Source organism: Balaenoptera borealis (genome assembly GCF_965194805.1).
Source record: "Balaenoptera borealis genome assembly, chromosome: 5".
Classification (NCBI taxonomy): Eukaryota; Metazoa; Chordata; class Mammalia; order Artiodactyla; family Balaenopteridae; genus Balaenoptera; species Balaenoptera borealis.
In genome coordinates this window covers 24,955,228-25,531,943 of record NC_138862.1, presented here as the reverse complement: position 1 = coordinate 25,531,943, position 576,716 = coordinate 24,955,228, and the positions used below count along the sequence as shown (strand labels likewise).

General features: G+C 34.4%; 2 long non-coding RNA genes across 2 annotated transcripts; one reads left to right on the top strand and one right to left on the bottom strand.

Moving 5' to 3' along the window:
* The first annotated feature begins 200,672 nt into the window (after window positions 1-200,672).
* Window positions 200,673-540,157, top strand: LOC309628728. The gene is made up of 2 exons (XR_014244675.1): window positions 200,673-215,814; window positions 539,936-540,157. It is a non-coding gene; the product is annotated as an uncharacterized lncRNA (long non-coding RNA).
* A 7,199-nt stretch (window positions 540,158-547,356) lies between these two features.
* LOC309628729 lies at window positions 547,357-575,590 on the bottom strand. Its single transcript, XR_014244676.1, has 2 exons — window positions 548,820-575,590; window positions 547,357-548,510 (listed from the first exon to the last, which is right to left on the bottom strand). It is a non-coding gene; the product is annotated as an uncharacterized lncRNA (long non-coding RNA).
* Between the last annotated feature and the right edge of the window lie 1,126 nt (window positions 575,591-576,716).

The following is a 576,716-nucleotide window of genomic DNA, read 5'->3' as shown; positions in this document are numbered from 1 at the left end:
AGTATTTTGTGCAAATAAAATTAAATAGAACAAAGAAGTTATAGTCTGAAATGATGCACCATTTAAATAGTATACTTGGATAGGTACTGAAGTTTTTCTTCCATGAATAGTTAACTACAATTTTTTCAGAGCTGCTGGAACTAGAAAGTTAAGCTCTCCTTCTCCAGCTAGCTAAGAATAACTCATATTGCTAGTATTTTTTATCATTTAATTTATTTAGCAATATTTGTCCAAATGTATGAAACTTTGATGTTGCTGCCATTTAATGCATGAAATGTTATTGCTACTGGCTCAAATCACTCATTATACAAAAAGTTTCAGACAAAAATAAAAACTAAGTTATTCTTAATAAATTAGATAATTTTAAGATTTGCATTTAAAAATAAATTTAAATGAAAAATATTGTCTAGAATTTTAAAAGATTAGTCATCAGTAAAATCAGTTTTCCCAGGGAAAGATAAGATAATTTATAAATGCATACTTGATCCAATGTACATGGATAAAGTTTGAAGGCATTCTGAGAGAAAAAGTAATAAAAGAGTGAAAGAAGATAAATTCAAGATAATTATACTTGACCAATGGTAACAAAAGTAAAATTATAGATTATTTAATATATTGAGTAATTACTAAAATCATAGGATCTCGTTTCCTTTTCTTATAATAGATGAAGTTTCCTTCCTCCTACCAAGCACCATCTCATCCATTTATTCCCTGGATCCCAATCCCTCCATCTTTCTACAAAAATTGTATAATTTTCCTCTTTTTATTATGTCTTCAACCTCACTCTCTCACCTATTTTTTTCCCATAATGATTTCAACAGTGTTTAGTGTTTCTCACCTAAAAAAAGTAAAGCATCAATAACAATTCCCCTCACCCAATCATTCTCTTCCTCGTATTACTACAGCTCTCTCTTATATACAGGCAGACTTTCCTAAATGTGAATATCAGGATTAAAAATTCAAATGATACAGACAGGTAATGTATTAAGTCAACTGTAATGGTCTCAAAATAACTGTTTTAGTCGTACATTTTATGTACAGATTATTTTTGAATATTAATCACATATCAATATTCTTCACTCACCTTTCTCAAAATATATGGGCATTTTGGTATATCTTTACTGTCTCATTTTCTGTTACAGGCAGAGGATAAAGCAATATTTTACTTCTTAATTCTCCAATTAGAAAACAATACCAAAGACATAATGAGAAATAGTAACTAACATCCAACTCAGTGTCAAGAAGATAAGAAAGAATAGTGAGAACGGAGGCAAATTCTAGAGCACTGTGATTCAAAAATCACATCTATGGACTTTGCTCACATAAACACAGTTTACCAATGAGAAATTCAGTGAATGCGTTGTCCCCTTTTAATTTACTATACACACTGGAACTAGAGTGGTTCTGTTAAAAGCAGTAATTTGTTCATGTGGATTCACTGTTTAACATAATTGAATGTTTTCCCTTTGCCCTTAATGAAAATGCTAAACACTAAATGCCATTTCCTGATTGATTTTTTATCTTTCTTAAGACTCAGTTTGTGCTTCTTCTTCCCTTGTCATTTAAGATCCATCCAATGCTGGGCCTCTTTTATTTCCTCAAGTGGATTTTTCTATCTCCTTCCTCAGTTACTTTACTTTGCCATTTTTTGTTCTTCCAGTGTTCTTCCCACTTTTTCTGGTTAACACCTGCTAATTGTTTTTCTAGTAACCTTTTTCTCCCTCCCATCTCATTTTCAAGACTAGTTAAAGTACATTCCAGTAGCAACTGTACTTCTTGATAACACTTGATTCATTTATTCAACATCTATTTTCCCTATTAGACTGTAATCTCCATGAGAGCAGGCATTGTGCTTATTTTATCTTTAGCATCTTACAGGGTCTCTCACAATGAGTGTTATGTTTTTATTTGTAAAATGAATGAATAAATGCCTCCAAATTGGAATAGAGATGAAGTTACTCTTGTATTTTTTTTAATTTTATTTATTTTTATTTTATTTTTTAAAATTAATTAAATAATTTATTTATTTTTGGCTGTGTTAGGTCCTCACCGCTATGCACAGGCTCTCTCTAGTTGCAGCAAGCAGGGGCTATTCTTTGTTGCAGTGCAAGGGCTTCTCACTGCAGGGGTTTCTCTTGTTATGGAGCACAGGCTCTAGGTGCACGGGCTTCAGTAGCTGTGCACACAGGCTCAGTAGTTGTGGCGCATGGGCTTAGCTGCTCTGTGGCATGTGGGATCTTCCCAGACCAGGGCTTGAACCCGTGTCCCTTGCATTGGCAGGCAGATTCTTAACCACTGCATCACCAGGGAAGTCCACTCTTGTGTTTTTTATTCTCTTTTACATTCTTCTTTCTTGTGTTTTAAGTCCATATAATAAAAAATTACTGATTACACATTTATAACTATGTACATGACTCTAAGCTAGTTAATGCATTAAATATCCAACTGAACAAATCCTTGTTCACAAAATATATAAATTTATCTTTTGTTAGGTTTATTTATGTATGTTATATATGCATAGCTTCTTTTTTTTAACATCTTTTTTGGAGTATAATTGCTTTACAATGGTGTGTTAGTTTCTGCTTTATAACAAAGTGAATCAGCTATACATATACATATACATATATCTCCATATCTCCTTCCTCTTGCATCTCCTTCCCACCCTCCCTATCCCACCTCTCTAGGTGGTCACAAAGCACCGAGTGATCTCCCTGTGCTATGCGGCTGCTTCCCACTAGCTATCTATTTTACATTTGGTAGTGTATATAAGTCCATGCCACTCTTTCACTTCGTCTCAGCTTTTTAAACGACCCTGAAACAATTTTATTTAAGTATATGTATCTTCATTTTTACTCTAACTGGCACACTTATTTCATAAAGTTTGTCAAAAGTAAATTATATCCACCACAGAGACATATATACACATACAGATAAAGAGAGCGAGAGGGAAGGAGAGAGTTTGTGTGTGTGTGTGTGTGCGTGTGTGTTTAAGGAAATAGATGTAATATGATGTAATTTTCAGAAAGGCTGAATTCTAGCATTGTCTCCAGGTAAACATCATTGGTAATTCACTCAACTTTGCTGCCATTTGATTTCGATTCCTCTAAAACGGAATAGTTACAGGATAAGTCTAACATAGTTCTAACGAACTGATGAAATAATGTTTGTGAAATTCTTTGTAAATTTTAAAATGTTATTCAAATTATTTTTTCAGTGAAACTTGCAAAATTTTTTCACATCTTTATCTTATAGTAAATTGAGATGTGGCTTTTAAAAAGAAGAAAGAAAAAATACATATCATTTGCTGTACTTAATAAAATGAGTATAGTATTCTTATCATGGAGTGAGACGTATTTGGTTTTGAGTATTTTCTTTTCTTTTTGTATCTTCAGACTTTTGTCTCAACTCACTAAGCCCTTACACAATCTCATATATTCCTCCTTTAGACCAAGCATCTAACTGCCATTTTTATTCTCTGCTTTATAATAGCTGTCATTGAATAATGGAAGAATCAATCAAAATTTTTTTCCTTCCTGTCCTTGCTGCAACAGAACTTTATTATTTTTACTCCAGTGACACTGAGAAGCTTGAATAAATATTGACAAAACATCAGGTCTTTTTGAAAAACCTTACTATGATAGCACTCAAAGCTTAACCATTTCACATCTTTTATATCCACGGAAATTCAAATTTTATTTTCCTCACAAACACATACATCTTTATCCCTTGGAAAATCATTGGGTTGCATTGGAAATGCATTCACCATAATTGACTTCCAAGGCACAGAACTAGGATTCATCTCCATATCAGAATAGAATCAATCCCTAAACAAAATGAACTTTATAATCAGGTTTGGAAGATTAATGTTTCTTTAGAAGTGGAAGCAGATCTTGGGAGCAATCTGATTTTATTCCTACTATTGATAGAAAAGTTGAGTTTCTAGCTGAACCAGTAGACAAACTTACTTGTAGATAAATGAATACTTTAACCCTGGAAATAATTCACACTTAAACCTTGCTCATCATGGATACTGATTACTAGAAAACTCTCCAAACCACATGCATACCAAAATCTCTTCCTGTTGAAATACTTCTAATATTATTCTTGATGCTTTAATTTTTAAGTGGTGGGATAGATAACAGCCTTTATTTTTTTTTGCATAGCTCACAGTATATCATACAGTCTCATGCTTAATCTTCTAATAATTTTTTTCCAGATCTGTCATCTAATCCCTGAACTTACCTTTTTTTTTTTTTTTTTGGTTTGTTTCTGTGGCCCTCATTTGTTCTTTATCCCTGAGAAAATTTATCTGAATCTTGAGCTTTGCCATTAAGCAGTGCTTCTCAGACAAGATATATAATTCAACAGTTGATCTCATTCTTAGTTATTAAAACATGATGAAAATTGATTGAGAAAAAATTTGTAATACAGTGAAATAGAAAAACAGACTATGGCCATATAAAAATATTTGTTTTAAAAAATCCATTTACATGATTTTCATTTGGTCCTCAAAGCAACATCAACTTGTGCTCAATACACAACTTGTGAGGTTGGTATCTTCCTCTTTTTGCAATTTTGGATATTAAGTCAAATTTATTTATTCAGTCTTGTGTAAAGAGTTGATAGATGTGTAACTATAACTCAGATCTCCCAACCATTGTTCCAGATTTCTTTATATTGAAGCATACTGCCTATTCTTCTTTAAATACAAACATGTATGCTCTCATCCTTTTTTTCTTGAGTGCTGACATTCTGTGCCAGTAAATTTTTCTAAACCTCTTTACTTTTTTCTTTGAAATCAATGGCTTTAATATTGGAGGCAGCAGGCTTACATGTAAGAAAGAGTTAGCATTTTGAAAATTCAAATAGTATTTGGTGATTTCCAAAACTTTAAATATTTAAGTTGATGCCATTACCATCAGAATCAAAAACAATTTTTTTAAAAGATTCTAGTAAACAATTATAGAGCATTTTTCTATGTCTTTTAAATATGCAGAAGTATACAGATATTGGAATTGTGTTCTCAGTAAAATCAATTTCAATGATTTTTGAGTTCAAGGTTAAATTGTTACTTGATTTCATGTATAACTCATGATGGTAGCCTGATCAATCATATAGACAACTTGAAAAATTAGTAATAGCTGTTCATAAAGGAAAAATAGGTGTATACATATATACATATATGTGTGTATGCATGCATTTCCTATCTATGCCATTCTATCCATTTATCATATTATTTATATAAATGTATATATGCATGTTTGTACAGGTACAAATATATAGAGGTATGTGAATGTTATTGGTATACCTACTTATATATATAGAAGTAAATTGTACATCCTTCCCTCAAATTGAATTCATTGTAATATGTTTGCATTTATTATTTTATTTATTTATTATTATTAATAGTTTAAATTTTCTTTTTAAATAACTGCACACTGAAAGCAAACACAAATTTGATTTTCTCACATGGCATTGGTAAACCCAGAAATTTTAGTTTATTTTGGTCTAAGTATGGAGTATGTATGCAGGAGGAAGTTTGTGCAAATAAAATAGAAGTGAATTTACATTTCTTGCTCCAAAAGAAAGAATCAAGCGTGACACAAAATACTAAATTTGTGTAACCTCCATGATCCATCAAGCAGAATTGAACTTTCCAAAGGAGACAAATATAGATTGATGTTTTAGAAATTACTACAGGGCGTAAACCATGCTTTCAGTGTACAACAAGCCTGACCTATTAGCAGAAAATGTCCATGAAAATTGGCGTTTTTAAAAAAATTTACATCGCTTCATCACTACTATGCATCTTGTTGCAGACAGAGTTGATGATTTGAAATCATGACTGATTTACGAGCACTGTAGAAATGAGGCAGAAAGTTGCCAGGGGGTCCATTTAGGACAACCAATAATTACACTGAGAATTAAGTTGTATGAAATTGGAAAAGTGTGAAAGAGTCCATGGCATCAGTAATTACACTGAAAATGAAATTAATTACTTAAAAAATTTGCTTTAATATAAAATTCCTCTACTGGATATTGTGTTTTTTCATAGTCATTTTCAGATCTAGCTAATATTATTGTAGAGACATCTGTTTTAAAGTGAGGTAAGAAAAAAAAAAACTTAACTGAACTTTCTTCAGACTGTGAGTATGAAGAGACTAAAAGTCAGATGGGAAGTGATTTCTTGTTAATGTCAATACAGTACCATATAATACAATTTCCATCACTTATCCATCTTTCTGTATAATAATTGGACAGATGAGAGTTGGCAATTTCATTCATTTTATCATGCTATAGTGGCTTAAAAAGTTTTTGCTGAGTAAGTTATTTTGTTTCATTGGTTGAACACAGACACGTAAACAAAAATATAAACACATTTAAGTGATTCAATTAATTCTATAATCTGGATAGCTTTATCAGTAAACTATTTAAAACTTACTCTCTGTAGCAACTATAGAACTAAATAATTTATTCATTAGAGAGATCATTTATTATAGAGTGTGTAAGGATATTGAAATTGGCTTTTAAATCTTACTACATACCATTCAAATCATAATATTTTATTTGTTTATTATAATTCTGAGGAAATACATTTTAAGTATAATTTTAAAAAAATATGAATTTTATATTTTATAATTTAAGTGCATTAATAATTTAAAATATATTTAAAAGTTTGATTATATACTCTTTCCACTTCAAATACTTTTCCAGCCATATCTAAGTTTTTCACCTAATGTCTTCCAAAACATTTATTTAGTGATGGAAATTTAAGATATTTTGAATCACACTCAAATTGTTCTACTTTTTTTTTTTTTAATTTATTTTTGGCTGCGTTGGGTCTTCATTGCTGCGCGTGGGTTTTCTCTAGTTGCTGAGAGAGGGGACTACTCTTCGTTGCGGTACGTGGGTTTCTCCTTGCGGTGGCTTCTCTTTGTTGTGGAGCACGGGCTTTAGGCTCGCGGGCTTCAGTAGTTGTGGCACACAGGCTCAGTAGTTGTGGCGCATGGGCTTAGTTGCCCCATGGCATGTGGGATCTTCCCGGCCCAGGGCTTGAACCTGTGTCTCCTGCATTGGCAGGCCGATTCTTAACCACTGTGCCACCAGGGAAGTCCAAATTGTTCTACTTTTGACCAGTGGATTAATCTTTCTAAAGTAATGCTTTCAAAATGCCATTTCCAATTTCAGTAATCTTCAATGACTCTTTGCTTCCTATAAGATAAAGTCCGAAGTAAAATTACCTTAAAACAGATTTAACTTTGTGGGTATGCTTTGAACATTTATACCCTGAATTTTTTAAGATAGAAAAGAATAAACTGGAAGGCATTAATAAATTATTTTACCAGTATATTGGAAAGTCCAATATTAAGGAAGTATGAGCAGAGACACCATAAAAAGGAAATAAGTGGCCATCTATTCCAAAGTATGGGTATAAGAACAGTACGCTTTGATATCTTTGGAGATGTATTTCCATATCAGTAAATTTGCAGATCCAAATTATTAAATAAATGGCATGCATCCCTTCAAGAGCAAGATGAAAACTGCCAACAATAAAAGAGTCATCGTAACTTTAGTCTTGAAAATGATTTTAGTTTTCAAACCATAGTGAGACACTATTCAGGAGATAGGTATTTCCCAGAAAGAAAAGAGTGATCCAAGTTCATGAAGTGACTTTTTCTTATCAGAAACATAGTTTGAAAAACTTTACACAGGAAAAGAAGAATCAGGGTGCCATATAGAAAGAATTTCATCTGGACAAAGAGGCAATGGTAAAACGTACGCATTGCTGTACAGTACACAGAGGAAAAAGGAAGAGAGAATGATAAAACATTTGCTCAAAGAGGTCAGAGTCCATATTCTATTTCTGTTTTCTCCTCCTCCTCCTCCTTCTTCTTTCTTCTCCTTCTTCTTCTTCTTCATTGCAGTGTGAAAAAACTAACCAGATATATTTTAAGGAAGCCAAGGACATCAGAGTTAATAGTTAGATTTCCTGAGAATAGTCTGGAGGTATGTAACCTTCTTAATGAAGCTCACATCCTCATACTCATCTTGGGACAATTACCTGGTATGTAGTAATAGAGAAATATTGCCCAAGGAAGGCATCTAGTTGAATGAGTCTGTGGATGAACTCATGGCTCCTGAGAGACTGTGAGTGATGTGCAGGTGACTCAGAAGTTCATGCATGCTTAAGTTTGGAGCATGGTCATATATGAGCTGGGAGGGTCCACGGACAACAAATTTAAAGGCAACAAATAGAGTCCATAATATGTGTGATCAGATTCAAATAGATTTCCAGCATTATGACTGAAGGGCTGAGACAGGCCCAGCTCATAGGTTCCAGTTCAGTGAACAAATTAGACAAACCATGAGCCAATAGTAGCTCTGTGGCTTCTTTACCCTACTGCCCTTAGGCCCCCAAATATATCGATATAAAATCTTGGAGGTAATTAGGAGGTCAAAGGGGGAAGGATGATATGAAACTGGGAACAATAATTCAAAAGAGACCATTTACATGGAAGAAACTGAAATGTAGTTAACTGGAAAGTTCAGTTCTCCTCTTTACCCTAAGAGAATAGTCATCCAAGAGAAAAACTATGTATGTTTCAGGAAATGTATTAAATTTTCTTTGCCCAATTAAGTTGTGTTAGTTTCCAAATGCTGAGGTAAATAATTACCACAAACTTAGTGACTTAACACAACACAAATTTGTACTTAATAGTTATGTATGTCAGAGGTTTCTCTGGGCTGAAATCAAGGTGATAGCAGGGATTCATTCCTTCTGGAGTTCTAGGGAACAATCTGTTTCCTTACCTTTTCCAACTTCTGAGTCTGCCTGCATTCTTTTGCTCATGACCCCTTCCCCTGTCTTCAAAGCCATGCGTGTGGTATCTCAAATTTCTTTTTCTCTTACTCTGATACTCCTGCATCCTTCTTGTAAAGATTCTTCTGACTACATTGACCCCAATGTGATAATACAGAATAATCTTCCCATCTCAAGGTCATTAATTTAATCAGCTCTGCAAAATCCTCTTTGTCACATAAATTAGCATTTTGACAGGTTTTGGGGATTAGGATGTGGACATCTTTGAGGAGCATTATTCTACCTAATCCACACATGATATATAGATAAAAAGAAAAATCAAATATTCATTCTAGACAACAGAGGATAATTATTCCAGTAGAAAGAAAACATTGAGCTGTGTTGGAGAAACTTAAGGAATGAACATATCACACATGTATGGGGTTAGAGAATTTTTAGTTTATTCATTTCAAGACCACTTAAAAAATGTCAACTTGTTAAGTTCTCTACTTAAGTACATGATTGTGACTATTTGGAGTTTTTGTTCATGACCCCAAAACATAAATTTAGGACTCATCTTACTTTTTGATATGTGTCTCAGATAAATGGTAAGGAGATCTTGGTCAGAGACAATTAATTTTCTCTTAACAGCCATACTTCTCATCTTCATTAGTGGCAAAACTAATTAGATTTTGATTCAGTAACATTTCCAATTTGTATAAAGCTTACATTTTCCACCTTCGATTTTAGGTAAGTATGGCCATATTATTAAGTTTGGAATGCAATAGATGTAAAGTAGTCCATAGAATGTTTTTGGAGTACTTTGTCAAAAAAAAAAAAAAAGGAATGCACCTCCTCCTTGTAATTGCTAGAATTGTGCACTATGATGGCAGGATTTCAGAGGTACCATCTTAGAGCTCAAGGCATTATCTAAGAATGTAAAGCAATGAAACACAAGATCCTGAGCTAGTTTACCTTCAAAATGTCTACCTCTGTATTACCATGTTATAAGAAAGAAGCCAATTTTTATCCTTTCAAAAACTGTTAGTTTGAATATATCTGGTGTATTCGATTGAACCTAAGTCTAAATGATACAGCCCTCATTACAAATCAAACATCCAATGCCAATCAGTGAAAAACTTAGTCTACCAAAGTAATGTTTCTGCATCAGATGAACAGTCAAACTTGAAGACTCTACTTCATGGGTGATTGCTAAGATTATGGAGAAGTAGGTACAGTTGAGAGGACAAAGTTGAAGTAATGGATTTCTTCATGTAATAAGATAATATTCTGATAAATGAGTTTGTGTTGCAAGAGCTGTATATTTTTCTCACACTCTTAAAGACTGTTAGCTAGTCTATTAGAACTATAATCTTAATATTATTGTTTTTCTTTTCTCATTTTACATACCTAATTTATTGGAATTTTTCCCATGTCCTTGAATAGAATGGAGCAAGAGAAGAGACTTTGAGTGCCAGCAAATAGAGAATAAAGAATTAGGTATCGGAAATAGAAGACAAGAATAGCAACAATGATGAGTAAGTTCTTTGTTCAATGAAGCCTGAACCCAGCTTCCATATGTGTCCAACACAGAATAAAAGACCTCAAAAGAATGAGAGTATGGTACACCTAATCCACTGGAGGATCCTAGCCTTATCAGAGATGTCCACCTTCCAATTCAGTATGCAAGTAGTAGAACCACTGTAGTCGAAGGAGTTCTGTGGTCTAGGATGAAGGGATATCTCATTGTTAACTGAAGCTCTCCAATGAATGATAAGAGTAGAGCTCAGTTGTCCATACCCTTGAATGCATAGATTAATATGCATTTTTATTTTGATAGTAGCAGTCTATATGTATATTTCTACTGTGATGGTCTGAAGTTTAAATTTTTTGGCCCCTTAAAATTAAAGAAGGAAATTAAATATCCTACTTGAGTTCTGAGTGTTATAATTTTTATCATCTACTCAGGCATAGTAACAGGAAATTTATTACAAGAATTACTCAGGCTATTCATATGTGAGGCTTACATTACCCATTCACAATTTTCTCCTTATATAATCTATAGGACTTTCTACTAGATCAATCTCATTATGATCCTCAACGTGTAATGGCTTTGCTCAGGCACCATTGCTCATGCAGTTAATCTTCCAGAATGCCCTTCTCATCCTTCTTCATATTATCTAAATTAAGTCCACAAATGAAGGAGTTTGGCAAATATTTTTTGAATAATTTTGATCGATAGTATTCTAAAGTCTCTGGGATTATACTAAAATACTTTGCAGAGTGTATTGAGAAGCTTTTCATTTTTATCCCCCTCCCCACCAACACACAGTGCTCTAAAGTCTGAATAAAAGGAGAAATATCTAAAATTCCATTGCATTTTTTAAGTGGACGACCATGATATGATCTCCTAGCCACACTGCAAATTACCAGATTTCACTCCAGAAATATTACTTATTCACATACCCATAAGTAGTGACTGAGCCCAACCCAATAGATAGATAGATAGATATGCATATTTTTAAATTTACATTTGGCAACTTGATAGGCAAATCTACCTATATTTAGATCTTGTATAAGTTTGTGTTTATTTTTATATATCTCACTACTTTGCATGTTTATTTTAAATGAAAACTCCCTGTACAATTCATTTTAATTTATCAAATCTACTTATTTTTCTTTCAGGGGCATTTCATCATAGTGACAAAATTCTTTCTTACTGTATTGGCTTCATCTGCTCAGGCTACCATAGCAATAAACTATAGACTGGTGGCTTAACAGAAGCTTATTTTCTCACAGTTCTAGTGGCTGAGCGTCTGAGAACAGGATACCAACATGGTCACCTTCTCCTGAGAGCTCTCTTCCCAGCTTGCATATAGTCACCTTCTGGCTATGTACACACATGGTGGAGAGAGAGTGAGCTCTCTATTGTCTATTATTATTAGGGCACTAATCCTACCATGGGTCTCCACCCTTGTGACCTCTTCTAAACCTAATTATATCCCAAAGGCACCACCTCCAAATTCCATCACACTGGGTGTTAGGGCTTCAACATATGAATTTTGGGGGAAACAGTTCAGATCCTAGCACCTATGTTGATATAATCAATATAATACATTTACCTCTATTTAATTTTTTAAAAATTTTTATATGTTATTCTTCTAAAATATTTTTGGTACAAATGGAGGGTTACTTTTTTCCAATAAGACATATGAAAAAATTCATTTCTGAACAAGTCCCATAATATCTATCACAAGTTTCTACTGCACTTTCAAAATGCTTCCAATTTTATAAGAAATAGTAAGTACTTTGGGACAAAATAAAGGGTAAATTTTCAGTTGGCAAATTCATAGAGGAGGTTTTTGTGTCCTCCAAATTTTTACTGAAGTCATATTTACTCCTTAATTCTATTTTTTCAGTACATGTATCATCCAATCCTGAAAAGTGCATTTTCTCAAAAACTGCAATTCCAATCCCTACATTCTCACTTCAGTGCCCATCTAACTTGTAGGTGTTATTCTCAAACCTATCAGGCTGGGTCAGGGTGACTCTTCTACTTTACCACTAAATTCCCATAGTCTATCAGTTCTGCTAAAAGTGTACTGTCAGTTGAGGTCTAGACAGAAGCAAAGTACGATTTCAACCAGAAGTACATGTGAGTACAAAGACCTGGGTAATCTCACAAAATGTGGTCTGAATAAATTTCCAACTCCATATTGCCCCATCCCAGCCTTCAAAAAGGAAGCAGTACTCAGATGAACTATCTATGTGCCCTTCTGCTTCCCTTCCTTTTGATATTTCTTTTCAATTTTTTTCTTAACTACAAGTACATCTGTGCCTACAAATCCCCATTTCTACCTCTGTCCCAAGATGCTCTGATTAATTTGATTTGCATAGTAAACTGTAACAACTGGTGTGTGTATGTATGTGTGTGTGTGTGTGTTCAGTACCAAGTACTTATTGTCAAAATTACTCTTAGTGAACAGAGTAGTAAATCCATGAATACTAATAAAAACTTTTTGTTTATATTTTATTATCTTTTGTCTATCTAGATATGCTATTATAGCTCATTGTCTTCCATTCCCAATTCATCATTAAAAATAATTGATCATGCTTTTGTATAATGCCAAGTTAAAAAAGAAAAATAAAAAATTATACAAACAAAAAAAATTGAGATTTCAATGTATTTTTTACTTCCTCTGGACATATCAAACCACAGACGTTATTCCCCAAGCATTCTGAGTACTTAAATTCTCCAAATAAATTTGAGAACTTGTCAAATTTTCCCCACCAGAAGTCCGTGATTTCAGTATAATGTACCATATAACATAACCTTGTCAACAATAATTGTTAGAATATTAAGAATTCTCACTGAGAAATGCTATTCCCACAATGAAAATTTTTATCCTTTTTTTCCATGCAACTAATAAAGATAACTTGTTATCTTGACTCACATGTACTTTATTTTCTCTTGGACGTATTTGTATTTTAACATTTCCATAATACAGTATTAAATGAAACATTCATTATAATATTTAGTTTTCTAATCTTGTTTTCATTTTCCTTAATTTTTTGTCAAAAATAACATTCCCATATAATTGTATCTATATTTATATAAAATCTTATTTCATTTTTAAATTTTTTGTTTACAGATTTTGAAATCTAAAAGATATATTTTGTCTTTTTTTTCAGTTGAAATGACTTCATTTTAACATTTGTTTCCATGAATTTTTCTAATAACAATAGTTGTAAGAACTAAAATATGTAATCCATTCATTTATTTTTAATATTTGATTCAATTTGATTTAGGTTTATTTGTTATAAAATACAAAGAGTAACATTTCCTTTATAAATAAAAACTGAAGTTGAGATTTGGACCTTTATTAGGAAGATTAAAATGCTGATATTTACAATTTTAATGCTTTTCTCTTCCTTTTTTATCTTTGTTGCTTTGTGTTTTTCCACTTTTTCTATTGTTTCTTGTTTGTTTTGTAGTTAAATTACAGAATTTTGCTTCTTTAATTATTTTGGAAGCAATATGTCCTGTTTTTTATAGAGTAAATATGATTAGCGACATTTAAGTCTTTAAGCAATATAATTTTAATTGTTAAAATGCTGAATAAATTATGCATTTTGGGTTTCCATATTTACTTTAAATAGTTTAACATGTATATATATATATATATGCCAACTCTTTTGAAGTGTTCAAACTGTTGGTAACTTTCAATAAAATTACAGTGTCTCATCACGATTAAATTTTTTACACTATAAATTTTTTTCCCTACATCTGGCTCTTAACGTTGCTGAGTGTATTAGTGAATATAGACCAATTTTCATTATTTTGGGCCTAAACGTTTTACTTAATGTTTGGATAAGTCAAGAAAATTTTGATAATTCAATCTCTTTTAAACTGTGTAAAAAGACAAGAATATTTTTACATGTATTTTTCCAGATAATAATATTTACTTCCTAATAAAATTCTTACCTATATGCCATATACTATGCTAAATGATGTATAATTAGTGACTTACCTAATTCTCCCCCCAAACTCTATGAGGATACATTTGTTATCATCATTTTTTTTTTCCTTTTACATTAATATTTATTCTGGGAGAGTTAGAATTCTTAAGCAATACACTGTCTTTTCCCAACACTTAATTTGGGGAAAATTCACAAGGTATTAGCCCAGATGTGTATCATCAGAGACCCACAGGCTAACCAAATTGACCAGGCAGTTTTTCTTTTCCCACACGCTGCAGTCTCTGAAGTGTATGGCCACAGGAAGGATTAATCGAAAACTGGCAAGGGCCTTCCTCCAAGGCTGCACACTCAGCTTCCAGAAGCCCATCAGCCAAGCCCAGGGCGGTTCTTCGTGACCTGCTGTGGAAAGCGGGAGAGAAAGCAAGCACCGTGGTTTCTCCTTTACATGGTAGAGTCGTTGAAGCCCTGAAACCACAGTGGCAAAGCCAGAAAAACTGGGCGAGGGTTTCTCTACTTCAAACTGCGGTGGGTGTTTCACTGATTGTCAACAGAGCTTCAGAAGCTGGAAAGAAAATCTAAACAATTCCTTTACCCTCTGCTGTGGCTATTATCTTGAAGATCCAAAGAGCTGCTCCTAAAATGGCCTTTCCTGGCCTTGGAAAATCCAGCAATGCTTCAGAGATAGAGGATATTGTTCTTCTACTCTATTAAGAAAAACAAACATTCTTTTCCATTTAGAAGTAGTAAGATTTTAATCTTTCCACCCAAGATTTCCCCTCAAACCTGTTAACTAGCTGCCTACTCCATCTAGCTAATGCTCACTCCATTCTTCTGGATGCTCAGACCAGAATTCTTGGGTTCTTTTTTTCACGTATCACAGAATAACAAACCTCCCCAAACCTTAGCAGCTTTGACAACAACCGTTTTATTTGCTCACAGCTCTGTCAGTGAGACTTGGCTTCTCTGAGTGGTTTTCCTGCCGCTCTCACTGGTAGTCACTGGTGTGCTGAACTTAGCTGGAGGGCGAGCTGGGGGCTGGGCCGACTGAGCTTCCTTCCTCCGTGTCGGCTCAGGGCCTCTCCTTCTGCACGAGGCCTCTCAACACGTTCCTTCCCAGACACGGTGCATCCAGGTTCCCAGACACACAAAAGCAGAAGCTGCCATGACCTTTTAAGGTTTAGGTCCAGAGCTGGCCCAGCATCACTTCTGCCACATTTACTGCTTAAGTCAAGACCCCTGGCTCGGCCCAGATTCAAGAGGAAAGGACTGCATAAGGGCATGAATTCAGAAGCAAGGCTGGTGGAGGGCCACTCACCCCATACCCTGGAGTCTACTTTCTCTCCTATTTTACAACTAATCCGTCAACAAATGCTATTGGCCCTCCTTTAGAGTGTATCTGGAAACCGAGCACTTCTCACCAGAAGTGAACTGCAACCGTCCAGATCGTCTCGTACCTGAGTCATAGCAACAGGGGCTTCACTGGTCTCCCTGTGTCTGCACTTGCCCCCGAGTCCTTGTCTGCCTGACAGCCAGAAGGAGTGCGATCATGGTGCTCTTCTGCTCAAAACCTTCCGGTACTTCTTGTCCCAAAGTCCTTATAAGACCCGGGGCTCTGCTCCCCGTCATTCTCTGGCCCGCTGTCTGCGCTTGCTCACTCTGCCCCATCCTGGCCTCCTTACTGTTCTTCCAGCAGCTCAGACCTCCCCCTATCTCAGAACCACTGCACCTGCTTTTACCTCTCCTTGGAAAGCACTTTCCACATGGGTCCACATGGCTCGCTTCTTCCTCATCTCCTTCAACTCTTTGCTCATATGTTACCTTCTCAATGCACGCTCCTCACCACACTCCCCCCCAGCACGCTGTATCCCCCTTTTGCATTATTTATCTTCTTCTGTCACTTATCACTTTCCTTTTTTTTTTTTTTTTTTGCAAGTGAGGTCAACTTTATTATTGTGCTCCTGAGCTGGGATGATTCTTTCTCTTTTGGACAAAAGTTTGCTTTTATTTTATTTTATTTTTTTTAAATTTAATTTAATTTCTTTTTTATACAGCAGGTTCTGATTAGTTATCCATTTTATACATATTAGTGTATACATGTCAATCCCAGTTTCCCAATTCATCCCACCATCACCACCACCCCCCCCCCGCCACTTTCCCCCCTTGGGGTCCATAAGTTTGTTCTCTACATCTGTGTCTCAATTTCTGCCCTGCAAACTGGTTTCTCTATACCATTTTTCTAGGTTCCACATATATGCTTTAATATACGATATTTGTTTTTCTCTTTCTGACTTACTTCATTCTGTATGACAGTGTCTACATTCATCCATATCTCTACAAATGACCCAATTTCATCACTTTTTATGGCTGAGTAATATTCTATGTATATATGTACCACACCTTCTTTATCCATTCGCCTGTCGATGGGCATTTAGGTTGCCTCCATGACCTGGCTATTGTAAATAGCTGCAATGAACATTGGGGTGCATGTGTCTTTTTGAATTTGGGTTTTCTCTGGATATATGTCCAGTAGTGAGATTGCTGGGTCATATGGTAATTCTATTTTTAGTTTTTTAAGGAACCTCCATACTGTTCTCCATAGTGGCTGTATCAATTTACATTCCCACCAACAGAGCAAGAGGGTTCCATTTTCTCCACACCCTCTCCAGCATTTTTTGTTTGTAGATTTTCTGATGATACCCATTCTAACTGGTGTGAGGTGATACCTCATTGTAGTTTTGACTTACATTTTTCTAATAATTAGTGATGTTGAGCAGCTACTCATGTGCTTCTTGGCCATCTGTATGTCTTCTTTGGAGAAATGTCTATTTAGGCCTTCTGCCCATTTTTGGATGGGGTTGTTTGTTTTTTTTTTAATATTGAGCTGTATGAGCTGATTATATATTGCGTGGATTAATCTTTTGTCCATTGATTCGTTTGCAAATATTTTCTCCCATTCTGAGGGTTGTCTTTTTGTCTTGTTTGTAGTTTCCTTGGCTTTGCAAAAGTTTAAGTTTCATTAGGTCCCATTTGTTTATTTTTGTTTTTATTTCCTTTACTCTAGGAGGTGGTTCAAAAAAGATATTGCTGTGATTTATGTCAAAGAGTGTTCTTCCTATGTTTTCCTCTAAGAGTTTTATAGTGTCCGGCCTTACATTTAGGTCTCTAATCCATTTTGACTTTATTTTTGTGTATGGTGTTAGGGAGTGTTCTAATTTCATTCTTTTACATGTAGCTGTCCAGTTTTCCCAGCACCACTTATTGAAGAGACTGTTTTTTCTCCATTGTATATCCTTGCCTCCTTTGTCATAGATTAGTTTACCATAGGTGCATGGGTTTACCTCTGGGCTTTCTATCTTGTTCCATTGATCTATGTTTCTGTTTTTGTGCCAGTACCATCTTGTCTTGATTACTGTAGCTTTGTAGTATAGTCTGAAGTCAGGGAGTCTGATTCCTCCACCTCCGTTTTTTTCCCTCAAGACTGTTTGGCTATTCGGGGTCTTTTGTGTCTCCATACAAATTTTAACATTTTTTGTTCTAATTCTGTAGAAAATGTCATTGGTAATTTGATAGGTGTTGCGTTGAATCTGTAGATTGCTTTGGGTGGTATAGTCATTTTCACAATGTTGATTCTTCCAATCCAAGAACATGGTATATCTCTCCATCTGTTTATGTCATCTATAATTTCTTTCATCAGTGTCTTATAGTTTTCTGCATACAGGTCTTTTGTCTCCTTAGGTAGGTTTATTCTTAGATATTTTATTCTTTTTGTTGCAATGGTAAATGGGAGTGTTTTCTTAATTTCACTCTCAGATTTTTCATCATTAGTGTATAGGAATGCAAGAGATTTCTGTGCATTAATTTTGTATCCTGCAACTTTACCAAATTCATTGATCAGTTCTAGTAGTTTTCTGGTGGCATCTTTAGGATTCTCTATGTATAGTATCATGTGATCTGCAAACAGTGACAGCTTTACTTCTTCTTTTCCAATTTGTATTCCTTTTATTTCTTTTTCTTCTCTGATTGCCATGGCTAGGACTTCAAAAACTATGTTGAATAATAGTGGTGAGAGTGGATATCCTTCTCTTGTTCCTGATCTTAGAGGAAATGCTTTCAGTTTTTCACCATTGAGAATAATGTTTGCTGTGGGTTTGTCATATATGGCCATTATTATGTTGAGGTAGTTTCCCTCTATGCCCACTTTCTGGAGAGTTTTTATCATACATCAGTGTTGAATTTTGTCAAAAGCTTTCTCTGCATCTATTGAGATGATCATATGGTTTTTCTTCTTCAATTTGTTAATATGGTGTATCACATTCATTGATTTGAGTATATTGAAGAATCCTTGCATCCCTGGGATAAATCCCACTTGATCATGGTGTATGATCCTTTTAATGTGTTGTTGGATTCTGTTTGCTAGTATTTTGTTGAGGATTTTTGCATCTATATTCATCAGTGATATTGGTCTGTAATTTTCTTTTTTTGTAGTATCTTTGTCTGGTTTTTGGTATCAGGGTGATGGTGGCCTCATAGAAGGAGTTTGAGAGTGTTCTTTTCTCTGCAATTTTTTGGAAGAGTTTGAGAAGGATGGGTGTTAGCTCTTCTCTAAATGTTTGATAGAATTCACCTGTGAAGCCATCTGGTCCTGGACTTTTGTTTGTCAGAAGATTTTTAATCACAGTTCAATTTCATTATTTGTGATTGGTCTGTTCATATTTTCTATTTCTTCCTGCTTCAGTCTCGGAAGGTTGTGCATTTCTAAGAATTTGTCCATTTCTTCCAAGTTGTCCATTTTATTGGTGTAGAGTTGCTTGTAGTAATCTCTTAGGATGCTTTGTATTTCTGCAGTGTCTGTTGTAACTTCTCCTTTTTTAATTTCTAATTTTATTGATTTGAGTCCTCTCCCTCTTTTTCTTGATGAGTCTGGCTAATGGTTTATCAATTTTGTTTATATTCTCAAAGAACCAGCTTTTAGTTCTATTGATATTTGCTATTGTTTTCTTTGTTTCTATTTCATTTATTTCTGCTCTGATCTTTATGATTTCTTTCCTTCTGCTAACTTTGGGTTTTGTTTGTTCTTCTTTCTCTAGTTCCTTTAGGTGTAAGGTTAGATTGTTTATTTGAGATTTATCTTATTTTTTGAGATAGGCTTGTATTGTTATAAACTTCCCTCTTAGAACTGCTTTTACTGTATCCCATAGGTTTTGGATCGTTGTGTTTTCATTGTCATTTGTCGCTAGGTAGTTTTTGATTTCCTCTTTGATTTCTTCAGTGATCTCTTGGTTATTTAGTAACGTATTGTTTAGCCTCCACGTGTTTGTGTTTTTTACGTTTTTTTCCCTGTAATTGATATCTAATTTCATAGCATTGTGGTCAGAAAAGGATGCTTGATATGATTTCAATTTTCTTAAATATACTGAGTCTTGATTTGTGGCCCAAGATGTGATCTATCCTGTAGAATGTTCCATGAGCACTTGAGAAGGAAGTGTATTTTCTTGTTTTGGGATAGAATGTCCTATAAATATCAGTGAAGTCCATCTTGTTTAATGTATCATTTAAAGCTTGTGTCTCCTTATTTGTTTTCATTTTGGATAGTCTGTCCATTGGTGAAAGTGGCATGTTAAAAGTCCCCTACTATGATTTTGTTACTGTCAATTTCCCCTTTTATGGCTGTTAGCATTTGCCTTATGTACTGAGGTGCTCCTATGTTGGGTGCATAAATATTTACAATTGTTATATCTTCTTCTTGGATTGATCACTTCATCATTATGTAGTGTCCTTCTTTGTCTCTTGTAATAATCTTTATTTTAAAGTCTATTTTGTCTGATATGAGAATTGCTGCTCCAGTTTTCTTTTGATTTCCATTTGCATGGAATATCTTTTTCCATCCCATCACTTTCAGTCTGTATGTGTCCCTAGGTCTGAAGTGGGTCTCTTGTAGACAGCATATATTTGGGTCTTGGTTTTCTATCCATTCAGCAAGCCTGTGTCTTTTGGTTGGAGCGTTTAATCCATTCACATTTAAGGTAATTACCAATATGTATGTTCCTATTACCATTTTCCTAATTGTTTTCAGTTTGTTTTTGTAGGTCCTTTTCTTCTCTTGTGTTGTCCACTTAAAGAAGTTCCTTTAGCATTTGTTGTAGAGCTGGTTTGGTGGTGCTGAATTCTCTTAGCTTTCGCTTGTCTGTAAAGCTTTTGTTTTCTCTATCAAATCTGAATGAGATCCTTGCTAGGTAGAGTAAACTTGGTGGTAGGTTCTTCCCTTCCATCACTTTAAATATGTCATGCCACTCCCTTCTGGCTTGTAGAATTTCTGCTGAGAAATCAGCTGTTAACTTTTTATGTTATTTGTCATTTTTCCCTTGCTGCTTTCAATAATATTTCTTTGTCTTTAATTTTTGCCAATTTGATTACTATGTGTCTTGGCATGTTTCTCCTTGGTTTTATCCTGTATGGGACTCTCTGTGCTTCCTGGACTTGGGTGGCTATTTCCTTTCCCACGTTCAGGTAGTTTTCAACTATAATCTCTTCAAATATTTTCTTGCATCCTTTCTCTCTCTCTTCTCCTTATGGGACCCCTATAATGCAAATGTTGTTGCACTTAATGTTGTCCCAGAGGTCTCTTAGGCTGTCTTCATTTCTTTTCATTCTTTTTTCTTTATTCTGTTCCGCAGCAGTGAATTCCACCATTCTGTCATCCAAGTCACTTACCCGTTCTTCTGCCTCAGTTATTCTGCTATTGATTCCTTCTAGTGTATTTTTCATTTCACTTATTGTCTTGTTCTTCTCTGTTTGTTTGTTCTTTAATTCTTCTATATCGTTGTTAAACATTTCTTGCATCTTCTCGATCTTTGATTCCATTCTTTTTCCGAGGTCCTGGATCATCTTCACTGTCATTATTCTGAATTCTTTTTCTGGAAGGTCACCTATCTCCACTTCATTTAGTTGTTTTTCTGGGATTTTATCTTGTTCCTTCATCTGGTATATAGCCCCCTGCCTTTTCATCTTGTCTATCTTTCTGTGAATGTGGTTTATGTTCCACAGGCTGCCAGATTGTAATTCTTCTTTCTTCTGCTGTCTGCCCTCTGTTGGATGAAGCTGTCTAAGAGTGTCGTGCAAGGTTCCTGATGGGAGGGACTGGTGGTGGGTGGAGCTGGCTGTTGCTCTGGTGGGCAGAGCTCAGTAAAACTTTAATCTGCTTGTCTCTGTTGTCATCATTTTACAGATGACTGAAATGAAGCTTGTAGTGACTAAGATTTGCACACGGTTGCAATTTTAGAAATTGACAGATCTGTAGTTCATTCCTGGCATTTTTATCCCAAAGCCCATCTAAGCCAACATACTGATGTTTCTTCCACCATGGAAAAATTCTTTCTGTTATTTATATTATTCCTTATCTTCTTTTAAATAATACCTATTTTTTTGTTTACTGGTTCTATCATCAATGATGATTTCCCTATCATCATTTTCATAATTTTCTCTTGTTTTTGTTTATGAGAAGCAAAATTTAACTAGGGAACAAGTAGCATTCATCTCCTAAGTTCTAGAGAATAATGGTTTAAACACTTACTCTTTATTCTTTGGAAGGAAATCCAAAGCTATGCCAATGTTAATTTGTATTTGAAGGAGCACTTATTTCTTCTAGTTACCTCTGATCTTGATTTCCTGTTTGCATGGAATTATTTTATTTACTTTGTATTTTCCAAAGTTTCCATTATCTTCACTCTAATTCATCCCAGACATGGACAATTCCCAGATGCCTCCACCCCCAAGATACATTTTTGAGCATTGAGAGCTCTGGAGAAATTACAGTTTATTTTCCTTTTTTTCTCCTGCAGTTAAGCTATGTTTTATGAGGCAAATTTTGTATAACATTTTATTTCAATTCAAACCCCTATGCCTTAAGAAAAATCGATGTTTCTTTGAATTTTTAGCAATGTGTTTCTCAGTCTTATTTTTGGTTGTTTATTAGTTTTGTACCTTGAGTTTTCATTTACTTCTGTATTTTCTTTTCTTTTTTTTTTTTAACATCTTTATTGGAGTATAATTGTTTTACAATGGTGTGTTAGTTTCTGCTTTATAACAAAGTGAATCAGTTATACATATACATATGTTCCCATATCTCTTCCCTCTTGCATCTCTCTCCCTCCCACCCTCCCTATCCCACCCCTCTAGGTGGTCACAAAGCACCGAGCTGATCTCCCTGTGCTATGCGGTTGCTTCCCACTAGCTATCTATTTTACGTTTGGTAGTGTATATATGTCCATGCCACTCTCACTTTGTCACAGCTTACCCTTCCCCCTCCCCATATCTTCAAGTCCATTCTCTAGTAGGTCTGTGTCTTTATTCCCATCTTGCCACTAGGTTCTTCATGACTTTTTTTCCCCCTTCGATTCCATATATATGTGTTAGCATACTGTATTTGTTTTTCTCTTTCTGACTTACTTCACTCTGTATGACAGACTGTGACTCCATCCACCTCACTACAAATAACTCAATTTCGTTTCTTTTTATAGCTGAGTAATATTCCATTGTATATATGTGCCACATCTTCTTTATCCATTCATCCGATGATGGACACTTAGGTTGCTTCCATGTCCTGGCTATTGTAAAAAGAGCTGCAATGAACATTTTGGTACATGACTCTTTTTGAATTATGGTTTTCTCAGGATATATGCCCAGTAGTGGGATTGCTGGGTCATATGGTAGTTCAATTTTTTAGTTTTTTAAGGAACCTCCATACTCTTCTCCATAGTGGCTGTATCAATTTACATTCCCACCAACAGTGCAAGAGGGTTCCCTTTTCTCCACACCCTCTCCAACATTTATTGTTTCTAGATTTTTTGATGATGGCCATTCTGACCAGTGTGAGATGATATCTCATTGTAGTTTTGATTTGCATTTCTCTAATGATTAATGATGTTGAGCATTCTTTCATGTGTTTGTTGGCAATCTGTATATCTTCTTTGGAGAAATGTCTATTTAGGTCTTCTGCCCATTTTTGGATTGGGTTGTTTGGTTTTTACTTCTGTATTTTCATAAATAGTTTAGTAGGGGTTAAGAAACTAACTTGAGAGCTGCTGCTTTGAGTACATTTTAATTTGGCAATTATCCTGATGGAAGAAAATAATTTAATTTACCAAAACAGAAAAACAAAACACTTTATTTCTTTCTTAAAATATTTAGAGCAGCATTCACTTCCTTCATAAAATGATTAATAATCATAACTGCTGTAGCTTTTTTTTGGTAACAGCTTTATTAGGATATAATTCATATACCATGAACTCACCCATTTATTTAAAATGTACAATTTCATGTTTTGTAGTATTTTCACAGCTTTGTGTAATCATCACCCTAATCTAATTTTAGAATATTTTCATACCTTTAAAAGAAATCTGTCATCCATTACCAATAATCTAATTTCTTTTTCTATAAATTTACCTATTTGGTAATTTCATATTAATAGAAGCATACCACATGTCATCTTTTCTGAATGGCTTCTCTCACTTAGCATTGTGTTTTCAAGGTTTATCCAAATTGTAATACCTACTTCATTCCTTTTTTGTTTTTGAATAATATTCCATTAATGGATATCCACATTTAATTGCCCACTGATCAGTCAATTGGAATTTGGTGGTTCTACTTTCAAGCTATTAAGAATAATGTTGTTATAAACATTCATGTACAGGTGTTTGTGTCATCATAGGATTTTGTTTCTCTTGGATATGTACCTAGAAAAAAGGTGAACTTTCTTCCAGAGTGGCTGCACACTTTTACATTCCCACTAGCAATGTATGAGAGCTCCAATTTCTCCACATCCTCCACCACACTTGTCATTCTCTGTCGTTTTTATTACAGCATGAAGTAGTATCTCATTGCGATTTTGATTTGCCTCTCTTTAATGACTAATGATGTTTTGAACCTTTATGTGTGCTTATTGGCCATTTTTATATCTTCTTTGGAATAATGTCTAATGAAATCATGAGTCCATTTTCAACTGAGTTATTTCTCTTTGTATTATTGAGTTATAAAAAGTGTTTATATATTTTGAATACAAATCCCTTACCAGATATATGATTTCCAAATATCCCCCCCTCCCCCATTCTAGGGACTGTCTTTTCACTTCCTTCATGGCTTTGTTTGTAGCACAAAAGTTTTAAGTTCTGATGTAGTTCTATTTCTTTGTCATCTGTGGTTTTTGGTGTTGTATCTAAGGAACTATTCCTATGTTTCCCCTAAGAGTTTCATCATTTTACTTCTTACATTTAGGACTATGATAAATTTTGCATTAATATTTCCTTGTTTTTATCTTTAGCTTGGCTAGCCAGGGTTCATCCTTTGTCAGTCACTATCGGCACTTATTATTTGAAGGTTGCACTTGAGAAAGGGGGCGACTCCTTAGTTAGATTTGAACGTTTTATTTTTGGAATATTCATGTGGCTTGGAGGCTGCTATCATTGTTTAGGGAGGTGATATTTTTCACCTTGTTCATCCTTGCTCCTGGGAGGGTGCATGCAGCCTGGGGCAAGCACACCTTTCCAGGCTGTCACGCTTGTGGATGGCTTTCCTTTTTAAGCTCTTGGAGTCATCTCTGGCTCTGAGAAGCTTATTGTTCAGTCAGTGTTTTGTCAGAAGTCTTTTTTAAGCCCCTTAAGCCAATGAGTCATGTGCCCTGTGTTGATGGGTCAATGTGCAGCCTGAGGAACACTCTAACTTCTGCCACATGTTCCCACTCTGATCACCCCTGAGTATGTGTATAGACGTCCTAGTCCCCAGGGTTGGCTACAATCCCAGGACAGCTCCTCTTAGGTTATGTTTCTTTCTTTCTTTTTTTTAAAGCTTTCTCTATTAAACTTCTGGCTACTCAGCTGTTTTGCTCCTATCACTGAACTACCAGCTTCCTCTAAATTGCTTTCCACCAAGATCTCCAGTAGTTTTGATGGTGATCTTAGTTATGAAGTTCACCACTCTTCCAAATGAAGTCAGTTCTCTCAAGCAGATCTGAGGAACTTGGTGTCCTTAAGTCCAGGCTCTCCTTCTGGTCAGAACTGCCACTGCACTGGAGCTGGAGGTGGACACCAACATTTCCCAAGTGAGACTGCCGTTCTATTAGAAGGCAGTCTTTGGGGGGGGGGGTAGGTGGCAGCCCCTGGTCTTCTTGGTTTGCCCCTCCTGATATGGAATATGTATCCTTTGAATAAGATAGTGTTTGGTGACCAGGGCCCCTGTTTTCTCTGCCTGCTGCACCTGGGATAGAGCTTCATATCTAAGGAGTAGGGGCTGGGTGGGGAAAGGGATGACAGGTCCTTTCTACCACAACTGCCTGGAATACAGTTTCTGAAACATGAGCTTGAGGGGATGAAAAAAGTAGCCCCCCACCTTTTGCCTAGGGTGGAGTCCTAGGGTAGAGCTCCCAAAACACAAAGTAATGCAGGGGGTCATGATTCAAATGTCACAGACTGGCTACTATTCTTACTGAGACTAGTAGATTTTCTTAATTGAATGATTCTCCATTTGCTATATGACTTTGACAATTTCCAGAGACTTTAAATGATTTTTTTTATAATTAGCTATTTTGCTGGGGAAAGCATTCATTATGCCCCTTAGTCCCCCATACTGGAAGTCATTTTTAGACACCGATAAATAAGCCTGAAAATACGAATGAAATTATATATCTTAATATTAAAGGATCTTGTATTTTCTTATATTCATGGATATTAGGTTGTTTCCATGTCCTGGCTATTGTAAATAGTACTGCAATGAACACTGGGGTGCATGTGTCTTTTTGAATTATGGTTTTCACCAGGTATATTCCCAGGAGTGGGATTGCTGGGTCATTTGGTAGCTCTATTTTTAGATTCTTTCTAAGGAACCTCCATACTGTTCTCCTTAGTGGCTGTATCAATTTTCATTCCCACCAACAGAGTAGGAGGATTCCCTTTTCTCCACACCCTCTCCAGCATTTATTGTTTGTAGATTTCTTTTGATGATGACCATATTGACCGGTATGAGGTGATACCTCATTTTAGTTTTGATTTGCTGTTCTCTAAAAATTAGTGATGTTGAGCATCTTTTCATGTGTTTGTTGGTCATCTATATGTCTTCTTTGGAGAAATGTCTATTTAGGTCTTCTGCCCATTTTTTGACTTGGACGTGGAAGCAACCTAAATGTCCATCAACAGAGGAATGGATAAAGAAGATGTGGTACATATATACAATGAAATATTATTCAGCCATAAAAGGAATGAAATTTTGCCATTTGCAGAGATGTGGATGGACCTAGAGACTGTCATACAGGTGAAGTAAGTCAGAAAGAGAACAAAAAATAATAGTATAATATCACTTATATGTGGAATCTAGAAAAATGGTACAGATGAACTTCCTTGCAAAGCAGAAATAGAGACACAGACGTAGAGAACAAACTTATGGATACCAAGGGGGAAAGGGGAGGATGGGATGAATTGGGAGATTGGGATTGACGTATATACACCACTATGTATAAAATAGATAACTAATGAGAACCTACTGTATAGCACAGGGAACTCTACTCAATGCTCTGTGATGACCTAAATGGGAAGGAAATCTAAAAAAGAGGAGATATATGTATATGTATAACTGATTCACTTTGTGGTACAGCAGAAACTAATGCAACATTCTGAAGCCACTATACTCCAACAAAAATTAATAAAAAAATAAAGTTCTGTTCTACATTAGTTTATAATTAAATGTTAAGTTGTTCATTTACATAGCTTAGTTTTACTCACTAATGCACTTAGTTAGTGGTAATTACCTAGGACTCCAGAAACAAATTTATGTGTGTATGAAGGGTGATAATTTGATCCCAAGACAAGAAATTGCTTTATAATTGATAGATTGCCAATATGAATTTAAATGGAATGCTACATAGTTAATTTTATTGACAATAGACCTTACTTAGCTGTACTATGATCATAGCAATATTCAGTAAGGCAAAATCATCTGTTACCATAGCTATCTATTTGAACACACTATCTTTTATAGAATAGCTGTTTCTTAAATTTTTATGCATTTCTTATGCTTAGATGAGTTTATCTGATAAACATCACTTTTATTTATATGAGCTTTGCTAATGGTAAAGTAGCCTAGGCAAAACGAAACAAAGCAAAACAAAACAATACCCTTCAAACTGTACTATCATATTCCTCTTTTTTGTATATGATATTTCTAAACCTAAGAAATTTAATTTTGTTTCAAAATTTTTAGAGAATGGACTCCAATCTTTCTCTAAATAAAATCATCCTCTGAGGAGGTCAGGTGAGATAAATGTATGTGAGATGAATATAGGCAAGCCTAGAGAGAGATATAAAGAACAAGAGTTTTAGAAAATGTTGAGAACACATTTCCTAGATTTTTATTAGGAGCTTTTATCTCTCATCTTCTTATCAGAATCATAGATACTTATGAGTTTGTATCACATGAAATTTTGCAGATATAGACATAGAGATAAATATGTACACATGTATATACATATATGTACATATAAACTACACACTGGAAGGGTTTCTCTAAGTAATGTAAACTGATGCATAATTAACGTTTAACTTTATTGGAAATCATTGAGTCACACTTATTTTTCATATTTTACATGCATCTTTCATCCATTTCACTCAGAAAATAGACTGTTGCAAGAGCAAATCAAAGCTAGGTTTGGAAATTCAGATCAAGGGAGCATAAATTTGTTAATTATATATTACTCCTGGGGTATATATAGCTTGTATGAAAGTTCTTGTGAGAACCCACTACAAGGTATCATCCTAGTAGCTTTCAGTGTTTTGTGTGTGTGTGTGCATCTAAATCTGTATCTGCAAAATTTGCCTGTATATGCTCTAGGATTGGCTTCAGCTTGTACAAAATGCCTTGTGAGGATCCATGATAATGTATTATACTGGTAGTTTGAATGCGATTCACCATGAACAATTATACATCTTCAGGCTTTCTGACATTTACTATACATTTGCTAAATATCATTTTCCAAATTTAATGGCTCCTAACAACAGCCATTAGTTCAGCTCACGATTCTGCGGACTGGCGATTTGGGTTGGGCTTAATTAAGTCATTCTTTTGGCACCTGTGCCTGTGGTAAGCTGTCGGATTGTTGGTTGAAGCCATTGGTTTATGAAAGCCTTGGCTGGGAGTTCTGTTGACTGGGACCCCTCTCCATGTAATTGTTTATTGCCCACCAGGCTAGTCTGCATTTATTCACCTGACTACAGGGTTACAGGTGCATTAAGAGAACAAGACCTAAGCTGCAAGGACTTCTCAAGTCTCTGCTTGTGCTACATTTGCTACTTTTCCATTGTTAATGGTAAATCACATGGCTACGGTGAAAGTCAGTGGCAAATAAACGTCATCTCTTGAAAGCAGAAGCTGAAAATAATCGTGTAGGGGAGATGAGAAGGAAGGGAGATGCTGTGGCCATGTTTGCAATCTGCCATCTTCCTTACTTGATTATGTTTCAATTGAATAATATAGCACTGGAATTCTTAGCTGGTTGTTCAAAATAACAAGAACCACATCCTAATTTTGTTGTTCCAAGTGGTATTTTAAAAGTAAATCCATCTTTGTAAAGGTTAGTTTTTACATATAGCCCTGGTTGCTGTTTTCTCCATTCTTCTGAAATTAACACCTTGAAAATTGATGAATTGAACCTCAAAATAGTACAAACTGCACTTTGGATAAGTTCTTTGGTTATTCCTATTCCTTTAAATCTCTTTCTGTTGAGTAACATTGCTTTTTTTTTCCCTTTGTGATTGATAGAATTTAACTCAAATAGAAATACAATTAAATTAGGGTATATTATAAGTTAATACCCTATTGATAGTCTATAGAATATTTCACAAGTTAACTTTCTGTTTCAGATGTTTCAATTCATAGACTACTTGTATTAAAACAACCAAATAGATATATAGATAGATATAAATATGTGTTTATGTGTGTGTATATATATGTGTGTGTGTGTTTTATATATGTATATATAAATATATACAATATAAGTAAGATATATATGTATAATATGCATTTATAATATATACATATATACATACATATTTATAGGACAAAGTTGAATATGAATTTTTGAAAATTATCTTAAATGTAATCATAAAAGTTTAAGGTGATTCCCCCCAAAAAAGTGATAGTGTAGAAGTGCTGTTCTTCCAAACATATAACATCATTCACTGGCTTTTATTTTTTTCAGATGAGAAAATGTCTAGATATCTTTACATTTTTTTTGACACAGCTTTCATAGAACGAGGAAAATATGTGAGTTAAGTCATCTAAAATGTTTATGGTTACTAATGGCAGTATTTTTTTGCCTTTATTGAATCTCAGCTCTCAAAATATAAGATTTACTAATTGTTAATTCCTTAAGTCAGAGAATTGGGGAAATGTGCCACATTTAGTTGTGAGTTATGTAGCAAATAATTTGCACTGGCATTTGTGATATCCAGTAAGTATATATATATATATATGTATACATATATATCTATATACACATATATACATATATATATATATATATATATATACTTAGACCAAAGTCAATATTAGCCCAATAATAATATCACTTTAACTTACTTGTTGGCAATGCTTTTTGGAATAGACTAGAACAAGGCAGCACCTGATCACAGGGAAACCCATGGGAGGGCTGCATATGAGATGGTCACTCATTCTGTCTTTTAAGATTATGAGAAAATCAGAATAGAGAAAAACTTTTTTGATCTCTATGTTATGTGAACTTAAGTCTTAGGGAAACATAGCATTAAGTCATGTATCATGATGCTATTCATAATGAAAAACGACACAGCAGCTGAGTTTGTCAACAAATTTCTTCCCATATACTCTCCATAGACATTTGATACCTGGATTTGTTGTTGCAAGGAGCAGGTGTCTAGAATTATAGCGTTATCTGAAGCAACAACGGAAGGTTAAGGAGAGAGCACTCGGTTATATTTTAAAAAGAAATCTTATAAGCAGCCAACAGATGATGCTTGCAATTCCTTCTGCTCTTCCAATTTCCACTATGATTGGAGTAGATTAGTTGTGGTCAAGACAGGCCATCAAGCACTGGTGCCATCAAAGGCCAACAGGAGATCTTTTAAAAAGTCTCACCCGTGATAGAGGCTTTCCTCTAGAAATGTGTCCACAGATTCTTATCCCCAGTGCTTCCAGGCTTCCATTGTTTTACTCCTATAAGGGCTATGAAGAAGAAGAATATAAATAGTAAAATTTGCTGTGGACTTTCTATTTACCTACACATCTATGCATTCTAAATCCCTACTCCTTATTTAAGATCAATATTCCTGTTTTCAAAATATATATTAGGAAAAGTTATAATACATGCTTTCAAAACATAATGTATTTAATATCTACCTCTTTTTCAAAATAAAATTTCAACTCAATTTCTCATACACAACAATTTCAATCAGAATTATATAGTTTATATTTTTGTTGTTGAGGGATTTTCTTCTTTCTTTTTCCTCTTCTTTTTTTAAATCAATGAATACAACCACCCTTCTATTTTAATTTCTAACATACATAAAATAAATCCCCCCAAAATATATTTTATAACTAAGATTTATGTCTGCATAAAATGTGATAAAATAAATGTTAGACTGTATTCCTAAATGATTAGATATTTGGGAACAAACTCTTCACTAATAAAGAGATTATAAGGGATAGTATGAATGGTGGGTAAGAACACTTTTTCAGGAGATAGACTGAATAGGTTTAATTTCTGGTTTTGAAACATTAATTTATAAATGTCAATCTGTTCTTCAGTTCTTTAGATGCAAAATGAATAAAAATGAACAAATAAGACCTTTTTGAGAATTAAATGAGTTAATAAGTGAAAAGAATTTATGACAGCATCTTGGTCCATGGTAACTATTCAATAAAATTGAGTATATGTGTGTGTGTGTGTGTACGTGTGCATGTGTGTATGTATATGCACGCATGAGTTTGATGACATACTATAAACTTTTAATTGAGCCAGAAAATTTGATAATGTGAAATATCAATAATACATTTTATATTAATATACACTATAGAAAATCTGTATATATTTCTCATATAAAGAATCCTTTTAAAGCTTCATATATGTTTATGTAAATCCAACATTTTGGCCTCAAACTGCTTCAATACATATTTTCCATTATTATATTCTAACTGAAAAATCTACTAAATCTCAATCAGTTCTTGCTCTCAATAAGTTGTGGGAAACACACTCAGAATTATGATATAAAAGTTATATTATTTCAGAAAAACAGAAACAGTTCTAGTTATTTAAAAGAGAATGAATTTTTTACTTACACATATGACCAACAAAAGGGCTGTCAAAGTGGTGGTAAAAGAGGCCTTTACCAGCTTTCAGAAAACCTGGAAGGAAACTGCTGTGATGACCCCTGATGACCAGCTGCCTGTAGACAGAGTAGACCATTCTCAGGACAACAGACAGATGCCCCTGGCAAACACCCATGACTCTGTGATGGTGCTGGCGCCTGCTCAAAGCTTAAGCTCATCAGCTTCACCCTATAGCTAATTAGCTTCAGAACAAGTGTCTCTAAATTTTCATCATTATATTAAGGAACTTGGACAAGATTTGCTCTAAATACCTGCCCTATAGCTCTAAGAATCTATGACTGCAAAATTTCAAAACTTATTGCCATGACAGATCCACATTTACAGAAAAAGAGTGAGTCACAAAATGCCTCAGTGTGCCTTTATACTGTAGTGTCATTTTTCAGAAATCTTCTCTTTAAACTCAAGAGAGAAGCCACTGTTTTCCCCTAACACCTGTCAGCACCTGCACCTAGCTCACTGATGTAACTGTGTTTGTATTCTGACACCTGATAGCAGCTCACATTTAGTCAGACATGTCACAGTTGGAAGCCCAAAATAAAAAGGAAACGTGACTTCCCAGGCCTCACCATGCCAAAGAGCCATAAATAATTGCAATCAAGAGAGATCTTTACAACTATCAAAAAAAAAAAAAATTCAAGTTTTACTACTTCATTTGGATTTTTTGTGATTTTTTTACTGAATTTAAGGTCACTAGTCAACAAAATTGTTTTATAATTATAGCAGTGATAAATATATAAGATTATTTGCTCAAATACAGAAAAGACTGATAGAGTTTTGAAGTATTTTACTGAAAAAGCTACACTAAACTGAAAACACTTGGTTTAGCTACTTCTGAGGTAAGACCAGACAGCAAATGAAATGGAGGCTATAAAATGCTTAAGAAGCCGAGTAATTCACAAGTGATTAATGATAATGGTGATATAGATAAGACCTTTGGTGATAAATACACAACTGGGTTTAGAAAATACAACAAAGAGTAATTAGATTAAACTGAGTTATAAACAATGTGTATATAAAAAAGATACCAAAATTAACAGATTTTAATATTATGCTTGTATTGCTGAAAGCACAAATTGTTGCATAAATGGAGGAACTGGTATGATTTAAGTACTCTTGAAGCAGAAAACTCATTTAGTTATTTTATGAGATAAAGATACTCATTGTAAATCATTCCTACATTTGTATGAGGGCAAAATAAATTGCCTTGATAAAATCAAACTGATTTAAAGTACACTTCTTTAATGGCACTGGATGAATTTAGAGTGCCCTATATCTTGGATCAAGGCTAAACCAAATTTCTTTCTCACAGGGAAACATACACACACACAAACACACACACCCCACACACACCCATGCACATACATATACTCACAAAATTTCAATGTGAGCTCAAAATATCTGTAGGTTCTTTGCAAAAAAGACTTTATAGATGGTAATATTTATAATCTATTAGATAAAATAGGTTTTGTGTTATAATAAGAAAGACAAATATAATTTTATAAAATATTTACTTGTTATGAAACAATTCAAGGGCATGATTTTTAAACCACCCCAACCTAAACATGATGAGTCCTCCTTAAAGACAAATTTGCACCCCAGTTCCATAAAGATATTTTTTTACTTTAGCAGTTCTAATTTGACTCCGATTTTTCATTTCACATTATAACAAAATTTCTTACAACAGCAATTGAAAATAATAGGTCTGTTAAAACTTTTATAAAGATCTAAAAGAAGTCCAAATTTTATACACATATTTTGATAAAGATTAAAATATTAAACATTGTGTTTTATAATTTAAAAAACTTTGTAGTTTCTAAAGTGGGTACCATTTCTTTTTCGAACTCAATACTTCTGTAAGATATACTGAGCAGTAATTATTATAGTGAGGAAATAAAGTTCAGAAAAGTAACTAATTTACCAAAAGCCACAGAGCTAGCAAATGGCATAACCAACAAACAAATCTTGTTCTGAAAACTCTAGTCTAGAACAAGTAGTCTTTCTCCTGTTTCAGTATCCTTAAAGAATTCAAATTAAAATAAGATAAAATAGACTAAATAAATATTCTGTATATATAAAAGAAGGATAAGGGATATTTTATTTTTAACAAAGCACAATTTTTCTATTAAACAAATACTTCAAAGAATACGTACCATCCCAAGAGTTGACGTTATTTCATGTTACTATAACATGCATTTTTTCTAGTCATTCTTCTGGAGTTCTACTTCTTAGCTTAAGGGTAGGGCTTTGAATTGATGGTCAAAAATTTGGATAATTTTATTTGTACACTGTTTAATTAATGTAAATAGCATATTTCTCAGGATTCAAACGAGTAGATTTCTCTGTAATTTCAGTTAATCTGAGGGCCTGTTTGCCCTCTTATTCCTTCCTTGCCCTTCCTCTTCGCTTGTCTGTGTCTTGGGAGCCTGAATTTCAGAGAATTCAGAATCTGTAATCTAGATGTTTTCTAAAATACCACTGGATGTTAAATATCTGTGAAACTATAACTCATTGGAGAAAACTATATTTCCCCAGAGCCTTTCTCAGGAAGTGTGAAATGCATAGATGGAAGAAATAATTTTATGAGCTCTTGGATTGGAGATGGAAAGTGAGATCTTAAGCAATATAATCAAGTAGCAATAGATGTTCATTAACCTATATTAATAGAAAGGAAAGTACTGTTAACTTCAGATCTTTTTTGGGGTAGATAATCTCAAACTCAGCACTGACTAGCTCTTGCTAATTGTGAAAGCTAAATGATACTAGCAGTGATCTTTCTTTTCCTGTCTTCCTTCTATACAGCCTTCATCCTATTTTTTAAATAAATAATGAGGAAATATTGAATGAACATTAATTTTCAGGGGCATCAAATTATTAGACAGCAAAAAAAGACCCACAGATGTTAGTGTGCCCTTGTAGTTATTATATTAAGTTCTTTAAATCACATTTTTACATAACATTCATAAAAGCTTAGGAATTCAGTGTTAATATGCCAATTTTGCATAGGGACATATGTAAGCTTTAAAAATGATCAAGAAATATTTTCACGACCACTAAGTTTAGATATGCAAGAGAAACCAAAGTTTGTCTCATTCTTATATTTTATGCTTTGCTGATTACATATTCAACACTTATTGGCTAAGTGCAACACCTAGGTACAATATAATATTGCTAATCTCTTTACAAGTCTGATTTTTAACGTAGATTTGTTATTTCTGGGTTTGGTCATGATTCCTCCTTTACTATTCCTCTGCCTTTTCCCTTTGGAACAATTTCATATAATAATCAGATACCTTTCATTATCAATGCAATAAGGTACATTTTGCTTTAAAGATCAATAGAAAAATATGTTGATACTTGATAATATAATAGATCTTTATTCTATTTTTTTAGTAATTGGAGATGGATAAGAAAATTGCTTAGGACTACCACGTCATAAGATTATATGTACACTGAGATAACTCAGGTAAGCGCTGGACATCACCTTTTTAAAAAATCACTAAAAAGTTTGTAAACTTAATAGAATCACTAACATTTTTCAAATAAAAAAATTAACTGGTGATTTATACCAAGTACTCAAGTTTCTCCTTTGAAGGAAATTATCTGTTTACAGAGCCACTTCTAATTGAAGGGACCACTCCGGGTTATAAGCCAGATGCAGTAAAGAAATAAATGTCCCCTTGGTGGAATGGAGAAGTTATTGCATTTCTTCATTACAAGACATGAGTAACCAAGGCATAGGCAGTAAGAGAATGAAATTGATTATGGACCAGTTTCCCCATGTGAAATTAGGGATTCGATAACTGTGTGCTTTTTTTGCCACTATTATTAAAACCACTCTTATATTATCACTTATGTTTCAGACTTAAGGTTTTGGTTATTTTGTTTGTTTTTGTTGTTGTTTTCTCCTTTCAACATGTAGGCCTTTCTAGATACATCTGTAGAAAGAATTCTACTACCTTGAAACTAAATTGTTATCACCCTAAGATTTAGACATTAGTGGAAAAATAGTGATGTGGAGACTTTTGTATAAATAGAGTAGTCTTCAGGGAATTTTTGGAAAAATGTAGAGTTAGTCAAGTTTGTCTTGATTGGATAAAATCCTTGACTTTCAGAAGTCGTGTCAGTGAATTTGTTTTTTTATTGGGGTATAGTTGACTTATAATGTTGTGTTAGTTTCAGGAATACAGAAAAGAGAATCAGTCATACAAATACATATATCCACTCTATTTTTAGATTCCTTTCCCATATAGGTCATTACAGAGTATTGAGTAGAGTTCCCTGTGCTATACAGTAGGTCCTTATCCATGCACCTATGGTCAACTAATCTATGACAAAAGAGGTAGGTATATATTGTACAATGGAGAAAAGACAGCCTCTTCAATAAGTGGTACTGGAAAAACTGGGCAGCTACATGTAGAAGAATGAAATTAAAACACTCGCTAACAGCATACGCAAAAAATAAACTCAAAATGGATTAAATACCTAAATGTAAGGCCAAATGCTATAAAACTCTTAAAGGAAAGCATCAGCAGAACACTCACTGACATAAATTGCAGCCAGATCTTTTTCAATCCACCTCTGAGAGTAATGAAAATGAAAACAAAACTAAATAAATGGGACCTAAGTGTCAGTGGATTTTGCCTGATAAATCTTTTACTAAGGAGTGAATACTTTGAGCAAAACTGATTTAAGACATTACCAGGGTTAGGCAGTACCATAGGGAATAGATGGGGGCTTTGTGTCACACAATGTGGAGGAAAGCGGAAAATTTTCCTTTATGTCAGTAGAAGCACTAGACACTAGCTTATAGATGTATTACAGTGGGGTCATTTAGTCATTTATTGCTGCCCCATTGCTACCATGTGAATATGGCGAACAATAGTGGGGGATGGAGGCTAAGGCTGCAACAAGGAAGAGGAAAATGGGAAACAAAGGAAGCAGGAATAGGAGGATTCTAGAGATACTCAGATGTTTATAAAAAATCATGAAAATAATTAACACTACCCCCAACCAAGCTTTCCAAAAATAGCTTTAAGAAGTCCAGCACAATCTTTGCTTATATGGTTGTACACTTCTTTCAGGTTAATATCATGTTAAAGCTCTTGTATAATTTAAAACTCTCCTCATTATTAATATTTATATACTTTTAAAATTTTGGAAATGATTTTGAGCAGCATAGTGATTAAGATCGGAAATATTCTTTTAAATAATTTGAAAATTATAACAGTATTTTTGCATATTTCCAAAGATAGTACAAATTAATAAAACATATATCAAACTTGACCTTAAATTGTTGTCAGACACAGCATAAGATTATAAGATTGATAACTAATCTTGTTAAGCCAATTAAATTTGTTATATATAGCATATAAGATGTACTAAAAAGTTTAGTGATGCAATGGAAAATCCTTAAGTGCAGAGCAAATCATGTTCTTTGGAGGAAAAAGAAAACAGTTTTTTGAATTTAAGATGTCAACAATTATTTAGTGTATATTGGTTACCATTAATAATATTACAATAGCATACAAAATATATGTTTATCTACTTCTGTGTTTAACACAAAGATTGTGTGAAAATCTTGACTAAAACAATGTAATTAATCATCACTGTAGGTATGAAAGCAATAAAAATAAATATTATGGAATAAATGTATGATAATTCATGAATTATTTAAATGTACAGTTTTTATTCACCCAAGTCTAACTGTGCCATTTTTCCAACAGCATTTGCTCACTTCACATCTGTGTCACATTTTGGTAATTCTGGCAATATTTCAAACTTTTTCATTACTGTTAAATTTGTTACAGTAATCTGTGATAAGTGATCTTTGATGTTACTATTGTAATTGTTTTGAGGCACCATGAACCATGCCCATATAAGAGGGCAAACTTAATAAATGTTGCATGTGTTCTGATTGCTCCACAGACTGGCCTTTCTTCTGTCTCTTTCGCTCTCCTTGGGTCTCCCTATTTCCTGAGACACAGTAATATTGAAATTAGGCCAATTAATGACCCTACAATGGCCTCTAATTGTTCAAGTGAAAGGAAAAGTCACACGTTTCTCACATTAAATCAAAAGATAGAAATGATTAAGCTTAGTGAGGAAGGCATGTTGAAAGTCTAGATATGTCAAAAGCTAGGCCCCATGTGTCAAACAGTTAACCAAGTTGTGAATGCAAAGGAAAAGTTCTTGAAGGAAATTGAAAGTACTACTCCAGCCAACACTCTAATGGTAAGAAAGAGAAACAGCCTTATTGCCCTTATGGAGAAAGTTTTAGTGGTCTGGATAGAAGATCAAACCAGCCAAACATTCCCTTAAACCAAAGTCTTATCCAGAGCAAGGTCCTAACTGTCTCTAATTCTATGAAGGCTGAGAGAGGTGAGGAAGCTACAGAAGAAAATTTGAAGCTAGCTGAGGTTGGTTCGTGAGATTTAAGGAAATAAATTGTCTCTATAATATGAAAGTACAAGGTGAAGAAGCAAGTGCTGATGTGGAAGCTGCAGCAAGTTATCCAGAAAGTCTAGCTCAGATAATTAGTGAAGGTGGCTACACTGAACAATAGATTTTCAATGAAGACAAACAGCCTTATATTGAAAGAAGATGTTACCTTGAACTTTCAGAGCTAAAGAGGTAAAGTCAATGTCTGGCTTCATAGCTTCAAGGTATAGTTTGCCTCTCTTGCTAGGGGCTAATACAGCTGGTGACTTTAAGTTGAAGCCAATGCTCATTTACCATTCTGGAAATCCTAGGGCCCTTAAGAATTGTGCTAAATCTACTCTACCTGTGCTCCATAAATGGAACAACCAGGCCTGGATGACAGCACATCTGTTTACGTCGTGGTTTACTGAATATTTTAAGCCCACTGTTGAGACCCACTGCTCAGATAAAGAGTCCTTTCAAAATATTACTGCTCATTGACAATGCACCTGGTCACCCAAGAGCTCTGATGGAGATGTACACCAAGGTTAATGTTGTTTTCAAGCCTGCTAACACAACATCCATTCTGCAGCCCATAGATCAATGAGTAATTTCGACTTTCAAATCTTATTATTCAAAACGTACACTTTGTAAAACTGTAGTTGCTGTAGATAGTGATTCCTCTGATGGATCTGGGCAAAATCAATGGAAAACCTTCTGGTAAGGAGTCACTATTCTAGATGCCATTAAAAACATTTCTGATTCATGGGAAGAGGTCAAAGTATCAACATTAATAAGAGTTTGGAAGAAGTTGGTCCAACCCTTATGGATGACTTTGAAGGATTCAAGACCTCAGTGAGGAAGTAACTGCAGATGTGGTAGAAATAGCAAGAGAAGTAGAATTAGAAGTGGAGTATGAAGATGTGACTGAATTGCTGCAATCTCATGATAAAACTTTAACAGATGTGGAGTTGCATCTTACGGATGAGCAAAGAAATTGGTTTCATAAGATGGAAGCTAGTTCCGGTGATGATTCTATGAAGATTGTTGAAATGAGAGCAATGAATTTAGAATATTACATAAACTTAGTTGATAAAGCAGCAGCAGGGTTTGAGAGGATTGACTCCAATTTTGAAAGAAGTTCTACAGTAGGCACAAGACTATCAAACAGCATTGCATGCTATGGAGAAATTGTTCATGAAAGGAAGAGTCAATTGATGGGGCAAACTTCATTATTGTCTTGTTTTAAGAAATCGCCACAGCCACCCCAGTCTTCAGCAACTACCACCCTGATCAGTCAGCAGCCCTCAACACAGAGGCAAGATCCTCCACCAGCAAAAAGATTATGACTCACTGAAGGCTCAGATGACGGTTAGCATTTTTTAGCAATAAAGTATTTTTTAATTAAGGTATGTACATTATTTTATTAGACTTAATTGTATTATACACTTAATAGACTGGAGTTTAGTGTAAACATAACTTTTATATGCACTGGGAGACCAAAATATCAGTGCAACACACCTTATTGTGATTTTCTCTTTATTGTGGTGGTCTGGAATCGAACGCGCAATATCTGCAAGGTATGCCTGTATTAGCCTCAGTAGTAGTGCACAGATTAGTACCTAGAAATCACCAATCAGTTCTACCATAGGCCATGTTGTAGAAAACTATCAAAAACTCAACTAAACACTATTTCTGAGTCAGTATTCATGTTAATATCCTTCTCTAAAAACCTTTATAATGATTTATTCCAAGTTTGACACATTTTTAGGAAAGGTAAATGCATAATTATATTTCTTTCTCAAAGTCAGCTTTTATATGGATATCATATAACATGATAAACTATATGCTATTAATCTTAAACTATCTATAGTTGTAGTGAAATCTTTTAATTGCCTCTAAAATGATGAGTAATCAGGCAAAAAAAGAAAGAAAAACTTTAATTTTTCCAACAAAAAGACAGTTTCCCTAATGGAAACCATTTTAATGTCATGAGGCAAACATTATATGTTTAAATCAGTTTTTAAGTGATATAACGAGCCCAAATGATAACTTTCTCAGCCATATTCTTCATTGTCTAGTTTACACTGACTCCTGCTTCTTGTCTATAGAGGCCCGTCCCTCTGGAACATGGTGATTTTTATTAAGGCAAACATGCTCCTGGGGCCGTCTGACATTTATTTATGTATGTCAGTGGTTCCAGGAGTTAAAGGGTAGTAATGGATTGAGGTTTAATATACAGAACAGTCAGTAAAAATAAAGCAAAGCAAAATTGCATAAGACAGACATTTTAGGGAATGCATTGATAGCTTACATGGTTTTGCCCCCTCTAGAAATATAATCTTAATTATCAGAATTAGATGAAGTTTACTCCATCCAAACATCTATCTATCCATGATCTATCATCTATCATTTATCTATCTATCCTCTATCATTATCTAACATCTAATGATAATTTTCAAAATTATCTTACAATATTTATCTAATGATAATTTTCCAAACTTTTGCCAGGTGACTTGTCAACATTGAGTACAATTTAGTTTTCTCATTGTCATTTTTCTCTCACTGCTCTTCTGAGTGTCTCTATTTAGGGGTGTTTGTGGGAGAGTGGAGGTAGGAGTGCTATATTGGCTCATGGAGAAGTCAGCTTTTTTATATCTTGTATTTGCCTCCTCTAATCTTTCTCAAATTAATTTTTCATAGTGAATTATGATATCTAGGTTTCTACAGAAACTTCCTCCTTCTAATTGCTTAGAAAATGTTCGTTTGCTTTGGTTAACTTTGGTATGTTTCGTTTTTTTCTTTAACCTGAATTTCCTTTGTTATACACTTAAGGATCAGTGTTATGGCTGACCCAACACAGCCAAAAATAAATAAATAAATTAAAAAGAATTATTTTAAAAAAAAAGTAAAATCCATTTGGCACCTTCTAAAGTAGAGCTAAAAAATTTATCATACAAACAGATATTTTTTTTAAATTTACTTATCTATTTATTTATTTTTGGCTGTGTTGGGTCTTCGTTTCTGTGCGAGGGCTTTCTCTAGTTGTGGCAAGCGGGGGCCACTCTTCATCGCGGTGCGCGGGCCTCTCACTATCGTGGCCTCTCTTGTTGCGGAGCACAGGCTCCAGACGCACAGTAGTTGTGGCTCACGGGCCTAGTTGCTCCGCGGCATGTGGGATCTTCCCAGACTAAGGCCTGAACCTGTGTCCCCTGCATTAGCAGGCAGATTCTCAACCACTGCGCCACCAGGGAAGCACCCAAAAAGATTTTTTAAACAATAATTCATTGAGCTTGATTTGGTGGTGAAATGAGTCAATTCTCCTAGGGCCAGAGATTCTGAGATTGTGCCATTACATTAACAGGCAACTAAAAATGTGTTGTAGAGCTTCAAGAAATATAGTCTTATCATATCTTTTCTCATTTTTCTCCCTCATTTAGGTGAGTAGGAATGTATTTTAATTATCCTTTCCGAACCCTAGGAACACCATACAAGATTCACAGCAGTCTCCTGGGTTCCTTCTGCACCATTAGGAAAGTTGAGATGAAGCTTCAGAAGTATGAGTGAAATCATTCCTAGTTATAAGAAAGTTACCCATAAGAGTTCCCTTTGTGGTGTGAAAGGCTTATGTTACCTGTGGTTTTAATTAGGTGAAAATATGGCCAGATTAAGGAGAGAATGCTGAAGATCAGTTATACCAAAATAGAACTATTAATTTTCCTTAAGAGTCACATAAGAAATTGATTATCCTATAGGCAGCTTTTTTTTTTTTTAACATCTTATTGGAGTATAATTGCTTTACACTGTTGTGTTAGTTGCTGATGTATAAAAAAGTGAATCAGCTTTACGTATACATATATCCCCATATCCCCTCCCTCTTGAGTCTCCCTCCCACCCTACCTAACCCACCCCTCTAGGTGGTCACAAAGCACCAAGCTGAGCTCCCTATGCCATGTTTGTATTAAACAAACTAACAATAATTTCAATCCAAATGAACACTTGAATACCCTGAAAAAGATGGTCAGACCTTGCCTTATGGTTTCAAGGTAATAAATCAAAGGTGTTATCGCTAATTCAAAGATGTTACTAAGGGTCCAAACTTTTATTGCACTCTTTTTGGATCCTGCCTTCAGAATATGTTCATAAGTTTTACAAAAAATACCTTATTAATCATTATGATTTTCACCCTGATTTTCAGCATTTTTCAACAAGAAATGAGATTCTGTACCATGATTCTCAACATTAATTCCACAGCTGATCATTAATGAATTTAAACTATTTCCAAGAGTCAAACTCTTTTTTTTTTTTTTTCGGTGTTTTCTAATTTATTTTTATTTTTATTTTTTTATACAGCAGGTTCTTATTAGTCATCAATTTTATACACATCAGTGTATACATGTCAACCCCAACCGCCCAATTCATCACACCACCACCCCCACCCACCTGCGGCTTTTCCTCCTTGGTGTCCATACGTTCGTTCTCTACATCTGTGTCTCAACTTCTGCCCTGCAAACTGGTTCATCTGTACCATTTTTCTAGGTTCCACATATATGCGTTAATATACAATATTTGTTTTTCTCTTTCTGACTTACTTCACTCTGTATGACAGTCTCTAGATCCATCCACATCTCAACAAATGACCCAATTTCATTCCTTTTTATGGCTGAGTAATATTCCATTGTATATATGTACCACATCTTCTTTATCCATTCGTCTGTCAATGGGCATTTAGGTTGTTTCCATGACCTGGCTATCATAAATACTGCTGCAATGAATATTGGGTGTATGTGTCTTTTTGAATTGTGGTTTTCTCTGGGTATATGCCCAGTAGTGGGATTGCTGGGTCATATGGTAATTCTATTTTTAGTTTTTTAAGGAACATCCATACTGTTCTATATAGTGGCTGTATCAATTTACATTCCCACCAACAGCGCAAGAGGGTTCCCTTTTCTCCATACCCTCTCCAGCATTTGTTGTTTGTAGATTTTCTGATGATGCCCATTCTAACTGGTGTGAGGTGATACCTCATTGTAGTTTTGATTTGCATTTCTCTAATAATTAGTGACGTAGAGCAGCTTTTCATGTGCTTCTTGGACATCTGTATGTCTTCTTTGGAGAAATGTCTATTTAGGTCTTCTGCCTATTTTTGGATTGGGTTGTTTGTTTTTTTTAATATTGAGCTGCATGAGCTGTTTATATATTTTGGAGATTAATCCTCTGTCCATTGATTCATTTGCAAATATTTTCTCCCATTCTGAGGGTTTTCTTTTTGTCTTGTTTATGGTTTCCTTTGCTGTGCAAAAGCTTTGAAGTTTCATTAGGTCCCATTTGTTTATTTTTATTTTTATTTACATTACTCCAGGAGGTGGTTCAAAAAAGATATTGCTGTAATTTATGTCAAAGAGTGTGCTTCCTATGTTTTCCTCTAAGAGTTTTATAGTGTCCAGTCTTATATTTAGGTCTCTAATCCATTTTGACTTTATTTTTGTGTATGGTGCTAGGGAGTGTTCTAATTTCATTCTTTTACATGTAGCTGTCCAGTTTTCCCAGCACCACTTATTGAAGAGACTATTTTTTCTCCATTGTATATCCTTGCCTCCTTTGTCATAGATTAGTTGACCATAGGTGCATGGGTTTACCTCTGGGCTTTCTATCTTGTTCCATTGATCTATGTTTCTGTTTTTGTGCTAGTACCATCTTGTCTTCATTACTGTAGCTTTGTAGTAAAGTCTGAAGTCAGGGAGTCTGATTCCTCCAACTCCATTTTTTTCCCTCGAGACTGCTTTGGCTATTCAGGGTCTTTTGTGTCTCCATACAAATTTTAAGATTTTTTTGTTCTAGTTCTGTAAAAAATGCCATTGGTAATTTGATAGGGATTGCATTGAATCTGTAGATTGCTTTGGGTAGTAGAGTCATTTTCACAATATTGATTCTTCCAATCCAAGAACATGGTATATCTCTCCATCTGTTGGTATATTCTTTCATCAGTGTTTTACAGTTTTCTGCATACAGGACTTTTGTCTCCCTAGGTAGGTTTATTCCTAGGTATTTTATTCTTTTTGTTGCAATGGTAAATGGGAGTGTTTCCTTAATTTCTCTTTCAGATTTTTCATCATTAGTGTATAGGAATGCAAGAGATTTCTGTGCATTAATTTTGTATCCTGCAACTCTACCAAATTCATTGATTAGCTCTAGTAGTTTTCTGGTGGCATCTTTAGGATTCTCTATGTATAATATCATGTCATCTGCAAACACTGACAGTTTTACTTCTTTTCCAATTTGTATTCCTTTTATTTATTTTTCTTCTCTGATTACCATGGCTAGGACTTGCAAAACTATGTTGAATAATAGCAGTGAGAGTGGACATCCTTGTCTTGTTCCTGATCTTAGAGGAAATGCTTTCAGTTTTTCACCATTGAGAATGACGTTTGCTGTGGGTTTGTCATATATGGTCTTTATTATGTTGACGTAGGTTTCCTCTCTGCCCACTTTCTGGAGGATTTTTATCATAAATGGGTGAAGAACTTTGTCAAAAGCTTTTTCTGCATCTATTGAGATGATCATATGGTTTTTCTTTTTCAATTTGTTAATATGGTGTATCACATTGATTGATTTGCATATATTGAGGAATCCTTGAATCACTGGGATAAATCCCACTTGATCATGGTGTATGATCGCTTTAATGTGTTGTTGGATTCTGTTTGCTAGTATTTAGTTGAGGATTTTTGCATCTATATTCATCAGTGATATTGGTCTGTAATTTTCTTTTTTTGTAGTATCTTTGTCTGGTTTTGGTATCAGGGTGATGGTGGCCTCATAGAAGGAGTTTGGTAGTGTTCCTCCCTCTGCAATTTTTTGGAAGAGTTTGAAAAGGATGGGTGTTAGCTTTTTTCTAAATGTTTGATAGAATTCAAGTGTGAAGCCATCTAGTCCTGGACTCTTTTTTTGTTGGAAGATATTTAATCCCAGTTTCAATTTCATTACTTGTGACTGGTCTGTTCATATTTTCTATTTCTTCCTGGTTCAGTCTTGGAAGGTTATACTTTTCTAAGAATTTGTCCATTTCTTCCAAGTTGTTCATTTTATTGGCATAGAGTTGCTTAGAGTAGTCTGTTAGGATGCTTTGTACTTCTGCAGTGTCTGTTGTAACTTCTCCTTTTTCATTTCTAATTTTACTGATTTGAGTCTTCTCCATCTTTTTCTTGATGAGTCTGGCTAATGGTTTATCAATTTTGTTTATCTTCTCCAAGAACCAGCTTTTAGTTTTATTGATTTTTGCTATTGTTTTCTTTGTTTCTATTTCATTTATTTCTGCTCTGATTTTATGATTTCTTTCCTTCTGCTAACTTTGGGTTTTGTTTGTTCTTCTTTCTCTAGTTCCTTTAGGTGTAAGGTTAGATTATTTATTGAGATTTTTCTTGTTTCTTGAGGTAGGCTTGTAAAGTTATAAACTTCCCTCTTAGAACTGCTTTTGCTGCATCCCATAGGATTTGGATTGTCGTGTTTTCATTGTTATTTGTCCCTAGGAATTTTTTGATTTCCTCTTTGATTCCTTCAGTGATCTCTTGGTTATTTAGTAACGTAGCATTTAGCTTCCATGTGCTTGTGTCTTTAACGTTTTTTCCTCTGTAATTCATTTCTAATCTCATAGTGTTGTGGTCAGAAAAGGTGCTTGATATGATTTCAATTTTCTTAAATTTATTGAGGCTTGATTTGTGACCCAAGATGTGATCTATCCTGGAGAATGTTCCGTGCGCACTTGAGAAGAAAGTGTAATCTGCTGTTTTTGGATGGAATGTCCTATAAATATCAATTAAATCTCTCTGGTCTATTGTGTCATTTAAAGCTTTGTTTCCTTTTTTATCTTCATTTTGTATGATCTGTCCATTGGTGTAAGTGAGGTGTTAAAGTCCCCCACTCTTACTCTGTTACTGTCGATTTCCTCTTTTATAGCTGTTAGCAGTTGCATTATGTATTGAGATGCTCCTATGTTGGGTGCATATATATTTATAATTGTTATATCTTCTTCTTGGATTGATTCCTTGATCATTATGTAGTGTCCTTCCTTGTTTGTTGTAACATTCTTTATTTTAAAGTCTATTTTATCTTATATGAGTATTGCTACTCCAGCTACTTTTGATTTCCATTTGCATGGAATATCTTTTTCCATCCCCTCACTTTCAGTCTGTATGTGTCCCTAGGTCTGAAGTGGGTCTCTTGTAGACAGCATATATTTGGGTCTTGGTTTTGTATCCATTCAGCAAGCCTGTGTCTTTTGGTTGGAGCGTTTAATCCATTCACGTTTAAGGTAATTATCGATATGTATGTTCCTATGACCATTTTCTTAATTGTTTTGTGTTTGTTTTTGTAGGTCCTTTTCTTCTCTTGTGTTTCCCACTTAGAGAAGTTCCTTTAGCATTTGTTGTAGAGCTGGTTTGGTGGTGCTGAATTCTCTTAGCTTTTGCTTGTCTGTAAAGTTTTTGATTTCTCCATCAAATCTAAATGAGATCCTTGCTGGGTAGAGTAATCTTGCTTGTACCTTCTTCTCTTTCACCATTTTAAGTATATCATGCCACTCCCTTCTGGCTTGTAGAGTTTCTGCTGAGAAATCAGCTGTTAACCTTATGGGAGTTCCGTTGAATGTTATTTGTCATTTTTCCCTTGCTGCTTTCAATAATTTTTCTTTGTCGTTAATTTTTGCCAATTTGATTACTATGTGTCTCGGTGTGTTTCTCCTTGGGTTTATCCTGTATGGGACTTACTGTGCTTCCTGGACTTGGGTGGCTATTTCCTTTCCCATGTCAGGGAAATTTTCGACTATAATCTCTTCAAATATTTTCTCTCTTTCTTTCTCTCTCTCTTCTCCTTCTGGGACCTCTATAATGCAAATGTTGTTGCACTTAATGTTGTCCCAGAGGTCTCTTAGGCTGTCTTCATTTCTTCTCATTCTTTTTCTTTATTCTGTTCTGCAGCAGTGAATTCCACCATTCTGTCTTCCAGGTCACTTATCCATTCTTCTGCCTCAGTTATTCTGCTATTGATTCCTTCTTGTGTAGTTTTCATCTCAGTTACTGTATTGTTCATCTCTGTTTGTTTGTTCTTTAATTCTTCTAGGTCTTTTTTAAACATTTCTTGCACCTTCTCGATCTTTGCGTCCATTGTTTTTCCGTGGTCCTGGATCATCTTCACTATCATTATTTTGAATTCTTTTCCTGGATGTTTGCCTATCTCCACTTCACGTAGTTGTTTTTCTGGGGCTTTATCTTGTTCCTTCATCTGTTACATAGCCCTCTGCCTTTTCATCTTGTCTATCTTTCTGTGGATATGGTTTTTGTTCCACAAGCTGCAGGATTGTAGTTCTTCTTGTTTCTGCTGTCTGCCCTCTGGTGGATGAGGGTATCTTGAGTCAAACTCTTTTATTAAAGAAAAAGACATACAACCATTAATACATAAATTAAATAATTTATTTAGTATTTAAAGAAAATATGAAATGGCAGGGGTAGAGGAAATTTTATTGAGTTCCTGTTATGTGCCACAAATATAGAGAATCTTATGCATTTTTAAATGTATAAAAGACCTAAATGTAAGACTGGATATGATGAATTCCTAGAGGAAAAAAGGCAGAACCCTCATTGACATAAGTCACAGCAATATTTTTTGGATCCATCTCCTAATGTAAAGCAAATAAAAACAAAAGTAAACAAATGAGACCTAATTAAATTTAAAAGCTTTTGCACAGCAAAGTAAACCATTGACAAAATGAAAAGACAACCTATTGAATAGGAGAAAATGTTTGCAAATGATATGACTGATAAGAGATTAATATCCAACTAAAACTCAACATCAAAAAAAACAAACAATGCAATTTTTAAATGGGCAGAAGAACTGAGTAGACATTTTTCCCAATGCAGATGGCCAAGAGGCACATGAAAAGATGCTCAACATCACTAATCATTAGGTAAATGCAAATCAAAACCACAATAAAATACCACCTCACTCTTGCTGTCATCAAAAAGAACACAAATAACAAATGTTGATGAAGATATGGAGAAAAAGGACCCCTTGTACACTGTTGGTGGGAGTGTAAATTGGTCCAGCCACTGTGGAAAACAGTAGGGAGGTTTCGCCAAAAACTAAAAATAGAACTACCATATGAACCAGCAATTCCACTCCTGCATGTATATCTGGAAAAAAAAAAAAAAAAAAAACACTAATTTGAAAAGATACATGCACCTCAATGTTCATAGCAGCATCATTTATAATTGCCAAGAAATGAAAGCAATCTAAATGTCCATCAACAGATGAATGGATAAAGAAGATGTGATATATGAGAGATATACACACACACACACACACACACATACACAATGGAATACTAGTCAGCCATTAAAAAGAATGAAATTGTGCCATTTTCACTCAAATGGATGGGTTTGGAGGGCATTGTGTTAGGTGAAATAAGTCAGACATATAATGTCAAATATTGTATGATATCACTTAGATGTGGAATCTAAAAAATACAACAGACTAATGAATATAACAAAAAAGAAGCAGACTCACAGATATAGAGAACAAACTAGTGGTTACCAGTGGGGAAAGGGAAGAGGGGAAGGTCAATGTAGGGGTAGGGGAGTAAGAGGTACAAACTATTAGGTGTAAAATAAGGTACAAGAATACATTGTACAAAATGGGGAATATAGCCAATATTTTATAATAACTATAAATGGAGTATGTACTTTAAAAATTGTGAATCACTATTGTACACCTTTAACTTATATAATATTGTACAGCAACTATACTTCAATAAAAAAAATTGTATCACTACCTGAAAGAGAGGCAATATCGCCCTCACTTTTGGAAGTTCAGAGAAACTAAGTAATTTATCTAAGTTCAAAGTCACAAAGAAAGAAAAAAGAGTGGATAAATTTTAGTTAGCAGCTCAGGAATACACAAATCCCAATTTATTTTATACATTTAACACCATAACACATTAAACACAGTTTTGAAAACTTTGAAATAATCTTACTTATAAACTTTGAGGAAAAAATATAAGTTACTAAAAAATAGAACCCAATGGTCTTTCAAATGACTAATACACAAATACCAGTAACATTTATCTCAATTGCTCAAGTATAGTCCAAAAACATAAAATATTTTAGTATAATTGATAACATCATCAGATTATAGGAAGAAAATTTTATGATGTTGACAAAAGAGAGTGAAGTCACTTTATACAATACAGCAGTCATTCCTAGTAAACACACTAAATAAAATAGAAATAAATTAAATCTACCTAGTAAATGTACTAAATAAAATAGAAATAAATTAAATCTACTTAAATATAATAAACAATTTTCTACAATCTGCAATTAATATTATCTTAAATTGCAAATATGTTTAAGGAGCAAGAACTAAATGGCCAGTGTTAAGATTATTATACAATATTCACATGAGTTTCTAATAAGTAGAACAACAACAAAAAATGGACATAATTAGCATAGACCACGTTTTATTTGTAAAGGTACAATTGTATATTTAGAAAAATCTAAGATATAAAATTACAGAGATAAGATAAAATAATAAAAACCAGTATAAAGTGGCTGATTTATAACTATTGTAAAGTGCAAAGTTCTATAGCTGTGTTCTAATTTAACAACAGCAACATTAAAAAGTGGTAAAAAAAAAATAAACCCTTGACAATAGAAAGGAAAAATCTGCAATCTGTACAAATAAATTTAATTTTTAAAATCACATATTTTTATGAACAGAATCGTACGATCTTATTGATAGAAATAATAACTGAACAAATAGAAATGAATAAGGTTGACTTTAATCTTACTTGAAAAAGCAAATACTGGGCTATTTTCTTTGAATTTTTACATCTCTGTCCATGAGTGAGATTGGCCTGTAGTTTTCTAAAGTATCCTGTAATTTCCTTTACTATCTTGAATCAGTTTAGGTTACATTTTTGTAAGAATTAATCAATATCACCTAACTTTTTACTGTCATATACTTGAGCATAATACTTTATTTACTTTATAAACTCTGCTTTCCTGTAATCATGTTTCTATTTTTGTTCCTAGTATTATTGCTGACTCTTTTCTTTTACAGGTCTCTGTGTTTTTGTTTTGTTTTGTTTTGTGGAGAGAGAGTGGTAGAAAACCCATATTTGATTGGTTTCCTGTTTTAAATGTCCATTTTGCATTTCAATTATTTCTGCTCTTAGCTATATTAGTTGATTCCTTCTGTTTTCCTTCTGCATATTTTGGTGTTCTAATATTAAGTTATAGGTTTAGTTTATTAATATTAGACTAATATTAGACTTTACTTCATTTCAACTTAAATATTTGTGAAAAACACCTCACAAATTTTTTATGTAGCAGTATGTATATTTATATTTAGCAACTAACACCTACCCAGAAACATATTGGTAGTTAAACGGATATCTGTGAATTTATGAAGAGACCTGGATTTGTAATAAAAATGGATTCAATTGTAATAATTTTGTAAGTTTGATAGGGGAAATTGAAGGAATACCATTTATGAATAAGGTAATATAAGCATGGATTCCACTGCATTATACTGAAACTGTTGACATTAAATCACTATATAAAAGCTAATGCTGATTGACAGTTATATAGAAAAAAAAGTTTTAATTATTTTGCTATACAACCAAACATCCAGATGAATATCCCGAAAGAACTCAAAATAAGCATTTTCAGTTGTCAAAAAGTAATCAAAACATATTCAAATAAATTAATTCTTTAGTTTCAGAATGGAAATTAACACAAAAACGACCTTGTAGATGAGATAAAATCAGTTTTTCTGACAACATATCCCAGCACATATTCAATGTGTTACTTACCAGCTCAGGCTAAAAATATCAGTTGTTAATGAGAATGAATCCAAAACATGTCTATCAAATAGGAAGTTTCACATCAGGATTGGATCTTCAAGCATTTGTTCCCTTAAGTAGCAAGATGCAGTAACTCGTAATTCAGATCTGAGTCCCTTATTAAATAACTGTAACTCAAACACTTTGTCATTCCACAATCCCTTATTTTTCAATATTAATTTTTTTTAGGAAACAGTAAGTTTTGCTGGATGCATTGTTTATATTTTAGAAATATCTATTTTAAAAAAATTATGCATAAAATCTAGCAAATTTTTAACTCAATTTTTTCTGACATTTATCCTCTTTTACTACCACTGCTCAGGCGAAATAATTTAATTTGTGCAACAGGGCATTTTGAAACATTTGACCTTCATGTACACCTTTGTTGACAGTATTCTAATTAATATCAGGAAACATATTTCAAAGTTTAAAGACATCTACATGGTGTTTACCTGATGCTTAGTTTGATGTACAAAATAAATGTTCCTTAGACTATTATAAAAGGGGGTAGGGCAGATTATGGGGAGTTGTTCAGAGGCAGCGACTCTATGACAGGCACTATGGAAAAAATTGAGGTGAATAAATAAATTTCAAAATTGTCAACTCAAAGAGATGTCATGGCATTATTTATTTTATTGATGATGCATTTTAATGGACAAAAATAGCTATGTGCATTGGTTATCTATTGCTGTGTAAGAAATTGCCACACACTAGCAGTTTATAAGAATATATATTTATTATCTCACAGTTTCTGTGTGAAAGGAGTCCAGCATGGTTTATCTGAGTATTCTCCTTCAGGATCTCCAAAAGGCTGCAAGCAAGGTGCCAGTTGTGCCTTTTGTCTTACCTCAGATCTCTAATGGGGAAGGATCCACTTCCAAGCTGATCTGGTTGTTGGAATAACGTGGTTCTTTGTTCGTTGTTGGACTGAGGACCTCTGCTTTTGTTGGTTGTTGGCTGGAGGCTGCCCTCAGTTCCTTGACACATGGGCTTATTTATATGGCAACTCACAATGAAGCAGTGTGTTTCATCAAAGACAACGAGGGAGAGAGACCACAGTGAGTCTGCGGGTAAGACAGAAGTCAAAATCCTGTGTAATCCAATCATGGAAGTGATGCTCCATAACTTTTGCTGAAGTAAGTCTCAAGCCTCATGAACATTCAAGGGAAGAGGGTTACACAAGAGTGTGACTACCTGAAGGTAGAGATCGCTGGGGGTCATTTGAAAGCCTGTTTATTTCATCCTAAAACTAGCTAAAAACAGAAACTGATATAAGTCAATTAGATGTTGTGATACACACAGTTGTTATAATGCCAGAAGAAGCAGTTTCCAAATTAAACTTTCCAAATTCCCCAAACAAAGAAACAAAAAAATTTATCCAGGCTACCATGTGATCTCCTGCACCTGCCAGGACCAGGAAGCTGAGCACCCAGAAAGCTGCAGCCACAATGGTGGGTTCCCACATCCTTGTTAGGATCCACATCAGCAAAATAGATGACTGCACCGTAGCACTCAACATCTTTGAAGATAAGATCTGGTCAATGTGACCTCCATTAAAGCTCCACACCTACAGACACAAATGTCGCCAGCACCATTAATTCCAGCAGAAAAGCAAATGAAACACAGCTTTTATCATCTGATGTTCAGTTTCACTTTTCAAATCTCAGGCATAAATACGAGCTTGGCACAAGTTATGTTACAGGCAGCAAAGTTTTGAGAGACTCTGGAAAATATTATATTTAACCTTCTAAATAAATTTACATTAAAACATACTTACAGGAGTTTTGGAGAGACTTGGGTAACAAAATCTTCTTCATTGCTGTAGTCCTCACAACGACTGGCAACTCAGAGCCCCCAACATATGATCCCTTTCTAGTTAAACTTCCAACTTGTAATAAAATACTAGCTGTAGTCTCCCTTCTAAGATAATGTAACTATACTTCCTACAATAAATGTAACTATACTTCCTTTAATAAAGGAGTACTTATCGCCTTCCTTAAATAGAAGAATGATTAGCCATTGAAACCATTTTGAATGATGTTTGTTTCCCCTCTCTCTTAGTCTAAACAAGTATCCTGAAACTAAAGAATGGAATATTAAGTCATATGTTATACTATCAAAATGCTTCATATAAAATTTCAGAGGAAAATTATTATTATATATATTTTATGGCTAGCTAGCTAGCTAGATAACACTAGATGTAATGAAAAGAGTGTGGGTAAATTCTATCTATAGCAATTTGTTAGCTCTCATTTATTCAGCTTGTCATGAAACCAAATATATTTGCTGTTTGTAAATTTTTATTGTTCATTTCATGTTTCTTCCCTGCCCTCTGCCAACCTCTTAGCTTCTCAGTATCATTTTACTGATAGTAAAACCCAAAATATATTTGAAAGATTAGAACATTTTCAGATCCTGCTTGCGTGAGATTCATGCAATATTCTATTACATTTTTCCCTGATTGTGCTGGTATTATGAAACTCTTCAGAAAATTTCTTGGGTTTCAGAGATATGTTTCCATGCCAAGATTGTGTGATATCAATCCTATATTCCACTGACAATCAAAGGGTCCTACAAACATGTCTCCATCAGTAAATTTCCTTTGCCATGACCCAGGGATTGCTACGTGTTTTCCAAAACTATTGACTATAGGCACAATCATAACAGCTGAGCAATAAACCATGCTTGGTGTCAAAATTCTCACGACCCATGAAGTTAGGAACTGATATTGGATCCCTGCCATAGTGTCACAGGTAAACCAACCCCCAGAAAGAAGCAGCAGAAACCAAATCATAGACTCCACCTAAGCTAGTTTAATTCTGCTTTACAAATGCCACACATGGGTGCTTACTTGATGCAATTTTAAAGACACCAAGTAGTAAAGGAGACTGGAAATGTAATCCTTAGCTTTTCATCCACTAAGCATGGAGTAGACACACTACAGAGGTTTGGCATCAAGGTGAGTAAATCATGAGGGTCAAGAGAAGGAACAGTCTTATTTTGTGAGTGAACAGAGAAAAACAAGATGCCCAAGGAATTCAAATGATGGAATTCTAAGTAAAAAGATGGAAAATGTAATGCACCAGAGACTGTTAACTTTTTCCCAGTATCCATTGACCCTTCTTCATCTTATTACTTTATTATTAAACTGTGAATTTTAGATGGCTCCTTGGCCACCTTGGTAGACACTACATTTTCCAGCCTCCCTTTAAGGAAAATGTGGCTATAGGACTACATTTTGTTCAATGGTGGAGAAATAGAACTTTACTGAAAGGTGGTTTTTGCCCTCCATTCTCTTCATCTTCCCATAGGCTGGAGCATGAACATACGGATGGTGATCCGGTTTTGGCAATCTGGATAAAGACAACATTTAGGAAATGGTGGGACGATAAAGAAGACGAAATGTAGGTCTATGGACCACCTAATGGAGCAAAGCAATCTGTTCATCATAGAACTTTCTTGACTGCCTCTGGACTTACATGAGGGAGAGGAATAAAAAGCCACTCTTTCTTTTCTTTTTTCTTTTTTTTTTTTTTGATTTCTATATTACAGAAACTTAGCCTCTATCTTAAATAAAGCAAGAGGTATCATGTAAATCAATTGGGAGAAGAAAGTTTCCAGAAGGTAAGGTAATTTACAGTGTCACATTCTACAAAATGTCTATTAAGATAATGATGATAATATATCTGCTAAATTTGGTAATCAGCAAGTAATAACTGATAATGTTATAAAATAAAGTTGGACATGAATGTTGTGGGAAAAATTTAGATGTGTAACAGATTAGAGTGAATCAGGAGTGTGAATTCCATATTCTTCAGGTTACCACTCTCCTTTAGCAGGTCATTTCCAAAGATAAAAAAAAACTGGATTGTGACAAATATGTTTTTTTAATAGCCCAAATAGATTTTAGTTTTAATTTTGTTGTCTGTTATAGCAACATATTTGCTATGCATACACCACCTGTCCTTTTGGTGTATACATAGTTTCTTTTTGAAAATATGGGAATAAGAGGGTATCTGAGCTTTCACCATTTTGACTTAATCCATTCAAGCAAATCATCATATTCTCATAAACACTAGATTTAGATTCCAGTAGTTGCAAATTTTTACCCTAACTTTGTCTGTGCCACCATGAGGCTTTGGCAAAGATACTTCTGTTTCTTCATGTATGAAGTGCCAATAGCAATAGTGAAATCATACCACTGTGAGTATTAAATTAAATAATTATATACATATCAATTAGGACTCTCTCCATATATAAATATATTATATATTTTATATATATTAGCAAGGTACTTGGTCTTTAATAAGCTCTTAAATTGTCGCAATTATAATTATGATGTTAGTTATAACCTTCATAATCATCTTAATAATTAATGATGTAAATGCCTAAAATTGTTCAAAGTTAGAATCTAGATGAGACCGCAAATACATTACTAGGCTTCTCTTTACTGAATATTCCACTATTTGTACAATAATAGATACTAAAAAACAGTCAATACTGTACTTTGAGTTCTCCCATTGTTATTTAAACTTAGATAACTTCATACAAGAAAGATACAAAATATTCATGATATAATTTTGTCTAAATCTATTTCTTATGTTTTGTTTATTATTAGTACAGTATAGTTCTAAGAACTATTCAACTGCACCAGTGTGAATTTACAGTTTTAAAATTAAAGCTATGCTTCTAGACTCATAGAATTCTAAAGGGTTCCCAGATCATTGCATATAGATGAATTGTGAAGGTCTTTTTCTCAGGTAGAGGGCCCTGATTTTATTTGTCGTGTTTGTTTATTGCAGTTACCATTTATTAACTGACATTTGGCAGTTCTAAGCACTGTCTATGTATTATTTTATTTCATTTTCTTGATAACCCTATAAAAATACACATTTATTTAGATTATAAAGCTTATAATATTACCAGTGATTCTAGAATTTTAGTTGGAACTTTGAGCTTGTACTCTTTTCTGTTATGTTTTATTGTCTCCCTGCATAAAGTGTCTTGATTAAATGTGGAAATGAAAAAGCCATATATTTTAGAACTATTTACACTAATCTCATGACTCCCAACAGTGAGCAGAATGATGAAAGAATAGAAAATTCAACTCTCATCACTTCTTTTACAGAGACTTGTCAAGTGTTGTACTTATTTAAACCCCTGTGATTGAACATTACTATTAGTAACTTAATCATTTTCTTCCTTCTCCCCAAAATTAATCTTCCATATAATAACCCTTGCCTGATTAATTTCTATTCCCAAAATAAAATGGCATCGGTGTGTTCTTGTCAACAAAACAGTTAAGAGTGGGTTATAGAACTAAGTGATATCAAAATAGAGCTAAAGATAATTTATTGAAATGCAAACATATTTTTTTTTTACTTCCAGTAATATTTTTACCTTCCCACTCTCATTCCCCAACCCCTCCTGCAGAAACTTCTAACTGTTTCTTTGGTAGAAGAAATATAAACATTTGAATCTATATGTTTATATAGTATAAAATTTGTACAGTGAAAATTAGGTATATGGGTATGTTTGGTTATATGTATTTTATTAAACATAATATTACAATTTTTGCAAAAAACTCTCAAACTGGTTAGAGTTTGAAAGATATGGGATAAAGTAATGAAAATATTATTGAAATAAATTAAAACAAATAACATCCATAGAAAAAATATGTGTATGGGGGCCCATTTCAGATTACACCCTGGAACTCCTGAGGTTGTGAATCCACAGAGCTGTGTCATAAAACTATTTCTCATTTGATTCTTAATATTCCTTTCTTTTTTACAAGATTAATGCATTTTAAAATGATGAATTTGCAAGTTGAATGGTAAAGAAGGTGAAGACACAAGATGGTCCCTGAATCACTACTTGGAGGAGACTTGCCTATCAATCAGGATCATCCATATCAAGTTCTATGTCTAAATCAGCCCATAACTGCTGAGATTCTGGGGTCTGTCTCATATGGCAGCTAGTGTATTTTCAACCTTAACTACGTTAAAAATAGGTTCTTTGCACCTAAATGAGAAGAAAATAAGGATCTTATTCAACTAGTGATTGAATGCAAACTGATATTAGATACTAAACAGATGGAGACCCATGTTATGTAGCAGCAACAAGTCTCATGCCTACCGAGGCTGTGGCTCAGGGCAAGTGGATACAAGGAATTGACACGTGTGTTGGCATTTATTTGTTGCAATGGGGAAGATATTACAAGAAAAAGATCTCCAGGATATAACTGACTAGTTTGAGAAGGGAAGAAAGAGGAATAGAGAATTCAGAAATTAACAATCAGTATAAGTAGAAAGAGTCAACTATTTCCAGACCTCAAACCTTTTTCAGGAAAAAAAAAGTCTCAAAATTTTTCAGGAAAAATATGTCAGACATGCTGTAAATGTAAAATTTAGAAGATATCCTTCCCACCTGATCCTATAGTTTCAGATGACTACAAGCAATCCTCTCTTATGGTAATAGAGAAGAATGTGCAGACAAGGGATAACAATTTATTTTGTGTGGGAAGATTTCCATTTTTATCAATATCAAAATGAAGATTCACTCATATTTTATTATTTCTGAATCAGAACACATTTAATAATTGCTAAGAGCCATATGGCAATGGTGATAAGGCTATCGATGTCTGTACATGCATATACAAATATGGACAATGGCTTCAGGAGACACTATTTGAGTACTCAAGATACACCTTGTCACCAACACTTCTGTTGGCACAGAGTCCAATATTGTATGAGAAAACAGAGAGATGGAAAACTGTGAGACGGAATTCAGAAGTCACACTCTAAAACTGAGTGAGTTGCAGTCATATCTTATCCAATTTATTCATGTTGTATATGTTCCTTTTTATTATGCACAAGAACACTATATCATAAAAATTTATATCTAAATAAGTCAAATGTAGCTTTTTCAAGAAATATAAAATTTTATAAAAATATAAAATTGTAAGTGATAAGATAGCATTAAGTCAGGCATTTTCCCCCTGAGTGATATGTAAAATAATAGTGTCTTTAAACAGATGGCATTTTAGATTTTAAAAAATGCAGTAAATATTTAAAAAACTTTAGGTACATATATTGGCACATGGCATGGAATAGAAGAAAATAGATCAGAGCCATGCTAAATTTATAGGGAATAATATTCCCTAGATAATTAACCCTAGATAAACAATTAACCATAGATAATGAATATTATACTCTTTAAGGCTAAAAACATCTCTTGTTCTTTCCAAATTTGCCAAGCATAAAACAGCATGAGAGAGGTACATTAGCCTGAAAGATGTAAATGTGAAATTACTGGCGAAAAAAGGAACTGTACTGGGGTATGTGCTGGGGACCCCCTGAGAACAAGGGACAAGGGATTATTTTCCAGAGAGCACTAATAGGGTTAATCACAGGACTTTCCCCATTTGCAGGACTGAGAAATCTTTCCATGTTGGCTTGCCAGGATTTCACAACTTCTGCAAATCAGCGATTACTATAGGGCTCTCTCTCTTCCTTCTCTTGAAGTAGTTATGTTGTCCTTGAATTAACCTTGTATATTTGTTGAGAGAAGAGAAAACTTGATTTCTGACTTCATAGTACAATAATCCATGGGCATCAAGTCAATGTAGAGGACTGTGCAACACCTAGGATGATGGACTTCCAGTTTGATAGGGTTTGAAGTTATCTGTGAAAGATGTTGAATTGCTCTATATATGAGAAGAAGGTTGACATGGATAATTGGTAAAGTGGGAGATGGGGCAGAAATTTCTCTGTGTTTAGGAAATATCTTCTTGGGCACACTCTGCCTTTCACTCCTTTGAAGTTGGTTGTGGCCACGTGGCTGAGTTTTCAATAGTAGGATATGTTCAGCTGGGTGTGTGCCAACTCCAGGCCTAGATCATTAAAAGGGCCATGAATCATCCCTCACCTTCTTTCCCCTTCTATATGATTAATACAGAAAAACATGGCAACTTTGGAAGCTATCTATAAAAACTGGTAAAATAATAAGACCGTTGGAGCCTAGTTCCTTAAATCATAGCTTCAAAGAAAGTTACACGTCAATCAGAGACACTCATTTTATACAAATGAGAAATGAATTGTAATACGTGAAGCCAGTAAGATTTGAGGTTTATCTCTTACAGCAATATTTTGCCTAAACTAATAAAAATCTTCATTATAATACCTCAGAATATCTTTATCTTTGAAGTAGAGACAATATTCCTGATGGTCAATAACCTTTAGTCTGTGATCAGACAACAAACAATCAAATTTTAAAGTGTACAAATAAGTTCAACAGACACTTCATTAAAAAAGACATGTGGATGGCAAATAAACATGAAAGGATACTCAATATTACCAACCATTAGGAAATTCAAATTAAAACTTCTATTCACACCACTATATACCTGTTAGAATGACTAAAATAAAAAACATTGATACCATCAAATGCTGGTGAGGATGTGGAGAAATTGGATGTTTTCTACATTGTTGGTCAAAATGTAGAATGTTACAACCATTCGGAAAATAAATCTCACACATTCTTAAAATATTAAACATATACTTACCCAGAAATCACAGTCCTGAACATTAATCCTAGAGACATGAAAACATAGGCGCACACAAAAACTTGTACACAAATGCTCACAACAGCTTTATTTGTAATAACTCAAACTGGAAAGAACCCAAATATTCTTCAATAGGTTAATTAAACATTCTGTGGTACATCTATACAACTGAATACTACCCATCAGTAAAAAGGAGCAAACCCTAATACACACGACTTAGATAGATCTCAAGGGCATTATGCTGAGAGAAAAAAATAAACTACCATAATTACGTACTGTATCATTGCATTTGTATTCTCAACATTCTCAAAATGAAAAAATTATAGAGATAGAGATCAGATCAGCAGTGCCAGAGTTTAGGAGATAGGACAGTGTAGCTAGAATAGAATAGCATTAAGAAACTCTGTTGTGCTGAAGGAATAATTCTGTGTCTTCAATATGGTAGTGATTATAAAATTTATACATGTGATTAAAAGTCATAAAAGTATACATAAATATAAACCATGAAACACACAAAAATAACTGCATGCAAAACCTGGTGAAATTTGACTAAGTCCTATAGTTTAGTAAATTTTACTATGCCCATTAAAATTTCCTGGTTTCCATAATGTACTATAGTTTTGTAACATATCACCATTGGAAGAATCCAGGTGATGGATAGGATCCTTCCACAGAGAAGAACAGAGCTCTTGGTTCTGTTTTTGCAACTTACTGTGTATCTTTAATTAGTTCAAAATCCAAGTTAAAATTAGATCAGCCTATTTTTGTTACAAGATTTCTTGATTATTATGGCCTATATTCTTTTGCTTAAATTTTGAGGTTCTTAACCCCACTTCCTTTAAAATCAACTTGACATTGTTCTGTCCTTTGTATTTGATGTCCTGAATTAATTTGTCTCACTATCACCTATTTTAATTTTTTACTTTTCGGGGTTGTTTTTCTTAATGGTTTTGTTCTAAAGTAGTAGATTTGTTTTATCATTTATCCATTTTCTCTCCCTATGCTTACCTACCTTTACCATTCTATTGTGTTGTTGCATTCACTCACACTTTGGCACCCAGGAAGAGAGCTAACTTATTTGCACTTAACCCTCATGTCAGGTTGTGATATTGCAGCATGGTCAGTGTGCTTTCTTCATGACATTTTCTGCTTCTCTTCCACCAAAGTAGGTATTTAAGATATAAAGTCATGATCTTGGACGGTGATGAGAGAAATCTATGGCTTCCTATGGGAAAAGGATGCAATCCCAAATCCAATTTCAATGAAATGCACCTGGACTGATGCCCTAACAAACTCAGCGTATTTCTAGACCCCAATATTCTATAGGAGTCCCACTCTTGATATTCTATGCCTGTTTCCGGAGTCATAGCAGGCTCATGGCTTCAGTTTCTTACTGCTGTGATTATATTCCGTTTCATGGCCCAAGAGATCTTTATCTTGTTCCTAAGGACAACTATGATTTTTTTATAGTTATCTTTCAGAGAGAAGAGATACTTAAAATGCGAATTTACATTACCGTCTTGACTGGAGTGGGCTTTGTTTTTTCTGACTGTATGCTTGAAGAATCCTTTCTGTATCTTTGAAATTCTACATATTAAACAGTCAGTAATGATCCGTCTCAGCCTTGCTGTTTCATTTTTCATGGGATGTGGTTCGTTTTCATTTTGCAGATTTGCTTCTTCTTTCATTTCAGGGAAATGGTCTGTGCTGCCTCTTTGAATAGCTTTCTATTCCATTTGTTATATTCTGTACTTGACAAACACTGGTAATCTTATGTTTGTCTGTGTTTCCAATTCTATAATAATAATCTCTGTAATTGTTTATTTCTTAATTGCTTCATTGCTTCAATGTCTTTTTTTTTTTTCTGTATTCACTGATGATCTCAAATCATTTCTCTATTTTAACAATGCAATTTTAATTGAATGTAAACCCTGAATCCCAGGTGTGAAAACACCATTTTTTTCTTTTTTCATGCAAGATTGGTTTGGGCTCTTCTTGGTGACTTAGGAATGGAAGATACATCCTTCTTGTATAATACTACCTTATCTGCATATGGCCTCTATCAATGGAATCATCACTGCATGGGTATCCACATCACTTTCACTCGCAATATATTGGCAAGAACTATCACATGGCTTCCACCCAACTTCAAGGGTGGTTGGGAAATGAAAGGGAAGAATGAAGAATAATTGGGGAGCATGTCACGCATTTGAAACAAAGAAAACTAAGATAGTCTAAAACACTTCTGTTTTTGATGAAAGTAAGTGTTATCTCAAAGATGTATGATATGCTAACTAAAAGGAACTCCCACTAGCTAAGGTTAAGGCATTAAAATAAGTTAGGTTTTTAATGAGTCAATTATAAACAACTGAATCTGTTAGAAGAGCAAAGAGCCCATTATGAGAATAAAAATGGAAAGGTAATAAAATATGTTAAAAACTTATTATGCATGAGTGAATATCTACTATCTATAAAAATGCTGTATCTTTATAAAAATTATTAATGGGATACCAACCTTGGAGTTTTTAAAATAACTATTGGAAAAAAAATGTTTTATGAAAATAGGGAGAGAGCATGATTAACATAAAGTTCATCTATTTAAGAATAAACAATGTAGAGTGCTACTGATCATAAGAGGATGTAAGGTGAAAAATACAAAGGTGGTTTTCTTTTTATTGGTAAATAAAAACATTTAGGAAACTTTATGTGAAAGTCAGGAAAGTCTCCACTAGTATTGACAAAAAGGGTGACTAATTAATTTGGAGGAGGGAAATGTAACTAGTTTAGTTATGTTTTAAATTTCTTGCATCTATAAAAGTAATAGAAGATGAGCAAATTTAAAAAAATGTATTTAGGAAAAGCAGTCCGTGTAACAAGGAAGAGACTGCACAGGGTTGAGTATAATGGTTAGTTGAATAAAAAAATTCTTATATGTCTACAATGCTAACAGTTTAGAATATATAGATAACACATATATTACTCTGATTTCAAAATGAAGTGAGACCACTACACACTTATTAAAATGGCCAAAATACAGAACACTGACAGCACCAAATGCTGGTGAGGATGTAGAGCAACAAGAACTCTCATTCATTTCTGATGGGGATGCAAAATGGTACAGCCACTTTGGAAGACAGTTGGCAGTTATCATACTCTTACCATAAGTTTTAGCAGTCATGATCCTTCGTACTCATCCAAAGGAACTGAAAACTTATGTCCACACAGAAACCTGCACACAGATGTTTTTAACAGTTTTATTCATAATCGCCAAAACTTGGAAGCAGCAAAGATGTCCTTCAGTAGAAGAATGGATAAACTGTGGCACATCTAGACAATGAATTATTATTCAACACTAAAGAAATGAGCTGTCAAGCCGTGAAAAGAGATGGAGAAGTCTTAAATGCATATTACTAAGTGAAAGAAGCCAATCTGAAAATGCTATATACTATATGATACCAACTATATGTCATTCTGGAAAAGGCAAATCTATGGAGACAGTGAAAAGATCAGTGATTGTCAGGGGTGGGAGGGGAGTGGGATGGGAGTAAGAGATAAATAGGCAGAACACAGAGGATTTTTTAGAGCAGTACAACTACTCTGTGTGACACTATAATGGTGGATACATATTATAAATTTGTTAAAATTCATAGAACGTGCAACACCAAGCGTAAAACTTAATGTAAACTAGGTACTTTGGAAGATAATGATGTGTCAATGTAGGTTCACCAATTGTAATAAATGTACCACTCTGGGGGGGATGCTGATAATGGAATAGGTAATGCATATGTGTGGGTAGTGGGTACATGGAAAATCTTTGGATCTTCCATTCAATTTTGCTGTGAACCTAATTAAAATTGCTGTAAAAAAAAATCTATTGAAAGAAAGAGAGAGGGAGAGAGAAAAGGAGAGAGGGAGGGAGAAAAGAAGGAAGGAAGGAGGGAAGAGAGGGAGGAAGAGAGGGAAAGAAATACCATGTGACACAGTAGTTGAGATCATGTGAATCGTGTCACATGGTCAACAGTCAACCACGATATGTGTTTCCTGGGAGCTGATATGGAAATCTTAGAAAACACAGTCATTTGGACTTGAACTTCACAGCATTTCTCTGATACTGATCTTTTGGCTCCAAGCTATTCTTCCTCTTGCTGCATCCACATTCACCACATCAGTTTGCATACAGATTGACTTTCTATATTCACTTTTTACTTTGTCTAGGTTCCAGCTCTGTGAACCTCAGTGAATCTTATTATATCTCACTGGCTTTTTTTTCTTCAGCTATTGACTAAAAAAAAAACTGTTCTTCATAAGACTTGTGTCTGTCCATTCTCTCTCAGCTATTACTACTTTGTGTCTCAGTCTCTTCTTTGGCCTACCTACAGCTGGAATTGACACTGTAGAGAATGGGAAAAATTAAAATAAAAAATTGTCCCCTCCCATATCACTACAAATGGAAAATATGTCTTGGACACATTTTAATTAAAAATTAAGTGTATTTAAAGTTAATTATTTTAATACAAATTAATGAAAAGTATTAAAATTAAATTAAGTTTTAAATATTAACTTATATTTATTAATTTTAGTTAAATACATGATATTTTTGTAAATATACCCATCTGGGACTAAAATCCATGATCCTAACCATTTTGCTATACCTTCTTTCTAAATAAACATATATATGTTACACTTCATACATGCTATATCCATTATACTATGTATTCATTGTGACCAAATATGATAGAAAAATGGTTAGGCTAACACCAAAACTAAAACTAATTATTCTGAAGTGCATTGATAAAAAATATAGTAACAGGAAGAAAAACGAGAAGAACATGCTGATTAAATTCTTCCTGAAATTCTGTCTTTATTTCTAGCCCTCACATATTGATAAGGAATGTGTTAAAAGTTGAGTAACCAGGATTGAGAAGATTTGCTTGTACTTACTGTTTCTCTGACTGGAATATTTTACTCACAGCTAACCCCATGCTTGGCTTTCTCTCACCTTTCATTTTTCATTTTAGATATTCTCTCCTGATGTAAAGCACTTCCTGATCTGAAGTGGCTCTCCGCCTGTGCTGGCCCATTAGTCTCTATTACAGAATCCTGGTTACATGCTTCAAAGAACTTATGGACATTTTCAGTCACAGTATTTTTTTGTTTCCTTATTCGTTATGTAGCACGATCAGAGTAAAGCATATTCATTAGGAGAGGAGCCATGTCTGTCTGGTTTACATTTGTGACCCCAGAACAGAGCGTAAGGAATAGAACATGATAAGGTAATATTAAGTTTTTGAATAAAGGCATGGGAGAATGATATATTAGAAACCATGAAGTTAAGAGAAAGTTTGGAGTAAATAGGAGACAGCTAAGGGAAATAAAGTATTTTTCCTTTTTTCTTTTTTTATTGATAAGGATAATAATTGGAACAATATGCACAAAAGGGATACAATGTATTTTAAATAATAATATACTAATCAATAATCATATTGTTTTCCAAATCAATTATATTAAATTAATTGTGACCAATAGTTAACAGTACAAGAGGGAAATTTGGTCTTTATTAAACAATGATTTTGTACTGAAATTCAACTTCACATCTGTAAAATGGTAATAACACCACTCATATCTCCCAAGTTTGCGGGTGCTGTAGGGACAGCTTTTTTGAAATGCATTATTAATATGCCAATATTACTATCACAACATTATTAGGTTTTAAATCATAAAAAAGTGTTTACACAAAAGCTACACAATCAATTAGTGGGATAATAAGGGAGATTAGAGAACTGGCCTAGATCTTTATTCAGTTCTGATATTTACAGCTTTAGAAATTCTTTAATTTAGGCACAAGTTATAGACTAATATGCTATGTCTCTAAGTAGATAGAAGAAATTCTGTCTGGTAATACAAGATAATTAAAAATGACTAGTTCATGCCATTGCATCAGGAGTGCATTACTTATCCCAAATTCAGGATGCCTTGGTAGCAGTTCACTTTCAATCTAGCTTTGTTCCACGAAGGAAGAAAGAAACATATCCATGCCTCTAACACAGGAAATAACTTCTGCCAGGCCTGAGCTAAAGAAATTTCCTCTCTAATACTTAATCTACTATATTTTGAATCTCCCTATGTGCTTCTTCTGGGAATAATACCTCTAATTAGTATATTTTCCTAAACAAATATAAGGAAAAGCACAGTTCTTACTTTCCAAAATATCTGTAGAGAAACATACATAGATAAAAATGTCGTTCTGCATTTCTTACTTCAAAGTTAAGGAATAACACTGTATTAAGTTCTAATAATTTAAAAAATGCCCACTGGATATATTCGCTAGCAACTTTTCATGAAAATAACTCTTGAACATAACTTATTTTTATACCAAGAAATTTTATCCATTGTTATTTTTCTTCTAACTTAACATTCGCCTGTGCATCATTTCTTCTTCCCAGGACTATTCATATTTTGGGGTGACAAAAATTATTTCTTTAGAATGCAAATACAAAAACTTAAGTGTGGATAACATTTTTACATATAAACTAGAACATAGTAGTTATGTATGTGGGTGTACTAATAGGTACGATAAAGGCACGTGTAGTACAACATCTTTGCCTGTGTATTATCAGACTGCTCAATAAACACCAAGTACCTAGAAAAGAATACATGTTTGAATTAAAGTTTTCAGTGAAACATTTTGTTAAGAATTGAAATGGATTTTAAACCTATTAAAGAAGCTAAATACAAGCTAAGTATCATTAAAAGCCCTTTTGCAATTTCCTGCTAGTTTACATATTTAAAAAAAATTGAGTTCCGTATTTTTAGCAGATCACATTTTTGTATAATACAAGAAATCTAAGCTAATTGAATATATAATATACATATACACATATACACACATATACATCTCTGTGTTTGTGTAACAGTGTAATGAATCAAATGAATAAAGAGTATGGTATGCTCCTGGCTAATAAATATATTTATGCTGTGCCTTAAAAAGAGGGTTTTAGCATAAATTCTTGCCCTTTGAACATCTCATAACAAACATAAACCATAAATAAGCAGAAATTAGTAATATGTGAAAAATGCAGCTTTTGCCCAAAGATCTCATACTCTGAGAAATTTTACGTTTGCAGCTTACTTTTTTCCTCACCTTTCCTGCACAGCTGAAGACTAAGCTCCAGAATCATTCTAAAAGCTTGTTTCATGTTATTTATTTAATCACTACTCTGGAGAATTCAACTTTGGACAGTAAAATTTTCACTTGTAATGTTATTTATTGAATGTTAAATGTTCCAGGAATTATTGCAAAGGCAAACTGATTTTCCTACAAAACTACTCCTCAAGCAATCTTAACCTTTCAAAATTAAGTCCCTGTTATAACATATATATATATTTTTTACTTTAAAAATTTTTTTTAACTCTCACAAAGGATTTGCTGTAAGAACATATATATTTTTAACTAAGTAATATTTCATCGTTCCACTATTAATTGTAGCTGATTTTTCTTCCACCAGTTCCTTTAAAAGAGAGCCCAGGGTTTCAAAACAGTTTCTTAAACAATTTTTTTTTAATAGTGACACTAACCATGTCCAATAACTTTTAGTTGACAACTAAAATCTTGATGTCATAACTGCTTCGACTTCCATGACTTATAAGTCTTCAAGAACCTCATTTAATTTATAGAAGATACTTCAACTTCCATTAAATTTTCCTTTTAATGATCTTGAGTCCTACCTCTTTTGTAAAAGCATCAAATTTTCTAAATAAAACTAAACATAAAATTCTGAGGGGACCATTATTTCATCAGTTACAGGAAGAGAATTCTTTTTTTTCTATGATTAAATGCACTGCATTTTGGAGCAATGATTCATTTGCTATTTGGGGTTCTTTGGCCAGAATGTTAATGTCTAGAATAGTTTTAGTCATCATAAAGTCTTGAGTTTTTATTTATGTTTAAAACAGATAAAGTAAGAAAGTATAGACCTTTAAAAACTTAACTATCATGGACGATTCCTAATTCTTTCTTTTCTCCTATTCCCCCCCACCCCCTCCCCTTATCAACTAGTTTTCACATCAAGCTCCATAAGCCAGAATGCCACTGCTGGATTTACTCGAAAGCAAATATTTGATTATGTGCCAAGTAGAGGATCCTAGATAAATTAAAACTTAAAACTTTTACATTTGGTGATATATTCTACAGGAGACTAATATTCATAAAAGAATTCTCATGGGAAAATGCATTTCTTACACTAAAAATTTCTTTCATTCAAAGTTAGTTCCTTAAGATCAAACATGTTTGTCAAAATAATGAGTTTATTTTACACCTGTCCATTTTAGTAAGTTAGGAACTAGGTAACAGTCAGCAAATAGGTATTTTATTTGTCTACTGCATGTGTGTTGGAAAAAGGTTTTTAGGTTGTTTCCTTCTGTTTACTTACTTGATCTCTGAATATGACAATCAGATTTTATTGAATTCCTCAATAGAAAGCATTATGACTAAGACTGGAATAAATTAAATGACAATTTAAAAATATCTGTTCTCAGAGAACTGATATTTCTATAGAAAAAAAGATATCATTTTAGTTATGTTTTTAAAATGAAATTTAAAGGGCAAATGCCCAGCTGTGAGTTCCCATGGTCTAATTTACTCTGCTCTGAGTTTTCCAAAACACATATTTTCTAAAATACTATGAAATTTGTTTGTGTATAAGGGCTCTACTTATTGTGTTAACCTCCCTGGAATATAAGTTTCATAAAAAGAATTTTTAAAATTAATAAATACATGAATGAATGAACGAGTTGTTTTTTGCACTGTCCCTGGATTGCTTTGCAGTGTCAAATACTATGGTTTCTTTTACAATTTCACTTCATTTTATATGAGTAAGTCAAAATAACCTTGTAGTATGTGAACTTTTTCATGGAAATTTAGAGTGAACATAAATATTCTAAATTAAATTTGAGAAAAGATTTATAATGAAGGAAATGTATTGGAATGTATCTGGTCAAAAGTTGAAAAGTTATGATAGAATATTTATTAAAGAATAAAAAGATATTAAGTAATTTGATTATAAATTAAAATAAAGGGACTAACTTCATCTTTTAAGAATTTTTAGAATCAATTTTTACAAGGTCATAATAATTCTAAATAATATTATTTATATGAACATTCAATGTACATTGAGGGCCTACTCTGAACTCATCCTTTTACATACAATAATTTTCCAAATTTGGTTTAGTGACATTTTAGCCACTGACTAAACATGAAATATATACCAAGTTTTTACATATTTGTTTACATGAAAGCTAAATTTCATAGTTTTGAAATATTATAGAAGGCAACATCTCTGCCAGGTGGGTTTCTATAATATCTAATTAAACTCCTACCCCAACACTTACAAGGTCATACATATGTTTGTCCCCACTTTATTCTGTTTCTTACTATGACCGGGTCAAAAAGGAAATCAAATCTAAAATTCAAAGCCTCTCATGGTATCAGGTATTCTGCTCTACTCTCCTCCCAGCTAAATCTCACTAACACGGTGTGTGTGTGTGTGTGTGTGTGTGTGTGTGTGTGTGTGTGTGTGTGTGTGTGATAGTAGAGCTAAAAGAGAGATTATCTAATCAAATTTCCCCTCATTTTATGTTCTAGGAAAACAATATTTAAATAGTTAAGTGAATTACTGAGACTGGAGCTAATCAGTTAAAAAATCAACATCAGAAACCATATTTGCTGACTCACACCTCAGTGGTCCTTCTTCATTATAAAATCTTAGATTATAAAGTTACTCATAAATTTTTCAAAAAATGAAGTTCTATGTTGCTATATGCATTCAGTTTAAACTGCAATTTATTTCTTTCTCTACCCAAAGTAATTTTATGTGTTTCATTATCAGAATCTCTTATGATATTTGAAATTTATTGTGAACTTAATAAAACCTAGCAAATAGTATTGAACATTCAGAAGACTGGTTTCCCCACAAACTTATGGTTGAATGAATGCTTCTAATACTACATTAGTCAATAAAATTATTTATAGATTAAAAACCTCACTCCCTAATGAAAATATGTGAAACAGCCACATATATCTTAAAGAATATTGCATTGAATTTCTCAAATGATAAATGATTTTGTCATGTAATGCCTTTTTTTTTTTAACATCTTTATTGGAGTATAACTGCTTTACAATGGTGTGTTAGTTTCTGCTTTATAACAAAGTGAATCAGTTATACATATACATATGTTCCCATATCTCTTCCCTCTTGAATCTCCCTCCCTCCCACCCTCCCTATCCCACCCCTCTAGGTGGTCACAAAGCACTGAGCTGACCTCCCTGTGCTATGCGGCTGCTTCCCACTAGCTATCTATTTTACGTTTGGTAGTGTATATATGTCCATGCCACTCTCTCACTTTGTCCCAGCTTACCCTTCCCCCTCTCCATATACTCAAGTCCATTCTCTACTAGGTCTGCATCTTTATTCCCGTCTTGCCCCTAGGTTCTTCATGACCTTTTTTTTTCTTAGATTCCGTATATATGTGTTAGCATACGGTATTTGTTTTCCTCTTTCTGACTTACTTCACTCTGCATGACAGACTCTAGATCCATCCACCTCACTACAAATAACTCAATTTCATTTCTTTTTATGGCTGAGTAATATTCCATTGTATATATGTTCCACATCTTCTTTATCCATTCATCTGTTGATGGACACTTAGGTTGCTTCAATGTCCTGCCTATTGTACATAGAGCTGCAATGAACATTTTGGTACTTGACTCTTTTTGAATTATGGTTTTCTCAGGGTATATGCCCAGTAGTGGGATTGCTGGGTTGTATGGTAGTTCTATTTTTAGTTTCTAAGGAACCTCCATGCTGTTCTTCAGAGTGGCTGTATCAATTTACATTCCCACCAGCAGTGCAAGAGGGTTCCCTTTTCTCCACACCCTCTCCAGCATTTATTGTTTCTAGATTTTTTGATGATGGCCGTTCTGACCGATGTGAGATGATATCTCATTATAGTTTTGATTTACATTTCTCTAATGATTAATGACGTTGAACATTCTTTCATGTGTGTGTTGGTAATCTATATATCTTCTTTGGAGAAATGTCTATTTAGGTCTTCTGCCCATTTTTGCATTGGGTTGTTTGCTTTTTTGATATTGAGCTGCATGAGCTGCTTGTAAATATTGGAGATTAATCCTTTGTCAGTTGCTTCATTTGCAAATATTTTCTCCCATTCTGAGGGTTGTCTTTTGGTCTTGTTTATGGTTTCCTTTGCTGTGCAAAAGCTTTTAAGTTTCATTAGGTCCCATTTGTTTATTTGTGTTTTTATTTCCATTTCTCTAGGATCTGGGTCAAAAAGGATCTTGCTGTGATTTATGTCATAGAGTGTTCTGCCTATGTTTTCCTCTAAGAGTTTGATAGTGTCTGGCCTTACATTTAGGTCTTTAATCCATTTTGAGTTTATTTTTGTGTATGGTGTTAGGGAGTGTTCTAATTTCATACTTTTACATGTACCTGTCCAGTTTTCCCAGTACCACTTATTGAAGAGGCTGTCTTTTCTCCACTGTATATGCTTGCCTCCTTTATCAAAGATAAGGTGACCATATGTGTGTGGGTTTATCTCTGGGCTTTCTATCCTCTTCCATTGATCTATGTTTCTGTTTTTTCAGGAACTCAATGAACATTATTTCTCTGCAGGGTGTGAAACCCATTCCAGTCTTCCAAATACTGGGTTGCCTGATGCCTAGACCAATGTCCTGAGGACATATCTGTTGAAAAGAGGTTATAAAGAAGAAGGACAAATCTTTTTCATAATGTGTTTAAAGTTACTGAAAGAATCCTAGTTACACTGGTGCACAGGCAAATGGAAATTTGAGGAACTGGAATATTTTAAGACACTGACTTCTTGCTCAGTTCTTTGTTCTTTTCCTGTAATTGACCATGCTTAAGGGGACAGTCTGCTGACAAATGGTTTTATTCTATATTATCTGTGCTTGGTTCACTGGTTGCTATATTAAGACTGAGGTCAGGGGTTTATTTAAACAATCAGCTGGAATCTAATGCTAGGTGATCATTTGTAGATATTATACATTGCAGGAAGCATTTTCACTCGAGTATCTTCTTAGTTCCCTTTTCCATACTGCTGTAGTTTTCCTATCATGTAGTTGTGGGATGAGAATAAATTTTATTTGTTTTGTGTTCCTCATATTTTTGTTTATTACCACATTCATAAGTTTTAAGCCACATATATTTTCACATATTCCCATGTTTGAAAATGGGTTGGGTCCTATAATCAAAAGCATTGATTGAATTGATTTTAATAGCAAGTGTTATTTTTTCTTTCTTGATGATCACAAAACAATTCGGCATTTTGCAATTGATAGCTCCTTAGACCTAAAGAAGTATGATAGTTTGTATGAGGCAGCCTTTGCCAGTCTTATTGACATCTGATTTTTACAAAGTCCTCCCAAATTTTGTGATTCGCTCAATTCTAACACTTAGCTCCTGTGGTGTTGTGTGTGTGTGTGCGCGCGTTTGTGTATATATATTTTTTTACACACGTTAATGGACATTTGGAGATAGAAATCTTGGGTAGCTTAATTGTTCTTCCAACTTTATCCACTTAGTATAAAATAATCTTTAGTTTGTGTCCCTTCCCGTTTAATAGCCCATCTTGGAAAAAACACCAGAATCTCCTACTGAGCTTCCCTACCTGAGAGGAGCCAGAGAAAGAGCTTAAGTAGTTGGAATAGAGACATGTTAAAATGCTATTCTAACACTTCTTCACACCTCAAATTATTTCTCACGCTCCAAAAGTAAATTTGTTGTTCTAAACTTTTAAAGATTGTCTAAGTGTTGGCACACATGATATAAAACTATTGATATAAATGAAGATGTTTTGTCAAAATTTCACTTTCCCTTTGGAAATCTTCCTAGAACATAGCAATTAAATAATAACAAATTCTAACAAAAATGTTATTATTGATGTGTAAATAAAACAAACATTTAAAAAAATACAAAGCTATAGGAACCAAAAGAATTACTTCTAAAATCCAAAGGAAGAAGATTCCAGAATCTTTTCAATAAAGACCTGCTTTCAGGGTATTTATAATATGCATGTTTACACATGTGTGGTTGAGGAATTTGTTGTTGTTATCATTGATTAACTCCATAACACTTGATTTTCTTTGATTGTGTATAAACTGTTAATATTAAAAATAAAAATAAACTAAATTTAAATTCAGTTATAAAATGGCTAACCTAAAAGTACATTTTTGTACTGCTGTATTTGATCTGAAGGTAAACTAATTAAGTATAGAAGGAGAGTGAATAGAAGGAAAGATGGAAACAATCTTACTATTTCCTAAATATGAAATTTTGGAGCTTAGTAGATATATTGAGTACAGTTATGAGAAAATTATAAAGACTGGGGAGACAGAAATAATGGATGAAATAAATTATTCTTTCAAATTTATGAACTGAAGCATTAATGCTTCTTATTATTTACTGAAAATTAAAAATAAATATGAATGTTGTTGTTTTGTACAAAATGTTATCTCCAAGTTGACATCCTATAGTTTATGTATGAATAGATAAACAAAAATATATCTATATAATTTTAAGTAAAATGGCATTAATTTATACCATCAATGACTAACTATGGCCTTGGAAGATGATATATTATCTAAATCCTTACCAGTGGTAACTAATGTAAAATCTAGGAAAAGATATATACATCAATATATGTAAAATATATTTGAATTTATTATATATATGAATGTATATATATATGTATACATTAACAACTTTTTTAAGATGTAATTGCCATACCAGATAATTCACCCATTTAAAGTATGCAATTCAGTTGTTTTTATATATTCACAGTGTTGTGTAACCATCACCAGAATCAATTTTAGGACATTTTCATCACCGTCAAAGAAACCCTTTAGCAGTCACCTCCCCAACCTGCTGCCAACCCTAGACAATCACAAACTTGTTTTCTGTGTCTAAATTTTTAATTAGGATATATTTTAAGGTTTTTCCCCTCCATGTGAATATTATCTCCAAAGGGAAAAATGGTTTTAACAGAATTGGAATGATTTAAATTATATCTGTGAAATAGCCTAGCCATGAAGGGGGACATAAGGAAAGCCCTGCATACAGGCAATTAGCATCTCAATATGTTGTCCATTATATTCATATATACACCATTCAGAAACCTAAATAAAGGAGAAAATTGCTTTCTGTAAATTGGACACCATAAGCACACACAGAGCGTGTAATTAATACGAAGATGGAAGGATGTATTCATTAGGCATTTTGGTACTATAATAAAAAGGGTTATTCTTGCTCATAGACATATTAATGGAAAAGTAAGTTTGATGTAACTTTTTGTTCAGGAAAGAAATACTAGCATTTACAATGATTGAAAACATACAGTTTTGAAGTTATTACATTTTTAAAAATATATAACAACTGAATTTTAAATGATTACTTTATCGAATTATTGCCAAACAGGGCAATACAATAATAATATAGTCTTTTTCATGGATGTAAGTCATTCCCCTTCATAAATGTTTATGTTTCACTCCTAAAGGTTATTTTGAGGTCATGTTACCTTAGCATAGATACTTGTCCTCATCTAGCTTCTAAGCTCAATGGGTGTCAATATATTTGCTCTGCTAAGAAGATAGAAAAAACACATCTCACTATGTTCACATATCTGTGAATGGTCATAATATGAATTCCTCTCCCAGTCATCCAGACTAGAACCTAGAATTGTTTGTGGCAGATATTACTACTCTTTACCTCTTCTTGGCAAACAAAAGATATACTTCTGCTCATATTTCTTGTTCAAAGTAAATTACCTGGCCAGACCTCACTTTAAAGCAAGTGCTGTTTGTCATTGCCAGACAATGTCTTAAATAGAGTCAGTGTTTGATTTTCTGTGTTCCCTATTTTTGGCTCATTGCATTTCCATAAAATATTAGAAGAAATATATCACTCTTCCACGTCACCACCCCCTGCCAAATACACTGGAGTTTGATTGACATTGCATTGAATCAAAAGACTTATTTGAGCAGCAATGACAATTGTACAAAGTTTAGACTTTCAATCAGGTACATGGCATATTCTGCCATTTCTCTAGGTATTTTACAATGATTCATACATTTCTGTGTAGAGGTCTTATACATCTTTTAGTTGATTTATTTCTAAGTATTTATTTCTGTCATTATTGAACAGTCATCTTTAAAAATAGCATTTTCTAAATATCCGTTGCTAATATATAGAAATAAAATTGATTTTTTATTGATTGAAGTTGTGTTGAACAATCTTGCTAAATTCACTTATTAATTCAAACAGTATGACTGCACATTATAGATTTGCTTTACATATAATCATATAATCATTAGATCTTCAAATACTCCTCTTTAATCTTTTTACCTAATTTTTTTCTCAATTTATCTTGCCCTGAAAAGAATGGGAAATGGTATTTCTCCTATGAATTAGGACTCCAGCTTAAACAAGAGATGGCACAAGCAATGAGAAGAGATTTGATCTGCAACTTACAGTTCTGCTAAGCTCAGGGCAGCTGGATGATACTGGGGAAGTCATTTTAGCTTTATACTTACTTTCTTCATCCATAAAATAATTTTAGATAAAGAGATTTCTCAATTATGACATTCTACACTTTTGACCTATGACTTGTCAAAAGATTTTAAATTTTACTTCTATAAAATATCTTAATGTCTTAATAGTAAAATAAAGTCTAACTTCGAAAGAGCTGTATTTCCTGAAGTCATTAAGATAAAAAAAAAAAAAACTAAAAAGAACATGTTAGCTTACATTCTCCTGAAAGATTGTTTTTTCAGGATTGTCAAACCTATCCACATAGGTCATGCAAAATATTTTCATATTGAAAATATTTCAATGGATAATATTTTTTTCCTATTCTTGGTAACATTAATCTCTCATGAGCAAACTTTACACACACACACGCACAAATATATATATATATATATATATATATATATATATTTTTTTTTTTTTTTTTTTAAGTTCTGAATCCATGGAGACAGGCTTTAGAGTCAAGTACTGTTTCTTTAAAATATTGAAGCCTAAATGGACAGCACTTACTGAAAATAAGACTGATATCACCACCCCATTCCACACACCATATGTCACTGAATAGCCTCCACTCTCTGCCAAACTGTAATTCAAATCAGTGACCTAGAAATAAAAGACTACATATCCCATTACCAATCAATCCCCTGAGCCAGTCGGTCTCTACTCAGTAATATTTTAATAAATCATTTTCATTTATATTGATGAACAGTTAATGCAAATTGTAAGTAAAAGGACAGTTGACTTTTATTAGCAAAGACATGGGTATATAATATGCGACACCAAAAGTGCCATGCTCTATGCCCAGTATGATACAATATAACTCATTCACCAGAGGAAAAGATGAAATACTAGTAATTTTACAGAATTTCATGAATTCATATTTTTACATCACATTTAATTTTTTTTATGGTTTCTAAACTATTGGCTAGGTCAGATAAAATTTATAGAATTGGGGTTCCATTCTATGTAATTTTTAAAAATTTATCTTAATTAATAAGAGGTAGTTCTAATGATGGAGAGAATTTAACAATTCCTAGTCACTCTTTTAAAAGGCAGCAGATTCAACCTTGTTTGGTTTAAGTTCACATCTCTAATTGTGAATCTATACACATGGGATGATTCTATCTGCCCTTGTTCTTTACTGCTTTTCTTATGCTGTTGGTATCATTCATATTATTGTGACACCAATTAACAACCAATATTTTAGAGTTTTTGAGGTTCTAAATTGCTATCATTAATTATCTCTTTAAGTTTCCTCCATACCCTGTAACTCATATACACAGTGATGAAATCATTCACTGTACACCATTTTAGTTACTTTAGACATTGTAAAAAGTGCTGGGAGTATGAAAATAAAGACAAAAAAGCCCAGTGCCTAATGAGTAAGTTAGCAAGGGTTATTTCTTTTTTAAAGTATTATTATTATTCTCAGTTCCTTAATTCTATCAAGACTCAAAAACTAATCCTCTTTAAATGTGGAGAAAATAAAATACAAATTTCAGAAATCTGTTCTACTTGAGTCACACTCTGATGATTGAAGGGAGGCAAAACACTAGAGTAAGATTTCTCAAAATGGGTCCCCTGTAATTTAGAGTTTGGTACAATATTAATACGGGTTTTAATCAAAATATTTCCTTGATGAGAAAAGTTTTATAATGTTCCATACTATACTTATAAACTTATCAACTTATAAAAGTTTCACAGTAAGCATTAAACTTCTCAGAAAAACTGCAACAAATAATTTGACTTCATTATTTCTAAATTTTCTCAAATGCAAAATCATATTTTTATGGAAAACTGACAGTAACAAACCGTGGGTACAGTTCTTCTATAGAATAATAGGAGCATTGAGCTAGACATAATGGAAATGGTTTCTGGAACTTTTCTGATCATTGACTTTTAGAGAGATCATTTTATCTACCTCAATGTCTATATTAAAAATAAAATACTAATGTCCACACAAGCTATATTATCCTATGGCACTTGTTGAAATGTGACTTATCAGGTAACAGCCGGACTTATGAATTAAAAATTTGCATGTTAACAAGTGTCCCGAGTGATTTGTAAACATATTAAACTTTGAAGCACTAAGGTAGATTGGTAGTTCTCAAAGTATGGTCCCTAGACTAGTAACACCAATATTACCTGGAAACTTGTTAGAAATGCAAATTTTTAGGCCCTTGCCCAGACCTACAGAGTCCAAAACTGTAGAGGCTGAACCTAGTGACCTGTGCTTTAAGAAGCCTTTCTAGAAAATTCTGATGCAAGCTAAAGTTTGAGTATTACTGCTCAATAATTGGTCTATGTCAAGTCATCTGGAGGTTCTTTTTTTAAAAATATTATTATCTAGGTCTTGTGCTCAAACCAAGTAAATAAGAATGTGAATAAGAGGATGAAAAAGGTGTTGGGCATAAGTACGCTTCATAACCTTCCAAAGTGATAGTCATTTGCTGCCAATATTGAGAATCACTGATTTACACAATAACTCCATCTGTGCTGTGAAGGTGGAAATATCTCATAAAACTAAAGACTCATCTAAGGATGAGAGCAGTGAGGTCACAACAGACACATCTAACGTGTTAGCAGAGTAACTCGCAATGTCCCCAATAAAGAAATGGAATTAGCTGTACTCTTTTGCCATAGCAAAACAGTCTCTTGGAATTAAGTCCCACTGGTGTATTGGAAGGGCTGGGAGGGGGAACCCTCACACCAATAGGCTCAGAGCACCTTTTAAACAAGCAGCCCTTTCTTCTCAACACACCCCCACCACTCCCTCTGCTATTCTCAAGCCTCACAGCTAGCACTGGTGTACTTCTACCATTACAAAACCTAAATATCAAAAGCTGTTTCTTAAGTTATTTAAAACTCATACTTTTTATGGTCTCCTCTGTCTCAAGTTCTTTGTGAAAATACAGGTGATATTGCTCTGTGTATTATACAAACTCAAGACTATTTTAGTTTCAAAAAGGAAAAGCATACATAAAATGGGAGGAAATATCCTCATAAAACTTTCTTGAAAATAGGAAAATTACCAGTTTTGTTTGTGTGGAGGCACAGCTAATGCTGAATTTATATGGTGTGGCAACATACAAATCTTAGAAATATCTTTGAGAAACTTTGTTTTCCATTACTGATTTATGGCCATCAAGATACCGTGCATCTGACTGCCCCATCTCCTTTCAGATAGGCCTCACCGTGCTGGTCCCTCTCTTCTCTTTTCCCTCTTTATCTTCTCTTTACCCTGACTGTCTCAAGATATCTAACTTTGCATGTTTGTGTTGAGCATACAACACCTCTTCCTGAAAGTTAGAAACCAAACCCACCAAGGTGATCAGAAGATGAAAGTGACTTCACTCTAGCATAAGCTACACTGCTTAGAAAGTCACTGTATTTATATAAGGTGACCAGATGTACAGATTTGTATGAGACAGTTCCAGTATACACTTGTGCAGCCATTCTTCCCAGACGGATGTTTTCTGTTTCTTTTAAAAAATTCTAACAAATTATCATTAATGATGTATTAAAACATGCAAGTTTTGCTTTACTGGGACTTTACTTAGAACTTCTAGGTTCTGCCTTGTTATCACCTAGTCATATGTAAGGCACATGTGTGGTGAATGGACTTCTCAATTTACCTCTCAGCTAAATCTCAATGACAATCACTCCTTTGACAACTCTTTCAATACACTAAGTAATTGCGCCTCCTTTTCAAGGATAGCATTCAGGTGCCTACTGATAAAAAGAACTGCACTCAGAATGTAACTGTCAAGGGACTTACAACTACTTACTGTTTTCAGCGATGGCAAGTAAAAATATTCAGTGATGCTGCCTCTGCCAGCCACTTGATGTACGAGCCGTGGTATCACAGCCCATGCTGTGACTAGCAGACAACCATCAGGCCACCAGTTTGGGGGTCAGTGGAAAAGTGGAAATTATAGATGGCGTATATTAGAAGAACATATCTAGAGGACAGAGACTGAGTAGATCTGCGGTAGAGTGTGAGAGCTGTCTGAATGCACTTGCTACAGTAGAGTTGTCATTGCTTGGTATAAATCTGTATTTGATGTATTTCACTCTTCAGTAGCAGTTTTTTATGTTAATACTGTCTCTTGATTTTCAGCACATAAGATCAACATATAGACAAAATACAGGAGAAAATTTCAATTACAGAAATGAAAGTAAACATTTTCAAGTTTGAGATTTTCAAATGCACATTGTCAAGTGAAAGTACTCTAGACAGAAGCTGGTTGCTTCCAGTTTTGTGGCAGTTATGAATAAAGCTGTGATGAATATTTCTGTGCAGACTTGTGTGTGTGTGGATATCAGCATTTAAATCTGTTGGGCAAATACTTAAGAGCATAATTGCTGGATAGTATGGTAAGACTATATTTAGCTTTGTTAACAAACTGCCAAATTGCCTTCTAAAGTGTACCATTGTCTCAAAAGATTCTTACTATATTATAAACATATGAAATAATCTCATCAAAGAGCATGAGGGAAAAGGTACTGGCTTAGGCAACTTTGAAAATGAGTGAAGTCTGTAAAACTAAAGGCAAAGGGAACTGCATATAAGCCCTGAACTCAATAGGTAATCTTTTCCACAGGGGTACAGGTTAACAATTATGAAAGCATATCCTTGTTAACTCAATGTATTCAAGAAAAAAATGAATTTGGGTTTGGTATGGTTGCACATAATTCATTGTTGCATCCAAAAAAGCTGTGATATTCTATCCATTGAAATAGAGACCATGGTTGACACGTTTAAAAGATTATGTGTATGTGCGTGTGTATGTTTCCTTTTTGTGTATAAACATGAGAAATTACCTTTCTTATAATTATGCTGATAGTAAATATTAAAAAAAAACTCTTATTATGGCACTCCTGATTGGGATGACAAATAATAAGATAACTCATTTAAAATAGCAGAATGTTGTTACAAATGTTGGTTTTACTATGTTTTATTTTTGTGTTCCTTTTTTAATTATTGATTGCCAGGCTCAGAGCTTGTTTGTATTCAACTCTTTCTCCCTGTGGGTTAAAATCCAAATATGTAAACATGTCAGACTTTAACCTAAACTGTACTAGTGATTTGTCTGGTCATAACTCCTTCCATTTCAACTAAAATAACAGCTGTCTATAAAATTGATCTTTGACTGACTGATGATGCCACTCCCTTAAATTTTTCTTAAGGCTTCCATCAACACCTTCATACTCAACACAATCCTCACGTCATATCTCTCTCACAGAAACTACAACCCAATTAGAGGAATAGTTTACTCAAGAAGATTAAACATCACATAGACATGGTAAGATGAATAAAGATTAAGAAAGAGCATGTGGTAACACAATGATGCACGAATAGCATGTGGTCAGTAAATGCTCATAGGGTGAATGAAGGGCTGAATTGGAAGCACTAAACGGAAATTGAGGAAGTATTAGCCTAAATAATAGGGATGCCAGTGTGGTTCAAGACATATAATAGCATTCAACAGCAAATGTGTTCCATGAAGACACATTTTGATTTTGATCTACATAAAATCACTCTGCAGCACTATATATGACATTTTTAAATAATATTTATTATCTTTTATTTTGATTATTTACTGGCTTTACTTTCTTGTCACTTTTCTGGTTAACAGAAGCATAAAATATAGCATTTCTACTGATCGTTGGAGGTTCACTTCTTTTTTACACTGCATTATTAACCAGGCTCTTAAGGTACACTATGAAAATACTCATATTTCAAGTATTCCTAATGGAGTTATCATAAGTAGAGTAGTTTCCCTCTTGAGGATTATAACACTATTTGATTGAATTAAATGGATCAAATTAAAGCAAATGGTGGTAGAACTCCCAGAGTAATGTATATTCCAGTTATAGAAACTGCTATCAGAGTGCAATAATGCTTGCACACTACATTTGAAATATTTTCAGATCGCAGTTTGTAATAGAGCATTCAGTTCTGCCAAATAAAATAAATACTGACAATTTGAGAAGTTTTAGCTAACTTAAAATGTATTTCCTTAAGGCTAAACAAATTAATTTATAATTATTTACTTCCCTGAGTTATGATTATATTATATAGATGAACACTTAAATGCACAGATGCATTTAAAAGTTGAGAAAAGTTTCAAAATGTTGAAGATGATGTGTTTTCTTCAATTTCAAACATACTGTGAAGGTACATCTCTGCTTGAGAGCTAAGAAATAATTAAATGTGATGGGAGGGAATATGTAGATCTTGCTGTATAATGTATCAAGTGATGATAAAATAATTGATAGGTTTCAAAAATACTAAACATGTCAAGACTTTGAAGCTCTTCTTTTAATCTCTCCCCAAGTTTTAGAAATCTAAACTCGTGTAGATGTTGTTATCCTGCTTAATATTTATTTTCATTTTTACTTTGAATAGACTTGAATATTTAAGAAAACTCACATGACCTATACAGCTGTGAAGTAACTCTTTTTTCTATAATAGATGTCTAAATAAGCTGCAGTATTAAATTGTCCATAAGTGTCAACCATTTATATTATACTGGACCTCTTTGTTATATAGTCTTACACTTGTATTGTAAAGAGTATTGAGTATATAAATTATAAGCAGCATACGTATAATTTCTAATATTCTCATGAATTGTGGGAAAATTGTACTAGACCTCAGATACAAAGACTGGGTTTCTTTTTTGTTTTTTTTTTTTAAGATTAGCTTCAACCACTAACTGACTGTATGGTTTAGAAAAAGTCATTAAATTTTCCATCCCCAACTGTCTTCATATATTGAATGATGGGGAAAGAGCAGGGAGGATGCATGGGAAAACTGCCAAAAGTGAGGACCGTGACCACCAGGCATCCTAGAAAATGCCAGGGAGAAATATAAATAACTATTAGACTAAATATCTACATTTTGACATAGTAATATAATGAATAGCTATATTGATGGAGCTGTAGTTGTAAAGTTTTTAGATTATTTATAAAACATTTACATTTATTTTCTACTGTTCTCATGTCTGTGATATAACCAAAGTAGAAATATTCTCTTCATTTTATAAAGGAGACCAGATGTCAGTTTAGGAGAAGTAACTTTATGTTAAGGACCAAGCTAGAGATGGGAAACAAGATTCCACAGCACAGAAGTTGCTTGCACTACTCTTTCTCATCATCTGATTAATTCACTGTAATTAAGGATCTGACTGGTGTATCCATAAAAGCAGAGGGCATTTGTACTCTGTTTGCATGACCAAAGTACTTAACCCTGCCTATTATGCAGGTCCCAGGTGAGTCTTTTTAGACCCTGAGGTGACAAATGTGTAAGGTACCCTATCTACAGCAGATGTAAGAAAAGGCTTCTGGGGTAGCCAGTACCTGTCACTTCAGCACCTTCTAAATTGGAGCAATGTTTGAAGTGATGGACCACGTGTTAGGCCAGGTAGAAAAGAAATTGATATCAAGAAGTAGTAAATAGCTCCAAAGTTAAGGGAGAAATAGAAGGCTTGGAAATCCCAATGAGATTATAAAGCAGCTATAGTGAAAAGAACAGAAAGAGAAAACTAGAATGATACGCGATTCCTGGCGAATAATGGGATATTGATCTTTAAGGTTTAGAAATGGTCACTCTGTGACTCGGGGCACATCCATTCTACAGAGCATAGCAATCATTCTGCCCCATGCTATGAGAAAAATTACAGTTGGTGCTTTCCTTTTTCTTTGTGGGGGGAGGGTTTGATTGTGTGTGGGGGTGTGTGTACATGTGTGTGTGTCTTCATTGCACTTGGTGCATTTTATGTTTGTAAAAGCTATGCGAAGGCAGTATTTATGTGGAATTCGGAGATTAGGTTGGTAAGAAACTGAAATTGCTAATTTGCAACACCATCCAGTACCCAGTTAGTCGGTTAAGATGGAAATCCCACCTCCATTTAATCTAGTGCCAAGTTTTCTGGGTTCTAACCTCTGAACATTTTTCAAAACTATTCACTTCACTTCTCTCCATTCCTGAGCAAACCACCATAATTTCTCACTTAGACAAGTCCCTTTCACTGGTTTATTTGTTTTTTGTGTTTTTTTTAACATCTTTAATGGAGTATTATACGTATACATATACCCCATATCCCCTCCCTCTTGCGTCTCCCTCCCACCCTCCATATCCCACCCCTCTAGGTGGTCACAAAGCAACGAGCTGATTTCCCTTTGCTATGTGGCTGCTTCCCACTAGCTATCTATTTTACATTTGGTTGTGTATATATGTCCATGCCACTCTCTCATTTCGTCCCAGCTTACTCTTCCCCCTCCCCATATCCTCGAGTCCATACTCTAGTAGGTCTGCAACTTTATTCCCGTCCTGCCCCTAGGTTCTTCATAACCTTTTTTTTTTTTTTTTTTTAGATTCCATATTATGTGTTACCATACGGTATTTATTTTTCTCTTTCTGACTTACTTCCCTCTGTATGACAGACTCTAGGTCCATCCATCTCACTAGAAGTAACTCAATTTCGCTTCTTTTCATGGCTGAGTAATATTCCATTGTATATATGTGCCACATCTTCTTTATCCATTCATCTGTCTATGGACTAAGGTTGCTTCCATGTCCTGGCTACTGTAAATAGAGCTGCAATGAACATTGTGGTGCATGACTCTTTTTTTTTTTTTTTGAATTGTATTTTATTTATGTTTTATACAGCAGGTTCTTATCAATTATCTATTTTATACATATTACTGTGTATATGTCAATCCCAATCTCCCAGTTCATCACACCACACCACCACCCACCCACCCTCCACTTTCCCACCTTGGTGTCCATATTTGTTCTCTACATCTGTATCTCTAATTCTGCCCTGCAAAACGGTTCACCTGTGCCATTTTTCTAGGTTCCATATATATGCATTAATGTATGATATTTGTTTTTCTCTTTCTGACTTACTTCACTCTGTATGACAGTCTCTAGGTCTATCCACGTCTCTACAAATGACCAAATTTCGTTCCTTTTTATGGCTGAGTAATGTTCCATTGTATATATGTACCAAATCTTCTTTATCCATTTGTCTGTGGATGGGCATTTAGGTTGCTTCCATGACCTGGCAATTGTAAATAGTGTTGCAATGAACATTGGGGTATATGTGACCTTTTGAATTATGGTTTTCTCTGGGTATATGCCCAGTAGTGGGATTGCTGGGTCATATGGTAATTCTATTTTTAGTTTTTTAAGGAACCTCCATACTGTTCTCCATAGTGGCTGTATCAATTTACATTCCCACCAACAGTGCAAGAGGGTTCCCTTTTCTCCACACCCTCTCCAGCATTTGTTGTTTGTAGATTTTCTGATGATGCCCACTCTAACTGGTATGAGGTGATACCTCATTGTAGTTCTGATTTACATTTCTCTAATAATCAGTGATGTTGAGCAGCTTCTCATGTGCTTCTTGGCCATCTGTATGTCTTCTTTGGAGAAATGTCTATTTAGGTCTTCTGCCCAATTTTTGACTGGATTGTTTGTGTTTTTAATATTGAGATGCATGAGCTGTTTATATGTTTTGGAGATTAATCCTTTGTCCATTGATTTGTTTGCAAATATTTTCTCCCATTCTGAAGGCTGTCTTTTCTTCTTGTTTGTAGTTCCTTTGTTTTGCAAAAGCTTTTAAGATTCATTAGGTCCCATTTGTTTATTTTTGTTTTATTTCCATTACTCTAGGAGGTGGATCAAAAAAGATCTTGCTGTGATTTATGTCAAAGAATCTTCTTCCTATGTTTTCCTCTAAGAGTTTTATAGTCTCCGGTCTTACATTTAGGTCTCTAATCCATTTTGAGTTCATTTTTGTGTATGGTGTTAAGGAGTGTTCTAATTTCATTCTTTTACATGTAGCTGTCCAGTTTTCCCAGCACCACTTATTGATGAGACTGTTTTTGCTCCGTTGTATATCCTTGCCTCCTTTGTCATAGATTAGTTGACCATAGGTACGTGGGTTTATCTCTGGGCTTTCTATCCTGTTCCATTAACTATATTTCTGCTTTTGTGCAAGTACCATATTGGCTTGATTACTGTAGCTTTGTATTATAGTCTGAAGTCAGGGAGTCTGATTCCTCCAGCTCCGTTTTTTCTCTCAAGACTGCTTTGGCTATTTGGGGTCTTTTGTGTCTCAATACAAATTTTAAGATTTTTGTTATAGTTCTGTAAAAAATGCCACTGGTAATTTGATAGGGATTGCATTGAATCTGTAGATTGCTTTGGGTAGTATAGTCATTTTCACAATGTTGATTCTTCCAATCCAAGAACATGGTATATCTCTCCATCTGTTTGTATCAACTTTAATTTCTTTGATCAGTGTCTTATAGTTTTCTGCATACAGGTCTTTTGTCTCCCTAGGTAGGTTTATTCCTACGTATTTTATTCTTTCTGTTGCAGTGGTAAATGGGAGTGTTTCCTTAATTTCTCTTCCAGAATTTTCATCATTACTGTATAGGTATGCAAGAGATTTCTGTGAATTAATTTTGTATCCTGCAACTTTACAAAATTCATTGATTAGCTCCAGTAGTGTTCTGGTGGCATCTTTAGGATTCTCTATGTATAATATCATGTCATCTGCAAACAGTGACAGTTTTACTTCTTCTTTTCCAATTTGGATTCCTTTTATTTCTTCTTCTTCTCTGATTGCCATTGCTAAGACTTCCAAAACTATGTTGAATAACAGTGGCAAGAGTGGACATCCTTGTCTTCTTCCTGATCTTAGAGGAAATGCTTTCAGTTTTTCACCATTGAGAATGATTTTTGCTGTGCGTTTGTCATATATGGCCTTTATTATGTTGAGGTAGGTTCCCTCTATGCCTACTTTCTGGAGAGTTTTTATCATAAATGGGTGTTGAATTTTGTCAAACGCTTTTTCAGCATCTATTGAAAAGATCATATGGTTTTTATTCTTCAATTTGTTAATATAGTGTATCACATTGATTGATTTGCATATATTGAAGAATCCTTGCATCCCTGGTATAAATCTCACTTGATCATGGTGTATGATCTTTTTAGTGTGTTGCTGGATTGTGTTTGCTAGTATTTTGTTGAGTATTTTTGCCTCTATATTCATCAGTGATATTGGTCTGTGATTTTGTTTTTTTGTAGTACCTTTTTCTGGTTTTGGTATCAGGGTGATGGTGACCTCATAGAATGAGTTTGGGAGTGTTCCTTCCTCTGTAGTTTTTTGGAAGAGTTTGAGAAGGATGTGTGTTAGGTCTTCTCTAAATGTTTGATAGATTTCACCTGTGAAGCCATCTGATCCTGGACTTTTGTTTGTTGGAAGATTTTTAATCACAGTTTCACTTCCATTACTTGTGATTGATCTTTTCATATTTTCTATTTCTTCCTGGTTCAGTCTTGGAAGGTTATACCTTTCTAAGAATTTGCCCATTTCTTCCTGGTTGTACATTTTATTGACAATGAGTTTCTTGTAGTAGTCTCTTAGGATGATTTGTATTTCTGTGGTGTCTGTTGTAACTTCTTTTTCATTTCTAATTTTATTGATTTGAGTCCTCTCCCTCTTTTTCTTGATGAGGCTGGCTAAAGGTTTATCAGTTTTGTTTATCTTCTCAGAGAACTAGCTTTTAGTTTTATTGATCTTTGCTATTGTTTTCTTTGTTTCTATTTCATTCATTTCTGCTCTGATCTTTATGATTTCTTTCCTTCTACTAACTTTGATTTTTGTTTGTTCTTCTTTCTCTAGTTCCTTTAGGTGTAAGGTTAGATTGTTTATTTGAGATTTTTCTTGTTTCTTGAGGTAGGGTTTTATTGCTCTAAACTTCCCTCTTAGAACTGCTTTTGCTGCATCCCATAGGTTTTGGATCATAGTGTTTTCATTGTAATTTGTCTCTAGGTATTTTTTGATTTCCTCTTTGATTTCCTCAGTGATCTCTTGGTTATTTAGTAACATACTGTTTATCCTCCATTTGTTTGTGTTTTCTACAGTTTTTTTCCCGGTAATTGATTTCTAATCTCATAGTGTTGTGGTCAGAAAAGATGCTTGATATGATTTCAGCTTTCTTAATTTTACCGAGGCTTGATGTGTTACCCAAGATGTGATCTATGCTGGAGAATGTTCTATTCACGTTTGAGAAGAAAGTGTAATCTGCTGTTTTTGGATGGAATGTCCTATAAATATCAGTTAAATCTCTCTGGTCTATTGTGTCATTTAAAGCTTGTGTTTCCTTATTAATTTTCTATTTGGATGATCTGTCCATTGGTGTAAGTGAAGTGTTAAATCCTCCAGTATTATTGTGTTACTGTCAATTTCCTCTTTTATAGCTATTTGCAGTTGCCTTATGTATTGATGTTCTCCTATATTGGGTGCATATATATTTAGAATTGTTATATCTTCTTCTTGGATTGATCCCTTGATCATTATGTAGTGTCCTCCTTGTCTCTTATAACAGTCTTTATTTTAAAGTCTATTTTATCTGATATAAGTCTTGTTACTCCAACTTTCTTTTGATTTCCATTTGCATGGAATATCTTTTTCCATCACCTCACTTTCAGTCTGCATGTGTCTCTAGGTCTGAAGTGGGTCTCTTGTTGACAGCGTATATATGGGTCCTGTTTTTGTATCCATTCAGGGAGCCTGTGTCTTTTGGTTGGAACATCTAATCCATTCATGTTTAAGGTAATTATCAATGTGCATGTTCCTATTACCATTTTCTTAATTGTTATGGGTTTGTTTTGTAGGTCCTTTTCTTCTCTTGTGTTTCCCACTTAGAGAAGTTCCTTTAGCATTTGTTGTAGAGCTGGTTTGGTGGTGCTGAATTCTCTTAGCTTTTGCTTGTCTGTAAAGCTTTTATATCTCTGTCAAATCTGAATGAGATCCTTTCTGGGTAGAGTAATCTTTGTTGTAGGTTCTTCCTTTTCATCACTTTAAATATGTCATTCCATTCCCTTCTGGCTTGTAGAGTTTCTGCTGAAAAATCAGCTGTTAACCTCATGGTAGTTCCCTTGTATGCTATTTGTTGTTTTTCCCTTGCTTCTTTCAATAATTTTTCTTTGTCTTTAATTTTTGTCAGTTTGATTACTATGTGTCTCAGCGTGTTTTTCCTTGCGTTTATCCTGCCTGGGACTCTCAGCGCTTCCAGGACTTGGGTGAGTATTTCTTTTCCCATTTTAGGGAAGCTTTCGACTATAATCCTCCTCTGGGACCCCTATAATATGAATGTTGTTACATTTAATGTTGTCCCAGAGGTCTCTTAGGCTGTCTTCATTTCTTCTCATTCTTTTTTCTTTATTCTGTTCCATGGCAGTGAATTCCACCATTCTGTCTTCCAGGTCACTAATTCGTTCTTCTGCCTCAGTTATTCTTTCTAGTGTATTTTTCATTTCAGTTATTGTATTGTTCATCTCTGTTTGTTTGTTCTTTAATTCTTCTAGGTGTTTTTTTCTTTAATTCTCTAGGCCTTTGTTAAACATTTCTTGCATCTTCTCGGTCTTTGCCTCTGTTCTTTTTCCAAGATCTTGGATCATCTTCACTATCATTATTCTGAATTCCTTTTCTGGAAGGTTGCTTATCTCCACTTCATTTAGTTGTTTTTCTGGGGTTTTATCTTGTTCCTTCATCTGGTACATAGCCCTCTGCCTTTTCATCTTGTGTATCTTTCTGTGAATGTGGTTTTTGTTCCACAGGCTCCAGGATTGTAGTTCTTCTTGCTTTTGCTGTCTGCCCTCTGGTGGGTGAGGCTACCTAAGAGGCTTGTGCCTACACGATTCTTTTTGAATTATGTTTTTCTCATGGTATATGTCCAGTAGTGGGATTGCTGGGTCATATGGTATTTCTATTTTTAGTTTTTTAAGCAGCCTCCATATTGTTCTCCAGAGTAGCTGTGTCAATTTACATTCCCACCAACAGTGCAAGAGGGTTCCCATTTACTTATTCCAAATGCAGTGAGTGAGTCAAAAAAAATGAGAGAACAAATTTGACATAACACCTCATTGTTTTAAAACCTTTCTTATTTACTGTAAGCACACACTCATCCTCAGGGATTTTCAAGGCTGTCTGTACCCAGCTTGTTTCATCATCTTATTCTCAACTATGTTCCTTCTCACCTTCTCTACTGGACTGTAAATCTAATTTCTTAAATATACCATACTCTCACTTACCTCCTGACTTTTTCACATGTTGTTTCCTGTGTATGAATTTTGCTTTATGATATGCTTTCTGTCAACCTTACAATATCTAATCATCTTCATAGAAATCTTCCCTGGATGCTGGACTAACTTGGTTTAACCAGTATAGTTTCCCACAGGATACTGTATATTCCTTTTAGAACCCCTATCGGGCTATTTGGTGATGAAGTACTCTTTAATATCAGATTTCTTCCTGAAGTACTCTAATCTTTGTGAGGGTTGTACATAGACTGTGCTTGAACAGTAATAATAAATTTTAATTGGAGATATTTCAGAGAGTGTGTTGATGAGATCATCCATATGGATATTAGAGTAAATCAGAAATGCAATTGCAAGACTGTAAGTCATAATAATAATATCATAATGATAGTAATGTGTCAATTAATCATCATAGCAATACTGTGAAATATATGCAATAAATATCTATACACTACAGATAACGTAACTGAAGGAAAAATAATTTCAGTAACTTGCTTATTATTACATAACTAGCCTTTAGCAGAACTGGAGGTTAAAATTAAGGCAGTTTGTGATATATACTATACTGTTTGTAAATGTCCTTGAATGCTGAGAATAAAAAAAATAAATGTAGGTAGTTTCTAGAAAGAGTGGTAGATGCTGGAATATTCAGATAGTGTGAAACCCTAAAGAGAAGAAGATTTGTACTTGGACGGAAAATCAAAGAAACAGTCACTGTAAGAGAAGAGAAGCTACATAGAAAAGCCTCAGAGAATAAGCATGTTTAATTAAAGGAAGGATAAGAAGGCAATATTGTCAAAAGTGTTAAGAGTTTAAAAGAAAATCTTCCAGATTGTGTTAAAGATGCATTTGTTCTACAATCCAAGCAGGTTAAAAACAAAACAAAAGGGCTTCCCTGGTGGCACAGTGGTTGAGAGTCTGCCTGCCAATGCAGGGGACACGGGTTCGAGCCCTGGTCTGGGAAGATCCCACATGCCGCGGAGCAACTAAGCCCATGAACCACAATTACTGAGCCTGTGCATCTGGAGCCTGTGCTCCACAACAAGAGAGGCCACAATAGTGAGAGTCCCGCGCACCGCGATGAAGAGTGGCCCCCACTTGCCACAACTAGAGAAAGCCCTCGCACAGAAACGAAGACCCAACACAGCCAAAAATAAATAAATAAATAAAAATTTTAAATATGTAACATTTTAAACAAAACAAAACAAAACAAAACAAAAACTGTGGAATGCCAAGTCAGGGGTCAGTATGCAAGACAGCTAGTGAGCCACTGAAAGAATACATCATAAGAGAAGAATAGGTCAGGAAAAACAAATTCATCAAGCGAGAATATCTCAATATCAAAGTGATGGTTTCATTTAAATACTTTTGGTACTGTTTAAAACAAGTATTGTTATTCATCAGGCAAATTCCAATAGACAAATTATTGAAAACTCAACTCCTATATACACTTACTTGTGGTTCCTTAGTATTCTTACACAGAGTCTGCTTCTAGTTAAGTTACCTCATGGATATATCTGCAATTTTCTTGTGCTATAATCATAGTGAAATGGAGCAGGACCCTATGGTCCTTGCCCCCTATGTCCTCAGCCTGCCTTTGTCTGTGGAAAAACTTTAGCCAAAGAATAAGCTTAATCAGAGAAGTGAGAAAATGCAGAAACAAAGGAAAACATTTCAACAAGACTAAATAAAAAGATTAGTCATTACGGAGAGTCAAGGACATTAAGTTCCTCTTTAAGGGCTATAGATAATATTCTGAGCCATATCCTTTGAGCTGTCTTATAGATGCTAAAAGCCCAACCAGATGGAAGAAGTTAACTACATGATGACCAGGCTGTAGCCATGACACAAGCTGCCACAATTCCAAGAGCTGGCCTCAAAGAAATGGAAGCAAACCAACCCTGAAACTGAAGATTAACTGTACTAAAACAATCAAGATGATGCTGATCAGACCACTGCATGACCAATTTCAAGATGACTGTAAGAGCTGACTGTGCTGTTTCTACATGTATCCCCCTCCCTCCACCTATACACCCCTGAAACTCCCCTTTAAAAGATTTTGCCCACTGATTGTCAGTGAGGGGGAGTCAGCCTTTGGATGGGAGTCCGCCCTCCCCTTCCCCACCCCCAGGTTGCCAGCCTCAAAAATAAAGCAAACTTTCCTTTATCAACCTTGCCTCTTTATTGGCTTTAAAGTGGCAAACAGCTGGACCCCCACTTTCGGTAACAATAACACATGTTTTGTTTTTTCATCATAGCTTTATAATATATTTGAGACATGGTATGCTTAATCTCTTCTCTGCCTGCATATTATGTTTTCATAAATGTTCTTATTTTTGTGTTTTAAATATTTTAGAAGGGTTTTGAATGATTTTTTTACATTACAATAAAACTTGTATTAAATTATTGTTAATTATACGAAAGCTAAATGTACTTACCTATAGGTAAATGTGTCATCTTGGGAAAGTCCTCATAACATCACGTGTTTTTCACATTCCAAATCGTAATATGTTTCTTCATTTACTCATTTTCTTTTATATTACTATGCAACCATTTTCCTTATTATGGCCATGGGTTTGGTCATTTTTAATTAAAGGGAATAAAAGTTAATAAAATAAAAGAAATAAAACAATTGAAGCAATTTATAAATTTGTTTTCATGAAATATGTATATATACATTTATCTTGGTTAGTGAAGAGATATAGTGAATATTGTTTACATACATTTCTGTACTGCCATTCTACAAAATGCATTAATTCTAGTAAGTACCAATTTTCTCATTAGGAAACATGTATATGAACAAAACTATAATTGTTTCTTTTTCAGTTTAATACATTATTTTAAAATTATTTAAGTATAATGCTGATAGAATTAATCTTTGATTTAATTATGATTTTCATTGGCATGTTTTGTGTTAAAGAAAAATATTGAAAGGAAATGTTTTTTATTTCTTTAGAATAGATATTTGGTCTCTTGATTAAATAATATATCTAATATATGCCTTTTGTCATCTATTGAAGTAATTGTGTGTGTATAAATTTTTTTCTTATGTAATGAGGTAAAATATATTAATAGATTTGATATCTTTTGCATCATCTTGATGAATTATTCTTTTAATGTACAGCTTTTTTCAAATACATTATTATATTTTTATGTTTAAACAATAAACTCTTGTTCTTTTTGTTTTCTTTGTCAACTTGTCATATCAGAATGTCATGGATATTTTCCCCTAAACTTTTGAAACAACTGAAATATAAAATTTTCTGGGCTCAAGGAAACTAATACTTACTAATAATTTACTGTATGTAAGAACAATAGGTCTTTTAACATATTTATTTCATTTGCGGCCACCTTTTATACAAGAAGAAACTGAGCTTAAGAGAGTCTGCATAATCCCCACAGGATTCATACACTAGTAAACCACAGGGCTCAGATTTAGGCTAGTGTTTATGCGTCTTCATGAGCAATGTTCTTTAAATCATAGCATGTTCTTTCCAAACCCAAAGTATTTTTTAAAAAAGAGAAAAAAATAAATAGAATCGCCTTCTCAACACAGAAGTCCTAAGGGGAAACAAAGTCCAGGTCTTATAAAAATTCCTTCTTTACTTCCAAAGTTCTTGTGATGAATATAATTTCACACTCAGTAACAAAACATGCAATCATTTGTCTTCTCTTCTAGGTTTTGCTATATTTCTGTGCTCATTTTTTTTCTTTTTGGATGTTTTAAGATGGTTAAATAAAAGAGAAAGTTATCCAAAATGTCTTGAAGGACAATATAATTAATGACATCTTTAATGAGTTAAGTTTTTAGAGCTGTGCATTCCAGCGACACCCTATTGAAACACCCAATTAAAAGATAATTAAGATAAATCATGGTGAGAAAGGAGATAACCTCACAGCTCCAAGTACAGACCATCGTGCTTCATGTAAAACTTTCAAGGTGACACTTCCAGCATCTCCAGAATAAAGGGAATTAAGTGCAAAGATGAGAATCATTTTAATATTAACACATTTATTTTAAAATGTAAAATTTTAAAATTGGTGCGATGAGAAATGTATTTTATAAAATTATTTGTTAATAACATTTTCTCAAAATAAAGTAGAAGATATCTGTCAGTTGTTTTCACTGCCATTTTAAAATATTCATAGTTTATTCATTCATTCATTATTACACTCAGTTATTCCTTCATAGAATATTGATTGGTTGTCAACTGTGAATCATGGCAGGATCAAGGTTTCTGTTGATGATATAGATTTGGATTTGGTTCTGAAAATTTTTAAAAATATGTATTAAATTTTTCTCACATTTTCAAAACTTCAGTAATAAGTGTTTACTGCAGAAACAAATTACCTAAATATAACTGCCTTGACAGACATAAATTATTTGGAATAGTGTTAGATATGACTTTAAAAAGCCTTAATTGCCTGAACTTCTAAATAAAACTCCAACATGTATCTCACTTGCTGAAATTATTACAAGAATATTTCTAAATCACTGAAAACACAAGAACATTTCTAAATCACTGAAAACAAGGAAATACAGTTATCTTCAGGTGGCAGGTGTTATTAGTACCTACAAATTTAAGATATATCTTATACTTGTTTATAAATAAATTATCAGGCAAATCAAGGGAAAAAGCGTACACATGAGTTTATCTACATGTGCATAAGCATATATGTGTATTTATATGGATGTATGTGTGAATAAGTTTGTTTATGTGAGTGTTTGTATTCAATATATAATAATGGAACCAAATTTAATTCTGAGATTCAAATTCTGACTCTTCCGTTTACTATCTTTGTGATTTTTTACACAAGTTGCTTTCACTCTTTGGCCTCATTTCTCTTATATTAAAATACAAAAAAAATACTGATTCCTACTTGGAAGGGTTATTTTAAGGATTAAATGAATAAATATATGACAATAATTAAGAAAATGTCTAGTTTACAATGAGCACTTAATAAATATTGGCTATTATATCTTGTGTATTTCACTATGGTTGGACACACAATCTTGCCCAAGGGTGGCAGGGAAATGGAGAAGGAATATTTCCTTTAGATCTGAAATTCTAAAGCCTTTATTTAAGATATTGAGAGAAAAATATGCCCAGACACCATGAGATGTTCTGCCTTAAATTATTGAGTAAAACTCTCATGTCCTAAATAGCATCTGTGTCTCAAGTTGATCATAATCAAAAGTTAAAAAATTGAGGATGTGACTGTGTATTACAAAACAGATCATATAAACAATTACTGATTCTATATATGTAATATTATAAATACAAATTATTGGTAACTTGAATGTCAGTGGCATTTGTATTTTTTAAACGCATAAGCTCTCAAAATCTCCCAGAGACCTCTGCACATAGAAAAGGGGCATAGTGAACCATCTCAGCACCGGACTTGCAAAAAATGATTGGGGTCCATGGATATCAGAGTAAGTAATGCATTGGTCCTGATGGTTTACTTTTTATAAATAAAAGATAGAAAATCAAACAGGGATGGCATTAGTGGGCTGATTTCCCCACTTGTATTCCATGTCAGGTGGATCTGTGGGACTCTATCTAGGTTGCTACTTGGGTGATTCAACATTAAGTCAACTTTGTTTTCAGTATGAACTTTTGCCAAATCCTTGAAAGCATATTTCCGTCTTCTCTTTTTCTCCAAAACATGATCCACTTCTTCATAACCCACCTATAATCCTCATCTTTCAAATAATGGACCTTCTCTTGCTTTCCATAAGGGCAAGCAATCATTGAGTTCAATCAGCTCATGATCAGGAACTAATGATCTTATTAAACACATGTCCTGCCTGTTTGAGTTTTCAGAATAAGTTTTGCTACTACTTGTTTCTCCCCCTCACTTTTTGTGCTCTTTTCTATTGGTTGAGAAATCTTTTCTTGTTACTGAACTTTTAAAATCACCTGTAGGTTGTTATAATCCTCAATCAACCAATTCTTCAATGAAATTCTACAGGCAGAAACTTCTCTTTGTCTTTTATTAACTATACTCACCTTCTTCAATTGTTATAGAATTTTTAGTTAGGCATACAGCATACATAATAAATATTATTTTCCCAACCTTCCTTGCATCCAGGAATAACCATATAACTATTCTCCAGCTGACGATATGTAAATGGTCTTCTGGTCATCGGGCAGCAAGATGAGATACACTCTTCCCACTCCTTTTCATATCCTCCTCTTCTTGCTTACAGAAGGACAGGTATGAGAGCTATCAACAAGGATGCTGAGGTTGAGAGTCACATAGTAATTAAATGTGTGACGTGTTTACTAGATGAAATGGGAAAAAAAAATAGCAAAGTTATTTTGCCTCTTCTAGGAGCTCATTGATCTTAGTCAAATAAGTTTTTTGAACCAAGAAGAGAAGAACAAATATCAGCTTTATAGCACGTCCTCCGTTTGTTATCTCTGCTAAAATGCTTTTTCTTTTCCAGATATTTTCATAGCTAGATCCTTTACCTATTTTAAATTTTAATCCAAAACTGTTTTCTCTAGTATTCCTGATTCCCTTAATTTGCCCTATTCCCTCTGTCTCATTGTACTTATTATTCTCTAACATATTATATAATGTATTAATGTATCATGGTTAGTCTACCTACTCCACTAAGATGTGAGTTCCAAGAGGTGAGAGATCTTTATTTCTTTTGTCACTGATGTGTTCCACATCTCTAACACAGGGTATGAGACATATACTTCAATTGATATTTCCGAAGGAAAGAAGGAAAACTGGTCAATGCAGATAAAGAAAACTGCAGGTAAAGACTATGAGTTGGAAATATTCCGCAAGGATATATATTTTAAATTGCAGAATAGCTGCAACTTGGAGTAAAATGAAAAGGTATCAAGACTTGAAGCTTGAGGTATTGGGAAAGATCAAGTAATGCAGAAACTTGTAGATCTTCTCAAGACCTGGGACTTTTAAATATCATTAGAAGCCCATGGAACAAAGATAAAGTTTGGAATATTAGCAAGAGAGTAACTGAAATGATAAGCCATGAGATTACTTCATAAGGAGGGAACAAAGACAAAGGATACATACCCTTTGTTCATCTATCTACCTTATCTATCTATATGGAAAGTAAAATTCAATTAAACAATGAAATCTTTGACCTTAGAAAGTTAAACGATTGGTGTCAAGGATATAAATGTATAAATAGGGCAGAAGTAGAGGTTATTATCAGAGAATGAAATGTCTGAACAAATGACTTCAGTAACCGATAATTTCAGGTGACGATAATATCCAGGATTTGGCTCTGTAATGGTAATGTGGCTGAAGTGGAGCTGAAGAATCAGAATGAGGAAAATACCAATGGAATGAGAAAGTCAAGCAAGTAGGAGATGACTGTGTATGCTGAATAAACACTTTTGAAAAGGAATAGCTGACACAAAAAATAAAGACCCATTAGATTAAATAAATAGAAAAAGGGGAACCTTATGCAAAAAGTCTTTGAAACTAATATGGAAGACAGTACACAAAAGAGGCTTGAAAAGAGTAGCTTTGAAAGGAAAACTGAAAATATAATGAAAGCTTGATAAGAATTTCACTTTCTAAAGGAAATTACAGATCACGGAGGTCTATGAAACCAGACATCAACAAGCTATTAGAACAATATAGTGAGATTCAAGGAGAACTTGTGAATCTTGCAGAAACACATTTAGGAAAAAATATCATTCAGACAAGAACAAGTAGAATTATCAAGAGAGGAAAGTAGTCAGTGTCAAGCAGAAGATAAATAATTTTTATAAAAGCATCATGACATAGTCATCATTTCCACTTAGAGGAAGATACCAAGGTCCCAACAGGAAAGGCAACATACCCTGGATTGAACAGCAAATAGTCACAGAGCCCTACTTCCCACTGAAGCATCCTTCTCAGACTAAGTATCCTTCTTCAAACCTACTTAAGTGGCCATAAGCTTTAGTGTTAAAGAACACGTCTTGATGTTCAGACTCCAGCCTTCATCAGCAACTTTCTCTGGGGATTATAGTGAGAATGCAATGATTTAAACTCCATAAAGCTATTAAACAGAGCTTCACCTAGCACTCAGTGATAAATTATAGCTGACACTATAATAATCATTGCCATTATTTTTACTGCTCTTATTCATGAGTTTTGGTACAAATTATTTCACTGTTTTGAAATCCAGTTTCATCATCAATAAAATGAGAAAATAATGAGGGAATAAGGCTCACCTCAAAAAATCATAATAAAGATTAGATTGATAATGGATGGAAAAGTTCTGAAAAAGCACTTGACTTGGGCTGTTACAACTGTTCAGTAAAATGTTTTGAATCTCATGCAGCTGAACGTATGCTCCAGAAGAGCATTTCTGGATCCTTCATCAGCATAGTTTACACCTTTCCATTATCATTGTAAAATACATTTACAACACTTTAATACAGTCTTTTAGATGCTGCCTGGCATTGCCATGACTTGCACTGATCTTAACTGTATCTATTTCCTAGTACAGTTTTCATTCCACATTTAGCAGCTACATTGCATTGCAGCTTCATACTGAATCAGAGCTCAATTAAAACTACCAAGTCCTTTTTTATTTCCTCATGGACTTCTCAAATCTCTACTCTACCTGTTGCTTGCTTAGACAATTACACAGAAAATCTTACAGAAGCATGTACAGTAACAGACTAGACAAACTACTTTTACCACTGAAAGTTAATTGATGTTATGTGAGGTCTGTACTTGTGTTTGACCACAGTTAACACCTAGTTACGATGCAGACTATGCTCATTTTTGACCATTCTTATCCTCACCGATCATTATTAATAACTCCATCAACAAAGCCTAATTCATCTCTCACTATTATGTGTTAAGGTAACGTGGCTACCATCTGATCTTTTCTTATGGAGACAACTTACAAGTGGAAGTAACATCTTATACTAAATTGTGTACTTGAAGATAACTTAAAAGAAATGAACATCTAAAAGCAACTCATGAATGGAAAGAAAGTATTTTTCTTAAAATGGCTCAAAATGAACTTTTAGGTTATGATTACCTTAATTCTTAATATTATTATAAAATGGAACTACGTATTATGGAAACATTATGATTAGTGCTATACTTAGACCTCTGGGTTTTAATGTGATATTAGGATAATAAAAGTACCTCCCACTTAGTGTTCTTGTCATGAATAAATGATTCAAGACAAAGTGTTTATAATAGTGCTTAGTAAGCACTAAATGAATGTTGGTTATCATTACTATAATATGTATAATTATTAATTAATATTATACATTTAACATGCTTTGTATGGCTTTCAAATATTTATTTATATTATTTTCTTCTTACTATCCCTGCAGCTTAATATTGAAGAAGTTTCAGTAAAATTTTCACTAGTAATTTTTAAAAAATAAGCTCTTTTGAATACTCTGTAAAGTTACTGAAACTAGCATTGCATACTTCAAGGGATATTTGTAATTTCTAGGTCAGAGAGAAATTAAGGGAGGGCTTAGTGTCCACAGTTATTCTTATATAACCTCCCCATCTTCTCAATAACTTTGATCAGTCATGCATCAATTTGTCTTTGAAGGAAGAGGAAAGGGTTCTGCATTTTATAAGGAGAACATATCAAAACTTATATTTAATTTACAAAGTGAAGCTTTAAATATTTTAAAATGGAACCAGGATGTACTCTGATTGAAAAAGCATCTTCCAACATTTCACTTTCTGCAAATGCACATTCATTGAGGTGATGCATGGCCTGCTTAAAATGAAAACTAATTTGGATTTCAATTGGAGAAAATATATGCTAACTCCACTAAAATTATCAATTATATGTACTCTAGTCCTCTTCTCTCACTCTTTTATACATTATCAAATACATGAAATTTTCTGAGCAGAGCTTAGCATTGCCTATATGAAAAGCTTCTATCAACTATGAAAACATGGTGGTTGTGGTGTGGGATTGGCCTCCATAGTCTTCCTGACCATGCTACTAGAGTTTACACTGGACAGGTGATAAGTGAATTTAGACCTCAGTCATTTAGTGAGAAATTTTTAAATCTGCCTTGTTGTTTCCAGCTTTTCAATCCTTTTCTCACATCTAAAGTGACAGGAATAGGAGGAATATTTTCCCCATTGAATAGACATTGCTGTCTCCAGTATAGGATCAATAAATATGATTAGAAGAAAATATACTTGAACAGCATATATCAATGTACTTGAATTTGTAGTCATGCTAATTGTCTTGTTTCTTTAGTGACAATCTTGGAGGTCTTTCCTTTCCTTCCCTTCCCTTTTCCTTCCTTCCTTCCTTCTTTCCTTCCTCTTCCCTTCCTTCCTTCCTTCCTCTTCCTTTCCTTCCTTCCTTACTACCTTCTTTCCTTCTTTCTTTCCTTTCTCTTTCTTTCTTCTTTCTTTCTTTCTTTCTTTTCCTTTCATTATTTTGAAATAAAGGGGCCTATTGTCTTTTTCTTACTAGTGCTTTAGTGTTGTTAGAAATTTGCAAGGAAAATAAGTGTAATTCTACAGTCTCTAGAATGTATATGAGAAGTAATATTTATATGGCCAACTTTTGGGACCTATTTACTCACAGTTACTCTAACACAACAGACTCATGGAATTATGCTAAAACCCAGAAGTTGAAGCACATATTATACATGGGAAGTGTAAAGGATGCTGTTGGTATTCTGCCCTACTCTCCATCTCCCAGGAGCTATGAGAGTTGGATGAGACCAACTCACAACTTCTCCCTTCTCAGGAGAATAACCCTTGGCCAAATGAGACATGTTTGCCCAGGAAACTACTGCCCACCCCACCCTTATCCCAACCTTCCTGTAGACCTGGTTTGCATGAAGATACAGAAGACTGGCCCCTTATCCTAGGTGGTACTATCTCTAAGGTGCTATTGGCTCCTGGGACTACATTGTTGCTTTGCGCTCTTTCCTTATCCAAACCTGGTGTCCCTCTCAGCCTTTCTGCTGAGAGCACTCCATCAGTAAGGCGCTTGAACAAAAATCCTTGTCTCAGGTTCTGCTTTAGTAAATCCAATCTGAGTCAGCAAGGGTGAACACTTTTACTCCATTATGATCACTGCAATATATCCAGCTCAGGGTCAACATCACTGTGCTCCTTTTCACATCTTATTTTTTATTTACAAAAGCCCAATCACATATCCACATTGAATGCTTTAAAATCACCTAATATTCCAAAAAGATCACTTTTAAACTTCTTTACTTACACAGTCTGCTTTCTTCATCTCTGGCCACCACTCTTACAGTATAAAACAGATAGTACATCATGAAATATTACATAAAATTAACATTTGAAACATGACTATAAGTAGAAAGAAAAATTTTCTAAAAGTATGGGATTTGTTTCTTAATGATAGAAAAGGGAGACTAAAATAATCTGGAAAATAGAGCTCTATCCTGGTAGATACTCATCCATCATGAAAGCAGTAGGTTTACAACAAACTCTTCACTAGTGACATTTCCCCTCTCCAAGATTCACTCTGGAACTCTGAATCCTGAAATTAAACTTGCTTACAGGGAATTCACTATTGCCATGATTTCCAGAATGGGCCTGGAATAGATTTGAATCAGCGCTGATAGAGAGATAAAGAACCTTAAGCATGAAGAAGAAACCGAGTAGTGTCAGTTTGACTTTATGTTTCTGCAGTAACATATGGGTCATGGATGGCATATTTTACAAATCCAGGAAGTATCATTTAGAAAGAATGCAACATGAAGCTTAGTGGAACTTTTATAGATATATAATGATCCTAGAGAGAGTTTTTCAGATCCTTGGAGTTTTCAAGAAAAGGAGACCAAGAGGTTTTGGCCCCATCTCTTGTGTACTGTAACTGAAAGAATTTATGCAGTTCTAATAAACAGATCATTTTTTACATTTGAAAGAGCACAGGATAAAAAAATATATATTTGGACTGAATCTTAGCCCACATTTTAAAGATCTTAGGCAGGTCATTTTTTATTTCTGATTCTTAATTTTTCATTACAAAATAAAGGACTTATAAACATTCAGGTAGAACACATGCATTTATCTTCAATTCATTCTCAATTTCCACTAAAACATCACTAAAAAATTAACCCCACCACATCTTCCAACAAAGATAAGATTCCACAATGACAAAGAGAGTAGGAAAAGAGATAACATTCTGTAAGAAATGTCAGTAAAACTTGGTAAGTGGAACACGGATAAACAAGCAACAAATAAGCAGCCTTAAGGAAGCTGGAAATTAAATTTGAGTAATAATGATGTTGAAGAATTCAAAAAGAAAGCAAGTTGGGGAAGATCAGGAAATGAGGACATTAGGTATCCTGTTGTTTACAAAAACAGTTAAATCTCCTGGTTTCTTTCTCAAGTTTGAGAATTTCCCATCTTAAGCCTATAGGATTGAAACTAACATTTTCTAGCCTCGAAGTCGAAAAGTATCTCTGGGGGCAGAGAATAGGTACCACAACTAAAACCTAAGAGAGTACATAATAGTAAATGTAATAAATGTTAAGACCCTATAATCTCTTACAAATTTTATAGAATGCCTGTAGACCATATTTCTAACCCTTGCCCAGAAGACTGAATGCTTCCAGTGTGTGAAATTGACCAATGGAAGAGAAAAGACATAGAGACACTGACATTTCCTCCCTATCCCATTTACTGCATTGGGACCACTGGGTTCTTACCTGATCCACTTAAAGTGGAGCTCAGCAGTAGATAAGCCTAAGATATGAACACAAAGTTTTCAATCAGATTTTTATTTCTTTACGGTTAAAAACATCTGAAAATATTGATATCATCAAATAGAGAAGAATCACTGAATCTATGAAAAGAGAGAGACTGTATCCTTGAAAGAGAACAGTGGACCAAAAATAAAGGCTATTTGATGAGGGGAGGGGTCATGGGAAAATTATTTGGGGAAAGAAAGTGCTGGCAATGTAATATTCAAGAGAATTTTTTGAAGAAATACAGAAGAGGATATCTACAGGAAACTATTCTTAGAAGTAGAAATTCTTACAAAAGATAAAAAGTAAGGGAAATACCTATATTATCTATCTTGGAATTTCAACATCCAAATAATAGGGGTTAAAATAAAAATGAAAGAGATGACTTAAAGGGAAGAAACATATTAAAGAATTAATACTAGGAAATTCCTTATAGCCAAGGGACATGAATATCCTCCAAAGTGAGGTACTGAGCTGCAGAAAAGAATGACATGGAATTAGGAAAGAAAAGGGTGAAATGGATGGAAATTCCCAGGAATTATATTAGGAAATACCCAGGATGACCATCTGCAGCTAATTTAGAGGACAACCAGCCCAGATGGAAGCAGGATGACAAAGGACTTCAGGAAATTTGTTTCCAAACAGAAATGCAAATGAAGCTGATAGAATCACTGATGTGTTTGCCTTTTTCCTAGCAGAAAATGATGATGAATAAATTATGAAGAATGAATGAAATTAAGCATTAAGTACATAAAACAGACAACTATTAATTCCAGGGAAAACAAAGTAATTATGACAGCAAATGTAGTCATACTACAGTACATAGTTCAGCTATATTTACTTTGTTTATAACAATATAATCACAATATTGACTTAACAAATCAACCAAAAAATTATACTCAATGATAACATGAAAAGTGTTATATCTTACAGTGTGTAGGATAGGAGAGGGAGATGAGGGTATACTGTAAGAGAACAGAATGGTCTTCTTCCAGTGAGATAAGTTAATACAAAATGTCTAAAACTGAAAATTAAGATATATGTATGTTACTTAGAAATGTGTAGATAAATCCCAGAAGAAAGACTTAAAATCTTGATAGTCATTTTCTCTTAGGAGTAGAATTGGAAGAGAAAATTTGGTCCAGGGGCTGGAGATGTCATTCCAACTTAATTGGGCAACTTTAATTTTTAATGATGTGCAGATATTTCTTTGATAAATATGATAAATAAAATATGATATTAAATATTAATGACCCTGACAATCTAAAAACTTACTTTTCAAACATCACCTTATACCATAATGAAGACCCATGATAAGTCTAGTGATCTCTGCCTAGATCTTTGCCACTTGTCACGAGCAGCCCTAAATTGCATTCTCACTTAGCCTTAGAAAGGAGCAGTTTACCTGCATTTGTACATGTGCAATCCAATGAAATTCAAATTTCTTGTCTTATTACCAAGGGTATGAGTTTAAATGCAGGAATTTTAAATCTAGAACCGCAGATCTGGACAGGAGTGTTTTGAGAAAATAAGCAGAATAGAAGCATATCAACCTCCAAGAAAACTGCGTAAAAAGGATGGAGAAAGTTCTCAAGTGTCAGTGACTAGAAAATGTACATGGGGACAAATATTTTCTAAAAAAGTCTTTCTTCTGGGAAAATGATATTTCTAAAGCAGATCTAAGCAGAGACCAAATTTTCCTATAGATAGATTACCTTAGAAGTAGACTAGATAAAAGATAAAATTGAGTCAGACGAGTGTGCTGAAAAATAGGTGAATATTGCAATAACCTAGGAGAGAAAAAATGAATTTTCAATCTCTGACATCTGTAGTAGGAATGGAGAAAGAAAGAATGGATTTGAGTAAGGTATAACTTACTCATGGATCACATGCAAGGAGTGAGATAGAGTAAGATTTTGAATGACTCTTAAGTTTTCAAATTGTGTGATTAGTCTTGTCACTAAGATAAAGAACAGGAACACCCTTGATTCTCTTTTGTACACTACACAGCTGTTTGTATTAATTCTCTGACTTCAATGACATTTGAAATGAGTTTTAGATTCTGCCCAACCAGAACTGGCATTCAGACTGAAAGTAGAAACCAACCAGAGTTTATCTCTTGGGAGTAGGATTATGCACAGTGTTGGTAAGATGAGAAAGCATTTTTAAAAATCATATCAGTCTCCCTCACATGAGAGTGTTCATATGAAAAATTTAATATAGAATACATAGAAAGGACAAAAGGGCAATTTTTAAAATTTTATTCCACTGTTAATGCATTTAACATTATTGTAGTCCAAATACATATGTATTTGTAGGCAGTAAATAATGAGTACATTAACTAGAAGAATATTTATGCCTGGAAATTACTTTCAACATGTCCAGTTGACTATGATGGCTATATAAAAATTGTAGCCATTTTTTTGCCATATAGCAATTTTTGTAGCACACACTTTAAGATAAGCTTGAAGATAGGTGACCATGTCAGGAAGAATATTAAATGAGATAAAGTGAATTTGCTATTTTCTGTGCAGTAAGATGTGCTGAACCTGGAGAGAAATATTTATGGAGGAAAAAAGAAAAACCTCTCAAGTTTGTTGATAAAAGTTGTAGTTTCCAAAAGCTTGCACCATTGACCTTCCACATTTCAAAGATTAAACACTAAATGTTTCTTAATGTATGAAAACTTTAACTGATATATATTATTTTACATTAATATCTATGCAAAAGCACAGTATAGGTTATCTTATGTGTAGTGAGGTCTCCTCTATGTTTTCAGGTAACAGTGCCTTAATAGCACAGAGTTTTTGTTTTTTATTATATTGATGTTCAGAAATCTTGAAATTACTGAAATGTCATTTAATTCTTTGTAAAAGTGCATATTTCCAGAAATGCATCTTGTCACATATACTATAAATGTACATGTGCAAGTCCACACATAGACACACACTGATTAGATACAATAAACGGAAACTACTTTCTTGGAGGCAAGGATTTTCGTGTCATCTCTTTTCCACAACAGCTGTTTCAGAGCAAATTCTGGGTTAACTGACAACCCAGCATTCTTATTTTTCATACAACTGACTAACAATGGGGTTTCAAGTTTATTGAATGTGTAACTGTTAGTAATTGAGAGACTCCTGGGATAAAGACCATATAGCTTAGTGCAAAAGGAAAACACTGTAGATTGGTTTAGAAGTTTAAAAAAAAATTAAGATAAATTCCTTTGCACTGAAAGAAAAAAAATCAGTTACTTCAATGTCTAATCATGAGGAAAAGATATTGCTAGTTTCCATAGCAACCAAGTTCTGAGTATACTTCATTCACTTATTTTCCGCCAGAATCTGCCTCATTATGGTGAAAAGAAATTCAGTGTCACATCAATGAAAACTCTAATATTTATAGATCCAAATATATTTTTCTGTCTAGGGTGACTAAGTAAATATGCTGAAATCTAGCATAGGCTTGAACAAGAAAACTTAATTTAAATGTGAGAAGAACTGAAGTTTCTCTTGAATTTTACTTATGTATGCAGCATCCATTATTTGAGCACAGAGAGAGATGTTTTTTTCATCTACTTTGACAGGCTCAGCTCTTTGGAGAGTTTATTTTATCTCCTCTAGTCAGAAGTTGAATTCAGTGGCACTTCTGGCACAAACTTAAAAGTCAAAATACAAAAGAACTAGCACATTTATTCTTGTCTGGCAAAGATAAGATTTATTCTGTGTGACATAAAAAAACCTGACAAACTACTTGATGTTGAACTTTCAAAATACTTTCATAGTATATTTTCTCGTGGGAAAAATATGTTAACATAATCGACTCTCAGTTGTGTTTCCTGTGATTACTTATAAAAATATAAATTTCTGTTACAGCTATTTTACATAATTTCACAACACTGTTGTTGTGGTTGATAGATCGGTGGTTGGTCACAAATTACGAAGAAATTATTTTATTTTAGAAGTACAATTTTAACCTCTCTAACTTTGTCATGTACTAAGTGATACAGTTCAAGTGTGTGATTTTGACACACTTATTTTGGTCTGTATCACACTTGTGATAATATCACATATTTTGCATTCATTCTGTTTCACTGATATATTTCCATAGGACCCTCTGCATTTTTCTGCATAACCACTTTAACACTTTTTTTCTTGTATGCATTGATCTAATATCTGTAATCTTTAGAAAACTCTAGGTTCCATGCAAGGAACACACCTCTTCACCTCTTTGGTTTTATGCTACCCAACACAGGGTCTGGCACACGGGAGGGCCCCATAAATATTTGATGAATGATAAAATGAATAATGAGCCAACAAAAATTTTACTTTTTCTGTTACTTGTTCATTTTAACCAGGTTCCAATGATTATATTGATATTATCACCTTTTTATTCGGGCTGTATAAGCATTGCAGCTTGTATAAAGGCATCAGGAAATGGGTATACCTAGCTAAAAGATATTATCCATCAAGTCCATGGCTTGTTATTGTTTATAGAGATAACCCAATACAGAACATACAACAGAGCATGCTGATTGGAAGAAAAAAACTTACACTTATCCTGAAATTGGTGACATTTTCAGGAAAGGAAAAATAGAAGAAACAAAAGGAAGTGAGAAATAGAGGTCAAAAGTATCCAGTATGTTTTCTTCCCATTTCCTTCCATGAAGGCTAGGGATTTTAAACAGATTTAATAGTAAACTTGGGAGTCAGGCAGTTAGGTAAACAGACATTATAGATGTAGAGTTCACATAGTGTGTAAGGCTTTTTTCATCATTATAAACTTCCAACTAGGGGCTTCCCTGCTGGCGCAGTGGTTAAGAATCCGCCTGCTAATGCAGGGGACACGGGTTCGAGCCCTGGTCTGGGAAGATCCCACATGCCGCGGAGCAACTAGGCCCGTGAGCCACAACTACTGAGCCTGCGCGTCTGGAGCCTATGCTCCACAACAAGAGAGGCCGCGACAGTGAGAGGCCCTCGCACCGCGATGAAGAGTGGCCCCCGCTCGCCACAGCTAGAGAAAGCCCTCGCGCAGAAACGAAGGCCCAACACGGCCAAAAATTAATTAATTAATTAATTAATTTAAAAAAAAAGCAAAACTACCAACTATGTGACTTATTTTTCTAATTACTCTGTTTATAGCAGTAAACAAACAAATTCTCCATTCTCAAGATTATATCCTAGTAAAATTACAGAAAATACATTTTAAAAATAGATAAAGAAAAAAACAGCATCTTGAGACTAATAGAGAGTAACTGGGATAGGAGATCATTTTATAAGGGGTTATCGAAAAGCATTATTGATAAAATGTCATTTGAGCAAAGAATTCAAAAAGCCAAGAATTGATTCAGGCTGATATCTAAGGATAGAATTCCGGACAGAGGGAATAACAAATAAAATTTTGTGAGGTGAAAGTACGCTTAGCACATTCAAGAAATAGTGACAGAGCCCAAGAGCCCGTGAGAGCAAAGGGGAGAATACTAGGATATAAGATCACAGACTTAACAGGGAATCCAATTGCCCAAGACCTTGTAAGCCATGGCGGGAAATTCAGGTTTTATACTGAGTGAGATGGAAGTTGTTAACTGGTCTTGAACATATGAGTGATGTGTTCTGACTGAAAATTAAATAGGATCTTTCTACCTGCTTTCTGGAGATTAGGCTTTATGAGGGCAAAGGGGGAAGACGGAAGACCATCCAGGTGGCTATTGCAATAATCCAGTTGAGAGACTGTTGTATTTGAGCTAGGGTAGTAATGATGGAGATGGTGGAAATGAGTCAAACTCTAGACATATTTTAAAAACAGAACAGAGAATAGTTGCTGATAGATTGCATGTGAGCTGTGGGAGAAAAAGCAAAATAATGAGTCATGGTTCTGGGTCAGAAAAATTGGAAGATGAAGTTTCCATTAACTGAGAAGGAAAAAGGAACAAATGTAAGGACAGTGGTATAGATCACGACTGTACTTGTTTTTATCCCGGAGTTTGAGATGTTTATTTTATATCCAAGTAGAAATGTCACATAAGCATTTTGCTATGTTTTGTCAGATTGTGAGAGGAACAGGAGAGACGAAGGGTAGAAGTCAGAAATTGAGTTGGTTTGGGGTATTGGAGCCTGGATATCAGGAAGTTTTATACATACGTATAGATATCTTCAGCTTTTAATTGTAATTTTTAAACATATGGGACTATGTGTTTGCTCAAAGTGAGGGAATGTTGATAAAGAAAAAATCAAAGCCACAGTGGCAAATGTAAAAGGTAGCCACGATGGTGACACATTGCTTCAAGCAGCACGAGTTGCTGAAGGGCAGCCGCAGAATGGGAATGTGCGGTCATGCAATGTTTATCCATATGCATCGGCGGATTCACACATCTGCTATCTTTTTTTTTTTATGTTAACGATTCATACATCCAACGTACATTCAGGTTATAAGTGTCTGCTAGTTACTAACCACTCTGGACACAGAAGATTCAAAAAGACAATATTTGGATTCTTACAAAGCTTATAAGACATAACTTCTTACGGAGATTACAAGAAAATCATCATCATAGATTGTTGCAAACATTATGATAGAGAAAATGAGGAAAGTAGGAAAGTACCCATGGTATTCATATAATTCATCTAGGGAAAAAATTCCCTAAAACAGGTAGCCTCTAAATTAAAACTGGTCACCTGATTGTAATACAATTTTTAAAAATTCTATATTCCTTTTTCCCACTCCTTTTAAGCTTCTCAAATGTTTGAAAATGTAACAAATCCTATTCTCCAAGTTAAGACCTTAAGGAAATTGCAAATGCATCTTTATTAATTTTTTCACTTGCAAACAGCTGCAACTTGTTCAGTGAGCACTTTCTTGTGGAAAATGAAGCTTAAAACAAAAGCCACATAGGATGTGCTATGGGAAAACATTTCCAAAGAAAAATCAGTTATCGTTTGTTGGCATAAAAGTGATTGAATGTTACTTTCATAGATTCTCTGATAACATTGATCCATATGTTATAAATTGGAGAAAATAAGTACTTGTATTGGAATTGAGTCGGATTTCATAAATTGCAACTCTTTGATGATATGACCTAATTCAAATATAAAACCCTGGGTAGCTAGAGAAGCAATGTGGATTTTGCTAAAACTGGACAAAGAAAGTTTGTAGTTACCTTCTTTGGTAAGAGCTCAGAATATCAATGTATTATTCTTTGTCCATAAGATATAATAATGTACTTCAAAATGATTAAAATGAAAATACAGTCAACCTTCTCTGATTAAAATCAGTAAACTTAATCTTATTTTAATGTCTTCTTTTTACTAATTTTGATTATTTTATGAAAGATAACACCTGTCTTCAAAAAGTGGTATATGTTCATTCTTGGAGATATGATTTAAGTCACCTTCGGCTGAATAAGCTATGCTCTTTGAAGGAGGAAACTATATGAAAGTCTCAATAGTATGAAATATTGTTACTGAATTTTTCAGTAATTGTAGTAAATACACAATATATATAAAATAAGCAATGCACACACCTACTGAAAGATTTTTAAAACCTGTAATGTCATGTTCAGTTTCCACAAATAATAGTATGGTATGTTAAAAAGACATCTTTCATGTTATATTGAACAAGCCTCTCCACTTAATATAAAGAAATCTGTTTGCAATTACCAGTTCATAATTTTTTTCACTTTGTGTAAGTCTTCAAAAAGATTATTTCCCTCACTTACTAAAATGCATCTTTATTTCATTTCCCCTAACTAATCTCTCTGCTTAAATATAATCTCTCTGATTGATTCTTCCCACTTCAGGTTATTTCAATCTTTGTCTTTTTTCTTCTTGCTTTCTAATTTCCTGTGGTATATATGTCCAAATGACCCCATTTAAAATGGTAGCAAATGTGTAAGACAAATCCACTGTAAACATTTTGTCATGTCAAATAACAAGTTTTTGTTACAGCAAGTCCAGAGGCACTTTTTTTATTCCTTGAAGAAACATTTTCTAAATCATCTTATGGAAGTCTAATTTTATGTACAATAATACGTACCCATTTTATACTTCAGTTAGCTGAGATAAATGTGCATACTGACGTAACCAAAAATTTCAATATGTCCAAGAACTTTTATCAGTAGTGCATCTGTTAAAATGATCTTACATCTGGTTTACTTTTATCTGTTCATAAAATGAATCAAAAATTGGATTGAACTGTAAATGTTAAATCAATCTTGCATTCCTGGGATAAACTCCACGTTGTTTTAACGGTTACTCTTTTTAAAAGGTTGGACTTGAATGGCCAATGTTTTTTAAGTATTTCACGTAAGTGTACATGAGCTTTGATTCTCAGGGTTATAGAGAAAAGACATACACAGCACCCTTTGGCACAAATCCTGATAAAAAGAGGTCCCAAACACTTTGCACTCATCCCTCTTAAATGGACAGACAACACCATCAACCTACTGGAAAACTCTAAGAGGAATCATTATAGACTTTAGATTTGAGTGCCAAGGCTTTTTAACATGCCAAGGAGTTCATTCTAACCCAACCTAAGTCTGAGTTCCTAAACTCCAAAAAAGTAGCAATTACCATGGATGAGGTCCCTAATAAGGATGATACTGATTTGGGACTACAGAGAAAAAACACATAACTATGAGTAGAGTGAAGAAAAGAACCTGCCTCCCCAAAGTTTATCCAGTAATAGCCAAAAACAAAAAAAAAAAAAAAAAACTTGATTCAGGGGAGAAAAGACACAATGGAAATCCAACATTTACTAAAAATACACAATAGAACAATAAAAAGAGTGGCAATTGACTTTTGTGCCTCTACAATGTAGATTACCTAAATTAAGTCTAACAGATGCCAAAATGCACCAATAAGCAAAGCTTTGAGGCCTTAATCAATACTGGGGCTCAAATTATGACATCCAACTTTCAACAAGAACATAGGTATGGTGTTACTTTGATGACATATTTTTCCAAGAACATTCATTTGACACGCTCATTTAGGAGATACAAATACCAAGGATTTCACAAAGAAGAGATAGACCATTGTCCTACTATTAAGAAACAAGGCCTTAATCAATACTGAGGCTGAAATTATCACACCCAAGAAGTACTCACATTCTCTCTTGGTGTATATGTGGTGCTCGACATCTAAATCAATTTTGGCTGGAAGCAATTGGTTCTGTCTCTGTGGTGCAACCACAAAACACATTGTGAAGTGTCTGGATTGTTTTATTATTTGAAAGATCATCGGACTTTCTCCTTGTGGACAATGAAGTTATTTGCTTGCCAGTTGACCTCTTCAGAGCTCATACTTTGTTTATACTTTGTTTACGGTGGTCTCAAGTAGAGAGCACCTACTTGAGACTTTCGAAATATCATTTTGAGACAAACTGCAGTGCATGGAATACTCTGTTTCATGCTTTGTTTATGGTGGTCTCAAGTAGACTTTACTCCGAAAATATTTTTGCATTACTACCAAGGTATCTCTACTGGATCCCGCGGATAATCAGTGAGGATGGAGATGAAACATTGTCATTCTCTCTGGGACATCTGGAGATTGTTGATCTTAGAATTCCTCTGTCATTTTTGCTTGCCCTTGTGGAGCTTCACCATACACACAAAACTTAACGTTCAACAAAGACATGAGGTGACCTATATGCAGGTATCTGAAGCTCATTTTCTGTATAACTCCTTTCTAGTTCCTCTCCTCGACATTCAAACACTTAAGCTTTCTTGAATCTCCATCATTTCAACCAAAGAGACTGCTAGGCTTTGCTTGGGGTCATTGTTCATTGCTTGAGATCCAAAATGTGTCAACAGGCAGACATCCAAAGAGTTTGTACAGCCTCTAACTCATTTTTCTTCTGTTGGGGATCAAAGATCTTTATTACCTGTTATCCAATGTCTGAAAACTATTGTTTAATATATTCTGTTCTGGTGCTTTGGTTTGCTTTTTGCTTTTCAGTAGACTGAGTTTAAGTCCAGGCCCTGTTATTCTATTGTGGTGAAAAGCAGAAATTTACCATTTATTTTTAATTTTTCCCAGAGTACTTCCTGCAGTGTCCTTCACACTGAGTTACTAACTGAAGATAGATCAAGTTCTTCAGAGAAGATTGACCAAATATCAAGTGGACAAGTATTTTCTGAACAGAACTTGGGAAAGGTCTAAGTAGGATTAGCAGCCTTCAAATAGGAATTAAAAATAGTTTTTATTCAGTATAAACAATGTTTATAAGCCTAATATTCAATCAGCAAATATTGATTATATGTTTTGTTCCAGAAATACTATAACTAGAGAGGATTGGCAAATTATTACTAAAAAACCTTCTGATTTAATGAAAAAATTTGCATATATATAAAATATATATTTTCATACATATGTAAAATTGAGATCTATACATACATATGAATAGACATAGCTACACTGATAGATTTTGTTTTGTATATCACAAAAATTTTTCAATATTATAAAAGATTTAGCTACTATTTTTTTTTTAACATCTTTATTGGAGTATAATTGCTTTACAATGGTGTGTTAGTTTCTGCTGTATAACAAAGTGAATCAGTTATACATATACTTAGCTACTGTTTTGAAGCTAAATTTGCCTTGTATTTAGAAGAACTAAGAAAAGAATAGAAAAATGTTGGCGGGGGCATGGAAAGGAATTACAGGTAGAAAAAGAAATGTTACCAGATCCTGGCCTCAAAAGTTCTTTCTTCCACCTCAGTAGATGCAATCTGAGTAGGAAACAGTCTTCATTTCCCAGTTATTTTCACCACCTCGTGTTGGTATAGATTATTTAACAATACGTTGTGTGTATGCTGAGCATGGCTTATAAACCTGTATGCTGGAATCACATTTGTGAAGAGCATTCCATGCACTGCAGTTTGTCTCAAAATGATATTTCAAAAGTCCATTATACGCATTGAAAAATAAACTCTTATACTTACTGGGAAAGTGTGCAAATATTTTATGACATCATTAAAACTCACTATTATTCTTTTTTTTTAATTTTTAAAAGCTGTACTTTTTTTTTAAATTAATTAATTAATTAATTAATTTATGGCTGTGTTGGGTCTTTGTTTCTGTGCGAGGGCTTTCTCTAGTTGTGGCAAGTGGGGGCCACTCTTCATCGCGGTGCGCGGGCCTCTCATTATCGCGGCCTCTCTCATTGCGGAGCACAGGCTCCAGACGCGCAGGCTCAGTAATTGTGGCTCACGGGCCCAGTTGCTCCGCAGCTCGTGGGATCCTCCCAGACCAGGGCCCGAACCCGTGCCCCCCGCATTGGCAGGCAGACTCTCAACCACTGTGCCACCAGGGAAGCCCCTATAATTCTTTTTTAAGAGTAAAATGTTATATATATTATAGTATTTATAGTTTGTTATTATAAATAATTATGGTAGTCTATACAAAGAAAAATTCATATCGAAAATTTATAAATATTATCTTTAAAATTTATACCTTTTTTTAAAACATTGAGATAATGTAAAATATTAAAGGCATTCATTCATTTTACCTTTATTTATTGAATGTTTACAAGTCTACAGACTTCTCTGTGCTAGGACACAAATATGAAGATGAGAATGGTCCTGTGGTCAGTGAACACAGTTTGAACTGGCAGAGACATATAAAATATTATGAAAAAATTAAATGAAGAGAATCAGGATACAGTACAGATGCAGGGCAAATAAATATACCTGCAGTTGGTAGACTAGGTGACAACAACTGAGTATAAATAGGCACATAAGAATTTTTCAGGGAGAGATGGGAGAAAGATGGATAAAAGGAAATGTAGTCCATAGGAAACCCTCCATGGAAAGAATAGTGTATCTAGGGGTTATAAAAATTGTTTTTTTTTTATGGTTGGAACAAAGAGAGAGTTTATAACATAGTACTAGATGAGAAGGCAGGAAAAGGCCACATCTTAAAGAGCCTTGCTAATTCCCCAAAAGTAGAAAAGGTGCTCAAAGTTTTCTGGTGCTCAAAAAACATGGCCAAGACCTTTCTAATAAGGTCTTCAAATTCTAACCAAATACTTCAGTGGGGTGACAATGATACATTTTAACTCCTGGAGAACGTTGATCACTAAATGTGTTTTAAAAATATTTTTACTAGCTTCAGCGTGAAGGATGAATCCAAGATGAAGAGGGTTGAGGAAATGGGAACTGATAGCCCAAGACGGAGACATCCATTAGAAGGCTGATTTAGTAATCCCAACAAGAATTCATATGGTCCTAACTAAAGAATGGCATTGGGAAGAGAAGGGTGATAGGATTTTTCAGGATATATGAAAAGTAGAATGCACAACAGGGTTGCTAAAATAAAATAAATAGGCATTAGGAAAGAAAGCAGGAATGATGAAAGCCATGTGATTTGGTATGTTATCAAATCAACTACCAAATTTCAAAGTTGTGCCTAATGTCAGGTCCCATTTGAATGTATCCTTTTCCAGAACCATTTTTCTTGTTTCTTCATCTAACTAAATACTATTCATGATGCAACTCTCGGTTCAATATTATATCTAATTTGAAGCTTTTCTTGAACACAATAGCCTATATTAGATGTCCATATATGTGTTTCTCTGTTACCTTTCTCTGGGCATTTATCATAGTAATTATAATTCCTTGACAATTCTTTCTCTTTCTCACTAGAATATATATTCCATAAGTGATAGATCTTTTTCTATACCATTTTAACTAGATTCCCTAATTGCTAACATAGCAATTTAAGCATTAGAGCTGTGATAAATATTTGTAAAGGAAATAACTAAAAAAAAAAAAAAATGAAATAAACAAGAAAAAAATACACATTGTAAATGTGTGAATATTATGAATTATGCTTTTTAAATTTAAGAGGCAAAATCTACATTTTCTATGACTTAACTCTCAAGAATAAATTCCTACAATACTTATTTCCAGGGCAATCCTAAAAGGACACTTTGGAGTGCTATGTCCATGATATATGTGATTTCTTTAATCATGTCTCCCCTGTGAGTTATATTACTCGCTCTATAGAGTGTGTGGGCAGCCATTTTGCTTCTCAGAGCAGTGCAAGTATTAGTTTTGATATGTGGCTTCGTCCTTAGCTACCTTTAAGATCATTTTTCTTCATATATGCAGCTATAACCTTTGAGAATTTCTAGTGTTTCTAATCTAACATTTCCTGAATTAGAGAGCTGAGAGCAGAATGAAAAGTATTCAAGGAGAAAGATGCTTACCATAATATGATTCCTAGCTCAAAAATTCATTCATCCATACCTTTAAAAAGACCCAAGACAACCGACCTTCTGGTCGGGGGAGCAAGTCACATATTACAGAGAAGGACGATCAGAGCCTATAAATAATTTCCTGTAGTTTATCATTTCTTTTTAAAGAAATAATAGCTTTAAAGCGTAGTAACTGTGGACCCAAAGGAAACATTTTTTGGATCGTTTTACTATAAGTTTTTAAAAGGCCCAGAGAGTAATGGATAGTAGATAGCCTTCCCCTGCGCCCTCCCTCCCACATTCACTGAATTGATAGTTAAGCAAACCTAGACTAGTCCTTTCTGTAGCAAATAATTAGAAACCTGAGGCGCTTTCATTGGCACAATTGCTAAGATGTGGTGGCTTTCTTTCTCTGTAGTTTTAACACCACAAAAGAAATTTACATCTTAATCAATTTTAACTATACTGATAAGACAAAATAAGCAAATTTGCAGAACTGTAAATTTAGGGGTAGAATAAGATATCCAGATATTTAGGTATTTAGAAGCATCTGGATTTAAAACAAACAAAAGACATTATGCACAGATTTTTCATGGAAATACATAGAATTTTCATTTGAAAGACATGGTTCTAATATTAATTTTATTCCTACCTGGCTGTGAATCTTGGAAATAAAATCAGTCTCTGAACATCACATTTTGCCAGGTATAATGAGGGAAGTTTATTAGATGACCCCGAGTCTGTTTACTCTGTCAAGACCTTCATTACAAGAAACATGACCTGATCTAATAGAACAGAAAAATAAACCTATTGAAGAATATTATACAGCATGACTTGTTTTCATGAAGACATGAAAATCAGGCCTAAAACCTGCCCAGTCAGGAATAATACTCCATCACAACCATGAAGACATCTTTGCTGCAGCTACTGAAAGCGTCAAATGGCACCACTTCTGCCTCTGCCACTGCTGCCCGAAAGAGGGATGTCTCTGACCCCACCCTTGCCATAAGGATCTCTACTCTTATTTCTGGCCTAAAATCACACCTACCGACCTGATAAGAGGAGTCAGGTCATACGTCTATCATCTCCTTACAAGGGAAGGCTAGAAAGTCATTTTTGGCCTCTGCTTGGAAAGGCATGGACTCGGGTGGTTCATTCTGCAAATGTAGAAAGAGGGCTTGAAAGTTTTTGGTGGTTACAAAACACAAAGTTAAGCTTTAACTGTATACCTTCAGTCCTAAAATGATGGGTATCTATAGGAAAAAAATCATTCAAACGTGATTGATTCAATTTTGTGCTTTGCATAGAGCTGTTTTGACATCATGAAAATGCAGATTTGATCAACCACACCTGCACCAATAAATGGGTATTGAGAGTCCTTTTTATACAAGGCCCTTGGTTAGGAATTGGAGGCACAAAGTGGGTCTCATGCTCCTTGATCAATACACTTTGCTAGCGCAAGTACTGACAGCATCAACACATTCAACTGAATAGAAAAACTATATGCCAAAAAGGTGTTTTCCATAATTTGAGTAATAGAATAATGCAGCTGTTATCTACTGAATTATAAAATATAGAAAATTAATTATCTTTAAGGCTGGAGTCAAAGCTTTCAGTAAACATCTAGAACCCCAGAGCTGCATAAAGGATCAAAAGGTAAAATTTCTCTTCAGATTTTGACAAAGTGTGTCTAATTTGTTTTTATTTTTATGTACTTTTGTATTTGTTAGGCAATGTATAAATATTTTGATGTTTTATTGATGACACTTCCTCATATTAGTACAGTAAGTAACTATAATTATGAAATTATTTTGAAAGTCTAGTTGGGAAAATTAGAATTTCTTTTCCTTGCTGTGGAGCAATATTGGCAATCATTCAAAAATTATAAATTGAATTTTAATCAGGATTTCCTTTATATATCACCTAGATTTTTGCCAGAGTTGTGTGTTACACAATTGGTTATCAGTTTCAGCCCTTGATGGTGACCAGCTGTTCTTATGTTCTTGTATATCCTGAAGAGCTGAGCTGAGCGTGGAACTTCTTTGAAGCAAACATGACTCTCAAGCTAGGACCAGCTGGCAGGTGTATGCATTTATTTTCCTTCTCTCTACATCATACCACTCTTATGCCTCTTCCTTTATTAATTTGCAGAAATATTCCTAGCACAAAAATAAACTCTTAATGCTGACATGACTGAAAACACATTAAAAAAAAAAAAACAGCATACATTTATTATCTTAAAATTTCCATCGTCAGATGTCTGTGATGGATGTTATGGGGTTAAAATCAAGGTGTTAGGAGAACTGTGTTTCTTTTGGAGGCTTTAAGGGAGAATCTGTTCCTTGCCTTTGAAAACACATTTTTTAATATTATCACTTAAATTAATATTACAGATTGGATGAATCAGTTTGCAAATTAATTTTTTAATTATTCATATATTGATATTGCAAATAAATGAAGAAATAATTATATTAGTGGTCACATTAATGATGTGTCTTCAATAATTACTCCTCATTTTAACAGCTACATTGAATTCAATTGTCATTAAAGATGGGGCTAGGGGTCCAGTTCTGGCAGTCCCACCAAGATCTTAAGAATGATGGAGAGGCACTTAAATATTTGACCCAAACAACAAAATGGCAAAACCCAGACACACACACACACACACACACACACAATGGATAATATCCATTATCTAACATCTTTAGGCATCCTTTATTTAGCTATTGACTTCTCTATTTCTTCATACTAATCAGTGAGAAATCTTCTGTTTGATTCTTTTGAGGACATGAGAGAAATTGTCTCTCTTACAATGTAATAAATTTTGAAGACATAGGAACCCCAAGAAAAGGTGCAGAAAGAGACAGGCTTACAAAGGAGTTGAAAGCAGGTAGAATCCCTGGGTCTACACAGGAGATGGTATAAAGAGGAAGAATACTATAAAACGTGTATCCAGGACAAAGGAATCAAACCAAATAACAGCCAACACACCGTGTTAGTCCTGTAAGAGAATTTACTTCATTTGTGAAAATGTTTCCAAATGTATAAACTTATTATTGTGATAAAAACTATTCACAAACTACCTGTATACACCACATACACTCAAACATACGTACTACTATTTCCTGCCAGGAGATTGATTAGAAAAAAAAAACTTTTATTGTCTATTTTATTCCTACTGTTATTTTAATTTTACATGAACCAAACCTACTGAATAATTTGTTTTCTAATGATTTATGTAACGAATGAAAGGGAGAGGAGATTAAAACCTGATGATATATACGTAGAACACATTTCTGTAATCACAGAAGAAAATCAAATAAAAATTTATTTATGTTAATGAACTAAATAATTAAAATGACTTAAAATATGAATTACTGAATATTTTGGTGGAAATATCACCATCTTCTTTCAAATCCCTAGTATATTCCAGTATATAATGTAAAGATTTGTAATCCTTCACTTAGAATTACAAGGTAAAATGCACTATGTTCCCTTAAAGAAGGAAAATTTCCAATAATGAGTTAATTCTAAACAAAATCAGATATGTTAAAAAGATTCTTGTAATTGAAATTATGAGCTCTTAAAAAAAGCTTAATATTTTAAAAGATTCCTTAAATAGGGTTATTATGCCTATGCAAATGAAGACAAGAATTATTTGTACTGAATTTTATCATTAAAATATATTTATACTTATAGGATTTTAAATTATCAGAAAATCTACTAGGAATATTTTTAAATTACATTATTTCCCTTTGACAGTAGGACAAATCTTTTATATTATGGGTCATTTAAATTGCCTACTGTGATTAAATAATGTGGGATTGTTACCATGTTATTCACAATCTCCACTTTTCTTCTGTGACTTCTTCTTCCTCCATTTCACACTATCCTCCTTCGTTTAATTTTTCAAATTAAAAAGGTATCAATGTGTTATCTGTTCTAGTCATACTTTCCCCATTCCTTCCTTTGAACCTAAATTCAGGCTTCCTCTGTTGGAGTTAGGAATAGATAAATTTTTGTGCGTGTTCTACACTGTTAGGGTTTTCTGACAATATTTTGTGGAAACATGAGACCTTGGTCTAAAAGAAAACATTATCAGTTAATTTCCTACTATATTTATAGTGACAGAATGTCAGAGAAGTTTAATTCCAAAAGTATGTGTTTCCATATCAAGGGGAAATGAGGCTTAGTACCTTGGACAAAAAACTGGTTGATGACACTGGGTTTATCTGTCCCTTGGGGAAATCTGTTTATATACCAAAGAGTTGGAGCAGTGACTCAATCTCTCACTTATTTTAAAATTTTAAAGAACCAGTCTTCTCTTTTGTTCTAGTTTATCATCTACATACCTGTTATTCTATTTTTCTCACTTCTTTACCAAAGGCTTATGGTTACATTTTAATTATTCTTTTCACAATTCAGTGGATGTGACCTATAAGTCATAAGTAATAATTACAATGTACACTTGCTTCTTTCTACACATTATTTTGTCCCTTCTCCTTGTCAATGTTGGGCAGTTATTAGTCTAAATATAATTTTTAATTCTTATAATATTTTCATAAATTTTCTTCTCTAATATTGATCATTTATTATATTATCCATATTTGAGTAAGCAATGAAATAATATTTATTTTGCTTCTAGTGACCATACTTTGACTGAAAAATATAGTCCTCAGATATTGCTACCAATGCTTTATATACATACACATATACACACATACACACACACAGGTTAAGCATGGAAGATATGTGATTTTGGAATCATTACAAAGAAGTGGGTGTATGGAGGTTTTAAAATATTTAAAATACATCATTACATCGTTTCAACTGCAGAAGGAAAGAAATGAGAAAATTCAATGAGAACTATTTCTACTTTCTATGCAACTTTTCTAGATTTGTTACTTTTGTTATTATTATAAAGACACAATGTAAAAAAAATTCTCTTAACACATTTTAAACATAAAGTTGCAAAATATCCTCATAGGTAAGTTTTATCTGCCGTATTTTCTAATAACTTAATCTGAAAAAGCTTGTTCTAAGATCAGATTAATTTCTGTGTACATGTACTAAAGGTAAGCATAGCTTACTTATTTTTTCTATGCATCAATGGTAAATAGTAAATAAAATATATGGTGTAATATATTTTTTATCTTATTATTTTAACTATGATTTCTCTAGATGGAGAAATATTCTATTGTTAATATTTGTGGTTGAGAATAGTATCCCATAAATGTCACAGATCATGACAATTTTGTTTTTCAAAATTTTATAAAAGGATAATATGGTAAATCAACCATATATTAAAGTTATTTTTTTTTTAATAAATATAAAGGGTGGCCCTAGGAAAAGAAGTATCATGGAGAAGAATGATATAGCAGAACAAGTGTATACATTTTAAGAAGTATATACTTTGGGATTCGATGAAAAGTAGATCAATTATTAATAATAGAAAAATGGATAAACATTAAAATTATCAAAAACTAATAAATTATTTTTCAAAAAATAATTTAACTCCTGTTTTCTGTGAAGACATTGACTTCATTCATGGAATTCACAGATGATTGGTGGACATACCCACAAATAAAATTTGATCCAAATTATGATAATATTTATGAAGGTAATATGCAGAAGGCTTTCAAAATATATAGAAGGAGCATATACCATCCATGAAGGGGTGTTTAAAGAAGGACTTCCTAGGCCATTGAGAAGCAGAATAGCACAGTGATTAACACATAGACACTGGAACCAGAAGATAATTTTTGAATTCCATTTCTACCATTTTGAGACCGGGGGTTAGGGGGGGATTATTAAATCTCTCTATGCCTCAGTTTCTACTTCTGAAAATAGAGATAATAGTACTTAGCTATGAGGATTAAATGGTAGATTATTAATAAAGCATTTAGAAATATACCTGATTCATAGCAAATATCATATAAGTTTTGATAAATTAAAGGTGATAATTGAAGTGGAAGTTTTCTTAGAGAAATAGGATTTCTGGGGCAAAATGGGAAAGAGGATTCGTGACACAGAGTGAGTCAGGAAAGAGTACAGTGACTTAGATTAAATGCAATACCTCCATTGAAGTTGTAGTTCAGACAGCAAGGATGAAAGCAACAATGTAAACAAAAATAAACACTTAAGATCTATTTGTATATGGAAGGAGAAGGAGTCCAAAAGAACATGAGAAATGAGCAAGAACCAGGATCATATATGACCATGTCATAGTTATTTATCCTTTTCTTAAACACAATAGCAAACCATTTAAGTATTATAGGCATAGGCATAATCTGGTTTTATTTTTAAATAAAATGTTTTCTGCTATGTGATTGCTGTATAACTTCTAATTATTAATTAAGGAAACAGTAGTAAAAATACAGATTTAGGCTAGTGGTAGACAAGCTTCATAAGACAACCCTCTAGGAAAATTCCCAGGAGAAACAGAATACAAAAACAATATACTCCCAGTGACTGACAATTCATTTGCAAACCCTATCTCCAAAACACAAAATTTCAGATTGCTCTGTGCACAGGTGTAGGTGTTCCTTGTATTCACTCACAGATGTTTTAGATCTTTATAATTTCTCAGTGATCAAAACAGTTCCAGTACAAAACAGAAGCATGGTAGTATCAGTAGTTGGCTTTGAGGTAGCTCTGAACAATTACTCTTCATGGAATAAACTAAAGCATCTTGTCTCAAAGCTATCTGGTTGTGAATTGTGTATATGAGTGACAAAGATGTGGGATGCTAAATGTGATAAAAAAAAGAAAAGAACAAATAGAAATAAAAATAGTTAACTGTTCTTATTTATTTGACTGTAAGGTATCTCTCATTGTTTCTGTTTATTCTGGGGGAAAAGTGGAGGGAATTATCACTCTTTTAAATTTCTTTTTAAACAAATTGTATTATTTACTACTTTCAAGTATGGCTGCATTGTATCTAACAATGTTATAAATATTTTTGCTCATGATTAATATTAGAAAGGTGAACAGTATCCAAATCATTGCCTTATTTTTACTTGAACATGTCATTATAACAAATGCAATAAAAACTAAATAGCATAACGCTCTGGTTTTTATCTTTTTACTACTACTACGAAAGGCATATGTTCCCATCCATTTAAGAAATAATAGTACTAAAAGGCTTATATTTCATTTCTTGGAAATAACATTAAATCTATGTACTAAAGTGCCTTTTAAAAGGTCTTTTTATTATAAATTAAATGATTTTTAATACATGTTATTTTTAAGATATGGAAGATGTGGAAAGATAAATAGCAGTTAATTATACTTATATAATATATCCATTTTTATGATGTTTTATACTGTATTATTTCTGAGCTGGATTTGCTGAACAACCAACCATCCAAATTTAGTGGCTTAAAAAACCAATCATTTTATTTAGCTTATGATTCTGTGGGTTGCCTGGGCTGGTCTGGGTCATGTCTTACTGGCTTCTTTCATGTGCCTGTGATTAGCTGGCAGGTTGGCTGGTGGATGCATGATGTGAATAACTGTCCTCACATGTCAAATAGTTTGTAGGCAGTTTGGTCTAAGGATTTTAGCTGGGCTGGCTCATTTTGGAACTATGTGGTCCCTTATCATACAGTAGGGTAGCCTTGGTTTTTTTCACATCACAGTCTAAGTGTTGCAAAGAGCAGCGAGTGAGGGTAGACGCCAATGTGCAAGTTCTTTTCAACTCTCTGCTTGCATGACATGTGCATGCCTCATTGCCCAAAACAAGTCATGTGACCACGCATCAGAGCATTGTGGTTGGGGACCATATCTGACAGTATAGATATAAGGAGGGGGATTACTGCATTCACTTCTGTAAACAATATCCTCTGTGGTTATTTACCTCTGCTCTAAAATGAACTACATAGGAAAGTAGAAAATATCTGCATGTATATGCCTGAGTCTTATCCATACCTTTAAGATCAGAAACGATGATATAAATGAGGTGGGGTGAAGAAAGCCACTTCATGAGTTTTATAGTTATTTTCTAAAATCTCCTTTGTTATAGGAGCTATCAAATAGGCTAAGACAGCCTATAGATACTTCTGGCCAGATCACCATAATCATTAACATTGTCATTATTGGTACATTTCTCTGATATGAAATCAACAGAGATACCTCACTTGATATTATAAGGTTAATCAGCAAAAATGATATGACATATCTCTACCAGGATAATATTAAAATTGTCAAAATAAGCATAATGAAAGCCTGAAAAAGGAGTCTCATTTTCAGCTTTAACCTCAGACAGTGTCTTTTCTAGGGACAGGCTACCAAACATTACTACCACAAGCAAAACTCAGAGATGTAGAGAGTTTTTTGTTAGAAAAGATGCAGTATCATCTAACCATTTGTCTTAATCAGCTCCGATTTAGACCTGTCATTGATAATAAGGGCTCAGTTAAAGATTTAGATATGAAGAAATATATGACCCATTCTCCAATTAACTTGGTAGTCAGCCACTACTACAAATAGGCAGTTATCAGAATTTGGGGAATATAAAATTTGGGAAAATAGAATGCCTATCCTAATCTACCAGTCCATCATTCTAAGCCACACTAAATTCTTTTTATTTGGAATAACTGCCCAGCTAAAGGAGATTTCATAATTAAATTTAACAGCTTATACATCCCAGTTTTATTCTATCTCAACACAAAGTGATTTGCTCCTATCATATATTTTCCTGTAGTATCACTCTCTTGCTGATTTGTTAGCCTTCACACTTGAATCCAACTTCCTACCCCTCCACTCTTTCCCTAAACTAGAAAAATCGTCAATGGGCTCAGGTCTATCTCACAAAATTTCTTCTCCTTTCTTCATTGAAATCTTATCATAATCTACTAATATAATTTTCCCCGTTGCCTTTTTACTGAAACTGCTTTTTATTTCATATCCTATGAAGATCAAGAATGGAAGGCATTTCAACTTCTATGTTTTAAAATGTCCCCATTCCTCCCATAATTTTAAGAAAAAAACTATATCCTTCAAGATTCATGAATCCAGCTACATCTCAATTTGCCCTCACTTCACTTTATTCTTTATCTACCTGCTCACTAAACCCTCTCAATAAATGATTATTTTGTCTCCTAACTTACAGTGTCTAATACTACTCATACCATAGCACCCTTGTAAGTAAATTCAACATCCAATATAATCACTCTCTCAATGAATATTGAATATCCCTCGCTGACCTGTTCTACTTCAGAAATCAACCATTTCAACTTCTGATATTTCCTCCAAAGCCTGCCTCCTTCACAATTTCTACTTCTCAATAAATAAAAAAAGGGTTTTCCAACTACCAGTCTAGAAACTTTGAAATCATCTTAGACTCTGCTATTTTTTTTTTAAACATCTTTATTGAAGTATAATTGCCTTACAATGGTGTGTTAGCTTCTGCTTTATAACAAAGTGAATCAGTTATACATATACAATATGTTCCCATTTCTCTTCCCTCTTGCATCTCCCTCCCTCCCACCCTCCCCATCCCACCCCTCTAGGTGGTCACAAAGCACCGAGCTGATATCCCTGTGCTATGCGGCTGCTTCCCACTAGCTATCTATTTTACATTTGGTAGTGGATATATGTCCATGACACTCTCTTACCCTGTCACATCTCACCCCACCCCCTCCCCATATCCTCAAGTCCATTCTCTAGTAGGTCTGTGTCTTTATTCCCGTCTTGCCACTAGGTTCTTCATGGCCTTTTTTTTTTTTTCCTTAGATTCCGTATATATGTGTTAGCATACTGTATTTGTTTTTCTCTTTCTGACTTACTTCACTCTGTATGACAGAATCTAACTCCATCCACCTCATTACAAATACCTCCATTTCATTTCTTTTTATGACTGAGTAATATTCCATTGTATATATGTGCCACATCTTCTTTATCCATTCATCTGTCGATGGACATTTAGGTTGCTTCCATGTCCTGGCTATTGTAAATAGAGCTGCAATGAACATTTTGGTACATGACTCTTTTTGACCTATGGTTTTCTCAGGGTATATGCCCAGTAGTGGGATTGCTGGGTCGTATGGTAGTTCTATTTTTAGTTTTTTAAGGAACCTCCATACTGTTCTCCATAGTGGCTGTATCAATTTACATTCCCACCAACAGTGCAAGAGTGTTCCCTTTCCTCCACACCCTCTCCAGCATTTATTGTTTCTAGATTTTTTGATGATGGCCATTCTGACCGGTGTGAGATGATATCTCTTTGTAGTTTTGATTTGCATTTCTCTAATGATTAATGATGTTGAGCATTCTTTCATGTGTCTGTAGGCCATCTGTATATCTTCTTTGGAGAAATGTCTATTTAGGTCTTCTGCCCATTTTTGGATTGGGTTGTTCGTTTCTTTGTTATTGAGCTACATGAGATGCTTGTAAATCTTGGAGATTAATCCTTTGTCAGTTGCTTCATTTGCAAATATTTTCTCCCATTCTGAGGGTTGTCTTTTGGTCTTGTTTATGGTTTCCTTTGCTGTGCAAAAGCTTTTAAGTTTCATTAGGTCCCATTTGTTTATTTGTGTTCTTATTTCCATTTCTCTGGGCGCTGGGTCAAAAAGAATCTTGCTGTGATGTATGTCATAGAGTGTTCTGCCTATGTTTTCCTCTAAGAGTTTGATAGTGTCTGCCCTTACACTTAGGTCTTTAATCCATTTTGAGTTTATTTTTGTGCATGGTGTCAGGGAGTGTTCTAATTTCATACTTTTACATGTACCTGTCCAATTTTCCCAGCACCACTTATTGAAGAGGCTGTCTTTTCTCCACTGTATATGCTTGCCTCCTTTATCAAAGATAAGGTGACCATATGTGTGTGGGTTTATCTCTGGGCTTTCTATCCTGTTCCATTGATCTATATTTCTGTTTTTGTGCCAGTACCAAACTGTCTTGATTACTGAAGCTTTGTAATATAGTCTGAAGTCAGGGAGCCTGATTCCCCCAGCTCCATTTTTCGTTCTCAAGATTGCTTTGGCTATTCGGGGTCTTTTGTGTTTCCATACAAATTGTGAAATTTTTTGTTCTAGTTCTGTGAAAAATGCCAGTGGTAGTTTGATAGGGATTGCATTGAATCTGTAGATTGCTTTGGGTAGTAGAGTCATTTTCACAATGTTGATTCTTCCAATCCAAGCACATGGTATATCTCTCCATCTATTTGTATCATCTTTAATTTCTTTCATCAGTGTCTTATAATTTTCTGCATACAGGTCTTTTGTCTCCTTAGGTAGGTTTATTCCTAGATATTTTACTCTTTTTGTTGCAATGGTAAATGAAAGTGTTTCCTTAATTTCACTTTCAGATTTTTCATCATTAGTGTATAGGAATGCAAGAGCTTTCTGTGCATTAATTTTGTATCCTGCTACTTTACCAAACTCATTGATTAGCTCTAGTAGTTTTCTGGTAGCATCTTTAGGATTCTCTATGTATAGTATCATGTCATCTGCAAATAGTGACAGCTTTACTTCTTCTTTTCCGATTTGGATTCCTTTTATTTCTTTGTCTTCTCTGATTGCTGTGGCTAACACTTCCAAAACTATGTTGAATAATCGTGGTGAGAGTGGGCAACCTTGTCTTGTTCCTGATCTTAGTGGAAATGGTTTCGATTTTTCACCATTGAGGACAATGTTGGCTGTGGGTTTGTCATATATGGCCTTTATTATGTTGAGGAAAGTTCCCTCTATGCCTACTTTCTGCAGGGCTTTTATCATAAATGGGTGTTGAATTTTGTCGAAAGCTTTCTCTGCATCTATTGAGATGATCATATGGTTTTTCTCCTTCAATTTGTTAATATGGTGTATCACATTGATTGATTTGCGTATATTGAAGAATCCTTGCATTCCTGGGATAAACCCCACTTGATCATGGTGTATGATCCTTTTAATGTGCTGTTGGATTCTGTTTGCGAGTATTTTGTTGAGGATTTTTGCATCTATGTTCATCAGTGATATTGGCCTGTAGTTTTCTTTCTTTGTGACATCTTTGTCTGGTTTTGGTATCAGGGTGATGGTGGCCTCGTAGAATGAGTTTGGGAGTGTTCCTCCCTCTGCAATATTTTGGAAGAGTTTGAGAAGGATAGGTGTTAGCTCGTCTCTAAATGTTTGATAGAATTCACCTGTGAAGCCATCTGGTCCTGGGCTTTTGTTTGTTGGAAGGTTTTTAATCACAGTTTCAATTTCAGTGCTTGTGATTGGTCTGTTCATATTTTCTATTTCTTCCTGGTTCAGTCTCGGCAGTTTGTGCATTTCTAAGAATCTGTCCATTTCTTCCAGGTTGTCCATTTTATTGGCATAGAGTTGCTTGTAGTAATCTCTCATGATCTTTTGTATTTCTGCAGTGTCAGTGGTTACTTCTCCTTTTTCATTTCTAATTCTATTGATTTGAGTCTTCTCCCTTTTTCTCTTGATGAGTCTGGCTAATGGTTTATCAATTTTGTTTATCTTCTCAAAGAACCAGCTTTTAGTTTCATTGATTTTTGCTATTGTTTCCTTCATTTCTTTTTCATTTATTTCTGACCTGATCTTTATAATTTCTTTCCTTCTGCTGGCTTTGGGGTTTTTTTGTTCTTCTTTCTCTAATTGCTTTAGGTGCAAGGTTAGGTTGTTTATTCGAGATGTTTTCTGTTTCTTGAGGTAGGCTTGTATTGCTATAAACTTCCCTCTTAGCACTGCTTTTGCTGCGTCCCATAGGTTTTGGGTCGTCGTATCTCCATTGTCATTTGTTTCTAGGTATTTTTTGATTTCCCCTTTGATTTCTTCAGTGATCACTTCGTTATTGAGTAGTGTATTGTGTAGCCTCCATGTGTTTGTATTTTTTACAGATCTTTTCCTGTAATTGATATCTAGTCTCATAGCGTTGTGGTCAGAAAAGATACTTGATACTATTTCAATTTTCTTAAATTTACCAAGGCTTGATTTGTGACCCAAGATATGATCTATCCTGGAGAATGTTCCATGAGCACTTGAGAAAAATGTGTATTCTGTTGTTTTTGGGTGGAATGTCCTATAAATATCAATTAAGTCCATCTTGTTTAATGTATCATTTAAAGCTTGTGTTTCCTTATTTATTTTCATTTTGGATGATCTGTCCATTGGTGAAAGTGGGGTGTTAAAGTCCCCTACTATGATTGTGTTGCTGTCGATTTCCCCTTTTATGGCTGTTAGTATTTGCCTTATGTATTGAGGTGCTCCTATGTTGGGTGCATAAATATTTACAATTGTTATACCTTCCTCTTGGATCGATCCCTTGATCATTATATAGTGTCCTTCTTTGTCTCTTGTAATAGTCTTTATTTTAAAGTCTATTTTGTCTGATATGAGAATTGCTACTCCAGCTTTCTTCTGATTTCCATTTGCATAGAATATCTTTTCCCATCCCCTCACTTTCAGTCTGTATGTGTCCCTAGGTCTGAAGTGGGTCTCTTGTAGACAGCATATATATGGGTCTTGTTTTTGTATCCATTCAGCCAGCCTGTGTCTTTTGGTGGGAGCATTTAATCCATTTACATTCAAGGTAATTATCGATATGTATGTTCCTATTCCCATTTTCTTAAATGTTTTGGGTTTGTTATTGTAGGTGTTTTCCTTCTCTTGTGTTTCTTGCCTAGAGAAGTTCCTTTAGCATTTGTTGTAAAGCTGATTTGGTGGTGCTGAACTCTCTCAGCTTTTGCTTGTCTGTAAAGGTTTTAATTTCTCCATCACATCTGAATGAGATCCTTGCTGGGTAGAGTAATCTTGGTTGTAGGTTTTTCTCCTTCATCACTTTAAGTATATCCTGCCACTCCCTTCTGGCTTGCAGAGTTTCTGCTGAAAGATCAGATGTTAACCTTATGGGGATTCCCTTGTGTGTTATTTGTTGTTTTTCCCTTGCTGCCTTTAATATGTTTTCCTTATATTTAATTTTTGACAGTTTGATTAATATGTGTCTTGGCGTGTTTCTCCTTGGGTTTATCCTGTATGGGACTCTCTGTGCTTCCAGGACTTGATTAACTATTTCCTTTCCCATATTAGGGAAGTTTTCAACTATAATCTCTTCAAATATTTTCTCAGTCCCTTTCTTTTTCTCTTCTTCTTCTGGGACCCCTATAATTCGAATGTTGGTGCGTTTAATGTTGTCCCAGAGGTCTCTGAGACTGTCCTCAGTTCTTTTCATTCTTTTTTCTTTATCCTGCTCTGCAGTAGTTATTTCCACCATTTTATCTTCCAGCTCACTTATCCTTTCTTCTGCCTCAGTTATTCTGCTATTGATCCCATCTAGAGTATTTTTAATTTCATTTATTGTGTTTTTCATCATTGCTTGGTTCCTCTTTAGTTCTTCTACGTCCTTGTTAAATGTTTCTTGCATTTTGTCTATTCTATTTCCAAGATTTTGGATCATCCTTACTATCATTATTCTGAATTCTTTTTCAGGTAGACTACCTATTTCCTCTTCATTTGTTAAGTCTAGTGTGTTTTGACCCTGCTCCTTCATCTGCTGTGTGTTTTTCTGTTGTCTCATTTTGCTTATCTTACTGTGTTTGGGGTCTCCTTATCACAGGTTGCAGGTTCGTAGTTCCCGTTGTTTTTGGTATCTGTCCCCAGTGGGTAAGGTTGGTTCAGTGGGTTGTGTAGGCTTCCTGGTGGAGGGAACTAGTGCCTGAGCTCTGGTGGATGAGGCTGGATCTTGTCTTTCTGGTGGGCACGTCCACGTCTGGTGGTGTATTTTGGGGTGTCTGTGGCCTTATTATGATTTTAGGCAGCCTCTCTGCTAATGGATGGGGCTGTGTTCCTGTCTTGCTAGTTGTTTGGCATAGGGTGTTCAGCACTGTAGCTTGCTGGTCATTGAGTGATGCTGGGTCTTGATGTTGAGATGGAGATCTCTGAGAGATTTTTGCCGTTTGGTATTACGTGGAGCTGGGAGGTCTCTTGTGGACCAGTGTCCTGAAGTTGGCTCTCCCACCTCCGAGGTACGGCCCTGATTCCTGGCTGAAGCACCAAGAGCCTTTCGTCCACACGGCTCAGAGTAAAAGGGAGAAAAAATAGAAAGAAAGAAAGAAAGAAAGAAAGAGGCTATAATATAGTGAAGTAAAATAAAGCTATTATAAAGCAAAGCTATACAGACAAAATCTCCCCCAGAAGCATATACATATACACTCACAAAAAAAAAGGAAAAGGGGAAAAATTAATATATCCTGCTCCCAAAGTCCACCTCCTGAATTTGGGATGATTCGTTGTCTATTCAGGTATTCAACAGATGCAGGCACATCAAGTTGTTTGTGGAGCTTTAATCCGCTGCTTCTGAGGCTGTTGGGAGAGATTTCCCCTCCTCGTCTCTGTTCGCACAGCTCCTGGGGATCAGCTTTGGATTTGGACCCGCCTCTGCGTGTAGGTCGCCTGAGGGCGTCTGTTCCCCGCCCAGACAGGACGGGGTTAAAGGAGCAGCTGCTTCGGGGGCTCTGGCTTACCCAGGCCGCGGGGAGGGAGGGGTACAGAGGAGGCGGGGCGAGCCTGCGGCGTCAGAGGCCGGCGTGACGTTGCACCAGCCTGAGGTGCGCCGTGAGTTCTCCCGGGGAAGTTGTCCCTGGATCACGGGACGCTGGCAGTGGCGGGCTGCACAGGCTCCCGGGAGGGGCGGTGTGGAGAGTGACCTGTGCTCACACACAGGCTTTTTGGAGGCGGCAGCAGCAGCCCCAGCGTCTCATGCCCGTCTCTGGGGTCCGCGCTGATCTCCGTGGCTCGCGCCAGTCTCTGGAGTTCGTTTAGGCGGCGCTCTGAATCCCCTCTCCTTGCGTGCCGCGAAACAAAGAGGCAAGAAAAAGTCTCTTGCCTCTTCGGCAGCTGCAGACTTTTTCCGGGTCTCCCTCCCAGCCAGCTGTGGTGCGCTAACCCCTTCAGGTGTGTTCACGCCGCCAGCCCCAGTCCTCTCCCTGCGATCTGACCGAAGCCCGAGCCTCCGCTCCCAGCCCCGCCCGCCCCGGCGGGGGAGCAGACAAGCCTCTCGGGCTGGTGAGCGCTGCTCGGCACTGAGCCTCTGTGCGGGAATCTCTCCGTTTTTCCCTCTGCGCCCCTGTTGCTGTGGGATCCGCGCTGTTAGCCGCGGCTCGCGCCCGTCTCTGAAGTTCGTTTAGGCGGCGCTCTGAATCCCCTCTCCTCGCGCACCAGGAAACAGGGAAGAAAAAGTCTCTTGCCTCTTCGGCAGCTGCAGACTTTTTCCCGGACTCCCTCCCGGCTAGCTGTGGCGCACTAACCCCTTCAGGCTGTGTTCATGCCGCCAACACCAGTCCTCTCCCTGCGACCGAAGCCCGAGCCTCAGCTCCCAGCCCCGCCCGCCCCGGCGGCTGAGCAGACAAGCCTCTGGGGCTGGTGAGTGCTGGTCAGCGCCGAGCCTCCGTGCGGGAAGTGCGGGAATCTCTCCGCTTTGCCCTCCACACCTCTGTGGCTGCGCTCTCCTCCGTGGCTCCGAAGCTTCCCCCTTCTGCCACCCGCAGTCTCTGCCCGCGAAGGGGCTCCTAGTGCGTGGAAATCTTTCCTCCTTCACAGCTCCCTCCCACTGGTGCAGGTGCCGTCCCTATTCTTTTGTCTCTGTTATTTCTTTTTTCTTTTGCCCTACCCAAGTACGGGGGAAGTTTCTTGCCTTTTGGGAGGTCTGACGTTTTCTGCCAGCGTTCAGTGGGTGTTCTATAGGAGCAGTTCCACGTGTAGATGTATTTCTAATGTATCTGTGGGAAGGAAGGTGATCTCCGCGTCTTACTCTTCCGCCATCTTCTCTCCTCCCCCCTCTGCTGCTATTTTGACACTGTTTATGCACTTCATCAACAAATCCTCCTGGCTCTACCTTCAACATATATCTATAATATAATCAGTACTCATCCCTTCTCCTGCCAGTTGAAATCACCTTAATCTCACTCTTGAATTATTGCATTAGTGTTCTTACTGGTCTTTTTATGCTATAGTTTATTCTCCAAAGTTGTATCAGAGTAATTCTTTTATAATAAATGTCATATTATGTCATTTCTCTGGTCAAGACCTAGCAAGAACTTCCCATTTATTAAAAGGAAAATCCATATTATTTACAAAAATCTATAAAATTTTGTATAATTTACATAATCACACACATACTTCATACTCTGACCTCAAGGCTCTCATGGACAGTGTATAAATTATATACTATACAACATAAGAGATGCCAGACACAATCTTCTTAACCATTCATGGCAATTTTGTATCCTCTCATATTTTCCCCTTCAAAGTCAAGCCATGCATGACCCTTGACTTTTCTCAAAAGTATCTGAACTTCTTCCTCAGGTGTTTTACATTTTGTTCCCTCTACTTGGAATGCTCTTTCCCAAGACAATTACATGGCTTTCCTCTTTGCTTCCTTCATGCTTCTACCTAAATGCTACCTTATAGCAGAGATTTTTTCCTGACCCCTCAAAATAAAATGACAACACTCACCTCTTCACTCTATCCCCTGACTCAGTCCTAGAACTTTTTACCGTCAGATCAATTCATTTGATGTTATTTCATTCTGTATTTTATCTCTGGGTATCTAATCTCTTAAGGCTCTGTTTCCAAATTTCCAGTCCAGTTGGCTTCATCTGGGTTTGTTCCATGAGAAGAACCAATGGGGTTTTGGAAGCTAGAAGGAAGAGAGAAGCTACGGTATTTTTTCTCTCTCCCATCATTGGGGCTTCCTCTGTCAGACACTTCCTCTTCTATGTGGCTATTAGCTAAACCCAACCATGGATTCAGCTTTCACTGGATATGAAGCATATATAAAGACTCCAACAATAACTTTGAATCTGCAAATTTTACCTTACATGGCAAAAGAGACTCTGCAGATATGATCAAGGTAAAGATCTTGAGTGGTAGAGAGCTTGACAGAATTACATCCTAAAATTATGTAGAAAGCAGAAATTGTAAATAATGAATTTGTATATTTAGTTGATATTTCCAAGCAAAGTATTGAAAGTATGGCTTAATTCTTTTTGCTGCTTACAGAAAAATGTGAGAGGAAAGAGATAAATTGAAGGAAGAACTGGTAAACAAAAATAAACTAGGATTTAATGATTTGATAAAGTGTAATCCTATCCAAATTTTAAAAGAAGCTAAAACTAGGAGATCCACTATGAGAAAAGCATACTCCAAACAGATCCAAAGATGTGGCCTAACCTTTGGCTAAACCTTTCACAAGGATTAAAAGATTAGAAGAGTCATTCACACAGAGGTCTTTTTGAAGATATTAAGCATGTGATTCATGGATCACCTCGACCATCTCAGAAGAAACCAGGAATAGAGATGGGATTATTCAGGAAATATCTGGGCAGACGCTCCTGTCTAATGGAGTGAATTTCCATGACATATACAGGAGAGCGATACGTTGTTTGAGAATGTTATATAGGCAGAAATGTTCAAGTTTGTACTAAAAGTTATAAGAAAAGGACAAAATTAAGGAAAGGTATCAGACTTTCAAAATTCTACGGGCCAGAAACAGACTATAAAACTCAGCTGCAACAGACATATTCACTCTTTAAGAAAGTGAAGGGATGACTGAAGAGCAGAGCCTCAGGTCCAAAAGGTAGAGACTTGGACCCAGTGACTGGAGCTATGGACCTAGAGTATGGAATCAAGATCCACAGAGGATTATTCTCAGACCTTGAAACCAAATGGAGTCTGTTCAATTGGATTTCAAAATTGTTTGGGACTGGTGACTTTTTCTTCCTTTAATTTTCTCTCTTTTAGAATGCAAATGTCAATAACTATTATGTTATGTCTGTGCCATCATTATACTTTGGGAACAGAGTATTTGTTTTCTAGTTTCACAGGTCCACAGCTGGAGAGAAATTTTGCTCTAGGATGGATCATACACAAAATTTCTCCCATCTCTTATTTAGAAGATTTTAGATGACTTTTGAACTCATAATATTTAAATGAGATTTTGGATTGAATGATGCTGTAGTGAGTTGATATGTTTGGGGAGTTGAGATGCTGTGAATGTTTTTTGCATGTGGGATGGATGTTAGTCTTTGGGAGCCAAAGGGAAGACTGTGGTAGGAAGAAAATGGCCACCCAAAAATCTTCCTTAATTCCTGGAATCTGTGAATGTTAGCTAAATGGTGGGGGAAAAGACTTTTCACGTGTAATTAAGTAAATAATCTTTAGAAAAGGAGATTTTCCCGGGGTATTTTTGTGGACCATAAATGTAATCACAAGTGTTCTTATAAAAGGAAATTAGACGGGGGTTTTATTAAAGAAGAAAAAGACAATATGGTAAGTAAAGCAAGATGATATCTGAGGCTTTAAAGATGAAGAAAGGGGTTGCCAGCCATAAAATACAAGGAATGCAGCATCAGAGGCTAGAAAAGACAAGGAAATAAATTTTGCCCTAGGCCTCTGGAGAGAGTGTAGCACTGCCATAACCTTGATTTAGGCCTAATAAAACCGATTTCAGACTTCTTGCTCCAAAACTGTAAAAAGAATAAATTTACATTATTTTAAACCACTAAATTTGTTAATAATTTGTTACATCCAAATTAGGAAACTAATACGTTGAGTAAACTTACTCTTTGTGCTGTGATAATTCTACTTGCTGTTTTTGTCCTTACAACTTTATAGCTACAAAAACTTGATTGCCTCACTGACTACTATTTGGGTTCTCATTCCTTTCACTACTCATGTTACAAATTTCCTTCATTAAATTCCTTATTTTTTTTTTAATGATCTGATTTTTTCTTCTAGTTTAGATCTTGATTAATATATGCTTCCTATATTTTATTCATTTTCTATGGTACTTATTATCTGATGAGTTACAGGATTGATTGACTTATTATATTAAAGTGACTTAGTATGATCTTTGGAATTAAAGTAAGTCAAAGACTCCAAAGTAGTCAAATCATTTGAGGTCACCAATACCAGTCCAGTATTAGATGTAAGTAGAAAGGGAACAAATTGTCTTAGAGCATGGTAGAAAAATAAGGTCCAATACGATAGTGGAGAAAAAGAAAGTGCCTAACCAAAGCCACTGTTCCCCTCTCAAAGAACTCCCCTAACCCTCCGGGGAAATAAATGAATGGACCCCTTGGTAATGGGGATAGGAACCAGGATAGAAACAATATCATTAGACAATAAGTAGGTTTCATTTAAGGCTATTAGGTGGAGTTCTCTGAAACATTTTTGAGTGTTGGAGGTTCTGGCTTACAAAGAAAGAGAGCTTAGCAAGCACTGTGGAAAGTATAGGCAAGGAGGAAAAGAATGGGAAGATGTGTTTTGAAGAAAAAGTTTGAGAATGATGGAATACACCTATTAAAAAAAAACTATATATATATATATATATATATATATATATATATATATATATATATATATATATATATATAAGTTTAGAAGTTAATACCTAATAAGTATTTTATGCCAGGCTATATTATGAGTGTTTCATGTATATTATCTGAATCAATTATTTCAGTATTATGCCCTCAGATGTAAATATTATTATTCTTATAATATAGTATGGAAATTGAGTTAAGGGAGTGAGTTAACTTACTCAAAAGGCAAAGTATTGTAAGTGGCGTGAACTTATCAGTGGAAGCAGACATTTTATGTTTTCTTTTTCCTTAGAGACCACCTAGACAGCTGCTATGATGTATTGCCCCCTCACTTAACACAAGAGATTTTTTCTATATCTGTAACAAGTGTTAACAGCATCTTAAGGACATGAGAAAGGATTTAATAAATACTTATTCTTTATGAATGTTTTAGTTCCTCTGATGAGGAGACCACACAAATACATGGAAGTTATTAACAGCAAAATATTGATATAAGCATTATAATACCATCAGAGCCACTCACAAGGAACAAAAATAATAGACTGGTATTTATCCAGAGGTCTAGTGATTGTTTATGTTTATGTTTATAATACTATTGTAATGGCCCTGTCCAGTTTTGCTGCTAGAAACTCTCCCTGCACACCCCATATCTTTTATTTGCCAAGCAGTGAGAAGTTCACGTAATGCATGGAGGCACCTGGCCTACAAAACGATTATCATTTACTTCCTGACTGACAAATACAGGTACAGTAATTAGAAAAGTAACAAGGTCAAAAGAAATTCCACTTACTATGTGCTCATTTGCACTTTGTAAAATGAATCAAACAATATATCCTTTGGAATGCATCCATAAACTCAGTCACAGTAAACTGTTTATTTTTGTGAGTTATATCTACCAATGAACATGTATTAAATAAAATAATGAGCTTCCTTAAATCTGTGAAATGAGAGGCTATAGTTAGAGAATAACTCCCTATTACCAAATGTTTTCCTAGTCGACTAACTCAATTATAACCTAAAACTTCCATAATTTTAGATAGATCCAGAAAACATTATTCTATTTTACCCATAGAGCATGTATAGAGAATAGTTAGAATATGTATATAGAGTATGTATTATAAAACTGATCATCTGTCTTTCAACATTTGTCACGGAACTTAAGCCTATCATGAATCTATTTTGTAGCCAGAATAATTGAAATACCTTATGGCTAGCTAGAATCCTAAAACAAAGGAAAGGTTATTTTAGAAAAACAAAAACTGGAACCATTAACAATATAAAAGTTAAATACAACATGCACTTTATAAAATTCTTAGACTTAGTTTAACTTTTAAATAAATTAATTTAAATATATATATACAAAGTTGTAGTTTAGGTTATTAAAAAATTTGGTATTATAAACAACTTTAATTGTAAACATAATAGTGAAGAAATATATCCTGTGTAGTAAGCTTTAATTTTATAACATGTTTACTTGCCTCAATATAATTGGCATGTGAAAATGCATTTTTCTCAAAAACTTATTTGAACATGGAACAGTTTCACAATAAAATTTTAATCTGTATGTTAAAAAACAACAAAAGTTTTAAATTGTGTGGAATGGCTTATTTTATGTGTCAACCTAGCTAGACTATAATACTCAGTTACTGGCTTAGGTATTGATGTGAAGATATTTTGAAGATGTGGTGTGAGATAACAGAAAATATATATTCGTCTCTGTCCCCTGGGGAGGGGATCTACAATTTTGGGGAGGGAACAGAGGGAAGACTGTATTGGGTTAAATACTGCCTCTACATATTTAATAGAGTCTCCCAAAATTCATGTCCCAGAACCTCAGAATGTGATCTTTTTTTGGAAACTGTGTCTTTGCTGTTGTAATCATTTAAGATGTGGTCATATTGGATTAGCGTAGGCTCTAAATCCAATTGACTGGTGACATTATGGGAGGGAGGGAACTTTGGAAACACAGAGACATACAAGGAAAAAGGCCATATGAAGATGAAGGCAGTGACTGGAGTGATCTACAAGCCATGGAATGCCAAGGATTGCCAGAAACTACCAGGAGCTAGAAGAGAGGCATGGAACAGATTTTACCTCTGAACCTCCAGAAGAAACAATCACTAAAGAAACGTTGATTTCAGATTTCTGGCTTCCTGAATCGTAAAAGAGTATGTTTCTGTTGTTTTAAGAAACTTAGTTTGTGGTGTTTTCCTATAATGGCACTGGGAAACTAAAAGCTCTTGTAATAAAATTTAGTTTAATTTGAGGCCAAGATCAAAAAATTTATTATTTGATACTTTCTCAGGTAAAAGAAAGTAAGAATAAATTTCTTATACTTGCAAAGTCATGTACTTTAGGAAGAATAGAATGCATGAAAAACAGAAATTAATATTCTTAGTATTTGCAGATTCAGTGAAGAAATATAATATTTTAAATAACAAAATAGTGGTAAATGACTGTCAATGTATTGCATTTTGATGAAAGATCTGTTTACTTTGAATGGAAATAATTTAAAATGATGTCTTTAAATATTATTTTCTTCTAAACTGCTTTATACATATAATCAATCTTTTAATATGTGTTTCTTTTACTGAATCTATAAAATCTAAATTATTTGTATAAATAAAGCTTTGAGCTTAGCAATTTGCTACAGGCACAGGTGTCAAATGGGATACTTTTCAAATGAATGATCATGAAGAATTTTAGCTGTATTTTTTAAAAAGCATAAATTGAATTTGGCAATAACCTAATCATTAATTACAGCAGCTATTATACAAGTAATAGAAATAATTACTGATATCAGAATGTAATACCTTCAACAGGACAAAAGGTCCCATTAATATTTGGGAAACTAAAGAGGCACTGAGGCTGTATTTTCTATTAAAATGAATGAAATACTGAAAATATGATTCATAATATTATGCATTTGTCTCTGGGTAAGAAAAAGGGACACATTTCATTATAAAACTTTCTTTTTATCTTTTCAAATTACCCAGCTACATTAAGAAAACACATTTTCCCACTTTTAATTAAAGTTATACATGATCAACTTTAACTATTAAACACAAATAAACCTTTATAACTTGTATGTTATTTAGTGCATCTACAAATATCCAAAGTCTTTAAAATATTTTCTTGCTGATAACTGACTGTTAAAATAAATTAGAACAACATATAAGGCAGTCTATACTAATTTTTCCTAAATATTGATGTAAGTACTGAATTCAACTTGCCATAATTTCACCCAAAGTAATAATTTAATAGTTTAATCTTTGTTGCATTTATTTCTAAATAGAAAGGTCTTATTTTGACTTTAAACATTAATTTTATGTTGTAGAGGGGGTTGCAGAATTTACTGTGATATTCACTGTTAAAAAATACTAATTAACCACTTACTGTATACTAAGCAGTCTGTTACATTCAGATAAACTAATACAAATCCTCCCTCAAGAGCTGTTATAAAAGATAAGTCACATGTATGATACATTATAAATAAATAAAATAAATAAAACTATGGCAGAATGTATTGGAAGCTGAGAAGAGTTACAACATAGCAGGTGATTTAGAAATGTTTATATAAGAGGAGACACTTAAATTAAAATATTTGAGATCAAAAGCATGGAGCTCAAGTGGTGACTACTGCCATAATCTAAACAAGAGATGATGATGGCTTGGACCAGAGAAGGTGATGAAAACTCCTTTGACTCTGAGGGTTGAACTAACAGTAAACAGTGATGAAACACATGGAGTTGAGTGAAAGAGAATCAAGGATGACCTTTTGTTTTGTTTTGTTTTGTTTTTTCTTTAAAATATATTGTCGTTAACTGAAATTGGGAAGGATTTGGGTAGGATGTGTTTAGAGAGAATTAGGACTTTCTTTTGTACATATTAAGCTTAAAATATTTATTAGTTATCTAAGCTGAGACAGACAGTGGGCAGTAGATTTATGAGTTAGAATCCCAGGGAGATTAAATTTGGGAGTCATTAGCCTTTAAATAGTATTTGATGCCTTGGGACTGATGAGATCACAAGAGAGTGAGTCTAGATCAGGACTCTTAATCTTGGCAATATTGATGTGGCAGGCTGGATAATTCTTTGCTTTGGAAGTCTGTCCTGTGCATTGTGGGATGTTTAGCAGCATCCCTGGCCTCTACCTACAATATTCCAGTAGTAACCCCTTGTTGTGGCAACCTAAAATATCATTAGATGTTGCCAAATATCCCATGAGAGAAAAATGTTCTCCAATTGAGAATCACTGTTCTAGGTAGAAGAAAGAAAGCTCCAGGATCCTCCAATTTCTTTGTTTGTTTTTGTTTTTCATTTGTTGATTTAGGATCCACCAGCCAGAAACCTCTTAATGGACAAGTTTTCATTAAACTAATTCTTTGATTATTTGTCCTACCATTTGCTAATCCCCTTAGTTATCTTTTCATAGATACACATTTCTTCCTTTTCTTTTCTCTACAGGATATCATTGAAAATCATTGTCAAGTGCTTTGATAAAATCTGTTTTAGCTCAGTAACTCTGTCAGTGAAAGAAACAAGGTTAATCTGACATGACATGCCCGTGGTGAACCAGTTCTATTTCTTTGTGATCATTTCCTCCTGTCAGTATTTCTAAACAGCCTTGTAAATATTCATTCTCCAATCTTGCTCAGGTATAACATCAAGTCAACCTATTTTCAGAATCTCCTGTCTCTGAGTTTGTAAAAATTCTTCCACTTTCTACCACTTCTTACAACAGAAGTATTTTTAGGAGTTAAGAAGAAGAAGTGGACAAACCAGCAAAGTATCTGTATCTGCAGAGAGGCCAGAGATGGAAAAGAAATAAGCAAGAACGGTACTCTGAAAGTCAAGTAAAGAATATGCCACAAGAAGAAACGAGAAATAAACTGTGTCAAAAGCTGTGGTTTGGTTAAGCAATAGCTGAGATAAGATTTGTCTATTGTTTTAAGAACATCAAGATGACTAGAAATTTCATCAAGAGCACTTTTGGTGGAATAGTGTGGGAATATGGATATTTACATTATGCCAAATTACACCCACAGATTAAATGAAGATAATAGAATCAAAAGTTCAAATTGTAGTGGAGAGATCAGACTCTTACCACTTAAACCCATCAGTTAATCTTAGCATCACTCAAAGTGGAGCAAGCAGCTAGCATGTTCTCATGATTTGATGTCATGTATATAGTATTATGTGATAGTCTAGCTATAAAGTTGAACCTACATTTCTTCAAGGCTCTACATGTAACTTACAGTTTATAGATATAATGGAGTCAAAGGAATAAGTTAAATGTCAGCATAACAAAACAATTAGAAAAATTTAGACAATGGGACATTCTACAGGGCATTTGACATCAGCAATAATTCTATGACACAGGTATAAAGGGCTGAGGGATATATAAGAATAAAATACGTTTAAGAGACATAAAAATGCAATTTGTAGACCTTATTGGATCCCAACTTTTTAATAAACTAAGTGTAAAAAAAAATGACATAGAAAGATTTGAGTATAGAGTTAATATTGGATGACATAAAGAGTTAATAATGCTATTTTTGTTGTTAGGCCTGACAATAGACTGTGACTGTGTTACAGAATGTGCAGTATTTAGGGTGTGTAATAAAGAGGCTGCCTCCATTTTTGGATGTTTGACTGCTGACATCTTCTAAACTTCACTGCTCCCTCTTCCCTCTGCCTCACTTCTGGGCAAGCTGAGAAGAAAGTCTGAATGCTCCCTTTTTGGTTCTGGTGGGGGATTCAAAGCATGCAAGCCCTTGAACACCTGTAGGAACCCTCACCCGAGCTCCATCCCCCAATCACAAGAAAAATCCCAAGCTAGGCTCTTTTCCTTTCTCTCTTAAGCCATTTTTCAGACTAGCTTGAAAATTGTGCATTCTCCCCCAAATGCTATTATATGATTAATAAACTCTTTCACACACATCTGCTGTGTATCTTGATATCTTTGATCAAGAAATCAGTCTTGACATCTGAAACAATTTTGTGTGTGGAGGTCCATCCTTCTTCTCAGAGTATCCAAAGCAGGCTGTAATGCCATAATGTATAAAATTTATTGTAATATACTTTGAAAGAAAAAAGAAAGGAAGGAAGGCGGGAGAAAAGGAAGAAGAAGGCAGGAAAATGGAAAGGGATTGACAAAGTTTAAGCATTACAACGTGTTGCTAATGTGATCCAATTTTATGATTTAAGTAATAGCAGAGTGATGGTGAAGAGCGTATCATCAACTGCTCTTCCCCTGTTTCTTGACAGACTTCACTGCTAGGGCATTATCTACATTTTCTTTGGGGGCTAGTATCAGTCCTTACTACATCCACTGAGCATGTCCAAGCATATACTCCCCTGTCCTTGTTACTTTGTGTGTTGAAGTTAAAACACATTATTCATGTAAGCAGACCTGTAAATTAATTGCAATGGGTCTAGTAAAAAGATCTTTGCTCATCCACATATTAATTCATTTATTTAAGAAAAATTTAAATAGTACCCACTATTTGGATATCATTTAAAATTTTAAAGCTACAAAATTAGATAAAACACATTTTTTTTCTTCAAGGAACTCACAGTTGAGAGGCAAAATAGTTTAATAGATGGATAATTATGAAGAAACAAAGAAATAGACATGTCATATACATAAGGTTTTGTGGGAAAATTGAATATTTGTAACTAATTTAGCCTAGAGGGGTTAAGTCGATCTTGACCTTGCATTGAAAGGAAGTTGTCCAGTTGGAGGGAGAATAGCCAGTCCAAGGTAAAGGGTTACTATGATTAGTGGTGAGTAAAACTGTAAGAAGATGAAAGTCAGAAAATATGTACAGAATGATGAGGAATGGACTGAAACTTGAGGGACACCAGCAATTAGGAGATGGGAAGAGGAATAATATAGTCTCCCAGGAGGTCAAAAGAGAGTGTCAGAGAATTTAAATGTGGAACGTGTGGGCTCAGGTGAAGAAAGAAAGAAGAGCATTTCAAGTGATGCTCTCTCATTCTTCATGTCACAGATTAAATGCAAATTTCTCCAGGTGTCCTTACTGACTCCCATAGTAAACTATGTCCTTTCCTAATACTATATTTAACAATTATCACAATTACAGTTTTTCTGTAATAACCTGTAAAGTGTAACAAAAACTGAGGCTTACAGGCAGATTACTTTTCGCTAAGATATTGTCTTTAAATAAATTTGTTTAACTAAAGAAAAAGGATGAAAGGAATAGTTTCAAGTGCGTAAAAAGGTCTAGGATAATGAGTTGAAAATGCAGCCTAGATTTATAGTGAGTGAACATTGGTGCCTTTAACAACATTGTTAGTAAAGTGATGGAGGGTTTGGAGCATCCAAGGAAAGTGCAGAATTGAGATAAAGAAATGTAAACATAGATTGTAAAAAGCTGGATGAGAATAATAAAAGAACAGTATTGAGAGGACTTTGGGGGTAAAGGTAAAATTTAATTTTTGTTTTGTTTTGTTTTTTGCTTTCTTCTTAAGGATAGAAACTTGAACATACTTTAATACAGAGTAAGGTCAAACGGGTGTATTGAAGATATAAATTAGCTTTAGACATGAAGTAAATTTTATCTTCTAAGGCTAAGGGACAGGAAATACGTATTTAAGTGGAACTGAATTTTTTTTGTGGTGATAGATCTCACCTAGGGCTTCATTTTCTCTAGGTATGAGGTCAGGTAATGATCAAAGTATTGAAGAGAATGGTAAATGATTGGAAGATAGTCTTGATGGGAATCAGGGGTTGATATATTTAAAAGATAAATCAAAAGAAATCTTGGTGGTCCTAAGATTCTGACTATAGTTTAAGTCCACATATTTTATTTTTCCACAAGTCTGCGTAACTGTATACTTTCCTCCAACAGTGCTTAACCTCCAGGGTTGGTATCAAAGAAAAATGCATTGTAGCATTGATTCAGAGAAGCTTAGATTAACCTGATATTTTGTGGAAGGGATAAAAGATTGAAGGTGTTATGATGTTAATGAGTAAGTGAAATATGAGTGAAATCATGAAAAAACTAGAAGGATGGCAATGTATGGGATACAAGAGTTTAAATTTTCTAAATTTAAGCTCTTCCAGATGCAAGGTATGACGGGCATTGCAATTCAAGTAGTCTATGATTTTGAGAATGGTTTTGTGATAGACCTGTCAAAATGGGATGTTAAACTGTCCTTAAATTATCACAGGCATTTGGAGTAATGACAGAAAGTGTTTCTGATTCCTATCTGAAAGATGTCGTGGAATGAAGGGTACAACCTGGATTAAAGAAGGCAAAGGGTCTCACAGCCAGATTGCCTGAAACTCACAAGAGCATGCACATATAACAGAGATTCAGAAAAAGAAATGTGATGGGAGTAATTCCAAAGTGGAGGGCCACAGGAGAATGTGTTCTCAGGGGAGAACCAAATTTTAGTCAAAACAGGCAGGTGGCAAAGCTTTGTGGAAAAAGTAGAGAGTGATTGGGAATTTTTATTTACAATGGCACAAAGGTTCCAAGAAGCAGAGGAGAAAGGGCTGGAGGGAAATTTATATTGAGAGCCTCCAAGGGATGGAAGATTCAATGTTGTAAAGAGATGAGAAAATAAGAGAACATAAAAATTAGTTGAGAATGGGAGGAATGACTCCTCAAGACTAAAACAATGTCTTAGTCTCATGAAAGAAACTTGGTAAAGGAGTAGACAAACCACTTTTCTGTATAAGGAATATTTCAAGGTATTCAGAAGAGGAGAGAGAATGCTGCTTTGAGTGACTGATCTTGTTAAAACTTGAGAGAAGAGGAGGAACTTTGTCTTAGGATGGGAGTTTGGGACCTATTTTGATTAAGAGCTATACCCTAAGAATGCTGCTTATCTGAGAAAATGAATATCACCTAACATGAGCCATAAATAAGCAAATAAAGACTAAGTCAATACAAAACCTAAGTTGTGAAAGGTGATATTGTTTTTAAATAATAAACTTCAATATTAATATATAAATGCAATTTCTATCACTTTTAATGTATAATTTTTCTGGTGTGTATTAGTCAGTGTTCTCCAGAGAAACAGAACAAATGGGATGTGCCTATATATATATATAGAAAGAGATTTAATTTAAGGAATTGCTCATAAAATCATGGAGGCTGGCAAGTTCAAAATCTGCAGGTTGGGCCAGCAGGCTGGAGACTAGGGAGGAACAGAAGCTAAAGTTCAAGTCCAAAGGCCTTCTGCTGCAGAACTGACTGCTCAGGGGAGGTCAGTCTTTTGTTCTATTCAGGTCTTCAACTATTTGGGTGAGAAGCACCCATATGATGGAGGGCAATTTGCTTTACTCAAAGTTCAACAATTTATATGTTAATCGCATCCCAAAACACTCTCACAGAAACATCCAGAATAATGTTTGACTGCATATATGGGCACCATGGCTCAGCCAAGTTGACATATAAAATTAGCCATCACACAGTGGAATTAGTCTACAATCATTGACCATCCCTGAATTTTATAGTTTCTGTATAAATCAGAAAAAAAATCCGTTTTTAAACATTATTGTATAGCGCTATATACTTACCAACTATTATGACATAGGTAATTCCAATTTATCCTTAAAATTACCCTCTGAAGATAAAGAGGACTAAAAATGTACAGGGCCCATTAAAGAACAGGTAGTAGAAATATTGCCTTGTAAGATTTAGAGGTAATGAGACCCATATGGTTTAAAAAGATATGCAAGATTAAACAGCCTGTAAATTAGCAGAACCAGCCTGGAAAGTCAGCCTTCTGACTATGAGTCTAAGACTTACCATATCACCACAACTGTGCCGTAGAGAGAAATGCATCTAGAGTTGGATCAATTTCAAAAGAGTCAGAACATTGAGTCCCTTTAAATTTAGGCAAAGCCTCATTCTTCATTAGAGAGCCAGCATGAGGTAGGGAACTGATTAACTTATAGCTACTTTAAAGGTACCCACAGGTATTCATGTCAGCAATGTATTATTTACCAGCCACTAATCTAGAGGTGATCTTAATATGGAAATCCTTAATTTGAAAATAAGGATGATTTCATACTACATTCCAAAGCACATAATTGTCTTTAAATTGCCCTTTCCTCAGAAGGTTTGATCTCTGAAGCCTGAAATGAAACTTTATAACATTTTCAATTAAATCCAAGCCTTCATGGTTTGGTTGAAACTAAGGAAATGATTTGTGAAACTCTTTTTAAACTCTCTCTGAAATAAGCTTCAAGCTAGTAAAGTTCTAATTCTTAATATTTTGACCAGTTATACAAGAGAAGTCCCTTAATACTGAACTTCAGCCATAATATTCAAGCTATGAAAAAAAGAATAAAATATTTTTTGAATTAATCACTAAGGTTGTGTTTTGATATCCAAAATTTTTTAAAAAGTAAATGTCCTAATGGTTGCATACATTGTTTAGGAGGTGGAGGCAGTGAAAACAAACAAATAAAATTTTGTAGCCTTTTGACATCTAAGATTGTACGTACTGCACTTCTGATACACACTGTGGATTGTTAGTATTCTTCCAAATTGTCCTAAGCATTTATTATATTCCTATTTTAAATATACCTCACACAGCTTTATCACATTTTCAGTTTATTCTTTTATTAACCTCAAAGGGGATGTGAAGCTTATGTTTTATACAATTTTTAAAAGTTTCTTTCCATTTACAGTTATTGCAAATATTGGCTATATTCTCCATGTTGTAAATACATCCTTGAGCCTATCTTACACCCAATAGTTTGTGCCTCCCACTCTTCCACCCCTGCATTCCCCCTCCCCACCTTTCCACTGGTAACCACTAGTTTGTTCTCTATATTTGTGAGTCTGCTTCTTTTTTTGTTATATTCACTAGTTTGCTGTATCTTTTAGATTCCACATATAAGTGATCTCATAGAGTATTTGTCTTTCTCTGTCTGACTTATTTCACCTAACATAATGCCCTCCAAGTCCATTCATGTTGGCAAAGTTTCTTTCCTTTTTATGACTGAGTAGTATTCCATTGTATGTATATGCCACGTCTTCTTTATCCATTCATCTGTTGATGAACACTTAGGTTGCTTCCATATCTTGGCAATTGTAGATAAGCTGCTATGAACATTGGGATGCATGTGTCTTTTTGAATTTCAGTTACTCTTAAACAAGTAGTAACATAGTTTCTTTCTTTTTCTTTCGGGATGAAGTGCAATCATGGGATAATTTTTCAAGATTTTTTTTTTTTAATAAATTTATTTATTTATTTTTGGCTGTGTTGGGTCTTCGTTTCTGTGTGAGGGCTTTCTCCAGTTGCAGCGAGGGGTGGCTACTCTTCATCGTGGTGCGTGGGCCTCTCACTGTCGTGGCCTCTCCCGTTGCGGAGCACAGGCTCCAGACGCACAGGCTCAGTAGTTGTGGCTCACGGGCTTAGTTGCTCCGCGGCATGTGGGATCTTCCCAGACCAGGGCTCAAACCCGTGCCCCCTGCATTGGCAGGCAGATTCTTAACCACTGCGCCACCAGGAAAGCCCTTCAAGATTTTTAAAATGTGAAAATATCATATAATCATATAAATAACTTCTGTCATCTTTCCTGTTGTAACAGGAAACTGGACACTAATGCTGATCATGAGATCCCGCATTATGTTGCCACCAGTCTGTATGCTACAACATATGTTCCCCCTTTAATTTATCTTTTCTTTGACCTTTTATACAATTTATTAGCAATCCTACCATCCCATTTTCATAAGACTTTTATAAAATTCCAGAATACTACTGAAAAATGACATACTATTAAAGATCTTTATATATATATATATATATATATATATATATATATATATATATATATAGCTTTGTATTTAAGCACAAAATGGCCATCCATTTCATTTTGTGCTTAACTATAAAGATAGATAAATAAAGATATATACAGATATACAGATATATATCCCTAGTATATTGACTTCTTTATCCCAGAGCTGAGGACATTCAATCAATCATGGAAATTACAGTTGGAATGCTCTTAAATAGGTACAACATTGTGAAGTAAATGTAACAGGTATCTATCAAAATAGAATGCAAAGAAAGGTTATTTCACCACCATACCTGGACATCTTGCTAGGATTTGCATGTGGCCTTCCTAGTCAAGTGTTGGATTTTTATAGGCTCTCTTGAAGCCTGAATATAAAAATATCATAAACCCAACAAATTCATGTTGCCATGAAGTCTAAAATGATCTATCCTCAAACAATTCCATAAAACCAAAAGTGAAGTGGTAACAATTTAAGTAAAGATGAAATATGAGCTATATAATTCTTTTGCTGTAAGGAGGAAAATAGCACACAAAAATTCATGTTAAATAGAAAGAGTTCATAATTTGTATGTAAACTGAAATAGCTGTATTAACATTAAATATGAATTTCCAGATTCATTTTGTTATATAAACTGGGGTGTTATATATTATGAGTAGTTGCCATGTTGACATATTTCATTCTTCTATAATTCTAGAATTTATTATGTTTATCTCCAATAGAAATTTCATAAAGATTAGATTTAAGCTTTTGGAAATAAATAAATAAATAAATGTGATTACACAGGTTCTAAGCCCAGTGGCCATTTGCCTATTTGAAAATAAAAGTCTTTATGATTATTTATCATCATTAAAAAGAATAGCTGTGTAAGGGAAGTGTCAATGTATTCTAAAGTAACTAACACCACTAGAATTTTCTGTTAAATGGTTCTTTCTGACACCTCTCCTCCCTAGACTTCATATCATATTTGTTTATATTTTGGCTATCCTCACCATGTGTCAGTTTGTACTGAGCTAGCAGAATTCACCTCAGAAAGTCAAACCTGAATGTTATTGTTCTATTTAAGTTATCAAAGAGATGTGACCTTGTACTTCATCCTACTCACTTATACAAATAATGGATGTATGCTGTTTCTAAATAAGGTCTTTAATATTCAAATATTTCCAGTGATTGGAATAAATCACCCATTTTGTATCTTAATCTAGTACCAAATGCGTGGCCATCCATTTTGTGCTTAAATATAAACCTTCTAGAACACCAATAATTTAACATGTTAGTTAAATATTCTGGTCATGTTAGTATTGACTTAAGAAAAGTTTCTATGCCATATTTTTGCATATTCTATATGTTATGACTTTGAATTGGTGAGTTTTTTTTTAGTACTCTGAGATTAGCTCAAAGTGAAAAAAAAAAAAAAGGTAACATTCAAAGTTGTGGTAACTCTAGAATATTTTCAAATTGAGAAAATGTAGCAGTGTAAACCTCCAAACTTTAACATTTATATCGGCTCATATAATTAACGCTATGTATAAATTAGCATACATATGAACATCTTCTTTATGTATAATTTGTGATCTTTCCAAAAATAACCGAGACAACTCACCACAAGTCACACATACACTGATGCAGCACTGTTAAGAATCAAGAAGGACATTAGAATTTATTTCTCAATAGAAGAGTTAACTGTAAGAGGAATAAGAAATGAAAATAGCACTTAAAATTGAGCACGTATACTACCCTTAAGCATTGTAACAAATCAGGAAAGACAAAAAAGAAAAAGACAAGAAAAGGATAAATTTGGAAGACAGTTAGAAAGGAGAGAATGAAGATGTAAGAACAGAAGGGAAAAATTACAATGGATTTCACTGTACTTGTTTTCAGTTTAAAAATTCATAAAAGCTCAGAGAGGAAATTCTTTGGCAATAGAATTTTAGAAGTCATTGAACTCTGCATTTTAATATTTATCCTGTTTGCTTTCTTTCATCCTATTCTTATATGTATTCATTTTAAAAATTTTTGTCCTCTTCTTATATTATCTTATATTCCCTGCAGGGTTTTTGTTTTTATTTATAATTAAACTATTGTCCCAGTTCAATTATAAGTAGCTTCCCCAATATCCCTGAAAATAGTGAAAGCACAACAAATTATACGGTCACCCTAACCAAAAAGGGGACTGAATAGACATGCACCGTGCCTCCAATATGTTTCTTTAAGAAATATATAAATATTCCTTAAGTGGCGACTGTGAAAAAGCAGTACTATAAAAAAAAAAAAAAGAAGGAGCAAAAGGAAAGGTCATCATGTTAAACATTTTGAAGCTAAACTTTCAAAGTGTGTTGGTTTATCTCTCTCCTCATGTAGATCTTCCTCATCTCTTATCTGAATTAATGGAATCTCTTTCACACCAGCTCCAATTTATCTACCATATCCAATAATACACATAAGATGGTGTCAATTCTCTTTAAAAAGGAAAAAGAGAGAGAGGGAAAATATTGAAACAACTATTTAAATTGATATCTAACATCCAAATTCTAAAGCTTGAAAGAGAAAATCATTCACAAATTGTCTCATCCATCTCACACTACCATACCCTCTCTACCCCAGCCACCTTGTACTATTCTTGGTTCTCTGAACATGTCATACAATATGTCAACTCTATGCTTTTGGACAGATGGATACCACAGACTGGAGTGTCCTTATCCCATGTTACTCTCCCTGCTATACAAATGCCCCAACTTCTTTATCTACTTGGTATTGTATGTTTTCATTTTCAAGGACCATCTTAAATGTGACCCCCCTAACTACAAATGTATCTTCAATCTTGCCAAGCAACCTGCACAACTTATTATGAGTTGTATTGGAAGCAGCCCATATCTTCCCTGGAGTCGGGGGATAGGGAAGTGAGAGGGGGCAGGATCTGAAATCCTGTTTATTGTACTCGAAAGACCCTGAATGGATACAGGGTATTGAAGTAAGGATCTTAGCATTTTGTGATATTTTGAGGGAAGTTAGTTGATCACAGAAAAATCATTTTAAAGTATAAAAAGAAGAAAACACAATGGAATTAATCATTATACCACTTGTACATTAACTTTCAAAGAAGCATTCATCAATTGTGATTCATTCCAAAATGGAAAATTGCTTAGATTAATAAATATATTAATAGAATATATGTAATTAACAAGTAAACAAAAGGGATATAATTTTAAAATATTTGATCATCATAAATAAAACTATGAATAAAACAAAATTTTTAAAAGGTAATATCAGTATAAGTTTTTAGTGCTGTTTTTCTTAAGAGAACAGTAGTAAATATAAGGTATAAGTTAAATATGGTCACATTACAGAAATTTAAGTATATTTAAGAAGGAAAACAGAAAGTTAAAGACACTCTGCAGGCATAAAATAAAATTGCAAATTTCACCTGTATTAATCAAGATAGCACTGGTAGACTGAGATAAAATTTTAGTGTCTCCCAAAAATGAATTTATTTCCTATTCATAAAAGTCCAAATTAGCTCATCTTGACTTGAGAACCACTCTCCCACAAGTGGTGGTTTAAAAATCCAAACTCTTTTCATCTTGTAGCTCCACCATCCTCAATGCAGTGCTTCCAAGGAAAAAGAACATGGGAAAATAATGTGTGTGACTTTTTTCCATGGGTCATGTCTAGAAGTAGCATATATCAGACAGGTGCATCTTCCCTTGACTTGGTCATGTGGCCAATCCAACTGTAGGAGAATCTGGGAAATATAGCCTGTGATGTCAGAAGACATAAAATTTTGTTGAAGAAGAACTAGTTCATCTCTGCCACACTATAAAATTTGATATGTAATAAAATTAAAATTGTAATTTCAAAAGCAAAAGAATTTGAAAATCAAAAGCATTATTTACATGTCTTTAAACAAATAAATGCATCTGTAGGAAGTCCTATAGATTTGAAATTCAAAACAAAGATTGTATGCTGCCAAAATTTAAATCATCTCCTTTATTTTTCACATTAACTCAGTGATATGGGCTGGGCTTTAGATTGCCAGTAAAGAAAGGATAACTCTTCTACAGAAAGAAAACCATGTTGTTTCAACAACTACAGCAGCCATGTGTGATCAAAGTGATAGTCTAGTTGACAGGGTGGCATCACAGAAAGTATGATTTCGGGTTATGGAGTAGTGGATTTTGTGATGTGCTGGACAAACATATATCTTTTCAAGACTAAAGGATTTATTTCTCTAGTTGCTGGCATATATCTGGCTGATAAGCATTAGCTGGCAGTCTTTTTGGAAATTTCCTTGGCCATAGAGAGCTACCTTGGCAATGACCAAGCCCTTTAACCAAGGGAAGCCTGCATTCAAAGATTGTTTGATGTAGTGGTATAAAGTTTTATCTTCCTTGCCTCATCTTGGAACAACTCTGAAGGGCCATTCCAGATTGGCATTTTCTGAGGTTGCATCACATCCCAAGTTATACTTTGGCCTAATACTACTTCTTTTTTAACCCATAAGGAAGCATTCTCTGAGAAACTTCTTTTTTTAAAAATCCATTTAAAATATAGAACTCATTGATTTTTAGTATATTTACAGAATTGTGCAACCATTACCACAGGCAATTTTAGAACATTTTCATCACTCAGAAAAGAATTTCTGTATCCAATTGTAGTCATTCAACATTTTCCCCCAGTGCCCTCAGTCCTTGGCAAACACTAATACATTTTCTGTCTTTATAGCTTTGCTTATTCTTGAAATTTCATATAAATGGAAATATACAATATTTGGGTTTTTAATGATTGTCTTCTTTCAGCATAACGTTTCAAGGTTCTTCTATGCTGCACCATGTATCAGTACGTCATTCATTTTTATTGCTGAAGAATATTCCACTGTATGGATATACTTCATTTTATTCATTCATTCATCTGATAAACTGATAAACTTCTTATATCCTAATTTCTTTGCTAATTAATATCCATCTCAGAGCCTCCTTCCAATGAGACCCAATTAGCAAAAAACAGATAGACTCAAGTTCAAATTCTTGTCTATTTTGTAGCTGAATTACCCTAGATATGTTATTTAGCTTCCCTGAGCCTCAGGTTTGTCATGAATAAAACTGAAATAATTATGGTTTTAGCACAAGATTGTTTAATGAGATAACATTATGCAACAGTTAGCTAACAAGCTTTTGTACTAGATTTGTATTATTATCATCTAACTGAAGTTTTTTAATTAAGAAAGGAACAGGAAAAAAACCTTGAATATTAAAAAATAATAAAAATTTGATGGGTTAACAGTAATAGCATATATAGTAAATTTAGGTAAAAAAACACTGTAATTTTTATGAATTTCACAATTTTGTTTGGTTCCTTTAAAGTAACAAATCAATCTGTCAAATTCCTTGCAAAGCTCTTTGGATTTCTTTAGCAATTCTTTGTTTTCAACTTTGTTTCTATGGTGACAAGTGCCAATTTAATTTTTCAGTCAGAGAACAATGCTATATTGTTTTTCAATCACAAAATGAGTCATTTTAAAAATAGCTATTTACAAGGAATAATTGAAGCAATAAATTCTAAACTCTAATATGTCAACACCAAACTTACTAGACAGTTTCTAAAGGTTTTGAAATACAACTGAAACATGAAATTATATTGATTTCAAAGCCTATCTAAATCAAATGATTACACATTTAGAAACTTAATATTTTGTCTTTTGTAAGAAAAGTACATTTTCTAAACATTACTACTTTACCTAATTTTCCTTAAGCTACAAATAAGGAAGTGTTTAATTAAATTTAATTAAAATTAGTGATACTAAGTAATAAACAGAAAAAACAATTAATAAAAACTAGAAATAAAATGAATCCTATTAAGTGTAATTGCTAAAGTAAATTCAAAAATTGAAAACAATGATAAAGATCATTAAAATTTTTAATTACTTCATGTCACATTATAAGTACAATTGCTAATATTTCAAATAAAGATGTCATGCTATTGTATTAAATTAATAATATCAACATTATGGCTATATATGAATAAACAAAACAGAAAGAATCTTTAATTTAGCCAAAGTTTTTCACTAAAATGATTGGTTCTAGTAAAAGAAATAGATTTGATAGATATTTAAAAGTATAATTAAAGTATGAATTGCTAACAAGTAAAATACCTAGTAGAAGAGTGAAAGGAATATAGAATAGTGATAGGAATAGCTAAATAATAATGTCAATAGTAATTAGGAATCATTAATTGAAAAGTCTAGTCATGAAATGTAACTTCATTTAAAAGTTGTGTTTTAAATGTTGTTAATTACTAATCAAGTTTTGTTATTTGTTTTGTTAGTATAAAATATACTTATAACACGTGCATATATACCTTTTAACCAAAACAATTGAATAATAAAATTCTCTAGACAGGGAGGGGATGAGGACAGAAATCTCAGTAATGTTGACCTAGGGGAAAAGAAACTGCAGTACAATAATGTGAGCTTTTATACACTGTTTTAAAAAGAGTAAAAGAATCTAAATGTGAAAAATGATGTTGGCTGAGAATTAAAAATAAGAAGAAAATGAGTTAAGCACTTACTAAGTGTCAAATACTACTTTTAGACAATTTATTCTTTTCTCATTTAATACAAACAGCCATCAATGATAATCAGAAAAGGCATTATTTCCATTCAAGACATGATAAAATTGAAGTTGAATGAAATAACTCAGTGTTACCAGATTGACATTTCTAGAATTGGGATTCAATAGGTTTGATTAATTCAACAGTCCATGCTTTCTCTATTTGGCAAATATTTTTCCATATTACTTCTTTCAACCTTTTTACAAAGATAATAAGTTATTTTCAAACGCTAGCTACAGCTAATGGAATATACTAATTGTAAGGGGAAGTGGTGGAATAGTACAGTACAGTATATTATTGTTCTACTACCTGGGGCAAAACAGGAGCCACATATAAGGTAACTATATTAATATTATTGTTCTCTCCTGACTTTGAACATGAGCTGGAGTTGCACTTTAAATAACTCATAACAGAAGAGGTCCCAGGACATTGTGCTTTGATTATAGGTAGCTAAATTATGCTGTCACACGGTTGATGAGGAACTAAAGCCTTCTGTTCCTTCAGCACAGCATCAGGGTGAGATAGATTTGCTAGCTGATTGGCATTTCCTCCTTTTCTGAGTTCTCAAGATACTCAGACCTTAAATATCTAAACTTCCCTTGCTTTACCTTTTCCTACAGCCATCTGTTTATATGACATCTTTCAAACTGGCATTAAAACTCTTTGAAAATAAGTAGGAATTGAGGTTTTTGTTTTTTTGTACCTCTCACAAAATCTAGCATTGTTTTGAACAAATCAGGGAACTTAAACAATGTTGATAGCTAAACTAACTGAAATTACATGTATTTTTTTTTTTTTTTGCTTTTAATCACCAGTACTCAAAACAATATACAACACCATTTTGTGCAGATGATACATTAGAAAATAACAATGCATTCTAATGCAAGGCCTGTTATTCAAGGCTTTGTTGATACAATCTTGATGACGCTAATAAAAATGTTGCATTTTTATGACAACAGCTTCTCAGTTTAGGAAAAACAGCTCTTTGTCATTTAGCTTATTAAATTTAATTTGAGCTGCTTTCCACATGAGCTCATAACCAGTATCAGTTTTTAACATTTAAGGTACACAACAGAAGAATCAATAAAAATAAAACTAAAAACTTTTATTCAAAATATTTTGATTTCATTGGAAAATATTTGATTTTTTAAAAATTATTTTCTTAATATTTTCTAATGCATTTATTACCTTTAGATATATGGAATGGAATAAATAAGACTCATAAATTTTAATTTCTTGTTCAAATTTTACCTAAAATTTCAAATAATGGTAACTCATTTCTTTCCTGCCTTCATATGATTTAAATTTAAATAAAAGAAATCTAAAACACACTGGTTTTTAAAATTAAAGTGTTTTAGTTCAATTTCTTCCATTCAATGACAATGCATTCTTAGTTAAATTTTTGTTTGTTTGTTTCATTCATCAATTTAACACAGTTCATACAGATTGTTTATGAGTCAAAAAGTATAATGAAGGTGCAAAGTTTATATATCAAGTATTTGATTATTGATATACGATTTGATTATAATGACAGGAAACTAAGCAGACTTTTAGTCTTTGTAATTTTAAGTTGTATATAATATCAATATTGTACAAAGAGTGCTTATATTTCTAAGTTTGTTTCAGTTTTGGGCTATTTGAAAGATCAAGGATTTGATTTAGAAAAAAATAGATGAACACTATTTATGTTTAGTTTAAGGCTGTCATCTTATTTATTTATTCTAACTGCTTTGCAAACAAACAGATATTGGTCACTCACCTCTTCATAGGAACATGTTTTACTTAACTACAGTGATCTGACAGTTGGAAGCAAATAGTACCCTTTGAAATTTTGACATTTTATAATAGAGTTTGAGATTTATGGGCAATTTTGCATTCAATTTTCTCTTAGTGTTGAAAATATTGTCCCTGAGTAATTGTATAATAAGGAAAAAGTGGATTATTCACTCTGTGAAATTAAATCATCAGTGAATATGTATACTTGTGCATTATATTCTATCAACAAGTTTGGAAAGATATAAACAATGCAAAACAGTGAGTACCTAGTTCTATCCTTGAGAACAAAAGATATTCATCTCTCTAAACAACAAATGAAGTAAATAAAAGAATAATTGATTAAACAGAGACTGAGAATTGTTTAGAAAGTTGGTCCTGTAGAGTACCACTAGGAAGAACTAAATGAGAGGGACAAGCTCTCTCCTCCCAATGTGTTTACAATTCAAAAGTCAAGATCGCAAAATTCAATGCATGGTTATTTTTTATTTGACCATGACTTGGGTATTTTAAAATTTCCACTTACTTATGAGATAATTTCAATATGAAAAATTATTTTCAAGACATTGGCTTCAGCTCAATATAGTTCATTCTTACTGACATAAGTGAAGGAGTGTGGAAGACACACTACCAACTTAAAGATTAGCGTCTGAAGAGAATTAGATATTTTACTTCAAAAGATATCTAGCCTTTAGTCAATAGAGTTCTGAAAAGGAGATCATAGAGATAACTCTTTAGAAAACCCATTTTAGAGCTCAGAAGGGAAAAAAAAAAAAGTTTAGTTTCTATAGTTTCTATAGGATTCAAAAACATCTTATGTTCAATACCAAACTCAGGTAGATAAGACAGTCTCTGAACCAATATCTCACAATGGTTATTATCTACATCCTGTAGAACTTCCAGGATGGCCCAGAAAGAACATCCAAAAATCCACTCCTCCATAGAAGCGATGAGAACAATGGTAAAACTTTTAAAATTTGTCCTTTTCAGAGCACTTGAAATAAATCAAAACCATTCATGTTTATTCAAGAAAAATTTCTAAATCTCTGTAAGAGCAGTGATTTGTGTGGCATTTTAACTCACTCTATTCAAATCTTATTCTCCTCAACTCTTTTGTAGCCATGAGTATGGAGCTCAACAAAAAGTCCAGTTCCCAGAGAACTGTCACTATTTGACCTGTCTGGCAGCTCCCCGAAAAGCTCCATTCGCAGGGCTTGTCTTTATTTGACCTATGTTTAAGTTTGCTCAGAATAAACAGCCTTTCCCTTGGGGCACTTGTCAAATGAAAAAAATATATATATATGAGACAATTGTTTAACATCATAGCTGCCTGCGGCAGTGATACCAATCAGAGCTATTAAAAATCTGGACAATAAACTTAGAGGAACATCAGAGTAATGAGATGAAAATGAGGGGCTTACAAATAAGGATACATTCTTGGTGATCTAGAAAGACATATGCATGTACAATGCTTTGGGAATGCCCAGAAAAGTTCAAATAAACCCCTAATTTATTGCCTCTGGCCAATATTAAAGCTCCAAACAAGCAGAAAGGTGAGTCTAAGTCAGGGCTGTGAACTTCCAGCATGACTCAGCTAAATACAGAGCTCCTCAGTAAAGTGTAAGGGACCTATTGATTCAGAGCTTTTAAAGAAATCTTTGGCTAAGCTAAGAAAATAGAGGCTTCTATGGCTGCACATGACAAAGAACACTGAATTTACAGAATTTTCCAGGGAAGTCACTAAATACAAAAACAGCAGCAAAACAAAAACAACAAACAGTAGAAACAAACACTGACTTGGGGTGGAGAGGAGGACTGATTTTAGTACAGGAGTTGCCACATTATATTATTTAAAATGTCTAGTTTTCAAGAAAGCATTATGACACCAAAGAAACAGGATATTATTGTCTTTCAATACAAAACAAACAAACAAATAGAAGTCAAAAAAAAAGTCCCCAAAGAAGCCCAGACATTGAACTTAATAGATATCAACTTTAAAAAAGCTATTATAAATATGTTCAAAAACTAAAGGATATCCTGTCAAAAGTATAAAAGTATAAAAGAGATGTTTCACCAAAAACAAAATATCAATAAAAAGAAAATAATTTTTTTCACAAAAGAGCTAGAACCAAATAAAAATTCTGGAGTTGAAAAAGTACAACGAATGAAATTTTTTTAAAAATCAAAAAAGATTCTTAACAGCAGATTTTAGCTGGCAGGAAAAGAAGAGGAAATTTGAATATAGGTCAACTGAGATTATACAATCTGAGGAACAGAAAGAAAAAAGAATAAAGAAAACTAAAAAGAGCCTCAGAGACTTGTGAAACAACGTTAAACATAGCAGCATATGTATAAGACTCTCAAGAGGAGAGAGAAGGGTGCAGAAAGAATATTTGAAGAAATAATAGAAAAAAGCATTCCGAATTGGAAAAACAAAGTTTGACAAACTGAAAGTAGGATAAACTCAAGGAGATCCACAATATACATGCATCATGGTCAAACTATCAAAAGTCAAGATAGAGAATTTTCCTTTGAATTTTATTTTATTTATTTTTTTATACAGCACATTCTTATTAGTTATCTATTTTATACATATTAGTGTATATGGGTCAATCCCAATTTCCCAATTCATCCCACCACCACCACCCTGCCCCTGCTTTCCCCCCTTTCCCCACGTGTGTTCTCTACATCTGTGTCTCTATTTCTGCCCTGCAAACCAGTTCATCTGTACTATTTTTCTAGATTCCACATATATGCATTAATATACGATATTTGTTTTTCTTTTTCTAACTTACTTAACTCTGTATGACAGTCTCTAAGTCCATCCACATCTCTACAAATGACCCAATTTCGCTCCTTTTTATGGCTGAATAATATTCCATTGCATATATATACCACATATTCTTTGTCCATTCTTCTGTCAATGGGCATTTAGGTTGCTTCCATGACCTGGCTATTGTAAAGAGTGTTGCAATGAACAATGGGTTGCATGTGTCTTTTTGAATTTTGGTTTTCTCAGGGTATATGCCCAGTAGTGGGATTGCTGGGTCATATGGTAATTCTATTTTTAATATTTTAAGGAACCTCCATACTGTTCTCCATAGTGGCTGTATCAATTTACATTCCCACCAATAGTGCAAGAGGGTTTCCTTTTCTCCACACCCTCTCGAGCATTTGTTGTTTGTAGGTTTTCTGATGATGCCCATTCTAACTCGTGTGAGGTGATACCTCATTATAGTTTTGATTTGCACTTCTCTAATAATTAACGATGTTGAGCAGCTTTTCATGTGCCTCTTGGCTATCCGTATGTCTTCTTTGGAGAAATGTCTATTTAGGTCTTCTGCCCATTCTTTGATTGGGTTGTTTGTTTTTCTAATACTGATCTGCATGAGCAGTTTATATATTTTGGAGATTAATCCTTTGTCCATTGATTCATTTGCAAATATTTTCTCCCATTCTGAGGGTTGTCTTTTCATCTTGTTTACACTTTCCTTTGTTGTGCAAAAGCTTTGAAGTTTCATTAGGTCCCATTTGTTTATTTTTGTTTTTATTTCCATTACTTTAGGAGGTGGATCAAAAAAGATCTTGCTGTGATTTATGTCAAAGAGTGTTTTTCCTATGTTTTCCTCTAAGAGTTTTATAGTGTCTGGTCTTACATTTAGGTCTCGAATCCATTTTGAGTTTATTTTTGTGTATGGTGTTAGGGAGTGTTCTAATTTCATTCTTTTACATGTAGCTGTCCAGTTTTCCCAGCACCACTTGTTGAAGAGACTGTCTTTTCTCCATTGTATATCCTTGCCTCCTTTGTCATAGATTAGTTGATCATAGGTGCATGGGTTTATCTCTGGGCTTTCTATCTTGTTCCATTGATCTATATTTCTGTTTCTGTGCCAGTACCATATTGTCTTGATTACTGTAGCTTTGTAGTAAAGTCTGAAGTCAGGGAGTCTGATTCTTCCAGCTCCATTTTCTTCCCTCAACCTTTGTCTGCTCAAGGGTCTTTTGTGTCTCCATACAAACTTTAAGATTTTTTGTTCTAGTTCTGTAAAAAATGCCATTGATAATTTGACCGGGATTGCATTGAATCTGTAGATTGCTTTGGGTAGTATAGTCATTTTCACAATATTGATTCCTCCAATCCAAGAACATGGTGCATCTCTCCATCGGTTTGTGTCATCTTTGATTTCTGTCATCAGTGTCTTATAGTTTTCTGAGTACAAGTCTTTTACCTCCTAAGGTAGGTTTATTCCTAGGTATTTTATTCTTTTTGTTGCAATGGTGAATGGGATTATTTCCTTAATTTCTCTTTCTGATCTTTCATTGTTATTGTATAGGAAGGCAAGAGATTTCTGTGCATTAATTTTGTACTACAACTTTACCAAATTCATTGATTAACTATAGTATTTTTCTGGTGGCATCTTTAGGATTTTCTATGTAGAGTATCATGTCATCTGCAAACCATGACAGTTTTACTTCTTCTTTTCCAATTTTTATTCCTTTTATTTCTTTTTCTTCTTTGATTGCCGTGGCTAGGACTTCCAAAACTATGTTGAATAATTGTGGTGAGAGTGGACATCCTTGTCTTGTTCCTGATCTCAGAGGAAATGCTTTCAATTTTTCACCATTGAGAATGATGTTTGTTGTAGGTTTGTCGTATATGGCCTTTGTTATGTTGACGTAGGTTTCCTCTCTGCCCCCTTTCTGGGGAGTTTTTATCATAAATAGGTGTTGAATTTTGTCAAAAATTTTTTCTGCATCTATTGAGACGATCATATGGTTTTTATTCTTCAATTTGTTAATATGGTGTATCACATTGATTGATTTGTGTATCTTGAAGAATCCTTGCATCCCTGGGATAAATCCCACTTGATTATGGTATATGATCCTTTTAATGTGTTGTTGGATTCTGTTTGCTAGTATTTTGTTGAGGATTTTTGCATCTATATTTATCAGTGATATTGGTCTGTCAAAAAAAAAATCTTCTTTTTTGTAGTATCTTTGTCTGGTTTTGGTATTAGGGTCATGGTGTCTGGTTTTGGTATCTAGCAAACTTGTAGAATGAGTTTGGGAGTGTTCCTTCTTCTACAATATTTTGGAAGAATTTGAGAAAGATGGGCATTAGCTCTTCTCTAAATGTTTGATAGAATTCACCTGTGAAGCCATCTGATCCTGGACTTTTGTTTGTTGGAAGATTTTTAATCACAGTTTCAATTTCGTTACTTGTGACTGGTCTGTTCATAAATTCTATTGATTCCTGATTCAGTCTTGGAAAGTTATACCTTTCTAAGAATTTATCCATTTCTTCTAGGTTATCCATTTTATTGTCATAGAGTTGCTTATAGTAGTCTCTTATGATGCTTTGTATTTCTGCAGTGTCCATTGTAACTTCTCCTTTTTCATTTCTAATTTTATTGATTTTAGTCCTCTCCCTCTTTTTCTTGATGAGGCTGGCTAAAGGTTTATCAGTTTTGTTTATCTTCCCAAAGAACCAAATTTTAGTTTTATTGATCTTTGCTATTGTTTTCTTTGTTTCTATTTCATTTATTTCTGCTCTGATCTTTATGATTTCTTTCCTTCTACTAACTTTGTGTTTTGTTTATTCTTCTTTCTCTAGTTCCTTTAGGTGTAAGTTTAGATTGTTTATTTGAGATTTTTCTTGTTTCTTGAGGTAGGCTTGCATTGCTATAAACTTCCCTCTTAGAACTGCTTTTACTGCATCCCATAGGTTTTGGATTGTTGCGTTTTCATTGTCTTTTGTCTCTAGGTATTTTATATTTCCTCTTTGATTTGTCAGTGATCTCTTGGTTATTCAGTAACGTCTTGTTTAGCCTCCATGTGTTTCTTCCTTTTATGGTTTTTCCCTGTAATTGATTTCTAATCTCATAGCGTTGTGGTCAGAAGAGTTGCTTGATATGATTTCAATCTTCTTACATTTACTGAGGCTTGATTTGTAACCCAAGAAGTGATCTATCCTGGAGACTGTTCCATGTGCACATGAGAAGAAACTATAATCTGCTGTTTTCAGATGGAATATCCAATAAATATCAATTAAATCTATCTGGTCTATTGTGTCATTTAAAGCTTCTGTTTCCTTATTCGCTTTCTGTCTGGATGATCTTTCCATTGGTGTAAGTGAGGTGTTAAAGTCCCCCACTATTTTTGTGTTACTGTTGATTTCCTCTTTTATAGTTGTTAGCATTTGCCTTATGTATTGTGGTGCTCCTATGTTGGATGCATATACATTTATAATTATTATATGATCTTCTTGGATTGATCCCTTGATCAATACATAGTATCCTTCCTTGTCTCTTGTAACATCCTTTATTTTAAAGTATACTTTATCTGATATGAGTATTGTTTCTCCAGCTTTCCTTTGAGTCCCATTTGTATGGAATATTTTTTCCATACCCTCACTTTCAGTCTGTATCTGTCCCTAGGCCAGAAGTGGGTCTCTTGTAGACAGTATATATATGGGTCTTGTTTTTGTATCCCCTCAGCGAGCCTGTGTCTCTTGGTTGGAGCATTTAATCCATTCACATTTAAGGTAATATCGATATATATGTTCCTATTGCCATATTATTAATAATTTTGGGTTTGTTTTTGTAGGTCCTTTTCTTCTCTTGTGTCTCCCACTCAGAGAAATTCCTTTAGCATTTGTTGTAGAGCTGGTTTGGTGGTGCTGAATTCTCTTAGCTTTTGCTTGCCTGTAAAGCTTTTGATTTCTCTGTTAAATCTGAATGAGATCCTTGTTGGGTGTAGTAATCTTGGTGGTAGGATCTTCCCTTTCACCATTTTAAATATATCGTGCCACTCCCTTCTGGCTTGTAGAGTTTCTGCTGAGAAATCAGCTGTTAACCTTATGTGAGTTCCCTTGTATGTTATTTGTTGTTTTTCCCTTGTTGCTTTTAATAATTTTTCTTTGTCTTTAAATTTTGTCAGTTTGATTACTATGTATCTCAGCATGTTTCTCTTTGGGTTTATCCTGCCTGGAACTCTCTGCACTTCCCGACTTGGGTGACTATTTCCTTTCCCATGTTAGAGAAATTTTCGACTATAATCTCTTCAAATATTTTCTCAGGTCCTTTCTCTCTGTCTTCTCTTTCTAGGACCCCTATAATGCAAATGTTGTTGCGTTTAATGTTGTCCCAGAGGTCTCTTAGGCTGTCTTCATTTCTTTTCATTCTTTTTTCTGTATTCTGTTCCACAGTAGTGAATTCCACCATTCTGTCTTCCAGGTCACTTATCCGTTCTTCTGCCTCAGTTATTGTGCTATTGACTCCTTCTAGTGTATTTTCATTTCAGTTATTGTATTTTTCATCTCTGTTTTTTCTTTACTTCTTCTAGATCTTTGTTAAACATTTCTTGCATCTTCTCCATCTTTGCCTCCATTCTTTTTCCGAGGTCCTGGATCATCTTCACTCTCATTACTCTGAATTCTTTTTCTGAAAGGTTGCCTATCTCCATTTCATTTAGTTGTTTTTCTGGGGTTTTGTCTTGTTCCTTCATCTGGTACCTTGTCTTCTGCCTTTTCATTTTGTCTATCTTTCTCTGAATGTGGTTTTCATTCCATAAGCTTCAGGATTGTAGTTCTTCTTGCTTCTGCTGTCTGCCCTCTGGTGGATGAGGCTATCTAAGAGGCTTGTGCAAGCTCCCTGATGGGAGGGACTGGTGGTGGGTAGAGCTGCCTGTCTCTCTGGTAGGCATAGCTCAGTAAAACTTTAATCTGCTTGTCTGCTGATGGATGGGGCTGATTTCCCACCCTGTTGGTTGTTTGGCCTGAGGCAACACAGCACTGGAGTCTTCAGGCTCTTTGGTGGGGCTAATGGCGGACTCTGGGAGGGCTTATGCCAAGGAGTACTTCCCAGAGCTTCTGCTGCCAGTGTCCTGTCCCCGTGGTGAGACACAGCCACCCCCAGCCTCTGCAGGAGACCCACCAACACTAGCAGGTAGGTCTGGTTCAGTCTTCTATGGGGTCACTGCTCCTTCCCCTGGGTCCCGATGCACACACTACTTTGTGTATGCCCTCTAAGAGTGGAGTCTCTGTTTCCCCCAGTCCTGTTGAAGTCCTGCAATCAAATCCCACTAGCCTTCAAAGTCTGATTCTCTGGGAATTCCTCCCCCCATTGCCAGATCCCTATATTTGGAAGCCTGACGTGGGGCTCAGAACCTTCACTCCAGTGGGTGGACTTCTATGGTATAAGTGTTCTCCAGTTTGTGAGTCACCCACCCAGCAGTTATGGGATTTGATTTTATTGTGATTGCACCCCTCCTACCATCTCATTGCAGCTTCTCCTTTGTCTTTGGGTGTGGGGTATCTTTTTTGGTGAGTCCCAGTGTCTTCCTGTCGATGATTGCTCAGCAGTTAGTTGTGACTCCAGTGCTTTCGCAAGAGGGAGTGAGTGCACGTCCTTCTACTCTGCCATCTTTAACCAATCTCAAGATAGAGAATTTTTAAAACAACAAAAAATAAGTGATTCATTGCATTTAAGGTATCCCTAAGAAGATTAACAACTGACTTCTAAAAAAAAACCTACGGAGACAAGAAGTCAGTGGAATGACATATTCAAAGTCCTGTAAGGAAAAGAATGTCAACCAAGATTTCTATGTCCAGCAAAACAATCCTTTAAAAATGAAAAGGAAATGAAGATATCTGCAGACAATAAGAAAGATAAATAGAAGACTTGTGTAACAAGAAATACTGAAGGGAATCATTTTGGCTAAAAAGAAATGATACTATACAGTAACACAATTACACACACACACACACACAAGATCATAGGTAAAGGAAATTACCTACATAAATATAAAATACAATATATATGTATTTTTTACACCTTTCTTCCCTTACCTAATTGAAAAACAACTGCATAAAGCAATAATTATAGAACTGTGTTGATGGGCTTATAATATATAAAGATGTAATTTTGATGATTTTGATAGAACAAAATAAAGAGGAATAAAATACAATTGGAGCAAACTTTTTGTATAATGTTGAAATCAATTTGGTATTAATCCAAACCAGATTGTTTAAATTAAGATGTTAATTGTAATCTTTAGGGAAATTACCAAATATGATTTTAAAATAATATAGTAAAAAAAGAAAATTAAAATGGTATGCTAGAAAATATTTATTTAACCCAACAAGAAGACATGAATGCAAGAAAATGGAACAAAAAGGACATGACATTCAGATAACAAATTCCAAAATGGCAGACACAGATACTATCTTTTCAGTAATTACATTAATGTAAATGGATTTAACACTCTAAACAAAAGGTGGACATTGAAGTAATGGATTTTTTAAAATGTCCAACTATGACTTCTTACAGGAGACACATTTAGGATTAAAGGCACAGATAGGTTCAAAATACAGTAGCCCAAAGAAAGCTGGCGTACTAATGTCAGACAAAACAGACTTCAGGACAAACACTATTACTAGAGACAAAAAAAGGATATTTTAATAAAAGGATCAATCTGTCAGATATACGTAACAATTATAAATATATATGCACATTACAATAGAGTGCCAAAAATACATGGAGCAAAAACTAAGTTGAAGGGAGAAAGTGACAACTCAAAAACAATAGTTGAAAATTTTAATTTTCAGTTTGAATAATTAATTTTTTAAAAATTAGGCTGCAGACCAACAAGGAAATAAAAGACTTGAAATGTACTGAACCAACTTGACCTAACAGGCACATAGAGAACACCTCACCCAAAAAGAGCAGAATGAATATTCTTGTCATGTACTATGGAACGTTCTCTATGATAGACCATGTTCTAGGTTATGAAACAAGTATGAATCAACTTAAAAGGGTTAAAATTATACAAAATACATTTTCAGACAACAGTGGAATTAAATTAGAAATCAGTGACAGAGGAAATGTAAGACTCCTAAATGTATGGATATTAAATTACACATTTCTAAATAACTAATGCATCAAAGAAGAGATTACAAGGCACTTTAGAAGATACTTTGAGGTAAATGGAAAAAATAGCAAAATTTAAGAAAATTTATAGATATAAATGCCTATATTAAAAAAGAAAATAAATGAAATAAATAATCTAAACTTCTACTATAAAAATACCTAGAAAAAAGGAGAACAAACTGAACCAAAATCAAACAGAAGGGAGGAAATATTAGTTATTAAAGTGGAAATAAAGTTGAGTATAGTGAAACAACAGAGAAAATTAACAAAACTGGAAGTTGTTTCTTTCAAAGGAAACAACCTGATAAACCTTTAACTAGCCAGAGAAAAACAAGAGAGGGAAGATTCATATTACTAAAAATCAGAAATGAAAGAGAAAACATCATTATCTATCTTTCTGAAGGAAAAATAACTATAATGGGAGACTGTGAACAAATATATGTGACATTAAGTAATCTACATAAAATTGACAAATTCCTAGAAAGACATAAACTACCAAGACTGGCTTAAAAAGAAATAGGAAATCTGAATAGACCTATAACAAACAGAGAGATTGAATCAGTAATTTAAAAACTTTCTACACACACAAAAAAGTCCCAGTGTTAGATGTTTTCACTACTTAATTCTATAAAAGATATAAATAAAAATAAATATCAATGTTTCACAAAACTTTCCAAAAAAATGAGTAGGGAACACTTCCCAACTCACTGTATAATGCCACTGTTACCCTGATACCAAAACCAAAGAAATCACATGAAGAGAGAATTACAGAAAATACCCCTTATGAATTTCAGTGCAAATATCCTTGATAAAATACTAACAAGATTAAACTGGCAGCATATAAAGAGTATTATACACCTTGACCAAGTGGAATTTATCTCAGGAATGCAAGATGAGTTTAACATCTGAAAATCAGTCAATGTGATACACCACAGATGGAATCAATGACAAAGAAACACGTGATGATCTCAATAGATGCACAAAAAAATATTTGAGAAAATCCAACACCCTTTTGTCATAAAAACACTCAGCGAAATAGAAATAGAATGGAATCCCTTAAACCTAATGAGGATATCTATGAAAAATTCACAGCTAATAACATTCTTAATGGTGAAAGACTGAAGGCTTTTCCCCTAAGATGTGGAACAATACACATATATCTGCTCTAACCACTTCTACTCAACATTGTCCTAGAAACACTATCTTATCCTTATCTTAGATGAGAAAAAGAAATAAAAAGCATCCAAAGTAGAAAAGAAGTAAAGCTATCTTTATTTGCAGATGACATGATCTTGTACATACAAAATTGAAAGGAATCCACTAAATGTACTAGAATGACTAACAAAGTATTTTAGCAAAGTTTCAGGATAAAAGATCCATATACAAAAATCAATTGCATTTTTGTAAACAAATAATAAAAATTACAAATAAAACTAAAAAATATTCTATTTTCAATAGCATCAAAAATAATAAAATATTTAGAAATAAATTTATCAAAGAACTGCAGGATTGTACATTGAAAATTTTATAACGTTGAAGGAACTTACAGAAGATGTAAATAAAAGGAGAACAATCCTATATTAATGATTTGGAAGACTTTCTATTGTTAGATGGCAAAACTACTTAATTTGATCTACAGATTCAAGAGATTTTTGTCAAAATCCTTGCTGTCTTTAGGCAGAAACTGAAAAGCTGAGTCTAAATTTCATATGGAAATGAAAAGAGACCCCGAAAAGACAAAATAGTCTTGAGAAAGAACAAAGTGGGAGGGCACATACTTCTCTATTATAAATATTACAATAAAACCACACTAATCAAGACACTGTCAAATTTACATAATCATAGAAATACACGTAAAGCTCAATGGAACGTAGTTTAGAATCTAGAAATAAACCCCTACACTATGGACAATTGATTTTGACAAGAGAACAAAGACAATACAATGGGTTAATTATAGTTGTTTTTTTTTTTTTTTTTCATCTTGCTGCTTAGACATCTTGATATCCATATTCAGAACAATGGGCTCTTATGTCACACAACAGAGAAAAAATAATTTGAAATGGAAATAAACTTAAGTATAATATCAAAATTAAAAATAACTTAGAAATAAGCACAGGAGTCAATTTCATGGCACTTACAACTCAACAATAAAGAGAAAAATAACCCATTTAAAAATCTGTTATTTTCTTTCAATACTTAGCATATCAATTAAACGTCTTCAAAACTAATAGTGGTTTCCCTGGAGCTTACAATATACATTTTTAACTCACCTAAGTCCATCTTGAAATAACACTATAGTGCTTCACATGTTGTGTAAGTAGCTTATAATAATAAAGTATACCAAATTTTTCCTTGCTGTCCCCTGTGTTATTGTTGTAATTATTTCACCTATCCATATGTTGTAATAATCAAACATATCATTACTTTTAGTATATTAAACATACAGTTATCTTTTAATCAATTAAGAATTAGAAAAATTTTTAAACTATAGTTTACATTTATTTATTCCTTCCCCAGTTCCCTTTGTTTGTTTACATAGATCCAATTTTCTGACTACACAATTTTTCTTCCATTTGAAAAACTTATTTTAACATTTCTTGCAGGGTAGATCTGCTCCCTAGAGAATTCCCTTGGTTTTTGTTTGTGACAGTCTTTTTTTCTCCTTCACTTTTGAAGGATTATTGTATTTGATATAGAATTTTAGTTTCCATTCCACTCCCTTATTGACTACATGGTTTCTGTTAAGAACTTTATTCTAATTCTTATCCTTGTTACCTTATTGGTAAGACTTTCCCCATCTGGCTTTTCTCAAGATTTTTTCTGTCTTTCATTTACTGCAATTTAAATATGATACACCTAGATATAAATTTACTGGTATTTATCCTGATTGGTGTTCTCTGAGCTTCCTAGATCTGTGGTTTGGTGTCTGTCATTAATTTTGGAAAATTCTTGGCCATTATAAATTTCAAATACTTCTACTTCATTTTTTCTCCTTCTGGTTTTCCAAATATGCACATGTTATACCTTTTAGAAATCCCCAACAGTTCTTGGATGTTCCATTCTGATATTTTCACTTCTTTTTTTTTCTCTTTTCATTTCAGTATGGGAAGTTTCTATTGAGCTATCTTCAGGCTCACTGATTCTTTCCTTGACCATGTCCCATCTAATGATAAAACAATCAAAGGCATTCTTTATTTCTGCTAGTTTATTTTTATTTTTACCATGTTTTTTATTGTTATTTAGAGTTTTCCTCTCTCTGCTTGCATTACTAATCTGTTCTTGCATGTTGTCTACTTTGTCATAGAGCCCTTCATTTATTAATTATAATTATTTTAAATTCCCTGCCCGATAATTTCAAAGTGTGTGTCATATCTGTTTTGGTTTTGCAGCTTGTTTTTTCTTTTCAGGCTGGTTTTTCTTCTTGCCTTTAGTATGTCTAATAATATTTTGTTGAAAGCTGGACACGATGTATTGGGTAACAGGATATATTGGGTAACAGGATATATTGGGTAACAGGATATATTGGGTAACAGGAACTGAGGTAAGGAGGCCTTAATGTGTAGTTTTATGTTAGTTTGGCTAGGAGCTGGGATATCTTTAATGTAGTTATAGGTGTCATAGATTTCAACTTCCTCTGGTGACCTTATTTTCATTTCCCCTGTTAATTTGAGGCTTCCCTAAGAACTTCTCTCAGAGGTAGTGTCTTGCAGCTATTTCAACTGTAATCCACTGGATCCCTGTTCATATGGGGATAAGTTGTAGGGCAGAGGAAGCATTCTATAATATTATGATTTCATCTCATTCTTTTAATGGGCCTATTTCCCTGTGTTGTGACTTTCACAAGTGTTTCTTACCTTTTCTTCTCCCCTTAGATGAGACAGGAAATCTAGGGGGCCCTAGAAGTGGGTATAGGCTCTGGTTAAGTGTTTTCCCTGTAGAGTAGGACTTTGTTATGGAGAAGTCACTGGATGTATTTCAGAACTATTTCTCTTCCCCTCCCCATGATAAAGTCCTAGATCTTTCTCAGAGCTTTACTGTGGGTGCCTAGAGAGAAAGTGCATAAAATATGCCCTCTTCCCAAGACTGCAGCCCCCAATTGTTTGTAATTCTCAAACTAGTCCACACCCAGCTTCCAGCAATTTGTTAACATTAACATGTAAGTGTTTCCATCAGTTTTTGGCTCCAGTGAGTTCTCCTGATAAGCATATATTAGCACTAACTCTCTGTATGTGCTTGTCTCTCCAGATTTCAAGGTAGCAGTTTGTCTTACAACATCAGTTCTCTGACGGTTCCAAGAAACATCATTGACTTTTAATTTGTACAACCATTTCTTATTATCATGAGGGGAGTGATGACTTCTAAACACTTTAGATATTGGAGCTGAAATTGGAAATCCATTAATATCAATTGATAAAGTGTTAACTTTACTCTTTAAATTTGCTTGTGCCTCTGTGCACTTAATTTTTTGTCTCTTTGTAACTTTACCCTTTGTGTTATTAACTTTTTGGTTATTTGGTAAAAGTTCTTGTAATTGAATTCCTGTATATATCTACCTGTTGACATTTGAAACATACTTCCATTAAATTCTCATGCTACTCCTCTCCCTCTTGACAAGTGAGAACCTGCTCAACTTACATGTGTTAGGAGACTTCTACTTCCATATCCAACCATCTACATTTCTGCTGCTCTCATTCATTGCACAGGTGCCCTTCTGCTATTTTCTTAACACTACATTTATCAGCCCCAGTTAGTAGTGCTTAATAGGGTCTCAGCTCATGCCATGGTGCCTGGCATATAGTAATATGGTTAATGTTCAACAGTAATAAATTTTTTTAAAAAGTCCACCAGTAGCTATTCACCAAATTTTATTAAAATAACATAACTTTGTTAAAATAGGAGTATTTTTCAAAAATTTTTGAAAATCCAGAGGATGTAGAAAAGTATATTTTTTTACTTTATATGTGCCTTTAAAAGTCTATTCGTTTTCTGATGCCAAAATGTTGTGTTCACATTGTGACTCTGAACCATAAAACTGAATAAAGTACAAAAACATCTTACTCAATTCTCTCTATTTTTAATTCACTCATTTTAGAGGTAGAAAAGTGAGACCCAAAGAGGTAGAATAAACAGCACGGATCATGCAATCTATCAACTTACAGATCACTGCTCTTTCATTATATCACCCTGCCTTCTGACACCTCTGAATAATTTGCTAGTTGTAGACAGATAAATGGAGACTATGGATTGCTACAATTTTCAGTCAAGGCAGACTAAACCAATAATGTTACCAACAATATCCCCCACAGACATATTTATTACAACTATTCCCTGCTTTGTTCTGCATCATCAGGTCCATCTGGCAGTAAAGGATTGACCAGGTGTTCTGGGGAAAAGTTGGCACACAAATGCCTTGAATATTGTGATACTAGCAGGAGGGAGAGATAAAGAAAATGAAAAGAAATTAAATTATTCTTGTTATATATGAGCTTACAAGACATTTTTACATGGTAACAATTTTGGAACATCTTTTGCTTTATTTGTAAATGGATTTTGGCTTGGTTTTAAAAATTAGAATGAAGTATAAATATTCAAGAGAAATATAGTGTCATACCCATTAGTGTAGTGAATAAATAAAAGTATAAGTAAGCATCTTTGAAAACCTGTAGTAAAATGACAAAAGAAAATAATGTATGGCATACCTCATCAAACTATTTATTATTCTAAAGAAAAAAAACAAAACCTCTCTCTTGATTAGTCTTGATTAGTTGTTCCCTAACTCAAGTTTTTCAATCAGATGGTCAGCACATGGTTTACAAATGGCCTTTGCCTTGCTAAATTGAATTTTGTGGCTTAAATTAATTAATCTTTTCCCTAAAGTGAACAATGCCCTGTGTATTTTAGCTTAGCAAAGACAATGAAGGTATTAAGAAAGCAAATCTCACTCTAATATGCAGAACTCTGATTGAATAACAAGTGTAACGCATGTCCACTGAGGCTTCAAACCTTCCCTAAGAAACTTTCCCCAGGCAAAGAGATGTTTGTGTGGTGCATTGACACATGTTCATGAGAAACCTCCAGTGCTGGTACCAGCACTATGCAACACCCTTGACGTTCATTATGTCAGGATTAATACCATGGCAAAGAGCTTTTATCAATCTTGAATGTGCATATCCTATATTATAAAATATACAACCATACAACATTTCTATAGCCTTTTAACTCAGGAAAAAATAATTAATTTTCTATGATTTGGTTAATTTTTTAACATGTTATGTTTAACTTTTCTACTATAACCTTTTATATTTTGTTTAACTTATTTCACTTTAAGGCATTATTTAGTGATTTTTAGAAACAGAAAAACTGATACAAAATCAAAATTATTAATTCCACTATTTAGAAATAACATTTAAATGTATAGCTCTTTTTAATCTGTTTCTTGCTGTTTTTTTTTTATTATTGTTACTGCTATTTTATGTGATACATTGGCATATTTTGTCACACACTTTTTTTCATAATTATGGCTAGCCGTCATAAAATAACACAGACTGTGTGGCTTAAACAACAGAAATGTATTTACTCACAGTTCTGGAGGGTAGAAGTCCAAGATCAAGGTGTTGGTGGTATTGGTTTCTCCTATAAAAAATTAATAAACAGAAACCTTAATTAAATAGAATCAGGAGACTGGAAAGGAGAGCTCTCATTCCCTGTGATGATAGTAGAGCCCAACAGGAAGTAGAAAGACTCCTCTTCTTTCCTGACAAGAACTCAGTAAGTGAAAAGAGATGGATTCTGTCTACTATAGCCCTCCCAGCTTCTTTTTCCCCTCTATAAAACTGTTTACCTTCCCTTGATATGTAAGGGACTTGCACATGACTTGCCCGTGTTGCAGACCCTGAATTGCAAATCTCTACTGATCCTGAATAAACCCACCTTTGCTGAAGAAATATCTGGCAGTCTATTTATTTCAGCTCAACATTTTGGTGACCAGTACAGGGGCCAGAGAAGACTCCCTAATGTTACAGGGCTGGTGAACCAAACAGGTGTGGTACCTGAAATTAAGCCCATTGTCAATCACTGCTTTCTTGCCAACCCTGGGGTTTGAACATGTATCTTTCTTCTGGATTCAAGTTCATTCCTTCTTTGCATTTGAAACTCTCCAGGTTTTATTTTGGATTTATTTTAAGATTTTGTCTTTCCGGTTAAGGCCTTGTTCTGTATACAAGTACTCCTTTGGAACTTTGGTTTGATTTTGAGTCAGACTGCTTCACCTAAAGCTGGCTGAAAATGCCTTTAGACTTCAGTTCATTCCTCTGGAAGGGGCTATTCCCTGGAAACTGTGCGAAAAAGTTTTGACCTGGCTCTCCTGGGAGCAAGTTGTTTCCTTAGAATTGACTGGTATTCAGGCTTGCAAGATGTTGAATTGAGCCATTTGTGCAGTAAGCCTTTTGAGCTGTTTGAAAATTGTTCTTTACTCTAGAGAAAAACCTATGAAAATGGGATCTCAGTTGTCTAAGTATTTTGAGGAACCCACCCTACAGGGACTCCTAGATGATTTTATGCTCAAAAGCCACATTCGTTCCTCTTGTGCACTTGTAAAACTAAAGAGACTGACCTGACTAAAGGCAATTCAGAATGGCAATGGCCTCAATGGCCATTATCAAGAACTTTTGAAATCCCAAACTTAATTTCCTTAAAACAGAATTGGACTATAATAGCTCAAAGTGAAATTCTTCTTTCAGTTGGTGTTTTGAGACTTCTCATCATTATCAGGAGCCTAAAATTGCCTCTCCACTAAATCAAATTTCAAGATTAATTGAGACACACGAATGTTTAAGAAAGAAAAAATGGATCTCGAAGCCTCAGTCTTTTCTTCTTTGATTTCTTTGCCTTAGACTCCACCTCTAGTGCCATCTTCCTCCTTCCCTCTGTGCTGCCTTTGCCTCCTCTATGCCCTCAATTCTCTGTAATGATTATCTCCCTAAAATTCCATTTTCCCCCAAATTCTCTCCACTGCCTTCTCCTCTGAACTTGTCAGAACCTGTCCCTTTAAAATAAAGCCTTCTGAGGATCCAAAGGCTAAACTTCTTATACTTCACTATAAGCCATAGTCAGATTTTCCCAAAGTAACCAAAGTTCCTCACAGATTTGTTGAGGAATTTAATATAGTCATTCAAACTTATCAGCCTGGTTTCTCTGACCTATATCTAGTTCACTTGCTTGGCCATGAAGCCAGGCCCAGAACTGGCTGAAAATCTCTAATTGTGAAAATCTTGAATGGTCTCTAGAACTTACAACCAGAAGACCAGCTAACTTATTATATGATCTGGATTAGGCAATCACTAGGCAACCCCAACCAGCAATTCCTAGGGCTTTTCCAAAGTCTGTTGATTGGAACAAAACTCAGACTTGCACACAGAAATCTGATGAACCTGTTCATGGTCACTATAATCAACTTTAGATTACTTTTAAAGAAAATTCTGGTCTTCCTTCAGATGTTGATTCTACCTGCATAGCTTTTAACTCTATGTTTATTAATGGGCTATACTGGGACTTTTTCCTCCTAGTAAAAAATAACAATAATATTTTTTTTAAAACAGAATGGAATGGAAACTATGATCACTCTTGATTTAGTTAATCTGGCAAACCAGCTCTTTTACACTTTACATGGGTCACATTAAAGGAAGACTGCCAAAATTCTTCATCTTCAAATCCAAAAAATGAAGGCTCCTAACGAAAACCAAAACCCATCCAGCTTCTGTTATTATTGCAAAGATCCAGGACATTGGAAAGGAGGTAGTTACTCTCTTAAGGTGCTTAAAGTAAGCACTTTAAACATCTTCAGCTCTATATGCAGCCTTTTGAACATCTCATTTCTCAGACAAGGCTCTGAGGAAATACAGGGGCTATTCCCAATCCTCCCTCTTAATCGGCTTGAAGGAACATATCTCCAGGTTGGGGTTGAATCTCTTCCAGTCCTATTTGACACTGGAGAGAGCCACACTCTCAGTGTTCAATCCCACTACTATAAAACACCCCCTGCCTCAGAATACTTAAACAGTTCAAATAGTGGGGATCTCTAATAAACCTCAAGAGGTTCCTTTCTCTGAACCTATTCCCATTTGTTTAGACTCTGAGAGGTATACACCCTTGCCACCTTAGTTCCTCCTCCCTTATCCATTTATTAGGCTGAGATTTCTTACAGAAGTACCATGCTGAAATTTCTTTCTTCCAAAAATGAGAAATAATTCTAGAAATTGACAATAGTTATCAAAGTAACCCACCAGGTGAATTAAATGACCCTTTGACATCTTATATTTGTTCTGACTCTGACAGTACTAGAGCTAAGTCTGGAAACACCAATCATTTGTCCCTATTAAATCAGCTACCACCTTTCTTACGGGCAAAATCTCCAACCGATGTTAGCAAAATTCACAGAGCACCTCCCATCAAATAGACCTCTTAAAACCTCTTCCAATAATTAATCAATGCCCTATAAGTAAAGAAGTCCTTCAAGTCATAAAGCCCATAATAGAAGGTTACAAGGCTCAAAGCCTCATTGTCCCTTGTACTAGCAGCCCCTTTAACACTCCCATTTTATCGGTAAGAAAATTTAAGGGCTGAAAGTGGAGGTTTGTTCAGGACCTCTGAGCAGTAAACTACATTGTTATCTCTTGACACTCGGTCGTTCATAACCCTTGTATGTCACTAACATCCATTCCTACCAGAAGTGAATTCTTTACTGTAATTGATTCATGCAGTGCATTCTTTAGTATTCCAGGTGATGAAGCTAACTAATATCTTTTTCCCTTCACTTGGGAAGAAGAACAGTTCACCTGAACAGTAATGCCTCAGGGTTTTACTGACAGTCCTTCTTAATTCTTGCAAATCCTGAAGGCTGATCTGGATGATATAATATTCTCTATGGTAAAGTTCTGCTTTGTTGCAACATGTGGATGGTTTGCTTCTTTGGTCCCCTTCTCAAGCCTCCACACAGGAAGAGAACATCCACTTGCTAAAGCTTTTGGCCTAAAGGAACATAAGGTTGCCAAAGAAAAACTGTAGTTTTCCCAAGCCTGGGTCTGGGTCTTAGGGCATCTGGTATCAGAACAAGCACTGCACCTATATCCAGATAGACTTCATGGTGTCCTGAGTTTCTCAGAACCAAAACTAAGTACAAATTCTGAGGCTATTTTGGGCTAGTTGGTTACTGCTGAAGTTGGATTCTGAATTTCTCTCTTAATGTCAAACCTCTATGTTCTATTCAACAATTAAAAACCCAAACCCAATTTTATGGGAAGAACCAAATTACAGTCTTCAAGGCCTAAAAAGAAGAAGCTTCTGAACCCATCTGCCCTTGGGCATTCCAATTAACAGATTCTCCTTTTCGTTTCTGTATTTGAAAAGGAAGGAAATGTCCTTGCGATATTCACCCAATCACACAAGGGCCACCATACCCATAGGGTATTATAGCCAGCAACAGGACCCTGTGTCTTGCGGCTACCCCTCTTGCCTTAAGGCCACCACAGCTGCTACCATTTTGGTTAAAGCCACCAAGAAAATCACTGTGGAATTCCCTTTAACCATTTTTGTACCTCATGCAGTAGAAGCTCTCCCGAATTTGCATCACACTCAACATTTCTGTCAGCTGCCTCACCTATAAAGTACTTCTTTAAATGCTCCCCACATAACTTTTTTACATTCCCTCACAGTTGCTTAGCCCTGACAGACCACCGCCTGACTCCTTGTGATGATCTACAGGAAACTCCTTTGAGTAATGCTTACTTTTTCTCATGGTTCACTGGCGGTTCCTATTTAAAAGATGACAATGGCAAATATTGTGCTGGGTATGTTATCACAGCTCCTTTTGATGTTGTTGAGTCAGCATCTTTACCTATGGCTACTTTGGCTGAACAAGCTGAATCCCATGCTCTTATATGTGTTTGTACTTGAGCCAAGGACAAAACTGCCAATATTAATACTGATAGTAGATACGCTTTCAGAGTAGATCAGGATTTTGGAACGTTGGGGAAGCAACACGGCTTCCTTATTTCCAGTGAAAGTAATATTAAAAGTAGCCCCTGGGGCTTCCCTGGTGGTGCAGTGGTTGAGAATCTGCCTGCTAATGCAGGGGACACGGGTTCGAGCCCTGGTCTGGGAAGATCCCACATGCCGCAGAGCAACTGGGCCCGTGAGCCACAACTACTGAGCCTGTGCTCTGGAGCCCGTGAGCCACAACTACTGAGCCCGTGTGTGCCACGACTACTGAAGCCCGCGCACCTAGAGCCTGTGTTCCGCAACAAGAGAAGACACTGCAATGAAAAGCCCGCGCGTGCACCACGGTGAAGAGTGGCCCCCCACTTGCCGTGACTAGAGAGGGCCCGTGCACAGCGGCGGAAGCCCAAAGCAGCCAAAATTAAAATAAATTAAATAAATAATTTTTTTAAAAAAACCTTTGTAAAAAAAAAAAAAAATCTGTGGCATTCTAAACTTGACTCTCTAGAAGCTAGGGGAAATCACCTCACTGATATTTCTGCAAGGAAGGCTGCCGTTAAAGGGACCAGCAGCAGCCAAACCTCTGTCATGGTCCAAAGGGATATTTCCCAAAATGATAATTTAGGAAAATGGTTAGAAAAGCCCATCAACTGCCCTCAGAAAATGAAAAAAAAAAAAAACCCATGATTTGAAATTCAGCAATTGTTGGTTTGATAAAAAGAGAAAGCTCTGGTTTGGACCAAATGACAACCCTGCCCCACTAGAGACTAAAATTGCCACTCCTCACCACTGTACATGAACAGTGACACATTTAAACTGTTTTGAGTGACATTTTTTCTTCTAATTATAAAATGAATACATGACTATTGAATAGAAAGAGAGAAAGATGAGAATGAAAACATGAAAAAAATATAAAAACCCTACTACTCAACAAATGGAATTATATATCATATGCTGTTTTTTTTTTTTCTATTGGTAGTTTTACTCCTCTTTTTTTAAAAAATAATTGTGAATAAAAATAGGTTTCAAAAAAAATTACTATACCCGATGTGCCCATATAAAGCAAAAGAAATAAAAAATTACCTAAATGCTTGAAGCCCCTTCTGTTCCCCTCTGGAATCACTTTTATTCTTTCTCTCACATATTTAAACACTAGACAGAATTTGGTATTCACTGTTTGCATATGTTTCTTTCACTTTTACTACATAGTATTATGTGATTATGCTGTAAGTATTCCTCTATAATTTGTTTTTTATGCTTAACATTATTTTTGAGATTAATCTAATTTGCTATGTGTCAGTTTTGGTCACTCATTTCTACTGTTGTATCACATTCTATTGGGTGAACATGTTACAATTTTTCCATGTTAATATTAATTTTTAATCTTTTTTATTTAAAATTGATTTTAAAAAATCTCATTAAAGATTCTTTAGAAATACCAGAGTAGTGATTGTTTAACATTTAATAATTTGGATATACCATACTATGCCTAACAATTCTTTGTTAGATATTCAGGGTAGAGTGCTCTCTTCCGTTCTCAGAATTTACAATATTGCTCAGTATATAATAGGTGCTAAGTAAAGACAATTTTTAATGTAATGACTTTCTAGTTGTTCGTTGTTATAATTAATAGTTCAAATAGAATTATACAAGAATTTTCTCCTGACTACCTGATAATATTATATGTTATATTCCAGGGAAGATTTTTGTAGAAAAAAAAAAAAAGAAGGAATTATACAATTAGGACATTTTCTTTGCTATTCTTACACTTCAGAGGTTGGATTTGAAGTTTAGATGCAGACCTGCTACAACCCAAAACTTTGGAAAGGAGAAGTTAGCAGCTGACTACTGGGTAACCATGTCCTTCTGGCAGATGAGTGATAAGCAAGCCTTAGTTCAAAGGTGTTGCCCTCCTATTCTGGAAAAATGGCAGGAGATAGAATTTCAGGTTGAAAAAGTTGGAAGCGTTTGCTACTTTTCCAATGTGTTCAGTAATTTATATTGTATCAGGGGAAAACAAGTGCCAAAATATGTTGGCTTTCTAAAAATAAACTGAATAATGTTGGAAATCTAATTTATAAAAACACATTTCCCCCCTGTGGGACTTAATAAAGCACTTTTATTTTTCTCTTAAGGTTTGGGGATGGGTTGTTGTAAATAAATAATTTTATTTGTCCTGAATTGATTCTTATATAGAAAATAATGTCACTTCTAAAAGAAAGGTAAATCCATTATTGTTTAGCTGAGCTCAACATCTTAGGAGAAGCAAGATTTACAGAAAAAGTACAAGCAAGGATTACCAATGTAAATTTGCCTGGAGCAAACTGTATCTCCCCTTCCACACCATTTTATTTCCAACAAAAAGTGATAGGTGGCTAGGTGTAGCAGCTATTCAGTGGGTAAAAGAACCCTAAGGAACATCATTGTTGCTATTGTCTATTGTCAGTGTTCTGTTAACCATTTTGACTTACTGTCATTCCAGCACTTATTACATTCTGTCTTAGGACACTGTGACCTCATTGGAGTTCTTCGCCACTTTTTCATATGTTAACAATGATAAGCTGGACATCTTCTGGATTTGATCACCACAATTCCATCTTCGGCAGATGGACCTTAAAGTGGACCCCAGTGATTTCCACCTTCTGGCATGCACAATCCTGTATAATCTTCTCTCCTGGAATGTGACTTGCTTCTAGAAAATAGGCTATGGCAAATGCGAAGGGATTTTGCAGATGTAATTAAGGTCTCAAGTAAGTTGATTTTGAATTAATCAAAAGGGAGAGTATTCTAGGTGGGCCTGATTTAATGAGGTGAAAGGCTTTAAAAGAGAGACTTGGTTGTCTCTGAGGTGGGAGTCTCTCTGTTGCTTGTTCCGAAGAAGTAAGCTTCGACATTGTGAGAGGGCATATGGAGAAGGCTATGTGGAAGAGATATCAGGGTGACCTCTCTGAGCTGAGCACAGCCCCTGGCCAACAGCCAACAAGAAAATGAGGACCTTAGTGCCAGCCACAAATATGAGTTCTTCCCGCAAGTGAGGGACCCTGCAAATTGATTCTTCTCCATTGTAGCTTCTGATGAGATCACAGACTCAGTCAACATATGGATTTCAACCTGGTGAGACCTAGCTAGGCTGTGCCACAACGTCTACCTTACAGAAACTGTGAGAAAATAAATGTGTGCTATCTTAAGCTGCTAAATTTGTGGTAATTTGCTATGCAGCACAGAAAATTAATACATTATCATTCCTTTTTCTGCAATATTTTTCTCCCTTAGTCAGTTTCACATTTTGAATCAATATTTTGTGAGCTCTTATTTTGTACCAGGTCCTATTAAGAACTCATCTCACAATCATGTTAAGTCAGCAAATAACAGAGCCCAGATGGAAGTTCAGACCTTTTCATTCCTGGCCCAGGGATCATTGCTCTACAATAAGGAACTATGGGTACACTAATTAAAAAGTCAATTGTGTGATTGACAATAATATTTACATTACAGCGGGTTAGAACTATCATCCATTTGTATGTGTCCATTTATGTGTCAAATTTGAAGCTGTGCTGATTCTTATGGAGTGCTAACCTAGGAATAGTAGATTAAGTAAATAATCCTTTTCATTAATGTTCATCAATGTTTATAGAATACATACGTTCAATTTTTGATTTGTTCGAAGTTCGAAAAAGAAGTGAGAATCATATGGCAAAAATACCTTCTTAAGTAAAAAGTCCCTTGATTCCCAGCTACAAAAATACTAATGTCAATTAGTTCTGGTTCATAACACTTCTGGATATCATCATTTAAACTTCCCTATAAATTTTCTATTTTATTTTTGTGGGTATGTGAGATTTGATTAGTTCAAGTTTTGACAGAAGCTTAGATAAGTTGACTTTTCAGTCAAAATTATTTGAACACTTACAGCCAGAAAATAATTTGGACTATGTTAATGGAGCTGTAATAAAATTAATTAAAAATTTTATGGACAATAAAAGCATATATGAAAAGTTAAAACTAGGTTTTGTTTTAATATAATAGCTTCTTTAGAAATGTATAATGTAATAAAATACTGTAAAATGAATGATTTATATTCATTTTTCTATCTGATAGGATCTAATGATTATGTGGTATTGAATTTAAAAAGTACGTTATAGATTTCTTTTAATTTCATTGAGAACTACATTTTAAACTGCAATAAACTAAAGGTCAGATTCAGAGAATAATTACCTCTTACTAGTGGTAACAGCAAAATAGTAATCAGAATTTACTACAGTTTTAAAAAGCTTTTACTAATATCAACAATGGCACTGGAGAAACAGTGATACCAATCAAATTATTTATTTTCACCACTTTTGATGCTTTGAAATAAATGAATTATTCCAGAAGTGAAAGTATATGCTTATTTGGCAGAAGACAGTAAAATCTGTTTCATTAATTAATAAATTGGCACACATGCTCCATTATTAGTGATACTGAAAGCTGAAATATTTTGTTTATCAATGGATAAATTTCTTATAATGACTTACTTCTGCAAAGCAAAGTACATGTCTTACATCCCAATTTCACCACAATGCATATTGTACTGTAAGTTAATATCAGTGCTGCTATTGATTCAATCACTTGTGATTGACTCAGTCATAAGTTCAGAGTCAACTGGGAAAATAATGATATTATGATCAGGATGCTGAGGTTGTCCTAACAGAATGAGGGCAAGCAAAAGTTAAAGTCAAGCTGTCAATCACTAAATTTCTTTAGAATGTCTTGATGCTCTATGAAGTTTTAAAATAGAGTGAACTTGGTTGCAACAGCTTTTGCTTCTCTGACGCATATAATTTTTGATCATTACCATTTTCTATTTGATGCTTTCAGTATAAAAAGTGCATATACTTTTGGTATAAAATACCATTAATTTTAAACCTTGAAAAATTATTTTAAGATAAGGAGATAAAAATTTGGTGAAATTCTACCACTAATAACATTGGGCAAAACAAGTGAGTTTATACAACAAAGATAATTAGTCTATGTAATAGACAATTTTTGTTTTTTCAGTTAATTGCTATTTTTGCCCCATATTATAAGCTTCTTGAGATCAGAAGCATATTTATTCCTCTTTGTTTCTTCAGCAAGGAAGATAATATATGACTTAAATATTTGGATTAGAATTGAATCAGGTTCTAAATCAAATTTCTGAAATGAGCCATGTTTCCATTAGGACTATGAAGTAAACAAATCTGTGTAATCTTTGCGAGATTAAAAATAACAGGTCTTATGTTGGGGGCTTAGATCATTTGCTTTGTAGAACTTAACTACTCTTTATGCTCATGGCCTCTAGCTATTTGGAGGAAGGATATTTATAAAAATGTAGAAAGTCCTTTAAGGTACATGATAATCTACATTAATTCTAAAGACTCATTTTTATGATCTTAAAAATTTCCAGCTCCTAAGCAGATCATTAACTGTTGCATATTTCCCCAGTCAATGAGATGTGTGCTGCCACCTCAGTAGTAGCACATTCCCTAGGATCCAGTTGTCAAGGGCCAATGGAAATAACAGAGGAATCTGAATGCCAGGGCTAGCAAGGACAGAATCAGCTGATTTGGTCTGTTAGATTCATATTCATCAGGTCTTCAACTAACTTCCAATGTGATGGGCAAAACAATGATTGATGCCAGTCTTCACCATTTCCAAAATCACATGACAAAAACCTTACCTATCCTACAAGTGTTTTATGAAAAATAAAATGAGACATAGGTCATGGTATTACAAGGAGTTTAAACTGTAGCAATATGTAATTTATTAATATTGTATTATCATTATAATGACTAGCAATGAAGGTATCACACATATGAGCAATTAAGAATCAATTTTAAGGCTAACAATTGAGTGATCATAGTGTTAGCCTGAATCGGTTAGGAACTCCATTTAAAAACATATTTGCAGATTTTACATATTTTACTTAACCTTAAAAGTCATGGTTAGAGAGAATTCCCCAAAATTATAAAAGAAAATTATCTGAAGTCATTATGGTGTTCTCTAATATTTGCTGCAAAAAAATACTAGTGGTGGCCTTGAATGCTCAGTTTTGTTATTCTTGCCTGGACTTGCAAGGATATATTTAGTAATATATGTAGAATGTTTGATTGTGTTTTGCACACACAGGCATTGATTCTTTGGAACTCAAAGGCAGGTATGTAAAAAATAAATGTTTGCTTCTTAATATTGGGGTTAGTGATTACAATGTCTTATTGCTATAGGATTTCACTTCATTGGCTATTAATGGATTGTGAAGTATAGAGATTAAGTTGTCATTGTGAATTCAGTATACGTCAGGATAACTGTTATACAATGAAGCCTTACTTTTAAAATAATTCAGAAGATGAATCTTTTGTGACAAACATTTATAGCAATATATTTAGTGTTACCATTGTTTGAAAGAAAGGGGTGGTGAGGGTTGGAACCCTTGTAGAGAGAGGCAGTCCTCTGTGGATCCTGAGCGTCCCAGCATGTCCTCCCAGAGTGTGTGATTTTGCCTTCCCCTAATAGTATTTTCAGAAGTATTTTTTTTTTTTTTTAAATGGTAACAGTTTCACTGGGAAGCAATTGTCCATGGGCCTCTTGTGTTGCTGAATGTCTTATAAGTAAAGGCACAACTGCTTTTGTTCTGAACTATCTTTCAAGGATGTCTGAACAGCAAACAGCCTTGGATAACAGAGATAGCATGTCCCCCAGCAGCTCCCCCCCACATCAAAGCAGAAGCAGGTTTGTTTAGAGCCTTGAGGAATAAAGTACCTCTCTGTGGAACAAGGGACAGGCATGCCTACTGATTTGTATTTTAAAATGTGGGTTCTGTGTAATATAACCCACTGTGTAGGCAGGTGTCACTTCTCTTAACATCAGCTCTTGGAAATTAAGGCTTGAGAAATCAAGCCAAATGCTGATGTTCTGGCTATTTTAATTGCCATGAACAATAAACTATTCTCTGTTTCTGACCTGAAGTTTTAGGTCTCCTGCAACTATCTCTGAAACTCTACCATGTTCACTTTCAGTTTGCAAGTACAGTAAAATCTCAGGCCCTTCAGAGTTCTTAATAGTTATATCAGAAGCATCAGCCATTGAGAAGAACATATATGGGACGTTTTCACAAGTGATATTACCAGTCATATGGATGGAAGAGATTATAAAGAGGAATAAAAAGTATAAGATAAGCTGATCTAGAAGTTTGAAATGTAAATCATAAACATACTTCCATCTTTTCTCAAATGCTGGAAGGGATTACTATGCATGATACATAAGTCAAGATTCTTGAAAGATTTCTTCCAGTTGCATTTGTCCTTTTTGCTGTCACCATGTCACCATTCTGCTCTTTCTTTCCCCGTCAGGACTTAAGGACACTGGTGCAGTTGAACTGACTTGAAGAGTGTGTGTGTGTGTCTGTGTGTGTGTGTGTGTGTGTGTGTGTGTGTGTGTGTGTGTGTGTCCTGGCATGAGAGCAAATCTATCTCTTCATACAATTTTTTAACACTTCTTATTACATGTACAAATCTTTAAAAAATCTTTGATCTCTTTATACTGCTCTGTTAAGCCTTGGGGTTTATTGTATATGTTTAAGAACTTTTTGGGAATTGGACTAAGTAGAATGGACTACAGAGCTCCCACCCAAACTTCAACAGGGTAGCCTTGAATTGCTTTACATACTATATTCTGAAAAGCACAAGGAAGAGTTCTTCAGATAAAAAAAATAGCAAATTTCTACCATAATGATTCAAAAACTCATTTTTTGAGTAAAACCAACATGTTTATGAGGCTTTACCTACTATTAGTCTGTTGACATTGATGACCATATATATTATTTTTTCTGAAATTTGAAAACTATCCATGTACAGTTTTCTCTAAATTTGAAAATTATCGATGTACAGTTTTCATCAGGCAGATACAGGATTATTTCTTTTTAGAAGACTGTAATCCTAAATTATCTCAGACCTCTTTAGAGGTATCTAAATTGTTGGAGGGAAGAAACAATATTTCAGTATGTTAATTCTACACTTTAAAATATTAGTATTCTAGATCTAACAGTAAAATGTCATTGAATGAAGAACATTTTGGCAGAGAAACAATTCTTAAAAAATATCAATTCCATTGAGATTAATCTATGAGCAGAAGATAAATAAAATGCATGAGTGTCTCACCCACACTAATAAGTTTGATCTGTTTCTGAGAACTTATCGGCATTTCCTTAGTCTTGTCAAAGGCAGGCCTAATTAGAACCCAGTAATGTATGATTTGTAATGTTCACACCACTGCTTTGACTATCTTACAGTTACCTGTATTCCAACTTCATTAAAAATATATTCCTCTGTAAATGGATTAATTGCTCCAACCAAAAGACATAGACTGGCTGAATGGATACAAAAACAAGACCTGTATATATGCTGTCTACAAGAGACCCACTTCAGACCTAGGGACACATACAGAATGAAAGTGAGGGGATGGAAAAAGATATTCCATGCAAATGGAAATCAAAAGAAAGCTGCCATAGCAATTCTCATATCAGACAAAATAGACTTTAAAACAAAGACTATGACAAGAGACAAAGAAGGACACAACATAATGATCAAGGGATCAATCCAAGAAGAAGATAAAACAATTGTAAATATTTATGCACCCAACATAGGAGCACCTCAATACATAAGGTAAATACTAACAGCCATAAAAGGGGAAAACAACAGTAACACAATCATAGTAGGGGATTTTAACACCACTTTCACCAATGGACAGATCATACAAAATGAAAATAAATAAGGAAACACAAGCTTTAAATGATACATTAAACAAGACGGACTTAATTGATATTTATAGGACATTCCACCCAAAAACAACAGAATACATATTCTTCTCAAGTGCTCATGGAACATTCTCCAGGATAAATCATATCTTGGGGCACGAATCAATCCTTGATAAATTTAAGAAAATTGAAGTCGTATCAAGTATCTTTTCCAACCACAACGCTATGAGACTAGATATCAGTTACAGGAAAAAATCCATAAGAAATACAAACACATAGAGGCTAAACAACACACTACTTAATAACCAAGAGATCACTGAAGAAATCAAAGAGGAAATCAAAGAACACCTAGAAATAAATGACAATGAAAACACAATGACCCAAAACCTATGGGATGCAGCAAAAGCAGTTCTAAGAGGGAAGTTCATAGCTATACAAGTCTACCTTAAGAAACAAGAAACATCTCAAATAAACAACCTAACCTTACACCTAAAGCAATTAGAGAAAGAAGAACCAAAAAACCCCAAAGTTAGCAGAAAGAAAGAAATCATAAAGATCAGATCAGAAAGAAATGAAGGAAACGACAGCAAAGATCAATAAAACTAAAAGCTGGTTCTTTGAGAAGATAAACAAAATTGATAAACCATTAGCCAGACTTATCAAGAAAAAAAAGGAGAAGACTCAAATCAATAGAATTAGAAATGTAAAAGGAGAAGTAACAACTGACACTGCAGAAATACAAAGGATCATGAGAGATTACTACAAGCAACTTCATGCCAATAAAATGGACAACCTGGAAGAAATGGGCACATTCTTAGAATTGCACAACCTTCTGAGACTGAACCAAGAAGAAATAGAAAATATGAACCGACCAATCACAAGCATTGAAATTGAAACTGTGATTAAAAGTCTTCCAACAAACAAAAGCCCAGGACCAGATGGCTTCACAGGCAAAATCTATCAAACAGTTAGAGAAGAGGTAACACCTATCCTTCTCTAACTCTTCCAAAATATAGCAGAGGGAGGAACACTCCCAAACTCATTCTACAAGGCCACCATCACTCTGATACCAAAACCAGACAAAGATGTCACAAAGAAAGAAAACTACAGGCCAATATCACTGATGAACATAGATGCAAAAATCCTCAACAAAATACTAGCAAGCAGCACATTAAAAGGAACATACACTATGATCAAGTGGCGTTTACCCCAGGAATGCAAGGATTCTTCAATATATGCAAATCAATCAACGTGATACACCATATTAACAAATTGAAGGAGAAAAACCATATGATCATCTCAATAGATGCAGAGAAAGCTTTTGACAAAATTCAACACCGATTTATCATAAAAACCCTCCAGAAAGTAAGGATAGAGGGAACTTTCCTCAACATAATAAAGGCCATATAGGACAAACCCACAGCCAACATTGTCCTCAATGGTGAAAAACTGAAACCATTTCCACTAAGATCAGGAACAAGACCAGGTTGCCAACTCTCACCACTATTAATCAACATAGTTTTGGAAGTTTTAGGCACAGCAATCAGAGAAGAAAAAGAAATAAAAGGAATCCAAATCGGAAAAGAAGAAGTAAAGCTGTCACTGTTTGCAGATAACATGATACTATACATAGAGAATCCTAAAGATGCTACCAGAAAACTACTAGAGCTAATCAATGAGTTTGGTAAAGTAGCAGGATACAAAATTAATGCACAGAAAGCTCTTGCATTCCTATACACTAATGATGAAAAATCTGAAAGTGAAATTAAGGAAACACCTTCATTTACCATTGCAACAAAAAGAGTAAAATATCTAGGAATAAACCTACCTAAGGAGACAAAAGACCTGTATGCAGAAAATTATAAGACACTGATGAAATAAATTAAAGATGATACAAATAGATGGAGAGATATACCATGTGCTTGGATTGGAAGAATCAACATTGTGAAAATGACTCTACTACCTCAAGCAATCTACAGATTCAAGGCAATCCCCATCAAACTACCAATGGCATTTTTCACAGAATTAGAACAAAAAATTTAACAATTTGTATGGAAACACAAAAGACCCCGAATAGCCAAAACAATCTTGAGAAAGAAAAATGGAGCTGGAGGAATCAGGCTCCCTGATTTCAGACTCTACTACAAAGCTATAGTAATCAAGACAGTATGGTACTGGCACAAAAACAGAAATAGAGATCAATGGAACAGGATAGAAAGCCCAGAGATAAACCCACGCACATATGGTCACCTTAGCTTTGATAAAGGATGCAAGAATATACAGTGGAGAAAAGACAGCCTCTTCAATAAGTGGTGCTGGGAAAACTGGACAGCTACATGTAAAAGAATGAAATTAGAACACTCCATAACACCATACACAAAAATAAACTCAAAATGGATTAAAGACCTAAATGTAAGGCCAGACACCATCAAACTCTTAGAGGAAAACATAGGCAGAACACTCTATGACATAAATCACAGCAAGATCCTTTTTGACCCGCCTCCTAGAGAAATGGAAATAAAAACAAAAATAAACAAATGGGACCTAATGAAACTTAAAAGCTTTGCACAGCAAAGGAAACCATAAACAAGACCAGAAGACAACCCTCAGAATGAGAGAAAATATTTGCAAATGAAGCAACTGACAAAGGATTAATCTCCAAAACATACAAGCAACTCATGCAGCTCAATATCAAAAAGACAAACAACCCAATCCAAAAATGGGCAGAAGACCTGAATAGACATTTCTCCAAAGAAGATATACAGATTGCCAACAAACACATGAAAGATTGCTCAACATCATTAATCATTAGAGAAATGCAAATCAAAACTACAATGAGATATCATCTCACACCGCTCAGAATGGCCATCATCAAAAAATCTAGAAACAATAAATGCTGGAGAGGGTGTGGAGAAAAGGGAACCCTCTTGCACTGCTGGTGGGAATGTAAATTGATACAGCCACTATGGAGAACAGTATGGAGGTTCCTTAAAAAACTACAAATAGAACTACCATACAACCCAGCAATCCCACTACTGAACATATACCCCGAGAAAATCATAATTCAAAAAGAGTCATGTACCACAATGTTCATTGCAGCTCTATTTACAATAGCCAGGACATGGAAGCAACCTAAGTGTCCATCAACAGATGAATGGTTAAAGAAGATTTGGCACGTACATACAATGGAATATTACTCAGTTATAAAAAGGAATGAAACTGAGTTATTTGTAGTGAGGTAGATGGACCTAGAGACTCATACAGAGTGAAGTAAGTCAGAAAGAGAAAAACAAATACCGTATGCTAACACATATATATGGAATCTAAAAAAAAAAAGAGAGAAAATGGTCCGAAGAACCTAGGTGCAAGACGGGAATAAAGATGCAGACCTACTAGAGAATGGACTTGAGGATACAGGGAGGGGGAAGGGTAAGCTGGGACAAAGTGAGAGAGTGGCATGGACATATATACACTACCAAACGTAAAATAGATAGCTAGTGGGAAGCAGCCGCATAGCACAGAGAGATCAGCTCGGTGCTTTGTGACCACCTAGAGGGGTGGGATAGGGAGGGTGGGAGGGAGGGAGATGCAAGAGGGAAGAGGTATGTATATGTATAACTGATTCACATATGTATATGTATAACTGATTCACTTTGTTATAACGCAGAAACTGACATACCATTTTAAAGCAATTATACTCTAATAAAGATGCTTTAAAAAATACATTTCTCTCATATTTTGTAATTTTTTTTACTAATTTTTCCTAAGAATGTAAAAATCCTATACCAACATTAACTTCTAAAGCTTTATATTATATTAGGTTTATAATTCTCACTTTGGAATGTTTAGCAGCTGTTTCTTTTGCCATCATAATTACTCAACTCTGATTTTCACCTGCATGCCAAAAATAGAGGATTACTGTGAGATCTTAACTGTAAATGAAAGAAGAGTTTGGTTCTCATTAGTCACTAGAACCATGGATCTTACTATATATTAATCATTTTTTTCAGTCATAAAATTCTTTTAAAGTTTAGTGAATTCAAAATAATATTCAAAACTTTGGCAAAGCATGAAATTTGTCCTAAACCATTAAGAATTTCTACTTCAACAATTATAAACAAAAATATATTTAAATAGAAACAAAAACACACTAAAAAGATGTAATGGTCAAAAGTTCAGCATGTCAAACACTGTTCATATGATAAACTGACAGATGAAATCACAGTTATAGGCATCTGATAGCCACTAATAACCACCTAACATCCACAAGAAGTTTCTCAGATATTTTTAAAAGGGCATTCCATTTAAGACTAAATATACTTTAAAATATTCATTGTAAACTTTTAACCATTGGATCTTTCTCAAACACCTTGGATACTTCTGTTGTTCTTAGAAACAATCTTTCTTCTTTTTAAAAATATGATGGGCTTCCCTGGTGGCACAGTGGTTAAGAATCCACCTGCCAGTGCAGGGGACACGGGTTCGAGCCCTGGTCCGGGAAGATCCCACATGTCGTGGAGCAACTATAAGCTGTGCACCACAACTACTGAGCCTGTGCTCTAGAGCCCACGAGCCACAACTATGGAAGCCCACCCCCCACAACTGCTGAAGCCCGCACGCCTAGAGCCCGTGCTCTGCAACAAGAGAAGCCACTGCAATGAGAAGGCCGTGTACCACAATGAAGAGTAGCCCCACTCACCACAACTAGAGAAAGCCCGCACGCAGCAACAAAGACCCAACACAGCCAAAAATAATAAATAAATTAAATAAATAAATTTATTAAAAAATTATGAAAACTTATACTGATTTGCCTCAATCTATCCAATTAATTAAAGATAGAGCCAAGAATAGAATCCAAAACTTTTACATTTATTCCAATATTTGGTGTACTTTTCCAGCTATAATAGTCATTGTAGCATGACAAGTTATTGTCATCCAATCAGCAAAATAACTAAGTCCTCAGGGGCCATCTCAATCTGTATCAATATTAATCCTGCTGCTTCTAAGAATGGGGTTATATGGCAAAACCAATGAACTTTGTGATAGTAAGCAAGTTTTCTTGTTTCATTGGTTGAAAAATGATTTCTTTGTTCAGGAACTGTGTTGTATGAATATCACAATGTTAAATAAAGTATTTAATAAGTCAATAAGGGTGATGCTGAAAGAATTTGGGGCAGGCAAAAACATCTATACCCTGAATCACCATTTTAATGAATTATTTATTGTCCCTACCCTTCTCCCCTATGTGATGGAAGGAAGAGATTAAATATAATTCAACTACCATCAGGAATCAGGGTGGTCCTCTTGGGAAATGACATCCTATTAGGAATTTAGCATTAGTCTTTGCAGCTGGAGATTAGTTACTCAGCTACTCAGGCCCTATTTAAGGGAAGTCCTTAGTGACTTCATGCATAACATTCATCCTTTCTGAATTTTCATGGAAAATTATCTTCCACCATTGACACGTACCTCTTACAAATAGTTTTAAAGGTTATTTGCTATGTCTTGACCACCATGATCTAATTTCCATGATATCAGTCTGGTAATATAGTATTATGTTCAAAGGGATGGTAAAACAATCAAGTTTCCTGTGTACTACGCTATGACATAGGACAGAGCTGACATATTCCTGAGGTAATACTGTGAAGATGTGCTGTCCTCAGTGCCTTATGAAAGCAAACTCTCTGATGATCCTTCCTAATTAAAACATAGATGCAAGCATTTACCATATTAATAGCTTTTTACCGCCTACTGACCTTCGTGGTATTTGTTACAGTATGCAGATCGCATCTGAAACGACAGTTGCAATGGAGGCAATTTCTAATTGTTTCCAATAATTCCCTTTCTTTCTCCAGCACTGATATTTCTTCACAGCCAAAGTAGCATTTTCAATGGAGATAAGTTAGAACTCACTATTCTTACATCTTTCAAGTCTTTGATGTTGGCATCATTCTTTGAGATTGCATCATGGATAACGTTCTTTTTTTTTTTCTTTTTGGATATAATGGGATCAGAGACCTCCACTTTTCCTTTGTACCATAACAGCCTTTACTCCATGGGCCAGAAAACCAATGTAGGAATTCTGTCAGCTATGGAGATATGTTAAGTATATACCTGGATTTTGGGAAGATAACTACAGGATGTTTTTGCAAATTTACCAAGCCCACTAAAAGATGGATTCAGGCCAACATATAATTTCTCAACTGACCTCCATAAGCCCCCATTCTGAGTAAAAGTGTGCAGTGGCCTTTTGGATGATCAAAACTTCATGTCAGTCCACAGCTGTGCACTGAGTAACACTTAAAAGGTCTCAATACTTCTCTTTGTCCAAAGCAAGTTACCCTGAAAATGTTCACAGGACCCCAGGGGAAAACCAGGAAGATTATCTCCATTACATATGTGCATTTTTGTTACAAGGATACACCTTTAAGGAAACCCAGTTTCTCCTTTACTCCAGGATCTCTAGAGTCTACCTATCGGTTCTAATCTGGGAATTAGGTAAGAAGCCCTTGATTCTCTAACTTGGTGCCTCACCTCAAGTGTCTTCATTCCACTTAGATTTGTTTGTATTTCTTGCTTTTTCTACTATACTTATTTTAAAAATTACTAGATTTCCTTTTGTGTCAGTCAGGGTTCAATCAGAGGAGCTGAACCAGTGAGATAGTTATTATAGAAAATGACTTATGGAAGTAAGGGGGTTGACTAAATAGTCTTTGCAAGGATGTTGTTTTTTTTTTTTTTTTAATAAACTTATTTGTTATTTATTTATTTTTGGCTGCATTGGCTCTTTGTTGCTGTGCGCAGGCTTTTCTCTAGTTGCCGCGAGCGGGGGCAACTCTTCATTGCGGTGCATGGGCTTCTCATTGCGGTGGCTTCTCTTGTCGCGGAGCACGGGCTCTAGAGCACAGGCTTCAGTAGTTGTGGCACACGGGCTCTAGAGCGCAGGCTCAGTAGATGTGGCGCACGGGCTTAGTTGCTCCGTGGCATGTGGGATCTTCGCGGACGAGGGCTCGAACCCGTGTCCCCTGCATTGGCAGGCGGATTCTTAACCACTGAGCCACCAGGGAAGCCCCGCAAGGATGTTTTTGTTTCTAATGCTGGAGACTGAAGTCCACAGGCAGGAAGAGAAGATAATAGAAATCTGGAACCACAGGAGGACAGACTGAAAATCATACTGTTTCTTGTTACCTCTGACCTCAGTGATGAAGGCATCCTACAGAAACCAGAGCCCTTTGTTATGGAGTTGAACGTATGTACACTACCCTTAGCCCAGGAGCCAGAGAAAATGAAGGAAGACCAGGGAGAAGGGAAAGCAACTGAAGAGCCCCTCTTGGGAGCATGATTAGTTAGGGTGAGTAAATAACCTATGAAGAATTCTCTACAGATAGCTTCTCTCTCTAAGTACTGTCATTTCTTCCTGCATTATGTTCCAGTTAAGTTCCAATATCTCAACTTTATTTAACATAAGCCAATATTGAGTCCAGATTTCAGTTATCTACCAAGTAATTAGAGATATCTATCACTGCTCAAGCTGCAATCCATATTAATTGTTTGACTCCATATAATGTTATGATTTTTCCTCCCTAACGTAACACATGTATAATATTTTCATACATGAATTACATGAAGTCCCAGGTTTTGGCTGATATAAATAGTAGAATAAAAACCGAATGATTTGCCAGATTTTTGTCCATTTCCTCTCAAGTCATAATTCATCTTAATTCTTCTGAGGGTATGGCTCAGGATGATCTGAGAGATGGTACTTGTGGATCTTAAAAACAATCAGCATCCCCTTGAAATGCATCTGCTTCAAATGAGGTTATTAAAGAGTCTTAAAGCAAAGGAATGCTAACAATCTCCATTAGAGCAAGAGATTTTTTTCTTTTTAAAAGCAAAGTTAAAGAGGATTGGAGGTGGTGGTGTAAGTAATCATAATCTATCAGAATCCCTACAAATTCCATCATTCCAATTTTTTCTAATCATCATTCTCACTTTCACTTAAGAGCTCCAGAGAGGTTCTGAATTTCATTTGCATTGTAATCTTTTACTTGAAAAGTCAAAAATTTGTGTTTTTTTCTTTATATCTCCATGGCTATAGGAGATTAAAAACTCCTTTTGGGTCAGTTTTAGAAGCTCATAGAATCATTCATCTTCTTTATGTAAAAATATCTCTTCTTGTCTTTCCTCTGCCATGCATGACTTTGTTCTCTCATGCTCTTTTTTCTACATCAATTTTTAAAACAATTTTTATGGATTTCAAGGTGGGATATGTATTTAATTCATTAATGAAGGAAATATGAAAGAAAAGTTATCAGGTGATAATAGAAAATACAACAAGGTGGGGATGGGGATGTCATATTTTAATATTTTCTCACGTATGTTCAATAATTCATGTACTATTTAAGTGTACTGATTGTCAATATTGTTGGCATAATTGTAATTCTAAGATGGCCCTAAAGATTTTCACATTGGTGTAAATGTCTTGTGTAATTTCCTCATATTGAGTGTGTTCAGAACCTGTGAATATGATGGATTATCACTCTCATGATTATGTTATGTTAGATGACAAAGGAGATTTTACAGATGTAAATAGAGTTAAGGTTACTAATCAGCTGACCTTGAGTGAATCAAAAGGAAATTATGTGGATGGGCCTGTCTCTATGAGCTCTTTAAATCACAGTGAGAGGAAATAAGTTTCAAAGCCTTAAAGGAACAACCACCATATTATGATGAACACAGGAAACCACAGGCTGCCTCTCAATGCTGAGAATGGGCTCTGACTAACAGCCAGTAAGAAAGTTGGAACCTCAGTCCTAGAATCCAAAGAAACTAAGCTCTAATTACAACTTGAATGAGCTGGGAAGGGGAACTTATGCTTCAGATGATATAGCAGCCCCAGCCAACATGAGCAAAGAAGTCGGCTAGATAGTGCCAGGCTCCTGACCAATCGAAACTGGGAGATAATATATTTGTGTTGTTTTAAGCCACTTAGTTTGTGATATTTGGCACAGAGCAATTAAAAAAAAAAAGAATGCAACTAGTTAAGATATAAATCATGATACTAGGCAAAGAAAATGATTCTCAAATACTGCTCATGAACATATTTAATGGAATTATTGCTTTAGGTCATTCTACAATCGACTGATTCTAGTATTACAAGATTTTAGAAGATGCACACTGGTCAACATCTTTTAAACGATATTATTTAAAACATATGGCAGAGCCACTAACACCAGGGCAGATATTACTTAGCATACTGAGTAACTTTGTTACTAAAAGACTTTAGACAAAGTTAAAATACACAAAAAATTAAAAGACATGACAAAGATCTCAATTATCAATTTGTTGATGGATAAATCCCTTTTTCCCAGTTTTCCTCTAAATATTCTCTGATGTAAACGTCTATACTGCTGTCTTTTTTCTTATTGCCCTACCTCCAAAATTTACACTGTAACCTCTGAAAACATAATTTCATTATTAACAAACCACCCAATATCTCATTTAACACAGAAGGCTGTCACTCTCATGATTTGTTATTTTACCTTAACTAAACCCTGGTTCTTTCCTTAATTCCTTCCTCTTTATCCCTCCTAAATTTCTGTCTAGGATATTGAGGGTTACCTCTTCCTGTTTAAAGCTTTCTCGTTGTGTGACCATAGCCCATCCTAAATCCTTCTCCCTGTGTGCCCTTTATTGCAATATCTCTTGACGTTTGTAGAAAATAGCTTCACTGATCATTCCTTTTCTTTTGTGTTCATTCCTATTTTAACTGGCTCCCTTCCCTCAGCATGAACATTCCTGAAGTCTCTCTCTTTGATTCACCCCTGCCAAATTGGACCCTGTCTTGACTCTACAGTTCTCTGGATATACTCTCCAGTTTCTCTCCTCTCTCCCAAAGTTCATATAGTAGCAAGGGACACATATTATGTCCACCATATCACATCCATTAAACTCCTAGATGCACTGAAGTTTGACTTATCTCACTAGGTCACCAAAAATGTCCTGCTAAGATCATGATGCATTTCCTAATGAATACTAACAGCTCTTTTCATGGGCTAAGATTAGCTTTAGTATTAAAAATTCTGTTGAAACAACAACATTCATTCAGCTATGAAGAATAGACAATAACCCAGGCTTTTTGAGGCTTCATCTCAACAAATGCTTCTGTGACAAGCATACCAAAGTCGGAGGGCACGGGGAGTTGGGCAATTACTGGCTTTCTCTTGGAAGTAATATGTCTCTTTTATTCACATTTCACTGATCAAATGAGTCTGTTGACCATGCCTAACTCATAGGGAATGAGGAGTACAATCCTCCCATGTGCCCAAGGGAAGAGAGAACTGGATATTAGTAAACAGTACTGATGTCTTCAAGTGCCAATGTTATTAGATATCTCTTTATCTTTAAAAAAAACTAATTTTTCCTGATAATCACTTTCTTTGTCCACACTTTAAGCTTGCTTACCACCGTTATTCCTAGTTCAGATTAATACCACTTCACTTGGCATGATTTTCCTGAGAAATTCTCTCCATTCTCATGCCTTCCTCCAACACCTGTGAGCTGATGACTCAAAATCTTATTTCCATCCCAGCTACCTCCTTACAGCCTTACATGTGCTTGTCCACCTGTCAACTGGGAATCTTTACTTTCATACTCAATTTAACTAGAACATAAAATCAAGTTATCTGTCTAAAACTTAAATTGGCCTTATTCTTATTCAAATGACATAATTACAACATTACTATCTCTGTCTTAAGCCAATGCAGTAACTTCCAAAATCTCTGTTGTTTCCAGTCTTATCCCCCTTGGATCCATTTACATTACAGCCAAGAGTGATCCGTCAAAAAGAAAAAAAAAATCTGACCATGTTGCTGTCATAAAAAAACTTCTGTAAATATTTCCTAGCTTCCCATTATGTATAGGTTAATTCTTAAACTTCCTAACAAACTATTTCATAACCCGGCACTTACTGCTCCATTCAAACTCTTTCTTTTTTAATCCCAGTTTCACACTTTTTAACTAACTGCACAAAATTGCTTGTATTGCTTTGCCTATACTATGCTGTTTGTTGCCACAGTCATTCACTTTTGTGTCATTTTCTTTCTGAAATGTCCTTGAGCTTTCCCTATTTAACTTCTCTTCATCCTTTAAAAATCAGATTAGGTACGACTTCTCTCACCAACGCATCCTCCAGGTCCTCTCTTCTCATGACAGTCTATGAATTTCTCTGATACTGAGCCATAAGAGTTCTGAGAAATAAGAGTTTATTGGTGTAACAGAACTTCTTCAGGAAAGAGACTTTGCTTTATTCATCTTTGATTCTAAACTGCTTCTCACCATTCCTGTTAATGATATAAAGATAGCGAATACTTAATGACTGAATGAATTCAGAGTGAACAGAGATTCTTTTTCCAAATAGTGTTAAATTACCTGTGGAACAATGTTATCGATAATCTTTATGATCTTGATCTTTTAAAAATCTTCAAAAATCCATTTTATCAAGTTTTATCGAGTTCATGATAGAGAACCAATGAACATCTGGAAATCCCAATCTAGGTAGGAGATTTGATAGACCCAGCAGTATATTCTGGTACCAATTTGGTCCAAATAATACACTTCTCCTTTCTCATTAAAAGGCACAAAATTTATCTTGTCACCTTACCTCAAACCAGAATCTTGAGTTTTAGCTCAGGTGGCTCTTGCTTTCTTGTCCTCTATACTCAATCAATGGCCATGGCTTTTGTTATATCTCTTAAAGGATTAAAAATTCTTTACATTTTCTCTATCAATATAGTCAATTTCTATATTCATTTCATCATACCGTATATCACCTGGATTTATTCAAAATCTGTCAAAATATTATCCCTGTTTTCCAGTTTGCCCACTCAAATTCATCATCCACATTTTTCCTCTTCTTATCTCTCCAAATGAAGATCTGATGCTGTATGACTTACTCTTTAAAGTGCTTGGTGTCCAGAGATCTGTAGAACCCAGGTGGGAGAGTATTCCAAGTGAAGGTTGAAAGTTGAATTTTCCTCTAGGATGTGGCCCGGAAATCCCTGGCCTCAGCGAGCCCAGATTGCAAACAACAAGTGAGCTGATTCTTCACTACTGGGAAGGTTGGAAGTAGACAAATACCAAAGAGCAGAAAGGACTCTTCCATTTATCTCAGGAGAGTGGTGACAGTCTGCCCTTAATCCACAGCTCCCCAGACAAGGAGTCCCATTTGCCTCAGAAACCCTGAGAATTCTGTTCATGGGAGACATTCAAACATTCAATCTAAGTTTCAATTTACTGGCAGAGTAAAATTGCAGCTTACTTGATAGACCTCAGGAACCACAGAGAGAAACATAAGATGGAAAGTTTGAAACACATGGCAAGAGAGAAAGACCTGCTGGAGGAGACAGATGGACACCTGATTTGTTTTAAGCACTTAGGAAGACACACTCAGAAAATGGATTAAATGAGAAGAAATTGAGACTGAAATTAGTGACTTAACAAGTTCAGGAAAATTAGCAAGAAAAGAATAGGAGTTTCAAAGGGAGGAAAATGGACAGATGGAGGATCAGGAATAACAGAACACTTGATTGAAGGCAATTCTCTGAGTTGAATGAAGCATGTGTCTTCATATTGAGAGAGGTCATTGACTTCCAGGCTGTACTGATGAGAAAGAACACCTATCTTGATAAAACACATCATCTCTAACAATAGAGAAATAATTTTATAATTCTCCATATGTAAAGATAAGCTACAAGCAGAGGAAAATAAATCTGACTGACATCTTTGTATTCCCCGCAGCTAAATGCAGAGTACCACTTACGAACTACTGAAAGAAAAGGATTTCAGCCCAGGAATTCCAAATTTACTAAGGATGTCATTTGCATCTCAGATGCACAAAGATGTTTGAAGAGATGCCAGAATTCAAAAGTGTATTCCTCAACTATCATGCCTAAGAAAAATGTTTGGAAATAAAAATTTTTTTAAAAACTACCACCAAACCAGACATTAACCAAAACAAGACCTCAAAATATAGCAATGAAGAGAAGATGGAATAGTAGATTAACAGTGCTTATGAACATTAGTATAAATAAACTTGATATTTATACAACTTACACATGTGTGTCTGTGTAAATAAGTATACATAATATATAATGTATATTATTGATATATATTATTTCTATATTTATATTTATTTTGTTTTATATACATTTATGTGTAATATATAATATTATATAATTATATACAAATTTATTTATTTATTTATAGAATAACTCAAAATGGATGAATGTATACTTTCTGGTATTGCTTGAAAGCAGCATAAGACTCACAGAAAGATAGTTCTAGTAAGAACTATACTATCTTAGTCAAAATCCAAGATAGGCATGAAGCATCAGAAAAAGGAAGTTCAAGTTGTTCCATAGGTCTCATTGTGTGAAAGGGGAAATGGGGAGACTTTTAAAGTATTCTCAATATAGTTTTCTATACAGAAATGTAGTAAGAGAGAATTAAAGAGCATGAGGCAGTATAAACAGTGCCTTTCAGTGAGAGAAGCAATTGTTAACTTGTAATAAAAGTAAAATCATCTGATAAAGAGAGAGGAATGGTAAATTTCAATTCATGGGAAAGAAATGCAGTAAAAAAATCCAAATTAACAGTGGTTGAAAATAGGAACTGATAAAGTCAGCACAGATAAAGGAATCTCTGATATAAAATAAGCAATAAACTTGAAGAAAAACAAGTATATGAATACTTAAATTAAAAATGAAAGAACTGAATTAATTGATAAACTTTACTTATGATTTCAACATCTTAATAAAAAATACATTTCAGATAAAATAAAAACAATTCAACTTTAAAGCAGGTAGGACATAAAAATTCAAGTAAGGTATCTCAGGTGTTGAGTGAAAAGAAGCAGATACATGCTATAAAATATGTGAACCTAGAAGAATCAGATGACCAAACAATTGAGAGTTATGGGATTGTGATGACTTATTTTAATAAATTATAACAACACAGCAATAATGTAACCCAACTTTAGAATTATAAAATCAGAGACCACTACATCTATATGGCAGTGGAGTGTGGAAATATTGATCTTAATAGTTGGCTTAAAAAGAAACAAAAATCCAGCATCACAGGAATACTAGAGAAACTGAAAAAATATGTTGGGACCCTTCACATAATTTATCAACATGGCATTTTTCACAGCGACCTGAAACCTGTTAACTTTCTGATGGAATGCTAAAGCTAATTGATTTTTTGGGTTGCAAACTTTATATAACCATCCAGGCACAACATGCATTGATTAATATTGTAAGGTTGGTACAGTTAATTATAGATTACCAGAAATAATCGAAAATATATTTTCCTCAAGAGAAAACAGAAATCAAAATCAAAGTTAAGCCTTCAAAGTGATGTTTGATCTTTAGGATCCATTCTCTATTAATGACTTATGGGAAAATGCCATTTCAGCATGTAAATATATTTCTAATCCATGTGCAGATTTCTAAACAATTTTAGATTGTTTAGATTTAGATTTTAGATTTAGATTTCCAAGCTATTTATCTTAACCATAAAATTAAATTTCCTGAAATGTTAGATAAATTTCTTTTAGATATGAGGAAGCGTGGCTTAATAAGGGGCTCTAAACAGGAGTATATCCATTTCTGAGCTTCTGGTGCTGTATATGATCAATTTCAAATTCACCAAAGTACTGAGATGGATAAGAGAACCATCAAAGAAATAAAACATATCCTGAACCAACTTGTTGGTCCAAATTCTCCTAAATCCATTTTGAAAGTTGTTAGAACTTTATGTTAGTAGAGTAGTGTTGAAAGTAATGATTCATCTTCATCATCTAAGCCTTTTGGAAAAAAATGTGTAGAAATGGCTTGCAGCTACTCATAACCTGTCAAATAACACCTATAAAAATATTGGACTGTTGTACTCTTTATTGTCTTCAGAAGTCGACTCTTGAAGATGACTTTGCTCTGAAATTTTATGTTTCAATGGATAATCCCCCAAAGAAAACTCTAAAAATAGCAACCACTGATGGTACCATATGCAATAAATTCTAGAATTGTTTTTCACTGTCGTGTAGTTTACTATGAGTCTAATGTACCTGATGTGTTTTCACATTAGAATAAATGTTGGAAAATTGAAACATTGGGAAAATCATGTAAAAAGTTTTGTAGAATAAAATGAAACTAAAATTTCAAAGAATAAAAGGAGAGAGAGAGAGAAATGAAAGAAAGGAAAAAAGGAAGGAATTGATCCATCAGAAGACAAAGACTGTCATACTGGATTAAGAACTAACACCCAGATATGTTATATTCAGAAACAAAGATTCTCAAAATGAAGTGATTTTTTTTAAAAAAAAGTTGAAGATGTAGGAATCAGCAAAGAAAGAAGCACAGTCAAAACAAGACATGTGGAGAAGAAATACTAAGAGAAAGTAACATTAAAGATTATAAATCAATAAAAAGGATGGAGACATCCATCGTGTATTAATAAAATACAGCAGGGACATGGATTTTGCAGCCATAAATCTATTTGTATGAACCACAATAGCATCTAAATGCAATGAAAACGACTAGTAAAATTAGAGGAAGTGTTCAAAAGAACTTTTTAATCCTAAGATCTTATTAAAAACTAATGACAAATATTTATTAAGTAATGCAATCAATAAACTTAATTTAAAAGTACCATAAAGAGCCATAAGTCTTTCCAATTACAAGGATGTATATACTTTCTTATGTCCAAATAACATTTACACTTTTTAACTATCATTCTTCCATTCAAAGCAGCATTTCTAAAACAGATTTTTAAGATGTTCACAAGATACTTTGTATTCAGAAACAAAAGTGTTCTATGACTAAGAACATAGTTTCAAGAAAGTTTGTACATATTTTATATCCCCTCTTTGAAATGACATACATGTGCATATATATATATATGTATACATTACATGATTTGAAATATTTTATTAAATTTTTGTCTATATGAAAGTATGTTCTTTCCTCTTCTCCTCTTATCATGATGGTGAAGGCATCTAGTTTCTTATCTCAGGCTAGTCTCTCTCCTTATGTCCACCCTTTTTCTCAGAATCTTCAAATTCTTCTATCATCTGGCTATTACTCACCAGCCTAAAGATCAAAAAGCTAATAAGTTAAGTGAGTGTGGATCAATGGAAATACGTCATCCAGTCCAGAAAACCAATTATAGTTCAGCAGTGTGAAATTTTTATACCATAGAGGTGGTGTATAATAGATTTAAGGATATTTTTAAGAAAATAGATCATTGCAAGCAAATGATGCATTCAACATCATTTTCAACATTCTCCATTTTCCCTTCATATTAATTTTAAGAGTTTGCAAAAATGTTGAAAAATAATTCTTATTTAATACTAAATTGTATTTTTTCTTGACTATTTTTATTCTTGCTCTATAACAGTTGTGGTCCTGACAGGTGTATGGGGAAGGTGATAGGTACTGTTAAAGATCCAGTGAATTTATGCCAAATTTTGTTTTGCTTAATAATGCTGTTGAAAGATAGTCCAAAGAACAGGTGTAGAAAATATGTCACAAAAGAATGAGAGTTAGATTCTAAAAATAAAGGCAAAAAAGATTGATAGAGCATATAAATAAGAAAAATTCTCTTTATTTTCAACCTACTACAGTCTCTAGTAAAACAATACATAATGTAATATCCATAATATAATAAACATAATGTAATATAAAGTGCTCAATATTTGCCAACTAAAGTACCAAGAGATTTATATACATTACCTCCTTTAAGCCTCTCAATATCACTTTGAGGTTGTAACTATTATTATCACCACTCACTCTTTAATAACTATTAATGGCCTCTCTCCACAGCTGAAATATTAGATTACAATATAAAAACAATAGCAAATATACAATTTTTAAACCTGGAAATAAATTCTGTCCATTATTTTGAATTAAATCCTAAGGCACTGAGACATTATACACTTTTTTTTTTTTTTATCGTCCTCTGAATCACTGTTTTCTCTCTGGATTCAATAAACGTAAAGACTTTAATGGTGTGATTTCTTTGAATAATTAAAGAGGAGTTGGCCCACGCTCTGACAGAGTGCTGTACCCTCTGAAAGCAGCATTTCATTCTGTCCCTTCTTTACTTGTCATGAGGTCAAAGGCTTGCTCTTTAGTGCACTAAGTGCAGTCAAATGGCCTTACAAGTAAACATTCTTTACAAGCGAAACCTCCAGGTAGACCATAACTTTTCTAACTTGTTGAATTCACCTGACAGGACAAGAAATACTGCTCCAGAGAGCTGTAGCCAGCGGCACTTAACATTCACAACCAGACTTGCACTTTGCTTTCCAGAAGCAATCATATTCCCTCAGTCAGGTCCCTCCTCTTTCTGGAGTCTCTTTTGTTCTGAGCTGTAAGAATACAGTAAAATGGATATTTTATAAACAGGCACATACAATGATAAGAAATACATTACTAGTGACATGAGAAGTACTGCATAAGAAATAATAGAACAAAAATGATACATTAGCTGATCTTAAAGACAATATAAGCTTACATAAAAGAAACTAAAAACAGTGAGACTGAGTTTTCCTTTACACCAGTGTTTTAAATTTTAAAAAGCATGAAATCATCTTTTTAATTTTATAATAAATTTCATTTTAATGAAAAGTATTCATTTTAATTATCAAATTTTAATCGTTTAAAATTATGTTTAATTTGGACAGTCACTCTTCTTTTAAGTTTTATTCTATTTAATTATAATTTTCAGAATTTAAGAACATGAACCTTATATAAATATAGAATAAATACATGTCAAAGATTTTATTTAGCTCATTGGCTAACTAATGAGGGACCAGTCACATGGAAAGGCTGATTCCAACAAGATCTGACGAATAAGTGTTTGCATAGTCTATAAGGAAAGGCATTTAAGTAGAATATTAGAATAAGATCACTTGGTTACCTATAATACCAGTTTATATCCTAAAAGATGGTGATATCTTTTCTACTAAACAGATATCTACAAGTAAGCATGTAACTTTCTGGTGTCTAAGCACTAACCAATTAGCATATAAAGTCAAAACAAAGATCCATTCTCTAGAAAATCAAATAATCCTTGGGTAGACCTGTTAATACTGCAATATGACACTGAAAGGATATACAGATATGCTTTCGTCTTATTTTCTAGGTTTAGAGCATGTTTTCTCTTAAAGGTCCTTCTATTGGCGGGAGATCATCTGAATACCACTCAGAAATTCTAGTGTGCCTAAATGATGGAATTTGTCAAGACATTTGAAGATGGTTTATAAAGGGAAAGATAATTACACAATAAAGGCCAGTAAGTTAGTATGCCTAGCAAGATATTTTAAAAGGTTGTAGGTTGCATCTGCAAATTATTTTGAAATTTCTAAAACACTAAGAGTTTTATATACTTCAGGTGATATAATTCAAATCTCAAAGAAAAAAAAAAACCTTCAAGTAAGTATAAGAATATCTTGTATAAATTTTGAATATGTCAATATAGTGGAAAAAGGGAAAAATACTTTGTGAATTAGATCTGATTAGCCAAGTTAGTGAATTATGAAATACGTAAGAACTCATGATTTAAATTTCATGTATTAAACTTGAACAATATGGTAACCAATACAATGTATTCTAAAGAGATGAAAAGTTTTTCATACATTATATATCTCTGATAATTCTGTCTTTATGCTTTTATAACAAATTACTTTTCCTTATGATATGTATTTTACATTTATAAAATTTCATTAAAATATATACAGGCAATAAAATCATGGTAATTGGTTTTATTCTGTACTTCTGGAAATTAATATTCTAATTAATCTAATAATATAATACGCAAATTATGATGGCAATGACTTTGTAATAAAGCTACCATGCTTATTTACATAGCAGACTTTGTAATGATGCTACCATGCTTATTTACATATGCTTATTTACATAGCAGAAAGGTACTTTCTAAGTTTAAAATAGTATGTAAGCACACTTTATTATTCATTTATTAAAACCCTTTACCCACATGAAAATAGTTTTTGATAACATATGTTTTCCAGTTTTATTTTTAAACATTATCATAAGCCATGTTTACTTTCAGAATATTATTTTCTTTTGAAAATCTGCCTGTAGTACCTTTATTTAAATGTGTGTATTCATCTAACATTTGATCATTCTAGAACAAACAAAATAGAAAATAAGATTGAAAAACTTTACATTAATGAATGAGGTGATTGTATATAATTTATTTTTTATTATTTAACTTAAAAAAAATTCTTGCTTTCCTACATTTTCAAATAGAGAACAAAAGAACAAGTAATTGACTTAAAACATTTCACACGAGGGAAGTCTTGGAGTGAACCCCGATTTTGTTTTCCTCAAACTGCTTTAGAAGGATTGAACAAATGCCACATTTAAGTCAACATACACTGAACTGTACTTTCTTCTTTTTTTGCTGTTTTTAGGAATCAGTCTCTTGAGTTAACTGAAATTGCTAGAATACAGCTTAATAAACATTACTAACAATTTGTGTAATTGGGCAAAACTCATTTCAGTTTAGAAAAGCAAATCAATACCGTTTTGACTTTTATTAAATTACTGTTACTTAAGAGGTCAAAATTTTTGGAGTATGTACCTACTTGCTAGAGAGAAATCTATCTTTTCTTCCCAGTGCTATCCTTGATTTCTTTAAACATAGGGGAGATTATTAAATATTTTGCAGTTAGTTGTTTACTTTTTAAAATAAGAATTACTTGTTAAAATAAATTGCATGTTAAGAGTTATTATCTTGAGCTACTTTCTCAGTCATAATAGCTACATCAATAAAATAATAATCATAATAATACCAGCAACAAGAGTACATATTCTCTGCCAGAAATTAAGCTAGATGTGTTGTATAGATTATTCTTTGCCTTAAAATAATCTCTTAAAAGAGGTATCAGTATCCATATTTTCAGAAAAAAGAATGAAACATTATAGCGGTTAAATTATGTACTAAAGTACTCAGTTGGTAAATGGTTCATCCCAAGAGAAAACCTAACTTTGTCTAACTATAAAACCTATTGTCTTTTACTTAATCATAAATACAAATTAAAATAAACAGTTTGTACTCACAATGAAAATTATGTTCTGTTGCAACAGTCTATTCTATGTCTGGGTACTCTGACATCTTAGATGGCCAATTCATTCTTCTGTAAGTGATATTTATATTTGTAGTAAAGGTGAACTGAATCTCTTGCATTTGCTAGAGGTAGGAACATTCAAAAGTATTGCTTAATCAAAGTTTATATCACACTCTGGGATACTTTTCTTTTGCATACTATTTAACTCAATAACAAGAAGCATAAGAAGTTGGGATTTTTCGCAGAGTCATCACTGTTTCAGTCACTTACATGAGTTTTGAGTGATCTTTTATTTTTTTCTTTCTAAAAGTAACCCCAGAAGAAAAGTTTTCCTATTTAGGATGAAAATCTATAGAAACAATAAAAACTAACTTGATTGTCTTATTTAGCATCTGGTCTTCCCACATTCTATCTCAGAAACACAAAATAAGAGAGTATGATCCTTCCCTTTACTCAGAACATAACCAAAGAACATAAATCAAAAAGTGTTTTCAATAAACTACTATGCAGGGGAAAGGAAGAATTTCCACATTAAAAAGAAGGTGCATATATGCATGAATGGGCTTGTACTGTTTACACATTTCTAATATTAACAACTTCTACTAATAAGCTAAGGGGTGAGCTGCTCCAAATATAAGGAAATTAGCTGAAGGCTCCTAGTGAAAATGTGGCTGACTTAGCATTTTGGATCATGATTTACACTGGAGATGTAAGGTGACCTGCAGTATATATTTCATGCTCTAATTACTCCTGCCTCTGACTTGTCAGCTAAGATGATTGTTGAACTTAAAAAGGCCTGCTTCAAAATATGCCTATAATGGAGACTGGACTGATGGGAATGAGATTTGTGATATAACTTTGAAAAGTATGACAGTAAAATGAATGTGACGTCTTTCTACAAAAAGAGAAGTAAAGTAGATGTGAATTCAAAAGAAATGCAGAAGAAAAATACGCAAGGGAAAATTGACTGAAATTTAAATCTACAGTGCCTAATAGAATGATTGGTACATATGGGACTTTAATGAATGTTTGAGTAATAAACAAATAAATTCAACATAATAATTAGTAGGACTGATCTATTCTCTGAGGGAAAGTTACCCAATGTAGTGAGAAGGATAAGCGTGCAAACAAACAATGACCTAGCTCCAGGCTTCTTCTCTGAGAAAATTCCCTTTCCACCTGTCACTCTTTCAATCCTTCTGAAGACATTCTTGACAAAAAAGGTACAGTATAAGCTGAGTGAAGATATAAAAGTTTCAAACACCAAAGCCCTTTTACTTTATGGTCAGATATAAAGGATAGGCTGGCTTGTAAACTTGCTTTCTCCAACTGAGTGGGTCAGAGGTGATGGTGAGTCAGTTCAAAAACATCAAGGGGACTTTTGCACTTTTGATTTCTCTTGCCCCTTGGTGATCTACTGAAAACGTGTCTAGGTTAGCCTACTGAAGAGATGTGGGAGATCACATGGGAGAGAGCTGAGCCGTCTGGGAGCAGCTGATAGCCAGCCAAACTCAAAGATGTGAAAAAGCCCAGCCACAATCAGCAGAGCCACCTTCCAAGCCCACAGGTATTTACGGAATCAGCCAGGACCCAAAGAACCATCCAACTGACCTATAAACTTGTGAACAATAAAAATAGTACTGTTTCTCTTATTTGGGGTTTCCAAGAAGCAAAGCCTGAGACATGGATTTTGAATCAAATGATTATTAGGGAAATGCTATTAGGAAAAAGGAAGTAGAGGATGCAGGCTAGTACAAGGGAATTAAGGTAAGTAGGGATATCTCGGATCCAAAAGAGAAGACTAAAACACATATTTGTGCATTGAGGAAAGGCAGGTCATTTCCCACCCCAGTGTAAGTCAGTCATTGGCAGAGGCCTTTCTTCCAAGGGAGATAGGACTGGGGTAGAGGAGTGAAGAGTAGACTCCAGTGCTAGAAGGCTCTCATTTGGCTGAGGGATGTTCACCTTAAAGGGGGCAACTATGAGTTATCAGCCAAAACTCACAAACGCTGGGGCTTGAGCACACCTGCCATGGAACAGAATTGTGTTGGGGCACCAGCAGTACCTGCTACATTATTTTTAGGAATTAAGATAAGCAGGGATAGCTAATACAATAACCATAATGTTTTAATCATGTTCTAGGCACTGCTAAAGCTAATATTTATATTTTTAACTATTTCATGCTCAGTCAATACTAAGAGTAAGGAGCATAGATTGTTTTTACTATAAATAACAGGAAACTAAGAGAAATTTGTTTTTATTTTTTGCAGAGGGATCATATAATCAAATTATTTTCTGGAAGGAAAATTTTAGTGATATTTGATAGATAAACTGTAATGGGAAGATTCATGTCATAGAAAGACCATGAGGAGGATATAGTGATATTCTGATTAGAGACACAGAGACCCTGAACTAATCTGCATTAAGTAGATTGCTGAGAAAAAAAAAAAATCAAGACATAGTATCTTAGTTTGCTGGAGCTGCTTAACAAAATACCATAGACTAGGTGGCTAAATAATAGACATTTGGGAAACTGGCAAGTACAATATCAAGGTGCTGGCAGATTAGATTCCTGGTGGAGAACTGTCTTCCTGGGTCGTTGCCTTCTGGTTTTGTCCTCACTTGTCAGAGAGAACAATCTCTTCTCTTTCTCTTTCTCTTCCTATAAAGCCACTAATCCCATCATTAGGGTCCCTTCCGCGTGACCTCATCTAACCTTAATTGCCTCCAAAGGCCTCATCTCCAATATAGTCATTTTAGGGGTTTGGGTTTCAACATAAGCCTTCTGGGGCAGATACCATTCCGTTCAAAGTAACCACTTTGATATGGAAGATTAGGAAGACAAATTTATTGAAAAGAAATCAGAGCCTATCATTTTTAAATTCTTCCTAGATAGCAATATAGTAATGAATAGAAGGACTACAGAAGAAAAAGTTGATTTGAAGGAGAAGATTATAAAGGCATATTTGGAATTTCTGGATTTGAGAGTTTTACAATACCCAGGTAGGAATATATTACAGGCATTTGAAACAAGGTTGTAAAGTTTAGATGAGATTATGGAGTTAGAGATTTAGAAATAATTAACTTATTATATTTTTTTAAATGAATCTTTTAATTTAGGATGTTCATTTTGAAAAGTTGGATACCAGGAAGAAAGTTCTAGAAATTTTTGAAACGTTATGCTCATGCAGCAAAGAAAAAAATAACACTTTTTATTATGAAAAATCTTTATATGTGCCAAATTCTATTTAAATATTTCAAGTAATGATCTTTTAATCCTCACAAAACATGTTAGGCAAGGTCTAATATTTTTACTTTACCTATAAAAAAAAAAAGAAAAAAAAGATTGGAGGGGTTATTTGTCCAAGTTCACAGAGTTATGTGTTGAATGAGCTGAGATTTGAACACAAGCCATCTGGCCCCAAAGCCTGTGTTATTAATGTTGAAAAAATCATAAACATATTTTCTATGTTGACAGATGTCCATCTAAAATATTATTATTCTATCTGTCCACTCTATAATTATATGCTTGTATGATAGTTTATTGAATCACTCTATTATTCTTTTACTTTAAGTTTTTCACATTTTTAGAACATATCGTAAACAAGGTTTGGTTAGCATCTTGCTGGTCACTCTTTGATAAACATCTTTTTTTAATTTTCTCACTTATCTATTTCCTTAAAATATATGCCAGAGGATAGAATTGCGGATGCATAGTCTTTCAAACTTTTAAAAAGCCTTTCCTACGTAATGTTGTTATGCCACAGAAAGATTGTACGAATTTTCCAGTTCTTTGCACGCAATCACTGATTTCATGAAAGCAATCTCATTAAGATAATGGTGCAGAACTCAGATTAAACATGTTTAGGTGTAAGTGGCAGTTTGAGTCAAAATGGTGAGGCTGGCTTCCTATATTAAAGATGTTTGGTGATAAGAATAATGATAGCAAATATTACTATATTGTCAAGCATGATTCAAAGTGCTCTTGTATTGTTTTTTCATTTAAGCTACAAACCCTATAAAGCAGATATTATTATTCTCACCATTTTACAAATGAGATTACTGACAAACAGAGAAGATCACATAACCAGAAAATGTTGGAGTTAGGGTTTAAACCCAGGAATTCTTTTCTACAGGGATAATATGTTTAATCTCTTTCATTAACTGTACTGGGAGAGAAAGATGATAGGGAAAAGTTCAGAAAGTTGTCTGTGGGCTCTCAAATATTCAAGAAAATATATTGGCTGAGATGAGAAGGAAAAAGAGCAATACATAGACAACAAAAGAAAACGGTTGGAGATGGTCCCTAAATACACAAAGAACTAGCAGATTAAAACGATAGTGAGAAAGCTTCAGAGAAAATAGAGGAAAACATATCTGAGTAGGATAATTTATATATCCTACTTATGAATTTATATAAATGAGTGAATTTATTTATATAAATCATATAAATTCATAAGTTAAGGGATTTATATAAATTCATATAAAGAGAGAGTAAGGAATTTATATAAATTCATAAATAAATACCATCAATGGTATTTCAACTTGTTTCAACCTGGCAAATAGGCAATTGAGTGTTTTCTTTGTAAACTAAGTTTGCAATAAATCGTTGATTAACCAGGTTGCTTTCACCTTCAGTATTGGCCAGGATCACTAAGATAGTTGAACTAGAGCAAAATTAATGAAATATGCACTATTTAAGCCGTGCATTAGGTAGATATTAATTATTAAGGCATTAATTTATGAGCTTAAATTAAATAGCTCCACAGACAGCATACAACCTCTGTAAGTACTCATACATTTAACCTTACAACTAATACAATAAATCAGAAATTATCAAGTTAAAGAGTTTTATTTCTCTCAGAGTAAATGGATTACCAAGAATTGCATGAGGATTGCTTTTCTAATTATCAAAAGAGAGTAAGACTCACTGGTTAATATATGTGAAAGTGTATATTTAATATTATAAACTAAAATATAAAGGTCTAATCCTCTGCTATAAATTCATTTCTAGATACAGGCTGTTCCATTTCAAACTGTCTTCCTCATTTCAAACTTTTTTCATTATAACACTTAGAATTTGAAAGTTTAGGAAGGAATTAAAACAAATTTCAATAAATAAACAAAAATATGATTATTGTGCTCTTTTTCATTTTATTTAACTAATGAATTTGTTCATTTCTACCTTATATAACTAGTATTTTTTTTTTAATTTTTTTGTTATAATCCACAGAGAGCAACATTTGTCTTTGATTTCTAAAACTTATATTAAGTCTGGATGTAAGTTTTCATGCTTGCTATAAACATGGCTTAACCTGTATGCATTAACTGTATAATAGTAAAGGGTGTTAAAAGGCGAGTTTATTTGTGGGCCATTTTGTCTATCTCTTCAATTACAATTATTCCTGAGTGTGGCTTTTCATGTAACAATTTATTCAAGAGAATTTGAATTGCCTTAATTGTGCCATGTGTAGTTACAAGGTTTTTGTTTTTATTAAAGTTATCTCCTAAAAGAATAATGGTATGATACTGTAAGCTATAAAACATAATGTGGTGTGGGTGTATAATGATTTTTAAGCAGGAGTTTTGACTGTGGAAGTTATTTGTTCTAGCCAAGAAATGTTCAGGTTCTGTATTTTAGTTGAGAGTATTACCTATAGGAGCTCAAAAAAAATAAAACCAAACAAACAAAAAATATGCCACAACCATAAAGGAGGCAATCATTTTCTACTTGAGCTAAGATACCAGGGAACTTCTTGACATGAAAGAATAATTTCTAAAGAAGCCTCCAGTTATTGAGAGACAGACAGGAATAGTGCTTTATTGACTTTGGTCTATTTAAATCGATCCCTGCATTTATCTTAAGTAAAATGAAAGGAAAATCTTCATTTGAAAGTAATGACAGATCTTAAAAAAATTAAAGCTCCAAATTGATATACTACTTCATTGATTGCCAACCTCGATGAAAAACTCCCTTTTGTTTAAGCTAATATTACAGATCTATATCACCTTCCAGTTTTAATTTTCTTCACTTCTATTTTTCAGGTCAATTTCTCATATTAGCAAGAATTTTAGAACCAGGTCTAATATCAGCTTGTCCATCCTAGCACCGGCTATAAGCCTGAGAGATTCCCATGTTTATTGTGTCTTCGGTGTCTCACAATACTTCAAATATTTTATTTAATATATATTTATTGAGTGTCTAGTTTTACTCTGTTGCTATGTAAAACATAAAAGGGATAGAGTTGAATCAAATAGAACTTTGGGCCTCTTTATTAGGAAAGTAGGCAAAGAAAGGAATGAAACAAAGTGCTGTATCTCATAAAGCAGACACATGGACCAACTAGAGGACAAAAAGGAGAGAGTGGTTACATCTGTAAGTCCTCTTGGAGAAGGCCTATAAACAAGAGAGGTTAGACCAATTACCTTTAATATGATTATTGATATGGTTAATTTTAAATTGATCACCTTGATATTTGTCTTCTATTTGTCCCAACTGTTGTTTGTTCCCTTTCTCCTTTTTCTGCCTCCTTCTGAATTCATTGAATATTTTATATGATTTCATTTTATGTCTTCTGTTGGCTTTTTAACTATAACACTTTTTAAGTTGATAGTTGCTTCAGTGTTTATGGTGAACATCTTTAATCTATCACCTTCTACTTTTAAGTGATAGACTGTGTCATTTATAACATAAAAACCATACAAGAGTATACATCAATTTCTCCCTTCCTAGCACTGATGCTATTGCTGTTTTACATTTTTTTCTTTCTATTTTGTAAAACTCACAATTCGTTTTTGTTATTTTTGCTTTAAATTGGCAATTGTCTTTCAGAGAGATTCAATAATGAAAAATGCTGTTTTGTATTTGCCCATACTTTGGTTTGCAGTGCTCTTTATTCTTTTGCCTAGTTCCAGATTTCAAACTGGAATAATTTTCTTTCTGCCTTTAACATTTCTTCATGGATTTGGGACATAAATTCATTCTTTTATTTTATGTTTAAAAATGACATTATTTTTGCTTTCAATATTGAAAATATTTTCACTGGGTATGCCATTCAGAGGTGACTGTTCTTTTTCCTAAGTACTTATAAGATATCGCCAAACTATTTTCCAGTCTGTATGCTGCCAGAGAGTAACCTGCTATTACTCTGATATCTATTCCTCATAAGTGATGTGTCTTTTTTCTCAGTTTTAAGTTTCTCTATTTATATGGTTCTTAGCAACTTGTTTATAATGTAACTTGGTGGAGTTTATCTCATGTTTCTTGAGCTTGAGGTCCATTGAACTTTTGATATATGTGAGTTTATAATTTTCATAGAATTTAGAAATTTGGCCATTATTTATTGAGGGTTATTTTTGTTGATGTTGTTCCCTCCTCTTCTATCTTTCAAGGACTCCAATTATTTGTGGATTAGACCACTTGAAGTTGCCCCCCCCCCCCAGTTCACCATTGCTGTGTTCATTTTCTTTTTGATAATTTCTATTAATATTTATTTCTTCAAGTTCTTTCATCTTTCATTATGCAGTGTCTATTCTGCTGTTAATCTCATCTAGTCTAATTTTTTCATCTCAGACCTTAGAATTCTCATCTCTAGAACTCTAATTTGAAACTTTTTTATCTCTCCCATAGTCTACTTAATATGTACAATCTTTTGTCTTCTTCAATATATAGTATACAATTATAATAACTCATAAGATTCTTATCTATATTTTTAACATCAGTAACATTTTTTTAGTTTGCTTCAATTGACAGGTTTTCTCCTCAGTGTGGATCATAAATATTTCCTTCCTCTTGCACACCTGGGAATTTTTGATTGAATGCCAGCTACTGATTTTTATTTTGTTAAGTGACGGATATTTTTATTCTGAAAAGTATTCTTGAGCTATATTCTGGGTGAAGTTAAGTTTCCTGGGGGCATTCTGATCCTTTTGAGGATAGATAGCTAGATTCTGAGCACTCTTCCTAATGCCCCATGAATTATGGGATTTTTCTATTCTGTGTGAGTTCTTGGCACTGTTATAATTCTTTCAGGTGGTTCTTTCTCTGGTCCTGGGTAATTTCCTCCATTGCATTCATTAGTCATCACTCATCTGAAAACCTGTGGGGGACCCTCTGTTGATCCCTAGAGCTGTCCCTTGATTTAGCTATCTCCTCTCCAGTATTCTGCACTGTAAATCCTAGCCTGCTTATTCTTTCCATCATCCCAGCTCTGGTTCCTAAATACAGGGAGACTGCCAGACTCCACAAGGATTACCTTTCTTGGTACTGTGGCCTAGAAACTCTCTCCAGACATGAAGTTAGGCTAATTACAAGACTCACCTCATTTGTTTCTTTTCTCTTAAGGATCATTAAGCTTTACTGCCTGATGTCCAATGTCTTGAAAACCATTATATTTTATATTTTGTCTGCTTTTTATTTGCTTTAACTGGAAAAATAAATCCAATTCCTATTATTCCATCTTGGCCTGAAAAGTAAGTGCAGCCTTTATTTTTGAATATTCCTTTTATAGATGCATGCTATACAGACATTAGTCAATTCAATGATTTTTTAATTTCCAGAAAACAAATTACTATAGTGTGCTTTAGAAGCTAAAATACATAGTTTGAATTATGTTTTGAAACAAAGCACTTTTGTTTTAAAATTTTGAGTTCTTTATTAAGTGACTCAGGTTTTAATGAAGCTGAAATAAAAACTAATATTTCTAATATGATTATTACCTTTCTGTGTGCTACAACCAATAATTCCTGCTGGGTGATAGGACTCTGGGCTTCCTATGAAATGATTCTAGCTTAAAATTCTAGATTGCTACATATTAACCCCCAGCTCATGCAATCTCATTGTTTCTTGTTCCTAGGAAGCACATAACTGAGTGACAGTATTCAGGAAACCTCCCTTATCCCAGAGAATGGTTGAGAAGTTGGATCTTAGGCCTGTTAAAATAATTGCTACTTTCAGAAGATGTCAGCGGCAGCTTTCCATCTCTATAAGGACTCAGTAAACCCAGGTGATAGCTCCTCCAAATGGAAATATATTATGATATCTCTTGCTTTGTGCAGCCATATCTGTGCAGATAAGTTTCTGTATTTTTTCTATGAAAAAGTAATATATTTTAAATATGTCCATTTGTACTTTCTGTACAATACCATCTTTTAATGACACCTACACTTTTCATAATTAATAATATCCCTGATATAAAATCTGTAGAGAAATTAAGATATCACTTCTTTAGTACTAATAGTTTAAACGTAAAAGTTAAAAGAAACAGTCTTCTTCCAGTATTGGCCTAAAATTGTGAAAGGGATAATTTCATACAGAAGAAATCTACAAAAGTGCTTGAAAAAAATCAAGTAATCTACATGCATCAAATCTGGAGGAATTTGAGATATAGTGCAAATAAGGCTCAATGGAAGAAAAGCGATAAGGGGGGAACCCACAATTTCCTTTACTTTAAGTAGAGCCGACGCTGGCAGAAATATAGCAGTACCCACTATTTTGATGAGCTACAACCTGCAAATGAGGTTACATTTTAGAACAGGAAATAAAGTTCATTGCTTAATGACTTCCATCAATGCTGAGGAAGAAAATACAGAAGCATCTATGACAAGAAATCTAATGATAATATTAAGAATAACTAACACTTATATGGACTAACCATATTCCAGGAACTTTTCAAATTTTGTAATGCATATAATCCCATTTGACCCTCAAATAACCCTATGAAATAGGTATTATTGTTATTATTAGGAATCAGACTCAATCAATGGTTTGACTACAGTGGATCTTATCAGAAAATGGGCCCTTTTTCTTCATGGGAATCTACATGAATGACTCAGATAGTTCAGCCAGCAACTGTAATCTGTTTCCACAGCTGATGACCCCAAAGAGGGGTGACTTTTAATCTAGTAGTTTTCCACGTGATGGACCAAACATCTAGGTCATAAGCAAAAGAACAACAGTCAGAGTTCTTACTTCTAAACAGAAAGACCTTGTCTGGTGTTAGTTCTTTAGAGCTGGGAATTAGGCTAAACAGCTGCAGCATCCCAGCAGACATTTGGTTTCTTTTTTTTAATAAAATTATTTATTTTGTTTATTTATTTTTGGCTCTGTTGGGTCTTCGTTGCTGTGTGTGGGCTTTCTCTAGTTGAGGCGAGTGGGGGTTACTCTTCACTACAGTGTACGGGCTTCTCATTGTGGTGGCTTCTCTTGCTGTGGAGCACGGGCTCTAGGTGAGTGGTCTTCAGTAGTTGCAGCACACGGGCTCAGTAGTTGTGGCTCTTGGGCTCTAGGGCGCAGGCTCAGTAGTTGTGGCACATGGGCTTAGTTGCTCCACAGCATGTGGGATCATCCAGGACCAGGGATCAATCCCATGTCCCCTGCATTGGCAGGCAGATTCTCAACCACTGCACCACGAGGGAAGCCCAATCTGGTTTCTTTTTAGCTGAACCATCAGTGAACCAGACCTAGGCACCTAGGGGAACCTCTATGAACTAAACACCCTGGTGACAGTAGCTTTGCTTCAAGAGGTGGAGTGGGACAGAAAGTCTCCGTACAACCAAGCTATAGCTGCTAGTTTTTCATGTAAAGCCAAGATGCAACTGGGGCCAGTAGCTGTGTTTTTTAATATACCACTTCCATTTTGGGACCCTTCATACTGTGATAATCACTGGGTCCCAGTAGACCCACCACAAAATGTAGATATCAGACCAAAGAGTCATATGGCCTCTATGGGTCAAGCATTTACTTTCAACAAGAGCCCAGTAGCAGGCTAATAGCTACTTCTCCAAAGAGGTGTACTTGGAAGCTGTATCAGGGAGACTTTAAGTTCAAAACTCCAAGGAGCACCTCTGGGTAGAAGCTATCTCCCTTTTCCAGAGGTTCCAAACAACAAAATCATCAGTCACAGAGACTTTTCTGTCTTTTTTCCCAAAATGGCCAACAAGGGGCTAGGGCTTCTTTTTGGTGGCAGGGGTCTGAAGAGGCAGCATTTTTTCCTTGACTGCCAGATGGATAATCATGAATCTCCCCACATAGTCCCAAAACACTTTTGGTACTTATCAAAGGAATAGGTTTTATCAGCTACCCTGCTGACAGAGATATGATAACAGGACAATTGAGACTCCTGTTTTTGACCTACCATACACAGACATCATCTGTATAAGGAAAGCATTGGACATAAGATGACAAAGGATCTCATGCTAAATCATGACCCACCCACTGGTGGTAAATGCTATGGAAGTTTGTCTCCCTAGTCTCTCTCTACTTACAGCTCTTCCTTGATCATGCTGATTGTCTGGCACTTGTGGGATGGCGAAGTTGAAGTAACCCATCAATTCCTACCATACATGCAGGTGTAGAAGCAACAAAAACAGTGCAATTAATTAGCCTAAAGGGCCCCACATACAAGGTCATGTTAGTTTTCTTTTCCCACAGTGAACCTTGCTGAATCCCAACAGTTGAATCCCGAAGTCTCCTCCTCACACAAGTCTGGGTAGGATGGAGATTTGGGCACCTGCATCTAACAGAGCCAAAAAGTTTGTGTCCCTCCTTCCCCCCAAACTATTTTCCCAAATTATATCCACAGAAGACTCAGCCTCTTTTCTCAAAGCAGCTGAGAGGGGGCAAGAAGAGAGAAAACAGCTTTCTACCAGTAAGTCACAGTTACTTTCCATGTCAAACAGACCGATGACTCAATCAAATTTCCACTGTTTTCAGTTTACTCAAAGCCCTGTGTACCAGCTTTGGGACTCCTTGACTCATCCACTTCCTGCCTAGAGGAGTAAACAACAAGAAAAGACTCATTTGTGTAGCTTGTTTCAAGCTTACTTCCCACTCTTCATCAATTAAAAGTTGAGGGATTGCCCTTAACTGCACCCCACCACTTCTTGCCTACAACTTGAGAACATTTGCTACTAGTCCTGGAAAGTATTCTCATGTCCCTTAACCTGGCCACATAGGATCTTTTTACTTTCTTCTTTTAGAGAGCCATGTCTCTGTTGGTATCCTATCCTCCAATTGTCTCCAAAATTGTCACAAAATGTCTAAGACTTTGCCCTATTTACAAGCTAATGTTAGGCTATCACAATTATATATAGATATTGGCAGAAGACATGAGTCTCCTGTGTCAGTATCAGCTTCAGATTTGCTTTGGTTCCCCTTGTTTCACAAATCCCAAGAAAAAGGTACAGAGGTAAGCACAGGTAGATGCTGCACTCAGTGGGCTGGTGTCATAGCTGAGAAACCCCAAGCTTAGAAAACCCCCAATTTTATAAAGGGGCCTACAAGCAAACCTACCTAACCTGTGGCCCAGAGAGTTACATTGTCCTTATTATCTTAAGAAATAATTCTGCCCTCTGGCCCTCTGTCTTACAAGGGTTTTGCATTACAAACAAGGCTTTATCTTCCAAGGGTTTTGCTATTAAAAAATACCCTTGAAAAGATTGTCTTGAACAAAAATTGTCATAGATGTACAGAAACACCATGGAGAATTGCCTCCCAAAGCAATATTTTCCATCTTCCTTTTCCAATAAGTGCCTCCAGGAAAGGGAAGGCAAAAGGGAAGAGACTTCTGGGCAATATTATAGGGACTCCCTTCCCCACCTCAAATGGAGAAGCCATATTTTTGTATGTACTGGAACTTTAAGAGACAAATATCAGTCTGTACAAAATATTTTTATAGTAAAAATAACACTATAAAATTATTGGTTTTAGAATAAAAGGAAATGATTTTTTGTAAACCCATAGAATGTCATCTTTGCAAAGACTAATTGTATGCATTTGTTTATACTTTAGATATTTGTGTTCCCTAGAGTTCCAGTGTAGCTTGAGTCTTACTGTGTACTGACAAAATAATGAAAGAGAAATTAAAGACACTGGAGGATTTACTGAATATCTGATTATGATAAATTGTAGGTACATTTTAATAAAGATATTAAAACATCAGTGTGAAAGTAAAATACAGATATCTGATTATTTCATGAACATCACAATATTATGGGTGGGAATAAAAGAGAGAGAAAAGATTTAACATGAAAAAAGAAAAAAAATCCACTATTTATGACATCTGTAAGTCTCTAGAAGTTGGGGGGAGTAGCAGAGATAAGGAATCTTGTTAGGGTTTATATGGGGAATATATCTTTTAAACTATGCATGCATTCTCACTCATTGCATGTAATGAGTAATGTTAATTATGAAAATTATACTAAGGATGTGAAGAGTATGCAGCCAGACTGGGGAAAAAAGAAAAGAAAAGAAAAGAAAAGAGAAAGTAATATTGAAGAATCACTGACTGGCATCTGGCATTGAAGAATAAAATACAACATTTAAAATGTGTATTGGCTTCTCTTCACTGTGAAAACTGGATTCAGTGGTGCCATTGCTGTCAGGGCTGAGAAGGACTCAAGCACCGAGGAAAACTACTGCCTTTGGTTTCCAAGATGTAAGCAACAAATGTCTTTTAACTTTTGGCAACTCCAGTGCTTGCTTTATTGTAAAATCTCAAAGGCTGATAAAATAGGAAACAGAAGTATACTTTGACTTTGTAGTTGACAAACCTATGAATGGGAAAATATGTTTGCACTCTGCCTAAGACTGCTTGGTATTCTTCATGGCAAAGGCAATCCCTTCCCCCATTAATCCCAAGCATCAGGCATTACCATCAGCAAATTTTACCTCAGTGCCACAAATAGGTACTAAAATGAAGAATTTATCATCTCTTTTTCCTTTCTCCGCTAAATAATTATCCTGACTTTGACACTCTCCTTTTTTCTTATATCTTAATATAATAAGAAAGATGGAAGGACCAGAAAGAGAAATTCAAATAATGTTTCTTTCCCTGGAGTGGGGTCTTGGGGAGTGGAGATTTGTATGACTATGGGTATTACTCATTATCTCTAAATATAAATGTTAATCCTTGCATCTGATCTTTCTAAAACTCTATAAAGCATTCCTAACACTATTTAATTTTAATAAGATGTTTACTCAAAGATGATTCACCTAATTCCAAATGTGACAAAATAAACCTGAAATGCCTGGAAAAATCAAATACAGTCATCTCTCCAGTTGCTCCAAGAAAGTAATCGCAATAACTGCTATAAAGAACAAAATAGTCAGTCAGTAAATAGTCAGTTAATATATACGTATTTAGAGTTTATTTTGTGATAGACTGTAATATGTGTTTGCAATATACCAATGAGCAAAGACAAAGTTCTGCCTTAAGGAGTCAATATTCTGATAAGTTAAGATAACATATGATGGGGGGGTGGAGTCAAGATGGTGGTGTGGGAAGACGTGGAGTTTGCATCTCCCCACAACTAGGGCACCTGCCAGACACTGGTGGGGGACCTTGACGCCCAAGGGGACGGGAGGAAGCCCCAAGCAAACTGGTAGGATGTGGGGGGACTGAGGGGGGAGAAGAAGTGGAGGCCAGACAGGACCAGTGTCCCTGAGGGATAGCTGAGAGGGAGGAGGGGTTCCCATGCCTGGAGGGACACTCAGAGGCTTGGATCAGGGGAAGCATGCCCAGCATATCCCCTATCCAATCAGCTGGGGAAGTCTGCCTGGCTCTTGGACCAGGTCCTACACCCTTAGAGGCCCAGAGGAGGGTGTTTGCCATCCCCACTCAGGCCTGGGAAGCTTGCTGGGCTCCCAGGTGGGGTCCCCCACCCCCTGAAACCAGAGGCAGGAGGCACGCCTGGGCCCCTTCTATTCAGTTGAGCCTAAGCCCCACCTCCCCACACCCCTAGGGTGTTTTCAAGCCCTGTGGGTCCTAAGCATAGGCTCTGCCCACCACCCGAACCCTGCCCCTGCTTAGGCCCCGCCCTCCACAGCCAAGGTCTTTTCCACCTTTTTTTTTTTTTTTTTTTTTTTTACTATTGTGCTTCTGTTTTACTTTCCGGTTGTTGTTTCATCTATATTTTTATTTTTATATTCTTTCTAACATATCTGTTAGTTTCCTAGTCTAATTTTTTTTTTTTTTTACTTTGTTATTTTTCTCTTTTTATTTTTTGCCATGCTGTGCAGCTTGCGGGATCTTGGTTCATGAGCTGGGGGTCAGGCTGAAGCTCCTGTGGTGGGAGCTCCGAGTCTGAACCACTGGGCTAACAGAGAAACTCCGACGCCAGGGAATATTCATCAGAGTGAGGTCTCCCAGAGGTCCTCATCTTGGCACCAAGACCCAACTCTACCCACAGCCTACTAACTCCAGTGTTGGAAGTCTCAGGCCAAACAACTAGTAAGACAGGAACACAATCCCACTCATTTAAAAAAAAAAACGAGAGGGCAAAAAAATAAGTCACAGGTGAAGGAGCAAGGTAAAATCCTACAGGACCAAATAAATGAAGAGGAAATAGGCAATCTACCTGAAAAAGAATTTAGAATAATGATAGTAAAGATGATCCAGGATCTCGGATATAGAATGGAGACACAGATTGAGAAAATACAAGATATGTTTAACAAAGATCTAGAACAACTAAAGAACAAACAAACAGAGATGCACAAGACAATAACTTAAATGAAAAACACTAGAAGGAATCAATAACTGAATAATGGAGGCAGAAGAATGAATAAGTGAGCTGGAAGACAAAATGGTGGAAATAACTACTGAGGAGCAGATAAAGAAAAAAGAATGAAAAGAATTGAAGGCAATCTCAGAGACCTCTGGGACAACACTAAATGCACCAACATTCAAATTATAGGGATCCCAGAAGGAGAAGAGAGAGAGACAGGACCCGAGAAAATATTTGAAAAGATTATAGTGGAAATCTTCCCTAACATGGAAAAGGAAATAGTCACACAAATCCAGGAAGCACAGAGAGTCCCTTACAGGATAAAACCTAGGAAAAACACACCAAGACACATATTAGTCAAACTAACAAAAATTAAATTCAAAGAAAAAATACTAAAAGCAGCAAGGGAAAAACAAAAAAATAATATACAAAGGAAACCCCATAAGGTTATCAGCTGATTTTTCAGCAGAGACTCTGCAAGCCAGAAGGGAGTGGCAGGATATACTTAAAGTAATGACAGAGGAAAACCTACAATCAAGATTACTCTACCCAGCAAGGATCTCATTCAGATTCCACGGAGAAATCAAAAGCTTTTCAGACAAGCAAAAGCTAAGAGAATTCAGCACCACCAAACCGGCTTTACAAGAAAAGCTAAAGAAACTTCTCTAGGTGGGAAACACAAGAGAAGAAAAAGAGTCACAAAAACAAACCCAAAACAATTAAGAAAGCAATAATTGGAACATACAAATCGATAATAACCTTGTAAATGTAAATAGATTAAATGCTCCAACCCAAAGACACAGACTGGCTGAATGCTTACAAAATCAAGACCCATATATAAACTGTCTACAAGATACCATTTCAGACCTAGGGACACATACAGACTGAAAGTGAAGGGATGAAAAAATATACTCCATACAAATGGAAATCAAAAGAAAGCTGGAGTAGCAATACTTGTATCAGATAAAATGGACTTTAAAATAAAGACTATTTCAAGAGATAAGGAAGGACACTACATAATGATCAAGTGATCAATCCAAGAAGAAGATATAACAGTTATAAGTGTTTATGCACCCAACATAGGAGCACCTCAATACATAAGGCAAATGCTAACAGCCATAAAAGGGGAAATCAACAGTAACACAATAATAGTAGGGGACTTTAACACCCGACTTACACCAATGGACAGATCATCCAAACAGGAAATAAGAAAACACAAGCTTTAAATGACACAATAGACCAGACAGATTTAATTGATATTTATAGAACATTCCACCCAAAAGTGGCAGAATACACTTTCTTCTCAAATGCACATAGAATATTCTCCAGGATAGATCACATCTTGGGTCACAAATCAAACCTCAGAAAATTTAAGGAAATTGAAATTGTATCAAGCATCTTTTCTGACCACAATGCTATGAGATTGGAAATCAATTATAGGAAAAAAAACTGTAAAAAAAAAAAAAAATACATGGAGGCTAAACAGTGTGCTACTAAATAACCAAGAGATCACTGAAGAAATCAATGAAGAAATAAAAAAATACATAGAAACAAATGACAATGAAAACACGATGACCCAAAACCTATGGGATGCAGCGAACACAGTTCTAAGATGGAAGTTTATAGCAATTCAATCTCACCTCAAGAAACAAGAAAAATCTCAAATAAACAATCTAACCCTACACCTAAAGTGATGAGAGAAAGAAGAACAAGAAAAACCCAAAGTCAGTAGAAGGAAAGAAATCATAAAGATCAGAGCAGAAATAAATGAAATAGAAATGAAGAAATCAATAGCAAAGATCAATAAAACTAAAAGCTGGCTCTTTGAGAAGATAAACATAATTGATAAACCTTTAGCCAGACTCATCAAGAAAAAAAGGGAGAGGATGCAAATCAATAAAATTAGAAATGAAAAAGGAGAAATCACAACTGACACTGCAGAAATACAAAGGATTAAAAGAGACTACTACAAACAACTATATGTCGATAAAATGGACAACTGTGAAGAAATGGACAAATTCTTGGAAAGGTACAATTTTCCAAGACTGAACCAGGAAGAATTAGAAAATATAAACAGACCTGTCACAAGCAATGATGTTGAAACTGTAATTTAAAATATTCCAACAGAAATTGAGCTATTTGTAGTGAGGTGGATAGACCTAGAGACTGTCATACAGAGTGAAATAAGTCAGAAAGAGAAAAACAAATACCGTATGCTAACACATATATATGGAATCTAAAAAAAAAAAAAAAATCGTTCTGAAGAACCTAGGGGAAGGACAGGTATAAAGATGCAGACGTAGAGAATGGACTTGAGGACATGGTGAGGGGGAAGGGTAAACTGGGACAAAGTGAGAGAGTGGCATGGACATATATACCCTACCAAATGTAAAATAGATAGCTAGTAGGAAGCAGCCACATAGCACAGGGAGGTCAGCTCTGTGCTTTGTGACCACCTAGAGGGGTGGGATAGGGAGGGTGGGAGGGAGACACAAGGGGAGGAGATATGGGGATATATGTATATGTATAGCATATTCACTTTGTTATAAAGCAGAAACTAACACACCATTGTAAAGTGATTATACTTCAATAAAGATGTTAAAAAATATATATATATATATTCCAACAAACAAAAGATCAGGACCAGATGGCTTCACAGGCGAATTCTATCAAACATTTACAGAAGAGCAAACACTGATCCTTCTCAAACTCTTCCAAAAAACTGCAGAGGGAAGAACACTCCCAAATTCATTATATGAAGCCACCATCACCCTTATACCAAAACCAGAAAAAGATATCACAAAAAAAGAAAATTATAGACCAGTATCACTGATGGATATAGATGCAAAAATCCTGAAAAAAATACTAGCAGACAGAATCGAACAACATATTGAAAGATTCATAGACCATGATCAAGTGGAATTTATCCCAGGGATGCAAAGATTCTTCAGTATATGCAAATCAATCAATGTGATACACCATATTAACAAATTAAGGAATAAAACCATATGAACATCTCAATAGAGGCAGAAATGCTTTTGACAAAATTCAATACCCATTTATGATAAAAACTCTCCAGAAAATAGACATAGAGGGAACCTACTTCAACATAATAAAGGCCATATATGACAAACTCACAACAAACATCATACTCAATGGTGAAAAACTGAAAGCATTTCCACTAAGATCAGGAACAAGACAAGAATGTCCACTCTCACCACTCTAATTCAACATAGTTTTGGAAGTCCTAGCCACCACAATCAGAAAAGAAAAAGAAATAAAAAGAATCCAAATTAGAAAAGAAGAAGTAAAATTATCACTGTTTGTAGATGACATGATACTATACATAGAAAATCCTAAAGATGTCACCAGAGAACTACTAGAACTAATTAATGAATTTGGTAAGGTTACAGGATACAATATTAACGCACAGAAATCTCTTGCATTCCTATAGAGTAACAATGAGAAATCAGAAAGAGAAATTAAGGAAACAATCTGATTTACCATTGCAAAAAAAGAATAAAATACCTAGGAATAAACCTACATAAGGAAGCAAAAGACTTGTACTCAGAAAACTATAAAACAGTGATGAAAGAAATCAAAGATGACATAAATAGATAGAGAAATATACCATGTTCTTGGATTGGAAGAATCAATGTTGGGGAAATGACTATACTACCAAAACAATCTACAGATTCAATGCAATCCCTATCAAATTACCAATGGCATTCTTCACAGAATTAGAACAAAAAATTTTATAATTCGTATGGAAACACAAAAGACCCCAAATAACCAAATCAATCTTGAGAAAGAAAAATGTAGCTGGAGGAATCAGGCTCCCTGACTTCAAACTTTACTACAAAGCCACAGTAATCAAGAGTGTACAGTACTGGCACAAAAATATAGATCTATATAGAAATATCGATCAGTGGTACAGGATAGAAAGTCCAGAGATAAACCCACGGACATGTGGTCACCTTATCTTTGATAAAGGAGGCAAGAACATACAATGGAGAAAAGACAGTAAGTCTTTTTTATTGACAGTAGTCAATAAGTGGTGCTGGGAAAACTGCACAGCTACATGTAAAAGAATGAAATTAGAACACTCCCTAACACCATACACAAAAATAAACTCCAAATGGATTAAAGACCTAAATGTAAGACCAGACATTGTAAAACTCTTAGGGGAAACACTCTTTGACATAAACCACAGCAATATTTTTTTTGACCCACCTCCTAGAGTAATGAAAATAAAAACAAAAATAAGCATATGAGACCTAATTAAACTTAAAAGCTTTTGCACAGCAAAGGAAACTATAAACAAGATGAAAGGACAACTGTCAGAATGGGAGAAAATATTTGCAAATGAAACAACAGACAAAGGATTAATCTCCAAAATATACAAACAGCTCATGGAGCTCAATATCAAAAAAAAAAAAAAAATCCAATTAAAAAATGAGCAGAAGACCTAAATAGACATTTCACCAAAGAAGAATACAGATGGCAAAGAGGCACATGAAAAGGTGCTCAACATCACTAATTATTAGAGAAATACAAATCAAAAGTACAATGAGGTATCACCTCACACCACTCAGAATGGCCATTATCAAAAAATGTAGAAACAATAAATGCTGGAAAGGGTGTGGTGAAAAGGGAACCCTCCTGCTCTGCTGGTGGGAATGTAAATTGATACAACCACTATGGAGAACAGTATGGAGGTTCCTTAAAAAACTAAAAATGGAACTACCATATGACCCAGCAATCCCACTACTGGGCATATACCCTGAGAAAACCATAATTCAAAAAGAGACATGTACCACAATGTTCACTACAGAACTATTTACAATAGCCAGGACATGGAAGTAACCTAAATGTCCATCGACAGATGAATGGATAAAGAAGATGTGGCACATATATATAATGGAATATTACCCATAAAAAGAAACAAAACTGAGTTATTTGTAGTGAGGTGGAGGGACATAGAGACTGTCATACAGAGTGAAGTAAGTCAGAAAGAGAGTAACAAATACTGTATGCCAACTCATATATATGGAATCTAAAAGAAAAATAAAATAAGATACCGATGAACCTAGTGGCAGGGCTGGGATAAAGACATAGACATAGAGAATGGACTTGAGGTCACTGGTGGGGAGGGGGAAGCTCAGCAAAGTAAGAGTAGCATCGACATATGTACACTACCAATGTAAAATAGACAGCTAGTGGGAAACAGGGGCATAACACAGGGAGATGAGCTTGGTGCTTTGCGATAACCTAGAGGGGTGGGATAGTGAGGGTGGGAGGGAGGTGCAAGGGGGAGGGGATATGGGGATATATGTATGCATATGGCTGATTCACTTTGTTGTACAGCAGAAACTAACACAGCATTGTGAAGCAATTATACTCCAATAAAGATGTAAAAAAAAAAATTACATATGGTAATATGTGGTACATAATCTGTATTAAACACATGCTTTATAATTTTCCTGATATGTGGCAAAGAATAAAACTTTTGTAATTAAATATTACATTGAAAAAGTAAAGCAAAAAAGTCTTACTTATTATTTCACATAATCTTCATTTTTAATCATTTAAATAAATTTTAGGACAAATTGATTTATCTATATTTTAAGAAAAATTGGAGGTTTAGAAATAGAAATTACATGTTTGGCAGTATTATACATTACAGAATTCATTTCAATTAATGGTAGCATGAAATCAAGGTGTAAAGAAACAACAAACCCCACAGTAGCAATTATTCCTCACATTAATGGAAACACAAATGTGAAGTAACATAATTGGAACTCTCAACTGTGACTCACTCTTTCTTTAAACATCTTTATTGAGATATAATTCATGTATCATAAAGTTCACTCATTTATAGTGTACAATTCAGTGATTATTTGTCTATTCACCGAGTTGTACAACTAGCACTACAATCTAACTTTAGAACATTTTTGTCATTCTGAAAAGAAACACATACTCATTAGCAGTCAATCCTTATCCCCTCCATTTTCATTCTCCTACTATGTAGGCAGTCACTAATTTACTTTCTGTCTCAGTGGACTTGCCTATTTTGGACATTTCATATGAAAGGAGTCATGCAATATGTTGTGTTTTGTGACTGTTTTCTTTCACTTCTAAGTTATTCTTAAGACATTCAGGAAGTTCTAAAGTAACTAAAAGTGATGTCAACTATATAAAATATATAAATATATATTTATATGTAAATATATAAATATTCAAATTCATTCTGTAGATTAAGAATACAGATGTGAGATCACGTCTTTTGGGGTGAAATTCAGAAATTATATGTCTATAGACACAAGGAATGAGCTTTGTATAACATTCCAAAAACAATGCCAGGATGAATCTCAAGAATACCCTGGTTGCTGCAATCCATATGCATGTAACCAAAATTCCTGTGTAAGTAAAGTTGCTTGAAGGCCCTCAATTCTCTTTTACTATAGCTTCCATTCTTGACTTCACTCTTTCCAAAAGGCACAGATGAGCTCAGCATCCAGAACAGTGGAGGAAACAAAATATGAATGAAGTACAAATATTTTAATTTACTTAAACTTCTTATATTATTACTTAATTCCTCTTTACCATGAAACTCCAAAGAAAACTCAGTTGAGGTAGCATACCCGGTTAACTAATTTAATTTTTAAGTTATATATTGTGCATAGGCTTAAGCTTTCCAATTATATATATAATTAATATTTTTTTAAGGATGAATTGGTGAAGATGGAAGAGACACAGACTATTTATTCAACACATTATTATTGTTTACTATGTGCCAAGTTTTTGTACACATAGAGGTTGTGTTGGCGGACAAACTAAAAGTATTATCCTCTTAGAAATTTTCTAATCAAGAAAAATATAAAATTGAGCAAGGGTTAGAGATAGTTTGAGGTAATTATCCTAATAGGGTTAGAAAAGAGTATCATATGAGTAGACAAATTAGTAGGAGTGCTGAAAAGTTCCCAAAATACGTGTAGAGAGCTGTGTATTGTGAAGGAGTTTAACCTTTAGGAAAATTTTCTGGAAATAGATTTTTTTTCTTATCTGGGAGATGGTGACAATGACAGAGCATTTCTTAACTTTCTACTGCCTAGAGAGTGCTTCTGATATGTAAGTAAATTGTTATATAAAAGCTGTAAATTATCTCATTTCATTTGATAGCCACCATCATTGACTTTTAGAAGTATTTGTTAATAAGCAAAGGACATTTTGAATTAAACATGGGAGTTTGAACAAATTTGGGTTTTTTTTCCATTTTCACTTAAAAAATAAATTTAAAACATTAAAAAGTGATATAAAAGGACAAAGGAATGGGAGAGATGATAACAGAATTACACTGTCCATTTAGATCACAGAAAGAGGTCAGTTGGGGACTAAAGACTTATTTCTGAAAGAAAGAATCCTAGACGCTGTGAAATTGGAAACAATAGGCCCGTGCAGGGCAGAGGTTAGACACTAGTCTTATGAATGAAAGTCTGTACTTTGAATGGGAAAACACATTCTATCCCATTTAGGATCCCAAGAGCTGGGATTCAGGTTTATAAACCCAAAGGAAGAGTTTGGAAATAATTGACCCAAGAGAAAAGATCTATAGATACAGGCATCTGAGACTTGATTACCTACCTAATCACCACAGAGTGAAAATCACAAGTATTAAATCAGGCTTTGTATTTCCAATCAGTTTTTAGTAACTTGTTCCTAAACATAAGCAGAGAACTAAGAATTATCATGCATTTCAGGAAAACCTCTATCATAAAAAGTCATAGTTAAAACAAATAAAATGGGGAAAAAAAACTCAAAAGGAAGAGAAAATGGTGCCAACGGAAGTCTCAAAAAAAATAAAAGCACTCATATATTAAAATAGAAAATACATTATATTATTGAAATAAATGAAGACTATAAATAAAAAATATTCTTCAGAAATTAAAGAGCACTAGGAAAATTTTTTAAAACAATAGCTTTTTTTTAATGATTAAAAAGCTTTGGAGATTTAAGCCTACCCCCTTGGAGTTCTGAACCAATTGAAAAAATTGATAGAAAAGAGTAGCACAGATAAGAAAGAAAATTATTACTTTTATTACTAATAATGCTGATATTGAAGAATGTGACATTGGTGGGCAAGTCAAATTTGTTAAGCCAAACACCAGACTGAGACAGAATTACTCATCTCACCACTGGTAGCACTGGAAAAGTGAGGCTTCACTGTTGGAGGAGGGCTGAGCATTAGCTAAAAACATTTGTGGTATGAAGGAACAAAAAGTAGGAAATCTATCCTCCCTTAGGGAAACTCACTGACAAGATGAAGAGGGGAAAGGGACTGGTGAGCCAGGTCCCATTTATCCTTCCAAATCAGATTAAATGACCCTTGCTGTCTGGGACAAAAGGATGAAGTAAGGCACAAAGAAATGGAGTAAGATGCTAGTGGTCATCTCTATATGGAAGCAAATCGCTAACCAATTAATTACGAATCCACCTGGGATCACAGGTAGACTGTATATTTTTTGGAAGCAGATGGCTCTGACATTCAACAGAGTGGTGCATCCATTGCATTAATGGCAAGCCAAAAGTTTACACCATGTTCTATGTTCCACTCAAATTATGTCCAGACACACTGATCAAGATGTCAACTGAGAAGCGGTGCAAAAAGATCAAATGACATCATAAAGACATTTCAATAATAAACTGCTATCAACATAGAGATGGCACAGATTTTAATAGAAACGTCCTCTCATTATAAAATTTTATGGAAACATTAAGGCCAGAGATTAAACTCTTTGGCAAGTTACTGTCCAAAGTTATTTTTAAAAACCCTAAGGTAGAGGGACCTTCGAGATGGTGGAGGAATAAGACGTGGAGATCACCTTCCTCTCCACAGATACATCAGAAATACATCTACATGTGGAATAACTCCTACAGAACACCTACTGAAGGCTGGCAGAAGACCTCAGACTTCCCAAAAAGCAAGAAACTCCCCACGTACCTGGGTAGGGCAAAAGAAAAAAGAAAAAACAGAGACAAAAGAATAGGGATAGGACCTGCATCTCTGGGAGGGAGCTGTGAAGGAGGAAAAGTTTCCACACACTAGGAAACCTCTCCACTGGCAGAGATGGGGGTGGGTAAGGGGGGAGATTTGGAGCCACAGAGGAGAGTGCAGCAACAGGTGTGCAGAGGGCAAAGCGGAGAGATCCCACACAGAGGATCAGTGCCGACCAGCACTCACCAGCCCGAGATGCTTGTCTGCTCACCCACCAGGGTGGGTGGGGGCTGGGAGCTGAGGCTCAGGATTCGGAGGTCAGACCCCAGGGAGAAGACTGGGGTTGGCTGCATGAACACAGCCTGAAGGGGGCTAGTGTGCCACAGCTAGCTGGGAGGGAGTCTGGGAAAAAGCCTGGAACTGCCTAAGAGACCATTGTTTTGGGGGGTGCAAGGAAAGGGGATTCAGAGCACTGCCCAAACGAGCTCAAGAGATGGTCGTGAGGCACTGCTATCAGCACGGACACCAGAGATGGGCATGAAACGCTATGGCTGCTGCTGCAGCCACCAAGAAGCCTGTGTGTAAGCACAGGTCACTATGCACACCTCCCCTCCCAGGAGCCTGTACAGCCACTGCCAGTGTCCCGTGATCCGGGGACAACTTCCTCCGGAGAACACACGGTGTGCCTCAGGCTGGTGCAACATCATGCCAGCCTCTGCCACCACAGGCTTGTGCCGTATTCCATACCCCTCCCTCCCCCCGGCCTAAGTGAGCCAGAGCCCCCTAATAAGCTGCTATTTTAACCCCGTCCTGTCTTGGCAAAGAACAGATGCCCTCAGGCAACCTACACGCAGAGGCGGGGCCAAATCCAAAGCTGAACTCCAAGAGCTGTGCGAACAAAGAAGAGAAAGGGAAATCTCTCCCAGCAGCCTCAGGAGCAGTGGATTAAATCTCCACAGACACCCCAAAGCACACCACTGGACACGTTCCTGCCAACCAGAAAGACAAGATCCAGCCTCATCCACCAGAACACAGGCACAAGTCACCTCCACCAGGAAGCCTACACAACCCACTGATCCAAACTTACCCACTGGGAGCAGACACCAAAAAACAACGGGAACTACAAACCTGCACCTGCGAAAAGGAGATCCCAAACACAGTTAGTTAAGAAAAATGAGAAGACAGAGAAACACACAGCAGATGAAGGAGCAAGGTAAAAACCCCCCAGACCAAACAAATGAAGATGAAATAGGCAGTCCTTTTGAAAAAGAATTCAGAGTAATGATAATAAAGATGATCCAAAATCTTGGACATAGAAAGGAAAAAATACAAGAAACGTTGAACGAGGACCTAGAAGGACTAAAGAGCAAACAAACAATGATGAACAACACAATAAATTAAATGAAAAATTCTCTAGAAGGAATCAATAGCAGAATAACCAAGGCAGAAGATCGGATAAGTGACCTGGAAGATAAAATAGTGGAAATAACTACCACAGAGCAGAATAAAGAAAAAAGGAATGAAAAGAATTGAGGACAGTCTCAGAAACATCTTGGACAACATTAAATGCAACAACATTCGAATTATAGGGATCCCAGAAGAAGAAGAGAAAAAAAAAGGGACTGAGAAAATACTTGAAGAGACTATACTTCAAAACTTCCCTAATATGGGAAAGGATATAGTCAACCAAGTCCAGGAAGCAGTCCCATACAGGATAAATCCAAGGAGAAACACACCAAGACACATTTTAATCAAACTATCAAAAATTAAATACAAAGAAAAAAAATTAAAAGCAGCAAGGGAAAAGAAACAAATAATATACAAGAGAATCCCCATAAGGTTAACAGCTGATCTTTCAGCAGAAACTCTACAAGCCAGAAGGGAGTGGCAGGACATATTTAAAGTAATGAAAGGGAAAAACCTACAATCAAGATTACTCTACCCAGCAAGAATCTCATTTAGATCCGACAGAGAAATTAAAATTTTTACAGACAAGCAAAAGCTAAGAGAACTCAGCACTGCCAAACCAGATTTACAACAAATGCTAAAGGAACTTCACTAGGCAGGAAACACAAGAGAAGGAAAAGACCTACAATAACAAACCCAAAACAATTAAGAAAATGGTAATAGGAACACACATATCAGTAACTACGTTAAATGTAAGTTGATTAAATGCTCCAAGCAAAAGACATAGATTGGCTGAGTGGATACAAAAACAAGACACATATATATGCTGTCTACAAGACACCCACTTCAGACCTAGGAACACATACAGACTGAAAGTGAGTGGATGGTAAAAGATATTCCATGCAAATGGAAATCAAAAGAAAGCTGCCATAGCAATTCTCATATCAGACAAAATAGACTTTAAAATAAAGACTATTACAAGAGACAAAGAAGGACACTAAATAATGATCAAGAGATCAATCCAGGAAGAAAAAATAACAATTGTAAATATTTATGCACCCAACATAGGAGCACCTCAATCCTTAAGGCAAATGCTAACAGCCATAAAAGGGGAAATTGACAGTAACACAATCATAGCAGGGAACTTTAACACCCCACTTTCACCAATGGACAGATCATCCAAAATGAAAATAAATATGAAACACAAGCTTTAAATGATACATTAAACAAGATGGACTTAATTGATATTTATAGGACATTCCATCCAAAAACAACATAATACACATTCTTCTCAAGTGCTCATGGAACATTCTCCAGGATAGATCATATCTTGGTCACAAATCAAGCCTTGGTAAATACAAGAATATTGAAATCATATCAAGTATCTTTACCGACTACAATGCTATGAGACTACATATCAATTACAGGAAAATATCTGTAAAAATACAAATAAATGGAGTCTAAACAATACACTACTAAATAACCAAGAGATCACTGAAGAAATCAAAGAGGAAATCAAAAAGTACCTAGAAACAATTGACAACTAAAACACGATGACCCAAAACCTATGGGATGCAGCAAAAGCCATTCTAACAGGGAAGTTTATAGCAATACAATCCTACCTCAAGAAACAAGAAACATCTCAAATAAACAACTTAACCTTACACCTAAAGCAATTAGAGAAAGAAGAACAAAAAAACCCCAAAGTTAGCAGAAGAAAAGAAATCATAAAGATCAGTTCAGAAATAAATGAAAAAGAGATGAAGGAAATGATAGCAAAGATCAATAAAATTAAAAGCTGGTTCTTTGGGAAGATAAACAAAATTGATAAGCCATTAGTGGGACTCATCAAGAAAAAAATGGAGAAGACTCAAATCAATAGAATTAGAAATTAGAAAGGAGAAGTAACAACTGAAACTGCAGAAAAACAAAGGATGATGAGCGATAACTACAAGAAACTCTATGCGAATAAAATGGACAACCTGGAAGAAATGGACAAATTCTTAGAAAAGCACAACACTCTGAGAGTGAAGCAGGAAGAAATAGGAAATATAAACAGACCAATCACAAGCACTGAAATTGAAACTGTGATTTAAAACCTTCCAACAAACAAAAGTCTAGAACCAGATGGCTTCACAGGCAAATTCTATCAAACATTTAGAGAAGAGCTAACACCTATCCTTTTCAAACTCTTCCAAAATATAGCAGAGGGAGGAACACCTCCAAACTCATTCTATGATGCCACCAACACCCTGATACCAAAACCAGACAGAGATGTCACAAAGAAAGAAAACTACAGGTCAATATCACTGATAAACATAGATGCAAAAATCCTCAACAAATACTAGCAAACAGAATCCAACAGCACATTAAAGGAATCATACACCATGATCAAGTGGGGTTTATCCCAGGAATGCAAGGATTCTTCAACATATGCAAATCAATCAATGTGATACACCATATTAACAAATTGAAGGATAAAAACCATATGATCATCTCAATAGATTCAGAAAAAGATTTTGACAAAGTTCAACACCCAGTTTGATTAAAAAACGTCCAGAAAGTAGGCATAGAGCAAACTTACCTCAATATAATAAAGGCCATATTTCACAAACCCACAGCCAGCATCAATCACAATAGGGAAAAACTGAAACCATTTCCATTAAGATTAGGAACAAGACAAGATTGCCCACTCTCACCACTATTATTCAACATAATTTTGGAAGTTTTAGCCACAACAATCAGAGAAGAAAAAGAAATAAAAGGAATCCAAATTGGAAAAGAAGAAGTAAAACTGTCACCGTTTGTAGATGACATGATACTATACATAGAGAATACTAAAGATGCTACCAGAAAACTACTAGAGCTAATCAATGAATTTAGTAAAGTAGCAGGATACAAAATGAATGCACAGAAAGCTCTTGCATTCCTATGCACTAATGATGAAAAATATGAAAGAGAACTTAAGGAAACACTCCCATTTACCTCTGCAACAAAAAGAATAAAATACCTAGGAATAAACCTATCTACGGAGACAAAAGACCTGTATGCAGAAAACTATATGACCCTGAGGAAAGAAATTAAAGATGATTCAAACAAGTGGAGAGATATACCATGTTCTTGGATTGGAAGAATCAACATTGTGAAAATGACTCTACTATCCAAAGCAATCTACACATTCAATGCAATCCCTATCAAACTACCAATGGCATTGTTCATAGAACTAGAACAAAAAATTTCACAATTTGTATGGAAACACAAAAGACCCCGAATAGCCAAAGCAATCTTGAGAAAGAAAAACGGAGCTGGAGGAATCAGACACCCTGACTTCAGACTATACTACAAAGCTACAGTAATCAAGACAGTATGGTACTTGCACAAAAGCAGAAATATAGATCAATGGAACAGGATAGAAAGCCCACAGATAAACCCACGCACATATGGTCACCTTATCTTTGATAAAGGAGGCAAAAATATACAATGGAGAAAAGACAGCCTCTTCAGTAAGTGGTGCTGGGAAAACTGGACAGCTACATGAAAAACAATGAAATTAGAACACTCCCTAACACCATACACAAAAATAAACTCAAAATGGATTATAGACCTAAATGTAAGGCCAGACACCATCAAACTCTTAGAGGAAAACATAGACAGAACACTCTATGACATAAATCACAGCAAGATCCTTTTTGACCCACCTCCTAGAGAAATGGAAATAAAAACAAAAATAAACAAATGGGACCTAATGAAACTTAAAAGCTTTTTGCACAGCAAAGGAAACCATAAACAAGACCAAAAGACAACCCTCAGAATGAGAGAAAATATATGCAAATGAAGCAACTGACAAAGGATTAATCTCCAAAACATACAAGCAACTCATGCAGCTCAATATCAAAAAGACAAACAACCCAATCCAAAAATGGGCAGAAGACCTAAGCAGACATTTCTCCAAAGAAGATATACAGATTGCCACCAAACACATGAAAGGATGCTCAACATCATTAATCATTAGAGAAATGCAAATCAAAACTACAATGAGGTATCACCTCAAACCAGTCAGGATGGCCATCATCACAAAAACTAGATACAATAAATGCTGGAGAGGGTGTGGAGAAAAGCGAACCCTCTTGCACTGTTGGTGGGAATGTAAATTGATACAGCCACTATGGAGAACAGTATGGAGGTTCCTTAATACCATAGGACCCAGCAATCCCACTACTGGGCATATACTCTGAGAAAACCATAATTCAAAAAGTGTCATGTACCACAATGTTCATTGCAGCACTATTTACAATAGCCAGGATTGAAGCAACCTAAGTGTCCATCGACAGATGAATGGATAAAGAAGATGTGGCACATATATACGATGGAATATTACTCAGCCATAAAAAGAAATGAAATTGAGATATTTGTAGTGAAGTGGATGGACCTAGAATCTGTCATACAGAGTAAAGTAAGTCAGAAAGAGAAAAACAAATACTGTATGCTAACACATATATATGGAATCTAAAAACAAAACAAAACAAAAAGAAATGGTTCTGAAGAACCTAGGTAAAGACAGGAATAAAGACACAGATATAGAGAATGGCCTTGAGGACACAGGGAGGGGGAAGGGTAAGCTGGGACGAAGTGAGAGAGTGGCATGGACATGTATACACTACCAAATGTAAAATAGATAGCTAGTGGGAAGCAGCGGCATGGCACAGGGAGATCAGCTCGGTGCTTTGTGTCCACCTAGAGGTGTGGGATAGGGAGGGTGGGAGGGAGACGCAAGAGGGAGGAGAAATGGGATTATATGTATATGTATAGCTGATTTACTTTGTTATACAGCAGAAACTAACACACCACTGTAAAGCAATTATACTCAAATAAAGATGTTAAAAATAAAAGATAAATAAAAACCCTAAGGTACCAAAGATCAAAATCTAATTCCTCCCCTAATTATTTAAAAGAGTAATAAAATTAAAAGCCCCCATTTATCCCTCCTGTGTTCAGTCTCAGCTGCAGTGTGATTGATGGGCACTGGTTCCTTGGACAGCTGTGTGTCTTCCGTAAGTTTAGGAGTGGTTCTCTTAAGTCCTCAGGATTTAAATTATCTCAAGTTCACATTTTTTAGAATATAAATGGTAAATCAGAAGAAAAAGGTATCAAAGCATTAGCTATATACATACCAAATTTAGAAAACAAGACAGTATCTAGGCTTTAAAGCAGTTATTTCTGCCCACTGCATAAAAAAAAAAAACAAAAAAACCAAAGAAACCTGTTCCCGAAAGTCAGTACAGTTGGCCGTTGAACAACTTAGGGGTTAAGGTCCCTGAACCTCCCTACAGTCAAAAATTCACCCTCTATATCCACGGTTCCATATCTTCAAATTCAACCAACCACAGTTCTGTCATACTGCAGTAATTACTATTCAAAAACATCCCTATAAATGGACCTGCTCAGTTCCAACCCGTGTTGTTCAAAGGCCATTTGCACTTCCTGTTGTGAAAGACCAAAGCAGAGACTTGATTTTATCTAAGCAAAGGCAGTTGATGAAGACATTACTGGTGTTTAGCTTGCCATGAAGGCAGTCTATGCCGGATGACCAGAGTCCTCTTAACTGAAAGTGAATTTCCCATCAAGAAGTCAAATTTTTCACTATTACTGGTGGGGCTGAGAGCAAGTGGCATATCTTTTCATACAGTTTTTTTTCTCTCAAAGTGGCATTTGCAACTTTTCTGCCTCTCTAAAATTTCAAATTTTGTAGGATAGGCAGCTCCAATAAGAGGTCTTTTGCAGGAGATTTTGTTTTCCTTACACCATGCTCAGAATCTCTTCATTTCTTTTTCTCTTTGAGCCCATATTTATAGCCACCTCATTACTGTATTGGCGGTGGACACTGTCTGCTAATGGAGCTTCTTTTATCTGTTTTGACCTAGAGCTTTCAGCTCTGGGACGCAGGGGCTGCTTTTTGTTATAGAGTTGATTGCATCTGTAAAAACTTCTGAGGAAAGGTTTCTCTCTTTCCCCAACGTTTGTTACAGCAGCAGAATTAGCTGTAGAAATTTCTTGGCCTGAAGCTGCCACTGATGATTTAAAATCTAACAACCTAAGGTGAACCAATCACTTTGCTGTGTGCTCCTCAAGATTGCATCTTTATTCAGCTTCTGGATAAAATAAATATTCGGAGTAAAATATCCGCTGCCTCTTTTTGCCAGTACTGGAGTGTTCCTCTAATAGTTTATTTTCCTCTTTCAGGAAAGAGGAAAGATCATCTAAGTTTATATCATGTTAACATATTTCATCATTTGGTCAATTTTCTCTAATGATTAAATTTTCAAGCACAATTATTTAAATTCTGAAAAGTTGCTATTAAATCTGAATTCCTTATGTTCCTTGTGTTTCTACTTCTGTAGTCTCATTATGATTTTTTTCTAACACTTTTCTATGCGGCTCTTAGGGGCTAACATAGAATTTACTGCTCAGACAAATCCCGTCCAGCACTGCCTTCCTGAGTTGGATAATTCAATCCAAGAGATACTCCAATCAATATTCAATAAAGGATTGCAGTTGCCATATTCTTTATGATCACCCCTCTCCCTTAACACGCCTCCTAGTTGCCTGAGACTCAAAATTCCATGGCTTAGATATGCTAAGAAATTCTCAAGCTTAGATTCTAAGTTCCCAAAATTTCCTAAGCATATACCCTCAAAGTAGTGACTTTTCTTGTGTGTACCCTTCCCCAAGAAATGCATCACTTTTGAACTTGCCATTGACTAAATATTTTCCAATTCTTGAACATGTAGATGAATTAAAGTTTCCCAATAATTTATTCTTTGAAGTAGGAAAATCAACCTGAGATGTAGCCTGATTTAGTTGAACATAATAAAAACTTTTAGTTCTTTATAGGATACTTATGTGATAAATTAAGATAGGGACATCAAAAGTAAAGGAAATGAGAAACAAAGCAATTGTTAATTTTATGAATTCTAGATTTGTTCAAGAAAGTAAATATAGTGGTATTTTTCTTTGTACAAAACACATACAAAAAACACAGTTATTCAAAATTATTACCTATGGAAATTTAGTTTCAGGGTTTTTTTTCTCTATTTCAGGCATTCTTATGCTTGATAAAACATAATCATTTCCGAGATCTATCTTGTCTCTAAAATCTTAAATTCAAGTGTGACACTTCTAATCCATGTCTCTTCCATGGTTTTTCACTCCATTATTCTCAACTAATTAGTCCTCTCATATCTTTTTATTTTTCAGTCTCTTCATACTTGGCCTATGATGCATAATATCAGCCACTTTTTAAAAATCCATTTTTGGACAACAACCTTGATCTATTGACCTTCTCCTACACTATCTTAAAAGAACTCCAACCACAAAGAATTTTAACTGCACAGTGTTTCTACTCCTAACCTAGGCTCTTGGACACTACTGGAAAACAAAACAAAACAAAACATAACCTAGCAAAATCATACAACTGCGCAGAAATGTGTCAACAAAAATCCATGTTCTATCACCATGTATGTCAAAGTTACCCAGTATTCCTGTGAATTCCCAGTAACTTCCTTGTCCACTTCCTATTATAACTATTTCAATCTTTTAATATTCTGTCAACCATCTGCTTCCAACACTATCAAGAACAAAGGAACTCAACCTTTCACCACATTTCTCTCCATCTACAGGTTCTCTCCATTGATTTCCAGACCTAGCCCCTCATGTATTGTCTCAGGGAAAGACATAGCCATTCTTTCCTTCATCTGTCTATTGTCAAACTTGCCATCTCACCTCCTTGTTTCCTACAAGGTCTCCCTTCCTTTCTGTGACAGAAAAGAAACTGTGTCTGAGTCTCTCAGAGACTGACTCCTTTATTTGTAATTTGGACAAGAAAGATTTCGATTTCTCCCTTTCCACTGGATCATTCTTGTAAGACCGCAAACCTGATGTAATAGTTCCCATCTTAAAACAACACTCCCTCTCTAGCCCTCATTTCCCGTGATTTTTTTTTCTTCTCCATTTCTCTGTCCCATTGCATTGCCCATTTCTATGCTACCTGTTATAGAAACACCATAAAATAGTCATTTATAATCCTTGCCTCTTCTTCCCCACCTCCTCCTCTTTGAACTCATTCCAATCTATTCGTACAACCAGGGCTAGCTACATGATTTGTAGGTCCCAGGGCAAAATGAAAGTGCAGGGTCTGTTCAATAAAATAATCCATTAAAGCTACTAAAATACTAAGCTTCTCCTTAAAAAATATGGTATTATTTATAAAACATAATAGAGGTAATAGTGATACATGAGTAACAACATAAACTAACTGAAAAATAATAATTTTAGTTTAATTTTATATGAGAAATAATAACATTTTTAATGTGATACTGTGATTGATCATAAGATTTTTCTGGCTCACTGTTCTGCAAATTCATTTATCAGATCAACATTTATACATTCAGCAATTTTATTTTCAACTGATATAATTCAAAGTGACAGCAGTTGTTCTTGGCAAATAGAGGATTGCAAACAATATTTGCTAATTTTTTATTTTGAGAAGGATTTTCCTGCTGATACAACTGTTACTAGAGCTGTTAGGAGTATTTTATACATGGTGACAGCATTCAAATAAATTCTGATAATTTATTTTGAAATATAAATTTCAGTACATAGAAAGCTGATGGTTCTGGTGGAACAATTTTCTAAAAGAATTCACTCATCATACATACCAGTTTCATGTCAGTCTGAATTTAATTTTTGATGTAAATTTATCCAATGGCATTTTAATGTTTCCTCTGACATTCCCTGTAGCCTGTGGAGGTTGTATAAGAAACCGAAAGTGACTTCTTGCCTTGAGTAAAATTCAAAATGCCGGTTAACATATCTTATAACTGTATCTTCAATCATACAGAAAACAATTTTAAGACTCCTTCTTCTTTAGTTATTTGTTCATCTAAAGCATCTTATGAAAATAGTGTTATTTTGTATTTAACTTGATGATCTTTAAACTTAGTTTCTATCTCTAAACCTGTAGACATTGGCTTTGCAATGTTGCAATGGTTTTCAAAAGCAGAGTTTCTAAATTTGTTGAAGAAATCTAATAAATACTTGATATGATTTGGGGCATTGTCCTATGAATGTTTTTATTTTGTAAGAATTTACTGACAATTTTTACTGTTTAAGTATGGCCATCTCTGTTTTTGCACTGAGGCTGGGGTTAATATTTGCGTGGACACTTCAAGAATGAATTCAGGGGACAGAAGGTCTCAGCACTACCCACTTGCAGAGTCTCTCCATTCTCCAGCAGCCGCTGCAGCCAATCTGGGCCCCAGTGTAGTCCCAGAAGCCATAGCGCTCTGGGTGCCTCAGGCTGCCTGGGGGCACGAGCTTGCACACCAGGCCTCTAGGTCAATTGCTCTGTTCTCCTGTAGCCTGCTGGTCTTCCTGCCGCAGCCACTCCCACTACATCTCAGCTGCTCACACACATGCTCCATTTTGCCATTGTACTTTGTGTTAGACTCAATTCTGTTGCCTCAAAATTCATATGTTGAAATCCTAATCCCCCAGTACTTCAGATGTGACTGTATTTGGACATAGAGCCTTTAAAGTGGTAATTAAGGTAAAATGAGGGCCTATGGGTGGGCCCTAATCCAGTCTGACTGGAGTCCTCATAAGAAAAGGAAACTTGGACACACAAGGAGACACCAGAGGCCTGCACACAGAGAGGAAACACCATGTGAGGACACAGCAAGGAGGAGGCCATCTGCAAATCAAGGAGAGAGGTTTCAGGAGAAACGAAACCTGCTGACACCTTGATCTTGAATTCCCAGCCTCCAGAACTGTGAGAAAACAAACTTCTGTTGTTTAAGCCCCCAGTCTGTGGTATTTTGCTATGTGGTATTTGTTTGCCCTAGAAAATGAATATACATTATTTGTAAAACACATGTTCAAAGATAAAATTATTAAGAATTTTAAGACATTGAAAAAATAACAATACACCCAGTGAGCATTAAACCACACTGTCTGTGAATTTGCACAGGTTGCAAACTGTAAGGGGGGCCTGACTCTCTACCAAGGCTATTCTTGGAAACTGGCAATATAATTTCAAGGCCCCAGTCGCAATGGACATTTTTATCCTTCATTTAAACAGTGTTCTGAGGGTAGATTCTTTGGCTCTGTTATCTAATTTTACATCTTTCTGCAAGTTCTAAACCAGTCCTGTTGCTTCCATTACCACTTAAGGGCTAATTAGACTAAAGTTAGCTCTTTATATCCCTCTGCATCTTGCCTCTACATAGAAAAATACCTAACTTTTATTAACTACATCTTACACAAACAGATTTCGCTCCTTTCTTCCTCCCTCCCTCTCTCGCTTTCTCTCTTGCTTTCCTTCTTTCTTTCTCCCTTCCTTCCTTCCTTTCTTTCTTTCTTTCTTTCTTTCTTTCACCCTCCCAAATGAGATGGAGCAAAATTCTCTGCCTCCTATGGGACAGATTTTCCTCTCTTTGGAGACTGCTTTCTTGATTCCCATCAGCATTCTTTTGTCCTGGCTAAATAAACCCAAATGAGAGGATGAAAATAGTATTTGGGAAAGATCTAAATGACAGTGGTGAGAAGCATGGATTTGGGGCAGGTAAGACTAGAGGTGGGGGACAAGTGAGAAATGGCTTCTAGAGTAATCCAGGCTTAAAGAGACAGGCTAAAACAAGGCTGTGAACATGTAAAAGTCTTAAATCCAACCCCTTACCATTTCCACTTCTACTACTCACTGCTTCTCATCTTTTCACGTCTCAGTTACTGTAAACACATAACCACTTGTTCTCTTCAGTTATGAAAACATTCCTAGATTTGTATTAATACAAATACAAATTGTGTTTGTCTTACAAATAAAGGCAAATGCAGATCAGATCCAAACAAGGCAAGGTTTCAGCAAGCGTACAAGCTGTGCTGTGACGGAGTGTTGCTGAGCTGCCCAGCCCATCCTTAGCCTCATCTCTCCATGGCTCAACCTCACTGCGTGCTCTGTGATGCCCTTGCGCATCTCTAACTCTGCAGAAGCTGCTTCTTCCCTCAGTAAGCCCCGTGCCTTCCACATCTCTCCGTGTCTAGATAGCTTATACATCACCTTCAAAACAAACTTTCTTAATTCTGCTCCCTCCCAAGTCTGAGTTAGTGTCTGTGCTTTATTATCTACAACATTTAAAGAGCATCAGAATGTTAGCGGGAATCTTCTTTTTTCTTGAATAGTTTAATTGTCTCTGACACCTTTAGGGAAAGGGCTTTTTGTTTGTTTGCTTTTTGACTTTAGAAATAGCATATCCAAATGATGAAGTCATCAGCTTTGGAAACAGGATTCAAATCCTGGGTTCAAATCCTAACTCTCACACTTCATACTTGTGTACTGACACTGCACAAGTCATTTTAATGTCTCTGTACCTTGGTTTCCTCATATGTAGAGATACATGCTTCATAGGGTTATTGTACTTTGTGCCTACAAAGAACTTTATATATAAAGTATCTTGAACAATCTAAGGACCCAATAAATGATACCTTTATTTATATATATTTATCTCCAGTGCATACCATAGTACATATATTGCACAGAAGGAGCTAGATACTCTGTAAACTCTTGTTGATTAAACAAACATGAGAAAACACTTAAAGAAAATGACTTGTTTATTTATCTTATCATTCCCTTTAGGTGTAACAACATAAAATGGCTTTTTGGCACAGATAGACTGCTGGCAAAATACTAAATAGTTAAACAGATATAACAGAAATGTAACAGAGCAATTAGGATTATTCATTTGGCTCTGGGCAGTAGAACCCAAAATGTGGAGATATTGGTGCTCAATGACAGGCAAATATCATTAACAAGCAAAAGAAAGTGTCTATCCCCTGGGGAGGTGTCTGTGGAACAAGACATTTTGTAGTGAATCCTTGATTACCATATTTTTTTCCTCTCTCCTAGACCTATTGTCTTGTCATATCTTTGCAAAATGGTAAGTCTCAAGTAACCTCAAACAGCTTTGAGTTTTTAAAAGTCATGTCATAAAAATTACACTCAAATTTAATTTTTATTATGTAAAAAAATATGGTTTGCCACCTATAGCATCAGTGTATGCTTATTATAATTATACTAGTGTCAAATAAGAGGGTTGATATCAGCAACTTATAATCATAATAATACAAAAAAAGAAAAAATTGACTCCAAATATAGTGTTGTAAAAGTTTGGCTAATAAAAGATGATTTATAGTCCTCAGATAGGACAGCTTATACCTACCCGAGCGGTTCTCAAACCAGTTCAAGTAAACAAAACTCAGCTTGTTTCCACGGTAATGGAACACTTTTCCAATTATTGACCAGAAGTGTACACTGCTTATTGACTCCTGGCTTGGAACTGACACATCACCAATCCCATCAAATTCTATTTGTTGTAGTAAGTGACAAAGCCAGTGAAGATTTAAGAGGCAAGAAAAAATTCCACCTTTTAATAGGAGTTCCTTCATAGTCATATTTCAAAAGTCATCTGTACAAAGAATGGTGAAAAATTGGGGATATTTTGCATTCAGTCTACCTTATCAGGCAATATTAGCCTAGAATGTAACAATGGAAGACTCAACTTGCATATTCATGTACCTCTGGGGAGTTGGATCAGACAAGTCAAATGCCTCATGATGTTTCAGTTCAGCATTTGGACACATTGGACATTTTCTGTATCTCCATATTTAATAAGTACTCACATGATGTCTACATTCTTTAAGTTAAAAGAAAGTGTTTTGGACGGAAAAATTACAATTTCAAAGTTAATTTAAATATACATGTTAATAGTCCTCAAAAAGCAGTAAGAAATATGCCCATAAAAGTTAAACGTTTTTAACATATGCATTTATATCTTTCTTAGTGCGATTGCCTTTACAGATCTTCCTTGACTTATGATGGGGTTACAACTCGGTAAACCAATCTTAAGTTGAAAATATAGAAGTTGAAAATGTATTTAATACACTTAACCTACCAAACATCCTAGCTTAGCCTAGTGTACTTTAAACCTGCTCAGAAGATTTACATTAGCCTATAGCTGGGCAAAATTACCTAACACAAAACCTATTTTATAAAAAGTATTGAATATTACATGTAATTTATTGACTACTGTACTGGTAGTAAAAAAACAGAACAGTTGTATAGGTAGAGAATGGTCGTAAGTGTATTATTGGTTGTTTATCCTGGCAAACATATGGCTGACTGGGTACCAGCTACCATTGTCCTGCATCAGGAGAGAGTATCATATAGCATATTGCTAGCTTGGGAAAAAAATCAAAATTCAAAATTTGAAGTATGGTTTCTGCTGAATTGGTATTGCTTTCACACCATTGAAAAGTCAAAAAATAGTAAGTCAGGCACTTCCCTGGTGGCACAATGGTTAAGAATCCACCTGCCAATGTAGGGGACACAGGTTCGAGCCCTGGTCCGGGAAGATCCCACATGCTGTGGAGCAACTAAGCCTGTGCGCCACAACTACTGAGCCTGCGCTCTAGAACCCATGAGCCACAACTACTAAAGCCCAAGCACCTAGAGCCCATGCTCCGCAACAAGAGAAGCCACTGCAATGAGAAGCCAGCTCACCACAACGAAGAGTAGCCCCTGCTCGCTGCAACTAGAGAAAGCCTGCACACAGCAATGAAAACTCAAAGCACCCAAAAATAAATAAACTAATTAATTAATTTTAAAAAATAGTAAGTCAAACTATTGTAAGTCAGGAACCACAGTTCTTTGCTATCAGGCTATTAATTTTTTCTACATACCTGCTTTTCAAGATGAAATTAAGTGTTCTTATGTACATTAAAAAGTTATTCTTTAACTTTCACTTGATTGAGTCATTAAGTATTAGAAATTTGTTTAAGAATCATGATTTATTTTTTCAGAATCAGTCAACAGGTAGTAATTCCACATTGTACATGACATTTCTTGTACCCTTACCATATAAACATTTTTGTTTAACCTTCACTTAAGTGCATACAAATTTTAATCTATTTAAATTTCAGGACTTTATGTCATGGCCTTAATATCTCCTTAAAATAGCATTCCTTATAAACAGTAAGCAGAACTTCTAGACAAGCAACTGTACAGACTCTACAGTAACATATTTGGAAATACACATTATTAAGAAAAGACTGTACTGTATAGTCCTGTTTGGAGTTCATCATCTTCGAAACTTTTCCTTTAATCATTAAATCTATATATATAGTTTCATATGGTCCGATTTATTGATGAATAAGTGAAATACGTGAAGAAATTCACTAAGTCTTTTCCTCTACTCAGTTGGTGAGACAGGACTGTATTTGTGCTATTAACTGAGAAGTTATATCTGTTTTCCATTGGGAAGAGTGCTGGCAAACTCATCCCAGCTAAATCACTCTTGTGTGAAAAAGGCAGACACAGAAAGAAAACTAAAAATAGGATAAAGAAAAAAAAAAAAAAAAAACACCCTGAATTCAATAGCACTGCAATAGAAGCCTCTTCTTACATTACCTGTGCATCTTCCAATTTGACAATGGTCCAATAAGCGTATCAGAACACTTTGCCCATTTCTAGCACTGGACCTTCACTCTCAAGGGCATAGACCCCAGAATTCACACACTCTGCATACTCCTGCTGTATGTTGCCAAATTCAGGGGTCCTTTGGGGCTGTGTAGAAAGAATATTCAAAATGGGATGCCTTTAAGTGAGGATGTGTCATTAATATGTTCTAAAAACTGCACTATATTTTCTGTATTTTCTGTTAAAATACAGAAATACTGTATTTTCTCTTAAAATCTTGAGCAATTGAAATCAGAAACATGTTTTAACAATTTCCCGATCCCAATATACATATCCCATGACTCACAAAGTAGGTTTTCAGTAAACATTTGCTAAATGAAGAAATATACATGTGAGAAACTATCCCCCATAAATTGAAATGAGTGTGCTATTCTATGTGAAAATTTGTTCACCTTATTGAAAAATGCAGGTAAAGAAAAATATTAAATAAAGTAGCATTGAACTCTAAGAATTTTCCCCTACCCATTTGCTCCCCAGGTAGAAATCATCATTCTCTTCTTTATAAAGAGCTCTTGATATTGGTTTATAGCATCTTGCTAGTAATAATTTACTGCACTTATGTGTTTACAAGTCTGACTTCACATTTTGGGCCATGAGTTCCTTGAAAACAGGAATCTCTTTGACTTCTGCAGTACCTACTACAACTTCTGGGTATATAGTATGTGCTTAATAAACCTGGATGGATGGGAAGTTGGGACTTTAAGGCTGCTTCAATTGCTCTTGCCTAAACTCTTATTCATGTACTCAAACGTGGGCGAAGTCACTAATTTCAAAATCTTTGGTCCCTGGGGTTTAATTAGTAGCTCGGACATCTACATTTTGGAATCTTTTTTGAGATATTTAAGTAAAATCATATTTTATTCAAGTATGTGGTCTATATATCTTAAGCCATTTGTCAGTTGCATAGAGGCCTGATCCCCAAGCTAAGACACAGACACTGTTCAATTAATTATTTTACTTCTTTGATCATTTGTCATTTGACGAAAAATGAAAATAGATAGCACATCTGATGAACACAGGTTTTATCTATCCTTGTATCTTGCAAAGTTTTATAGTCCCTCTGACCACCCACTCCTGGATGAGAAAAGTATTTTATAATCTGACACCACAAAACATTCATCTGCCAGGATATGGTGACATTTTGCAATGTCATTGAAAATCATCTTTATTCTGGTTACAGACCTCCCCACTGGGATTCCTCATTTTGGATACAATCATCTATTTTCCTTTCCCACAAAAGTTTCCACTTTTCCAAATTCCTCTTTTTCTTCTTTTATCTTGGACTTTAGTCTTCCAGATTAAAATCTAAGAGTGTGATGTTTGTGTCTGAGACTGCTTCTTAAGAATAAAATTCCCAGAATTTTGCACTCGACTTTGTGCTGTGTTGCATAAGAGGTTAGATGCTTGCTGAGTGAATGAGAGGTTGAAGTACATCATACGTGACAGATCTTCATACCAAGGACCCAGTCCTGTTTCAAATGACATGGAAACTGCTATGGAGTTCCTGAGAATGGACAATGGATTCACACTTGGCATCTCTGGATCTTGGGTCAATTATTCTACTTCCCTGTAGAATATTTCCATCATTTATATTTTTATACAAGAATCCTTTTGAGTCAATCTCCTTTATATTGTTATTTTGCTTGAAACAATCAAATACAGAGTCAGGGAAGAAGTAAAGTTATAATAAATGAAGGAAAATATTAACTGAAGTATTCAAAAATTCAGAAAGGGATGCTAAGAACTGAATTACATCTTGATTGCAATATAAAAGAAGAACACAAATACAACAACAAAGGCAGCACACACACACAGATAAAAACTTCTATTCCTTGGTGAAAGAAGCAAACTCTGTTTTTTACTGTCAGTAGAGAAATATGAAGATATTTTGTGTACATTGCAAAAAAAATGGTTTACTTATAATCATGGAACATTTTTCTATAGCGTTTATAAAACTTTCCTCCTGGCTACCATTAATACTAAATTTGATAAACTCTTGAAGAGTTCTCTGGGGACTCATTATTGGATGGAAAGGAGCAAATGCATACAGTTTCCAAATGCTCATACCAAGTTGCTTTCTGAGTGATGTAATATAATTTTAAATCCCTTTCACAAGAACCGTGTTCTCAGCAAATGTTTTATTTGAAGTACAATGAATCAATGTGAAGTACCTGAAAAGTAGTTGTTATCTAATAACCTCTTGTCAAAACCTCAGGTTAAAAGTTTCTTGTAGAGAAATGAAAAATATGGCAACTACTGTTACCTATTTTTTAACTGAAGAAAATTACTCTCTGTCTAATAAAAAGCATTCTACAATTAAAATGTTTTATAACAGAGAATTAATTACTTTAAAAGCACATATAAGTTGTGGGAAAAGAAAAAAACTGAAATATTTTAAATATTTTGGCATAATTCCATTTTCACTCTAATTATTAGAGAAGGTTCTAATGGAAACACTAAAAACCAGGAACAATACAAATCTAGTTTTTCTTTTTCTAAGAAGCGAAATATTTTTTCTTAAGTGCCATCAAAATAAGTGATGGCAGCAGTGGTTAAGAATCCGCCTGGCAATGCAGGAGACACGGGTTTGAGCCCTGGTGTGGGAAGATCCCACATGCCACGGAGCAACTAAGCCCCTGCGCCACAGCTACTGAGCCCGTGTGCCTAGAGCCTGTGCTCCACAACAAGAGAAGCCACCACAATGAGAAGCCTGTGCACCGCAACGAAGAGTAGCCCCTGCTCGCCGCAACTAGAGAAAGCCCATGCACAGCAACAAAGACCCAATGCAGCCAAAAATAGGTAAATAAATAAATTTATTTTTTAAAAAAAAGTGATGCCAGAAGGACTGGCTAAGTAAAAAAAATGTTATTGAAGATAAAAGTTTCAGAAGATTCTCGAGAGTCATAGGGAAAAAATAAGGACTTTTATTACTGAGGGCTGAGATGACACTGACAACAGAAACAAATATAAGGTCTTGAACCAGGGACAAACTGGGTTTGCTGAGATTGTAAATCCTAATTCTCTCACTTATACATTAAAAAATACATATATCTACTTAAGAAAAATAAAATATACTGGCATGAGAATATAGGACTTTGATAGATGGACACACCTTCAAATATACCTTAATAGAGTAATAAGTGATGAAAAAATATGTCAGGCACTTATCGTACAATGAGGTAAAGAGTTCTAGACCCCCATCGATCCCATTTGTTCTATTTGGCTTATAGGAAGGTTTCACAGGAAGTGTGGGGAGACTGCATTTTTCCAGCCTCACTGCAAGAGAGGGAGACATTAATTCTAGCCATTTAGATATGGTTAGTGGCTTGTACCCCAAATGCAGTTAAATGTAGCCCTCATCTCTAAACCCTCCCTAGAAACCACGGGCTCTTTCTTTATCCTCAGGCTTCATGGACATAAAGGAAGGACTAGTGTATGGTAATAGCCACACAATTAAAGAAGCAAATCTTCTTGAGTTTCCACTTGGCAGGGACCTCTCCAGGAAATATATAACAAGAAATAAGCAAGCTGTTTATGCCACCGAGATTTTAGATTATTTGTTTAAGCATCAGACAAGTGTTACACTAACAGACAAGCATTATCCTCACTATTCAGCAATCATAATTACATTATATGTGTCCTAGCACATATGAGACTAAAGGACAAAAAACCTGGCATGCCCTCCAGATCTTTTCTGTCGGACAGAAATTGTCAAGCTATTTTCATATTTCTCTTTTTGAATGTTAATTTAATTTTTCCTGAGAGCATGTGTTAAGAAATGATTGATTCTGTGGTCATAGTTAGATAATCAGTTTTTAATCACAATTTCATAGTCAAGGTGAAAGAGAAAGGTTTTCTTTTTTCTCCCTTTTAACAAAATGATTAAAAACCATCAGTGTCATAATCTCCTGGAAATAACTGAGTCATCAGAACATACCCTGACAGTATATCCATTTCAGTGTCATATTTCTATCACTTTAAGTTATGACTGAAAAGTCATTAGAAAATTTATACTGTGCTTCCAACTAGTAATTATGTGAACTTCGTAAAGACTTCATTAGGCAACTCCATTTCAAGAAGTATTATAGTATTGAGATACATATTCCTCAGTGGACCTAACTATGTAAGTAGATGTTAACTATAAACATTTAAATCCAATTTGATTACAACATATCCCATAGCAGTAATTGGATTCATTTATAATGATTAGTCAGGGGAGGTATTATCCATATAAATAACTCAGTTCTGCTTAATCTTCATAAACAGTGTGATATTATTTGAAACATCAAGAGTACTGTACTTGTAATCAGAATAAAGAAGTTTTATAATTATTTCTGCTTCAAAAATATTTGGTTATATTTCTAATTTTTCTATCCTAGCATAAATAAATTATTCTTCCCTGGCAATATGATATACATACATACACAGATACAAACACACAAGCATATGTATGTTCATAAATATACATATATATACTTGTATACACACACACATATATATACACATATACACACATATTCTCTCTCTCACTATATTACACACACACATGTACATTTACAGATACAAGCTAGATATGATTATACATTCTACAAAAGAGAAAACTGAGGCACAGGAAGCCAAAGATATCACACATCTGTCTATCAGAACAAGGTTTCAACCCAAGATGTCTGGGTCCTGAGCTCTTCATCACTATGCTAATGTTTCATTTATCCTAAGTTATAATAATGTCTTTCTATCTGTAGAATCAGGAAACCTAAATCCTAGTAGTTGTTCCATGAACTATGTGACATTGGACAACATATATATTTTCCTCCTGGCTCAATTTTGTCAAAGAGAGAATTTAGATAGTTGTACAATGGAAATGTTATTAATTAGTTATCTATCAATGCATTTGTCTATTTAAATAATGCATTCCTTTATAAAATATATATGGAATCTCAGCAGAGAAAATAGAGAGACATTCCTTAACACCCTGGCCTTACACTGGGGTTTTGGAAGCTCAATAAATACTGATAACAAAGATTTATACAGTGCTTTCCATGTATCCTTTGTGGTAGATGGATGGATAGGTAGATGATAGATTAGATAGATAGATAGATATAAAGAAAGATAGATTTAATCCTAACAAAATTCTATAAGAAAAATTATCACAGTGTACAAAAAAAATTTGAAGTGATATGATTTGTTTAAAGTCACATTCTCTATAAGAGACAGAGCTAGGATTAGAAGCTGGGACATATATCTCCAGGGCCCACTCTCTATACTATTATGCTGTATTGGGTCTTCAGTAAGACTAGTTTATTTTTCCCTAGCCTGAATTTGCAATCAGTTGGGAGAGCTAAAGGAATAGCAGTAGAGATCATATAATCTTGCTTATTGTTGAAAAGGTTGTTAGAGGAGAAATTGACCTAGAAGCACAGCAGAAACTTGGGCTCTCATTATTCTTGTTTTTATCATTATTATTATTATGCTGGTGTGAACCGCATAATAGAAAGCTTATTCATTCTATCCCAGGCAGCACTAGGTCACCTCAGGCCTCTTCATATAGGGCATGCCACATAAATATTACAGAATAAGAAACAGTGTAAAGTGAATACTTATTGAGGATAATTGGTACACAAAGGTAAAAAGGGAAGAGAAAGACTGAGTTATTCATGCTCGGTTTCCACCCCCTAATATGTCAAATGTAAGGAGAAAGACCAGGATTGCAACTCTAATGTAAATCACACCACATAGAAAGTAGACATAATAGCAAAGACTGATTCTTACTAAATTCATTTATGAAACATGAGAGATTAGAGTAATAGAGGTTGAAAATCACTGACCAAGTGGATAATAAAATCTCTGCTGATTTTTTCATAATATATTTTTAAATTTGAGACTTAACAGAGTATTGCAAAAATAGTTTAGAGAATTCTGGATACACTACACCCAGTTTCCTTTATTAAAATCTTAAGTAACTACAGTGCAATCATCTCAACTGAGGAATTAATAAAGTTACAGTGTTATTAACTAAACTGCAGGCTTCATTTGGACTCACCAGTTTTTTTCACTAATGTCCTTTTACTATTCAAAGATTCAATTCAGGATCCCACTTAGTATTTAATTGTCAGGAAACCATAGGTTCGGCCAATCTGGTACAGCTCCTCAGTCTTTCCTTGTCTTCCACAATCATGACACTGGGTACTCAGGTAACAGATAATAAGGTACAATAGATATGCCTTACAAATGCCATATGCTAGGAGGATTGAACTAGATAGTGTATTACATGCAACTTGTAAATAGTGCATAGTAATTGGTATAATGCTCAAATAATGGTTAATATCAGTATTGGTACTTAAAATGTAAATGTAAACTTTAAATTTGCTGAACTCATATATTTTTCTCTCAACCTTCCCTCCATTTATCTATAATGCACTGCATTCTGTTTATTTGTTTGTTTATTGTAAATCATCCTGATGCCTTTTGTCTTTCTATGCTCTTTACTTCCTACCGTTTTCATTATTTCTGAGGCATGTCTTCTAGATATCATTAGACACAGTATACAGTTTTGTGAATTTTTAAATTTCAATTCTGTGGTTGCTTACTTTCAAAGGTATGCATTTTTTCACTACATTTCTGCAAAAGCAATGAACAGCACTATATAGAAGATTACTAGGAGAATATAATGGGAAATAAAGATTAATTTCAAGAGTAAAAACTAAAATGTCAGAAAGCATTGAAGAAAATAAGCAAACAATAGAAGATTCTTATAAAATTTAGCATATCTTAAATTATATCTATAGAATATTAAACAGTAGATAACAAATAATCATTGACTAAAATATCTTGGAAAAATATTCGTAGCTTAAAGCTATATAGACAAATTGTTTTTTATGTCAAAGACAATATAAAAATATGCTTAATTATGTAATGTCCCACATTCTCTTCTTGAAAATCTACTTAAAGATTTAGTCCAGTGAAATGAAAGATGACTTAAAATCAAGCATTCAAGATTGGGAAAATTATGTTGTTTGTAAACTTTGCAATCCATTCATTATATAGATGGAATAGATGGAAATGATTTGTGAACAAAGTTACAAATTTAACACTAAATCAAAATATTTGGGAAATATTTATTTGGTGCAACAATAGTGTTATAATAGTATAGTAGATCTATAACCAGGAGTTAATTAGAATATCTGGAAAAATCTAGAGTCAGAGGCAGAGAAAAAAATAAGAACATTAATTTCCTCCTAAACCTGAAGCCAAAACATCAGTTTGTTTATGAAATATGTCTTTTATTGATTTTAATACAGCTTGCAGATAATTTAAATCAATAAAGAAAATAATCAAAATTTAATAAATTGAAGAATATATTGGAAACATGAGAACAACAAAGAAAAATTAATATGTATATATTTGAATAATTCAGTGAATCAATTATACATAGTTACAGTATATATTTATAGCATTATACTTATATATGTATATAACAACATACATAATTAATTTATTTAAACATATTTATGTCACACAAACATATATAATCTGAATATTGTGTGTGTATGTGTATGTGATAGGATTTTTTTAGGGCACTGTGGTAATCTAAAAATTATGGCATGAGTGGGAATAAAAGCAATCTTGGATTTACACCTTTCCCCATCTCATCTCTCTTCATGCCACAATTTACAGAGAGAGAGAGAGAAGCACAGAGACAGGAAGCAAGGGAAAGAGAAGCTTATTTTTTACCAACAATTCAAAGAACCAAAACATTATTTCTTAAACACAAAATCAGGGCTAATAGATGTTCAAAATTATATATCATACGAATATTTTTTGTTTTTCAGTATTATAAAAAAAATTCCCACCTTAAATAGATATTGAATTAGAGAACACGATACTTATTCAATCCCAAAGTCCAATTACCTAGTTCTGTGGTAATAGTCCTGGGAAATGGACTGTGAAAAACCGGCCACACTCTGCTGAAAACTGGGAAAATAACACAAACTATGATTCTTAAAGCTCAACTCCAGTGGTTTACGTTCTGCTAACTCTCATGATGATTTTTGACCGTCTGGCTTGAGAGCAACAGAACATCCATATCCATCCACATCCACTTTCAGGAAGAGAGCAACATCATTAGATTCTTCCAACTCGAGATGAGAGACAAGAGAAAAGAATGAAAGCAAGTGGTGCAAATATTATGTTTATCTTTATCTCCCTTCCTCCCCTCAGCTTAGTTAATGAGCGTTATTCTTTTAGCTTCTTGTTTAGCATGTAGCATTAATGCGTATTTATTTCATAGGGACTACACGTTTTGGCAAGAAGTGCATCATCTGTAATACATTTAAGTTAGTCTACCAACAAAGCCACCTTGTAATAATATACAAATGTGGAATATCTCTTTCATAGGAGTTTTAAAATTTTTTCATCTTACTATACATATAAAGAAATAAAATTTTAAATTTTTACAAAGAACTTGAAGAAAACTCATTTTTTTTCTGTTTCTTATAGATATACAAGACACAACAAAATGACATAAAGAACCTAAATAATATAATATTAATGTAATTGATAAAGATGACAGTACATGCAGACAAAATGTGTCCAGGCACTGTTGAAAATTTCATACACACACACACACGCACACACAACAATGACACTAACACCAACGGTAAACTAAGCTATAAAACAATCTCAGAAATAACCAAAGTAAACTAAGCTATTAACCTCAGAAATAACCAAATGTAAAAATTTGATATTTAAAAAATGCTAATGATTTAAAGTAGATATTTTGATATAAATGTTAAAAAAGCCAAGAGTGTTGTTGACCTGTAACAAATGGACTGCCACTTATTTCTCCAGCAAAGATGAATTCACTCTGTATCAGCACCGAACTGCAACTCTGGGTCTGCAATCACGGTGAGCCTAGTGCAGTGCGAGTACCCACATGGCAAGAGAAAGAGAACACTTTTACAGAGGGGAAAAGGAAGTTGACAGGGCAACAAAGAGTCCATGGCTCTTCATTGGCTGAGTCCTTGCCAGGAATGAAGAGGAGTCTTTCTTCCTCCTGTTGGGCTCTGCTATGGTCTCAGGGTGTGAGAACTCCCTCTTCTGGTCTCTCGACTATATTTGAGGTTTCTGTTCATTGATTTTTTAGAGTATCTTACGTGTATGTATATTGAGAGCTATTACATATTGCACTATTTACATATTTACAATATATGTAAACATGTACATATATATTTTTATATATTTATAAATCCGTATATACAGAATTGTATAATAATACATCCAAATGTTAACAGTTTCTTCCTTCAGCCTCTCTAGGCAACCCAGTACAATTTGATCACTGTCCAGAAACAAGAGTGAATGAGAAGAGTCATTGTTTTTTTTCTACACCTTTAATGACTACATTTCTACAACCGATAAGAAGTCTTTCAATCACAGTGACACATGCAGGTATGTTAGCTTAGCTTATTTTTTTCCCCTACTCAAAACTTCTTTACAGTTCAAACACAAAGGGAAAATGTTTTGTGTTTCTTTTTAATTTTAAAATAACCAAATAAAAAGCAAGAACTAGTTAGAGTAATTGAATACAATCACAATGTATTACGTCTCTCTATATGGAAACACGTAAAATGTGCTTCATCAAGAAACAAATCTTCGAATGAATATGACTTTTATTCTTTAAATTTCCTTGCATTTGTTTCTTTCTCAGTCTTGAACTCAAGGGCTAGAGAAATGGATTTTTTTTTTCTATTCATTACATTATTCTCCAAATTTAAAAAAAAGCAAAGCATGCTTGTTATAATATATCAAAATATAGACATATACAAATTTAATATTCTCTTACTACACAAGTCCACTTATTGTTATGTAACCAATGATAGAAACTCAATGTGTAGCCTATCAACTTTTAATTTTTTTATGTTTAGAGAAACTTATAAACATACATAGCGTTTTCTTTGGTGATTTTGTTGTTGGTTGTTAATGGTTATTTCCAAACCAATTCATTTTATATAATGATGCTGTAACTTGAATTTTCACTGCATAATGAGATAATTCATAATAACATAATATAAATTATCATAATTAATCTACTAGTCCACTATCAATGGACATTAAGGTGGTTTCCATCACTTCAATAGAGCAGATATTTCAGTAGTAAACATTCATATTTTCTTACTACAGGCTTTTATTTCTGTGAGATAGTTTTCTAGGTGATATTTCTAAGACAAAGGAAAACAGGTTCATAAATATCCTTAACACAAAAAGCTAGAGAAAGAATGTTAGGAAATGAAGTTAAAAGGGTTGGCAGGTCCAAATCTTGTAAAACTTTGTAATTCAATTTAGGGAATTTGCTTTATTCTATGTACACTGGAACTCTCTCAAGGTTTTAGGCAATGAAATGACATGAATGAATATCTTTAAAAGATCATCATGGTTGTTGCAATGAGAATCCAAGAAGCCTAATAATCCCCTCAGCATTATGGGGAATATATCTCTATTAAATGGAAAACATGTTTGCTTGTTTGTTTGTTGGGATTTTGTGTGAAGGTACTGAATGCAGTACACCTCTCACGTCAACAATAATATTCCACTCCTTTTATCTGACTGGTTCTACTTACTAGATTTTGAGGTCTTGAGTCACTGAGTCATTGTATGGAGTGGGTTCATTACATGCACCCATGTGCATTATATGGCGTGGGCGCAGTAAATATCTGCTTGGTGAAAGTTGATCTGAGGACATCTAGAAAGTAATCAAATATATTAGTAATATCGAATTGTTAAAAGGATATTTGAACTTCAAGGTTGACTAAGTAAGTTTTGATGAAAAGTGAGATTGTTCCAAGAAACTGACATCATAACTAAGAATTTTATGGCCAGGAAGAGATAGACATAGGAAAATGGGGAAGAAAGTTTTTGGCTTAGAGGAGACCTAGCACAACAGATTCAAAGAGGCAGCAAACATAGTGCAGAAAAAAGGATAATAAACACAGATATTGCCAGATGATATTACAAAAGCAGAATTATTTATCTTCCTCCTCAAGTCTCTTCTCACAATCCTAGTAAACAGCACCGTAGTATAGCAAAGTGTTCAAACCAGACGTATAGAATTTATTCTTTCTCTTTTCATTCTTTCAGGTGCCACATAAATAGGTATTATTAACTCACTCACTTTTCCGTGATTCTCTATTTACCAAAGTAGCACAGACCATCAGCATCGCTCACCAGGACTACTGCAGTGTCCACACTTGAGGGCCTCCTGCTGCTGCCCTTGCCCCTTCAATCCATTCTGTACCCGACTTGTCTCTCCACTTTATCCACTTTACATCAACCTGGCTCTTAGATGGCCTGGAATTCATTTCTCTTGTCTACCACTCGACTTTTAACTTAGTTTAAGGCATCCTTTGTAAATAAAGTTTTATTTAATTTCAGAGAGTCAAGTCCATCAGTCTTTTTATTTGCTGCCTTTGAATTTTTAAATCTTGCTTAGAGTAACATAACAGAATTTTTTAAAAAGTCAGTTAGCCTCCTAAAATTTTGAGCCCATAAAGGTTTGGCTTTTTCAAACAATTTTGTTGAGGTATAATTTACAACCCATAAATTAAGTGTATATTTTAGTGACTTTTAGTATATTTACAATGTTTTGCCACCATCACCACAGTCTGATATTAGAACATTTCAATCACCCCAAAAGATACTTCATGCACAATTTTAGTGAATCCCAGTTTCCATCCCCAGTTCCCGCTAATCTGGATTCAGATGCTGTAGATTTTTCTTTTAGGGATAGTTCACATAAATGAAGTAATAAAATATATAGTCTCTGTGTCTAACATAAGGTCTCTGAGGTCCAAACTGTAGTCTGTTTTTTTTAATTGCTGAACAGTGGTTCCATTGTATGGATACACTATATTTTTGTCCATTCACTAACTGATTGGGATTCTTTCCACTTTTTAGCTGTCATGAATAATCCCGCTATGAACAGTTACATACAAGTCTTTTTCATTTTTCTTGAGTAAAAACCTAAGAGTAGAATTAGTACTACGTATGGTGTTTATGTTTAACTTTAGAAACTGCTAACTTTTCCCAAAGGTCTGTATCTCTTTATGTGTCCTCTATCAGTGTATGAGGGTTCTAATTTCTCTACATCCTTGCCTACACTTGTTATTTTTTTTTTCTTTGATTAAAGCCATTCTAGGAAGTATGAAGTAATATCTCACTGCGGTTTTATTTTGCATTTTCCTAATGACTGATGATGCTGACTTTCTTTTCCTGTGCTTAGTAGCCATTTTACTATACTTTTTAGAGAAATGTCTACTTAAATATTTCACCCATTTTTAATTTTATATCTGTCTTCTGATTAAGTTGTAAGAGTTCTTTTTTTATATGCTGAATATAATAATCCCTTTCTCAGGTATGATTTACACATATTTTCTCCCACTCTGTGCTTTATCTTTTAATTTTTATTATTCATATCTTTTGAAGCACAAAAGTTTTAATATTGATGAAGTCCAATTTATCTTTGTTTTTGCGGTTGTTATTTTATGGATTCTACTTTGTGTAGGACATCTAAAAACTCTTTGCCTAGCACAATGTCTTAAATATTTTTGGTGTGTTTTCTTTTAGAAGATTTATAGTTTGAGCTCCTACATTTATCTCTACTCTCCATTTTGAGTATATTTTGGGGGTATAGTGTAGGTTGAGGGGTCTTAGGTATAAATTTATTCTTTTTTACATGGATATTCAGTTGTTCCGACACTATTTGATGAAGAGACTATTCTTTCTCCACTGATTTGCCTTGATACCCTTGTCAACAATCAACTGATCATACACATAAGGATTTGTTTCTCAACTGTCAGTTCTGTTACATTGATCTACATATCTATCCTTACCCCAGTAACATATTGTCTTGGTATGACAATAGCTTATAGTAAATTTTGAAACTGGGAAGTGTAAGTCTTCCTACTTTCTTCCTATTTTCTTTTTCAAAATATTTTAGTATATATTAGATGCTCTGCATTTCCATGTAAATTTTAGGATAAGCTTGTTAATTACTACAAAGACCTGTATGGGGAATATGATAGAGATTGTATGAATTTATAGATCAATTTGAGGAAAACTGAGATCTAAAGTACTGAGTCTTCCATACATATGCCTGAAATAGCTCTCCATTTATTTAGATTTTTTAAAATCTCAGCAATAGTTTGTAAGTTTCAGTGTAAAATATTTATAATTTTTGGTTAGTATATTCTTAAGTGGTTTTTGGGGGGAAGTTATTTTGAATGGAATTTTTATTAATTTCAAGTTTATTGCTTGTATAATGAAAACCAAAATTCCCTTTTCAAGCTCAATATAACTTTTCTCACATAGATATTTATATGAAAGGCAAAGTGGTATAGGAAGAAACAAATTTTCTAGTCACATGAATATGCTCTATCATTATTATCTGTGGAACATTGATTAAGTTATAGTATTGGGGCCATTAAAGTATTTCCATTAAAGTATAAGAAAGATCTCTACCTTACAAGGAATCAGTAATTACTATTTATGACAAGCTGTGTAAAGCATCTTGCCTCTTTTCTTTTTATTTGAATTTTATTTTTTTTATACAGCATGTTCTTATTAGTTATTTATTTTATACATATAAGTGTATATATGTCAATCCCATACTCCTAATTCATCTCATTGCCTCCTTTCTAATACCCAGTTAATTGAATGTTGTTAAAATTATTTTTGATATATTTCTGATCTAAGATAAATTCTTAATTATTTTAAATAACTAGAATGAATATGCATAGCCTGGAGCATATATCTCATCTCAAATTCATATATGATAAATTCAATATTTTGTAATAAATTTATATTATGTATAATATAAAATTGATATATTTATATAAAAATATAATATATGTATCCATATGTGAGTTATGTAAATGATCCATATATGAATTTTATACATATATATATATGCAAAGTGGAAAAGAGCTCAGAAATTGAGGTGGATTTGAATTCCAATGAACAAACCAACTCTCTGTTGAACTGAACACAGCGGCAAGGATTTATACAGGAAGGGGAAAAACCAAAGTCATAATAGCAGTGCCATCACAGATATAAAACAGTCCTGGTTTCAATTAAGTAGTCAGGAGAAAAGAATGGCTTTTTTATGTAATTGGCATTTATACATTGAGTATTCTTATTTATTTATTTATTTATTTATTTATTTTTGGCTGTGTTGGGTCTTCGTTTGTGTGCGAGGGCTTTCTGTAGCTGCGGCGAGCGGGGGCCACTCTTCATCGCGGTGCGCGGGCCTCTCACTATCGCGGCCTCTCTTGTTGCGGAGCACAGGCTCCAGACGCGCAGGCTCAGCAGTTGTGGCTCACGGGCCCAGTTGCTCCGCGGCATGTGGGATCGTCCCAGACCAGGGCTCGAACCCGTGTCCCCTGCATTGGCAGGTGGACTCTCAACCACTGCACCACCAGGGAAGCCCCTCACTGAGTATTCTTAATTTCAGTTTTTTATTCATAAGATCTTGTCATTATTATTCATTTTACCTTTACTTCTCTTGTACATTAAAGAGAATAAATGGGGCAATTTTTAAATTTCAAATATCTTATTTACTCCTTGGCAAGAAAGCTTAACTCACTATGTACATTTCCATCATGTTTTATTGTTTTAAAACAGAAGTTAGCCATAGGCAAATTACTTATGATGGTTGAAATAAGAGGTCAGTAGGTAATAAATTCCTAGTTCTTTGTATGTTAAACTGACCTCTGCACTCTCCAGATTTAACTATTTATTTTAGTTGGACAGAAAATGAAAATAAAATTGATACATCATTTGAAAGTAAATAAGGTGATATTTCTTAATATTTGCATCTGTAGACATCACAAGTAGAAAGAAATAATGATTACTATTTGTATTAAAGTGGAAATATTCCAGTCTTATGATTATTTTATACATCTCTGTAATCATTACATTAATTTTTACTTAGATATAATCGGCTGCTTTGTTCAGATAAAAATTCTCAGTAAAATTATGTATTTCATCAGTATGTTTTTTTTTCCAAAAATTTTATCAGAGAGATTTTGAAAGGCTAATAATTTGTTGAAAAAGCAGTAGCCTTCTTAATTCAGTTTTGTCCATTCTGGCCTGAGGTACAAAATAACATTTTGAACTATTCGCTACTATAATACCTTTGAGACTGTCAGCCTAAAAGAATCAAGTGCTCTGTATTCCCAGGAATTCGAGCTTGGTGGAGCTCATGCATCTGTACTCATCCTCTAGTGCTAAGGAAGTAATTACAAGTGTTCCAGCCAAATCCATAAATCATGATGTGGTGAGAACTCTGGTTTCTTTTGCTGTCCTCCTTAAGTGAATGCAATCTCAATGCCCGTTGATATCCCCTAAACTGCTCTTGCAAACGGTTATTACATTTGAACTTTGAAGACTTAGAAGCAATTTGTATTCTCTGATGGGCTTTTGTCTTTGAGATGCCCTTCCCCTCATAATACAAACGGAATGTCAATGTTGAAACTTTGGTTCAGTCACATATGTGAAAGTAGCAGAAATAAGCGTATATTTTAAAGCTCCACAACAGTGCATTTTAAAAATACCCGTACACACACACACCACACATGCACACGCCACATATGTTTGTGTAGGTATATAGGACACAAATCAGTTTTAGAACATTTTTTTCAATCTCTCCTTTTGCTTACTTGGCTGTCCAACATTAACTTTCCCTCTTTCTTTCCCTTTATTTATAGCTACTTATTCCTCCTAATTCTTTCTCTTTCATGTCTCTAAGAGCAAAATTCTGAACAAAGATTGAACAATCAGTGGAAATAAATTTATGAGAGTTAGTATAGTTTACTTAGAGGCATTATATCTTATAGGAACTATGAAGTAAAATAGACTTGTGCCCAAAAACCCAGTTTTAGTGCTAATTATATATGGAGGCTTATATTTCAAAATTTCAACCAATGTTAACTATTATAGTTTGTGTAGTAAATTCATGATTAGATGCCTTTTTTATTTCTAGACAGAATAATATAATGTTTGATTAATTAGGGAAGGTAAATAAGTACATGTTGAAGATCATTTGTATATGTCATTTACACCCCCAAAAAATAATCACCTGGTGGAAATATTTTCATAAAAAAACAACTCTTTCCCTCCTCTTGAAAAAAAATTAAGTATGTATTTCTCAATGATGAGCACAGAACTCACCTGAACTTTTTACTAAAATTAAGTATATTAATCACAAAAATAATCTCCTGCTCTATTTAAGCTCAAATACTCATAGTTGAGGTAAAAATGCAGACAGAAATAGGTAGTATTAAACACTCTCTAACTCAATGTTGCCCATTGTGTGATGACCAAAAAATATGTTGACCACGTTCCTCAAAACACAAATGAAGAGGGGAATTAAAAGTCACACCTTCCTTAAATTTCACACCTTTTCCTTAAATCCTCCCAGGGAATTTGCACTCAGTCATTAAAGCTAAAGAGAAAGTTTTAATTAATAACATCCCTGAGCTTTTTGTGTTTTAAATAGGGAAACATAAGACATGAAATTGTCTTTAAGACTAAAAGAAGTGAAACAATAATGACAAAATCATAGTTATAAGCACCCGCTTTTATTACTAATGTTTCATGGGCACCATGCTATTTACATTGTCTTATTTAAACAACAACTATTAAACTACCTTAATCATCATTTTACAGATTAGAAAAAGAAAGATCAGGTATGTTAAAAAATTTGCTGGGGATCATACAGGAAATAAATGGCAAATCTGGGATGTGAATTCATGTTTGCTTTATGGCCATGCTTGTCAATTGATACTTTATATGGCTCTTAACCCTTAAAATGCATTAATTTCTTGTCCCCCTAACTGCAATAATACAAAATGGGAGCCCACAATACAGAAGCTTAATCTGTTACTAATATAATTAGGTGGTAGTTACATTCAGTTACATTCAATAAACATATATTAAGTAAATATTCAGATGGGGCAGAGCAAGCTAGGTATTGAAGATGAGAAATGCAGGTGGGAAAAAAGTGAAGAGGAAGCAAGTAGGGGCATTGAGTTAGGATGTAGAGGTAAGAGTAAAGTTGGAAAAAGCAAATAGTTTTCAAGTACAATATATATAAATTCATAAACACTACACAATGGACTAACTTGCCATTCTATCATATTTCATATGTAGACAAAATTGCAAAGCTATCAAAATTTGTTGACTCTGCAAGTGGATTATATATTAAAATCAAGTTTTTATTTGAGTTTTGAGTAGGCAGGAATGGAGACCCAGCTCTTAAAATGTAGGTATAATTTTAAAGGATTATTATTATCATTTCCTGTTTGCTAAAAAGGAAATAACACTTCAAAAATCAAGATCAAGAAACAAGTAAAGAAATTATGATAAAAAAACTTTTTTAAATAATAACTGAAAATTTCAGACACCAGTTACAACATATTGTAGGAAAGTATCTGTCATACTAAGAAATATGCTGGTGAAGTTTATTAAATTAGAAGGACAATAAAAATAATTATGAAAAATAGAATTGCACAATGAATAGTCTAAGTTCTTTTGCTTTCCCCAAAAGAACTGGTGATTAATTGCGTATCAGCAATTATTTACTCAGCAATGATTACCTCCATCTCTATAAAAGTTAATTACTCTCCAAAATGCTTAAAATATTCCCAGGGAGTAAGTTATCATCAGCGTATTCTAAATATTTTCTAAATTGGAAGCTGCCTAGAAAATTGTCAGGCCTTTTTTACTGTTTGTCACTGACAACTTTTTAAATGCATTAGGATGGAAAAGGGGGCAAGCAAGTCAGACAACCATGGGGTATTATTTACCTTCTTTCCACATTTCCGGCCAGATTAATCTTGCTCATGTCTTATATGAGACTTATTGGTTATATGGAATACATAAGGCACTAGTAAAAGCACACCAAAACACCAGTGCCCTAAAAGGCTTGATTTATTTGACTGATTTATTTGTTCTGCAAATAAAATTATTGAGCTCCTACAAGGTATCTGGTATTTGACCTAAGAGTTTGTAATATGTGTCTTAGAAATAAGGATTTTAGGTTGGGGTTCATTGATTCCTAGATGCATATTAGTTAAGCATCTTCAATGCCTTAGAAGGATTTTGAAGAATGTGTATTCTTAGTGTCTGCTTACTCCAGGCACATTAAAAGAGAAAACTCATTTACAACTTTATGCGTATTTTGTAGCAGTGTTTAAATTAAACCAAATGGTCTGGAGAAGTTAAAGCAGTATTCTACTAAGACCCATGGGTATCTTAAGAACAGTGCTGGAATTAGATATATGGTCAGAATTATAACTGTAACCGAAAGTGGGGTCCGGCTGCTCACCGTTCAAAAGCCAATAAAGAGGTGAGGTTGGTGGAAAGGAAAGTTTGCTTTATTTTGGATGTCGGCAACCGGGGCGGGGGCAGGGAGGGTGGACTCCTATCCAAAGGTCGACTCCCCCCGCCACTAACAACCAGCGGGCAAGAGATTTTGTAGACAGAGGGAGGAGGCTACATGAAGAAACAGCACGGTCAGCTGTGACAGTCACCTTGAAATTGGTCATCGGTGGTCTGATTGTTTTAAGTACAATTAATCTTTAGTTCCAGGGCCCGTCTGTTCCCATTTCCTTGAGGCCAGTTCTTGAAATTGTGGCAGCTTATGTCATGGCTACAGTCTGGTCATCATGTAGTTAACTTCTTCCACCTGGAGGGGGTTTCAGTATCTATATACAAGACAGCTCATAGGATATGGCTCAGAATATTATCCATAGCCCTTGAGAAGGAACTAAAGGTCCTTAACTATGCTTAGTGGCTAAACTATTATTAGCCACTAGTCTTGTTGGATTGTTTTCCTTTGTTTCTGTATTTTCTCTCTTCTCTGATTAAACATATTCTTTGGCTAAAGTTTTTCTACAGACAAAAGGCAGGCAGAGGACATGGGGGGCAAGGGCCACAGGGTCCTGCCCCATTTCATAACTAAAGAACACTAGTAGCCAAGGCGTAAAAATGAAAGTCCAGAGATAATTTCTACCTTCCATGTTGCAACTTCCTACTATGTAACAGTGAGTAAATGATGTAATTATTCAGGAAGTTAGTTTATATATTATAATCTGTGGATTATAATATCTATTCATCTTAACTCACAGTTTACTGTGCTTAATACACAGAATTTCTGATTAGCCTATTTATGTTAAAGGATGCATTTATTTATTAAATAAATATTGTAAAACATGCTAGAGAAATAAAGATTAAAAAGACCTAAATCCTGCCCTTAAAAGACCCCTTAAGATCCCCTTAAGACCTTTACAGTTTAATGGGGGCAAAAAAAACATGAGTCAATTAGTAACCCATGTGCTTAGAGGAACAAGAGGGAAAGTCATGGAAGGATATGGGAGAACATAAGAAGAGTACCACCTTGGCTTCATTTTACAGTTGAAGCATGATGACTCTCAAACATACAACTTAAGCCTAGATCTTGTTATTTTTCCCCTTGAACTGCAGAACTAAATATCCAATTTCTTGCTGTATTTGTTCTTTTGGGGTTTTTTTTATAAGCATCTTAAATGAAGAGGTCTATAATTGAAATAATCTATCCTCCCAACAACTACAACTAGTGACTCCTCTAGTTTCCCTTATCACCATAAATAGTATTAACATCAAACAAGGTGCTCAATTTCCTGTCTAGTTTTTCAGCTGCTTCCAAAGTCAATCTTTCCTTTACTTTCTAAACTCCACATATTTGACTTCCTTTATCCCTCTAATGTGCTCTGCTTCACCCCACTTCTTATTCTCACACTATTCTCTCCTAGAGAAAGGGTTTCATTTACTATGAGACATATTGTACCAGCATCCCAATTTGAAGGGATTTAAAAAAGACAAAGTAGAAGATGTCAAAGAAGAAGGGGTGGTTGAAAGTGCTACTTAAAGAAAAGTCTGTATTTAGAGAGATTAATAGAAATATTTAGCCTTGTAATAGTAAGCAAATATATCATCCTTTGTAGGATGATACCATGGAAATTTGAGTTTTAGTGTACCTCTCATCCTCTTACTCCTCACATTTAAATCAGTCAAAAGTTGATCTCTATCTCCTTAATATTTCCATATCAGTTCTCTTTACATTACTCTCAGAGTTATCATGGCTCAGATCTTATCATTAACACATGCCTTAGCTAACGAAAAGTTTGCTCTACATGTGTGTGTTTATGTACTTCCTTACTTTTGGTTTCTACAAGATATTCAAAGCTGCTCTGTATATTGCCTTCCCTGGTCCTATAGTCAGCCATCTCTCCATGGAGCCTGGTTCCTTCACTAGAGAATGGTATTCAAAATCAATATCTGGATGCTAAGTGTGCTCATTGTTACTGGGGTGTCATTGCTTCTAGGCTGTCTCAGCTGACATCAAGCAAATGTATATGTGTGTATCAACCCATGTATATACACAAAATTTATAAATGTGTCCATATGTAACCATCTGTACCTACATTAATGTAAGCATAAGTGAATAATGATATATCCAATTATGATTTATTGCTACAAGGTTTTTTCTCTTCTTGTCCCTTTGCTTATCTGTAACCTCCTACTTCAACTATGAGAAACATTGCTCCCAACATCCATCATCCACTTAACTAATCCACTTAACTAATTGTCAAATTCCTCTATAAATATACAGTGATGTCTTAATCCATTCAGGCTGCTATAATAAAATACCATAGATGGGGTTACTTATAACTACAGAAATTTATTTCCAACAGTTCTAGAGGCTAGCACTTCCAAGATCTAGGTGGCAGCATTGAAAAGGCTCAGAATCTCTCTGGAGCCTCTTTTTTAAGGCACTAATTTTATTCATGAGGGCTCCACCCTTATAACATAATCAACTCCCAAAGACCCCACCTTCTAATACCATCTACTGAGGGGGTGGGTTAGAACTTCGACATATGAATTTTGGGAGGGCACAAACATTCAGACAATAGTAATTGGTATCAGAATTGTTAACTAGTATGTCTATGCAAAACAGTTTTTCAAATTGAATGCAATGCTTATATATAGTTTCTTTAACTTTTAGTCTTCCAGATTTCTCTTATTTCCAAATGTCAATGAACTTGTTTCATGTACCGTAATATAGTTAGTTATTTGCACATTCTGCATTCCATTTTGGGGTCTCCTGACCTCCTAAGTGATTTTTTTTTTTAATTTGCACATTTAGGTTTATTCTTTGTTCTGTGCAGGTCTATAAATTTTTTAAAATGCATCATTTCATGTTTCCATAATTATAGTATTATAAAGAATAATTTCACCATCCAAAAAACTCCCCTGTGCCTTACCTACTCAACCCTGCCTTACGTCCTCCAAACTCTTGGCAACCTCTGATTTTTTTAATATCTCTAAAATGTTGCCTTTTCCCATAATATCATATAATTGGAATCACAGAGTTTGTAGCCTTTTCGGATTGGCTTCTTTCACTTAGCAATATGCATGTAAAATTCATCCATGTCTTTTGATGGTTTAGTAGCTCATTATCTGTGTATGCATGCACACAGTTTACTTATCTATTCACCTGTTGAAGGACATTTTTCTTACTTTCAGTTTTTGGTGAGTACAAATGAAGCACTATAAAGATTTATGTATAGATGTTTTCTGAAAATACGTTTCAATTTGGTGAACACCTAGGAACACAATAAGGGGATTGTAATATGTCAAAATGTATTTCACTACCTAAAAATATGATAAATATTATTGGAATATAAATCAAACTATAAAATATACACAAGTCCATACTGGTATATGTAACCACAGTCTAATCATCAGAAAATCATCAGACACATCCCAATTAAGAAACATTCCATAAAATATCTGACCAATACTCTTCAAACTGTCAATTTCATCAAAAACAAAAAAAGTCCTATAAACGATGAGAGCCTATAATTGTCTAAGGACACGTGATGACTAAATATAATGTAATATCGTGGATAGAATCTCAGATCAGAAAAAGGTCATCAGTTAAAAATTAAGAAAATCTGAAGAAAGTATAGACTAAATAATAATGTGCTGATTTTTGGTTCATTTATTTTGTCAAATGCACCATACTTTTCATAAGATGTCAATAACAAAGTCAACTGGATCTAACATATATGGGAGCTCTATACACTATCTTTGCCATTTTTCAGTAAATCTAAAAGTGTTGTAAAATAAGAAGGTGTATTTTTTAAAAAGCAATGACACATAAGTTAAAGCTGACAAGAAGGGAAAACAAGGACGGCAATAAGATGGAGCCAAGTTTGTGTCTAGTACGCATAACTCATGTCATGCACCTGAACTTACCTGCTTCAGCTGGGAAACAATATTTAGTTGATTATGTCTGGCAGTGAGAAATATGTGATCAGTTACAAGACTGAGTGCCCAAAAGGAAAACTAAACTAAACAAAACAAAATTCTTCAGAAGAATAACAGAAATACCCTCTATTATAATTTTATCGAAAGTGTTCACTTAGTTTCTTAGAGAAAGGAAATAAAAAGATGTAAACATAACAATCACCACATCTTTATGGTAAATAAATGCATGTTTCTTTGTATTATTATTTGACTTTTTTATTAACTCTGGCACGTGCATTAAACAAATCACAACTAAGGATATTTGTTTCACTTTCAAAGTTGAAACATCTTGATATTATTTTCTGATTACAAATACAAAACCTCATATGATACAAAACACTGTAAAAGAGAACATTCACTAAATGTCCATCCACATATGCAGACCACCACCCAATCTGATCCCTAAAAGATAGAAAATTTAAGAAGTCTGACCAATCAGAATTCATTTATATGCTTATATTTTAGGTAAAAATAATACGTTGGAAAGTGACTTTATACTCTTTCATGTTTATTTTTTAACCTAATATCTAGCAGGTTTCTTCCCCTGTCCATGCACAAATACCTGCTTCATCTATCATTCTAATATTTGTGTTTGAATCATTTAATCTTTTAATTACATGAGTACACTATATTCTATTTAAACAACTCCCTCAAAATGAATCTTTAGGTTGTTTCAATATACCATTAGTTATAGTCTATTGGAATGAACATTCATTGAATACATTTTGCAATTTATGAACGTTTCTGGAGGGAAAAAAACCCAAGACTATAATTTTTTTTTTAATTTTATTTATTTATTTTATTTATGGCTTTGTTGGGTCTTCGTTTCTGTGTGAGGGCTTTCTCCAGTTGTGGCAAGTGGGGGCCACTCTTCATCGCGGTGCGCGGGCCTCTCACTATCGCGGCCTCTCTCGTTGCGGAGCACAGGCTCCAGACGCTCAGGCTCAGTAATTGTGGCTCACGGGTCCAGCCGCTCCGCGGCATGTGGGATCTTCCCAGACCAGGGCTCGAACCCGCACCCCCTGCATTGGCAGGCAGATTCTCAACCACTGCGCCACCAGGGAAGCCCAAGACTATAATTTTTTACATGAAGAGGAAGCATTTTTTGTACATACTTGCAAATTTCTCTCTAAAAACTGCTTGTTTTCCCAATCTTGGCTAACACTATATCTTCACTATTTATTTAATGTTACTAATCTGTTCCAATGAAAATGATGGGAAATGATACATCAGCGTTGTATATGTTTTTCTCTTTTTCAGGTAAACTTATGAATAACCACATTCCTCAAGATTCTTCACTAACAATATATTTTTAAAATGTCCTTGTCATAAAGAGTGAAGTAAGTCAGAAAGAGAAAAACAAATATCATGTATTAACCCATGTATGTGGAATCTAGAAAAATGGTACAGATGAACCTAGTTGCAGGACAGGAATAGAGATTCAGATGTAGGGAACAGATGTGTGGACGCGGGGTGGGTGTGGATGAATTGGGAGATTGGGATTGACATATGTGCACTGCCATATGTAAAACAGATAGCTAGTGGGAACCTGCTGTATACCGCAGGGAGCTCAGCTCTGTCCTCTGTGGTGACCTAGATGGATGGGATGGGGTAGGTGGGAGGGAGGTCAAAGAGGGAGGGAATATATGTATGCATATAGCTGATTCACTTCATTGTACAGCAGAAATGAACACAACATTGTAAAGCAACAGTAACCCAATAAAAAAAATCCTTGAATAAAGAGTGGAAATAATTAGAAGATATTGATACTTTGAAGATAAAAATATTTATAACTTATATTATTATTCTAAATTTGTCAAACTGCCTGGAGAAATAGTTTATAGGTTGTAGCATTAGTGGCAGAAGTATAGTTTCAAAGTGTTACATTACATTACTTTTTTTTTTTTTTTTAGATACAGGCAGTTCTGAAGGACCTGAGAGCTCTCATGGATTGTAAATACAAATCACAAGCTCTGGTCAAGGGTGCAAGTAGTAAAATTTGTAACAGTTGATCCATTGATTCTGCCTACTCATGTGGAAATCAATTCTTTGTAAGTGAACATGGTTCTGAATTTATGCAGGAAACAGAAGCACAAAAGAAGCAGATGGAGTCTGCTAAGACCTATTTGGGGATAACATTATCTGTCAGGCAAATTTGTAAGTATAGTTAAAAAAAAATGATACATTAGCTAGTCCATTTGACCTCTACTCCTTTTTCCTCAAAATGTAAATTTTTAAATTATCAGCAAAACAGGAAAAGATTCTCAGCCCCGGACACCATACATGAATTAACTGGATGTAATCTATGGATTAACTGAATGTAGTAATAAAAATATGTGCAATATGAAATGTGTGAAGTGTTTTCAGGAATTATAAAGTGGCATTAAAACTAAGTCAAATGGGAAAGCACACCAAAAATGCCAACTAGGGCTCACATGTTATTTAATATATAAGTAAAAGGCCAAAACCAAAAACCAAACCAAAACAAACAAATTAACAAACAAAACTAAGTATATTAGGAAAGAAAAACAGCATTATCAGAAATATTTTTACATCATAAATTCACTTTCATACGATTCATTTTCATACTCTTCATCATACCTGGTTTATTTTCATACTATTTTTAGATATCCAATCTATTTTTCTCAAATAAGAAAAACACAATTTTAAAAGATACAGATTTATCATACATATTTACTCCACATTCATACAGTATATAATGGGATATCATTTACCTTGTGTTTATAAATTCAAATAGAAAATTGTTCCTTACAATTATCTTAATGGAATTAATATTGCATTATTTTTTAACATAGCTGTATTTGTACTAAATTCAACTTTATTTTTTGTAGACTTTATAGCCATACTTTTTCACTAAATTCCACTTTATTTTAATCTCTTTTATGATGATTACATCACTTTGTCATTTAAACTATTCATTCAGCTTGGAATAGTCATGTTGCTTCCTTACTTCTCTCATATGAATATTTATATCTTTGTCACTAACTATCTGTCAACAGATGATGTGTCTCCCAATTTACTTCTACAAACAATGTCCCATTCACTTCAAATTAAGCTTGTGTATTCCAGTGTCCCAAGGAGAGGAGGAAAAAGTTCTTAGCAGGGTGAAATATTAGTTATTCACCTGTGCACCATGGGCCAAAAACTGTGCTGAGTACTTGCCATATGTAAACTCATGTGTAGCTATTCTAGAGAATTCTTGAGCAATGCTACTTCAATCCTTCTTTCATTTTAAAACAAGCAGGCTTGAAAATCTTTCATTAGTAAATCATGGTACACCAAGGATTGGACATTCCTTTCCTAACAGTGTTTGTTTGTTTATAAATTTCAAATGGAGGAGAAAATGAACCTAAAGAATATCCTTCAAAATTGATGTCTAGGTCAATATCATAAGGACATGTTAATGTCTTATGTCATAATTTCTCTATAGAATGACAGACAAAAGCCAGTCCCAAATAAGAAAGGAAAAGATGTATTTGGATATCATCAATGTCCAAATACATCAATTCATATCAGAAATATAGGAAGGTCACCATACTAAGAGAAGCAATATCTAGCCTCACCTAGAGAACATGATTATGAATGGACTTTTTATTTTTCCTCTTACATCAAATGTGGAATGTTGGGAGTAGATCTTCATTTCTGTTTGATGTATAAAAATATTTAAGAAAAGGTATCAGGTGGATAGGGTTGAAAACCAATGACTTTAGTATCTGACTAATGCTTTAAATTATCTTAAGAATTATAAGGATATGTTTTAACTTTGAAACTTTCACTTGAAGAAATATAAAATGAACCTATTTATTAATTTTGTTCTTGACATGAGAGCTTTCATAAAAGAGGATCATATATAAATACAAATATATAAATGTTAGTGAAATGATGAATCCCTCCACCACAACATAACACAACATTTATATCATTAAAATACATATTTTATAGGTTAAAAATATGTCTTGTTTAAAAATCATTCCTTGCTTCTTACCCCTTATCTTTCTTTTTCTTCATTGTATTTTTAACCTTTACTATTGCTTTTCATTAGAGAATTAAGAGATCTGAATTTTAAAAGAAGTTAGATTAGAAGGATATTTCAGGTTCAAAATACTAAAGCATTTTATTTAATTCTTAATTGAATCTCTTTATTTAATATTCAATCCTAATATCGTCATAAGGTCAAATTAAATGGAGATTGTCTAACTTTATTAACATCAGTATAATTACCAAAAGGATCAAATTTTCAGAGGTCATCCGATTCTTGTTCAGGATAATTTCTTATTGATTGACCAGGAAATGAAACAGCTTGTGGTTTTCCTCTAATTATTTAAACCTGTCTCACTTATCTTATTAGATATTTGTAGTGTTTCAAATTAATGGTGATGGTTATATTTTCATAAACGTTCTAAGATTAAACCTTTCCCAAATAAACGGCTGTAATTTCTTGAAATATGAAAATAGTTGAAAGTAGAAAATACAGCCACTAACTTGGAAAACCTACAATTAAATATTCATCTTCTATGAGTAATTTTAGTAAAAATTAAAAATCAGACAACTTGTTCATTTAAACCAAGATTTCTATAATCCATGGTTAATTTTGTGCATTTAAAACATGCTATAAAACTGATAAAAAACAATTAAAAAAGAACATGCTATATTAAATAAAGATGTTACTGTTACACAAAATGTAATATTAAAGCCTTTATTCAAGGAGTTCACAATCCTCATACTTGCAAGTGTACTTATTATGTACCATATTTGCATTTTTCAGTATGTTTTGGGAATTGCACAAATCACTTTAAAGGAGTGTGTCCAATAATTTTTTATACGCAGTTGGATTTTTTGCAAATAAAATTTTATAAATAATACAAAATTAAAACACCACAGAAGAAAATGGAGTTGTTCTTATTAAGTGGGTCAAGGCTGTCTGGTGGCTCCTGATGTATTCCAGCTGGACCCACAGGGCTCTTTGGAGTGCAGGTTTAGAGATCATCTACATGAAACTGCATATACAAACATATGTGAAAACATTTTGCCTAATTGTAAAGTATTATAAAATACTTGTTAAAGTACTGTTAAAAGAAATTATTTCTGGACAAATAAGAATTTCAGTAAAATTGGTTAATACTCATATATACTGCTTGTTTGTTTTTCTATATTATATTCCATTGAATTCAGAGATTTTATTTTAAATACAACTCATGTAAAATTTTGTTCCTTTGTTAAATATTTGGAGGTCAATTTTAAACCTATTTTTCTTTAGCCATGTAATACTTTTTTCATGTGATTGTGTTATTAACTGTTGTTCTGAAATTGTCAGAAAGGGAAGGTACTATGGGTAAAATGTAACTTTTATAACCATGGAAATAAATTTTCATTTCATGACAGTTTTTATTTAATATGACTAAAGTTAATGAAGTAATGAAGTATTCATAGAATTATAGGTTTGGGAAAGACCTTGAGAATGCAATTTGTCTATCTCCTTCCCTGAACACTTTAACACACTTTATTATTTTATTTCATTCTCAGAACTCCAGGGAAGACAATTTTATAATTTCTTTCAGTGATAATACATTTCAGGTATTTTTAAGCAATATGACAATATTCTTTCTTCAGAAGTCTGCTGCTTCAAAGTATGTTTTTTCTCTTAAAAGTGGTTTAAGATAACAGTTTATACCTAAAGTGATATTTTCTCCTTGCCTTCAATATTTACCCTTTACTTTCCTTATTTGTGCTCAAGTACTCATTCAGGATGTGATTTCTTATTTTGAATGTTTTTCTCTTTGTGTGTTGATCTCAGTGATATCATGTCTAAAGTGATTCTTTCACTGCTAAATAGACAATGTTATGATTTTTCTAATGTTATACTCTTTTGCAAAACTCCATGATGGCTTCCAGCTGGAACAGGAACTGGGTTCTAATTACTACTATAAGTTTCAAAGCCTTTCCAGAGAATGATCTGTTAAGGGTAACATTACAAAGAAAAGTTATAGGGAACAAAAGTTGATGCAAAACAATAAGCAGTTATATAAGCCATATTGTTCAGAGAAATGTGAGGGTCAACCAATGATCTGTAGACAGTCTGTAATCAATACTAGTAGCTCAGTTTCCAATAAAGAGCCTGACACATAATGTCTATATCCATAAATTTTGTTAAAACTAAAACCAGAGAAGCAGTGCTTATATTCAAAAAAGGCTACAACAAAAAACTCTCTCCCCATATACAAAAGGAACTCTTTATATCTTCTACATCATAATTAAAAGTGGAATTCCTGACATAAACTTACTCTAAACTTACCTCTAGAACTCTATTTGGTTCCCAATTCTTTGCTACTCTACACCCATATTCTGTCTATCACTGTGTGTTGGCAACGTATTCACGGCAGTTTTCATAACTTTGAGGAAATGTCTTTAGATTTAACTTTCAATTTTAATGTTTAATTTACAAGTATTGAAAAAAAAACTTTCCCAGTTATTATCATGTGGAAAAGTAGGAAAAGTAGGCTGCATGATTTTTTGAAGCAGCTTTTAACCTTTTTTTAAAATGGCCAGGCTCAATGACTGTGATTAACCATCTGATGTCAATTTCAAAAAACAAAAACAAAAAACAAAATCTCCAGAAGCCTGATGGTAAAGGCTCTGTCTTAATTGGATCAAGGAATGAGAGTTGTTGAGAAAATGATGTTTTGCTGAGTCATTAATTCAACAAGAATATGAGAGTGTTTGAAATGCTGAAAGATAGGAGCAATTGTGTTTCCTGACCAGATATAATGGATGAAGTTGGAATTATATCGCTTCTTCTAGAGACTGGTTGATTCAAAAAGACTAAAGAGAAGAGGTGCTCTTAAAAGAAATGAGAGTTCTTCAAAGGAAACTTAGCTCTCTGTAAAGCCAGAAACAAAGAACAAATCTCTTGCAGAATAGTAGTGTAGGAAAGAAAGAGTTAGAACAAAAAAGTTCAAAAGTATTATTTAACTGAGTGAATAACTATGTACCAACAACACAATATTCCAATATGAAAAATTTGTCAGAGGTCGATGCTAATTCAGCATGAAGCTTGGGATACTTAGATAATTCAATACACATTTCTTTTATAACTTATAAAAATAAATATAAAACCTGCATAACAGCTAAAGAGAGGAAGTGGGAAAGGAGAAAGAAGTTGATGAACTTCATTTCCAAAGGGAAAATGGAAATGATATAACTTGACTTTAGAAAAATCTGAACTACACCACATTTAAAAACAATAGATGGTATCGTGGGAGGGTCCTATGTAGGAGAAGATCTAGTCTAATTTAAATTTTAATAAGTGTTATTGGAAATTTGGGATGTATAAACTTGCTAATTCCCATTATTAATTCTAATGTTATTGTCCTTCTCAATTTAATTCAGAGCATGGAAACCATTTTACAATCCAGGTAGTCACCTTTTACCTTATTCTGTAAACTCTACTTTAAATATGTAAAAGAAAATAATACCAGGGATCTTAATTTCTTATCATGTTGCTTTATTAGACATTCTAGAGCTTAATATATAGTTATGAATTCCAACAAATTGCTCTTACAGACATAAGCTGCATTTGCACTGTCATTAGAATGTCAGATGATCTAAATTTTTTCATAATCATTCATATTTGAAATAAAAATCCTATGTTTCAAAATGTTACAAAGTAATGTACACTATTCTCAAACCTTATATTTATTTTCATTGACAGATTACTATTAAGATTTGATTTTTAATTTATAGTTGAAACATGTTAATTCTTCTTTAACATTTTCACTCTATGCTTCATAACAAAAGGTACATTTCCATAAAGGGACAACTATTGCAAACCTGGTTAAAATACCATGAAAAATAAGTGTTAGTACTACTGTCAATAACTCATTATTATTTATTTGTTTGGGTTTTTTTCTAGGGAAGGGAAAATTCTATAAGCACATACAGATCCCTTCCTTCTTTTGTATTGTTATTCAGGCATATGTCAAAAATCTTTCTATGTACTTATCCAAGTCTTTATTATATTTCTGTTAACTACAAGATATAGTAGTAGGTTAATTTCTCCATCCAGTGAACGCTGAGATCTATTAGGTTCTATACATCATGGGGAAAGAGCCACAAAGAAGATACAGTTCATCCTCACATAAAAATTACAATCTTGCCAAAAATACACATATTGAACATATGATTAAGTGTTATGAAATCAAGCAAGGTATTAAGGAAGCGTATAGCTGAGACACTTAGCTAGAGTGGAATTAGGAAATTCTTTCCAAAAAATGCGTGAGAGCTCTGATCTCATGATGAAGAAGGACTTAATTAAGGTAGCTTATGTGTGAGGAGCAGGGGCAGTAGGGACTGGGTAGGCAGATGAATGTGAAGAGGAGGTATGCTCCAGATGTAAAATAACCAGTGAACATATGAAGCAGGAGAAAAACACAGGATATTTGAGGAACTGAAAGAAAACTACAACTGCAGCATAGAAAACAAGGAAGAAGCAGTGAGACATACGACTGGAAAGCAAGTCATGGCATTTCCAGACAACATGTAAAGCTCACACTTCATACAAAGAAAAGGAGACAACCTTTAAATGTTTTAAACAAGGATACGGCATAATCATGTTTGAATTTTAAAGTTTGCTCACTCTACTAGAGAGAAAAATGAATGGGTTGTTGAGCCAGAGTGGATCCTGTAAGACAGCTTAGGAGTGATGATGGAGACTTCGATACAGGGCTTGACATTTTGGAGAAGGGGAGATGTGGAGGATTTGAGATATTTAGATGCTAGAATTGCCCTAACTTGGTGAGTAGGGCAGTTATTCAAAGATGAGTCCCAAGTATCTGGCTTGAGTAATTCATGAGACAATGGTGCCCTTTAATAAGGTAGGAAACCACTGAAGAGAAAGCCATGTGATGCAGAAAATGCCAGATTTGCCTCGTTGAGGCCTGGGAGAATTCAAATACATACATTAAAAACACAGGTATATACTTGCAGGAAACCAAAAGACAACTTTGAAGAGAGGTGCACTTTTGGGAATGGATAACTTAGGAGGAAAATATCAAGTGAGAAGGGAACCCAAAGTAGAACATTCAAAATCTTCCACCCCCTCAAGTGTTGGTTAGAAGAGGAGGAACTTAATAATTACAAAGGTGAAAGTCATATAGAAAGAAACAAAAAAATCATAAGCAGGATGTGATGGAAGCAAAGGCAAGCAAAGGAAGAAGTCAATCATATCTAATACTGCCAACTTATTAAGTAAGATGACAATTAGCAAATAGGTATGAAATTTGGCTTGCAGTGGGTGAAAATGTTTTGTCTATGAATATTGCTATATTACAATCATTTCCTTGAGCGTTTCTGCTTTATGGAATATTACTAGGCTGCATTTTCTACTTTCCCAGTTTGCTGGGGATATATGAAGCAGAGAAAAATAAATCATACCCCCAAATTGCATGAGTAGATATAATTGAGGCAAATGCCTTATATTATAGATATACTGAGCTTTAAATCAGGGAATACATTTTGACCTTGAGTATTCCCAGGAAATCTCAGTATTACAAAATCTTTATCTCACAAATTTATCCTTATTTTTTCCCTTGAAAAACCTAGGATTTACATGTATTAGTATATTCAGCCACCCCACAATATGTTATCTTTTTTAAACACATGTTGCATATTGAATGTAGACTGTGTCTTTTAATTTATTTCTTAAAAAGTGAACTAGATTTTTTTTTTCAAACCCTTGTGTCGAGGGCTAAATTTCAATAGATCTCAGCGAGGGAGCGACCCTGCTGCATATGAAACCCCATGAACAAACTATTATGAACCAAAAGTTTAAGAGCTAGACAGCAATGGGATTAAATTTTGGTTCTGTCTTATAAAATTTACTTAACTGACTTTTAGTCTGTTTAGAAAATGAGGATTATACAACCTCCTGGGTATGTTGTAAAGAGTAATTGAGATAAATCCTATAAAACTTCTCATTGAGTGGAAAAACCAGTGTTCGGTAAAGACTCTAGCTCTTAAAGACTCTCTAGATCTTCATCATCATCATCATCATCACCTGTTTTCCTCACATTGATTCAATCAGCTGGTTATGTAGACGCTGATTCCTTTATTTGCTACTGACTAGGATTGTATATCCCACTTTCCCATCAAGACACACGAAGAAAAAAATTAAAATCCTTGTTTCTCTCTTCCATGGTGTTATTACATTTTATCAAAAAGTTATTTCTTTTTCTGATTATTTCTAATGAGAATAGCAGGAGGTTATTCTTTCCTTAGTCTTCTGGCACCTATATTCTGGAAGTTGGAGTCAAGTAAAGACATAAAAGTGGTATAAATATCTGTAACACATAAGGTAGAAAAGGACGTGTCTTAAGAAAACTGAACCAGTTAAAATGTTATAGAAGTTCACAGAAAGTAGTCAGGTTTAAGCTTAGAGAATTGAAGAAGGCAAATGGAAAAAGAATCATTTGGTTTAACCTAAAAGAATGCTTGGCAATATGAAAAGAGTGTGGGGGAAAGCCATTTTATTTTGACAAAAATATATTTTCAGAGGCATGAAATCTGAAAATAGCCCAATTTCATGGAGTACATAATAGCTCAATTTGATTGAAGAATAGGAGGCAAGAGGTGGACTAGTGAAAAATAGACTGGGTCAGCTTCCCCCAAACCTGACACTTCAGGAATTACTTGTAACTTACTATATAAGCAGTACGATATATTTATATTTTGATTACATAGCTGGAATAATCATAATGCGAAAGATAAATACCCAGGATGGACTGTGGATGTGTGGACAAGAGCCTCGATGAGGAGAAGGCTGAGGGAACAGAGAAGAGTGGACAGATATATGGAAAGTGGTATCTCTCCAATCCCCTTCCTAACCAGTAGAAGTTAGGGCCTATCCTTGGCTGGGTCTTTTTATCTTTGCTGGTCATTGGTGTCCAAATATGTCCAAAGGAACATTTATAAAGATAAATTTTTGGAAGAAGTACAATAAAAAAGGCAGATAAACTGTATAAAACAATCATCATTTGTAATGTAAACCCATAAGTTCTTCTAGATTCTTCTTCTTCACTACAGTGTTCCCAAATATCTATAATAATACAGCATTTACTCAAAAAATTCTTAAATAAGCATTTAGGGATGATACAAAGCAATGGGGTATAAACTGGAGAAACAAAAACAAAGTGAGAAAGTTCAAAGTGGAGGGTATGAGATGGGAAATGAAGTTATCTGAGCTAGATGAAGGTGTTATTTCAACTGAGCCTATAGGATGTCTGCCATCTTTGGCAAGAATGGGGAAGGAAACCAGAAAGATTATAAGTCATCCAATGAACTACTGATGTAGACAGTTATAACTGCTCAGTTTCTGTGTGGAACTAAACATGTGTTCCTAAGAGGGCTTGGGCATGTCTGGGATTCTAAGTTAAAACCTAATTCAAGGCAAATGCATAAAATGTGACCAGTTTTGGGGTTTGCCTGCTGCGCTTATGTTAGATGACCTCATCTGATCAACTCTGCATGCCATCAGTAGTGAATGAGAGTGCTCCTTTCTTAACAAATCAGAATCACATATTAGTATCCAGTATCTACATCTGGGTGAAACAGATTAGGCCTTAAGTTGAGACACTAAGTCAGTAGGCTACTGCTGGATGTAGAAGCAGTTAAACGTAGAAGTTAAATTATGAAAAAAAAATACAGTGATTCTAAGTTAAAGTAAATCTAAGAATACTGGTTCTTTGAGCTCTTCTGTGTGAGATAGTAAATTTAGTTACTTAACACAAACCTCAAAACCCCCAGAAATTATAGAGAATTTTATTGGATATTTGAGGACACTCAGAGATGTATATTTCTATATTTTTATCCTGAAAAATATTCAGATTTTCTCAGGGGCAAGGAATATATCTCAGTATTTTTTGTATTCCATAATGATGATGGTGTTAAAATATTCAGTGGCTTACAACTTTTAAAATATTTAAATTTGAAATCTCCACCAATATAAACAAGATATTATCTACATACACACTTTTTAAAAAAAAAAAAGACATAACCCATGAATTCCTTCCCTTCTTTGATTACTTCTCTTGTTATCTTACTTTGGGAAACTTTAGAAAAATGTAGCAATTTGAGAATACTAACGGCTGCATGAATTGGATCCATAAGTACAAAGCTCCAAATTTTCATGAGATTTAATGGCTTTTTTATACTAACCCACTGCAAGTTTGTCCTCTGGCTGTTCTTAATATAGTTATTTTCTGTTCCCCTTCCCTTTTATAACATTTTCTTATTTGAGGTGACCCCAGGGAAATCCAGTTCACGGAACGTTAGTGAAGCATTTGGCTTTTATAATAAATGACTATTCCATGAACACACACACCCACAAGAGCCAGCTGAATCCCTTGTATTGCCTGAATGTGACATGGCCTTTCACTGACCCATTCTGAGGGCAGGGTCCCTCAGGCTGCAGGCACCTGAGAAATGATTACTGAAGCGAATTGATTTACTCAGATAAGAAAGAAGATGGAATGTATGGCATTCCACAGGGTACAGCGCATTCCCTGTTCCAAAATTCTTGGATATTAAAAATAAACTTGATTAAAAAGAATAAATGTGATAGCAAATATCAGCTCACTGTCATACTCTGAAATAATGTAGTTTAGTTCATCTTTGGAAGGGCCATAAGAGCTTACACACACACAGAGACACACACACACACACACACATTTGAATAAATATATATCGTGTAATCAAAAAGAGCAATAAGTGAGTGTTCTCTACCTTCCCCTGGGGCAATTTCTTCCCAAATTTTTAGCAGTGTTTTGAACATATTTCTATATACCTCAAATAAATATTTATTCACTATCCTTTCAGGAATCAATAATTTTATACATTACCTTATGGCTTTTAAATGGCAAATGGAAGTTTTAGCTCCTACAGTAAATAATATCGGTTACAATCCTTCCCTCTATTCTCTGCCTTTTTAGCAGAATTTTTCTTCCCCTATAAAGTCTGGAAATTTTAAATACTCAGTTTCTCAGTCTTCCTTGCTGCCAGGATATCTGCACATGTCTTGGTTCTATGGGACCTAAAAAATATCTTGGAGGCATTTCTATGAACAGTGCTTCCCCCAAGACAAGAAAGAGAAAGCCATGGGTGAAAAGTCGCTACCTATCCTCTCTGGTTTGTTTATGGATGTGATAGAAGTTGCTGGTTACCGCTACTATCAATAAGGGACCAAAGATATCAGAGTGAACTCACCTGGGACTTGTGTATAATTGGGCTAATGCACCAATACTGAAACCTCTACTTTCACACATTATTAACAAAGTCAGATAGTCTGTTTCTTGTGACTGGTATGAGTCTTTTAACCCTCTTCTTTCCCTCTCCATTCCCAACATTTTTATAATAACATTTAAAAAATTAATTCCAGAGTCAGTGCCTTAACTATCGGGACTATGTACACATTATTAACTGTTATGTCATGTGACATACCTCCCGTATACAGCTTTTTGTTCTCCTGTTAATAGTTCATGCACTCAACATTTGCATTTATCTTTCTGAAGGCAGCAATAGTATTTTCTTTAAACTATTATCCTCTGAATTCTTATCTTCCTCACTTCATTATTTTACAATCTGTCTCTCATATTATTTACCCAAATATCTATTGACTTCTTATTCTCATTTTTTCCAGGAGTTATTTTTTATACACAATTTATAATAAGAAATTTCAATCATACACAAAAGTAAAATTAATATAACTATAATATAATGAATAATACAGTAAAATGATCACTATGTATTTAGTGTTTTTATCCATTTTCCTTTATATAGCTTCCATATATTTTTTGTTTTGCTAGATTATTTTAAAGCAAAACAGTTATCAATTCACTCATTACTAACAGATATTTTGATTTTACATTAACACCATGTCATTAACACACCCAAATATATATTATATATATAATGTCTTAATATATCTAAAATACCCAGCCCAAATTCAAATTATCCTCATTGTCCTAAATATGATTTGAACTTGGTTTTCTTAAATTAGGATGTAAAGTTCACACATTGCATTTTTGGTTTACTTTTTTCCAAAGAGGGAGTCAATTTGCCACTCACATATTAAAACTAAAAAAATCAATGAGTAATGGAATCACTGTTTCTGTATACTGGCAACTTGATAATTATATTTATTATGAAATCATATAACTTCATGTTTGGATATGTTGAGAGATTTTATTTTTTCTCACTCATCAGTGCATGCATGAATCTCTTTAGCACCATATCCAAAGAGTGTTAATCCTCCCTCTCTTTCAATAATTCTATTGGCAAGACATTTGCCATACCCCAAAGCAGTCAATCGCACTATTTAATATTTTGAATCATTAGACTACTTGGTCTCATACTGAAGTGAAATACTTCCACGTGGGATGAATTTTTACCCTTCAATATATACTATTCCAAGTCTAGGATATATACTATTGATTCTATCTAAAATATTACATATACTTCAAAATTAATATACTTTATTTTTAAGAGAAGTTTTAGTTTCACAGAAAAATTGAGTGGAAACTACAGAATTCCCATATACTACATTACTTCCCCTGTCCCCTCCTCATATGCATTAGCTTGTTATATTTGTTACAAATGGTAAGATATTATTATTAACTAAAGTCCATGGTTTACATTTGGGTTCATTCTTTGTGTTGTACATTCTATGGGTTTGGACAAATGTATAATGGCATATATCCACCATTACAGTACCGTACAGAATAGTTTCAATGCCTTAAAAATATCCTGTGTTCCATCTGTTCATCCCTTACGCCTCTTCATCAAACCCCTGGTAACAACTGATGTTTTGTAATATCTCCATAGTTTCATTTTTTTCCAGAGTGTCAGATAGTTAGAATCAGACATTATGTAGTGTTTTTTTTCTTAATTAACTTATTTCACCTAGCAAAATGCATTCAAGTTCCCTCCATGGAATTTCATGGCTTAATAGCACTTTCTTTTTCTTTTTTTTTGGCAAGGCAAGATTTATTCTGAGGTTTGAACAAATACTAGTTGACTTGCTAAAACAAGTTAAAGAATAGGTGGCCTTCAACATAGGTATATAGATATGGTATATAACATTTTTTTCCATAGCTTTTAAAATAACCAAAAATATTTCAATGATTTTCATATTAAATATTGGCAGAACCCCTGAAGTATAACATATTTTTCTATAGCTTTTAAAATAAAAAAAAAAATATTTCAATGATTTTTATATTAAATATTGGCAGAACCCCTGAAGTACCTCTGCATCTGAGAATTCTGTGGAATATATTCTTAAAACCATTCAAAGTCTAAATATTTATTATTATCCTTTGGCTAACTTATCTTTTTCCTCAAAACTTCAAATGCTTTTAGTCAGGGATTATTTTCCTTTACAAAACCTCTATGCCTTTTCTCCAATATCTTATGGCAATGGTTTCTTTCTTTTTTTTTTAATTTATAATATTACTTTTATTTTTTATTTATTTTTTTTATTAGTCAACCGTTTTATACACATCAGTGTATACATGTCAATCCCAATCCCCCAATTCATCACACACCCCCATCCCCCGCCGCTTTCCCCGCTTGGTGACCATACGTATTTTCTCTGCTTCTGTCTCAATTTCTGCTCTGCACGCCGGTACATCTGTACCATTTTTCTAGGTTTCATATATATGCATTAATATATGATATTTGTTTTTCTCTTTCTGACTTACTTCCTGTGTATGACAGTCTCTAGATGCATCCACGTCTCTACAAATGACCCAATTTCGTTCCTTTTTATGGCTCAGTAATATTCCATTGTATATATGTACCACATCTTCTTTATTCATTCTTCTGTCAATGGGTATTTAGTTTGCCTCCATGACCTGGCTATTGTAAATAGTGCTGCAATGAACATTGTGGTGAATGTGCCTTTTTGAATTATAGTTTTCTCTGGGTATATGCCCAGTAGTGGGATTGCTGGGTCATATGGTAATTCTGTTTTTAATTTTTTAAGGAACCTCCATACTGTTCTCCATAGTGGCTGTATCAGTTTACATTCCCACCAACAGTGTAAGAGGGTTCCCTTTTCTCCACACCCTCTCCAACATTTGTTGTTTGTAGATTTTCTGATGATGCCCATTCTGACCGGTGTGAGGTAATACCTCATTGTAGTTTTGATTTGCATTTCTCTAATAATTAGTGATGTTGAACAGCTTTTCATGTGCTTCTTGGCCATCTGTATGTCTTCTTTGGAGAAATGTCTATTTAGGTCTTCTGCCCATTTTTGGATTGGGTTGTTTGTTTTTTTAATACTGAGATGCATGAGCTGTTTATATATTTTGGAGATTAATCCTTTGTCTGATGATTTGCAAAAATATTTGCAAATATTTTCTCCCATTCTGAGGGTTGTCTTTTCGTCCTGTTTATGGTTTCCTTTGTTGTGCAAAAGGTTTTAAGTTTCATTAGGTCCCTTTTGTTTACTTTTGTTTTTATTTCCATTATTCTAGTAGGGGGATCAATAAATATCTTGATGTGATTTATGTCAAAGAGTGTTCTTCCTAAGTTTTCCTCTAAGAGTTTTATAGTGCCCGGTCTTACATTTAGGTCTCTAATCCATTTTAAGTTTATTTTTGTGTATGGTGTTAGGGAATGTTCTAATTTCATTCTTTTATATGTAGCTGTCCAGTTTTCCCAGCACCACTTATTGAAGAGACTCTCTTTTCTCCATTGTATATCCTTGCCTCCTTTGTCATAGATTAGTTGACCATAGGTACGTGGGTTTATCTTTGGGCTTTCTATCCTGTTCCATTGATCTATATTTCTGTTTTTGTGCCAGTACCATATTGTCTTGATTACTGTAGCTTTGTAGTATAGTCTGAAGTCAGGGAGTCTGATTCCTCCAGCTCCGTTTTATTCCCTGAAGACTGCTTTTGCTTTTCGGGGTCTTTTGTGTCTCCATACAAATTTTAAGATTTTTTGTTCTATTTCTGTAAAAAAATGCCATTGGTAATTTGATAAGGATTGCATTTAATCTGTAGATTGCTTTGGGTAGTTGACATAGTCATTCTCACAATATTGATTCTTCCAATCCAAGAACATGGTATATCTCTCCATCTGTTAGTATAATCTTTAATTTCTTTGATCAGTGTCCTATAGTTTTCTGCATACAGGTCTTTTGTCTCCCTAGGTAGGTTTATTCCTAGGTATTTTATTCTTTTTGTTGCAATGATAAATGGGAGTGTTTCCTTAATTTCTCTTTCAGATTGTTCATCATTAGTGTATAGGAATGCAAGAGATTTCTGTGCATTAATTTTGTATCCTGCAACTTTACCAAATTCATTGATTAGCTCTAGTAGTTTTCTGGTGGCATCTTTAGGATTCTCTATGTATAGTATCATGTGATCTGGAAACAGTGACAGTTTTACTTCTTCTTTTCCAATTTGTATTCCTTTTATTTCTTTTTCTTCTCTGATTGCTGTGGCTAGGAATGCCAAAACTATGTTGAATAACAGTGGTGAGAGTGGACATCCTTATCTCGTTCCTGATCCTAGAGGAAATGCTTTCAGTTTTTCACCACTGAAAATGATGTTTGCTGTGGGCTTGTAGTATATTGCCTTTATTATGTTGAAGTAGTTTCCCTCTTTGCCCACATTCTGGAGAGTTTTTATCATAAATGGGTGTTGAATTTTGTGAAAAGCTTTTTCTGCATCTATTTAGATGATCATATGGTTTTTATTCTTCAATTTGTTAATATGGTGTATCACATTGATTGATTTGCATATATTGAAGAATCCTTGCATCTCTGGGATAAATCCCACTTGATCATGGTGTATGATCCTATTAATATGTTGTTGGATTCTGTTTGCTATTATTTTGTTGAGGATTTTTTCATCTATATTCATCAGTGATATTGGTCTGAAATTTTCTTTTTTTGTAGTATCTTTGTTTGGTTTTGGTATCAGGGTGATGGTGGCCTCATAGAACGAGTTAGGGCATTTTCCTTCCTCTGTAATTTTTTGGAAGAGTCTGAGAAGGATGAGTGTTAGCTCTTCTCTGAATGTTTGATAGAATTCACCTGTGAAGCCATTGGTCCTGGACTTTTGTTTGTTGGAAGATTTTTAATCACAGTTTCAATTTCATTACTTGTGATTGGTCTGTTCATATTTTCTATTTCTTCCTGGTTCAGTCTTGGAAGGTTATACTTTTCTAAGAATTTGCCTGTTTCTTCCAGGTTGTCCATTTTATTGGCATAGAGTTGCTTGTAGTAGTCTCTTAGGATGTTTTGCATTTCTATGGTGTCTGTTGTAACTTCTCCTTTTTCATTTCTAATTTTATTGATTTGAGTCCTCTCCCTCTTTTTCTTGATGAGTCTAGCTAATACTTTATCAATTTTGTTTATCTTCTGAAAGAACCAGCTTTTCGTTTTATTGATCTGTGCTATTGTTTTCTTTGGTTCTATTTCATTTATTTCTGCTCTGATGTTTATGACTTCTTTCCTTCTACTAACTTTGGGTTTTGTTTGTTCTTCTTTCTCTAGTTCCTTTAGGTGTAACTTTAGATTGTGTATTTGAGATTTTTCTTGTTTCCTGAGGTAGGCTTGTATAGCTATAAACTTCCCTCTTAAAACTGCTTTTGCTGCATCCCATAGGTTTTGGATGGTCGTGTTTTCATTGTCCTTTGTCTCTAGGTATTTTTTGATTTCCTCTTTGATTTCTTCAGTGATCTCTTGGTTATTTAGGAATGTATTGTTTAGCCTCCATGTGTTTGTGTTTTTTATGGTTTTTTCCCTGTAATTGATTTCTAATCTCATAGCGTTGTGGTCAGAAAAGATGCTTGATATGATTTCAATTTTCTTAAATTTACTGAAGCTAGATTTGTGACCCAAAACGTGATCTATCCTGGAGAATGTTCTGTGTGCACTTGAGAAGAAAGTGTAATCCACTGTTTTTGTATGCAATGTCCTATAAATATCAATTAAATCTACCTGATCTATTGTGTCATTTAAAGCTTGTGCTTCCTTATTAATTTTCTGTTTGGATGATCTGTCCATCGGTGTAAGTGAGGTGTTAAATTCCCCCACTATTATTGTGTTACTGTCAATTTCCTCTTTTATAGCTGTTAGCAGTTGCCTTATGTATTGAGGTGCTCCTATGTTGGGTGCATATATATTTATAATTGTTTTATCTTCTTCTTAGATTGATCCCTTGATCATTACGTAGTGTCCTTCCTTTTCTCTTGTAACATTCTTTATTTTAAAGTTGATTTTATCTGAGTATTGCTACTCCAGCTTTCTTTTGATTTCCATTTGTACGGAATATCTTTTTCCATCCTCTCACTTTCAGTCTGTATGTGTCCCTAGGTCTGAAGTGTGTCTCTTGTAGACAGCATATATATGGGTCTTGGTTTTGTATTCATTCAGCAAGCTTGTGTCTTTTGGTTGGAGCATTTAATCCATTCATGTTTAAGGTAATTATCGATATGTATGTTCCTATGACCATTTTCTTAATTGTTTTGGGTTTGTTTTTGTGGGTCTTTTTCTTCTCTTATGTTTCCCACTTAGAGAAGTTCCTTTAGCATTTGCTGTAGAGCTGGTTTGGTGGTGCTGAATTCTCTTAGCTTTTGCTTTTCTATAAAGCTTTTGATTCCTCCATCGAATCTGAATGAGATCCTTGCCAGGTAGAGTAATCTTGGTTGTAGGTTTTCCCCTTTCATCACTTTAAGTATATCATGCCACTCCCTTCTGGCTTGTAGAGTTTCTGCTGAGAAATCAGCTGTTAACCTTATGGGAGTTCCCTTGTATATTATTTGTCATTTTTCCCTTGCTGCTTTCAATAATTTTTCTCTGTCTTTAATTTTTGCCAATTTGATTACTATGTGTCTCAGCTTGTTTCTCCTTGGGCTTATCCTGTATGGGACTCTCTGCACTTTCTGGACTTGGGTGGCTATTTCCTTTCCCATGTTTGGGAAGTTTTCGACTATAATCTCTTCAGGTATTTTCTCGGGTCCTTTCTCTCTCTCTTCTCCTTCTGGGACCCCTATAATGTGAATGTTGTTGCCTTTAATGTTGTCCCAGAGGTCTCTTAGGCTGTCTTCATTTCTTTTCATTCTTTTTTTCTTTATTCTGTTCCGCAGCAGTGAATTCCACCATTCTGTCTTCCAGGTCACTTATCCATTCTTCTGCCTCAGTTATTTGGCTATTGATTCCTTCTAGTGTAGTTTTCATTTCAGTTATTGTATTGTTCATCTCTGTTTGTTTGTTCTTTAATTCTTCTGGATCTTTGTTAAACATTTCTTACATCTTCTCGATCTTTGCCTCCATTCTTTTTCCAAGGCCCTGGATCATCTTCCCTATCATTATTCTGAATTCTTCTTCTGGAAGATTGCCTATCTCTATTTCATTTAGTTGTTTTTCTGGGGTTTTATATTTTTCCTTTATCTGGTACATAGCCCTCTGCCTTTTCATCTTGTCTATCTTTCTGTGAATGTGGTTTTTGTTCCACAGGCGGCAGGATTGTTGTTCTTCTTGCTTCTGCTGTCTGCCCTCTGGTGGATGAGGCTATCTAAGAGGCTTGTGTAAGTTTCCTGATGGGAGGGACTCCTGTTGGGTAGAGCTGGCTGTTGCTCTGGTGGGCAGAGCTCAGTAAAACTTTAATCTGCTTGACTGCTGTTGGGTGGGGCTGGGTTTCCTCCCTGTTGGTTGTTTGACCTGAGGCAACCCAACACTGGAACCTACCTGGGCTCTTTGGTGGGGCTAATGTCAGACTCTGGGAGGGCTCACACCAAGGAGTACTTCCCAGAACTTCTGCTGCCAGTGTCCTTGTCCCTTGGTGAGCCACAGCTGCCCCTCGCCTCTGCAGGAGACCCTCCAACACTAGCAGGTAGGTCTGGTTCAGTCTCCTATGGGGTTACTGCTCCTTCCCCAGGTCCCAATGAGCACACTACTTTGTGTGTGCCCTCCAAGAGTGGAGTCTCTGTTTCCCTCAGTCCTGCCAAAGTCCTGCAATCAAATCCCACTAGCCTTATAGTCTGATTCTCTAGGAATTCCTCCTCCCATTGCCAGACCCCCAGGTTGGGAAGCCGAACATGTGGCTCAGAACCTTCACTCCAGTGGGTGGACTTCTGTGGTATAAGCGTTCTCCAGTTTGTGAGTCACCCACCCAGCAGTTATGGGATTTGATTTTATTGTGATAGCTCCCGTCCTACTGTCTCATTGCACCTTCTCCTTTGTCTTTGGATGTGGGGTATCTTTTTTGGTGAGTTTCAGTGTCTTCCTGTAGATGATTGTTCAGCAGTTAGTTGTGATTCCAGTGTTCGTGAAAGAGGGAGTGAGAGCATGTCCTTCTACTCCGCCATCTTGAACCAATCCTCAATAGCACATTTTCTTTACATCGCTGAATAATATTCCATTGTCTGGATGTACCACAGTTTGTCTATTTTTTTTACTTATTGATGAATATTTTAATTGCTTGTAATTTTTGATAATTATGAGTAAAGCTATTATTAACACTTGCTTGAATGTCTTTGGGTTGTCATAGTGTTCAATTTATTTCTGTAAATACCAAGGAGGATAGTTGGGGGATCACAGAGCAAGAATGTATTTAGCTTTTTAAGAAACTGACAAACCACCTTCCAAAGTGGTTGTATCATTTTGTGTTCCTGCCAGCAATGAATAAATGCTCCTTTTTCTCCACATCCTTGTCAGCATCCAATATTGTCAATGTTCTGAACTTTAGCTGTTTGATAGATGTGTAGTAGTATCTCACTGTTGTTTTAATTTGCAACTCCCTAGTGACATACGATGTGGAACATCTTCTCATACGCTTATTTCTCATCTGCATCTTCTTTGATGAGGTGTCTGTTCAGATCTATTCCACATTTTTAAATCGGGTTGCTTGTATTTGTTGTTGTCGTTAAGTTTTAAGAGTTCTTTGTATATTTTGGCATAGCCAAACCCAAGTTCACCTAGATTTTCTTCTATATTATAAGAGTTTTAGAGGTTTTCATTTTACATTTAGGTCTATGATACATTTCAAATTAATTTTTGTGTTAATTTTAGGTCTATGATACATTTCAAATTAATTTTGTGCATGTGTATGTCCCTTTCTTTCCACAGCATTTGTTGACAAGACTATCATTTCTCCATTAAATTGCCTTTGCTCTTTTATCAAGCCCACATGTTTTTATTTGTATGTGTCTATGTTTGGGCTGTCTATTCGGTTCCATTGAATTATTCATCTAGTCTTTTATCAATATCACACTCTTTTGATTACTGTAGCTTTACAATAAGTTCTGAAGTTGAGTAGTGTAAGTCATCTAATTCTGTTTGGTTTTTTTTTCCCTTGATATTGTGTTGGCTATTCTGGGTCTTTTGCCTTTTTACTGCATATCATTTTTCCTTTTTTTGTAGATATTTATATTTCTTTATAACAAGACTTTAATTCTCCTAGCTGTTCTATTCACCATCCATGGCATATTTTAAATAAAAAGATTTGCCCAAAACTCATAGGTATAGTATGATCTGTGTAGGAAAAGGAAGACAGCATATCATGCTTTGTATACATTAATTAGTGGAGTGTAAGATGCACTCATTTTTTGTATTTTTTGGAAAATTCTTTTCACCATTGACTTATCATGAACTTGTTTATTACACACATTATTTTCCTTACATAGGCTCAGTTATAGTTACTAGGTAGATACTAGAATTTGATTATTTTCAGCTCTTCTCAGTAAAATTTTCAGGAATCCATCTTTAATATCCATCTCAAAGCATAATCATCTTATCAATGGTAAATCACCAATAGCAACAACAAAACTGACTTTATGAAGTTGGAGTAGATTTCAACTAGCTGAAGACCACAGCCAAATCTAAACTACTCTTCCCCATTTAACACAAGTAATATTTAGGACTATATAAAAGAAAGGAAAAAAAAATGAGTAGTTTAGGAACATCATGCCCCTATGTCTATCTTAGTAAATGGTAGTAAACGGATCCACAGATCCATTTCCCCTTAGTCACATTCTCCTCATTTATTTGTTTCACAAAGGCTAAGAGAAGATGAAGCCTTTGCCATTTGAGAATATTGAGAAAATAGAGTATAAATGATAATTCATTGATAATTCAATTTTTGCTTAATCATTATTATAGCCAAAAACACACTACTTCCTTTGCAAAATTAATAGATTGAGCAATCAATAATAGGTTAAAATCCATTTAATTTTACACTAAATAAAAGCAGCTAAATAAACATGAATATCAAATGTTACTCTTCTTTGAAGCCCTCCTGTCTCTGTGCTAGTTGTTACTTCTGTGACCTTAGCTTTTTGTTCATGCATTTATTGCTGCACATACTGCATTGTACCCTAAGTGATCTTCATACATGGCTTTTCCACTCACTAGACATTTATTTTCTCTAGGATATCAAATATATCACCACCTAGTATATAAGAAGTAATCAGTACATATTATTCAGTTTTGAGAGAGTGAATAACTTTTTATGCTAAGGGAGATACCTCCAGTTCTAATCTTTAGCATTATCATTTTTCTTCCAGTTGTGGCTCATTATATGCATAAAAGTGGCCAAATTCTTATTTATATAAGTCTTGTTATATTGGAGATAATTGCTTTCTGTGTCATACTTTCATATATTTGGACCTTCAAGGGGAGAATTAATAGCATCAATTCTATATCATTGTGTTATAAATCACTCAGGTTCAGTGCTAGGTTTTCTAGAGCAGACTGTTAAGAAACGGTATACATACCCATATATGCTTTTGAAATCATCTGATGAAGTGAAAGGGAATTCATTATAAGAATTTTCCAAAACTAACAATTGGTAAAAGATAATGGATAAGGGCATACACATATAGGGCAAGTATTTGTCAAGGCCTATGGTTTTGACTTTCTTAATATCAGCTTTTCATCACAAACTGACCTCAATACATAAGCATATTTTTATATTTTATTAAAATGTCATTAGTCTAGCTTATGTAAGTTGAAAAAAACCTTTTTTGTGATTTCTGTGCATGGCTATATTTTCTAAGTGGTTTGTACATGTCTGTGACAGGCTCTCAATAGTAAAAGCATTTACTGTAAAACTGCCAGTATCTTAAAAAAAAATAAAAAGTAAGAATAAGGTAGAGAAGCCATTCTTGTGATTTGGGAGAAAAGGCAAATTAATTGACATCAAATAGTTCACATGCCGTAGCGTTAAGGGAGGCTGGGACTTGAATCTAAGCAGACAAATACAGTGTATATCACTGCTCTTAGAACAAGAGAAACAGAATATTTACATCTACTGCTTGCCATATGCCACCACATTTCTTTTGGTTTTTCAATAGTAAGTTAAATCTAATTTAAAAAGCACAGAGGTAAGTGATAAAGGCAAACTAAAGCATTTGGCAGTATTTAAACAACATATTACAGGCTGCACATACATCTGCCTTTGTAAGCATGAAAGGAGATGGTACAGGAAAAAATGTTTTCTGATTTTAATAACTGTGTAATATTGCAAACAAACATTTTGCAAAAAACAAATAGATCCATACTGCTCATGGGGCAACTTTGTCTTAAGGAACTGATCTCTTCTGCTTTTATTTTGGCTTCAGAATCTTAATTCCTACAACTTTATGTGGCGTTTGGTACATCAGAATCTCCTGATTACCCCTCGGTAGTTGAGATTCCTTTTATTTATTTTATTTTTCTCTCTGGGTATATCAAAATTTACTATTAAAGTATAGACAAAATGTGCAGACAAAAACCTTTAGAATGTATACCTTTATGCAAGTATAGCTACAAGTGAAATTTATAATTAAATAATGACTGTATATGCTCTTGTACTTCATAAATAAATTCATCTGGCTGTTACACTTCTCAACCCAGGCTAAAGGAGAACTCATACATTCCTTCATTATTCATAACATATAACACAAATTCAGGAAAAGTGTGATACACTGAAATCATAAAATAGTCTTTTAGTGTAAAAAAGACAGGCACTGAGTGCCCATCAAAAGAAAACTTCTCAGCCAGAATTTTTAATTATTGCTGTTCCCAGTATCAATGGCTTAGAATTTAACCATTTCTCAAAATAGTGTGCAGAGTTAGATACACCTTCTGTTTCTTGAAAACTTTATCCATCCTCGAACTTCAAATTTCATTACTTTCTTCAAAATTTTTTATATATACACATGTATATGCACATATATTTTATGTATAATTTAACAATAATGTAATTATTTTATTTGAAACAAGAAAAGGCTAATATATATTAAAATAAATAGAATCATTTGTAGATATGCCTATATATACTCACTCAAGTAACCAAAATATCTTTGGTAGCTATTCCAAGTAAGTGATTATATTGTACAATATGGATGTAAAATTAAATGAGATACAAAATTGAAAAAATTAACTATTGAGTATATGTTTCATTATGGTGATAAAAATTATATTCTAAACTTGCTAATATCAGAATATGACAGCAGTTACATAATTGTACATGTATGTCACTGAGACTCTTGTTTTAAGTAATTCTATTCTTAAACAACATTCGAAAGTACAAGTTAAGTAATTTATAAATACCAAATAGAGAGTAGTAAATATTAAGAAAAGGATATCATAATCAATATTCTTCTCTAGAGTTGAAACAATAAAAAGAATATGAAATATTTCTAATGTTAAAGTTTAATTTTGTTGCATTTAAATTTCCAATTTACAAGATTTTAATGTTGAAAATAAGCAAATGTTATCCTTTAAACTTTATGTTAGAGTGTGTCCAAATTTAATACATGGTACTACTAAAGCAGTCATAAACATTATCTTGAATAAGGGGAAAATACCAGATAACTGAAGATTAAATATAAACTTGATCGATCAGTTTTTATTAATCCATTTCTAATAGATTTAAACCCAAATAAAATGACACCAAGATTTTTAGGTCTGTTAAGTGGTAGAGCTACTTGAGAGTGATAGTTGGCATTGATAGTAATTTATGTAAGCAATCTTTGGAAGATATTTCACTTTACAATTTTTTCTAGATAAAATTGATCTATATTGATATTATAGTTGGAATTTCTATATGATCCAGGATAATTCATTTATGTTTGTAATATGTCATAGAATATGTCATAATCCTCACTTAAAAGAGTAAAACGTTATAATAAATGAATAGCAAATGACCTTGTTCTTGTCTCGGGACATTGCTTCATCATTTAGCCTCCCTTTTGCCTGTACCTTTGCCTCTCTCTTTACTGACATGTTCCCTACCATATGAAAATGATCACGTTTTCCATGAAACACTCACTGTTGTCCTTGCCTTCTCTCTACAAACTCCAGGTCTGTCTCCTGTTATGAATAGTCAAGTTCTTATAAGACCAATCTATATACATTGTACCTACTTAATGTCATTTAGAGACTAGCAGTAGAGTAAATTTAGATGTAATAATTTTGGAATCCTGATTGACCACATCTAATACGCTAAACATATGTATATCCATTGGACCAGTAATTTTACTCATAGGTATACTACTTCTGTTTGTTCTCTTTTTTGTCCCTAGCTTGGCTTACAGGCTAATTTTTGACTGGGACTTCTTAAAATTTCTAGGATTGGATCACAGTGTTTATATTAATAACATAGCAAAATAAATAAAATGAAAATAACATAGTATATTCACTGACACTATGAGCATTGAATAAATGTATTTGTTTATTCTGGCTCATAATATTGTTTAAATATGCAGGAAAAAATGAGAGTAGATTTTTTTTAAAAAATCAATTGAATGGTTTTGCTTTTATGATGATTTTCATGTGAAATAAAATGGGATTTATCTCCTAGTCAGGGCTGGAATTCTTTGGCCAAGTTTCACATCAGTTGATGACTTTTGTAATCATGGTTCCTATATAAAAGTACACTATGAGTGGATATATGTATATGTATAACTGATTCACTTTGCTGTACACCTGAAACTAACACAATATTGTAAATCAACTATACTCCAACAAAAATTAAAAACAAAAGCAAAAAACAAACCAAAAAAAATGTACACTATGGTTGTCCCTCCAGTCTCTAATTCTTCACAGCCTACACTTTACCTAGATAACTCCACTCTCAAATTCAGAATCGGTCTGTGATTTGTCCAAGCCATTCAGAAACATTCTATTATCCCCACTGCAATATAATTATTTCAGTTGAAACAAGTTTGTTAAATAAGAATGAAGTCCTGGGCTTCCCTTGTGGCGCAGTGGTTGACAATCCGCCTGCCAATGCAGGGGACACGGGTTCGAGCCCTGGTCTGGGAAGATCCCACATGCCGCGGAGCAACTGGGCCTGTGAGCCACAATTACTGAGCCTGCGCGTCTGGAGTCTGTGCTCCGCAACAAGAGAGGCCGTGATAGTGAGAGGTCCGCGCACCGCGATGAAGAGTGGCCCCCGCTTGCCACAACTAGAGAAAGCCCTCGCACAGAAACGAAGAACGCAGCCAAAAATAAATAAATAAATAAATTTAAAAAAGAATGAAGTCCTGTACTTTCAATAAATGGTTGTGGAAAATCAGCTCTCTCTCCTTTCAAAATTGTGCTGTAACAATATGCAAGCCTGGGCCACTGGTAGCTGTATCACTAACTTGAGGAAAACCCACTGAAGAAATAAAGAGGCCAAAAGAGCAAGAGGTAGCTAAAAAGACTGCATACAAATAGAGTGAGAATCTTGACAAAACCTAACTTAAAACTCATACTTCCTCTGAGATTTTCAGCCAATCAGCTATGATATAGTCTCTTGTTCGCATCTATTGGTTCAGGTCTGCACATACGAGTTAGGATGGCTAAATCAGAGACTATACTAAGACTTTTATATTTTGTTTGGAGAAGAAGAGTTCTCTTTACTTTTACATGATGGTAAGTACATATGGTAAGTGGTAGCAAGCCCAGGACCGTTGAAGAAATTTTGCTAAAATAAGGGATAAAAGAAAGAGGAAGGATGAGAAGGTCAGAGAATAGCAGAGAAAAAGAGCCCTAATTCCTTATTAAATGTAACTGAAATCTAGCTAATCTACTGACTTCATTTATTTAACTTAACAAACTGTCTCTGTATATTTAGTCAGTTTGAGGTTTTTTTAAACAATCACACCCCCTTTTCTGTGAAAACTGATTCATATTGTATCTTATGTCATATGTCTCATAACATGTAAAAGAGCAACTATCTTCCAAACAACTCTAAGTCACTGTTACAATTTCCATTTTTTTATCAGACTTTGAATAGTTATACAAATTTCCCCAAAATCTGAAAACTAATAATTGGTTATTGTTGGATACAGAATTTGAACCAAAACTCTCTCATTTCAAACTTATATAAGTCAAATCTTTTATAAGAGCAGCAATCTTATTAAAAAAAAACACACACAAATCTGCACCGTCCTCATCATGACACTGAAGTGGTCCCTATATTTTTGGACTATGTAATTTTCTTCACTTATTAATTTGTCTATTTCTTGGGCAATTTCAGGCAGGATTGTTACTTCATAAAATGATTTAATGTCAGTTAGATATAGATCCTCCTAATTTTTGCAATTTAAAAAAATTGTATTTTATTTGTCCAGCTATATCAATTTTTCCTTTCAAAAATATGCGTACTTGAAATTTTAACTAAAATGTCACCAATTTAAAGATTAATTTAGCAAAAATTGATATCTTACAAAAATTGTCTTAAGCTCCAGAGTTGGAGCTGAATCAGGAGTTAAAGTCTTAGCCAAGGACACTGCCAGAGAAGAGATGGGGTAAATGGGCACTGAAACCCCTGGCCAGGGTCCAAAGCACACTGTTCTTGCATTACTGCTGGAAGGATATTGATAGACTTGAAAAGAACAAGTTCACAGACAAAGAGAGAAGGCAGTGGTGACTGCTGCATCAATAAAGCTCTTGGTTTATTATTAGTCTTCCAGTTGTTAAACTATTTTCTTTCAACTCTAAACCCAATGATCTATAACCTACGTTGTGATGCCATGTATGGGAATCTGCAAACTACATTTCTTTTTTGCCAGCTGGCTTCTTGTTACATTACACTAATAGAGGACAATAGAGGGAGATTGGAAATCAGAAAGAGGGACAAGGACTTGCTCATTATTCTTTTGCTTGCTGTTTTTGTCAGTAACTCCCCCGTAGCAGCCCCTGGCAGTTGCAGCTGGTTTTAATCTCTAGCTCATTTTGATCCTTTCAATTCCAGCCTCATCTTTGGAAGTCTGGACAGCACCCACTGGCTCACAGTAAGAGCCCCAGATCCACAGAAACACTCTCCATGGTGCTGATGTTCAACAACATGTGGGACAAATGGAAATATATTTTGTTGATATGAGTTTTATTCTTTGACATCTTCCATCAACTCTTAATCTTATATTCTAACTGAATATACACATACGTATATGTATGTGTGTATATATATATATATATATATATATATATATATATATATATATATATATTGTGTGTGTAATATTTATTTGAATATGTGTTATAACATTTGGACCCCCTATCATATTTGTGCTATGGTAAAGAGTCAGCGTTTTTGTTTTGATTATGTAACTAGACAATAATTGACATTTATCACAGAATAATTTTGAGCCATACAAGAACCTGATGTGTTTTCAAAAACTTTCACGCTATAAGGCAGATAACATGATAGAAACTTAGTAAACGATGCCAAAAGAAAGTCCCTTAAATATCATATTCCAAAGCAAGAAAGAATGTACTTTGTAAAGATGACATAGATTATTCAGAGAGTGACTACAATAAAATTCAAACTATCTGAATAACATCCATTAACTAACCTTTTATAATGGAGATTTAAATGTTATGTACACCAGTGTCAAGTAAAATGGAATTACCTATATTTTATTAGGTATAATGAGAGTTTTCTTTAGCCTTTCCATTATAATGGGAATGAATCCAATGATTTTGTAACTTGTAGTCTTTTTTAACCTAAAGAATAATACAATTAAAACAATTAAGCTTCTTGAAGAGATAGAGTCATTTTATGAAAAGAATTTATATGTAGCAATATAGACAAATTAAGTTAATGATAAAGCATCAGGCTGATCAGAGTTAATGCAAGAATCAGAGCCATAGAATTAATACGCAGAGGTGTTCTCTATTCGAAATGTTTAAGAGTAGGATTCATGTTTTCTTCATATTCCACTCAACATGTATAAAAGAAAACAATGATTTTTCTATCCAACATAGCTGTATGTATCCATTGATATTGTAGAAGAGATTGGCTTGTCATCTAAGGTCCTATACTGATTTATGAAAGAGGGAAGAAACTGAGCAGATGATTTAAAAAGTGAAAAATAGGCTTAAGGTAAAAGTAAAATTTTATATCAAGATTAAGGGAATGATTTGGCTCAGTGGAGTGAAGTACCAAACATTTTTTCCAGTATATTGGATACTAAATTCAGAACTAAATAAATTTCTGATCAGGTGATATGCTAGTTGCTCAGTAGTTTTACCCTCGTTGGTTACTATCTTCAGAAGGCACATGAATATGGCAGAGATAAATATGGATTCATACACACAGGCAGTGATCAAACTCCAGAGTTTATTGAATATAATAATTCAGCAACACAATTCTGTCAACAATTACATCCAACAAAGCATATTTTGTTAGGGCCATCAAAAATTGAAGCAATTGTAAAGGAAAAAAAACAAGTTTCCAACCACAGAAAACAGTTCTAACACGAAAAACCTTCAAGTAGAACTAGGCAGTGATTTCCTGATTAATGGTCTGTGTAATGAAAGAGAAGCTTGAGCATGACCTTTTCAATCTATGTAACATGAATTGTAGTCATTTAGGTGCCCCGCAGAAGGGTTTTCTGGGCACAATATCTTCAGAAGGAAAAGTATCCTCTATGAAAGAACTAGACTATTGTTTCTGCATTTTATAAAATCTAATATAGTAGTTCATTGTAAAAAGTATTTAAAATGAGTGCTAAAATTATACTATATTATTTGAACTTAAAAAATAACATAACCCATACTTTTATAAAGTTTCAATTATGAAAAAGACAACAAAAATATACAGCATGAAATCTTTTAATTAAGGATTTATTTGCTTTTCGTTCAGGTAAAGAACACAATTGAGTTTTAAATTTCAGAAGATGTAAAAAGAAAGGGAGTTGACTGAAAAAGAAAAGTCATCAGAAATATCTAAAACATTTTAACAATAAGAAGAATTTTTAACAATAAGATTACTTTCTAGCAAAAGCATTAAGAATCCTTTGACATAACGCAGATAATTTTCAAAACCTTTGTCATCAATTGTCTGTGCTATTCCTAATGCCATGGTCTTCTCACTGCTCCCCAACCCTACCTCTAGGTTTCAAAAAACAGGCCTAAGAATGACATTAAGAAATTAATATTGTTAGAAATAATTTTTATTACAGAGTTTTTGTTTTCTTAATGCTTTTATATTAGAAAATATAAGCAAGCCTTTGTCATGTTAGTCAAAACCTCGATCTTTTCATAAACAAAAACAATTTCTAAGGATGCTAAGAGAGCAGGTGTCTTTCACGTTCTATTCTATAGAATAAAGTTCCATAGACTACTTTATGTAGATGTGTTAAAAAATGAATTGTGTCCTCTCAAAATTCATATGTCCTAACCCCAAGGACCTCTGAATGTGACCTTATTTGAACATAAAGTCATTGCATGAGGTAATTAGTTAAGATGAGGTTATTGGTGTGGGCCTTCATCCAACAATGTTGGTGTCATAAACAGAAGCACACAGGGAGAATGGCACATGAACAGGAAGTCAGAGAATGTGGGTGATGTGATTCCAAGCCAAGAAACACCAAAGATTGTCAGCTAAATAGTAGAAGCTAGGAAAGAGACCTGGAAAAGAGTCTCCCCCAATGCCTTTAGAATGAGTATATTCCTGCCAATACCTTGATCCATGAGACAATACATCTAGGTTGTTTAAGCTAGTCAGTTTGCAGTTCTTTATTACCTAGGTTACCTAGCAACCCTAGAACACTAATGCAAGGTGTATCATCTAAAAGGTCATCTGCCTCTGCCAGGGGTAGGCAGCAGAGTTTCTCTTTTGAAGCCACTGATACTCACACAAACCTCCGTGCCACTCATATACAGTATCCTGTGGGACCAGAAAACTAAATGATCTGAATATAGCAAAACTAAATCTAATATGCCATACCATTAAATTTTACTAAGAACAAATGTGGAAATAACTGAGTATAAAGAGCAAATCTACAGTGTAAATATGAATTGAATTAATAAGATTAATTTAATCCACTTAAGGGGAATAAACACAGATGTAATGCATAAATGAAGCACAGTATATTAACATTTTCGGCCTAAAGTTATATTATTAACTAAAGAGGGTTTATTTGTTTTTAATTTTTAATGTGGGATGTTTTGTAACAATAAAAACAACAATAAAATTAATAGAAATATTATTTGAATTCAAAATCTAGCCAAACACTCCACCCCAAAACCAACTTCTTCCTGGTAAAATTGTGTTTAGACTCTGGCATCTGAAATATGCTAACAAGTAAATTGAAGGTTTTTAGTTAATTTTTGAGTGAATATGGGCTTTTAAAAATTCTCTTAATTAATGTAGCAAAAGAAGGAAAAATTGGAAAATAAAGGTGTAAAGACAACACAGCAAAGATAGGAAATAGCTTGCTCTTTTTGAATAAAGACCTCAGGTAAAGCACATTGTAAAACTGAAATAGTGTTGTGGTCATATTGTAAAACTGAAATAGTGTTGTGGTCATATTACAGTTGGAAGTGGAGACACCATCTTTAATCTTCAGTGGCATGGAAAACACTGCAAATCATACTTGGGGATTTTAATTTATATGTCAGTATTGACAATTAAATCTATAATATTATATATAATTATGAATACCATCAAATATTATATCATTTACTCATACAGATTAATAGAATTAATTATTAGCCAAATTGGTATTTTCTTATCATTAAGATAGGAAGAAGATTAATTGACATAACAGATATTATACACACATTGATCTAAACCACCCTGATTTTTAAAATGTTAAATGTGAAGAAATGTCATTTTAGAATTAAGAAAATAATGGCAATAAGAAAAAGTACTATGTCTTTTCATTACAGATGAAATTTTCATTGAGGATTAAGAGACATCAAGTAGCAAAACTTTGTAGAAAATCTCCAAGAATAAGTATTTGGAGAACTATTTACCTTTTCTTGGTCTCCACTACATATACTTTGATTTTGCATACTTTTTTCCTCCAAATTTCCACTATGAGGCAACAAATAAACTATAGGAATATAAGTAAGCAAACACAATTGCATTAAAGGAGCAACAATGAAGTATTCAGAATTTCAATAGGAAATTATGGACTGACTCCTTTTGAGATGATAGATCACTTTTGTCATTGAAGGTGGGGCACCTGCAACTTCACTTGTATCACCCAGGTTTCAAATTCTGAATTATTTGCTGTGGTAACCAGGGTAGATATAAAGAATCCAAAGTTACTCTCAAATGCTCAGAAATGAGTCAATATTATTGCTAGTTTCATTCTGATCTTTTCAAACTATTCTCACCCAAACGCACTGTAATCCATCCTTTTTGGACAGTAAGATAAAAATATTTCCCCCAAATACATACCTTTATATTTACATGCTCATATTGTCTCAGTCCATATTCTTTAACTAATAAATATAATTGCATTTATCTAGTTTAATCCAAAATCCAGCTTACTAAGGATATTGAGTAGTTTATAAAACTTTTAGGTGGCACAAACAACTGGCCTTGGAAGACTGCCAGAGCATGTTTTATTTCTCACTGTGAACTCTCTATGGACACTGAACATGGGGCTTGGTGCAGGGCTTCGGTCACTACCACTTTTGAATCTCCACCTCACTCCCCTCCCCAAAGATTAGATTACAAATAGCAAGGGCTTCTTCAACTTTCTGCTAAACTGTAGTTTATAGGAGGCTGCTTCTGAATGACAACACTTAGATCATATGCCTAAAACCTAGACACAAGTGGGGCGACCACAGTAGGTAATTCTGCCTTCTACCTTGGGAAATGAGACCACAAATTAAGGACACTAATTCAAATATGGGAATGATATTCCAAAGACTACAGTTACCCAATAGTGATGCCTTTATACAAATGTAACCAAGTCCAAATGCACCACTCACCATACTACAGGCCAATAAGTCAAGAGACAAGGTGTTGGAGCAAGGAAAGCAACTTTATTCAGAAAGCCAGGGAACTGAGAAGATGGTGGACTAATGTCCTAAAGAACAATGTTAATTTAGGGTAGAATTCAAGCTTCTTTTATGCTAGGGAAGGGGGAAGCAGGAAGGGGCTAAGATCAGGTACCAGCAAGGGTCCAAGGAGGATTGTAAAAGCTCTTTGTTCTTGGACACTTGACTTGGGTTGATGTGAGTCTAATCACAATGTTACTATAAATCTTGACTAGATAATCACTATTTTTGTTCATACTTCCTTATTTCCCCTTGGGAGGCAAGTTTTGGGTAAGGGGCTGTTTGCACAAATCTTAATCTGTAGACAAAGTTCCTTTAGTGATTATATCAATGCACAGGGCAAAGCTGAGGCTTATGACTCAGAGGTTAAAGCAACCAAAAATGTAGATACAATATGGAGTTAGAGATGCCAAGCTTCTTCCTCCCTGTAACACAAGCATAAATAGCTATATCCTCCTTCCAATGACAACCTTTTTGGTTGTTGATTCCAAACTGTTCAGATCGCTGCTTTCTCAAGTATTATTTGTGTTTGACCTGACTTCCAACCCTGATTTCATAGATATGCCTGTGTCTCAGTCTTTGAGCCTTTGTTGAAGAGTCTTGCAAAAGACAATGCAGTGATCTGTTGACTGCCTCCAAGCTTTGTAGGACTTCCCCAAACTAGTGTCTTTGAAGGCAAGACTGATATGAAACCATGCAAGGAAAAAATATTATCCTTAGAGTACTGAGGGAATGATCCAGTTGTGTTTTGTTTCATAAGACTACAGAATGTGTAGTCCTATAATAGAATATTCTAACTCTTAGAGAAACAATAGAATAAGATTAGACTGATAAAAATAAGCAGAAACTATATAAAACGATCATGACTGCTTTGACAAAACTTTCTGCAGAATCTAATGAATAGTTGTCTAATGAATAGTCTATAGTTATTAATCCTGTAGGTAATATAATTTATCAACTCTATTTCCCCCACTTTAACAATTAATTCAACTTTAGCATCACTAAACACCCAATATGTTCAAATGTCTCTTGTAGAATATTCTTTAGCAAGTAGGCACATTCTGGAAGTCTCTAAAGCTACTATATGATATTATATGGCTAACTTCAAATGGTTTCTTAGCAGTTCCACTATAGAAACATGAGTTAAAAGAGAAAAAATATTATAGACCCTTAAGATTATTTCTAGGATTTTATGTTGTATATTTTAAGGTATTAGTTCTTGTAAGTCACAGAAAGGTTTATGATTTAAATAGCTACAGAAATGGTTTATGCTTTCTGTACTTGCTGACTGCTTGCCTTTAACTGCATAACCCCAAAACACTTTTATTATTTAAAAAAAAAAATTCATCATGATCTGTTGTTCATAAATTTGATTACACAAGGGAGCAGTAGTCTCAGAAACTGAAATTTAACATAGATGTTTAAATCCACAGTTTACAATGGGCTGTTTTGAAAACCCAAGGTTCATTTTGAATGCATGGATCCCAGAGGAATGCATGGCTTTTCAGAGGGGTGGATTTATATAGGGTCATGGAGTTACTAAAGCCTTTAAATAACTCCTTGTTTTTCTTTACTGACTTCTAGTGTTAAAGGCACTCAATACATTTAAGAGATTCTCTGGCACTTCAGATAACCTTGTAGCATCTCGCTCTATTCAAAATTTTAGCCAACCTTCTCCAACAAAATATAGGTGACCATACACTTCAATGATTTTTAATGGATAATAATTGATTAACGTAATGTCTTCACCTTGATACTTATCGAGACTATTAAAAAGTGATTCAAATGTGAGGAACTGGGACCAGGGAGTAGTAAAAATATTATTTTACCATTAAAGCAAGCACTGACAAAATCAGTGTTCCAGCTTCATGCAAGTATCTTAAAATAGATCTGGGTACACATTTACCTACACTCACACATAGTCCCAGCACACATGCACACACACACACACACACAACACTCACATAAGATAAAAATATGTGTAAAATGAAGCACACCAGTCATAATAGCTAAGCATGGTTAAATCAGTATGTTAGAAGGAGGCTGTTTCTGGGTAAGCCTGTGACATGCTTTGTGGTTGCTCATACAGTCAATAAAACAGGAAGACTTGGCAGTCCACTGATAATTAACATAACATGAGCCTATATGCATGTGTATTACCAAATATTTTCATGCCATCATACCTAACTTCTGCTCATGTAGTGTATATAACAGTATGCCATGTAGAAGTAAAAAATACATTTTGTTTTTCATTGAACATACTGGAAAGTCATGGTACATATTAACAATTTTATTAACTTGTTAGTACAAATTCTGCCAACCCAGTGCTCATATCTGAATTTTATGTCCATAACTCTTTGTAACTTAAAATATATTTTACATAAGAAACCATTTTTTCAAATGACAAATTTCTTCCATTTGCAAAACTGAAAGTGTAGTGATCATAGTACTATAGATAGATGGCTATTTCGAAGATATTTTGTACTAGGAAATATTTAGGCAAGAAGAACAATTAGCTGTTCAAATAATTTTTAAAAAGCTATCGACAAGTCAATAATCAATAAGATGAATAAACCTGTTATATTTTTAATAATAACAAAGAAATCGTGCCGTTAAGAAGACGTCTGTAAAATATGTGAGTTGTAACAGTCTTCACCATTAAAGGTAAATTTTCATTATTTAACATATTGATCTAATAAAATATATTATTTTATTTCTTTATTGTGACACAATACACAATATTGCCTACCACTTAAAATTATCTTAAGTATAGTGCACTTTAAAAAACAAAAAAAGGATGTCTATATCTTGTTAATTAGACTATTATAACTTATGCCTATTTGGTTATTCTGAAGGTAAGTTTCATTTTATTTATCCTGATCTACTTGTCTATTTGAATGCATTCTGTTCTGTCAATCTTGTTGCTGAAGGTAGTCATTTTCTTACTTCAGTTGCTTCTAAAAATCATTTTTTGTAGAAACTCAAAGATATGCATTTCACATGTGTATTGCTGGTTAAACTGGTAAAGGAATCTTGTGGGTTAGGTAAGCTCCGGTGACTTGGCACTAAAACAAACAGAAAGTTCAGGTGCAGTGGAAACAGCCACTGGCTGCTGTTTCGTTTTTCTGTGTCACTAAGTAACTACCATTCTCACAGAATTCTCTATTTCATTACTCAAGTCCTATTCTCTAGTCTCCCTATTTGAGTACCTGGATAATAGAGAAGACTATGTTGGAAAACCCAGCTCTGCTGGTTGTCTAAATATTCTATTGAACTGTGGCTGGTAGAGTATTTTGAAGACGCACAAGCTGTAATAAATCACGGCATCTACCCACGACAGTTTCAAATAAACACGTTTATTGGGCCAGACAAGTACATCGCTAAGAGTGTTATTTATCTCAGGTGCTGACATATAGTGCCAGATGTTGGATTTAAACCCTGACTCAGTGGTTGGGGCTGAAAACTGCACTGGCATTTTAAAAGCATCTGTTATGAACACTGACCTGAGTAAAACACAAACCACGGAGCTTGATGTAAGCAATACCGAATGCGAGTTTTAAGTGATTACCTGGGCAAGTTCGGAAAACATGAAGGCTGCGGTTCGGAGTCCTGACCCTGTTCCTGTCAATGGGAGAACGTGGAGGGTCATTTTTCTAAACATTTTCACATGAAAGTACATGTAAAATGTGTGAACAACTTCTAACATAGCATTAAAACATTAATATTTTATGAATCTGTCGTATTTTTTGCATATATTAGATTTTAAAAGATACTTTGATACGTGCAATAATTGGATCCAGGAAGAGGAACTTACGAAATAGCGTATGATTTATAAGAACCGGACATCGCAAGTGAGGAATATTTTCAATAAGGTAAAAATGCATATTACTTAAAGTTGTACATGGAATTCTATAAATAACGCATAAAGCATGATACTGAATCTTTACATTAGCAACTAGATAAACATTAAATGTTAAAATACTGCAATAGTTTTGTTTTTAGAAAATATGTCATATGAATTAATAAATTAAATTAAATCTTCAAGCTTTACAAAGGTGATTTCAAATATTGCTTATCATTCATTATAATTGGTATTTTGCCTTTTATTTTAATTTATAATTATAAATATTTTACAGGGAAAATGTTATAATTACATTTTATCCTTTAAATTTACCACAGTTTGTATTTTGATAAAAGTGTATTCAAATTTTGTATAATTTGAATAAAATTCCGTTTATTTTATAATTCTTTAATTCATTCCTTTCAATAGACTAGAACTTATATGAAAATATGATTAATACAAACTATTGCCTTAGTCCGATTGAAAGCAATATAAATAAATTAATATTATCAAATATAACATGAGTTATACATGTCTTTTTATTGCTCATTCAAATATTAATGGCCTATCAATAGAATGGTCTAATATCTAAAATAAAAATAAGTTATCTTTGTTACTTTTGGAATATAAAGCACATGCATTTAAATAAGTTTTTGTGTTTTTTTAATATAAAACAGTATTTTTTAAGGTGGTAGGATACAACATGTGTACTTGTTAGATTAATTTATACTCATTTATAATAGTTCTTGAGCCTCTGTGCTCTTGCCCTGTGCCCTAAAAGGTTTAAGAGAGTCTGAGCCTGACCAGACTATTCAACTTGTAAAAGTATAGCACATTTTATTTCATGATGAGGGGCAAACGTGAATTGCCTTTTTCTTCATATTTTCATTAAAATCTTATGCTTCATTCCTTTATTGGTTAAAAATAGGGAATAGAATGACTATAGTTTATTACTCCATTTTAAATAATAGCGTCACAATCTACTTTGGAGAACCACTGCTCAAGACCATAGCCGTTGCAGTGGGTGTGTGCTCATAAGTGCCTAGTTACCAGGGTACATCTCCTTGCTTTAGAGATTGCTTCAAGGATGCCCAAGGGACCCAATCAGAGTCAAAGAGATACAATGAGATTTTGCTAGGACTTTGAGACAGTGTTTGTCTCCTTCCAAATGTGACAGTAGAACTAAGACTAATGATAACAGCTACTGGAGTCACCCTAAGGAACCTGTAAGAGCAGCCCATAGAAAAAATGATGCAAAGTTAAGAGATAAAGGGAAACTGAGTCCTTTCATTATTAATACGAAGACTCTTGTCATGTTGACTCTGAGGCTAATTCAATTCTTGGACTTATCAGTTATGTTAGGCCGTATATTCTGTTTTGGTTTCATATGTCTGTTTTAGATTATCCTAACAGTCCCAATTAATATAATCTCACAGGAGAGAACTGTCTAGGAGAGAACTTTTGCCATGCCTCTCCAATCCCCTTACCCTCTCACTCCTCTCCCCTAGTGACTTATCCAAGGTAATATTTGGGTGTGGTCACTGTTGATGTTCAGCAGAATCACTTGGTTCTGACTCCCTCTTTCTCTTTCTATCTTGACCATTCAGTATAGTAGAAAGGACTGGACTTTAAGAAGTGAAAAATATGAGTCTTGGCCTGATGTAGTGGCCCTATGGTTTTCCAGCAGCTGTATCTGCAAATAAGTGGACAATTCAGTCTACAATGCAGAAGGACAATGAGAAAACCCAATTTCAGCTTTGGACCCAAACTATAGTCTTGAATTGCTCTTTATCTATAATGCTTTTTTCATTAATCTATTCCAACTTTTTATCAACCACTATTTGTGGTTTAATACTCTGACATTATGACATTATTCTAATGTTGTAAATACAGTAGTGAGTGTACAGATGGCATGTTGATTCTATGAAACTGAGTCAATAAATAAAGTATAAAATTAGTAAAATAGTTTCAGAGAATAAAATGGTAAGAAAAATAATAAAGTAGCTTAATGGAATTTAAAATAAATGGAGGGTACTTTAGAAAAGGTGGGGAAAATCTCTGAGTTAACATTTGAATTGAGGTTTGTATGGTTAAAAAAAAAAAATAGCAGTCATACAACAATGAGGTATAAGAGTACTCCAGACAGAGGAAATAGTGCCAAAACGCTGAGATTGAAGTGCACTTGGCATGCTTAAAGAAGGGATGGAATGTCAACAAGGCTGGAATAGTGGATAAGGGGAGAGTGATAAACGATGAGATTAGAAAAATTGATGGCGTGCAGATTTTTTTTAATTGACCTTCAGCTTCCACATTGGCCAACTTCATCAGCCAGTAGCCTGGAGAAAGGAAACAATGAGAGGCAGTCTGAACTGAATCTACAATGGGAATATTTCTGATCAGTGTATATCAAGGGTAAAGTACTACTTGGCAGTCAATGGGGGCCCCAAATAACAATATATACTTGGTTGCATGGGCTCACACAAACGTTCCAGGTAGGGAGATGCTCACATATGAAAGAGCATAGTACCTGTGATTCTTCCCGTTGATGAAAGTAAAAGTTGTGTTGCAAGTACTCCAGTCATAAAGTTGCTTTTCTGCCCACCACAGTGTATTATAATACTTTCTAAATGTATAGCATGTCAGGGAACAAAGAAGCAGAATGGAAGATGCAACTGAACCAGAACACAGGACACTCAGATTACAGAGCTAGAACAAAGTATAAGTGCTGAGCACCATTCAACAGCTACCTGCTGAAATACTGATAGGTAATCTAAAATATCTCAATGGTTTAACTCAACAGGAGTTTAGATTCTTCTCACATGAAATCTGAATGGGTGTTTCTGATGGGCAGGAAGTGGTTCTCCAAGCAGTAGTTCAGGCACCCTGGGCTCTTCTCACCTGTGGTTCCAACGTCCCTTCATCTGTGTGTTAAGAACACTGTGCTTATCCCCATCAAGCCAGAAGGAGACAAGGAAGGAGGTTTGGTGGGAGGTTTCTATGGGTCAAGCCTTGGGATGGTACACATTGCCTCAGTGTATGTCCTATGTCCATACATACCTGAGAGAGGTTGGAAATGTGATATGGGTCTATTTCCAGAAAGAGGAGGTAATGAGTATAGGGTAAAAAAATTGCAGTCCACCACAATCTACTTTTTTGGTCAGCAAAATCTTTGCAAAAGAGACGAAGAGTGGGCAAACCTCTGCTGACTCTAATAACTATTTCTCCTCACTCCTCTTGTTAAACTAAAATTGACCAACCTCCACCTGCTAAAACTGCTGCCGCAGTCTTGCAGTTCCTCAATCTTGCCCCATGTCTAATGCAATCTAAGTCCCTCACACCTGCCAAGAAGACTGAGAAATTCTGGAAATAAAACTGACTATATCTGACCTTCCCTAATCTAACTTGTAAATCTTTTTAGGCTACTTAATCCCTGCAGAAGAGTGCTCTTGGACTGTCTTCACATTGCAGTGTTTGAATAAAAGCTTAATGGCTTCTGGGCTTCCCTGGTGGTGCAGTGGTTGGGAATCTGCCTGCCAATGCAGATTGGGGACACGGGTTCGAGCCCTGGTCAGGGAAGATCCCACATGCCGCGGAGCAACTAGGCCCGTGAGCCACAACTATTGAGCCTGCGTGTCTGGAGCCTGTGCTCCGCAATAAGAGAGGCCACGATAGTAAGAGGCCCGCGCACCAAGATGAAGAGTGGCCCCCGCTCTCAGCAACTAGAGAAAGCCCTTGCACAGAAACAAAGACCCAACACAGCCATAAATAATAAATAAATAATAATTTTTAAAACTTCCTTATTAAAAAAAAAAAAAAAGCTTAATGGCTTCTTTCACTCATAGATCTTGTTTTTTTGGTCCATTTCCATCTGTGTCTGCACCTGCAGTGAGTGTTTGGAAGCCTAAGGCCAAAATGCATTTATGGATTTAGTTTGTGTAATTTTAGATATTTACTTTCTTTGATTATCAGTAGGATTCTGGTTTTTGCTACTAAGTTTCATGTGCCAGTAATATATCTATAATTTTTCTTAGATATAATGCCTTACCTGCTTTATTTTTTAAATCACATCTCATGGTCTTCCATTTTAATGGCAGCTAACTTAGAACTTCCTGTGATATTAGTTTGGGGATAGGCACACTGTTAATCTGGTCTTTGTCATAGAGCTACATCTTCATGGTCCGTTCCCTCTCAGCTTCTCTCTCAACATCGTCTCTTACTGTTTGGTATCTAAAAGCATTCCTTTTTTCCAATATTTCATTGCTAAAAATCTCTGGATGCTCTTCATGACTTTCTCAGTTATGCCAGCAAACTAGCCAATTATTTCTTGAACTTCTCTCCCCCACATGACACCTTTCTAAAATAAATACAAATTAAAAATCAACACTATCATTCTTTCCTAAACCACTCCCCTTAGATCAAAAGGATCCAATGTCAGTTTCCTCTGTGTCCTAAAGATAAACAATGTTCCATATCTCAGGAATTGATTGCAGAATGGTTACAATCCTGGAACAAATTTCCATAGTAGCTGTATAACTGTTATACATGAAAAGGTAAATCATAAAAAACCTCAATGGTTCATTCATATATAGTTCAAATGGGAGTTCTTGATCAATAGTTCAGAGATTCAGGTCCTGCTATTTTGTGTCAGTGCCATCCCAGGCCCCTAATTCTATCAATATCAAATTAGAGTTAAAGAAGGTGGCAGGTAACCCTGCCAGGTAATTGGGCATGAACACACGTGTCAAAAGGGAGGATGGGAAGTCTGGTTCTATCTGTGAGTCCGAAAGGTGCAAATAGGTTTTAGTGAACACATTGCAGCTTCTGTTCATTTGAGAAACAGGAATCTTGAGTGTGTATATATTCATAGACTAAGTAATAAACACGAATAGTCCTAAACACTTTCAAACAAAGAAGTAACTTTCACAGCAAGCTGTTATTAGACAAGTACTGTATCTACACAAATTAAGTACTTAAACTTAAAATACCAATTATAAAGATTGGAAGATCTAGAGCAAGGACACTTCACTTAGCCATATTTGGAGAAGTCCAGAATTCAGTGAGATGAATAGGAAAGGTATGCTTAAGTTAACTGTAATGCAAATGTATACTGATATTTTTTGGATTATTTTCAACTAAGTCGACATTTGTCTTCTTCAAGTTATAAGTTAAAGAACTAGCAATACCATCATTATAGCAAGAACATAGAAACTAGTCACATCCTGTCTATTATTTTCAAGATTCTTTTCCCTGTTTTACCTTTAAAAATTCTTGAAGGTGGTTTATTTTTATCTGAGTGAGCAACACACATCCCAATTATATTTAATGACACAGAGAGAGTACAAGAATGGCAAATACAGTACTCTGTTCTTGGCACAGGACTTTGCCCACAAAAACCCCATGAGTTGCTAAAGCATTAACATTTCCATTCAGTATATTTCGACTGTAAAAGTGCATGAAGGGCTAGGCAACAAAGCTCTAAAGAAGCTGCAAGTGGCCCCATTGTCGAGTTTAACAAGAGAAACCAATGTGTTAGAAATAAGATTTGCTAGTATGACATGGGAAGTTGCCATAGGGAAAAGCTTTTAAGTAATGAGGAAAAAATAATTCAGGTAGGACTCAACATCACATTGTCCTCCTAATACATAATCAAGGAGGGTTTTTATATTAGCTGCATTAGAAATTCAGTAATGTCATTTTTAGAAGACAGTGGTATGCTGATAAGGGAAACACTCAAACGCTATGATTGTCTGGGTGTGTATAGTAGGAAATACAAACAAGAATATAGAGTTGAACGTACAGGTCAGAAACAGAATGGTGAGAACCTTAGAAAGACAAAACTTCCTGAAACTACAGCTAGTACAGTTTGTATAAGGGCTGATATGAGATACAGAGAACAGAGATATGAAATATGAGAGATATCATGCACAGAGAACAGAGATATGAAATATGAGAGATATCATGCACAGAGACAGATCAATTAGAAACAGCATAAAGAAAAAAGAAGGGATAGCAGATCAGACATTTCTTTCAGGGAAAAAGATTGGTAGAGATCATCTCCATTGCCCTGTAGGGAATCCCTGGTATTATTTCTAGTGTGTGTGTATATTTTATTCATCCTTTGGTTTCTGTCATTCCTGATATACAAAGCTGCCTCTTCATTTCAAAGTAAAAAAAGTCACTTTACATATTTTAAAGAAAACAGAAATGCCCAATTATATTTGTTGCTAAAATGCTGGGGCCTAAAATAGGAAGACCAATTATGAAACACCCTTATTTAATGAAGCCTCAACAGGGCTTACTTATTTTTGGTAGTGCTGTGTACTCTCTTCTTTTTTTAATTGAAGTATAGTTGATTTGCAATATTGTGTTAGTTTCAAGTGTACAGCAAAGTGATTCAGATATATATATATACACACATATATAGGGTTGGACAAAAAGTTCATTCAGGTTTTCCTGTAAGATGTTATGGAAAAACCTGAATGAACTTCTTGGCCAACCCAATATATATATATACTTTTCAGGTTCCTTTCCATTATAGGTTATTACAAGGGATTGAATATAGGTCCCTGTGCTATGTGCATTCTACTCTTACTTTCCCTAAGTTCCAGAGGTCATGACAGCTCACTCACTCCTTTTTGTTTTTTCTTTTTAAAAAAGAATTACCACAGAGAATATTGTAAATATCATTTTTTAAATCAGTGAATACATGCCAAATATTAATAAGTGTATTGCATAAAAAAGTGAAATACTGAGCTACTTTAAACAAGTGTATTTTAAATCCATGAAAACTGTTGAGTATTTTACATTATTATGTCAAGGATCATGCCAATTAATCAATACTGATTTATAATCACAGGTATAAAAGAAAATGAAAGAAGAATAGGAATATTAGAAATGATTATGTGTTCTTTTTTGAAGTGGAAAGCAAGTTCTCATTAGATAGTCATAGTATTCTAAGGTCTATTGACAATATTACTTGCTACTATTATAGAAAACTTCAGAAATATACATGTTTTATTTTCTTAGCAATAGTAAAATATATCCATAGAGGATACAATAGATTTATTTCCTTCTCCAAATGGCTCCATCTCAACACAATTTCATTCGTGTAAATGTAATAGTGATGTGCTTCTCCCTAAAACACACTTACTCTCTTCCTTATCTCTGTTATCAATTCCTTAAAATTTCTTAAAGTCCTTTTAAGTTTTTACAGTAAGACAAGATGATTAAGGGTAAAATGATATTCAGTGCTTGTTGGCAACAATTGTATCACTTTCACTGACCTTCAAATTACAAATAGCATTTGTCTTAGACAAAGCTATGGAGCTGCTCAAGGTTGTGGACAGATGATTCATCTGGCATTGTTAACATAGTCAGCAGTGAAACAAGAAGTTAACTGAGGGCTTCCCTGGCGGCGCAGTGGTTGAGAATCTGCCTGCCAATGCAGGGGACACGGGTTCGAGCCCTGGTCTGGGAAGATCCCACGTGCCGCAGAGCAACTGGGCCCGTGAGCCACAACTACTGAGCCTGCGCGTCTGGAGCCTGTGCTCCGCAACAAGAGAGGCCGCGATAGTGAGAGGTCCGCGCACCACGATGAAGAGTGGCCCCCGCTTGCCGCAACTGGAGAAAGCCCTCGCACAGAAACGAAGACCCAACACAGCCAAAAAATAAATAAATAAATTAATTAATTAATTAATTAAAAAAAAAAAAAAAGAAGTTAACTGAGCTTATATTTTTATAACCGTAGAAGTTTTAAAACCATATCAGGAGCTTTGGAATAGTTGATAGAAAATCTGTGCCTAGCATAACTGATATGGCAAGTCCAATAAAACATCCCACTGAAAAGACTATACTAACTCTGCAATATTTTTATTGTATTTTGAATACATTTCATACTAAAAGAAAAATAAATTGGGACCACAAGAAATAGTAGCAAAAGTTTGGAAAACTCAAGTCAAAATGTGCTACACATAAAATATGGTCTGAATGATTTGAACATTGTCTATTAGTGGCATGTATTCAACTAAAATTCTTACTCTACCAAAACTTGGGTCAGCTCGCCTGCACGCAGTAAAGCCAATCTACTGACACCGGGGTTGTGATGAAGGACAGTGCAGCGTTTATTGTAAGGCACCAGACAAGGAGTCTCGGACAGCTAATGCTCTAAAAGGCTGAACTCCCAGAGGGTTTCAGCAAAGAATTCTAATAGGCAAGGTGATGGAGGGGAGTCTCAGGGTATGTGATCACCTGTGCACAATTCTCTGATTGGCTGATGGTGAGGTAATAGGGTGGTATCATTACCCCTATCATCAGAGGCTAACATTATCAATCTTTAGGCTCTGGTCTGGGGGCTCATGGTCATGAAGTGGTGATTTGGTGGTGATTTTAGCATCTGTAAAACAACTTAGGAAATATGCATCAGATACTATTATCTAGATACTTCCGAGAGGAGCTAAAGCGGAGGATGTGGTGGAGGGGTCTGTCCCAGGAAGGCCCCATAGGGTCCTGCTCCATTACATAATGATATTTTTCAGCCAAGATAAATTGACAAAGTCCCAAGTTATAGATAGAATGGTAAAATGGCCAATGTCTCCTGAAAATCTTAAGAATAAGTTTGCAGTGCCTCTGGGGCAATATCACTTAATTTCAGAAAATAGCAGTCAGGGAGGAAATAGCCTAATTTAGCAAAACAAAACAATAAGCTCAATATATGGAGATGCAGATTTGAGGTTATTATATTCTTATAAGACACAGATTTTTTAATCTGAGAATGTTGAAAAAGATAATTTTAGAATTAAGTATAATCTAGAGAAGATGGGTAGTATTTCTTTCTATATGGGGAATATGGTTAATTAAAATGGAAGGGAATCATCCACTCTAGACACTAATTTGTGTATGGTAATTATGGAAATTATTGTTTCTTCTACCAAAGTCAACAATATTATTTTAATGCTGGCAAAAAATTTGTAAGACATAAAATTATTAGAATTACAAAACTTTTCCATGACCAAAGCCATATAAAGATAAAATTCAATTTTTCAACACTTGAAAAGAGCTTGTAGCAAACGTTCACTATAATGAAGAATAAGAAGAAACATAATTAGCAAAAGTATATCCAAAATGACTTTTATAACAAAATTTTTTATATGTAGATTTTTTAAATAAGCATAAGTATTAAAGGAGAAATTTAAATTTTCTGGATACAACTGGATACAAGCATGGTTTAAAAATAAAAAGTAAAGTCTTAAAAAATTATAGAACTGAAATTGAAAATACTGTGGTAAAAATAATATTTAATAGATGGGTTCAATAGAAATCACATACAGTGGAAGAACTATTGAACTGAAAAATAGAGTTGAAGAAATTCTCCAGAGGGAAAAAAAATGGAATATATGAAATAGCGGTTGAGAAACATGGAGGTTAGAAACATATGTTCTATCACTTGGCCAGTAAAAAGTCTAAAAGAGAAAAGAAAACAATATAGAAATGTTTATGCTTATGAGGAAGTATTTCAAAAGACTTTAAATTTCCCAGAATTTGTGAAAGACATGGATTCTAATATTTAGAAGCACAGCAAGTCCAAGCACTACTGAAACAAAACAGTCATATCTCTTCACCTAAAATAACATCTACATACTTATTAATAATATTGTAGAAGACTAAAGAAAAAAATTCTTAAAAGACACAAGAAATAAAAGATATTAAAATCAAGAAGCAATAATTATACTGAGAGGTAGATTTCCAAGAACAAAAGCATAAGTCAAAAGATCACTGAGTAAAAGATATATAGGGGCACAGCAAGTTTTACGTTAAAATAATGTAAATAAAGAGTAAACATAATTCAAAAGAAGACTGGTGGAGCCTAAATACTATCAAACACTATGGAAATACTGCAAAAATATATCAAAGATAAAGAAGAATATCATACAAGAACAATTTATCAAGAACCCATAGATAGCCCAAATGATTTTAATCTATTTATAGGATCTCAAAATATATTTTTAAAAGTATAAATGTAAAATATTAATTTACATATTAGATAAATTGACAAAACCACTATATCTCTGGGATATTTCAACACACTTGCTCAGTCAGCTATATGTTATGCAAACAAATCAATAAGAATAACAATTAGTTTGGAATCAAAATTTACAACTTGATCTAATGTATATAGATAAGACTTTGTCCTTAAACAGGTAAAATTTTAATGGCATAGTGAGTGGTTTACAGAGTATGCAAGCAGGCTAGAAAACTGGACATGGAGATCAGCTCACCTGCTGCTCTGATCACTGTATACAGTGGGTACTGAGCATGGGACTCCCATTTGTAGCCTCTAAAAGTTGGAGGTCCCCCTACAAAGCTCTACCAGCTATGCCAGGAGTCAGTTATGAGTAGCATCTAATTCCTCATTTTTCTTTCTTCCCAAATAAAACATCATAGTGGAGAGTGGTTGGCAGAGACTAATCTAAGTCTTGTACCTTAGCTAACCTTAGGTTCTAGCTTCTGCCTTTAGGAGGCAGGCATCTATTGGAAGCCACTTCTTTCTAGATATTTTAGTGTTTCTTCAAGGTGTCAGCATCCTGAGCAAGAAAATTAGCATGCTATATTTGTAGAAAATATCTCCTTTTTTTTTCTTCCCTAGAACCACTTGCTCTTCAAATTTTACAGCTATAAGCTCTGGATCTATTGTCTTTTTTATGGTATAGCCTTGGCCCATTCAGAAGGTTTAAAACTTTCTCATCTCTCCTGGTTCCAAATGCTCACATTCCGGAATAGAGGCAACTCCCCTTTTCCCCAAGAAAGGATTTGTTTACATGCCGGTATAAAAGATAAGTTCTCTCCCTCTTTCTCTAGAGGGGAAGTCACTAGTTGCAGAAAAAAAGAATTGGTAAAATTCAAAAAGCATTTATAATAATAAAAAAAAAAACTCTTACCAAAGTCAGAATAAACTACTCCTGAAATGGGTAAAATACATACACCAAATCTTAGAGCAATCTAATTCTTAATGTTGAAACATTAGAAGGATTCCCTTTAAAATAGGAACATAATGCCTATATTCAACAATATCCTATACTTAGATAATTCAATGTAAACTACAGTTAAAATGTTGGAATCAGTAAGAGAGTTTATTAATTTTACCCTATGTTAAATCAATACACAAAAGTCAGTTACATTTTCGTATACCAGAAGCAATTGCAAAATAAAAATTTTATAATGGACCATTTATAATATCAACTAAACTATAATATATCTAGCAATACATCTGTTTAAAGTGTGTAAAGCCATTAACAGGAAAATATAATCTTTATATATACTTTACAAGAGTACAATAATTGAAATTAATATGTTCGTGGAGAGGAGAAAATACTTTATCTCCAAATTAATTTATAAAACAAGAAATTTCAGTTAACACTCAATCAGGTGAAAATTGCAAAGTTAATTCTAAAATTCACATAGAAAAGCAAAAATCTAGTAAGGGCCAATAATATTTTGAGTTAGAAAAATTGGGTGAGAGAATTGATCTAATTGCAGAACACTAATAAAGCTCTAGTAATTAAAAATGTGTGGTATTAGTGCAAAATAAACAATGGGTCTAGTATAACAGAAAATATAGCTCAGGGACTTAAGTATAAAAACTAGATATGTGACAGAGGTGATTGCAAAGTAGTGAGAAAACAATAGACTTTTTGCTGAAACAACTGGTTATCCATATAGAAAAATAGATAACCCAATCTGCATATGCACTGTGCACAAAACGCAATTCCAGTTAGCGTGAAGCTTGATTTGTTCAGTTACCATGCCACTGGAACACTTTTAAGAATGATAAAATGTGCTTACTGGGCAGGACTCTAGAATAAGAGGTGTAAACTGAAACTTGGGCAAATGAGGCTACAAATGTGCATTAGTCTTAAGTGTGAAAAGCTTCTGCATCTAAAAGAAAAACTTGATTGAGGTCTGTGTGTTAATTCTTTCATTTAGTCCCCATGAAAACCCTATGATCTAGATATTACTTTTATTTTTCTTTTTGTCAAATAAATGGTGTGTTTTTATCTGAGCTGTGCAGGAAGAACAGTCACTATAGATCCATAAACTTTAAAGAAAAGAATAAATTGATAGTCTTAAAAAAATTCCCTGTCTTGATTTTCCTTACAAATTAGGAGGTAAATGTTTCCACAGAGTATAAAAGTGTCTACTTCCATAGAATGGAAAAGATGTAGAATAATCCCATGAAAGAGGAAATCAAGAATAAATCAAGCATAAGAAACAAAATTATGTGTAAAATCAAAATCTTTGCTGAGCTTGGCTTGTTTACATATTTTTTAAGCAATGTTAACATTATCGGTTGAGATAGTTTTTGTTTAAGTGCTATTGAAAAGAAGTTGCTGTAACTTTGCCTTTTGTTTGCTAGTTTTTGGAAACAAATTGAAAAGAACTAAAAGGATTTATATAGGTTAGCTTTTTATTATACTTTCATATCTAATCAGAAAACAGGTAGAAAAGGTCTACCACTTGCTGAATGAAAATGTCCTGTTTCTAGAAACAACAATTTCTAGATAAAATATTAATTTCTACAGCCTGTATGTTTGTGTATGTGTAAGACTGGGGGAAAATTCTTAATTTTTGATAAGACAAATTGTTATCATTCTTCTGAAGTTAATTTAATATCTAGGTTAGATTGGGTCTTTCTAATTAAATGAATAAATATTTATGAAGAATCTAGTATCTCAAGGAACTATTTTGGGCACTGAGGTAAGACTGAAGAAAATAGACAAAAAGTCTCAATTTTATCAAAGGTTTGATAGAAAATTTCCAGTTAGGAAGAAGAGATCTCCTTCTTGATGACTGATAAGATAAAACCCAAATTATTTACAATCTAAAACTAAAGTTATGTTTCATGTCATGTGCATAAGATGTTTAAAAAACTGATGTTAATTAAGCTCTGCTTCAGTCCCTTGGAGAGAATAACATGAATTAAATAGTTTATTTAGTCTTTTAATATACCATAAGATTATTCAAATATGATGTTATCCTATTTATACATATATTAACTGATACTGTTACAGTAAACTGAGGGAGGTATTTTCTTAAAAGCATGTGATCCAGATGGATCCAGAATACCAAGAGACTTCTTGGGACCAATTAAGGACACTGGTAAATACTGTGCATATTTTATGCTGGCCGTTAGAGAATGTAAATGGATATTTACATTCATCCGATATCATTTCAACCAAGAATATTACATAATTGCTCCATTGACTGCACTACTTTCAGGATTTTCATGTTCAATTTAAGACATGCATTATCTTCACATAAAGTTCTTTGTGGCTTCTATCCTGGCGTTGTAATGGACTTTCTCTTAAAAATGATTAAATTGCTCATATTTTTCCATGAGCATTTAAGATCATTAGAGTGCATTTGAGAAATATTCTAATTCAAATATACTAGTGACTTATTTTTAAAAACGAACAGTTCATTCACTTATGGCTATCAACCTGGATCCTGTGCACATCAATATTAATTATTGAAGAGTATATTTCATGTTAATCAACAATTCCTTAATATGCTCTTAGAAAGTGATTGTAGCTTATAATTCTGATTAAGATCATGTGTACATTTCCCCCTGTTTTTTAGGGTAGAATAGTTGACAGACATAATTATATATTTAAAAAAGGATAAATCCAACCTATGAGAAAATAACCTAGATAAATAGTGGTTATTTTCAAATGGATTTTGGCATTTTGAATGCTGTATTTGCTTTCAGAATTAGAAAAGGAAACTGAAGGAACAGATATTATTTCAAGACAATATGAATTGTAACAGAGAAAGGGTTGACATCTTAAAATCTATATGAAAATCCATCTGCTTTATCAACCAAATCAATATAAATTTTAATTACATATATGTCACTTTCTGCATTCTCTTTCCTCCTTACCATATTGAGATCCCTTAAAATTTGATGTAAGGGGCTCAGAAAATGTGTACAACTCTTAGGATAAAGATAGAAGTTGATAGCAGAGGGATTCTCTTGAGCCCTGTGGTGTCCATTTCAACTCTGTCAACATAGTAATTCAAGACCAGAAATGATCATTCTTAATATGGGACATGAGGAATATCCTTCTCAATAACAAGAAGACAAAACCTGCAAATACATAATGTATATCAAAAAGACCATTTTGATAACATTAGCATAAATAAATGAGACTTAACTGTGAGGGACTAATTTTTTGTATTTAATTTTGTATAGCATACATTTGAGGTATACAGCATTTTGGTTTTAACTGAATATTAATCACATTTAATTTTATATAAACTTAATACAAATATGTATTTCTATGAATTAATACTTTTCATGATTTATTTAGTATTATAAGTAATATTTCCCCTCTCAAAGAGGGGCAAAGTGACTCAGAAATTTTGAGGCAAATGTCATGGCCCCTGTAGCCATTCATAGATGCTCTTAAGGGAGTGGGCCAGTGAAAACGAAACATCTCCTAGATAGAGCAGAGTCAAAAAGTTACCAAGGGCTGTATTAAGGAAAGTGAACAGATGATAAAATGAAGGTGAATAGAGGAAACAAGGTAGGAGAAAAGTTAGGAAAAATTTCATCATGGAATTCATTAGTGAATTTAAGACAAAGTACCAGAACATACTAAATACGTCTGATTGTTCAAACACTGAATGCATATGTACAAACAAAAACAACAACACACAAAAAACAAGCACTAGGTATTCTCATCTAGTTTCTGGAATTAATTTTGTTCTGTTTTGTTTTAGATTTCCTCCTTACCCTTCCCCTTCTCCTCTTTCGCCTCCTTCTCCTTCTCCCTATATTTGCATGTTAATCTCGTATACAACAGGAGTTGTTATTTACTCCTTGGAATTAAGTTTAACCCGTGCATTTATAGCATTTAGTTGGGGGATAAAATCAAAAATAGAAAATAGGTGTTGGAATATCAGCCTGTATGTCCTATGAATGCCTAATGTCATGAATAGTGCCTGGCTCATAGCGACAGCTCAATATATATTTTCTGGGTGAATGAACTGTTCTACCTGCTTCTATTCTTGCCCTTCTAAAATCTGCCCATCAACAAGTTAGAAAATTATTTTTGAAATATATCTTGCATCAGAATATACAGTATTTTCTCCTTAAATATTTGTTTAAAATGAATACTGAAAAATAACTATGTCATTCTTATATTGAAAAATCTTGAATGGTTTTTCATTGCTTTACAGCAGCAAGCCCACAAATGCCCTAGAAGGTCTCACACCAGGCTATCTGTCCAGCCTCACCACTCTCCTTATTGCCTACACAGTCCTTATAGCTACCTCAAACCTGCCAATTTGTGTTCTGTCCCAAAGGCTTGCCGTCATAATGGTCTTCACTCATATATGAGCTTACCTATTTCCTTTCATTTTAGCTTGTGTTCTTCTTATCTCTTCCTCAGAAATGACATTACTGGCCTCCTTAATGGCAACCTCTTCATAGGAATTATCTCTGATGGATTCATATTATTTAAATATTTGTTTATTATCTTTCTTCTTCATTAGAATGTAAACACTACATGCGTAGGTAACGTGTCACTGAGATCCCAGCCTGTGGGTGCTTAATAACAATTTGCTGATTTACATAATTAACATGTCTTCATTTTTGTTACAGAAGAATAAGTAGGTCCTTCGAAATCCAGTCCTTCCACTTGCCACGTGTATATCTTCCACTTCTGCTGTCTCAAGGGCTTCACACTTTCACTTAGTTATTTTCTCTTACACCACATTGTCTTTTTAGATCATTTTCTTCCTTATACAGACATACTCCAGAAATGAACTATCCAACACAGCAGACTCTAGTCACATAAAGTTATTTAAAATTAAATTAATTAAAATTAAATAAGTGGGCAATTCAGTTCCTCAGTAACACAAGCCACATTACAAGGGCTCAGAACCTACATGTGGCTGGTCACTGCTATATTGAACAGTGCAGCTCTAAATCATGTTCTACATCATCACAGAACATACTATTGGGCAGTGCAGCTCCTTACTCTTACAATGCTTTCCAGCTGATTCCCCATCTTTCCATCTGCCATTTGATCTTTTAATTATTACAAAAATAAAATACTTAAATATTTTAATAATTGTCATATTCTAAAGGATATTCGTGTACCTCACTTCCAAATTTGACACTTATATTTGTGTTTTTGATTCATATGAGAAATAAAAGGTTCTACTACTGCCCTTTGAAGGAATGTGACTATATTTAAATTAATGCGTGTGTTACTTTGCATTCATCACATAAGCCTGTACAATAAACAATATACAAAACATTTAAAATTGTCTAGTTTTTCTATCTCTTGTTCCTTTTATTTGCTACTGTTTCACTCTTTGCTGCTTTCTATTGAGATCATCAAGTTTTTGTTACTGCATTTTTCTTTTGTAAAGAAAAAAAATGTTGACTGCCATTCCAGTTCTACAGAGATCAAGCCACTGCGGTTGCCCACTGACAAGTCTGCCTGAGGGGAATTCAGGATGGAGAAAAACAGGAAGCATTCTGTGCTTTGGATATGGCCCCTAGATAGTTAAGATTCATATATAAGGAAACATCTCAAAGACCCCAGATTCTTGCATCTTCCCATACATAGGAAAACATTAAAATCATTAACTTGAGATGTCTGTGCTTTGTGATTAGCAGTAATCTTTTGATGCTTGGCTACATGTTTTTTTCCCCAGCAAAAAATTCACATATATCCTGGCTCTTCCTTTACCTCTTCAGAGCAGTCTCTCAGAGCTATCTGAGAGGCTGTTTCCTGGGCTAGAGTCCTCAGTAAGACACTGAATAAACTCAATTCACAGCTCTTACACTGTGCATTTGTTTTTTAAGTTGACACTTTCTTTACTCGTTTGGAAGATAAACATTTATTTCTTGTCTTTAGAATGTTAATATACAACTTATTGTTATCTTTAAATTAAAAAGCTACTCCACAAGAAAAATACAAGAACATTATAATACTTGGGTTCACCCCTCTAACATATTAGATGTTAGTTGTTACATATATTAATTCAAGATTTTTTTTAACCTGCTGCAAATTAGAAATTATTGCTTTGGTTTTCTAATGCCGTACTTATTTAGATTTATCCATGTGGTTACCAATTTCTTTGCTCACTACTACTTCTTGCATTCTTGATTGTAAGTGGTCTGAAATATTTTTCATTCTATTGTTAAGATTATTCTCTTTGAATTTACCAATATGGCCTTAATGTTCCCCTCTGCTTGACTGAACTTTAGAGAAGTTTCTTCCTGACTATAGACCCCGACCTCTCTTTTCTTAGAACATTTGTTTAAGACAACTTGGAACTATAACTTTTTTCTCTTCCTCTTTGAAAAGTAAATCTCTTAGCCTCTTGCTAGTTGTACAATCAAGGAGTGTGCTTCTCAAGGACCTGGGGGCCATCCCTTTGAAATATAATCATCCAGAAAGATACAGCCCCTACTTCCCAGTCTCTCTGTGAGGGTAGGAGCCTGACTTTGATAAGTTGCATTTAGCAAACACTGATGGCCTAATCACATTACCCACCGCACCCTTAAGTCCTCCACTATCTCAATGTTTAAAAATTATCTCGCCTTTTGTTTCAATGGAGTTGGGCTTCATCTCTCTCATATATTGTAATAGTCTTGAATAAAGTCTCCTTTGCCTGTTCAACTTATCTAGGCCAATTTTTCGTTGACAGAATTTGTTGCACTGCAGGTTTCTATGCTTGCATTTGTGCATTAATTTTATGATAAGTGTTTTTTGCAATATGAGAACTTATGTTTTTTATTAATTCTGGAAAATTATCAGTAATATTTCTCTCAGCTATTACCTTTCCCCCACTCTATTTTTTTTCTTTTCCTTACTATTAACACATGTTGCCCTCCCCAGTCCAGCTCTTAACTAGCTTTACTTACCTTTCAAACATATCATTATTATTTATATCATTAATTCAATACCTTTAGCAGACCTTAAAATAAATTTCATTTGAAATGAATCCACACCTCAGTTGTGGATTGTATTCGTCCCTCCTTCCTTCCCTCCTTCCCTTTTTCTTTCATTTCTTGTGTGTGTGTGTGTGTAAGTATGTATTAGACTTTTTTCATATCCAAGCACAAATCCAGTAGATGACATGGCTAAATTCCTCTTTGAAAGGTTGTGCAATAAAGTCCCTACTCCTTGATCCTCATGAAGTTTGGCAGCATTTTTTTTTTTTTTTTAGCCATCTTTCAAGATCAGGAAATCTGGCTTCAGTCTGGCTAAGGTCCTTTCTCTCTTTGGATCCATTTTTATTCCCCTTTACCCATTTCGTGCCTTAGGAAGTATAGTCCAGCACAAAAAACCTTCATCTATCACAACCACTACCACCGTGTTTCTAATCTATTTCTGGAACACAAAGAAATGTGTGCTGTTTTAAGGGCTGGGGGGAGCAGAATAAGCCACCCAGAAATTGCCACTTTGGCAACTGGATTTTTTTGAGTTGAAGAAAATCAGAGCCCAGCAGACTCAGGAAGAGCTTTTTAACCTCTCTCTTAACTGCCTAAGAGAACTTAGATAGGGATTCCATACAAGGAAGAGTGCTATTACAAAAGATAACTTTTATATCCAAAAGACCTAACTGCATGGCGTGACAAACATTTGTGTACCAAACCCTTGCTCTTCTCATTTTCCTATGAATTGTCTTCTTCCTCTTTGAAACCTCAGATCCCAACCCCCTTCTCCTTAGTTCAGGTTGATGTATAAACCTCCATTACCTGATTGCCAGGGAGTCTCATATTTTTATGGGGCTCCTGTACATACAAAATCAGTTTTACTCCTGTTAATCTTTCTTGTGCCAATTTAATTATTAGACCAGCCAAAGAACCTAGAAGGGAAGAAGGGAAAAGTTTTCCACCCCTACAGGGTTTATCAACATTTGTTTAGTTGTTGTTTTCTATCTTCCTATTTATCTAACAGTGCTGTTTGTCTGGAAGCGTGCATCAAAATTTGAATTCTCTGTACCATGGTGACAGGAAACCCATGAATTGAGTTTACATATTTATACTTCTATGTTGGCTGAAGATTTACATGTTTATACTTTCAGTGAGTCTGAATTCTAGGCTTAACTGCCAACTGTCTTCTTGGTAACTCATTTGAATGTTTAATAGGCATCTTCAAGTTTAAAATAGCTAAATCAGACCTCCTCCCAATCTTCTCCATTTCAGTAAGTAAAATGGTGTTACATTTCTGCAAACCCACAAGTCAAAATCTACCCCAGACTTTCTTTTTCTACATCAGCTATATCAAATCTAATACCTAGTTCTGATCTACCCAACTTTTTCCATCTCCTCTGCTACTTTGTGAAAATAAACTCCACTATTCTTTTTCTCTTCATAGTATCATGTTATTTTCTTCACAGCACTCATGCTCTGGAATTGTGTTATTAATGCATTTATTTATGCATTGCCATTTGTCTATTAAAATGTAAGTTTGATAATTGAGGTCATCACACATCTTGTACATTGCTCTCTTCTCTGTGTACAGAGCTGTGAATAAACTCAACAAATCTTGTGTAAATAAATGAAAATTATCCATCAGGATCAGAGAGCTCGATTAGACTTTGAACTCAGGTTTCCTGGTACCAAAGCCTACTTCTGTTTCTCTATAATACATAGTATGAAAAAGACTTAACTGTTTTATTTACACTTTCAAATTTTAATTATATTTTGTTTTATGTTTTAAAGAGAAAATCAATTAAAACCCATTTCCCATTGCTATTTTCATATAAATTGAAAATATGAAGAGATTAATTTCTTGATAATCATGTTTATACCCTGCAATATATTATAATATTTTATTGTTCAGGCTTGCATCAGATGCTACCTTCAAACAATAAGACTTTCAAAGTCAGTTGTTCTCAAACTTTAGTATTTTATATGACCTGGCAACTCCCCCTGGTGTATTGAATCAGATTCTCAATAGGCTTTTATCTGCTAAACACTTACGTTTCTTCATGTATAAAATGGGAAAATACTTAGTAGTGGGAAATCTTAAGAACATTAATTAAGATATTATATACAAGTCCTCTGTATAATGTATGGTACATATATGTGCTTGAAACTCTGCTATACTCACAAGTTCCTTCAGAAGTTTTCGGTTTACCATATATCACTCATTTGACACAATATCTACAAACTGATTCAAGTACAAACAATAAATATTAAACTATGAATTCAAGGTTAACTATCAATCAGAAATTTTTAAAAACCCTTTAGGTTACATATGGGTCCCATTGGGAAAATAGATTGTATTTCACTTTTAGACTGGACTGACATAAATCTTGAAAGGTGATTGTGAGTTGTTTACAAAGTACAACGTAACTCAAAAATGAATTACAACTGTTTCTTGGGTTTATATTGATATTGAAATGTGGATGCAGAATGTGTTTTTACTTCATAAATTTTTAAGTAGTAGCCACACTGGAAAATGCTGATAAAATATTCGTTACTTAAATTCCATCCATCATCTCATTTTCATACTCCAAATCTTTGATGACAAAATGTGTGTGTGTATAATTTTACTTTTCGCCTGTCCACTGAATGGTCAATGAGCAAACACACACAATGGCAAGAATTTAGCTTCTAAATATTATTCCTACATTAGCCAAGACTATCTGAAGGAGTGGCTGATTCCTATTCCGGAGCATGGACATTACACGGTGAGCCTGGAATTTCTTGTTGTCCCAAGAAAGAAAGAAATGTTCAGCTATCAATATGGTCATATTAAAATGACACAAGACCCAGCATAAAAGGACACACCAATGACAAGTTTGGGAAAACTGGAGCATCCACATTTACTTTGAAAAACATACTAGCAAAATAAATAAATGAATATGACATTTTTACTATGACTATCACATTGTAATACTTTTTTATTATTCTTAATATTGTAATTCTGGAAAGGCCCTATTTCATCTACACTCTAACACTTCTCTTTTGATAAATTGTTTTATAAAATTATTTTTCAGAAAACTTAGTAACAAGTCAATATTATTTATTTGTGTTTATACTTAATGTATAATAAAAATAAATTTAATAGTCAATGAATCTTAGATTATTTTTGATAGTTCTGTATCTCAGTAACAGAAAAGGAATTAATATTAACATTTGAAATGTATAAAACATTTCAAATAAAAATTATAAATTTTATTTTATTTTTAAATATATCTAATGCTGCCCATTTTCCTTTTATCTCTTCTATAATTTGGTAAATGACAACTAAAATCTTTTAAAAGCATATATTTTCAGCAGAAAATTACCACTGTTAAATATATATTTTAATATACATAAACTTTTATTATGACTTTCATCTTTTCTGTATCTTTCAATGCCAGATATATGAAAAATTAGATCTCTTCTTATACATTATTACATCCACAATGCTAATAAGTTTCTATTTTTAGAGAATGCTCAGTATTAAAATCTTTCAGTTTTAAATTGTTAATAAATTCATATTATGTTCAAAAGTTTTTGTCAGTTATAAAGATAGTAATGCATGTTTTGTTCAAAAATTTTTAGCATCAATGTAAATACCATCTTGAAGTTCTGGTCAGCTAACTCCTAAAGGTCAGAGATTTCTTTAAATGGGATTGCTCACCTCTGAGTATATTCTATGCTATGATTTAGTGCATGTTTTGGATTAACATTTGAAAGTATAGATCTCTTCAGAGATCTCTAACTATGGCTGCTACACTTTAAACAAATTTATCTTTTAAAATATTCAACATTCACAATATTCTGGAAGATAATGTTTTAAAGTCTTGCTATGTGTAACAAATACTTTTTGCCTAGCATTGCTTTTCTTGGGAGTTGGTATTGGACAAGAATAAAAATAAAAAGAGAAACAACAGTCGCCATGAGTTACCGATCTTTGAATAAATGAAACAAGTCTCTCTTTTTTTGCTTTCTCCAGGGAACATTAGTAAATAAATTTGGTTCTCCACGGGTATTAATGCAAAAAAAAGAAAAGAGAACCCAGGTCCTTAAGCTCAGTTAAGTGACAAGTTAAATGTGAAAACATTTAAGATGGAAAAGTATAAAATACTTCAAAGGAAAATAAGGAGTATAAGAAACAGATGATAAATAAATGTTTTCATCACTGTCTGAGGCAAGCCCATGTTTTTATTTAGTGCTACTCTGTTGTATTTTCTTTAGTCATTTCATGATATTTCATTTACATTTGAAAGAGAAATGCCTTGTAAAATTTTAAATATATTGAGAAATGAAAAAAAACTTATGTGTTCATGAAAATTTCTTTGCATTTTTGTTCCATTGCACCGATAATTTGGGGGATTTCAGTCGGTTAAGCTATCTACTGAAGCAAATTTTTATAAAGAATCAATATTTTATTTTTTGATGAATGCTATGCTAGAAAAGCCATGGCTAAACAGTGACCCCTTTAGAGTGAACATATTTTATATGTAGATGTTTATGAAATAGCATTTAATATCTTGAGATTAAAATTTTGCATGTAGTTCAGTAGAGATTCTTTTTAATTAAATTCAAGTGCTCTCTTTTACCGTATGTTTAAAATATTAATGACCTGAACCAGAGTCTACATTAAAAGAGAGGTCATGGTTTGTGTTTTCTGCAGTCTCCAATATGAGGAAATAAATAATATCACTAATCCATGCTGACAGAGACATACAAATTTACTTAATTCCTCTGATACACTTGATTGCTTTCTAAGTGTGCTTTTTCATTAGCATCTGAATCATTAAGCAGGTCCAAAGTGCAGGATTTAATTAATTTACAGTTCTTAAAGTTGACAAATTGTTGAACATCAATGGTTATATAAACTACCATGTGGAACTTCTGAAGAGCTAAATTTCTTAATTGTGTGAAAGAAGATTAATTTTTTTCAGAGAATTTTAAGTAGTTCCATCAAGTTAGAGAGTAGAAAAGGGGAGAAGAGTGGGAGAAATGATAGGAACTGAGGTTGGAAAGGAAGTCAGGGATTTTTCAGGGAGCTTTCACATACTAGATTAAAAAATCTGAGTTTATTCTGGAAATAATGGAAACACATCATGAGGTTTAGGGTGGTTGAAATATGGATGGAGAACAGTGGGTAAAAAAATCATTATTTTAATTGGAAAAATAATAGAGTCAGGTGAGTCATGATATGAGATTGCAGGGAAGGAAAGGTGAGTGTCTGAACCCAAATCATGAGTGTGAAAACGTGTGTACTGGAGTTAAACTGAGCACATAGTGACCTGCAGACAATGAAGTCTAATACAAACCGCTCTTGTGATGTCAGAGTGATACGGAGCAGGACCCTGTGGGGCTCCTGGACACAAAAGCCTTTCTGTGTCCCCCATTTCTTGATTATAGGAAATAGGCTTCATTCAGCCTCCTTGACCTTTCCTGAGTTCCAACAGGCAGATTCAAACAAACAGTTGTTAATTAGGGAAAGGACAAGGGAGGAGAAGTCAAGAGAAACAATAGTGCAGCCTTGGGGCAAGGTCCTGGTTCCCTCTCAAGGGATACACATAACAAGATCTTTGAGTTGTTTTTCAGATACTGAAAGCCCCACCTGGTGGGAGAAGTTAACTGTATGCTGCCCACAAGCACTCAGATCCCAGACAGGTTGGAACCAGAAGGTTGATGATGCTGACTCCCACTTACCTCACCACCAACCAAGCAGAAGAATGTCCAGGAGCTGATCACCATGCCCTCTTTGAACCATTACTGTAAAACTCCTTCTACCCCCATCCAGGTCGGGACACACAGTTTTGAGGGCCTTAGCCCGCTGTGGCCCCCTTTGCCTGGAAAACCAATAAAGCTTTCTTTTCTACTTCATCCAAAACCCTGTCTCCAAAAATTCATTTGGCGTCAGATTACAGAGGCCAGATTCAGCTTCAAGAGCTGCAGACATCAATTTCAGAATTGTCCCCAGTCATGGACCACTGGATGATATTACCCAGAAATTATGTGGAGTGGGCAGAGAAGCAGAGTAAAATGAAGGTGATAGTTCTGGTGGAAGCATAGGAGTTGACAAAGAGAGAAAAAGCAATTTGAAATGTAAGTGAATGATTTTATGTTAACCAAGCAAATTTAAAATTTTAAGAAGAGATAAAATGATCCCCAGAGTCAAATAGCACAGTTTCAAGTGAGGAATATGCTGAATATTGACCATGATGGAGACCATTAATAATTGTAGGAAGGCTTCCTTCCTTTCTTTCAAAACTTTTTCCTTGTTTACCTTTATATATATTTTCTCATATTAATCTTTATGTCTAGTAACCAAATGTTCTATTTGTGTGCTTGGTAGTTTGGTTTTCTATATACATTCATTAACTGACCTTTCCTCTCCACATCAATCTATGTTCCCCTTCCATTTTTCTTATTTGATAAAAATATAGAATTAAAGTCAATTTTTTTCTTTTATCATAGGAATTCAATAGCACTTTTGCTTCAAGGTTCTTAAAAATAAGTTGAGTTTAATATTTAACATTTGTGCATAAAGAAGATTGCTGGTACATTTCCTTACATAATGCTGGATTGTTGGAGTTTTTTGGTTTTTGTTTCTTTTTGTTGTTGTTGTTATTATGCAGAAAATTTATCTGCTCAAGAGACAGAGAGTAATTTCTTTAAAAATAAAATTAATAATTAAAAAACTATAATTGTAGGAAATAAAATGTAAATTTTATTCATAGCATTAACCACTACAAGAAATGTAACTGCTACAAGCAAAAGAATAGAGGAGGGAAAATGTATAGTAATTTAATTAGGAAACATCATCCCGAATGTGTTAGGTAGTTAATCAGACATTAGCAGCAAGGAGGTGACAGTGGTGAGAAAAACAAAAAGAAGAGATCGAGTCACACACCCAGCCATCTGGGGACCCTCCCCTGACCCCACCCAGGCGAAACTATGGTCGGTCGTGTGGTGGGCAGCTTATCCTGAGAAAAGAGAGGCACGAGGGGGCGCCCCTGGGCTGCGCATGCCCAGATCAGACAGGCGTATAACTTAGAGTAAACCCAAACTCATTATACCATAATTATAATAAAATCTACATGTGGTTCTGCTCCCCCGAGTGGGCGTTTCTTAGTGATTCAAGGGTGAGAGCATGCGCAGCAGTAAACTTGTTCCATAGCTCGGGACTGTCAATCAAATAATGATCCCCTGTTACACCCCCACCCCTCCCTACAAAATACTCCTTAAAAGCGCCCTTAAGCCTGTATAGGAATGCTGCTTTCCATTCGCAGAAACAGCACGCACTCTGTCTCTGAGAGTGTAGCTTTACTTAGATAAACTTTGCTTGGGGCTTGCTTGACTTCGCTGAAATAGCCGGCTCTCAGAAACAGTCCGCTCTCTCTCTCTTTCTCTCTCTCCCTCTCTGAGAGTGTACCTATGCGTAAATGAACTTTGCTTTGTGCTTAAGCTTAACGTGGTAGTTTGCAATTCTTTGCTTACTATAGTGAACCGAGATTGCTGGTCCGGACCTTCGTTGACTTCCCTGTTTGAAGCTATTTTGTTATAACGCATGTCCACCTGGACACCGGTATATTTTATCTTCCTTTTTGCTTAAGGAGAAAGAGAGGGAAAATTAATGATTTTTTGTCTAATGATTAATTGTCTAAGTTCTTGGGCCATTTAATGTTCTCTAAATTAAATTTCTGAAGATAACCAGAAACAAACCCCAAATCAGGTTATCAAATTTTATAACCTGGATGAAAAGAATGCTTCTTCAAGAATTTCAGTTCGGAAAGATTCTTAGGAATAAATGTCAACAGACCAAACTGTTTGTAATCAGTTCCTTTAAGAGATATACAATTCAAGGTTTAATATAAATTAAGACTGAAGTTATCACAGAAATGCTGTAAAGAGGTTTTTTCCAGTGCTTGTTACTGTTTCCTCACTTCTCACAGCTTGTATCTAGTGCATGTCCCTGGCTTTGTGCTCTGCGGATTCTCTGCACACTGAATGCTATGTGTTTCTGCTTCCTCAAGGCCAAGATCCATTACATCTATCTCAGCTCTGCTGATGCTCTGGCCGTGGTTCTCTTTGCAGTGAACACTGCTGGCTCATTCATTTGGCCTTTTAATCCTGAAACAAAATGAAGGTTAAAAAGAAATGTGGAGGACGAATATTGTGCAAAACTGATATTAAGTAGGAGTGATTATCTTTCCAACAAAGTTTCTTGTTTTTAATTCTTCAATTCTCAACGAACATTAATGATGTACAATACTTACAATGTACTAGCCACAATCTTACCTCAGGAAATAAGGATAAGCCAAAAATAATGTTTGTCCCTGACTTCATTTGTTATCATTCTAATGTGTGTGGGGCGGGGGAGGGAAGGACAAATAAAAAGACAATAATGATATGATACAGAAAATTATGTGATCACTAGACATTATGTAACATGTGAGCCCAAAAAACTACAAGAAAAGCTGACAGTGGATATGTACCTGCTAGTCACCCAATAACATCACTAACAACTAAATCCATCCATGAGAATGTTAACTTCATAAGGGCAGAAATGTTTTCTTTATTTTCTTCACAGTTCTACTCCAATCTCCACTGCCACCCCCTGCCCGGATTACTAAGCATTCAATAAATATCTGTCAAAATAATGAATAAAGAATTCCAAGTTTTTGAACAAAAATCATATTCTCAGTGAACTCAACTTTCTTATTAGAAGACTTCAAAGAAGGCAAACGAAGCTATGACCACTTATACAATTCTCAACAATACTCCTTACTTCTCATAGCCTTAAACTTAAAACATATATACAGAAAGAAAACACTGTAAATTGGGAAAATTATTTTTAACTTAAATTTTGGAACCTGTAAACTTCATATTTATTGGGATTTTAACCAAAGGATTGCTCCAGTTTTCATAAGGCTTTCTCATGTGCCTTTTTTTTTTTTTTTTTCTAACCTCAACTCTTTTCATTTTCAACCAATTTCTGAAGAAAGTCTTGAGAGATTATTATCTGGCTGGTGGTTTTGCTTTGATAAGCATAGTTGGAGTTTCAAGTTCTAAGAAGTGGAATAAAATAAAGGCACAGCCAGGCAGAAAATTCAGATGACCAGTAACTTAAAGTTTTGAAAGGGAAGGGGAAAAAGAGGAGGAGGTAAAGTTGCCTTCCTCCGGTGTTGTCTGTTACTTGTTTAGCAAGTAAATGTGAGCCTCACCCACCCCTTAACACCCATAGAGACATAGACTGTATTCTGTTTTTGAAAAATGGAAGTCGAGCATATCCGCAAATCTGAAACTAACAATTAAAATTCCTTGAAACTTAAATCCTAAGAACTTCCATCTCTCCTGTCAAGATACCCTTATAAAAATATCAAAATACTTCCACTTCCTGGAAGTTTCCATACAAAAAACTGGGAGAGGGATGCTGAAAATCTCCCGCCACTCCACCTCCCAGCTGACTCCAGGCAACTCAGTGTGACTCTCTGAGTTCACTTTTATACAGCTGTGCTCATTGCTTTACAGATACCAACATAAAAAACTCAAAAGGAAATATATTGAAGAGAATTCTGGATACTGAAAACAAAAAAAGAAACATAAATAAAAATTTAAAAAGCAAATGCTAGAAAATATATTTTTACCAAGGATTAATCAGAGCATTTGAGTTAACTGATCAAAACTATGAATTAAATAGACATGAGTAAAGCTGACATATAGGATAAGACAGAACCCTGGCTCTGCTAAGAAATGATTAATCCTGATAGTATCTTACTTTTATAAAGAATTTGGCCCTTTGTAAAAGTTATGCAATGATTTTTTTTTACCTTGATTATTTGTTTAAAATGTTATGGAATTACAGTATTCTCTACATACTACTTTCTTTGTACAATTTCAGCTGGAATGAGCCCTGTTTCTTAGAGAAAACTATAGATTCTGAATTATTATATTGTTACATGTGAGAATCAAAATGTTTTCTATATGTATCAATTAAAAATAGCCAATATTTTTTTCTAATTAGTTGTTTCATTATGATGGTCATAGAGTTCATTATAGAATAAAAATGCAAAAAATCTGCCACATCCCACTTCCTAAAGAGAAAAAAATTAACATTTTGTTATTTACATGTATATTACATATTTTATCTATGCATATATGTTAATGTCAAGTTTCATATTGTTTTTTCTTTTCTTATTTTTAATATTTTATTGTGAATATTTTCCAAGTCATTAAATATTCTTTAAAAATCCGATGTTTCATGCCTGTATAATAACTTACCCAGTGAATGTACCATAATTTTAAAAATAATACTTTCCATCCTAACTCCTAATTAGTCAACTTGATATTAAACAATGTGATGGAGATCACTGTTTAATATTGATAATAACATTTATATCATATTTTGTGTGTAAAAAAATGAAGAAAAAAATGACAACAATCAGAATCATGACATAAATAAAACACTTATTTATACCTGAGATGTTGAACAAAGTCAAAAATTATGCCCTAAGCCACAATCCAAAATTCAGAAAGCAAAAGGAAAACTTCATTTTAAAAGTGATAAGCACATTGGTGAATTTTAAAGCTAAAAACATTATCCAGGGGCCAGTAGTATAAAGGAATCCCACTGGAGACAGTAAGAATGATACTTGTTTACTTCAAGGAGGTGACTACCTCAGATCTACTTGGTGCCTGTGATTTGAAATCCCCTAGAGACATAAGTCCACCAATGCTCTGGATAGAAAAGCTGTTCACATGCTGTTGATCACACAAAAGCAAAAAAGATTCAATCCAAATTTTTTACTGAAATATAGATATTATATAAGAGATGCTTTAAAGAGAATTAATGTAAAGAATTTCTAGTACAGTAAGACCCCTCTACACGAACCGTCAAGTTGCGAACTTTCAAAGATGCAAACCTGCATCTGATTCCAGTAAGGAACCAGAACCTGTGCCATCAGTGTCAGGCGTGAGTGAAATTTCAGCTTGCTCTCTGTCTCCTACTGCTGATGATCCTTCAGCAATTCCATCTCCCACCTCCTCTCCCTCCTCCTGTCAGTAACTCTTCTTGCCAGTTCACTTGATGCCAGCCCCTGTATGCCAGCTATTGTACTGTACTGTTGTACTTTTCAAGGTCCTGTTCAGTAACATTAAAAATCTTTTTTTGTGTATTATTTGTGTGAAAAGTATTATGAACCTATTACAGTACAGTACTTTATAGCTGATTGTGTTAGTTGGGTACTTAGGCTGACTTTGTTGGACTTACGAATGCACTCTCCGAATGGAACTCGTTGGTATGCAGGAGACTTACTGTCGATCAGCAAACCTCCCATTTGGACACCTCCACTTCGATCACACAGTTCTCTTGGTTCCTGCCTTCTGAAATCATTTTTTTAATAGCTTGTCCAGTCTCTTTTATTTTTCACAATAATTCAACCTGGTCCTTAAATACTATTGGTATTATGCAGCAAAACCAGAAGACCAGCAGTTAGCCTAGCCTATCACATCCTCTTAGAAAGCAGTTCAACAACCATTTATAATCACTCAAGCCTAACACCTATGGTTCTCACTGGCTATATTTAAGCCTTAACCACTTCATCCATTTGTGATATTCAAATGCAAAATTCCACTGTTCTCCTCTGTGATAGTTTTAGTGTCCACTAATCCTTCGACACTTCTTCCTCAAAAAGTACAACCTAATCCTTCCTGCCCTTGTTTGTGAACTGAACTTAGTGACTTGCTTATATAGAACAAACTATATCAGAATAGTGTGTGACATCCAAGTGTAGATCATAAAAGACCTTGATGCCTCTGTCTTGCCCTCTCTCTGGGATAACTCACTCAGAAGGAAGCCAGCTCCTGTGTTAGAAAGACACTCCAACAGCCCAGTGGAGAAGCCTACCGGGGGAGGAACAGGCCTTCTGCCCAAAGCCATGTAAGTGAGCCATCTTGAAAGCAGATCCCAGCAGAGCTTTCAAATGACTGCAGACCCTGTTGGTATCTTGACCACAACCCCATGACGTACCCTGAGGTAGAAGACCCAGTTAAGCTGCTCATGAATTCCTAACCCTTAAAAAGTGTTAAAATGTTTGCTAGTTAAGCCTGTAGGTATTGGGGTAATTTGTTATCCTGCAGTGGATAATTAATATATTATCTTTAAAGATAATTTTAAAATAAGATGATTAATATTGGATTAAAAGAAATGACAGATACAAAATGCTTGATTCATACTAGGAATGAGGTAAGTATAATCACCTTTCCCTTTTTGGAATCACTTGCAGAACTATAAAAGAAAAATCCATACGTATTAGGTGGAAATGAAGTATTAAAAATGATCCTTTAAGAGTTCAGTCTCTTGGGACTTTGGGTGGAGGTAGAAAATGGAGCTAGGGATACCAGCCAGGGAACCAGAATAGCAGTTGCAATATGAAGCTATGATATCCTTGTTGACTGTAAACATGATTTTGATATAATGTGTTTATACTGCTTGTTTGCTTCAGGAAATCTTTAGTAAGCTAAGCTGAAGGGAGTTTGATATTTTCCAAAACATCCACATGGTACACAGACTACATACTTCTTGCATGAAATTAATTTCAGATTGAATCAGGTAATCAGAGCTCAATGAGAGTAAATGTATCCTTGTTATATAACTAAGTAGTAAAATAATCGAAAAAACACATATTCAAAATTGAAAGGTGATCTGTGATTTAATACTGATATTTATCATTTTTGCAAGCAATATTGTTTTCTATTTATCATTTATCAATATATTAAAGATCCTGCCATTGTCAATTATGTCCTACCTAAATTTTTAAACACCCTTCCACATTTTTGTCACCTACATTTTCCCCAGGATTGTATTGAAACAGTGCCTTTAATTTGTTATCACCTTAAATATGTGTAACTAGAAAACAGCTTCCAAAAATTTTTCCTAGAAAAATTCCTATTTGAACCCCTATATTAAACATAGAGCATAAAGAGATATGGAACATGATAAAAAGATCTAAAATCCAGAAGGAGAGCACCAGGGATTGAGATAGAAATATTTGAAAAAATGATGAAAAATAATTAACCAAACCTGATATTAAAAATCCAGATATTAAGGAATTTCAAAGAACACTAAGCAGGAAAATTCAAAGTGAAACACATCAAAGGGTATTACAAGAAAATAAAGTTGTATGCCACTAACATCTATGAATATAGACTCAAAATCATAAGCAAAATATTAGCAAATTGAATCTGATAATATATCAAAAGATAATAAATACATAATACTGAAGAATGTTTACCATAGAGATGCAGTTTTGTTTCACATTTGAAAATGAATTGATTTTGTTCATGACAATAACAAAATAAAGTAGAAAATGTATGATCATTCCAATAGATGGAGAAGAAGGTTGTGATAAACTTTAAATACTTCATTATTATATAAGCTTTCAGCAAACTGGAAATAGAAGAGAACTTCCTCAGTCTTATAAAGCACATTTACAAAAAGCTGACAACTAGCATCATACTAAATGCTGAAATATTGAACAGCATCTTTCAAAAAGAAGTAAAAGACAGGTTAGGGGTAAGGAAGTCACCACTATCACTACTTCTATTTAATGTTTTATTGGAGGTGCTAGCTAGTGGTATAAGCAAATAAAAGAAATAAAAGACATAACAACTTTAAAAAAGTACAAATTATCTTCTTTCATATATAAGTATGAAATTACGATAATTTGAGAATATGTAGAACAGCCAAAGGAATAGCCAGAGAAACTATTAAAGCTAATATTCGAATTTGTCAAGATTAATACACAAGGTTAAATACAAAAACTCACTGCATTTCTATATACTAGCAAGATGGTATGCAAAAGGCCAAAGGTAAGCACATTAAAAACTGCCTAAAATCATTATTAATCAAGGAAATGCAAACCAGCACTGCAGTGAAATACTGCTGCACCTCCACCAAATAGTTAACATTAAAAAAGAAAACAAAATAAAATAAAATAAAATAAAACTTGACAAGTGTTAGGATGTGAACACATGGCAAATTTAATGTTAAAACTGTTGGCAATTCTGCCTGTTTGTGACTATTTTCTTATTGCTTCAGTTTCTTCAATAGCTGTTAGTATATTTCTGTGTAACTTCTCTGTTATTCTTTCATTTTTCTCTCTCAGAAGTTGTCAATTTCCTAAAAGTCAGCAGTCAGAAAACTTTTTCTGTAATGGGACAAATAGAAACATTTTTGGTTTGGTGGATCCCACGATCTGTCACAACTACTCAACTCTACCATTGTAGTCTAAAGTAGCCAGAGACAGTACGTAAACAGTGGTTGTGTTCTAATAAAACTGTATTTAAAAAGCAGGTGGAAGGCTGGTTTGATACATGGGCCACAGTTTGCCAATGCCTGTTCAAGATTTTCAAACTTACTGTTACCTCTCTCTTATCTTTGTGTCTTTTGCTTTGTCATAACTAATCTTGTTTGTGCATGGATTTGTTCTACAAATTTTTGTGGTCAAGTTTGAAAGAGGTTTGTATAGTTGATCCAATTTTTAAAAATTAGCATTTGGTTTGATAATATTCCTAATTTTTTTAATGTTTTCAATTTTATGATTTCAGGGATTTTTTAAATGGTTATTTTTAATAGGTTCTTTTCATATGCCTTTGGATTTTAAGATTCTAATAAATACCTTTAAGGTTAGATATTACTTCACAATTCTTCCCTCATTACATTGCTTAAATTTTGATTTGTATTTTTTTTTATTATTTATCATTCAATAATATTTACAACAGAAAAACTGGACTCTGCATTTCCATAAGGACAAAAAAAGATTGATTTTTGTATTTATGGTAGTGTGATATTTTTTCTTTTAATCTTTGCATAGTTTTGACATTTCACTGAGTCTTCCTTAATCCTAGGTATGTCACTGTTAGCGTGTGAAAGCTCTATAGGTTGGCTTTATGCTTATTTAAAAAGGTGATTGAAATATACTGTCATCTTGGGTCCGGTGTTCTCTAATTAGGCAGAAACATCTGCTCTCTCTCAAGGGTCTATGTTAAATGGTTTATTATTAATTTTGTATGTTAATGACTTGGAACCCTTTAAATTTATGAAGCCAGCAGGGTTATTATTTTTTCCAGTGACCCACATTACATGAAATAGTCGCTACAAATTAAACTTTTTTTTTTTTTTGGTAATAGAGCATTGATGTAAGACAAATCTAATTGAAGTTGTTCATCGGAGTTTTAAAAATTCATTCAATAATTATTTTTTAATCAATTTAAAATATATATACTTCAAAATTTGTTCAAATATGAATTTTAAAATATATATATTCTACAGCAATAAAGCAGTAGAATTGGATTTTTTTCCAAAATATTTAATATTGGCCATGTAATTTCATTGATGAGTTTTTAAAGCCAATGTTTTAGGAATGGCTATAAATGGTTCAGAATATGCTTTAACCTTTAAGGAACTATGGCAAGATAATTACCAGGCTAAACAATAAATTGCAGTTTGGAATATTTATTCCTGAATAAACACTGCTTTAGGATTGTTTTATATCTGTCAACAAAATTTGCTTAGAAACTTTCAAGATCACCTTGAGAATATGACATAGAAGTCTATTATTTGTGTAAATATATGCTTATAACTCTGCCTTGTGTTATTGGAACCAAGATTAAGTTTACCACTGCCTCCTATTCACATATTCAAAATGTTAATTTGCTCGAAGTCATTTTTCTGAGTTTTCTTACATTTTGTTCCTATTAGTTATAATTTATTACATGCTGAATCTCCCAGCCTCCTTAAGATCGAGACCATAGATATTTCACATCCATTATGCCACATCTGGCACAGTTTTAAGTTTTCAGGTCATTCTTCCTCTTTCTCCTTTGGCTCCTCTCTAATTTGTATATAGCCAATAAATGTTCATGACTCAGTGTACCTAAGTGGCTGCTGAGGAGAAATTTGATATCTTTTATCTACCGTTCTGTTGTATTCTGAAACAAGGTGTGGTTGCTTTTGCTATTGAAATTTTTCTTTATATGATTTCTCACATTTAGCAACTCTAATCTTACGGTGGATGCAGCCAATATAGAGTACAGAAATAAAGAAAAGCAATAATGTGTCTTCTCATATAAACATGTCATCTGTCAGAGATGCTACCAACCCTTACCAATTTTCAAGCTTAAATTGAACCCAGAACCTGGCACAATATTTCTTAAATACCTCATTTTCAAAATCTTAGTAGATATTCTAGCTCATTATGTATATATAGATATCTATCTGGTACATGATTGTTTTTAACACTTAACTTTAGTGTTCAGACTATGTTGTGTTTTTTCAGAAATAACTATGACAAACTCATGATAACCTCACACCATCATTATCATATAACTCTAAATTTCCAGAACTATTCTCCTGAATACTTAGGGAAAAAATCAGAATTGTCATGCTCCTTATAGCTCTCTTGTGACTAAAATGGCTTAAATAAATAAATATGAGTTAAATATAATTTTATGGCAAGTCTAAAGATAATTAAAATTAGGTTTTGGTGTATTTCCAGTTGAACTTTTATTTTTAGAAGTATCATTAAGGAATATATTTGCTACAGACAGATTTTCCAAGAGAGAGTAGCTGAGGCAAAAGCTTAAGGGTTAGAGTTCTATTTGGGAGTGTAATGCCATCTGAGCTGGTGTGAAGAAAGAGGAAAGAGGCAGCAAAGGAGAGAGAGCAAATACCAGAAGGTATATTACCCAGCCAGCCACGGTTCTCAAAAACACAGCTGACTGCTCCATCTTGGGGACTTATGAAGATAGGCCAAGTGGAACCATCACATCTTGGAGTCTTCTTTTGGGTGTTGGAGGGGGAATTACAACAAAATGAAAGACATTTACTTATTGATCCTTCCCTCCCTGCCCCCCTCACTGGTCAAAGATGGCTGCATCATCCTTTTCACTCCTACAATTCTTAACTGTGGTAACTGGACCCACCAGGCTACTGCAGGAGGAAGTTAGAACCTTAACCAATTCATCTGGCAAGTATGCAGACCTGGTGGCCTCTCGGTGTCAGTCATCGGTGTATGGGAGTGTTATCTACTGTGTTATAAATCATCCCCAAACTTACAGGCTTAAAACAACCAATATTTATTATCTCAGCTCCTGGGGTCAGGAATCTGTAAACAACTTAGCTTGAGCACTTATGGGTCAGGGTCACTCATAAGTTTCAGTCTATCTATTGGCTGGGGCTGCATTCATCTCCACTGGGGGAGGATCCATCTCTAAGCTCACTCAGGTGGCTTTGGCAGGTCATAGGTCCTCTCTGGCTGTTGGCCAGAGATGTAAGTTTCTGGCTACATTGGATTCTGCATGGAATGACTCTCAACACGTCAGGTAGCTTTCCTCAGAGATACCCCAACAAAGCCAGAGCCTTTCTTTAACCTAATCTTGGAAATGACATCTCATCACTTTTGCTCTGTTCTGTTTATTAGGTTCAGTCCATAGCCCAGGGGAGGGGAAAACAAAAGGGCATGATACCAGGTTGTGGGGATCATTGTGGCTATTGTTGAAGTTATTTTATTACATATTTTAATCAGTATTAATAAATGTGGGCCATACCTAAAGCAACATTTGAATGTACTCATTTACTTTCATTAAATGCATGTGTTGTTCCTCTTTCTGTACTGTATTTTCTTCCTTGCAGCTTCAGCAACAAGAGATTCTAATAATGAAGGGAAATGGATTAAGGTCACATTGTGGAGGTTCTTAAATTCATATAAGGAGCCTGTGAACTAATCTGGAAAGGAGAGAAATTCAGTGACAATTTTGCAATGGGAGACTGTATAAATTATTTTGCATTTATAGGAAGGTGATGGCATGGTGCCAAAGATGTGGAAAAGTTTAATGTTTTATTCAGAAGCTAGTGAAAGTTGCTGTTATGGCAAAACTTTTCCTCAAGCATGTTGTTTTTCGATATTCAAATTTCTTGGTTTCTAAATTTTTATTTTTCAATGGATTTACATATGATTAACATATTCTTTTCAATATGAAAGACATTGAGATTTTGAATATTTCCATAATGTGAAAAATTAGACTTAAATTACCTCATTCTTTAAAAGTTTCCTCAAAGCTGAAATTCATCAATGATGCTCTTCATATTGTTTGATTACATTTTTTGTCATTGAATATCTAAAATACAGAGAAAATAACATAAAACTATGTTACCATATTTGTGGCATGTTGCATTTTTTGATTGGGTTAAAAAAATAAAACAAACTTTGGCTCAGTTTCCTCAAGTTTCAAATTTCTTTCTTTTTTCTTAGTTTAGTAAATTATTTGTTCTTGATCAGTCTTTAATGTTCACCATTATGATGATAGTGTATTGACTTTTTAAAGAGGCTAATAAAAAGCACTTTTTTCCCCACTCAAGTGGTGATTCAATTGAGAAATAAATGAAAGTGAGAGGAGATACACACCAAAATATGATAATTATTACTGAAAATATTGATCGGTGGACTGTAGTTTGCATTTATGCTCTTGACTGTTTCCTAATTTCTCTAAAATTAGGCAATCATGATGATTTAGTCCTCAGCAGATCTGGAAGGCCATAGATTCATATAGCCAAGCTTACTCATAGTAGAAAGAAATTTAGGATACAGACTCTGTGCATCTAGGACAGACCACAATCAGAGTAGTAAGGAGCAGAAATGTGCAAGTCCAGTTCCTTCCTCACCCCACGTTCAGCAATTAGCTGGATCACTCTTCCAGCTGGTGAGATGGTAGAGGATCATCAGCCAAAGGCTGTAGGAACACAGGTAAAGAAACACAGAGAAAAAACTATATAAGCATTTAATGAAGGTAGATGAATAGGTTTAAATGTTGCGTTAAGTATAGCTTATAAACAATTATGAATATTGATAAAATATATGATAAAGGAAGTATTGATTTTGATGAACTCAGAATGCCACCTAAATTAAAAGATCATAAGTATTTATTAAGGTATTAAGATTAAGAAATCTCAGTGAAAGCAACGAATTTATATTACATGGTCTAACACATTTTATGCATTTCTCCTTTATCCTCTTTGAACAGTTGGCATCTGTGTATTATTCAAACTAATAGAATTGAAAAAAATCATGCTTACTCATGAAGGAGGGATTACATGCAACAAATTAATATCATATGGTTCACCAAGTCTTTATGAGGCTGGGTAATTAATAACTTACTATAGAGAAATAGAAGTTAGCTAAAGAAAGTTTTAGATTAAACTTAACTGCTCATGTACAGTTAATAGTGTTACTTTGTGGTAAAATATAAGCCTGAACAATCTTATATTTTTAAAATACTAAATCATTTAACAACTGTCCTTTTCCTGCATTAATGTAACCACCTGGTGGCACTGTTGATTAACTTGGAAAAAAATCTAAATTTTTGATAAATCCTTTTTAAAGAGCATTTTTCTATATTAAAATTGCAAATTGTTTATGATCCCTATCACTATTGCATTATTTGAGTGTATCAATGCTGGATGGCTGTTGCTAGAAAAATACGTGGAAAATTATTTGAGAATGTTTTAAATGTAAAATAAGTCATTGAATATTTATGTCTGCAAAATTCAAGGACTTCCAAATAGATGTGCCTAATATTAAGAAGTGAATGAAGACATTCATAAAGATAAAGATTGTGTACTTATTATTTCCACACTTAATGGGAGAAATCTTTCCAAATGGAATTAATTTATTAAAAAAAAAAATTAAGACAAAAAGTATGTCTCATTTTCATTGGCAGTCATTTTCATGATTTGATTTCAGGTAATTTGTCAAGAATACCACTACTCTCTGAGAGAGAGATACCTACATCTCAAGCATAATCTTCCATATAATTCATTTATCTATAAGATACTATTGCAAAGTCATTCACAACTTGGTTGCATGCCAACGGTGAGTTTAAAGGATTGTGATGAACTGCAATAGCACTTCGTCTTTTGCCTCATAAGTTATAAAATCTTTGAAAAATTTAGTGTTAATTTAGATTCAGGATACATTGATAAATCAGGAAATCTTCAATCAAACTATACTTTGTGAAAGCAGGAAGAGACAGAATACCGGTTTACTGAGACATTTTGGAATTCATTTGAGAGATAAAGAGGAAAAAGTATCTTAAAACACAGAAAAAGTTTTAAAATATGGTTTGAAAGTAACTGAGTTCTTAGCCAGAGGCAAGATACAATTATCTTACATTAATAAAAACTGAAACATAGTGGTCACTTACATTGCCAGGGTTATCACGTATCAATAACTTTCTAGGGGGCTTCCCTCGTGGCGCAGTGGTTGAGAATCTGCCTGCCAATGCAAGGGACGCGGGTTCGTGCCCTAGTCTGGGAAGATCCCACATGCCGCGGAGCAACTGAGCCTGTGAGCCACAATTACTGAGCCTGCGCGTCTGGAGCCTGTGCTCCGCAACAAGAGAGGCCGCGATAGTGAGAGGCCCGCGCACCGCAATGAAGAGGGGCCCCCGCTTGCCACAACTAGAGAAAGCCCTCGCACAGAAACGAAGACCCAACACAGCCAAAAATAAATTAATTAATAAAAATAATAATAATAATTTTCTAACTTTAGGATTAAAATCCCAGATTTTACCTATTTGTTCAAAGTCTATTTGAATCAGATACCCCCTTATAGTCATTCTAACAGAATTGATAGAGACTATTCAGGTGATTATCATACAGATATTTTAAAAGATTGATATTTAAAATTTAAACTTATGCAGTGAATGATTTTTTTTGAAAAGATGCAATTCACTCATTTATGTTATGTGTATAAAAATGCTTTTATAAATATTAGTCATTTTGTGTCATACATTTTTGATAATGGTAAAGAAAAAAATCTTTGATAAGATGTTGTATGATAGATAATACTATCAAATATTCTGAGAAAAATTATAGTAAGCAAAAATAAGTGACTTTACCCACTAAAAATATGGAATATTTTCGTGTGTGCTCATATAGTGTTTCTACAGGCAGCTAAAGTCAGAATGAAATATTTAAGTTATATTTGCCTGGGCTTTACATCCTGAAGAAATTCTGAAGACATAGAGAGTGAAGAAAAGTTTATATTATGAATATTTATTCTGTACAAATTCTTATAGTGATGTGCTAAAGTAGTATGAATAAATCCAAGGAAAGTTGGAATTATGACCAGAGTTCCTAAATCTCCTACATACACACACCACCGAAGTTAGAACTGGAAGCATGTATGATGATTCTGAACACATTTCTATTCCTTCTTAGAGTGCATAAACATACACATATAGTTGCTTTTTTTACTTTAAAATAAGGTTTCTATTGTAGGTTTATTGCACACTTTGGCCTGTATGGTTATTCCTTTAGCCACGCAGAATTTTGCATATTTGTTCCACTGTCACTGCACCACCATGCTTTCCTTTATTGGCTGTTTATCTGGACACATAGCCTGGCCTCCTAGGGAGATCTATCCACCTGTTAAGGGAAGTCACTCTTTCATGCTATCTAGTAACCAGCTTCAGGAAACCTATTTATAAAATCACAAGTAGATCATAACTATAATAGGATCCACTCATAATAATAGATGAAGTCTTTCTTTGTAGAAAAAAGTGCAGCTTAGTCAAATGTCGCGTGGTGAACAAATAATAAAAACAAAGATAGTTCAACAATTTGTATGTGTTATCACTTTTATTAAGATAATTTATTGCATTCATTTCCTACTCAGAACAGCTTTGCCAGTGTTTCACCCTATTCCAAATCTGTTAGACCAAGCTTTGTCACATTCTCAAAGGGCATGGATGGGCAGTGAAAACATTTTCTGACTCTTGATTTCTCAGTTGATACCTTTTTCCTCAATATATAAAAATACAATTACTTAAGTCATTCCTAATACCTATGGCTTCAGTTTATTTCTTCTTTCTGATTTTACCAATTACTGATCTGACATACTATGTAGTGTAACCTAGGGAGATCATATTTTATATTTTGATATCCCCTTAAGAATTATGCCCATACATCGGCTAAGCTATAACAGCATGCAATGCTGCACAAGGTACACAAAATCCAGTTGATAATGAAACATCTGAGATACATCATACTTAACTGGAATATTTTTTCACCAATGATTTTGTTAGTACTGAGACTTACATTTTGTAAAAATTAACAGTGGAAAGTACTTGATGATGAAATCAATAGATTTATAGGCTCATTTAAACGCCTAAAACAGACCTCTATAATTGTTCCTGTTTCTTGTTCCTCCACATTCCAGTTTAGTAAGAAAGCAGCACAGAATCGGTCATCAGTGTCTCCTGCTCCCTAAATTTCAATGGACTATTGAATTAACCATAAACCTCTCTACCTCCTGCCTTACTATCTATCTCTCCTGCCTACCTCATATACAATTCTTCCTGCAGATACTCCTCATATAGATAACTGCAGTCACTTTTAACTAGTACTTTTTTCTGTGCACTTGGCCTTTTTTATTCTACCTCCACACTTTTCTCTTTCAATTGTTCCATGCTGGAATGCCTTATTTTTCTTTTATCTCTGTTGAAATCAATGATCATAGCAGACAATAACTGGCTTCGAATCTTAGGCAATTTTGGAAAGGAATGCTTTTGACTAGATCTGATGATAATATGATGCTTGTAATGGATAAAACACCTCTGCCAACTTTATTTTTTACAAAGAAGTCTTAGTTTCCTAAATTATCTACTATTCAGATTTCCTTGACAAAGTTTATAAAAGTACACAGCAAAAGAATATAATCTTACTGAGGAAAAAAAAATCCAAATCACATAGGCAGAATATATTGAGTTTTCCACTCATATTTCAAAACTCCTCTGTTTTCTATTCATCAAACTTACCCAACATACTTCTATCATATTGTGATTTTTCATAATTTAACTTTTTACTGCATCTAAGTATATGTATGTTATCACTTTAAATAACATTATTTCTCTGTAATCTTATAATAATTGTCAGTAATTATTACTGAATAAGCATGAATGAATGTAACATCTCTTTATGAGTAGTTAGTTGAATCTCTATACAGTTCTTACATTTGTTCATTTAATTAACATTATTCCATGCCTACTCTGTTCCAGATACAGTTTCAGGTGCTGGGGAAAGAGTATGATGCTTTTATTTACAAGGGAGAGAAGCATGTGAGTTTTAGAACATCCGTTCCTGTATGCAATATATCCTGTATCTAAATAAATGTATCTACTTAGAACATAGATATATTTGAAATACTATAAACATTATCACACTCAATATGCTAATATTTTATTCTTTTCAAAATTTATATGTTTAGTTTGAACCAAGGAAATAGCATAATTCACACAGCTATTAAATGTTAATTCTAAATCAAATTGACTGCATTCAGTACGTAAATTCATGAAACCTCTTATTTTTCTAGATACTTTAAGTTAATGTTCAGGCAAAGAAATGCTGTGGTTTTATGGCTATCAACCCCCTCAAGCAATACAGACTTAAGAGATTTCCCTGTTGAAGAGTCCCGCAGCTGTGACTTCATTAAATTAAACATAGTTCATGGCAATTAGCCATGGAAGTTTCCTTCAGGCCACTCTCTGATCATGGAGAAACATGACACAAACGGCTGGAATTCCACCCATGGAACTGCCATTTCCCTGCACAGTTTCTTGTGTTCAGGGGTTCACCTGCTCTCTCTCACAGTTCCCAGGGCTACATTTCCAGATTTTTATTACTATTCCTTTATACTTTTTCAGTTTTAGATGGGCAAAACATCCATAAAATGAACTTCATGGTTTTGTTTTTGTTATTGTTTTTACTATGTGTCATGGTTTAGTTTGCGATGGCCATAGCCACAAAAGTGTAAATGAAGATCTAAGCCATATGGTATAACTTTCTCAGGAAACATGAACTGTAATACTTGTCAGCAATTATTATTTGCTCTATCCTATTTCACACAGGCTGAAAACCCTTTTTCCTTTCTTTTGTAGTTTTCAACTTAAATAACACTTAAATTAGATTTTGATAATGCCAGTTTGTTGATTTCACAGTTGCTACCAAAATGACTGAATCTCTCTACCCTGCATTCACATTGAACTGTTTTTTTCTTCCAGTCCCTGCACATTTGTACTTGTTTTTTCCTCCCTGTTACTTCTTTGGAGAGACACTTCCAAGCCAGGAATACAGCCTATGTTCACTACATGCAAGTCTATCTTGTTAACTGTTTTCTTTTTTAAATTAATTAATTAAGTAATTATCATCTCAGGGGACCAATCTCATTTACCATAATCATCGGTCTATCAGTGAACATAAAGTGAATGAGAACAAATCCTCATTTATCTGTCTCCCAGGCTACAGTCCTCAATAAGACACTGAATAAACTTACCTCACAGCTTTTACTTGTGCTGGTTTTTTGTTTCCCAAGTACACAAATGTCTGCTCTAGCTGTAGGTGTCAGATTTCTCAATGTTCTTCTTCTCGTCTCCCTTGTTGAATGTGTACTTCCCTAAGTACTACTCTCAGAGTCTGTGTCTTCCAGCTCTTTCGGCTGTAACTCCCATTACTGTCCTGGAGCCCTGTTGAGTGGTGGTAATTTGCACAGTAGGAAAAACATGCTACTGTATCTTATTATTAAATCTCAGTCTTTTGTGCCTTTTGTCTGTGACCTTCACAAGTGTTTCTTAGTTTTTGTTTTTGTTTTTGTTTTTGTTTTTAACATAGGAAATTTAAAAGGGACTGGACTGGGAGAAATGCTTCTTTCCAAGGCATGATAAGACTCTGGTTAAATCTTCTCCCCTGCATCATAGGCCTTTGTTATGGGCTGCATTTTGGGGGGCAATTCATAATGGCTATTTTTCTCCTTCCCTACCAGAGCAACAGGGTATCTTTCTCAACTCTTCCCAGGAAGAACTTGATGGGATTTCTGAAGTTAAAAACCATGAAAGAGTGGCCATCTTCTAAGCTGAGGTCCAGGAGTTTGGCATTCTTAAGACAGTCTATTCTCAGCCTCCAACAATTTGTCAAAATTACCATTTTAGCAGACCTTGTGTATTACCCAAAGTATTCATTTATTTCTCCAGATTTCAAGGTAGCTCTTTGCCTTGTGACCTCAGTTCTCTGATGAGTTCAAAAAGTCATTTATTTTCCATTTTTTTAGCTTTATATTATTGTAAGGACAGGAATGACACCTTCTAAGTTCTTCACATCCTGAAACAAGTCAAAAATCTACAGTTTTCTTTTGGTATTACCCTACTGTTCCTCATCATTCTCCTTGCCAATAATACTGAATGCAAATATAACAATAATTGTTCATTCTGAAAAAAATCAAATGTTTTCTTGGTGATTGAGATTAACTTAGTAAGAAGGATGAAGAAAGAAGCTTTCCCTTCTAATAAACACACATTTACATCTGAAGACATAACTTAAGATGTAAATTGATACTTAGACAGCCCCCATTATAGTAGAGAGGTCATAAACTACAAACTCTAACATAATTAAAGACAGCAAATTTATGAATCAATTAAAAAGGGTGGAAGGAGTTGCTGCTAAAATATATATGCACACTTAAATGACAGTTACAGAAGTGTGCATATGCTTCTAATTGAATTAAGCATGTGATTAGGTGATTATTATGTTGATTTGATTTGCTCAATTTGTGTCCTGAAAGACAAGGCACAAATTATGATATAAAAAAAAAATTCTACAGGACACAAGAAGTCATTTTTAAAAGTCTATCCTAATGCCTCTTATTCAGCTTAAAGAGACAGCTTTTAATATAATGTACTAAATTACCATTAAAATTAACTAATAATCTGCTTTTGATCAGCAACAGATGCTACCTGTCTCTAGCCATTATTCATGGACACATTAAATAATCTGACAAAAATTTATTTCCAATATCTTTAGTATGGACAAAGAACAGGAAGCCTCTACTATAAGTGTGATTGATAAATGAATATGAATTTTTATAGAGAAGAGTAGGAAAAGGTAAGAAGAAAAAAGAGATGAGGTATTTCATCAACATCTGTGCTAAAGCTCTATTGGGCTTGTTCAATCCTCTGTTTTAAATAAATAAATAAATAAATAAGAAAAGGGACAAAAAACAGGAATGAGTTGATTGGAAATTGTGGAAACCACAAGAAACTGCAAGACACACTTGTGTATAATACAACCCAGCAATATTATCTCAGTGGATTTCAGAGGTGGTTTCTGCAATGAAACAAATTCTTCTGCAACACGTTATACTCAAGGCATGAAAAGTGTTGGTCGTATTTGGTTCCAAGACCATCTTTTATAGAGCAGACCACCAAGAAGCTGTAAGAAGTATGTTGGTTAGTAGGCACCTCCCAGGGAAGAAGACCCCAGATGAGTAAACTGGGATCTGAAACTGAGCTCTGGTCTTAGCAAGAAAAGTAGAAGGTTAATCATTCATTGAAGCAGAAGTGTAGTAAAGAAGGCTTAAAAACTGGACTCATTTTCACCAAGTGTTGCAGGTCAGAGGATACAGGCATAAGATCTGATCAAGAGCTTGAGATATAAAAGAGTTATGACATGATTTAGATGTCATTTGATGGTATGGAAGAATTAATAATGTTTTCCTAGTGTGGTTGTTTCAGAGCTTAGAATGGGTTGTTTCTTCAGCTATATACAAGAGGAAAAGTAGTGGCAAACAATATATAGAAAACCCCAAACATGCATGTTTGGAAGCAGCATGAGAGAATATAAATTATTAGGAAGAGTCTAAATAAATTACTGTTTTAATCTATGCAATTTTGAACAAATATTTCCCATCACAACTAGTCTCTAGACAAATAATTACTAGTTATATTAGGTTTACTTATTGACAAATTATTAACATATATTGCACATGATTTATTTCACCATGATAATGTTTCTTAAGCCACAAATATCTACACACCCTAAAACTATGTTTGTAATAAAAATGTAATAATATAAAGAATTAAAACCTTATATATTTAGAAATGCATACTATTTTATTAACATATTAAACTTTGAGAAACATGTCAAAATAAAAATGTGTGTGAGCCTCCTTCTGATTGGGTACTGATAGAAGAGCTGGTTTGTATTTCCTTGATTTTGTAGACTTAAAAAACAGCATGATATAAAAATCTAGTTTTTTTCTTTTAAAACCCACATGAAATATCAGTACATTTAAACTGTTCTATAGTTTATCTGTTGTGTATAACTGGGTACTTTCACACTCCTACTGCTTGTGGAAGACTCATCAGGCTTACAAAAAGATTCAGCAGGACCAATGACTAAAGACTGACTTATATAATATTTTTAGGGATGTTAGTGTGATTTATAAGATACCATACATTCATAGATTGATGGATATATGTATCTTCTTTAAAATATAGAAGCACTTCCACCGTGTTTGCTAAAACTTTTGAAATCCTACATGAAAAAACATGTTTTAATTCCAAACATAGTATTAGAAATTTCACTTTGGTTAATATATCTTCCAATGGCTGTACAGTTCATGCACCATGTGGAAAACATATTAGCTCCTGACACGGATTATTAAAGTCAAATATTACATCCTATTACATTTAATTATTCAGAATCTCTGTAGCATGTAATAAGATAACTTCCAATATAATTATAAACACAGCAATATCAAAAGAAAACTATTTGTAGAATCTCAACAGCAATTACAATATCCTATAGACGTTTCTATACTTTGTGGCAGGGTTTTTTTTAACCATTTACTGATTGCCATTCAAGATAGATGAATCTTCTGCTTTGGTAAAATTAATATGTAAAGGAATTCCCACCCTCCATCAAAAAACGTTTTTCTGCTATAGCATTAATTGTAAATATTTACCATGACTCATAAAAACAAGCTTTATAATGCTGCTTAGTTTAAAGACAACTCATCTCTCCTCTACACGAACAGTATCCACTGTTCAACACACACTTGCTAAGGTGACACTTTATCCTTTGTTTCTATTTTATTTTCTAATAATTTTTATTTTCTATTAACGCTATTTACTGCACCTGACACAGAGTGCCTTTTCTGGAGTGAAACATGAACACCATGTTAAGAATATAATATTCTATAAAATAAACACTAAGGTTACAATTTTTAATGTTATAGTATAAACACACTTACATTTTTATAGGTTGAAAGAAATCTGAATATAAGGTTTATGATATGGATTATTTTTCTTTTGAAGCAAATTTTTCCTAGCAATAAAGTAACTTCTGTATTTATTCAACCCCTATATTGATTATACAAGTCATAATATTATAGGTTAGACCAAGATCTTACCTTATATTCTTAATTCCAAATAGTAATTTGAACTCCCTTCTCTTTGGCAAGCCTACACTACTACTTGATTGATTGATTGAACTGATTTCCTTGTCTTAACTGATGTTAATTCATTTCCTTGCTTTAACTCTCGCAAAAGAACACTTAACAGTAACAAACTATAGAATTTGTAAGACCTTTCTTCGTGTTAATTCTCATTACATAATCTGACTTTGTGGAAAAAAAAGCAGATTTTACTGACGTCTATCTCTTACTTTAGGCAAAAAGCTAACAGATAATATTTAGAATATAAAAGAAGAAAACTGATTTTTGTGATTTCAATATTGAAATCTTTGTCATTCATTTGACTATGACATAGCTTTCTTGTAGGGAGAACATATCCATTTTATGAATGTGAACTTGGACCCTCTCTAGAGATTCCAATCAATGGAAGCCAGATTACAACCTGTGTCTTTCAATACAAACCCACCATTAATCTTCCTCTCTCATGTTGCTCCTCCATAACAGTGAGGAAACCTCCTTTTGGAAAACACTTAGGAGTATTAAAATGTGCTTCAAATATACCTAACCGGAATAGGCACTTTACAAGTGAGCGCATGGAAGCCCAGAGATTGTAGGTTATGTTCTGGGATTTCACATAGTTAGAAAACTATATGGAAGCCCCACATTTTGACTTTGAATATAAGAAATCTTTGCAAGTAAATAATATATCTTGGTTCTGTTTCGCTGGTTTGGAAAATTTGTTGGAAAAACATGTTTTGGTAAATCATTAGAATTTTGTTCTGAAAGAAAAAGATAAATATTGATTTTCTAAGAGAAAACAGTGATAGAAAACTCTGCAAATCTCATAAGATCTTTGGGGACAGTTTTTTTCTATGTCCTACTTCTTTAATTATAAGGGAGAAAACTTAATACCCAGGTATTTTCTGAAGAATTTATGGCAATTCTAGAAGCATTGTGGCATATGTTCTCATTCGGTTCGATATTCAAATGCACAATTAATACAGGTTTCAATTAAATTTGGTTGATATTGCAAGGGTGTGTCAAATGTTATATTAAATCACTTAGCTAATTGCATACCGTGTTTATTTCTTGAGTTTAAGATGTATTACTATGGAATCACAGGTACATTACCACCTGTTTGAGCTTTCATAGAAATTAAGAAACATTAAAGGTTTGTTTTAGCAATTATCACAAAAATGTTCCTGTAAAACACTAACACAGCGCTGATGAAGTGTCAGTACAGCAGTAAGAAGAAAAGGAGAATAAAACAATGACCTTTTTTTTCTCATTTTCTGCCTCAATTCTTATAAGTTACACATGAGAAACATTAATAGGGCTATTTGGAAATGTTATGCAGCTGTCAGTGTTTCACTTCTTAAGAACGTGAAATGTGTATTTTTTAAAAGGTGAATATTCAACTCCTTTCATGGGGGGAAAAGGTGCAGTTTCATGATTAACGGAGCATTCAGATCATGAATAATACAGACAAATGAAGGATGTTTCTCTTCTTTTTTACACACATCTTCTCCACAAAAGTAGTTCTAACGTTAAAATAATGTTCCTATATAGCTATCACTGAGTCAATATGTTTTATTGAAGGTGAGATGGGACAGGTTAATGTTCGATGATAATCTAATGAGTCTTTAATTACCTTAGAGTTCCTCCCACTGTCATCAAATAAGGTCAGCAATCTAAATATCATTTTTGCTTAGTATAAAATAAACACTGTCCATGCAAACTAAATAATTCTAACTATAGTCTTATATTTAGGACTTTTAAATATCTATAAACACAGAAGTTTGCATGCCCTCTAGTTGAAAGTTGAATATTATTAGAAGATAGACTGACAAGATAAGCCAAATTTTATTCTTCCTGTGTTCCCACCAAAATCATACTGTGTTAAATGAAATTGAAAATGCTTCCATATTAGGGAATTGAACTTTTTCATTTGCAAGAGTTTAAATTCTCAAACTGTGGCCATTGAATGTTTATTAATGTCATTGATTTACAGACCTGCACAACACACCCACACGTGCATGTGTGAGCAAACACACATGGCGCTGATCTCCTGGATTGCATCAGGGAAAAGAAAGGGTGCAACAAATTAACTAGGAAGTCACGAACTTTTGCAGTGTTAGCATGTTTGTTTATTGAATTTTACTCAGTCCTTTTAATGTTGTGATTAAATCAAAATATCAGACTCTTTTTGCCTCAACTCTAGTGATTTCAGTGTAGTGGACAAGCTGCCCTTATCAGTCTTGGTATTTCAATCTGCTGACTTTGACACCGGTACTCATAAAGTTTTCCTATCTTCTTTGAACCCATTGATAAGGTCTCATTAAAACTGCCCCATATCTATTTCTTGCAAGGGTTCCACCGTCTGCACTGTTGGTGCAGGCAATTATTTATTCCTCCAAATGTGAAATGCCATTGAGTTCTGTTCTATCAGTTGCCTTTTTCTAAACGTGTAAAATTCTCTTCAAGAGCAGGTTTATTTGTGTGGCTTCTGAAAGCATAAAATTGCACATTGTATCATCCATTACATGAATTGCCAAATGTTGTCTTCATCTGGATTTTAATATAAGATGAGATTCTTTAAAAGTTGAAATATTTTAAAAAATGATATGGAAAAATTGACATTAAATCTTTTTGTGTAATCCTCAGGAGACTAACTTTAGTCCAAATGAAAGTTTGTTTCTATGACAAGCAGAGACATTTGATGAGAGTTTGAAAAAGTCAATTGGTATCTTCCTTTCAAATAAATTAAAACAATTTAGCATTATATCCTTCCCTTAATTATGAGGTTTTCTTCTTTCTTAGATTCACTTGCCCCTCATTGGTATTAGTAGTACATTTGTGGTAGGGCAGCAATTAGCTAAACAGGAATTACTGTGTTGCATTGTGCTTCTGTTCATTATCTGAGGACAGATAAATAATCTCCCACAGCTGATTCATACACATAAAAGATTATCCATATGTGGTTATTAAGCATTGATTATTGACAATTTGACATATACTCAAGTTCTGATTCTGGCTGTCATAATTTTTACTGAATATTGTTTAGGCTAAATAGAACAATTCCCATGACTTGCCTGAATCTATCAACTATTTTTTCATGAAATTCCAGAGCCTATATAGAATTCTACCATTTACCACAAAGAACTCATCTATTTTGCAGAGTGCAACTTTGCTTCCAACCAGCAGATTTCTCATTGGTGGAATTCAATGTTAAGTATATAGTTTGAGCATAACCTTGAAGTGAATTCTTTTATTTCCTTATACTCAATTATCTTTTAAGCTTTTCATAAAGCAAAGAACTGTACAAAGCTGCACCATCAGTGCAGCCAAAACCAAAGTGATAGAAGTAAGAAACACTCTGGGGAATACTGCAAATGTGATTGCTGCTTCTTGCTTGGAACTTGAGAACCAGCAACAGTCTAATAGAAACCCTTTGCTTTCTGGAAGAGCCCATTGCACTGTGATAAGCACTGCCATACAGTTAATATCATTTCTCAGAAGCAGACTTTTTCATTCAGTTAACTATATGTATAATTGTCTTTCTTTTCTTTCTTACTTGACATGTATCTCAAATTTATAATCATCTGCCATGTATCCACTAAACAGTCTGGTCTTCCTTTTAGTATTTGATTTATGAGTACTTGAAAAAGAGGTATGGCAAGAATGCCTTACTGCATGTATCTTCTTGAAGCATTTTTGCTGTTTTCTAATTACAATGAAATTTCTAGTTTTAAATTCATTTTTTCTTAACATTTGTATCTTTCTAAAATATGAAGTCATGTATCTTTTTTTTTTCTGCCATACATGTACTCTTTTAGGGTTCATCTATTCTGCTGTGTAGGGCACCATTTTTATTATCTATAGGGAGTAATGTACACTTCAAAACTATATATATTCAGACATACACAGTCTGAATGATCCTCCCCATGTTTCTCTTCATTGCATTATATCAACTCTGTTATCATTAAATTTACTTTGGGAATCTTACTACACTACAGAGTAAATGATTAATCATCTTATTAACATATTAGAAGGTCACTATCAAAATTACTTCTTTTAAATAGTGTCATTCTTTAAAAAACTTATGCCCGGGCTAGCCAAGGATATAAACTGTATCTTGTATCAAGTTAAAAATGGTGATGGTTAAAAATTATTAACATTGATAAAGGTTTGGTTTTGATACTGGTATAAGTTTAATGGAATAACAAGGCAAGATTTCTAAAAATATGTGAGATGTGCTATTTTTTATTTATGTCTGTGTAGCTATGCTTAGAAAAGCAGAGAACACTGCACTGGAATTAGTGCAGCCACTCACTAGTTTGCTGAGATTTCTTACAAATTCTATGGTGCCATGGAAAAACAATGGCGTTGGAGAGAGAGACTTGGATTTGAATTCTTGTTCTGAACTTGTCTAAATAGATGATTAACTTAAACCTTGGACTTTAATATCCCCACATTTAAAATGTGGGTAAAAATAATGTAGTAATGAATTTTGCCTTCATTGTTTAAAAAAAAAACAAAAGAAAGAGAAAATAAATTATTGTCATATAAGACCCGAGATAAGTGTGCCTCCAGAGCTGAAATCTGTGACTTGTTTGCTTCATCAGCGACCCAGTTTGCTTTCTTTTTTTTTTTTTCTACCACTTTAGTATTCCTACTGGTTCTTAGTTTAGTAATATTCTTTCAAGACGGTGGAGCAATTCTAGGAGTCATTCTGTTACTTTACTGCTTTATGATATCAAAGAAACTCTTCCCAGAAGCCCTATAGAAAGCTTCTGCTTGATTACTCTCCACACAGAATTGCATCACACACCTCTCATTTAATCCTTTCTCTGTTAGTTGTAGTGAACCCAAGATGGTTAGCTAAGGTCAGTAAGAACCTAAGGTGGTAGATATCCAAACAAACTAGGGGGGTGTGGCAGCATAAAGGAAGCAGGGATGGATGCTAGGCAGATGATTGAAAACATATTCTACAAGCACATTAGGTCTGTTGTACAATATAATATGAGGACATATATAAGTCACTCGGCACACTGGCTAACACAAAGTAAGCGCTCCAAAAAAGGAAACTTAAACCACTGCATTCTACCCAAATATATTGGGCTTTATCTATGTTTCAATTATCTTGCAAGCCACTAAGAAAATGAATGTATTGAATACATTTGCTGAAATCGAATATCTAATTATGGAAGAGTCAGAAAATACAGTACATAAATAAAACATGCAAACAAGAGAACAGTCTTACTCACAAATTAACATTACAGATACTCTGACAGAGGAAAACCCATACTGAAATGAAAGCAAATAAAAGAGCATCAGTCACAGATTTGGAAGAAAGAATGGGAGGCAAGCAGGACTCACATTGGAATGAATGCAGTGGTGGAATACTTTATTCTTAAAATATGAGCTGTCATTAGCTAGGGGAAGAAACATAGATTGGATTTTCCAGGGAAAAAATACAAATAGGATTATACAGGGAGAGAGAAGCAATTGTATAGGCACCAGTCTCTGTTTTCCATCGCATACTTGGGTAGCAGAAAAGGACTTCAGTGTCTAGGGAAGAGGTTCCTACTTTTAGACTATAAACTTTAAGGTTCATGATTGGTGAAACACAAGACATTTCCCTGTCATTATCTGGGGCTAGTTTCAATAGTTAATGAAATGACAGAACCTTGGCTTCAGCTTTATTTTGCCAGCTGAATATTCATAGTTGAAAGAACATTCATCCTTCTTCTGGCATAGTCAGGCACCAAGGCCTAAGCCTTGGCTTGTGGCTAATATAAGCATAGAAAAGTGACTTGATTCACTATCTTCAATTCTCTAATAAATTGATTGCCTTACAATTTGGTTGTAGCAATTTTTCGTGGAGCTCTTCAGAAGGCCAAACCAGCCTTGGGCATGTAGACTCTTCCCTCTCAAGGGGGTATGAACATGATGTTTTAAATTTCTCCAATTGTTGCTTTTGATCATGCTTATTAATATCCCCTTCCCTGTTTCTTGGGTGGGTTCTACAGCTTTCTGGAAACTCTTAGTTTTAAAAGTTACATCAGTTACAAAAAAAGAAACCCTTTCTGGAAAACTTTTTGTTTTAAAAAACTAAAAGTTTTAGTTTTATATACATTTTTTATCAGTTACATTAAAAAATAAAAATAAAAAAGCTCATAGATACAGACAACAGATTGGTGGTTGCCAGAGGAGGGGGTTGGGGGTAGGTGAAGTGGTGAAATGTTTTTTATTTGTTTGTTTCATTTAGTTCAAATAAATTGAATAGGAAAAAGTTACATCAAAGTTAATCAATTTAAAATAGAAATTGCTCACCCAATTCAATACTCATCCCCTCTCCTCTTTCTCCAAAAATCAGAGAGGCCTCAAACCTTAGGAAACACACAGTTAAATGATATGTTTATTCACATTCCTTTCACCACAATTTTCTCTTCAGGATGCTTTCAACCTTTAGAGCATTTGGGATTCATGAGAAGGATTAGGAAAATGAGGCAAAATTCTTACCTAACTAGTATGAAGTTGTGACTTGGGGCTATCCTCCAGACATCATATGGCTAAATATTTGGCTTCTTGTTGCACACGTGTATGAGTTCTTTGAAAATCCCCACATGAGGGACCTCCCCATTTCATGGGTCCTTAATTACTCTAGCTTCACCTCTTCACCTCTTTGCACCTCTCATTTCTGTGATCCAGTTACTGCAGAGGCTCTTCTCTCAATAGCCAACTCTCTTGATGGCTTGCCTTAACGACTAACTTCTGCATTGGCCAATGCATTTGTATTATTTGGAGTTCTCCAGGGAAAAAGAATATTCATATCATATATATATATTATATGATATATATCTACATTATATTTATAATATAGATAGTATAAATAATAAGGAATTGGCTTACGGAGGCTGAAAAGTCATAAGATCTGCATTGTCAAGCTGGAGATCCAGGAGCAATAATGATATAGTTCCAGTCCAAGTCAAAATCTGAGGCAGGAGGCCCATGTCCCAGCTTGAAGATGGTCAAGCAGAGAGAAATTACCTCTCACTCAGCCTTTTTTGATCTATTCACGTCTTCCGTTGATTATGTGAGGACCACCAACATTAGGAGGGCTCTCTGCATTACATAATCCACTAATTGAAATGTTAATCTCATCCAAAACAACCTCATAGACACAGTCAGAATAATGTTTAATCAAATGTCTGGGTACCCTGTGGCCCAGTCAAGTTGACACACAAAATTAACCACCATAGTATTCTTTTCTTACTAAGTGGTGGTATACAGGCTGACAATTACATCTCTTCTTTCTCTCCTGCCACCTCCTTCCATTTGTCTAATTTTCCTGTTCAAATAATCACAAAAAATTGGATCATCAATGCCATCATATAAACCAAAGAACCAAGCCTGAAAATGAGAAACCAGCCTCCTCTTTGTATAGCCATCCCCACCTTCATCAGTGATCCTCCTGGGATCTTATTCACATGTGTTAATGGGTATCCTACAGACCTTTAAAGGACAATATCTTGGTAGCTCTACTTAGAATAATAGGTACACATATCTACTGTAGAGATATGTTTTGAGCTTTGGGCATGTGGTAGAATAAGCATTGTTTCAACATTCTCCCCTTCTTCAATAACAGGATCACTCATTCATATCCTTTGTCATGCAGTTTGAGTGGGACATAATTCCCCACCTCTAGACTCAAAATTCAGCTGTGCAACTTGCTTTTGTGATGATTCTTTAAGAAAAAAGCCCAGGCTTGAAAAATATTTATGTTATCACACCTACTCCAGAACATCTGAAATTGTCATGAGAAAAACATGCCTGGTCTAATCTGTTTTTCTCAAGAGGGGAGTCTACATCAGCCAAACACTAACTAATCCCCACTAAGCCATTTAGGAGCACAAAGCTCAGCAGAGCTATCAAATTAAAACCAGTTTAGACCAACTGACTTCCAGTTGATCTGGAAATCCATGAGAATAAATGATGGTTGTTTTAAGTAGTGACTTTTGGGATGGTTAGTTTTGTTTGTTTTTTCATCAGTGTTTTTGTGACTACCACAAACTAACACAGGATTTAGTCACAATTACCAGGTATACTCAGTTAAAAGGAAAAATAAACAGACACATATCTAAATTATTACTTTCTTTTTACTTTCTCATGTATGCTTATTTAAGAAGTAGAAAAATAATGACAAAACAGGTGGAACATTTCATTTTTTTGTCAAACATGATTTGCAATCAAATAAATTCGCTAAATTTGATTTTATGAAGGAGTTCCATCTAGCATCTTTTTATATGTTCACACATTTGTATCAATCCACTGCTTAGATTTTCATTCTCTAAACCAAAAGCTCTTTATTTAGAAACTTTCATTATAAGAAAGTTACCTATCATTCCAGCATTATAATTTTTTCAGTTTGTATTGATTTCAATTAAGTTGCATTTCTGTTTTAAATTTAACAGCTTGGTACTGGATATAATATTGAAGATATCTGGATAGACATTTTTTTCCTATTTATAAATTCCAATTGACAAACTCAGTAAAATTTTCTAAGCAACATAGTGATAAAAATGATGCATATTTAACTTTAATTTAAAACAAGGATATTAAAGAGCCGAATTCACTTTAAGTATGAAAACAACATATGTTCAAAGAAAGAAAAGTTTTTCTATTTTGTTTTAGTCTTTTGTTGTTTTTCTTGATGGCAAAAGTTTTCTGACTTTCAAGTTATTGTGTAAAAATTGGGATAAATACCACAGAGGAATATTGGCTTCATAAAGTAAATCAACCTCCATTTATGGCTCCTGTTTCATTTCTGTACTTTCAGTCCTTTTAAACAGAACAAACATGCCTTGGGTTTTTTCTTAAAATCAGTTTGAAAGTGTGTTTCCGTTATGAGCCATCAGTCTGATATAGTTTTCTGGTAACATGATGGCTAAAATAGGTTTTTGTTTTTTCATAGATGGATAGCAGGTTGGATATGTGGAGTCTCTACATAGCAAGAATTCAAACTATACTGAGAAATGTAAAGCAAAGCAAAATGAAAGCAAAGGACACAGATACAAAAACATTGTTTACCATGGAAGGTTATGGAATTATTTGGAAATTAAATAAAAGAGAAATTGAGGTTCAAATGATACAGAAACCTATTCAGGTGGTAATAAAAATCAATTTCTTAAAAGGTGCTAACTACCAAAACTAAACCAATATTAAATTGCCTGTACCTATTTTTAAAAATTGAATTTATTTATTTAGTTAGAAAATTCTCCCAAAAAGAACTCCAAATACAGATGGTTGCACCAAAGAAGTCTACTAAAAGTTTACCAAATAACTAACACCAATTTTACACAATCCCTCCCAGAAAAAAAGAAGAGGAGGGGATGCTCCTAATATATTTTATAAATCCATATTACCCTGATTCTAGAATCAAACAGGGACAGTTCAAAAACTAAATAAAACTGCAGACCAGTATCTCTCATGATCACAGGTGCAATAATCCTCAAAAAGTGTATAGCAAATCAAATTCAGCAATATGCAAAATTAATTATAATCTGTGACCAAAGGGGGTTTTATTCCAGAGATGTAAGGCTGGTTCAGTATTCTAATATCAATCAATATAACTTCTCATATTAATAAGCTACAGTAGAAGAATCACACAAATATATCAATTGATATGGAAAAAGTATTTGATAAAAATCAACAACCACTAATGATAAAAATTCTGAATAAATTAAAAATAGAGAGAAACTTCCTCAACTTGATAAAGGACATCTACAAAAAACTAGAGTTAACATAGTAGTTTTAGACTATAAATTCTCTATTTATAACAGAATAAAGATTCCATTTTACCCGATGTTGGTCTATAAATAAATAATAAAGGGAAACTTATCAGCACATTTCCATTTTAAATAAACATACATGTGGAATAAACACATAGTTTTATTTCAGAATTGAGTAAAATTGGTAGTTTCTTAAAAATCTAAGCATGACTACCGTACAACCCAGCAATTGCACTCCTGGCATTTAACTCAGAGAAAGGAAAACATATGTTCACACAACAACAAAAAACCTGTATTTGCATGTTCAAAGTAGATATATTAATAACAGCCCCACATTGTAATCTGTCCAGATGTTCTTCAACAAATAAATGGTTAAATAAAGTGGTACATCTATATTATGTAATACTGCTCAGCAATAAAAAGGAACTATCTAAACACAATTTGGGTGGATCTCTAGAGGATTATGCTGAGTGAAAAAAGCAAATCCCAAAATATTACATACTTTATGAATTTATTTATATAACATTCTTCACCACACCCCATCCTCCTTGGTCCTAAATTAAAGGTGGCTTTGTTTCTTCTTTTGGAGAAGGAGAGGGAGGGGATTTTTCCTACTGCATACCAATCTAAGGCAAGGATGGATGTGCCCCAAAAGATGGGGATGGAAGAGCAAGGTGATCATTCCTGGCCCCCAGTGCAGTCATTCCCCTTGGGGTGGCAGCTTCTGCCTCAGTGCAGGGAGGAATCTGCTGGTGTTCATGAAGAGACGGGGGAACAGCTACACTCACTGAAGGAGCAGAGGACTGGACCCAATGCCTGCCCATGATGATAACTTTCATAAGGCCCGGGTGTGACTCTTAACCTGATTCAGGTTCTTTTTACGTCCATCTGAAACTGGTTTATCTTTCGCATTCTTGTCCAAGTGGCTCTGGCTGGCTTCCATGACAGGTTCATCACTGGAAGAACCGGTGATCCCAGGAACGGTGCCCTGGGGACATGGTTCCCCCAGCGCTGTGCCTGCAGTCCAAGCCTTTATAATATACTTGAAATGGCAAAGTTATCCAGACAGAGGACAGATTAGTAGTTGCCAGAATTTAGAGACAGAGCAGGAGGAAAGAATAGGTGCAATTTTAAAAGGAGAGCAGAGGGAAGATCTTTATGGTAACTGGACATTTCTGTATCTTGATTGTGGTAGTTACATACATTTATTCGTGTAATAAAATTACATAGAAACATGCAAACACAACACACACATACAAACAATACAAAGTCTGAATAAATTCTGTGGCTTATACCAACAACAATTTCCTGATTTTGATGTTGTTCTTCAGTTGTATAAGATGTTGCAATTGGAAAGTGGGTGAAGGACACATGGGACTTCTCCACACTATCTTTGCAACTTCTTCCAAATCTACAATCATTTCAAAGTAAAAAAAAAAGTTTAAAAAATTTTTATAGTTTTAAGACATTTAGTTTAGCACAAGCATTCATGAATATGCAGCTTATCCCTGAAGGCAATGTTATATTGCTGAGAATAAAATGACTCTTCATTACAGCAATCTCAGGATATCACTGTGTCAGACTTGGGAGAAATTTTAGAGTCTATAAGATATTGATCATTTTCATTACACAGAAGAATAGATGATATAGTTTAAAAATGAATAGCATATAAACCATTTTTCTCAAAAAGATTTGGCACTTAAAAAATCTTATTTCAATTTCCTAAAATATCTACTCAGAACTCTTTCTTATATACAGAGATTTCTGTGTACACCTGGGGTTATATAGTAATATAGCAGGATTAGGGAAAGTATTATGGTAAACACAGTGATTTCTCTCAGATTAGCAAGTGGATTTTAGAATTTACAAGTAAACATTTTGAATGTTTGTACTCTCAAAAAATAAATGCTAAAAGTTTGTGCAAGTACAGTCAGTAGAATACCACTTTTATGTGAGTTTTTGTGTATACATGTGAGAAAGATTGCAAAGTAGAAAAAAAATCATTTACCCAAAGAATGTAAATTATCTGATATCTTGAGTTCTCTAGTAGAATTTATTCTTTAGTTATGTCAAACTGAAAACAGAAAACTATAGTAGCTCAAAACGTATTTTATTGTTGATAACTAGTGCTGAGGGGATTGGTTGAGATATACTGTTTCTTTATGAGGCTTTTCACCTTGATTTTGACCCAGGTGTTTATTATTTAATTTTTTTCCAACACTACTACACAAAAACTGTTCCATAAATTTGTTTGTCTTCCTATTGCTATTGTCATCATCAATTTTTTATTTGCTTTATATATTTTTACGATGTTAAACTACTTAATATTACTTATTATCACTTGATAAATTATGTGATATTATTTTACATTATATTTAACTATTTAAGAAAATGAATTTTTTTGGTTTTTTTTTTTTCACATATTTAATGGTGTATAATTGCTTCACAATACTGTGTTAGTTTCTGTGGTACACCAAAGCAAATCAGCCATATGCATACATACGTCCCCATATCCCCTCCCTCTTGAGCCTCCCTCCCACCCTCCCTATCCCACCCCTCTAAGTTGTCAGAAAGCATCAAGTTGATCTCCCTGTGCTATGCAGCAGCTTCCCACTAGCTATTTATTTTACATTTGGTAGTGTATATATGCCCATGCCACTCTCTCACTTCGTCCCATCTTCCCCTTCCCCCACCATGTCCTCAAGTCCGTTCTCTACATCTGCATCTTTATTCCTGCCCTGCCCCTAGGTTCATCAGTACCATTATTTTACATTCTATATATATGCGTTAGCATACGGTATTTGTTTTCTCTTTCTGACTTAACTTCACTCTGTATGACAGACTCTAGGTCCATCCACCTCAGTACAAATAACTCAATTTCGTTTCTTTTTATGGCTGAGTAATATTCCATTGTGTATATATATGCCACATCTTCTTTATCCATTCACCTGTCAATGGACATTTAGGTTGCTTCCCTGTCCTGGCTACCGTAAATAGTGCTGCATTGAACATTAGGGTACATGTCTCTTTTTGAATTATGGTTTTCTCAGGGTATATGCCCAGTAGTGGGATTGCTGGGTCCTATGGTAGTTCTATTTTTAGTTTTTAAGGAATCTCCATACTGTTCTTCATAGTGGCTGTATCAATTTACATTCCCACCAACAGTGCAGGAAGGTTCCCTAGAAAAGGAATTTTCAAGGAGGTCACAAACAGCAAACATATGCAAGAAAATAGAGGAAATTTAAAATTCCTGAAATGATAAAGGGCTGAAGCAGACAGTATTTTTATTTAAACAACCCAGAAAGAACTTTTCAGCAAAGAAAAAAACCTAACAATTAGAACTAAAAACCTTATCATTATTAAAATACAATGGTCAGGCTTCCCTGGTGGCGCAGTGGTTAAGCATCTTCTGCCTACCAATGCAGGGGACACGGATTCGATCCCTGGTTCGGGAAGATCCCACATGCCGTGGAGCAACTAAGCCCATGCGCCACAACTACTGAACCTGTGCTCTAGAGCCCACGAGCCACAACTACTGAAGCCCGCATGCCTAGAACCCGTTCTCCACAACAAGAGAAGCCACCAAAACGAGAAGTCCATGCACCGCAACGAAGACCAGCCCCCACTCGCCGCAACTAGAGAGAAAGACCTCATGCAGCAACAAAGACCCAACGCAGCCAAAACTAAATTAATTAATTAATTAATTAATTTTTAAAAATGCAATGGTCATTGTAATAATAATTGTAGCAGACAAGCTCCTCTAGTGGATGTTAAAAATCAATGAACTATAGCTTAGGGACAAACATAATATGATGGCCTCACAGTATAGTGACATGATATTTATCAATTACAAAGGGAAGAACATTGATGTTGCACTGGAGAAACTCAGAAGAACAAGTGACATTATTAGTAATAAGACATGTTAGCATCAAGCAACCTCTGATAAGATGCACTGAGAAGGACACCACATCATCCTGTGGTATTCTTGCCAAAAATGTATAACCTCCATCTAATCATGAAAAAACATCAGAAAAACTAAAATTAGCTGATATTCTGAAGGAAAGAGCATGCAACTACTTTTCAAAAGAACCAAGATTGTGAAAGTCAGGGAAAGACTGAGGGATTGGTACAGACTAGAGGAAAATAAGGAGACACAACAACTAAATGAAATGTGGGATCCTGGGACAGAAGGGCATTAGGGAAAAAGAGGATTGAAACTTAAACAAGGTCTTATGTTTAGTTAATATAATTAATATCTCTACTATCAATGGTAATTGATAATGGTAATTATTGGTAATTATTCTGTGGTTATGCTAACTTTAGGATAGGCTAAGTAAAGGGTGTAAGTGAAATCTATACTATTTTTTAAGAATTTTCTGTAAGTCTAAAATTACTTGAAAATAAAAAGTGTTGGTCTCTAATATATTCACAGGAGTTAGCAATTCTCAACTAAACTACTATATTAAATTTTCATTTTACAAAAATAAAATAAAATAATAAAGCAATGGTTAGATTCTGTGTGTAACCAGATGATTAGGATAGAATTGTTTTTTAATCTCGTTAAATTCCCTCATGAACATTGACAGAGCAACCATGTAGCAAATATAAGACCAAAATAAAAAGGAACCAACAAACAAAAACCAGAATATAAACATGGTGTGATGGGGTGGGGGGGTCAAGATATTGACAAGATCAAGTTACACAGCAGTAGAGGAGAGTGCAGAGGGAAGGAAAAGGTTAGCCCGATGGTCCTAAACTTAAACCAGAGAACCCAGAAGTTGCCTATAGTACTTATTCATTCTCCCTCAAAAGACTGGAAGTGGACAATTCAGCAAGTGGATCAGAAAAAGACCAGCAAAACTGAGGAAAAGATTGCACAGCTTCCAATGTATAAATTATGTCAAAATTACTGTGGAATGTTTGTAGAGTACTGGGGTTGGGGTATGGCTAAAAATCTCAAAATATCCCACAAAAACTCTTTTCTGAGAGGGCAGAGACTCATACTGAAAAAAATCTGAGAGTAGATGGTAAATTGAGCTGAGTAGGAACACTGGAAATAAAGAGAAGAGAGAGAAGATGCAGAGAAGTCATCACTCTCTTAAAATAAGAAAAAGCAAAGCAAATGAAAAATCAATGACTCTTCTTGATTCTGTCCAAGAACTGGCATTACAGAACAAATCACCACCCTGAAATTGGTAGAGAGAGATAAATCTAGAGAGCTACAGCCAGGAGCTACTTACCTGGAGCAGAGCTGCTAGAGCCATCAACTGTAGGAACACTTATATGGTAATTTTGACCAACTGCCAGAGTCTGAGTATGGACTAACTTGAGAGGGAGAAATTCCTGGGGCCCACCTTGTATAAAAGCCCCCCCACATTTTTATGGGTTTTACCTGTAGGTTCTCATGGGGAAGAACCAAGTGTGATCCCTCACGTCACTGGCAAAGGTAAAAAAAGAATAAACCTTGTGAAATATGACAAGAACTTTGTCTATAACGAAGGCCTAATATAAAGTGGAGCTGACATTACCAGGATGTTGTTCCACCTGGGGAAGGACACTTCTCCCACTGTATCCTCCTATAGCCTTTCTGTGTTATCTAAGGAGTGTATGGACCAAGAAATTCTGATGAAGGTCATTATCCAGAGGTACAAGCTTACTAAAAAATTGAAATTTAATTTTAAGGTTATAGAGGGTTTACCCCCCTCTGCACCTTAGCACTCAACCAGCAGGGCTCCAATAATAGTGGATTACAGCTGACAGACATGCAAGAAACAGACTCTCTCTGAGGATCAAAACAGTAGGGAGACAACAATAAGGCCATGAGAGGATATTAAAACATCTAGCACCTACAGCTATAGCAAATAAAAAGCACAGGCCAAATTCTAGACAGATTAACAGAAAGTCGTCATCTAATGTCCTAGTTACCTGACTTTGGATTGCCCATTACACCATGCCAGCTTTCAACAAAGAAAAATCCAGAAGAAGCACAGTCTTGAGGGGCAAAGCAAGCATCAGAACCAACTCATATATGACATAGATATTGGAGTTGATAGACATGAAATTTAAAATACCTATGGTTAGTATGTTAAAGTCTCTAATAAAAAAAATAGGCAGCAAGTGAAAATAGATGGGTAATGAAAACAGACAAACTCCAAGAGAGAATCAAAAGGAAATGTTAGAAATTTAAAACTAACAAAATTGTAGAATCACTTTGATGAGCTTATCCGTAGTCTAGGTATGGCCAAGAAAGGAATAAGAGAGGTTGAAAATAGGTAAATAACACTTCCCAAACTGCTGAAATGCGACAACAAAAAAACAAAAACAAAAAACAGAATATTTAAGATCGGTGGGGCAATTTCAAAATTTCTATATGTATATAGAAATACTAGAAGAAAAAGAAAGAACAGAAGAGGAGAAATACTGAAGTAATAATGGCTGAGAATTTTCCAAAATTAATGAGACATCAAGTCACAAATCTCAGTATCTCAGAGAATGCTAAGCAGGATAAACACCAAAAAAATTATACTTAGACATACCATATTCAAACTGCAGAAAACAAAAGATAAAGGGAAAATCTTTTTTAAAAAAGCCAGGGACAGTGTAGGTGGTGGTAGGTGGTAGAAATCCTTAACGATAGAAGAAAAAAATTGTCTTTCTAAGGTGGAAGAGAAATAAAGACGCTTTCAGACAAACTAAACCTGCAAGAATGTATAGCCAGCAGACCTACCCTTCAAGAAATGTTAAAAGAAGATCTTCAGAGAGATTAGAAATGGTAGAGGTAAGAAATTTGAATTCACATGGAAAAAGGAAGATCACTAGAGAGGGAATAAATGAAAGTAAAATAACTTTTTTAAAAAATTATTTTTGATCTAAAAGATAACTGTTCATTTCAAGTGATAATATCAACAGTAACAATGTAGTGGATGTTTATGGTTAAGCAAAATGAATGGTATAATGTCATGGTGGATGGGAAGGAAGAATGGAGAATACACTGCACAGATATCGACTCATTCACTAAACATGACTTGTTATAATATTATTTGAAGGTAGACTTAGATTAGTTAAGAATATATATTTCAAACTCTAGGGCAACCATTAAAATTATTTTTTAAAAGAAGTATAGTGAATCTTCTAAGAGAGGAGATAAAATGGAATCATATAACATGCTCAACCGAAACCAAAGAAGACTTAAAATAGGGGGAAAAAATCAAAGAAAAAATGCAACTACTGGAAAATTATTGCAACATGGTAATATTAATTCAACTGTACCAATGATCACTTAAAATATGAATAGTCTAAATATAACAATTAAAACACAGGGAACTAACAGAAGGAGATTAAAAAAAGAACAAGACCCAACTCTGTGTTGTCGACAGGGAAACCACTTTGAAGTACGGTTCAAACTGAAAAGATGGAGAAATATGTACCCTGTTAATACTAATTAAAAGAAAGTTGGAGTTGCTGTATTAATTTCTGACAAAGTAGATTCTAGAATGAGAAAAATTATTGGTGATAAACAGGGGCATTACACCATGATAAAGTGGTCAATTCTCCAAGAATACATAAAAACCCTATAGGTATATAGTGATACATCTAACAATAGAGCATCAAAATACATGAGACAAAAACTGATAAAACCAAGGAGAAATTGACAAATCCATTATTATTGTTTAAGACTTCATTATCTCTCTCAATAATTGATAGATGAAGCAGGTAGAAAATCAGTTAGGATATAGCTGACCTGAATAGTCTCATCATCAGTTTCATCTAATTGATGTTGATCAACTACTTCATCCAACAACAGCAGAATACACATTCTTCTCAAACTCTTATGGAATGTTCACCAAAATAGACAACATTCTGGACTATAAAAAAGGATCTTAAGAAATTTAAAAGAAAGGAAATATTGCAAAGTATATTCTCAGACCAGAATAGAATTAAGTTAGAAATCAATTATAGAAAGATAGCTGAAAAAAATCCCCAAATATTTGGAGATTAAAGAATACACTTCTAAATAACAAAGGAACCAAAGAAGAAGTTGTTGTAAGAGAAATTAAAACATATTTTGAACTAATTGAAAGTCAAAGCAGAACTTATCAAAATCTGCGGGATGCAGCAAAGAAGAAGTGCTCAGAGTTTACAGTATGTAATTGATACATCAGAAAAGATAAAGGATCCAAAATCAATAATCTAAGCTTCTAGTTTGAGAAACTGAAGAAAGAAGAGCAATTTAACACTTAAGATGCAGAAGAAAAATAATAATAAAAAGTAAAGCTGAAGAGTGGTACACATCTCTAATCTAGGACATTACAGTGGAGTTTCTCACAATTTTGAAACTGGGACTAGGAAAGTCAGGCACTTTTGACTGTCCTCTAGCTAAGAGAGTGGGAGAAAAACTACAGTTCATAGCATATACATGGAAAAGCGCAGGCACTGTGTAAAAGCTGAAACGTGCCTCAGGAATGTGGGAATATATCCTGACGACTTCTCTGGTTACAATCCCTTTTTGAGGTCCTACTACATCCTCCTCTCGGATTCAAGGACATTCCGTTGAGGAACATTATGGAATTTTACTTATATTAATTCAAGTTGATTTTTATTAATTGTAAACAAGAGGTGGAATAATAAGACATATAACTAAGCAGCAAAGACATTAATAAAAATAATCTTCTTGAAATTTATCTTCATTTTTTTCTTATAATCACCAGAGGATATGAATGGATTTGGGCTATTTAGCATCACCATTTTAAACCAAATGCTCATATTATATTTCTTCAAAAATACTCTCAGTTGAAAAGTAGGAACTTAGATTTGGGTACATATATAATTTCTGTGCAGTTATTAAAACAACAATATGAATCAAATAAATTTACTTTTGTGAGATTTATTATGAGATAACCATTAACTAATATTAGTGATATTCAGGAAAAAAATTCACTGGAATTTCAGTGGTCCATGTTGAAGATAATATGCTCTCCATTGAGTATGCAAGAGGTTTTACAGCACTAAACAGCTTCAACTTATTTCTTGGTGCAGACATTGACTAATTTTTGTTTTTGCGTGTGATCATTTGTCAAATAATACACATCAATATATGAATATATAAATGATACATGCAGATGTTCATATATAACTTTGTTATTTTTCTATTCTGTGGTTTTTAACCAAGTCCTTTTTACTCTCTGAAATTACAGCTCTGTGTTGGTATCATTGTGAAAGGCAAGTACATAGTAGAAACCAGGCTAAGGGCAACCTATATCTTGAAATAACACCTTTGACTAAATGTACAGAGATTTCAGAACCTTGTGATAAAAGTCATTAGCGTGATACAGATTCTTTATTACTTTTGTTTAAAAAAAGCTTTGAGAATATCCCACTTAGTGTTTTAGCCAACTCTTTTGATTAGCTTGGAGTTAATCAGTTCTATCTCCATTCTTTTACTAAGGTAAAATGTGTTTTGAAGTTCCTTTTCTCTAAAGGGCATCAGTATCAATGGCAGTTCATTTTCTCTTGGGATGCTCTTACAATTTTGCTGTGCTAAATGTTTCCACTAAGCACTTAGCAAAGGCTGAGGTCACCTCTCTTGTTAAAGAAGAAAAATTGCAACCCTTTAACTCAAAGTTTCCCAAAGTGCAGTGTAAATCATAATTAAACGCTGGAATTAATTTTTTAAATGACGTAGAAATTTTATTCTCGTTCTCTCTCCCTGCTGTTTGTTAGGTAAGTATTAATTTGAAACAAAACATTTTGACCCAAAAGACATACATTTTATTCCATAATGTCACATGTCTTATAAAACGTGGTGATACAGTAAGGGAAATCATATTTCTTTCAGGTGTCTGGAGAAAATGCCATGCTCCAAGTAAAAATACTTCTATGAAAGTAGTGGCAAAGTCATTTCCAGGGTGAGAGTTTCCAGTAATTGATAGTTTCTTACTAAGTGGGAAAGCCAATTCCAATGTTGATAGCTCTGAGTACCAGTGCTGCTATCATAGATGTTTAAAGTGTTCTTTGAAACTTAAGAAATCTACATCATGCTTAGTGCTCTATGTGCATGAGTTATAGTAAAGCACTACTTCCTATGCTCACATGTTGATTTGATCATATGAAACTTTTGTCTTTTGGGGAATGATCTTTAATTTCTAAAGTGAAAATAAACAAATCTTCATGTCATAGTAATGATTAAGTAAGATACGGTGAAATAACTTTGCTATGCAGTAAAGAAGTCTTGATTTAGTTCTAGATACCTTTTCTTCAGCAGCTACAGACAATAAGAAAGATTAAGACTGCTCTTTTTTTTTGGCAAGAAAATGACTCATTATACAGTATATTCTTTAGAATTCAGAAATAGTAATACAAAAGATGTTTTCCAAGAGTTGAAATTTTAAATCGACACACTTATGTCACATTAGAAATATATATGTTTTAAAATAAAACATCTTTCAGGCAACTGGCCTAGATTCTTACTTGTTTAAAGTAATTAACAAATATAAAAAACAAATATTCCATGGAGATGGACTCATTCAACCAGAAAATCAAAGAAGAAAAAAAAATTGAAGGAGCAAGAGAAATTTTTAAAAGGAGAATTTGACCTATAAACTTTGAGTAACTTTGCCTCATTAGCTGGCCCAACCCTAGTGAGGAGATATATGCTTCACCTCTTGACATTAAATACAGAAACAGTCTAATTCAGTTTACTTACATCCATATGTGCCAAGCAAGGTATTGCTTCTTCCAGGGAGAGAATGGGTTATTCATAACGCATGTGATTACTTCTGTGCAGTGAGAATTGTTTCTCATTTGTGAGAAATGACAATTTTATTTTAGAGTTTTCTCTTGAAATTTATTTATTTGATTTTCTTCCTTTATAAAGATAAAAACCTTTTTGGTGCTGTGAAAAAGTTAGGATTGATGACAAGAACACAGACTTTGGTAAATTTGCCAAAATAATGAACATTACATGTGAGGCTTCCTTAGAATCCTATCACGAATAAGACAAAGACAATCACTGTTACTGGGAAAAGGGGTCTCCCAGCACACAGCCTTTCTGCCACTGGACTGCATAAGGATGAGCCTTGAATCTGAAACACTTCCTTACCAAGAGAAAAGGAGCCCTCACAGCCTGTGCTGGGCTCATCACCTCTGTAGGAACATCTTTCCCTGTTTTAGACTGGACATATACTCCTCTGTTCTGGGGCTTAAGCTCATAAGTCATGTGGCCCTTGGGCACGCCCCTTGCTGTATTTCAGACCCCAAAGGAGACTGGTTGAGGTACTTCCACTGCTGCACAGAATAAGGTATGTGCAGCTACATTACCTGCCTTGGCTTTGGAGTGGATCCACCAGCCATGGCAGACTGATGCATTGCAAGGGCCTGCATCCTGGGCACACTTTCTCTTCTCTTGCTGTTAAGTACATGCTCTACTACTTGATCCTGGTGGACATGTTAGCTGTTTTCAGGAACCTCTTTTCATGCACTGGTCTCTTCCCTGACTAGCATGATCTGCCTTTAACCTTGGCCAGTGAGTAGTGAAAATAATGATGTACCATATACACCTAGTCCATCACAAAAGTGCAACTACAATTTCTATCATACACACACAATTGCAAAAATTACAGATAAATCACTTTAAAACATAAATAAAAAGTTAGAAAAATGGCAAGCCGATATTGATACCTCTCTAGCCCTTTTATCTTTTGCTGGTCCCCATAATCAAGTGGATTAAGTATTAATGGCTTGACATTGTTAGAAAAAGCCTGGGTTTCATAGAAGCTTGTGCAATGGAAATCAATTATCTAAAACTAGAGATCTTGAAACCTACAGTAGGTCATCCAAAAAAGGGAGATGACAGGGACAATATCCACAAAATGTCACTCAAAAGCAATTTAAGACATGATTGTGAACTGTTCTCTTCCTGCCCACATCCTTGTCAACACTTGGCATTGACAATCTCTTTACATAAATCATTCTAGTAGGTATATAATTACATCTCACTGAGGTTTTTTGTCTTTTCCCTAGTGATTAATGAGATTAAGAATTTTTCATATGCTTATTTATTTTATATTTCTGTTTTTTGGGGAAGAGTACCACTCAAGATTTTACCCATTTTTTTATTTATCCATCTTTCTTTCTTATTGATTTCAAGAGTTGTTATATATTCTGTATACTAGTTGATTTCATATGTTGCTATCTTCTACCACTTTGTAGATAGTCTTTTCAACCCCTTAAAAGATACCCTTAATGAATATGCATTCTTAAATTTAATATAGTTCCATTTATCAGTTTTCTTCTTTGAGGTAACTGATACTTTTGTCTTGTTTTAAACTTTTTAAGCTGAGTTTAAAAGAATATTCTAAGTTTTATTCTAGAAAATATATTATTTTAGGTTTCATATTTTAATATTGATGTAATTTGGAACTGAGTGAATATTCATCTTTTTCCTAATTGGGGTATTCAATTGACTCTTTCTTCACTGATATGCAATGTCAATTTTATTATAAATCACGTGTTCCTGAATGTATGGTTCTATTTCTGAATTCTATTCTAGTCCATTGGTTTATCAGTCTATACTTGAATTAATATCTCATCTTGTAATCACTATAGTTATGTAGTATTTTCATCTAGTATTTTAAATCTTCTAACCTGTTCTTCTATTTCAAGATTGTCTTGGTTATTATTTCTCTTTGCATTTCTATATCCACTTTTGAATCAGCTTATCAATTTCCACAAAATAACAGCTAGAGTTTTGAATTAAATTAAATCTATATATCTATTTGGGGAAATTTTTTTACAAAATTGAATTTTCTCGATTCATGAACATTTTATGTTCCTTTGTTATTTATGCCTCTTTTAATTTTTGAATATTTTTGTATCTTCTTAGTAGAAATATTGCACAATTTTTATTAGATTTATGCCTATTGATATTTATGCTATTTCAAATAGCATAAATTTTACATTTTAATTTAATTTTTTTACTGCTATATATAAATAGGATTAATCTTTTTATATTGATTTTGTATCTAGTAACCTTATTAATTTCAACTATTTCTAATTGTTTTATTATTATTATTTTGCATTAAGACATTCATAATCATGTTGTCTTACATCATAGTAGTTTTCTCACACCATTTCTGATCCTTGTATTTTTATTTATTTTCTTGCCTGATTCTACTTGGTAAAGTCAGAGTACAATACTGAATAAATGTGTTAATCACAAGCATTTTATATATTTCCAATATTAGAAGTAATACTGTCAATAATTCATAATTAAACATTATATGTTTTGTTGGATTTTGTGTGGTTACTCTGTATTAGATTAAGGAAATTCCTAAATTCTTTCTTTTCCTTGTTTCCATGATTTTTTTTTTACCTTCAGTAGATAGTAGATGTTGAATTTTACAAAATATTTGTTTTACATCTGGTATTATCAGAATGTTACCCTTAATTTACTTTAAAATTTTATTCTTATATGATTTTTATCCTTTATTTTGATCCGTAGTGAATCTATTGATTAAATTTCAATTGTTAAACGACCCTCACATTCTTGAAATCAACCCAGCATTAACATTAATAATTAATGACATTGAGTTTGTTCTGCTAATCTTTTTTGGCTGCATTGGGTCTTCGTTGCTGCTCTCAGGCTTTCTCTAGTTGCAATGAGTGGGGGCTACTCTTCATTGTGGTGCGTGGGCTTCTCATTGCGGTGGCTTCTCTTGTTGCGGAGCATGGGCTCTAGGCATGCATGCTTCAATAGTTGCAGCACGCAGGCTCATTGGTTGTGGCACACAGGCCCTAGAGTGCATGGGCTTCAGTAGTTGCAGCACGTTGGCTCAGTAGTTGCGGCTCACAGGCTCTAGAGTGCAGGTTCAGTAGTTGCAGCCCACGGGCTTAGTTGCTCTGTGGCATGTGGGATCTTCCCGGACCAGGGATCAAACCCATGTCGCCTGCATTGGCAGGTGGATTCTTAACCATTGCACCAACAGGGAAGTCCCTGTTTGCTAATCTTTTGTTCATCATTTTGAACCCATGTTCATAAAAGACACTAGGCTCTAATATTTGTTATGTATTAGTATTATGCTATATGTAATATCCTTTTGTATTGTATTTTGCTGGCTTCCTGGAAAAATAGTAGATTTTCCTGGTTTTATTTTCTCTATTTTTTTTTAATATTACTGTAATTATTCCACTCAGTTTGAAAGAATTCACCTATGTAGGCCCTGGGCATTACTTTGTAAGATTTTAATTAGAGTTTTACTTTATTTAATAGCACACATCTATTTGGATTTTATAATTTTTAGTCAGTTTTGTTAAGTTTTGTTATTCTGTCATTTGCATCTACACTTTCATATTTTTATATTTCTTTAATTCTTAAAAATTATTTTCACTTGCTTTTTGACCCACTATATGAAACATTTTGGTTAATATCCCATGCCATGAGCAATTTTCAATATATATCAATTATATATATTCTGTCAGTCTACCTACGAATCCAAATTTGTCTATTTCTTCTTGTTTTTGTCAATTTTGCTTCATATATTTGGAAGTTACATAATAGGTGAATGCAGATTTGGATTTGCGTACCTCTCTGGTGGATTGACTTATTCATTTTAAAGAAATATTTGTCTGTATATCTAGTAATTCTTCTAATCCTAAAGTCTATTCTTCCTTCTATTATTATAGCAACTCCCACTTTCTTTTGGTTAGTGTACTAGTTATCTGTTGCTGCTGTGACAAAGTGTCATACACTTAGTGACTTAAAACAAACAGAAATTTATACCTCTTATATTTCTGAAGGTTTGATGTCCAAAATAAGTTTTGGTGTATTAAAGTCAAGGTGTTGATAAGGAGCATCTAAGAGGACTACTGTTTCCTTGCCTTTCTAAGACTCTAATGTCTACCTAGATCCCCTGGCTCATGGCCCCTTCTTGACATTACTATGTCCTCTTACTTTTGTCATCACATTTACTATTGTCCTTCTGATCTTTCAGACTCCTTTATAGGAAGACCCCTTTCATTATATCAGGGCCACCTGGAAAAACCATGATAATCTTCCCATCTCCAAATCTGCTAAGTCTCTTTTGCCATATAAGGTAACATTTACATGTTCTAGGGATTAGGACATGACCATTTTGAGGAGAGGCATTATTCAGCCTACCACAGTTAGTCTTGCATGGTCTATCTCTTCCTATTCTATTACTTTCAACATTTCTGGGTCCTTATATTTATTGTGTGTATCTTAACTAAATTATTTTTTCTGTGTATTTTTAATTTGATGTTATTGTGATATACATTTTTTATGTGCAACTTAAATTTTTTTATTCTTCTTGTTCTATGTTATTATTTTTTTTAATCTTCCTTGCCTTCTTTGTGATTACTTGTTTTTGTTATTCATTTTTCCTTCTGTAGCATGTTAATTAACACATTCTTCACGGCTCATTTATGTATTATCTAGAAATTATGACATGCCCCGTTTAGTTGCTAAAGTCTAATATCAATTAATACTTCTATCAAGTATTGAAAACTGCATGATCTTGGAACACTTTAACTACATCTTGCCCTAAACCTGCATTATATTTTATGTATATTTTATTTCTATATATATTTAACCTCTACAAAATCTTATTTTATATAGTCTACAATAATTTATATTTTCCATATATCTACTCTCTTTATATGCATTGCTCTCTATATTTCCATTCTTCCACCTGATATCATTTCCTTTTATCTCCATTTTCTTAATTGCAGAGCTGCTAGTGATTAATTCTCTCCACTTTGGGTTTGAAACATATTCTTAATTTCCCTTCATCTCTGAAAGACTTTTGGGGGGGGGGAGGGTCACATAGTGTTCTAGGTGGGCAGTTCTTTTCTTTCAGCAATTTGATGACATTGTACAATTGCCTTCTGCCTCTAGCTCTGTATTTGAGTAATCAACCATTAGTTTTATTATTTCTTCTTTGAAAATAATACGACTTTATTTTCTGGATTCCTTATAAAATGTGTTTTCAGTATGTTTACCCTTATGTGCCTTGGGGTGTTTTTTCTTTGTATTTATTCAAATTGGCTTTAAAGGACCTCCTAAAATCAGTTATTTATTGTCTTTCATCAGTTTTTGAAATTCTTAGCCTTTTTCTCTTCAGTTATTCATCTTCTGTCAGATTCTCTACCTTCACTTCTTCTTGAACTCCTATTATATATATAATCCTTAGTATGGTAGTTAACAATAGGGTCTTGGCAATCATATTTATTGAAATTGAACCCAGGCTTTTTCATGACTAGTTCTAATATTAGTTAATCATGTACCTGTCAGTTTCCTCATTTGTAAAATGAAGACAATAATTGCATTCACACTACATGACTGGAGTGAATATTAAAGGAAAAATATATGTAAAGCATTAAGAACATATCTTTTATTTCCTGCATAGCATACTTTCCTATAGCTGTTTGTATACCAAATAGGCTGAGAATGAAAGAAATTGCTCTAGCCAGCATCTTCAGTTAGTCCACGTTTACTGCCCTTTGTTCTGTGAAGAATGTACTCAAATTGTCATTGCACTTCAGCTATACTGCAGGCCAAATACCTCCATATTAACGTTCTTCTAGAAGTTGAACCCCAAAACTTTGATTGTACTTTCCATACTTTAGTCATCAGAGTAAGTCAAGGAAGGAGATCACGGAAATGCTGGGAGACCGTAGGAAGGGGGCAGGTGAGTGCATTTTGCAAAGGTGCAGTGAATTTTCTCCGATTGCTCAAACTTTGCTGATGGTAGGTCTGAAGGATTTATAGTTATTCAATAAACAACATCAACCAACCACTACTATCAAGACAATAGGATTTAAACAAAGCCTTTTATAGGATAATACTATTATTGGTCACTCCTATAAAAGCCTGACATTGAACAAAGTAATAAATACTAATAATTAAAAATATTGTGTATTTCTGTATTCACAACAAATAATTCATTTTAATGTATGTTGTACATTTGCTAAAGCCAATTAAAATTTTTTATCACCAGTTAAAATAGATGTACAATTATCTCTCAAAAACTAGTGTAGAGTTATTCTCTTAATTCTATAACTGCTATTTTAGTCATTAAGCTATATATTTATTCATTACACATGCATGTGAGTAAAAGACACTGGAGCATTTCTATTTTGATTTTGTGATGATAATCAGGGTTTAACTGAAAGAGAAGGATGTCGAAAGTTATCCAGCAGCTCCCTACAGATTTTTTTAAAAATAATTTTTTCTCTTCATTCTGTGTCTAAGTATATACAAAAAAAAGTAAGGGAAAGTTGAGATAAAGTAAGTTGCTTAGTTTGGCTTTGGAAAATAATTTTCTATGTAATTTTTTTTCTACTGAGCATCAAAAGAGTTGTTTTTAATGTTTTATATTTTGATTAAAATATTTTATTCTGTTTTTTTTCTAGATCCAAAAAAAAGAAATCAAAAGACAAAGAAAAATTTGTCAATAAGTCAAGGCATCAAGTGCAAAAAGTGATCTCTGAAGAAATTAATTTTTTGAAATTAAGACATTATACATTTGTAAGTTTTAGGTGCTCTTTCAGAAATTTGGTTTTGTGGTATTGATATTTGAGCAATCGCTTCTTTATTTACATCATCATCATCATCATGTCTTCTTACATAATAACCTGTAGACATCCCAAATGAGATTCTTCATAAAAAAGTGACAATTTTATATTTTTAAAATTGAATTGCAATCTTTTAAAACTTACAGTCCTCTCTAAACTACATTCAATGTCACTGTTGGTTCTCATTTAGTACTCAGGAAATTTGACCTTGTGTTTTTAAATGTAACTGAGAGCATGTTTGTGTGTGTGTATGCTTGTGGGGACATTTTTATTCATATTAAATGTAGGACAGAAAAGTAAATACGAGCTTGGATTCAATGTCATATGCTTAGGTAATAATGATATATGGTTATTTGACTTCCTGCAATTGACGTTATGTGCTTCAATTTAGTTTTCACAATTTTCCGCCTAGGCTCGCTAAAAATTGATTTTATCAAATTGACAAGCAACAAATTTAATTTTCCATATTACTTTTATGCCTATCCACTTATAAATTTCATTTTTGTTTATTTACATTTTAGCCTATTTGAAAAATGAGGAGACTTAAATATAGTGTCTATTTTAATAGTAGACTTAGATAAAGCAAGCAAACAAGAAATCACAAAGCTAGAAAGATTATCTAGTAAAACTCCCACTTCATATACTTTTAGATTGGTTCCTTTTTGTTTCCCTTAAGTGAACTTCTGCTAAGTCACAGTCTTACATAGGTCAACATGTTCTCTTTAGGGACAAAACTGAGGAACAAATAAAAACATTGATTTTTCTGAGATCATAGAGGAATCACTTCCTAGACATGGTTTTTATACTCTATTCCAAAAGTAAAAAGAACTGTTTTAACAAAGGTTGAAGCAACCTAATCTTGAACTGTTTACTAAATTCTAGAACAGAGAACCCAGGAAGGGACACTTAAAAATGTTTATTTCATTACTTGCTTGGATTTATTTTTGTTTTTGTAACACAAAAAATAAATGTTTTTATCTAAAACAGAACAAAACAAAACTATGTCTGCTAGTGGTTCTTTTGTGAAATTAAAGATTAGGACATTTGGCATCATTATATAAAGAATACAAATTTTGAAGGTGGGCAGAATCTGCAGGTTTATCTTCTCTGAGCCTCACTTTACTCGAATTGAAATGGTACAGCAATACTACATATCTTTGTGTGATTAAATTGCATAAGGTAATAAAAGATATTATACATTAAGATCCTTGAGTATAGTAGATGCTCACTAAATGTAGTTACCCTCTTTCTAACCTGGTCTTTCACAATTTACAACTGTATCTTGTCATTTAGTGGCTTTATTTGTTGTTATTGATGCTATGTTGCTATGAAATTGGGCCCAGGACCAGGTTTTAGTTTAATTCAACAGATTCTTGGCCCTATTCTTATGGTTTCTATCTGTTCTGTAACTGATGTCTTCAAATAGACAGATCCTCAGGTAACTACTTTAATCTTTATCTGAGTTGTTTTAGCTTTAAAAATATTTTTTATATGTTTAAACCAGTGTTTTTCCTAGAATTTGTTTTTTCCTGTGTTTTTGCTATCTTTAAAGAAAATTCCTTACCTTTTAATTCTCAAAAGAAAATAATTCATTCAATCCAAATGACTTAAATTAAAACAGATACACAAAATGTGATGTACAAATGAACATATTTACAAAACAGAAATAGAGTCACAGATGTAGAAAATGATTTTATGGTTACCAACGGGGAAAGGGGAGGAGAGGGATAAATTGGGAGACTGGGATTGACATATACACACTACTATACATAAAATAGATAACTAATAAGAACCTACTGTATAGCACAGGCAACTCTACTCAATACTCTCTAATGACCTATATGGGAATAGAATCTAAAAAAGAGTGGATATATGTATTTGTATAACTGATTCACTTTGATGTACAGCAGAAACTAACATGATATTGTAAATCAAGTATACTCCAATAAAAATTAATTTAAAAAATGTGATGTAGCTCCAACTTCAGTGCCCTGCCTAAAGTCTGTTACTGTAAATCAGATGACCACACCTTATGCCTATGAGTTGTGGATGTAAATTTCCAGAGAAAGGCAGCAAGTGCTTTAAACAGCTATACAATCTAACTAGAAGAATAGAATGATATAAACATAAATAATTAGGTAGAGTGTGCTTAAGGGGCACTGGAGAGTTGGAGGGGTATCAAGGGGTGTGTGTAATATCTGGGGAAGTAATGACAGTGATGGGAATAGTGGGAGAAGATAGGTGAGTAGATGACTGAGAATAAATAGGGACTGATTTTTTTCTTATCACTATCTACCTTAAAGAGGACAAATATAATTGGTAACTTTTAAGTAATAAAAGTTTTTTTCCAGATAAATAACCGAGTAATGGAACACTTGGTATTTTCCACTTCTAATTCAAACTCTGTTTCTTTTGCATCTTCCGCACACAGTTTTGCACTTTCATGGTTGTGGAAGAGGAATTCCTGAAGATTCATGGAACACTTTTTCTTAAGGTTAAATATGTTTTTACTTCTTAAGTAGCCATGTATATAATATTTGCATTTGTCACAGAAAGGCAAAAGTGATGTATAGAATTAAAAAGCATTTTGATATTCTGGCTAATTTCTTTTGGGTACAATTTTATATTTATGTCTCTTTCAAAGGAGAATGAGGGAATCACCTTTCATCATTCTTTATTCCCTGTGGAGTTTATTGGAACGCATAGCTATCTTTAAAATTTATCCTCTGATCAGCTCAGCTGGACACTCATAAAGATAAGAATGCAGCACAAGTTAATGTCAAAATTTCAGAATTCACATTTTGCTTCAAAGGACTGAATTTTGTATTGATTCTGAACTTTCTAAAATATTCTTTATTGGATCTCACTTGGTTGGCTTCATCTTCTTATTTTGATTTTCAGAAGTAGTTACAAATGTGAAGTTCTGGCATTTATTTCAATCAAAACTTAATATATTGAATAGTCAAAGTGTGCAAAATAATAGTTATGTACCTGACAATTTAGCTGTATATAAAACTGAGAAAAAATTGAAATAGGCAAATAATTTCATGAAGGACTTTTTTTCTTCAACTAGCCATCAAAATGTGTTTTCAATCTCAAACCAACAGTAGCAGGTAAAAATCTACACTTTTAAAGATAAATTGTTTTTTTCATATTAAACTAGAGTGTATTCTAAATATTTGGTTTCTTTAAAAAAGCAAGCTCAAGTTTATTGCACATAAGAATTGTCTACATGATGAAGAAGGCATCACACAGATAAGTACTATCTAAAATATGTTGCTAGGATAGTCAGTGTCACCGAGTACGTTCATGTTTGAGTTTCATACAATTAAATTTACCTCTAAATAAGTAGTACACTTATCAGAAGTGTATGAGAGTAACTTTCTTCTTTCTTACATCACGCATTATTATTTTTTGACAAATATGGCTCTGACACATTTACTTCACTAGATTCCTTGAGGAACAATTTATCCCAAGGGCATTCATGTTGATGTCAAGCCCCCTACTTTGGGTAGATCTGATTAGCAAACATTCCCATGCATTTCATTCCCATGCATTCCCATGTATTCCTTTGTTAGGCAAGCAGAAGCTAGAGACTTGAGTGGATTTGTCTACGATGTGGACTCACATCTGTCTTGAAGGGCCTGTCCCAAGGATTTCACTGAGAGAGAGCTACCAAGTCCCTTTGATATTTATTCCAACTTTCAATGTACATACAGCTTTACTTCAATATACATACAGCTTTACGGTTTATTTTGGAAACCATAATTATTCCATTTTATTCATCAAATGCTCAGAAACTATAAGAAGAGTAGGGGTACTTTTTATTCAAGGTAGTCTGAAACTCCTAACACCTATTATTTCATTGTAATTTAAATTCTACAATTCTATTAGTGAGGTTGGGTGCCTATTTATATGTTTAATTATCTCTAGCTTTCTTTTTTGTGTGAAAAATGACTTCTAGGTTTCTTTTTGTCCTATTTTTTTATTTGGATTATTGGCATTTTTTCTAACCTAAATTTTATTTTTATTGTTATTAAATAAATTAGCTACTTTATCATTTTATAAATTGAAATGTTTCATATGTTGGTATCTGATTTTATAATATTTTAATAAGAATTTTATAACACTTTACATTTAAAATTATGAGTAAGGATAGAAAAATCTCTCCTATATCTAAGGAAAAATCTCTCAGATAATATCATAACATTTTCACATTCTATTCCATACGTTTGGTTTCAAAGTGAATTTCTTCAAGTCCATGAACTTGATGAGCATTTGCTAAATTAGAATCTTCTGTCACTACTATTTTAGATATTAGCATATTAGATACGTTTTCCATGAAAATTATTTTGTAACATTTATAGAATTTATTAAATTATTGAACTACATTTTATAGAAATGGAACATGAAAATGTTGGCAGTAATTCATAAGGCACTTTAATGTATAGTATACTCAACTTTTTTCTTCCATCATTTTTATCATTAAGCTGTTTATAATGAGTAACATATAGTTTCATAACCTAACTATATAAGCTATCATTGAAAAATGTTTAGATGATGCTAATAATTCACTATGATTCAGAATGCACCAAATACATTTGAAAGACTTTTTAAGAGAACAATTGAGTTAGCTTCTTGAAAAATTATTGAATTTTCCAAGAAAAAAAAATTCTGATGATTCCTTATCCAAACTGTCTGAAATGACTTTTGTTAAAGTTCAGATTAGTATATCCATGAATTAATCCCTGTTATATGAAAACAAAACAAAACAACAAAAAACTATGGTAATATTTAATTAGTTATTTAAAATATCTAGTTTAGCCACCTGTAAGGGGTATTCATTTTTATTCTCTTCAACAAAATTTATTACTCAAGTTGCATTGGAAAACTATTTACTTCTGGAAAAATAAAACTGAAATATCCTTAAGGAAAAAGATTTGCTTTTCATTCAAATTTATTGAGGTATAATTGACATAAACATTGTGTAAGTTTAAGGAGTATGGCGTGTTGATTTGATACACCTACATATTTCACAAAGATTACCACTAAAATATTAGTTAACACCTCCCACACCTTACATAATTACCATTTCTTTTTTGTGGTGAGTACATTAAAGATTTGCTCTCTTAGAAACTTTCAAGTATATAATACAGTATTGTTAACTATAATTACATTATACGAACTTCAAAACTGATTCATCTTGTAACTGAAAGCTTGTAACTTTTGACTAATATCTCCTTATTTCCCCCACCCTCCAGCCCCTTGTTTACTCTGTTTCTATGAGTTCAGCTTTTTAGATTCTGCATATAAATGATATCATACAGTATTTGTCTTTGACTTATTTCATTTAGTATGATGTCCTCAAGGTCCATCCATGTTGGCAAAACTGGCAAGATAGGCACGAGGTTTCCTAACATTTGTAATACTTCCGTCTAGCTCATTGTATGTCCACCACAAACATTTGTTGGGGTGATGAATGAATGTTTACTTGCCTCAAGTGACTTCTTAGTGAAAAGTCCTTCTATGAACCCTCTTGAAAAAGATCTCCTACCTTCTGAAGGAAATACATTAAAAAGTAAGAAGATAGGAAATAGGATAGATAGATAGACAGATAGATAGATATAGATGAATATAAGAATATAAGAAACACACGTCTTTGTGGTCCATAAAGGGAAAGTCCATGAGCAGTGTAGCCTAAAATATTATAGCCTATAGAGTAGAAAGCTATTGTAGTCCAACTCAATAATCCTGATGAACAGGGTCTATAGACTGGTTTTCAACTTGGCTGGGATAAATCTACTTGCCAATTTTTGAATTTGGCAATGAGCTGGCCCATAATTTTAGGTAAAACCAATCATTACAAAATCCAAGACCAGATGTTGGTCCCTTGTTGGTGCAAGACTGGAAATGAACTTTTTGTGATTCAGAGTCCAGAGCTTAGCTGCTAATATGTGAGATCGTTTTATAAGGGATGTGAACAAAAAGCCAACTCATAGACAATGTTTATACTATTTCATGGGCAAACCTCCCTGGAAGAGAATCCGAGCAGAAAGTGAATTATCACATAAAAATTTTAAAACACACATGGAAGACAAGCACCACAAAAATTAAAATAAAATAAAATAAAAATAAACAAAATGGAGGAATTAAAAATTAGATTTTCTTTAAAAAAATGAAAACAAACATATTCTAAATTCTACATAGAACTGTAAAGGGTCAAGAAGTGTCTAGATAATTCTAAAAAGGAAGAATTGAGGGAGTAGTGAAGTTAATGGGCTTTGTCTTACAGATATCAAGCCACTACTTTTAGGTGTTTGTTACACAGCAATAGATAACTTATACACCAAGGTTCTAGTCCTTGTTCTAGATTATAGATTCTGGTCATGATTCTGGTCCAGTAGTAGCTCAGTTTTCCTGGATGAGTTGTGTATTTGATTTAGATTTTATTTCTCTTTGTACAATTGTTATATTTAAGTAACTTCCAGATATAAAAATGGAATTTATTACCCTAACTATATGATTTATTGTGGCCAAAAAATAATTTATAAACGTGTTAATAGAATCTAACTTAAATAGTAAATGACATTTTGAAATAACTACATGAAATACTATTTCTTTCCTAGGAAGTCACCTATGAAGGAAGATTGTAATTATTTCTAAAGAAGCAGTCCAGTCTCACACTGAAAAGAACAAGTTTCCCATCAACTAGTTTCCATTTATAAAAATCACAATTTTCTAAATAATAATATAATTTATTTAAATCATAAATATGACACCATCTTGCCAATAGTTGTATCAATGTTTTTTATACTCTGCTTATTTTTTTTTTTATTACATTTATTTATTTATTTTTGGCTGCTTTGGGTCTTCATTGCTGCGCGCGGGCTTTCTCTAGTCATGACGAGCAGAGGATACTCTTTGTTGTGGTGTGCAGGCTTCTCACCATGGTGGCTTATCTTGTTCTGGAGCACAGGCTCTAGGTGCATGGGCTTCAGTAGTTGTGGCATGCAGGCTCAGTCGTTGTGGCACATGGACTTAGTTGCTACCCAGCATGTGGGATCTTCCCGGACCAGGGTTCGAACCTGTGTCCCCTGCATTAGCAGGCAGATTCTTAACCAATGCACCACCAGGGAAGTTCTTCATACTCTGCTTATGAAAGAAGTAGATTTCTCAGTCTTTGTTTCTATTTCTGTTGATATCCACCACAATTAACAGTGTACCTTAATTTAAATTAGAAAATAATTTTGAATCAGTAAAAAGTAAAGAGAGAGTAATGCAAAATCAAGCATGCCTATGTATTATGTTTAAATCTTTTCCTGTTACTAATACTTGTTTATGAGTTATTTTTAAAATCATATAAGCCATAAATATTTTCTAGAATCTGAAATATTGGGTAGGGCATAAAGTACTTTCAGTTTTTAAGTAAAAATAAAAGACACATTTTTCATTTTCACCAAGAACTTTATTGAACAACATATTCACCCTTTTGTTCCACTATCTTCTGCCATTTTTCAGGCAACTTCATAATTCCATCTTCCCAAAACTTTTTATCTTTTTGTACAAAGTACTTTTCCATGTGCCTTTTACAGTCTTCCAGGGAATTGAAAGTTTTTCCATTAAGAGAATTTTGTAAAGACCTAAATAAATGGAAATCCGAAGGTGCAATGGCTGGTGACTATGGTGGATGAATCAGAACTTCCCAGCCAAGCTGTAACAGTTTTTGCCTGGTCATCAAAGAAACATGTGGTCTTGCATTATCCTGATGGAAGATTATGCATTTCCTGTTGACTAATTCCTGACGCTTTTCATCAAGTGCTGCTTTCACTTGGTCTAATTGGGAGCAGTACTCATTGGAATTAATCATTTAGTTTTCTGGGAGGAGCTCATAACAGAGGACTCCCTTCCAATCCCACCATATACAAAACATCTCCTTCTTTGGATGAAGACTGGCCTTTGGTGTGGCTGGTGGTGGTGTATTTCGCTTGCCCCACGATCTCTTCCATTCCACATTATCGTACAGTATCCACTTTTCATTGCCCGTCACAATTTGTTTTTAAAAAGGGACGTTTTCATAACATTTCAGTAGAGAATCACATGCAGAAATATGGTCAAGAAGGTTTTTTTCGCTTAACTCACGTGAAACCCAAACATCAAAGTGATGAACATAACCAAGCAGGTGCAAATGATTTTCAGTGCTTGATTTGGATATTTTGAGTGTGTCGGCTGTCTTCTGCGTGGTATAAGGCTGATTGTTCTCAATTAATGTCTCGATTTGATCGCTGTCAACTTCAACTGGTCTGCCCGACCGTGGAGCATCGTCAACTGAGAAATCTCCAGCATGAAACTTTGCAAACCATTTTTGACACATTCGATCAGTCACAGCACCTTCTCCACACACTGCACAAATCTTTTTTTTTGCATCTCAGTTGTGTTTTTACCTTTCTTGAAATAATAGAGCATAATATGCCAAAAATGTTGCTTTTTTCTTTCCATCTTCAATATTAAAATGGCTACACAAAAATTCACCAATTTTGATGTCTTTTTTTTAAATGCATGCTGATATGACAGCTGTCACAATACAATCTAACAAAATTGTTTTGAATGAAGTTAAAGACAACTAAGTGCTACTAGAGCCATCTTATGGAAAAAAACGAACGAAACTTTTGGTCAACCCAATATTAATTATGTTTTACATTATAATTCTTATAACTAAATAATATAGATTGGGCTATAAAAAAGCTCCAGTGCTGTATAAATCTGTAGTGTGATTTTTCAGTTTTTTTCATTTTAATGATTATGGATGTGATGTGATTTATTAATATTTTCTTATTCAGTCTCTGTTGATAGTAGTGGTATGAATCTGTTAACTTAATATATCCAGGTAACACAAGAATGGAAACATCTTCTGTGTAAGTTAAACCTTTCTTTTGGCAATATTGGCATGGAGATCTTGCCAAAGAATTAAACACCCACAGTCTGCAGTAATCATCAATCATCTTTATTAAAATAATAGTGATATTGAGATTGAAACCTATAGCTATATTTAATTTGAGTTTATACCCTCTCTTAATTTATATCAATAATGCAAATTCTAAAAGCTCTTCTTAATATATTTTTATTAATTCTCCTGATTATTTTTTAAAATGTACTGCACCTACTAGAGACCACGAATCCAAGCTGTTTACCTTAAAAGAGGAACAAAAACACAAACTGCATTTGTTTTCATGGAATCCACAGTATGTGAAAAAAGAAATAACTGCCAAAAACTAGAGAATGAAAAAAAGTGCTTGGACAGTTAACCAGCTAACTAAATGATTTCCTAAATATGACATTAAAATGTTGTAATTCATGCAACTCCTTGTACATTTTCTATGCTGCTAGAAGTATCCATGTTACAGTTTATATTTCATGGAAATAAATTGCTTGGCATTATAAAAACATAAAATATATGTAGCCTAAAACTGTTTTTACTTTTTTTGATATATAGATGATAGATAATAGATAGATAGATAGATAGATGACAGATGGATAATTAGGGTGCCTATATAATTTATCATTAAGTATGAGAATACATTATTTTTTTAAATCTCTCAGACTATTCTTATTTTTGTTTTTTTAAATTCTAAAATTGTATAAGTCAAATGGCAGTCCCTGGTGAAAAACTGAAGTCTCCTTCGAATAGGCATAGCACTTCGAAGTGTAGAAAAAACTTCTTCCCCAAAAACGTGGTTTTTCAAACTTTCCTCTCCATCCCAGTGACAAACTGGGAACATTCATCTGACACTATTGTCTTTTTCCTCTCCATGATGCTGGTTACAATTCACTTTAGGAAGACATGAAGGACTTTCCTTCAAAATAGCTGCAGTGAGAGAGGATTGTGCCTTTTATCTGTCTTTTTTTTTTTTTTTTTTTGCAAGATAAATGGAGCAGGTGTAAAGGAATTAATGAAGCAACTGCCAAATTGCAGGGGTCATTGGTGTGTTGAAAGCTATAAATTAGCCAGGTCTTGTGGGAAATTACCCTTTACCTCTATTGAGATTCTGCCATTTCTAAATTCAAGTTCAAGACAAGGGAAAAAGCAATTTGAAAATGGAAAAGAAAAGTGCTAGTTAACTTTCAATATTTGGGGTAATTCTAAGTGAAAAACACATACTGAAATATTTCTAAATATTAACTATATGGTGAAATCTACCAATACAAATATTGTTACATTTCAATTTATTCAGTAGAAGAAAATATAATTTGTGCTTTATTGAAACCATATTTCTTGTGTTAGAAGCATTTTTAAACTACTAGGAATACAATATAAACTGGTGGTTGCAAAGTTACTGATTTGCAGAACTCATGTTAAATCCAGTGTTTCTCAGGGACTAGTTATAGGGATTTAAAGAAATTTGAATTTAAATATGAAATCACATGATGTACAAATCTCATCTGCTGCCTCAGACTCTCTCATTGTTAAACAAAACATCAAAGGGAAAATGCTCTTTTTGAAACACGTTTGATATAATAGAATACAAGCTAAAAGGAGAGAATATTAAAAAATCTTTTGAAATAGTGTTAATTTTTATTTATATTAATTTATTTAAAAGTCACAAAGAGCAAAACAAGAAACCTAATGTAGTTGTGATGCAAGAAAAATAATTTACTTGCACAACAGGCAGACTTGTAAATTATGTCAATTTTTATAAATACCCTGCTCTTAAAAGAATTTACAGCTTTTCAAATGTCCATAAATCCTTGTAAAGTAATTTAGAATAAAATCTTCACCAAATGAGGCAAGAATAGAAAATATGGTTTTGTCTGGAAAATAAGAAAAAATTAGTAAAAATAATGTATATATCAAATATGTCTTTAGTTAAATGTCAGATGTGTATAGCTTGATAATTACTTTTCTCAGTGTCATACTACCATTGTCTGTGCAAGTCCACTCTAGTTTTCTTTTCTTTTTTCTTCTTTTTTTTTACTGTTATCCACATTACTGTTCCCCTCTTCTCCAACCTATACACTACTTCCATGTGTTGGATAAACATCTTAGAACATATCTCTTTCATTAAAAAATACATAGTATAATTTTTTGCGTGTATAGTTTTAATTGTAGTTTATGATGTTGGAAAACATTTCCCATTCTTTTTTTGTTTTATTTTGTTTTGTTTTATCACTCAGCATTATGTATATAGCATTATGTAGCATTTATTCAGCATCATGTGATGTGTGTACCATTATGTTCTCCAGCCATGTTGGTACTTCTTATAAATTCATTGCTTATAATTGCTGAGCACGTTACTTTGTGTGCATTCATCACACTTTACCTATACTTTCCCCTATTGAAGAAACATGCCTGGTTTTCGATAACCAATTAGACAAAACTACACTGAAAGGAAAATCTCCATAAATGTTCTTTGTGGACCAAGGAAAACATTTCCATTTGTATATATGCAGAATGGAATGCTGGTTCCGAGGGTGAATATTTGACTAATTTCATTATATTCTTCTGAGGTTGATCTCTGGAATGATTATATTGCCCTACAGACCCACAAACAATATATTAGACAATTGTTTCCCAAAGTATCAATGGACTTATCAGTTCTACAGATTTCCTCTTTATTCACTATCCCTAATTTTCTAATACTCACTTTGAGTGTATGGAGGAATACTTTTATATTCTAGAGGTTAATCCCTGTTCAGATTTAGGTGATGCAAACATCTTACACTTGTGTCTCTTATTCAGGATAGTTGTTCATTGAACAGAAATTCTTAGTTTTTATAATTTAGTCAAATCAATAGTTTTGCTTATGATATATTATCTTGGGATTTGTTTAATACATCCATCTCTATCCTTAAGTAATAAATAAGTTCTCTGAATTTTCTTTGATTAAACAAGCAGTTTTCTCTTTTACATTTTGACCATTAAATTATTGGGGTATATTTTCTATGTAGCATAGCATAAATGTGTAGCTCTAGTTTTCTCTAAATGGTAACATTTTTTTTTCCAAATGATTCATTAGAAATTCATCCTTTTCCCACTGATGTGTGGTATCACTTTTATCATGTTACCATTTCTTATATGTACATGCATCTAGTACTAAACTTCCAATCCTGTGTCATTGTTTGCTCATTTCACTGTCAGGACTATATTGTTTTTCGCATATGCTTTTGTGGTAATCAGTTATGCATGGATCATTATACACTCAAAAATTTATGGGGTAAGTTGTTTGAGGCCATCAGTGAAGTCCTGCTATTATTATTATTATAGGGATTACACTTAATCTATTGAACAATGTGAAGTAAATAAAATATTATAATGTTAAATCATTTCATCAATGAAGAAAGTATAATTTTTCATTTACTCATCATCTATTTATAGCACTGAAGTTTCAAATTCTATCAATTCTGTCACCTCTGTATTGTCCTACACATACATTCTTTCTTTCCTAATTCTCTACTTAACATTTTAGACTCTTCAACGTCTGTCTTCTTGCTGCTTAGATTCCATATTTCACCATCATAAAACTCATTTACACACAACCACAATTACCTTGCCACAAACCACTATTTTCATAATGCAAGTCTGGAAAAGCCCAATTCATGTCCACAGTAGGGCTAACAAAGGTGGATAGTTAAGAAAATATAAAACCTTGTTGAGTAGTCTTTTGAATTTGGAAAGTCTAACATCAATTATGCCCTTGTCGATGCCTATCAGTTCTACTGTATTTCGACAAGTCCATTTCCTCTTTCATTTTCTTAATTCATACTTCTCTCTCCTTTTCAAATGCCTCCTAGAATCTCACTCTCAACTGATGACTTTGATTCTTATTTCACTGACAAAATTTAAAAGTATGAAAAAGAAAAACTTACACATGACCTCAGCCTTCCATTACCAGAGACATTTTTGTTAAATTACCCTCATTTCCCTGGACTCAACAATGGAGCTTATCAGGGTATCATCTTCAATCCTCTTCCAGTGCTCATGCTATTGATGATTTTAATTATGTGCTGGCTCTTTGCCAATTTAATGAGCTGCCAAGGTTTCTCCCTCTCCTGCAGATACACACATCCAGGTCCCTTATCAACACCTCCACTCAGACATCTAAACTATTTCTACAGCTTCACATGTCCAAACTGGAAGTCCCGATTTTTTCCCACAAAACCCAGCTCTATCTGCATTCTTCTTCTGAGTAAATTGCACTTTCATTCAGTCAGTTACTTAGGCTGTGGTAGAAGCTGCCAGCCTAACAAAACTTATTCCCTCTTCTAGGTAACATGTTCCAATTTCTGTGGTAGATGAGAGAATGTTACTAATTTTAGCCTTTAGACTGTGTGCTGAAGTGAATTATGCCACTTTAAGTTCTAGCTTAAAGATAAATATCACTTAGAATCCTCTGTGCTCCTTTGTGCTCTGATGGGTGGTATGCAGACAACCCCAGAGAGTGTGTAACACGGGGAGCCCTGTGATGGAAGGAGCTGGGATCCCTACTTCACTGCTTGAATGCAATTCTCCTGTCCAGAAAAATACATAGCAGATTGATACGTGTGCAGGAAATGTACAAATGCTAAGTCCTTGACATTTCAAGAGTTTATTGATTTCAGAAAATAGAATCATAATAGGCCCAAATATCTTGAACATCCAAGCTCTTCATATTGCTTATCCATCCATTAACCATATTCATAATTTGACCATCTTTTCAACTTCTCTGCACTTTTGTACATTTGCTTTAGCTATTCCTTCTGCTTAAAAGGCTTTTATCTCAAGATATATGCATAGCTTTCTCATCCACGCATTCAGGCACCTGTTCAAATTGTTGGATGAGCATATAACAGTGTATTTATCTATTTTATTGTTGTTATTTCTATTTCATGATATATGAACTCTTTTTAGTTTTAAGCTTTTATAAACAATGCATGTCATTGAGCATACTTGAAAACCTTCCAGTATAGTACTTACCTAAGTTATACATCCTGTGTCATAGTAAAATTGCTGGGCCATGACGTATGAAATGGTCAAAATATGCCAGTTAGTGCCAATTTATCATCCCACCAACAATGGATAAATGTTCCAGGAATTCAAACTCATTACCAAAATCAAAGTTGTCCATTAAAATTTTTTTAATTTTTAATTTTTTTCTGATAACCTAATGGATGGGCTTTAATTTTCAGTGCCTTGATCCCTAACACATTTTGACAACTTTTCATACATTTATAGACCATTTGTGCAATCTGTTTTGTCAGATGTCCATTCAAACCTTTAGTCTATTTTCTCTGTGTTTTTCTTTTTTATTGACTGTATGAATTACTTTTTTGTTAATTCTTTATGTGCTATATTGGTTGGAATTATTTCCCTTCTAATTGTGACTGTTTTTAAATTTTTTTCTCTCTCTTTTAGTAATGCATGTTAATGATCAGAAGTACTTAGGCAATCAAATTTTGTATTTTTCAGTTTTTGTGCTCTGATTAAAAAATCTCAGGTACTCCATTTTGATAAGATAGTTGTGTTGGAAAAACAAAAATAATAGTGTAATAAAAACCAAAAATCTTGTTTAAAACCACATAAGAGTAATGACTCTTGGAAGTCTCATGAAAAGTTATTCATTTATGGAGATAACATTTACACTTCTATTTTTAAAATGTCTTTAGCAACTTTAAATGCCCCCTTTTTTTACCCTTAATGTTTAAGAATATTATCCCATTGTCTCTTGCCTTCCTGTTGCTTCTCTTAAGAAGTCAGTTATGTCTTATTGCTTATTTGGAGTAAAACATCTTTTACTTTTGCTATTTTTATGATTTTTAAAAGATCGTTGATTTTCAGGAATTTTGCTATGATATATCTAAGCATATTATTCTTTATACCTTGCAGTAAGTTCACTCGCCCTGAATCAGTTTCTTTCTCATATCAGTTCTCATCTATCACTTTTTTGAATTCCTCTATCTGGTTCTCTCTCTCTCTCTCTTTTTTTTTTTTTTCACTTGCTTCTTCAGTTTGAGTATTTTACATTTTTTTTCTTTTAGTCTGTCAATTCTTTATTTTTCTGTGTTGATCTGCTCTTTTTTTTTTTCTTGTAAATATTGGATATAGTATTCATATCTTTTTAAAAATGTATGATGTTTCCATTTGCATTTTGGTACATATGTATCTATTTTATTCATTTGAAATTCTTCAAAGTATTTTATAGCATAGGTAGAGTATAATTTATCTAACCATCTCCCTAGGGATGGGTACTAGGAGCATTTCCTGTTTTTGTTATCAAAAACAATATTGTGAGATCCTTAGTAACTATTCCTTTTATTTCTGTGGGAAAAGTGAATAACTGGCCAAAGAGAATATGCATTTATCACTGTAAAATAACCTAGTAGATTCAATAAACAACTCATGATTGTTTTCCAAAATTTCTTGAAGACATTCATTTTTAGTTATTTTTCTGTAGTCAAAAATAAGCTATGTGAAATCTAAACCAAGGTATATATGGGGATAATTGTTTTAAATTTCAGTCTGCCTAAATAAAATAAGGGGGAACATTTATATTTTCAGGTACTGTGCTCTTTTTTAATAGTTTATTTTTGGTCTTTTTTTTAATTCTAGAGTTTTAAAGTTAAGATTACTAATAAGCGCATCAGTAGATGGAGTTCCCTAATGACAGATTTTTATTCATAATAATCTTTTTCCCAGGTCATTATACTAATTACATATCCTTTTCTTTCATTCAAATCTTTAGCAGCCTAAATAATACTTCCTAAGGAGACTGATTGACTATGAACAACTTGAACAGTAAGTTCTCAGCACAAGCATTTAATTTGACTTTAGTAAAAAATTTATAGTTTAAAAGGAATACTTATAAATGGCAGCTATTTCAAATGCTTCCTCTTGCATCACTGTGCACATCAGGACTATGACTAATTCACATTTAACTGAATATTTGTAGGATGGTGATGTATTTTACACGCGAATAATTTCCACTTGATTATCAACTTGACAAGTAAATATTAGACCTAAAATTTTGACCTGCTCTTAATTCTGTACCTTTAGCTAATTCCAGACATTGATTTTTTTCATTTTACAAGTTGGTTATGATTATTCTAAAGATGTCAAATTTCTGATAAAATCCTCCTCCCTTTTATCTATTTTAGCCATCATTTCACCTGTTTTTTACTATATTAATCAAAGTTTTATTCATTTTTCTGCTAACTCCAAATTCTTGACAACTTGTATATTTGCTTTTATCGTTAATTTTCTCTAAAATATCTGTCCTGTTTTGGTTTATTTGAATGTCTAGTAATTTTTATAATATGCTAAACTATGTATAATGCTACTGTAGAAAATCCAAAATTTTGTTTTTTTCACCAGATGAAATTCTCTTACTTTTTCTGTTATGCAGGCAGTAGTAGAGTATTGTCATTTCAATCCAAATATGGACATCAATGGGTCAGTGCTGGACTGAAATTTGAAGATACTTGACATACTTCAACTTCATCCCTGTTCCTTGAGTATGGGTTCTTGGGCTTTTGATTGAGACTTTATCAGATTTCTGTGTCCTCACCCTACAGTATATTGATGGTTATCCTTGAACATTTTCCCGGTCTGTATCTTCAGTCTCCTATCCCAGCGCAGAGCAAATATCCTGGATATACCTGCAGGAAAAAACTAGCTCTATGCTTTGCTCCTTGAGCGCAGTGACAGACAATAAAGAACATTTTACTCTGTCTTTAAAAAGGCTGTAACTCTAGACCCTGCCCTCTTGATGAGCCCCAGAACTCAGATAGTATTCTGTGGTGAGATTTAGGCATGTGGTTGATAATCTGCAAGTCTTGAAATTTTGATTTCTAAAAGCTTTATCATTTTTTCTTTCCCTCAGCATAGTTTGTCTGCCTATGCTGATCCCAATCCTATGTCCAAACTCAGAATTGGAAAAGCATCAGCTTGTTATAGAAAATAAAAGCTGTGCTGGTGAACATCAGCTTAATTCAAACAAGTTCTAAACTCTCTTGAGTGAGATAAAAACTCTAAAATTAAATAAAAGCCATTAACATGTTGTGAAACCTATAGTCATTTAACTAAATTAGATAAATGAAAATGATCATTAACTTAGTTTCAGTTCAGCCCTGGATTTGGTATTAAATGAGTTGATACTAATTTTTTTTAGAAATATACATTTTCAAAACTTCCTTTGTTTGATATTTGTACATCAGTGACTGTGGGTCTGCTAGTCTTCCTACTCACCTTCTGATTAATAAATAAAAATCAAAATATTTTAATTCCATTCACCCTTTGTCAATGCATACACTATCATTGTTGTATATTTTAATTTCAGTTTAATTTCTTAAACCTCAAAATCATTATTAGTGTCAATTTACAAAGTGATTGCTTATGTTTCTGTATACAACTTTTTTCTCTATTTCTTCTTCAATCTGACCTTCTATCTGAAATAACTTTCCTTGTTTTATTTAATTTATTAATTCATTCATTTATATTCAATGAGATTTTGCTGGGTACAAACTCTTACTGCTTTTCTTTGGTAAAAAAAAAAGTCTATTTATCTAATATTATTAAAATATTTTCATTGAGGACAAAATTCTAGCTAGAAATTTATATATTTTTATATTTATATAAATTTATATATTTATATATTTTAAAGTTTCATTGTTTTCTGGATTTTATTTTTGATTTTGAGAAGTTAGTACAAATTATCTCTAAAGGTAAACTATTTTGTTTTCTCCCTTAAATCTTTATATATTCCTTTGAAGTGTCTTTAAACCTTTATATAGGTACTATTGACTACTCTACTTGGGACTTATAGATATACTTGTGTATTTGAATTGAAGTTCTTCATCTGTCCTGAAACAATTTTTTTCTTCTAGTTTTGCCTCTGTCCTAATCTCTCACTCTTCTTTCTCTAAATCCAAGTAGACAAACGTTAGACTTTCTCACTGACATTCCTTATAAGCTCACATTCATATTCTTATCTCCTTGTCTCAAGCAATTTGGGTCAAATCTTTATTTTTATATTTGAATTTTCTAATGAACTGGTTATTGATTCTCATATGAAATTGTTTTTACATTTTAATATTTGTAATTAATGTAATACTCTCATCTTTAAGATTTGACGAGAGAAACAGGAGAAGGAAGACTTTAGTTTTACCGGAAATTGATAACCCTCTTGTGCACCCTTCATTCCAGTCAGGGTCCAAGTTCCTAGAGCTTGGTGAAGGTTTATTAAATTCTCCCTTGAACTAGGCATAGGGTAGGCAAATATCTTTACAATCTATACTTGCTCCCTGGATCTCAACCCTTCTCAGCCTGAGTCCTTTTAAAAACACCTTACCACCAGCCCAGTGTTATTCGTATTAACTATCCATAAGAAAGTCATAAGAAGTTTTTGAATTATTTTTAGGCCTTTGCCCCTATTTTGCTTTTTCCAGACTTAGGCTGAAAAGGAGAAACCAGCAGCCCATGTCACTGTACCATATTGTCAGAAATTTTTAAAATCATATTTATGGAGCAAATTATATGCTACTTACCACAGGAAATGAAAAACAGTAAGTCAGATATGGTACTATAAATATGTTTTAATTCCATCTCTTAAAGAATCAATAGATGTTTGTGATAACTACTAAACAGAGGAGAAAAAATTTTATTTTAGAAACTTCTTTATCCTCTACCATTCTTTAAGTAAGTAATGCAAACCATTTATGAAAACGTTTAGGTCTTCAAAAACTTCAATTGCAGAAAGGGATAATTACAGTGTAAATGTTTTAAGAATATATGGGGGCTTCCCTGGTGGCGCAGTGGTTGCGAATCTGCCTGCTAATGCAGAGGACACGGGTTCGAGCCCTAGTCTGGGAAGATCCCACATGCCGCAGAGCAGCTGGGCCCGTGAGCCACAATTACTGAGCCTGCGCGTCTGGAGCCTGTGCTCCACAACAAGAGAGGCCGCGATAGTGAGAGGCCCGCGCACCGCGATGAAGAGTGGCCCCCGCTTGCCACAACTAGAGAAAGCCCTCGCACAGAAACGAAGACCCAACACAGCCATAAATAAATTAATTAATTAAAAAAAAAAAAAAAGTGGGACTCCTGATATTCATCCCACTTAAAAAAAAAAAAAGAATATATGATACCCATTTCACAACTTCTGTAGTCTTTTTATAAATGTTTAATAATTCTAAAATATATGTCATTAGGGATTATATTTCTATATGGTCCTTTATATTTATTTCATGTTAAGTTTCTATGTACTTCTCACATCAGTTACATTATCAAGTAGTGATTTAACTCTAGTGAATTATGCATGGCACAGCACTTGATTTGAAACAGTTTTTATTTGAATTAATAAATATATAAAAAAACTTGTTCTGTTATTCTCCAAAAGTAAGAAAATTCAGTGAAATAATAACACTACAAAATAATCATAGAAACTTTTCTGTATATCTTTCATGTCTTAAAATAAATGTTTAAATACATTCTCTATTAATTTAGAGTTATTCTTGAGATTTAAATATGAACTCAATATTATGACTTATTTAAATTTTATAGCCATGTCCATATATCATTTCATGGTTTGCATATTTCCAAATTCAAATATAATTTCTCTATGATTTTTACCTGAAATTGGAAGTATCCAAGCAGCAACACTCTTTATAGGGAATGATCCCTGAGAGAATTTTACAGATTTCATTTTGTTTTAAAAAGATAATATATACTAAGATTTCAGTTCCATATTATTTTCTTGATGAAGAAACTGTCCTTATTCAATGATGCAGAAATTATTTAGTTTCCTCTTAAATTCATAGATTCCTGTTGAAATATAAATGAATTGGATCTAGTCTGAGAAGATTAATATCCATATTTTCATTTTTAATATATGTGCTCTTTCCTTATTAATCTGTTCTTGTTTTTCAGCAGATACCTGCGTGAATACTAAGTGGACACCTTTTGTCTTAATAGTATTTATAGCCTCTAATGACAGGTCAGGCTAGTGTATCTAATAAAACAACCTAATAAAAGGGTTATTAAAGTATGTGACTAAGACACTAATAAGTATTTTTTCTTAAAGGGAGGTACTGTTGAATAAGGGGGAAAAAGTGTAAGAAACATTGTGTTACAATGAAGTAGATTTCTTTTTGCAAGAGAGCTAAAATATTCTAATTTTTAAATGGATATGGAACATTTCCAATTGGAAGTGCTCTATTTAATATTTTTCTAAACTTATTTGCAACATTTCATAGGACTAGCTCTAGTGCATTCTTTGAGAAATGCTAATGTAATGGAAAAAAGGTTTTAGGAAAATGTGGTCTTCACCAATAATAAATAAGTAAAAAAGTAAAGATAAATATACTGATATATTTTAATGTAAAGAGCAATTATTTTCTGTTATGAAATGTGGACAGCAAATTGGAGGCTCTGATACCAAATCATCATCGGCATCATGATTTATGGAAGGAATTGTGAGTCAGACTGACAGATAATTTGGGCCATCAGGAAAATAATAATCATAATAAATACACTCAGTTAGATTTTTCTATGCTTTTTAATGTACATGTGTACTTAAGAACCTCATAGGAATGCAGTTAAAAATAAAGAGTCCCACATTTTGCTTGGGAACGTTAGGGTAGAATTCAGGCATCTGTACTTTCAAGTTTCTAGGTGATTCAAAGGATGAACAAAGTTTGAGAACTAATGGTCAAGATGAAGAGTGGGAAAACTACTGCCCATGGGTCACATCTGGCCCATAGCCTGTTTTAAGTTAGAGTGGTTTTTCCATTGGTAAGGTGTTGTGCAAAAACTAAATAAATGAGAAGTGTATGTGACAGAAACTATCTATATGCAGCCCGCAGAGCCTGAAACATTTATTCTTTGGCCCACTACCAACCAAATTTCTTCCCTCTGGTCTAGATTATTTTTTAAATATCAGGTTTATTGAGATATCATTTACGTAACATAAATTCATTCTTTTAAAGTATACAACATGTTGTATATTCACAAAATTGTGCATCGTCATCACTGTCTAATTTTAGAACATTGTCGTTGCCCCCAAAAGAAATCTCATACCCATTAGCAGTCACTCCCCATCCCTCCCTACATCCATTCCCTGGCAATCACCCATCTACTTTCTGACTCTATAGACCGGCCTTTTCTGGACACTTCATATAAATGCCATGATGCAATATGTATACTTTTGTGACAGGCTTCTTTCAATTAGCATAATGATTTTAAGGTTCTTCCATGTTGCTGAATGTATCCTTATTACTTTTGTTTTATTATTAAATAATATTACATTGTGTAGGTATGCTATATCTTATCTGTTTATTGGTTGATGGACATTTGGATTGTTTCAACTTTTTAGCTATTTTGAATAGTTGAGCTATAAATATTCATGTAGAACTTTTTGTATGGATGTGTTTTTGTCTTTTTTCTTTTTTCAATTTTTTGTGATATATATAAAACTATATATATCCATATCTATATCTATCTATCTATCTATATATCTATATCTATCTATCTATATATCTATATCTATATATATATAATCTGGTAACTTTATATTTAACACTTTGAGGAACTGCCAAACTATCTTCCAAAGTGGCTGAACCATTTTGGTGTCTAATCCATTTCACTTGCAATGTATTTTCCACATTATCCTCAACACTTTTTTCTGTCTGTCTTATTTTTGCCATGCTACTATATATGAAGTGGTATCTTGTGGTTTTAATTTGCATTTCCATGACGACTACTGATGCTGAGCATTTTTTTCATGTGCTATTGGCCTTTTGTATATCTTAATTGTAGAGATGTCTATTCAAATCTTTAACCCACTTTTAAATTGAGTTTTATTCTTTTGTGTTTTTGAGTTGTTCTTTATATATATGCTTTATGTATTCTGGAGACAAGTCCTTTCTCAGATAAATGATTTGTAAATATTTTATCTCATTCTGTGAATTGTCTTTTAACTTTCTTGATGGTGTCCTTTGTAGGATAAAAGCTTTAATTTTGAAGAAGTCTAGTTTATCTCTTTTTTTCTTTTGTCTTGCTTTTGGTGTCATATCTAAGAAAATGTTATTTAATCCTAAATCAGGAAGTTTCCTCCTGTAGTTTGTTCTAAGATTTTTATAGGTTTAGGTTTTACATTTAGGTCTATGATACATTTTGAGTTAATTTTATGTATGGTATGAGGTAAAGGTCCAGCTTCATTCTTTTGCATGCAGATATCCAGTTTACCTGACACCACTTAGGGTCTGAATCCTTTTTAAGAAATGTGAAGTTACAATCTGAGACTATTAGATTTCAAAACTCACAAAATTTTTTGTATATAAACACATTTTATTATTTAGCATAAATAGCAGTCTTTAGTCTAGGTATGTTAGTATATTTCATAATAATTGGGTCAGAAATACCACCTAGTTAATCCACACTTGATAATGTACCAATGTTTCTTATAACAAACTCATTTGAAAGTTTCTCTGCTGTGACTAATCTAAACAAAAACAAAAATGCCTACAAAAGTATATATCAAAGTTACTGCATGTATATATGACAAAGTTACAGGCACAGTAGGAAATGTCTAAAAATGTGGCAACTATTGTGCATGTACTAAGGGTAAACTTCAGCTTCTCTTAGTAAAAATAATAGAATTCCAAAACAAGCAACAATCAAAATATACATATTCTATTTGGGCAAAGAAAAATAGTACCTGATGTAAAGAATTTTATTGTTGCCATGTTCTTAGTCTTTCTTTTCACTACTCACATATAATTTGATATATTTCTACTGTTGATCACATTTCCTATTTGAAATGTCTTGCTACTGCTTGTGGTTCATTAGTGACCTTATATTCTATACAAACTTATTATGTGTTAGCTTTTTCTAGATTAGCTTGATAGTTTGAGTTTATTATTAAATACAACCACATCACAGCACCAAGCTTAATGGTTTGAATTGCAGTTTATACAAAGAAAGTTAAGAGCTTTTATTTGCTGTTTAATACCATGCCTTGTATTATTTTCTCCACATGCTAGGGGCTTACATAGTTTATTAAGAATTTATAAAAGGATTGTTGAAACCCCACTGTGTGAAATTATTGCTTTTTGGAAGAAAACATTTGAAAGATTTCACTCAATATAAATGTTAGTTTGGTATAATTTCTCTTGTACTGAAAAGTCACTCTTTGTGGTAAAATAATTATTTCAATTTAGTGATTCTATTTTATGTATCATGACAACAAGGTTTAAATAAATGTAACAATTTTCAAAATAACCTAGTGATTTGTTAATATACTACTTATAATGTGCAAAGTATGTAATATATCCAAGGTGGCAGCTAAAAAGGGGGAAATCTGAATCACAGATATAAAGAACAAACTAGTGGTTACCAGTGGGGAGAGGGTAAGGGAGATGGGCAATACAGGGGTAAGAGAGTAAGAGGTACAAGAATTATGGATAAAGTAAGCCACAGGATATATTGTACAACACAGGGAATATAGACAATACTTTATAATAACTATAAATAGAGTATAACCTTTAAAAATGGGACTCGCTATATTGTATCCCTGTAGCTTATATAAAAGTATACACCAACTATGCCTCAATAAAAACTAATTTTTAAAAGGGGGGATATCTTATTGTGAACGGAGGCTGTCAGAGTCTAAATTCTAAATTGCTGCATCAGAAGGTGATGGTGAAAAATGAAAAACCAGAGAAAGCTAATTTATCTGGTATTCTATGTAGCAAAAGCTATGTCATTTTCCAATCTCTAATGAAACACACACATACACACACACACACACACACACACACACTAAGCACAAGCACCAGTGTTACTGAAGCATAATATCTCCATGATCATTGTGACTATATTTGGCTTCGGAATAAATTTAATGCCAGAATATATCATCACCTGAGATGCACACCATATCAAAGCTGTAAGACAGGAACAGAGCCAGAGCCTGAGCTCAGAGACAATGCCCTGGGAATTATCATTTAGATTCCTGTGCATCCCAAAGCAGCTACAAAAAACATGAAACGAGTGAGGAAACAGAGCATCTCTGTCATTGATGTCTGGCCAAATATCATTTGGGCAAAATGCAAATCAGCAATGCACAAAAAATTCTGAAATTCTAAATACTATTGAAAGACAGGCAATCAATGAAAGACGATTAAAAAAAGAAACTAAGAGAAAAATACCACTTCTTATGTTTTGCCTTTTAAGTGTCCCTCAAAACGATCCCAAAACATATCAACAGAATGATAATCACCATTTTAATCTAAGTCATTACTCTTAGCACAGGTTGTTGTGCAATATTCTAGTTCTGTTCCTGTGCATCAGCTATGAAAATACTTGTGTAGATTTATATAAATAGATCCATTTATGTGTTTACCTTCATATCTAGCAATTCCACTATTGATAATTAATTAGCTGCTTTATATTGTTTTATTGCTTAAAAACAGCAATGAATACTTTATATATATATATGTGCAGTAACAATGTTTCTTAAAAGGGAATAATTTAGAAAGGGATATCTGTGTTCTGCCATGTTAGGTGAGCCAACACGGGTTGTGAAAGAATTCACAGAAATATTAACAAGGGAAGAAAAGAAAGTTTTTATTCACTTTCCAAGGGAAGAAAGGGGCCAGATGCATAGAGTGGCATCGGCACCTAAGGGTGTAGGAGTGAGTCTTTTATTGGGCTTCAAAGGGCAAGTTGCAGGAAAAAGGGGTGGATTTATGTCTGTTCTTGTCCTCAGCAGTACCCGGGCTGGCTGTGTCTCTATAGGACGTGGTTTTTTGGAGAATAGACTTGCAGTCTTCAGTAACTTACCAGTTCTTGGGTGTCTGAAAGAGACTTAATAGGGGTCCTTGACAGATGTTACTCCATTTTGAATCATGTTAGGTGGGTTTACATGTCATTAAATCAATTGCTAAATCTCTCCATTATAGGAGTTTTGGAATGTTTAAATGTTAAATGTTTGCTCCGGAAAACTAGGGTGCCTGAAATACTCTAACCTCCATGATTAGTGAAACAAAAAGGAATTTCACTTTGTAAAACTGAAAAAAATATCAAGGTATGATATCTATCTCAAATGTGAGATATTTTAGATTCTCTTTTAATTGACATAAAGTGTGTGTGTGTATGTCTGTTTGAAAAAGAAGAGAAAATCATTTTTTATAACATCTTTATTGGAGTAAAATTGCTTTACAATGGTGTGTTAGTTTCTGCTTTATAACAAAGTAAATCAGCTATACATATACATATATACCCATATTTCCTTCCTCTTGCATCTCCCTCGACACTCCCTATCCCACCCCTCTAGGTGGTCACAAAGCACCGAGCTGATCTCCCTGTGCTATGCGGCTGCTTCCCACTATCTATTTTACATTTGGTAGTGTATATATGTCCATACCACTCTCTCACTTCATCCCAGCTTAGCGTTCCCCTTCCTTGTGTCCTCAAGTCCATTTTCTATGTCTCCGTCTTTATTCCTGTCCTGCCACTAGGCTCATCAGTAACTTTTTTTTTTTAGATTCCATATATATATGGGTTAGCATACGGTATTTGTTTTTCTCCTTCTGACGTACTTCACTCTGTAGGACAGACTCTAGGTCCATCCACCTCACTACAAATGACTCAATTTCATTTCTTTTTATGGCTGAGTAATATTCCATTGTATATATGTGCAACATCTTCTTTATCCATTCATCTGTCGATGGACACTTAGGTTGCTTCCATGTCCTGGCTATTGTAAATAGAGCTGCAATGAACATTGTGGTACATGACTCTTTTTGAACTATGGTTTTCTCAGGGTTTATGCTCACTAGTGGAATTGCTGGGTCCTGTGGTACTTCTATTTTTAGTTTTTTAAGGAACCTCCATACTGTTCTCCATAGTCGCTGTATCAGTATACATTCCCACCAACAGTGCAAGAGGGTTCCCTTTTCTCCACACCCTCTCCAGCATTTATTCTTTGTAGATTTTTTGATGATGGCCATTTGGACTGGCGTGAGTTGGTACCTCATTGTAGTTTTGATTTGCATTTCTCTAATGATTAGTGATGTTGAGCATCCTTTCATGTGTTTGTTGGCAATCTGTATATCTTTGCAGAAATGTCTATTTAGGTCTTTTGCCCATTTTTGGATTGGGTTGTTTGTTTTTTTGATATTGAGCTGCATGAGCTGCTTGTATATTTTGGAGATTAATCCTTTGTCAGTTGCTTCATTTGCAAATATCTTCTCCCATTCTGAGGGTTGTCTTTTCGTCTTGTTTTAGGCTTCCTTTCCTGTGCAAAAGCTTTTGAGTTTCATTAGGTCCCATTTGTTTATTTTTGTTTTTATTTCCATTTCTCTAGGAGCTGGGTCAAAAAGGATCTTGCTGTGATTTATGTCATAGAGTGTTCTGCCTATGTTTTCCTCTAAGAGTTTGATAGTGTCTGGCCTCACATTTAGGTCTTTAATCCATTTTGAGTTTATTTTTGTGTATGGTGTTAGGAAGTGTTCTAATTTCATTCTTTTACCTGTAGCTGTCCGGTTTTCTCAGCATGACTTATTGAAGAGACTGTCTTTTCTCCATTGTATAATCTTGCCTCCTTTATCAAAGATAAGGTGACGAAGAAATTAAAGATGATAAAAATAGAAGGAGAGATATACCATGTTCTTGGATTGGAAGAATCAACATTGTGAAAATGACTACACTACCCAAAGCAATCTACAGATTCAATGCAATCCTTATCAAACTACCACTGGCATTTTTCACAGAACTAGAAGAAAAAAATTTCACAATGTGTATGGAAACACAAAAGACCCCGAATAGCCAAAGCAATCTTGAGAAAGAAAAACAGAGTTGGAAGAATCAGGCTCCCTGACTTCAGACTATACTACAAAGCTACAGTCATCAAGACAGTATGGTACTGGCACAAAAACAGAAATATAGATCAGTGGAACAGGATAGAAAGCACAGAGATAAACCCATGCACATATGGTCACCTTATTTTACCATACGACCCAGCAATCCCACTACTGGACAGATACCCTGAGAAAACAATAATTCAAAAAGAGTCATGTACCACAATGTTCATTGCAGCTCTATTTACAATAGCCAGGACATGGAAGCAACCTAAGTGTCCATCGACAGAGAATGGATAAAGAAGATATTGCACATATATACAATGGAATATTACTCAGCCATAAAAAGAAACAAAATTGAGTTATTTTTAGTGAGGTGGATGGACCTTGAGTCTGTCATACAGAGTGAAGTAAGTCAGAAAGAGAAAAACAAATACCATATGCTAACACATATATATGGAATCTAAAAAAAAAAAAAGGTCATGAAGAACCCAGGGGCAGAGTGAGAATAAAGATGCAGACCTACTAGAGAATGGACTTGAGGACATGGGGAGGGGGAAGGGTAAGCTGGGACAAAGTGACATGGACATATATACACTACCAAATGTAAAACCGATAGCTAGTGGGAAGCAGCCGCATAGCACAGGGAGATCAGCTCGGTGCTTTGGAACCACCTAGAGGGGTGGGATAGAGAGGGTAGGATGCAGGGAGATGCAAGAGGGAAGAAATATGGGGATATATGTATATGTATAGCTGATTTACTTTGTTATAAAGCAGAAATTAACACACCATTGTAAAGCAATTATACTCCAATAAAGATGTAAAAAAAAAAACAAAGATAAGGTGACCGTATGTGCATGGGTTTATCTCTGGGCTTTCTATCCTGTTCCACTGATCTATATTTCTATTTTTGTGCCAGTACCATACTGTCTTGATTACTGTAGCTTGGTAGTATAGTCTGAAGTCACAGAGCCTGATTCCTCCAGCTCTGGTTTTCGTTCTCAAGATTGCTTTGGCTATTCGGTGTCTTTTTTGTTTCCATTCAAATTGTGTAAATTTTTGTTCTAGTTCTGTGAAAAATGCCAGTGGTAGTTTGATAGGGATTGCATTGAATCCGTAGATTGCTTTGGGTAGTATAATCATTTTCACAATGTTGATTCTTCCAATCCAAGAACATGGTATATATATCTCTCCATCTGTTTGTATCATCTTTAATTTCTTTTATCAGTGTCTTATGGTTTTCTGCATACAGGTCTTTTGTCTCCTTAGGTAGTTTTATTCCAAGGTATTTTATTCTCTTTGTTGCAATGGTAAATGGGAGTGTTTCCTTAATTTCTTTTTGCTCTTCCTGGACTTGATTGACTATTTCCTTTCCCATATTAGGGAAGTTTTCAACTATAATCTCTTCAAATATTTTCTCAATCACTTTTTTTATCTCTTCTTCTTCTGGGACCCCTATAATTCGAATATTGGTGCGTTTAATGTTATCCCAGAGGTCTCTGAGACAGTCCTCAATTCTTTTCATTCTTTTTTCTTTATTCTGCTCTGCAGTAGTTATTTCCACTATTTTATCTTCCAGGTCACTTATCCGTTCTTCTGCCTCAGTTATTCTGCTATTGATTCCTTCTAGAGAATTTTTAATTTCATTTATTGTGTTGTTCATTATTGTTTGTTTGCTCTTTAGTTCTTCTAGGTCCTTGTAAAACTTTTCTTATATTTTCTCCATTCTATTTCCAAGATTTTGGATCATCTTTACTATCATTACTCTGAATTCTTTTTCAGGTAGACTACCTATTTCCTCTGTATTTGTTTGGTCTGGTGGGTTTTACCTTGCTCCTTCATCTGCTGTGTGTTTCTCTATTCTCATTTTGCTTAACTTACTGTGTTTCAGGTCTCTTTTTCACAGGCTGCAGGTTGGCAGTTCCCGTTGCTTTTGGTGTCTGCCCCCAGTGGCTAAGGTTGGTTCAGTGGGTTGTTTAGGCTTCTTAGTGGAGGGGACTGGTGCCTGTGTTCTGGTCAGTGGGGCCGGATCTAGTCTTTCTGGTGGGCAAGACCACATCCGGGTTTGTGTGTTTTGTGGTGCTTGTGACCTTATTATGATTTTAGGCAGACCCTCTGCTAATGGGTGGGGTTGTGCTCCTGTCTTGCTAGTTGTTTGGCATAGGGTTTCTAGCACTGTAGTTTGCTGGTCATTGAGTGGCACTGGGTCTTAGCATTGCAATGGAGATCTCTGGGAGAACTTTCACTGTTTGATGTTACGTGGGGCCGGGAGGTCTCTGGTGGATCAATGTCCTGAACTCGGCTCTCCCACTGAAGAGGCTCAGTCCTGACACCCAGCTAGAGCATCAAGACCCTGTCAGCCACACGGCTCAGAAGAAAAGGGAGAAAAATAAAGAAAGAAAGAAAAAAATAATAAAATAAAATAAAGTTATTAAAATAAAAATATTTCAAATATTATTAAAAAAATAAAAAGGTAATAAAAAAAAGAAAGAAAGAAAGAAGAGAGCAACCAAGCCAATAAACAAATCCATCAATGATAACAAGAGCTAAAAAGTATACTTAAAACAAACAAAAAAAAGGGCAGACAGAACCCTAGGACAAATGGTAAAAGCAAAGCTAAACAGACAAAAATCACACAAGAAGCATACACATGCACACTCACAAAAAGAGAAAAAGGAAAAAATATATCCATATAAAAAAAGAAGGGAGAAATCAAATCAATAAACAAATCTACCAATGGTAATAAGCTCTAAATATGAAACTAAGATTAACAGAAAACCAGAAACAAATTAGATGCAGAAAGAAAACCCCAAGTCTACAGTTGCTCCCAAAGTCCACTGCCTCAATTTTGGCATGATTCATTGTCTATGCAGGTATTCCACAGATGCAGGGTACATCAAGTTGATTGTGGAGATTTAATCTGCTGCTCCTGAGGATGCTGGGAGAGATTTCCCTTTCTCTTCTTTGTTCGCACAGCTCCTGCTGTTTACTTTTGGGTTTGGCCCTGCCTCTGCATGTAGGTGGCCCTCTGGTGTCTGTACTTCACCCAGACAGGATGGGGTTAAAATAGCAGCTGATTCGGGGGCTCTGGCTCACTCGGGGGCGGGAGGGGGGAATGGAATGTGGGGTGAGCCTGTGGTGGCAGAGGCCAGTGTGACATTGCAACAGCCTGAGGCGCACTGTGGGTTCTCCCGGGGAATTTGTCCCTGGATCACGGGACCCTGGCAGTGGCAGGCTGCACAGGCTCCCGGGAGGGGAGGTGTGGACAGTGACCTGTGCTTTCACACAGGCTTTTTGGTGGCAGCAGCAGCAGCCTTAGCATTTCATGCCCGCCTCTGGTGTCCGCGCTGATAGCCATGGCTTGCGCCCATCTCTGGAGCTCATTTAGGTGGTGCTCTGAATCTCCTCTCCTTGTGCACCCCGAAACAATGGTCTCTTGTCTCTTAGGCAGTTCCAGACTTTTTCCTGGACTCCCTGCCAGCTAGCTGTGGCACGCTAGCCCCCTTCAGGCTGTGTTCATGCAGCCAAACCCAGTCCTCTCCCTGGGATCTGACCTCCGAAGCCCGAACCTCAGCTCCCAGCCCCCACCCACCCTGGCGGGTGAGCAGACAAGCCTCTCAGGCTGGTGAGTGCTGATTGGCACTGATCCCCTGTGAAGGAATCTCTGTGCTTTGCCCTCTGCACCCCTGTTGCTGTGCTCTCCTCCGTGGCTCTGAAGCTTCCCCCCCCCACCCCCCATTTCCACCAGTGGAGGGGCTTCCTAGTGTGTGGAAACCCTTCCTCCTTCACAGCTCCCTCCCAGAAGTGCAGGTTCTGTCCCTATTCCTTTGTCTGTTTTTTCTCTTTTCTTTAGTACATGGGGAGTTTCTTGCCTTTAGGGAAGTCTGAGGTCTTCCACCAGTGTTCAGTAGGTGTCCTGTAGGAATTGTTCCACATGCAGATGTATTTCTGATGTATTTGTGGGGAGGAAGGTGATCTCCACATCTTACTCCTCCACCATCTTGAAGGTCCCCCCAAGAAAATCATGTTGAAAAATTGGGGGCACATATTTTTTTCTTCAGAGGCTTAATATTTTGTCTCTTCCCAGACATTATTTTTGTTCTATTGAAAGTGCTTCCTCCAAAATGAAATATCACTTGCTTTGAAACACAAAATAAAAACTAGTTGGAAGTCAATTAGCAGTAGAATAATCACTTTGACCAGATATGTTTTCATAATTAGCACATGGCAAGATACATGTGCTAATTATGTACCTTTTATCCTTCCTGTGAAGAAGAAAATTTCTACCTTCTGGTTTTGTCTTTCTTCAGGTCAAGAATACATGACAAATAGACACTTATCTGTATTGAGATGATAAATATAGTGTAATTATCTATTCTGCTTTTATGTGATTGACTGGATGAGCCATTGATAATTCCAAATAATTCCAGCTATCATTAAGAGAGTGTGTTATTCCATATTTTATTTAGTTAAATAATTCCAATAAAACCAATAAATGGTCTTCTATTAAAATCACCATCTGGATAGTGGCATTAAAAATTGAGAGAATTATTCTACAAGGGTTTGAAAAAATTAGTCTAAAATTTCTTAAATTAAATTTCAAAACTGAAAGGATAAAAATGGGCTTTATTTATGTAAGTCACAGGATGTTTGAAAATAAAATTAACAAGTTAATATTTGCATCTGGATTCTTGACTATAAAAAAAAAAAAAAAAGGCATGGTGCTTCCACTATTTTAAAATTAAAGAGTAGCAATTTGTGGAAGTAGAAACTCCTGACATGGAACTAATCAGAGTGTCTCCATGTGGCCTGAGAACAAGTCTTATTGATAAGGTCTAATGCAGCTCAAGGTAGATACAAAATTGTGAGTTGTGGTCAGCCCTCCAGAGACACATGTTCAAAGGTGATTCTTTTTTCCAGTGGTCAGTGTAATAGAAATAGGCATATGGCTCCTTGATTCAAACTAAGGGAAGTCAGCTGGGAGAATTTTGGGAAATGTTTCTTAACTAACTAAGGTTAAAAGGTATAAAAATCTTTTTTCTTTGCTGTATGCAAATCTATGTTCACACAATGACTGGAAATGCAGAGCCACAGTTTAACAAGTAAAGAACATAAGAGGGTAAACTCACAAAAATAGGGCATCTTCTCTACCACTCCTTAGATCTGACATAAGCTTTGCTTTCCTAGCTAAAAAATTTTATTCATTCATAATGGTGGTTCTAACCAAAGACTTTACAAGTAACCAAGCTGGATAAAATTTGGTAATCCCAGTATTTTTCATACAAACAGTGAAAAGTGTGATGAGGAACTTTTCTAAGTCTTTTGTATTTTTATATGGAGAAAAAAAAGTTATGTAAAGAGCAAAAACATAAGAATAATAAGTTGTTTTGAATATATAATAATTTTATAAGTGGAGGAATAGATAGGAATACTTATAGTAGAAAAATCTTTAATAGGAACATGTAAATATTTCTGAGAATATGTTATTTTATAATGAAATACTGACTGATTCAATTACGAATTCACATGAATCGCTTCTGAAGAGCTTTAAAAATAATTTTTAACACCAACATGTCATATTCAATTCTTGAATTCTTTGTACAAAATTTGGCTGTTGATCTTGCAGAGTTACTAATAAGAAATATAATCAACACGTTTTTAGTATGTATTGAATCAAAAGTTGCTAATCTATACTAGATATTCATTAGCATTTTTTGTCAATTTTATTACTACCATAAATATAAAGTGGTGATTACCTTGATTTATGGAGAAAAGAACATTATATAATAACTTTTTTAATATTTGAAAATCAAATAAAAAGTTAAATCCAGTTTGAAAATTAAAGAATGTCCTATAAAGCACAGCAGTATTAGTAATGACAGGATATTTATAGCATATTTAATGGATACCTAGCTTTGAATTTTTTTCTTCAATCACATAATTTCTCTATAAAATAGTCAACAAAATTTTGAGAAGTCCTATAGCAATTGGAAATTTTTCCAATGAAGAAAAATATTCATGGCAATGATAAAAATGTATTACATTTGGAGAGATTGGTTCAAGATGGCAGAGTAGAAGGACGTGCCCTCACTCCCTCTTGTGAGAGCACCAGAATCACAACTAACTGCTGAACAATCATCGACAGGAAGACACTGGAACTCACCAAAAAAGATACCCCACAGCCAAAGACACAGGAGAATCCACAATGAGACAGTAGGAGGGGCGCAATCACAATAAAATCAAATTCGATAACTGCTGGGTGGGTGACTCACAAACTGGAGAACACATATACCACAGAAGTCCACCCACTGGAGTGAAGGTTCTGAGCCCCACGTCTGGCTTCCCAACCGGGGGTCCGGCACAGCAGGAGGAATTCCTAGAGAATCAGACTTTGAAGGCTAGCGGGATTTGATTGTAGGACTTCAACAGGACTGGGGGAAACAGAGACTCCACTCTTGGAGGGTACACACATAGTAGTGTGTGCATCAGGACACAGGGAAAGGAACAGTGACCCCATAGGCAACTGAACCAGACCTACCTGCTAGTGTTGGAGGGTCTCCGGCCGAGGCGGGGGGTGGCTGTGGCTCACCATGGGGACAAGGACACTGGCAGCAGAAGTTCTGGGAAGCACTCCTTGGCATGAGCCCTCCTGGAGTCTGCCATTAGCCCCACCAAAGAGTCCAGGTAGGCTCCACTGTTGGGTGGCCTCAGGTCAAACAACCAAAAGGGAGGGAACAAAGCCCCACCCATCAGCAAACAAGCAGATTAAAGTTTTACTGAGCTCTGCCCACCAGAGCAACAGCCAGCTCTACCCATCACCAGTCCCTCCAATCAGGAAAGTTGCACAAGCCTCTTAGATAGCCTCATTCACCAGAGGGCAGACAGCAGAAGCAAGAACTACAATCCTGCAGCCTGTGAGGGAAAAAAAACACATTCACAGAAAGACAAGACGAAAAGGCAGAGGGCTATGTATCAGATAAAGGAACAAGATAAAACCCCAGAAAAACAAATAAATGAAGTAGAGATAGGCAACCTTCCAGAAAAAGAATTCAGAATAATGAGAGTGAAGATGATCCAGGACCTCTGAAAAAAAATGGAGGCAAAGATCGAGAAGATACAAGCAATGTTTAACAAAGACCTAGAAGAATTAAAGAACAAACAAACAGAGATGAACAATACAATAACTGAAATGAAAAATACACTAGAAGGAACCAATAGCACAAGATTGAGGCAGAAGAATGGATAAGTGACCTGGAAGACAGAAAGCTGGAATTCACTGCTGCAGAACAGAATAAAGAAAAAATAATGAAAAGAAATGAAGACAGCCTAAGAGACGGCTGGGACAACATTAAAAGCAACAACATTCACATTATAGGGGTCCCAGAAGGAGAAGAGAGAGGAAAGGACCCAAGAAAATATTTGAAGAGATTATAGTCAAAACTTCCCTAACATGGAAAAAGAAATAGTCACCCAAGTCCAGGAAGCACAGAGAGTCCCATACAGGATAAAACCAAGGAGAAACATGCTGAGACACATAGTAACCAAACTGGAAAAATTAAAGACAAAGAAAAATTATTGAAAGCAGCAAGGGAAAAATGACAAATAATATACAAGGGAACTCCCATAAGGTTAACAGCTGATTTCTCAGCAGAAACTCTACAAGTCAGAAGAGAGTGGCATGACATATTTAAAGTGATGAAAGGGAAAAACCTACAACCAAGATTACTCTACTGTGCAAGGAACTCATTCAGATTCGATGGAGAAATCAAAAGCTTTACAGACAAGCAAAAGCTAAGAGAATTCAGCACCACCAAACCAGCTCTACAACAAATGCTAAAGGAACTTCTCTAAGTGGGAAACACAAGACAAAAAAATGACCTATAAAAAACAAACCCAAAACAATTAAGAAAATGTTAATAGGAACATACATATCGATAATTACCTTAAACGTGAATGGATTAAATGCTCCAACCAAAAGACACAGGCTCGCTGAATGGATACAAAAACAAGACCCATATATATGCTGTCTACAAGAGACACACTTCAGACCTAGGGACACATACAGACTGAAAGTGAGGGGATGGAAAAAGACATTCCCTGCAAATGGAAATCAAAAGAAAGCTGGAGTAGCAATACTCATATCAGATAAAATAGACTTTAAAATGAAGAATGTTACAAGAGACAATGAAGGACATTATGTAATTATCAAGGGGTCGATCCAAGAAGAAGATATAACAATTATAAATATATATGCACCCAACATAGGAGCACCTCAATACATAAGGCAACTGCTTACAGCTATAAAAGAGGAAATCGACAGTAACAAATTAATAGTGGGGGACTTTAAAACCTCACTTACACCAATGGACAGATCATCCAAAATGAAAATTAATAAGGAAACACAAGCTTTAAATGACACAATAGACCAGATAGATTTAATTGATATTTATAGGACATTCCATCAAAAACAGTGGATTACACTTTCTTCTCAAGTGCACACGGAACATTCTCCAGGATAGATCACATCTTGGGTCACAAATCAAGCCTCAGTAAATTTAAGAAAATTGAAATCATATCACGCATCTTTTCTGACCCTAACGCTATGAGATTAGAAATCAATTACAGGGGGAAAAAAACGTAAAAAAAAGAAGATAAATGGAGGCTAAACAATACATTACTAAATTACCAAGAGTTCAGTGAAGAAATCAAAGAAGAAATCAAAAAATACCTAGAGACAAATGACAATGAAAACACGATGATCCAAAACCTATGGGATGCAGCTAAAGCAGTTCTAAGAGGGAAGTTTATAGTAATACAATCCTACCTCAAGAAACAACAAATTTCTCAAAAAAACAATCTAACCTTACACCTAAAGTAACTAGAGAAAGAAGAGCAAACACAACTCACAGTTAGAAGGAAAGGAATCATAAAGATCAGAGCAGAAATAAATGAAATAGAAACAAAGAAAACAATAGCAAAGATTACTAAAACTAAAAGCTGGTTCTTTGAGAAGATAAACAAACTTGATAAACCATCATACAGACTCATCAAGAAAAAGAGGGAGAGGACTCAAATCAATAAAATTAGAAATGAAAAAGGAGAAGTTACAACAGACACCACAGAAATACAAAGCATCCTAAGAGACTACTGCAAGCAACTCTATGCCAATAAAATGGACAACCTGGAAGAAATGCACAAATTCTTAGAAAGGTATAACCTTCCAAGACTGAACGAGGAAGAAATAGAAAATATGAACAGACCAATCACAAGTAATGAAACTGATACTGTGATTAAAAATCTTCCAACAAACAAAAGGCCAGGACCAGATGGTTTCACAGGTGAATTCCATCAAACGCTTAGAGAAGACCTAAAACCCATTCTTCTCAAACTCTTCCAAAAATTTGCAGAGGAAGGAACACTCCCAAACTCATTCTACGAGGCCACCATCACCCTGATACCAAAATCAGACAAAGATACTACAAAAAAAGAAAATTACAGACCAATATCACCGATGAATATAGATGCAAAAATCCTCAACAAAGTACTAGCAAACAGAAACCAAAAACACATTAAAAGGACCATACACCAGGATCAAGTGGGATTCATCCCAGGGATCCAGGGATTCTTCAATATACGCAAATCAATGTGATACACCATATTAACAAATTGAAGAAGAAAATCCATATGGTTTTCTCAATAGATGCAGAAAAAGCTTTTCACAAAATTCAACACTGATTTATGAATAAAAACTCTCCAGAAAGTAGGCATAGAGGGAACCTACCTCAACATAATAAAGGCCATACATGACAAACCCAGAGCAAACATTACTCTCAACAGTGAAAAACTGAAAGCATTTCTTCTAAGATCAGGAACAAGATAAGGATTTCCACTCTCACCACTATTATTCAACATAGTTTTGGAAGTCCTAGCCACAGCAATCAGAGAAGAAAAAGAAATACAAATTGGAAAAGAAGAAGTAAAGCTGTCACTGTTTGCAGATGACATGATACCATACATAGAGAATCCTAAAGATGCCACTAGAGCTAATCAATGAATTTGGTAAAGTTGCAGGATACAAAATTAATGCACAGAAATCTCTTGCATTCCTATATGCTAATGATGAAAAATCTGAAAGAGAAATTAAGGAAACACTCCCATTTACCATTGCAACAAAAAGAATAAAATACCTAGGAATAAACTTACCTAGGGAGACAAAAGACCTGTATGCAGAAAACTATAAGACACTGATGAAAGAAATTAAAGATGATACCAACAGATGGAGAGATATACCATGTTCTTGTATTGGAAGAATCAATATTGTGAAAATGACTATACTACCCAAAGCAATCTACAGATTCAATGCAATCCCTATCAAATTACCAATGACATTTTTTATAGAACTAGAACAGAAAACCTTAAAATTTGTATGGAGACACAAAAGTCCCCGAATAGCCAAAGCAGTCTTGAGGAAAAAAAAATGGAGCTGAAGGAATCAGACTCCCTGACTTCAGACTATACTACAAAGCTACAGTAATCAAGACAAGATGGTACTGGCACAAAAACAGAAATATAGATCAATGGAACAGGATAGAAAGCCCAGAGATAAACCCACGCAGCTATGGTCAACTAATCTACGAGAAAGGAGGCAAGGATATACAATGTAGAAAAGACAGTCTCTTCAATAAGTGGTGCTGAGAAAACTGGACAGGTTCATGTAAAAGAATGAAATTAGAGCACTCCTTCACACCATACACAAAAATAAACTCAAAATGGATTAGAGACCTAATGCAAGACCAGACACTATAAAACTCTTAGAGGAAAACAGGAAGAACACTCTTTGACATAAATCACAGCAAGATCTTTTTTGATCCACCTCCTAGAATAATGGAAATAAAAACAAAACCAAAAGTAAACAAATTAGGGACCTAATGAAACTTAAACGCTTTTGCACAGCAAAGGAAACTACAAACATGACGAAAAGACAACCCTCAGAATGCGAGAAAATATTTGCAAATGAATCAACGGACAAGTGATTAATCTTCAAAAAATATATACATCTCATGCAGCTCAGTATTAAAAAAACAAACAACCTAATCCAAAAATGGGCAGAAGACCTAAACAGACATTTCTCCAAAGAAGACATACAGATGGCCAAGAAGCAAATGAAAAGCTGCTCAACATCTCTAATTATTAGAGAAATGCAAATCAAAACTACAATGAGGTATCACCTCACACCAGTTAGAATGGGCATCATAAGAAAATCTACAAACAAAAACTGCTGGAGAGGGTGTGGAGAAAAGGGAACCCTCTTGCACTGTTGGTGGGAGTGTAAATTGGTACAGCCATTATGGAGAACAGTATGGAGGTTCCTTAAAAAACTAAAAACAGAATTACCATATGACCCAGCAATCCCACTACTGGGCATATACCCAGAGAAAACCAAAATTCAAAAAGACATATGCACTCAATATTCATTGCAGCATTAGTTACAATAGCCAGGTCATGGAGGCAACCTAAATGCCCATCGACAGACAAATGTATAAAGAAGATATAGTACATATATACAATAGAATATTACTCTGCCATAAAAAGTGATGAAATTGGGTCATTTGTAGAGACATGGATGAATGTAGAGACTGTCATACAGAGTGAAGTAAGTCAGAAAGAGAAAAACAAATATCGTATATTAACACATATATGTGGAACCTAGGAAAATGGTACAGATAAACCAGTTTGCAGGGCAGAAATGGAGACACAGATGTAGAGAACAAACGTATGGACACCAAGGGGGGAAAGTGGCATGGGGGGGTGGTGTGATGAATTGGGAGTTTGGGATTGACATGTATACACTAATATGTATAAAATGGATAACTAATGAGAACTTGTTATATAAAAAAATAAATTAAAATTTAAAAAATGTTTTACATTTGTTTAGATAATAAGTAAATATTTGGACTGTTAAAATTATTATGAGTATATTAATGACTATTTTTAAATATGTGAAAAATAATCCAGAAACATTTAAAGATGTATAAATATAAAAGGGAAAATCTTTGGCACAGTTGATTATTTTCTTCCCTCAAAATATTTCCTTCTATTGCCTACCAAGACACTAAATGTTCCTCAGTTTACTGGGCCTTCATTACTTGGACATTCCTTCTCTGTCTCTTTTGATGGTTCTCCCTCACATCCCTGACCTTGTAACACCGAACGATGTGCTCCAAGGAAAAGTCTGCTAACTTCTCCCATTTCTATCTAGTCTCACTCTATTAATGATTTTACCATATCTAGAGGTTTAACTACTCTTCACACATGAAAATTTCCAAATTTATCTATATTGCGTAGACATCTCTCTTGTATTCTACTCATATATCTCATTACCTACTCAACTTCTCCATTTCAATACTACATACTAGCCAATTCAGCAAGTCCAACTCACTTTCTCACAATTACTTCTCTTCCTATAGTTTCCTCAGCTCAGTTAATCAAATTTCAATTTTTCCAGTTTGTTAAGCCAAAAATATTAGAGTCACCATTGACTCCTTTCTCTCCCACCTAAAATGCAATGGCTCCAGTAATCCTGTTCATACTATCTGTTATGGACAGAGTTGTCCCCCCAAATTAATATGGTGACGTCCTAACCCACAATGTGACTATATTTGGCAATAGGGCCTTAAGGGAGGTACTTAAGGTTAAGGAACGTCATAAGCACAGGGTCCTAGTCTGATAGGGCTGGTGTCTGTATAAGAAGAGGGAAAGACACCAGAAATATGAGTGTAAGAGTGGAGGTATCTTTCTCTTTTTCTCTGTGCAGACACAGAGAAGAGGCAATGTGAGAACACAGTGAGAAGGCAGCCGTCTACAAGCTGGGAAAAGAGCCTCACTAGAAACCAGCCCTGGTCCCTCGATCTTGGACTTTTATCCTTCAGAACTGTGAGAAACCAAATGTCTATTGTCAAAGCCACCCAGTCTGTGATATTTTGTTATGGCAGTTCAAGCAGACTAATGTTCTATCTTTTACAGAATCTCACCACCCATTATATGTCTTTGTCTGCCTCTAGCTTGCCCAAAGCCATCATTATCTTGCCTATGTAATTACCTCACAGATGGTCTCTCCTTTCTGTCTTTCTCCCCTTCTCCCCTTCAGTCTCACCATAGCATCCTCAGTGAGCCTCTAAATTAGCAGTCATTCTTTTTTTTAACTTTTGATTTTATATTGGAGTATAGTTGATTAACAATGTTGTGTTAGTTTCAGGTGTACAGCAAAGTGATTCAGTTATACATATACACGTATCTCTTCTTTTTCAAATTCTTTTCCCATTTAGGTTGTTACTGTGCTATACATTAGGGAGTTTGAGATTGACATGCTATATTTAAAATTGGAAGAGTCATTCTTGCTCATAATCCTTTGTTGTCTTCAAAGCAGAGCATGAGCCAAAGTGCTTAAACTGATTTGGCCTCCTCTTACTTCTTGTAACTCATATACTGCTACTCTTTCCACCCCTCATGCAGTTGTAGTCACACTGATCCCATAATAGAACCTTGACTACGCCAACTGTCTTCCTACATCATGGCTTTGCACCAGCTCCTCCTTTTCTGGAAATCGTCTTAAAGATATCCATACGGGCTTGCCCTCAACCCGTTTCCCTCATTCTTTGCTCCAGTTAGACTTTTTACCTGAGTTCTTCCCTGACACTCTATTTCACTTTGACCTCCTTCCACACTCACTGTTATTCCTCTAAGATTTTCCTAAGCTTTCTTTTTCTTCATAGCATTTACCCCCATCTAAGTTACTGTAAATATTACTTATTTGCTTCTTTTTCATAAGTTGTATATTTTCCCCTCTCTCATTAGAATGTAGTCTACCAGGTATATTAGTTTCTCTATTGTTGACAACAAATTGCCACAAAACTATGGACTTAGAATAAAACAAACATTGCCTCAGTTTCTGTAGGTCAGAAGTCCAGATACTGCATAGTGCAAGTGAATTCTCTGCTTAGAGTCTTACCAGGCTGACATCAAGGTGTCAGCAGGACTGCATTCCTTTTTGGAAGCTCTGGGGATGAATCTGCTTCTAAACACATTCAGGATGTTGGCAGATTTAAGTTTCATGTAGTTGTCTGGCTGCGGTTCTTTTTCTTTGTTGATTGTTAGATAAGGGTGATTCTCCACTTCTAGAAGCCACTCTCGTATTCTGGCCACTTTCATCTTCAAAGCCCGCAATGGCTGGGTGAGTTTTTATCATGCTTCTAATCTTTCTGACCTCTCCTTCTGCCTCCTTCCTCTCTGTTACCTCCAGCCAGAGAAAATTCTCTGCTTTTAAGGACTTGTGTGTTTAGATTGCGCCCATTCCAATTATCCAGGATCATCTCCATGTATTAAGATCTATAACCTTAACTACATCTGCAAAGTTCTTTTGGCCATGTAGTGTAACATATCAGAAATTCCAGGGATTAGGCCCTGGATATGTTGGGGGAACATTCTTCTGCTTACCACATGATTTATAGATTTGTGAGTGTGTGCATGTATTTTTTCCACAATGCCTGGTTCAGATTCAAAGCAAATTAATATGTTTTTAATAAATTTTAATAGTAAACTCAAAAAATCTCCAGGTTAACATTGAAATATCAATTTAAAGTATTCTAGTAGTGCTTAAAATAACATTTCAAATTAAACTGCTACATTTTTTCTAACTTGCTGCTCAAATATTTTAGATTCATTTTAGTACTATCATTTGTCTTACAAGCTCCAAGAATTCTAATGAAATTTAGTGCTTGGCATTGTTACCAAGGAATTTATCATTTACTAAAAGGCATAAAGAAAGGTCAGAAATAACTATAAAACAATAAATGATATGATATGTCATGAAGGGATTTATGACTTATGAATATTATGACTATGTGGTCATAATGGTGGGAAGAATAAGGAAAAGTTTCATCAAGAAATGTAACTTGAAGAATTAAAATAATTTCAAAGGATGGGGTGCTAGGGGAAGAAGACACCCCTAATTAGAGGAAAATATGATAAAGATGTAGAAGTAAGAAAGTGTAGGGCTTGTTTGAACCAGAACAAGCAGGATTTGTGAATTTTTCTGCAAATAAATGATATGAATGAGACAGCAAGAGATAAGTCTGGAAACAATTACATTAACAGTATCTATTTATTAGTATCTATGAAGACCATGCACCCTTCATTGGGTACAGAACACAATAGAGAAGAAAAACAAAGTTCCAATGTGTGGACACAAATATAAACAAATACAAAAATATATAACCTATCAGTTATATAGAAAAGAAATCCTGGTAGGAAAGCTTGGGAGTGTCAGAAGGTCATGCTGGTTTGCCTAAGGTGGTCAGGGAAGGCTTGTCAGAGAATGAAACATTTAAGGACATATCTGAAGCAACGTGATGGACTGAGACATACTGGTCTTGGAAGGAATAGGCTTCCAGGGGAAGAAATTGAATGTGCAAGGATCTGAGATTAGATGAGCCAGGAACAAGTTTAATTAAAAAAAAAAAAAACACTCTCTTGATTAAGTGAATTGAAAAATAAATTAACAAATCACTACCCCAGTTTTATGCCACAAATGATTTGAAGAGTTTATATAGAAAAAAATGCAAAAGAATGAATGAAGATCAGAACAACCACAAAGCACAGATTAGAAGTTATACACCTGAAGAGACAGAGATAGGGATTAGGATACCCATGGCTGAGTTCCATATTTAAACTTTAGATCACCGGCAGTCTAGATAAAAATGGTTAAGAAAAGCAGTAACCTCATTGTCATTGCTTATAGAGTTAAACAGTATGTTCCTCTGGGGAACCCAAGCTTTCCTAGAATTATTTCTGATTTATTTTTTCTCTTGTGGGCTTTATATCAGTGACAATGAATGGCATAATGTGAAATGACATCAACCACATTTCCTCAACAAATGTAATTGTGGGTTTTAAAATTTAATCGTCATAGGTCCTTTGACGAAAGATGAAAGTAAGAAAAAAAAAAGATGAAGCTCAGAAAAATTGGGGAACAAAAGTCAAGAAAAGTAAGAAAATAATCTACCTTTATTATAGAAAATCCAAAATTAAATTACAAATATACAAGTTTACAGCTTTCAAATGTTCCAGCTCATTCTTCCCTAATGGAAGGGATGGACTATTATGGAAAATATGTCCTCTGCTATTAGCAGGTTGGGCATGCAAATTTTGGTCTATTTTTTTTTTCTGGGGTTTAGAAGGATATCAGGGATCCTACAAATCCTTAGCTACCATTATATTTTTTATTATGCAGGACCGATAGCCAACACTATTCAGTCATTTCTGCTTCCATACTGATAAATTCATGGTTAACCAACACTGTCAGGCATCCGTGTTCTAAGACATTTAAAATCTATTCCCACAAATATTTCTTATATCTACAGATATAAACTGGCAAGATTAACATTCCTTGTGTCCATTTCTATGCTTATCATTTTTATTTCTTTGTAATTCTTTCCTCTGGACTCACTTTTCTTCTTGCTGATACACATCCTTCAGTAGTTTTTTCATTGAGTGCTGTGGATGGTACATTTCTCACTGTTTTTATCTTGGGGTTCATTTTAGTAATATGGCTTTATCAATTCCAGGTTTTGATGTTTTCATATTATTAATGTTCATTACACTCCTACAACATGTCTAGATTTAAATTTTTAAATTTTAAAAAATTATCTTAATTTGAGAATGCATGTTTTCTCTAGGATACCACTTCCAGACAAATTTCAGTTCTTATTAACTAGCAAATCAAATTAGAACAATTTCTGAACCATAAATCCAGCAGGCCAGTAGCTTAAGCTCCTAATTTTTGTTTCTTGTTTTACAAGAAGTTAGATTTTGATTTTCCAGACAGATATGTTTCCTTTTTGTCTATCATTGTAATGTATTCGGACATAGTGGTGAAGTTAAAAACATGAAATCACAAAATTCATTCTGAACTGTAAATGCATTGGTCATAAGCTAAGTTTCTTGTGAACTCTCCAGCATGATGTTGATAAAAAGAGCTCAATATTCCCATTTTGAAATGTTTTATTATTTTATTCAATATCAAAAATTATATTTTTATGAATGAAAGATAAACATAATATCATGTAATTTCAAATTCAAATATATTGGTAAAATGTTTTGTTTGGGGGAGGGATTTGTCACCATGAAATTCTGCTCAGTACTAATGTCACGACCTTCCCTTCTACATTGTCTTTGCTCTTTTGTGTGTCAAGTACCTAAGCATTTAATTTGGTAAGTGTGAAGATTTGAGTGACTGGGTTATTAAAAATGTATGTCTACTCACAGCAGTTTAGATGGGTTTCAGCCCATCTAGGGCATTTACAGACATTATTCTGGTAGAAAATTTAAAATCAAATTACTGGAAACTATCTATGGAAGGCACACACCCCACAGCTAATAAAGGTTTAATGATAGAGCATTACTTATATTTCAGGGCTCTGTCCATACAAGGAGTTTACAGTGTTTCTAAATGTGGTCTTCCTGTCTCTGGTTCCAACCTCCATGGTCATCTCCCATCCTCCCCTCCCTACCTATACCCAATGAACCCTTCATTTATCTCCCTGGAACCAGGAAAGTCTAGTTCATTTCATATTTATTTAAGTTCTATTGTGACATAAACTCAATGCTTGCTTCCTTCAGTTTGTCCTGTTTTATTAATAGGAGTATCCCTTGCAAGTCAAAATTCTAAACGGTGATTTTTAAAAAACAATTTTCTCTTAGTTCCAACTTGAATGATTCTTCTCCTTTGGATATGTGAACATCGTTCACTGAATTGATGTAACTCAGGAGTCCCTACTATTCCCACCTTGCCAAACTCCCTTCTTTTTGGCCTCAGCCTATAGTGAATCAGAAAGAAGTTGCTTACAAGGCTATGTGATCTGGAAAAGAAGAAAGTGCAATATTTCAAGTTATTATCTCTCTTAACAATCATCTTACATGGTTTCTATACACTTCTCATTTCAGCAAGGATAAAACTTGCATCAGGGCCTTATATACTGAAATTCTAAAAATAGCGCAAGTATGCATTTTACAAACAGTGGAGCAAATTTCAAAAATCGAAGAAAGAATGTTCTAACTCATCACTCTGTTTAGTAGAACTACACCTAAAACATAGATATAGAACATCTTTTCTTTAAATTTAGATCCAATACATCAGCATTTTTGCAGATTCAGCAAAAATGTTAGCATTTACCAGATTCGGCTTATGAGTTGCATACAGCTACTTTACATTTTGGAGGATTTCCAATATCACTACTTACCTAAATGACATTTGAGGTGGTGGCACTTAATGAGGTACATGTAATACAGTACTTAACTCATGACATCTTCCAGGCAGAAAATGCTTTATTAGCTGATCCTGTTCTATGAATATAAATTGATTTTCCCCCCAGTTAGTAAAATTGGCTCTTCAACTATACATAAAGACAGAGTTAACTGGATCCATCTAGCAAGTTAGAGTAGATTTCCTTGCATAAATGACGGTATAAATGGGAAAGGGTACTTAAGTCTAGTGATCTTTGTCCCTAGGCATCATGTTTATTGATTGCCCTACATTTAGGTCAGGAAGAAAGGTCTTACCTTGTAGAGACCCTGGAGTTTAATCACTTTGCTATAAAGCATTAGGTAATTCTTTTTTGATAAATGAATACCTTAAATGTCAGGGCTTTAGCAATAATAGACTAGGACTTTGAAAAAAATTGTTTTCATCCAAATTCCTTGTTTCTGAATCACACTGTCTTTGATCCATAAATGCAAATAGTTTTCAGTTTTTGTTACAGTTACTGTTATTCTTGAGCACAAACTGGAGGCCTCAGGCCATGTCATTCAAAATGGAGGGGATAAAAGAAGCATGAGGTTGTTCCCTTTTATCAAAATTCTTTTAACAAAGGAAGAGAGATAGAGGCAAAGGGAGAAGGAGAGGGAGAAACAGAGAAAGACAGAGTGAGAGTGAGAGAGAGAGAGAAAGACAGAGAGGGAGAGAAGAGAGAAAGAAATATTGATTGCAGATAATTAAAATTTTGTAATCCAGGCTTAAGAACAATGAGTCATCAGAAAAATGAAATTTTCATGTAGATATAGGAATGAGGAAATGCTACTAGAGGAAATTTAACTTGAGCTCAGTGTTTAACGGTATATAGGATTTACTTAATTAGAGAGGACAGAGAAAATGTTTCTAACTTAGTAGAGAGTATAAGTAAACTTCATGAGATAGAAATGGGGAATAGAAATAAAGGTTGCCTTCCTGATGTGAAAGCCAGTATGAGACGTGGTACTGCTGGGTTGTACCTTTTGTCAACTGTTAAACTTCTTTTAACTTCATATTTGAAGCCTTACGTAGAAAATGTAACTCCTATATTTTGTACACAGAATAGAGATGCAAGTCCAGAAATTATGTTATATGAGGAATGAATAGAAAATGCGGTGATGCTTGTGAAAAGCATTTTTAAGATTATACTTGCTAGTTGCTTTCTTTATACACTAATCTTTAATTATATTATTGATGGTTTTCCTGGAAAGAGAAGACTGAGAAGAAATATAAAGCCTGCCAGTTAATATGTGACTGGCTGTCATTTAATAGAAAGATTGGGTTATTATGCATGATGCCAAAGGGCAAAGCCAAAACAACTGGGTAAGAATCGTAAGTAATTTGGGATATAGTAAAATAATGAATAGTTTCCATGGAGTCAAACATTAGAAATAGCTTAATAATAAAATATCTCATTATTAAATGTACTTAAACAAAGGGTGAATTATCTTTAGACAATGAGTGCTACAGAAGTAAACCCTACATTATTTTAGATAGCTCCTAAGGTTCTTCCTCCAAAGAATCTAATATTTTATAAGTAGATTCACTGTGATAAGTTAAGTCAAATTGTAGAAGTCTTGGGAGTAAATATTAAGGATTTCATTCTTGATGTTATTGCCACAAGGGAAAGAATCTAAATTTTGTTAAAAAGATAACCACAACAGAGCGGCAGTGATTAAGGGAATGTTAATCCAGCAGTAACATGAAAAATTAGAAACAAACTTTTGGGAATTATTTTAAGTTCTTCTGAAAAATGCACTGAGTATATAACTATGATAGTGGGATGTCATGACTTAGAGCTAAGGAAGAAGCATAAGATAGAGCATTAAAAAAATCTTGATTTTTGGCACTAATAACATGGGTTTGTTAAAAAATCCTTTAGTTATTTTTAGGTCCAAAAAAAGTCATAAAACAAACTATATATATATTTTTCTGATGTAAAAAGACATAATTTTATGTTTGTATTGTAAATAATCTTTCTTCTGGATAATTTTTGTTGTTATTTAAAAAAAAACATGGAAAGCGGTAGAGACAAAAAGAAGATACGTGGCATAGTATGTGAGCTGTACACGTGTCCACAAACATGCTTGGGAACACTTAAGAGATATTTTCATAGGGGACATTCATCTGCGTGTAGCAGAAAGAGCACATTAAAGTGGTTTAAATGATGACAACATTCACTGTCACATAGAACAAGAAGTTCTAAGATATTTATATTATTCGGTGTATTAATTAGGCATCTTGTCAACATCAGAAATGCTTTTCATCTTTCTTGAGTCTCATACTCAGTGTATTGCTTTGATCTTTAAGGCTATTTTCCCTTGTGGTTACAAGATGCCACATCAAGACCTGACAATCTTAGGGGTGAGATAAAAGATCATATGTTCCTTGTGTGTTTTTAAGAGCTAGGAGACCTTTTGTAGTACACACACCACCCTCTAGCGCACCTCCATCACATCTCATTGGACAGAAGTTGGTAACATAACCATCCCAGAAACCTGTTACTTTCTAGGGAATAGGACTACTAAGATTGACTTAAAGAATAAGAATTTACCTATGAATTCCGTGTGTGTAATGCAGATACTGGAACAAATTCAGGCTTTACCAGTAAGATAAAAGGAGGGCATAGCTGCCACATAAAAAAATATACGGCAATTTATCTCCAACTAATGAGTAAATCACATATATCTCTTTTGCATTCTATTGCGGCAGATAGTTTCTTCCTGAGCCAAAGCTCCTGGAATAAAAAATACAAGAATTATGAAACAACCACACTTAAATTTACTACTGCTATAATCAAAGCAATTTGCCTTGGCAAATGAAAACTAAAAATAAACACACTGTAATGTGCTCATGATTCTGCCCTCTTTTTAAATGTTAGCTGGAGAGAAAGTCTATAATTCACTAGATATCTGCCTACATGAAAAAGTGTACACAATGTACATGCAGGCAAATTCACACACACTCACACATACACGCTGACTCATGAGCATTTAATTATCTAAAAACTGGCCAACTATCAGGATTATCTATTTATATTTAGCATCTGAGCTATGAATAAAGAGAAATTATAATTGACTGAAGTTCTTAAAGTTAAAATATATTAGGTAAACCACAGCATGTGCTTACCCCTGTAATTTATATTTTCTTAATTACAGAATTTGAAAAAGTAGGGAAAAGATTCCTTGCTCATTAAGAAGTCTGATGCACTGAGTTATTAAGAAAATTACAAATTTACCATGCTCATATCTTACGTGTTCCAGTGTGGTCCAAGTCATGGATTTTAGCACTGCACATCTATCATTATTGTTTTAATTTAGGTGGGTAATAACCATTAAAATATGTAGTTATGTCACTTTCAATGACAAATAACACAGCAATTTTGTTTAAATAGAATTCCTAATATGATTACCATAATATGTCCTATTATTGCTTCCCTGTGATATATAAAATTCCTTCTATTATAATCTTAGTATTTAATAATCTCACATTTCTATTTTATACCAATCTATGAAAAGCTGAGTTAAAGTTTGGCTATTGTTTGTATGCATTTTTTTAAAGTTCTTGACGATGTGAATTCATCACAGATCCCAAAATGTTTATACCATTTATATTTTTAGTGTATTTCTATGAATATTTATATTCACGATGATGACCAAGTTGTGAATATTTAAATATTTCTATGGAAAAGTTTTAAATATGTTATAAGTAATTATAGATAGTTAAATTTTGATTTCTAGTTAAGTAATTTGAGTATAAAAATATTTTTCAATCAATCAAATTATTTTTTAAAATATGGAGCTATCAGATAATCTGGGACTGGTCTGGATTAGTGGAGCCTGAAGCTTATATACTTTGGGGAGGCCTTCTTTAAGGGAAAAGGATACAAAATTATAAAAATAAAATAAATATAAAAATAAAATTTTGGCATGAAAGTAAAATATTTATTTAGAATCATAAATGAAAACCACAAAAAATTGCTACAGTCTACCGGAAATGCTTGCATAGAAATATTTTATGACTGCAATCAACCTTCTTTCCCCACCTAGAATATTCCACAACTCTAAACAAAACCTAGTACAGTAGTCCCCCCTTATCCACAGGTTCACTTTCTATGATTTCAGTTACCCATTGTCAACCACAGCCTAAAAATACTAAATGGAAAAATCCAGAAATCAACAATTCATAATTTTTATATTGTGTGTCATTTTGAGTAGTGTGATGAAATCTTGAGAAGCCCCACTTCATTCCACTCAGGACGTGAATCATCACGTTGTTCAGCGTATCCTGCCCATTAGTAACAGTGGCCCTCTTGGTTATAAGACGGACATTTGTGGTATCTACTGCTCTTGTTCAAGTAACCCTTATTTTACTTAATAATGGCCCCAGAATGCAATAGTGATGCTGGCAATTCAGATATGCCAAAGAGAAATCGTAAAGTGCTTCCCTTAAGTGAAAAATGTGAAAGTTCTCAACTTTAATAAGGAAAGAAAAAATCATATGCTGAGGTTACTAACATTTACAATAAGAACAAATACTCTATCTGTTAAATTGTGAAAAAGGAAAAAGAAACGTGTGCTAGTTTTGCTGTCACACCTCAAGCTGCAAAAGTTACAGCCTCAGTGCATGATGTTTAGTTAATGTGGAAAAAGCATTCAATTTGTACAATAAGATATTTTGAGAGAGACAAAGACCACATTCATGTAACACTTATTACAGTGCATTGTTATAATTGGTCTACCTTATTATTAGTTATTGTTGTTAATATCTTACTGTGCCTAATTTATAAATTGAGCTTTATCGTAAGTATGCATGTATAGAAAAAACATAGTATATATAGGGTTTGATACTATTCATGGTGTTTCAGGCATCCAAAAGGGGAGGTCTTAGAATGGATTCCCTGCAAATAAGGGGGGAGAGGGTACTGTAGTCATAGAGACCTATCCACATAAGAGACTCAGAAACATAAGCTTCTTTTGTTTCTTGGTATATTCTCTTCTGATGGTAACTCTAAAATAATCAGCATCTTTGATTTAAAAATAGAAAACTAGTTCCTCTTCATTTTGTATAAATAGGAATTTGCTATATATTCAAATGGAAATGTTTTTCAGCAAATATATTAAGTGAATGTATAAGAGGTTGTTTTCAAATTAATTAGTTACTGATGTCCTTCCCTCTTTTCATCTTTCTTGTTTGCATTGATGATCTTTACAATCTTTTTGATTTCTACATTTCTATAACTATGATTTAAATAATAAAATTAAACATATACTAATTATCCAGTCCTTGTGTCAGTCTATTGTCTTCTATTCCAATAAAATATTAAAGAAATATTAAAGAAAAATGTCTTATTGAATAATATTTTAAAATTTGATTCTCCTATGACTAAAATAAATAAATATATATATTAAAAGTTGGCATTTATCAGTAATTCTTGAAAGTTAAGAATTTGTGAGACATAATTTCGCTTTGGTGCAATTATATTTAGAGAAATTTTCTTTAATTTGCTCATAAGCTATAGTTCTATATTATCACTAGGTCAACTATGGCAGGCTAGTGTGGCAGCAATAAATGAACAGTCAAAAAGCACTATGAAAATTTTTAGTATCTAATTTTTAAAACATGTTAAACATTCTGGTTATCATTGTAGAACAATTATAACTGGGTTAAGACTTTTTTCATTTGTAGTAAATATTAATACATTTTTAAAAGTCTTGAAATAAAAAGAGAGACATAAACATATTTTGAATATTTAGACCTGAGGAACCCTGCCCTTATTCAGACACCATATTGGATTTTACCATTCAGTAAGATGTGAGAGAAATATAAAGATATGATTTATTACATACTTAAGATTGTAGGTATATACTACATCTGAGAAAAAGTACTCACCCTAGTATTCTAGATATTTGATGTAATGATACATGCACATGGCCACACATAGGCATACACACACATACTTAATGTCATTGACTTATACACCTAACTGTGTGCATTAATATGATTAATCAAAGACGTGTCAAAAATACATGGTTTATGGTATTAGGTGTGGCCAAGAAGGTGGGTAGGAAGACCCTGAGTTCAGCTCCTCCCACAGGAACACCAAAATTACAACTATTTATAGAACAACTATTGATGAGAACAACCTGTAAACCAGCAGAAAAGATTTTCCACAACTAAACATATAAAGAAGGAACCACAATGAGATGGGTAGGAGGGGCAGAGAAGCAGTATAGTCAAGACCCACACCCCTGGGTGGGAAACCCACAGATGGGAGGATAATCATATGGCAGAGGTTCTCCCCAAGGATCAAAAGCTCTGAGCCCCACATCAAGCCCCTTGGCTTAGGGGAAGCCCACAAAGAAAAGCCCCCAGAACACTTGACTTTGAAGGCCAGCAGAGCTTATGTTCAAAAGAGCCATTGGGCTTTAGGAAACAGACTTCACTCTTAAAGGGCACGTGCAAAATCACACATGATCTGAGTCCCAGGCTAGAAGTGGTTAATTTGAAAGGAGCTTGGGTCAGAACCCCTTGCTGACCTTGGACATACTCCTGGAGAGGCAGGAGGCAACGGGAACTCTCCCTGGTAACACAGACACTGGCGGCAGCCATTTTTAAGAGTTTACCCTACCAGGAGGACACTGGTGCTAGCAAGCACCATTTTGGAGTTTGCCCTCTAGCCTATTAGTGCTGAGGCTTACCCACCCACCAGTAAGCTGGCACCAATCCCAGGTACCCATGGGCCATGCAGCCAGCCATGCTAGGTCCCAGCCCTGCTCACCAGCAGACCGGCATAGGCATATTGGGATCCAGCCTTGCCCACCAATGGGCATTTTCCCAAAGAAAACATACAGGTGACCAACAGATACATGAAAAATTGCTCAACATCACTAATCATCAGGGAAATGCATGTCAAAACCATGAGATATCACCTCATATCTTCCAGAATGATTATCAACAAAAAAGGCAACAAATAACAAGTGTTGCTGAAGATGTGGAAAAAAAGGGACCCTCATGCAGCATTGGTGGGATTGTAAACAGAGGCAGCTGCTATAGAAAAAAGTATGGAGTTTTCTCAAAAAATTAAAATTAGAACAGCTATATAATCCAGCAATTTCACTTCTTTATAATACATGAAAAAACACACAAAAAACCCCTAATTGGAAAGGATATATGCACCCCAAAGAGTTCACTGCAGGATAATGTACAATAGTCAAGATATGCAATCAACCTAAGTGTTCATTAATAGATGAATGCATAAAGATGTGTGGTGCGTGTGTGTTTGTGTAATATATATATATATATATATATATATATATATATATATATATATAAAATAGAATATTACTCAGCCATAGAAAAGAATGAAATCTTGTCATTTGCAACAAAATGGATGGTTCTATAGGGTACTATGCTAAGTGAAATAAGTCAGATAAAGAGAAATACTGCATGGTCTCACTTATATGTAGAATCTAAAAAAGAAAACAAGTAAACATACAAAACAAAATGAAAGCAAGCTCAGAGATACAGAGAGAAATGTGTGGTTGCCAGAAGGGAATGGGGTGAGGGGTGGATAAAGTAGGTGAATGGGATTAAGAGCTACAAACCTCCAGTTATATAATATACAAGTCATGGGGATATAATATACAGCATAAGAAATATGTTAAATGGTATTATAATAACATTGTATGGAGACACATTGTTATTATATTTATCATGGTGATCATTTCATAACATATGCAAATATCAAATCATTATGTAGCACACCTGACCCTAAAATAATATTGTATGTCAAATATATTTCAATAAAAAACAAAACATGATTCATGAAAAGAATAACCTAGTTCATCTGGTAAAATAAATATTCAGATGTTCAAAGTATTACTGAAATGAGCATTATATTAGCATAAGACAGGCTAATAGATTTCAGTGAAGTTTCCAGTGTTAGAAATTCTATCATATTAAAATATAATCTTGTTAAATCTAAAATCTATTAGATTTATTACCATCAGTGATTTTTAAAAGTTTACCACAATGAACTTGGCAAGTATATAGACTGGAATTATTAGAAACATAAAACAGTATTATATCTGATTTGTTCAATTCATCTACATCATGCCATTTGATTTTAGTACTATTATTTCAAAGATATTTGAAGCAAAGTCATTTTTGAATTAATTCATCATTATTTGACTCACAAATCATAGAATTAAATAGTCTGCTTTACTTCTTTAGAAGTAAAAAGAAGCAAATATCTCTAAAAATTTATTTTATTTGAAAACATAATGAAAACAGTATAATTTTTATTGAAATTGTGATATGCACAAGGCAAATAAAAATGTGGTTTCAAATTGTTCATTGGCATGCACATGCATACATTTGTAAAATTATATAATTTCCATTTCCCCTTAGGGTTCATAAGACTTGAATTAAAATACTGTAATACCACTTTTAAAATATATAACCTAAAACATCCAAGTTATTTATCAAAATAATTACCAGAAATATAAACATTTAACTGTAATTAGGTTTTATATAAATGCAATTCTTTCCTTTTCCACTACTCAGTACAATCCCTTTTGTTTCTCTAAATTTCTAACAGTAAATCCAGACCTAGTCTAATAGTTGACATATTCTCCCTTACTGTTCAGCTATGCGGTCCAGGCCTGTGTATAAAGCAGTGGCATTATTTCCAGTAGCAGATGGGAAAAACACGGAGCCATGTAACAGAGTAAAGCAATCCCAGGTTATGTTTTTGAGCCTTAACATGTGGCTGGAGCTACAGTCTTCTATTTAACCCCAAATTCAAGAACCCTTTTCCTACTATGTACTTGTATAGTGCACCTGCCAAGAAACCTCTGTGTTAAATATATACATGAGGAAATAATCAGAAAAATGCAGACTATGAGACATCCAACAGGACATTTGGCCTGGGACTCTTCAAAAATCTAAGGTCATAAAAAAATACAGAAATGTGCAACTGTTCTAGATTTGGAGAGAAAAATGGCAAAACAAACGATTGTAATGCAAGAATTTTATTTGCATCCTTAAAAGAAAATTTAAAGATAATATATTTTGTAGCAGTTTGGAAGTCAGGCTTGTATAACTGATGATTTTATTAAATTAGTGTTTAATATGTTAACATTATTGTGGTTATATAGAAAAATGTAATTTTCCTTAGGAAACACATGCTGAAGTATTTAGGGATGAAGGGTAAGATATATTTAATTTCCTTTAAATAGTTCAGGAGAAAAAAAGATATTTCCACAAATAAAGAGAGACGAAAAAGGAATAAAATGTTAACAATCTAAGTAAAGTGATTATTAGAGTTTGTTGTATATTCTTTAAACTCTGTCACTTTAAACATTTGAAAATCCAACAATAATTTCCATGGAGTGGTCATGTTTACATATGAAAATTGGGACACTCCAGTTTTTGTAAGAACTAAAATTCAGAAAAACGTGCTTTATATACTTTTATTTGTACTTGTAAAGTATATGTAAAAGTCATATTTACCAATGATATAACAGAAAATAATAAAAGTACAATTATTCTATAGCAAGAAATTACCTTTTCATTTATTTGAAAAACAAGGCTTAATAAGTAGTTTTAAGAATAATGTGTTCTTAATAAATACTCAATATATTTGCCTTTTATTTTGATTTTGTTTCTTTCTTTTACTTTATATTTTATTTCTTCTAGTCATCTTAATCTTAAAAATATTTGTCAGTTTCAAATACTTACAAATCATAACCAAGGAATGCAAGTAGTTTGCTACCATTCAGGCTTGAGAAACTTATAAACACTATATGAACATTTTTAATGAACTATTAAATAAATTCAAGGGTGAAATTTTAAAAGTCTTAAAAGTTACCTAATCAAAACTTATTAATTAAATTTGAATCAGAAATGACACATTTCACTGATGATATTAAGCACTGGTATTTATTTTAACTTCATTATCCAGAATAATGCAAACTAAGTAGTGATGAACAAAAATATTCAACTGTCTATGTATTTGATCATTTTAACTGAGGAAACTGGTGGATATATGTTGAAAATTTATGCCAGTTTCTATACCACATCAATAAGATGTTATATTAAATATTATAAAATTAAACATAGATATTGGAAGTGTAGGCAATGTTTTTTTTTAAATACCTTGTTTCTTAATTACATTTTCTTCATGTGTACTCAAACATCATACTGAGTTGGTTAGCTTTACAATAATTGGTTTTAAAATGACATCTAGTTTGCACTGAAGTTCCAAGTGGATGAAGAGAAAATGGGAAATAAATGAATGCTCACATTTTTAGGTGACCATGGTAATTCTATTTCAGTTGCCATACAAATAACAGAAGTTAAATTCACCTTAAAGTCTGGGTTAGAGACATCTAATATCATTTGGAAAATAAATCACACAGAGACTATCTTTCTCTCTCTCTCTCTCTCTCACACACACACACCCCAGAATCTAAGTAATGGTGATAGAACATGGAACATAAATAAACATGGTTTATATTGTACTGTTAATTTTTGCTACTTTAATTTGCAATTTTGTTTTCTGAAATACAGTATACCTCTTTCTAGCATATTTCAATATTTGTGTATAACTTTCTATCCTATTTAAGAGCATGCGTATGCATGTTAAGTTCAGTTTTCATTCATGTAACTTAGTAGTCTCTAGTTCTTTTAAACGTCAAAAATAGAGTAGAAAAGTAAGTTCCTTTTACATGCAATTCCTTACTACATCCTATATTTACCCCTGTTGGATTTTTGACTAATTTCTTTCTATTTGCCACAGTATCAAAAAAGCCATAAATTTGAAAATTTTTGTGATTAGAGTATAATGTGGTATAGAATTATTTAAACCACAGCCTGAATGTGTTTTATGTTTTCAAGTTGTCTATTTGAGGTTTTGATGTAAATATTGTTGAATAGCAATCTCAGTTGCTTTGTAGAAGTTACTGTCTATAGATAGGAAACCAATGGAATAATTATGTCTACAGAAACTTCATTCTGCTTTATTTCAACTTCTGGTCAAGCAAGTTCTTATGAAATGCCCACTAAAGCCTACATTCTTTTCCTTAATATCAGGCAATTTCACAGAGTAGATGAAATTTTCTGAAAATCCAAGTTATGAGGCTCAGTTTAGGAAAGGAATGACAAGGTAGAAAATCCTAAAGTAATGGAAGATGGTAAATTTATTACATACTAATTGTTCATCTCAAGAGAGAATTACTAATTGCTAAACAGTGAGTCATAGAGAATGAGATAAGAGAGATCACCAAGAATTCCCAAAGTAAGTGAAATTTGAGAAGGGCTTTGATGAAGATGTACTAAGATTTTTGCAGACAGATGAGCAAGCTGGGTGTATCAGGTTAAGAAACAAATAAGCAAAGTCCAGGGAATAGGGATGAGTATGATATAAAGAGGGAACAGTAAGATCTCTTCCTGACAAAACTAGAATGTCTTCTTGTGTAAGAATATTGGGAATTATTATGATAGACATAATATGAAACTAACATGAAAGCCATAATTACTTTATGAGTGATGTGATCAGAAAGTGGCTTTTGCTTAAAATAGTTAATTATCTATAGCTTTTCTCACTGAACCGAGGTATCTTTGGGCATAAGTAACCTCTTTTAACCTTCATATACCCAGCAAAAGCATAATGCCTGGAGCAAAATTATATAGTAAGTAAGTAGCATGGAATGAACAATGAAGGGATGAATGAAGAAATAAATGAAGAGGTGAATAAATGTTTCAATTAAAATACTTAAGAATATTTATTCTGACACTAGTAAGATATTTTCAATAATTCTAAAAATTGCCTAAATATCTGAAAAGAAAGTACAAATTTAAACCACCTTTGGAAATTAGACATATGTAATCAAGAATATCACAACTTCATAAAAGCCTTAAGAGATGCATCATTATTATTATTTTAGAAATAAAAGTTATTTCTAAACTTTTAAAGTTTAGATAGTAGATACCAGACTTAAAAGTTTATTTTAGTATTTGGTTTTCTATTTTGGTTTAGCATGATGTACTTTATTTTTCTTAAAAGTACTGTTTTAAGGAGATAATTAAAACAAAATATTTAAGATGCTTATCAATACTCTTCCTGATATTTGAAAATACAATGGAGTATGAAATCATAATGAGGCACAGTGGCAAGCCCAAACTGCAAATACAGTACACTGGGAATTATACCATCACTGAACCCTGCTTTGTATTTTCTTTGTCCCTAAGAAAGAAAATGAAAACTGCATTCAGATTGTTTTATTTATATCAAATTAGAATATAATTATAGTTTTAAAACATAAGGTTTGTTGTTAAAGAATTAGAAAACGTAGGAGAAAATAACAATCAGTTCCTTTATTGAATACAAGATCTATGTAAAATGAAACAACTATATAAATTTTGTATTTTCTCTCCAACAAGCAAAATGTGAGACACGTCCAATGATGAAGACATAAAAAACAATGAATGCTGCAATTTTCTATCATTGTATATGTTTAGTTTTTGAGACTTGTTAGACTAACTCACTACAAAATGAGTAAGCATCATATCCTTTACTGATTCTCTGTGAGCTTACATAGACAAATTAAACCTGCAATAAAATAAATAATAACCATTCAAATTTATACACATATATTTGAGTGATGTTTAGAGAAATGGTTATGAGTATGAACTATTAGGTACCTCCACACTGAAATGTGTGTGCTTTGAATCAATGTTTATGACAATTTTTATTTTTCTATCTAAATAAAAATCAATCCAAATATTTTGCTAAATGATTGCAAGATTTGACTGATAAATCAGCGAGATTTTAGCATAGTGATATATTATATGCTATAACTGTGGAATTGAGATAGTGTAGCTTTGTGAATACACACACAGATTAAAATTTACGTGTACATATACATATACCCAAAATACCCAAATTCATTTGATCCCTAGCTTTGTCTATTGAGAAGGTCTAAGAGCAGCAATGGTCCAATAGCATTGAGTCTATATACTGCCTATATCTTAGATTCTCTATGTCATTTTCCACTAAAGGGAAGGCTCCTTGGAGGAATGACTGACTGTCATTCAGCCTGGTACAAAAAAAGTACAAGATGATAATGGAAACATCATTTTGTACCAGAAAGCAAGAATGTGCTATAAAGAAAGTTGGGCGATAAGTTGAAAGGATGCAGAAGTCAGCTTGAAATGGCTATCTATCACTGGTCAAATTGAAGACAGTGTGAGCTTCAAGATAAATAACTGAGATAACATAACACACTGAATAAAACAGAAAGCAAACTGTCCATGAATATATAAATAAAAATAAAGAAATCAAAACTTGTATGATAAAATGGATATTTATGTAGTTTCAAAGTATTTCTAAGTGAAAATAATTACTACTTAGAGAAGGAAAAAAATAGTAACTTCACACTGAAAAAATCCCAGCAGACATTACCATAATCCAGTGATCTAAGTGAACATTCTCAGTAATGGAACAAATTAACACTATATGCCATCTGATAGAATGCATTAAGAAGAATTAAACATCACTTCTAGGATGTTCATGCAAAGATACATAACCTGAAACTATGCATGAAGAAGCACTCTTAGCACTCTTAGGAACAGTCTGAAAAAAACAAATAAGGACACATAAAGTAACCATATTGTGTCAAAGTCATGAAAATCAATATAAGATTAAGGAACTCATAACTGATCCCTCTGTTGTCAAAACATTATTGTCACAATTGTCAAACTAGATGGACGTCTGTATATTATATAGTAGTAATATGTTAATGTTAAATTTTTGTTTTGATGATCATATTGTATAGACGATTATATTATATAGGCAAATGTCCTTTCATATGCAAAATTAATACTAATCTATTTGAGTCATCAGATCTGCAACTTATTTTCAACTGCTTCAGGGAAAAATAGTTCTTTATACTGTACTTCTAACTTTCCTATGAGTTTGTGTTTATATAAGAAAGAAAGAAATGCCACAATTCTACCCTAAATTATTTGCCAGATTCTGAAGCTTTATGATTCGAGACTTTCTTTTAAATTGAAATATAGTTTATGTACAATATTATGTTAGTTTCAGAGGTACAACATAGTGATTCAACATTTAAGTGCATTACAAAATGATTACCAAAATGTCTAGTAACCATCTGTTCCCATACTAAGTTATTAAAGTATTATTGACCATATTTCTTATTCTGTACATTATATCCCCATGACATTTATTTTATAACTGGAGGTCTGTACCTCTTAATTCTTTTCACTTATTTTGCCCATTCCCCACTCCACTCTCCTCTGGCAACCACCAGTATTTTCTCATATCTAAGAGTCTATTTTCATTTTGTTATATGTTTCTCACATATAAGTGAGATCATGTAGTATTTGTCTTTGTCTGACTTATTTGACTTAGTGTAATACCCTCTAGATGCATCCATGTTGTTGAAAATGGCAAGATTTCATTCTTTTTTTGTTTAATGGCTGAATTAATATTCCATTGTTTATATATATATCATTTTTATGATTCAACAGTCTAAGTGCTACCCAAGAACCAAAACATGAAAATTCTACAGTGGGTATAACAGATTTCCATAAGGAGAAAGAGAAAATGAGAGAGAAGCAATATTCAAATAAATAATGAATAACAGTGTCCAAACTTATTAATAAAAGTGTCAACCGGCAAAATCAAGAAGCCTTGTGAAACAATCATGTTAAAATTTTCATAAGCAGAAATTTTCAAAATTTCTACTTTTATGATATTTGCACTTTATGTATGTAAAAGTAGTAAAAAAAGGAGTTTTTTTTACAAACATGGAGTCCATTTAGAAAAATTAACTGCCATAATTTAAGTTACTTGAAAATGTACATGAGAGTAAAATTTTAAACATTTCAACAAATGCTAATTCCCCAGCTTTTAAATTGTTTCTTCATGCGCTTACATGAATCTTTGTCTCAATTTTTAAAATTGAACAAAATACCATTAATTTCATTTCATGTACATAATATGTTCCCTGTGATAACATGGCAAACATTTTTTTTCACCTTGAAAAGTAAATAAATTACCTGAGACTAACTGAATTTTTAAGAACAAAGTTTAAGATTCTATAATTTTATACATATTCATGGACTTAAAGCTGAAATGTCACATATTTAGTCTGTATTAATAGCTCCAAAATTAGTTTCAACTTTTGTTTAATCATATTTTAAAATTTAATACTTTTTTTCCTTCTCAATAATAAACATAGAAGGTCAAGGAAAAGATGCTGATTGCCAGAAGCTAGTTAAGCAGATTCCAGTTTAGCTACATTTGGTATATAAATTCTGGGTGGGTTAAATATTGTAATGCTATCTTACACACAGAGTATCAATAATAGATCTCTCAGCTACTGCTCTGTGCTCTAAAAATTTTTGATGTCTTTAGTAAACAGAACCTTAACAGAAACTTGTTTAGTATAAGAAAATCCAATATTAAATTTTCTAAGCAGGGTTCTCAATCTGCTGACTTTTGGGAATGGACAGCCTTTGCTGTGGGGTTCTGCGCTGTGCATTGCAGAATGTTTAGCAGCTAACCCTACCCTCTACCTTTTATATTATAGTAGCTCTTCCCCCCACCATCAAAAACGTCTCCAGACTTTGCCAAATGACCTTAGAGGAAAATTATGTCATATTTGAGAACCACTGTTTGAAAAAAAAGGGATTTCCTAAAAAATAAAAGTGTCGGTATACCCTAAAGATCTTGTAATAGGGACATAGTTCTCAAGATTTGGGTCCTTTTATCACTAACTACTTTGGTTAACACAATGATCTACCCTTTAAGTATTATTAGTGAGAACTTATCTACTGAAAGACAATCACATCCAAACCAAGATTTTAATTTCTTTTATAATTCACAGCTCTGTGGCTAGTCAAAGTATGTCTCCACTTCATAAGCAACGTTCGACTCTAATGTTGAATAAGATTTTACAGGGCTCATAGAATGAAAGAAGTAATGATTTATAAACAGATATTTACAAAAAGGCATTATGAACTTTTCAACAGTAATTCTATGAACTTTAACCCTGTTGCTATCTTTCTGATTGTGAGATTTCTTTCTGCTGTTTTCTTCAAAATATTATAAATAGACAGATAATGAATTTCCAGAAGAAATCACTTTATTTTTGACTAAATCATATAAATAAAATGAATTCATTACCAATTATATTCTATAGTTATATATGAGGTAATTGAGATGTAGAAACATCTGTTTCTCTCTCTCTCTTTATTTAGTGGATCCTACTTACATAGATCATACAGAGTTACTTTTTATGACTCTGTTGACAATAAGTTTTTTGTATGGAAGTGAAATTGTGAAATCACAAGGTAGTACTTTAAAAAGTGTGGTTATTTGTAAGAAAAAGGGTCACTATAAAATTTAAGTAGATAATATACTCTCCTTTGTAAAAATTTGAGAAATAAATCTGAATTCTTAAATTGAAATACAAAATTTTAATATGCAATTTTTACAACTAAGAAAATATGATAGCAATGGTTCTTTATAATTTGATAAATAAGATTAAGTCATATACAGCTACATTTAGAAAAAGAAAGTTCATCCCATATTTTCCCTTTTTGTTTTTACTTCAATGCCTTCACATTAGGCACACATTATAACAGTGTTGATGTAGAAATACACTTTTCAAAAAATATTTGCTTACAGTGAATTAGGATTAGGAACATGCATACATCCTACAACTTTTAAATTATAATTTCTGCTAAGTGGAACAATACCTAAAAGACCAGGATCTGGCAAACTTTTTCTATAAAGGGTCAAGTATGTAATATTTCAGGCTTTGCTAGCCATAAATCTCTGTTGCAATTGCCCAACTCTGCCATTTTTGCAGCAATGGACAGTACACAAACAAATGGGTGTAGCTTTTGCTCAAATAAAAGTTTATAAAATCAAGCAAAAGGCTGGATTTGTCCAATGGGCTATACTTTGTCCACTCCTGTAACAAATTATGCATATTAATGAAACACATTTTTGCTGTTAATGGGGAGATGTTCCCCTTTCCTAGGTGATAGGGTAATTTCCTACATCCTGTATAATATAAAATACATACTCCAGTTAATAAATTAAATAGTATTTTTTATTTCTTTTAAATATATCCATTATTATCATTATGAAATCTTTTTTTGTAGTAAATTCGTTCAACTTTAACACAACTAAAACCTACATAAATATAAACATTTTCACTGATAAAAGATGTCATTTTTTATGGAAATGTGTACTGATTACTACCAACTATACTTTAAAGAGTGATTTGAAAATGTACAATGAATACAAATGACAATAAAAATTAGGTTAAGCTAAGGAGAATCCAAGTTGCTGAAAGCTTTGATAAATGTTATCATTTTATAAATATAAAACTTGAAGATAAGTTTGCTAAGGGGGAAAGGTCTTTTGGCATCAAGAGTTACAGCTGCTTCAGGGCTTAGCCATAAAGAAATACATTTTCATAATATACCTCAGGAAAAAAAAAAAGAGAAAACTATTATCCTTTGAGGAGACAGAGATTTTTTAAAAATATTCTTCTATTTTTAATAACAAAAGGCAAACATTCATAAAAATTAATTTTTTTACATATTACAAAAACTTTCTCCATCTCTTTGTAAACTTGGAATGCAAATGTTGATTTGCTGTTTGGTTTTTCTAATCAACTAAGGAACAATTACAAAGGTTATCTGTTTTATGTTCTGACTTGAACATACCTTCTTAGTGAAAATAAACTTTTTATGTTAACAGAAAACAATAAATGGCAATCTTACTAAAAATTTCAAGGGTTGCCGGTGATAAGTACTGGCTTTCTTTACCTATTCCCCTGCTCACATTGATTACTACCTACTTACTGTCCTTGGTATCGCATGCAATTTATCTTTCTTTCTTTTTTTTCTTTCTAACTTTCCATCACATAGACTGAAAAATACCTTTGAAAAAGTTTTGAGACTTCTTAAATCAATCTTTTCATTTTTTTCTCCCTGAAGTATCATTGTATTAAAAGGTCCACAAGGACTTCCCTGGTGGCACAGTGGTTAAGAATCCACCTGTCAATGCACGGGACATGGGTTCGAGCCCTGGTCCGGGAAGATCCCACATGCCGCGGAGCAACTAAGCCTGTGCGCCACAACTACTGAGCCTGCGTGCCACAACTACTGAAGTCTGTGTGCCTAGAGCCTGTGCTCGGCGACTAGGGAAGATACCACAATGAGAAGCCCGCGCACCGCAAGGAAGAGTAGCCCCCGCTCGACGCAACTAGAGAAAGCCCGCACGCAGCAACGAAGACCCAATGCAGCCAAAAATAATAAATGAATTAATTAATTTTTTTAAAAAAAGAAAAATCACAGTTTAAAAAAAAAGAAAGTCTTTCAAAAAAAATTTTAAAAATAAAATAAAAAAAATAAAAGGTCTACAAATAGAAGAGATTAGAATTTATTCACATTCTCAACCTCCCCACCTCAACCAGAAAAACGAACACTTATTTTTTAACATAAAACTCTATATTTAAGCTATTATTTAAAAAACTCAGTTTTCACAGCATACAATGATTTGTCAAATCATTTTTCCAGGGTATTTGTATATAACACACTTTTTTAAACATTTTCCATCATACTGTTGAAATTACTTGTGATTTTAGGGATCTCAATTTTATTCTAATTACTTTCTCTCAGTAGAGAACTCTCAGTTATTATGAAATTGAACAACAAATGTCAGCACTGTCCCTTTCAAATATTGACTGAAATTCATCAAGTTATATATTTAGTGTACATGCGCTTTTCCATAGGCACATTATACCACAACAAAAATTTTTTAAATTTATAATGACAGTAGTTTAGGCCTAACTAAAAATTACCCCCTAGAATATAGAAAAAACTGACACCATTCACCTTAAGTGTTGTATAATTGTCCAAGTTTAACCACTTTATAAATGCTGTGTATGGGTTACAGAGGCATAGCTCGTCATTCACCATTGATGATTATGCAAGTATCAATTAATATTTAATAATTAATTATTTTAACTAACAAAATGTTATTTAAATATCAATTTACTGTACCAGCTTATTGTAAGAATACCAGCATCCTTGGGAAAAGCTTTAAGAAATAAACAATTACTTTATAAATGCACAACAGGAAAGTGAAAGTTCCTGTTCTCTCTAAATTGACACTTGACTTCTAATTTTGTTTTTTAAAAGTAAGTCTAATTAATAATCAAGAACATCAAGCTTGATTGAAATACTAAAAACACTAATTATATTCCTATATTATGAATGCCAATTGTTTAAATATACCAATGGCAATTCTTTTTTCCAGGAACGTTTCTCAAATACACTAGTCTCTAGAATTCACCCCAACAAGATTTGCAGGGAAACAAAGCATAGCAAGGACATTGCTGCTCATTTTGCAGTTGAGCTATTTTTTTCAGCATTTAAGTTTAAGAAATTCTGTAGCTGACATGTAAAGATTGCTTTGTGTAGTTTAAAGAGAAGACTTGATTAGTTTGGTTTCTTTTGATTGAACAACTGAGGGTGAATTATCACAATTTTTCAAAATCAGGAAGAGATCCCTGGTAAGTACAGTGCACTTTATGTTGGCAGAGACCTCTTACCAACTGGAACAACTAAAAACATGAGATGTCTGCCTCATAAACTATTTTATTATAACATAAATATATGTACATAATAAAAAAGAAATATTACAAAAGTCTGCGTCAGCTTTATCCCTAGTGACACTGCCCAGAGGAAACAGAGTTTAGCTTTCTCAGCTTCTTGGTTTATCCATTAATTCCCTGCATCACATTATATTAAATACATTAACTCCATTTCTTGATTTGTCAACTTATATTCAATTAACACCCTACTACGAAAAAAGAACTGTAAATAAATCCTATTTCCCCTTCTTAAATACCTTAGTAAGATTTTTCTTAATTTCTCTTATTAATTAATCTTTTATGTAAAATATTTATGCCTTTTTCTCTTGTTAAATCAACTGCAAGCAGATATCTTGGCTTCTTTTTAAGTAAAATGCAGAAATTTGCACTCAATTTCTCTTAGTCTGTAGTATGCTCCTTTACTTTTCAAATTTTTCTAGCTACTTTTTTGTTTTGTTTTTACTTTGGCAAGGGGTATAATATTATATAAAAAGTATAACAAGTTGGACCCATGCTGTCTTTACAGGTTAAGTCTAGACATTCAAGAAGAGCATAAAATTATTTTGAGTGTCCTCTGTATTACCGAAAACCACTAATGTGATTGGACCTGTAGAGAAATAAACATAATGTAATCCCTTGTCATTCAAATGTGCTCTTTGATGCAAATAGGAATAGCTTTTATATGTCAAGGACAAATCCCCCTCCAAAACTGTTACATTCTGTATATTGTTAAAGATCAGTCTGTATTTTAGCTTGCTTTATGTTTGCCCCATGACTCTTCAACATTTTTTCCTGAAATTTGTAATTGTTTTTCTTTCTTATTGACAAAAGAATCACATCATTGTAATATTGCTAACATCCATATTCTTAATATCTTACTAGTTATGATGCAAATTTAGCTGTTGACAATAATCAAAATAACAGTATTTTTTTTAAAACAATAGAAACATTTCTTTTTAACTAATAGTTTACTCTTAAGAAACAAAGGTTAGTATGTTACCTCCATGTTTTAAGGACTCAGATTTTTTTGGTCTTGATCCTCTTCCATCCTCATGATTAGATTTGCATCTTGCAGTCTAAGAGACCTGTACCAGCTACTAGTGTAATATCTACATTCCAGCCCCTGGGAGGGGAAGAGCCAAGAAGAGGAGGTTAGGATCCTTGACTTTCATGTGTAGCACCAAGAAGTTGCACATATAATGTAACTTCAGTAATTTAGTGTTAACTTGTGCAAGATGCTAAAGCTCTTCTCATCTGCAAAATTTAAATAATAATAGTACCTACTTCGTAAGGGTGCTGTTGAGAATTAAATGAGTTAACATTTATAATGCATTTGGAATAGTACCTGACACAGTAAAATAATAAGCACAATAAAATTCTTTAATACTATTATAACTTCATTTGTCATTTAGTGTCCAGAACTTAATTGTATGACCAGAGTTTGTTGCAAAGAAGCTAATATAATTTTTTGCTTCACCTCCATGTACTTAGGTAAAACTTCTGAAAGAGAAGATCTTAGGGGATACTATAGCAAAGTCTGTGACACATTCTATTAATTAAAAACAAAAACATCACATCTATTCTTTTTCGTGATGATATTTTGCTCCAAATGTGAGGCTCATTCTGAGATAGAGCCATTTCTCTCAAGGCTTTCCTTTCCTTATATTCCTGTATTATATCAACTTCTGTGGTCTTCTTTCTTGGATCTGTTTTCCTTTTGATAGAATATATTCTTTTCTCTTTCTCACCTCTGTGCAAAGGTTACATTGTCTTAGTCTTTTCAGGCTGCTATAGCAAAACTCCACAAATTAGGTAGCTTATAAACAACAGAAATTTATTTCTCACAGTTCTGAAGTCTGGGAAGTTCAAGGTCAAGGTGCCTGCATGGTCACATTTTGGTGAGGACCCTCTTCCTGGCCCATAGCTGGCACCATGTATCCTCACATGGTTAAGGGACTATGGATTTCTGTGGATCCTCTTTTATAAAAACACTAATCCCATTCATGAGGACTCCACCCTCATGACCTAAGCACCTCCCAAAAGCCACATCTCATAATACCATCGTCTTCTGTATATTCAGATCACAGCATACATCAGTGTTCTAATTGCTTATCTCTGGAACTGTACTTAGTTTTCATATTTTGAATAATTGCTTTTCAGGATCTTGATTCTAGTTCATATATCATGTTTCCACAAAAAATTTTTAAAGCTCACATTCCATTATTTTCTAAAAGCTAGCGTTGCTGATGAAAAGTCTGATAGAATACTTGAGTTTTATCTTTTACAGATAAATTATTAATTTTTAAAAAACATTTTATGTTTCGTGTTCTAAATTTTCAGAAAAATGTGTTAAAATGTTTATCATTTTTTTATGATGTATGCTGTTTAGGACTGAGTGAGATCTTTCAATCTGAAGATTTTTGCTTTTTTTCCACTCTGGGAATTTTTAAAATCATTTCTTGATTATTTCTCCCATTTTTTAAAACAATTTTCTCTTTCTGGCTCATCTATTAGAAAATTTGAAAACTTCATAGTTATTCCTCCAGGTAGTTTCATTTTAAAATTTCTTTTCAAATACTGTCCATTGTTTTTCTTTTCTTTTCTTTTCTTTTTTTTCTTTCCCTCCCTTTACTTTACATGGTGAGGAATTCCCTAGCATTCTTCTTCCAGACTTTCAACTAGATATTTTACTGTACAACCCTAACTTCCAAAAATGCTGTTCTGGTCTCTGATTATCATTTTCCCAGAGTAGACTGTTCTTATTTTATGGGTGTTACCTTTCATAAATCTGTCTAAAATACTAATTAGAACTATCTAGGTTTTATCTGTTCCCTGGTTGATTTTAGGTTTCTCTAAAACCAGTTATCTTTCATGTTACTGAATTTCCTCATATGCATAAATTAAACAATTTTTTCTTTCCATATTTAAAAACCAAACCAAACCACGGCTTGTTTATTCTAAGGGCTTGATTGGATTGCTCTTACACTGTGAAATTCTGTTACTCATTTGACCTCTCCCCTGAATGTACAGCTTGACTTCTGCCTCTGTGAGACACGTTGATTGACTGGTTTCACTTAAAGCTGTGTGGCCTGGACACACAGATTCATGCTCCCTCCACCCCCCAGCATGCGTTCCCCAAATAAACATGGCTTGACTCTAAAGTACCTATACTCACTTAGGAATTCAATCATGCCCAAGTTCTTTAGAAAGGAAATATCTGCTTTAACCTGCAGGCCAAAGTTGTTGATGCCACTCCTTGTTATTTGTAGGAAATTTAACCAGCCCATTCCCACTTGTTAGATTGACTGACTCCAAGATTGGAGTGTTTCTAGGGTTCAACAGGGAACAAATAATTCCACTTCCATCGACTTCTCCAATTTCTGCTTCCTGTTGTGGCCAATTACGCCCTGGTGTATCAACAGGAAACCAACTACCTTAGATCTTTCAGAAATGAGTCAAAGTCCCTGGTTCATTATTGTTCCACTTCTCACAAAAGTCTAAGATCTGCATTTGATTTGTTTTGCGTACTTTGGATTTTAAGGAGGGAAAGAATAAAATGCATGTCCTAAGTTTTTTATATCAAGATGTACATACTATTTTAAATCTCTGGAGATCTTCAATAATGGCACAAGAATAATAAGAGCATTTTTCAATATTACAATGCGAATGCAATAAATGGCAGTGGAAGCAGATGCTCCAAATTGTCTTTGAAACACAGTGACATAAAATTCTCTTGGGAAGGAAATTTATTTATCCAGTGGGAAATCTTGTCAAAAATATTTATACTGTTTAACTAGGCAAAATATAAAGTTTGTTAAACCTTTAGAGGAGAGTGGAATTAAATGCCAAGTTGTTTATTTGGTTCAAGAGACTCCATAATTTACTTGAAGTAGATATGAGTCTTCTAAGTTCTCAGAGCTTAAAGTTCTCAAATAAATCACATGTACCTAGTGGGTGATAGCATACATTGCTATGAAAAGCCTTAAATCAATCACATATACCAAGTGAGTGATAGTATACTTTGTTATAAAAAGAACAAAGTTTGATAAGCTACAGAGTCTAAAATAAATGAGGTTAGATTGAGGTGTTCTTCTGAATAGCTGTGTGAACTTAAACCACTTACTTAAACTCTTCGAATTTCTGTTTCTTCATCTAAAAAGAGAAGAATGAACTACTTTCCTTGAAGGCTTTTTGAAAGGAGAAAGAATGTTTTATATATAGAGTTGATATTTTATACATAACAGCTGCTCAGTAATGTTGAAAACACTAGCAGTGACAAAAAAGGTACTGAAAATACTAATCAGAATCATCTAAATTTTATCTGTTCCCTGGATGAACTCGAATTTCTCCAAGATCAGTTATTTATTTTGGTATTTATGTAATTCATATTATATGTTATATAAGTTCTAAAATCAATCTAATTTGATAAAATAAGGTTAATCTACATAAAAGTATTGGGACATTGACAAAAATACATAAAGAGCTGCAGAAAATTATTTTTTAAAATGAAAACAAAACCAGTTTTCTGATAACACACACAGTTAAAGAAAAGACCAAGAAGGAAATCTCACAAGAAATCTTAAATAAGGGCAGTTATTATTTAAATGATTTTATCAAAGTAAAACATCTTGATCTGGGACTATTTAACACATGTCAAGTACTTTATGGAGTGGTTTATATTTTGTCATTTCCTCCTTACAACATGCTATCACACTTGCTTATTTCAAATGTGTACATAATGAAACTGAGGATTGAGGAGATGAAGTATCAATAACTTGCCTATCAGTTTATAGCTCATTAACTGTGAAGCCAGAAGTTTACATCAGTGTTACAATTGAATTATGTCCCCCCAAAATTCATGTGTCAAAGTTTTAACCTCCAGTATCTCAGAACGTAACTATATTTGGAGACAGGATCTTGAAAGAGATAATTAAGTTAAAATGAGGTCATTAGAATAGGTCCTAATCCTTATTAGAAGAAGAAATTAGGACCCAGACACAGACAGAGGGAAAACCATACAAAGACAATGGCAAAAGACAACCATCTATAAACCAAAGAAAGAGTTCTCAGAATAAGCACATCATCAACATCTTGATCTTCGACTTCTAGCCTCCAGAATTGTGAGAAAATAAATTTCTATTGTTTAAGCCACCTAGTCTGTGGTACTTTGTTCTGGCAGCCCTAGCAAACTAATATACCTAGATTGGACCAGGTGCTCATAAGGTCACAACCTGCTCATAGGCGAAGCTTATGGAAACTTATAAGGACTTTGTATAAAAATACAGGTAACTTGCAGATTGTAAATCAATTTGGTATTGTACACACAAAGCTATTAATTATGTGTTACAAATAAATATAAGTAGATAATGTGATGGTTAATTTTATGTGTCCACTTGACAGGGTTAAGGGATGCTCAGAAAGCTGATAAAAGAGTATTTCTGGGGCTTCCCTGGTGGCGCAGTGGTTGAGAGTCTGCCTGCCAATGCAGGGGACACGGGTTCGAACCCTGGTCTGGGAAGATCCCACATGCCGCGGAGCAACTGGGCCCGTGAGCCACAACTACTGAGCCTGCGCGTCTGGAGCCTGTGCTCCGCAACAAGAGAGGCCGCGATAATGAGAGGCCCGCGCACTGCGATGAAGAGCGGCCCCCACTTGCCGCAACTAGAGGAAGCCCTCGCACAGAAACGAAGACCCAACACAGCCAAAAATAAATAAATAAATAAACCCAAAGTTTAAAAAAAAAAAAAAAGAGTATTTTTTTTTTTTTTTTTTTTTTTTTTTTTTATACTTATCGGTTTATTATATAGTAAAGGATATGATAAAGGATACAGATAGATAGCCAGATGGAAAGGACATTGGGCAAGATCTGGAAGCGTTCTGAGTAGAGGAGCTTCTGTCTCTGTGAGTTGGGGTGTTCCATGATCCCAGGACATGGATGTGTTCACCACAGAATTTCTCCAAACCCCATAGTTCGGGGATTTTTGTGGAGGCTTCCTCACTGACGCATTATCAATTATTAACTCCTCTGGCCCCTTTCACCTCTGAAAGTTCCAAACTTCTAATCATGGCTTGGTCTTCCTGGTGACCAGCCCCATTCTAAAGCTATCATTTGGTCTTTTCTTGAGCTGGATGATAATGATATATTTTGCTAATTGGTGCTACTGATGAATACAGGGGAGCAGATGATAACTCCTATTTCACAAGAAAGTAGAAGACAGCAAAAATGAACTGCCTTAACTTTCTTCTGTTTTCCATTCCATTCCTCACTATTTCCATGGGTTCCTTCCTTCTTTCACTCTTCCTTCTATCTAAGGAAGAGATTTCTTCCTTCTATCTAAGGGTAATTCCTCTACCTTTGCTCAGCATTCCTTACTGTTCTTTTTTTTTTTTTTTTTTTTTTTCACACACACACACTGTATTTTATTTTTACAAGAGATAAATCGACTGACACCCAGCATTGTACATGGATGACCACAACAAAAGCAACAATGATTGCAATTACCAAACATGAAACACACTCATACTATGTCATAGTATTGACATTCAGTCCAGTAATCCTCCACTGTAACAGCTCCTTTACTTTGCAGTGAAAATTGATTTGTATATTCTTTGCCTCTGAGTCCTTGTGGAATTTTTTTTTTTTTTTTTTTTTTTTTAAATTCAGACAGAAAGTCACAAAAATTATACTCATCCTCATCAGTTCACTCAGTCCCATGTAATTAATTTTTTTTTTCGTCTTGATCTTTTGTTAGCACTTTTATGAGTTCATCAGTTTTTCATTAGAGTTCTGAAAATGCTTATTCATTCAGTTCAGCAGTACAGTCCGTTACCAGAAACCTGTACTTGTCAGAGTCTTTTCCATGTATTTCTTGAAGATGAAACCCTTTTATAGGAACATATTTGCAAAATCATCAGAGTACACCCAGAACTGTCTGTAAATGACAAAAGACTTAAAAATGACCACGGTTAAAGATTTGATGACAGTTCATAATAATGCAGTTGACAAGAAAATTAGTTATTTCTGAGATATACATTTTAAAGTAATAACTAGGATTATTACTTATAACATTATACCAGAACATATAAGATTTTTAGAAATTTCATGTAATGTCTGAAACATTTATATTAACATATTTCCATACATATTTCCATACAAGTACAAATATAAGATTTTTAGAAATTTCATGTAATGTCTGAAACATTTATATTAACATATTTCCATACATATTTCCATACAAATACAAATATGATTTTTAGAAATTTCATGTAATGTCTGAAACATTTATATTAACATATTTCCATACATATTTCCATACAAATACAAATATAAGATTTTTAGAAATTTCATGTAATGTCTGAAACATTTATATTAACATATTTCCATACAAATAACCCAATGAAAGTTTAGTATTAGTTGTTTTGTTTGTTTTTTTATACTGCAGGTTCTTATTAGGCATCAGTTTTATACACATCAGTGTATACATGTCAATCCCAATCGCCCAATTCAGCACACCACCATCCCCACCCCACCACAGTTTTCCCCCCTTGGTGTCCATATGTCCATTCTCTACATCTGTGTCTCAACTTCTGCCCTGCAAACTGGCTCATCTGTACCATTTTTCTAGGTTCCACATACATGCATTAATATACGATATTTGTTTTCCTCTTTCTGACTTACTTCACTCTGTATGACAGTCTCTAGATCCATCCACGTCTCAACAAATGACTCAATTTCATTCCTTTTTATGGCTGAGTAATATTCCATTGTATATATGTACCACAACTTCTTTATCCATTCGTCTGTTGATGGGCATTTAGGTTGCTTCCATGACCTGGCTATTGTAAATAGTGCTGCAATGAACATTCGGGTGCATGTGTCTTTTTGAATTACGGTTTTCTCTGGGTATATGCCCAGTAGTGGGATTGCTGGGTCATATGGTAATTCTATTTTTAGTTTTTTAAGGAACCTCCATACTGTTCTCCATAGTGGCTGTATCAGTTTACATTCCCACCAACAGTGCAAGAGGGTTCCCTTTTCTCCACACCCTCTCCAGCATTTACTGTTAGTAGATTTTTTGATGATGGCCATTCTGACTGGTGTGAGGTGATACCTCATTGTAGTTTTGATTTGCATTTCTCTAATAATTAGTGATGTTGAGCATCTTTTCATGTGCTTCGTGGCCATCTGTATGTCTTCTTTGGAGAAATGTCTATTTAGGTCTTCTGCCCATTTTTGGATTGGGGTGTTTGTTTCTTTGATATTGAGCTGAATGAGCTGTTTATATATTTTGGAGATTAATCCTTTGTCCGTTGATTCATTTGCAAATATTTTCTCCCATTCTGAGGGTTGTCTTTTCGTCTTGTTTATGGTTTCCTTTGCTGTGCAAAAGCTTTGAAGTTTCATTAGGTCCCACTTGTTTATTTTTGTTTTTATTTCCATTACTCTAGGAGGTGGATCAAAAAAGATCTTGCTGTGATTTATGTCAAAGAGTGTTCTTCCTATGTTTTCCTCTAAGAGTTTTATAGTGTCCAGTCTTATATTTAGGTCTCTAATCCATTTTGAGTTTATTTTTGTGTATGGTGTTAGGGAGTATTCTAATTTCATTCTTTTACATGTAGCTGTCCAGTTTTCCCAGCACCACTTATTGAAGAGACTGTCTTTTCTCCATTGTATATCTTTGCCTCCTTTGTCATAGATTAGTTGACCATAGGTGCGTGGGTTAATGTCTGGGCTTTCTATCTTGTTCCATTGATCTATGTTTCTGTTTTTGTGCCAGTACCATATTGTCTTGATTACTGTAGCTTTGTAGTATAGTCTGAAGTCAGGGAGTCTGATTCCTCCAGCTCCATTTTTTTGCCTCAAGACTGCTTTGCCTATTCGGGGTCTTTTGTGTCTCCATACAAATTTTAAGATGATTTGTTCTAGCTCAGTAAAAAATGCCATTGGTAATTTGATAGGGATTGCATTGAATCTGTAGATTGCTTTGGGTAGTATACTCATTTTCACAATGTTGATTCTTCCAATCCAAGAACATGGTATATCTCTCCATCTGTTGGTATCATCTTTAATTTCTTTCATCAGTGTCTTATAGTTTTCTGCATACAGGTCTTTTGTCTCCCTAGGTAGGTTTATTCCTAGGTATTTTATTCTTTTTGTTGCAATGGTAAATGGGAGTGTTTCCATAATTTCTCTTTCAGATTTTTCATCATTAGTGTATAGGAATGCAAGAGATTTCTGTGCATTAATTTTGTATCCTGCAACTTTACCATATTCATTAATTAGCTCTAGCAGTTTTCTGGTGGCAGTTTTAGGATTCTCTATGTATAGTATCATGTCATCCGCAAACAGTGACAGTTTTACTTCTTCTTTTCCAATTTGTATTCCTTTTATTTCTTTTTCTTCTCTGATTGCCGTGGCTAGGGCTTCCAAAACTATGTTGAATAATAGTGGTGAGAGTGGACATCCTTGTCTCGTTCCTGATCTTAGAGGAAATGCTTCCAGTTTTTCACCATTGAGAATGATGTTTGCTGTGGGTTTGTCATATATGGCCTTTATTATGTTGAGGTAGGTTCCCTCTATGCCCACTTTCTGGAGAGTTTTTATCATAAATGGGTGTTGAATTTTGTCAAAAGCTTTTTCTGCATCTATTGAGATGATCATATGGTTTTTATTCTTCAATTTGTTAATATGGTGTATCACATTGATTGATTTGCGTATATTGAAGAATCCTTGCATCCCTGGGATAAATCCCACTTGATCGTGGTGTATGATCCTTTTAATGTGTTGTTGGATTCTGTTTGCTAGTATTTTGTTGAGGATTTTTGCATCTATATTCATCAGTGATATTGGTCTGTAATTTTCTTTTTTTGTAGTGTCTTTGTCTGGTTTTGGTATCAGGGTGATGGTGGCCTCATAGAATGAGTTTGGGAGTGTTCCTTCCTCTGCAATTTTTTGGAAGAGTTTGAGAAGGATGGGTGTTAGCTCTTCTCTAAATGTTTGATAGAATTCACCTGTGAAGCCATCTGGTCCTGGACTTTTGTTTGTTGGAAGATTTTTAATCACAGTTTCAATTTCATTACTTGTGATTGGTCTGTTCATATTTTCTATTTCTTCCTGGTTCAGTCTTGGAAGGTTATACCTTTCTAAGAATTTGTCCATTTCTTCCAGGTTGTCCATTTTATTGGCATAAAGTTGCTTGTAGTAGTCTCTTAGGATGCTTTGTATTTCTGCAGTGTCTGTTGTAACTTCTCCTTTTTCATTTCTGATTTTATTGATTTGATTCCTCTCCCTCTTTTTCTTGATGAGTCTGGCTAATGGCTTATCAATTTTGTTTATCTTCTCAAAGAACCAACTTTTAGTTTTATTGATCTTTGCTATTGTTTTCTTTGTTTCTATTTCATTTATTTCTGCTCTGATCTTTATGATTTCTTTCCTTCTGCTAACTTTGGGTTTTGTTTGTTCTTCTTTCTCTAGTTTCTTTAAGTGTAAGGATAGATTGTTTACTTGAGCTTTTTCTTGTTTCTTTAGGTAGGCTTGTATAGCTATAAACTTCCCTCTTAGAACTGCTTTTGCTGCATCCCATAGGTTTTGGGTCGTCGTGTTTTCATTGTCATTTGTCTCTAGGTATTTTTTGATTTCCTCTTTGATTTCTTCAGTGATCTCTTGGTTATTTAGTAACGTATTGTTTAGCCTCCATGTGTTTGTCCTTTTTACGTTTTTTTCCCTGTAATTCATTTCTAATCTCATAGCGTTGTGGTCAGAAAAGATGCTTGATATGATTTCAATTTTCTTAAATTTACTGAGGCTTGATTTGTGACCCAAGATGTGATCTATCTTGGAGAATGTTCCGTGCGCACTTGAGAAGAACGTGTAATCTGCTGTTTTTGGATGGAATGTCCGATATATATCAATTAAATCTATCTGGTCTATTGTGTCATTTAAAGCTTCTGTTTCCTTATTTATTTTCATTTTGGATGATCTGTCCATTGGTGTAAGTGAGGTGTTAAAGTCTCCCACTATTATTGTGTTACTGTCGATTTCCTCTTTTATAGCTGTTAGCAGTTGCCTTATGTATTGAGGTGCTCCTATGTTGGGTGCATATATATTTATAATTGTTATATCTTCTTCTTGGATTGATCCCTGGATCATTATGTAGTGTCCTTCCTTGTCTCTTGTAACATTCTTTATTTTAAAGTCTATTTTATCTGATATGAGTATAGCTACTCCAGCTTTCTTTTGATTTCCATTTGCATGGAATATCTTTTTCCATCCCCTCACTTTCAGTCTGTATGTGTCCCTAGGTCTAAAGTGGGTCTCTTGTAGACAGCATATATATGGGTCTTGTTTTTGAATCCATTCAGCCAGTCTATGTCTTTTGGTTGGGGCATTTAATCCATTCACGTTTAAGGTAATAATCGATATGTATGTTCCTATGACCATTTTCTTAATTGTTTTGGGTTTGTTTTTGTAGGTCCTTTTCTTCTCTTGTGTTTCCCACTTAGAGAAGTTCCTTTAGCATTTGTTGTAGAGCTGGTTTGGTGGTGCTGAATTCTCTTAGCTTTTGCTTGTCTGTAAAGCTTTTGATTTCTCCATCAAATCTAAATGAGATCCTTGCCGGGTAGAGTAATCTTGGTTGTAGGTTCTTCCCTTTCATCACTTTAAGTATATCATGCCACTCCCTTCTGGCTTGCAGAGTTTCTGCTGAGAAATCAGCTGTTAACCTTATGGGAGTTCCCTTGTATGTTATTTGTCGTTTTTCCCTTGCTGCTTTCAATAATTTTTCTTTGTCTTTAATTTTTGCCACTTTGATTACTATGTGTCTCGGCGTGTTTCTCCTTGGGTTTATCCTGTATGGGACTCTCTGCGCTTCCTGGACTTGGGTGGCTATTTCCTTTCCCATGTTAGGGAAGTTTTCGACTATAATCTCTTCAAATATTTTCTCTGGTCCTTTCTCTCTCTCTTCTCCTTCTGAGACCCCTATAATGCGAATGTTGTTGCGTTTAATGTTGTCCCAGAGGTCTCTTAGGCTGTCTTCATTTCTTTTCATTCTTTTTTCTTTAGTCTGTTCCACAGCAGTGAATTCCATCATTCTGTCTTCCAGGTCACTTATCCGTTTTTCTGCCTCAGTTATTCTGCTATTGATTCCTTCTAGTGTAGTTTTCATTTCAGTTATTGTATTGGTCATCTCTGTTTGTTTGTTCTTTAATTCTTCTAGGTCTTTGTTAATCATTTCTTGCATCTTCTCAATCTTTGCCTCCATTCTTATTCCAAGGTCCTGGATCATCTTCACTATCATTATTCTGAATTCTTTTTCTGGAAGGTTGCCTATCTCCACTTCATTTAGTTGTTTTTCTGGGGTTTTATCTTGTTCCTTCATCTGGGACATAGCCCTCTGCCTTTTCATCTTCTCTATCTTTCTGTAACTGTGGTTTTTGGTCCACAGGCTGCAGGATTATAGTTTTTCTTGCTTCTGTTGTCTGCCCTCTGGTGGTTGAGGCTATCTAAGAGGCTTGATGGGAGGCTCTGGTGGTGGGCAAAAAAAGAGTATTTCTGGTTTGTGAGGGTATTTCAGGATGAGATTTAACACTCCACACTCCAGAACTTTCCTTTATTCTCAACCCTCTTTATTCATTCTTTGTTCTTTTGTGTATAATTCTATTTGCTCCTCCTATTTCATCAAAATTTTCTTCATAATTAGGACTCCATTATTGATTTCCTTTCTCCGCCAGTTCCTGTCTCATAACATAGCAAAATAATATAGGAAAATTAGTGATAGATAATTTTATTGTTGTACTTAAATGCTAATTGAAAAAAAAAAAGAAAATATTAACTTCTATCCTACTAGCTAGAGGAGATACTTTACTATATTTTCTTTTTCCTTTAATTCTACTTCTTCTCCCCTATGTCTCTATTTGTTTGCATATGTTAGTAGCAGGGAAAAAAATGTTGATATATTCTTCATTGTTTCTCTTCCTTCTCCTTTTGTTTATTATAGCAGTTTGTTCATTGAATTGATTGATCAACAGAAATTGTCTTTTGAACAAAAGGCCCAGGTCCCAGGGGAAGAAGTCAGAACAGATAGATAAAGAGTCTGAGAAAGGGAGAAAAGGGGAAGATTTGTGTATCCTAACAGCAGAGATGATCCACACCCTACCTTTAGGCATGTATATGGAGAAGGCAGACAAATTCACCACGAATAAACACACTATCCGGGTTTCACAAAAAAACAGAGCCTGAGGCAGACAGCTTATTTGCTAACAATTATTTGACAGGGTACACTGCTAGGGAAATAAGAATAAGGGGTAAAGGGAGTGAGCTAGGGAAGGAGGGAGAGCAAATACAAAGTGATGCATCGCCAAGCTGGTGACAGCTTAACATCAAAACACAACTGGTTCCTGTGACACTTGGGGGTATCTCCCAAGTGGCTGCTTGGAACTACTGCATTTCAAAACAGTTCATTGCTAGTGAAAAAGAGTGACGGAGGATTGAGCAATTAATCTGCCATTTCTTTATTGTCTTTTATCTCACTGTACTTATAGGGTGTAACTCTGTGGGCCCCCACAATCACGCAGTTCTGGGGAGTGTTTTCTAGCCCTTTTAAGCAGCCACTGAGGAAGAAAAAAGGAAAAGTAGAACCATCACAGGCCTTGCTTATTGGTCTCTCCTTATCAGTGGATGCAAAGATGGGTGGAGTTGTACTTGGGCAGTGGTGGAGGCAGTTGCCATGGCACCCTGATCTTTAAGACTGTGAGTACAAGGTGAGGCATCAATAGAACAGATCCAGAAAAGAAAGAAGGCAAACGACCAAAGCCCAGAAATATAGTGTAATTTAGAGGAGAACTAAGAAGATCTGAAGTCAATCTTTCTACTAGCCTGGCAATATAAGCCTTTGGGCGAGTAATTAGTTACTTGTGTTTCTAGTTTTTGAATTTCCTACCTGCTATACAGAAGAGTCCTATCTGGGATTGTGCAAAACAAATTGACAATCAAGAACTGATGATAGATGTGATAAATTCATGCCCATACATATTTACAGTGCTCATAATTTTGTTGCATAGTTGATATTGAGACGTGAAATGGACTCTCAGAAATCACAACTCAGCAACATCAGGGGACCTCGATGAGACAGAATTTCAAAGTAATACAGAACTTGGAGGATGGTAGAGGAAATAAAGAGAAGGTCAGTGTAGTTTTTTGTTTGAGGGAAGGTTTTGTTTTGTTTTTTAATTTATTTATTTGTGGCTGCATTGGGTCTTTGTTGCTGCACGCAGGCTTTCTCTAGTTGCGACGAGCGGGGCCCACTCTTCGTTGCAGTACACACGCTTCTCATTGCGGTGGCTTCTCTTGCTGCGGAGCACTGGCTCTAGGCGCGCGGGCTTCGGTAGTTGTGGCTCGCGGGCTCTAGAGCGCAGGCTCAGTGGTTGTGGCGCACGGGCTTAGTTGCTCCGCGGCATGTGGGATCTTCCTGCACCAGGGCTCGAAGCCGTGTCCCCTGCATTGGCAGGCGGATTCTTAATCACTGTGCCACCAGGGAAGCCCAGGGGGAAGTTTTTTGATGAAATTTATTTCTCTGACTTTCCAGAATACCTGGGGAAAAAAATTGTGTCTGCAATTTTCCTTAAGGACCTTGCTTTGAATTCTAAATTTCTAAAATAAATTAATAAAAGAACAAATAATCACAAAGAAAATAAATCTCAGAGTTAAAAAACAAAGTATAACCTGATAAAAGACAACCTCACTCCTTGATCCTTTCCTACATCTAAAGTTGGAGAAAGTTACAGAAGAGTTTGTCTCTCAAACGAGAGAATAGATAGAGGCCACATCAGCATAGTCAGGATATTCGTAGATATTAGGGTCTGGGTACATCAGTCCTCAGCCATACTTCAACTCTATCCCCATGCACCACCCTCCACTCTGCCTCTGGACTGTGTAAGTCTGCCAAGATTTGTGGCACATATGTAAGATATGACCTGAGAGGAATCCATAACAAGAACTGAGGTCAAAATGAATGTCTTACGATAGAATTTAGAAATGGAAATAAAATGGAATTAAAGAGAAATTAGAATTTCGCGCATCTAAGTTTGTCAACTGTCATTCTTTGTCTCTTCCTCCTCTCTCTGTCTCTCTCTCTATATATATACATATATAAATATTCTAAGTATACAAACTGAGAATATTGACAATACATCACAAAAATATAAATGGAGACATATTTTATTTTTTAAACTTTGCTTTGTTTAGTAAACTTTTACCAATATCATTAATTATATGAAAATACCTTTAAGTACTATATTAAGATGTATAAATGTGCCATGTTGTACTTATTTGTACTTCTGTTGGTGAATATCTTGTTATATAAACTCTGAGACAACTCTGATTACTCCCCAAATAAGCATTCCTAGAAGAACTATTACTCGTACAATTTTTAAATACTCTTGGGGTATTGGCAAACTTCCCTCCAGGAAATTCACTCCAATTTACAATTGCTCTAGCAGTGCATTAGAGGTCTTGTTTCACTGCAACTCCTTACTATTGTGAGTTTTTTTTTTTATTAATTCTAGTTCATCCCTTTTACTTTCTGATTTTCAAATGTACTTCATGGCATAAAAGAAGGAATTAATTTGGTCTAGCAATATCACAGTAAACTATGTTGATTTGGAGCTCAGACTTTGTGGTCAGTTCAGAAGACTACACTTCTTAATTTATTGCTCATTAGCCTGGTGACCTTGGATATACCTGTCATCTTTCAACCTCAGTTTCCTCCTCTATAAAAATGGAAATAGCAAAAATATACACTTCCTAGTGTTGTGTGATTTAAACAACAGGATATATCCAAAATTATTTAGCATCTACTGGCACATTATATATGCTAAATAGAGGTTAACAGAATTAGAGGAAGCACAGTTGACACTTCTGCCAAAGAGAAACTTGCATTTCAATCTGAATGTCACATTCTAACAACAACAACAACACACACACACACACAATTTTTTACTGGTATTGATGTGCCAAACCCAAATATGAAAAACTCTGTTTTAAAATGACATGTACAATATATAATAGTCATGTTAGTGAACTTCGTCATAAGAAGTGAGTGGTTTGGATGCTGCAGATCCATCACATTAAGGAAGAAATCCCCTCCTACCTCCTATGTATGACTTACAGAATCTTCTCTGAAGCTATGAGCATATTATATGATCTCGCAGATTCCTGTTGTTGTTATTTCCTCATACTTGTAGCTTGTTAACTGAGACAGTCAGTAGATTTTTAAAACATTCTAAGGCTTTCAAAATATATTTTGTAAATACAGGTTTGAAAACTGTCTCCATTAGGCTGCTCTTGATGATAGCAGTATAAACGTTCCACAATTAATGAATATAAGGATGTCCTCCCTTAAAACACAGGCAGGTATGTATAATCCACTTAAGAAGCTGTCCAGAAGTAAGCTGTCCTGCCGCTGTTCCCGTGACTCAGCAGTGTCAGCAAGGACTCAGGCCTTTCATCCAGCTCCTCTGACATCCTTAGAGACTTGCCTCTCCTCATTGTAAGAGATCTGCTATAATATCAGACTTTGGGCCCTCATTGAACAGTAGGCAAAGCAAGAAGGGAAGCGAAGGAAATTACAGTCTTCTCCCCTTTAAGTTTCTCTTTTCCCAGGGAGAGTCCTGTTTTTCCATAATTCCTCCTAGTACCCTTTCTCTTGCATTCCCTTGCCAGTACTGGATCACACATCAACCTTTAGGCTAATTAAGGAGAATGAATTTACCATAAGCGGTTTAAACTAATCACAATCCACACCCTGGGGATGTCCGCATTGCTGCTTGAACAGAGCTGAGCCACATAAGAAAGGGAAAAAGGGCACAACTGTTGAGTAAACGTCTCTGTTGTATCTGCAGCATTTTAATTTATGAATGTAACTGAGTGACAACACAGACGTATCACTGAGGTGCCAATGAAAGAAGAATGAATCACATTTGCCAAGAATGTCACATGGGGAAGCACCAGTTTTAGTCAGAAGACAGAAGGAAGGAGGGGAAAACATGGCCCAGAGCATTTACTGTATTTTCCCAGGGAAAGGCACAGCAGGGCAGGCGGATGGTGTCGTAGTGCTCATTTGAATAATGTTGCTGGGCTTTCAGCTACAGGAGTGGTCTCTAGTTGTCTGGTACATGGCCCTGCATTGATTTAGGGCAGGGGAAATATCGGCTAGGTGGATGAGAGTTACACAAAGGAGGTGGCTGGGGGCATGGACTGGGGGTTGGTTGGTTTGCAGATGAAAGGCATGTTCCAGGCAAGTTGGTATTAAGAATTAGCTAGCCCTGGGAGGAGCAGTCTCTCCCAGGCCAGGTAAGCCCCTAAGACGTCAAAGCATCATAATGTGAAGGAAATTTTTAAAAAAATGAGTAAACAACCAAACATCTCTCACTAAAATAATTGTTAATAGTTAAAATGTATCCAACACGTAGGCTAATCATATGCGCTTGCTTATTTAATTCCCATACAGCACTGTGATAAGACCCTCATTTTAATTTTGACACTCAAGTTAAGTAACAAGTTCAAAATCACACAGTTAATGATTGGTGGAGCTTGAATTGCAATTTATTCTGACTCCTGAGCTCAGGTTCTTAATTAGGACTCTGTTCATTATTTTCTAAGAGCTCAACTTGAAATACACACACTTCTAAAATAACAGAGGAAAGATGGTTAAACAACAAAGTAAAAAATTTCAGTGATAGTTTACCAAAAAACAACTCTTGGTCTTTTAAAAAAATGTTTGCCCTGATAACTTAGATCTGAGGAAATGTCTAAGGAGACACAACCAACATAGTTAACGGAAAGTTGATGGAAGCACTAGAAATTAAGTGATTATTTCTTTGCCCCAACCTGGATGTAAAATCAGCTTTTAAAATATGTCAGATGATAAATTTTTACTGCAGACAATATAAACTTTCTATTTTACACTACAGTGAGATGTATGAAGATTTTTAAATTACAGAAAAGTATCACAACCACTGGCTGTTAATCGCTGAGGTTCTCTCCTGCTCCAGTGCAGCATACAATGTCCTTTGCAGCAATATCACGACCAGATCAAGAAGCACAGCAGAAGCCTCAGGGGCTGAGATTTTCTGCTTTTGAAACAGAATGTGGCATATTTTTTTCTAACAATGAAGCAGCTGATCCAGGGCATATAAGCAGACTTTGCCAGATTTTTCTTTTTTATACTCCCTGTGAGTATTACCTTTGAAACTTACCTGGAGTCACGAATGCTCTGTGCTGTAGTGGAAAGAACAGGATAGTTCAAGTCACATTAAACTTCATTTGGGGACTTGCTCCATTTTTGACCCAGAGTCATTTGGACTGGTTATTCAATATATCTGAGCCTCTGTTTCCACAGATGTCAAGTGCATGTGTATTGGGGGTGGGTAGGAAGAAAAAATCAGAAGCATTAAAGAGTTAACCTACATGAACTAAGCAGCACATAGTAGTGACTCCATAAACGATTAGCTTCCTGCTGGAATCTTCTCCAGCAGATTAGGGCATGCTTCCAAGCCTCACATGCTATACCTTGGTTGCCCATTCTCTAAATTAACAAAGTGATATCTAATGTTCTCATGAGTTCTTTTCTTCTCCCTTCCTCCTCTATCCTTCCTTGTTTTCTATTTGACTCCCCCTCCAACTTATTTATACGATTTAAAGCCTTCACTACCCCCCTGGAACCTTCTAAATAAATAAACAGAGAGATTGGATCTTCATGATTATTATTTCCTGAATGAAACCTCTCAGTGTCAGGAAGTTTTGAAATTTACAGCTCACATCAAGGGCAAGCTCTGCCCAACTTGTCAATTTCTTCTCTTACTGCCATTCCTCCTCTTCCCTGCTCCTTTTCCCTTTTTATTCCTGCTGATAGAGCGTCTTGGCACCAAGACTTCTGCAATAATAATGATGACCTCAAAGTATCCATATTCTCTATTGATCATCTAAAGGTCATCTTGAAAACTTGGTTTTCTAAAAAGTTGTTTTAATTGTGCGTTTAATAATAGCAAGCCAACTCCATTTGATATATTGTGATTATTAATTCTGAAAATAAATATTAAGTTACAATAGATATGTGCAACTTACATTGATTTCAGAAATTTAACCCAGTGAATATGCATGGAACTATAGACTGTGTGTGTGTGTGTATAGAAAGAGAGAGAGAGAGAGGTACTTTTTTCTCCTATAAAGATTCTTATATAGCGGTCATGATTAATTAAAGTATATTGGATGACATATTTTCCATTTCTCATGCAAGTAAATAATTATGATGGTTGGTGCTTTATCCTGAATAAGTGTTCAGAACTTCCAAATAATTCATTATTAAATTATGATATTCATAGAGACAAGTATACAAATCAAAAATGTATAGCTAGATGTATTTTCAGAAATTGAATACACCTGCATAATACACACGCTGATCAAGAAAAAAACTTGACCAATGCATCTGACAGTGATCAATTAAATATATTGTGATCCATTATAGGGAACTGACCTCTCCCAATTGTGTGAACTGGTTAAACAGTCTCCGTAAGGCTCTTGTCTTTAGGTCTGATGCCTGGGGCTTGAAGTCCACAGGGCAAGTGGTCAGGAAGGTAAGATGGATATGAAGTGGGTGAGAGCTATGGCAGGCTGGAAGCCACAAAGGTGCACAGGGATCTTTGTCAATCCTCAGTCTCTCCAACCTTTATGCTGTGAATGACTTGCAGGGGAAGCTGACCAGCTTCTTCCTGGAAGCCAGCTCAGGAGGTGGGGAAGCTGAGGAGGAGTAGCAGGGAAGGCGGAGCAATTGCAGGTCCAACAGTCAGGTGAGCCAAGAGATAAGCAATAATATGTGTGGCACGTAAAGCCAAGAGATAAGCAATAATATGTGTGAGATGAAGACATGCCTGATTGAATTTTTGAGAGTAAAAAAAAAAAAAGACTGCTCCTTTACTTCTGACTCCTAATATCTTTTGTGGTCCACTATACTAGAAACACAGAGAAAAGGGAATTCTGAGAAACAGCTCAGTCCAGCTCAATCGACATTTCATAAAGCCACCAGGACAAGTATCCCCAAAGCACCCCTTGGCATCCTTCTATTTTCTACCTCACCCAAAGCTAATCACTAGCCTAATTTCTAATGCCATAAATTAATTGCCCATTCTTGGTGTTTATATACATGGAAGTATGCAGTATAAATTCTTTTGCAACTAGTTTCTTTTACTCAGTGTTATGTTTCTTAGATTCATATATGTCATTGCCTTTAGTTGCTGATACTTCATTCTCATTGCTGTATAGAATTGCATTGTGTGAATATGCCACGTTTGTTTGTTCTTTCTACTATTGATGGGCAGTTGGGTAAGCTCCACTTTGGGCCTATTTTGAATAATGACTCTATTAACATGTTTTTTAGTGAGCATGTATATGCATTTCTGTGGAGTTAATATCTAGGAAAGGAAATGCTGGATCATATGGTATTCATATACACAGCTTTAGGAGATACTGCTAAATAATTTCCAAAAATAATGTACAGATTCAAATTAGGGTCCCAATCACTCCATAACTTTGCCAAGATTTAGTGGTATCTGTCTTCTTATTCTTAGTCATTTTTGTGGTTGTGTAATGGCAGTAAATCCTTGCAGTTTTAATTTCTATTTCCATAATGATTATACTGGATATATTTTCATATTTTATTGGCTATTCTGATATTCTATTTTCTGATGTACTTGTTCAAATATTTTGTCTCCTGTGGGAGAGGTATCTTGGTCTATCTTTTCTTATGGATTTGTAGTCTTTTCTGTTAGTGATATGATTCATTTGTTGAATATATATATGTGTGTATATGTACATAAATATGTATATATGACACATATTGTCTACCACTCTGGGTTGCCTACTTGTCCTTTTAATAAACACGAATGACTTTTTGATTTATTTAACAAGAAACTCTAAGTGAAATATGAGATTAAACACTTAGACCATAATTAATAGGAAAGTAGTTAAAAATCCTCTAATCAGCTATTTTAAAGAAAATATTTGTTAATCTAGATAGAAACATTTGAATTTATATAAATTAATATAGCTTGTATAATTATATTTTATAAACAATCATTTAGATTATTTTTAAATGTGTCTAATATTAAGGTTAAATGATTGCGTTAATATTCACAGTAAAAGTAGAGCCTTAAATCATGCAGAAGAAAGTAGTAACACTTTTAATGAAAACTATTAGGTAACTATAAAAATTACTGTTTTGAGTGGAGCATAATTATAAAATAGTGTCACATGGTATTAAAATAAAAAATCAATTATGAAATTAGCCTTTTACAACATAAATAAAGCTACTCTAGGTTATTGATAGGGAAAACCAAAGTAACATTTCAATCTGCTTCCATTTCTCAAGCTTTTATTTCTTTTCTTGCTCATGAATTTCACAGTCCTATTCTCCTTCTTTCCTCAGCCCTTCATCACCCTTTCTCTTATTTAGGTAAAACCATCTCGGGATTTCTCCTGGCATAAAGGACAATCCATTACTTAAAGAAGCTTCATCAGGCACTTAGTATAAAACTCTATTAACTTTAACACAGCACCTGGCAATTAGCCCAGGGCAGTTCCTTCCAGTTCGGTTCCTGTGAATACCTAGTGACTTACCTTCAGTATTCTGAGAGCACCAGGGCCCTTTCCCATTCCAATAGAATAAAACTGACAGCTCATAAAAGCCATCTTTCACTCTTTTTAGTTATTTTCTATTTAAAGATGATCTCCCTGATCTAACTGTCATTCCTTTGCATTCTAATCTAGCATTTGAGGATAGGAATAAGAATGTAGATTGAGTCTTACGACTACTTTGCTATTGGCTGAGTGTTTCAAACATGCTTTAAGCATGAACCTAATGTATTTCTTCAAAAACTTAATTCCTCTTTATTGTAGTTTATTAGACTAGGAGAATTGCTTTAGAAAAAAATTACCTTTCTAAAATAAAACAATAATACTAAAGTATCCTATTCACATTGAAACCGGTGGAGAAATGAAGCCAAAATTGTCCTCTTGGAGAAGACCAGATCCATCAACAAAACTCATCTATCAATGTTTCCATTTGCCTAATTAGAAAAACCCAAAGTGACTTGAATAACAAAATTTATTATAAAGAGTTCAATTTCATGAATTCAACAATCTATCCAACTTATGAATGGCCTAGTAGAGTCACTGATGATTTAGCCAACACATACATTGCTGGCAGGTTTGGACAACACATATGTTCATAACTTGGGTACACTGTTTCCTCCCCAAAGTATTGCTTGTCCAATGAAATTGTCAAATGATATGTGACCCCTCAGTACCACCTTGTCCAAACCTGTTGATTCTACTCAAGTTCCCGGCCATGTAGAGCCAGTGCATGCACGCTCCCATGTGTCATAGTCAAAAGAGTAAAGCACTCTCTAATGTACTGTGTAGGTGAGAGCGATCTGCTTCCCACAATACCTATGTAACTGTATCAGCACCGGAGGACCTTTATTCTCAGCTACACCTCCATCTATTCAACATCATCCATCCTGTGAGATTCAAAAGTAATAAATAAGATTATTACTCATGAGTGAATATTAATCATGATAGCTCCAACTCACTACCTGTCACTTAAGTCATAAAGGGGTTCTGTTTCACAGCTATTCTCTAGATTATCCAGATGCAGTCTTTAGGCAGAACATAAAATCAGCAAGAATTTAATTTCCCTTCTCCAGGCAAAATAGGTCAGGTGGACTCTCCTAGCATCAGATGTTGGTTCTGTACCTTAGAGAAATACCTGAGTACTCTTATTTTTTTCTAGATACTCTTGTGGGTAAAGGGCTACTACTTCTTTCCCTGGCATCATGATCCTGTTGTGCATCTTCTTTCCATTTTCTATCATCTTCCTTCCATTTTACATTTTAATTATTTTAATCCATATTTTTTCTTCCCCCAGTGGGGCACCTGGTTCATATACATTCAGTAGGCAGTAACATCGCTCAAACCAAGACTTTTTCCTTCATCCATTTTCCAGTGTGATGTCACAGAATTTGATAGTAAAAATTACAAGAATATTTCTGACACTTGGTAATGGTGCCAATTCACAATCAGCCTTGCTTTAGTAATATAGCATAAGGTTAGATCCACTTCCAAGGTTTTACTTGGAATACATGCAGTCAAACTCAATGGTGTAGTTATCACATCATATAAAGTGATGTCCTGGCTACCAGCACAAGAAAGTAAAACTCTTGCCCTGTAATAATCATATAGGGGAAAATGTTAAAAACTGTGAGATAAGAAAGACATGGATATGTGTTTTATCATCTCCTACCCCATCACTCCCACCTTCCAGTTTTAGTAAAAGCTCTAGTAGAATTTCCTTTAGAGCACCCCTCATATACAACTTGGGACCTATTGATTCTTTCAGGCATCCACTTAAGCCCTTTTCTCTTCCGTTTTAAGTAACAGATGTTTTATTTGTGTATTTTTAACAGATCACCATTCCATTTCTGATAAGGAATGTGATATGCCCTTATATGATGCTTTATGCCCAATTTTCTTGTTAGTGGCACACACACACAAAAAAGGAACTGTCAACATATAAGTAAAGACATTTTCAGAGATACAAAACTGAAAGAAGTCTTCTCTAGTAAACTAACATAAGAACTTCCTTAACAAAGTCCTATAGGTTTTAAAAAAGATATCAGATAGAAACCCAGGAATAAACACCAGAAAGAGTAAATGAGTTATTAAAAGTAAATGATCTATGTTCTTTATCAGTGGTTTTCACACAAAGATGAGAGCAGTTTTGTCTCCCTCCTCCTAGAGGACATTTGTCAATGCCTAGAAACGTTTTTTATTGTCATGGCTGGGGCAGAGTAGGTGGAAATTATTGGCACCTAGTAGGTAAAGACCAGAGATGATGCTAACTATCCTACAATGTACAGGATAGCCCTTCCCCCCAACAAAGAATCATCTAGCCTGAAATGCCAATAGTTCTGAGGTTGAGAAACCCTGATCTATCTATCTATCTATCATCTATCTATCTATCTATCATCTGTCTATATCTATGTATCTATCTATCTTCATGTTTATTTATCTATAGTGTGTATATATGTAAAGGTCTTTAAAACTATTAGTGGTTAAAATCAAATAAATGTTCATTTATAGAATTTGTAGAACTAAAATATGTAAAAATAAGAACACAAGGGTAGAAAGACAATAATCAGTGAGGGTTTGTCATAAAGTTCTTAAAACAGTCATGAAGTAATAGAATTCTCTTGAACACAGACCCAACAAGTTACAGAGGTATACTGAAATCCTTAAAAAGTACGTGAAGAGAGCTAACTTAAAAAATTATTAGAAAAGATAAAATAAAACAATAAACAATGTTTGATTCAACTTAAAAAGGCAGGAGAGAAGTAATGAAGAAACAAAGAGCAAATGGGACATATAGAAATCAAATAACAAGAAGTGAACTTAAATCCAAACATATCAATAATTACATTGAATGTAAATAAACTAAAAACCCCCAATAAACGCAAACTTGACAGATTTAATAAGAAAGTAAATCTGTATGCATTATTTACAAAAAAGAAAAAATTCACAATTGACTCCTAAAGACACAAACAGATTGGGAGTAAAAGCAGAAAAAATATTTACATGCAAAAACTGTATGTAAGAATACTAATATTCTAATGGTGTGGCCATTAGAATATTAGAGAAAATAGATCTCAAGGCAAGAAAATTACTCAAGATTAAAACAGGACATTTCATGATGTCAACTGATCAAGAGAATACAAAAATAGTATATGTGTATGCACTCATTAACAAAGGTTCCAAATACATAAAGCAAAATTGGCAGACTTTAATACTCCCTCTCTAAAATGAACTGATAAAATGAAAACAAAGTAGGTAAGGATATGGAAGATGTGAATGGCTCTATCAATCAACTTGACTTAATGAATATATATATATCGAAGACCACACCCAATGAAAGAAGAAAACTAATCCTTCTTAAGTGGGAGACCACTTAGAAGACATGGTATATATCAAGGAGTGTTTTTCCTGTTTTCCTCTAAGAGTTTTATAGTGTCTGGTCTTACATTTAGGTCTCTAATCCATTTGGCGTTTATTTTTGTGTATGGCATTAGGTAGTGTTCTAATTTCATTCTTTTACATGTAGCTGTCCACTTTTCCCAGCACCACTTAATGAAGAGGCTGTCTTTTCTCCATCGTACGTTCTTGCCTCCTTTGTCATAAATTAGGTGACCATATGTGCATGGATTTATCTCTGGGCTTTCTATACTGTACCATTGATCTATATTTCTGTTTTTGTGCCAGTACTATACTATCTTGATTACTGTAGCTTTGTGGTATACTTTGAAGTTGGGGAGCCTGATTCCTCCAGCTCTGTTTTTCTTTCTCAAGATTGCTTTCCCTATTTGGGGTCTTTTGTGTTTCCATACGAATTGTAAATTTTTTTGTTCTAATTCTGTGAAGAATGCCATTGGTAGTTTGATAGGGATTGCACTGAATCTGTAGATTGCTTTGGGTAGCATAGTCATTTTCGCAATATTGATTCTTCCATTCCAAGAACTTGGTATATTTCTCCATCTGTTTATGTTATCTTTGATTACTTTCATCAGTGTTTTATAGTTTTCTGAGTACAAGCCTTTTGCCTCCTTAGACAGGTTTATTCCTAGGTACTTTATTCTTTTTGTTGCAGTGGTAAATGGGAGTGTTTCCTTAATTTCTCTTTCTGATTTGTTGTTGTTGGTGTATAGGAATGAGCAAGATCTTTTTTGACACACTTCCTAGAGTAACGGAAATAAAAACAAAAATAAACAAATGGGGCTTAATCAAACTTAAAACGTTTGCACAGCAAAGGAAACCATAAACAAGACAAAAGGACAACCCTCAGAATGGGAGAAAATATTTGCAAATGAAACAACAGACAAAGGATTAATCTCCAAAATATATAAACAGCACATGGACCTCAATATCAAAAACACAAACAATCCAATTAAAAAATGGGTGGAAGACCTAAATAGACATTTAACCAATGAAGACATACAAATGGCCAAGAAGCACATGAAAAGCTGCTCAACATCACTAATTATTAGAGAAATGCAAATCAAAACTACAATGAGGCATCACCTCATGCCGGTCAGAATGGCCAATATCAAAAAATCTAGAAACAATAAATGCTGGAAAGGGTGTGGTGAAAAGGGAACCCTCTGGCACTGTTGGTGGGAATGTAAACTGATACAACCACTATGGAAAACAGTATGGAGGTTCCTTAAAAAACTAAAAATAGAACTACCATAGGACCCAGCAATCCCACTACTGGGCATATACCTTGAGAAAACCATGATTCAAAAAGAGACATGTACCACAATGTTCACTGCAGCATTATTTACAATAGCCAGGACATGGAACCAACCTAAATGTCCATCGACAGATGAATGGATAAAGAAGATGTGGCACATATATACAACGGAATATTACTCAGCCATAAAAAGAAATGAAGTTGAGTTATTTGTAGTGAGGTGGATGGACCTAGAGACTGTCATACAGAGTAAAGTAAGTCAGAAAGAGAAAAACAAATACCGTATGCTAACGTATATATATATGGAATCTAAAAAAAAAAAAAAGGTACTGATGAACATAGTGGCAGGGCAGGAATAAAGATGTAGACATAGAGAATGGACTTGAGGACACAGGGTGGGAGGGGAAAGCTGGGGCAAAGTGAGAGTAGCATCGACATACATACACTACCAAATGTAAAATAGCTAGTGGGAAGCAGCAGCATAGCACAGGGAGATCAGCTCGGTGCCTTGTGATGACCTAGAGGGGTGGGATAGGGAGGATGGGAGGGAGGCTCACGAGGGAGGGGATATGGAGACATATGTATGCATATGGCTGATTCACTTTGTTGTACAACAGAAACTAACACAGTATTGTGAAGCAATTATACTCCAAGAAAGATCTATTAAACAAATTTTTTTAAAAAACACATGGTATAATAGAGGACTACAGAAAGAATGAGGGTAAAGTTGTGCTATGAAAATTTAGAGGTCTTGAGAGTTTCAAATATTCTCCTTGTAAAGATATATCTTTCAAATCTGTTGGAAGAATAAAGTTAAATTTTTGGCATTATATTAAGGAATTGTATCAGAAAACTTCGACATGAGTGAAGCACGGCATAAAGTGAACTGATATAAATTAGTGAAGTTGATGGAAGAACATATTTGAGAGTTTTAGAAAAGTTGATGTGAATGTATAATACATTAATAAAAGTTTATTGAAATGATCTCTAACAACGAGGGCTGAGAAGTTCCATGAATTTGTGGCAAAGTGATCAGCACTGTTTTTATGTTAAATGATGGTCATGGTCCCTGATAAAGAAAGGATATGATGGGATTTAACAAGCTTCTCAGATTGACTTGAAATGTATATTATTAATAAAACAACAACAACCAGGGAATCAATAAAAGAGGGTATACGAATCATGAATAAAGATGCACAAATTCATGAATTAATGAATGAATGACTTTTATATTTAAATCAAAATTTTGACTAGAATTTTATCATGCATCTTTTTATTATCTCAGGCTTTTGAAAATAAAATCATTGTGTATTAATTTTGAATACCTTGCTAGGTAGGAAAGTAATTTTTTTTTCTTAGTAAGAAGGCTTAGAGCTGTTCAGTAAGCATGTGTGGATCAAATGAAACTGTTTTATCAATGTTTATATTAAAAATTCAGAATGTATGATTTTATTAGGGATGACTATCATTCAAATAATTGTGATATCACTAATTTAAGAAGATAGTAGTTTATATATTTAATCAGTTTTGAACAAATGCATAAAGTATTTGAAAAATACAAATAAACTCTCTCAAAATGTTAAGTGTTTCAAAAAAAAAAAAAGAATAGTCATGGAGTGGCAACATTTAATTTTATTAATTGCATTATAGCCATGAAGAATTAAATTACAGTTTCTGTGGAGTATTAAATTTTCCACTCTTTGATATTACAGATAAATCAGATCTTAAAACTTAATTAGTGGCAACAAGATAAGAGAATTTTTTGAGGTCAATTATTTTTCAGTTAAAATGAAGATTTGAAGAAACAGTGAAGACAGAGCAAATTTCCTCACTATTCTTTATTAAAATATAGCTGTTGATAATAAAAGGAGATATTTTATCCCACATTGTGCTATGCATAAATCTCTCCATAACTGTTATCTGTAACCCTCAAAATTACCACTTTTACAAATTTATAAGTATCGCTTATAAACAGTAGTAAAGCAAACACATTTATGTCAAATACTGACCTATGAAAAGTACGTCTATTTTATAGCACCCTTCTGAAAGATGTTTCTATCTAGTCAGAGAAACAGGGTAATAAACCTGGATGAAACTTTAGAAATTATACAATCTAATCCTTTCATGTTAATTTTTTGAAGAGAGCAGACTGAGTTTCTAGAGAAGGTAATTGGCTTGCTCAAGGTCAGAAAGCCAATCCAGGGCGGAGCAAGAAATCATATGCTAGTGATAAAAAATGACTAACCTTCTTTTGTGTTGGGCAAAGAGCTGTGTAAATTTTCTGAGCATGCATGACTGATTTTCAATCTGGTAACTTTGTCATAAAATTCAACAACAATGTCAGCAGCACATTGTTACAGATTTCGCCTAGCACATTTACCAGAATTCACTGATAATTTCTTTCCATTGTGAATTTAAAATATAATTAAACATTGATAGTCATTATCAGGAGTAAACACATGGTATATGCATTTCTGCTGGTAAAGTCAGCATCTGAGCTGTACTGATGATAAAAGGGGAAAGAACAAACAGAGAGAAGAGTTGACATCCATGTGCTGCTGAAAATATTACATTATAAAGCTGGCTGGATATCTGAAAGTTACAGACCTAAAATTCTGCTTCTGAGTGAAAGCAGCATCTGGCTGAGGAATGGTGGACAAAGAGAATGATGAATGAAATCAGGGTTTGATGTGGAGTGGAATATGGGGAACAAACATTTCAGTTCTTTCGTGGAAGCCTTTATTTCCTTCCAGTTTTTCAAAGAGAGTAAAAAACTGTTTTGGAATGCTATGTACACTTTTCTGTCCTGTCTGCTCAATTGCCTTCTCTCTTCTTTTCTCACATTTCTTTCCTGTGGGATTCAGACCCACCTCACAGTTCTCTGGACAGTGCCCAAGCATCTGCATTTAGTTACTCTGGAAAGGAATTTTGTAGGAAATGGGAAAAAGGTATCATTTCCTTTCCTTTTCTCGTTTAACTGCAAAGCACAAAGAAAATATTTGGGTAGATAGTACTTGTTTTGCTCAAAATACGTTTTCTGAGAAATCATATATAATTATTTTGTATGTAATTATTTTATGATAATTTTTAAGGTATGTAATAACGCAAAAATATATAGTGTCAAGATGCTTGGATATGAGTCATACTCGTCATCCTCGATGGAAATTCAGATGAAGGAGAACTAGAAAATATGAGGTCCCTAACTATTTGACGTTCTGTTATTTAACAATTTCTAACAAATCCTTCTGTAAAAGGGAAGAGTTCATTGTGCAAAAAGGTACTAACACTTAGATTTCAAATGCTGTTGTCAAAATTTTTAATTAATAAAGGGTGTAAAATAATCTGAAGGTGTTATCAAAGTCAATCATGGCTCTTACTTCAGAAAACAGTTGGAACAGTCTCTCTATTTTAGGCTGCATTGTACATTGTTACCCCCATACTCGAAAGTTACACTGATTTTGACCACAATGTGACAAAATATCTTGATAAAATATCATAACACAACAGAGGCTCCAGGAAAAATGCAGGAAATATCAAGTCCACATATATATGAATCTGTTCAAAAAGCAATCACCATCAGCTGGCCTGGACTTTGACAGCACGAGGCAAATCATATTCAGAAAAGACATTAATACAAGGCTAGGTCAGTGGAATACAATTCATATCCCATTCAAATATTAATATTTTATCAAGTATTGTTTTATCACTTGAAATATGGATGACTAGAAATACTGAATTATCCAGTGATCTGTAATTTATAGGTATTTATTATATTGAGATTTAATCTTTGTTTCAAAGTCCCTCGAAATCTATAAACTAATATTGGAGCCATTTTCTACCAAAAAACTTCCAGATTAATGGGAAGCTGCAGGTTGGATCTACTACTATTATTCAATCTGCTTACCCAGAAGTACTTAGAACATTAAAACAAACAAACAAACAAACATCTTTTACATCCATTCCTAGAAAATTTTCTAAAATTGTTTGTTTTATTATCTCAAAATTTCATGAATGTTCCAGGAACAACTATACATAAGAAACAATGTAATAGCTTGTAAATAAAAGAAAGAAAATAATACTGCACTAGTTTGAATGTATCCACACATGGATGGCAAACCAAAGGGAAGTGACCATCATCAGGAAAATCCTTCACAAAAACTGGAGTATTTCAGGTAGTTCTTGATAGTGTTGTGTATATATAAATACTCTCTCAGAGCAAACATGCCACCAAAACCTTACTAGAAAGAGGCAGGGAGTTCTGCCCAACCAATCTACCCACAATTATCTCGTTTTAAATCTTCTCTGTTCCTTTAAGAAAGGAAAACATTTTAAATGGTAGGAGATTGGAGGTTCAGGCTAGATTTGGAAAGGTGGTGAAGTAGGTATTTTCCTCATAGATCTTTCATAACAACTACAAATGTAGTTTTGTTGTTAGTTTTATAATCGTTTTATAGATATTATGTTTTCCTGTCCAAAAATATATTGTTAGTCTTTCCAACTTGATAAGTCTGTTAACCAAGAATGACACTTGTTTGCATTGCCAGCTTGCACTTTTCCTACTGTGCATAAGATGGATGGCTTCTTAGTTACAGTTGAGGATGGCTTCTTAGTTACAGTTGAAAGGTTTTCAACTGGCATTATATAGAAATAGCAAGTATTTAGAACTGAGGATATGTTTACAAATACAGGTGAATTTCATCATGACCAAGAAGACACAATATTTTTGTAAATGAGATTATTTTTTAGTTGGATCTCATATTACTTCTACTACTCATAAATTTTCTTTAATTCAACTTGCAAGAAGACCATTTATCATTTCCCACTAGAATACAAAAGGGCAGCACAATTTGTTATTGATAAATATACAGCACTTAACACCATGCATATTATATTGTATGTGTTCAATAAATGTTTGATACATGAAAGAAAAGTTTAACATTTGATATTTTAATTATGTTATTAATTTTCTAAACCAATATCTAGGAATTTAATATATATTTCACATAAAAATAATGTTCTGTTCCTCTGTATAATACAAGCATGCTGTCCTCCAGTTTGATTTGTTTTTAGTCATGTTTTCCTGAAAATGTAATTTGAGATAAAATGGTGTTCCATCCAATTCATTATTATGTTAATGACCATTCAATAGACCTTACTTTTAAAAGAAAATAAATACACATAGCCTTTTGAAAAAACACCAAATGTGGGCGTGTATACATGTGTATATAAAATGTATATAATATATACTGTATATATGTATAAATCAACATGTTAACCTTTTTTCTGTTAAGATGTTCAAGAACCTAATGAAGAATTTGGTTTTAAAAGCTAGCATGGAGATTTTTGTTAATGTGAAAGCTTTAGTTTAGTTTTTTTGTTGTTGTTGTTGCTGTTTTAGCTGAGCATTTGTTCTGCAACAAGCAAGTTCGTGTTGAATACCAGTAAGATGAATTGCCTAAAATTCAGACTGCAGCATTTTCAATGTGGCATGTTGTAGTAATGCTGTGCATTGAGAATACAATCACAGGGTTGAATTTTACTTTATCTCCAAATTCTAATCTAACTAGAGTGATAATTATGTAATCCAGCATCTAAAATTAAAGAGAATATTCAAAGTTACCCAACACTATGTATATATACATAAATATGTGTGTGTGTGCATGTGTTTATATTTTAACTCCATCATAAATTGGATTTCTCATGTTTTATAATTTTCAGATAGCACACATCTTAAAAACGTAAAATAACTAAAACATTGACTCACAAATGGGAGCATTAAGAATAAATAAGCTCGGGCTTCCCTGGTGGCGCAGTGGTTGAGAATCTGCCTGCCAATGCGGGGGATGCGGGTTCGAGCCCTGGTCTGGGAAGATCCCACGTGCCGCGGAGCAGCTGGGCCCGTGAGCCACAATTACTGAGCCTGCGCGTCTGGAGCCTGTGCTCCGCAACAAGAGAGGCCGCGATAGTGAGAGGCCCGCGCACCGCGATGAGGAGTGGCCCCTGCTTGCCGCAACTAGAGAAAGCCCTCACACAGAAACGAAGACCCAACACAGCCATGAATAGATAAATAAATAAATTTTAAAAAAAAAAATTAAAAAAAAAAAGAATAAATAAGCTCAACTAATAATTCCAGAAAGCAGAAAAGAGCAATCTGAAATAAATATAACATGGTACACAAAAAGAACACAGACTTTGGGTCAAACAGATTTCAGTTAGAGTTCTGATTTTGACATGTACAAATATGTGATTATCTGTGAGTTACTTAATGTCTTGGAGCCTCAGTTTCCTCATTTAAAAAAATATACATTATAAAAGCCTCTTTCAAGGTTGTTGAAAGAATGTAAATCATAGATGATAGATATGGGTTTATATTTATAGCTCTCAACTAAGAATTCAGAACATACAAGTGTCCAGTAAATGGCTTCTACATTTATTATTACTAAATTTCTTATCTTTATTCTTTTGTTATTTAAAATTGTCATTAACTAGTATCTATTGTGCAACATTTATTAAATATCTACTACAATTGCCAGAGAACCAACTTGTTACTATAGCTATAAAGGCAATAGGTCATGGTGTTCAAACTCCAATGTTCCCAGTTCAGTTTATCTACAATACATGACTAAGTATATTTTCTATTTATTGAATATCCTAAATGAGAGAGTATCTGTAGTATACTTATAATTTCAATTTTAAATAATTAAAACACAAATATATTTCATTTACAAATAAATATATTATTTAATCTATGAGTAATTAGAAAATACTGGGTTATTATTATGGGCTTCTATTTTTTACTTTGTTATGAAAATGAGCAGTGATACATTGGTGGATGTGTTTTGACCTAAAAATACCTCTTGCAAGTTGCTATTTGAATAAGTCACTGTTATTAACCGTTTGAAGTTTCATTGGCTCTTTTTATGAAAAGCTTTCCTGATTAATGGGAAAGGATCCAATGTTGCCAAATGAAGTAACTCAATCAATTATAAAATTTGAATTAAAAGGTGAGTTTCATTATATTGTAATTTTCTTTCAAGTTAATTCTGACTTATGATTTCCTTTTCTTCCATAATTTGTTCAAGTAGCTTTTGTTGAACACCAGTCTAATTATAGTAATCAATCACCAAACTTTATAGAAGAAACTGTACAGTTATGTTCTGGAATGACAGTTTTTATGTCAAATTAATTTATATATGCATTTTGTATGCACACTTTAATAATAACGGAAATTTGAAAACTTTAATTTATATGTAATACTTTTTTAGACTCCAGAATACCAATGGATTAGGATTGACATTTTTTTTTGAATTTTTAATTTAACTTTATTTATTTTTTTATACAGCGGGTTCTTATTATTTATCTATTTTATACATATTAGTATATATATGTCAATCCCAATCTCACAATTCATACCACCACCACCACCTCCCCTGCCACTTTCCCCCCTTGGTGTCCATAAGTTTGTTCTCTACATCTGTGTCTCTATTTCTGCCCTGCAAACCAGTTCATCTGTACCATTTTTCTAAGTTCCACATATATGCATTAATATACGATCTTTGTTTTCATCTTTGTGACTCACTTCACTCTGTATGACAGTCTCTAGATCCATCCACGTCTCTACAAATGACCCAATTTCGTTCCTTTTTATGGCTGAGTAATATTCCATTGTATATATGTACCACATCTTCTTTATCCGTTTGTCTGTCAATGGGCATTTAGGTTGCTTCCATGACCTGGCTATTGTAAAGAGTGCTGCAGTGAACATTGGGGTGCATGTGTCTTTTTGAATTATGGTTTTCTCTGGGTATATGCCCAGTAGTGGGATTGCTGGGTCATAGGGTAATTCTATTTTTAATTTTTTAAGGAACCTCCATACTGTTCTCCATAGTGGCTCTGTATCAACTTACATTCCCACAAACAGTGCAAGAGGGTTCCCTTTTCTCCACACCCTCTCCAGCAGTTCATGTTTGTAGATTTTCTGATGATGCCCATTCTAATTGGTGTGAGGTGATACCTCATTGTAGCTTTGATTTGCATTTCTCTAATAATTAGTGATGTTGAGCAGCTTTTCATGTGCTTCTTGGCCATCTGTATGTCTTCTTTGGAGAAATGTCTACTTAGGTCTTCTGCCCATTTTTGGATTGGGTTGTTTGTTTTTTTAATATTGAGCTGCATGAGCTGTTTATATATTTTGGATATTAATCCTTTGTCTGTTGATTCATTTGCAAATATTTTCTCCCATTCTGAGGGTTGTCTTTTCATCTTGTTTGTAGTTTCTTTTGCTTTGTAAAAGCTTTTAAGTTTCATTAGGTCCCTAATTTGTTTACTTTTGTTTTTGTTTTTATTCTCATTGCTCTAGGAGGTGGATCAAAAAAGATCTTGCTGTGATTTATGTCAAAGAGTGTTCTTCCTATGTTTTCCTCTAAGAATTTTATAGTGTCTGGTCTTACATTTAGGCCTCTAATCCATTTTGAGTTTATTTTTGTGTATGGTGTTTGGGAGTGTTCTAATTTCATTCTTTTACATGTAGCTGTACAGTTTTCTCAGCACCACTTACTGAAGAGACTGTCTTTTCTCCATTGTGTATCCTTGCCTCCTTTGTCATAGATTAGTTGACCATAGGTGTGTGGATTTATCTCTGGGCTTTCTATCCTGTTCCATAGATCTATATTTCTGTTTTTGTGCCAGTACCATATTGCCTTGATTACTGTAGCTTTGTAGTATAGTCTGAAGTCAGGGAGTCTGATTCCTCCAGCTCCATTTTTTTCCCTCAAGACTGCTTTGGCTATTCGGGGTCTTTTGTGTCTCCATACAAATTTTAGATTTTTTTTTTTAATTCTGTAAAAAATGTCACTGGCAATTTGATAGGGATTGCATTGAATCTGTAGATTGCTTTGGGTAGTATAGTCATTTTCACAATATTGATTCTTCCAAGTCAAGAACATGGTATATCTCTCCATCTGTTTGTGTCAGCACTGATATTTAAATATAGAGTCTACCATATGGAATGCTCAATAATTTAGAAATAATGCACTAATTTTTAGTTTTTCTGTGAAAATTATAGCCATAAGATAGATAAGTACACTCAGTGATGAGGACAATAATTCTTCCTTTTATGCATTTTCACTAAAAGTTGGCAGTTTATCCCTGTTTAGTACTTATTGTAGATATTGTGGTTAGTTGCGTTTTTAGTTTTACTCTTTTCTTAATCTCAAAAGTGATATGTGGTTTACCAGGTAAAGTTAAATGAATTAAACTAAACAAAATTAAAAGAAAAAAATGACAAACCAAAACCTGACAAGTTTAATATGTATAAAATAAAAGCTGTGGTAAGAGGATAAAAGAGGAATAAGTCCTGAATGGTTATTACAAAAGAGTGCTAACACACATGACATCAAAATGGGATCTAGTGCTGAGTTTAAAAAGATTTCAAGTATTCACTATTATCCCCAAATCTGTAGCTAAAGTCTGAAAACATTTTCTTATGTCTTTTTCTGCTCTTGATAATTGGGTGGAAGAAGCAACTGCAGAAAAAGACAGGCAGAGCAAGTGAATATTTCACATGAACTCTCTATGAATAAAGCAAAAACACCAGGACTTCATACATATTGAGAAAAATCTAAAGTCAGAAAAAGTAAGTACAAATTATCCTCTATTATCTAGAAAAAATGCATTGTGCAGGGAATTTAACAAATCACCAGAGAAAGAACAGAAACAAAATATTACAAGAAAGATTGACACAAATTTAGTTGAGTTGCTTATCACTCTCAGGATACATAAAAGTGAATAGAAACCACAAAATGTAACTGAGAGAATCAAATTGCATTAATATGATGAAATGGAAGTAAAGGAAAATTAACTCAATAATAATAGACAATTTGGTGAAATTTGATGATGTTATGCCTAATAAAGATTTAAAAAATACATAATAAATACAAAATTTTTAAATTGCCTGGTATACAAAAAGAATGCAAAGAATCCAGTCTAGGGAGAAAAAGGAAGATAATAACATTCTTTGCAAAAGCTTTAAACCTGGAAACATTTTAAATTAAATAAAAATTCAATTCAATAAGAGTTAAAGATTAGATAATAAACAACAGATTGACATGAAAGAGACATTGGTGGTTTTAGAAAACAGAGAACCAAAACACTACCATTATAGGAAATTAAATCAATGAGAAAGAGCTGGAAGCTTTACGTAAACAAAATGCTTATAATAACATCAATAAATTCAAAGGATAAATAAAAGTGGGAAGAACTCAACAAATAGAAAAGTATCCTAAGTTTTAACATATGAAATTTTCTGGAATGACAAGAGAACTGCAGGTGCAGTTCAAACTAACAGTCAACATTTGTAGATAGAGGGTTAGATAGATAGATATAGATAGACAAACTTTCAACAGTAAGACTTATCCTGTAGAGTTCTTATAAATAAGTTTTTAATAATGTAGATAAAGAAAAGATTTTATGTGGGTTGATGATTGGTAGAAGCAGAACTAAGCATGGCCTCAGATTTCTTCTCATCAGCTTTCAAAGTCCCAAGACAAGAGAACAATGTCCACAAAATTCTAAGGGGGAAAAACCATGAAACAAGAATATTATTCTCAGCTAATGTTTAAATAATTAAAGAAAAAGCAAACATCCTCAAGTGCAGAATCACTTACACATGGGGAGAGGGAACTTTTGGACAAGATTTAACCAATTAAGAAGGGTATTGAAAACTTTAATTCTCTTTTTCCTTCCAACAATTGGGTTATCAGCATATTACTTATCCATTGCTGCATAAAAAATTACTCCACAGTTTAACACCCTAAAAATGTCACACATGTATGTTCTCACAGTTTCTGTGTGTCAAGAAACTGGGTTTGGATGATTTGGATTCTTAGTTTCAGGGTTTCTCACAGGTTGAAATCAAGGTATTGGCCAGTGTTGTTATCTTAATCCTTGACTGGGGATAGATCCAGTTCCAAGCTCAGTCACATGGTTTTGGCAAGATTCAGTTCCTTGTGGACTGCTGGACCAAGATCATCAGTTCCTCACTGATCCTCAGTTCCTTGACTAGTTCATCTTCAATTCCCTGTCGTGAAACTGAGCAATCCTCAAAAAGGTTTTTCTCAGTAACAGACCTCTTTGTGTTCCCCACCTCTTACTTACAGAAAAACTTTAGTCTCCTGAAACTTCTTGGAGTTTCAAAAAGTCTGGCTCACGGGTTAATGATCAGAGGAGTGAGAACATGCAGAGACAAAGAGTAGTCAGGGAGGAGAACTGGTAACACTTTAAACAATAAATCAGCTATATAGCAGAGTCACAGGACTTTTAATCCTCCCTGAAGAACTGACATCCTGAATGTCTGATGTACATTTCTAAGTTGTTTTTAAAGTTGTTTTTACAGAAATCAGACTCCCACCATATGGGAACTGCTGACCACAAGCACATAGAACCCAGACAGGTTGGAATCAGAAAGTTGATGATTGAAATTCCGGAAATATCACCATGTCATCTTGCCATCAACCATTCAGAGAATTTTGCACAAGCTGATCACACACCACATGACCCTCTCCCTCACACTGTCTTTAAAAACCCTTCCCTGAAAGCCATTGGAGAGTTTGGGTCTTTTGAGCACAAGGTGCATGTTCTCCTTGCTTGGCACCCTGCAATAAATGCTGTACTTTCCTTCACCACAACCTGGTGCCAGTAGATTGGCTTTGCTGCATGTCTGGGGAGCAGAACCAAGTTTGATTTGGTAAGAATCACATGGCTCTTTCCAACATGGCAGCTTGCTTCATCAGAAAGATCAAGTATGGAGCACCTAAGAGAGACTGTCAGCAAGAGAGAAAGAGTACAAGCATGATGGAAGTCACAGTCTTCTATAAACTAATCTCAGAAGTTACAACCTATCTCTTTTGATGTATTCTCTTTGTTTGGAGCAGGTTATTAGGTCCATCTCAGCCCCAAATAGAGGTTATTACTCAAGGAAGAGAAGACCATAGTTGCGAATATTTGGGAGATATTTTGTAAGCAGCTCCCACAACCAGTTTGTTTCAGATTAACCATTTCATTGAGAACTATTAAAAACGCCAGTCAAAACATTAAAAACAAAATATTTTTGTTCTCCAATGAAGGCATTGGAGAAATTTCAAGGCATCAAAGAATTATAGGACCAAGATTCCAAAGAGAAGGGATGTTCCAAAGAGTTGAGTTCAATAACTGGCACCATTTTAAACTTCAAGTCATTACTCAAAAGGAACAGCTGAGAAAGAAAAAAACTGAGCACATATGTTAGCCAACTGAAAACCTGGGAGTAAAAACACTACATTTCAGGTACTACCTAGGAGGAAGGGCTCTGTTACATATCCCAGGCTTTAGTTTAAACCCCATAGAATTAAATTCCAGGAGTAAGAGAAAACCACAAATAGAATGACTCCATGTTATAAATGTATAGGACCTTAAATGGAATATTAATTCAAATAAAATAAAAGTTCTGAAAGAAAAGTAAAATTGAACTTGCAAGATGAAAATACAATTGGAAAAATAACTAAAAGCATTTTGATTACAGGACAGGTGACCTTTCCTCAGTCAGAATATTTAACTGCCATGCAGAAGACCTAAACTTATTCTAAAAATTACATGCTGAAATATAGACCAAATCAGTCACCTAAGAAATATAAATACAAAAATATAATTAGAATGAAATTCTTCATACAAACAGAAATTTCTGAATTATAGTGAAAACTGCAACCCAATTCTAATATGTAAGAAATGTACATCATTGTTGTTGTTCATTATGACAGAAGTTCACTTAGGTAATATTTCAGAGTAAATTTCTTTTTTTTTTTTTTTTCTTAACATCTTTATTGGAGTATAACTGCTTTATAATGGTGTGTTAGTTTCTGCTTTATAACAAAGTGAATCAGCCAAACATATACATATATCCCCATATCTCCTCCCTCTTGCATCTCCCTCCCACCCTCCCTATCCCACCCCTCTAGGTCGTCACAAAGCACCAAGCTGATCTCCCTGTGCTATGCGGCTGCTTCCCACTAGGTATCTATTTTACATTTGGTAGTATATACAAGTCCATGCCACTCTCTCACTTCGTCTCACCTTACCCTTCCCCCTCGCCATGTCCTCAAGTCTATTATCTACAATTGCGTCTCTATTCCTGTCCTGCCCCTAGGTTCTTCAGAACCATTTTTTCTTTTTCTTTTTTTTTTTAGATTCCATATATATGTGTTAGCATATGGTATTTGTTTTTCTCTTTCTGACTTACTTCACTCTGTATGACAGACTCTAGGTCCATCCACCTCACTACAAATAACTCAATTTCGTTTCTTTTTATGGCTGAGTAATAATTCCATTGTATATATGTGCCACATCTTCTTTATCCATTCATCTGTCGATGGACACTTAGGTTGCTTCCATGTCCTGGCTATTGTAAATAGAGCTGCAATGAACATTGTGGCACATGCCACTTTTTGAATTATGGTTTTCTCAGAGTATATGCCCAGTACTGGGATTGCTAGGTCGTATGGTAGTTTTATTTTTAGTTTTTTAAGGAACCTCCATACTGTTCTCCATAGTGGCTGTATCAGTTTACATTCTCGCCAACAGTGCCAGAGGGTTCCCTTTTCTCCACACCCTCTCCAGCCATTATTGTTTGTAGATTTTTTGATGATGGCCATTCTGATTGGTGTGAGGGGATAACTCATTGTAGTTTTGATTTGCATTTCTCTAATGATTAGTGATTTTGAGCATTCTTTCATGTGTTTGTTGGCAATCTGTATATCTTCTTTGGAGAAATGTCTATTTAGGACTTCTGCCCATTTTTGGATTGGGTTGTTTTTTTGGTTGATATTGAGCTACATGAGCTGCTTGTAAATTTTAGAGATTAATCCTTTGTCAGTTGCTTCATTTGCAAATATTTTCTCCCATTCTGAGGGTTGTCTTTTTGTCTTGTTTATGGTTTCCTTAGCTGTGCAAAAGCTTTTAAGTTTCATTAGGTCCCATTTGTTTATTTTTGTTTCCATTTTCATTTCTGTAGGAGGTGGGTCAAAAAGGATCTTGCTGTGATTTATGTCATAGAGTGTTCTGCCTATGTTTTCCTCTAAGAGTTTTATCGTGTCTGGCCTTACATTTAGGTCTTTAATAAATTTTGAGTTTATTTTTGTGTTTGGTGTTAGGGAGTGTTCCAATTTCATTCTTTTACATGTAGCTGTCCAGTTTTCCCAGCACCACTTATTGAAGAGGCTGTCTTTTCTCCATTGTATATTCTTTCTCCTTTATCAAAGATAAGATGACCATATTTGCATGGATTTATCACTGGGCTTTCTAACCTGTTCCATTGATTTATATTTCTGTGATACCAGTGATCTCTTGGTTATTAAGTAGTGTTACTACTTAATAACCAATAACTGTTTAGCCTCCATGCGTTTGTATTTTTTACAGATTTTTTTTCCTGTAATTGATACCTAGTCTTATAGTGTTGTGGTCAGAAAAGATACTTGATACAATTTCAATTTTCTTAAATTTACCAAGGCTTGATTTGTGACCCAAGATATGATCTATCCTGGAGAATGTTCCATGAGCACTTGAGAAGAAAGTTTGTTCTGTTGTTTTTGGATGGAATGTCCTATAAATATCAATTAAGTCCATCTTGTTTAATGTATCATTTAAAGTTTGTGTTTCCTTATTTATTTTCATTTTGGATAATCTGGCCATTGGTGAAAGTGGGGTGGTAATGTCCCCTACTATGATTATGCTACTGTCGATTTCCCCTTTTATGGCTGTTAGCATTTGCCTTATGTATTGAGGTGCTCCTATGTTGGGTGCATATATATTTATAATTGTTATATCTTCTTCTTGGATTGATCCCTTGATCGTTATGTAGTGTCCTTCCTTGTCTCTTGTAACATTCTTTATTTTAAAGTCTATTTTATCTGATATGAGTATTGCTACTCCAGCTCTTTTGATTTCCATTTGCATGGAATATATTTTTCCATCCCCTCACTTTCAATCTGTATGTGTCCCTAGGTCTGAAGTGGGTCACTTGTAGACAGCATATATACGGGTCTTATTTTCGTATCCATTCAGTCAGTCTGTGTCTTTTGGTTGGAGCATTTAATCCATTTACATTTAAGGTAATTATCGATATGTATGTTCTTATTACCATTTTCTTAAGTGTTTTTGGTTTGTTATTGTAGGTCTTTTCCTCCTCTTGTGTTTCCTGCCTTGAGAAGTTCCTTTAGCATTTGTTGTAAAGCTGGTTTGGTGGTGCTGAATTCTATTAGCTTTTGCTTGTCTGTAAAGGTTTTAATTTCTCTGTCGAATCTGAATGAGATCTTTGCTGGGTAGAGCAATCTTGGTTGTAGGTTTTTCCCTTTCATCACTTTAAATATGTCCTGCCACTCCCTTCTGGCTTGCAGAGTTTTTGCTGAAAGATCAGCTGTTAACCTTATGGGGATTCCCTTGTATGTTATTTATTGTTTTTCCCTTGCTACTTTTAATGTATTTTCTTTGTATTTGATTTTGGATAGTTTGATTAATATGTGTCTTGGCGTGTTTCTCCTTGGATTTATCCTGTATGGGACTCTCTGTGCTTCCTGGACTTGACTATTTCCTTTCCCATATTAGGGAAGTTTTCAACTATAATCTCTTCAAATATTTTCTCAGTCCCTTTCTTTATCTCTTCTTCTTCTGGGACCCCTATAATTCAAATGTTGGTGTGTTTAATGTTGTCCCAGAAGTCTCTAAGACTGTCCTCAATTCTTTTCATTCTTTTTTCTTTATTCTGCTCTGCAGTAGTTATTCCCACGATTTATCTTCCAGGTCACTTATCTGTTCTTCTGCCTCAGTTATTGTGCTCTTGATTCCTTCTAGAGAATTTTTAATTTCATTTACTGTGCTGTTCATCATTGTTTGTTTGCTCTTTAGTTCTTCTATGTCCTTGTTAAATGTTTCTGGTATTTTCTCCATTCTATTTCCAAGATTTTGGATTATCTTTACTATCATTACTCTGAATTCTTTTTCAGGTAGACTGCCTATTTCCTCTTCATTTGTTTGGTCTGGTGGGTTTTTACCTTGCTCCTTCATCTGCTGTGCGTTTCTCTGTCTTCTCATTTTGCTTAACTTACTGTGTTTGGGGTCTCCTTTTTGCAAGCTGCAGGTTTGTAGTTTCCATTGTTTTTGGTGTCTACCACAGTGGCTAAGGTTGGTTCAGTGGGTTGTGTAGGCTTCCTGATGGAGGGGACTGGTGCCTGTGTTCTGGTGGAAGAGGCTGGATCTTGTCTTTATGGTGGGTAGGACCAAATCCAGTGGTGTGTTTTGGGGTGCCTGTGACCTCATTATGATTTTAGGCAGTCTCTGTGCTAATGGGTGGCATTGTGTTCCTGTCTTGCTAGTTGTTTGGCATAGGGTATCCAGCACTGTAGCTTGCTGGTCATTGAGTGGAGCTGGGTCTCAGTGTTGAGATGGAGATCTCTGAGAGAGCTTTCGCCGTTTGATATTACGTGGAGCCAGGAGGTCTCTGGTGGACAAATGTGTTGAACTCGGCTCTCCCACCTCAGAGGCACAGGCCTGACACCTGGCCAGAGCACGAAGACTCTGTCAGCCACATGGCTCAGAAGAAAAGGGAGAAAAAAATGAAAGAAAAAAAATAATAAAATAAAATAAAAAATAATTTTTAAAAATAAAAAAAATTTAAAAAGTAATAAAAAAAGAAAAAAAAAGAAGAAGAGAGTAACCAAACCAAAAAACAAATCTACCAATGATATCAAGTGCTAAAAACTATACTTAAAAAAAAAAAAAAAAAAATGCAAAACGGACAGGCAGAACCTAAGGACAAATGGTAAAAGCAAAGCTATACAGACAAAATCACACAAAGAAGCATACACATACACACAAAAAGAGAAAAAGGGGAAAAAAAAATATATATCTTTGCTCCCAAAGTCCACGTCCTCAATTTGGGATGATTCATTGTCTATTCAGGTATTCCACAGATGCAGGGTACATCAAGTTGATTGTGGAGATTTAATCTGCTGCTCCTGAGGCTGCTGGGAGAAATTCCCTTTCTCTTCTTTTTTCGCACAGCTCCCGGGGTTCAGCTTTGGATTTGGCCCCGCCTCTGCATGTAGGTCGCCTGAGGGCATCTGTTCTTCACCCAGACAGGACGGGGTTAAAGGAGCAGCTGTTTCGGGGGCTCTGGCTCACTCAGGCTGGGGGGAGGGAGGGGTACAGAGTGCAAGGTGAGCCTGCGGCGGCAGAGGCCAACGTGACATTACAACAGCCTGATGTGTGCCATGTGTTCTCCCGGGGATGTTGTCCCTGGATCACAGGACCCTGGCAGTGGCGGGCTGCACAGGCTCCTGGGAGGGGAGGTGTGGAGAGTGACCTGTGCTTGCACACAGGCTTCTTGGTGGTGGCAGCAGCAGCCTTAGCGTCTCATGCCCGTCCTGTCTCTGGAGCTCGTTTAGGCGGTGCTCTGAATCCCCTCTCCTTGCGCACCCCGAAACAATGGTTTCTTTCCTCTTAGGCAGTTCCAGTCTTTTTCCCAGACTCCCTCCCGGCTAGCTGTGATGCACTAGCCCCCTTCAGGCTGTGTTCACGCAGCCAACTCCAGTCTTCTCCCTGGGATCTGACCTCCGAAGCCTGACCCTCAGCTCCCAGCCCCCGCCCGCCCCGGCGGGTGAGCAGACAAGCCTCTCGGGCTGGTGAGTGCTGGTCGGCACCGATCCTCTGTGCGGGAATCTCTCCGCTTGCCCTCCGCACTCCTGTTGCTGCGCTCTCCTCCGTGGCTCCAAAGCTTCCCCCCTCTGCCACCCGCAGTCTCCACCCGCGAAGGGGCTTCCTAGTGTGTGGAAACCTTTCCTCCTTCACAGCTCCCTCCCACTGGTGCAGGTCCCGTCCGTATTCTTTGTCTCTGTGTTTTCTGTTTTCTTTTGCCCTACCCAGGTACGTGGGGATTTTCTTGCCTTTTGGGAGGTCTGATGTCTTCTGCCAGCATTCAGTAGGTGTTCTGTAGGAGCTGTTACACATGTAGATGTATTTCTGATGTGTTTGTGGGGAGGAAGGTGATCTCCACGTCTTACTCTTCCACCATCTTGAAGGTCTCTCAGAGTAAATTTCTATTTAAATAATTTTCTTCCATAAAATCCTAATCATTGTTTGAATTGTGTTTTGTATGTTTGTGTAGTTGTGCTTAAATATTCAGATTGTAAATGTGTCAATGTGTAGACCAGTTTAAACTGCATGCATAAACAAAGTGGGAATACATTATAAAATATGTAATTATGCTACAACATCTTTGTAAAATATATTTGACATATCCAAAGGAGGATGCAGAGTATATTATTCAGTGTGCTACAAAACATTTCATACAATTCAAAACTACCTGAAAATTACAAAATTAAACCTATAATTATACCATTCAGGGCCATTCAACATTCATCTTATCATCTACACTAATGGGAGAGAAGGGAAGTAAGTTCTGTTCAAGTGAAAACCAGTTTCTTGATTTTTGTCATTAAGCTAATTCTCAACGATGCCACACAAATATTTCTGAATTACCAGTTTACATCTCTTCCGTTTCTCATAAGTCACATATTCAAAATTTGCACACATGAGGGACAACTGAGTGGCAAACATCCATCCACTTTGAGAAGTCCAGTCTTTTCCCATTACCCTTCTCCGGTGTTTTCTTGGATTTCAGAAATAATGCTTATCTATTTCACATATTATCCTTATTGATTCACATCAACCAAGCAGCAGTGTACTCCATATTATGATTATTCCCATCTTCTACTGATCAGTTCTTGCTATGTTTTAAATTCTCAAGTCTTCACCATTTACCTCCATGATGATTTTCTCTAAGACTAGTCATAAACCATCTCTCTCATCTCTCAATTCCTAAAAACTCAGCCAGTGCTGGATTGTAATTTAAAAACAGATGAACAAACAAACAGCCAAATAAAAATTAGGAATAAATGATAAATTGTCATCTTAAGGGAATAAGTAGCTATTGTTAGAGCTATCAGCCCATAACGGATACTAGAGCCACTTGCTGAACTCCATACTATGAAGGACTTACTGATCCCCACAGAGCAACATGGTCCAAGCTCACTTGCCTTTTATCTTCAGGGATAGGAAAAAATCTCTTCCTCCCTCAACCCAAGGCCTGCTGCCTTCCTCTTTCTGAAGTCTAAACCATTGGTGGAGGGACCGTCCATTTTCTCAGGGAAAATCAAAATCTACTTTCCCTCATCCCTGCAATTAAAAATGAATCTGATTTCTGTGTCCCAGACATAACAGTTCCCTAGACTGCAGGCCATCTTCTACAAGCTGGCTTATTTATATGTATACCCCATTTGCTGGAAACCAACAATCTAATCCCACTCTTCTCCCGTGCTCTCTTGCAGTGTTTCCTCTCGTGCTGTGGGGAGAAAAACTCAGTCTTGTATTCCCTTCTGATATTGTGTGGACACCTAATTTCCTGTGAGCCAGGTTTTCTAAGATAACATAAATTATTCCCAAGAAATGTGATGCCCAGGAATGTACTAGTCTACATCCTCAATTGGGAGGAATTGACAAAAACAAACAAAACAAATCAAGACAAACAAATAAAAAAACCCAACCTCTTTCTCTAACTTTCAAAGAAAGTCATTTTTATGACATATCTAATTTAAAATAAAAATAAACAAAAAACCTTTTGATTGATCCTCTAAATGTCTGACCTATATTAAGTCCTCTTGGTCCTTAATGTCTGATGGAGATTGTAGTCAGAAGGGTGCCTCAGCAAACCCCTGGGACCTAACTGTCCAGGTATATACAGTTAATTTTTTCCAGGAAAAAAAACCCCAAATCACTATCAAACAACTGATTTAAGGGACATTAAAGAAGGCAGCATATATACACTATGAAGTATGTAGCCTCATGAAACACTGAAAAAAAAGGAAGTATTTAGGTTTGGTTCTAAAGGAAAAGAGAAAATGACGACTCTATTTATGGGCTTCAAGTCCTGAACAAATCTATATCCACATTCATTGGGCTTTTGACTGAATAATCGTAACATACCAAGCACTAACCTGAGGTATGATGAATCTTTTATCTATTAGGTTACGTGGTTTAAGAGGATATTGTGCGTACTTGGAAGCATCAGAATCTTAACTGTTTTAAGTCCAATAATCCTACTAATATTAGTAGGAATTCTGTGAACAAGAACCCAGGAACTCCTTGAAATCTTTGTTTTCATCATGATGTAGGAACAAGAGTACCAGTAAGTCAATATCCCAATGGTCTGTGATCTCATTGTGAATAGGCACTCCTCAGGGACTTTAGGTAAGAGATCATCAGTGGAGATTTAATATGGGAATTTTCTCTGCACAGTTGCACAGTAGATTCCTTCCTATTAAATTAGACCTTGTGTGCCACAAAGGAAAAAGAATGTTCCTTGGGTAAAGATCTGAATGATAAGCAAGGAGGTAAGGAATTCTGGGCAGTTTTGGAGATTCTCATGACCGGATTAATTTGTTGACTACAAGGAAAAAGTTGTAACCACGGGAAGGTTTAAAGTTGAATGTGTCTGCATCAGTCAAAATTTTCAAGTCCTTTATAGTTAGGAAAAAATTATCCTTATGAATTTAAGGGTAAAATGGGAAATTGGGTACTTTCTTTCCACTTGGAGGACCTTAATTTTTCATACTTTTTTCCCTCAGTTTCTTGGCTAATGCAGGATAGCTGATTTTTCAACGTCCTTTTAGTTTGCAGTATCTCCAAGTGTCTTTACCAAGAGATTCCCTACTCTGATGTTCAAGGACTAGAGTGGGAACATCTAGTTATTCTATCTACAAGGTCATCAATTTGTTTTGTGTCTTATGTTCCTTTTGTTCTAAGGTTTCTTCAAAACGTTCAGCCAGGGGTTGAAAATCTGGAAATGGTGTTGTTTTCCATTCTAGTGCTTGTTGCATATTAAATCCTATGCTGCTGTATAAAGACCATTTATAAAAAGTGAGGGGAGAATGCATCACATCTACTTCAAAACATACTTCTGAATGCTATCTACTTAGCCTATCCCTGAAGTCTCCAATGTGCACATCCTTTCTTTGCTTGGAAAAGGGGTCTTCCAACTATACCTGCCTTTTTTGTAAACAGATTTTTACTGGAATTCAGCCATACACATTCATTTGTTTTGTCTGTGTCTGCCTTCACTCTAAAATGGCAGAGCTTAGTATTTGTAACAGAGACCAGATGGCCAATAAAACCTAAATTATTTACTATGTGGTTCTTTACAGAAAAAGTTTGCTGATCGCTGATATATAGAACTGAATTATAAACTAATCTAGTTTCACAGAAAAGACTTCAGGGATGATAGCCTCCAGAAAAAAAAACAAAACCACCTTGTTTAACATCTACAACTTTTCTAAAATCTTCTGGTTTTCCATACAATGTAATGTGAGGTCTCTTAACACATGATCAAGTTCTTCCTATTCTTGTCTTTCTCATCTAAGTATTTGCACCTGAGGTCCCCATTACATACAAACTAATAAATGTAGAACTGGGAGACCTAGGATTGTATTCCTAGAACTAGTCTAAATTTCTGCCTTATTTAGGCTTTAGAAAGTCTTTCACAAAGGCTATTAGTTGAGACCAGACCTTATAATTTCTGACTGATTTTTCCTGTTCTGCTGGGGTTTTGCTTCAATAGAAATCTCCTGGGCACCCAGGAGGGAATGGAAGCAGGTCAAAATGAAGAGTAGGAGCAGAGGGAAATAAAGGAGCATTAGATGGGAGAAGAGGAATAGTGAGATAAAGGTCATAAGTTTTTCACATTTTTAAAAATTTGTTTTGGACAATCTTTTAAGAAAGTAATTTTGGAATCTGCAATTTTTGAGCTTTCTTCATACCAAGGCACATAAAAGAACAATTGGATGTTTGACTCCCTTTTTGTTCTAAAATGTCTTCAAATGGGAAAAAAATGTTTATATCAGAAATTCCTCAAAGTAGTCACTAAGAACTTAATTTACCCTTGTGAATTATGATGTATAGAAAAAGGTGCACACAAATGTGGGTTATAATGTGAATATATGTAGTGAGCACAAGTCTAGCCCACAAGGAATGCACACTTATACTGAATCATACCTCTGAGAGTTTGGCAATAGTTGGCTCAAAGTTCTGTTTATTACCTCATGTCTTGGGATCCCTAACTAGAGGACTGTTATCTTAAATCCCAAACACAACAATCTCTGAGTCCCAGAAGATGGAAAGTGTACAGAGGAGATCTCTCCTAGAACCAGACTCCCAGCAACAAAATAAGGCAAGATTAAGGAATGTTCTTACAAGTTTTGATATGGGATTCAAAGCAAAATGCTACAGTGATACTGATATGAGGGGACTTCCTGGATACATTGGCCCTTGGAACTGTGTTGAAGATAAATTTCTTCACTTATTCTCTTCCTATGAACTTGTTCTTTAGATTCACAACAAAGATAGTGAGGACAGACAAGAACAAAATATAGGGTTGTGAGTAATGAGCAGGTTTCCACCAAGAATTAAAAATTTCACGATTGTTTACATAATCAAAGAATTTCTAAAAAAAACCCTATTCTTTATTCCTAAAAGTACAAATGAACTTCACATTGGAGGAGGTTGACAAAAATAAATTAGAGACCAGAGCCAATGCAAGACATACTCCCTTGAATATAAATTGGTGCAGCCACTGTGGAAAACAGTAGGGAGGATTCTCAAAAATTAAAAATAGAACTACCATATGACCCAGCACTTCCACTCCTGGGTACGTATTCGAAAAAAACAAAATCTGTAATTTGAAAAGATACATGTGCCCCAATGTTCATAGCAACATTATTTACAATAGCCAAGATATGGAAGCAACCTAAGTGTCCATCAACAGATGAATGGATAAAGAAGATGTGGTATATATATATATATATATATATATATATATATATATATATATACACACATACACACACACACACACGCACACGCACACGCACACACACGCAGTGGAATACTACTCAGTCATAAAAAGAATGAAATTTTGCCATATGCAGCAACATGAATGGACTTGGAGGGCATTATGCTAAGTGAAATAAGTTAAACAGAGAAAGACAAATACTGTATGGTATCACTTATATATGGAATCTAAAAAATACAATAAAGTAGTGAATAAAACAAAAAAGAAGCAGACTCACAGATATAGAGAATAAACTAGTGATTATCAGTGGGTGCAGAGGGGAAATATCGGGGTAGGGGAGTGGGAGGTGCAAACTATTGGGTGTAAGATAGGCTCAAGGATGTATCATACAATATGGGGAATATAACCAATATTTTGTAATAACTGTAAATGGAAAGTAACCTTTAAAAATTGTATACAAAATACAAAACATTAAAAAAAAGAACGACATACTTTCCTGCAGTGACTGGGGAAATCCCTGAGCGGTAGGTTAAAAAACCTGAGGAGTCTGTGTTTCTGAGGTGAACATCTCAGGCCATGATGGCAAAGAGGTTTTCACTGCATATCACTGGTCATACAGATTGTTGACTGTTGATGCCCTGAAAAGAACCCCCCTTCCCTGAAAAACACAAAAACCCTGTTAAAGCCAAGTATATTGTTAACTATAGTAAATGAGACCAAGTACCATCACAGATTCTTAGTATGGTGTTGGAAGGGGCACGTCAAGATTGAGATAGTCATAAAGTTTTCAGGATCTTCTTTAAAGTGGGTCTTCCAATACAGAGACTGGATTGGGATTGGGAAAAAGAAAAATACGATGCCTTCCTGGACATACATGATTTATGTAAGCAGATGTCTAGAAAATGTACATGAAGGATTCATACCCAAACAACAGGGTAGGTACAGCAGGTATGGGGACTGGCAACAAAGATGATAGTAAGAAGAAAATTGTTTTCATCTTTATTTTTTGAAACTTGTATTTCAGTAATATTTATATTTTGATTGTATAATTAAGTATATAATAAATATTTAAATTAAGTTTTTCTAAGATATTATTTTTTGCACTGTCCTACAGGAAGTTATAATTCAACCACATATTGAGTAAATTTGTTAAATTAAATAAGTTAGTGCTTCACAGAACTGATTTTTCCCCACCAAATATTTAGCATTAATATTCAAAATGAATTATCTGAAATCTATGTGATGAAGACAAAGGTAAAAGAAAAGTAAAGCATGCTCAAAATCTAAAAGCAGCATAAATGCTGATGAAAGATAAATAAAATAGATTTACTCTAAATTTATTTAAAAAAAAAACCTTTAAAACTAAGGTTTAAGTATCATGTGGGAAATGAATTTGGTTTTCCTTAACAAATTAGTCAAAATATCTGCACCTTAATTTACTAGTTTCTTTCAGTGACCCAAAAAATTTTCAGAGAAATTTTCATTTGTTTCCTGCTGCGTTATGTTGGCTGTATTATATTTCTTTAACTATACATGTTTGTGTGTGCTTAATAAATATGTATATATTTATTTTGATCTATATTTTAATATATGAATGTTTTTCGTGTTAATAAAGGTTCGCACGTGTACTAGTTTGCTAGGCTGTCATAACAAAGTACCGCAGAGTGGGTGGCATAAACAACAGAAGTATATTTTCTCATAGTTCTGGAGGTGGCAGCAGGGTTGGTTTCTCCTGAGGCCTCTCTCATTGGCTTGTAGTCATCCACCTTCACTCTGCATCCTCATGTGGTCTTTACTCTGTTCACACTTATCCTTACTGTCTCTCTTTGTATGTCCTAATTAATGTTCTCTTCTTATTAGGACAGCAGTCAGATCGGATTAGGGCCCACCCTAATGCTTCATTTTAACTATCCCTTTAAGGGCCTTATCTCCAAATACAGTTACATTCTAAAGAACTGGTGGTTAGGGCTTCACTATATGAATTTTGGGGGAGCAAAATTCAGCCCATAATAATAAATAACTTTTTAAAATGCATTGATAATGCTATAAATAAAATGTTATTCACTGTAGCATAATTACAAAATACAGAAAACACATGAAGAAATAATATAATCTATAATCCCAACACTTTAATATGGCTATTCTATTCTCAACAATCTAAAATAGTTATAGATGAATATGACATACATAATGACTTATAATATTGCATTTTGCTGTTTTGTAAATAGTGCCCTAAATTTAATTTTTAGGTAATACACAATGTTTTATTATTATGTATATTACTTCATATCATATGCCTGTACATAATTCTTGGCCCATATTTGGTATTCTTCTATTATCTTGAAATGGACTTACAATCGGCTAATCAACTTTTTAGAAAGATTGCACTAATTCAAACTCATATCAACGTTGCAGGCATGCTTATCTTACCACATTGGGGTATTGAGGCTCTTGCAATGAACAAAGAAATAAGAATGATGCAGTTCATATCAAAAATTAAAGAGGGATGGTTTGGGGGGGAATCTCAAGGAAAATAATGAAAACTGAAACAATCATAAGGGTGGCAAAATAAGCCATCATGGAAAAATGGATCCTCATTTAACATAGAAAAACTCTGTCTCTTCACTGTATACTGAATCCACTGGTGCTCTTTGGATGGACTTGCTTTGCTGTTTTCTCAGCAACACCTCCAAATGATACTGCTCTATCAGCATGCATCACCTAATCAGTCACTCTCTCTCCTTTCTAATAATGTCTCTTTTTCTATTCCTTCAAGTCTTTCTCTGAAGTATTTCCTACATGCTTGCTATGTGCCAGGCATGGTCTTAGTATTGATGTCTCTATGTTCTTTTAATACAGTTCTCAGCTTTGCCTTACTCTGCCATTTATGCAAGTTTATGTGGATCTCAAATTCACTCTTAAGAGTGAGGATCTAAAGTGTTCTGCCAGTTAACAACTAGCTATAATTTCCCTTATGGGGTGAAATTTTGACCCAGGTAATCACCAGACAACTAAAAAATAGCTATTTTGGTATAGGCACCTCCTTTCTTTCTCGAAATAAACTGTTTTTAAGTTTACAGGTAAAGTGGCATAAAGCATATTGCCCGTTACCAGTATATTAAGGATTAATTCAAAACTATTGAAAAGTATAAAGAACACTGACAAACTCTATTAGCTCCATCATCCAGATCTCGCATGTTCGACAATGATTTTTTGCCTTAATTACTTCAGATATATACTATTTAATTTAACAAGAAAAAAACAGATAGATTTAAATCCTTAAAGTTTTATCCCATTCCCTTCCCTTCCTGAATATTTACATAATGTAAAGGTGGTAAATATTCATCTCATGAAAAATAAAGAACACCTAATACAGAAGCCCACCAGGCAAAGCCATTGGAACACTCTTGCAGTTGAACTAAATTAAATACATTTAGCTTGCAGAGGAACCCTGTGGCGTCTCTGAAAAAGATTAATAAAGAGAGGGCCTTTGTAGAGTTTGCATATGAGTTGAGTGGTTCTAGGAAATAATCAAGGACATAAGGGCTATTTTAAATGCTGTCAAGAAGGGGGAACAGCTCACCAGTTGACTGTCTTAGTTATTTTTGTTAAGGAAGTGGGCAGAATAAAGATGTCCTTAGTAAGAAATCAGCAATAACTGTGGAGAAAGGATTGGTTACTATTTTGCAGCTGTGGTGTGATCTTGAGTACATACTGTCAGAAACAGGGTTGATATTCTATTAGGAACGTCACAGTTTTACTATGAGCAAAGTTGCTTCTCACCTTCTTCCTACAATGTAAACTTTATGAAAGTTAAATAAAACAATGTTATTCATTGAAGATTTAAAAAATCTTTATATATTCATGTTTTAATTTGCATTTCATTTATTACCAAGAATTCTTTTCTTATGGTCAGTTATTTGCATTTTAATGTGTGTTATCCATTAATGACTTCTGCCAACTTGAAAAAAACACACTTAGACACTAACTTGTTACTCAATGGATATAAGATGTTTCATTTATTTATGATTATTAGTATTTCCTTATTGATATTCACAAGATTTTAAGGATTAATTTTATTAACTTTTGTTGGCCATGTTTTAGCACATTATATGCTATTTTTCTTTTAATACTGCTTATGATGTTTTTAATGTATGTTTTTATGTAGTTACATATGTAGATTTTTTAATCTAAGTTTTTCCATTTTTTTTGTAAATGGAGAAAACATTCCTATTTTTTATGTTTTATTCAAAATTTTTTTACATTTGCCCTTTGATCCATTTGGAAGAAAAATATGTTGTGTAACATATAACTTGTGAAATATACAACTTGATTTTCTTTCATAAAAAAATTATCAATTTCCCTAGCAGTGTTTATGATTCCTTGATTCTTTAGGGAGTATTGTACTGTTTTCATTATTGGGCTTTATATTATCAGGAAGATTTGCAATAGATTTTGTGAAAAATAGGAGAAGGAGTTCAGTAGGGAACTGGGAAATTATATTCTAATTTACCTGGGATGCTTTGCTCACATCTCTTTTTTTTCCTCCTATTGCATTCAGGTAAATTTTAGGAAGTTGTCTACATTCAACTGTTTTTGGCTTATCAAAAAATAAATATAATATAGCCTAACCTGTGATTCAAATTAATATTACAAAGTCTTCAATGATTTCAGGTTGTTTTCCTCTTCCCAGTTAGATGTAAAGTTCTTGAAAACAGTATCTGCTGTGGACTTAATGTTCGTGACCTCCCAAAATTCATATGATGAAGTCTAAATCCCCAATGAGATCTGGAGATGGGGTCTTTGGGAGGTAATTAGGCCAGGTGGGTGCAGCCCTTACGAATGGGATTAGCTCCTGTATAAGAAGAGACACAAGGGACTTCCCTGGTAGTCCAGCGGTTAAGACTCTGTGCTTCCAATGCAGGGGACATGGGTTTGATCCCTGGTCGGGGAACTAAGGTCCCGCATGCCATGTGGCATGGCCAGGAAAATAATTAATTAATTAATTAAAGGCATCTTATTTAAAAAGGAAGAGACACAAGAGAGACGATCACTCTATCAACTTTCCACCCTGTGAGGATGCATCAAGAAGACAGCAGACTGCAAACCAGGCAGATGCCATATCTGATTGCACCTTGATCTTACACTTCCCAGCCTCCAGAACTGTGAGAAATAAATATTTGTTGTTGAAGCCACCCAATCTATGGTATTTTGTCATAGCGCCTGGACTTACTAAAACAGTATCTGCATAAATATAGCCTTACAAATAATGGTACCTGAGGTGGGACTGACAAGACTAGAATTATAGTTTCAGCAGAGACTGTTAGTTTCTCCCTTCATTTTTATGTTTCAAAGTCTTTCAGGGAAAGTTATAAAATGAATGAAACTTTTAGTCTATCTTGATTTCAAAATAAAATATAACACTGTTATATTTGTGACTGTACAATTAAATATGCTTTATATTCCAGTGAGCCATAATTATTTTGATTAAATTTTGTTCCTTTTGAAAATGTGATTTTTCATAACCAATTTATCATTAGTAGGAAGAGAAGAATAATCTGTTTTTCTTATTTCAAATAAGGAGTGAATTTGAGGAACTATATTTGATTTTGAATTCTAGCATAAGTATTGTCACTTGAGAGTCAGTACTGTATATAAAAGTAAACATTTCCCATAGGATGTCTTAATGTACTGCCAGTGGTGAATGCCTTGGGAAAAAACCTAATGGCTTATTTTCCCTTTCTGAACCACTTCAAACAGTAATTGAAAAATCTTACTGCTCTCTTAACAGTTAGGTAAAAGTAATGCCATCTCTTATTTACATGCAATATATAGCCATTTGCAAAACACGTAAGCTACAATTGCACAAAATATCCACATTTAAACATGTAGTTATACTTTTAATATTTCTAGTAACCAGCAGAAATACTTGGAAGGAAACATCTGAATTTGCATTAATAGTATTACGTGGTAGGCTGAACAATGGCCTCTTAAAGATATCCGTGTTGGAATCCCCAGGACCTGTGAATAAGTTACCTTACATAACAAAAGGAACTTTGTTGATGCGATTACTTTAAGGATCTTGAGATGGGGAGATTAGCCTGGTTATCTGTAATCATATGGTTACCAATGTAATCATAAGGATCCCTATAAAAAAGAGGCAGGAACGTCACAGTTAGAGATGGAGATATGATGACAAAAGCAGAGGTCAGAGTGATGCAAATGCTGGAAGGGACCATGAGCTAAGGAATGTCAGCTGCCTCTAGAAGCTGGAAAAAGGTGGGAAAGGGATTATCGCCTAGAGCCTCAAAAAGGAAAGTAGTTGAGCTCTTGATTTGACCCCACTGAGACTGATTTTGGACTTCTGACCTCCAAAACTGAAAGAAAATTGACTTAGGTTGCTTTAAGTCACTAAGTTTGTGGTAATCTGTTACATCAGCAGGGGGAAACTAATACAAATAGTATTTTATTTTTCAAATTCCCTCAAATACCTGAAATATTATATTCTCTAACGCAAGTGCGTATGTGCATACACACAAAGAAATTAAAAACTGAGTCACTGCGTATGTATTCTTTTCTTTCTTTGAGTTTTTAACACCTATACTCTCTTTGAAATACTTCTTTCAAGAACAACAACTGACACTTTATTAATACATCACTAAATATATACAGGGACAATATTTCCTCACATATAATTTATTTTATAAATGTCCTATCACATTCCTGAAAGTACAGCCCTGCTTCCTTTTTCTATGCCTTTAATGAGAGTCATCTGTACCAGCATACTGTGGAGTTAGGGAGTAAAACAATGCATTTTACTGAAAGTTTGAAACTGAGAAGTATAATGACTTAAGCTATAATCATTATTTAAAAGGATTGTATTTTCTGTGAAATAGGGAGAAAAAAATATAACTAGATCCTGGCTTAAAGCTTGAGTTGAAGAGGTAATAATGTTTTTGTTTCTAAATAAGGTTTTTGCTTTTTTTACGGAGGAAAAGAAAAGTAACTTCTATATGTGATTCATACAACTTTTTTCAATTAAAAGTTTTCTCCAGTTTAGAGTATCCTTCTAGTATTAGAAAATAACAAATTCCTGACAAAGTTTCTAGATTTAACTCTGTCTACAGAACTCTTAAATAACTCTTAAATAAAAAAAGAAAAGTTGACTTGATTGGTTGCTTCATGTGATGTTAAATAGGAAGAAAGTCAGCTTTTCTTCCCAACCTATTTAAAATAATGTCTCCTCAACTCCCACTTACCTCATGTCATTCTTTTTGCCCTGTACTCTGTTTCATTTTTCTTTATGGTATTTCTCACCATTTGCTTATTATCTGTTTCTCTTTTTAGAACAGAATCCACAAGGGTAGGAACTGGCTCTTTTTTGGTTACTGACATATTTCCAACACATGGAATAGAAGTATCTTCTTGGGAGTAGACAGCTGATGAATATTTGCCAAATGAATGATATTGGAAAATGTAGAGTAAATTCCATAAATGAGATGATTGAAAGTAATTTGCTCTTATTTTCCTGAGAAGTTGATTGGTCACACATACTCAATTATATATTGAGTGCACATAAACCTGGCGGGGTTTTTCCTTTTTTTTTTTGTGGTGTTTCAGTTTATCTGTAAAATTAAAATTCCTTCTCCCAAGTATCCCATAAATGCCAATAAATGTCATTTAATCCCTTACCTATGACGGACACTCAGGAGCTGTCTTAGACTTCTTAATTATTCCCATTCTCCACAGTAGCCAGACTTAATATTCCATGCTGATGGCTGTCAAGTGGCTGTATTGGTAAAGGTGATAACTGAAACAAGAGCTTTCTCATCTATGCATCTGAGCCACCATAAATAGCGGATTAAATTCTTTGACAAATCTCATACCAAATGGCACAGCTTGTATTTTTTCCACTTGAATCTGGGATGATCTGTGGCTTCTTCAACCAACGTGGCAAAAGTGATTTCAAACTGTTTTGAGTCTACCCTTTAAGAGGACTGCGAGTTTCTGTTACATTCCTTTTGAAGCACAAGTCATAGTAGAAAGCTGACTCCCTTGCCATACTGTGAGGAAGCGCAACTAGCCATGCTTTATGGAGAGCAGAAACAGGTACAGGGTAGTGTTCAACTATCTCAGCCCCCAGCCTGTGGAGGCATTTGGGCAAAGGCCACAGCCATCCTGGAGCACAGATGGACCAAAATAGAATTTAGTGCTGGAACTGGTGTGATATTGTAACAAAAACCTGTCATGTAGCATTGGCTTTGGGACTGTGTAGCTGGCACAGGCATAAAGGTCTTGAGGAAGTTAGTACTAAAAGCTTGGAAACAGCCTGAGAAAACAATGAGAGTTTGAAGGACACTAAAGAAATGTTACTGGAGGCTGGAAAAAAGGAAACCTTTGTTACATAATGGCCAGAAGCTTGGCAAAATGATTGCTTGTGGTAATACAGAAAATAGCATACCTAACAAAGTCATGGATTTGCATGGGTATACTTCTAAGCAGAATATAGAAAGTACAAATTGGTTTCTTCATGCTTCCTAGGATAAAACACAAGAAGATAAATATAACCTAAAAAAGAAACTTCACTTTTCAAGAAAAATACGGAGGAAATATTTCCAACTCAAGACTTAGGGGGATCAAAACTAAAACAGTCTTATTCTCTATTCTCTCTACATAGAAAAAAACATTCAAAGAAAAAAGGGAGAGGGGGTCCTCAAGGCAAATATAAATTTTATGGCACTTCAGGGTCTTAGTGTAAAAATCCTAAGGATATCACTGTAAGACATTCTGTTAAGAACCTAGAAAGATTTAAGGCAGTGCTTCATTGAAGCTTTCAGCTACACAGAAGGTATCATAAGGGTTTTATGAACATCCTTCAAGGACCAGGACTTTCTGGGTAGAAAAATAAAACTAATTCTCATCTCAAGTCTTTCTTAGAAGAACATTCTCAAAATTAGAAAGACCTTCAAGAAAAAGATCAAATATAAAAACTGTCCACAATAGGGATTCTAGGAACTGAAGAATACTGTCCCATAGCAGCAACATTGAAGGCCCAAAGTAGAGAGAACCTGTCTCAAAGAGAATTGGGAATGTAGCACTTTCTAGTGGAGTGTACCTAATACATTTCATTAGAAACCTCCATTGATAACCTTGACTTTGATGCCCACTTCCAGTTTGAGTACTGAATCCCCCTAATGCATCCCTTAAAATCTTTGTATGATTTCAGTTTCCTGTGCTAAATCCTGACTGAAACAACTTCTCAAATCCTCTCTCACTGAAAATAAAACCCATTTTAAGTAGCAGTGATTTCAGTGTCTATTCAATAATGAGTGCTATTTAATGTATTGGCCCACTGTCACTAGAAAACCAATGTCATTGACTGAGTTGTGTCCCCCTGCAAATTTGTACATTGAAGTCTGAACCTTTGGTGCCTCAAAATATGATTGTATTTGGAGGTAGGACCTTTAAAGAGGTGATTAAAGTAAAGTGAGATCATATGAGTGGGCCTTAATCCAATATGATTCATGTCCTTATAAGAACTGGAGAGGACACAAACACACACAGAGGAAAGACCATGTGAAGACAAAGGGAAAAGACAGCTATCTACAAGACAAGGAGAGAGGCTTCAGAATGAAATCAACCCTGTCAACATCTTGTTCTCGACTTCTAGTCTCCAGAATTGTGAGAATATTAATTTCTGCTATTTAGGCCACCCCATCTGTGGTATTTGTTATGGCATCTCTAGCAAGTTAATACAATATATTTCTCCAGAAATGAATAATGGGTATGAACTTTGTACAACATTTCACATTGGTTGTTTACTCCTTAAGCAAATTAGGTACAGCTTGGGACCCAGTACCCATGACTGGTACATTTATTTTCTTATTTCAAAACTGAACCACTTCCCATTTAATATCTCTTCTCTATTCTCTCTCTCCATACCTAAAATCTGGTGAAATGAAATCATATTTTTGGGAGGTACGGCTATCGGTACAGCTACTGAAGGTGAAACAGACATGTAAATTTAGCATGTTTTAATGCACTGTCTAGAGAAATGGACTTGAATAACTTATGAATATAAACCATTTAAAACTACGTTAAACTTTTAATTTAAGAAGCAGGTATATTAATACCACAGACTAACCCATTTAAGATATAATTTATTTCCTTTGACTAGTAAATAGTAAACAGTTTAGTAAAACTGTTGCGTTTTTTATATTTTATATTATTTTATAAATGTATTTATAAAATATATTTTACATTATATTTATATTTTATAACTGCATATAAATTGCTGCATAAACATTATATAATTATTAAAAAGAAATAATGTCATGGACTTTTAAATTTTGTCATTTAAAAAATGTCTTCTCTGTTTAACAGAGTCAAAGCAATAGGTGAAAAGTAGAAAACAGAAGGGAAAAGAAGAACCAAGGCTCAAATCTTTCTCCAACAGTATAGATAATAGGCATCTGTAAAATTTGGCCCAACAATCATGAAGTTTTACCCTCCAACCTGAAGCAACTTATCTATTTTATCTACTTGAAGTCAGCTTAAAGCAAATATCATCAAAATGAAAATTACACAATTAAATAATTTTCATGTTTTACAATTTTTTGTATTATCTTAACAGATTTAAGTGATTCCAAACATCTATCCTACCTTGTACCAGCTGACAAATCTAAACAGAGCTGTTTTGAAAAATACTCTCAATTTCTCTCATTTTGTATAAATAAAACCTAGTCTTTGGTCTTAAAGACAATTAATACCTATTTTGATGGATATGCCCACTTAAATCTTAAACTGACCTATAGTGTTGTCACTGTGTAAAATTATCTGGACATTCTGTATCACCTGCTTTTTTCTATAGGTTTTTCTACTAAAAATGAGTTCTATATACAAACAAAAATGAAATTAAATCTTTAGCAAATTAACAATAGAACTAATAAGAAAATAATGGGAGCAATAACACAGCAGACAAAATGGTGGTATCTTAGCTTCAGCTGCTATAACAAAATAACCATAGACTGAGTGGCTTAAACAATGGGAATTTATTTCTCACAGTTCTGGAGGTTGGAAGTCCAAGATAAATTTGTGGGCAGATTGGGTTCTCAGCGAGGACTCTCTTCCTGGCTTGTAAGCTGTTTTCTAGAGATATCTTTACATGGCAGAAAGAGGAGGCACCAGTATCTCTACGTCTTTAAAAAGGTACTAATTCTAACATGAAGGCTCTATCCTCATGACCTCATCTAAACCTAAATATATCTTAAGGGTCCCATCTCTAATACCATCACACTGGGGATTAGGGCTACAAATATACATTTTGGGGGGACTCAAATGTTCAGTATATAATAGGTGGTGAATATAAAACTCTCTAAAATAGTAATCAGACTATGTGACAAAAGCATGTTCTAATAAGAAAGAACATTTAAAAAGACTGTTGTTTCTAGAATCAATATTTCATCTTAAAACATGGTCATATAAACAAAGGGTCATATAAACAAAACTAATACAAAAAATAATATATAGACCTCTGATCAATACGTCTCAGAGAAGAGGGATAGTGGGGACAACGTAAGATGATATTATTATTGTTATTATTTCATTTTCAATTGCATTCCTTTAAGTTTTCAATTTGAAAATATAAATTTGTATTTGAGGAAAAAACAGGTATTTTAATACAACCCAATGAAGTCAATAATGAGGTTAAAGTTCCAGTTATGGCTGCTGACTTTGTAGAAGGGCATGTCCTCCCCAATAACTACCTTATCTGTCTCTGCTATGTAAACATTCCTCCAGATAGTAGCCAAGGAAATTAAACCAGATTCTGAAAGAGAGTGACAACTAACCAACAGTCTTAGAGATAAACAATTCTGATAGTCATTCTAGGCCATGGAAAATTTGATCCTCACAATCATGGGGTGAGTGGGTGCTATGGGTATTTAATACTTGGGGGTCTTGAAATGTCTAAAGATCCTGCAGTTCTGCCACAGTTCCATAAAATGAAAATAGCTTACCTATTTTTTTTTAAGTGAAAGACCAACTTCTTTCTTTCTTTCTTTGATTTAGTTTGAAAAGGTCTAGCCAAACAGGAAGTCAGATGCTTAAAACAACTCCTGGCCATTTATTCACTGGTTACATTCAAGCTTATGATGAATTTCTTTTCCAAAGGTAAGGGAGTAAAGAGTGTGTGATAAAGCAGATATTAGATGATATTCAGGAGGACAAGCACAGGTTAGGCTGCTATCCGGTGCAATGTTGTCTAACATTCTGCTGAATATTAGAATGTTCATTTCCACAGAAACTGGGGAAATGGCAGAATCCAATGAGTAAAGGATCTTAAAAAAACTAAAAATAGAACTACCATAAGACCCAGCAATACCACTATGGGGCACATACTCTGAGAAAACCATATTTCAAAAAGAGACATGTACCACAATGTTTATTGCAGCACTATTTACAATAGCCAGGACATGGAAGCAAGCACAGTGTCTGTCTACAGATGAATGGATAAAGATGTGGCACATATATACAATGGAATATTACTCAGCCATAAAAAGAAATGAAGTAGAGTTATTTGTAGTGAGCTGGATGGACCTAGAATCTGTCATACAGAGTAAAGTAAGTCAGAAGGAGAAAAACAAATACTGTATGCTAACACATATATATGGAATCTAAAAAAAAAAAAAAAAAGGTTATGAAGAACCTAGGGGCAAGACAGGAATAAAGATGCAGATGTAGAAAATGAACTTGAGGACACAGGAAGAGGGAAGGGTAAGCTGGAACGAAGTGCAAGAGTGACAAGGACATATATACACTACCAAATGTAAAATAGATAGCTAGTGGGAAGCAGCCGCATAGCACAGGGAGATCAGCTCGGTGCTTTGTGACCACCTAGAGGGGTGGGATAGGGAGGGTGGGAGGGAGAAGCAAGTGGGAGGGGATATGGAGATATACGCATACATATAGCTGATTCACTTTGTTATACAGCAGAAAGTAACACAACAATGTAAAGCAATTATACTTCAGTAAAGATGTTAAAAAAAAAAAAAAGACATGAGTGCAGTGTTACTCTTTTGTTCTTTTAATTTTGGCAAGACAGTGTCCTTCCCTTCTCTTTCTTTCCCTTCCCTTCCCTTCCCTTCCCTTCCACTGAAAACTAGGGCTGTTTCTTCTTCCTCATTTACAAAGTGCAACATCTGGGCAGAAAAAAAAATGTTGCAAAGATATTTTCCCTGTGACTTAAGAAAAAGATCATTGAGTCTATTTTCTGAGCTCTTAACCTCTGTAATCAAGCAAAAGAGCCTGCCTCAAGCCTGACTCTCCACTCCCTTAGCTACTTTATCCTGGGGCTACTTGGCAGAAGTCCTTTCAAAGGTTGTGGCTAACTGGAATAGAAGCAACAGGACTGCAATCTCCTCCAGGTTTCACCTTTACAAAGCGGAGGTGTTAATTGACTTCTACCACTGTGATCTGTTTTACTTATTTCTGATAACTTTATGTCATTTTCTCAGGAGTTGTAAGTTGACCTTCACTGTCTTCCAGAATTTTTCACATGTGGAAGGCATCCTTTCTTCCTATTTTACAATGGTAATGCATGCCTGCCTCTATTTTTATAATTCTATGGTTATTTCAATTATGATCAGTTGAAGTAACAGAATAATATATCTGTCCTCAACTCATAATCTTATCAGGAAGTAAAAAAAATGCATTTTCAGATAATCATAATCAAAAATGGTAAGAGATGTATCCATCAAAATTAAGCTTTTTAAACATTTCTAATATCTACTAACATATTCTTTCTTTTTCTCTCTCTTTTTTTCCTTTTTTATTTCAAATATATAATTAATTATTTATATACTTTTATGTGGGATTTCCCTCAGAATAAGGCATTGGAGAAACACGGTCCACTGATTCTGAATCAATTGTAGCATACGCCTCATTCCGATAACACAGAACAACAATCGAATTCTCTTAACTATTTAAAAACTCAGTCTAAAATAGATCTGAGAAAGAACTATGATAATCTACCCATGTAATATAAACTATATCCTTAAGGAACTGTAGCAATTCTAAGTCCTCTACCTTCACTTATTCCAATTGAAAACCAAGGTTTTACTTTTCCTCTCTTATATAAAGCTGTATTTATTAATCAACATGTTATATGGGCCTTTTCTGGTTCAGTTAGTGCCTCGGTTTCTCTCCCCTGAACTGAGGAAACTCAGAGTTTTGTCTGCCATAAATGGGACACAGGAAATGAGATTCTTCCTCTGCACACTTCCCTGTGCTAACCCTGTCCTAGCTCTTTCCTGCCAAGTTGCACTTGATGACATTTAAAATAAATAGGTTCTTCTAGATCAACCCTTTCTCAACCAGGTTATGAGATATAATTAAACACTAATGTCCTAAGGCATACAGTGTAGGTACTATCCTTGAAAGAATTGAGTACGTAGGCGCTGAAATCATTTTCAGCAGACCTTTAGAAATAAAGTACTTACATCATCTCCATGTATATTTGGAGGCTTCTTATCCTTCAAGTTTCTCATTTTTCAAGTTTCAGGCTTTAGAACATGAATCATTCACTGATGAAGAGGGTGGCTGAGGACCTTGTCTTTGACTAATCCAAGCTATCGCTTCCTTTTCTGTTTTCCCCTGGTTGCTGTGTGGGTGGACCTTTCCTGTTTCTGCAGAGAAGGAAATTCCCTTTTATCATATCTTGCTTTATCTTTACTCTAAACTCCATTGTAAAAATGCTATGAAGTATGCCAGGCCTAGTTCTTGGTATGTTAATGAGAGCATAAAAGAACCTGAAAAAAACTTCTCTTAATATCACTTCAAATTCAAGATCATCTTCTTGTTCTGACTCTTTTGCTTTGCATTTTCTTTTTTTGCTTTGCATTTTTGTTCTCTCAATTGTAATCTTTCCTGAAGTAGATGAATGTCTCAGGAAAAACAGAAATCAGTATATACAGAAGGATGAGAAATAAAAGTACAGTAATATATTTTTTAAAATATGTAAACCCAGTTATTTCCATATAAAAAATTCCTTTGTCTTTGAGCTATTTCTGTGGTACAAATGTTGACAAATGACTCAGTGAGCTTGGATCTCCACTGTTCAAGATACTCAGTTGAGCTTTGTTTACTCAATTGGCTCAAGACATCAGGATGCTGGTTGCTCTGAGGTCACATCCAACCCCCAGTTCTTGGGTATGAAGAACTTCTACCAATCGCTTTGATTTCAGCACATAGAAAACCTACCATTCCTACAACCATTTAAATAGTTTTAATCCATTCTCTGATTCTCCTCCTGAAAAACCAGTTTTAAATCTTTTCAAATCATGAAGAGCAAGCTTCATTTGTGTCATTCTGGAGCTACCTGGCAATACTGTTACTTATTAAATATTAACTTTAGTTCTTAAGAGGAGGAAAGTTTAGTAAGGAGTTTTGCTTTGCCTACTAAGAAGTGCAGGGCTAGATAAAATATTCAAGAACGACATTCAAATAATTTAGATTATTGGTTAATTAAAACTGAAAAAGAATTGAATACTTTCCCAACTTTACTTAGCCATGGCTTCTGTTATAAGTCAGAGCAGAGTTTTGTAGGCTAGCAAATTACAAACTATCAAACATGTAAAGGAAAATTCCCTGCTGTGTTTTATTGCTAGTTGCCTTTCTACTTCATTCCTCTGTTGTTATTATTTCTCTGCAACTACAGCATTTTAATGGATAACAATGAAAATGTCTTTTATTTTTCTCCCAATGTGATCTGACACTGAAAAAGGTGATCTCTTATAAGAAAAATATATCTTTATTTCAAAAACTGCATAAGGATATTTTTAGGAGCAACTCTAAATCCTCAGCGGTCTTCATGAAGAGAATTTAAAAAAATAAAAGTTTAAAGTAGAAAAGTAGAATAAATTAAACTGAAACTAAATAAATTAAATTAAATGAATGAAATAAATTAAACTTATAATTAACATATTTAATTATAAGTTAAGGGCTTCCCTGGTGGCGCAGTGGTTGGGAGTCCGCCTGCTAATGCGGGGGACACGGGTTCGGGCCCTGCTCCGGGAGGATCCCACATGCCGCGGAGCGGCTGGGACCGTGAGCCGCAATTGCTGAGCCTGCGCGTCTGGAGCCCGTGCTCCGCAGCGGGAGAGGCTGCGATAGTGAGAGGCCCGTGCACCGCGATGAAGAGTGGCCCCCGCTTGTCGCAACTAGAGAAAGCCCTCGCACAGAAACAAAGACCCAACACAACCAAAAATAAATAAATAAATAAAATTAAAAAAAAAAAATTATAAGTTAATTTTTGGTACCCTGATGTGCACTTACATTTCTAATGGTGTATGATTTTATAATTCTTATTTGGGAATATATCCCTATTGCAATAAAGATGCAAGTAAATTCTTGAATAGGGAATTAGATTTGTGGGTTTAAGTAATTTAAATTCTGCAAATCTGTGTGAGTTTCTCTTTTGCCCAGTTCCACATGGGAAAAATTGCATTTTAAGACTTGAAATAGAAAATGTGGATGACTACCATGACTATGTTTACAAGCTGCTGACTTGTTTCTTTTACTCTCTTTGGCAAATGTCCAAATACAGCATTATAATAAAACAGGTCTGCCATCTTCAGTGCCACCAAAGGTGCCCATTACTGACGACAGTCAGATGGAATACCATCTGGTAAAAGTGATTTATTATTGAAGGGATCTTTAATGACATGCCACACTTTATACACACTTAAATGTATCATTCTTTAGACACAGATGAGAGTTCCTTCTTAATTTTTACAGCCCCCAAAGATTATATGTATATAAAATTACACAAAGGGATAGATCTTTTGGGATTTTAACTCACTTTGTCAACTTCCATTTTCTTCGAAACTGTGTATTATATTATTAGTAATCTAATTATAGGCTACTTGTATATAGTAAACATTGTCAAAAAATGTAGGGGAGATTATTTCCCTACTGGAAGTGGTTTAAAAACGTTATCAAAGACTGAGGAAGAAAAAAAGAACAGAGGAATGAAGTTGTTGATTTGAAGGAATAGTTATCTAGGCAAAAAAACATTGGCGTTGGAAACTGAAAAATTTAGTTTAGATTTTTCTCTCACTTTTCTACATATTCTTTTCAATAAACTTTATCCCAATGTATAAAATGAATAAACCAATTAACTTGGGCTACAGAGATGCATATATGGAACGGTATATGTAAATATATTTATATATATATTAGTACTTAGGATATTTTCTACTGTATACTTGGTAGTATTTTCTGGGTGGGTAAATCCTTATTGAATTTAAATATATTTAATCTTCTTAAACTGGATGGGGTACTGAAATTTAGATTACACATTTTGGAGAATTTTCCCTGGGCCTAGATATACAGCATAAGTAAAACTTAGTTGGTGTTTTTGAATACTGTTTATAGTCTTCTCATATAAAGTACAATTCAAAGGCAGTTTTAAGCAGGATTTTCACATAGACAGTTTTGGAAGCATCATCATTCTTTGAAATACTTTTCTCTCTTTCCTCATTCTCTTCTCCAGTGCAGGTATCCCTGTTGTTGTTGAATGGGAAGTGCATGGTGCTCTTAAGTGGATGCTAAGTCCTAGGAAAAACATGAAAAATCTTCCAGAAACTTTCATTAATTAGATACTGAATACATATATGTAAATGTGTGTGTTGAAAATGCTATATATATATATATATATGTTATTTTATGGAATATATAAAACATTTTCATTTTTGATTAGAGCACAAGATATTGCTTATATCATACTTTTGGCTGACCATATTTCTTTTTTTAATTTAATTTTTATTTTATATTAGACTATAGTCAATTTACAATGTTCTGTTAGTTTCAGGTGTACAGCAAAGTGATTCAGTTATACATATACATATATCCATTCTTCTTCAGATTCTTTTCCCATATAGGTTAATACAGAATATTGAGTAGAGTTTCCTGTGCTATACAATAGGTCTGTTGATTATCTATTTTACATATAGTAGTATGTATATGTTAATCCCAAACTCCTAACTTATGCCCCCCCTTCCTCCCTGGTAATCATAAATTTGATTTCGAAGTCTGTGAGTCTGTTTCTGTTTTGTAAATAAGTTATTCGTATCATTTTTTTAGATTCCACATAATCCTTGATACTTGCTAGGGTAGTCATTCACTCTTTTTGGTACTGAGGCAATTTTGAAGAAAAATCTTAAAAAGTATTTTTAAAAATTTCATCCATAGTAGGATCTCTGTTGTTACAACCCAATTTAGTTTTACACACTACAAATTGCGTATTATACTGTAATTTTCTCAATTCTTGTTTCCACCCACAACTTCTAATTTTTGTTGTAGTTTTGGATTTTATATATCCTTCTCTAAAAATCTTCTTGACTGGTTAATTGATACTTGATTAAAACTAGGATACTATTGGACCATTCTACATTTTAATATATTTGTTAGCATATTAATCAACAGTACTGTTACCAAAAAGGTACTCATGTTGTATATAGGCTGTTTCTAAACATACATGTTTCCTAACTTTGAACTTGAAAGCTAACGTTTAGCATCAGTACACATTCAGGAGCCATCTAATCACTTATTCATAAAAATGACTAGATGGGCTTCCCTGGTGGCGCAGTGGTTGAGTATCTGCCTGATAATGCAGGGGACACGGGTTCGAGCCCTGGTCTAGGAAGATCCCACATGCCGCGGAGCAACTGGGCCCGTGAGCCACAACTACTGAGCCTGCGTGTCTGGAGCCTGTGCCCCGCTACGGGAGGGGCCGCGATAGTGAGAGGCCCGCGCACCGTGATGAAGAGTGGCCCCCGCACCACGATGAAGAGTGGCCCCCGCTTGCCGCAACTAGAGAAAGCCCTCACACGAAACGAAGACCCAACACAGCTATAAATAAATAAATAAATAAATAAATAAATAAATAAATAAATAAAGTAGCTATTAATTAAAAAAAAAAAAAAGACTAGAGATTTGTAAACAAACTTCAGTGTTGCTTTGAAAACCTCATTTGTGTCTAAGAGTTTGTATGTGTGTGTGGCTCCAAAGCTCTCGAGAATGTAAAAACCTTCAGCTGATTTCATCTAACTGTTTTTTGACCATTCTGGATAAACAGTTCCTGGTATTTACCTGATTACCTTTTCTGGGGATTCACATGTTGTGCTTATATATACTCTGGACTGAATGAATTGACTTGATTGAGTTGAAAAAGGTTATTATAAAAGAAAAAAAACACAGTTTGCTAAGTGGTGTTTGCTTTTCCAGAATAACAGGCGTTCTAAATAATCAGTTTGTTCGTTCACTTTTCTCACTCGGGTTAATCCAATTTTTGCAATGATTCCAGACTGCAGTGGCAGTGAAGATGAAGATTTACTCTAAGTCACTTGAAATTCAATTTCATATTACTTAACACACTATTTTAACCTGAAGTAACTTTAGAATATATCCTTTCTAAGCAAGGACATTTCCTCAGACTGTAATTCTGTTCCTTTTCTCCTCCTATTCCTATATATAACTCAAGCTAAGTTCTCAAACTATATTCAAGTAATGTACAGAAAATATTTGACTGGAAGATTGTTTTGATTTAAACAGTTATCATGGTTCTATTTTACCTATTTGAAGTAATGATTAAGTCAATGTAGTTAGCTATATTTTTGTTAATAGAGATATAATAATTCTTTTGCCTCTAGTTTTACAAAATTATAATATTTAGACCATACGATTAATAACAATTAGTTGGCACAAATGCAAACACCCAACATACTATACCCAGTAAATATTTAAATATTAAAAGAAATGTAAATTTACAAATATGTTATAAATATAAGTATAAATCTAAATCTATCTATTGTTGAGACCTAGTGTTCAGAAAAAAAGATTCATTTCAAAATATTACTGCTCAATTTATAAAAATATCACATCACTATGTTGTATACCTGGAACTAATATTATATTGTAAGTCAACTATACCTCAATAAAAATATATAAAGTATTACTACTCATTGACAATGCACCTGTTCACCCAAGAGCTCTGATGGAGATGAACAACAAGATTAATGTTGTTTTCATGCCTGTTAACATATCATCCATTCTGCAGCCCATGCGCCAAGGAGTAATTTTGACTTTCAAGTCTTATTATTTAAAAACTACATTTCATAAGGCTATGGCTTCCATAGATAGTGATTCCTCCCATGGATCTGAGCAAAGTTAATTTAAAACCTCTTCTGGAAAGGATTCACCATTCTAGATACCATTAACAACACTTGTGATTCATGGGAAGAGGTCAAAATATCAACATTAATAGGAGTTTGGAAGAAGTTGATCCAACCCTCATGGATGACTCTGAGGGGTTCCGGACTTCAGTGGAGAAAGTAACAGCAGATACACTAGAAATAGCAAGAGAACTAGAATTAGAAATGGAGTTTGAAGATGTGACTGAATTGCTAAAATCTCATGATAATATTCTAACAGATGAGGAGTTGCTTCTTCTGGATGAGCAAAGACATTGGTTTCTTAAGATGGAAACTATTCCTGGTGAAGATTATATGAAGATTGTTGAAATGAGAACAAAGAATTTAGACTATTACATACACTTATTTGATAAAGCAGGGGCAAGGTTTGAGAAAACTTTGGAAGAAGTTCTACTGTGGGTAAAAGGCTATCAAGTAGCATTGAATGCTACAGAGAAATCGTGCATGAAAGGAAGCACCAATTACTGTGGCAAACTTCACTGTTGTCTTATTTTTAAGAAATAACCATAGCCACCCCAACCTTCAGGAATCACCACCCTGAGGAGTTAACGGCCATCAACACCAGGGCAAGACCCTCCACCAGCAAAAAAATTATGACTCAATGAAGGCTGATTAGGCTAAAAATGGTGGTTAGCATTTTTAAGCAATGAAGAATTTTTAAATTAAGGAATTTTTTAGACACATTATTGTACACTTAATAGAATACACTATAGTGTAAACATAACTTTTGTAAGCACTGTGAAACCAAAACATTTGTGTGACTCATTTTATTGCTGCTGTCTGGAACCAAATCTGCAATATCTCTGAGGTGATACCTTATTTTTATTATATATAGCAAAAGCTTATGAGCGTTAGGTAATACAGACACACCTCAGAGATACTGTGGGTTTGTTATCCCTGGTTGGGTTAGAAAATTAAACTGACAGATTAACAGGAGAAAAACATACAAATTATTTAATATAAGTTTTATGCGACATAATAGTCTTCATAAGGAAATAAAGACCCAAAGAAACTGCTAGATGTGTGTATTTTTATGCTAAGTTTAAAGAGTGGACAGTCATGGAAGATTATGACAGGTTAAGGCGTATGAGGTAAGCGCAGTAAACTGGGAAAAACTTAGCAAGTCCTGTTTGTTAGTATTCTTCTTGGTGTCCCTTTGTCTTTGGAGATAAGGATGCTCCCTTCCTCTGGGTACAGGGAATCTCTCACTTGAAGATTTTATGACCTGTTTAGTGGAGAAAGGTTGGGGGGTGGTGAAAGAGGTCAGAGTGACCTGCTTGCTTCTGTGGCTTTCTCAAACTCCTTCAGCTTAAAAATTCAATATTTCGAGGTGTCATATTTTGGGGTAGCATGTCCTGAACCCCATCCGTTTCAACCTGTCAGGCAGTCTCTGCAACCCAAGACACATCCCAGTCACAAGCTTTTGATCAAGGTGCCATTGCAGCCAGCAAACTCTTGTCAAGGAGAGTAAACAGAACATATTCACATCTGTGTTTCAGTCAGTTTTTGAGTTAGCGGGTGAGCAGGGAAGACCCTAGGTTTCTAAGAACTTGGAAGTATTATAGAATTAGTGGAATAGCTCCTTTTCTCACAGCACAAGTTAGAAGGTTGCTGAGTCAGGATGGGTGCACCTAACAACTGCCTCACCCTACCACCTACCACACTCCCTCAAACACAGAGATATTTGGCTCTCGTAGCTGAATCTGATTGGTCATATAAACATCTCCTCTATGACAGACTTGCTTTCCAGCTAGAGAAATTACAGGGATTAAGAAATTAGCTAACCAATACCCTAAGGAAGAGTCACACAAATTAGAAAGAAGAAAATTCTACAAAAAAATAGAATCATATTCTTCAGTAAGTCAAAGCAACTCAAGGAAAGAGTGTGTTGAAGATTGAAAACAACAACAACAACAACAACAAATTAAAGGGCAGAAAACCCAGATGCAAAGTTCAATATGAAATTGTAGCCTGGTTTGGACTGACCAAACACAAAAGATACATTGAGAGTAGCTAGTGAGAGAAAAATATGGTTCAAATATTGTATCCTGCTAAATACTAATCACTAATTTTGTTGATTTTGAAAATATTTTAGCATAAAATACAATTTAAAAAAAAAATAATATTGACATATTTACTGAAGAAGACTTGTTTATAATTTACTTTAAATGCTTTACCCTGGAATATGTAATTAGCTTAAGATATACCCTTTGTGTGATGGATTGCTCCAATCAGAAATCCACATCCCAGGCCTAGTATTCTGCAGGCACTGACTAGGATAAAAACATGTGCCTTCTAAATTTCAGGGAATGTAATAGATCTCCTAATTAGCATTATGAATTTCAAAAAATGAGATATTGTAGGGGAATTTTTAGGCTTATCATTCACATAATGGATGCCAGAAATGTGTTCTTAATGTAGAAAATTGGCAGAATTCAAGATACATTGATTGATAGAAATACTCTAAATGGTTTCTTCACCTTTTTCATGAAAAAATATTTAGTAAATCTAGTAGCTTGTATATGCAGCAGAAGAGCCTTGTACATGATTCCTAGACAGTCAGTGACCAACCAGTTATTCAGAGCATTCTTGTGAAATTATGTAGACTCTAAATCATGAATCCTACCGCTGGAGTATTGCCTTGATGCCTTGAGTGAGCCTTTGTGCTGTAAGGAAATTTAGATCACCTAAAAGGACAGAGGTATGGGACTTCCATGAGCTTACCAAACATCATGTAGAAACTACATATGCCTGCTTGTAAGTAAATGCTTTTACAATAAAAGTTTTCCAATGTTCCAGATTTTGACCTGAAAGCTGCTTTATAACTTTATGATTCTTTATAATTGAATTATCAGGGAGTAGTTTAATGACTGGCAGCTACTTTTATATATTAAAAAATAAGATGTACCTGATGTAATTGATCAAATTACTTTTGCTTGTGTAACAATAAAAATTTAATAACTGGTTTTAAATTTAATAAGTACAATATCTCAAAGCAATTTTTGTATCCTAGTACACATGCTTGTGTATTCAATTTAAACACGAATAAGCAATTAACTAAACTTGTATCCCTTTTTTCTCTTCTCTTTGAAGAACAAATGTCTCACTTCTGTTTGTTTGTATTACTTCAGTTTTTTATCTCAATATATAATAAATTGATTTCTGCTCCTACCATTGTGTGTAACTGAAACCACCAATTGTCACTAATGATCTGTTTAACAAGGTCAATAACATTTAATTAGTAGTTGATTTATTTGGCTTTTTAAAAGCACTGACAATTTGATACTATAAACCACAGTCAACTTCTTAATTTCTTTTTCTCTTTTTTCTTTACACACACATTCCCTACTTTCTTCCTTGATCTCTGACTAGCTCGGGGTTATTTCTTAATATTTTCTAGTTTTTGCCATGATTTATTTCTCTATCTCTCTCTTTTTTTTTTAATACTCTACACACACTCCATGGTCAATCTCACCCACTCCAATGACATCAACTGTTACATAATCACAAATCAATCTCTGATATCTATTGTAAGACAGACTCCTTCTGAACCCAGATACATATTGTAAACTATAAACACCTCCAAGAGGGTGTGCACAGACACAGATTTACAACTGTATTTCTCTTAGCTGGGTTTCCTGTAGCACATCTTATTTCAGGTGTTGATATTGACATCCACCTAGTATTAAAAAAATGAAATACTTATGAGGCTAAAATATAATGGTATTTGGCATTGGCATTCAGTTGCTTCATAATATGATTTATCTTCAGTCACATGGATGAATACATATTTTAGACAGGGAACTGTGTTCTTCCTTAGACTTAATAATATAGATAAACTTCCAAAGGAAGAACTCAGCAGATATTTCATTTGACAGAGTTATACCTAGGTTTCTAATTTTCTATTTTCTTTTAAATTTTAGACCAAACAGCCTCTGGTTATAGACAGATGTTCCTGAACTGAGTCTAGCTAACAAGGGGGTTCATTATGATGCTGTTCCTTTCTGGAATTGTGTGTTCCAGGGCACAAAGCAGTTTTTTCTCTATATAAGTAATAATTACAATATTCACTGTCGTGGATTCTTTAATGTATCACTCAAATAGCCTTTAAGACTGAAATACATTTTCCCCCAGCTGCAGAGGATTCTGCTAGCTAAGAACCCTCAATTCCAGGATTCTCTGGAAATTGCCAAGGCTGAAGAGAACCACTGAGCCAAATGTCATACTCTTTATGGGGACAGCCTGTATCTTCACCCAAACTCAGAGCAACTCCGAAGAGCTGCCTCAGTTTCTGAGCTTTCTGAAGGATCACCTGAGGCCTTTGTTAAGACTACAGCAGACCCCAATTTCTCCCTCTCCCAATCACGCTTTCTTCTTTTCCCCACAGGCACTGATCTCAAAATTACTCTTTAATGAACTTCTTGCATGCTAATCTTTATGTAAGATCTGCTTCTTAGAAACCCTATCAGCAATAATTGGCATTAGAAGTGATTCAAGAGAAAAGTCCCTAAAATGGGAATTTAAAGCTGAAGCTGGGTCACCAGTTCCTAATCACTTTCAACTGCAGGACACAGAAAGCTGAAAAAAAAATTCTTGAATTTTCTTCTTGTCTCACAAAGCCTCAAATATTAGCTATCAAGCCCTTTATAGAAAAAAGTTTTCTGATTCTTGCTCTATGCCATGAAGTAGGGTTAAGTCACAGCATAACCCAGGGCTGGACCTGCTCAAGGACGGGGAAAAGAAAGACTGTATCTATGTACCAAAGGAGCTGCAGAACCTAGCAAACATATACTGGCAGGAGCTGAGAGAGCACATATAAAGCTAAAGTCTGAAGATGCTGGACTGAAGGAGGCTTCCAAAAACTGAAGTTAACAGTCTTTGTCCTTCCTTTGTATTAGTTTTCTATTGCTGCTGTGATGAATTAGCACAAACTTAGATTAAACAATACAAATTTATTACTTCATAGTTCTGTAGGTCAATAGGCAGACTCACGCCTTACATATCTAATATTGAGGTGTGGGCTTAGCTGCATTACTTTCTGAAGAATTAGGGAAGAATGCATTTCCCTACCTTTTGCAGGTTCTGGAGGCCGCTCACATTCCCTGGCTCTTGGCCTCTTTCCTCCACCTTCAAAGCCAGCCATGTTGCATCTTTCCAACTTTGCGTCCTCACTACATCTCTCTCCAGAGCAGGGATAAGTTCTTTGTGCTCATGTGATTAAATTGGACCTACTAGGATAATCCAAAATAATCTCCCCATCTCAAGGTCCTTAATGACATCTGCAAAACCCTTTTGGGGACATATAGTGACATATTCACTAATGCCAGGTATTAAGACACAGAAATCTCTGGGGGCCCATTATTCTGCCTACCACATCCTTCCTGGTGTTGGAAGGTGTGAAATGTAATTATTTGTCCTTTACTTCAGAGGGAATATTCAGACATGGTCCAGACTGTTAAAAATTTTACTGATGTAACAAGCCTATGAATATAGTTGAACAAAATGAGCAAAAAGTGTCAAGTGATTTGCTGACTTTGGTAAGACACATGCACCCTAGAAAGTGAGAGGAAAATATAATGTAGTATCAGAGCAGGGAGGGCCCATTTTGGTCCATGGATGAAGGAAAAGAAAGCCCAGGCTTGGTTCATTCGTGAGAATGGGTGAGTTCAATATTTACATTAAATAAGGAAATAAGTGGAGGCTGTTCTACGGCCCCATTCAGGAGTGGTCATGAAAGAAAACAGTGAGGGGCATTTCTCTCAATGGACAGAGCTTTTGGTGGTATACATGGAAATCTAATTTGGGTTTAAAAAAAAGTGACCAGGTCCCAGTTCTGCTATAGCTGGAAAATCCTGCTGCACTTTAGCCTATTTCTCCTGCAGACTGAAACTAAAACTCTGGCAACTAACTGAGGCCTCTGAAAAGTTTGAGCAAAAATAGGCAGCTTGTGAAAGGAATAAATTTCCAGGTATATATTTTTTCCATTTTAGGTTTCAAAACCGTGCCCTACGAGTGGGCTCCAGTCACACTGGTGTTCAGGAGAGCAGCAGCACAGAGGGCTAAAACACTAATATATACGCTATATTTCTGGATAATCTATATATATCCCATATTTCTGGATAAGTAAAAGTGGACCCTGTTGGCTGGAATGTAAAAGGCAGGGATCCTACAGAGGAATCAGTTGGAGGAGTGGATTCCTTAATTCTGTTTATAAGTCCCCACAAGTCTCAAGTTCACCCCTGAGCAGTGCAGCAGACAGACCCCAAAACAGAACTTCAAAGGCCTTGAGAATTAAACTAGTATTTGAAACCGCACCCAAGTCTCAGACTTATCCCTGACTGGCACATGCATGAGACAGACCTAAAGCAGGACAGCAAAAGCTCTGAGAACTAAATAAAAATTAAACAATGGCCAAAGTCATGATTAACCCCTGAATAACACAGGCACATGATCCAAAGCAGCATAGCAAAGGCACTGAAAACTGAACTGAGCTTGGAACCAACACCCACAGAAGGCAAGACAGAACTTGTAGTCTGAACGTAACTGGGCTTGCAAAGAAAAAACAACAACAAAGCAAAAAACATTCTTCAAGGTATTTTAACATTGAAGGACCCAGAATGTACACAAAATAATATTCAAAATGTTCAAAATTCAATCCAAAATCATTAGAGGTACAAAGAACCAGAAAATTTTGATTAAAGCTCAGTGAAATGACAATCAACATATGCCAACCATAAGATGTCTCAGCTGTAGAAATGATCAGATAAATTCTTTAAAGCAGCTATTATATTACAACACATAAGATAAATATACTTGGATTTTTTTGAACTGAAAAAAAAAGTATAATAGTTGAATTTTTAAAAAAATTACTGAATGGGCTCAAAGAAAGAAGAATTTAGATGAAAAGAAGTAGATGATTTAAAAATAGATAGATGAATAATAGATATTATCTAACCTGGACAATAGACATTTTAAAAATTGATATTAGGAGAAAAAAAAAAAACCTCAGAGCCTCAAGAACCAATAAGGGCATTATCAAATGGTCTAACATAAATGTGTCATTGGAGACCAGAAGGAGAGAAGTTAGTGATTGAGGTAGGAACAAATATTTGAAGAAATAGCAACCAAAAACTTGTAAATGTGGCTTCATGACTGTATCTTCTTGTGTAAAACGAAAAAGAATGGTAATTACTTGAAGCATGTTCTTTCTTTAATTATTGATACATGCATTGAGTTGGATTGTCTTAGCAACCAGGTGAAAATCAATTGATTGTAAATGTGAGGGTTTATTTCTGGATTCTCAATTCTATTTCATTGATCTATATGTCTATCCTTTGCCAGTACCACATTGTCTTATTTATATATCATTGTACTAAATTTGAAATTAGGAAGTGTGAGTTCTTCAACTTTGTTCTTATTTTTCAAGGTTGTTTTAGCCATTCTGGGTCCTTTGAATTTTCATATGAATATTGGGATCAGCTTGTCAATTTCTGTGATGAAGTCAGCTGAGATTTTGACAGAGATTATGTTGACTGTAGATCAAATTCCAGAGTATTGCCATCTTAATAGCATTAAGACTTCTGAGCAATTAACATAGAATGTTTTTCCATTTAATAGGTCACCTTTAATTTCTTTCAACAATGCTTTATAGTTTTCAAAGTATAAGTTTTGCACTTCTTTTGCTAAATTTATTCCTAGGTATTTAATTGACTTAATGCTATTGAGAATGTAATTGTTAGTTAATTTCATTTTTCATTTGTTTTGCTAAAGTATAGAAATACAATGATTTTTGTAAATGAATAATGAATTGTATGTGATGAATTATGAAATTTTAGTGTACTTGTTTATTAATTCTAATAGAGCATCTGGAAATAGAACATCTGCAAATAGAGATAGGTCTATTTCTTCCTTTCCAAACTGGAAGTTTTTATCTCATTGTCTTGCTTCTTTCACTTAGTAATATACATTTAAGTTTCTTCCATATCTTTTCATGGCTTGATAACTCATTTCTTTTTAGTCCTGAATAATATTCCACTGTCTGGATGTACCACCGTTTATTTATCCATTCATCTACTAAAGGACATCTTGGTTCCTTAACAGTTTTGGCAATTATGAATAAACTTCTATAAACATCTGTGTGCAGGTTTTTGTGTGGACACGTGTTTTCAACTACTTTGGGTAAACGTCAAGGAACATACATGACTGCTGGATCATATGGTAAGAGTAATTTTAGTTTTGTAAGAAACTGCCAAACTATCTCCAAAGTGTGTGTACCATTTTTCTTTTCCCTGAGCAATGAATGAGAGCTCCTGTTACTCTATACTCTCACCAGCATTTGGTGTTGTCAGTGTTTTGGATTTTGGCTAAAATAACAGGTGTGTGATGGTATCTCATTGTTGCTTTAACTTTCATTTTCCTGATGACATATGATGTAGAAAACCTTTTCAAATGCTTACTTGCTATATGTATATATCTTTGTCGGTGAGGGGTCTGTTAAGGTCTTTGGCCCATTTTTTAATCTGGTTGCTCATTTCATTATTGTTGTGTTTTGAGAGTTCTTTGTTCTTTTGGAAGAGTCTTTGACTACATAGTCTTTTGCACATATTTTCTCCCACTCTATGACTTGCCTTTTCATTCTTTTGACATTGTCTTTTGCAGGGCAGAAGTTTTGAATTTTAATGAAGTCCAGCTTATCAATAATTTATTTCATAGATTGTGTCTTTGGTTTTGTATCTAAAAAGTCATCACCATACTTAAGTTCACCTAGATTTTCTCCTATGTTATCTTCTAAGGGTTTTATAATTTTGTGTTTTACATTTATGCTGTGATTTAAATTTTTGCATTTAGGTGTCTATTTGTTCCAGCACTATTTGTTGAAGAGACTATCTTTTTTCTATTCTGTAGCCTTTGCTCCTTTGACAGAGATCGGTTGATTATATTTATGTGGGTCTATTTCTGGGCTCTTCGCTCTGTTCCGCTGATCTATCTGTCTACTCTTTTACCAATACAACACAGTCTTGATTACCATAGCTTTATACTAAATCTTGAAGTTGGGTAGTATCAGCTCTTTAACTTTGTTTTGTTCCTTCAATATTGTGTTGGCTATTCTAGGCCTTTTGCTTCTCCGTATATACTTTAAAATCAGTTTTCAATATCCACCAAATAATTTACTGGGTTTTGATGCGATTGCATCTAATCTATAGATCAAGTTGAGAAGAACTGACATCTTGAAAATATTGAATCTTCCTATCATTGAATGTGGACTATCCATTTACTTAGGTCTTTGATTTCATTCATAAGAGTTTTGTAGTTCTCTTCTTATAGATTTGTACATATTTATTTAGATTTACACTTAGGTATTTCAAGTTTGGGGAGTTGCCAACGTAAATGACTTTCTGTTTTAATTCCAAATGCCACTTGTTCATTGCTGGTATATAGGAATGTGATTGATTTTGCTTATTAACTATGTATCCTGCAGTCTTGCTATAATCACTTATTAGTTCCAAGAGGCTCTTTGATTAATTTTTTCAGATTTTTATACATAGATGATGATGCCATATGTAAATAAAGAGTTTTATTTTGTACTTCTCATTCTGAATATTTTTAAAATTTTCTTTTCTTGTCTTATTGCATTAGTTAAAACTTCCAGTATGAAGTTGAAAAGCAGTGGTAAGAGTGCACATCTGTTCTTGATTTTAAGTAAACTTCTATTTTCTCACTATTAAGTGTGATATTAGCAGTAGGTTTTGGTTTTTAACAGATATTCTTTACCAAGGTGATGAAGTATCTTTTTAATTCCTAGTTTACTGAGAATTTTTATCATGAATGGGTGTTGGAGAGAATCATAATCTTTTGGCTGGACACATTCTCACAATAAACTTCAAGTTCTGTTACAATGAAAAAGCAGAATATGAATCTTGGGAAATCAGCAGACTGCAGTATCACAGAATTCAGAATCAGTCATCATTTCTGTCCTATTTGACATTAAATAATCACTTTTATCTGTAGTATTTCTTTTGAATATCAAATAAATTTGAGAAATTATTCCTATGTAAATATTAAGAAACTGAACATCACAGAAGGCCATAACCTGCACAAGGTCCACATACATGCTCTAGTCATTAGACACTTTAAAATGTTTTACTCCTCTCTTCGTTGATTATAATATGTATTAAGAAATTCCATATAAGCTAAATGGAAACCAAAGCTAATAATAATGAATGTGGAGAATGTAAAAGTTTATTATTTGGCTTTAATCCAGCACAATGTCATGCATTTAGCAAGCACTAAGTAAATATTCAGGGAAAAATTCGATTCCCAGAATTATATTTAATAAAAAAAAGAACTAGAATGATTCTACAGCATGATTATAATCTCTTTCATTTCATTAGGTATACGAAGAAATTCAAGACTCCTTGAGGGTTTTTAATGGTAAATATAGATAACAACAGCAAATATATACCCTGAATGATATTTCCTGTCATTGTCATTCTGTTACATTTGATTTATTTACACGAGTCAGTTACCAACGGTTCTGAAATAAAGATAAAATATATTTTCTTTCCGAAGATTTTGTATATAAAAATAAATATACCTAACGTATATGAAACTTAATTGACTTTTCTATGAGTACACAGAAAATGAGTTTTAAATCTGTAACTAGAATCTATTTGTACTATGGACCAACAGTGTTTTTGGAGTTTAAATATTGAGATAGCTCAGTGTGAATGGGAGGAAAATAAGGTGGTTATTTACTGAGCTGGCTAGAGAATGGGACTTTCCAGATAATCACAATTTTTTAAAAAATAGAAAACCTCCCAAACAGCATGCATATAGCTAGTCTAAAAGAATTCAAGTTGTGTATGTATGTGCCAATGCAAAGAAAAGTTACTTTTTTTTACAAACAAAAACCACTTATGGTCTATCAGAGCTGCCCAAAGAAATGCATGCCAATTAATAATCACTACCTTTTATTTTGCAGACTTTATAGTGTTGGACCCAATAGAAAGTATATATAAAATATATATAGTAAAATTATGTTACATTTTTATTTAATGTGTTTCCATTTACTCTAATGTTTGAAAACACTCACCAGCCCTCTAGTAACTGTACTTGATGTTTGCTTTTCCACCCTTCTTTTTGTCCCTCAAGAATATGTCTTTGTAAGAAAACAGCAATTCTACAAACATTTGACTTGAATGCTCTTCTCCTTATGTTGAGAGATTCCCTATAGGGAAAGCAGGTTACAATTGAGATTGTACATGATATATAGATCTTACAGCATAATTCTTATGGTGCTAAAGAAATCACAAAACTAAGAAATATCTATTTAATTTTTCTTTAGCCATCCATAAGATCAGAAAATTCTGTCTCAGGTTGACTCTGAAGCTTATTTCCATGGGTTATTTTAATTTTTTCATCAAAATATTCTATTAATAAGCTCTCCTATAACTAATAAATGGAAAACATGCTAATATTTAGGTGAATACATATTTTGTGTTTTGTTTTTGTTGACTTCATTTGACAAAACTTTTTCAATATTAAATTTTAAAATGCCTTACTCTATTAGTTTAGGATTATATATATATTATATATATATATTATATTATATATATATATATATATATATATTTTTTTTTTTTGCTGCCACACTGAGCGGCATGTGGGATCCTAGTTCCCCAACCAGGGCTCGAACCCACGCACCCTGCAATGGAAGCACAGAGCCTTAACAGCTGGACCGCCAGGGTGGTCCCTTAGGATAATATATTTTAATAGCACCTACAAATTTTGGATTTATTACTACTTGCTTGATCTGCATTTTTCAACATTACAAATACAGTCCCTAAAATGAATATGCTGGAATATATATTTCTTTTTACAAAACTGAAATTATGCCTATGTGATCACACACACAAAATAACGCTATTATTTATATTGTTCATTAGCAATATGCTTCATATTTTTAATCAATTTACTTTTTGGTAAGAATTTCTTAATTCTTTCAATTTTGTTTCTGGCAGTGCATAGAAGGTCTTTGTTTAGTCATACTCTGTGCAATTTCCAGATAGATATTTTTTGAGGAGGTGGGGATTTCTGCTGATGCTGATAACCAGCGCTAAGCACTGTGAGGAATAGTGCCCATGGGGGGTAAACTGTGAAAGCCGGATATAATTTCACAGAAAATATTGTGATAAAAAGCAGAAAGTTATCCACATGATCGGCTGTCCAGATACTTCTTAAGGGGTGGAATAGAGGAGCAATAAAGGACGGAAGGCAGTGAGATCAACAAAAATGTCTTGTGGTCGTAAGTCCTAAGGATGGAGGGAGAATGTCTATAAAGTGCAATTTCTAAAAATTCTCACATAAAGACACATACACACACACACACACACACACACACACACACACACACACACACACACACCACACCACACATTGCCTGCAATTACTTCATGGCTGCATTTGGATCTGGACTCTGGCCCATAAGAGTCCTTGACAGAGTTGATACTTCAATCCTATGTGCTTTGGCTGATAATCTAACACCTTGATAAAATAACAATGTTCCCTTTGTATTGATCTACTAAACTAGAAAACTTTCAAGTTAAATATAGACATAAGAAGTTATAAATCATACCCATGTTCTCACATATCTGTGTGAATTTAGAAATTGTCTGTGAATATTTTTTAAAGTGTTTATAATATTTTTCAAAATGTAAGATTCGTTACAATTGCATTTGAAATTAAATTGAGTAGTTGTTTTCGGATTTGTGGTTTTTAGTAGAAAGACATGACAGCTTGTAAAACTACCATATTACTATGTTTAAGAGAACTTACATTTATTAACTGGGTAAGTTTAGTTGATTACATTGAAATTAGTTGTTTAAATTCTTGACAAAGATTGATTTGTCAGTTTCTGGCAGTGAAAGAAGGAAATCCTGTCATATGTGACAACACTGATATACCTGGAGAATATTATACTAAGTGAAATAAGCCAGACAGAGAAAGACAAATACTATATGATTTCACTTGTGTGGAATCTAAACAAATCAGACTCATAAAAACATAGAGTAGAATGGTGGTTGCCAAGGGTGAGGGGATGTGGGAAAGAGGGAGAGGTTGTTAACAGCATACTTTTAGTTAAAAGATAAATAAGGTCTGAGGAGCTAATACATAACATAGTGACTACAGATGATAACACTATATTGTATAATTGAAATTTGCTAAGAAACTAGAAAGTAAATGTTCTTACCAAGAAAAAAAATAAAAGGTAAATGTGTGAGGATGTGAGGTGATTGATATGCTAATTAACTTGAAGGAAGCAATCCTTTCACAATATATACATATATCAAATCACCATTTGTGCACTTTAAATATTTTATAATTTTATTTGTCAATTATACCTCAACAAAGCTGAAAAAAAAATCAGAGCCTCAGAAATATAGCATTTAGAGAATTTCCTGTTCTCACAGAGACTTCTGGGAACCATTGTAGTTTGTGTGTAAATATCAAGTTGATATTATACATTCATAGCCATAATGGAATAGGACTTGGCACACAGTGAAAGTGAAGTTACAACATGAAATTTTACAATAAAAATTCATATTGTTGTGCTAGAAAATAATGCTTGACCTAATAATATTTTGTGTTACAAGCATAAGAATCTCCTGGATAATTATTTCAAAATAAATATACCTGTGACCTTTTTCTTAAAGACTCCAATTTAGTTTGCAGTTTCCTTAGCAGTTATGAGCTACTCCACCTATTGTGAAGACTGGCTCTTCTAAAACAAAGATCCTATGGCTATAAATGGCTAATTTTTCCTTTAATGTAATTTTTCTGATTTTTAGTTATACTGAACATCATCCCATTAGCTAATCATTAAGGTTGTTAGAACATTTCTGCCTTTGCCCTGAGCTCTTTTTTTTAAATTAATTTTTATTGGAGTATAGTTTCTTTACAATGTTGTGTTAGTTTCTGCTGTACAGCAAAGTGAATCAACTATATGTATACATATATATCCAATCTTTTTTAGATTTCCTTCCCATTTAGATCACCATAGATCACTGAGTAAAGTTCCCTGTGCTATACAGTAGGTTCTTATTAGTAATCTATTTTATACATAGTAGTGTATATATGTCAATCCCTATCTCCCAATTCGTCCCACCCCTCCTTGCCCTCTTTGGAGAGTTCTTCTTGGCTTAACAAAGTCCTCCTTATCTTTAAACATATACCCCAATGACTGCCTTTTTCTGAAACCTTCCCTTGGTCTCTGGGAGGTGGCATCCTTCCTCATTGTGCTGCAAAGTGCCTTACTGACACTTCTGTCATAGCTCTTAACACATTGTGCAGCAATGGTCTGTTTATAGTATGTCTCACCCACTAGATTATCAGTTTACAGGGCAGTAATTAAGTTGGTAAGCATACTACCAAGTGGTAGCAATAAAAATCGTTTTATAAAATTGGTTAAAATAAACATTGGTAATGACAGCTCAGCTGCAATAAGATCATAGCAATTCAATATCAGGGCACTGTGATTTTCAGACAATACCAGCTTCACTTCCTTGTATTGTTTCTTGGCAGCAATAGCACTTAAAGGGCAATTTTGAGAAAACTCTGCTAATATTCTTGGTAGATATTTAACCTTATGAAAGGAAATCACTTATCCAAGACTTCAGTATTTTCATTTCAGTGACATTTAAAATGGAAATGAGTCCATTTTCTTTTCAGACTTTTTGAAAATGCTTTGGTTCAAAATTAAACACATTCAGTGAATTATTCAGCTCGAACAAAATCAGAATATAAGGAAATTGAAGAAGCAGATTTTTTTTCAGTGTGGCTCTTATATTTGATACATCCTATAGTCTACATTAATTGTACCAACAGGTAAAACATACCAATTGCCAAACAATAAAATAGAGTAATTATTTCTAGTATATAATGAATTAATGTTTAACTTCATTGCTTTATGCTATTATACAAGATAATTTTAGATAATTTCAGCATATATTTGTGCCCTTAATCATCTCAGGAAAATGAGTCATTTAAAAAATATGTTTTCATTTTATTTATATATTTTGGTATTGATGAATAATAGCTTTTAAATCTTATCCCATTTTTTACATTATCATGATATTAAAAATTGAATAGGAAGGTTTTGAAAGCATAATGTAAACAGAATTATTCTCTAAAGTATCTGTTGATACTTTTATTAAAGATTCATTTTATTGTTTAATAATAAAGAAATGGGTTAAAGAATTAATGTATTAAGATAACTTGTGACAACCTAATAGATTTAAGGTGAATGTGACTAATTATGTTGGTTGTGCCTATTTCTCAGTGTCTTTGGATGACCCACAAACTCCTCAGAACAAAACATAAAATCCAAGCCCAAAAGCCTTTTGGATAATGTAGATCATAATGAGGTTGGGGAGAGGGTGATAATTTACACCTTACCTAGCACATTTATCTTCTAAAAATAAAATATTTATAATCATTTTTGTCTCCCTTTATGGCTCCTCTTTCTGTATCTCCTGCCTCAACCGTTCATTTACTATTTGTCAATCATCTCCATACACAGTTTACGAAATTAACTTGGTTCAAGCAACTGTCCCACATTTCCTGTTATGTTGCATTGGGCACTCAGCGACCCAACAGGACCACTGTTGGCAAGCAAAAGAAACCAAGCAAAAGAGGTCATTTTCCCCAGCAAATGTCTTTCCTCAAGCATGCTCTTTAGGATTTTCAGTTTATCCCTCTATCTCTAGAGAACTGCACTGTGAAGCCCCCAAATACATAATTCATATTTCTAGAGAGTAATAGACAGTAAGTTGGTAAATGTTTAACAATCATCTCTCTGAACAACAACAAAAAGCATTGATGGTATGTAATGTTTGCCGATTTCTGTGGTGTGAATGTCCCCCACTAGGACCACTTTTGAACTACCAATGTGTCATCACTGAATGCAAAGTTGGGATGTGATGTGCTGTAGCATGCCATCATTTAAATAGATAAAATACTTCAAGACCATATATGATAATAAAATATAGTAAAGCAACTAGGATTTAACTAGTTTTTAGTATTTATTAATTGAAAAAATATTTCATGTTATAAAAGCTTAAAAAGTAATTTAGCTTTGAAAACAAAATGAAAATTGGTTTAAACATCTACCACCTTTCTTTAAATTGACCAAAAAAAAGAAGCCATGTCTAAAGGTAATCAAACAACAGACCTAGAAAATTACATGACCCTTCCTCTACATTGTCTATTTAATTTATGTTATTTTTTAAACATCTTTATTGGAGTATAAATGCTTTACAATGTTGTATTAGTTTCTGCTGTATAACAAAGTGAATCAGCTATACGTAACATTTATGTTATTTTAATGTAAATCTCTCTTTATGAATTCCTTTTTAAAAATGTATAGTTGTATGAAATGAAAAGACAATGGAGGCAAGGGATTTCACTGCTAATTTTCTCCAGTAATTTCAGCCTGGATAAAACTTGCATTGGCAATTACCCCTCACCTGTCTTATTTATGAATGTGGAAATGAAGAGGCCAAAGGTCAGATTCTTTTCTAGGAGATACATCCACATCACTAAGTTCAAGGCAAAGGATACAGTGACAAAAGTGCTCAAAGTTTTAAAATCTTGATACTAAAATGATATTTCTGGATTCATATAAGATCCCATTCTAAGATTCATTCTAAGATTGCACTATAGTTTTTCTGGAAATTTGCTCTGAGCCATTAGAGTCCACCATGGTTCATCCTCTTGGCCATTTCTAATTAGATGAGCAATGGACATCTTTCCAAGTTTGTTCATCATCTTATATCTCACTGAATTTGCAATTAGGACCAATAAGCCAGTTCAAAATGCTGGAATTATAATACATAAGCTCAGTAACTATACAGACAGGCATATTTTGACATGTGGTCTAGAGAAACAAAGAAATTTCTAAAAGGGAAAATGAATAAGGAGAGATAAAAATAGGGAAACAGAAAAGACAAAGGCGAAGGACTTTACAGTGCTTGGTTCCAGTTTCTTCCTAAGTTCCCATGCACCCCTGCTTTTGGTTTCTATGAGGCACATTTAAGTTGGTTCTGTTATATATTTAAAAGCATTAAATAACATAAGGTTTAAGAGTATCTGAATTTCTGGCTCTGTTCATCTCAAAATGAGCTGCAGTATTACAGATTTCTGAAGATCCATTTCACTACTCACATGTATGCATTTCAGCCTAGTTCCTCAATTCAGGTACAAGAATGAATGAATGAATGAATGAATGAATGAATTTATTTATTTATTTATTTATTTATGGCTGCATTGGGTCTTCGCTGCTGCGTGCAGGTTTTCTCTAGTTGTGGCGAGAGGGGGCTACTCTTCATTGCGGTGCGCGGGCTTCTCATTGCGGTGGCTTTTCTTGTTGTGGAGCATGGGTTCTAGGCACACAGGCTTCAGTAGTTGTGACACGTGGGCTCAGTAGTTGTGGCTCGCGGGCTCTAGAGCGCAGGCTCAGTAGTTGTGGCATATGGGCTTAGTTGCTCCGCGGCATGTGGGATCTTCCGGGACCAGGGCTCGAACCCATGTCCCCTGCATTGGCAGGCGGATTCTTAACCACTGCACCACCAGGGAAGTCCCTCAGGTACAAGAATTTAAAAAGAAAGAAAAGAGAAGAGAAGAGAAAAGGAAACAAAAGAAAAGAAACATAACAAACTCTTTAATACATAGATTAGATCAGTTCTGGAAAGGTTTAGGAAAGGAACAAGGGAGTACCCTGTGGATACCCCAGAAATAAATGATTTCCTGCTCTCAAGGTTTCTCCTGGTGTTTTCCAGTCAGTATTTAGCAAGCGAGTCAGTTAATTAACATTTATCAATTATTAGGAGACTAGTTAAAGTAGAGGGGTCAGAATGTAGAACATTATCCCTGCCCTGTGTGAAGTCAGTAAATTCTTGAGAGACAGTGGAAAAAGAGTTTATAATAATAATAAACGTAGCTCTTGACTTTGTTCTCTGTGGGTCATGCCATTCTTTTTCATCTTCAGATCCTTTATTCTTCTCCATTTAAGGTTTCTGTGAATTAGGACTCATATCCTTGAGGACACACCAAGCCAAAATGCCAAAGCAGATTTGATCACAAGTTATGCAGATGGTGATGATTTGATTAGGAATTTGTGCACAAGGCTGTCATCTGCCATATCTGCACGACTTTCTTCTTTCCTGAGGTGTAGTTTGACCAATTGTGTTGAATGATATTTTGAAAAGTATGGTTTGATCAATAATGCAGTGATGGACAACTTTTGATTTTTAAAATTCAATCTTCACTTTTCTTGTCTTCTCAACAAAACTATTGGTCACCTTCTCTTTCTTCGTAGCGTCCATCACAATGTACTTCTCATATAATGATATACAACTATCTAACTAGGTTCCATCTGCCACTGTAGAGAAAAACTCTTTAATGCCTATCTGCTGAGAGTTATAAAATGACACTGATGATAATGTGTATATCAATCCATTATCTGGTAGGTATTCTCAATAAAGGAGAAAGTGAAAATAAATTGACAAGAAGAATATGATGTACTGCACATTACAAACATAATATTTCCACAAAAAATGGGCTGAATTCATAAAAACTTAATAAGTTAAAAGGCAACATGGATAATTCTTATTTTCATACAATTGCTTACTTAATTCTTAACCTGACTGAAAAAAATATATATTAGCATGTATCTGAGAAAGCGTACTTACAATTGATTCTACAAGCTAGAAAATAATTTGCAGATATCATAATTTCTTTAAATTTTTTAAATGGAACTGATTAATTATAGCAAAACTTAAAATATTTATAATGGATAAATACATGATGAATTAATGTTCAATTTTCTTATATATTCATGGCTTTATTATACTGTATATTTTATTAACTTTCAAATAAGAATTTTTACTGTTAAAATTGTCATACCTGGCTCTTGCCTTCAATCTAGTAATCTGACATTAACCATACTTTTGGACCATATTCTTGGTCACATGACTAGCTGTATTTCAGGATGGTGTCTTCCAAAACTAATGTGGCTTCTTGGTTTCAGGAATAATGCCCTTTATGTTCCTAAAATATCTGAGCATCTTGCAAAAATGTTGCATTCATATAGTCTCTACAGAGAACAAGGATGCTTCCTATGTATCTTCACCATCCTTGATGTACTATCAAGTTGAAGCAATGAGGAAAAATGATTATTTCCTCCGAGATATCACCCCATTAAGCTTGCTAACTTATAATTTCATTGGTTCATATGGAAATTTTAGCAGTATTACCTTTGTACAAATTGTTTATTGTCATTCCTGAGGGTCCAGAGATGGATATCTCTGTGTGGCCCTAAACCATTCTGATGAGTCTACATCTGTCTCCTCCAACATCATTGCCAAGCTTGAGTGCTTTGCCTTTCTTTGGTGACAAGGAACTTCTTATGAAGTATAGACTGGAAAATGATTGCATTAGCTATGTATTGCTATGTAGTCATTTTGCCACAAATTTAGAAGCTTAAAATAACACCCATTTATTATCTCACACTCTGCAGGTCCAGAGTTTGGGCTTGGGTTAACAGAATCCTCTGCTTCAGGAACTTAAACATGCTATCAAGGTGTTGGCCAAAGTTTCAGTCTCATATGAGGTCTGACTGAGGAGAAATCTACTTCTAAACTCCTGTGGTTGTTGTCAAAATTCAGTTCTTTGCAGGCTACTGGAAAGAGGTTCTCATTTTCTTGCTGGTTTTTAGCCAGAGGTCATCCTTGGCTCCTTGGCTTTCCAACATGGCAGCACACAACATTGCAGGTTGCTTCTCTAGATCACCAAAGGAGAAAAAGTTTCTTCCCAATATGGGTGTTATAGTGTTATACAATATAATCATGTATGTGTGATCACATATATCCTGTTACGTTTGCCATGATCTTCTATTGGATTGAAGCAAGTCATGGGCCTGCCACATTCAAGGTGGGAGGTGATGACATAAAGATGTGAACAGTGGAAGGCAGAAATAATAAAGTTCACCTGAGAATGTCTCTCACGAAGAACCTCATTCCCAAAAATCTAGCTGAAAATCTCCTCCTATTTGACCATATCACCTTTTCAAGTTTCTCAACCTATTGTTCTTTGGACCTTGGATGGGTTCATTCTGGGAACTTTCCATACCTGCCTAGACAAGATGACATCATCTTAAAGTTCACCTACCTGACCTTTGGAACATCTTGCAACATAAGATGATTCCTATGAGGATATTATTCTAAAATTATACTTATTTTTATTCCAGTTACTCTTTTAGTGGACACGTATCAGGACCTACCCATGAAAACAGAATCAAACTATATTCAGCATGTCTTCCTCAGCAGATACCTCAAGGACTTATACTTTTTAGTTAAAATGTCTTTTTTCCATTTTTAGAACAGATGTGAATAATCTGCTTTTAATCAAAAATCCATATTAAATTATATCTTTAATTCTAGTGAGAAGTAGGAAAACATCTTAAATGTAATCTGACTTGTGTATATGATTTCTTCATTAGATTTACTTCCTTTTAGATACGTCAAAACCTCATTATCGTGAATGCTGATGATGTAATGAAGAGATTAAGAATCTGTACACCATAAACCACGAAGAGCTATAGGATCAAATCTGAATTACACAAGCCTGTGCTAAAAGGATCATTGAGCAATTTGGTCCATTTAACATTATATGCCCATGTGACTCTTCCACATTTTGAAACAAGAATCAATTTAAGACAACTTTTGAATTTATTATTTATTTATCTGACTTCATTCTATGTATCTACCTCAAGAGTTGGAGCAAATAATTAGAATGTTTTATATATCTAATCTGCATAATCTTTAAGGAAAGACTAAAAAGGTAAAGGTAACTCTTATGCATGATGTGGAAAATTTTCGATTCTTTCTGATTTTTATGAGCAAATGTATTGGCTACAGAGGGAGAATTTACCCTAAATGACTGAAAGCTTTTTTGTCAAAGAGGGAATGTACTATTTTCTAACAGACTAGGCTAGTCTAGGGCCTTATCACAAAACTGTCTTCATCATTCCAAGACAGGATCAAGGGTGATTTCTCTTCCCACTCATTAGATGTAATGTCAGCACAGCTCTGCAGTAGCACAATTCCAGGAGATGCAAGAGAGAAGAAAGGAGAAAGCAGATTAGCACAGCTGTGATAATCCTCCTTTTGGCCGTTGTGTGCTTCCCTCTGGAGAAAACACTGCTGTCCCTTTGATGCTACCTCCGTCCTCTGGCTTTTGGGAGACATCCGCAATCTCTATCACAGCCCTGAGTCCCAGACAGTCCTATCTTTCCAAATCACAGCCAAAGATTTCTAGCAGGGCTTTATTTGTAATAGATGCAAAATTAAATTCTATCAAAATCACACATTTTTCTTTTCCTTTCATATTTTTATCACGTTAACACCATAACATATTCCACAATGCTCAAAGCACTAATCTTAGAGAAAAATGTCAGTTGAAGGAGGTGGATCTTTAGGACTGAAGAAGTAAAAGATGTGAGAGTTTCGGATGTGTAGCTAAGCAGGAACCAGCCCAATTTGTTTCTGAGCTCTCACTCATCAAGGGAAGCCCTAAAAGATACTTTCCATGGAGTGTGTGGCCCAACCAAGCAATGAGACCCTGGCCAGGTTTCTTATAGGCCAGAAAATCAGGAGGAGAGGAACCTTGTGCATCTTAGATGCCAAGGACCAAGACTTAGACAGGCAGAAAGACCTCCCTACTTAGCTTACAGGGAGTGGAGAGTAAGAATGGAGTCAGTTATGGAATTATTGCCTCCTAAGGCTGCCAAATGCTGGGAACCAGTGTGTCAGACAATGAGAACTCAGGCACAAAGACCCTCAGGCGTTTCAAAATGCCTTCTACTGAATGGCTGAAGGCTATGGAAACCTTGTCAAATCTGACTTCTGCTCCTGTCTGGTACAGAGAGGAAGGCTGGGATACCTTACACAGAGCTGGGTAACACAGAACTTACTGAAAGACAGGAAATAACAATGCAAATGGGGAAAAAGCCCCAGAAGATAATGTCAAAAAAATAAAATGAAAACACTGTTTGCTGCATGTGTATTGGGTAGAAACTGTGTGGCAGTACTCTTCTACACACTGGGGATGCATCAAATCCTGACTTCTCACACTCACACTTCGTGAAGACAGATCACAAACAACACAACTAAGTAAATTATGTTTTGAGTTAAAAGGGGATACATATTTTCAAAGAAAATTAGAGTAAACAAAGACAATAGCCAGTGAAACTGCATTTGTGGGGAGTAGAGATAGGATTGAAATTTTAAATAGAGCATGGCTGTGACCTTCTAGAGAAGGTGACATTTGGAACATTGGTAAAGAAGGTGACAGAGTGAGCAATGCAACTAGCTATCAGGAAGCAGGATCTATTAGGCAAAGTGAGCCAAGCTTACAGAAGTCCTGAGATGCTAATGTGCCTGGAGATGGAATAGCAAGTATAGAGGCTCTGCAGTGAGATCCCACCTGGTGAATTCTAGAGGAGGTAAGAGATACCTTTTTAAGCCATTGTTAGAACTGAGAGTTTACTGCCTGAGAAATGAGAAAATACTGAAGGCCTTGAGAAGATGAGAGAGAGGATATGACTGATCTTTTAACAGTATCACTCCAGCTGCTGTACTGGGTGATTTTTTTTCTTTTTACAGCTTCTCTAAACTTTTTATATTTTTTGTATTATTCTTATAATTAAAATTAAACTTTCATTTTTTTTCTCAAGGCTAGTGCCAGAAGCTGGAACAAAAATCTCATTATTTTCACGAACTCTGGTAGAAAGATCTGGCAACAATAAGGCATTGTCATTATAATGTAATAGCAGCATTACTAAAAAAAATAGGGTCTACGGCAGGGGTCAAGCAAATGTTACCTAACTTTGGGAAAAATATTAATAAATATACTTACACATGTTTATGTATATTATATATATGTATATGTCATTTGCTGGCAGCTGTGTGATGGTAATTATTCAAATTATAAAAAAAACTTTTTGCAGAGAATATAAAGAAAGGAATATTGCCTCAACCTGCTCCCTGAAAAGGGAAAATTTTCAGGGACTCTTGTCACATTCCTCCTATGATCTTGAAAACCATTGAACACTCCTCAAGTAACTGTTTTGCTTTTTTATTGTTGTTATTCTGTGAAACAGATGGAAGTCGAAGGCTGTGACCAGAGTCCATTGTTCTTAAGCAACATTCCTCAGAAACATTTGTGTTCCTACACAGAATGTAGATTATCTATTACAACATACCAGGAATGTTTAGAATGCCTGCAAGTTACCTATGAGAGCTCTCTCTCCATCTCAAATTATTCTTGCTTGCTTTTAATGTTTCTGTACTAACAAAAATAAATCTGGAACTGCACTGCTGCACATTACTTAAGTTATAATTGAATATCTTGGCAAAGCCTGAATTTCTGTCACAGTCAAGTTATTGTCAGTGTTCTTCTTTTTTTGTTGGGTAGTGAGTTCATGTGTGGATCATTACACAACTAAAAATAAGTATGCTGACCAATAAATAAGTAAAAGAGGGCTATATTTGGACTGATAATGACAGTACACCATGAGTTAAACATCATAATTAATTCTCTACAGTGTAACTGCAGTCTATTCAAGGAAAAATGTGAAAACATTAAAAGTTAGTAAAAACTATTTGACTGGCCTCTGTTGTTGGTGTACTGGATCTTCTCCCCCATCATGGTTAAAAGAATCTAAAATAGCACCCAGCCCGTATTCTCTTATTTTTAAAAAAATGGCAACAATTTAATTACGATAAATTCATTTTGAAAATCAATTTTCTTTTTTATTCCATAGTTTCATTTATTAAAATGTTTCCAAAGATGGGACCAGTTCCTGAAAAAAATGAAAGCAGTCACTTTTTCCAGTATTATACTTTCCCTGGATATGTAAATATATTAAATTCAGTCAGGAGTTAAGTAGCAGTGCTTTTCAATAAATAAGAAATTGAAACCTGCCAAAGAAATTTATAAATTGTTAATTATGTTAATTGAGTAAACTGACTAGCATGAATTGACTAAATTAAATATAAGCCTTTGAAAGTAATAAAGATTATACTTTCCAACCTCTACTCCAATTCTATATGGGAATATTTGTAGAGTCTAATCAGTTTTCATGTGTCACATAGAGTGGAGATTTCTAAATGTTTTAAGTCTGTGAACGTTCTAGGTTGGGGATTAAGAATGAAGAATGAGTATCCAGTTTGTGAATTTAAAGGAATTATCATGAAAAAGTAAAAGTAACATGCTTCAACTCAGAAGTAATTCCCTCAAGATTTTTACTTAGTTGCTAGTAGTACTAAACATTCTCGTTCAGAAAGCTAAAGCAGTTGAGGCAAAACAAATTAAGCCTGATTTCCACTGAGAAAGGTTCACAGGTAAATCTCAGGTGGCCTATTGCTTCTGATTTACTAACCATGTGAGCGGTGGGCAAGGTTGCCAGGCCTCCCATCTCAGATTACACGAACAGAAGGGGAATCAACTATAAAAAGATTTTGTTTCTTCATATACTTGCACTGCTTGGGTACTCAGTCCATGTTCTAAGGATGCTTTAAGGCTTTATTAAAGAATGAATACTTGCAAATGGAGGCCCATGAACAGCTGATTCATGTTCTAAGAGAAGTCAGTAACACTTGCCAATTGCCAGCTGTTTTTCTTTTTTCCAGCTTTACTGAGGTATAACTGAAAAAAATCTAAGATATTTAAAGTATACAACATGAGGATTTCATATATGCATACATTGTGAAAGGATTCCCCTCATCAAGTTAATTAACACATCCATCATCTTACGTGTTTACTTTTTTTTTTTTTTGGTGAGAACATTTAAGATCTACCTTAGCAAATTTCAATTATACAATGCAGTGTTATCAATTTTAGTCGCCTCTAGAAAGTGTTTACCCTTTTCCAACCTTTCTCTGTTTCTCCTTCTGCCAGCTTCCTGGCAGCCACTTCTATTCATCCAGTGAGCATCGCGGGAAAACTGCATGGATTTGTGAATGATGCTTTCTTCATGAAAAAGTGGGAAATTTGGTTAATGGAGTAAATGTATATGTGCCAGGTTTATTAAAATCAACAACAAGAACAAAACCCCAGAACTTATCCATTTTATTTCTTTGTGGAAACCTGATCTTAAGTGTCCATTTAATTAAACTCATGTGAAGGGGCTTCCCTGGTGGCGCAGTGGTTGAGAGTCTGCCTGCCAATGCAGGGGACACGGGTTCGAGCCCTGGTCTGGGAAGATCCCACATGCCGCGGAGCAACTAGGCCCGTGAGCCACAATTGCTGAGCCTGCGCGTCTGGAGCCTGTGCTCCGCAACAAGAGAGGCCGCGATAGTGAGAGGCCCGCGCACCGCGATGAAGAGTGGCCCCGCTCGCCGCAACTAGAGAAAGCCCTCGCACAGAAACGAAGACCCAACACAGCCATAAATAAATAAAAAGTTTAAAACAAAACAACAAAAAAACCTCATGTGAAGAGGTGTGGAAGATAGGGATAAACTGTTTCTGATTTCTCTATCCATTGTCTCCTCAGGAATGGACCATGTTCCAAAGAGAAGCTATTTTGGTTGGTAGGGTATGGAGTTACAACCTCACGATATTCTCTACATTTGTACAGCACACCTGTTCTTCTGGAAGGAGCAATCCTCTCCAAAGTTCTAGTGAACATCACATAAATAAGAGCACACCTCGTCCTAGTGAAATCCCTGGACTTCTTGGAGAGTAGAAAATGGTTTCTCCTCTGAATCATATATACAACTCATATTCTATATTGAGAAAATTTTACTAGGAAGAGAAAAACTCCCTTGGGTAGCTTGGTTGGTAAAGAAGGGAAAGAATTTCTAGAAGCATACAAAGGACATTATACCTCATTTAGCCCTTAGTTTACTTTAAAAGATTTTACCAATGCTTTTTTCATTACTTTGTCATAGTTCATACCTTTTCTCTTCTACATGTTTCTCTTACCATGGCCAGATATTTATATCTGTATCTATCCATCTGTTGATCTCCAGAATCAAGAAATGAGAGAAAGAAGAGGGGGGAGAGAGAGAGAAACTCCCTGGTGGTGGCAGGATAAAAAGAGAAGAGAAAGCTTAATTTGTTTACTTATTCATCTGTTAACCTCTGGTCTCAAACTTGATGGAGCCATCACTGCCCGAAGTTTTCTTAGCTGAATTTCCTGGAGAATCAGACTCCCCCCAAACCACACACTGCCCAGAATTCCTTTTCTTATAATTGGTTGTTTTGTTGTTTTTGCCGTAAGTCTAAGGAAACGCTCTTCTCTTTGACATGCCCTAAAGAAAACAGTCTCTTCTCGATTCAGTGAATGATAATTTCAGTTGTTAAGAGATAGATGCTGTTAAAAAAAAGTAACAGTTCTCTTTTACTTCACGTTTAAGATAATTATCTGGTATTCACTATCCTAATTTCTTAGTCTTCTGTTATTTAAATAAGTTTTCTTGAATTCTTTTTTTTTTTCAGAAATGTGGACAGCGAGGAAGTGCTTCCTTCCTCACTAGTTCCACCTCCTCATAATCTCTGAGGAAGCACCCCAGAGAGGCTCATTCACGGTAAAGCACAGGAGACGCTGCCTAGATAGAACTCCTGCGCTCTTCCACACCTTAGATGATTGACATTGAGGATTTCATCCAACAACCTTATTTTCTTTTTTAGAGCACTGATAATCAGTATCTTTTATTTCTCTAATCAAAACCTTTACAAGTAGCAAGCATGTGACATTTCTTATGGTATGGAATAAGATGTAAAAACTAAAAAAAAACTTCACATGATTTTATTGCTTCCCATTGATGTAACATACTTAAATAGTTTCTTAAGAATGGCCTAGGTATTGATGTATCACGCTACTTCAGGGACAATCATTAAGCCCATTGTTTTCCCTGATGAAGGAAGGATGCTCACACAGCAGATGGCAATGTAGTCTTGACCAGCAAAGCAGGATTTTTCAAAGATTCTTATTACCTCCTCTCCTTACATCCTTCTTGTTGCTCAAATCATGTATGTTCATTCAAACAAATTTTAGCTACATGTTTGTCAGGAAGTCCTAACTCAGATATTGAAAATAACAAAGCAATTACTCCTTTTTTTCCCTTCCTATAATGATCCCATGAACCTTAACTGTTCTTTCTTCAGCCTTAAAAGGGTCCCTCTATTTCTGCTGGTGTAGTTGTTACTGTGCCCTAGACTTTTCTTGAGTTATAATTTACTTTCGTGTCACCTCTACATTGGTCTGAATGTTTTCCAGGCAGGATTCTTTAGAACAATGTGAAAACAAGATCTTCCTGTTACCTTTCATATAGGTTTAATCAATTATTTTTTCTATGAAGACATTAGAGATTCTGGCTATTTTTAAATATTGCTATTGTGATGTTTTTCCACAAAGTAAGGCATATTTAAAATGCAACAACAAGGCACTTGCTTTATAGAAAGTGTTCAAGAAGGAAAATAGAAGAAAACCCAATGATATTTAAAGCTGAAGCTGTAAATCATCGATTCTGCATTTTGTTCTGAGTTCTAGGTTTAAGATGAAGACAGATACTTAAGAAATGTTACCAATAACAAATACAACAAAACATAGTATTTTTGAGTTGAAATAGTATTCAAATGTCCCCAATATGTCTTTTGTCAGATGGGTTAGTTAGCTCCTAAGTTTGCTAGTACTTCAGTCATAATCAATGACTAAAAGGAAGAAGCTAGAACTGAGTGCATTCAGGTCTAAGAAGAGTCGTCTGACCATACATAGGATTAACCTTTCGTTACAAATTATAATCTACAAAGGAGGGGTTGCCTTTCAACTTAATTTATGCAAATGCTTATATCTAGAGTATCTATTGGGAGAATGGTCTTATGCTACCATGCTCATTAGGCTTTGGGCACACTGCAGGTCAGCAGATTACAGAATTCTGGCTCTCAGCGGTACAACCAGTTTGGATGAAGAACACTACCAAAGCCAAGGTTGACAAGAAACAGGATCCAATTTTTTAAAAGGAGCCTGGAAACAACTAGTCCGTCTTGTGAGGGATCTGGCCAACCTTGTTGTGCTCAAGCAACATGTGCCACAAGGTTTGGAAGAACAGAACAATAGAAAGCCTAAGCTGAAAGCATACAATGGAGTAGAAAGCTATGGTCAGACTTGGAGATGTCGGACGTGATGGCAATCAAGACATGGCCATGGGAGGCACTATATCTCGAATTCATTTGGATATTGTTTTAAGTATCCATCAAAGTTTATATATCCATGAGTTTGAACAAATGTTAGGTTTTCTAAGTTAGGAAAAATATCTTTATATGCTTTAGAAGCCAAGAAAATAAAACATACAATTGTGTGTTCAACCTCAAAGTTTCAAATTTTACTTTGAAGAAAAGGACTTAGCTAGTTCAAGCCTTAGGAACAAGTTTCTTTCAAGGTCTTAAGCCTATTCAAAAAGGTCTCAGTACAATAAACTAGTAATATGAAAAACGCTCTGGGAGTCTGCTGCTCTGGTCTCAGACCTGGCCAAATTCTCTGCTTGTAATATCCTGTTAAGTTGGATAGGAACTGCCTTCCTTGAATGAGTAGACTCTTTTAAAATTGGAAAGATTTAGAATTAAGTTTGTAAAACATTAAGAAAATAAACAGCAATCATTTCACTTATATTTGTGAGTTAAGAAACTGTGCATGTTTGATATTTTGTACTCTTGTAGTGTTTAAGAGAATTGTGCCCATCCAAGTATCAACTGTGTAATTCCAATTTGTAGGTACAATTAAAGAATTGATTAAAACCTAAGATATTAAATTAAGCTCTTCTAAACTTGTTCAGACCATTATAACATTTTTGAGAATATAAAGGTCACCATATTTAATCATATTTAATCATTAACTCTATCATCTGAATAATGTAGTCTGTTACAAGTTCTGAAATCCTTAAAAGTAATTTTATAACTATTTTTAAAAGTACAGCTTCTGGGGCTTCCCTGGTGGCGCAGTGGTTGAGAATCTGCCTGCCAATGCAGGGGACACGGGTTCGAGCCCTGGTCTGGGAAGATCCCACACGCCGCGGAGCAGCTGGGCCCGTGAGCCACAATTACTGAGCCTGCGCGTCTGGAGCCTGTGCTCCGCAACAAGAGAGGTCGCGATAGTGAGAGGCCCGCGCACCACGATGAAGAGTGGCCCCCGCTTGCTGCAACTAGAGAAAGCCCTTGCACAGAAACGAAGACCCAACACAGCCATAAATAAATAAATAAATACTTTAAAAAAAAAAAGTACAGCTTCTATATATTTTTCTGTTTTTGATCCGTTTCTCTTAATTAATACTGCTCTTGAGATAAATTTTTTAATGTTTCCACACAATCCATAGAGAAAAATAGAAATGCTTTAATTAAGATGTTATGTAATTTTTGAACAAGCCAAGCATAAAAGGGTGGCTTAAGTTTGATGTTCCAACCTTTTGTGATTATAAAACTAAAAATAGCTTAGCCTAACACTTCACATATAACCTATTTTAAAAAGTCAAAATAAAATAAAATGTGATGTTTCCATGAACGCTTTTAGCAGAAGAGTAATTTTTGGGCTTTTAGCTATGCATTTGAATTTATAACCCTTTTTAAAAATGGCTATTTAATGCACCTGAGTTGATATTTTTATATTTTGCATCCATCTACTTTCTTTCAGTTTAGTACACTTATATGTTCTTTTTCATTCTTTTTCAAAAATATATTATGCACTGTTCATTTGATAAATAGAATGACTGAAAAATTCATTTAGAAGATAGGTGAATGTATAAATAACAAGTGGCTGATGATTACTGTCTTCTCCCTAAATTCCTTCTCCTACATTTTTCATTCACTTACAAATAGAGGGAGAACAGGAAAATGACAAGGACTTCCCTTCAGGTTCTTCTGTCCAACACAGAAATCAGTGTTCCACAGTTCCAAGCAGCAGTCTAGCCAAATAGGAAAGAGCTTAGATAAATGTCATTCAGAATGTTTCTTCCTTTTTCTATCCTTTTGTGAATGCTTTCATGTTAAATCAAAATGAAATACAACTCAACAAAAAGAGCAAACAAAACAAAAGCATGCACAATATAAAAATGTTCCAGAAGCCATAATTATGCAGCTACTACACATTCAGGTGAGTTGTAAATTTTTAATTGTAAAGAAATGACTTTTAAGCTAATATATATGCTGCTGTTTATTAACAGTTAGAATCGATATTTTCAATAGGACTCATATCTGTGAAGCTCAGAAAGCTACATAGGCATGATCTCATTGTTTTAATACCATAATTATGATATGAGAAGAGCAGCAGTTTTCATCATCTTAATGATAAGAAAACAATGGTGCAAAAACAAAGTGTTTTGTCCAAGTGACTAAGGAAAGAACTGCACAATTAAAAAGTCTCATCATAACTTGCTCCCTCTGTATACTTCATCTAGATAGAATAATATTTACAAGTACCATATATAGAATATATTTTATGTACCCAGCTCTGCACTATGCACTTTACATGAACTGTCTTATTAAACTTTCACAAAAATCACATGAAGGAATTACTGCTCTAATCCCAATTTTACTGATGAGAAACTGAATAATGAAGAGTGAAATATATCATCCAAGGTCAATAGCAACAGTAAGTGCAGAGCCATGACTCAAACCGGGCACTCCCATGTGAAAACTCATGCACTTATCTAAGCTCCTTGATGGTTGTTATGGACTGAATTGTGTACCCCCAAATTCATATGTTGAAACCCTAAACCATAATGTGACTATATTTGGAGATAGGGCTGATAAGGAGGTATTTAAGGTTAAATGATGTCGTAGAGTGGAACCTTAATCCAACAGGACTGGTGTCCTTATAGAGACCCCAGACGCCTGTGCACAGGGGGAAGGCCCTGTGAGGACACAATGAAAAGGTGGTCTGGCCAGAAACCAGCCCTTTTGGCACCTTGAACTTGGACTTCCACTCTCCAGAACTGTGAGAAAGTAAATTTCTGTTGTTTAAGCCACCCAGTCTGTGGTATTCTATTAGGGTGGCCTGGGCTGACTAATACAATGGCATCTGGTTCACTGATTGGGTGCCAGGCCTTCTGATTTTGGTCCCCCCTTATTTTATTATCAGAAAACAGTTGCCTTTACACTCCCTGTTCCTTCTCTTCCTCTTTTTGTTTATTTTATTTTATTATTGTAAGCTAAGGGGATAATTGAAGGTTGTTGATTTGCGCTGTTGCAAAGAGTTGGAAAAAATCTTTTTTTTGCTATTGAACCTGAAAGAACTTATGCTATGAAAGACATGCTTTCCTTTGGTTATCTGTGTCTCTATACTGTGTGTGATATATCAAAGAGTCTTCCCCACTGTTGGTCATGCCTCGAAGAGCAGTATTAGTAGCAGCAGATGTCTCAAGAGACATACTGACAATTAAACAGGCAGCAGAATATAATGGCTCAAACCAAAGACGGTGGTAGTGGCTAAATTGTTACTATTAATTTTGTGAATATTTAATCTGCCCGCAATTTCATAACATTTATGTGTCTACTTATGTATATATCTGTGTGTGCCTGCTTTAGCATACATATGTGTGATTGTGTATACAGGCATTCTGGGTTTACATTACCATCACTAAATATTTCTCTGGGGGCTATGAGGGCAGAAACATGAGCATGATTTCTTAAGACCCTCAAGAGGCCATTCTAAATTTATACCTCTGAGTGGTCCAATGCACAGTCACAAGATTAATGTGCTGCAGTTCTCCGGATCCATCTAATGAAACTGACTCTCTGGACGCATATTATTTATGGATTTTATGTTACCTTCTTAAATGCGAAAGAGAAAGAACTTGGGAACTTGTAAACTAAAATCAATACCGATAATAACCTTTCACACTGAGAAGTTGGGATGTCTCTGTTTATTTCATAAATGTCTTGTGGATTAGACATACTCCTTCTCACTAAATGACTTCATGCTTTCTTTGTGTTTCTTCCTTCTTGTTCTTTTCTGCTTCACCATATCTCATTTTCTTGCTCTGCTTTTCTATCTCCCACATAGAAAATCATGTTGGATTTCATATGATTACTTGACTAAATAAAATCACTGAAAACAGGCGCAGGAGGAGGCAGGAACCCATTTATTTCACAGTGTGATAGTGATTGTTCAATATCCAGAAGAGAGCAGTAATAGTGTATATGGAATACATTTTTTGTATGATCATTATTTGAAAGATTTCATCTCTAATAGTGTCTTGTTTAGGGTTTTATAAAATAGTATTAAATGAACTGATGTCTAGAGAGATGTTTGTAAACATTAAAAAAAACCCTCACAACTCTTAATAGAACAAATTTTAATATAATCAGCAATTTTAAGAAACCATCCAAAAGGTTTGGGTAACTGAATATATTTCCTTGGCTTAATACTGTGGCTGTGTTAGAGTGAGAGACTATATTCCTAAATAGAAGACATACTTAACTACTATAAATGTTTTGTATAAATTATGACTTTGCTTTAAGATAAGATACAAAAGAAACCTTAATGCTTTTTCCTTTATGGCCTAAGCCATAAAGAACATAAAAACCATTCTGACAATTTTATTAGCCACATATTTTCCCTTCTATCAAACTAAATAGTTGTGTCAAATCTATACAGAATCTAAATGTTTTTACATTTATTTACTCAGACTTTTCTGCATCCTTTTAAATTCCTAGGACATTTACTACACTCAAGAATCAGAGAAATACTGTTTTCAGGAAATACTGGAAACTTGTGATTTAACTAATTTGACTTTCTAATGGGCATTGAATGAGGATAGTGACTAGGGGCAATTGTGATCGCTCATCTTAGGTAACTGCACCTCAAGACCAATAAGATATGTTCATCCCTGCCCACTTGATAGAGGCATTCCAAACATGTCGCTAATTATGCTGATGAGTTAGGGAATGGAAGCTTTTCCTCCCATATTTGTATTGCCTTTTATGCTGGAGATCACGAATGTCTTTTAATAGGAATGGAAATTTCATTTTATAGCCACATTCAACGTATAGTATATAATGCAAAACAATTCACCAATTAGGACAAAGAAATTACCAAATATTATGTCATACTATGTAGAAGAAAATAATCACTGCATTTTAAAATTTTCCATCTTCGCAACAATTAGTGCAGACTATTTAACCACCTACGATCTATTAATTGGACAGATACTGTACAACATGCTTTGCTTTATTGATTCTGATTATACCCAAGAAAACTACAGTATGAACATCATTTTGAAAAAGAATCCAAAAAAAGAGTGGATATATGTGTATGTATAACCGATTCACTTTGCTGTACAACTGAAACTAACACAACATTGTAAATCAACTATACTCCAATAAAAAATTTAAAAAAATATGAACATCATTTTAAAATCTTATGAATGCAGAGTTCACCTTCAGTTTCTTCAAAATAATGCTAGTTATAGCATTATCAGTGAGTTGAGTATTAACTCAGAGGATACAAAATCTCCACCTGTTGTCTTTTCCCTTAACTATAATTTAGATTTAACTTCTGCATTTCATTTTCACTATCATTAGAAGAGTGTTTTATTTGGCTTATATGATGTGTCAGATTAAGTTAATTATGTTTATGAATAATTTTCATATGCCTTTAGTTAAATATACACTATTTTAATAGGTATCACCCTATATATAGTTTTTGGTTACTTTTGCAATAACATGTGGGAAAATAATAATTTCCATTTGTGGCACAAAATGCAATGTGAGACTAAAAATAATTTTACACTAAATATGAGATGTATGTCTTTGATTATAGATTATAGCTATCTTGGGGCTTCCCTGGTGGCGCAGTGGTTGAGAATCTGCCTGCCAGTGCAGGGGACACGGGTTCGAGCCCCGGTCTGGGAGGATCCCACATGCCGCGGAGCAGCTGGGCCCGTGAGCCACAATTGCTGAGCCTGTGCGTCTGGAGCCTGTGCTCCACAGCGGGAGGGGCCGCGACGGTGGGAGGCCCGCGCACCGCGATGAGGAGGGGTCCCCGCTTGCCGCAACTGGAGAAAGTCCTTGCACAGAAATGAAGACCCAACACAGCCATAAATAAAAAAAAAAAAAAAAAAAAAAATAGATTATAGCTATCTTATGAAAGACCTCTGAATATTTGCCACTGCTTCTTATACCTGAAGTTGTCCCAATATCAGGACAAAATGTGGAGATCAAAAAGTGGAGAGGGGGCATAGATCTGTGGTCACATTCTTTGCTAATAATAGTAGCAAATAGTTTATTGCTGTAGAAAATTGGAGGGATTCAAATTCTTTCCTGCCTTAACTTATCAATATGTAAAATATCAAGAATTTTCTCATCTTACTTCATTTTTAGGAATAAAACATGGCTTTGTCTTACATTCAATTTACTAATTTGCAGCAGAAAGGGAAAAAACTCTCTAATGTGAAAGTCTCAGGTGAATAACAAAAGAATTAGTAACTAGATTACTGGTGAAACATGGTTTCATTGATTTTCCCTTACAGAAGAGACTGATAAAAACAAGGGATAAAAATTGACATGCAAAAGGGAGAATTCTGCAGGGCAATAAAGTCAATCAAAGAGAAAAAGAGCGTGTGAAAAATTGTAAGTATCAAGAAAAATGTTGGGCTTCCCTGGTGGCACAGTGGTTGAGAGTCTGCCTGCCAATGCAGGGGACACGGGTTCGAGCCCTGGTCTGGGAAGATCCCTCATGCCACGGAGCAACTGGGCCCGTGAGCCACAACTACTGAGCCTGCGCGTCTGGAGCCTATGCTCCGCAACAAGAGAGGCCGCGACGGTGAGGGGCCTGCGCACCGCGATGAAGAGTGGCCCCCGCTTGCCACAACTAGAGAAAGCCCTCGCACAGAAACGAAGACCCAACACAGCCAAAAATAAATAAATAAATAATAAAGAAGTATTAAAAAAAAAAAACTTAAAATAAAAAAAGAAAAATGTTGTATGATTGTCAATGATAAAAAGCAATTGACATAAAGGAGTTACTTTTTCCCATCATTTAATGGAAAAGCTTAATGAGAAAAAGAAAAATTACACACACAAAAAATGATGAGATACAGTGTCTACAGCATTATCTTCATATAGTGACTTATAAGATGTGCCAATCGTCTAGTCGTCTTTCAACTTTGAGCAGTCATTCTCTACCCTATTTCTGGTGCTGAAGCTGGACTCTACGATCCACTTTTCTACTTTGCTAATAGCCTTCCTCTAGTTTTTTGCCAAAAAGGAGCACTAGAGGAAGATTGCAAAGATGGGGGTTAGAGTTAGGGTTAGGACTATTTTAAATTCCATATATAAGTGAGATCATACTTTGTCTTTCTGAGTCTGGCTTATTTCACGTAGCATAATGTCCTACAGGTTTAAAATCCTGTCATTTATGACAACATGGATGAAACTGAATTAAGAACATTTTCTTTTAAATTTGTTCTATTCAAAACACTAGTTCTATTTTTATCTCTGCCTTGACCCTGACTATTACAAAATTCAAGTTCTAGAAACCTAGAACTTGAATTCATTACTTCTGAACAATTTTTAAAATTCCGTAACTTGGAAATACAACGTTCAGTTATCAAATTGAAGATCTTTCCCTAAACTCCATCGTATCTTACTTTTATCTATGGCTTTCTTACCAGGTTAACCTAGTAAGGAATTAACTTAAATGTTGACCCATTTCTGACATCTTCCAAAACCCCCTGCAAAGGCTGAGGTAGCTCCATATCCAATTGCCCTGATACCCAGTGAACACTTAATATAATACTTATCATGCTGATTGGAGGCACGCATTTATTTGTCTTTCTGTTCTATAACATGGAAAGCATTTTGAAGAATTGAATCAACTCTTATTCATTGAAAATTGAATGTACATTAGTATTACTGCCATATACTACGTGCTCAATAAATAAGTATTGCATGAATAAACAAATGAATATTTCAGAGACGGGTTATTTTTTTTTTGTAATTACGGTTGCCAGATTAAACAAATAAAAATATAGGTCTCCCAGTTAAATTAGAGTTTAGTAAAACAATGAATAATTTATTTAACATAAGTATGTTCCAAATACTACATTGCTAAAATAATATACATTGTTTACCTAGAATTCAAATTTAACTGAGTGTCCTGTATTTATTTGGCAACTATAACTTGAATTAAATATTTCCATGTCAATACTGACTTTTGACTGAATGAGTTCCGTGGAAAAAAATTTATGCTTCATATAGAGAAGTGTTTTGATACGTAACTCTTGGTTTGATTATTCAGACATTGTTCTTCTCAGTGAACGGTGTCTGAAAAGATCTGTAATGTTGGTCCTTTTTTATCATTCAATAAGTTGTTGATTGAATGGACAAAAGTGATTGTCAGAATGTTTTTTTAAATAGTGTATACATACTGAAATAGTATGTGTACATACAGATGCATTTATTTACATTTGTGTCAACTATGAACATCATTTAGGTCTGAATATTTTGTCATTTGATGGATAGAGCATGCCAATTGCCCCAATAGGTAGACCTGATATCCTAGATTTAAGATTAATGCTTTTCTAATAATGGTGGAACATACTTCATCTTCCATCAGGACATGTCTGGATATCTATTGACAGGCCCTGTGGTCTGCTTCATCTAGGCAAATACTAGCCTGAAGGCCATCATTTCAAAATTATACTGTTCCAGGCAGATCCAATAATGTCAATCTATCCTGGGTCAGCCATCAGATTTCTAAAACATTGAGGTTCTGGAAAATAAATGTTCCGAGCACAGTTTTTGACAGCCAATAATTGTTTAACAAATGATGGCTTCCTTTTCCAATATATCTGAATCCATTTCATAAAAATGAAAATATTGTTTCAGAGAAGCTTCCAGGCCATGTACGGCCAGCATTTTAGAATCACATCCTCTGCAATCAAACCAACGTTCAGGATAGTTATGGTGGTTTAATGGAATGTTGAAGCACATACCGTTTTTCTTAAATCAAATATTCAACTTATACAGATGTTATTTAAAGCCATAGAGCTTGATAAAACCCCAAAGGAAAAGAAATAGATAAAAAAGATGATGGATCTAGGACTGGGCCTTGAGTCACTCAATTTTTTTTTACAAATTTATTGAGGAATCATTGACAAAAATAATTGTACATTCAGTTGTTTATATTTAAGGTCTATGACATGATAATTTGATTACATATACATTGTGAACTGATTACCAAGATCAAGATAACACATCCCTCACCTCTATCACCTCACATCATTAACTCTCTCTCTTTTTTTTTTTTTCTTTTTGTCACTCACTCAAACTTAAACGTAGGGGAGAAGACGAAAAAGCAGTAAATGTGACTGAGAAACAAAGTGAGATAATAAGAAAAGAAAGTGTGGTATTCTAGAATCTAAAATACTAGACTCTAACTATAAGAAAATCAACAGACGTATCTCATTTGAGGGACATACTACAAAATACCTAATGAAGTATGCCTCAAAAATCTCAAGATCATGAAAAATAAAGAGAGATTGAAAAACCGTCACAGATTAAAGCACGCTAAGGAGACAATACGACTAAACGTGATGTGGTGTTTGGATTGAATGCTGCACCAGATATAGGACATTAATGAGAAAGCTGGTGAAATTTAAATAATCTGGGCTTTAGTCTTAAAAAAAAAAACTTCTTAAACATGAAAATAATAGAATAATATAGTAAATTGCTGATCTAAATAATATGTCTAAGCTCTTGGGTTTTGTGGGAACTTCTTTGGCTTCACCTAATTATAAGAATATGGATGTAGGGCATGGCTGTGCTACTTGGCAAACATCAAATGAAAAGTATATCAAATTGTTTTTTAACAATGGCTTCGGACAAAGGTCTTTGTTCTAGTTTGAACTTTAATAGTTGTAGAGGTATAAACATATCCCATGGCTTTCACTGTCAAACCAAATGTGCACTGGCTGCCTCTCTGTATTTTTAATTAGTTTTAATTGCCCTAAAGTGATCATAGAAGCAATGAAGGTGTAAATATTATACTGGTTTTCAATTTTACATCTAATTACACCTCAGATGATTTTTTTCATACATATTTGTACCTAGAAACCTGGACAATTAAAAGATATCTCTTGATTACATGCAGAAAAATTATGAATTAGCCTACACCATCATTTAGCAATGTAATATAGCCTTTCTAATATTTTTAGAAATCATAGATATTTAAAGATGACCCATATTACAACTGTATTTTATGTACTTCTACTTACAGAGGCATTCTCTATATGGACAGAAACAAAAAGTTCTTTATCTGTGTTTGTGTGCTTAAACCTTTCTAAAAAAGTTGTTTTGTTTTGTTTTGCTTTGGCTCAGAGTTAGCATAGTATGTGAAATGCTCCAGTGCACTTTTTCACTTTATTCCTCTACAGAGTTATTTTTTATGATAGGATTCTATTAAATAGTTATAAATCTTTTCCCTTTGGCTTAGACATGGTTGACTACTCTTTGCCAATCACATGTCAAGAGCAGGCAGTCTGGCTGAAAGGAGCAGTCAAGAGGCAAGAGATTCAAATATATGTAAGTTCAACCAATGTTTATTAATAACATCTTTTGCGACCTGAGAGAAGGCACTTGCTTTCTCTTTAAAACACATACACAGATTCTCCTATGCAAATTGCTGCATCCCCGTGCACTGGATAAAATAACTTCGGAATATCATTTGTCCCCTCTACCTAATACAGATCTTGAAGTGTATCTGCATTTGAGAATATGGAAGTAATAGCTGCTTAAAAAGAGATTACAGAAGCCTTCTGGAGATTGAAACTACCCTCTTGTAAAGTAAAAAGGGACAGAATAAATAAAGCTGATAGATTTTGTTTAGTTTTGTTTTCAGAACTCTAAATTGTAGACCAAATTTAGTTATTATAAACCAGCTTTGCTTTAGATCACTCTGTTCTGTGGGCATGGCTTCTGAGGCTCCTAACTTGACTCCACTTCTTGAATAATACTTTTACTTGTTCGGAAAGTTTATTTATTTTCCGCAATGCACAGACTGCCAGAACGTGGCTCCGTATACTGTTGTATCTACCATACTTTCAGGAGCAAGTCTCCCTCTATCAACACATTCAAGTAATGGTGTTTCCTTTTTTTGCATACCTGTTCACACCTGGTAGCTAGTGTGGATGCAGAAAAATTAGGATCCCCAAGAAAAAGAGCGCTGCTCACCGTCCAGGTCTACAAGGGTAACTCACTGCAGTTGACCACCAACAGTGCACCCTGAGAGGAATTCAGCATGAAACACAGGATGAGGCACTCTGTGCTTTGGACTAGCAGGCCCTTAGACAGTTAGATGCCACGTACCTCAGAAAGAAATTCAGTGACCCCAGATTCTTGCGTCTTCCCATACAATAGAAAAGCACTAAAATCATTAATGTAAGCTGTTCTTTGCGATTAGCAGTAATCTTTTACCAAGATGTATGCCTGACTGCATGAATTCTCTAGCCAAAAATCATATATAAACTGACTTCTCCCCTACCTCCTCAGAGCAGTTCCTCAGGGCTGAGTGTCTGTCTCCTGGGATATAGTCCTCAGCAGGACCCTGAATAACACTTCAACTCATGAATCTTGTTGTGTGTCTTTTAAGTGGACGCTAGAAATTCATGTCAAAAGTATTTTGAGCTAAAAAGAGAGGATATAGAGACAGTAGTCCAAGCATGTTAGCTGCCAAGATGATTTAATTTCTTTGATAGGCTCTTAAAGAAACCTAAGCCTCCAAAATTGGTCTAAAATAAAAAAGACAGGTAAAAGGCAGTCTAGTCTGTGAGGCAAAACAAGGTTTGTAACAGAACATAATAGAGTAATCCAGAGTTAGAAAATAGTTAAAAAGAAAACAGTCCAATTTCATGTTACCTTATTTCAAACTGCAGTCTTGCATCTGTTGCTTGTCAGAAAATAAAACGATCTATAGCTACTCATTTAGAAAGGTGTGAATCAAACGAATCTGTGCTTTAGAGGATACCCTGTTCATCGCAAAAATAAACAGATACAATATGTTGTCTTTCTTTTTGATTAAGAAATAATAAATATGTTTATGTCTCAAAAAACTTGTGTAAATCTGGAAGAGAAAAATCATATCTGAGTCTTGATATTAAATAGGGGTTAAGCTCTAGGAAGAATGCATTAACATTAAAAAATTAAGCTTCTAAAATTTTCAAAACACTCAATAGGGATTATCAGATCAGAACAATTACTACAATAGTATAAAAATATAAATAATGTCCAAGCATGTAAATGATTTCAATTATAGGGCTTTTTGCATAAATACATTAAATTATAATTGTTAGTCTGCTGGTACTTTAGGAACATGGCAGGGATCTTTGTGCTAAGTTCTCATCTCACTTATCTCTTTTACTCCTGCTGAGGGTAAAACCAGCTTAGACAACACTCTTAGACAACACTCTTCATTAGCGTTAAAGCATAGTTGTTAGTAGAACTGGATGTTTTCCTGCATAAAGGAAGGTTAAGATGCTTTCTTGGCTGTGGAATATTTAGATTAACAACAAATTTGTAATTATATTAAAGTAAGTGGATAATTTATCCAAGTGAATTATCTGCATAAATAGCCACAGGAGCTTAAGTAGTAACTTTAGACACAGTTATAGTAGTTGCCAGCTGAGATCATTGCACGTGGTGTTAACTACTAATTTTTGTCATTTTTCTGGCTCTTTATCTGTAACTACATTACATACATTACAAGTGACCTTGGAAACATCTCTATTTAATTATAATGTGTGTTCTTCCAGAATCCATATACATTCTTTTCAAGTATGACATGTTTGCAACACAGTTTATATTAAAAGTATCACTAATAAATTGGAGAAGCACTATGCATCTATATCCATTATTTCCTGCTGTTCAGTGTTTAAAACATAAAGATGATAGATGACAGAAGATAGATAGATGATAGACAGGTAGATGACAGACAGATAGATAGCTTTAATTCATGCTATACTATGATCTGAATTGCTCATTTTATGGTATTGTTCTTTTTATTTTACCAGGGTGCACAGCTCACCCCGCCTTGAGTAACTCACTTAAATACAGAAAGGTTTTAGTGCTCACTAGAAAACATTAATTATCCATAATACTGTTCTAGCAGGGCATTTTGGTAGGCTGTTAGAATCTATGGTTCAGTGTTCAGAGAGAAGCCATAAATATGGAAAATTCTTTCTATCCCTGAAAAGACATGGTACACTAGTACATGGGTGTGTTTTATTTTGATCCTGACTGATTTGACTATCTAATTTGACTCTGTAAAATGTACAGACTTTTTAACCTGCATTTGGCTTAGTTTCTTCACCTATGAGATGGGGACAAAAACTACAAGAGAAAGGTTACTGCAATGACAGAATGAAATAAAAAACTTCTTACTACACAGTATATACAGTATAGACTCAATAAACAATAACCATTATTAAACTGAGATTTTAAACACAACTCTAGTATATTGCAAAGCACTTTTAACTAAATATGAAGCACTCTCCTGCATTCTTACTTGAATAACTTTAAACAAATAATTTAAACCCCTAGAACCTTGGTTTCTCCATTTGGGGAAGTATAAAGTTTAAACTCCAGGTTAGACTAGAAACAAAATAAAAATAAAAATAGTTCCTGCTGTAAATTCTTATATTTTTGTAGATTAGATATCAAGTTTGCATTGAAAAATTTCAGTGTAACCACAGTGTCTTTCATGATCTTAGATTTGGTGTTTATTTCTTGGATGACTGCTTTTGTAAAGGCTGCCTAAAGATAAAGAGAAAGTGATTAAGAAGTTCTCAAATAATCTTGTGCCTTACACCCCAAGCTGATGAGGTTCACAGTCTTGTAATTAAGTTAATAATTGGATCTCATTTCTGGTTTATGTCACAGTTGTTAGAAATTCATGTCTTCTACATTTCGTATTTCAATGGTTTCTTACTCTAAGCTCTTCTCTCTTTTCTCTAAGTAATTGTATGCAGATAATTCTGTTCCTGACTTTCCTGGTTGATACTGCATTCCCCAGTCTCTAGTAAAGTACCTTGAATACTCATTGATTAATTGATCAAATACTCTCAATTCAATTAGTTCCAAACATATTTACTTAGAGTGTTATTTGTGTTCTAATTCCCTAAAATAAACTCTAATTTCCACTCTCTAGTTAATCTAGCACGTTGGGTCACTCAACATTTCTGAATATCACTAAATTCTGGGAATATAAGAGAATTTTTAAATGAATCATTAAATGCATACAAAATATGATGACTGATAACTAAATAGAAGTAGAGATAAGGACAATATTTTTCACTTAAATGTGTTTGGACACCAAAAAGAAAACAATTTTAGAAGTCTAACCCAATATATATCATACAGGTTACAAGTATTTGAAAATCCCAAGGTTGAAAATACTTATTAAAATTAAAATACAGTAGACACTTCTCAGTAATTTCCTTGTTATGTGGAAGAAAGGGATAACATTCACACATTTATTCCAATGTCTATGTTATGAATGGGACTAAGCACGATAGGTAAAGGGTCTCATTGTCTACGGTACCTCTGGGTTGGTTTCATATTGCATTAATACACATCTAACTCATCTTAATCTGCTTTACATATGTTATATGATGCTTAGCATTGCAGACAAAATAAAAGTATCTGTATTTTATTCTCTGGAAAATTAATTTCTCATTCTTTTAGGGCCAAAATTTGATCTCAGTATTTCTGATCTTGCTTGTGTCCTCAACTAAATAGAGTAAAATAAGAAACACTGTACACTATCAATGGTTAGAAATTGTTTCATAACTGAATTCCATGTTCATATAAGAGGTATTTCAATAAAAGGTATTTCAATCCAAAGCACATGGTTCTGGGTAGTAAGTATGGGGTAAAAGCAAAAGAAAATCTGCATTGTGTGTGCTTATTCCAGCGTTGAGAATTCTTACAGGGAATGCTCTATTATAGTTTCTTTTCTCTGATTATGAAGCCTGTCTTTTCAGTTCAAAAGCCCCCTGTGATTTGAGAGTACAAGGAAATCGTCCACTGGTGAAGTGACTTGCCAGATCACTGAAGTTCAATCTAAGCATGGAAGGCAGCTCTGGAGAGAGCAACGCAGCTATGGTCTGTGAAGATATCTATATACCCTGAGCTGGTAGGAGGTACAGAGAAGTGATGGCAGAACCACGGGGTACCTTTGATTCACAACAAGATACTGCCTCTTTTAGAATGAAAAGCCACCTGCTGTTTGCCAAAAGGTACTACTTACTGATTATTGCTTTACATATTAATGCAAAGAACCCTTGGAAGTAGTCTCCTGTGCAGCTACTGAAAGTCAGTCTTTCACCTGACTCCAGTAGGGCAAACTTAAAAAAAAATATTTTGTACAGCCAGTGGAGAAGGCTTCCTTCTTTAAAGAAATCAGAGCCGTCTGCTGGGGGCAATGAAGGGGTGACGATATAGGGAGTACTGAGTTGCTTATTGCCAAGCAAAGAAAAATGCTAATAAGATCCATGCTGAGAAAAGCTCTCACTCATCAGGGTGCACCACTGCAGACAGTAAGCTTAGGCTGGGAACTGCTGTTAGCCAAAACTGGAGAAAGTCTAACGAGAATTGTGCCAGAAAGCATCTCTAGTCACCCTATGAATTGCTGTCTGGGGGCCTGAGGTTTGCTGTATTGTTTTTGAAATGATTTACACAGCAACATTTACCTGGTGAACTTGGTAAATCTATCAGTACATGATCAAGATATACTTATATTGACAAGTTATTTGCTGAGAAATATAAAATGCTAAAGAATAATTATACGATTTGATTAATAATCAAGTGCGTGAATGCAGGCACACTAATTATATACATAATAATCTAGTGTTTGCTCCATGAGGTTCTGAATCTCAATGAAATGGGATTAATATGAGACTAAAGAAAATCTGAAGAGAGTAGTTTCCTGGCTTTTCAAATGAAAGGCCATAAGAAAATTTGCTCCCCTCCATTTTGACAACACAGCAATGTATACCATCCATAACTGAGGCAATCTGCAAACAGGCAGACCCTCAATATTTTTTGTTTCAGGAGAAATGAAGCCGATAATAGCATAAGGCATCCAATTCAAAAGTAACTGGATTGCATGCTGATAATTGTATCATTCTTGTTATTTTAACACTGCCGCTGGCTTATGCATTTCCGGTCAGGCACATGTACAAGAGAGCACCAGGTCGTGATCGATGAAATGTTAGAGGAAACTGAGCACAGTGGAGTCCCTGATATTGCATAAGAGACATGGGTTAAGACGTGCTAATGCACACAGTTCATTTTAATTGCCAATAACTATTGGGATTATCTGATAAACATGAAAATTATTTTTACCTTTCTATATAAAATCCTGATTTAAAACATGCCTTCTAGTGCAGTCAGGGAGAAATTAATAGAGATGCAGTTTAGGGTAGTGAAACATTGAGAAATTTGAATCATATTCTCTATTCTTTTGCTAATTAGCTTCCCTTGGGGCAATGACTTCACCTGCATATGCTGCACAATTTCTGCTTTAAATAAAGTCACCATTCATTAAAATTTCAAACCTATAATAATGTGTGGATTCTGTGTATAGGCAGAGAATTCAGTTTCTCCTTCACTCATTTGATAGTTCAAAAATAGAATGAGTGCTCTAAGCTTTTTCAGTGTGTGTGTGTGTGTGTGTGTGTGTGTGTGTGTGTGTGAGAGAGAGAGAGAGAGAGAGAGAGAGAGAGAGAGAGAGAGATCCGGAAATGCCCTAGCTGTGAAAATTTCCTCATAATCAGTGTTGGGTTTTCTACCTCTCAGTTAATATGACTTTCCTCTATGTTTTCCATACCGATTAAAAAACCTGCTTAGGATTCAGATAGGAAATTTTATTCAGAAGCACATTTTAACTTCCAATTCTCCACCTTAAATTTAACTGATCCATTCAAAAGTACTGGTCTGTACCCTGTAAAATAAGTACTGCAGTGGGCACGTGTTAAAAACAAGAGAAACTTTACTCAAGACTATTGCAATAAGGCAGAGAGATTGAACTCAACTCCATTGAAGCAGAACACAGGGGACTTTAAGCCTGGGATGAGTTAGTGGAGAAGTACTAGAGGACTTCATGGGGTAGGCTGGCCAACATGTTTGGACCATCTATGTTCACTAATTGTCCTGTATCTAAGTTAGGCTCCTACCCTGCCACAGGGAGTAGGAAAGAGGGGCCTTATGTTTCTTGATGGTTACATGTCAAAGGGATGGCTCCCAGGTCATTGAGAAAGACAGTCCTGGGTTGTAGAAGATTTGCATCTCCAAGGGGCAGAGAAAGAATGTACAACTGCAAGTTTTCTAAAGTAACTGCTCTAAGGAAAGGGAGGTGGAGGCTTAAAGTCAGGAAGAAGCCTGTCTAAAGTTTAGTCAAGCTGAGGAGAATGTTAAGGCCTCACAAGAAAAGCCCCCTTTCTCTCTCCCTCCCTCCCTCTCTCTCTCTCTCACACACACACACACACTCACACACACGGATGGGTTGATCATGCTGATAGGAGAGGAAGACCAGCCAGAAGACAACAACTATGACATCTGAGCCCTTCTGTCAAATCTCCTGACACAAAAACTTTTTCTCTGGCAGAGAGGTCTAAGTGAAGGAATATGGGAGGAAAGAAAAGTCAGAAATGTTCTCTGAAAAACTGCTTCCATTTGAGGAATATGCAAAGTCCCTGTAAGCTAAAAGAGATATTAAAACTTGGGAATTATCACTCATTTTTAATTCCAAACCATAATCAAAGTAAGAACACATGGGGGTCTATATAAAATAACACCCTTTGCTACTAATTATGTTACCTCTGTCATTTCTTTGTCTGTTTCTATTGAATTTTTCATCTCAGTATGAATAATATTTTTCTTTGTATATTGGGTGATTTTTTAATTGGATGTTGGACTCTTCTGTGTACATTTAAATATTTTGGTATTTTTTTTCTGGGACCCAGTTATTCTTCTTGGAAACAGTTCAATCAATCTGAGATTTACTTTTGAGGTTTTATTAGGTAGCGTTATGATAGCCTTGAATTTAAGGCTAATTTAGCCCCATTACTGAGGCAATACCTTTTTTTTAAAAAATATTTATTTATTTATTTGTCCGCTTCGGGTCTTAGTTGTGGCACGCGGATCTTCGTTGCAGCATGCAGGATCTTTCCTTGTGGTGTGTGGGCTTCGGAACGTGCGGGCTCAGTAGTTGCGGTGCGTGGGCTTAGTTGCCCCACAGCATGTGAGATCTCAGTTCCCTGACCAGGGATTGAACCCACGTCCCCTGCACTGGAAGGCAGATTCTCAACCACTGGACCACCAGGGAAGTCCCGAGGCAATACCTTTATGAGTTCTCCGCTGGCTACCTTGTGTTAGGGAGACTTGCCAGGTGTGTGTGGTCTCCAGTAATTTTTGTATCTACTTCTCTGTGGTCCTTCATATAGTTCCTTCCATGCACACAAAGACTCAAGGGAAATCTCTGCAGATCTAAGGACTGTTCCTCTCTGTGCAAGCCTTTCCCTTCTGGTAGTTTGCCTTCCTGTACTGTGAACTCAACAAAATCTCTGAGCTGGCTCTCTTTGAGCTCCCCCTCCTGCACTGTGGCTTAGAAACTCTTTATGTAGTGAACTAGGCACTTGTCCTCACTTGGTTTATTTATCTTCTATCAGAGTTTACTGTCCTGAGCTGTCTTTTGTCCAATGGCTGAAAACCATTATTCCATATACTTTGTATATTGCTTTAGTTATTTAATGTGGAAAGATAAATCTTATCTCTATTACTTTGTCATGACTATAAATCTCATCATTCGTATCCTACAGTGCATGTGTGATGTATTTAGAAAGCAAAGTGCCAAGGTAAATATTGGTAAAAGTGAATCTAAGAGAAGCAATAAATATTTATCATATAGTTGCCCCAGGATTTGATTTAGAACAATGAAATATTTGGACTGTACAAAATAACACTGGCTACACTTTGTTCCATAGAACATATGCTTTGAAAAATATTAGATGTTTGTGTGGGGATAATATTTTCAAATATGCACTGGAAACGATACCTTCTAAATCTTATTGTTGAGGAGTCATCATAAGCATTTGGATATTTAGCACCTGTGTGACCTTAGATAAGTCATTTATCTCTCTCTGTATCTGTTTTCTCATCTTTTAAATGGCAATGACAATAGTATCCCCCTCATTAGATTGTTCTAAAGATTAAATGATTTCAAACTTAGAATTATTTCTACTTCCTTGAATTTTATCAATAAAAGAGGTAAAAAAAGATTAAAAGATTTCTTAAATATAAAGAGATTATAACTACATGACATACAGTAAGTGTTATGTAATGTTCACAATACTTTGTAGTCTGACAAGTCCTGCAACTAAATTCATATACACACATATAACTGTGTAGATTATTTTAATAAACACACCTATGTATGAAGAGGAGACTTTCACCTTGGAACATGTGTTATCTTTCAGATCAATATGTTTTGAGAAGCACTGACACAAAGAAAAGGAAAGACTAATACATATTCTCCTGATTATTCTCCATAAATAATATTTTTTTAAAAATAGGGAAATCATTCTTTTTCTTGTTCTGCCAGTTTTAATGAGATATAGTTGACATACAGCCCAGTATATGTTTGAGGTGTACAGCATAATGATTTGACTTACACATATCATGAAATGATTACCACAATAAGTTTAATGGTCATCCATCATTTCACATAGATACAAAATAAAAGATAAAGAAAAAAAATATTTTTTCCTTGTGGTGAGAACTCTTAAGACTTACTCTCTCAACAGCTTTCATATATAACCTACAGCAGTGTTAATCATATTAATCATGTATATTGCATCCCTAGTACTTATTTATTTTATAACTGCAAGTTTGTACCTTTTGACCACCTTCACCCAGTTCTCCCTCCCCCTACCCCCTCGTCTCTGGTAACCATAAATCTAATCTCTTTTTTTATGTGTTTATCTGTTTGTTTGTTTTTGAAGTATAATGGATCTATAACACTATGCTAGTTCCTGGTGCACAGCAGTGATTCATTATATCTATACATTACAAAATGATCACCATGGTAAGTCTAGATACCATCTGTCACTATACAAAGATATTAGATCATTATCGACTACACACCCCTCACTGTACATTTCATCCCCATAACTCAACTTATTTTGTAACTGGAAGTTTGTACCTCTTAATCTCCCTCACTTATTTCTTTCATCCTCCCAGCCCTCTCCCCTCTGGCAACCACTTGTTTGTTCTCTATATCTGTGACTCTGTTTCTATTTTGTTGTTTGTTCATTTGTTCTTTAGATTCCACACATAAGTGAAATCATATGGTATTTGTCTTTATTTTATACATACATACATACACACACACACATATGTTCTTTATTCTTTCTTCTATTCAGGGGAATTTAAGTTGCTTCCCTATCTTGGCCATTGTAAATAATGCTACAATGAACATAGGGGGACATATATCTTCTCAAATTAGTGTTTCTGTTTTCTTTGGACAGGAATGGACTTGCTGAATCATACTGAAGTTCCAATTTTAATTTTTTACGGAAACTCCATACTGTTTTCCGTAGTGGCTGCACCAATTTACATTTCCACTAACAGTGCACAAGAGTTTCCTTTTCACGACGTCCTCCTCAACACTTGTTATTTCTTATTTGTTTAATAAGAGCCATTCTGACATGTGTGAGGTGATATCTCCTTGTAGTTTTGATTTGCATTTCCCTGATGATTACTGATGCTGAGCATCTTTTCTTTTGTCTATTGTCTATCTGTCTTCTTTGAAAAAATGTCTATTCCTTTTTGGCCATTTAAAAAAAATTTTTTTTTAATGTTGTTGTTATTAAAATGTATGAGTTATTTGTATATTCTGGGTATTAACCCCTTACCAGATACATCATTTGCAAATAGTTTCTCCCATTCAGTAGGCAGCCTTTTTGTTTTGTTGGTAGTTTCCTTCACCATGCAAAAGATTTTCAGGTAACTTCCTTTGTTTATTTTTGCTTTTCATTTGTCTGAGGAGACAAATCCATAAAAAAAATATTGCTAAGACAGAGGTCAAAGAGCGTACTGCCTATGTTTTCTTCTAGGAATTTTATGGTTTTGGGTTTTACATTTAAGCCTTTAATCCATTTTGAGTTCTATTTTTGTATATAGTGTGAGAAAGTAGTCCACTTTGATTCTTTTGTATGTAGCTTTCCAGTTTTCCTAACACCATTTATGGAAGAGGCTGTCTTTTTCCCATTGTGTATTCTTGCCTCTTTTGTTGTAGATTAACCATATAAGTGTGCATTATTTCTAGGCTCTCTATTCTGTTTTGTTGATCTATTTGTCTGTTTTTGTGCCAGTACCATACCGTATTGATTACTGTAGATCTGTAGTATAGTTTGAAATCAGGGAGAGTGGTATCTCCAGCTTGGTTTTTATTTCTCAAGATTGTTTTCGGTATTATGTGTTTCCATACAAATTTTAGAATTATTTGTCCTAGCTCTGTGAAAAATGCCTTTGGTATTTTGATAGAGAGATTGCACTGACTCTCTAGATTACCTTGGGTATTATGACCATTTTAACAGTATTAATTCTTCCAATCCATAAGCAAGGTACATCTTTCCATTTGTTTCTGTCATGTTCAATTTCTTTCATCAATGTCTTAGAGTTTCCTGAGTACAGGTCTTTAAACTCCTTCATTAGATTTATTCCTAGGTATTATATTATTTTAGATGCAGTTTTGAATGAGGTTATTTTCTTAAGTTCTTTTTTTGATAGTTTATTGTTAGTGTATAGAAATGCAAAAGATTTCTATATATTAATTTTGTATCCTTTAGCTTTACTGAATTCATCGATGAGTTATAGATTTTGGTGGCATCTTTAGGATTTTCTATATATAGTTTCATGTCATCTGCAAAAAGTACCAGTTTTGTTTCTTCCTTTCCAATTTGGATTACTTCTATTTCTTTTTCTTTTCTGATTGCTGTGGCTAGGACTTCCAATATTATGTTGAATAAAAGTGGTGAGAGTGGGCATCCTTGTCTTGTTCCTGATCTTAGAGAAAATGTTTTCAGCTTTTCACTGTTGAGTATGATGTTAGCTGTGGTCTTATTATATATATGTCTATTATTACACTTAAGTATGTTCCCTCTATACCTACTCTGTTGAGAGATTTCATCATAAATGGGTACTGAATTTTGTCAAAAGCTTTTTCAGCATCTATTGAGCTGATCATATACATTTTATTCTTCAATTTGTTAATGTGCTGTATCACAGATTGGTTGCAAATACTGAACTATCCTTGCATCCCCGGGATAAATCCCACTTGATTATGGTGTATGATCCTTTTATTGTATTGTTGAATTCAATTTACTAATATTTTGTTGAGGATTTTTGCATCTATGTTCATCAGTGATATTGACTTGCAATTTTCTTTCTTGTGCTGTCTTTGGCTGGTTTTGGTATCAGGGTGATAGTGGCCTCATAGAACGAGTTAGGAAGTCTTCCTTACTCTGCAATGTTTTGGAATAGTTTGAGAAGGATTGGTGTTAACTCTTCTTTAAATGTTTGGTAGTATTCACCTGTGAAGCTGTCTGATCCTAGGCTTTTGTTTGTTGGGAGTTTTTTTGTTTTTTAAATTACCAATTCAATTTCATTACTGGTAATTGGTCTGTTCATATTTTCTATTTCTTCCTGATTCGATCTTGGGAAATTGTACATTTCTAGGAATTTGTCCATTTCTCCTAGGTTTTGCATTTTATTGATGTATGAGTGTTGGTAGTAATCTCTTATGTTTCTTCGTACTTCTGTGGTGTCAGCTGTAACTTCTGTTCTTTCAGTTTTGATTTTATTTATCTGGGTCCTCCCTCTTTTTTCTCCATGAGTCTGGCTAAAGTTTTATCAATTTTGTTTATCTTTCAATGAAGCAGCTCTTAGTATTTTCATTGATCTTTTCTAATCTTTTAGTCTTTATTTTATTTATTTCTGCTCTGATCTTTATTATTTCTCTCCTTCTAATAACTTTGAGTTTGTTTGCTTTTCTTTTTCTAGTCCCTTTAGTTGTAAGGTTAGTTTGTTCATTTGAGATTTTTCTTGTGTCCTGAGGTAGGCTTGTATTGCTATAAACTTCCCTCTTAGAACTGCATTTGCTGTGTCCCATAGATTTTGGATTGTTTTGTTTTTGTTTTCATTTTTCTCCAGGTATCTTTTAAATTACTTTTTATAGCCACATTTTTATTAGGTATGAATAAAGGTTTTACTCTCAGCGAGAAAATGCCTATAATATGTTCTCTGAAAGGCTCCATGGGTCTTGGACAGGGTTCAGCTATACCTCAGTCTTGGAGTTTTTTAACTTCAAATATAATGATATCCTGGTAGATGGATTTCTATTGAAATACACATAATTGATAAAGCATCACCCTATCTACAAAAATTTCCTCCTAAACAAGAGTCAAAATTTAAACATCCCTGTGGCTATTTCAAAGTTGATGCTGGTACATCAGTTATGTGTTCCATGTTCTCAAATAAATGTATGAGTTAGATCCATACAAGATGGGTTATGTTTAGAATATTTCTCCTTGGTGTGGTGAATTTTGAATGTGTCAAGGCATCCCTGATCTTTTAAAAGTCAGGATACTAGAGGGACCTGGCCCAATAGATGCTTGAATTTTATTTAGGACCATTCAACAGGGGCATCTGTAATAGCTGATTATCATCTGGACAGATGATTAAAATAATTCCTAATTAGAAAACTCAGGGAGGACATTCTGCCACCGGAAGAGTGGAGTGATGTGAAGGCACAACTCATGACCTAGTCTGGTCTGCTGTGACTGGAAATAAGGGTAATTCCCATTAATTTTCTTGCATGAGACTTAGAATCATGTAGAATTTTTCACTATTGTTTCATGCTGTGCAACATGGCCACCTGAGGACTACCAAGAAAAAAATAGTTTCTGAAATGCAAGTTATTGTTAATCATTGTGTTGGGGTGTGGAACACGCCTTTTCATTTAATTGAATAAAATGAATTTTCTTGTACTTTGCAGTAATTTGAATAATAATAACCAGTCCATGTTTTAAAAAAAAATCACTGTAGATTTTTTTAACTTTGAGGAAAATGGTGATTCTATCCTTAGTCAGAAAGCACAAACTACACACGTGACCTCAAAACAAATCTGTGTACGTTTGCATTGAGAAATTTAGTATGTTCACTTAGATTAATCTGAGTTCTTAAATTATTTCTGACGTTCTACATTAATTTTAATCATTTTCCTTAGTGATTGAAATGTAATAATTTAATCTTATGTAATTTTCATGCTTACTAGACCCCTGGGGAAATTTTGTATATGAATTTTAGTCGTTTCATTAGTAACACACACCTAAATGTTAGTTGCAAGTGTTTAGCAATATACTGTCTTTTCTTTTCCATGGTCTTAAAGAAGTGTGTGTTCTGCTAGAATATTAAGCATGCAGTTGAGTTTGTAAGTAACTGCTACTCTCTATGTGTTATCATTGATATTAATTGCAATTTCAAAACTGTCTGGGGTAGGCCCTCTAAGGTAATATCTTCCAGAAATTTTAGCCTGCCTCTTAAATTTCACTGATAATCTTGTTACAGTGGCTTCTATTTATCTAGTGTATGGTAGAGGGAAACTGTGAAATGCACTGAACTACTATGAACTAACAATAACTTAATATGTGAAATAAAGGAAAAAAGTAAACCATTATTTTTAATATATCAATTGTTAGATTCACAAAAACAAAATTTTGCTTTGCTTGTGATACTACAAGTTGGCCATAATATCTGGAAATTCAGGTGAAACTATTTATATATACATATCATATAAATATTATAAAATATATATTAATTAATATAAATAGAAATAATATGCATATATTATAAACTATGATTTTATATATTATATATATAAAATATAGTTTATTGATATTTTAACACAATACATCAATACATTATATGTTCCCTATATGATTAACATGTGTTCTCTCATTAGAAACACATAATTCAATCATGTGTTGCACCTGTGCATATATGCACCTATGATGTGTACCCTCAGAGGATCTGTGTCTCTGATTTTCATTGCATAAACCTGTGTCTTTAGCATAACTGGAATAAGTAATCAAGGAGTTTCAAGTTGATTTAAAAAAAACAAAACTAATATCAATGTTTTTAGGATTTCAGGCAATTATATTTTAACTTACTTTTCATAAAATTAAAAAAAAATAAGTTAAATGATTACTAGGCCAATATCAAATATGACACTAAGAGCCCATTTTAAAATATTTTGGTAATTTTCTGTGAAGTACTAAGAGTTCTATCATATAGTAACATCATAAACACCAAATTCAATATTCAATATGAGTTGAATAATGCTGTTCTTGTCAAAAGGAATTCAATGTTGGAATGCTCTTATTTCAGGACGGTAACAAAAATATTTATTTATAATATTTTATGTTACTAATTAGCTATGACAGTTATCTTCCGATAAAATCCAATTTTCCAGTGTAAGTTGCATTTGTTATTTTTTGTGCACTCAATATGTTGACCCCTTAGTTCTACTTCCACTGAGTAGGAATTTGGAGATCTCTCTTTCTCCATATTTGGCCAATAAATTTTTGGTGGGGATCCATCTCACAAATTCAGATCTACGAAAAACAGTTTATGTTATTCCCTTGACTACAGTGATTGCTTCATGTACCGTTACATAAACCAATCAAAGCAAAATGGTTCAATAAGATTCTTGATGAGAACTCTTTGCAAGAGACTTATTGTTTTCCCTAATACACTACACATAAAAGTTGCAAGGGCTGAAGTTGAGTCTGCTGTATTTTTACCTGATAATAAAACTATCATAGTGAAAAGCAATGCTGAGAGATGGATAGAAACTTACTCATAACAACAAAATTGAGCCCTGAAGCCAGCCATGACTTATGCCAGCCTACCCAGTGAAAATTTCAATGTACGTGGAAAGAAATTTCCTTTCTGCCTAGCCTGATTAACATTACTATTCATTTGTTTGGTAAGCACAAAGCAGAAACTGGCACGCTTGGCTGGATTTACCATCCCTTCACACGGTCTCCTGCTCAGGGAATTAGCTAATATTGGAAGACTGGTCAATGGGTTCATAGGTAGGATGGTCAATAATTATGGGTTGAAAACCAGAGCTAGGACAATGAGCTTCCACTGACTATCGAATTGATACTTAAAAGAAAAATAAAAGTTTTCTTCTTGAAGTGTGGATCAGAGAAAAACAGGCCCATACAGAAAATCTAATGAAATGTAATTATGGAGCAAGAGGATTGAGACTTTTCAACCTGCTATGTATGCCAAGTCCTGCATTCCTGTGATCTGCCCTTACCATGCTTCTTGTTCGTCATAAGGATAGATTTCAGCTTTTTCTCTGCATGGCTAGATAAACTTCTATTTTTTCAGGGAATTAACCATTCTGCTCAGGGAACAAATTATTAAAAAATTAAAATATTTCATTTTGATACCATATGGATTTAGATTTTCCAGACATATTTTTTACGTTAGGTCATTGAAATAATATTATCAATACCCTTATTTTTCATCATTTTATTATTCTGACTTGAAGATTATTTGGGCACGGTGGTGATGGTTACATGAGTGTAGGCCTTTGTCAAAATTCATAAACATATACACTACAGAAGAATTAAATTTTAATAAGTGCAAATTATACCTAAATAAAAATGTATACTGGAAAAATTGCACAGGTGGTCAGCATCATCATAGTCATCATCACTTCACTGTTGTCCTCATAATCTCCCTCCAGTGAGAAGACGAAGGGTGGGTTAAGGTATAAATGATGCAAAATGGCAGAATAATCATAACTGCTGAAGCAGGGTGATGGATACATGAAGGTTCATTATAATGTTGGTTTAACTTAATTTGTATATGTTTTGATTTTTCTATAATAAAAGTTAAAAAATAGCAAAATAGACACACACACCACACAAAAAAGTTATTTGAACATTGCACAAGAAATTAGCAAACCTAGACAGATGCCAATCTCAAAGGTTTGCTTCACATTCTACAGATTATTTGTCCAAGCTACAGATAAATTTGTCTAAAATTCACCAAAATCTAGTAATATACCTATTGAGGGATGAGGCAAGTCTTCATTTTGGGCAATGGTACGAAAACATCTAAAATGACAAGTAAATTACTTTTACAGGTGTCTAGGGAAAAACTAGTAACATAATAGAATGAGGAAAGTGGAGCAAATTTAGAATCTAAAAGTTTGTGCTTGATTCTATCACTTAACAAGCTGTGTGAGTTTATGGAAGTAATTTAACCTTTCTGAGGCCCAGTTTCATCAATAAAATGTCAATGAAACACTTGCCTCATTAGGTTGTTTTGAGGAACATTTGGAATAATGCATGCAAGCGCTATTTGTAAAACTGAAGTCATAGTTATTATTCACTCCTATTTTGTGTCTTAGAAACTTTTTTGAATAGACATGCATAACCAGCAACTCACTCACTTATTCTGTAATTTGTAAACAATTCAGAATGTTGGAAAGTGTCATCTCTTTTATCTAATATTTTTCTTTTTGATTTTGTAGTTCACAGACAGCAGCAGTCAATTACTACCCTAGCTCCAAATGCTTTAATAAAATCATTCTGTATGCTCAGAACAAATAACAACTTGAAGTGAGAAATAAATTGATTAAAATATGGCACAGCACAAAGTATTTTATAAAAGTACATAGACTGCATTGTCCAATACTTCAATCCACTTATTTCGCTGAGAATGCATTAAGAGAAGAATGCTTTCCTTTGTAAAACATGCACATACATCATTGATTTTGTAAATTGTATATCTTAGTAAGGAATAGATTATAGATAGCTTTGGGGGAGACAGCTGTGATGTTGAAAGACAGATGAACTTGGTGTCAGAACACTTTGGCTGAGATCTTTACTTTTCTAATTGTTAATTATTTGACCTCGAATATTCACCTGCTTTTTAGAGTGTTAAGTCCATGATATTCAGAACAGTAATTATATTTGCTACTTCAACCTTTGCTACTCCAAGGACCGTGACACATTTTTTAAAACTAATAAATATAAGTATCTCCTCTATAATATATATTTATTTCATTTAATGGATATAAATGCATTAATGAAAAATTCATTTTTGCTTTTATCTCCTTTAGAAATGACTTTATTTTAATCTGAAAATAATATATTTTGACAAATTATATCAGGTTTTAACAACGAGATTGTTCATGACAAAGAACAGATAAATACTCTAATCGTGGTAAGTCTCTATCTTCTGTGATTAAAAAATTTAAAAATTTCCCCTAGCTTTAGTACAGTAAAAGTATTTTTCTTGAGCAAAATTTTATTAAAGAATTACTTTAACTTTTGATCAATGTATATCCCATATTACAAAAAGCCCCAAGCTATTATGCTACTAAAATGAATATGCTTATAAAATTATATGTTAGCACATAGAATATATATTAATTTACAGGATAGGTATATGTTTCTGCCTTTGTCTATCATTATTATGTAATTTCCCATATATAAAAAAGTCACTTGACTTCTGTGATATAAAAAAGCACCTACAGGAAATATATTTATATTTTCTTTGGTCTAATAATAATTTACTTTAAATTCTATTCTGACTTAGGTAATTAAAATTTATAATCTTAGTTTTAAGGTGATATGTTTTTATTTCAAATTAAGTGATTAAGAGTAGTATCAAAAATGCACAGCAATGTATACTATATAATGTATCTTTGATTGTATCATCATGTTGATAATAAAAATAGAAACAAGTACATAATTTTTTGATAAATAGCCATAAAGACACAAGATGGCAGTACTAGTCTTTATGAGTTCTGGAACTATGGCAACGCATATAAAAACTTTTAATGTATTTTTTTTCTTCTTGGTATTTGTTCAGAAGCTTTCATCTCCATGCATAAACGTTCACCAGTTTTGTGGAATTTTTTTTAAAAGAATTGCTAATGGGAGTGCGTTATCTCTATCTATACCTATCTTTCTATCTATTGGCAGCACTGCATTTATTAAAAGTATTTCATCTTTAAAAAACTTCAGTTTCCTCTTCTATATAATGAGCGTGTTGATCTAGATAACCTTTAAATTTCTTCCACTTCTGGATATTTATAGCATTTATTAAATCAGGAGTTGTACATTTCAAATGAACTTTGCTATATCTTAATGATTAAATGTATTCAGAATTGGAGATAGCAATGCCAGCGTGCTTCCTTCTTGTTCAGTGGTTGAGGGTCAGTGGTGGCTATGACTATTCATATTTCAATAGATTTGGAATATCTGGATTCCCCTAACTTTCATGTAAAGAGCAAACATATTTATTATCATTTAGCATTTTAATGACCATTGTTAGGCAGTCTGTGTTAAAGAATACATGATATACCGTTATTTTTTTTTAAATAAATTTATTTATTTATTTACTTTTGGCTGCGTTAGGTCTTCGTTGCTGCACGTGGGCTTTCTCTAGTTGCAGCAACGGGGGCTACTCTTCGTTGCAGTGCGTGGGCTTCTCATTGCGGTGGTTTCTCTTGTTGTGGAGCACGGGCTCTAGGTGCACAGGCTTCAGTAGTTGTGGCACACGGGCTCAGTAGTTGTGGCTCATGGGCTTAGTTGCTTCATGGCATGAGGGATCTTCCCAGACCAGGGCTCGAACCTGTGTCCCCTGCATTGGCAGGCAGATTCCTAACCACTGTGCCACCAGGGAAGTCCTATACCATTCTATTTTAATAAAAAGTGCCAGGCATGGAATCTTCCAGCTTCCCATTTTCCCATCCTCAAATAACTTTCTCTCTAGTTCTGCTGATTTTAGAGGAATTGAGGACAGTTTTCTTTTTCCAGCAGTAGTATGGTAGCATTTTATTCATTTGTTTCTGTTTTTTGGGTTTTTTTCCTCAGGAAATGTAGGCTTGGGGTTTTCTCTGTCTCAGTGTGTTTGGGCTGCTGTAACGAGATACCACAGACTGGAGTGGCTTATAAGCAACAGATATTTATTTCTCACAGTTCTAGAGATTGGTAGCCTAAGATCAAGGCAACTGCAGATTTGGTGTCTGGTGAGGAATTGCTTCCTGGTTCATAGACAGCTGTCTTTTTGTTGTATCCTCACATGGTGGAAGAAGCGAGGGAACTCCCTGGGGTCTCTTTTATTAGGGCACTGATCCCATTCATAAGGGCTCCACCCTTATAAACTATCACCTCCCAAGGGCCCTACCTTCAAATACCATGTCACTGGGGAGCAGGATTTAACATATGAATTTGGGACACAAACATTCAGTCTGTAGCATTTTCTATTCCTACATTTTTCATCTCAATTTGATATACCCTACACCTATTCTGTAACTGAGCAAACCACTTTAGGAAAACAGCTCCACCATGGCCCCACGGCTACAATGCCTGTATCCACATAGACCGAGCAGAGAAGACTACATGCAGTCTGACCCGAGTGTTTGTGTAACACCCTGTAATCCTCCCAGGGATATGACAGATAGGCAGTCTTGTGAAGAACTGTGACAGGGCTATTTCCCTTTCACTTCTCCAACTTGTGGAAGAAAGCAGGGTTTCTCATTAATCTCCCTGGTTCCAGTGAGCCAGGGAGCTTTCCACCTCATCCTCCTTAGGGTACAGCTGCAGGCTATAAAGCTGCTTAGTTGCAGTATAGAATCTGCTTCTCCATGACAGAGTTGTCACCTCTATCTGCCCCTTCCAGTTATAGGAAGCTGACACCATGCAGATCTTGCTTATTTTTTTCTCAATCCATCTGGGTTCATTGTATAGTTACAGGCCAAATCTATGGAAGTATGACAAGACAGCCTAGCAGCTGCAGTATTTTCTGCTCTTTAGGGACAACTTCATTACCTCCAAATGCCATGTCAAGGAATCCAGACACTTTAAGAACTCCACGAGATTTTATATGGTAGAAAAAGTAAAAAGTTAGCAACATCACTCTTACTTTTATTTTGTCATTAAATCATCTATGATAATAATTCTATAGTATTTTCCTCTTTTGAGCAAAAGACACAGTTCTGTACTATCATATTTTAAATCTTTACATGATCTTGTTACTGCTAGAAGCCATTCTATTTTCTGCCTTCATGTTACTGAAATGCTTTGTAACTAGCAGTAGTCACCAACTTCACTATGTCTTTTTACCCTTTCCAGCTTTTAGACTCTGAAATATAAGTTCTAAACCTACATTCCGATGAAAACAGACTTTTTCTCATTTTGCAGGTTCTACTGCAAATGAGTTATCCTCAGTACTCATCCTACTTAAACTGCAGCATTTTGTACTTTGACCAGATTTTAAAAAGCTCCTTCTAGCTATTTAATGACACTCTAATCACTATATTGTCCCTTATTTAACAAAATCCTCCCTTACTTTCCACTAGTTTCTCTTCCTTTTTACATTTTTCTCAGTGTTTTTAAAAAGATTTGGTTCTCAGGGCTTTACTTTCCTGTTCATGTGCTACACTTTGGAGATATTTAGCATATTCTTATCTTCCAGAAAAAGGGAAGGAAAGTCACTTTCAGAGTGTGTAATAAATGTCTTATGTCACATATTATACAAACTATAGGTAATTATTATGCAAGATGGTCTTTATACTTGAGGACCAAGTAAAGAGGAAACTTTTGTCTACCCACTTGTCTGGAATAGCAACAACAACAAAGACACAATATATAAAACACTTGTCTTCAAAACACCAGGTATCAGTGATATTTGAGAGGTAGAGAAAAAATAGGTCAACTATTTCAGATTACAGTCTTGACAGTTTCCAGGCTATGACATGAGAAAGGTGAATGCAGGCGGAACCCTGTAGATTCTGTGAGTTGAGAAGATGGAGATCACATTTTGAGAAGAACAAGGGAACTAGAGGTCAGAGGACAGAATAAGAGTTCTCTAGAGCTATGCAGAGGTTGCTCCTCAAGAGTTCAACAGACTACTTACTAATCAGTGAATATGTGTGAAGAAACTACCTGAGGCTAAGAAAATAACTATTGGAAGGGACTAGAGGAAACTTACCTGATGCTTACACAAGCACTGGGAACAGCCCTGTTCCCAACATCCTGAGTGGAAAACCTCACAATTTATGGGGTTTTGGATATAGTAGTCAGCAATATCTTGCCTTGCTAGTGGAAAAAAAAATAGTCTTAGACTAAACACTACTTTGGTCCTGCCTTACAAATTTTAAAAGCAACACCTAAATGGACCAAACTGTCTACAAAAAAAAAAAAAAAAAAAAAAGGAACCATAGCCAAAGATCAAGTAGGAATATATATAAAAATATCTGGCAACCAAAAGGCAAAATTCACAATTAAAAGAAGCATAAAAACACAACTGATAATAAGGAGGAAAATTAAACAATTCAATCCAGCTGAGAACTGACAAAGGTTAAAATTAGTAGACACAAGTCAACAAAATAGTTACTATAAATGTATTTCATATGTTCAAAAGTTTAGAAGAGACATGAACAATGTAAAAAAGGAAAAGAAAAGAAAGTTAAAGTGGAATTTATAGAGACTAAAAACTACAATGTCTAAGATGAAGCATTCACTAGATGGGTATAACAGCATACTCTACACTGAAAAAGATAAAGATTAATGAACCTGAATTCACAACAGTAAACACGATTCAAAATTAAATATATATATATAAAATCTTAATGAAAATTACCAATAAGCTTGTGTGAAAATTTCAAGGGGCCAAATATGCATGTAGTTAGAGTCACTTAAGGAGAGAGGGTAGAAATAATACATGATGAAATGATGGTTGATGATTTTCCAGTTTGATAAAAACTATAAACCAATAGATCTAGGAAGTTCAATGAAACCCACCCAATTAAAAAAAATGGACAAAATATTTTAACAGAATCTTTACCAAAGACAAAATGTGGACTGCAAGTAGATACATGAAAAAAACGCTAAGTATCATTAGTCTTTAGGGAAATGCAGATCAAAACAACAATGAGATAACATTAGACACCTATTCAATTGGTTAAAATTAAAGGATCTGACCCTACCAAGTGATGTGGAGATTGTGCAGGAACTACTGGTGAACAAATAAAATGATATATCCACTTTGGAAAAAACTGATAATCCCTTTAAAAAGTCAAATATACACATACTACATGGTTGTGGCATTCCACTAGTAGGTATTTATCCAAGAGAAATGAAAGCATATGTCCATATAAGACTTGTATACAAATGTTCATGTTCACAGCAGCCTTATTTCTAATGGCCTAAAACATAAATAACCCAAATATACATAATCAAGTGAATGGATAAACAAATGTTGATGTATTGGTACAATATAATACTACTCAGTAATAATTAAAAGTAACCTACTGATTTATGCATGGATGTGGAAGAATCTAAAAATAATCACGTTAAGTAAAAAAAGTCAGATAAAAGAGTGCACATTGCATGACTGCAATTAAATAACTTCTAGATAATTCGATTCATTCTATCCTGTGGAAACAGATTAGTGGTTGCTTGAGGATGGAAGGGGATGGGGGCTAAGAACAGGGGAGAGAAAAGGCAAGGGGCATGAGAAAACATGCGATTGATGGCTATGTTCACAATCTGGAATTGTAGTGGTTTCACATGGCAAAATTTACAAATTATGTATTTTAAATATGAGAAGTGTTAATAGTATGTCAAAAGAACCATAGAAAAAGACTTGAAGATCCTCTTTTTGCCATCTGACTAACGAAATACTTTTAGAATTTCCTGGGGAGAAATAGATAAAATAGTAACAAAAAAACTCATCGCTAGGTTCTCTTTCAATTGACAATCACTGGCATTTGACCTCATGTAAACCAAACAATTCACATCACCTGATAAATGAATTTATTCAGTCAAAATTTATTTTAAAATGTAACCTATGCTATGTGGGGATAGAAAGACAAAAACAAAACACTGTAGAAATGCT